The sequence below is a fragment of the Vidua chalybeata genome, chromosome 6 (assembly GCF_026979565.1).
Source record: "Vidua chalybeata isolate OUT-0048 chromosome 6, bVidCha1 merged haplotype, whole genome shotgun sequence".
In the NCBI taxonomy this organism is placed as follows: Eukaryota; Metazoa; Chordata; class Aves; order Passeriformes; family Viduidae; genus Vidua; species Vidua chalybeata.
The window spans coordinates 15,283,149-15,783,999 of NC_071535.1; the positions used below are offsets into that span (position 1 = coordinate 15,283,149).

At 41.2% G+C, this 500,851-nt stretch overlaps 7 protein-coding genes and 4 long non-coding RNA genes across 21 annotated transcripts; 4 read left to right on the forward strand and 7 right to left on the reverse strand.

Moving 5' to 3' along the window:
- Positions 1 to 13,665: 13,665 nt before the first annotated feature.
- On the forward strand, positions 13,666 to 63,545 carry PRIMA1 (proline rich membrane anchor 1). Its single transcript, XM_053946805.1, has 4 exons — positions 13,666 to 13,758; positions 19,927 to 20,077; positions 41,731 to 41,860; positions 59,161 to 63,545. The coding sequence occupies exons 1-4, from the start codon at positions 13,666 to 13,668 to the stop codon at positions 59,258 to 59,260; spliced, it is 474 nt and encodes a 157-aa protein (XP_053802780.1). The 3' UTR covers positions 59,261 to 63,545.
- Positions 63,546 to 76,233: 12,688 nt separating this feature from the next.
- On the reverse strand, positions 76,234 to 83,236 carry LOC128789945 (uncharacterized). Of its 3 annotated transcripts, XR_008431584.1 has the most exons (5): positions 83,164 to 83,236; positions 83,017 to 83,075; positions 77,440 to 77,576; positions 77,242 to 77,344; positions 76,234 to 76,482 (listed from the first exon to the last, which is right to left on the reverse strand). It is a non-coding gene; the product is annotated as an uncharacterized LOC128789945 (long non-coding RNA). The 3 variants fall into 3 exon arrangements; XR_008431583.1 differs by having other exon boundaries at positions 83,017 to 83,207; XR_008431585.1 differs by having other exon boundaries at positions 77,440 to 77,579; positions 83,017 to 83,207.
- Positions 83,237 to 89,300: 6,064 nt separating this feature from the next.
- UNC79 (unc-79 homolog, NALCN channel complex subunit) lies at positions 89,301 to 195,324 on the reverse strand. 3 transcript variants are annotated; one of them, XM_053946411.1, is made up of 52 exons: positions 195,261 to 195,324; positions 189,836 to 189,956; positions 184,032 to 184,336; positions 180,490 to 180,660; positions 177,592 to 177,684; positions 176,219 to 176,274; positions 175,478 to 175,607; positions 173,849 to 173,913; positions 171,945 to 172,033; positions 170,732 to 170,772; positions 169,459 to 169,487; positions 168,190 to 168,416; positions 167,704 to 167,875; positions 165,146 to 165,376; positions 163,216 to 163,406; positions 162,269 to 162,392; positions 160,822 to 160,962; positions 159,426 to 159,647; positions 158,632 to 158,859; positions 157,130 to 157,271; positions 156,756 to 156,835; positions 156,523 to 156,671; positions 155,329 to 155,486; positions 154,814 to 154,995; positions 153,369 to 153,570; positions 151,580 to 151,759; positions 150,475 to 150,540; positions 146,372 to 146,658; positions 142,416 to 142,598; positions 141,529 to 141,691; positions 138,561 to 138,710; positions 136,016 to 137,239; positions 134,160 to 134,267; positions 129,697 to 129,813; positions 127,601 to 127,684; positions 125,846 to 125,948; positions 123,953 to 124,093; positions 119,928 to 119,966; positions 118,827 to 118,939; positions 118,657 to 118,742; positions 117,643 to 117,816; positions 116,004 to 116,072; positions 115,302 to 115,412; positions 109,696 to 109,800; positions 106,340 to 106,417; positions 103,800 to 103,889; positions 100,231 to 100,406; positions 98,424 to 98,610; positions 96,876 to 97,073; positions 94,621 to 94,698; positions 91,022 to 91,063; positions 89,301 to 90,347 (listed from the first exon to the last, which is right to left on the reverse strand). In XM_053946411.1, the coding sequence occupies exons 1-52, from the start codon at positions 195,280 to 195,282 to the stop codon at positions 90,147 to 90,149; spliced, it is 8,124 nt and encodes a 2,707-aa protein (XP_053802386.1). In that variant the 5' UTR covers positions 195,283 to 195,324; the 3' UTR covers positions 89,301 to 90,146. The 3 variants fall into 3 exon arrangements, with proteins under 3 accessions (XP_053802386.1, XP_053802387.1, XP_053802388.1); XM_053946412.1 differs by lacking the exon at positions 150,475 to 150,540; XM_053946413.1 differs by lacking the exons at positions 138,561 to 138,710; positions 150,475 to 150,540; positions 184,032 to 184,336; positions 189,836 to 189,956; positions 195,261 to 195,324 and having other exon boundaries at positions 180,490 to 180,577.
- Positions 93,226 to 95,355, forward strand: LOC128790002 (uncharacterized). Its single transcript, XR_008431605.1, has 2 exons — positions 93,226 to 93,306; positions 95,247 to 95,355. It is a non-coding gene; the product is annotated as an uncharacterized LOC128790002 (long non-coding RNA).
- An 8,348-nt stretch (positions 195,325 to 203,672) lies between the features above and the next one.
- Positions 203,673 to 206,735, reverse strand: LOC128789533 (uncharacterized). Its single transcript, XR_008431434.1, has 2 exons — positions 206,369 to 206,735; positions 203,673 to 205,453 (listed from the first exon to the last, which is right to left on the reverse strand). It is a non-coding gene; the product is annotated as an uncharacterized LOC128789533 (long non-coding RNA).
- Positions 206,736 to 212,390: 5,655 nt separating this feature from the next.
- LOC128789534 (uncharacterized) lies at positions 212,391 to 222,218 on the reverse strand. Of its 2 annotated transcripts, none has more exons than XR_008431436.1 (3): positions 222,020 to 222,218; positions 219,690 to 219,788; positions 212,391 to 212,439 (listed from the first exon to the last, which is right to left on the reverse strand). It is a non-coding gene; the product is annotated as an uncharacterized LOC128789534 (long non-coding RNA). The 2 variants fall into 2 exon arrangements; XR_008431435.1 differs by having other exon boundaries at positions 219,568 to 219,788.
- A 158-nt stretch (positions 222,219 to 222,376) lies between these two features.
- Positions 222,377 to 274,064, forward strand: BTBD7 (BTB domain containing 7). The gene is given in 14 exon segments (XM_053945405.1): positions 222,377 to 222,449; positions 241,226 to 241,411; positions 246,407 to 246,432; positions 246,434 to 247,487; positions 256,528 to 256,736; positions 257,889 to 257,964; positions 260,193 to 260,353; positions 260,678 to 260,821; positions 260,944 to 261,015; positions 261,017 to 261,163; positions 262,611 to 262,800; positions 266,040 to 266,218; positions 266,854 to 267,282; positions 269,084 to 274,064. Coding segments are annotated over 13 exon segments (3,585 nt in total). The 5' UTR covers positions 222,377 to 222,449; positions 241,226 to 241,329; the 3' UTR covers positions 269,900 to 274,064.
- Positions 274,065 to 277,175: 3,111 nt separating this feature from the next.
- UBR7 (ubiquitin protein ligase E3 component n-recognin 7) lies at positions 277,176 to 285,537 on the reverse strand. Its single transcript, XM_053944620.1, has 11 exons — positions 285,382 to 285,537; positions 285,077 to 285,210; positions 284,872 to 284,932; positions 283,688 to 283,783; positions 282,546 to 282,599; positions 281,608 to 281,713; positions 280,375 to 280,559; positions 279,692 to 279,823; positions 279,163 to 279,325; positions 278,235 to 278,296; positions 277,176 to 277,444 (listed from the first exon to the last, which is right to left on the reverse strand). The coding sequence occupies exons 1-11, from the start codon at positions 285,535 to 285,537 to the stop codon at positions 277,352 to 277,354; spliced, it is 1,242 nt and encodes a 413-aa protein (XP_053800595.1). The 3' UTR covers positions 277,176 to 277,351.
- Positions 285,538 to 291,623: 6,086 nt separating this feature from the next.
- LYSET (lysosomal enzyme trafficking factor) lies at positions 291,624 to 294,431 on the reverse strand. Of its 3 annotated transcripts, none has more exons than XM_053944622.1 (3): positions 294,324 to 294,431; positions 293,680 to 293,815; positions 291,624 to 292,484 (listed from the first exon to the last, which is right to left on the reverse strand). In XM_053944622.1, exon 3 carries the CDS (start codon positions 292,466 to 292,468, stop codon positions 292,073 to 292,075), a length of 396 nt encoding a protein of 131 aa, XP_053800597.1. In that variant the 5' UTR covers positions 292,469 to 292,484; positions 293,680 to 293,815; positions 294,324 to 294,431; the 3' UTR covers positions 291,624 to 292,072. The 3 variants fall into 3 exon arrangements, with proteins under 3 accessions (XP_053800597.1, XP_053800598.1, XP_053800596.1); XM_053944623.1 differs by lacking the exon at positions 294,324 to 294,431 and adding an exon at positions 293,013 to 293,234 and having other exon boundaries at positions 293,680 to 294,288; XM_053944621.1 differs by lacking the exon at positions 293,680 to 293,815.
- A 15,164-nt stretch (positions 294,432 to 309,595) lies between these two features.
- Positions 309,596 to 450,424, forward strand: ITPK1 (inositol-tetrakisphosphate 1-kinase). 4 transcript variants are annotated; one of them, XM_053944750.1, is made up of 12 exons: positions 309,596 to 309,706; positions 310,131 to 310,309; positions 340,839 to 340,863; positions 377,519 to 377,644; positions 385,454 to 385,571; positions 429,332 to 429,430; positions 431,325 to 431,365; positions 434,863 to 435,028; positions 436,587 to 436,654; positions 436,772 to 436,840; positions 438,122 to 438,284; positions 443,824 to 450,424. In XM_053944750.1, the coding sequence occupies exons 2-12, from the start codon at positions 310,215 to 310,217 to the stop codon at positions 444,144 to 444,146; spliced, it is 1,293 nt and encodes a 430-aa protein (XP_053800725.1). In that variant the 5' UTR covers positions 309,596 to 309,706; positions 310,131 to 310,214; the 3' UTR covers positions 444,147 to 450,424. The 4 variants fall into 4 exon arrangements, with proteins under 4 accessions (XP_053800725.1, XP_053800726.1, XP_053800723.1 ...); XM_053944748.1 differs by lacking the exon at positions 309,596 to 309,706 and adding an exon at positions 309,736 to 309,877; XM_053944751.1 differs by lacking the exon at positions 436,772 to 436,840 and having other exon boundaries at positions 309,620 to 309,706.
- Positions 450,425 to 452,367: 1,943 nt separating this feature from the next.
- CHGA (chromogranin A) lies at positions 452,368 to 465,879 on the reverse strand. The gene is made up of 8 exons (XM_053946573.1): positions 465,673 to 465,879; positions 465,084 to 465,130; positions 461,237 to 461,330; positions 460,746 to 460,814; positions 458,532 to 458,630; positions 456,417 to 456,917; positions 455,494 to 455,966; positions 452,368 to 452,924 (listed from the first exon to the last, which is right to left on the reverse strand). The coding sequence occupies exons 1-8, from the start codon at positions 465,716 to 465,718 to the stop codon at positions 452,841 to 452,843; spliced, it is 1,413 nt and encodes a 470-aa protein (XP_053802548.1). The 5' UTR covers positions 465,719 to 465,879; the 3' UTR covers positions 452,368 to 452,840.
- Between the last annotated feature and the right edge of the window lie 34,972 nt (positions 465,880 to 500,851).

The window sequence follows — 500,851 nt, forward strand, 5'->3', positions numbered from 1 at the left end:
TTTTAGAGGGGGCCTTTCTCTCCTGTTTTTTACTGTGACCACATCATAGGTTTGGGTCAGTGACAGCTATCAGTGCACTCCAGCCCCTGTGTTTAGCTATTTTTCTATCTGCTACACTAGCAAGCTCCTCCAGTTGTTCTGCTGAGCACAGAGATGCTTAAGTTATACAGATCTCAAATGCATGCATACTAAGAATAAGGTTAGGGTATTCTCTGATTTGTGAGTGATGTTTTTCATAAATATCCAGAGATACAAATGGGCACAGGGCTGGAACAAGCAGTGGATTTATACTTTTCTTCTAAATTGCAGAAGAAGCCTGCTCTGCTTTACTAAATCACAGTAAAACAACCCCCTCATCTAATGGTTATTTTAATTTTATCCAGATCTCCTTAGAACAGGCAGATTTTCTGTGAGAAGCTGAAAGGAAAATCAAACATGACATTTTGAGATGTTTACCAAAAGCAGTTGAATGGATGAATGAAAACAAACACCAGTTTTTCTCCAGTAGTTCAATACCCAGGGTTGGAGGAGACATGACAAGTTTTATAAATAAAATAAACAATTGGATTTTTTTCTATTTATTAAAAAAATGTAAACTGCTGACAACTATATATGTAGACAATAACAGCAACTATTCCAACTATCCTCTGTGTGAAAGTCTTCCAAAATCAGCATGGACTGCAAAGTGCAAAAGCCACGTAGGTACATGAACATACGGGTAGTGGATGCCATTGCTGCTCTGGATGACCCTGAACTGGGTCTCTCACTACATTTACTAAGCAAGATAACAAGGCCTATTTGTTTCTGATTCTTCTAAATAGACACCAAAACTGACTGGAACACAAGGATGATGTTGATAGTACAGAATGAAATCAAGTTTTTACTGCAAATCTATCTCAAAATGGCCAGTCCTGGCCAGATTAAGAAGTCAATATATACCAAGCTACCTCGCAGGTGATGTTGAAGTAGAAAAATAGCTAAGTTCATATATACCTGGGAGGAAAATTATCTGGAAATGTAAGCAGTCAGACCAGTACTGCTCTGGTGTAAAATAGAAGGCATGAATGATACTAAGAAAAATCTTTTGGTGAATGGGCATATCACCTGCTTGATCTTTTATGTGGAGAGCCATTTGCAGGTGAGTAGGTTTTTTTAAAAACACATTGCTATATCACATTAAAAATACATTACATTATATTGCATAAAAATACACTGTTATATAGCTTTGTAAATAAATATATAAATTGATTTATTCCATTAGAGAGAGCTGTGGGCATGTTATATTTGTCTCCACCGAGCATTAAATAAAGCTTAAGAGCCTGTGGAAAGAAGTAAGGATTGAGTATTTATGAAAGGTAGAAGCAGGCATTTCCTGTCCTGTGTACTGCTTACTACTGTTGTACTGCTCAGGCATAGTTTCACAGGACTTAACCCCAGACAGAGATTAAATGGCAACTTTTTATGAGTTTAGACAAACTTACTGAGCCGACTGCATACAAGAGGACATTTTCTTTCTAAGGTGATTTATCTCCTCTATGTGGCTGGAGCAATAAATACTCTGAAAATTAATGCCATGCTCGCTTGTAAAATAAAATCCACATTAATCTCAACTATCAGAGACAACTATAAATCAAATGAAAGCGAAACAGGGTAAAGAGGGGTTGAAAACAAAGCCACATCCCTGGCAACACAGTCCTAGGCAGACATTATAGCAATGTTGCCTGAGACTAGCTGTCAAGAGGCCCCAGAGAACTGGCTCTTGGGGCACCTGCCACAACGTTGAATCTTCAGGTCTCTGTGAGTCGCATGCAGGTCCTGGAGACCACTGTGGGGAATAATTAGCTCTGCTCCAGGAAGGAGAACAGTAGGAAAGCTGAATCTTTTGTCAACAGGAGGAGGAATGAGTAGCTGGAGAGCAGAAATAAAGAATGCAAAATGTAACAGAGTCTTTAAACTTTAACAGAAGGTACCATTGGTCCTCATGGGTCAACAGAACTGAGCAACTTCACCTTGTCCAGGTGATGTGTCTGAGTCATGTGTGTGTACCCAGTGTGTGAGTTATCCTGGCTCTGTCTTTCTGCAGCCTGTCTTCTGGAAGAATTACTGAACTCTTCTATAAAAATTGTTTCTAAATTATCTTCCTTGGGTTAAAACCCAATGCTGTTCTTTTGGAGATATCTCTGAAGAACCTCCCCCATAACGAAACATACAGGATTCCCTACAAGCAGTACCTCTAGCTGATGCCAACTGAGGGAGCAGGAGTTGTTCTTTATTTGAAAGATAAAGGTAACAAGATGAAGGAAAGAAGTATACATAGCTATTTCAGAATGTGTGGGCAGTTATGTCTACTGGATTCTGAAATATAGTGAAATTCCTATAGTTTTCTTAGCCTGAATAAACACAGTCATGAGGGCACCCTTTCATCAAAGAATGCTGTATGCAGATATCTGTAGGTACAGGGACACTACATCCTATAGATGATATACACATTCATTGTTAGATATACACTTATAAAGCCTCCTGATCTGCAAACTAAACAAGCATCGCTTGCTATCAGATTTGCAGCACTCTGATATTCTGTGCTCTCAATTAGTCCTGGGTGAATTCCATCCCTGCAGCTCACCCATTTTTCTATTACAGCTAATCCAATTACTTCAGACTCTTATCTTCCTTCCAGTGTGCACATATGCCATCTTCTTCATGGAAGTCATCCTGTAGAAAAGTTAATAAGCATATTTGTGGTAAGCAAAGAAACATATTGATGGACAAGATGGATGAGCAATTTAAACAAATGAAAAGGAAGCATGAGTAGATAACTGAAAAGGGCTACACCTCACCCCCAGTTCATTGAAATAGCACAAAGAGAAATGTCTTTGAAAGCAAATGGTTGGCACTGGAGAAAGCTTTTGAACACAAATTTTCCTCCTTTCCAAAATTAAGATAAGTAGTGTGCCCATTGCTGATGGAGTTTTCCACCCTGTAGATGCCAGTAGGGTCTGACAGTGCTAACCAAAATTCTCTACTTCAAACAAGTCAGAGATAAAATTTTACTTTGTTCTAACTAAAACTTGTTGTAAAGAGAGGAGAGAATCAGTGTCCTCTTGCGCTTGAGCTAGTTACAGAAATGAGTTTGAGCTGTAAGAGACAGATGTTACCAGGAAAATGCCTGGAGGCCTCTGCACACAGAGGACCCCTGAAGCCTGAGTGTGAAAATGCACTCACAGAGTTTGTAATCTTATCCCAAGTAATTCCAGCAAAATCCTTCTGGTGCAATTATTCTCTTTCTGCATCTGTATGGTGACTTATTTTCCAAACTGCCAGTGGTGAGCTCAGCTTCCAGATTCAAACACCAAAATGGGATCCAAAAACTGCTTATCTGCAATGCCTGGGAAAAAGCCTGATGACTCAGGCACATTTTGAAAGATGAAGGGGCAAGACCTCTACTAGCTGAGAGCTACTCCTGCTCCAGCACCACAAATTTGGAGAGAAAAGGACTAATGCACACCCTGAACAGTGCTGCTGTGCCCACCACGGGGGCTAGGAGTAAATGTCCTGGGACTCTGGAGTTGCACCTCAGAGAGTGCTTCTGTCCTGTCCACCCCTCCCCAACCAACAGGGCTGGGAAGAAGGGGAGATCAGCACCAGGTTAACCAATAGAAGGAAAAAGGAAGGGAAAAGGGGAAAGAGAACCAGCCTGTTTGCTCTGGGACTCAAATCAGCCCTTAGCTGCTCCAATTAGCTCTGTGAGGGACTGTCAGCATAGCAGATGCTGGATTATTACAGCAAAAATAAGCATTGTGAAAACATATTCAAGAGCAGGAGAGGGACGGGGCAAACCAGTATCTGGTAAAACAGCTTTGTTGTGAGACAATTCTTTATCTCAAGGGTAAACATTTAATCCCCCAGGCAAGAAATCATCACTTTTAAAATTGTCCATAATTAAAGGAGGATTATATTATATGTTATATATATATAGGATCCTATATTTTATATAGGATATACCATCTTCAGGACCTATTTCTTCTCCTGGTGGGAGGAGACATTACAAAAACATTCAAAAGGACAGTGGAGGATTGTTGTCAAAAGCAGTGTGGCAGGCCCAGGGAGTTCCTAACTCCAGCTCTTCCTGAAGACAACAAAGACAATGGGCTTCTGCCTTCAATACCCAGTATACAATGGCAGAATTACACTTTGAGATGTCTAGGACAAGTGTGTGGAGCTGGACTGTGGATTTTCAGTTCACTGGACACTGCTTTACAGGCATGGGTTACATACACATAGGCTGCTGCAGGCATGTCAGCTTGTCTCCCACAGCTGGGACTTTAGCAGGACTGGTGCTGTCACCTGGCCAATTTTTGTAGAGGAAACCAGAAAAAGGCAGCTAAGGAGGTGATTGGATAAACAGCAGGGTGTTCACAAGAAATTTTAAGCTACCCTTTGCAAGCAAATTAATGCTTGCATTTTATATCTTCTTACTCTTCTCCTTAAGACTGTAAGTGCACTGGGGCATCCCTGCCTATTCCTCAGCATTTGACCAGGGCCTTATTAAGTGAAGGCCTAATATTAGCTTATCCCTTGGCACTGCAGGAATAAGCAGAAGAAAATAACATCCACATTAGACAACCACTGTATCTTTGGATACAAAGATAGTAAAATGGATCTCCTGTTCATAAATAGAGAAATACTTCCTTTGATTACGGGTTTCTTTCTTGCTCATTATAAAAAATTGTCAATTATTCCAGCCTATAGGTACAGCAAGATTACTCATCACCAAGTTAATAGCAATGCACTCCAAAATTGCTTCTGTAATTCAGGTTTAAAGTCACTACAGCAGCACAAGTGAGAAGGATTAAATGAGAAGGAGGGGATGCTGAATATAGGAAAATACTGTATGCAAATTGTGATAATTCATGACTGAGTCACAAAAAATACGTATTCAAAATCTGTCATGATTTAAGCATTTAAGAATACAATGCTATGCATTTATGTAATGACTTTCATCAGAGGATCTCAAAATGCTTAGGAGGCACTGACATGAATGCATGATGATGTCAGTCTTGCAGGATGGCTCTGTCATTGCAGGATGGCTCTAGGTGCATTTCTTTTCAAATCAGTAGCTAGTGGCTCCCAGGGACTCCCAACACACCAGACTAATACTTGATAGTTGGGGGGAAGAGAAAGGGCTGACAAAGATGAATCTGATAACTCCTCTAGTCCTCAAATGGGTTCAGGCTCTGTTGATCCTTTGTAGCAAGCACATTCTTCTCTCTCTCAGGATTTTTCATAGAGGAGCACAGAGGAAAGAAAGAGAAAACAATTTCTATTTCTGCTCCTTGTTTTTCCTATGTGGAATGTGTTTGGAGAATTGTTTACCTGGGGTGATTGCTTGATTGGATTCTGGTGAGGATTGTTTGAGCCAATTGTTTGATTGTTTGGCCAATCAGATCCACCTGTGTATGGACTCTGGAGAAGAGGGTCACAAGTTGTGCGTTAGTTAGATATGGTAATTAGAACAAGTACGTTTGTAGTTTTAGTATCTCCTTTAAATAGTATATTAATGTATTATAGCATAGTTATAATAAAAAAATCATTCATCCTTCTGAGCTGGAGTCAAATATCATAATTTCTTCCCACCAGGATTGCTTGCATTTACAATAATCCTTTACAGATGCATTTCTAATTTCCTTTAAAATATCCAGTGATAGAGCAATTAAAAATATATCTAGCCTCTTTCTTCTTTCTGATTATACCACAGTGACTTCATGTAAGCAGCAAACAAATACATTGCAAATAAGCAGCAGGAAAATTGCCTATACAATAATACCCCCAAAATTTTTTCACTAGCCAAGAATTCTTAGTACCAGCAAAACCATGATGTGGCTCATCACTCATCACAATAAAGAAAGCACTGGAATTTTTTAGCACGTTCCTTCATCTGTTTTCAGCAGGCTGAGCAGGATGGAAATTTGAAGCAAGAGAGAGCACACCTCAGGCTATGTGGAACAGAATGTGGGCACTGATGTTAGGAGCCATGGAGATGGAAAACAAAATCACTCTTCCTGGGACCTCCTGAGAACTCTCTCACTGTTCGGTGAGACAAAGATTGCAAGATAAAGAGTACTCCAAGGTGTAATTGCTTCAGCTGGAGGAACTATGGACTGCCAGACCCTACTGTGAGTTTTCTTCCTCTTCCTAGTGCATATATTTGTTAAGATGAAGAAGGAAAAGGAAGAGATCAAGGATTTGGATGTTTCCAAAAAGAACACTAATCTTAGAAACATAAAGATAATAACTGGGATTTTATTATTAGGAGATTTTTTTTTTTTTTTTTTTTTTTTTTTAGAATGCAGTAAGATCTACTTCTACTGGCTGATTCTGTGCAAAAAAGGTGCATTGAAATTGCTGATACATGCCTGCTGATGTTGGTGGCCTTAGTAAGAGACATCCTCACATTTTGCATAAGATTCTGCCAGGGAAGCAATTTGGCATTACAGTGACAACTTGTGACATAAAAGAAGTTACAAGCAGTGTAATCTCTGTTTGATTTCATCAAAACATCCATAGCATAGGCCCAAGGTAAAGTATTTCAGAACTTATACTTTTTTTTCTTAGAATTGTTGCCTAAACATATTGTTGCCTTTCCCTTATGTCTAGCTGAGAAAATTCTTTGCACTGTGTACATCTCCAGGTCTACCCCTGCAGAGAGCGCTGCTGCCAGAAAAATGCCTTCTGACCCTAGAAAATACTTAGAGGGACAGCAGAAACCCACAGACACAGCCTGGCAGAACTGCTTTAGGAACACGTGGTTGCTGCAAGAGATGTGAAATGCTTCGCCGTACCTCAATGTTGGAAATATATTATGATGCAGATTTATGAACTTTCATAGCAGCATTTATCTATGCTCTTCAACGGCCAAGCCAGGATTAGTGCAGTTGTCAGTGCTGTAAGACCTATGTGTTTGGCTGTCTTCTGTACAGGGAAGGTAACATGGTCTGTCAGGCAGTCCCTCTGACAGCCAGTCTAAGCCACAAGGAGCCATACTCCCAGCTACTGCCCTAATCTAACAAAATTCTAACAATATCTCACTGAACATTAACCTACCACCTACTGTCAGCAGGCAGATCTCAGGATATCTTCTGCATACCAGAAAGCATAGGCACCACTTTTGGTATTTTTCTTCTCTTTCTTCAGATATTACAGAAAACACAGGATCTAAGAAATTACAGCAGTGGCCAACTGGATTGGTGTTCCTCAAGACGACTTCAGACACAGGTAATGCAAAAGATGTAGAATGATTTAACAAGCTGTAAAAGTCTAGAAACCACTGACAAATCACTGGATTTTCCTTTCCATCTGCAAATAGAACCACAGTTTGCTGACAGGAGACTACAAATGTGTTGGACAGTTCTGAATTAATATATAAAACAAACTCCTGTATTACATATTGCTGGAAGAACTGGGACCTGCCAGTGTTTGTCCCAGAGCAGTGTTTGGTGCTCAGCTGAAGGGAACTCTCCCCATTAAGCCCAGTGCTATATGACTGCAGCGGAGGTCAGTGGTGAGCTGGTGCTGTCTTTGTGATAGTCCCCCTCTAGCTGGGACTTATAACCAATCAATAGCTCTTGTTATGAGACAGATGGAGCCATTATAATCTAACCTGCTCAGAGTCTGGCTCTTAACCCTTAACCTTAGCTGATGTAAAATATTCACCAAAAATCTGTGTTGGACATCAGCACAACCTCATATTTCTTTCCCTGCCATTAACAAATGTCACATATTTGTCAGCAGCACAGATTATCTCATCCACCTCACCACAGTGTATGCCACATTTGTTGAATGTGTTGTTAAAGAAACAAAGAATGGCTTTTTACCAAAATCCACTGCTGTGGAATTTATGAGTAAGTGAAGAAAAACAAAAATAAAGTCGGGGCATGTTTCTACCAGTATTTTCTTGCAACAATTAATAACACATTTGTGATTTCCTCCCAGCACCCCCCACAGCTTGGAACCCAGATATGAACCCAGATGGTCTGTGCACTTGCAGTTACAAAGACAGGCTGGACAACCCACACCTGATATCTGCAGACTGACAGCTTTCTAAAATCTGGTTCCTAATTTTTCAGACTAGGTATCATGTCAACTAGAAACAGAGGTAAAAAGTGACAGAGAGGGGAAAGAAAGAGGAAACAGTGTTCTATGAAACTGATCATTTTTCATGCATTTTTAAATGAAACATTGTCAAATATACAGACCTGCACACAGTAGTTTTAGTCACACATTTTCATTAGGCATAGAAACTCTCAGACTTGTAGTTTTAAGGAGTATTGTGATGCTTGGGATTGATTAAACTGGCAACCAAAATTAGATCAGTCAGACCAAATATGTGCAGCTTTCTCCTTGAAGGGTGAGTTAAAAAAAAAAAAAAGAAGAAATACTGATAATTTTGTTTTAGAAGCAGTGATTCTCCATCCTTGCCCTTCATCTGGAACGACTTAGACTCTCGGACATTTACTCAGCCCTGTCCTTGCCATCCATCCGTTTCCATAAGATCTGGGCAAAAAGAGTCCAAGAGTAAATGTGAAGGCAATGCTTTCATACCATCTCTTACACATTCAAATAACAATTATTTAATCTTTGAGACCAGAGCAGCAATGTATAATGAGTGAAAAAGTGATATAGCACTTAAGTGATTGCTGCAACCTGCAGTTCACTCAGCATGTGGAGATTTCATTATAAAGTCACAAGTGACTGAAAATGTAATATATGTAAAAAGTAATGTGTTGTGTGAACAATTGATAAAGCTGAAAAAAGGACATTATTTGGGGCATAAAATCTCTTCCTTACATCTAGGATTTTTTCTGGACAGTTTAATAACTAATCCCACACATTTTACCTTTATATTTATAAACAAAGAGCAAGGATACTGCTGACAAAATGCATTTTTGAAGAGAACAAAATGTGAGAAACTACTGCAAGTTAGTAAGCAGGAGGCCTGTTTATCACTGAAAGCAGCATCTCAGAGCCAGAAAACTGAAAATACAAGAACAGGCTTGTATGAGGTATAGCCACAGCTTTTTTGACCATGAATAAAAATCTACCATGTCGTGTAATTTCAGGTGAGGGAACACAAGCTAAAGATTACATACAACTTTCCATGTTGGTCCTATCCACTCCTCACCTAACCTGACATGGAGACATTGATTTTGATTACAGTATTCCTGACCTAGAGCAAGGAAAAGGAGGCACACTGTCATTGTTTTCCAGATGCAGTGCAATAGTCTGAATTTATCTGAGAGAAAACTTTAAGAGCACTTATTGAAATTCAGATATTTATGAAACTTAAAACTAATTTCCAAAATGTTAATATCATGAAAATCAAATAATCATTTGTTATCCAAATGTATTCTAGATACCCTCAAAGTTGGGAATCTTTTCCCACAAGTTGGAAATATTGAACAATAGAATAATCGAATCTTCCAAAAATAAAATCTGTTATTTGTATGGTCCTCAGTTTTAGTAAATAATTGGGATCATCAAGAAGAATTTTCTCCCTTCCCTGGGAAGAGATTATGGTATTTGAAGAAATGCAATTTCCTCCACTGTTTCTGTTGCTATGACCTTTATTAATTCCTGATCTTCTAAAAATATCCCAATAAATTGTGGATTGCTAGGTAGAAACTTGAAATCAAAACCAGTAAATCTTCTTTCCACATGTTGAAAGCACTGCTTTAGATATATGGAGTAATAAAAATATCTTTTAAACATAGCAACAAAAATATTTTCAGTGAAAGCAAAAGTGATGCTGTATATTTACCTGCTTGCTGATGTTTTTCTAGACTCAAACCCAAAAATTAATCTGGGACAGACCATGCCAGGCTAAAGAAGGCTTTAAAAAGTCAGTGCTAAAATGTTTTCTAGAATGTTTATGTTTTCTAGCATTTCACCAGGTTGGACATTCTTCTTGAGTTCATTGACTTGCATCCAGAAATGTCATTAGTGAAACAAAGCTTAAGTGGATTCTTTCTAGGCCTGACTGACTACAGAGTCTGAGAAGAGGTTGCCTTTGCTTCCTCTGCTACTGTCTTCAGCTAAAACCCCTCTGATGTCGCCAAAGACATAGGGATAAAACTTGCCTAAAGTCAGACAGAGGAATATCTATTGATTTTAATAAAGTTTTGATAAGTCAACATCAAAGAGAACCTTCTCCTGTGCTCTCTGAACATTTGAATTTATGTTGTAAACTCCATCACTATTGACAAAATGAATAGCCTCTTAAAGGCTATTATGGCTACTTAGATTAAAGAAATAATATTTGTTAGTACAGCTAATCAGTGTTGCAATCCTTATTAATTTTCCAGAGTAGTTGCTGCATCGGAGTGTTAATCACAATTTCTCTGATTATCAGCAATTGTTTAAAAAATAAAAACATGAAGCAAACAAGATAAACATTCTTGCTTGGTAATCAGATTAAAGATGAAAGGGAAAATGATTCATGGTCATCATTCCATACAGTATTAATATTTGACTTAAATTTTTTAAGAAACCACTTGAATGATATTGTTTATGCAGTCTTTTTTTCTGAAAACAAAAAAAAAAAAAAAGAGAAGACCCTTTTAAAATAGTTTAAGTTATTATTTTGAGCTGTAACACTTATAAAGCACTTTTCATCTCCAGAGCCCTGAACCAGAGCATGGACCTTTGTTGACCACACCAGTGAAGAATCTGTTACTGTTCCATGTTTCTGTGATGAGCTAAACATTTTGGAGGACAGGACTTTGTTACTGCCTTTCCCACCAAACACAGCAAGAATTTCAGGTAGCTGGATCTCAATGTGCTGTTTTGACAGGCAGGGAATCTGGTATAGGTAATTTTTAAAACATGCCCAAGGTAGCAGAGGGAGTTGGTAGTAGTGGGACTACACTCCAGGAAATCCTCTTTCTGGTTCTGGGATGGTAGCCCTAGCCATTATCCTTCTCCACACTTCAGCAGTGTGACTGCTGCAGACAAATTATTGTGTTCTTCCACCTACCAGTCCTGGTGCTACAAAATAGTTAATGCATTATTAAGCAAAACATATTCCAAACCTGTCATTGATTCAGGGCCTACAGTCTTGCAAGCATTATATAATTTATCTTCCTTATAAGTGGAAAAAGTTCCTGGACTCTATTTTCTCTCCACAAAAACTACAGAGAAGCCGAAGTAATTAATGAAAAGTACTGGTGTCATGTGGACAAGAACAGGGCACACATTGAGCCCTTTCTTCAGCCATTCAGACTAATGGGAAATACGCTTCTGTGTGGACCATATGACTGGGACCAGAGGCTGGATTTAATATATTTGCAGCCCAATCATTTTCCCAAGTGAACTGTCAATTACCAATGTGAGACAGAAAAGATGCTGATTACCTGGGCCAAACTCTGCTCTTGTTTGTGTCAGAACAATATCCCTGATTGCGCTTGCTTCCGTGCAACTGTGGGTTGAGTTTGGCTCTGTCTCCTCAGTTCCCTGGGTTGTCTTTGAACCACAGGAACAGCGCTTTGAGACAGCTACTTGGGCAATTGCTAATGGCAGGAAAATCCACAGTTCTTCAGACATTAAGGCATTGTAAATACTGAAAGAAAATAAATCTGTGTTGTATTTTTTGGCATACAATGCCTAAAGCCTTATCTCTCATTCTGTCAGGAACCAAGAACTCTGTATACAGATGGTGCAATTTATTATGTTCTGTACTGTGACCAAGTGCTGAAATACCTTCAGGAAATCACCAGAAAGCCTGAAAAGCTTTGCTGTCTCTTGTGACTCCAGCTCACTAAAACTATAATTGAATGAGCACAGTATATTAAGCCCTGCGTATTACACAGTAGGCTTACAGAAAAGGACGCCATCTTTTTCAGCATCATTACAGAAAATATCTTTGCTGTACAATTACTGCTTATACCCAAAATCATAATGTCTCTGCCTCTCTGAATTCTGCTCTTATAAAACCACAAAACAGGGATTTACAAATAGATGCCTAGGTTCAATGACTCTACCTCAACTCAGGTGTAACACCATTAAATTCCAGTGTGCTGTTCTCATTTGTAAAATGCTGCTGGGCCTGATAGTCCTGACATTTAAAACAGTGCCTGTCGGGGCTGAAATGAATGGACATAAAATGAATGTAACAGTGGTATGAAAAAAGAATTTTAGCTGTGCATCAGTTCAGAGGTTAATGTATTTCCATTCCTGCTTCTCTGAGCAGATTTTTATGAAACTGATGATTAAACTTGGCTCAGTGAGAACAAGAAATACAAAGAAAAACTAAAGTCAATATCCTCAAACTCATTCATCTGAATGAGTTTGAATGAGTATGAAATGTAAACCTTGGAACTAGTATTTTGTTCATACCCATGTGCTTTACTGCATTTGAAACACTGAAAACAAGATCCCTGTGTCATGGACCCAACAACAAATGTTTTATGGTCATCTTGATACCCACAAGGCCCAACTTTCAGCAATAGCCACCATTCACAAAACAGCTGTTTTACTTTTAGTGCTTCAATGGAAGCAAAACTATCTTCATCCTTGATTTTCTACTGTTTCCTTCCTGTGGGGAAGCCGGACTGTGGTGATTTGATACTGGGGGGTGGTCTATCCACTGCCCCTCATGCACTGTTGCACATTTACGCGTGTTTTGTTGGAACGTAGAACCACAAATGTCATGAAGCGTCTTCCCTATTACATCCCAGAGACACCGGGCCGACCTACCCCATGTCCCGCCTGTCGCAGGACAAACCCTTTCATCACTCATGAGAGAAGGGGTGAACACCGACAACCACCAACCCCCAAACCTCCTGGCCGCAAGCCGGGATGGGGCTCCTCCAGGACGGGGGTGCCGGTTCATCCCGCCCGGGACCGCGCTTGGGGTCGGTCCCGCTCTGGGCTGCGGGAGGGCGCGGGGCGGGTGCGGCGCTTCCCGCTCCCGCAGGTCCCCGAGCCGCCCGGGGCCGCCCCGCCGGGGCTCAGCGAAGGGCAGCTGCCGCCGGGAGGAGCCCGGGCGGGGAGGGAGAGACGAGGGGAGCCGTGCGCGGAAGGGACTGCCTCGATGGGCTTGAAAAATCACTGCAGCAGCGGCGGCGGCGGGCTGGTGGGAGATGCAACGCCCGGGCTGCGCGGCCGCGCCGCTCTCCCCGCCTCTCCCCTCCGGCTCCGGCCCTGGCCCCGGCCCCGGCCCTGCCTCTTTTTTTCCACGCCTAGCTCCAAACTTTTCCCGCTCCCCTCCCGTGTGTGCGGGAGCCCCGAGCTCAGCGGTGAGCGCCGGCTGGGAAGCCCCCGGCACGGAGAGGCTGCCGGCGGCGACAGCCGGAGCATCCCAGGGAGGGGAAACCGGCGGGGCGGAGAGGGAGGCGGGCAGGGCGGGGGTGGAGGCGCGTCTCCCTGCTGAAGGAGCCGGGACTTGCAGGGTTCTGGGTTTTCCCGACCACTCTTTCCCCTCCCCACCCGCCCATCTCCCTGCCTCCCTCCCCCCCCTCCTTCCCTCCCGCCTTCCCTCCCTCCCCTCCAGAATTAAAGTTGGGACAGTCGCGCTCCGGGGATGGGTGCGAGCCAACGCCTCTGCTGCCGGCTCGCTCTGCTCCCTCCCCAGGTCGCCCGGAGCCCGCGCCCCCGCCCGCCCGCCCAGGAGGGATGCTGCTCCGGCAGCTGCTGGGGCTGCTCCGCTACTGCTGGCCCTCCCTGCTGCTGCACTGTGCCCTCCACCCGCTCTGGGGGTCCCTCCAGGTAGGGCCGGCCGAGCCCGCTCGCAACAGCGGGGCGCGGGGGGCGGCGAGGCCGGGGCGGGGAAAAAGCGGGGGCGCGGGCAGAGCCCCTCCGGCACCCCCGGCACTGCGGGGAGGAGGCCGTGGCGGGGCGGTGGTCGCGCAGGCGGCCCCAAAGCCGGGAGAGCTGTTGCTGTCCCCGGCGAGGGCCCCCCTTGCTGGGTACTGCGGGACGGCGGGTGTGCGGGACGGGCGGCCGGTGCCAACCTCGCAGCGCTGAACTCGGTCCGAGAGTGTTCGGTCCCAGCAGGATGGAGTTGACTTTCTCCGGCGCGCCGGCGGTCAGAGGGCTGGGAAGCGCATTTCGCTGTAGGTGGCAAGATGCGCGGAAAGAGGCAGCGGCGGAGCGGAGCCCCGGCGGTCGTGCCTTGCCGTGGGTTTTCGTTATTGATTGCGAATTGAATTGAGGGTGTTCTGCGTAAAGGGCTGAATCAGCTTTTACCAACTCCGACGCCGTGGTGTTGTGTGACCTTGATTGTAATGTGGGTGGGCAGCAAGAGAGACTGGGAGAAATTGGTATACAGTGAGGGAGAGCGCCCATCCAGTTTGGAGAATCAGAACAGCAGCAAAGCTCATCTCAAATACGTCACTTCGATATTTTAAAGTTTATTTATAATATAAGTCTTTGGAGAAGTGATTGATGAGCCAGCCATGTGCCGTTCAAGAGCAAACCAATTACAGTTTCTTTCTTGGAAAAACATAGTGGAGACTCCACATCTTTTACTCCCTGATCTAAACTTAGTGACTCCCAAGAGATTAGAGAGATGTTTGTTTTAGCATCTTGTCTCTTGCCATGAATGACAAAGAGGATTTGTGCTCCTTATGGATTAAAATGAACAGGAATACAACAAAACCTTTAAACCAAAGTCCTGTCATAAAAATTTTTGCCAGCGCTACCTTCCTGCTGTCCTCCTCAAGTATTTAGGTCGCTAATCTTAAGTTAAACTATAACTGAATTTCTCAGGAAGCACAGTTGGGTGAAAAGAGATGCTTCCTGCAACCTCTCCTCTATCAGTCAATTGAGCAGAGGAAAAAAAAAACCTCAGATAAACATCTTTCTGGGAAATTACTCACATGATCTAAAACTTTTAAAAAACAATTACATTTATAAAAATTGAAACAGGCTCAGAGAAATAAAAAAGCCAAGGAGCTCACCAGCCTTTCCTTGCAATAATTTGGAATTTGGATGAATGACCCATTCATCAACTGTACTTGTGCTATTGCTTGCTGTTCTGTGGAAGAACAAACAGTAAGCCTGCGCATACTCAAGCTTTTTTCCAGTTTTCCCAAAACTAGGCTCCCATGATCAGGTTCCAATAGGAAGGGCAGGTATGGAATGCTCACTGGCATGCCAGCCTTCCATCCTTCCTGTGACTGAAATTCCTTCATGGTTGAACCCCTCCCATGATTCCCTTCCCCATGTTGAGTCATAATCGTTGCTTTTATCTTCAGTCCCACAAGCCATTCTCTCCTTGACTAATTCTGTAATGTTGCATCGGCGCTCCCCTGCCCCTGCTCCATCTATAGCAGCAGGCATGTTTTCTCACATCCCCCAGCCCCTCTTCACGCATTTGTCCCCACAATGACTTCGTGTGGCACAGCCTTCCCTCCCACCTCGGCATTTCCTCCTAAGGCCCTGCCTTGAGACACTTAAAAGAATCAGTCAGATGCTAATCAAAGGAGAAACATTTATCTTACTAAAAACAAAACCAAAACAAAACCCACAATCTTTTCTTATTAGCATGGTTGCCAGTTCTGTGACAAGAGGGAAGGGATGATTCTGTCAGAGGCTTTTGACATAATTTGAAAAAGAGCAGAAAGGGTCATGATAAATAGCAGGGACACGTTTTTTCTGGTTTTGTAAACATGGATCTGGATTAACTGATGTGAATTGCACAGAGCTGTCCTGGGATTTATGCAGCAGTGGTGAGATCTCATCTCATCTCTGTAGACTGCTTCCAAGAGACAAAGCTCTTGCTACATCAGCAGGCTTTTAGAGGTCTCTGTGCCTTCAGTCAACTGCACTTTTCTGTTAAAGCTTTCCTCCCTTTACCTGATTAAAAAAAGTCACAAGAAGGCCACCCTCCAGGGACTGTATTAATCCTCTTTTCCCATCCCACTCTGTAGAACGTGCTTGTGGACTGCTGCAACCCCATGGGACTTTACTGAAATACTAAACAGTTCTGACCACATGCAGATTTATTCTTCCATGGTATGCAAAACAGGACTAGGATCACTGTTTCTAAGAGAAATCTTGGATTAAAGAGAAATATTCCACAGGCACAAACTTGAGAGACAGAGACTGCAAAAGGAAACCACCAGTTACCACTTTCTGTTTGTTCTTCCCTGGACATTTGTGGATCAGATTTTCATTTCCATAAGTATTTTAAAACATTTGTCCTTTTTGCAAAACACGTTCACATCAAATGCACAAATCCATAAAGTCAACTCTGCATATTTTCAGAGCAGGGAAAAAATGCATCAGCTTGAGTCCAGGCAGCATATGTCTAGACTGGCCAACTGCTCAGTGTGTTAAGCAAGCCTCGTGCCAAACAAGCAACCAAGTTTCAGACAGGCCAATAAAACGTGCTCATGGCACCTCCAGCACCCGGAGGAATGGCTGGAAGATCTAGGGAGCAAGCCCTGTGGATCCGTCTCCAAAGGTGATCCCTCACCAAGGCAACCTCTGTGCCACAAACTGCCTGGCAGCCTGGTGGGCTTCCAGTTACCCCTTACCTGCAAAGGTCTTCCAAAGCCATTCTGGGGCCATGGAAGACTCTGCCAGAACAAATAAGCAGTAAGGTTTGAGGCCAGATTCATTTCGGTGACCTGGCCATAGAAAGGTGTGGCTATTTCAATATGCTTTGCTTTTCCTGCCACATGCTGTAAAGGCAGCTTACTTTGAATTGCAGGCAGTAAGAAAGAAACAACAGAGTATTATTTCATCATCTCCTGCCAGAGCAAGAATGTTCCCTAAAGCATATTTTCTAGTGATTTTTTTTCTGCTTACCTTTAGAAGACACAAGTAATAGCCTTCATTTCTTTTATGAGAAGACTAATAGACATCAACAGGGGGATTTTTTTTTTTCCTTGAAAAGGAGCCAAATGCCTTCCTTTTTTTCCTGATTCTATCTTGCTACTGTTATTTGCTGCTTTATATTAGTGTTACTATTCTGTCCTCTTGCTGCAGTCCTTGACTATTTCTCTCCTCCCCGAGGCCCTCAACCTCGATTTGGGTCTTTCCTTTTCTTGGCGGATTTCAACCAACTTAAAATATCTTTGTTTTTAAAACAAAGCCTTTTAGACAAACCTGTCAAGGTAATATTTATGTTCCTACTTCCATCTTCTAACAACCACACATTTCATTCAGTGACAGGAGAAGGGAAACAAATAGGTGATAAAGCCCATGCTTTTAAATGTCAGTTCTTTCCCAACTATTTAAAAATGAGCATGGAAAATTGTTATAGAGGTTCAGGCTAAAGTATTGAAAAGCAAAGCAACTTTTCCTTTTTTTTTTTCTTTCCTTTTTTTTTTTTTTCCCTAAAATAATATTTTTAAAGTAGACAGGAGCAGGAGCAGCAAGTGACTGGCCCTTATAGTGTTAATCTTGTCTGCAAAGTAATTGAGAAAATTATCCACTATTTTCTGAGGACACTGTATTACCAGCCTAAGGGAGAAGAGCCTCCAGGGATTTAAAAGCAGTCAATAGCTCTAAAAAAAGACAGAGCAAGCCTTTGGTTTTGGTTGTTATTAAGTTAGAGCAATGTAGGTTTGCCATACCAGCACTCTCTTCAAACTTACATATGCAAAGCTGCTTCTGATCTGCAAAGGAAGCTGCTCCAAGTCTGCTCAATGTTATTGTTCCCTGTGTCCATCTTCTCCTATCACACTGCCCCCTGCAAGACTGTAGTGAGCTCTCAGGATCCAATAACGGAGGGCCCAGGCTGTAGCTAGGAGTTAATAGCTGCTTCCTAATCAGCTGCCAACACCACTGGAGAGGTGTTGGCACCTCCTTCTGTCAGCAAGGTAAATCTTGTCACACCTGTTGAACAAGGAGGTACCCCAGGTATGCCCCTGACACTGCACCGGAAGGACACTTCTCTCACAGCGCTCTTCTTGGGAGCATGCCTGGAACCCAACCCCTCATGTGAGCAGTGTTGGAAGAGCTGAAGCAGCATGGGGGATATTCAGCTGCCTGGGATCACTTATTTAAAAACAAATAAACCTTCTTAGCAGACAGATTTATTACTAGTCATGAGGGATTACGCAGCCAAGTTACTTTGATTCATTAGAGTGTTCAGAGAGTTTGTGTAAGTTCCTGGAAGCTGTCTGGGATGATCTTTAACCATCTTCTTACTGTTACCTGATGGTGAAGGGGAAAGTTGGAAAGCACTTGTGCTGAATTTGTTTTTCCCTATGTTTGGTAATAGATTTAGACAAGCTGTTTAAAGAACTGAGCCTTATGCTGTGCTGAGCCGTCCTTCCAACTTAGCTACACGTAGCCTTTTCTATTCTTTCCTCCCTCCCTATAATATTTAATCAACAAAGCCCTACCTCCGTTTCCCTGAGGCCAGAGTAATGCGTCTGTCTGCATTTAGAAACCTCCTACGCATGTGAACACGTCCTTTGTGCAGTGATGTTGTTTTAATTAGCCACATCTCTCTTTTTGGCCAGAAATATATAAAACGACTGTGTACAGCTTTCCTGCAGGGCAGTGCAGCCCCCTTGGTGCTCAGCTGTGGGTACTGGAAGAGGCACACTGGCCATGCTGGGGGCCAGGGTTGGAAGGGGAGAGGAGACAGACTGTGTGCCAGGAGCTGGCAGGGGAAGGGGAGCAAAACTTGGGCAGGAGAGAGAAGGGGGGAGAAGGCAACCCTGGGTGACCCTGCCAGAGAGGCAGAAGAAGCCTGCCTAAAACGGATTAGAAAGCATGGCATGAGACATCTTCTTTGTAATGACCAACATGTTGTGAAAAACAGCTAATTAAAGAAGATGATGTTAGGTCAAAACTATTAGGACAATAACCTGCCTGAGACCAAACTTTAGAAGAAAATATGCTAGCATAACTGTCCTTAGCTTCAGCAGGACACAAGTCTGTCCCAGGTGGTTTCCTACTTACATTCAAAGTGCTTGTTAGATAACATGCTTATTAATCTTTTAGGTTTTGCTTTGTCTCTTCGAAATTGTATCCTGTATAAGTAATTCAAAAAGAGCTGGCTTAGAGACCTCTGAAGTTAACACCTCTCAGAAGCTTCTGTGATGCTCAGCAAATTTTCTTTTCACTAGGGACTGACTCCATTTTGTAGCATTATATTTTACTGAATTTTACTGAATATTCATTGAATCCCTAGTTATGTAAATACTACTATGATAAGAAAAATATGCTGTTAATAAATATCCTTGTCATGACTGGATCAAGCTACTGAATAGATTGTATAGCAGTACTGGATAAATCATTGCCCATTGGCCAAGTGATGTTTATGCTTGGGTTCTGCAATGCCTCATCTTCACCTTTATTATTTGCCAACACTGCATCTCACAGGAGGCTACAATGTGGCATTTCCATTTAAACCATGTAATTGCTGTGGTCCACAGATGATTAAAGTCGGGTAGCCTCCCCCCTTGGCAGGAAGTGAAACACCCTGTGAAATGCTCTCTGGACTTCCAAGTGAGGCTGGCAAAGCAGGAGGAGGGATGTCCTCTGGCTCTCAGTTCTGCCATAAGGAAAATGAACATAATCCTGACCCTAACTGTCTTGTAATTTTTATTAGCTCTCTTTGGCTTGCAGCAATGACCCTGTGAATAATGCATGCTGCTAGATGGCTTTCTTAAGGAAAGAAGGCTTACGCAATCGTATTGTCTGCCACTGCCTGCCTTCTCCTTACCCCATAATAACTCAGAAACCAGCTGGCCAACCTCAACCAAATTTGACAGCAGGAAATAATTCTTGAAGGTACTGTGTTAAATAAAAAAATATTTAAATGCGGACCATGTAGGAAAGGGACATCTTAAGAACATTAGCTCAGTTCTCACTACAGGTCTCAGGTGCCACTCAGGTACTCAAGTCTAAAAGACACATTCATCAGTTTTCACTGTTCTGCTGCTCATGCAATGACTTGTTTCTTCACAGGTCACTCAGGGTGAGCCCCAGAAGTCATGCTCCAAGCCTGTAGCAGAGAAATTTACAGAGAGCTGCCAGGAAATTTGCCAGTGCAGGCCACCTCCACTGTTACCACCGCCTCCTCCACCTCCACCGCCCCCGAGGTTGTTAGCAGTGCCAAGTAAGTAGCTACTGATACTGTTGTGGTGTGCTGCAGGAGGACAAAGCAATGGGGGCACCTGCACAGACAGGAAAAAGGATGTGGGAAAGGGCACAGCTAGCTCATTTGTCATTTTCCACTTAGCAAATGGAAGAAGAAATATTCTCAGTAGAGATGGAGATCTGTTTTCTGATCAATGAATAATGCTTAGCTTTTGGAGGAAAGCCAGAGAAATTCCCTCCTTTCATTGTGTTATATATGATTCCCTGGTTTTAAATGGTTCCCTAATCCCCTAGCCCTGGGAAATGCATTCCTACAGAGACACAGTGCTGTGCTGCTCCTTGAGTGGCATGACCCCCTTTTTTGCCAGGTGTGCAGCTTGAAGGTCTGGGTGCTTCAAGGGAAATTAATTTATAAGCAGACAAAAATCCAAACACTCTGTCTAGACCATTCAGTACATTTTACTGTTGTCAAGACACTGGAGCACTACAGTTTACCATAGCAGTGACTCAGGCTCACTGGTTTTAAATTGCTTACAACTGTTACAAAAATAGGAGGCATGTCAGGAGTCAATGGCAAGTGAGCAGTTTTCCCACTAATGCACATGCAGGCTAAGACTCATCTCTTCCTCTTTGTACAAATCAGTGCTCCCAAGCCTTACCCAGTGCATCCAAACTCCTCCTTATTTCCAGCCATACATCCCCGTGCCCAGCACACCTGGTGCCTTCAGTTCCTGCTGGCTTGCTCTGCAGCTGCTTTCCACATCAGTGTTCCTGTGATCCCTGACATACAGATAATTTCCAGAGAGTGATCTCTGTCCCCATGGTTCCTGCACTGTGGGAGAGACCTTCCTGGTTCTATTGCACGCACTGGGTTCAGGGACACAGACTGGGTCCCGGGAATTTGGTATTCCAGTAAATCTCCTTAATGCTTATGCATTTTCATAAAATCATCTCTCCCTATAAGGCTGCCTATTAATTCTTCTCCCTGCTTATATAAACTCTCCTGGGAGCAGTGTTGCAAAGTGTATCCTGTATCCTCAGCATTTCCCCCAAGGAAAAATAAATCATTAGGTATCATCATCTGGCTGTTGGTCTTTATCAGCGCCATCTCCAGATGTGCAGAAGACATGAAGAAGGCTTCTGCCTAGCTTTTAGTCAGGCAGAGGACAGGCAGAATTTTTCAGTGTCTTTTCTGCCAGAAGCATGCTTTGTACTTGTGCTACACTGCAGAAAATTAAGGCAGAATCAGAGAAAAACCAAGAGTGAAACACTTGGGAAAGGAAGTACAAAGACAGCTGGGAAAGCAGAGAGGGATAGTTTTTATAGCAGGAAAAATCTCTTTCTGTGTTCAGGAAAATGTCATGGGCAGTAATATGGAAAATTACCTTGATCTTTGTATCACAGACAGAAAATAAAGTACTTTGTCACTCTCTTTTCTTGTGCCTGGGGTACCCTGTTACCCCGAGGGGGATGAGATGTGGCAGAGTGTTGGCACAGGGACCAGCCCTGCTGACCAGGTGTATTGGGAAGGGAGCACCACTGCCAGACTATTTCCCCTCCATCAGGCAGCTGCTCTGAGTGCATGGATTTGTCCCCTGTCAAGTGGGAAGTAAATCATGTCAGAAAAAAAGAAGTCTGTCACACATTGCAGAAAGAAGAACAAGAAATCTAATGGGCCTGGGATAGCCTGATGCTTTCTCAGGCTGGATTGCCAGGTGCTAACACAGTTCTAAAAATGAGCTATATAAATCCAGATGACTAATATTTAAGCAAGTGACTTCATTTCAAATACAATGAAAAAAAGAGATTACACATTTCTTTCACTGGTAAGCTTTAGAGTAGCAATCAAGTGTCTCATCTTGAATGGTGCTTTCATTATCATCAGCTGTCTAGGCACTGTGATTTAGTCCATGTGTACAGCAATCCACTTCCTTGGGAGAAAAAACAAGCCTTGTGGTTAAATATTGATGTTATAGACACTGCTTTTAAATGGTATTCAGAGGAGAGGGAAGTAAAGAGCAAAGTGGTTGATGCTAGATTTGCAGTTTGAATTTGCTAAGTGAATAAAAATTAGTACTGGAAAGACATCTGTAAAAAAACAGCAGTCCAGGAGCTGAAAGGTTGTTACAAAGTACAGTGTCTGTGTCATGGGGTACTACATAAAGATGCTGGAATTGCTTTCAGAGCTTTGTGAGCCACAAAAGGCTGCAGTCTGCTAGGCACTATTTTTAAAAGCTCTCTCTGCAATCAAACTGAATGTTGCTGGAAATTTAGATCAACTCTAAAGCAGTTACCATGTTTTGGACTGGGGGGTTAAAGACAATCGATGCAAAAATCATGTCTCTCCAGTCACTACAGACATTGACAGTTCAGTTGTCTGCAATAGGAAGCATCTAGTGCTCTTTGATGTGGCCTCAAGCTGCTGTTGTGGAAAATCAGAGAACCCTCTGATGTGCCCTTTGTATTAGTCCCACCTGATTGTTTTACAAACCCTACTTGGTTGTATGGGATGGCACTGCATAACTGTTTACAAGCAGCTGAATCACTCCCTGAAAGGCTTTTATTGTGTTTGAGGACTTTTAGGAACAATTATAGTACATTTAGTGTCTCTTTAGACACTTCAGTATTGACAGGTTGATCCAGCAACAAATCTTTAACTCTGCTTCCTGCAGATAGATTCATACAAAATCTATTAAATGCAGAGAATCCTAGAATTCACATATAATAGCTGGCAAATGCTGTGTTTACTCTGAAGGGAAATAACCTAATTCCCTCTGGTGAAAATAAGTAGAATCACACAGCTTAGCAGGCAGTCTAAAACCACAAGCAGTGTGAGGAGCACCAGCTTTCCCTGGTTTAGGAGACACCTCCATGTTAGAGTTGGGTACTTACATTAAGAATGTGTGGGGAGCACATCCTGAGGAGGCACTGAATAAATGAATGAAACTTTATGAATATGGGAAATTAAATAGGCTGCTTTTGTCCTCCTTCAGGAATGACCCCAGGTCTCCTTTCCCCACATTTCTAACTCCTTCACATGGACCACTTGCTTTTATGGTGCCCCATCCAACCCCTGATCTTGCCTTCGCTGTCTCTGCTCTGCAGCCAATTCCATCAGGCAGCAATAACCCTGTGCCTCCTCCTGGGAATCCATCAGCCTTGCAGTATCGAAATGAAAGCTGCCATCAGCCATGCTGCTCCCTGTGCACATTGGTCTCTCAGTATTGCTGGTTCACCTGTACCTTTTTCTGCAAAGTGGGACAGATGGGCTATTTGAGCTTTGACTTTCCTGAGCTTCATTTCAGATGCAGTTCTTTGCCATCCCATTGAGACACTGCTGTGATGTGTACCTTACCAAGGGGCTCTGAGGAGAGGGACTCCAGCCCATGTTAGAAGTAACTAGCATGGTGGGGACTGTGTGATGGTGAGGACTGTCAGGAGACATGGTCCCTGAGCCCGTGGCAGCTCCTCCAGACAGTTTGGCACATCGATGTTTCCGGAGTAACTCCCCTTATGCAAGCAGCAGCCTGCTCTTTAACCCATGCCTAGAAAACCACTCATTGATGATGTGAAGGGAAAGCTCATGAGGCTCTAAGGGGCCTAAGGCCAACTAAACTTAGATGCTGACAGCAAAGGAAGAAAGAACTTTCAATGAAATTGAGTGTGTTCCCTAGATATGTCTGTAATGACCTGAAGGCAATAGAGAGGCTCAGAACCTGGCCTTTAATTAACTGTGTCTTTTTCTCTCCATCTGCTTTCCTCCTTGTCTCTGGATTTCAGCCAAGACTAAGACAAGGTGGATGGAATACTTGTTTAGGCAGCATTTCTAACCCAGCTTCATAGACCCGTGAGATTAAGCTAGTTCAAGTGATGTTGACCCTTAAAAATCTGAAAAACTGCTGTTGTCAACCCCTAAATACTCTGTGAGCATGCAGGTTTCTCCAGGGGCACTGCAAAGAAGAAAGGACTTTGTCTGGAAGTAAAAGCCAGGCTTTCAAAACAGGAAAGGGGGTAGGGGTTAGAGCTAGATATACACTGTAGTCAGTATCAGTTTTAACCTGTGTAAGGTCTTACAAAAAAATATTAGAAGTGACTTCTTTAAAATGGCACAAGGAAGAGCAAATATGTTCTAGCCTGCACTCCTCACTTGTTAGTGAGCAACATTTGCTGTCTCTGCTCTACCCTTGGGTAGAGGAGTCCACAGTATTGGGTGAGGAGTCCATGGTTTTGCCATCTGCACTCTGGATGAAGGAAGTGTTCATTCAAACATTGCTTCAGTCAAAATGCAGAAGAGGAAAGTTAAGCTGAGTCTGGATACATGAACCAGTCTCTGGTGTTTGGATGCTCACACATAGGTACACAGTGAAGTCTTTACAGCTCCTGACCTTAGTGGAAGTTTGCCCTGAGCTGTCAGCTGAGATCAAGCACAATCATGTCAGTGCAAAGCCAAAGTGAATGACATCACTGCAGAGGACTCTAATCTCCATGCAGTAATTGTATAATTTTGTTTTTCAGAGTGAAATCTTTATCTCTGGAGACAGAGCATCTAATTAACTAATTATTTGGACTGGTGAAAATGCCAAAATAAAAATGACCAACTACAAGAAGGGTGAAACCTTTTGGCAGCTATATAAGCTCAGATGTATAGCTTAATTTCAGAAAGCGTGCAGGGTCCCGTCCATGCAAGTAGGAAAGCTAAGAACATTCAGATCTTTTAGGACAGATCATAGATTTGTGGAATGGTTCAGGTTAAAAGGGACCATAAAGAGCATCTAGTTTCACCCCCCTGCCATGGGCAGTGATACCTTCCCCTAGACCAGGTTCCTCAAAGCCCCATCCAAACTGGCCTTGAACACTTCCAGGGATGGGGAAGCCACAGTTTCTCTGGACAACCTGTTCCAGTGCCTCACCACCCACACAGTAAAGAATTTCTTCCTAACATCTAATCTAAATTTATGTTCTTCCAGTTTAAATCCATTACCCCTTTTCCTTAGCCATACATGCCCTTGTAAAATGTCCCTCTCCAGCTTTTTTGTAGGCTCCCTTCAGGTACTGAATGCTTCTATAAGGTCTCCCTGGAGTTTTCTTCAACTGTCTCAGCCTGTCACATAGAAAAGGTGCTCCAGCCACCCAATCATCTTCGTGCCCCCTCTTGGAGTGAGTCCACATCCTCCTTATACTGGGCCCAGAGCTGATCATGGTACTGCAGATGGGGTCTTATGAGAGTGGAGTAAAGGGGAGAATCCCCTACTTTGACCTGATGGTCATGCTTGTGTTGATGCACCCAGAACACACTTGGCTTTCTGGGCTGTGAGCACACGTTGCCAGGTCACGTCAAACTTCTTGTGCACCAGCACCCCTAAGTCTTTCACCTCAGGGCTGCTCTTAATCTATTCTCTTCACAGATTTTGTTTGTACTTGGGATGGCTCTGACATGGATGCAGGACCTTGTTGAACTTCACAAGGTTTGCACAGGCCCACTGCTCAAGCCTGTCAAGGTCCCTCTGGATGGCATTCCTTCCCTCTGGATGGCATCTGCTCCCTCTGGGTGGCATCCATCCCCTTCAGTGTGTTGCATGCATGAGACATCTTGGTGTCATCAGCAAACTTGCTGAGGATGTGCTCAGTCCCACTGTCAGTGTTGCTGACACAGATGTTAAACAGCACCAGTCCTAATACCATCCCCTGAGGAATGCCACTCATCTCTGGACTGTCACAATGTGTGTATATTAGACAGGAATCTGAAGAACAGGAATAGTCTGGAACTTCTTAAACTTTGTCTAGGTTTTCAAGTAAACAAAGTTTTCAGATATATTGCTAATTGTTAAAATAGCCTTTCAGAGCAAGAACTTGTTATAGAAATAAACATTGTATGGCTTTAGGACATAAAAGAATAAGAAATGGGTTTTCCTTAGGATTTTCTAAATCCTGATGGTAGAATGTAGAGGTGATCCAGTGTGAATTCAAAGAATGAGTTTGAACCTTATGCTGAATTACTGTCTCCACATCGCTATTCCAGCAGGAAGGTTTAGCATGGTCCTGGTGCTCACCACTACATTTCTTGTACTTGGATGCTGATGTATTTGCCTACTCAATGCCTAAATAACTTTTGTCCTTGGCAGAGGTCTGACTATCCCCCAGGAGTGGAGGGGAAGCTGTGATTGCAAAATGAAGTCTTTCTGGAGGCCATGATGTGTATCTTCAAATATGAGATGCCCAATAATCAGCTCAGCTCAGTCAGATGTAGGCTGCTGCAACAGGAGTTGAGCACCTCAGAGAGCTTTGAGTTTAAGTTTCCCTTTGGTTAGGCATTTCATCTTGTGAGGGCTTTCTATCTTTACAAGCACCCACTGCAAAGCTGCTGGCCATAAGTGCTCAGCTGGCAGGACCACCCTTCACCTACTGCCCTTCTGCCTGAAAGACTTGTTCAGAGTAGTTTTCAGATATTTGGACATATTAGAGGAATCTTGGTTGGATTTCTCTCAAGTGATGCCCAAAGGAATTGTTAGCAAACAGGCAGGGCTGGATTTGTTTTATAATATGGGAAAGACATTTCCCTCTATCCTGTATACAACATAGTGACTATCAAAACTGAACAGCAGAGAACTACAGTAGCCCAAAATGGCAGGGGACACATTGTCTCCTGCATGAAGACATTTACAGTAGTGACTGCTACTGTGAGAGCAAGTCTGGTCTAGACAGTGACTTTTTTTAAAAGCAAACAAATGCTGAAACAGGGAAGCCCTTCCAGTTTTGGTAACACAGCTGTCACACTGTGAATTGCAGTCTTGTGTGAGAGCATTGTTCATAATTTACAAAGCAAAACCAAAATTCAATTCTTGTCGTCTCCCACATACACTTTTGTGTTACTGGAGAAATGTGACTCTCAAAACTGTAGGATCTGGAGACTTTCAAATCTAAATTGAACTCCAACCCCACAGCCTGGAGCCATGGATGATGATGGCAGAAATAGAGTCTAGTCCAGGTCCCCATCATGTTTTTTCACATCACAGACACTACCTTCACTCTTAGCACAGTGAACCAAATCATTAAGCATCCAAGACTGAATTAAGCAGAATTCACCCATCTAAATCAGAAATGCAGTGATTGGATTTTCTGCCTCCAATTGCAGGCACTCTGATTTTGTCACCAAAGACATAAAGAATTCAAAATCCTGCCATCTTTTTCCATTATGCACAGTTATTTCTGGTGTAGGAATAAAAGTTACAAGTCCTCACCTCTCAGTCAAAATGAGAAAATTATTTATGGTGAGGAGATTTCTTAAGCAGCAATCAAATACAAAATTTGAAATAGTTTGAGCATCTAAGATGTTATATTAAGTCTGAAGAGCAGGATTAGTGATTAGAAAGCAGGTAGGACTTGAAGGGTTCATACTAATACTTTCATTATAGGATTCTGCTGTCACTCTTTCACCTAACATCTCCTCATATTGAGTTGTTGTAAAATCTCTGTCTTTCTGTTTGAGACACTGGTAAGACCAGATGGTCAGTCACAGCTTCCAGTGCTTTCCCATTTCAGAGTTTTTCATCACAATAAATTCTGAAATGTTTTGCCAAGTCTTAAGTGACGAATATCTCCCCTGCTCTGGGACCTTGCATATTTGTTTTGAATTTTTCATACAGTAATAAATTGATATAATGGAAAAATCCTCTCTCTTGAAAATACATTTTGAAGTATTTAGAAGTAAGACCCTCAGGACAGATTTTGCAGTGCACAAATCAGTGGGAGTTCTGTTGTCTATAGATTAAAAGCATTGTCTAATTTTTAAAAAGAACCATCACATATTAAACAGGTTCTGCAATAGAACAGTCCTTTCTACTCTGAGATGCATACTCCAACATCTTGATTTTTTTTTTTTTTTAAGCAGAAGGAGTTGGCTAAGCTGAAGACATTAATTCCTTCTGTGGATGGCAGTCCATTTGTACATGCCTACCATTTCTCTGATTAAGAAGATAACAAATCTTCAGTGAAGTTACTGATGAGTCAGAGGCTGCTGATTTACAAGTAATTGTAGGTTCACCTGCTCCTGGCAGAAGGAGTTGTGCCTCATTTTGACAAGTCAGATGTAAATGCTTAATTGGCACAAGCTGTTCCAGCAGGAAGGGCTAAGCAGCTGACCTCGGTAAAGCAGACCTACAGAAATATGTTCTTGTAAGGGTTTTGTGCATTGTATTGTTCTGAACATGATATAAAGGTGTTGCCCTGCTTGTGTAATTGCAGCTTAAGGGTAATATTTAAGTCAATGTAGCAGGTCAAGGAAGCAGTAGTCTGGAAATTTGGGATGTTATCCCAAAGTGAGGACACAGTGTCCATTAATATAGTATGAATATCAGCTAATAACTGATGCTGCTGCCAAAATCTGTCATTAATAATTATGCAAGTTAATTTGACCCTTCCACTAGTAAATCATATTGCATTATAACTACATAAATATAGCAGCAAATTGTGGATCCCTAATGGCTGTTTAAATGAATTATTTTATTATTTTGAAGTGTCTTTTAAATGGAGCTGGTATTTCATTAGTTCACTGGTTAGAAATAATTTTAGACAAAGATCTGTTCCTTGACAAACACTGCTATTAAACTGGACTTTTACCAATGGAGCAGATTCTCTTGAATCATCTCTGGACATTTTCCTTTCCTTGTGAAAGTGATGCATATTTTTATTTCATAGCCATTATCAAAGGAAATGACTATCAGTGGAGCACAGGGAGGGTTTGGTTTAACTCTTGTTTCAATTTGGCCAGGTGCAGGTGCTCTGCCTCAGCTTTTCAGGGCATCACTGTACATGGGGGCTGCCCACTGCTGTAGGTTCAGTATGGAGTCACGGTCTGTGTAAAGCCTGGGGGCAGTGCAGTAGCAACTTGTAAATAATTTGCTTGCCTTTGTGACTGTAAAGAAACCTGTGCTTTGTCTTTTAGCTTTTCCAGGTGTTCAAAATACACTGAGTGGTGATTGAGGACTTCATATAAGGGCATTTGGCACGGTGAAATGCCTTGATCTGATAATGTGATGTAATTGTCTTTTTAAGTGTTCTGGTTTTTATGGAAACTGCATGAAAATTTATTAGTTGATCAATGTAATTTTACTTATATTAGAATTAAATTTATACCTAGTTTGGAAGGCCTTTAACATTTCAGTTGCATTTTACTCTGGGTTCGTCATCAATTTAATTTCCCTTAAGTTGAATCTGAGTACAATTTGGAAAAGGAACTTAAGAGCAGTAGGTATGGGAATTATTACTTGATCTCTTATGGGACATTTTTAAGTGATCACTGTAGCTTTTAATTCCAGCCATAACTGAGTTGTTGAAGTGATACAAGGAATAAACCACATAATATCAAATAGGAGGATTATGTTTATACAGATGCCATACATCAACAGAAGTATCAGCTACACAGTCAGCTGGCTGTTCCCTAAAACTTGAACATATGACTTGCAATATGGCTTTCTTTGTGAAGTGAACTCTTTAGAGCCATCTGCATTTACCAATCCAAAGTATGTCTGTTATAGTCACTCTCTTCATACAGTGGGGTGCCCCACAGGCAAACCATTTATTTTTCAGAGATGGACACAAACCAGTACCTTAGAAACTGTCCTATTAACACATTAGGAAAATATGCAGAGTATTTCCAAGTCTTCCACAATCTGTTTTAGGAAATTCAGTCTGCAGTTGGTTTTGTCTCAGACTTCCCTGAAGGTACTAATTTTGAGAAAGTGTCAGCACTAAGACGTGAGGTTTGCCTAATCTTTGCTATTACCTAGAGGTTCTCAAGCTCTTAAAAAAGCTGTTAAGGATCTACAAGATAATGAATTAATACCAGTAGCACTGAATTTTATTCACTTTGCATAGCTTGTGACTGATGGCACCACTCTTGGGAATAGTGTTGAACTCTAAGAAGTTGTGCAAATCTGGACTTTAATCTGTAGATAAAACATTATAACAAGAAAATCTGTCATATTTCTGTGAGATTGAATCTGCCAGCTCTGAGGTATCTCATTAATCATTTGCTGGTAAAAGACTGGTCATCACTGTAAGAGTGTAGACTCCTGAAATCACATCTCAGCTGCTTGAATTTCAGCCTCTATCATCCCTCCTTGGAAGATCTGTTCATTGTAAGAGCTGAAAGGCTGATAAGCTTTCAGAAGGCTTGAAGGTGACATACTGTGACTCCCACAAAGGAGATATCTTGCCCATCCTCCAGGGAATGGTGGAAAGAGCGTCCAGGGTACTGCTTCTCCCTCTGCTACCAACCTGCTGGGAGATCTCAACTACAATATCAGACACCTAGAGTTGCCATATCTGAAACAGAGATATGTTTTCATCCTTGTAAACTTTGTATTTGGGACTAGTAGGTGTCAAGCACTGAAGATTATTATTATTATTAGGCTCAAAAATAATGGTAATTGTTATAGAATTGATCAGCTGTGTCCTGTCCCAAGGAATAGGAGGCTGTACCATCACACAGTGGGGACTGTGCCAGGGCTGAGATGCAGCACCTGCAGCCACACCATCACCATGCAGTAATGAATGAAAGGAGGCAGCCTGAGGGGCTGGACATGAACCCACAGTAAAAACCAGCACTATGGCTTGTCTTATTACTTCTCTGCCAGTGATGATACAGCTTCAGCAAAACCCTGGTAAAGGAGAGTATATCACCAGATAAGGGAGCTAACAACCTGGGAAGGCTCACTATATGAGCTTGCAGTGTCCATACAGCTGCCACTACCACAGAACCCTTAACAGGCTCACCAGAACCTGCCTTCATGGCACCTTTTGGGGCATGGATTTCATCCAAGGGTACCTGAGGCACAGAGGAAACAAGGGCTAGTTTTTTAAGGGCTTTTATCACCTTAAAATGCAGATAGATGCTGAATAAGGTCTCCAAGCCATTTAGTTCTCAGCAAGTGTCCCACCTTATTTTGGACTGGACAGATCTTTACTAATGTTTACTGTTTACTATTTGTTTACTGTTTACTAATCACTTCCTCACTGTTGATCTGAGGTGAGTTGTGGCCATCAGGTCACAAGGGAGGATGAGGCAAGTTTTCTACTTAGTGTCTTTGCTCTTCAGCAGTTGTTTCTCCATAAGCTGCCCTCTGCAGTTGCACTGCACCACAAAGGAGCTTATTTCTCCCAGAAATTCCTGGTACTGATGATGAGCCCATCTTCTGCCCTAAAACAGCCTCTGAAACAGTCTGAAAGCAAGACAGGTTGACTGGGGAAAAACTGTCCAGAAGACTCATTTCTTTTTATACCTATTTTACTGCAGTGGACCTGGGCGGTGATATTGGCTATGGGATTGAGGTGGGAAAATGCATGTCCTGTACCTAGTGAGTTCTAGTTTGGAAGCAACCCTTTATTTCTTTCACTGGTTCATACTTTTGTTTGATGTTAAATGGCTCAGGGCACAGTGCCATTAGCCTGCAAGCAAAGATAGTCCTCTTCCCTGGCATCTTGAACAAGTCCCCACATATCTGATTCCCAGAAGCAAACTTCTTTCTGCCCGTGTTGAAGTTATTCACAGAGTCACAGAATAATTTAGATTGGAAATGACCTCTGAGATCATCAAGTCCAACCTATGACCAAACACCACCTTGTCAAACAGGCCATGGCACGAAGAGCCACATCCAGTCATTCCTTAAACACCTCCAGGGATGGTGACTCCACCACCTTTCTGGGCAGGCCATTCTGATGCCCAATCACACTTTTTTTAAAGTACTTCTTCCTAATGTGCAACATAAACCTCCCTTTGTTCAGCTTAAGACTGTCCTCCTGTCCTGTTGCTGGTTGCCTGAGAGAAGAGACTGACCCTCAGCTGGTTATAGCTCCTCTCAGGCAGTTTTAGAATAGTGAGGTCTCCCCTGAGCCTCCTTTTCTCTAGGCTAAACAACCCCAGATACCTGTGTGCATGTGTGTGTGTGTTTGTTAATGCAAATAAGCTCAAGTGTGCTGAAATGGCAGACTTAGCATGAAAGTCCAGTGTTTTCAGGCCTCTTTTTTTTCTGGATGCTTTTTCATTTTCATCACTGTAAGGTCACACAGTTTGGCAGGACAAGCAGATTGTGTTCAGCACTGATTTTTCCCCACTGAAAATTTGCAAGTGCTCATAAAATGCCAGTGCACATCAGTTGCCACTGAAGACTGTGTGTTTGTGCAATGAAGTGGATGGTACTGGCTCATCTCAGTGTCTCTCAGTGGTGCCTCTGTTCAAAAGAACTGAGAATTACTGTCTCCAGGTCAGTGTTGTGCTCTGCTGTTGTGTCACAGACCGTGGCCTTGCTGCTGTGTTTCCTTGAATTGGAAGGAAGGTCAGGTAATTACAGCTAGTTCTTGCAGAAATATAGATGAAGTACTTCTAACTGGGCCTGTCTATTCTATTAAAGAATTGGGAAAGAAATAGCAACAGTGCCGACATGCAGCCTTACGTTGCACATTTTATCTCTACACCTTGCAACCATCTAGAAAGCTGGAGCTACTGTTCCCATCCTGGAGAAGGAGAAATAAGGCTGGAGAGGAAATTGTCCCAAAATCACCCAGTGAGTAAGGAGGAGAACTGAGCCTGGAACCCGCCTCCAGAGGGGAATTTCTGTCTTCTGCAGTGACGTGCTGCCTAAGTACAGAGAGGTTAAAGCCTGTATCGTGAAAGGCAGAAGATTGCACTTAAGGTTGTATATCTTTATACCCAATTTAAAGCATCCTGGTTCTCAGAGTGCTAAGAACCTCTGGAAACCAAGTTACCTTCCGAAAGAAATGCCACGGTACTAATTTAAAACCAAATGCTTTGGCACTTGTGACCTATTTCTTAGAGGCACCAGATCCCCGCTAATCTGATCGACATCTCCTGCATTTCAGAGAACAGGCCACCAAGTCTGGCAGGGCTCGCCTGAGCGATGGCTCCCATGGAGAGGCAGCACTTAGGACTACCTGGGGGTGTCATGAGGACTTTCTTGGTGCTGCCCAACCTGGCAGTGACCCAGGCTGTGGAGAGCAGTGACAATGCCTGTGAGGCTCTCCCAAGTGCTTGTGTTGCTGCAAGGAGAAGGTTGCCTTGCGAGGCACAGGCTTCAGTTCTCATTTGCTCGGGACAGAGAGCGACAGGGTGTGATTCAATCGGGGTAAAAACAATTCAGTCCTTTATGTTGAGAGAGAATCAGATGGGGAGTGAAAAGCAGCATCTCATGGGGAGACTGCTGGTTAGAAAAACACCAGACAAAGTCAGATCAGAGGGCAGTGGCTGATGTGAGCATGCATTGTAAAGATAAGTGCCAGAGCTGAGTATTAACACAGAAACTAGCTATGATGTAATCTCCTTAAAAGCCTTTTTACCACAAGGTCTATAAATGCTACTGCTTCTCCAGATCATGCTTTAGAGAACAGATTCTCCCTCTGTGCTCTCTAACCCTGTTCTCTTCCAAAAGACCTCAGCAGCTGAAAGCATGTTTTGCCCCTATTTGAGGGGTACCTCAGTTCTGGTGGGTACCATCAGCTTCACCAACCTAATAGGATTAAGGCAGGCAGCTCTGGCCCTCAGCCTGTCAATAATTTGGAGCACTGACTTTCCTTTCCTGCTTTGCTTGACAATCTCTTGACTGCTCTGCTCTATGCATTGCCATATTTCCATATGTATGTGGAGCCCTGCACTCTAGTTTCCCTCTGCAATTGTACAAAACCAAGACAGGTTATCCCACAAGTTTAGTGTCAGCCACTCCAGGGCATCCTGTGGGATCCTGCCTTGTTTCTGACCACAGGGCATGGCTCCACTGAGCTGCTGGGCATGGTGTCACTGTGCTGGCTTGGGGCAAAGATCTGGCGCCTGCCTGGGAAGTCAGAAAGGGAGTTTTCTGTTTCCACCCCTGTAATGTAGTTTTAGCCAAATCAGTTGTTTGTGTTTCCTCCCAAAGAGGAAATACAATCCAGAGGGGAGGACTGGCCAGGAGTCAAAAGACATTTTGTTTTTCTGGCTTTCTCATTGAGGTGCAGTGAGTTTGCACAAGCCACTTCCCCACAATGTGCTTTACTTATGTCTGGCCAACCAATATTTTTACCTATTATTATTTTATTTAGGTCCTAACAATATATTCTATAAGAACATGTTCTATTTTCGATAAGAATCCCAACTCTGCCAAGGATAAGCAGCTGCATGACACCTACCAAGAAAGCACAGTACCATAGAGCTTTAGTGAAATCTACTGCTAAACCCAAACCTAAATGTGTGCAGGTTCAATAAACTCCTGAAGCTTAGATCTTGAGCATCACACTTAACCTCCCCCACCCAGCTGCTCTCTTCCTTTCTGACTATCCATGCTCAGGTTTTTTCACCTGCAGTTCCAGTTCTGTTTCTTACAATGAGCCATGCACTCCTGTAGTGCCTGTGACCTTCAGAAAATTCCTGCAGAACTACCCCTTTCCTTCACCTCCTGAACACTCCAGTCTCCAAAACTAAGCACAAAACTGAGTGTGTTTCTTGGTTCAGAAGAGAAGTGTTTTTAGAAAGGGAGAGAAAACTAAGGGAAGGCAACTGAGAGTGTAGAATAACAGTGTCTCCAGTGTAAGAGCTGTGGGGGAGGGAATTTCTCCAGCATCATTCCCACACATGTTTTTATTATAGCAGAAGTTCCCGCTGCGTAGTGATTGCAGTATCCCCCTTAGAAGTGTAGTAGGAACATATGCACAGAGCAGCTGCATGATATAAACTTGTCTGCAACGAAGTGTGGTAAACAGAAGTATCATCTGCTACAGGAATAGCTGATTTCTACCAGTGTTATTTAACCTAGCTGCTCCAGGGAGGCCATAAATCAGGACGGGCTTTCTGCCGAGCACACCGCTATTGCCTGGTTGTTTACCCCAACTGGCTCATGGCACTCTGGAAATGGCCCTAAGCTTACAGGCAACAGGAAGGGCAGAAACCTGTAAGGGCATAAAAAAAAAAAAATAACCAAACACAGCATAAGGAAACCTGACAGGGCTATACAAGCCACTTCTCCATCAATCTGGAAAATGCCAGTCCTTCCTTTGGCAAGCCTGTCTGTCCCTGATCACCAGCCCGAGGTTTGCCTTCTCTGCAGGCAGCTGTGGCTGCCACGTGAAGGTGAGCTCAGGGTTCCCTCTGGCCAAGCACAGCCCCAGGGCCTGTGCATTGGGGTGCCCTGAGGATGCAGGTCATGTGTACAGTCATGGCTTTCTGCCAGGAACAGACACCAAGATCACCCATTTCTTGGTCTGCCTCCTCTCCCCCATCCTCCCAGGAAATTTTCCATTTAAATCCAAGAGTGTGGAAGGGAATACACACTTTGCCTGTTCTCACAATGCCTTTTAGAATAACAGCTGAAGATCTATATTTGTATCGAGTCTAGCAGCAGTACAAACTCCACTAGCAGGCTCTTTTAAAGGGTTTGTTTTTCCCTTGCTGGCTGCCTCTGACTGTGAGCAGCCCTGGGTGCACGCAGCACGTTCCTACTGCATGCATTATCCAAACACATCTGTAGCAGTCCCTACGTGATGAAATACAGCGAACAGAGGGGACGCTTCAGCTGACACTGACTCACAGATCTCTCCCCAAGGCCCTGGGTTAGGTAACCAATCTTGTTCCCAGAGAGCCCACAGCCTCCAGGGCTCTGGAGACACTGATCTTGACCTTCAGCTACATTTCTCTTCTGAGCATCATCATGCAGATGCTGGGACAAGGTCCTCAGCTGGCACCAGTCTCACAGCTGGGTGGACTTCTGCTAGTTTACATCACTTGAGCCCCTGGGCCTTTTTTATTAGCTGCCTAAGGCTTCATCCTATCATACAATGAAATTAATCAGCATTAAATTTATCAGCACTCACTTTAGGGTGAATCTACACTGCTGGGGGGAGTGAAGGGCCTCATGCAAAAGTAGACAAGAGGCCTCAGGCTCATGACTGAAATCAGCTTTCTCAAAAAAGATATGAGCATGTGATGGAGGCTCTCCTTGTTTCTTGTGTGTTACACAGTGCAATGCCTAGAGTAAATATCCGAGCCTTGGTGTTTGTGTAACTTCCTCTGCAGGGTTTTTCCTCACAGAACCCAAATTATTTCATGTCAAGCAGGGGATTCATTGAACTCCTCTATTCCACGGGAGCTTGGATAAGATACCTTTATGGGAAGAGACCCAAACTGTGACACATTCAAAATCCTTCTCCACATTTAACTGGGAGTTCAGATTGGACACTGGAGTGTCCTGGGAGTTTTTTTCATATACCTTGACATTTGAAATCACATTTAAACTTCTCCATATTTTCTGGGCTTGTCCCTACATCCCAGTGTGATAGTGGCTGCAGGAACTAGTGTCTTCTCTGTCTTGCAAATGGGACATCAACATACAATTTATGTGAATATCAAAATAATAAATAAGAGTGAAGATGAGACTAGGACCCATACCCTGTTTTAGCCAGAGATTAACAGGTCTCTAGAATATGTGACATACATAGAGATTGCTGAACACACACTGCCTGCATCTTCCTTTTAATTTCTAACCAAGACTGATAAAACACTTGAGGCCCTTGGAATACGAGCCTGCCTTCAAAATAAAATCCTATCCTGCTTCCTAGCATGCTAATTAAAAGTGCATGGCTGATTCAGGCAGCCTTACAATAGCAAGAGAAATGCTGCAGGCATAGAGAGGGCAGGGTTTAGCCTGTTGTGAGTATACAATATTAAAAACAGGCCAATGTCTCATAAGGATGATTATGACAGCACTCTTGACCTTTCTGCAAGAATAGGAATAAAAGCAAAAGAAAAACAATAATCAGTTTTGATTTATCTTGAAAGTGCTCTTCCTTTTTTTAGGCAGGAAGTTGCTGTTCTAGAGAGGTGGTGGGGGTCACTGTCACCCTTCCCCATCACATCAGTGGACACTCACCAGCTGCTTGGCTCTCAGTCTGTGAGCGAAGTGACAGACTCCACTGGAGACACCTCCCCTGGGATTACATGTGGGAGCACGGGTCACTGCCTCCCTTTGCTATTTTCTGCCTCAGCCCTGTGTTTGGTTTTGTTTTGTTCTGGGTTTTTTTGCTTTGTTTTGCTTTATTCTGTTTTGTTTTTCTTTGCTTTGCAGAGCTGGCTGCTGTGGGATTGGCAGTGGGAAGGGGTGCCCTGGTGCAGGCTCCCTGCCTCAGCATCACTGCCAGGAGCTGCTCAGGGGCACCAGCTCAGCATGGCCCCCCTCAGAGAGCACTTTCTGTCTCCTGACAGACTTGCTTGTGTTGCTTGTTAATGTCCCAGCATGCCCATGCAAAGAGCAATTAGCCTAAAACCCATACAGTAATGGAAAGTAATAACACTAATCAAAATAAATTATGGGAGCACTAGATTTTGAAATTATGAGCTTTATAAACTACAGCCATGACCACTAAAGATAACCTGATGGTGTATCCAAGGATTCCAAGTCCTGTTTCTAGATTCTGTCTCAGGCAGTACATGTATCGCTTTTACAACATACACAAAACTATTTAATGTTTAACCCAGAAGATTTAAACAGCTTCATCACAGTCTTTTGTTGGAAGCTCAGAGCAATTTTGAGATCTGATCAAAAAATATCAGAGAACTTCTTGGGAATTTTATGGAAACATTCTTTCCAGTGATAGAACCTTTATTTTTGTGCCTAGACATTGAGGGAAACCCTCAATAGCTGAGCTAATATTTTCTGGTATGCACATTTCTGGCTAGAACCAGCTGTGTACAGATACCTTCTAATATTAGAATCAGAGCTGTGTCTTTATGCTGAGTCTTCAAAACAAATTTAGTAAAAAAAAAAAAAAGCAGGTGTAAGATTTTTGTGATGCTGAACAGTTTGATCTGAAAGCACTTTTTCATTAATTTGTTTTGAATAAGTTGGATCCATCTACCCACCACAGGGCTGAAATGGGTTGATTTGCTCATTGTATTTATGTAGGCCTGGTGCCGTTGGGAATAGGAGAAGGTGATAGCCCTCTAAAAGTAAACCTAACCAACATTTGTACTTCATAAATTTTAAGGCCAAGAGATAAAAGGCATTGTACTCATGTGGACTTTCCAGAGCCAGAGCATTTTCTTTACTTATTCAAGTCTTATACTGAGTCCAATCTCTTTAGCTGAATTTAGACCTCTTAAAGTAAAAATAAAACAGTTACCTTAAACTAAGTTTTTTGTTTAAATACTTAACCAGAAATGATAGACTATGGTAATGACTAATTATCCTTAATTATTATAATTACCCTATTTCTAATCTAAATATGTTTGTCTCCATTTCTAGTTGAATGCATTCCTGAGTCATTTGCAAACTGTATCAGGATTCATCACCCTATTTTGGGGGGGTGAAGAGGGAGGTCACGGTTAAAAACCACATTCTTCCAGCAGTGACTTTCCATTTAGAGTTAGATTTTGAGACATACCTGTTCTCTGGCTTTTAACTCAATTTATGGGTGCCACACTTACTCTGTGTGTAGCTTTATAGTTTCATAACCCCAGCATTGCAGAGCAGCCTCTGTGGCCAGGCTGGCCAGCCCTCAGCTCTCAGTAGCCCAGTGGGGATGACAAAGGGACTTCTGGCACCCAGGGGTGTCGTTCACTCCCCAGATACACCTGTGTGAGAGACAGCAGTCTGTGGCTTGTTTCTTTACTCAAGGGAAAGGGCACAATTTGGCTCTGAAATATACAGCTTTTGGGGTTTTATAATGTGTTTGAAAGAGGTGGTACAAACAAGGAAGCAACCAGGAGAATTGCTTTCCTGCACTTCAGCAAAGGTGAAGATGATGAAACAACTGGACACTGACATTGTTGTAGGTAGTGTGGGACATCTTCTGCTGGGTGTGTTTTGTGGTGATGTCAGTATATCCCTGAGGAGCACTTGGGACCCAGGTGTGTGCTCTTTCAGGGACTGCCTGTGAAATGCACTGCTACTCCCTGCAAAGTGCCCTCACCCAGGGTAATTTCTCATCACTGAGAGCTCATTGACACCTGTGGGCTCAGCCCTTCTCAGGTGCAACCCCAGGTGTGGGTGAAGAGCTGGGATCTGGGAGTCAAGCACAAGATGGAGAGCCTCCCTAGCCCCAGGGAAAGGTGTGAGCCCCAGCCCAAGGGAGCTGGGACAGCAGAACCTCCCTAGCATCAAGAGCTCAGTGTGGGACTCACGAGGAGGCTCCTCTCTGAAGATGTGGTTCTTCCCAGGCATCTTGCTGCTGGCTCTTTGGGAAGTTCCCCTCTCAGCTGACATTTCTAGCTGCACACAGAGGAGTCATCCATGCAGGCCAGGCTCAGCCTTCCCATCATCATAAGGGGATTAAATGCAGTTCTTTCTCAGAGGATAACTGTGAGAAGAAATGCATTAAGGACATAGAAATGCAAGGGTATGAGGGCTATGTGAACACATGCTGAGAAGGCCAGAAAAGCACATGTAACTATGAGCTTATTGAAAAAGGAGTGGACATTTCAAAGGAAAACAAGATTAGCACTGCATTATTAAGGAAGAGAAATATAAAGTAATTTTTATATTTGTATGAAGCCATGAGCCACTAAGAAACAGCTTGGTAGCTTCCAGCGGGATTTCTTGTGCTTCTTTTTGAGTGCCCAGTCTAGACCAGTGGGGAAAGGAACTGAGCCAGGTGGATTAGGCATCACTTCCACATTAGCAATTCTTATTTTTCTGTTATTTATGACTGCATCTAGGAGTAATGTTTACTATACAAACCCACATATATCTGTTTATTCTCTGTGGAAAAATACTGTGATAAACCATCAAGGACTACATGGTGTACAGACATGTGACAAGCCTGGCTTTATATCCTGCCTCTGCCACTTGTCAGTCTCATTTATTGTGCTGAGGAGCAGCCCAGTCTCACCACCAGTTTGCTTTCTGACTAGTTTGGTTGATCCTGCCTTTGAAGAAGAACAAAGTCTAGAGAAGGATAGCCCCATTTCTCCCACCTTCTGTGGGCTCATCGAATTTTACATGGCACCTGCTGACCGATGTTTTTCCTTTTACTTCACGGAAAGTTTTACTTCACTTTACTCCCTTTTGTGTTTTTCAGGACAGCACCAGGAAGGTAGAGAGGTAGAGTTAACCTTGACACTGCCTGCTCCTTCATGCAAACATTTTGTCATCTTTGAAGTGCATTCTGTTCTGGAATCTAACAACACTGAAAACTTTCAGAGAATATTAAAATCATTAGCTTTATCAAAACATAATAGTTCCCCCACTGAAAACAGACTTCTGCAACTGACATAATAATAAAGTAGAAATTCAGTTGCTGGGGCACTCCAGAAGTGAACCAAGTCAAAGAGGAAGCTGGGAACTAGTTGTCAAGCTGTTGGGTTTATTAGTTTAGTTGCTTCTTATAGTTCTTTACCTAGTCTTTTCCTAAGGTGCTGCTGTAGATTCTTTGGGGTGAATGTTGCCAACTCCTCTATACATCTTGCAATTGGGAAAAAGAAGTTTTCTCAGGAATTGTGTAATTCATAATTTAATCTATTGAGTGATAATATATGGGTATGTATATCTTTTCCTAATCAAACACAGGAGACAGAGGAGATGTCAGATCACAATAAATGATACTGGACTGATGGCATATTTTAACTTGTGCAGCTCTTGTGATGTGTATAACTGGACATCCAGAATATCAAGTTAAACAGTGAGACTCATAAAAGAGCCTTTTGCTATATTTCATTCTCCCACCTACTTAGCTGAGAATATAGATAAAGACAGTCCCATCAACTGATTAATTATTAAATGTCACTTAAGGTGACCAAAGTTCTCATGGAATTTATGTGGTTGCAGAGGCAGTGTTAAGGCTCTGTCCTCCCTCTGCAACACACTGATACTGCTCATGGCACTGGCTGTTACTCACCATCCTTCAGGAAATGTGTCCCCTCAAAGCATGGGAAAAGGAACATAGCCCTGAAGGAAAATATTTTAACTAAATGTCACCAGATACAAAATATTTCTTGTTTTGACTGGTACTTAAATAGACAATTCTAAAAGTAATAAGAAAAATATAAATGTAATAAGAAAAATATAATAATAATAGCTTATATTTCCACAAGTTAACTTTTCTTAATGTTAACATATCTTGACTACTTGGCTTAGAATTCAAAGGTAGTGTAAAGGAAAATAAGATTGTCAACTATAATACTCTGAAAGCAATTAGTAAATGTAATAGAACTCATATTCTTTTAAAACAAATCCCCCTTCCTCACTCCAAGGTTACAGTAATATTAGCTACAATACAGATTGGTAGGCACTGCTTTGGCTCCCAACTAACCTCCCCTAATGGGGTTTGAAAACGTGCTCTTATCAGCATAATATCCCTCTCTAAAATTAAATCTGATGCAGCTGGAGATGGTGAATGCAGAGGAAGAATATGTTCTCCATGGGTAGCAGAGCTGAGCCTTTCTCCTTCGCGCTGAGCACCAGGTTGTAATAACACTGACACAGACAACTTGATCTGGAGACTGTGACAAGAAATATGTAGTACCAATAAGAGAAATTGATTGCTTGGGGAAAAGAAAGAAATGGGTCCTAAATGTGAAATAACATCTTTGCACATATCTGTGATCCTGGTGTAGTGCTATTGCGTGAGTGACTGAAGCATATCTGATAATACCCTGTTGATTTGGGAGAATTAATGTATTTTTCCACTCTCTTTTTACAGCTCCCAAGTCTACCTTTTGTCCCACTGAAGAGACCTGGTGGCCAGGCCTGGTTATTATCATTGCAGTATGCTGCACCACACTAGTGTTCCTCTTTGTAGTTGTCATCATTTGCTACAAAGCCATAAAAAGGTAAGACTCCAGAAGCTTTTACAGTGCTTAGGGCAATGCAGCCCCACAGAGGCTGACCCAAGACTTGTCTCATGATATCATGTTTAGTTTAAAGGCATCCAAAAAGCAAAATGCATCCTCTAGCCAATGTGTGTTTTCATTGGAAAGTCACTTCATGTACCATATCCTGCATGTGTAAAGGGTGTAGTTCAATGCAGTCATGGGCATAAGAGAAAAACTAAAAACAGGACATAACTACATTGTTCAGATTAGTAAGAACTTGCCCAAAGTCAAATTGCTGCAGGTTGCTGGTGAATGTGGAGAGCTTTAGCTTGGCCAAGTGTAGAGGTAGGAAACACTTGTATTCTACTTGTATACTACTTGTATTTGAACACTACTTCTGGTAACATTCAAAATTTACATGTGGAATGTGAGATTCTTAGCCCAGGTCCATTACTAATTTTAGCATTTCAAATTCATGCAAACCCTTGTAACTCAAAGTCTAGAGTAATATGTGTAGTTTTTCATTTGGAGACCATACTTCTAATTTATTCTTGCTTCAGCATTATAACCTACAGACGAAATTCAAAACCTTTCTCTCTTAATGTAAAAGCCTTTGTGAAGCCCATGTACAACAATGTGCAGTAGCCATTTCAGCTCACTGTCTTTGCAATAGCTGCACTTGCCTAGGCCTTGAGTATTTAGGAAGTATTAATTTCAGTTACACAGAAAAGTAATGAGTATGAGCAAAAATAATTTCGTCAATTAAATAAAATTTTATATTTCTGGTGGAAAAGGTCAAAACTTTAACATTTCCATTTTAAGGTTCCAAATGCAAGTCCAAAGGGTTGATTTAGAAGAGTAAGTAATTTGTGGGAAGTGTAGGCCAAATGGATAAAGGTTCATTTCTCCTCTACTGTTTTTAGTATGGCTCTGACAAAACCCCACAGCTGAGTGTTCATGGTGTCACTGTTTCATTCTGTGAGGGTCTTGGTTGGGAGCTATTAGTATATCCAGGTGACCCAGCCTGCAGTAGAGAATGCAGGATTCCCATCCATAGCTCTCATGAGACACTGCAGTGACATCTGAATCTCGGCTTGGAATACATGACTGTTTCTTTCAACTTCATGTTTCCTGAGTGATAATATTTTGGAGTGAGGAAAAAAGGAAAATAAATGAAAACACTTTTCATGAAAAATGTTATGTACATGCAGTGTGATTGCAAGATTTTTGTTGAGCCTCGGTGGGGAAATCACAATGGTGGATCATTGGATATGTTTTGTTGTTGTTGAAAAATTTATGCAGGATTTGAAAGAGCATCAAAAAGGGAGAATTCCAGCAAGAAAAGAAAGTCTCTATTTTAGTTATTATTAAATTTACATTAAGTATTTTTGCTTTTCTAGTTTAGCTAAAATGAATGTTTATTATTTTGGGGGAACTGGAAAGGTTTCACTCTACCAACTGCACTTGGGAAAATTATCTTTGGAGGACTGAGATTGGCATCCAGTTGAATTGGTAGCACAGTGCAAAGTCTCACACTTATAGTTGCTAGTCTACCATTGCTGCTCATTTGTATTTGTCAACCCGCTGCCAAATTGTGAATGATTTGTGTCAAGGCTGCAAAATATTTGTATGAGAGCAGTAACTCTCCAGAGCAACTTGTACCTCACGAGGAATTGCTTTTCAAATCTGCTGTGATGCTGGTAGATGGGAGGAACAGCAATTAAAGAGACAAATTTAGAGCTGCCTTGCAAAGTTTTGGGGAATTCACATACAATCTCATGCTTCGTTCCAGTGCAAAATAATACCGATACTTGATGAAGACACCCATTATTTGTCAACAGTATGAATATCATCTTACAAGTCAGCTGCTTGAACAGGCATTAGGCTCAGAGAAGAGTGAAAATTCCTCTTAGATCTTCTTATTTTTGACATTCACTCTGCTGACAAATGCTAAGCTGAAAACTGCTCAGATGTGGAATGGACAGCTATGAAAGAAAATCTTATTAATTATAATTTTACAGGGTAACTAGAGGATTTATTTTCATCAATGAGTCCTTGCTAAAACAGTTCTGCTAAAATAATGCCCTAAAGGGCCTGGCAGCATTCCCCAGTAGTTCAGGTTTCTTGATCCACTGTAAAAGATATCTATCAATAAATGCTGGGATATAAGATCAGATGCTTCACAAGAAAAGCATCTCTGGCTTCAACACAGTATTATTACATATCATTGAGCTGAATTGGCTTTAGCTAATGTGAGAAATCCTTCACTCTGTTTTTTGCTGGGAGGTAGAAGTGACTAGAGAAAGAGTAAGGGGATTCATCTGGGTGATGGTAAAGCCAAGAGTTCCTCCAGTGTGTTCCCAGCTTCGGGCTCCATAACCATGCTCTGCCCTGTCCTTTCTCATACCCTCATCCCACTGTCTCTCCTCTGCACTCCTTCTCCTGGGCCCTCCTTCCTTCACATCTCCTGGAACTGGGACTTCTGTTACTGCAGCACCTCTGACAACTCTGTCTCCTACCTCCACTGAAGAGGTGCTGAAGAGTGAAGTAACGGCAGTCTCTGGTTGTAGGGTGTAACAAGGGTTAAATGCTTTAGTAGGGAGTGCAGGCAGGGATTTATTTGCGTTGAGTCTGGCTCTGTTGTATTAATCCCTCACTTTCATAAGAATCAAATTTGGAGTAAAAAGAAAAAGAAAAATCCTATTGTGCTTAAGTTGAAATCTCATTTATGGTTTCAAAGGGCCAGACCCAGTCAAACTCTCTTATGTCTGCTTTTCTGTAGCAGGAAGAGAGGTAGTGACCTCGAGGTATCATAACTCAACTGTGTTTTTATTCAATCTATATATAAACTGTGTCTTCTGGGGTAGTTTGTTTTCCTCATAAAAGCTAAAACTTCAGTGTATCACCAACTTTAGGCACTAAGGCAATTTGTAATAAAATACAGCCTAGTGGATTGGTGCTTCTTTGTATACAATAACTACCAGAACCAAGCAAGTATGCTACTACCTCCATCCCTGCATCTACCCTGGAAATACTCAGGTTCTTCCATATGAAATGGTCATAAGAAATGCTGAAATCAATCCCAGTGAATGGATTTGACCTCTCTGGGCCATGAGGGAACTTCCACCAAGTTGCATCCATCAACTCTAATACTCTGATGGGTTGAACCTTTGGGACGATACATATGGAGTGATAGTTCAAAGGTGCTTCAAGCAACTTCTAAATTTCCTCTGTGTGTTGCTGGTGACTGCAGCATTGGACACTACATGACTGGCACACCAGGTACAGATGTGTGCTGCTGCACAGGTCAAGCACCAGAGGAGACCACATTTGATATTATTTTGTGCTGCAACATGGTTACATGTTGCAAACGCCCTCAGTTTGGCTGTGGAGAAATAGCTATTTTCTATGGTCTTGGTGTCAGAGGGGTATTTCTACTTTAAAAAAAAAAAAAAAAAAAGTTGTTTTTCTTTTAAGAATCTTTTCCATAGCACATCAGAAGAAAAGTAGCAATAGTCAGCACCATCTGTGACATTTGTAAATTTCTAGGACAGGCCTAATCACTGGCTGGGGCTCAGCCTCAGTGTAAGCAGTGAGACTTTTCCATACATTTCATGGATTAAAAAAGTGATCTCACAACAAGTGATTTCTGTAACACATAGAAAGAGCAGATGAATAACTGCTTCAAAATCTAGAATACTTCCAAGTAATTCTCTACCGTATCTTTGTCTGTAAAAACCTGCCATTCTCACTCTTTCCCCAAAAGACTATAATCAAGAACTAAAAGCAGGAGGTCTAAAGGCAATCCATAAACTAACACAGGGTGGAGAAAAAGAGATTATTTCAGTATTAGGTGAAATAATTTTGGGTTTGGGCAAGTGTACCATGAATGCCAGCAGCTCTAACAAACCTTCATCTGGTGTAAATCAATGCAGATTCAACAAGAATCAGTGGAATTCAATTTATTTTAATCAGCTCTGGAGGTGACTGTCTCTTAAGCTTTTTTTAACATCTGCAAGTACCTGAATAATAGTAAGACACTAAGACTAGAGGGAAGAGGGAAGCAAACACAGTAAAGAGGATTAACGAGAGTTGTTTGGTAAATAAGCAACTGAGATGGGGGAGAGCGGGACATGCAGTGTGTAATCCTATTTCTGCAGCTCACTGTGTGTCAGTGTCTGTGAGGGGAGTAAGATATTTACATAAAAGGGAAAAATAAATCCCTGGCTCCCTGTATAAAATTAAGATAACAGAGCCATCTGTCAAACCTCGAAGGGGAAAGCAAAGCTGAGCATCCTGGTCTTTATGACAAGTGATGTGCCAGCTATTCAACCTGTCAGGGAGTGTTTCAGATGGTTTTCAAACATGTGAAAAATATATGCTCAGTATCTCTGGAACATCCCTATAGTCTGAGATGACCCATGAGCAGGTCACTGTGCCTGGTGATGTGGCTCCTTGGTTCTGCTGGATTTCAGGAAGGATGGATCCATCTGTTCTCAGATGTCCTGCAGGGTTTGCTGCCAAAGAGCCCTCCTGCTAGATCAGCAGGGAAAAGTGGGCTGATGATAGCCAAGCTTTACATGATATACCTTTTATTCACTGTTCTAACTTTGTGAAGCCACTGTTTTATATGTGTCTCACAGCCTGAGAAAAAGGTACCATAAATGCCCACATAGGCACTTCCTTAAGTAGGTGCTGAGTTCACCTTCAAATAATAATTGAATGGAAGAAAATATTGTACTGAAATAAAATGACAGGTCATATTTAAACTGTCTTAAAATTCATTGTTCAGGTATTTTTAGGGTGCTTAGCATTTGTGTATGATTTATGGCCCCTTCTAGCTTCAGAAGCAGGAGCAAGGTTCTGAAATTTGGCTTTGTTTAACAATATACTAGCAAGGCAAAGACACTGAGACTTTCTTAAAGAGGCCAAGAACTGACAGTGGGGGCTGTGGTGAGGGTGCCCCATGGTGCAGGGATTTATGTCCCACTATAAAGGTCATAGCTCTGCACTTTTCTCCCAGCCAGTTTTGCACCACTCATTCCCCCAAAGAGCAGGGAACTGTCCTCTACATGTTCATCTCCTATGAGCCACTAAGACTATGCATGATCTAGTCCAAAATCAGTATTAATAGCAATAAAGTAGTGCTGTTTAGCCTGAGCAGAGGAGACAGAATCCTAAATGTACTTAATTGCTTTGAGGAGAATTTGCAGCATGACTGATGACAGACAGGTCAAGGTGAATTGAAATTGTTAATCTCTCCTATTCTCCCTGACACATTAGAGGAGTTTGCACTGAAATGGTGCCTTAATTCCTAGCAGGTGAAGGGAAAGACAGTAATGGCTTCAGAAGACAGAGTGAGATAGTTGGTGGGAAAGATAGGTTTAGAACTACTGTTTGAGTGGGAGACACCCAAAGGGAAGAATAAGGTCTGTGGGGGCAGATCTCTGTGCCTTTGATGCAATTCATTGTTGCCAGGCCAGATCAGCTCTGCAAAAGGGATCAATCCCTAAGAAGTCATCCCTAAGAATCATAGAAAGACCCTGGAAATGTTACTGTGGGCATCTGAGAAAAAGGCAGACTTTAATATTTTGGAAAAGTAAGGAAAAGATCTTTGCATTGTGGCCTGATTCCACTGTCTGAATGTTGATGTTTATCAACAACAGGATTAGTTTCTACCACTGAACACCACTGTCCAGGTCTTCTGTCCCCTCTAACCAAAGCCCAACATTCCCATGTGTTGCTTACCCTCTATGCCTAATCATCTTTCAGTGGTGAATTGACTCCCATCCTTGGAATGAGGCTGCAGATGATCTACTAAAGACAATTTAAATACCCTCAGCAACCAATCTTTCTGCAGGAGATCCTATTTTTTAATTATCAAGAAATGAATTCATAAAATCACAGGATGATAGAGGTTGGCAGGGACAGCTTGAAAGCATCTAATCCAAACTTCTGCCCTAACAGAGTCAGCTAGAGCAGCTTGCTTATGTCTGTGTCCTGTTGGGTTTTGAATATCTCCATGGAGGGAGAGTTTTTGTTGGTTTTCTTGTGTTCTTTCAAATTTATCACTATTTACTAGATTAAATGTAGCCCTGCTTGATGAAAACTGAGTGCTAATACAAGGAAAATCAATTGTTCTACCAAACAGTATTGAAGTCTGGATGTTGGTTGTGAAACAATTTTGAGGGTAGTATTTATGAGATATGCTGTTGAAGAGCTTTACAGCTTGACCCAAGCCCAGTGGAGATGCCAGAGCTCTGCTGTATTTATTCTGCTGATTCAGTGGCATCAGTGGGGATTTTGGACAGGGGACTGGTAGTGTGTGCTGCCCGATGTTTTTTGGGTGTGTCAAGATGAAGAAGGATCGGTGTCATTTTTTAAGTAGAATAGCAAAACTATTGCAACTACTTGTTAGGCTCTTTTGACAGTTCAAGGGCTGATGAGTGAAGTGGATAAAATAGCCTTTTACTTGGAGAGATGGCTCAGCCAAGCCACATGGGCACTGCTGTGCAGAACAGTTTGTTTTGCTCTTGTCTGTGCAGAATGTGTTGGTCAGAAAAGCAGAAGGATTTGCTCTCCAGTGCTGTCAGTCTAGGATTTTTATAAGTACTAAATGTTTTTGTAACTGTTTAGGGCAGGATTGCTCTGTCTCTTCTCAGTTATGCAAACTCGCAAATTCTGCTAGGGAGAAAGTTTGTGGTCATAAATGGATAAAATGCTCCACAGTTTCTCATCGCCAGAAACACTGAAAGCCCCCAAGAGGCTTTAGTCTCTTGTGGTCCAAGGGACAAGTGGTCCAGTTGTTTCACAGAAAAGTCTCTTATGGATCATTGTGCACTTGTTTACTCCTAATTTGTGATATATTGACAAAAATGCCAACAGAAATCTGTAGAGAATTATGGTCTGTCCTGTGACAAATGAATTTTTCAGTGTGGCCAGAAATAAACTTGCAATTTTTTCTGTTTTCTACTGCAAATGAGGGTACCACATTGAATGGGCAGAAGTCTGCCCATACAACCAAGTATTGTTGAGAGTTACTGCCTCAGTGCAACTCTGATAGCCATGGGTGGATTTTACACACTTGTGACAGAATATAATGCTCATGCCGGTCTAATTGGTTGCAGCATTCTCAATTTACCCCAAATAGAAGATACAAGTTACAGAGCTTTGAAACATATAGGAGAGATGCAAGGCTCACCATGATGTTTTTATTACATTTTTTCCTGAAGACAAAGAAATCAACTTTTCTTAAGCATTCATTTAATTTTTTAGCTAGTCATACTTTTTGCAAGCTGGTGTGATGGTGCTTGTGGCTGACCATGTGGGTGAAAAGCCAAAGCTGTGACTGTGGCATACCCAGCACAGTGTGTAGAGACATGTGAATAAACTTTCTGTCTGGATTACCTGGAGTATCTGAGCTTAGGACCTGCAAGAACCCAGCAGCAGCAGCCTGCAGTCCCTGGGTCAATATTTTTATGACTCAGAGAAAACTGTACCCATGGTAGTAGGGTGGGGGTGTAGATCCATATTCCAGCTCCTTATCACCCAGAAATTCCCTCTGCACAAAAATTAATCCCATGGAAACCTCCTTGCTGGCCTTATTGCCCCCTTTTGCTTTCCACAAAGGATTTGCAGTGCATTTTGAGTAAAAGCAATAAATCCTAATTTCTCCACTGACTGAACAACTGCAGCTCCTGGTGAGTTTAGTTGGTTTTGAGGGTCCCAGGTGAAGGGAGATCACATCTCACACTCTCTCACCTTGTTCTGCTGTTTGCTGCCTACAGCTGCATTGTCCAGAGGGAAAAGGCACAGACAGCGTCCCCCTCTGCATATCTGACACTCATGGGGTGCACATCAACCACAGCCACACCTGAGCCCCTTGGACCTGTGCTGCCATCGTTTGAGGGGCTGCACGGTCTGATTTTTGCTACCTCTGTCCTTCTTTCTCCCCAACCCCTGTACTTAGTGCTCAATATTTATCGTGCTGCAGGGTTGCTAAGCAGCACACAGCTCCCTGCTCAGAGAGCCTTGCGGTGAAGGCGAGACACGCAGTAGGTCAGTGTGGGCAGAGCTGGGATGGGAGAAGATGGTATCTGCTGGGGTGGTCCCTCTCCACAGCACACTTACCTCACTCTCACTCCAGAGTCCCCTCCATCAGCAGGCACATGGTCACTCCCTCTGGTGTGGCTGGGCTGGAGAACCATGCTGCTGGTCTGTCCATCTTGGAGAGCCATTGGCTAATTAGCCGTGTCAGAGAACGTTCGTGGGGATGAGCGTCACGACACCCGTTCCCCAAGCTCATGCCAGGTGATGGAGTGAACAGAGGGGTTATGATGTGTGTAAACAGGTGTATATAAAGAGTCTGAACCAAGCTGTGTGAGAGGTAGGAGTGGGAAAATAGGGGAAATAGTTCCTCATTCCAGCCTTTGAATGAGGCCATGAAAAGAGGACTCACATGGAGAAACTGTGCTGCCTTTAATGTCTGCTTTTTGAGGCAGTGGCATGAAACCTTTATGAAAGATGTTAATACTCCCAAATAGCTGGAACTGTAGTTTCTTCCCTTCACTTGCTCTGAGCCCTAAGAAGCCAGTGTAGAGACTGGCTAAACTCAAATTCTTCCTGAGAAATTGTCCCCAGTTACAATTGTCTAAAGCTGCATAAAACCAAATCTTTGCATAGACATCAAAGTGAGTAGGTCTTGCTGGTTTCTCTGCCTCTTCATGGACTTGCCCCATTGCACACTTGGAGCACGGGAAGGCTGGGACCATCCTGTGCAGTCCATGGACATTGTGTTTGCATTTATCCTGCAAAGAGCAGGGTCTGGCTGTGAAGACTCTCCATTGTGAGTGGAGAAAGCCAGAAGCAGCTGCATGAAAAATCAGTGGTCTCAGTCTGGTTGAAGGCAGAGACAGATTGCCTCAAATGCAAAGTGATCTAGATAGCTGCAAAGGTCAGTTAATTTTATGAGTTTTAATTTTCTTCTCAGTTCCTTGCATTTATTTGTGTTGCAGACACTCTTCTTTCAAAGACATTTCTGTAACAGAAGATCTGCAGAGAATTTTTGCTCATCTTGACAACAATTTATCATACAGTTAAATAATGTTGTGAAATTATATTTAAATTATTCTGTGAAATAGCAGTAGCTTCATTCTTCATTCTTCCATCATTCAAGTTGTTGCCTATGTTCGACAGTGATTAAATGGCAAGGTAGTTATCTGCATTCAGCAAAATATCTGGACACAAAGTAGCATAATTTGGGGATGGAAAAGTCCATTGCCTAAAATGCCAGTATCTACAGCCACTTGACTGATGAGGGGCATACTGTCCTTGAGAGAGAGCAAGAGAGCAGGGAAGAGCAGCCCTTGATCATCTCCTCTCTCTGTCCCTTATATTTCAACCCCACATTTTTCTAGTACTGATGCCCACCCTGACCCAGAGCATGGGCATGAACAGACATTCATTTTGCAAACATGGTAGGGAATTCCTGTTTTTTCCTGCTCCACTTTCCCTTCCAATGTGGACATGTTTTTGTAAGGACACAAATATTTCTAATATTTCTCCAGTTTTCTTAGTTAATGTTTGTTAAGCACTTTGAGGATAACAAGCATTGAATAGTTGTTCAATCCATTCTGGAAAGTCTAGAGAATTTTAAAGAACTAAGAGAGAGATACAGGTTTGGGCTTCCAGTGGTTTTATTGTATTACAGAGTGGCAGATAAGTTTGTTGCCCTCATGCCAGCACTTGTGAGAACATGTATGTCTCAATTTTGTGGGGACAGATCATGCCTAATGCAGTAGAGTTACAAATAATCCCATTTTTCTGGTGGAGCATACATATTTCCAATCCCAGGCTGATTCTGCAATCCTTAGCAGAGCATGAAGCACCATGAACTGAGCTCCATGACTATGCCTTAGGTGCCTGCACTGCTCTGCAACAGGACAGGTCTTTGAGGAGCAGGTGTACCCAGCTCATCCCCAAAGGGCACTGACAGTGCATAGTCCACTGCCAGGCATGGCAATGGCTGTGACCATGCTCCAGACATTCTTTGTTCAAAGTGCCTTTATTTCATGCATTTGATGCCTTTTTAATTTTTTAAATTTTTTTTATCTTGTTTAATAGCTTTTTGCCCATATAAAAAGCTGGCATTATGAGTTCATTTTTTTACATTAGTCCCATTCATTTTTCTCCTTTTATAATCAAAACATATTGACAGCGTATTCTACACTGAGAACACCCAATGGGTAATGTCAGCTGTAATATCCCTCCAGTCAATAAAACCTTTTAAAGATCATTAGAGGGAATGCAAAGAATGGGTTATTATGTGAGGGGTCACTGAAAGTACTTTTATCAATTATGTCAGTTAATTGTCCAGCATTGTAATAATAAAGCTGCTTCTCTTCCTTAAGATTGGTTTCATGTAGGAGCATAATTCTGAAGTTAGCTTAATTGAAGACTTAGTAGGAAATGGGATTGCATCCATCACCTTTGTCTCCCAGGGACAGATCTTCTTCCTGTGTAACATCAGAACAAATCCTCTTCAAGTCCAACAAAGTCTGTGGAATTACTCTGACTTTGCACTGCTGAAAATAAATGGAGACTAAATTCCACGTCTTAAATTTCACATGTGGCTCCGCAATCTGCTGTAATTACTTGCAATCTGAACAGTCCAAATCCTCCCTTTAGACATACCCAGAGTGACTGCAGCAGGCTGAGAGAGGTGCACTTCTGCAGAAAGAGATCTGCCCCCCCATGCTTTGCAGCCCGAGTGCACCAGCTCAGGGAGCCTCTTAAGTGCTGATGAATGGCTGCCAAGCAGTATGGATTTTTTTTTTCCATGACAGAAACACTCAGCAAAGGCTCAATCCATGCACAGAGAAGGGAATTTGAGTGTGAACCATCCCAAAACCGAAATCGCCCACATGCCAGCAGGGCTTAAATATAGTCCAGAAACTGGTCAGCTAAAATTGGCTGTGAGGCAGAGCCAAGTTATCTGTGAATTGCAGCTAACAATTCAAAACACTCACGTGAACAGTCTGAAAAGAAGAAGCTCTCCTTGGGAGTTGATATTTTGGAGCTATGTCAAGCTATCCTGCAACAAGATTTGCAGAGCTGTGAAAGAGACTTTCTCCTTTTGCATAATTGTCCTAGCACTATGCAGAGCACTTGCACAGATCTTCTCCCCCTCTCCACACAAGACAGAAAGAAAAGGTCTGAAGATGTTAAAAATTGTATGATTGCTTGCTCTTGTAAATATTATTTATCATCTGACCACTGGTTCAGTTTGGCTAAGATTGAAGTACTCAAAGGTCTCTAGGGAAAGAATGGCCTTTTCTGATTCATAAAAGACTTTTTATTTATTTTCATAAGGAGCAATGCAGCTTGAGGAAGGAGAATTCCATCAAATGTCTAAAACTGAAAATAACCCAATATACATAGTCCTTTCAAGTGCTGCAGGTAATATCATCCAAGATACCTATAACACTTCCTAGTTTGGAAGAGTAAGTAAAAAAATCGTGTATTGGGATAAAAAAATAATAAACACTGGGACAAGACAGTTTGTTGGTCTTTTAGATGCTTGACTATCTAACTAACCTGAGTGGAGATGGAAATATGGGGGATACATGTAAAAGCCTTGGGAGACAAACACTGAGCTGTAATGAGTGTGTTGCTAAAAGTTGTCCAGATGGAGCTGCTTTTTATTATAACAGTAAAACATTTGCTTTGTATGTGGGAGGCAGTAGAGCCAGTAACCTCGTCCTACGAGTAATGAATAGTGTACTGTCTGTTTTCTGGACAGATAGATGGTCCACATATGGCCATTAGCTAATTTAATAGAGAAAAACCAAGGTTCCAGAGAATTTTCATCATTTGGATTTCTTCTTTGACTTCTGTCTTTACATTGTCAAATAAAATATATCCAGACTGATTTTTTTTTTCTTGTGTCTCTGAAACAGTGAAAGGTAAAAGTCAGAATGTGACTCCTTCCATGATTCTGAAGATTTTCAGAGAAGTGTCCTCCTCCAACATGAGCCCCATTTATTTAAGCCATAGCGCCAGTCTGGCCAGCGAGGCTGGTTGTGTGTGGCTGCACATAAATTCATTGCCTCTGTCCCTGAAAGCAACTGCTGTCAATGCACTGAGCTCCTCTAGCATGAGTCCTGTTCACAAACCAGTCTTAGAAAGCAACTTCTCTTGTCCCACCACTTGCTCTCATGGACAGTGATTCACCTCTGATGACTGATGGCCAGCATGAATCAAACAGTTTGATGAACGCCCCCAGTACTGAGATGTAAACAGCCTCCATTCATTTTCTTTATGTTCTTATAAACATTCAGATTATGCAGAGTGATGGTCTAGTAATTGAATAACATGACAAAATGTGTTCTTCCATTCCTATATGCTAAATAAGGACGTATTTGAAGTGTGACTGTAGCTCACACATCATCATGTCTGGGCTTCCAGCAATGAAGTCTAGCCTGGAGCTCTCAGCAGAGCTGCCACAGGTACTGCTAGCATCCTGACCCTGGAGATGAAGCTGAGTGAAAATAAACTACCCTGAAAATAAAATACCCTGATTCTTGGACAACTTTTTTTAACCCAAAAAGATGCCACTGCAGCTGATCTCTACTGATATATAGGTGGCTCGGATATTTCTGGGTATTTCTATTTACATATCCCCTGAGGATAGACCAATCCTATGAAATGGGTGTGTTATATGAGACCCAATTTTATTGAAAGTTATTATCTTTTGTGTGTTGATAGCTAATAAAATATGGTTATGGAGAAGAGCTTCGAGATCACTGCACATATAAGTGAAATAGCTCTCTCATTTGCCTTCTCCTTTCAGCCACTTTGCCCCAGGGATCAGCAGGCACACATTCAACCCAGCACATTCCAGCACCAGAAATGGGGCCGCCAAATGGAGCTGCCCAGAGAACTTTGTTCAGAAGTGAAACAGTAATGAGAAGAGAGACAAGCTTTTTACATGTTTCTAAAGGCACCTTCCTGAGAGGCACTGAAAACATGAAGGGATTTTTGGCATGGGCACCCCTTACATTGGCACAGATACAATTGTGCAAAGACAGTACAGAGATGCCTCATAGCTTTCACCTTTGGTAGAATCTCTGCCCATTGATACTGATGCCCATACAGTGCAATCTTTCATGTATATACATATATAGAGAGAGATTTTTGCAGTTGGTTTTTAGAATTTAGAATTTTATACCACTGCTCAGCAAAGAGTGAAGTTTCACTTTGAGCTTCTGAGTACTGGTCATCCTCTCCAACAATGCATACCAAAAAAACAGTCTTTCCTCCTCTAACTATACCTGAAAAGAAGAATGACCCACTATTCCTGTTTGGGAAGAAATAGGATATGTATTTCCCCAGAGAATAATCCAGGGCAGCAAATCCCCAAGTGGAGCCAGGTATCTCCTGGCAGTGCTGAGTCAGGTATGGGAACCCCAGAAGAAGGTGAATTTGAGATCCTGTCATGTTTCTGCTGCCAGCCCAAGGTCACCCCTTCCTAGCTTAATTGGATTTCCTTGGAACACAGCCTTCCCAGATGCTGGACTGCATGCACTGGCACTCAACAGAGACATTGCTATGGAGGTAGTTAGAAACAGGTTTGCAACACTCAGGCTGTCTTATGAAATCAGGTTTTATTCTAAACTCTCATCCCTTTCAAGCATGAAGCACCTGGAAGTGTATGAAATGTGGATTGCACTGGGAGTTTTAAACTCTCTTGCAGCTTACTGTTCTGGACAAAACTTCTGTTCCCATGTCAAAGTGATCATATTCTTCTCAAAGCTCTATTAAGCCTATAATGAGGCATGATAAAGTCATGATTAAATTTATAGTCTACTCTGGTTTTACTTGATTTTGTCTGAGTAGTCATAGACAGAGATTTTCTGAAGTGTGTACAAATGGGACAGGAGGTGAAGCCCTCTCCTAGTACTCTATCACATAATTGCCTTACAAACAGAAGGTCTATGCCAAATTTACACAGTAGCCAAAGCTGGCAAGAAGGGTTTTGGCAAATACACAAACTAAGTTTTGTGACTAGACATAATAAAGGGCCAAAAACTGTTTCCTCTAAAAATTTTCTAAACGTAGAACGTAAAAACTGTGTTTGAATATGCATCAGTACATTGACCTTTATCCAGGACTCTGCAGAGGATTGGTACAAGCCAATGTGAGAAGCCAGTATGAAATTCTTTGATAAATAAGATGTATAGTGTGATCAGAACCTCATCTGAAATTTTAGCTTGATATGTGAAATACACTATTAAATACACTATGTTTGATGCTTTCTTGATTTTAGGACTCGCACAAGTTAATGCATGCATGGTGGAGAGGTCATTATGGACTCTGAGGCATCATTTCAGGCGTGTGCTAAGCTGTACAGAGTTGCATGGCCAGACTTTCATTCACAGATGTTTGGCATGAAGACCCAATTTGTTTGCTAAACAATGTATAGCAAATTATACTGTAAAACAATGCAAACCACTTATTAGTGAAAAGCCTGTTTCACCTGCCATCAAGTGAGTATGTCACAGATATGAACAGTTCCCTACTCGTTTCCTCACTAATTTGAAACATCCCTTTAACCAGTGAAGAGCAACCCTGGAAAGGAAATGCATAAAAGCGTGTCCATAGCTTACCATCTGAAAGGGGGCTTAGAATATTACACTTTGGAAGATCATGCACAATTTGGCTTATTAGGCAGAAAAGAGGATAAAAGGGTTCCCCTTGGTGTGCAAGAAACTTTGCATGCTTGGATCTCAACAGTCAACAAAAACTGGAGTGAAAAGAGTTAGTGGCACAGAGCTAGTGGCACACAGAGAGCCAATGCCCTAATGTAAGAGGGAACTTGAAAAATCACAACAAGCCAAAATGACCTTGTATATCTAAATACATGGGCCAATTTAATCACAGTGACAAGTGCATACCAGTGTGCCAAGCCAGTGATTTAAATGGTGTAACTGGGGCAAGTCTCACCCCAAATCCCTGCCTGTTGTGCATTTGAAAACAAATTGAGAGAAGGAGTTAAACAGAACAGTCTCCAAGCTTGAACTTTTGCATCTAACAATAGTCTTTTCATTGAGACTCAAAAAAATAAGTGCTCTGTTTTGCTAGCAGTAACCCTGAACAATTGATAAGGCAGAACCAGAACTTTGATAAAATCTCCATTCCCCTATTTGCAAGCTCTGAAAAAATAATCTTCCATTGTGTGCAAGTGCCAGTGGTGTGATATCCCTGGCAACCTGTCTAGCAGGGTCTGCAGAGAGCTCTCACAATCAGAGAAGAGCCTCCAATCCACCCAGGTCTGTGCTGGGACACCAGCCTGGGGAGGGGAAAGTGCAAATTTCAGGACAACTGAAGCAGTGCATCTTAAAGTCACTACTATAAAACAAAAAAATGTAGATTAAAATGAGAGGAAGACATTTTTTTAACATAAAGAAAGACAAGGAAGTCTAGACAGGGAAAGAAAATGGAACTGGAGAGGTGCAGAAACGTAGGAGACCAAAGAAAGAAGGAGTAAATAGGAGAAAAAAAAGCAAGTAGAAGTGGCCAAAATGTCTTCATTTTTTAAATATTGATAGGTTTGGAACTGGGAGAAAAGAAAAACAAAAGAATTTTTGAAAGAAGCAAAGATGTTTAGACAGCCACACCATTTATCCTGCCCTGAAAAAAAAAAATAAGCACTGCCATCAGATTCTCCATTCTTCCTGTCAGGGATGTGCTGTGGTGGATGTGTGCTTCAGTGTCACAGAAGAAAGACCCACATGACCTCGTTTCAGATGCAGACAGGCACTGCATGTTGAGCACTGAAAAACAGTTCATCAAATCCCTTAGTCTCCTTAACTCTTAGTCTCCCCTTCCATTTCCATTCTCTAATAGCTGCAATCATGACTAATATTAACAAGCTTAACTCTTACCATGTAAACAGACACAAAATATCACAATCAGAAGTATTTTCTTTGAGATTACAAGCAAATAAATTTACCTACCTGTACTCATTCTCCATAAATCTTTCATTAATACTTCGCTGAAATTAAATATAATTAACAATTTTTTGCTAATTTCTGTTTGTTTTGTTAAACACTGACAAGAAAAATAGCACAAACTGACTGTTGTAATCCATGTATCTGGTCCTCTTTTTGCCCTCAGCAACACCTTAAACTCAAGACACTCATGTCTGAAATATCTATGTGGAAAGTACAAAGCTTTTTTCCTCCTACTATGTTTAGAGCTTCAAGTTAAGCCACTTTTGAGAAAGGAAGTTGTGGGGGGCAGTTACAAGATAGAGCATGGTCTGTTACAGGACTTCAGCTCAGGTCTCTCTTTTCAGAGTAACTATAAAATCCTAAATAAATTGTTTTGCTCTGTGATGTACAGATGCTTGATAGCTTCCTGCACTTGTTGAGAATTTCTTGCATTTTCTCAGAATTAACACGTGATCCTGGACTGTGTTAGCAAATAGTAGGAGTAGCCACTAAACAAAACAAGAAGGTGATGGTGCTGGAAGTCTGGTAGGTCACAGCAGGCACCATGTTTCAGTCACTAGCTCAGACACCTAGAACACAGACACCTGTATCTGCGCTAGCAGACTAGCCTGCCTTTACTGACAGCACAGGGAAACACAAATGCCTTGGGCACAGAGCATCTGACATCTTTTGGGTGTCCACTTTAAGCTGTACTGAATCATGTTTTATAAGTACATATTTTTTCCCACTGGCTGTGGAGATTGTCTGGGGTGGTCACCACAGGTGTACATATGTGCACTGGTCAGATGAGTCCACTCCTTGTGACTGAACACAGTGGTGTTCTGATGACCAGTGAGGGACTTGGGTCCTTGGTGGACACAACTGGTCATCATCCCAGTTTGAATGATATGACACTTTGAGGAGAAGGATCATGACTGCCCCAAGGCAGAGCCCAGCCCAGCACCCAGCCCAGCATCCCAGCCTGTGTTCTGGAGATGAAGGTGGCAGTGGAGGACATTCCTTCCAGCAGCCTTCATCTCATGGGCCAGGGACACCTGTGTCCATTAACAGACTAGCATGGGGACACCAAAAGCACATCATGACACCTTAGGATCAGACCTGTCACCTTCCAGGTGGACTATGATGCTTGACAAAATTAGCTGCTGCTTTGGCCTGTGTTCAGAAAGGGAAAAATAGACAGTTCAGTATTATGATGTACCTTACATGTCCTCACTTTCAATCTGTATTGACAAAGAAGATGCTGATCTCTGTTCTTTCTTCTCTCCCTTCCCTGCCTGTACGTCACCAAACCTGGGATCACCCAAGGAAACCAATGAGAAAAGAAGAGAACGGAACCAGTCGGTCGGAATATGCAATGACCTCCTCCCAGAACAACAAAACAGTTGATAACAATGCGGTCGTATAATCCCCGAAACCCCGCCAAGGCGCAGGAGGTGGTAAACTTTCAAAGCACACACACAGAGTATGCAAGGTGGGTGAAATGAGGCAACGAAGGGAGCTCTGTGGCCAAGGACTTCATTTCAGAAATAGCGCGCGCATCGGTGATCCAGAAGAGAAAAACAGGCTGCTCTCCAGGCTTGCTGCTACTCCAAGGGAGGATAAACTCACCCACCTGGGCTGCCCAGAGAAAAGGCCTCACAACGGCCTAAGCACTGCATGCTGCATCCCATGAAAGCCACGTTGCGATGCCTCCTGCTTCTTCTTCTTCTTCTTCCTCTCTTTCCCTACTTTTATGTTTGAATTGAGTGTCAGAAAAATCTTCTGAGGAGAGGGTGATCTGCCAGAGTGGCAGTAGTTTATCACAGATGGGTCAGAGGGAGGTGTCTTCCTCTAAATGAGAGGTGTCTCCCTCTAAACGGTAAGAGGTGTCACCTATGTGCTTCTCCAGCCTGCGCTGTTTCATACGCTGATGCTTTGTTCTTTTCATTCTTACTGTTTTGTTATTAAAAAGGGAACAAAGGTTTCTGTTAAGCAATCAAGCAAAATGGGCCTGAAATTGTGACTTCTCCCAGGCTATTTATCTGTGGTCTGGTGACTATGCAGTTTTCATGGCTGAAGGCTTTTCAGACAGAAGAAATCAAAGTGTAAGATTTTAGCAATTAGCATTGCTATTGAAAGAGATGTTATTAAGATGTGCTTTAAACATTATTACTTCATAATCAGTCTCCTTTTTTGCACCACACTTTTATTTTATCTTTAAAAATGTTTGTGAAATTCCATGTTTCTCTGTGTTTGCGTCACAGTGATTCCCCAGGGAAACTTTTACAGGAAAGATGCTCTTTACATCTTGGTGTGAGTGTTTGGGCAGGATTGCGTTGAAAGGACTAGCAGCCCTTTGAAATTCTCTTCATTCACTGGTTAGTCTTGTTCCCTCAAAGTGTTAAGTCTCCTGAACTGATGCACTTAGGACATTGCAGGTCTGGCTTGTAGGACCACTTTTGAGGGTCTGGTAGCTGGTTGTGCCCACATGACCTCGGTCTCTGCCTCTCCTTAGCTGAGGCTGACAGTGGTGCCAAGTTCAGTGTACAGTTCAGTATACTTTCCATGACATGGATTGCAGACTATTTAAAGTAAAGCTGAAGCTACCCAAATTCATTTCACACAGGATCTCAGGTCAGACTCAGTAAGTAGCCCTTAGGATAAAGGTGATGAGACAAATTGAGATGCTGGTCTTTCCCTACCTCCTGAAAACTTCCTTTGTGTCATATCTCCACGTGTATGTCTCCATTTACCTCTGTGCTGAAAGTAGTGATGCAGTCAAAGACAAATTTACACCCTGGCATCTTGTCTAGACATAAAACTTTGGTACCACTCGGTCTCCACGTCTGTGGGTAACTCCCAGGCACCGATGCAGTCTCACTCCGGGACCTGGCTGCCCCCAGCTGTGTTGTCCCTCAGTACTGCAACACACCAATACTTTCAGTTTTGTATAAGGATGTGCCTGAACTGCAGACCTGGATTTTGAGCACATTCCAGCCTGTGGGTAATCTATTCCTGGGATGCAGAATTTGGCGTGATGGTGGAGGAAGACGATGTTCTACAGATCTTCCCAAAACAAAGCTCTGGAATGTTCAAATCAGCAGTCTCAGCTCAGGCCCATCTGCAGTTTTTCAATTACCTATCAAACAATAAGGTGTATGTAAATATAAGTACCTTTTCAATTATAAAATGAAATGCTGCTATATATTGCTCTTGAGAAATTTATGTAGTTATTCATTTAGCTTTTTAGTCTGTCATCGCTATGTAGAACTTTAACTGCATAAAATTATTTTTTAAAGTTAGAGTTTTTTGGGAAGTGAATGCAATTGCAAAAGTGAAAGGAGGCAAGTAACCCTTTGCCCATGAGTGTGATCATTCCCGCCACATTAATACTGTGTGCAAGACACAGTGATATATTCTTAGATCCAAAGTGGGATTAAAATTACAGAATTTACAATTTGAGTCTAGTATCCCAAATGTTGATTGCCTAAAGCACTTAGCCCCTAAATACTATAATAAAAAATATTGCAAGTATATTTCTAGAATATTTTTAACATTTATTTTGGTGTAGTTACCTATGTTTGCCTTTCTTTTTTTTACTCCAGTTGTTTCAGCCTAAATGTGGAAACGTGGCATAGTTTGAGACTGGTTGCATGTTCATCTGAGAGTATAAAGTATGAATGCAGATAAGTTTAGCATAATATGGGCTCAGGATTAGCACTTTTTCCTAAAGGTTGTCAATTTATTTGTTTCCTAATACAGCTTTAAAGGCATGTTCTGTAAGGTCAAAATCACAAAAAGGATTTGTAGGTCATTATGTCCATCAAAATATGTCTGTTTTTGCAAAAAAGAGATGGTCACTAAACTGTCTGATTTTCAGTTATATCAGCAGTAAAATGTCCTCACTAGAGAAGACCCTGGTGCATGACACAACCTACAAGCAAACCCAGCCCAGGCCCCATAAAGACTCTTCAGGAGAACATAAACTTTAAAAACTCTTGGAGAGTGGAGAGGCATTGCAAGACACAGCAAATGCTGCCTAGGATCTATTTCCAACTCTGCCACTGATCTGCTGTTTACTAGCAAGTAATTTTGCCTCTCTGTGCCTCAGTTTACCCGTCTGTATAATCACAATAAAAGTAGGTACCAGCTCTGCAGCAGCATTTTGAGAGAAGTACACATAGCTTATTTGCTAGGTGGATATACACTATCGTTATATGCAACACGCTGACAAATGTATCAGGTACGTAATTGCCATAATAGTTCTTGAGCAAACATTCCTCATGTGCTTTTGTAATGCATTGGCCACAGAAAAGCAGCAGCAGAAGGGCTGAGAGCTGCTCTTCTGCTTGCCCAGACCCTTTGCTCTCAGCCCTCCCATCGCAGCATGGCAGGGAGACGTGGGGAATCTTGCATGGGTAGTTTTGCCTTTAGCTTCCTGCCCAAGTACAATTGGCAACATTGCACCAAAGTGATCTTGAGAAAGGCACCAGGGAAAGTACTGGAATCAGATGTAACTCTTCAGAAAAGGGAGGCTAGACAGGGGATGTCACTGAGGAGTGATTTCTGAGGCTTGCTGATAGGATTCAAGGTTGTGTTTAATACTCTACAGACTACTTGCAAAGCTTATATAAGAGAGGCTTCTGTGCTTCCTAATTGTGCTATAATTAAATGCAGAGGGAAAGGAATAGGCCAGATACACTTCACTCAGCAGTGATCCTGGATCTGGGGAACTGGCAACCCAAAATGCATCTTGACAAGCATTTTGAGTTCCTTTTTAGCCACTAAAATATTAGGGGTAGAAAGCACCTGCCTAGCTCCATTCACAAATTAGTCAGATCCCCAGCAGGTGTGAAGGTGGCCAGTTTGGGCACAGAAGGTACTTGCTGTGCTCTGGCCACCACCAGTCAAACTCAGCAAACTGCTGCCCTCAGTCTGAGGAAGAGCAACAGCTCCAAATCTCTTCTCAAGGATCACCACTAGCAGGGAATGCGCCTTAAGGGCCCGAGCTGCAAAGTGTTGAGTTTCCTTGTTCCTCACAAGACAGGAAGGTGGAGCTGAAGCCCCAGCCCTGCTGCCCTTCCTGCCCCACACCTGACACAGCGGTGTGCCCAGGGAAGCATTTCTGCCTTGGACAGATGCTGCAAAAACAGACATGGAAAGAAAGGGGAAAGTTCTACGAAGTATAAAATATAAATATATTGATATATATCTATACAGAGACCTGATTGTCCAGTCTTGCGTGCCGTGTGGTCACAGCACTTGCTCCAACCAGGTCATGACCATAGATGCTGCCAAGCAATGGAGAATCAGGCCTATGGTAGATATCTATTTACAATACTCCCTGCACCTGTACAAACAAAAATATATTATTTTAAACTGCAAAATAGTGTGTTTAAATCAATGCATGAATGTAAATATTCTAAGATCTGCCTTCTTGACTGTGTACCACATGTACAGATGAAAACAAATATTGTTTATAGGAAATCTGTATCAGTGGTTAAATGACTAAAGAGAAAAGAATATCAGACTTAATGTTGTCATGTTTCTCAAACAAGCCATTAATGTATATTTAGTATTTAAGGATATTGCTCAATAAGTATGTTCTGTACCAAAAACTGTGTTGCATATACAGATTGTGCAGTACCCTATTTTAAAGAGGCACCATAATTAATTTTTATTTTAAATAAAAATGTACTTGTAAAAACTTAGCTGTGTCCTGTTGACTATGTAGCTGAGAGCATTGAATGGGGGAATGGCTGTAGTGCCTCTTCAGGCACTTCTCTTGTTACCCAAATTTACCAGACATGCTTGAGCACTTCCTGTTGTGGTTCTGGAGGAGCTCATGGCTGCTGCTTGTGTGTGTTTCCAGACAGGTCCTGGTTCTGTCTCACCTAACCCTGCAGTTCTTGTCCCAGATATATGCACTGCTGGTGGTGCATAAACAAAAGGATTACAGTCATGCATTCCTGCAGCCCCCCAAAGCTCATTAAACCCTTTCTCTCATGCTGAGGGGCTGCAAGTTTCATACTCTAGTTTTAGAGTGATTTCTTTACCTTTCACATAATACTACATATCTTTATTTATTTTGGTACAAGAGATAATGTTCACAATATTCAAGAGATAATTTATATTCTAACTCCCTGGATGGGTTTTACCCTCCTTTTCCACTCAAGAACAATAGCAGTTTATGGAGCAGTCCTTCAACAGATGGACACTGACACACTGTAGCCAAACCTGGGTGCTTTGGCTGGGATTCCCCTCCCAGTTCTGTGCTTTACAGGTGAAGAGCACAGCCTCTGTGAGGCTCTCTGAAGCCAAGGGGCTGCCACAGCCTGCACTCCTCCTTCACAGCAGGGCTCCTCCTTCCCCAGCCACAGCGGGAGGCTGAAGTAATTCCTCAGGGACTGCCAGGTACCTGGTGAGGTCAGCTAACACCTGCCATGGGAGGGGAGGATTTTATTTAAATTTTGGTTGCCTTTAGTTCCCAAGACATTATTCCCTAACAGTTTTTGCTGGTGCCTTAGGAATTATTTGATGTCCCAGTTTGGAAAAAAATCTTAAATAAGACAGAGCAGCAGTAATCATCTAGCATGGTGGGAACATGAAGGGTCTGAAGCACAAGTCTTATGAGGAGCAGCTGAAGGAGCTGGGAATGTTTAGTTTGGAGAAAAAGAGGATCAGGGAAAACCTTATCTGTCTCTACAAGTATCTGAAAGGAGGTTCTAGCAAGATGGAGGTCAGTTTCTACTGATAACAAGTGATAGGACAAAGGAGATGGCTTCAAGTTGCACTAGGGGGAATTTTAGATCAGATATTAGGAAAAACTTCTACCTTTAAAGAGTTGTCAAGCATTGGAAGAGGCTGCCCAGGGAAGTGGTAGAGTCAGTAAACCTGGACTTATTTAAATAAGACACAAAGATGTGGCACCAGGGGACATGGTTTAGTGGTGAATGTGATGGTGCTGGATAAGTGTTTGGACTTGATGATCGTAGAGGCCTTTTCCAACCTGAACAATTCTATGAGTCTATGATGCTAAGTGGTTGGGGGTCAGTTTAATGAATTTCAGCAATAACCATTATGCCATAGACTACAGTATCCGTCAGGTTTAAATATTAGACAGGTTTTGCAGAAGAAAACTTCCACATTAAAATCTCTATGCGACCACTGAGAAAGGAAACGCCTCTGGAAGGCACTGACCCCTGCTTCAGGCATAAAAACTGTTAGATCAACATCCTTACCTCCAGTCTGCAGAGGAAGAAAAATGTCACTTTGGAGAGCAAGGCACACCCTGGTGTGGTCCCTCAAGTCCTACTAACACTATCAGCCCCAAATTCACTGCTGTTTGGCTGAGCTCTTGTCTTGCTTAAGTGATCATGAGGTGGTCACAACAAGCAATGGGAGGATTGGATGCAAATCTGATTAGACTAGAGTACAGTGAAAGAGCTCCAAACCTGAAACCAGGGTTATGTCTTGAGCACAGCTGAAAACCTTGCTAAATAATATGAGGTGCAGCAGCTTCGCTGTGCTGAAGAGGCTGACGTTGCCTGATGTGCTCTTCCTTCACCATCCCATCACTGTGAACCCGTGTTATGATAGCCAGAGAGAAATTAGATTACTGGGGTTTAATGTCATTTGGAGAGGGGGCAAGAAATTATAATGAGAGAGATGTATATTCTGTAATACTGGTAATATAAAATCATGAAGTGCTTTTCACTGGTCTCATCTGGGCACGTGTTGCCAAGGTCTACATCTTTTTAAAAGATGCCCAGTACAATTATTTCCAAATCAGAACTTTCTCCATTTCTGAAATATGCTTTTATTTGGGCATGCTTGACTCATGCAGGTATAATCTTTGCTCACAAAGCAGTCAAATGTTTAAAAAAAAAAAGAAAACAATAAAAAACAACTGGCAGCTGAAGTTACAGTATATATTAGTCTTCAATTACTGGAGTATTAACATTTTTAATTTTAATATAAGTTTCTTTCTTATCAAAAATATCCCTTCAGAGCTGATCTTCCATTAATAAAGATTTTATCAAGCCATTTCTTTAAGGTTATTTCATAATTGCAATGTCTTCAACCATATTTATAGCGCAGAAACAGTTCTCTAATTATGAGTTTACAGAGAAGTTGCCCTTGAAAGTGGCCTGAAACTAAGTTTTTTAGTATTCAGAAAAAAAATATGGAGAATATTTATACCAAGATAAATAAGATAATCAGCATGTTCTGAACTTGTTTTACTTTTGGCTTTAGTTAAAAAAAAAATCACTCACTGCAACATTTAAACTCTTGTCCTGCTGCTTCTCTCTTGCGCCGTGGCACAGTTTGATACACCCACGGGGATCTCCTGATTAGACTGAGTGTCCTGCCAGCCCAGCCCGCGTGGGTGTGAGCAGCCAGGTGTGAGCCCTGGCACAGGCTCCTTACCTGAGCAGCAAACACAGAGCACATGGGATGTCCTGGGAGCTGCAGGGGGAGGCACCAATGCCTTGATGAAATGTGCAGTCGCTCAAGGGGTATTTTCTGGGGAGAGGAGGGATGGTGCAAGTGCTGGACACAGTATGCAGCACCAGCACCCACTCTGAGCCCTTGTTTCAGCAGTCATTGGACAAGTTAAGGTTCAGTAACAAAATGGTTGAGGCTGGATGTAGGTACTTAAACCCCCTGTATCATGTATTATAAAATTTTATAAAAAGTATTACATCCATGAAAGAAGCATTATTGCACTGAGAAGAGTCCTGATCAGCCTTCAGGGGTGCTGGGGAGGGTGCAGGACAGGGCAGACATGATGCATGGAGACCCAGCTCTGCCTCCTTAGAGAAGAAAATCCTACTGGTTTAAATTTCTCCCTTGTTGTATTATGGCAAGGCTTTAGGAAGCTGATTTTATCATGCATGCTGGCTAAATATATCAAATCTTTTTTATGGCAGTTGTTGTCCTTAATCTGTGAATTCTCATTAAAAAATAGTTAAATGGTATTTATATGTATCTACCTGAAAGTATTTTATATGATATATCACTGTGGCTGAAAGAGAAAGGAAGTTTCTTTGTAAATAGCAGCTGGCTGTTTTCCTTTCCTATGCGTTGATATAAATTTCATGAATACATTTCTGTGCAGCACAAAAAGAACTCAGGGCCGGAATGTGAATAAATTTCCTTTTACGTTCGGCATCACTTCCCCCTGCACACACAAACAGAAATGCTTTCAGTATTTAAGTTTCATTTAACACAGGCCTAGTCGGAAGCAGAAAAGAAAACATAAAGAAAAGCAGCAGCATGGCAGACACATCCCAGTGAATGAGCCTGTGAGCCAGAGACAGCCTCCCCTATTTTGATTTGTAATTTGAGGATAATTCAATTAGACATTTCAGGCAATTTAAACATTCATGCATTGTCCAGCACCAAAGCATGAACTGTTCAGCAGCAAACGAGACCTGACAGCCTTAGCAGGCCGAGTGAAAATCCCAATGTTTAAAAGGAAAATCTCTCATCTAATTGATATGCCTACTGGAAAATTAAAAAAATAAAGGGGGGGAGAGGAGGCGGCTGTGCGGGAGGTACCACGAGGGTGAGAGAAGTGCAAAGGGCAGAGTGAGGGGCATATTCTGGCTGTGGGCTTCACACCTTATTTGCAGCCATTTGCTTAAAACAGAATATTTCAAAGCCTGTGTTTTCCTTTTAACAAGGGATTAAAACATAAATGCACCTGATCACCCATCTGCTCACCTCACCAGAGGTAGCTGAAAGGCAGGCAGGCATTCAGGAGCAAAATGAGAGCATTTTCATTAACAGCTGCTTATGAAAGCTGGGTGCCCACTCTCAGGCACACTGAGGTAGCTGAAATCATCGCCCTGTTCCAAGGTCCCAGCTCTGAATGTACACAGCAGAAGTCCTGTCTGGACCCATGGCTCACTCAGGTGACAGGGAGAAGCTGGAGAGCAGGAAGCCCCTCATTGTGCCGGTTTCATGCACAGCAAGGCATGACCCTGCTCACCCTGCCCACCCTGGCCACCAGCAGCCGAATCCCTGCAGGATAACACGAGGTGCATGGCTCTACCCACAAATGGAGATATTGGCTGCTTGGCTGCTTGGGCCATAGCTCAGTGATGTTAAACACTGGGTATAATAATAACAATAACCCAAGAATTTTGGGTGGAATTTCAAACAAGGATGTCTCAGAGCCTTGCTTACCTTAAATGCATTGTCTCTTGTGACCTCTGGCTCCAGGGGAAGAAGTGCTATTTGTCTTGTTCCCAGGAAACTGCCCTGGAAGCAGCAGGTCGCCGTCACCTATTGACCATCTGGCTGGCAGACAAAACAGCTTTGACAGACACAGGTCTGGATTGTTCAAAGTCATTCCTTTGGTAACTTTTAGAGGCAGGTGATGAAAGCATCAGGAATCATCAAGTAAAAGTCTTCTGGCAGGCTATGTGCCCCCAATGTTCCTGCAATGCTCCCTCAGAAAATCTCTGGAGCCTGTAAAACTTCTCAGGAATGTATCACACCTACCCCATCTTCGTTTTAAGTATTTTGCAGGACCAAGTTTGGATAGTAAAATCTCAAAAAGTACATACAGCACATGTGGATGCCAGATGCAGTGGTAATTTTCCTTGAGTCATTCTATTTGAAGACCCAGCATTTAGTGTGCCTATAACCTACAAAGGTGTGAACAGTTGTGCTGAAATTTTCCATGCTAACACTCTGCTTTAAGCTGACCTTTGCATTTGTCCAGGAGTTGCAGAACAGTCCTGTTGCTTCCAAGAATGATATTGGAGGAAGAAAATATGAAAACAAAACCTAGAAGTAACTTCTGACTGTTTTACTAAGAATCTCTATTTCCTTGGGTATTTGTAGTTGGGATTAAATTTGACAAGAAGATCAATGCTTTCATCACCAGTTACAAGCTTCTGGAAACTCATGGTTTCACTTCTTCAGAGGTCATTTACCCTGGATAAAAAGTCCACTGAAGAGCCTCTCTGAGGTGAGGTTGCTCCACCTCTACCATTCTAACTAAAATTAAGATACTGAATATCAGTTAATTATTGTTCAGGAACCATTCAATATGTGTGAATAAAGTCGGGGTAGAGTTAAGCAATTCAGCTCATTAATTGTTTAAAACTATACTTTTGGAATATCAAAACCATTGTACATTTAGTTTAAAATTACTGGTGCTCAACAAGGAAGTTTGCTGCTCTCATCTTTGGGTATCTTTGTAGAAACAGGCCTTAGCAGAAAAGAAAAACCACTTAGTAAAAATAAAACAGAGGCACTTTCCACTCATGGTATTATTTTACCTTGAAACAGGCGATGTTGGTCATACATGCTGGTAGAGACCCTCAGCATGAGACATCCCTCAGATGAATGACCACATGAATCTGCTCTGTTCTCCTCTTTCCTGATACCTTGGGCACTGCATGGACAGAGGTACAATCCTGCAGCTCCCTGCCTCCTGCACAGAGGCACACACACACACTGCCTGTCTAGAAATGAGCAGCAAGGATCTGCAGTTTTCCATGACAATGCAGCATAAACTATTCAGGACATCTTTTAAAGGAACCTTTTCTCCCTGCCCCAAACACTGATGCAAAATTGTTATAATTTGATTCTTCTTTGGAAAATTATGGAGTGAGGGTAAGAAGGAAGTGGGAAATATCTCTAGGTATATCATTTTCCCCAATTTTTTTTATGTACTGAAGGGGGATATCTGAACTTACTGAGGCTGTATAGGAAGGTAGGAATGGGACCAAACTCAGCAATTACTGATTTGGCTGCTATGTTTTTTGGTTCAGGGATTTTTTTTTCCTCATGCCTCATCACTTGAAATATGAATTCAGGTCTCCTAACTCAGTTTTCAGGTGCATTTAAGAGACTCACTGGTTTCAGGTTATGATTTTTCGGAGCCAACACTGTATTCAAGGAAGAAAAAAAAGAAAAAAAGGAAAATTTAACAAGCAGTTCTTTACCTCAAGCATCAGACTGTGTGGTGTTCACAAGGTCACATGCTACCTTTAATGGCCCTACTAAAAGCAGCAGAACTACTCCATAGCAATAGGCATGGGGAAAAGCAGCAGAAGTTTATTTTTGTAATTGTAAAGTTGTGTTGGAATTGTGTTGGTCCATCTTGGACCAGATGGAGCCAAGGAATTTTAGAATTAAAATTTATCATTTCTGAGGGGGAAAAAAAAGATTTTTCTGAAATGCTATTTAGTGTACAAACAGGAAACGAATCAATCATAAATTTGAACGATGCTCTAAAATCAACACTCCCTTAGAGAGTCTAAAGAGTTTTGACTTACCAAGATGAGTCTTGTGATGAATTCCCATTTGGTATTTCTACTGTGCTGGCTGATGTCTAAACACGGTGACAGATTCTCTGTGTAGCACCATGTGATCGGAATTGGTTCCACTTCTGCTGTCAATACCTTGAGAAATATCAATAATAGTGCACTGTCGGTTGTTATAGGGGAGAAGAGGTTTATTTTCAACACCTGTGACTTATGAAGCCCAAGAACCTGAGGCAGGATTCCTCTTGTCTAAGTTTAACCAAACTAAAAAATGTAGTGTTTAATGTATCTAAGCTCTTCAGAACCTTGTTTTCAATGGAGAAAAATAGCAACTCCAGATGGCAACCCATCTTACCCTGAAATAAGTACCTGTGCCTGGTGGGGCTGAACAACCCCATTCTCTTTGGTCACACAGGGACAACTGCTGTAACACAATACAAGGCTGACAGAGTCTGGATTTAATGATGCTGAGAGGGCAGATGCAGCTGCACTCAGGCAGTTTGGCAGGGCAGGTGGCATCCAGTCCAATGATGTTCGATACCCATCTTAGTGGAAAATAATGTAAAATCAGGTGATTATAATCAATAATCAGAGTACAAACAGTCCATCCAAAATTGGGCATATTCATACATATTTGTAGAGAAAATGCAACTTTATTTTGGAAAACACAGTCGATTAATTAATACAAAACAATTTGCGTTTATACGAATTTAGGAAGTATACGATTTAGGAAATTTGATGAAAACACCTTTTTTGTGTGTATGTGTGTGTGTGTGTGTGTGTGTGTGTGTGCATGGATGCAATTTAGTTCAGCCTGCCTAGACGAATGTTATTTTGAAAACAATGATTCTCGGGCAGACAATTCCTTTGAGGTCACTTGCACAATCTGGTGAGGCATCCACTGGAGGGGACAACCAAAGAGCCCACGGCGCTTCCCCTCACTCCCAGCCAGTAGCAACACACACAGCACAAGCTTTTCCAGCAGCTGTGGGCTCATGGCTGCTCGGAGGTTCAGCTACTCTTTCTGGAGACAGAAACCCAAACTGGGACCTCAGGGGGGTCTGGAGAGCATATGGGAGAGGAGCCCAAGGTCCCAGCCCAGCTTACTGGCAAGGCCAATACTTCATTGTTGAAGTGAACACAGAAATGCAGGCTGCAAATATATTAAAGCATGAAGCCCCTCTCCCTACAATCCTTATTATTTTTTAGGTTAGTGCAGCAGCCATGGGACACCCCCTTCAAATCAGTTTTTCCTCCTGTTTTGAGCAGTTTCTCATATGAGGGGAAGGAGCTCAGAAGCATGAGCAAAGAAGGAACGCCCTTCAAGCCAGCTCGCCTCAGGGCATGGAGCTGCACGTCTGCCCAACTTGGCTGGTCACACGCTGTCAACAGAAATGACCAGAGCTGCCCCAAAAGCCAACTCGACCCTTCTGACACTGCAGTCTGTCAGCGTCACCTGAATTCAGCACACACTGCACAGACGTGCCCTTTCTCCAAGGGAACTGAGCAGCTGAAAACAACATGACACTCCATCAGCTTAGGAAAGCTTAAAAACAATCAGCACTCAGTTTGGTTTTGTGTTTTCAGGGATTTTCTGCCTTGACTTGCATTTAATCAGCAGAAATAAAAAAATAAAAAGAAAACAAACAAAAAATAGATATAAAATATACTAGCTACCAACCCACCTTTTCCCAAACATTTCAAACTCTCAAGCACATTTAAACCAGGAAAATATACCTTTATTCCAGGAATGATCTTGTCGATGCTATTTGTAGCACGAACAGATTTTTTTTTTAAATAGCTGTTTCACAATTGTTTTTCCAACCTGTTAACTGGTCTCCTGCTTACACAAACTTGTCTATACATCTATATGAGATCTGCTTCAGGATACTTTGTCAGATTATTCATCAGTCTCCAGAGTGTGTCTGGAAAACAATCATTATGTAAAATCTTGCTTTGACCTGTATTAATTTTCAACTGTAACTGAATTAAGACAATGGACTGCAAATAGTGTGTGTGAATGAAATAGATCACCAGCTGAGGGGAATTCTAACTATCAAAGGTGTTGCAGAAAGTGCAGTGCCCAGCAGATGATCGTGGCTGCTAATGACGAAGGATCTGCTGAAGCTGCCAGACCTGAAGAGGTGAGGAGGGGAAGCAGAGTTCTGTGGTTCGTGGGTTTACAGGGTGGTGCACTAAGTGTAATTATATGAGTGCCTGGTTTCCCATGGACCTGGCTGGTGTAATACTTTGACTGTGGGTGGGTTCATATTCAGGCTTTCCAGACTAAAGAGAGTGAGTGCTGTTCACAGAGTTCTGGGGCTTGAGTAGGGAACATAATGTTTGTTAAAACCAAAGTATAAAATAGTTGTCTATAATATCCTTTTGCATAAAGGAATATATTTTAAAACTGTACTGGAGATGAAAACAGTTATTCCATATTAGGTTCTGTACATTTTATTCCATACTTAATGTGGCAGGAAACAGACGCAGATGATACACAAGTGGTGAGATTAATATTTGCAGGCTAGAAGGGAAAGCCCTTCAATAACAAAGACAGAATTGGCCCCCTTATCATATGGTAGTGATAACTAAACTAATATCCATTAGACATGACATTTGGATGCTGAAGAATAACCTACATTCCACATTTGTTGTGATGACTTGCAGCAATGAACTTGACCCAAAAAATGCTACATAAGTGTTCAATGTTATTAATAATAATCATTCAGATAATTCTCAGATGGATTACTTCAACTTCCTTTCTGCAACAGTTCTGGTCTCCTTTTTATTCTGCATGTTCATTTTATTCCCTTCTAATTAAATGTGATTTTCTCAGTGGATGCTTATATTTTTTTTATTTGAATATTTGACTCAACAGAGCTGAGCAATGAGCATCCCTCAGCACTCTCCACCTTACTGCTCTGGCTCAGCCTCACAGCCCCTTGTGCTGCGTGGAGCCATCCTTAGAGAAAGTCACAGCTCTGGAAAAGCACTGGAGGGAAAAGTTGTCTTGTTTTGATGAAACCCATGGTGCAGATCATGTCTTCCTCTCTGGACTGATTGTGAGTGGTAAGCACTAGGCCAGCCTGTGCATTCTTGGAACAACTTTCAGGGCATCAGTTTTACTGAATAAAAGGAACAAAGGAAATAGAACAAAGGAATCAGGCTACTGGGTCTTTGAATCGGAAACTAGCCTGGTAAAGGAAAGCATTCGGTTTTTTCCTGTCATTCAGAAGGTGTTGAATTAATGGAAGGTGCTCCTTCTTCATCTCCGTCATTCAAAAGAACCCAACAAGACAGATTTTTAGCTAAGTGCCACAATTTCAGGCCAAACGTAAAACCTCTCTCTTAAATGTAAGAGCACCCCGATGGACACCACCAGCATCCACAAACCAACAGTGCCTCAGGAGACATTGCCAGCTGTATGGAATTAGGGATTGTGATAGGAGCTTTTCCCCATGACAGCTAGCAGGCTGTGGGTACCTGTGTGAGGCTGTAGAGATGTGCTCTTCTGTCCTTACCTAGTGGCACAAGAGGCTGCGGATGATGTCGGGCTCTGATGGACTGCAGGTACCCAGATATTCATCTCCAGACACAGCACTGCAGCTCATGCCACCATTTTGTTTGTTTGCTCATTGCCTACATGGGTATCATACAACAGAGGACTTCATTTTGTTTGTTTCTTTGTTTGTTTGTTTTAAGCATAAATATTTTCTGGATTTAGCTTGCACTTTAAGGCTTTGGACAGAGGGAGGGACCTAGCTCTAGATATCCTGTGAAATCTGTGAAACACCAAAGCCTTTGTTTCTCCCTGGACCATGTGGGTGAAAGAGGTAACAGACAAACCATCTCCTGCTGACTTTGCACTAGCCCTCATGGGTCACAGAGTATGACTGCTCACTATCTTAGCCAGCATTGGTGCATAGAGTCTCCAAGTTGAGGTAAACTGAGACAACTAATTTGGAGACATTGATGCAGGGCCCACAAAGAGCATTTGCTGGAGTCAGAGGACATTTTTTTTCCAGTTCCCCAAGGCACTAATTATTTCCATATGCAGCAACCACCTCCCTGAAGGCAAATGTGACTGCTCAGGCAGAGCCCCTTAGGTCCCATTGGAACATGTACCTTACGTTTACTGGCAGTGGGTGTTGTAGGAAAGGATAAACTTGGCAAAAAGTTATTTGTCTGATTTCCAGTCATTAAATTCAAAAGATTGAGGCAACAGAACTGAAACCACACTTCAAAATTTAGTTCTCATTTCCCTTTTCTCTTTTGTTCAATATTTTGATTCTTTATTGGTTGATTCTGAGTGGGTTTTTTTTTTTCACTTTGCATGTTTTATAGGTGGTTTATAGCAATTTTTTCTTCACAAAAAAGCCCTAAGGTAATGAAAGAAAGAACTGTCTTATGGGTAACTTATCAATTTCTGATTGTCAGCAAAGAACAGAAATAGTGCACAGTCTTGCACCACTAATATTTCATGCTTCATTCTCTCCCTCCCATAGAATTGTGCTACTTCATTCAAAATAGAACAACTGCTATAAATCTGCTCCATTCATAGAAATGAGCTGCTAACTTCACCTTGTAAAGTCACCTCCCACTGGAGGAAAGGATCTTCAATTTTATTGAAAGGAAAGATACTTTTTTTTCCTTTCACCTAACTGTCAGGAAAGAAAAAGTGGTGCTGTTCTGAGCCTGCATCTGCCCCATTCCCTCTCCCTGTCCACGTGGCTGTGGTTGCTCCTGCACAGCCCTGTGCCCTCCGCCTGCAGCCCAAGGATGCTTCCAGCATCCCAGAGCTTTTTATTACCTTATCTCCATTATTTAGGCAAACACAGAACACTTCTCCAGACAAGTTCCAGGGCGCCAGTTTATCTGCATTATTATAGTAATGCTCCTTTATCCACAGTACCCAGCCTTTCCTTAAAAATCAATCACTGCCTGATTAATGTTCTGTAAATAGGGGATCTCCACGCTGCAGTACTAGATGTACTGCCCTCCTCTTCTCATCTGCTCTGCTGTGTTTCACTGCTTGATTCTTGTTTTGCTCTTCTGACATCACCTGACTACTTGCCTTATTCAGTCACCGTCTGTGGTGGAAATTACTGCCTCTTTTTGCTGCTTTTTTCCTTGGCATTTTTTCCTTTTGGATGAAATGCATTTCTTTTTCAATGGATGACACAGTTCAAAGGCTGTGTATTTTTTCCTAACTTTCCTAAAGATAAAGAGAACATATATGCTGGCATTTTCTTGTAACCACTCTAAACATCTGCATCCCTTCTTGATTTGCTTGTCCAAACCAGATAGAACAGGAAGGTTTCTATTTTTCTTTCTAGCTGGGAGAGAAAGTTCATAAAACAAAAAAGAACATGCCTCAGAGAAGCATTTCAATCAGAAAATTATCTACCCTGAAGATGTGAAAACCAATTTTGCTATATTTATCAGTTTCATAGCAAAGCAAGGTCAAAATGTGAATATATCCAGCAAAATTGGCAAAGCCTTTTTGGCTTCCACTGCCCAAACAGGCATAAAACTCAAACTGTGTCTTATGGTCTAATGCCAGCAGGGCTTGGTTTTTTGTTGTATATGAAAATTGTCTACAGAAGTTTTGAGGTATTGAGACAACATAGAATTAGAAAAAATCAGATCAAAATTAACACTGCTTAAATGTGGAATTAAAAAGAATCAAACAACAGCAAGACAAACAAGCAAAAAACCACAAGGAAAAATGATGCAGAACCACTTTTTCTCTAGAGAGCCAAATCCATTAAGCTAATTAGTTGAGCAGCTGATGTTCTGACTTGACATTGTTTCTTCATTTAGGATCGTTAATCCTTCATGCAAGATTTCTCATTATTTCTTATCCAAACAAACCCCAATATCTGGATAGCCTTCTGCAAACGGTTTGCTGATAAAATTTTTCTCTGAACAGTCACAATCTGAAATTTGAACAGTGTGACCTATGTGACCTATTATATAAATTCTATTTCCCCCTCTCTTGTCAACCAGTGACCCACACTTTGTAAACAACTTCCTTTATTCCTCCCTTAACAATTGGTTTCAATCCAAACGAACCTTCCTTTTGAATTTTTTTTTTTAAGCAGGGAAACATTTGCTGTTATGTAAATCCCCATTCTGTCATGTTCTTCTCATAAGACGTGGACACAACAAACAAAGCCAGACCCCCAGCAGACATCCAAGAGACAACCCAAAGGAGGTGATAGCCAGTCAGTCCTGTTTGCAGAAAGCCTCCTCTAGAAACAGCAAACACAAGGATTGCTGCAGGTATATACAAGCTTGCTTGTTTTCATCAGCTTTCACAGCTTCCCAAAAAGTATTCCATGGGCTCCCAAGGATCCTGTGTGTTGAAAAACATTAAGTTAGAGAGTGAAGACACATCTGTGCCCTGAGTGCAGCATGTACAGAGGTACCTTAGCTGGCATTGAGTGAATAAGCACTAAAAGTAACAGCCCCATTTTCATGCCAGAGTACAAGTAGGTACACATTTGTAGGAGGACCTTATGTGCCCTGACTCCCTTCCCTTGCAATACCTCATGTGCAAAATACATGTGTCTGTATTTTGTATAAACATTCATATATTTGAAGAGCACATCCATCATCCCTCTTCTCCATCCTGTAGAGCCACCACCAAAGCCAGTGGACACTGACTTTCTGTGACACTAAGGAGACAAGCAGCTGTCCTTCAGGATGGGTGTTCCACACCACACTCACAGTGCAGCAAGCAGGCAAGCGAGGTCAGCCCACACCGAGCACCAGTGTCACACACCCTCATCCCAGAAAGAGGGAGGGCGAGCTGAGGAGCAGGCAGGCCAGCAGACTGCTTGAGTGCCACTCTGTCCCCTCCATCACCATGTCAGACCTCAAAAGGCTTTGCTGCCTTTTCAGCTCCTTGCCTCCCCCCCAGAAGTTTCTGAGATTAAAAGCTTGGAGATTCTAGTCATGGCAGGAAAAGTGGGTGCATTGCATAGGGTCCCTTTAGCCTCTCTGTCAGGATCAGGAGCGGAAAGTGCTTGCATCCAGCCCAGAGCTTCCTCCAGCTGAAGTGCACAGCATCTCCACCACTGTAATTAAATTGTTCCAACACAGACTCACGCACCTGCAAGAGCTGGCACAGAGGGCACTTAGCAGGAAATCCTGCAGAGCAGGCCTTCAGAGGCCAGAGAGCTTCTTTTCTATTGCTTTTCCTACTCCATCACGCTCTGTAGAAGATGAATGACCAAGCTTGACTTTTAGCAATTTAATTTTCTGAGTGTGTTTTTTCATTGATCAAGAAGTTGCCTGTTTTGGACTTTACCTGATTGTCTCGGAATTGTTACTCTGCACACATGCCTGCAAGCAAGGTGCCCTGCGACATCTCTGCTAAGCTAATGGCTTCCTGCCACTGAAGCTTAATAGGTGTCACTCCTCTGCCATGCAAGGCCTGAAGTTGTTCTGCTGAGGAAAATTGAGTAGAAATTGGATCTGATGAGAAAATATTTTCTGCAGGGTCAGAATTTTATATAAGCCTTAACCTTTAACTAAAACACCTCATCAAAAGTAAAGAAATTAAAACATTTACTTTTCTAAGCAGCAATATTTTTTCCCAAAAAAACCCAATTTTCTTACATATCTGGAGAATAAATGCAGACTGGATTGCCTTTATGGGCCAGATTCTGCCATCCCTCATGCTTTGAACCCACTCCATTGCCCAACCCAAAGCTGTTATCACTGCTGATGACTGCTGAACAATAGCACTGGATTTTGGTCTGGTGACTGCAAAGTTCCATCTTTTTGGTCTTTTGGGGTGGTTGGTAACTGCATTTCAAACCTTTGAAGGAGTGAAGAAGTTTGGATGTTCAGAACACTGAAAACCATCTCTCTAGAGAAAATGCAAACTATTCCCACAGCCTGTCATGCTTCCTCTTTCTGCCTTTTTATTACTAAGACCTTTCTTTCCCAATTTTCCCCTTTGTTTAAATTTAAGAACATCTCTTTTATTCATAAGAGCAAGAAATATTACAGCCCAGAAATGTTTATGAGTCTTTATCACTGACAGTGATGCACAATTAGTATTTTGCTCATTAAGGACTTCCCAGCCAAACTTCATGTCTTCCCTGACTGTTGCTTCAATTAACTTCCGTTTGGCATTTGGCTGCCTATTAACAAAATATTGTTATGAAAACATACCAAACTGGCCTTCTTAGGCTATAATCAGTCTTTTTTGGCATGAAGTACAGTCAGATTCAATCTAGACTATAAGTTCACTTCTAAATTTCAAAACATGATGCAATATGTAGAGGTTCAATAAATTAAATACCTTTGCCCCATTTGATATGTGAGTGAATCTACTTTTTCATTTGATTTGACTTGCCCTCAAAGTCAGGTATCTCATCCAGAAAAAATTTATCTCTTTGTTAAATGGGTATTATCTTCTCTAGAAATACTGGAATCTACTAAAAACTGCCAAACAGATGCTTGGTTTGGCTTCATTTGTTTTGCTTACTGGTCCATATGGAATTTCCTCCACTGACCCATTGAGACCCCATAGCTACCTCAGATCTCCACCTATTGGGGTCTTCAAATTCCTTTTGAACCATCTTTTGTGCACAGATCTTTACACGGAGGCAAGGGGGTGGGCAAGTTCCTTTGACAGTCCTCAGAGGGCTTTACAAATAAAAACCTAATTTTCATAAAATTGCTCTGAGGGAGGCCAGTCTTACCTCCCGTGCACTATGACAAAGGAGTTGAGGCACGGATGCTTTGTCTAAGACTGGTGCTAGTCTTGGACCAAGAAGATGGAAGTCAGACCTCTCTTCTCCTTGTCCTATCCCAGGGCATTCCCATGAAGGTCATTTGGCTGCTGACAATTACTAAAGTCAGAGTAATCACTGTATCTCAATGAATACCACAGATGAAACTGTTTTTTCCCTATTTGTATATTACAGAGTAGATCTATACAAGTCCCTTATGTAGTTTGCCTCACAAAAGCATTAAATGGTTGTTTCAGTACTTCAGTGCCAACTTAAAGCTGTATATGCTGGAATTGAATGTAGTATCAAAGTTTGCACATTTTTAAATATGACTCTCTGTGACAGCAGAGGAGATCAGATAATTTGAGGACAAACAAATTTAATTACGTAAATATTATTTCTTTAATTACATATGTTTTGTTCCTGAGCATTAATTTAGAGGGGATTTTAGCTTGGCTAATCCAATAAAGAGCAGTGACTTGGAATAAAAACAGCAACAATTACTCCAAGTCCTCTGCTTTCTCTTAGCAAGAAGCGTGTCCCATCATTAGCTTCTAAGCTCTCAAACACATCCTTTCCATCTCACCTACTGCTGACATTTCCCAAATGAAAATGCCACTGCTCCATGGACAGCAGTGTTTCAGCAGTCAGTCTCTCCTGTCACAGCAGATCCTACAGCTGTCTTATCCAGGGTACCTAATCAACCTGCTGGGGAGAGCTGGATTATTACTAATGTAAGAGTGATTGAAATGAGTGATTCCGTCCACTTAATCTCAGTGTGAAAAATAGAGACTTTGCATAGATAAATACCAAGATATCACAAGCAAGTATGGAGCAAAACCCCCCTGAAATACATGGGTTGTTCTGTCGGTACTGCATGAGTTAATGGAATATTCTGTAAACCAGCTGAATGGTGATTCCAAGTTTGTTTCAGATTGTCATCCTGGCTATAGCTTTGTATATGAATGAGTCATAACTATTACAACTTAGTAGATTTCTTAGGGCAGATTCTCAAAGCCCTAGTCCCAGTCACGTGCATTTCATAGGAAGAAGTCTTACAGAAGCCTTTGGAAATCTAGCCAAGAGTTTGTGTATCTTTGTGACAGCAGCTGATGCTGAAAAAAAGCCTCCAGCAACAATCATCACAGATTCCCAGCCCTGGACATGGCACCCTGGATCTAGAATAGAGTAGAATAAAATAGAATCCAATACAATAAAATACATTATTTCTGTTGGAAGGGACCTACAATGATCATCTAGTCCAACTCCCTGAGCAGTTCTGGGCTGATCACAAGTTAGAGCCTCAGTTTGTCATGTCAAAAGGAAAAGTACTGTAGAAGTCAAAGAAGAGAAATTCTGACACCACCACATCAGTGAGGGAAGGAAACTGTCAGGGAAGGAAACTGTCTGTTTGAACAAACAGCTCAGATTTCTAGGAAAGAGAGACTCCACCAAAAGTACATGCAGTCTAAAATAGTTTTTGCTCTTTCACCCTGGGCTCATCCTCAGAGAACACTCCCCTTATGCTTCCTAGCCCCCACAGGCCAAATGGTGAAACTCTGCTCCTGAGAGGGTGCCCTGAACCATGAAACCAGTGGAGGACTGTACTCCAATCATCCTATTTGCTCCAAGCAGTGCCTTACATTGCAAGAGACTGTAATGAAGTCATTAGGTCTAATGGAGGAGAAAATAGCTCTTTAAAGTAGATCTAGCACCAGAACTGGACTGAAGTGGAATTTTCCATTTTATACATATGAAAGATTAGCTGTTACTGCACCTTACTGCTGCAGAATTAGCTATGGATCCAATTATTACTCTTCTCCATTCAGCCCTGCAAAGATCCTTTCTAAATTCTCAGTGAGCAATAAAGCAGTTAATATTTATCTAGAATGCTTATCCTGCTTCCCTCTCCCTTGTGCTCCTTGTCAGTTTACCTTTAGACTGTAAGAAAATATATTGGTTTTCCACCCTGGAAGCATTTCCCAGATGCCTAGGGAAGCCTTCACATACCAGCTGCTGCTTTTAATGAGTAAGGCTTTTAACTTTCATAACTATGGTGTCACTACCCGAAGTGCCATTTGCTGCATGGTGTGATTTAAGGATGAAAAAAAAAAAAAAAAAAAAAAAAAGAAGAAAACCACCACCAAAAACCCCCAGAAAACCCTCAAAAAACTTAAAAAAAAAAACCAACAAAAGCCACTAACAAGACTGTCCACTCAGCTCACAGCCTCTCCCTGTCCTGGGCTATCACAGAGCTTGAGCCCTCTGAAGGTTACTTCTCTGCCAATTTCAAATATTGACCTTGATGTCCTGTCCCTTACAATATTCTTTAAAATCCATCATCTGCAAACTAAGTTTAAGTCAGGAAACCTAATTAGTAACAGAGACAATAAATAACAAGCTTAAGGGGAGGGGAGGAAGGAGAGAACCTCTTGCAGGTGGCCAGATCTTAGCTGAATAATTCTCTGTGCAATGGTCATGCTTCAAAAATTTAATTCTGTGTAATTTCATTTAGGATGGGGAAAACAAAACAAAATGAGCAAAGTGATATAGGATTTCATTTATATTCTGACAAGTACATTCATCTAAAGTTTAACCATAATAGCTGCAGTTACTGTATCTTTCTTCCAAGCATTTAATGGTATGAAGCAAGTTGCAGTAAAAATTTAAAAAATAAAATAAAAGGACCTACTTGGCATTATTATTTGCTATTTTTATTAAAAAAAAAAAAAAAGAAAAAAAAAAGAAAAAAAAGAAGACTACTCCCTACTGGCAGGCTGATTGTATTAATCTGAGATTCCTATGGTCTTTCAGACTTGATTGCTTTTGATTCTTGCTTAGTAGAAGTGGTGATGAAGGAGCTGAAATCATAATTCCCATTTAGAAGGCAAAAGGAGGCCACTTCAGTTCTGTGGTGAGTAGCACATTTTGTTGTTTTAATTAAAAAGTTGTTCTGAGAAGGTTCTGCAGTATTCAGAGCAGAAAAAGATGGTATTTTCAAAGACACTTTGGGGAATCACTCCTGCATTTTTTTCTTAGCTTTGTTGATGTTGCTTAAACATACTAAGCAAGAGAAGCAATCATTGAATTTGAAATACATTTTCTATCTCGAAAAATGTAAATCAATTCTTTCAATGATGAAAACATATTTTCCTTTATGCAGTTCTTAAATTGCTATCCATCTTTATTAAGGCTCTTAAAGAGAGATTTTCAGCAACAGAAAACCCTCTAAAACAAACAAACAAAAAAAAGATCTAAGTATCAAGAACTGAAGGTGTTTAGCCCCGAATCGCAATGATTTTCAAGTGCCTGTTCCCTTTGAGATGAATGTCCAGAAAACTCTACAGGTCGAGGCTTGTACTCCCTGAAAGTGTGCCAGGAGTGAGGAACATTCTACAGCCATGAGCCACCATTCTCTTCTGGAGACAGCAATGGCTGTCAGGCTCACCAGTGCATTACACAGCCCTCTGGGCTAGCCAGACTCCCTCAAGACTCAGTTTTCACCTTTAAAAATCAATACACTTCACTGGTACTTTCAGCTTTTTGTATGACAGCAGCTTTGAAAATTAATATTTTACTGAGATTACTAAGGGTGGACTTAGGAGGGCATATAAGATTTGGATACACTTCAGAAGCATGTGACAGCTTAGGTAAGGTACTGTTGGCTTAGAGAAGCTAAGATAAATCATATTTAGGGTTTTTATTCAATGATGCCAGGATCCTTCACATTTTCTGTGACTCAGATCAGAGGTTCCTTTTGCACTGGAATAATGACAAAAGCCTCTTAGCCTCTTAGATTTAGCTCTAACCTCAACTCAAACTATACAGATGTATTTGAGGTGCCTGCTGTGTTTCCCTTTGCTCAAGGTACCAGCCAAAGTAGCTCTCCCATGGCAAACAGTAAAACTAGTTGCAAGGGATGTAAAGGTCCCAACGTTAAAGGTTCATTTCCTTGTCTCTGGAGCTACCCTTTACTATAGCTGCATTCTAAATACTCCAATATGCTATCACCTGAAGACTAACTTCTGGCTAAAATTTAAGATCCAGGTTTCTCTGCTGGAAAAGTTGGTCAGGGAAGCCTCAGACTGGTACAGGTTTCCCTGCACATTCCAAAGCATCTTAGTGTGACCTTTCCTACTCACACCTGGAACAGGGCAGGAACAGCTCCTCCTTAAGTCTTCACATCTCTACAGGCCATGCACTGTGCATTCATGAAGAGGTGAGGGAAACCAAAATCTCACCAAACCCCTTCTTGTTTTGAATTGTGAGGGAGTATCATTATGTCATACTTGAGGCTGCTCCATCAGTGGAGGCCATAAGGGTGCCTGGTTGTTTGTCCTGCTCTCCTTTACACGTTCTGAGTAGCCCTGTAACACTCACTGTGAAGCACAGGACAGATGTCACAGTACACAGGAAAACACTCTGAAATTGGGACCAAACAGAGCCTTGAAATGCTGCTGTGGTTTCCATGTCATTCTGCACTGCCTTGTGACACTTGAGGCAGCATTAAATTCCCTGCATCTGATCCTCTCATTTGGAGTAAAGCATCTTCAGCTGCCCTAATGTTTGAGCTCAGCCTCACAGCTGGGGAAAACTAGCAGCTGGTTTGTGATTCAAAAGGAATAGAACAATAACCCATTGAGGCTACTCCTCCTGTCTGTGGATGGGTGAGTCAGATGAACAATTGGACAACACAGATCAGTTAAGCCTAATTCAGTTAATAGAATTAATTTGCAAATTAGTACACATTAGGTGAATCAGCTGCAATTCATTTTGACAGAAATGTTAAAAAATACTAAAGTAATTATAATGAAACAGATAAATGTTACTGCAGAAAAGGTTCCAAAGAAGGCAGTCTCTACGTGGAAATTTTTATCTGTAAATGCTGTGAATGCATAGGTTGGATTTCATATAATCAGTAGGAAGCATATCTTCTTCCTGGCTTGTATAGCCTTTATTACCCTCAGAACCCTTAATGGAACTTAAATAATCATTAAAGATGGGCTGAGAAAGTTCTGACTGGGATCCAGGCATAGATGTTGGGACTGATAGAGGGTCTGGTGCAAGGGAAAGGAAATAAACTATTTTAAATTTAAAGGCTGGCCTAGGAAAATTAGTCGGTAAAATAATTTGGTCCTCTGACATTCTTCCTAGGAAAGCTTGGAAACATGTCTGTGCTACTGTTATTCAGTGACACACAGAGCAGATAAACATCTGACATTTGAACAACATCGGTGTCTTCAGGGTAGTGATCACAGGCAAGAAAATGCCAATAGCATGATTTGATTCTTGAAAGGCTTGGAAAATGCTTTGGTCAGGTACAGTTAACAGGATCTCCTGAGCAAAAGTCAAGCTGCAGCTCCTGGAGCACTAAGATGATTTAGGAAAATGCTGAGCTCTGAGCTGTGTGTGGTCAGAGTAAAGCAGGAGGCAAGAACAGGGGAACAAATGTGCCACACACATGTGACTCAGAAGAAGACCTCCATTGTTGGCTTGACTGCACAATGATGGCAACACTTGGTGTTGAATAAATGTATCTGGAGGAGGATCAAATCATGGCTGCATCAGTTTAGCAGTGCAATGTGACACCTCCCTGGAATCCACAAGCACCTGAAACACATATTGCTGTGGTCACTTCACCACATCAATCCTTGCTCCTTCTGAGCTGTACATAGGGGTTTGATCCCTAACAGGAACCAATTGTGCCTCTCTGTAGACTTCAGTAAAACTGCACTTTGTACTTGCTTTGGATATCACAAATCAACACTTTGTACACAGGATTTTGTTAGCAGTGCAAATTGGGTAACAGTTTCAAGAAATAATTTATTTCTTTTAGTGATGGTCCTTTATATTCTGTTTTACTGATACTTTCCTGCATGACAAGGACTCACAGATGTAGCAAACCTTTTGTAAAGTACTTCACTGCAATCAATTTGACTTCATCCGAAAGTAGTGCAGCTGCCACAAAAGCTAATCTGTCGAAAAAGTCTATTACCTATAAAATTTTTATTCTGTGTGTCAAACTTCACAGGCATGCTATTGTTCCTTTCTGAAAGGATTTAAAGTTGCAGAACAGCCATTACAGTTATGTTGTCCAGCCAATGAATTATACCTTGAAAAAAAATGACCTAGCATTACATGGTGTCTGTCAAACTTAGAGCCTCCCAGCTCACAGTCATGGCTTGTCAGGTTTGATGGGAAGCTGGTTAAATGCAGTGTCAGATCAGGTTACCTGGGGCACTGCACTGAAGGCTGCTTGCCAGTTGGCTGAAGGCCCTCTGGTATCTATCAAATCCAGAAAAATACTGTAAAATAACTCACAATGTAGACTTGTAGTGACTGAGTCACGGGTTCCACTTTTCCATGTTAACGCTCTGTAAGTACGGATGAGAAACGAGCCACTCTTCCCGAGCTCTGCCAGCTCTTCACAATCTCCTGCTCCTTGTACACCTTGTGATTCACAAACCACACACAGTGAGAGCTGGAACCCTCAGTCCACAGCTGCACGACTAAGGCACAGCAGGTCACCAGGCGGGCCAGGACTCTTTGTCATGTGGCCTTGTGTTCTTTGGCCTAAGGCATTTCCAGTGGTGGCCACTGACTCCCCATCAGCAAACCCTGGGAAGGCCAGTGCCAAGGTGGATTCAGGTTCTCTTCTTGATCACTTTGCAACTCAAGAGCATCAGGACCTCTTCCCCTTCGATGGCTATTCTCACTGCTGTCACTTGATGCTCAGACTCCAGCTGAAATTCTGCTCAGCAGGGAGAGGCAGAAGTAAATGGAATAATTCAGAGTTAGAAACCAAGTGACAAATGCAGAGTCCTTCTTTTCAAATTTACATCAAGTCCAGCAAACTGTAGTGCTGTTGCCTCTGCCTGACTTCAGGCAGACTGCTCAGCTGAAGACCCACATCATTGACTAAGCAGCTCTTATGCAATCAAGATTCAGATCCTGTTGAAAAAAAATAGACTTCAGCTTTGTCTAAGAGTCACATTAAGAGGCAACAAGAAAAACTGTGGATAGAACTCTCCCAGAGCTGCGTGCAGCTGGGGGAATAGCACAGGATTCTTGGCTGCAGAACTCTTTTCCAGGACATGCTAGCAAAGAAAAACAGCCCTGGGCTCTGGTAATCTTCATCCAGCTTGAAAGGAGGCTTTGCAGGCCAGAGTTCAGAGACATCTTCTGTCTCAGAACGTTCGTCAGTCCTAGAGCACATCGACTGCTGTCATAGCATGGAAAACAAAGCCAGAAAACCAACTGTGCTTTTAGGCCTTTGAACTGCCACGGCTCTAATGACATGTTGCAGAAACATTACGTATAAGATAAGGCATGTATGTAGGTACAACTGATGTGCTGTAAAAGCCTTTGTTTGTGTGACCCTGCGTGTAGCTCAGGCCGTGGTTTTCTCCAGAGACAGAGGAAAGCCCCTCGAGATGCCCACGCAGACATTAACCTCGCGCTCAGGACACGGTTATGTAACCCAGCAGTAGTGGGGGTTTAACCATTGCTTCATCCAAAGTGCCCCTTCTTGCTGGGAATTTCACAGTTCAGCACACACTAAATTAATGCTTTTACTAGGTCAGGCCTGGTAACAAGCGTTGATTTAAGCAGCTTATTGCAACAGAAGACTAAACACTGTTCCTAAATGGCAGGTCTCTGTGATCCTACAGAGGATGGATTCTGCTCCTGCTGATACACACCCAGAGACACAGCCGTGCTGGGAGCGTGGCAGAGCAGAGAGATGTGCCGCTGCTGTTCGGTAGCATTTTCAGGGAACACCAAATGTTATTTACTTCCTAATCTTCCTACAGAATATAAAGAATTGCTGCTCTGGGCTGTTTCAGAGAGATAATGTGAGTGACTCATTTGAGTTGTATATTGACCTCAGGCACTGTAAAGATACATTACACAGTGCTTTAAAAAAATACTAATGCAGATTTCTGTACTTCTGAAGATCCCTAGAGTGCACTTCAAAGATTTTCCTGAAGTCTTAAACCACACATATCTGGTCAAGCCCCAAGTTATTTGTTGTTATTAGTCAAACACCCCTAATCATTGGTCCTATCATCTTCCAGACTATATCCCACTAAAGCAGCTTCTTAGTAACTTGCAGTCCTAATTTGCCTAGGCATAACAGCTCCATGAGAACCATATTAATTACCATTAGTGACAGATACATACTAAATCCTATGTTGAAACATGGGAGTAGTTTCTGTGACCAACTCTTATCTCTAAACCCAGAGCTGAAACCAAATCTCAATTCTCACAGTGCTAAACTGTTTAAAGACCTGGATTCAGCAGGTCTGTCTTTGGATTGTGGTTAATTTTAATAATTCCCCACCACTGTATTTGAATTCTTTTTGAATTTTGCCAGTCTGAACATAGATGCTTTGAAGCAGATTTTGCTAGGCAGGGAAAAAGCTTTCACCATGTTGCTTCCATGCATTTCACCATGTTGCTTCATCCACTGAGATGCCTGATCATAGATACTCCTTTCCAGCAGTGAGTTTTAACAACAAGCTTTCTCAGGCTTTGCTCTTCTCCTGCAAATCATCTCTTTGGCCTTTAGGTTTCCACAATTCCCATTGCACCTATCTGAGCTCATCCACCTCACACCTGAGGGCCTCAAATTCCCTCTCTCTCCTTGTCTTTCAGACTCACCAGATCACAGCATATGAAAATACAAAAATCTCTCTCCTAGGCAGCCCATTTGCAGGGGCCCAACAGCACTTCCATTTCAGTAGGATGACCTCACCCCTACATCTGGGCCCCCTATTAATGTGGATACCTAGCAAAGGTGTCACCTGTGGCAGGCACAAGATTGAAGACGACACACTTGAGGGATGGAAGGAGTGGGTCCCACTGAAAACACAGACCACAGCTCCTTTTTGCCCAAAGTTCCAACTGCCTGCCACTCAGCATGGTACTGCACCCCCATGAGGGAGTGACAGACCTTGGGGTGAAAGGAAGGGAACCCAAAATCAACAAAACATGGCTCAACCACCAGCATTCTGCAGATGAGCAAGGAAGTGCCCACAGGGAATCATTATGGAGAAAATCCCATAATCCCTTCAGGAAATCATGCTCTGAAGTACCTGTATGCACACAGTATGGGGAATAAACATGAGACAAGAGAGCTAAGAGTCCCAAGAGGTAAGATCCTGCATGAAAGAAGGATGCAAGAAAGATGGTTAATATCTGAGAAAAGCCTACTCCAAGCTCAAGAGCATGCCGTGCTGGTGCACCCCCTCCCTGCTCCTCCTCAGGCCACACTATGATCTCAGAAAGGCTCCTTAGGCCACCACCCTCTGAGCAGGTGCTGCTGATGGAGCCTGGGCTGCTACCCCCACCCCTTGAAGCTGTTTCACCACCACCTGTTGAGAAGTTGCAGAGGCACTCAATGTGAGTACTTCACTGAACTCCAGGGGAATTTTTCACAGGGACCGTGTACATAGTCTTTAGTATGTACGTGGTGAGTAGTACATTAGTGTGCATGGGAGTGTGAATGTGCTGTACTAAGTGTACTGTGAATGTTCTCTCTTGGAGTCTTAATTATGTTAGGTGTAGTAAGATAGGCTTCTAAGGGAATTGGTGTGTTTACAGAATACTCTGTTAAATTGTTTAAATTAGGCTATCGATTAAGCGCTGTTAAAACCTTTAGGCCAAATACTGTTGGTCACGTGTGGGGTTCACTTTGGCAAGGGGGTCCACTGAATCTTGACTCAGTGGGAGGGTCTCGTTCCTATTATCCCTACTGTTTTTTCATCCCCAGCCTCCATGTAGATCATTTTAGGTTGCTTTCAGTTTTAGATTAGCCAAATCCATTTCTTTCCACTGAAAGCACAAAGAGGGGCATAATTTAAGCAAGCTAGCATATGCCTTACTTTTTTTTCTTTGTTTCATTGGTTGGTTTTATTTTTGTTGTTTTTGTAAAGTATAACGGTACTTTAATGGCATATCTGCAAACATTTCCATTTTTATTTTAGTAAATGCATTGAGGGAATACTGACCCTTCACAAAACCTGAAACATACTCAGGCAGATTGTGAGAGTGGCAATAAAGACTAGAAATTAAATACCATTCCACTATATAACCTAATGTTTGTTATTTTTCTAATCAGTGCATTACAGAAAAAATACAGAAAATACAACTGGGATTGCACAGATTTAAGTATTTATTACAAGAGGTGGTAAATCATTATGCTTTCAAGATTTTATGTGAAATCCACTGAGTTAATTGACTCGCTTTAGATTCCAATGGGCTTTGGCTGAGTCTACTAATGATATTAAAATCCATCTGTTATTAAACAACATGTATGCAACAGTATGCAAATACTGGGATTTGTAAATATCATTATGCAAAAGTTCAAGTCCAATCATGCTCCTCTTGAAGTTTGCAACATAAATTCTGTAGACATCAATAAGAATAGATTTGGGATATCTTTTTAATTGCACTGTATACAAGTATCAACAAAAGAATACAATACAGTAGTCACAAAATTAAAGAGGTTTCTATGAAACCTACAAAGAAGAGCAGCAGAGAATCAATGAAGTAAAAGCAGTATTTCAAAAAATAATAAATCAGACCTGGCAGTTTTGGAAAATGTACTGAAAAAACCAAAAGCTAATTGACACAGTTTAACAACCTAATTTCTAAGTGCACTTCATAACAATTCTCCTTACAAGCTGCTGTTTTCCCAGAAGATGATGACAAAAAGCCTCATTAGAGCATCACTGTTTTATAGTGACAGATTTTATTGCATTGCCAGCTGTGAATCTAAAAAAAAAGAAACCAAAACCTCCCCCCTAAAAACTTATATAAAGGTTCCTAAAAACCCTATTTTCTTTTGTAATTGTCAAAAAATAGCAACATAGCACTTCCATGTTTGTGAATACCCACAATTCTATTTTTAAAAAAAATAGAAGTTAAAGAAAGGTGATTTTTGTTTTAGCTTCAAAAATAATGTAAAGGAACATTTAAGAACAAGGTATTTCAATGATCAGAGAGATATGTACAATATGATAGATTTGAGTCCAATCCATGTTCATGAAAGCAGACCTAGAACCTGTTGATCCTGAGTAACTGTAATTATAAACTGGCAGGAGCAGGCTCTTAGCTTCAGCCATTATAAGCTTTCTCACAATCTGTCCTAGGCTAAAAAGTGTAGATACAGTATATACTCTGTATACGGATTTATACAAAAGGTCTTTTACAGCTCTAACCCTGTTATTGCTAGGCTAAAAAATGAATATTTTGGAACAAATTACATGAATCATAAAGGGTAAAACTGAGACGCAGCTTCTGATGACTGAATTTCTACTTGAGCCATTTTAAACTGGGTACACTGCAGCCACTTGCGGAGCACAGATGAGCTATTGTTCATTTGTCCTGAGCCCTGTAACACCCTCAGGCTGTGATGGTTGACGTTGCTCTGGATGGCTTGGAGGCGGAGCTGAAGTCCAGCAGATAAATGCTGTTGAAATGATGCAAAACATTTAGTTTCTTTCCTTTAATAGGTACATTAATGTAGCAATGTGAAGGGAATTGGTTTGTTGGCTAGGAAGGTTCTTACACTGCCCCACGTCAAATTTCTTTCTTCCACATCCTGCTCTCTGGTGTTGCCATGGAAGGCAAATGTGTTTACAGACACAACTCCATACTGAGACCAACTCCAAAACTTTTCTTCTCTTCACCAAAAATCTCTTGACTCACAAAACACACTACACCACCTTGCTCTCCCTTACAAAGAGGGCCAGATGGTAGTTTTACCCAAGCAAATAGGCCCACAATATCTTCCTTAGAATCCAAATCCATCTCCTGAGTCGAGTCCCAACCCTGATTTGTCAGAGAACTCTCAAGCCCAAGGCATTAAGAAAACCACAGCTCAGGGAACAACCAATCTCAGTAAATAGAGAGGAGAGGCCCCAATGGAGAACCTGGGTAGAGGAAAATGTTCCAGAAGGGAAAAGAACAGTACTGGCTAGAGGGCAAGAGTCTTAGCAAATGATGCTCTATCTATGCTCACATTTCAGAGCTTCATCTCAACTGCATAAGCTACAATTATCTATTTTCACGCATCTTATTTCCAGAATTTACAGAAATGTATATTATTAACAATAAAAGATTAAGGTACTAGAAACAACTTACCTTTAGGTTTGACTGTATCATTGGCAACCACATTGGTATGAGCTGCAAGAAGAGGTGCATTTCATTATTATACAAGTGACTGTAAACATGCTACAGTTCCTGTGAGACAGAGAAGGATACATCTAATGCATTTAGTCATTTGAATTGGCATGGTCTGAACCACAAATCTGAACATATGGTTATTTTAAGTATTTGGAGAAGGTAACTCTCAGATGTAAAGAACCCAGTTTCCCTTGTCTGTAGCTTGATGAATCCCCAGTAACACTTATTGATATCCTGTTAAAGGTAACGATGAAAATACAGAATTAAACTTGTTACAGGAAGTCACTTATTACTTTCCTTGTAAGGGTGTTTCTGTATGCGCAGGTGAGCACTATTGGAGTAAACAGACTAAACATTTTGCATGGTAAGGTTTACATCAAGAAATGAAAAAAAAAAAAAAGCAGCAGTAGTTCTTTAATAACAGGTCATATATTTAAATGGTAACCAACTTTTTTTAAGCCACTAGTCACATCAGTGCTTCACTGCAGAATGTGAGATATTCTGTAGGCTATATAATAGGTTATAATAGCACAGGTAAAAGCTATCCAGAGTGACAAGGTGAGGAGGTCTGCAAATTTGTCAGCTCTGATTGGACTGGAGCGATATGTATTTCAGACTCCTGCTCTTCAGGGAACTTTTACTTCTGAGGAAGTGTAACATGACAATCTTATGAAAGCCAGAGGAGCATTTCTAGCAAAAGTATTTATGTTTTCCAGTATTAATTTAACCATTGAGGTTACTGTTCTAAAATGTTCCTCCAAATGGCATTAAAATTTGCAATTTGCCAATTATGCTACTGGAGCTGCAAGTTAAACCTAATCACTATTGACAACATTAGATAAAGTGCTGTTTCCCTTGTGCAAGGAATGATAATTGTTTCAATTTCAATGTTCTTTTGCTGGAGAATCATATGCAACTCTGTCAGGATTCATTACTTAGTCTACCACATGAAGAACCATAGTCAAACCTCAGCATTTACAGACAGATGAATGCCAAAACAGCTGGAATGCAGCCAGATGCAGCAGATGTGTGAACTCTGTACATCCTTCCAAGGACTCTCACACTAATGCACTGCTCAATAAGATGCAGTGACCACAATCCCTATGTGTGATTTTGGTGAGGAGGGAACAGGTCTGAGAGGCCATGCTCCACACCCCACTGCCATTAACAAAACATCACTGATAATTTCATCTGGCACTGATGGAGTTCCTATGCAGTTAGCCAGTGGTGGCAGGACTGGTGTCAGAAGTACATCAAGCAAGAAGGGAAGCCAGGTAGAAAACTTAGGGTACCCCTCTGCATCTGAACCAATTCACTGGACAACTTTTACAGTCAGCTGAGAGAATCAAGCACTTCACATTCAGTTCATCTTGTCCCAAAGCAAGCATCTAAAATAGATCAAGATGAATCATGTCCAAAAATACTGACTGTAAAGGGCACTCATGGAAACTGGCTTTCATCAGTATCTCTTCTGGACAAGTCTAAGGTCAGATACAGATCTTTGTCCTCCAGCACCAGTTCTGTCTTGCAGGGTCTGGACATATTTAAGGAAATGAACATTCTGCTGCACGCACAAGCAAGCAAACCCTCTGGTGCTACAGCTGCCAGATAGATAAGTCACAAGAAGACATTTTTATGGAAGCACTTGTGTTTTGTTAACTAATCCTCAGCCAGCCTCTTCTTCACAAAGGAAGAATACAAGACACTAGTCAGAAAGAACAGCTGGAAGAACAGAGTGTTGTCAGACACTATCCAATTTTTTGAGTTTATATTTTCAACATAACTATATTGATCCCAGTTTAATTTTTAAAGGGAAAGCAAGCTGTAGAACAGGCTGGCCACAGTGCTGTTCTGTCTCTCCAAATCTGCTGCCTGCCCAGCTCTCTAAAAAGCTACACAGCAGCTGCTGGGGCTGCCCAAAACCCTTGAGTCTCTGCAAAAAAGCCTTGAGCTGTTCTTGTCTTTACTGGAGGCTCCCAAGTTCCTCGGAGATATATCTGATGGTCAAAGATGTGACCAGCAAAGTACTGGTCTCCAATACCAATGCCTAACCTGGTATGGCCTCTTTCCCAGTTCCTCTGACATAGAAAAGCAGGAGAAAAGTTCAACACTTTCATTTCATTTCACAGTTGCTGAAGAAGAGACCATCTCAAATCTGATTTTTTAGATTAAAGAAGCCACTCACTGGCTCCTGTGGGAATAAGCTTTGCACCGCTGCATCTCTGAAGGACTTCAAACATACAGTAAGTCTCTAAATCATGGCACTTATTTTTCAGATCTACAATAAATATTTTCACAATCAGTTAGTTCAGAAAAAAATATATTAATCTGGAATTATGAATCCTATACTACTGTTATGCATGTATACTTTTTATGCAGGATTTCACTTTAGGGCTGAGTAAAGGGGATTTGGTCACCCAAATTCTCCTCTTCCATCTCCCACCCACTAAACATAAAAGCTTAGCACCTTAACTCAGAGTTCCACAGTTTTATGAGCTTGATTTTATGGTAACAACAATGTCCTTTTAACCTGGCTTAGCATTATATTGATATATGCTCTCAAACATAACTCCCTGAAAGCATTCATTTGATTTGTGACAGGGATTTGGCCCTAAAGGCCTCTCTTTTCACAGCTTTAAAGCCACTCTTCATCTTTGTCAAATTCTGAACATCCTGCACTGGCTAAAAGAGAAGCCCATATGTCTTTCAGACAGAGCCATAATCACTTTAACATCCCTTAGTGACAGAGTTTCTGTAGTGAATCAAGCCATTACAAATCTGTATTTTCACAATGAGTGTGAATACTTTCATGTTGACATAAAGACCTTCAATTTTAGCTACTTTATTTTCAATTCTTGCTTGACCATAAAAGACTGGAGTAAAGCAACAGTCAGAAATTTCCTTTATGGCATCAGAAGAACTATATTAACCTTAACTACTTACGTGGAAACTCTCTTGCATTGGGAAAACATAAAAAAGGATAGTAAAATTGATTCATGCTTGTGAGACTACCTCAATCCTTCTGCAAACACTGTGATAACCAATGGAAGACTGACTATGGATTTCCAAAGAAACAACTCATACACATATAATAACAAGAAAACCACTGTGGCAAAAAGTTTTTATTATCCACTTAAAAGAATGTGAGGCTCAGAACACAGAGGAGATCTGCAAAGGACCTATGATGATTAAAAGATACAGAATGGCTGAAAATTCAGGCAGTAGCTAGAGGTTCTCAAAGTCAGTGACATTAGTTTTGTCTATTAGAGGAGTAAGATCATTACTGACATTAGTGGCAATGGAAAGAGGAAGTAGATTAGACGGTCATTTAAAAAAAATCAGGAGAACTTGAATTTGAGATTGTGGTCCAGTCTTCTTACCAAAGATTTTATTTTTCAGTATGCTCTGCTAGGGTATATTGTGGCATTAACATTCAACCTCAGTTTCTTCCCCTCTCTCTTTTTTTGAGTGGGAGGGAAAGCACAGGACAATACATTTAGAAATCAGAATAATCAAACAATATAATTTAATAAATATTCATGGTATGGTATGCCTACCTTTACAAAGATAGTAGAGTTGCATTCTTGTAAAGCCTCCATTAAACTGATCACATGCAGGCACACCATTTCCACCATCTTAGAAAAGAAAAATCAAGCATAAAACCAAATTAATATCCAGCATAACAATGTAGTAAGATAAGCCAAGAGCTTCTAGGAAGGATCTTCCTGTATTTGCTAGACAGTTTACTAACCACTGACACACAAGATTAAATATTACATGAGCACATATGGAATGTTCTTCTTTATTTAGCTCTACCCCAATGTGGTAACATCTATCTGTTAAGTATTTCAACCCTTGACGTATTTTAATTCTTACCACACATCAAAACAAGTTGTCTTTGGATTTGTTCTTTTCAGACATCATGAACTGTTTTTTATGTCTTTGGTATGCAATTCTCATCAATCTGTGTGTCAGAAACTGGTATTTTTATTTATTTAATCTTTGAAAATTAACATGCTCACAAAACCCATCTCTTTATCCCCCCATCAAAAGACAGTTTATTGTTTTGAACTGACAGCTAGTCCGTAATTCTTCCATTTTGTATCATAATGTATGACAGATGCAACTATCAGTTATTTGGTAGCAGACAGCTTTTTATGTTTTATATTGTGTAAATTCACAGGTACAAGACAAACATCCTGAGCCAGCAATGACTATTTACAGTGCCTGTCTAAACTACATGTAAATTCCCCTTGATAATAATAAACTCAAGTTTTATGTTGTGCTTTTCATCTTCAAAGTGCTTCACAAACTAACTAACTAACCTTACAACACCCCTGTGAGACAGGCAAGTATTATTATCTACATTTCACAGAGCAAGAGCTGAGGCAGAAAGCTGAATAACTGTGGCTCTAAAGCTACATAATACTTTCAGAGAAAGGATTGGAACTTGGGACTTCCTAGTCATATTCATGTCCTAGGGCTTGACAAGAGGCTTTTGTGTCTGACTAAACAACTGGCTGGTTGGAAAAACAATGCACACTTCCTGTTCCTTCAAATGGAGCTTCCTGAACTACTGTTCCCAGCAATGGTTTGTGAACCACAGAGACCCCACCATGTCAGAGGCTAAAATATCATCTAGGGACAGCTTTAGATGGTTCTTGTCTGATATGGACAAGACATAGGAAATAATAATTGGCTAAGACTTTCAATTGTAGCCCATGCAATTACAATTAGAAGAGCAAGGGCAATACCTGCCTGGTATGGAAGATGTTTCACATGGGAAAAGGGGAATTATATAAAAAAAAATTCCATACACACAGCAGATCTGCATTTAAAAAGAAAACAGAAAACCCAAAAAAACCAGGAATGAAAACCTTGGTAGCAGCAAAGCTTTAAAACCCAAATCTTAAAACCTAACTTAAGAGGAATGGGCCATGTATAAAAATGTTTCCCACTCAAAGCTAACATAAGGCTCTCCAGAGCCAGAACTACTAGTGAATATCCCAGTTAAAAAGTTTTGACCTGTCATGACTATCTGGGATGTAGGAAACACAATAAGCCTTGCCCATCAGAAAGAAGCTCTTAACCATAAGCCTGTAGACACAGAGAATCATCAGTCAAGGGCAAGCAAAGGAGCAGCTATGAGAGGGCTGCTGGAAGCCTTCTGGGTTCTTATTGTACAAAGTTGCTCCAACAGAAGAGAGCATTTGGGATAAACAAACATTCAAAGGTTATTTCCAAGCAAATGGTATGGATAATTTCTGGACACAGTGAACATTTTTCCCTTTTACATCTTATCTCTAGAGATGCCTCCTTCCAGTCATTCGTTACTCAAAAATGTTTCAAGAGATATTTATGTAGCTTATTTTTGATGAGTAACCCGTGAATTATGGGTGGCCAATTGTTGGCAGTTGAGTGTTTTTTCACCATCACATGGTAAAAAATAACCAAATGGATATTCACAGAATTATCCTAGAACAGTTCATTTGTGCTGTAAGGCAGAGTCAGATAAAACAACAGACCGCAGTTAAGAGCAGGAATATATACAAAATGAGACGTGATGCAAGGAACTCTTAATCCAACAAGCAGCAACTCAAGCTCCTGATGCTGTTTCAGGTAGATTCTGGCTAGATCCTGTTTCAGGCCCACTGTGAGGTTAAATCACTACTAATTAGCTATCTCTTTAATTTCTCAAAAGCATCAAAGTCACTTTATGATGTTATTCATAGTCTGTTGTATTCTACTGCAACAGACCCAAGCCTCCTTTGAGTTTAATCTGCACTAAATCTGTCTGCAGCACCTGACTTACCACTTTGTTATGTGCCATTAGCTGCAGGATGCTCGGTGTCACTCGGCTCCAGAACTCCAGGGCTGTGAGGATTGCTGTAAAGCTAAATTCGTTCTGATTCTGGACTGTCGGAGCTACTGCTGTTTGTTCACAATACACTGTCCAGAGCTGAGCAAATATAAATGCATGGAACAGGGAACACATGTGCAGAACAGATGTCTGTAGAAACAGAAAATAGAAGAAAATGTTTATTTAAATAACTGTATTTGGATACAGTGCAGAGGCTTTCATTCCCTGTCATGTGTCCCACTGTGCAGTTTTGCCCCTCACTTTCCCAAGTTTCCCTCCCATTTGGAACCTGACATCTTTTCCATGTTTAAAAAATGGTTTTATATTTGTAAAAATTGCATTCGCAAATATGCTCCCATGCCATCTAAGTGCCTGGCATTAAGGTCAGTCCCTTTAAAAGAAAGTTAGTTTTGCAAAACAGGTATTCAGGACTATTACTGAAACTTTCTTAATGGAAATCTCCACTGCAATCTGTGGAAGGCCTGAAGGCACTGGCACATATGACTCCACTTCAGAACCTGAAAGGACAGTTATCATACAAAATACATGATTTTACATCTGTTCTGTTAATCTGTCATCCATTTCTGCTTTGCTGGGACTGTTCATAATCACAAGGAAACAGTCAAGGAAAGAGAATTAATTTTGCATACTCATGCATGGCTCCTTGCTAATCCTTGTTATACATCACAGTGTCTGAGCCTCCAGGACTGCTGGACATTAACCACTTCATTACAAGAAAGATGCTTCTGGTCAGAGATGCTTTCTCAGTTTGCAAGTGCAAGAGGGATTCATGCTCTGTGGCAGTATAACTGCACCAAACATCGCAATGGTTGCTTGGTAACTGGAAAGAGGTATTTGAAAGAGCAAAAAAAGGCCCAAGAAATGGACAGGAAGCACCAGTGTCTTGGCTGGGTGGAGGGAAAGAAAGGAGGATTTTATGTATAAGATAAATGTGTGTATTTTATGTATAAGATAAATGTAGAATGTGTGATCATTCTACTTCTGTCATTAATTAAAACCTGGTTGGTGTAAGACTGCTGCTATATTTGTGTTAAACTACTGTCACAAATGTCTTATAATCTGTAATAACTCTTCTTGTCCTGAAAACTTGAAGAAAAAAGTTGTGCTTGAATCATCACTGTTTGTAATTATTTTGATCATAAAATTATTTACATGCTATAACAATGCAAATATACAACAAGAACAAATAACTATCTGAGAGATTTGCTACAGAGACGGTCATTGCTAAAGCTTAAATTTGGAATTCGGTTTTTCTTTCTTCAATCCTGCGTTCAGACATTTTGAAATAGCCAAACCTCAAACTTAAGTGTACTAATTTCATCAGTCTTCTAGGCATGTAAGAAAAACTGAACAGGGTTTTCTTTCCTTGGGTCCTGGGTTTTATTAAGCTTTTACCCCTCCTTTTATCTTACTAAAAATAAATATTTGCAAAAAGGCCAATACAAAACACATCTCTACTTAAAACAGATGATCCCTTACCTTTGATTGCTCTGGAAACCCAATCAGAATAACAATAAGGTGGTCAGCAATTTGTGAACCTGCATCCAGTGGAATAGGCATGCAAGATGATGGAGAATTTGGACAGACAACATTGTGTGTCAGAGACCCCAGAAGTAGCCAGGACAGCAAACGAATGTGTGAGACACATTCTATGAACTCTTTGGGCCTGTCAAGAAAGAGCAGATTTTACAATGATACTAAGTTTTCTGGCTTTCCCCAAAATATGGAGTTTCCTTATGCACATTTGGCAGATGCTGTCTCAGTGTGCTGGAGACACAGATCATTGGTACAGCTCGTGGGAAGATTCCAACCACATAGAACTTGGGGGCCTTGACATACCGTATACAAGTCCAATAGAACCTATTTGGTGGGTCTAAGAAACAGTGTCTATAAAAGGTTAAGCATTCACAGATTCTTTGCTTCCATATAGAAGGATTTTTTTACACAGATATCAGATGGAAAGGATTGCCCAAATGGAAATGCTCCTCTCAGCTCCCCTGGACACCATAGAGCTGCCTTACCTCCACCGTGTTCCACCTCTGCACTGGTAACATGGAGTTAATTTCTGTTCTTGAGCATCTCCTTGCACATTTGGATTGTGTTTTTGAGGGCAGGGACTATGCTTTTTTGTGACACTTAAGTATTTGTCCACTGTCTAGTGCAGTGTCTAATTGCAAAGCAGTGTGCGTAAATAATCTAAAAAGGAAGAGCCCTTTACTGGTGACATCATGTCCATCCCTTTGCTGCTTCCAAGCCCTGACTAAATATTTATTTGAATTCATAGGCACAGGAAAAAAAAAAGTTATTCCATCAATAAATCACTATTTACTAGGCCACTCTCCCTGCTGGTTTTGGTTTCTAATTTGATGTCATTGTCAAAGACTCATATTACCCAAGAGGCATTCCATTAATTTTTGGTTTTTAATAAAATCTGATACAATGCTCTTCCTCAAGTGCCTACAGGATCTTAAAGTAACGCATTACTTTCAATTCAAAACATGTGTTCCTTTTTTTTACATATAAGAAACTAAAGTGCAAGGATTTAAGCACTCCATTATTTCCAAAAGCAGATATGCTCCACATAAATGCACATGCAGATGTATCTAGAAGGACTGGAGCCTAAACAGCTTAGTCCCCAGAATCGTGGACAGGTATTCTGGGACAAAGCTGGGACAGGAACACAGGTCTGTTGAAACATAGTCCAGTTGCCTACACTCAAGTCATTTGTTGTCACTGTAACACAAAGGACAGTACTCCCCCTTTTTTTAGAAAATAAAACACTGTACATCAGGAATTCTCTCAGTGAAAAGGGACAGAAAACATGTCTTGAGCAGGATTTCTCTCATTTAACTTTAGCCAGATGAACTTAGTAGCTTGTCATACATCAGTAGGCCTACACTTTAGAGTTCTCACTCATTCGTACTCCATAATTTCAAAGGCCATTTCCTGTTGTATTGTCTATAATTCAGAGAATATTATCTGCAATACTAGGACTGATCAAGTGCTTTTCACTGTCTGCACCTAGACCAAGAATCAAGTTAATTTCCAGAGTTACTCCAGTCAAGCCCCTGGAGTTACCTCCACTAACCCTTTGGCATGTACTTTAAATATTATATTGACAAACTCCTCGGTTAAGGACCAGGGAGCTGTTGAGCAGATGTTTCAATGTCCCACTGCCACCATTTCCTGCTGTGGGTCTTATCTACGGAATCTGGCAATAAAAACATAATTTTGTGAAGATTTCCAACTCATTTGAGTATTCCATTTTGTGTAAAAGTGTTCTCACCCTTGTTGCATTGCTGAAGGAGGATGGTAAAGCCAAGGCAAATACCGGATCACAGCTTTGTTGTCCCTGTGGTTCCCCCGGGTGATTTCCATAGCAGCAATCTGAGCTAAACCAACTTTCAGATGTCCACCAAATGTGTCTTCATGCAGTGGCTGAGAACAAGTCTTCATGTGACTCTGCAAGGCAAAGATCTGATTTCCTACCCAAAAAGAGTGTTGTGCTTGAACTAAGTTCTTCCAAAAACCAGCATATTCTGTTTCACTCCCCTTCATTTCCTTTCCAGGATCTCTAACTGTGTTTACAACGCAAAGCTCAGAAATAGATTTTTTAAAATTCTCCAATCCCTATATTAGTAACACCAGTATGATGCAGATCTTTCCACAGAGGGCCACAATTCCAAACGGCCATAATATAATAGTATAAAGACATAATATAAAGTGGGCAAAATGTATAGGCAGCTTTTGTATCAGCAAATCCAACAGCTGATAATACAAACTAATGCTTGCATATCCAGAGAGATTAGGTAAAAATGAAAGAATCTAACCATTTAACAAGATAGCATCTGGGCAGGAAATGCCTTCCATGTGCAATATCCCATTTACATGTTCAGAAAGAAGCTCTCACTTATTCTCCAGCAATATGACTATATTGCACTAGTCAGCTATATTGCACTATTCAGTTTCAAATGCCTTTAAGCTCTGGCAATAAAATGGCCAAACCTCTCACCAAGAAACATTCAACTATTTATGCTTGTAAAGATAATTTATTCTGCTTTTCCAGCTTTAAGGGATGTTTCATTGCTGCTTCTTGAGATACTTCTGTATTTCTATTCAGCTAACTTTGCATTACCTTCTGGTACTAGACTATAACAGAACACATGCTGACTGCAGTTGCTTGCTTAAAAAGAGAGCCATATGCTCGACACAAGAAAATCAGGTCATCAGTTATCCAATTATCATAACAGGATAAAAATCAGTGAACCAATAATACTTTTGTAACAGATAAGCATCCCACCACAGAAACTTATACTCTCAAATCGCACTTACTTAAAGTCTCTTGGAAGAGAAAAAACCCCTATGTACCAGCATGAATATTTAATGACTTTGTTATACAGACAGGTAAAAAGGATAAGACAGTTATGCAGGCAGATATATTATAAATCTTCAAAAATTAGGGAATTTTCTAAATAAAATCCTGCCAAGCTTTACCAATTAAGATGTTATCTCAAAGCGAAAAAGAAACCATAACAAACTGAATAGAAACAGTACACTGAAATGAGATTATCTTGAGAATTGACATTTATACCTTTTTTATAGTGCAGTAGTTCCTAATATATAGGACTGAAAATAATTAGCCTCTTTCAAAGAAATTATTCTTGGATACGCAAAAGAAGACATTGGATATAAATAAGCAATTTTAACTAGGTCTGTTCTCTGAATTCCTACAGAGAGTAGAAATTTCCACATTTGAAAACCACTGTCTGCTGTTGGGATTGTTACTGGTCATATAAATCATATAGGATTCTTTGTTAGCTATAACCCCAGATGCTGCTGATAATACACACTTGTCATAAGAAATCATACAACTGGATCATCTTAGGACTAATTTTCTAGGGAGTAACACTTCTGTTAATAAAACCCAAGCAATGTAAGTAAATATATTAAATAAGCTTGCAAGAATTTGAATCTAGATGTTGTGAATTTGTTTGAAGTTCTGACTATTTGTAAACTTAGAAATGCTTAAAAATATTTTCTCAAATATGTTGAAACCACAAAGTAAGTTTTATCTGTCTAAATAAAAACTACCTTTTAATTTTCTAAGACAGAAAAGCTTATTCTTTGCAATACATAAAATTATGGTCATATTTGACTCTCCTATTATGCTAATTTTGTCCTCAGATTCCTAACTCAAAACAACATGGAATTTCTGACTTAGTTTTAAATGGCCAGATGACTGACTTGGGAAGCCTCTTGTCCAATTTCAAAACATGAAAGGGAAAAAATGGGTAAAAGTTTTAGTTCATGTTCTACCTATATCCATATATAAAATTTTAAAAAATAAATAGTCCCACTGAGGGTAAGAAGTAATCATCAGACTTCAGCACTGTAAGACCAATTCTAAAAAATCACACTACAGCTCAAGGGAGATGAGCAGAAGGAGAAAGTCCAAGTAACAGAAATTTTTCTACAGAAACATTTTACACAGGAGAGAGGATACCTGCAAGTATTTATAAACAAATTTGCCCCATTCCTGGTTTCAGGTAAGCTGATTTTTTTTCCTGTGAAACTAGCAAACCAGATGTATCTCTTGCCTCATTTATGATTCATTTGCCTACCTATTCTGAAAGCAGTTCTGAACTTTAACAAAAATGGGTGAATAACTTAAGAGAATAGAGTGGGAAGGCAACCCAATTCAACTTCAAATGATTAATTACTTTGTGCTTTGAAGTGAATTTCTACTCCAGCATTAACAGTCTGCTTCCCTTAGACTATTTTTTTTAATTCAAAGGAATTCATGGCCAACAGGGTAAGAATTTAGGAAAAGGAATATTTTCTCCAGTAAAATACAGTTACAGAGAGTTTCAAGACACAAGTTTCAGTTTAGCTGGGATTCTTCTTCCTTTGTGGTATTATTAACATGCAATATGGTTTCCTCTCCGGGGCACAAGGTGGATTTGAGGGGCCAGAGGGACAGTGAACAAGTGAGTGTGTGAGAAACCAGTAGGGTAAAAATTCTCATCTCATTGCTTCATAAATGAACTTCAGAACAGCAATGTTACTTAGACTACTTATTTTTCAAAACATCTTAGAGAATTTCCATTCTGTAGGAAATTTCAGGAAGTTCCTCTGTGAAACAGGAATTTTAGGTTTTGATTAGCCAATGATTACTAGGATCTTTTTATAAAATGTATTCCTAAATAAAATATTTTATGTTAACAGAAGTATTTTCCTATCATTCCTCTTAAAAATTTGTCATCCAACTAATATAAAGAAACCAAAATGCAGTTTGAACTACAACTGTAAGAGCCATTTGGTTTATCATACCTCAACAGAATATAACCTGACAATGAAAACAACAGCATCCATTAGGAAAAGGACACCTAGTTTTTTAGGTCAATTACTGCATTTTAATTACCTCTGAACTTCCAATAAATTTCAGTGTCTGTTTCTGTCTATAAGAGACACAGGATTCCTCCACAGGAGTGTACCTAGTTGTACAGGCAGGGAGTTTTATGCTTCCCTGGGTTATATTAAACACAACTGTGACTTTGGTATATGACATTTGCTTATGATCAACATTTCAGAAAAATCATGCCTTCATTTCTATTGTGTGCTTGTGATATTAGAATCAGCCTCCATTTCAACATCACATAAGCTATTTTTTACTGATGCCACAGAAGTCTCTAATCTATAATAGCACTAATATTTTTTTACAAGAGAAAGAAAAAAAAAAACCTGTCAGTCACCCTCAAATACTTCCTACTGTGTCTCCCAGGCAGGTTCCTTACAGAAAACATATTTTTTGTCAAAAAACTCATACACTGTAGATCAATATATGCCAGAACCAACCTTCAATTTGGTTAAGGTATGCATATCTGCAATGAAATCCAGCACTTCGCCAACATACTGCCTCATGCATTCCATTGCTGCTGTTCCACACTAAAACATAAAAGAAATAAGTTTAAGTACTGGGTTTTGCTTCACCAGAATACAATTAGTCTGTCTCAAATTCTTTATTTTACTTTTTAGTTAGAATAATTAGGAATAGGTATTCTTTGCTGTTCTTCTCACTGTATTATCTCCTCTTATCTGATTATAGTATGAGACGATAGCCCAGCTGCTCTAATTTCTTCATGCATCATAAAATACTCTTATCTATGACAGCAATAAAAGATCAGCTGATGAAATTTTCAAGAATATTCTTGTCATGTCATCCTGAATTTTACAGTGCTCCAGAATCAAAGTCTTAAAAACTCAATGAGAACTGAACAACTCAGTTTTTCAAGCAGCTGAGCATTTCTGCAATTGGAACCAATCAGTTACAATCAAAGAAAACAAAATTCACAGGCACAGATGCCCTTATTTCACATTAATCACAACGGAAAAACAGTTTAAATAACTTCAGGTCTTTTATGTGTAAACATCACTAAAATGAGCATCACTGAAATGTATTATGTTTTTTCCTTTACACAAAAACTAATGAATATTTCTTGTGTATTCCTGAAGAAAAAGTATTCAAAATACAGCATCTTAATGGCACTTAAGCTATGGAGTGCTCCAGTTAGATCATAAAGGTATAAGCTTATTGAGAAGCCACCTGTGCCAGAGCAAAAACAACCTCAAAGGCAAAATACAAGGATTCAATGTGGTACTTGCTGTATTTGTGCACTACAGATTTTCATAATCCTTTTCCTAGAACAGTGAGAAATGTGAATCTGGCCCTCAGCAAGCACAAGATGTGCCTGAGGTGCATAAAGCAGTCAACAGAACAAAGCTGTCAGATTAAATAAGGGCTTTGAATAGATCAGAGAGCCCTGCAGGGAAGCTTTCCAAAGGTGATGCTACCGACCCACTAGGTACCACATAAACCTCTGTTCATATGTTAATAGTCTGAGGTGAAGAAAATGCTACCTGGATTCAACAGGAACTATGGATGCCTCATTCTTAGGGGCCAAGAAAAAGAAATGCCTAACTTTTGAGGCTAAATTATCACATTATTAAATTAGATACCTTTTTGAAGTCACCAAAATCTACTTTATCCTAAGTTATAAGCTCAGGGCAGAGCACTGCAGTAAAGTTGTCTTCTGTAAACTACTGTTCTTTGACCTCTTTTTGATTACCTGCACTTCGAAGCATAGAAGCTGATTATCCTATCTGAGCATACAAATGAACTAGATTTAGTTTTAGTCACAGAATTATTAAGCCACAGTTGAGTTTTAGTGGCTGAAAATAGAAAAACTGCTAGCATTCTATATTTAAACAACTGACCTGGGCACTCCTCATTTTTTTATGTTCCCTTACTATGCCACCTTCTGGCTTTTCAAATGTTGTTCCTGTCAGTTCCCATGACAGAATAAAAACCAGTAAAACATGGTCATTGGGAACCCTGTCAGTATATCCTCCATCCAGTTTGTGTGCACTAAGGATTCGACCTGGCTTTTAGAATATCAAACAACAGAACTATGAAAGAGACTACACTCCAATCTCTGAAAATAAATGCTCAGTTGCACAAGACTTCTCTCCAACAACTTATTCTGTTTCATGCAAGCAGTAGGCAGCCTAATTTTCTATGTTTTCTTCTGAAATGATCATGTTCCTATCACACTTTGTAACACCAGTATTAGTCTATCTATTCAAAGCAAGTATAAATTAAAATATCCTGTTGGGAGGAAAGGTATTATTGAAGATTGGCATTTAAAAAATCACGCACTTCAGAAGATACATGGGAAAGATCATCCCTAAAGCTGACACACACACAGGGAAACAAGTTTTCCTCACTCAGCTTGTAAAGCAAACCTTGGCTAACCCTCTTCCATCTGCTTGGGTACTCAGTCACATGTGTCATGGAGCAAGTCAAGACCTCCCATTGTGCTACTTCCTCCCATATTCACCAGGTGCACATTCAGTGCCTGGGCAAGGAGTACTTGTAATTTAGCTCCACTCATCAGCAGGATACAGATGAATGACTTACACATTACTAGAAAAATACCATTAACTCCCTTCTTTAATCAGATAATCTTTTATGAGAATGGAGGCAATGGCTTGTAGCTTTCCATCCTGCTACCATTTTTATGCATTCAGCTGGTCTGCTCCCCACTGAGAATTGCAGATCTTTGATTTGTCTTTTTGAGCACACGCTCCACTGAAGTCAGTTATATGACTAAAGGTTATCAGTGAAAGCAAGGGAAGCAACATCAAATTCAGAAAGTTTTCCACTGTTAATAAAAATAATGAAGCATCTCAACCTCTGCCTGTAATCCATCTTGCCAATCAGAGGAGAAATGAAAAGGAAAGAGCATTAAAATGAAGCAAAGCAAGCTGAAGAAGATGTATTTTTTTAAAAAATCAGGACAACAGAACTAAGAAATGGACTTTGGTTCAGTACTTACTCCAGGCATTGAGGCAATCATCTGTTTATGTAGGATTGTTGACTCAGCTAGTTTTGTTCCAGCATCTGCACAAACAAACTAAGAAGAAATTAAAGACAAGTTATTTTTTGAGGAACCTGAAGACACTAATAATTTATTCATTATTTCATTAAAATCTGTTCAGATCTCTTCTTGCTTTTATTCATAGTAATTTGCCTTTAGAGATCTCTTTCTTTATAAACAACCTACTTAACTCCCTATTATAAATGAGATAAAATTATTGAAAAAAAAATCTGACTTTAATGTGCTTAATTAACACATATGCTATGCAGAAGCAGTTTGAAGAATATTGTGTAACAAATCAGACTTTCTTTATTAAAAAATATATATTTGCCATTTCTTCCATTTCTTTCCTCTCATTATAGAGTGAACCATGATAGAGAAGGATAAGGCAGGATGCCATATTTTATATGAAGAGTATAGAAGTTGACAACATACTAATATGGTGTGGTATAACTTCTGCACAATACTACATAAACAAGCTGTTTCTGAGACATGGTCAATGTCATGCTATTACAATAGAATATCTCTCATTGCTTTTCTTATGCTTTCATTTTATCCTTTTTCTTGTTTCTTTTTGTTTCCAAATCCCTTGGCCTAAAATCTCCAATGTCCACATCATTCATACATTAAACTTGCTAATGCTGTTATTTAATTACTATAAATTTCAATAATGCATTGGACACCCTGCAAATGATTTGCTGGCTCCTACAACTTCTTGTCCTAACATTATATCTGCACTTGAACCATGTTTGTCCATAGTGATGCAATGTAACTTTCTAAGAAAGAACAGACAGAAAATAACTGTCAACTAAGGTTTAAGCCTTAATCTTCCTTCTGATTAAAAATTAATTGATACCATAGTACTTTCACAAACTGAGACAGATATTGACTACCATATTTTATGGGTGTCCAATGCATATATGTTAGCAGAACTCTCAATAACTGACTGCTCTTCATGAAAGTATTTCAAAATATCCTTTACATCCCTAGAATTTACTCTTAAACTTCCACAAGCTTTACAATAAAACAGATCAGGTAAACTGAATCTTAGAGACTGACTGAACAAGCAAATTCTAAAGAGACACCAGTACAATTTGAAGTCAATGGAAATCCTGAAGATGAAATGTGAGTAGGAAAAAAGTACTGGGAAACAAAATGCTGTGTGAAGAAGCAGTTCCTATGGAAACCCATGGAACAGCAGCATGTACATGATGGCTTTCATTTGCTAGGACAAATCAAGAAGACAGTCTTTCTGTACCCTTTATCATCCACAACTCCTATGCAAAGATTGGAGTGATCTGGTTAAAAATTCTCATTCTTTGTAAAGTGGGACAAAGTTAACTCTCATCTTAGCCTTAATGTCACCAGTGACACTGATGGCACTATGTAACCTGGATAAACGTGGGTGTCAAATGTACCTTTCTAGGAACTCCTTTGTTAGTCAGCCCACGACTGATCTATCATTAAATTAAAGTGCTCATAGCTCCTTTGTTATCTGGAACAGTTTGACAGAATCTCTGTATTCTGTGTGCACTGTCTGTATAGAATCTTGCATACAGGCTAACATGTCCATGGAGACATGACTGTTGGAAATTAAAACCATTTCTGTTTGGTGCTGTGTTAACTCTGCTATGTCTTTATTCATTCAAAAGCATATAATTTGAATTAATATCGTAGTGGCTTTGTGTGGTAAAGAGGTGAACCAATCCCTTAATTCTATTAATGGCACCAGAGAATATTTAAAAAATAAGAGACATATGCATTTTTACTGGTAGATTTTATTTAAATTTCTTACATTACAGTGGTGCTTAAGATGGGCTTAGTGGTTACTATGGTATTGCAATTCCAGAGGCTGTTGAGTGATTCAGACCACATACTACTGAGAGCTGCCAATTTACAGTCAATGGGAGAAGCAGTCATCATGCCTCCAGTAGGCATCTATGGCAGATGGTCTGAATACAACCCCTATTCTTCACCACTGACTGCATAAAAACAGAATTTGGCTGCTTTGGATAGCAGGAAATATGAATCACTTCATCAGCCTCTGAAAGAGAGACATCATAAAAGACATTTATATCCACATTAGATGCTGTTGTGTAAGGTATGAATACATCCCAAAGTGAATACAGCATATGGGAGCAGTGCTAGGATGAAAACCCAAGCAAACACCATTTTATCTCTACGAGGTAAGGTAATGTAAGAGAGAGTTTTGCTTACTGAGTCCCTCAGGCAATTGACTCAATATGAAGCACAAGCATAAATCAGTTAAACCCCACTGCTAAAATTGACATGGCCTGTTTGCATTCTCCAATGACACATTCAGGAAGGACTAGACAAGGGGATTGTCATGCTTTGGGGTAGCCACAGGACTGAACTATAGGAGTAATGCAGAATAATTGCTTTATTCTGTAACACAGGAAAAATTGGTTCAAATCAACAAAAACCAATGTACATGGTATCAAGGTGCCTCACTGCAGCCATAAGACAGAAAGAAGTTGGTGGTTGTTATTTGATGGTATTGACTGGGACTGAAAAAAGTAAGTTTGAGTTTAATAATAATTAACAACCAAAAAAAATACAAACTTGTGCTTTTTAATTGAAATGGATTTTAAAAAACAACCCTTAAGCATCAAAATAAAAAATCCATGTGTTATTCTTCTCTTCCCAACTTCTTCCCCTAACACTGATGGCATAAGAATTGTTTTCAGGGTTATCCTAACTGACTTATTATTTCATTTGTCAGTATTATTTCTCTGTCAACTGGCAATCACTTACTTACTATGAGTAGTGTACCAGTATTCAAAAGAAAATGAGTTCATAGTAAGCTACATGAAGTTTTGACCCATCATGGGAAGGGAAAGAGTGAATAGAGCTGTGATGCTGGAAGCATTATGAGGGATCCTCACCTAGACCTTATAAAGTGCTGTTATGTGGTCCCCTATAATTTTAAGTTTCAAATTTAAGTTCCTAACATATCATTGTTACCTCATTGTAAACAATGAGACCCCTTATGGGTCCCTTCCAACTCAAGATATATTCTGTGATCTTCAATACATCAGCACTGATGCACACGTCATTATCATTATGAGAAATTTGGATTCCAAATTTAGTTTCTTAAATTTTAATGTAGGAGCCTAAATCTATGCACCAATGCATACAAATGCAACTGGACTTGGATTTTAAAAGTTCTTGCTTCCCCAGACATTGCTGGTACTTTCTGTAACCATGTTGGACTCAGTTCTTCAGCCTCTGCCCCACTCCCACTCTGGGCTAAGACAGGATCAGTGTGAGAATTACGTCAGAATTTCCTGTACCTGCACCAACAGCAGCAGATTCATGTCTGGTAAGGGCGACTTTAACTTGAGTGCTTGCAGTAACTCCAATATAACACAGCGTGTCAAGTAGAATTTGTCCCTTTCCTGCAACAAAAAAACACAGAATTATGAATGTCCTGGTATTCACTGACAGCCACTAGTAAACAATAAAGATACTTTTTATATAAGTTTGAGAATAACAAAATTACAAAATGTACCAGTTTCTGCTGTCTAAAAAAAAAAGCCAACATCACTCATAATTTATATAATTCTACAGACCTAATGAACAGACATCAACGAAGGTGATTTTTCTTTGCTGTTTTATCAGACATTATATCCAAGATTTAGTATTTCACACATGAAGTACAGACAGATTTTATAAAATAGTTATAAAACCCAGGTATGCAAACACAGCTTTTATTAAGTAGTCCCATGAAAAGAGAAAAGAAGAAAGCAGTAAGAAATGACACAGAAGAACAAAACTGGCATAGTATTTAGCATTATACTTTCACTGGAGCTGCCAAAACCAGTCTATATTTCACCATACTCTTTTTCTGTTGTTATTCCCCTTTAAAAAAAGAGTGCCTCCACTACAGCTGCTTGGAACATCTATTTCCACTCATTAGACTGGCAGTACTTTTCCACTTCCACAATAAAAAGTCTTGGCTACAGCTGCTACAACAGAAACTCTTTAAAACATAGGGGGAAATCAGCCAGTGGAGATTAGAACACAGAAGTCTAAGAATAGAGTTGTAGGGCTGAGTCAGCAAGGAGTACAAGAGATAAGATGGCCTTGTTATACATCTTACTTTGACATTCTCCAACTTTAGACAATAAGATAAAAACATGAAACAAATCTATAGCCTGCTACTAACCACAGCAACTCTAGAATTTTGATAAGCAGGAGCGCTGTGCTCTATTTCAGACAACCATCAGAGATGAAATAAATGGTCTAATAATGAGAGCATATCCAAAGTGTGCTTAAAATCTAAAACCTGGTATCCTGCATCTTGTAAATCCCATGCACTTGCCTGCTCACTTAAATTTGTGAAAAATTCTACTCAGTCAGGGCCTTAGTTTCTCCACAAAATCTGGAAAATGGGATTATTTGTCTCTTCCTCAGAGAAGTTTTATGAGGTTAATTAGTGAGAGACAATTTGAAGGCCACCTCCAGCTGCACACAGGAGAAGCTGAAAGTGAGAGTGAGCTTTTGTTGCAGCTGGCCAAGCAGTCACCAGTGCTCCTCTTCAGAGAACTGCTGTCCCCACACTGCCTGTGTGCCATACTGTCTAACAAAGCTTGCAGCAGTAGTGTCTGTCTCCCACAGCACCCACGTATCCCTGAATGAAAACAGATTTTAAGTATCAAGCTTTGATTTGAGAGAAGGTGCCAAAACAACAGAATGGTGTGTATTTCATGGAAGTTATGACATGAAAGTTATGACCAGGCTGTGAATCAAGAGACTGTACTCCAAGCTCCTAGTTTCCTCTTCAATTACATGGAGTGTGCAGACAGATGACACATTTAGATGACAGAATGGGTCCCAAACTGCAGTCCTTGTCCTTGTCTGACTATACTGCTGCAGTCTAGGCAGCTAAACTTGCAGGATCAACACTCCAAAATCAGCTGTATTATGAAACCATTTCCTGAGGGGACAAATATTCAAAAGTCACACATTCCACATGCATGAGTGGTGCTCTGATAAAAAATATACAATATAAGAATACCCAGGAGAGGCCAGATGGGAACAAATGTCTTCAGTAAGTTATCTCCAACAAGGCCAGAAGCAGAAGCAAAAGGAAGAATAACAACAAGGCAAGCATGTATAATTTCACCAACTATTTTCAGCTCAGGGAACTTCTGAGCTCAGTGTGGTTTCTGTATAATTCAAAACTCTCAATGCATTTCTCTTCCACGTAACTGTCCATTGACCTCTGGGACTCATGCCAACCTTTAGCACAAATGGTGCTTGGTAAAGTGTCACTGTTGAAGAATCACTTCCCTTTACTTGCTTTGACTAGTTCCTTAGTATTTTCTTTACACTAGAAAGTAATTAAATTACCTATCCCTGTCTGGATCACTTGGGACCTTGCAGACCTCCCTCACATTCCCATCAGTTGCTGCTCTTTCAGACCAAAGAGCTCTGACTTAGTTGTTCTGTATGTGGAACTCCAACCGTTTGATCATTCTTTCTATCATTACCTGAACTTTCTCTCACACTACAATATTCTGAGTGGGAATGGAGAACCAGAATGGTGCATAATACCCATGGTGTAAACAAATCCTGATTACTTGTTAGAATTCCCCAGGAAGCGTGTCCCTTCCCACCATCGTATGCCTTCCCAGACTTGTGACACAGACACTATGCAGTGCCACACTCAAGTCAGTTGACATTTACATCCCCAAAGAATGGACTGAAGTTCCTATCAGTAACCCAGTCCAGTAGCCTACACATACTGAAAAAGAAGGAAGACATAATTCTTAGTAAAATAAGTAAAAGTAAGTAAAATAAAGTAAAAGCATTCAGCTATTTTACATACCAACATCTATGCTACACAGGATATAACTGGGCCATAAAAAATTGCTTTGTCAGAACACTAGAAAGGAAGCATAGGCTTCATGAATTCCATCTTTTCTTGGCTTTAGGGATAATACAACAGGTAACTGCCTCTTTCTCAAAGAAGTCTCCTGTCTCACAGTCTAAACTCTTAACATTTGTTAATCACATGTGATGAAGAGAGATTGAGCAAAATCAGGCAAAATGGTTTTTTGACATCTGATCTCTTGCTTCCTGCCCTGTACATCAGCAGTAATGACATATAAGTCAGTGGCCCAGAGTATCCTTCCTACCCAAGTCTACTTATTCCTCTCATCCTGATGGTGATAAATATGTATAAACTTTATATTCTGCCACAAAGCCATAGTCCCTTGAGAGTAACACCCACGGGAGCCACATGTATAAATCTACCAGATAGATACCAGAAGCGTCAAGAATACACTACTTCAGCCACTGCTTAGCCAAATTAACTCTCTCAAATGTCTATGCATCCCTACAGAAAACGGCTTTGCAACCTTCAAACTGTAATGAACCACATGTCAATATGGAGAACATGAAGCTACTGAAATTCTAGTATTACCTCAGGGTCCAAACTTAGTAATAAGAGTCAATTTGGACCTTTAATGGAGATTGCTATCTGGCTATGTAAGCCAGTATAAAGTAAAAATCTTTATTTTATCACTGCTGCTACTACAGTAATTAAAAATATTGAAGATCTGCCTCTTAATATTCTTTAAAAGGTTCAATAGCAAAATCATGTGGCATTCTGCATTTATTTAGTAAGGGACAACAGAACACCAGCAAAAGGCTAAGTTTAGGTTCAAGCTTCTGCAGCTGTAAGAGATAAGAAAGCCAGAAAGTGTCCATTTAGGACTTTAAGATACTTGAAAGGAAAACTAAAGATAAGAAGATTACTATCCACAGAGGAGATGGTACTCTCAACTGAGAGTTCCAAAGGCACTGAAAAAAACAAATTCGCAACCTGGAACAGAAACTCGGACAAGGAAGTATCAGATTGACGTTGAGTCTTCAGGCTCCAAGACAAGAGAAACTCAGATATTCCTGCCACAGGGTATTAGGAAAATGCTGGAGTAAAAGTTTTGGAGTGGTTGTACAGCACTGACCTCTACAAAGTGCATGTCAGAGTAGCTTGCTCTTTGAAAAGACAAGAATCCTCCACAGCTTAGCTGAAAGATGGTATTTTGTTCCAGTCATCACACTCAAAGTTGCAAAACAAGCGATTACATTTGAATAGTTTCAATGCTCACAATCATACTCCTTCTGGAATTCACTTCTATGTGGTCCTCTACCACAATACTCTTATTTACCTACAGTGACTTCCACTGTAGAGAAACATCATAACTGATTTGGTGGTTTTTTCCAACAGCAGTCATTAATTTGACACTTTTAAGGCAAAACTACGGTAAGCTTTCAGAAATAGCAAAGATAATGTAGTGTGGAGTTCCACTAAATTAACTATTTTGTGGCTATACAATGCAGAACATTCACTAATGCTTCCATTTCTGGGTCATCAGGTTGCATTAAACTAAATCAAGAAGATTTTACCAAGCACTGTAATCCAAGCTTCCTGTGTGCAATTAAGTACTCACTACATTAACAGATCAACCAGGATGCATGCAAGAAACACGGGTGGGTTTTCTAATACCATGGTTTTAATTACATTTTTCTGAAACTGCAGAGCCTGAGGAAAGTGAAAAATTTCCTGTAGTTCACCATTTGCTTTAGCAGATACATGAAACACTCTGATAAGACCACAAATGCAAGAGGGGTATCTTTGCTTCAGTTTTAAATGAGGCTTTTCTGTTTCAATGAAAAAAACCACTATTAGACTTCAAGTTAAGATTTTACTCATTTTGCCTTGCCCAAAGCCTTAACTATAGATACAATTCAAAATAATTCCAAAAGCTAGGCAATCTCTTCTGTATTCAGGATTATTCCATTGTATAAACTCTTCTCTTTCAAATTAGACAAAAAGCTAGTACTTGCTTGCTGTCATTAAATATACTGTTAATTAATTTCGATTTAATGCTGCAAACCATTACATTTTGTAAACATGTTTCTTATTTTCTTGTGGTGCAGTTTTTCCATGAGAATGTCATTGCTTTTATCATTTCTTCTTCACTGTTTGTACAGTGATATTTTAAGTCTTAACAAGACTCAAAGAATGCATGTTCCAGTTGTACATTATCAAAATAGAAAATCATGTAGCTACTTATGACAGAATGTTTCCTGAGGATTAATTACTGTTCTGACAAATGTAGCAAGGATGGAAAACTGTGCACTCAATGGCTAAAGCAACTTTTTTGCTCAGTACCTTGACAATCTATGTTATGTAATGGAGTATATATGACCATGGGTTCAATTGCTTTTTTGTTGTTAAACTTCTCACTGATAGCTACAAAAATGAACCCAAGTAATAACTGTTACTTGTACACCATGGCTTTCATCCAGGAATCTTTAAAACTTTTAAAAAGTGTACATATACCATTCTTTTTTACACAGCAACAGCCAAAGGAAAATACCCAATACAGAATGAACAGGATCTAAGATGGAAAGCTCCTAACTTGGAGTCTTCCATTTTAGTTAGTTGTCTACTGCCTCCCCTCACAGCTGTGCTCTCAAAAGGCACTACCAGGAATATTTAAGTTTTTACTCACAAGTGTGAGTGGCTAAACTTGTGCACTAGGAAAGATATGACTGTACAGACATTTTAAGTGATGCATGAATACCAGGTATCTTCTCAACATGAAAAAAAAATGTCCAAGTCACAAAATCACAACAAAATACTTTTCTGAGCAACATCTGCAGCTGGTTCCCATCATCTGCATCTTTACTGTGAATGTAAAACTTAGCATTATTAACAGGCACTGAACCATGATCACTACTTGATTAACCAAACTATGTTAAAACTGTTGACATGCCTGAAACTTGATACTGATTCCATCTTTACTTCCATACTACTTGTGGGAAGCATGACTTTGTCCTATTTTTCACTTGTCCCTGAAGAAAAAGACAGTGTCACTGTTACCTTGGTGAAGGCTCGGTAGCACAAACCACAGAGTTCCACCAGGTAGGCCAGAGTGAAGACAGCATTCTGAATTACAAAACTCAGTAATTTTGAAAAAGGTTCCAGAAGACTCTGCAATGACATGTGTTACAGAAATCAATAACTCATTGCCCAAAAAAGCAAAGAAGTATTCCAACTCTGAAACGCCTGAATGGAAGAGCATTATTTTTAGCTCAGAGGCTATCTGCCTGGGATTCACACTGTTTTGGTCAAGCAGCTGTATCATATGCCTTCATGCTTCTGTCACAAGTTAGAAACAAAGAGTTAGAAAATAATTTCACTTGTGATACAGTGTTTATAAGAGATTCTGTATAGTTTATGCAGGGAAATCTCACTGACTTCAGTGGAATTGTACTGAAAAAGGTCTAAGGAAACTCATTACTCTTTCTTTTAAAGAAAAAAATAGAGGAGGAAAAAAAAAAAAAAAAGAGAACATCAAATCTTTAAGAAGACATACATTCACACCCACACAAGAATGTAATTCTACCCCCACTTTACTGTAACCTAGATTCCAAAGCTCTTATCATTCTCCAAACACTATGGGACTGCACAATTTTATGCTAATATATAATACTTTCCTAGCCAGGGGATATGAACACATTCATACAATTGCACAGGCTGGCTACATCTGAGGCAATAGAATTTTGTCTTCTTGGAACTTACCCTGGTGGCACTAGTGGTAGGTATCTTCAGCAAGCAAATCATGATTCTTAAACTGGAGTCTAAAGAACACTGAACATATTTGAAGGCAAAAAGAAAAAGAAAATAAGTTAGTGCCTTTCTGTGTACATATCTTGCTTATAGTGGTAGCAGCTAGGAATAGCTTAAAAGTAAAGTCTGAAAAATTATCCCTGATTATTAATTTTTAATTATTTTCTCTAAACTGGCTTATTCTTGAACAAAATCATACTCCCTCAGTGGGGTATAGGTGCATACCATCAACCTTATTTTATATGTCTGTGCTTTGTTCTGGACTATGATATTTTCCCTCACATATTAAGACATCTCACAACGTGTAACATTGGAATGTTCCATGGCAGCAGCTGTTTCAGATTTCTTAAGTTGTTCCTTATGATGTAATCTTTATTTCAAGTAAATCACACAGGTTACAGCACTGAATGGACTTTTCAGGATCAATACATTGTCTTGCCTCACCCCTGCTGTAAACATCTAGAATATCAGTGTTCCCTACGACCCTAAAGAAAAGAACAGGAGATTGAAAGTTCAGGGGCAAGCAATTCCTTTTCTTGTATCACTAATAATACCTCCCATGAACAGAAGGGAAATCAGAGTAAACCCTCCACCTAAAGGTTCTGTGAATGGTGGATATGCAGTTGGAACCACTAAGATCCAATTAATTTCTTTTTATTTATTTCAGTTACATAAGATGCAGCAGATTGGGGTAGCTAGTACACAGAGGGAATGGTAATTGCCTGTTTGTCTTAGTAAGTGCTGAAGGATAATGCCACAATTTACCAAAATCTAAAGATGTTTCAAGATCTGACTATTGCATAATAGTGCCAAGCAATTTAATATCATTCATGTAGCCAGGTGGTGACAACCAATTTAAAAGACAATGCTATCAGTCATAGATTTAGATTTTGGATCCCTCAGCCGATACGGAACAACACTGCTTTGTATAGTAGAAATTATCACTGGGTTCATTCACACCATAGGAAACAGATTAAGTGCATCAGAATTCCATTTGTTTTACTGGAGTTTACTGGAAAGACTCAGAACTTTTTACTGTGTCTGCTGAAATATACACACCAGGAGATGAGATCCTGCTGTATGTCTTCTGAGCTCTGATAAATCAGAGTCCAGTTCAGTTTCTGTGACAATATTCTACTACAACCAGAACTACAACCTGGTCAGCCAAACAGGCTAGGTCCAAGTCCCAAAAGTCTCAGCTCTCTCTGCCTGTCTGACTACTGTGTACTTTTAGCAAATTAACTGGGTGCTGCTGCTTCTTAAGAGTTTTATGTAGTTTCAACAGTTAAAACCAGATGAATTTTCATTGTCTAAATACTGTATTTTGATCTAACAGAGACAGGACATAGAAAATGCATAGGAGAAAGAAGTGAAAAGTACCCTGATCAGAGTTGCTGTTGTTACCCACAGAAAACATAATTAAAGGGATGGATCAGAGATACAATAAATCCAGTCCTCTGGAAACATCAGCTGAATCATTACGAAACATTCACAACAAACCACTCTGATTGGTTATCCACAGTTTCTGCACATTTTCAGCACATCCTGACCAATGGCAATATAGCTTGTTTCAGATGTTCACACATCATACCTTAAGAGGCAAAACACACGGGAGTTTAGTAAGGAAGGTCTGAAACTGGTTACTAATTGTGGTCCAGAGATTGCTGGGGGAATCCATCGGCAAGGCTTCCATAAAGGCGGCAATGTTTTCCAAACAGCGTAGCATCGCACCCCCTGCTGGCAAATTCTTTTTGTTGTTTAAACCCTGGGAAACGAAACGAGAACTGTGAACAATCATGCACATGCAGAAATGGTCCCTGACACGGTATTTGGAAGTGCTGAGGTTAATTTGTTGAAACCAAATACTGCATACTTTTTATATTATGTTAATGATAGTGTTGTGCTGGAAATTTGTATATGTGAAAGTTAGTCTAGCAGTTCCTAAAGTACAGACGAAAGATTTTGAGCCAAAATATTATAAGCAGAGTCCTAACTCATAATCTGCTTAGACTGGCATGGCAGTAGAAAAAGCAAAACTCAAAGTATTCAGCAGCAGATTTTTCATGTTTTCCTTTAGACACTTTTAAAGAAGATATGTTCATTCATGTTCTGTAGACCATGTATGCTTTTGTGGCTTGTGTCCTAGGGTGAGCCCTGAAAAGACATGAGTAGTTTTACAGTGATGCCAACATCTTGTATGAGGCAATTGCCATGCTCTTGGAGAGCAGGATACATGCAAGTGACTAGTTCTAGCAGAAGGAAAAATGATACAGTAGAAATAAGCCACCTGCATAGAAGGCAGTCAGTGAAAGGCAGGCAATAGATTTTTGGAATATTTTAGAGAAACTGTCGTCAGATAAAATGAAGAGGGAGAACTGAGATGTATGAGTAGAAATGTTCCTGAAAACACAAAGCAATGGTTGGCAAAGAAATGGGACACACTACCAATAGTGAGGACAGCCTAATTACTTCAAGGGAGGACAAAACAAAAACTCAGTGTTTTTGATGAAGCAAGTTTGAACTCGAATGAGGAGAAATGACCCTGATAATGCTAATAAAATTAGCATCACTAACCAATTGTCAACATAGCCAATTGTCAACATACCTCTAACAGCTGGCTCAGAGCAGCGATGGAACTCAGCTCACTGAAGTCCATCAGGGACATAGCTAAGGTCCGTAAAAAGCTTCCATCTGAAATTTGAATGACATTTTTGCACTGGCTGTTCATACAGAGGAAACTGAGGGTCAGAAATGCTCTCAGGTATTGCACATTACCTTTAATAATGCTCTGGAAGAGCTGAGGGAAGATGCCATTGGGAGCCAGCTGATGGAACACACAACGGAGGAACTGCTTGGCCACACCTGCAGCATTTCCAGGGATCATCATGCTGAAATAGAAGGGAAGAGAAAAGAAGACAAAAATTTCATTGCAGATTAAACACTTGTCATTGCTGACTACATGGAGGGACTGCACGATTTTATGCTTGAGGAAATGGAAATGATGAGGAAATAAAAATGATGCTATTCTTTTTAATTATGGAATTGTTCAGTTTTGAGTGAGACACTCAAAACCAGAAATGTCCTGATCCTGAAAAAAAGTACAGCATGTTGGCTTTATGACTTGAGCTCAACTATGAATAGATAAAAAAATTACATACACATACTTAAAGTATTTGTCTCAATAAATACCTGTATTTTTCCTGAGTCTCCACATAGTTTTATTTGTGAGTCATCTGAATTTGAAACATAATCCTGCTCTCACCTTGTGTATTTCAGTGACACATAATAAGGTTTCTGGCTTTTCATAAAACACATGAACAACAGGTAAACAAAAACATTATAATATTCATTTGCCTCTTGCAGTTTCCTTCAAAAGATGAATTACTCCCTAATCACTCAGAAATGAATGGTTTAATTTTAAAAGCCAAAGTATTATCTATTTACTCATAAATTGTACATGCTTTACAGCTTCACAAAATGAATTTATCCTATTCAGCATCTGATTAACATAATGAGGCATCACTACCAGGGATTCTCCATGGCCAAGGAGGATTCACTTGATTGAATTTATGGAGATAGTTAATCAAGACAAATACTGAACACAGAACCAATTAGAAAAAGCTGCACTGAAATTGTGAAGACCAAACAGCATCTGAATCTGATTTTTTCAGCTTTAACACATATGAATATGAGCTCCTGTTCATCTCCAGAAAATACAGGATATTTGAAATAAGTGTAAAGGGCAGGTTTTTCCTTTTACTCACAAATATAAAATAACATTTTTTAAAAGTTAAATTTAGTTGATTTTAGGGTCAGGGAAGATGATGCTTTAGATCGATTGTTTCACTTTTGTCAAGGTATCCTTTGCTACCGTACCTTTCTGCTTGATTAGAAAAACTGGTACTTGATGCCAACCTGGAATAAAAATAAAAAAGAAATTGAAGTTCATATGCTTTTTTTTTTGTGTCTGTGTTTCATTTTTAAGTAAGCCAATAAAGTACCATTTTAAATAAATAACACAGAGGAATTTTAGAGAACAGTTAAAATGTTAACATAAAGATCTGAAGAGCACCTAAATTCAGAAAAATCATGTTTTCGTGACATAAACTCTATTCAGTCCTGCAGTCTCACTAATGCTCAACTGCTCTAAAGACAAATTTTGCCTCCCTCTAGTAGCACAAAGATAATGAAGTAATGTCTTTGTCCTACAGCATATTATGGATAACTAATTTTTTTAGAGAGAAAAAAAGTTTGCCAAAAGCTGCCTACTGACTGAATAGTTTCTGATTAATGCAGCAACACAGACTAAGGAAAAAGTTTTTGCTTGGCCCTCTAAATTGAGGCTTCTAGTTTCAGATATTGGCATCTAAATAACTAGCCTAATTTCAAAACCACTAATTACCTACAAGCTTTTCCAAAGTCAGATGAGAACTACTGTATTCTCAAAAATCAGGTCATTTATTTTAGTACATAAATATAGACTTTAAAGCCAAATATGGGCATTCAGTGGTGAAAATACCAAACACAATCTTAAAGTAAAATCATGCACTTCAATATGCAGGACACATAAATTAATAGAAACAGGATTTACAATATCAAAGCAAAACACCTTTAATACCAAAAGCCACTAAAAAAGCTGTACACTGTAAAGCCAATACAAAGATAGACACTGGAAGCATCCCTTATATACAAAATAAAATTCTTAATTTAATCTGCTGCAAATCAGTATTTCAGATGGTATTAGTGGAAAAGTCCATAGAGCTACACTGTTTCATATTTGATCTTCAATGGGATTTTTTTGATTAATGATCGTTTTACCCCGGATTTAGCTGTTGCTTATCCCTGGTCACACCCTGTTCTGAAGACAGTTTCCTGTCTAATCAACTAATAAAATCCAAAAAGGACACTAAGGCAGCTCAGTCAATTTTCATGAATTATGCATGACAAGCTGGGGACACAACGTACTTCCAACAATGCAATAATCTCTAACTTGATGGTGCAGGGGATTAAAGATTATATTATCTTCAGTTGTTCTAGCATAAATCAGAAAACCACATTAGAGTTCCTGACCCCAGTATTGTTAAGAGGAATCCACACTAAAATACAACATATTATTTCTGGTGTGCAAAGCTAATTCTGGGTGAGAAAGGTCTGAAGCTACCATCAAGCAATACAGGCTTTTATTCTGGAATGACTGTAGCATCAGCTTACATTAAGGCACACAAGGATTTCTGCAGAATGCAATCAGATCAACCACATGCCCAATGGACATGACATCTATTTTCAAAAATCTACTGAAGTACAGAAACACAATAATGTAAAATCTTTCTGCTAAAAGAAATCAAAGTCAAATGTTTTTCTCTCCTTTTGAATGTGATAATGCAATCATGGGTTTGTGACAAACAAAACACTAGGTTTCCAACTTTGGAAAAACTTCACCTGACATGAACTACAGTAAACACTTGGGAATATCTGAAACTTTCCGAAATGTACGGTCTGTATATAGTTATCATTATTACTCTAAATATTTTATTGCACAAATGCCATGAACTCTCATCATCACCTCCACTTTGCAGGCCACAAAGCAGAACAGGAAATGGATGTGTTCAAATCTGTACATGTTAGGAACAGAAGTTAAGCTTTTCACAGCTCCTCACTAACTCAAGCCTAAATTTAACTTTCAAATACAGCTTTAATGCTTGGAAAGCTAAATCTCACTGGAAATCAGTTAAATAAGAATCATCAAGTCAAAAATCTTGATTAAGGAACCAGATCATAAATTTAAATGCATGTCAGAGTCTTAGAAACACTTCAACCTTTAACGTCAGTAACTTGAACCCAGAATTTTTTTTCCCTTCTGAAAATCCCAACAGATGCCTGTCTGTGCCAGTGGGTACCCAAATAACTTTTGAAAATATTTCTGTGTGTTGTTTAGGTCCTGAAACACCTTGAACTTCCTAACTCCTTATTTTCCCTTCTGTGCATGAAAGTAGTAGCTCTTTTAGTAAGAATAAAAATGCAAAAAGTCATTTTCACTTTTGCTGTTAGATGGGTATTTGGAGCTATATATATATGGCACCTATTGATGAAAGACAGAGCAAGGTACATATATGAGGCACCTGAATGCCTCTCTGCTTATATATACTACTTATTTTACCATATACTCTTATTGTACCTAGAATTTGTCAGAAATTGCAACCAGCAGGAACAAGACAGGACATTTACCAGGAATACCCCATGTTGCACTGTCATCTGCTGCTCTAAAACAATCAGCTGTCTCACTCTAAAGATGCAGCATTTCCCCCTCAAAACACAGAAAAAGGTAGCCCACTTATCCCTCATCCCTTGATAATTCATCTTCCAAATTATTTCCTCTCTCTGGCTCTAGTACTGCTGTATTTACAAGAATCACACAGAATGGGCAGCATCCATCTAGATCAGAAACTCTGCCTCCATCAGAGTTAATTAGCAGTGACAGCGGGGAACTGCAGCCTTGCAATTAATGGAAATGGAGGACTTGAAGAGCTGCTGTGTTTAAATGGAATTGGGAGGTAGTGGAGAAGCAAGGCTGTGGAGAGCCATGCCCCTGCAGAAGCCACAGTCAAGCAGTTTGAACTTTAGCCTCCAAAAAGAACGTGGAGGAGGAGAGCTGTGCAATGTTTCTGCATGTCTAGTGCTGTCAGAAATTTATTCTGGAACACCCCATCACATCCATCCCACCTCTGAGGCAAGAAGTTGTGGAAGTGGCTGAGACAGCAACCACAATAATTCAGTGGTAATGGTACACCTTAATTATCCCATGCACTTTGGGTAAAAGTAACAAGAGAAAAATAATGGTAGCAAATGTTAAAGACTTTCTGAGAGACCATCTCACACAGCAGCTGGTTTGGAAGCCCTTACAAGGCAATGCAAATTTTCACCTAGCATACAAAATATGGTTGAAAAGCCTGAAGAGCGTCAGGTATGCTAATGAGTGATCATATCAAGGAGTCAACACTCCTCCAGGAGCAAAGTTCAGAAAAGCTGACCACATTTCTGCATAACTTCTAAAGCAAGAGCCACATTAAAGTGAAAAATTGTGTCAAAGCAGCAACAAGGAGAGAGCCAAGAGAATGCAATTCTTGTAAGAAGCACAGAAGATGTTTATGAGCATTACACTGGAAATGCAGGGCCAAGGTACTCCAGTTGTTAAGAAAGACTTCAAAAGAGCAGAAGAAAATAAGGTAAGGGAGGTTATTAGAAAAGAGAAGGCTTCTTTCAAAAAGATGAAGTCCTGAGTCCTGTCTCAAATGAAAGCAGAAAAGAGCATAAATTCTGACAAATGGGGTATAAAAAGCACTAGGAGGCAGGACAAAAAAAAAAAAAAAAAAAAAAAAAAAAAAAAAAAAAAAAAAAAAAAAAAAAGACCACCACAACCAAAACAAACAAACAAACAAAAAAACATTTTAAGGAGCAGCTAGCAGGAGGAATAAAAACTAACAGTAGAATTTTCTTTTCTTTCAAGGAGCAAGATTAAGAATCACACCAATTGCTGCACCAGTTGCTGTTCAGGTAACAAACAGGGTAGTAAATAAATAAGGGTACTGTAGAAAATCTGAATTTATTCTTTACATCACTGCTTACAGTGGGACAAGCTGAGGAGATTCCTAAGCTGGAACTTCCAGCTTTTGGAGGGTAAAAGGGGAGAATATCAAAGAAGCTGCCAAAAATTGAACTGACAGTGGAAGAAGTTACACAAGAAATTTAGAAAACTATGAATAACAAAGACATAAGACGGAACCAGATGTTATTCACTTAAGAGTTTTAAAATATACACCTTTGTATACTGAAGTTTACATAAACCAAATTCCAGGCACAAAATCCTTTCAATCTCGTTGAAGAGAGGAAAGTCCTGAATTTACCTTCCTACAGACTGCATGATGTCCAACAGCAGAGGAGCAGCCAAGTCTGGACTGAGATGAATGAAGGTTGAGAGCACAACTATGGCCAGGCCTAGTGTTTCTTCATCATATTCTTCAAGAACAGCCCCACAGTCATGGCACCTGCAAGGAAGTTTTTAATCCTGATGTTAACAAATTTCAAACAAAGCATTACTATACATAAATCTGTGTTTAATTATGTCTTTTAAAAGTATTATTACTTAGAACATTCTATTCCACATTTATTTAGAAAGACAATGTAAATGTGATCTTTCTATAATTAGTGACAGTCCATAGTTTTCAAACATTAATAGAACTTCTCACTAGCTACACTGCCTGTTTCTTTAGTGACAAATGAAAGAGGGCCACAGGGTAGGCATTGTTTTGGGTCCTTCATTGGAAATTGTACCCCAGCTCCCTCACTGTATCAGTTTGCACTATCCAAGAGCAGCAGTCTGGCCCTCAGCAAAGTGAGCACAGCCAATTTGTGCAGCTTGGGCTAAGGCCCAGGCACCATAGACACAAACAATGACACTCACAGATGATGTTAAAGAGATGGAACAATTTCACATTGCCCTTCCTGTCAGTCATGAATTATGAATAACAAATTATACAATTAGAAAACAATGATCTGATTGGTTCCCACAGCAGCTACAGCTATTAAGAAATAAATGAAAAGACCTCTCAGGGGCACAGAACCTTAGATGTCAGAAAAGTCTCCTTTCCCAGGGTAGATTTGCTGCTGAGTCACTTATCCTTCCTGAAATGCTCAAAGACAACTGAAGAAGGTCTGAAAGGGCTCTGAAATGTCTAATTCTAAAGGGGATGTCAGATTTGGGAGAGATGAGACAGGCTTTCATAACCTATGAAAAAGGCAAACCAATGTGGGAAATTGGCTTATCTCAGCCCACTAAGAAGACTGCCTTAATTTGATCAATCAGTTGCTAATGACTCCAACAGATTTTGAGATTTTAACTTAATGGAATTGAACGGGCAATTTTCTTGCCTTTTTTACTGAACATAAAGAAAATGTGCCAACAAAGTCATGGAAGTCAAGCTCAGCTGGTCTGCATGTTAATAGGTACTGCCTGAGCTTTGGTGAAATGGCCAAGGGAAGTGCCATAGACCAGACTAACCTTGGGATGCTTCACTTTGTCACACAATAAGGTCCACTAGCAATCACAGCCTGCACAATGGCCCTGTCTTTCTCCAGTGATCATCCTTGCATGTCTGTCTGTCCACTGGACTGAGCACACACAGGAACTCGTGGTTTCTCTTCCCAAGTTTTGAACAAATCAATGCATGGCTCCCTGCTGACTGCTTTACTTCTCTATTAAATGAGTACACTTCTGTTTAGCATTCCCTTTACAAGCATTTTAACCAAACAATAGAGGTTTGCAAAAGCTTTGAGGATCAGTGAGTATCAGCATTAAAAATGCTATGTAGATTACATATGATGACACATCAACAGCTACTGATTTCAACAGAAACCCAAAGGAATTTTTAAATGGAATTTCTCTTTTCTTCTTTTTTTTCTTCCCTCAGACAAAAGAGGTTTTTGATGGATCACAAGGAACCCTTGATTGAAAATAAGATGGAAAGTGCTTCCCCTGACCTCTGTGGACACACAATAACCTGAGTCATCATTTCACCTGTGCACAATCATCCAGATCCTACTGAATTGAAAACACATCTTGCTAGCAGTGTTTAGAAAATGTTTACCTTGGGGTAAAAAAAAAAAAAAAAAAAACCACTTAGCATGGAGATAAAATGGACTATAAGTAATAGAATGCACTCTGTATTTGCATCAAGTATATCTACACTTTACTTGAAGTTCAGCTAGTTCTTTGAAAGGAGAGAAAAAAACCCACTTACTTGTCAGTCATCAGAATGGGCTGGTCATCAGCAAATTCTTCTGGTGCAGGTACAAACATACTGACTATACTGGGTGCTGACAGCAAACTAGATTTTGTAGCACCTTAAGGCAATTAGGGAAAGAATTAAAAAAAGGAAAGAATCATCAAACAGAAATCAAAAATGCTTGATGAGCAGACTTTTAAAGAATAGCCATAATGGCTTCACTATGTCTAGAAATAAGAAATAAATTGTGTCAATAAAAAGACATATAAGCACAATCCTTCCTTCTGCCAGATTATTCCAACTACCTAGAACTATCAATTAAAATAGATAAATCCTCGGGGAAAAAAGATAACATAAACCAAAAATTCCAGGAAATTGAATGCAATTGTATCCACTAGGTAGAGAAGATGATTCTACAGTTGCTATGAGACTGCACATCAGAAGATTTGTAGTATTCTCCCATACATTTTTGGGAATTAACTTCCCATAGTTACCAGGTACGTGAAGAAGGAATTAAATTCACATGTCTCAACACCAGGTCATCAATCTATTCATACTATCCCTAACAGAGTCACAGGAGATAAACCAGGAAAGGACAGAGAGAAGAAATAATTAATAAGGAATTGAGAACATTGGAGGGTTGATAATTAGAAATGCTTTCCATTGAAAATCTTCAAAAGTATCTTTATTCTTCAAAGCTGAGTTTTTCAGCTGAGAGCACAGCCACTGTGATCATGCCAACATATGGGGTTCCCTTTGCCCTTGGCACTTTTGTGCACCTAATTTCTGATAGATGCTTATTTTATTAGGAAAAGTTATGTATTATGGGAGAACCAAACGCTTGACTTCTCCAAGTTCTGCTTTCCCTAATTACAGTTTAAGTAATCCATTGCCAATTTTCTTTCTGGTTGCTTCAATCTGTAGATTCAGATTTAATGTCAACATTAGCCTGCTCTGGTAATATTTAACTATGGAAACAGGAGGAAGCTTCTCTATGTAAGATTTAGATGAAATTTATTATGACAAAATCCTGGTTACTGCAGGAAAAGCAAATTTGACAACAGCTCTCAGGCAAAATAAGCTAAGAAGCTCCCAAAATTTCTGAACTCATAATAAGTGGAGTGAAATGAGAATAAGGCAGGTTTTAAATAACCATTTTATGAAACATGAAGGAAACATTTCTTTCACATCCATAGTTCCAAACTTTGTAATTGCTCCCCAAGGTTCATTGGATATGGGCAGACACTTCAGGAAGGCGAGAACACTCCAGTAATGTAGAAAAACATCCAGAATGCAGGGGATAGATATAGACTTTGTAGCCAGGTTTTTCTTCTCCTCTCAGATGGATAAAGATCTGTCTGTCTGCCATGGCTTTTGAAGTTTCACTGTCATATTCTCTAGATGTAAGTTCCACTGCAGCACACAAATGCTAAAAGCAGTCATAATGCATGTTAAAATGTTGGAGTAAGACTTAACTACTCAAAAATGTCCTCTCTTGTTCAGTAAACAGTAGGAAAAAATATGATTTAGGCAAAGAAAGTAGGTCACTGCCCCATTGCAGGGCTGTAAAAGAGTCTGGATGTATATCAGCTGTGAGGGAGGAGAGTTTGTACAGAAATGAGATTGAGCTACTCTCTGCCTACTTTCCGCAGGACAGTTGAGGGTTTTAACAGCTGAACAGAACACAGAATTCAGCACCATTTTGTATTAACCATGAAATCTTCCTGGCAGTCTTGGCAGAGGACCAGGTCAAACAGACACTGAACTAACCTCTGATTCTCAGTGGTGGTCCCTCCAAATCTGGGTTTAGGCAAACAGGGACATTGCATAGCCTCTTTCCATGCTGTATCTGCTCTGTGAATAAAGAAAGAACTTCAGTCTCCAGAACCACAAATCCAGCACCTGTCACCAGTCAGCAGAACCACACGTCTTAAACAGTTAAAACAAGAGAAAGACAAATACAACTGCTATAGGAAAAAAAAAAAAAAAAAAAAACATAAACATAGTAAGGAAGGGGCAAGAAAGAAAGAAAGAAGTCCATACAGGAAAAAGTACATAGACAACCTAATAATAAAGAAGGCATTTTAGACAAGAGTCATTAAACAGGAAAAGAAGTGCTAGCCATAAAGATTCCACAAGATATGGAATACATGAGCCAGAAAAAGAGAAAGAAACAAGTGTTTAGAAATACCAACACGCTAGAAGATATAGCTTGTACTGACAGAAGCCAGGCACAAAACAATTTTTTTTTTTTTTTTTACAGACAGCAACCTTGGGAAAAGAGTGGTTTGAAATAAGAATGGAAGAGAGACATGACACCTACCCAGGTAATAAAAAAAATAAATTAATAAAGCATGTGTGGACCAAACACACATATTTATGTGGGATGAGACTACTTCCTAGTTGGTATGCATGAGTATAATGAGTCTTAAAATTGTGGAGTGACATTGAAATGACAAACAGTCACAATGAGCATTTATCCTAAAAAAAAAAAAAAAAAACACCACCAAAAAACCCTGTCCAAATAAAAACTTTACTTTGAAGCTAGTGGTTGAACAAAAGACTGAGAGATGCAGAGCTTTCCAGACAAGAGCATTTTGAAGGCCTTTAGCTGAATTGAATATTGGAGGGAAAAGTCATCGATGTTGTGATGAAAGCTACGAGGTTTGGAACAGGATTAACTAGACAGAGATTCTGAACAGTTTTGAGTATTGACCTGTTCATTTTGAATACAGGCTAAGTACTCCTGTACAAAGTACAAAGGCAGTAACTTTTAAATCTCTAAAACCCTACCTGAGAGACTAGGTGATCCAGCTAAGTCGCTTCAGTAAATAAACTTACCTGCTTTTAGGACAAAACCCCCATTGTTACCAGTGGCAAATTGTGACCTTTGTGATTTAAGGGTCTCATGCTGAGCATGCTATTCAGCAGACTGGAATAGAAAGGATAATCCTAAACTATGCACAATATCTTTGGCCACTTTCAGCTACACAGCTTAGTTTGATGGAACTTGAAGCCGAAGACTAAATTAACCAAAAATTTCAACTCAGCTGTCCAGGGCTGAGGGTAAGACATTCATTCAGCATGCTAAGTTCCATATAGGTTTTTAAGCATTCCTTTCTCTAGATGCATCTGGATCTGCTGACAAATTCCTGAGAAGCACAATTTTTTAACATCACTAACATCAAAATGGGCACTAAAATATCTAGCATTTTTGATAAACCAGAATTAATTTATTGTTTAGTGACATCTGCTATGAATTTGGTATAACTGAAAGTGGTTTTACAGAAGAAAACAAAAAAAAAAAAAAAACAAATGAAATGAGTAGTGAATAAATTATGTGCTTAATTCAGTTTTTATTGCTTCGCATTCATCTTAAAAGGGGAAAAAGCAGTGAGTAAACAGAAACTTCAGGTGTTCAGCATGAGTTGGTGAAAACTTCTTTAAGTAGAAACAAAACTGGCTGGTAGAAGGCACAACTCTGTGGTGTACCAACACCATTGTAAACACACATACAAACAAATGATTCCATGCACCAGGGATGAAATCCTATACCTAATGAATTCAACTGTGATTCTTGTATTTCTTTCAATGAGACCAGGAAATAATCTGAGTAATATGCACAATTAAAGGGACAACTCTGTATCAGAGGGTCTACCTCCCAAATATGTAACTATTCCAACTCTTACTAGGTGATAATCTTGTACTCTCTATAAAGATTCACTTTAGACTCGATACTGATCACTTATCTGCAATGGAGGAATAGAAATACTTCTTTATTTTTTGTTTGTTTGTTTGTTTTAAGTGGACTGTTACACAGTAATTGGCTTAGGAAATAGAAATAAAGAACAATAAATGCAGCTCACCAGTATCCCAAGTGCTGATATTGTGGGGAGCACTAGACTGGTGTTCCAGCTGCCTCTTCATTAGCTGGTTCATTGTCAGAGCTCCCAAAGAGCCTCTTTTCATTTGTCTGAACTGAGCTGCAAGTCAGAAATGCAAAAGGATTTCAGGAGCTCAGACAACATTTAGAACTACACTCATTTCCTGATCTTACAAGCCAGCATGATATACATACTGAAATGACAATGATGGCTTGCTCTAAAGATCTTGCTCAATTCAATATGCACCTTCCAAACAGTTACACAGGGTACAATACTGGCCCCAGTGCCATCAGTCAGAAGAGACTTGGGATCACTGTGTCAACTGTCAGTGCCTTTTTGCCTCCAAATATTATGAAAGCTAATCAAAAGACTTGGTATCTGGGAAGTGCTAAGATACTACCCCAAAACTCCCATGCTGAGAGGCAATACATGGACACTTGAATCTCTCTCACATACAAAGTACCAAGGAAGGAAACTCAGTCTCCTCCCAGCAAAGCATGGAGGACTGCTGTGTCCATGCTGACCCTAGGAAATCAAATTCACTGACACTATGTACCAGCAGCATCCTTCATGGGTGGCAGACCTGAACTTGCCTCCTACACACCCACCCCTCAGGCAGAACACCTGCATGTTCTGCTGAAGTGTGAAGCCAGCAGCCTTTGAAGAGGAGACCCTTCTGTAACTTCACTGCCATTTTTCTTATAGAGAGCTATCAAGCAACAAACATTCAACTTTTTTTCATCCAACAATTTATTTCATTTAAAAAAATTGATTTATGAGGTATGTGTCATTGGATAATGCTCAAAGTAAAACCATAAGGGAGACTTACAACTTTTGTTCATATCAATGTAGTGCTCACAAACATGACTTAGTGATGGACTGGCAGTGTTAGGTTGGACTCAAGGATCTTAAAGCTCATTTTCAATTTAAATGATTCTACATATTTTCTCTAATTACATTGAAGAAGAAAGAGATTATACATAGCTCCTGACTTTCTCACTTTTTTCTCCAGTCATAAAAAAAAATTCAAATTGAATGAGCATAATACATTCACTTGGACAACTGAGCCTGACCAGTATACTTCCACCATTGAAACTAAAATCATTGTTCACTGCATGAAGACAGAGTTTTAAGGCCCTGCTTGAACAAGGCCTGTGAAACTGCTGACACAAATATCCAGGAAAGCTTTTAAAATGCTGCCTTAAGTATAGCTTTACGTTTTTCCTCAACAGGACCTTAGAGCAATAGCAACAAAACAAAATCTTCTCTGAATGATCATTTTTATCTGCAACTACATTCAAAATCATTAAAAAGACCACTAACTATCACGTAGTTCCATTCTAAAATTCTGAACAGTAACCATCTAAGCTGTGAAATTAAACACAGCATTTCACATTATTAACTGTGATGAAGTACAGATATGGGATAAACTGCAACTTTTAGAAAGTAAAGAAGGGTTGAGTGCTTTCTCCTAAACTTGCTCTACTCATTTCCTATCAAAGAGTTTATAATTCAGATTAAGCAGAGTACTCCCTCAAAACCAAAACAAAACAAATACAGGCCTTGAGTAACAACAACCAAAACAAATATTTCAGTGAAAATCTGCACTGAAATTATTTTATTAGATGAAATATTTAAGTTTTTACTCATTATGTCCTTCCCAGTTATATCCTTTTGAAGTGCATTTAAACTCCATTTTTTGGCCCAAGTACAGCATTTCTGCAAAGCTCTCCTGGTATAACTGAACCTTGTAGAATTGAACCAGAACTATTCTGTGTTTCACTTGTAAAAGTTATATTGCAGCTGCTTTTCACAGCAAATTAAGAGAAAAATAGAATTTCCATCATTTCTAGGGCAATGATTTTAAATAGATGCTTTATCACTTTATCAAGCATAGAATTTCCCAGTAAAAGAACAGCAATTAACGTTAGAACTGACAAGACTGCTTGGAGTGCAGATGACTGTCAAAATAGAGAAAATGATCTCTTTAAATTTTCTCTAGCAACTTTTTGCAATTGCAATTAAAAAAAAATACATTAATATATCACATAATCAGGCTATTGTCAGCAGGTTTGGATTTCCAGGATAATCTACCTGATTTCTTAATGACAGCAATGACTTCAAATAATGATAAGTTACAGGGCAAAAAAACCTCAAAATAACAAAAAAAAAATTAAAAAAAAAAAAAAAAACACCACCAAACAACAAAAAAACCCACCCAAAATCCAAACCACCAGAGAGCTGGAGAAAAAAAAGAAAAACCTGAGCCACAAAAAACGTCAGAGTTGCCAGCCTTTGAACAGTGTTGGATCCAGGATGATTGCTGTAGACCAGCACATGACTTTTCATGCCTGTGACTGACTAGTGGCAAAGGGAGCTGTGCTGGTTTCAGCTGGGGTTTAATTTAAAGAGTTAATTTTCGACACTGTGGCTGGCACAGAGCTGTGTTTTGGATTTGTGCTGAACACAGGGTTGATAATAAAGAGATGTTTTTGTTATTGCTGAGCAGGGTTTACACAGAGACAAGGCCTTTTCTGCTTTCCATGCTGCCACACTGGGGGTGCATGGAAGGCTGGGAGAAGACACAGCCAGGGACAAGTAACCCAAACTGACCAAAGGGATACTCCAGATCACATGGCATCATGTTCAGTATATAAAGTGGGTGAAAGAAGGAGGAAGGCAGGACACATTTGGAATGACAGATTTAATCTTCCCAAGTCGCCATCACTTGTGATGGGGGTCTGCTCTAGTGGAGATGGCTGAACACCTGCCTACCCATGGGAGACAGTGAATTAATTCCTTGTTTTGCTCTCTTTGCATGCACAGGTTTTGCTTTCCATATTAAACTCTCTCAACCCATGAGTTTTCCAGGTTTTACCCTTCCCATTCTCTCCCTTGTCCTGCCGGTGGGAGTGTGAGCGAGCGGCTGCCTGGGGCTTGGATGCTGGCTGGGGTTAGACCATGACAGGGGGGAAAATTTCCTCTACCAGGTTTTCTGCAAGATACCTAACAAGCACATTAGAAGATCAGTAACCTTCATACAGTGGCTGGCAACATTTTCCATTTGTTATCTACTGATCTGGTCAATCCTGTAGCATTCTCTACTCAAAGAGAGAGTTTCAAAGGCAAAATCTTCCCATTGCAGTCAATGATGCATGCTTTGTGCGGCCAGGTTATATTACCTATTTGTGTTACAGAAGTGCCTTGTGCTCACAGGCCTGATAAGGGCCTACTATGCAAAGCACTGAAAAGATACATAGTAGAAGATTAAAATCATTTCAGTCTAAATGTACAAGAGACACAATGGAAGAATTCATATCCTTTCTTGCAGTTGGAAACTGAGGCAAGTTTCCAGAAAGAGGAAAGAAATATTTACATAGGAATGCAGGCTCAACATCATATAGGTACTATTCCCAGTTTCCTGTGTTGGAATTTATAGGAGCCACTAGCACTGGGCTAAAAGCAAGAGAGATAGGTCTTAACTGGCATCTCTTCAGCTGCTTTAGTAAGTGGCATCTGTATCATTAGGTGGCCAACAAATGTACTCTATGAGATGCACATGGCCTAAGATGCTTGTGGGAAAATTGGGGAGGTACACAACTAGTGTGTCTAAAATATTCTTCCTTTAATAAGCCAGGCATTCCTTCCAATCTAATCAGCAGACAATGAATTTGAGATGAAAGTTTAATATTGCAGTAGCAGTCTGAAATTGAAGTTCAGCAAGACAGTTGAGCTGACCTAGCAGCTCATTGGTATCAAAGGAAGTAATTTCTCCTCCCTTTTTTACTAGTCACAGTTCTGCCCCACTGGCCTGCAGATGTGTCACCTAGATGGACACACCATTCTGAATTTCATTAAGCATTCTAAGGTACCTCCAACTTAACATCTTAACTTCATGTGCTTTGTTAAGCCATCTGTCATGACTACTTTAAACAACATAGTTCACTTTCAATTGAAATGGTTATGGGAATCCCAGACAGAGAGTTAGCACATTTCAGGAAGCAGCTGAGAAAGTGGCATTCAAGGCATTTTACAAAAATTGCAAGAGATTTTTTTTCCTAAGGTACAGCAAAAAATGTACCAAAAGCCATAGTAACAGTCCTGTGGACTCTCATGTTCTGCTTCTGTGCACTGACAGTTGACAATGCTTTCTCACAGGGGAAAATAAACATTCAGCTTTAGTGAATTACTGCTTTTAGCTACTACCTACTTTAATTCAAGAAAACCACATTTGTCAAACTTGCGTGTCCCAAGAGAAAATCTTTAGCTACTAACTGTTAAAATGCTGCTGACCATCAGAGATTTAACAGTTCTAATGATAGCCAAAACAGCTGTACTTCAAAGAATCAAGGGAACTCAGAGGAAGGAATTTGCCATCCATGATGTGCATCTGATGCACAATACAGTAACTTTGGTTTTAATCATCAAACCAGAGGTAAACTTACTTGATATGGAAGAGTGACTACTTGTCTCTGGAACACCTGCTTCAAGGGTTGGTGCAGATGATGACTCTCTTGGCATTTCCAGAGTTGAAAGTCCTTTGGCAGCAGGATCTGCATGTGAAAATTTTGCTTAAACTCTCAGCATTTTAAATCAACAAAGTTTTTAATCTTCATTCTCCCTAGATGTCCCTTTCGCATCATTTCAGTCATCCATTCACCATCTGGCATTCCCAGCAGTTTTAAAAGGATTCAAGTCTGTGTGTCTCTAAGAATTTTTATAGGGGCACAGGGATCTATTTCTTAAAATCGCTTTTTAAAGGAGACGGCTGCCTATGGTCTTTAGAGCTCACGACTAATAAATGCACCTAGAGTTTGATATTGATCCCACTCAAATGATTATTGGAACCACCAACATGGAAATAAGAGAGAGACCACTGATACAAAGCTAGTTTAAGTGACAGCTTAGCATCTTTTAAAAGCCTTAACTCCAATATCTCATCAGTTTTCATTCAAGAGGCTGTTGACCTAGCCTTTGTTCCTGAAGATTCTCAGTTTAAAATTCTGCATTAAAAAGGTTCCACGTGGTGTTTCAGAACTGGAACAGCCCATCCAAGCAGTTTCAAGGGTGACAGTGTTCATTACTGCATGAAAACTGTCCCTTTTTAGTGGGCAAAAAAAGCACTGAGTCTAATTGCACAATTCTTTCAAGGCCACGCTTCTCTGTATGAAAGGCTCAAAAGCACTCAGCTCTCTTTAATTTTTCTAAAGCTCCAGTAGTTCTTCAGCTTATTAGAACCATAAATGGGACAACAGGCCTGAAGCATAAAGGGCACAGTGTAACTATGATTACACGGAGAAATTTCACCTTGTAAAAGTGGAATATCCTAAGAAGAATTTATACTGTGATTCCCTCTGAAGCACTTAAGAAAAAAGTGAGGTCAGGAATGCATAAATATTCCCCCTCACTTCAACAGCAACAGAGAACTGAAGCCTGAAGGATTCTGTCCTTTTTCATTAATATGTTAAAAAACATGGTAAAATTCTAGTAACTGAAAAATCCTAGGAAGAAAAAAATAGCCAAGAAATTAAAAAGGCATCAGCATGCCATTTTTCAAACTGTTTGATAGATCCAACTGGAATCTGAGGAAAAGCTAAAACTCATTTTCTCTCCACCTGAAAAAAACTTGGTAACAAAACTTTGCATTGAAATCACCTGAAAAAAAAAAAAAACTTAGAGTACGCAGAGGATTGCCCATCCTTGAATTTTAAATCTTCAACAAACACAGACCAAGAAAACTTTGTGGATACCCAGCACAAAGAAGGCTACAAACAGGTTTTAGTGTATAAAAACAAAATATATGTGTGTGTCTATGTCTAAGTGCAAACTGTGATTAATTCCAAGTGCTCTTACTTTGGAAGTCCACAGCCTGCTCAGCCTTGCACTTTGTGATCCATTCTGCTTTCCACTGCCTTATGCTGACAAAAGAAATGAGGGCCAAAAATCACTACACTAAAAGAGAATCAGTGTAGCACAGACTAGATTAGGAGGATAAAAGGCACAGAAGTATGACCATTTTTCTGACTCCCAGCATAAAGAGGACAGGGAATTCATTCCCTAACTTGGATATCAGAATGAGTATTGTTGTCACAGAACTCTGCTTCCTTTTCAAATGGGTCGTTTACACATTAAATGATTAGCACATTCCTTGTGAGAAACAAACACCTGAAAGCACTCAGCTAGCACATCAGATGCTATAAGTACCCACATCTCACTGTAAATATACACATCTCCTTACACAGGTTCTGTTACTAAAACCTTCACACAAAAATAAGCCCTTTGCCTGGGTGAGTGAGCTCACCTGCCTCCTTCTGCTCTCCCAGCTTGTCAAGGATGTTAAAGGAAATGTCCAGGTATTCTCTCTGAATAGCACTCACAGCAATCTTCCTCTGCTTCCTCTGGCGAGGAACAATCTGAATCTTAAATTCTGACTCCTCAGTTTCCCCTTCTTGCTTCTGCTCTGTGTTTTGTTCGGTGTCAGACTCTGTATTGGTATCAAGTTTATCACTTTCTGTTTGCTTTTCAGAATCTTCGGGGACTTTAATAAGGACTGTCTTTACATTTGGGCTTGGAATTGTTCCACTAGGTTTAATTTCCTCCACACTGAGCTCAGAGTTATCATCAAGGGACATTTCTGGAAGGGCAGATGATTTCTGCAGCAGGTCTCTTTTCTGTTTCAGAGTTAGTGAGTTTCCAGAGGACATGTCCTGAAACTCTTCTGGCTTAACTAACTCTGAAGAGTCCTTCTGATCTTTGGGAAAAATGGAAATTGCCTCTTCTATTGCTGCTGAAGTGTTGTTGGTTGTATCTTTAGAACTAAAATCTTTGGAGCAATCTTCAATGCTGAACTGCACCAGCGGAGTTGTGCTGAGGCTGAGTGCAGACATGTTGATAGGAGTTGAAGGAGATGAAACAGCAGTTTTGCCAGAGACCTCATCATTCAGCGGGTTTGTTGTTTCTTCTTCTTCATCACTCTCCACTATTCTAAGGGGAGGAAGTGGTTCAAAGACTAAAGAGTCACTATCTGAAGTGGAGAGCACTGAATGTTTTTCAGGAACCGATGTTGAATCGGAGGACAAATCTATCAGATCTAAATCTTCCTTGGGATCAGCAGTTTTAACTGGGGAGTCCACTTTCACTTCATAGGTTTCCATGCAATTTAGCCTAACCTCTGGTATGACAGGTCTTTTGGTTTCCTGGAAACTCTCTGCATGAGGAAGACTTCCTTGTGTGTCTATATTTTCAGCTTTAGTAGAAGAATTCTGCCGAGAGCGTCCATAATCGCTGTGCCTGTGTGTGGCGTAAGCAGCAGGGACAGGAGGCTTTTCTAAGTCACAGCGGTCTATGCAGGACTTCCTGCGGTGTTCGTCTAACGAGAACAGCAGGGAGTCTGCGTTCCCTATATCAAGAGATTTTTGTTTTAGAGAGCGCAGTTTTTTTTTCTGAATGCTTTCTTCTCTCACACAGCGTAGAATACTGTCTTGTAAGGCCCCCGTCTCTCTATATTCAGCCAGCTCTATTTCACCTGATCAAAACAGAAAAAGCTAATACTACCTCAGTTGGAGACTTTTGGCAGATACCTTCATCTTTATATCACAATTCAACATGACTGACATTTTAAATGCAAACCCAGTATTAGTCAAAATTGCCTACATTTTGTTTTAACCTCAGAACAAAATTACATGGAATTTTACAACAAATAATAACAAAAACCTGCTGTTTGGATAGTAGAGTTTATCTAAATGCTGTCCAAAGTCTATGAATCCTGGACAGATGTACATGAAGATAGACTGTTTAACCCTGTGCATTGAAAGGAGGTGTCATAGGCATGTAATTTCCACAGATACTTAGGACAGTTGCATGTAGTTCACCTACTATTTACTGCAGCAGAACAAGTTTTAAATGGATGCTTCTGATTCAAGAAGCAAGGTAGTATTGGCAGTGAGGATATTGCAGCACAAGCCTGAGATCAGAGAATTTTTCCCTGGTGATCCTAGAACCCAGCAGGGTCCAGCAGCTATCACAGCACCCATGCTGGGGAGGAGGGCAGTGAGCACAGCTGCACTGCTGCCACTGCACTGGTACTTTGCTATGTGAACACACCCATTGAGAACATTTTCAAATATTATCACCATTGCTATTATTATGAATTACATATTTTTTCACATAAAATAGGATATTCCTAATCATTAATATCCATCTATTTCAAAATACTCCACATACAAATCACTGTGCAGAAAAAAACAGTGATAGAAGTTTTAGTGTTCGCTCTAGTCAGAATCACTTCCCCTCCCTCTGCAAACACCTAAAAGGGAATAAAAAACAGGCAGGTAGTGAAAATCTCTTCAACTTTTTTTCAGGCTATTGATTCCAGACACCTAAATTTGAAATCAAAATAGCTCCTACTTTTTGAAAACCCCACTTTTGCCAATGGAAAACAATGACATTTGCAGCAGGAAAACCAAATTTGCTTACCGTAGAGTCCCACCTTATCAACAAAATCAATTTCTGGGAAACTGATTGAAAAAATAATTTAAGTAAAAAGTCTTCAGCCCAATGGTTGAAGAAAATTCAAAAAAATCCTCTTATTTTTTTTTTTTAATTCATAAGAGCTTAATATTTCAAAAAAAACCCTGTTCATTTTAGGTATTTTTACTCTGGAGTGCCTACTTTGAGATTCCTGAAAGATAACTCATTCAGGAAAATAAGTGTTCTTCAGAGTCACACAGAGTAGTTATATTAATATTAGGCAGTGCAACAAACTCTACAAAGAAAGTTGGTAGCTTGAAATTAAGAGTAGGAAATTGTATTTCTGCATGAGTTTATACCAACAAAGCAATTCATACTTCTCTGAGCATTCATCTCAACTGGTTGATATTTCACCATTTTGCTGCCACCAATTCTTTTCAGTCTCGCAAAGAAAGTTTGAGACTCCTTATTGCAAGGTCCAGTTGGTGTATCATGAATATCAGATTCATCAAAAACACTGTCTTCCTCTGCTGGAGAAAGAAAAAACATTATTACTCTTAAGAAGGTGCAATTTCTTGAATGAAAAGCTGTCTATGTAACAAAACCTCAGCTAGTGTCAGCTAAATTGAAAAATGAAATTTGCTAGAAAATTTGTATCCCGGGTTTAATTTTGTCATTCTTATTACATCTTAAGTTAAGTTCTGAGAGAAATGAAAAATGGGTTATAGTGTAACAAAAGTATTACAAAGCTTTTACCATTCTAAGCTGATCTTCTCTACCAATAATAATACAGATTCTTTAGATGGAAGAAATACACTAGATTGGAACACTGACTTGAGTAAACAACTTCTGTAGTGCTCAGTGAGAAATGGTAAATTGAAAAAGATGGAAATTAGTGAAAGAACTACAAGGTAAGGAAAAAAACAGCAAAATAAGAAAGCGAAAAAGGAAGAAATAGATAATCTTGGGAAGCTGATAATGGTAGTAGTAATAGAATAAGATCTAAGAGTATGAATTATGAAATTACTGATTTAAGTAGTAATAGTAAAACATCATGCTCTGATTTGAGACCAGCCAGATGAAAATGCCAAAGAGAAAGAAAGATCCAAATTTATTTTTCCATCCAAAAAAATACTGTATCATATATGAAACAGCTATTAAAAACAAAACAAATTAAAAAAATAAAAAAATCTATCACGTGGAATCATTCTGTAATTCTACATCCAGTGATTCATCTCCAAGGAAATAAGAAACACTACTGGGACAATAAAAAAAATAACAGAGCACTCAAAAGAAAAACAAAGTTGGTCTTGTTTATTGTAGCAAGCAAATGTGGAGAGGAAACGCATTTGGTGTCTGGGAGCAAAGGGGCAAGTCAGTCAAAGAGCTAGAATGGACAAAATCTGAATACTTAAATGAAACAAAAATATCTTCAGTTCTGAAATTGCTGGGAAGCTGCTAGCACATGTGAAGATATGAAACTGCCACCTAAAGGCATCAGGGACAAGATATCTAATTGAAATGATGAATCCAGAAAAATCAATCAATAGTAAGAATTTCTACAGCAACTGGCTTTAATAAGTTAGAAGATTGCATTTAATGTCATGTCCTAGGTGTAACTTCTTCTTCCCCTTACTAACAAATGCTTTTTTGTCACAAGATTTAGCATCAGTTTCACAGCAGTCTGTACATTGATCCCACAATGAAGTTTGGCAGAAAAATTAGGAAAAAAAATCAATATTGCAGAAATTCATCTTCAGCATATGAATTCTTGCTGCCTGACAACAAAATCCTCACCTGTTCACTATCTAAACACAACCTCTGATGATGACAGCAACACACACACACACTACCTGACCAGTGATTAAACAAGTCTCTTTAGAAAAGGTGGAAAAGGCTTCAACTTTCCAAGTCCCCGGGGAATTGTATTCACTGCTTTTTGCAGATGAAAGAAAACTTTTCTATATCCTCCTCTTTCTGCAGCCCTTCCACAAAGGAGGAGAACAAGCCCTGTTGCTAAGTCAGTACTTACAGAGTAAAATTTGCCCATTTATGGTCCTTTACCTCTGTGCAACCCAAAGCCCTTCACAACAGCTTTGGAAAGCAAGTAAATATTATTCTCCTCACTGTAAACACAAGGAAACAATGCTGAAGTGAGACACAAGGCCACCCAGGGAACCACTACTGGACAAGCTGGGTACTTGGGCTGCTCAACTTGTCTTTAAAAGGTCTCAGAATCAATCCAGAAAGTTAATGCACTCTATAAATGCATTAGTAAGTCATTATGAATTAAGTCATTAACTTGTCTCACAACAAAGACAAATTCATAGTAAGGCCACAGTTGTCTCTTAGCCCTCCACTAAAAATACAAAAGGTCCAACTGAGTGAGGTTATGCAATATGTAGTTTAAATCCACATTAAGATTGCTTTAATTCGCTAGAGCAGAGTAATAGGGTGTTCAGGTAAACAAAATGTTGTGCTCTTGTTTTGCTGTACATCTTTTCATAAGCAACAAGCAGCAAGATAGGAAAAGGTACTGACGTGAAAACAACAGAGTTCCTTGGATTTTTCTTCAGAAGTTTTCTGCATACTACGAAGACTATTTGAGAAGGAAGATGTAAACAGCAAATAAGCAGCTAAAAGGAAAATTAACTAAAAGAAGGCTACAGAATGTCAAAAGAACATGTTAATCATTAACACTTATTATGTACCTAACTTCACAAACCTAAGGAATTACACTCAGTGATACCATGGCATTTGAAGCCCCAAGCTTACACCAGTTCAACTCATCACAGTACCTCTGCTACACCTAGCAAGCACATACAGAGCTCACAATCAGACACAAAGTATTGAACCATTCTTTTGCCTTTAGACATCCACCTACACATTTGCATTAACATTGTCAACTTCAGCTCCTTTAAAGAGAAAAGCAAACTACAGACTGAATTCACAGTCTTCTCTTTTCAGTATCAATATTTGCTACTATTTCATGTTATTACAAAGTTAAATCAGAATGTGGTGTCACGCTGGTTGCTCACCTTGTGTGATGTAGGATCAGCTAGCACTGCCATAGGAAAGGCCAAGAACTATCCAGGCATGGTGACTGAACCATTATGTCTCAGATACACTCCCCTGAGAGATGTGAGACCACTGTGCTATGCTCAGCCTACAGAGCAGCTGAGAACCTCTTTCACTATACATGGCAATCCTGGCCAGGTAAGTCCCACTTCAGACTCAATCACAAGTATGTTCTAAAGGTCAGACCATATTTACCATTCGACAACATCTGCAAGACTTAGTGAATTAAATTAATGACTCTCATACAAATCAGAGTGTTAAAAGTACCTTTCTCCTTTTCACTGTATCGGCTTATGTTACTGTTGTCACTATACAAAGGACCAGCAGTTGCATGGGGCTTGCAGCTGTGATACTGAGCGTTGAGGGTATTGACTGTGATGTGGATTAGGTGAAGTACAATCTTGCTGATTTCACAGTCTCTGTAGGGGTACTGTTCAGCAAAAGAGAAAAACTTCAGCTTAAAAACTCACTTTTCTCCTTGAATAAACATTCAGGAAGTAAAACAGAAAAATTACAATAATATTATCAGCTGGATGCCCCTTGCCTTCCCTTGATTATACATTTCCAAATATATCATGAGAAGCAGGACTCTTGTCAGCTTTATACACAGAATTATTTTAATAAAATATTAAAAGTCCATATTAGTAATGTTTAGTGTCTGCACTTCCTTGTATGCCCTATAGAAATTGGTTAGGCATATCAAAAGTATTCCCAGCTCCATTTCAGTGCATAAATGCATTACATTTTAACAGCATTTCCTAAAAAGCATCACTCAGCTGAAGAATACAAACTGCTAAACTGACACACTCCTCCATTTAAAGTCACTACTATTTTGTTAAAACTAATTCTAAGTTACTCAAAATACTTCTCAGTGGAATTTCATACATCATTTTCCTATTTTAATATCCATATTTTCCTTTCTCAGGTAAACACTTGAAAGACAATAAAGACTGAAGAAGCACAGAGGAATTCAGTAGCACAAACTAAATCCTAACTATTTCAGACACTGACATTAAATGCAGTGAGTAAGTATATCAAAGAAAAATGTCCTTCACAGTTCCATTCACTTGCCATACATTTAGGCATTCCCTGTAACAAATTTCAAGTTGAAGGGTAAATTTTTCTGTGGACAGTGTCTTGTTAAGACCACTCACCTTATACAGAATAACAAGCAAAGCCTTTAACCACATCTGCCGAATGTGAGGCTTGAGGGACCAGAGGGAGCAGCGAGGAGGCTGCTGAAAGTAATGCCTTAGCTGAGGACAAGTGCAATATTTCAACACCTGCACCACCAGGGGAAGAAGGTGTTTTCCCAGGTTGATGTTATAGTCCATCACCTGTGAAGAACATAGGAGTTACTCACCAAAAGCAAATCCACTGATGTTAAAAAACAAAATAATTAATACAGTTGAGGTATTAGGTAAGTGAAAGAAAATCAATGCTTTTAAGGAAATCTCATTACCATTTAGAAGCTTTCTGCCAGCTTGCCACCTTCGCATTTTAGCCAGATAGGCAGAATGAAACAAATAAAATGTGTTTTGAAAGCCTTTCACCCAGTACAGTTTAAATTTTAAGAGACACTGGCAAGTTCATAAAATATATTACGCTGAAATAGCTGTGTATTATAGCACAACTTGATCATGCTTCTATACATAAAACCATGTTATGTATATCCCATGTTTAACAGACAGGATGCACCTGTGAGATTTGGGGGTTGAGTAGTTTGGTTATTTGGGGGCTTTGTATTAACATTTTAATATTGTACTGGCAGTTTTCTTTTTTTCTTTTTTTCTCAATAGGCTTGCAACATTAGGCATTAGGGTTTTTTAAGCCCCAGGTTCTGGAATCAGGTAATGACACCAGGCTCCCACTCTCCACTGAAGGTAAGAGTGCCTACTATATTATGCAGGAAGTTTGTGCACACAAATGCTAAAGGATCCAAGAATAAAGCAAATGAAAATTATCTTGCTCTAAATAAAATGTTCATCAATCTTAAGTGGTGGTATTGCTGCAGACAGGCTGCTGTGATTATTGTTAGTCACATGCCTTGCCCCCATCATGACCTTTGAAGAGCATCATGCTATTTGGGGCCAGTGGTTTGAATCCTAGGAGTGATTCAAAAGCGCAGTGAAGCCATATATTCCCACTATCCTGGAACAATTGTGTTTCACTTGAAACTGCAATGCCATTCTTCATAATCTTCCTATCAGTCTTCCAACATGAGCTATTTTTAAACTCACACATGCTGAAATCAGCAGTTAAACTAGATCATAACAAGGCTCCACAAAGCCACAGACATCAGTGTCTGATGCTGCCCTACACTGGTTGACAGCCGGGAAGGTGCAGCGACAGGCCAAGGCAGCTCCAGCACAACTCCCAAGATCTAACATGCCCCTGCAGTTTCAGTGGACTTAATTTTATCAGCAGCTCTCTACTTCTTTTGTTTTGTTTTTATTAGAACAAGCAGATGAGACTAATTTACAAACCCTAAACTCATGGTCTCAAGTTCTCTCCTGAACAAGCCAACTGTAAACTTTTCCCTGTAAAATTCTCCAGTTTGATGTGCAGCTGTCTCAAATATTTGTGTTGCATGTGTAGAGCTGAATAGATGAATCCCGTGTCAATCCATGCAGGGTGAGCCAGTCGAAGATATAATTTATAATCACCAAATTTGGTCCTACCCCGTAATGCCGTGTTCCCTCAGGGAGCGATAGTTACACAGCACGGGTAGGAGAAGCGCATCCCTACAAAGCAGCCAGAGCGCTGCCTAACGGAGCACGTCCTGTAACGCAAACACGCCTGCCGCTGAGCAGAGCTGTGACCCAAGCTGCCGCAGGAAAATAAGGAAGGAAGGAACGAATGGATGAAGAAATGAAGGAATAAAAGAATGAAGGAATAAAAGAATGCAGGAATAAAAGAATGAAGGAGTAAAGGCCGCGGGAGAGGCGGAGCGGAGCCCGCACCGGGACAACGCGCTGCGCAACAGCGCCACCGCGCGGGCAAAGCCCGCCACTGCAGAGAAGCCCGGGCTCTCGGAGTCCGGAACACTCGGAGCTTTCGGTGAAAAATACTGAGACATTTGATTTTTGGTTTTTTTTCTTTTTTATCGAACTGTCCATTCTAACTAAGCTTGGAATCAAAATCAGCGATTCAGCAAGCCAACCTAATCCCAAGCTTTGTAGAGCTGACGGGGTAAACCAAGTATTTATGGCTTGGGAAAGAAGAGCAATTGAAATAGATCTCCTAAAAGCTCAGTACTAAGTTTTCACCCTATGAACACATCTTCGGATTACAAATGGCATTTCTCTTGCAGAAAAGGTGATTCCAAACACAAAGCATCCCTGCAGCTAAGAAAAGAATTCTCTCAAAATACAAATTAAAGTTGATGTCTGCTGCAGAGAGAAAAATGCTGGACTACTAAAGCTCTCAAACTCCTTTTGACATCAGAGGAACCAGGATTCAGTTATAAAGTTTTTAAACACAAATGGTGAATTTGGCTCACATAAGACATTTTAAAGGTGGAAGAGAAAGGCAGGGGCTGATATTTACAGCTGCAGTAAGGAGTACTTCTGGAAATCAGGCCAATTATAATCACTGAAATGTGGGCTTCCAAACTTGAAAAACACTTGAAAAACATAAATGTGGAAGATGCTGCCCTGTGATCTGAATTGCCACTTCCAGACTCTCAATACAAGAGCAACAGGTCTGAATCTCCTTTTACAGTCATTAATTTAAAACTTCACAAATGAAAGATAATTAACACAGCTACAGTGCTCTGGGACAACAGAACCCAATGCATTTGCAGCTGCCCAGTTTGCTTTAACACCATCTATTTTGCTTCCTGAAACATGGATACCAGCTGTGAAAGTTTATCCAACTATCAGCATCACATTTAACTTTGAAAAATCACTGATTCCAATACATGAACCAGAAAATCTTGGTAAGAATTGCAGGTCCAGAAGAGACAAGGATAGCTTTGAGCAATGTTTGAAAGTTACAGAGGACATCAGAAAACACAGCCCTCTTGGTCCCCAGAGGTAATCCTTTATGAGAGACTGTGATAAGGAAAAAGCACTGAAGTGATGATGATGCTCCACTGCAAATAGGAATACTCTGCAAGTGCCAAACATTTTTCAGCCCAGTATCACCCACTACTCTTATCAGTGGGGATTAATTGAGCCTTAGAAGAGCTTTGTGAGGTAGAAAATTATGGTACTCCATACAAGATGGATGGATGGCAAGGATGTGTTTGGTCATTTATCACAGAAATCTAGGCAAAAGTTCATAATGGCAATAGCACTCCCTAGGAAAGGGAGAACAGAAAGTCCTGGTGCACTGCAAGGAAGAAAAATGAGCCTCCTGCAATGTGAAGAATGTTGAAGAGTTTACAGACCATTCACACAGGGAAACAAAACAAGAACACATAAATCCCAGGTCTTCCTGAAGAAAAAAGGAGGAAATATTCATTAGGAAAGTAAGGTATTCAAAAGCTAGTGAAAGAAGGCAGAGGTTAGAAGCAGTCTTGTATTTTTCATACAGTGGTAGTGTTTGCATGTCTCCCTGCACACAAAACTATAATCCCTTTGCCAGTGATGCAAAAACTTTAGGCTACCGGTGGAAAGAAATTCTTTTACAGGCTGAAAAAGTGTTGAAGTTTTAGTAGGATTGTTGAGATATTGGGAAACAAGACAGATTACAGACTTTGGACCTGGTTAGCCTAAGAGATTTGATAACAGGATGCTTTGGCAAGAGCAAACAGAACTTTGAGGATTAAAAGAAGATTCAATCAGACTTGATTGAATCTTTTTAATGAAAAATTCATTAAACTCTGCAAGCAAGAGATGTTGTAATATGCATAAGTTTGTGTATGTGATTTTAACCTAACCATTGTAGTAAATGTTACTAGTCTTCCTAAAACAGTATATAAGCATTGGTAGTGCACAATAAATTCAGATTCTGATCACCTATCAGTCTCCCCCGTCTCTCTTCATCGCCGACATAGGATTACCTCATTCAGCCATTATTTTGCTACAAAGAAGGCTGTGCTACCATTATTTCCACAACAGGGAATAATAAATAGGAACAAAAACTAGTAAGTGCCTTCACCTACTTGCGCTATTCCAGCAATAAAGGCATTAAAGCAGGTTGAAACACGCATTTTTTGGGGTGCAATCATGAAGCATCCTTCCTGCTGATCGTAGCCAAGCAGGACGTACAGATGGCGCTTGACCGTGTTGAAAGCTTTAGCGCTGCTGATGTCCGACTCTGCGCTGCTCTCATCCTTTGCCATGAACTTCATCAGCACTGTGATGAGCTGGTGGACAGTCTGGTGGTCAATCCCAGCATCCTCCGGCAGCAGGTCTTTTATTGTATTATCATTCTCTGGGGAAGGTTGTCCTATGGGCACGAGACATTGCTATCAGACACTGGAGAACATTTTGCAACTCTGTAAATCCAAAAAACAGGGTACAGGACACACCAGAATTTTTTTTCCAGAGTTCATTGCTCCATTTCTGCCCAAAAACACACAGTGAAATTGCAGGAGACAGGCATGCACTTCTGAGGACATTGTTGCCTCAGGTCCAACAGCACAGAAATACCTACTGTGTACACTCAACTCCGTTTCTCAGCTTTCCCATACTGCGTGGAGCACCTTATTTCCCATCCCAGTGCATTTCTGCCAAATTGAACATTATTATTCTTCCACATCCATCAAATCCCACTGCCACCAAATTCTCATCTGGTATGGCTATCAGTCTTTTCTCAGTAAACGAGAACAGACATCAGTCTTTGCCAGTGGAAAATGTACAAAATGGCAAGGGTAGGAAATATGTAAAATTGTACCAAATAATGATTAAACAAAGAATGAAGACTTCCCCTATTAGCATGAATCTGTATTTCCCTTAAATAAATTGTAGTACTACAAATAACTTGTAAATAAATAGTGTTATTTTAATATTCTAATTTACCCATATTCTCAATGTGATATGCTATTCTGACAAAGGACTCCTTTGCTCAGACACCATCTGTCTTAGGTTCTTCACAAGAAAAACTGCTATGTCTAAAATTATTTTTAAAAATTACGAAGTATGTTGCTTTTTTAATCATGAGTGAACAGAGATTTATTGAGCTGTTTTACAAAGCATGGGAGATGGTTGTCATTTCTATACAGGTAAAAATTAAAACTATGCAGGGAGTAGGAATTTTCAGATCTACTTCTATTAAGAATAACTTTCCTTTATTGGTCTTATTTAGGTTAGAAGAAATCATGAACTTTATGTTACACAATATTTTTTGTTCTAGACAGTTTTCACTGGGATTTTTTTACTTAAAAACCCTCCTTCAAAATGGAAATTCTCTATCCAAGCTTTTGCTGGACCAAGATTTGCAGATACAAAAAAGAAAACAATGAATTCTGAAATAATTAGAATCAGAAATAAAGCAAAACCATTCTCAGAAGTACTTCAAAAATGTACACAAAAAGTAATCTTAGCTTCGTGGACATAAACTGAGAAATAATCTTTTATTCTTACATAATATTACACCCAGGTTAAAATTTTCCATGGAATTATATAATAAAGACACAATTTTCATAACGATGATATCTGACTGTATTATTCAGCCCCATTTATTTTCATCTCTAGAACATGTTGTGATATTTTCAATAAAATAAAGAAGGAGATAAGATGAAATTAATGAAAATATCATTGGGCTCTAAATAAATACTGGTTCTCCAAATAGAATTCAAAGAGTAATTAATCTGAAAAGATTAAACCATTTTATTTTCACTTGCTGAAAAATATAATTTAGAAGCTCAGTGATAAAATGTTCTATTTCAAAAGTGTTTCATAACTCTAGCTAACAGATACTTCCCAGGACTTCTCCTGACATTTTACTTTTCCAGAAATATTACTACACTTTCTGATGTATTAAAGATCTCATTTCTCATACTTTACCCTCAAGGAAAACTATACAGCAGGATAGAGTGAACAGAGCTTTGTTTGAACTCTGATTTGTATGTCACAGCTCTGCTAAGGGTCAAGACTATACAATGTCATTAATTCCATTTTTATTTCTGATGTAGGAACCTGCAAAAAACCAGCAATGGCAAACTACTTGTTTAAAACTACAAAAACTGTACAATCCAGTTTAATCAATGGATCTTCAGAGTCTGGAAAACTTCTGCTGCTGTCTGGAATGAGTCTTAGGTTATATCAAGCCTGAACTAAACATTCATTTCATCAACACACGATACAGGGTACATGTTATCACATGTGGCTGTTTAAATCCAAGCTTGGAATGCAAAACCAAGACAGCTCTGTCTTTACAGTGGCTAGGGTAACTTTTATCCCTTAAAATTCATGTGCATTTGTATGTACCTATACAAGGTATATACATACACAAACATATCCTCCCCAACCCTCATCAAAACCTTCTCACATCACCAAACACACAGCCAGGTAATATATACAGCCTCCACACCTGAATTCAATCTAGATTCATCTCTTTATTCATGTGTGCTTTATATCAGACCCCTTTACCTCCAAATTACTTTAAGGTATATCACAATGTAACATAAAACAGCAGATCAGAATTACATCATGCTTCATCATCCCAACTGTGATCCCTATCAATGAAACTCTCTCACTGACTCTTCAGGATACTGCAGAGGACAAAAGAACAAATACATGATCCTGGTGTTTAATCCATACAGAATGCACACTGAATTCAGCTTGCATTTGGACTGTGCAAGGATGCCTGTTTTAGATCTAGAAAGAACAGATGAGCATGAAAACTGGTTCAGGCAAGGGCTATGTATAAAATACATGTTTTTCTACAACAGATGTACATCCTCCATTTAGGAGTCAGTCAGTTCCTTAGCTGAAACACATATGCTCAATACTGCCAGTGCAGCATTAAAAACTGAAACAAACATCTTTTTTTTTTTTTTTTACAAACATACAAGCTTTTAGGAAGAAATAATAAATATTGAGCAGGAGAAAAGGGACAGTAATTAGTCTTCCAGTTTCCAAATAATCTGTCATATTCTGAATCATATTATCAGAATTTTCTTGAGATCAGCAGTTACTAGCTACATGAAACATTTTATATATACATTTTTTGTAGAAACTTTGTTTTAAGCTTAGGTGATGAACTACCTAAGATTGGAAAGCAAAGTATAGAAATACCAAAATACCAATCTAAGAAAACCACAATGTGTAACAATGCCTACTGTGAGACTGACAGTTCTTATGCAACGAATTCCTGTAAGCCCAGTACTTCGCAGGTGGTTGGTGCCATTAAATGAAGAACAATCATCCACTGATATACTTGTTTATTGCATCATGATGTCACTTGTTCCCTCTGTAAGCCTCTGACAACCCACACGTATGTTCTATAAGGAACTAGTTTATTTCCAGCTCTCACTGGGCTAGCACAGCAGGGCTATATCCTGATAATTCAGAAACTCCCCTATTTCATTTCACAGCTTAGTCAGTTCCCACAGTGACAAGGTATCTTCCTTTCAGCTGATCATCAAATAAGTTGATATATTTTGATTAGGAATTTGTGTGTGTTGGACGTATTCCAAGCCCTGAAGACAGAACATGAAAAGATCTGAATCTGACATCTTTTCACTTCCAAATTATCAGTCTACACAGCATTCAGAGCAATAACTATCGGTAGCCACAATTATTAAGAGATCACTTGGATCCTGCTGTGCTACCTATTCTACAGAAGCCTGACACAAGGGTGACATCCTCAGAAAATGTCAGTAAATACAAAATAAGGGACTTGAGATATCTATAAGCATGCAGAGGAGATAAGTGCAATTAATATACAGTACTGACCGGAAAAACATTCTGTCTGCTGTCTTTAAAGCCTGAAAGACTCAAACATCTGACTCGAAACAGGTGACCCATGGGGCCAGTCTAGCAAATATTTACTTGTGGGCAATCAAACACAGGAGGGTGAGGCACTGCTGGCATAGCTGACTGACTCCAAAGTCTTATTTACAACTGGAGGCAGCTTTCAGTACAGACTGAGAGCAAAGCTTCAATTTACACTTTTTGGAACCGTGCTGAGATGTGATTCAGTCTGCCGTTTAGACAACTTCCATCTTGTGTAAGTTTATCTCATGATTCAGCAAGAAAGTCAGAGTTAGAGCCTTCCTTTTCCTGTTCCATCAAAACACACCTCCTTTGTCACACCCACCTGGTGTTTGCTCTGGTGTTCCTCCAAGTGCTGGTGCAGACTGCTCATGTCTGGTCAAGCTCACAGCTTTAGAAAAAAAAACAGGAGCAGCTCTGTTTAATAAGGCAGCATTGATATCTTACACTTAGCATATATTCAGTGCTAGCACATTTATGTTCGTTTACTCATGCACTGTTGTCAGGCAGTGAGTGTAACTGCTTGGAACATGTCACTTGTGTACCCTACAGATTTTGTGCACCATGCTCTATAACTGTAATTTTCTCCATCATTTAATTTTGCAGGTACAAGAGTCAGCACACAGGAGTCTCTGTGCAGCATCAGTAATTGGTCATGAATGATTACCTAAGAATTCCAAAATATTCAGGGGGACTGTGTTGGAAAGAATATATATTGCAGTATTGGAAAGAAAATTACCTTTTAAGTTAATAGTTCACAGCACCCAGGTTCAAAAGTCTTATCAGGTCCCATTATATGGGTAAGAGCAATGCGAGAGGTCCAATTCGAATATAAAGACTAATCTGTGTTTGCAAAATTCTCTAAATGAGAACGGCCAAGCTTCATCTCTGCTTGGAAAGGTATCTGCATGGCACTCCATACAATCCTATGGCTTTCCAGCACCTAGGTCCTCCTGTAGAAGCCCGCAGGAAGGATGTGTTGCATGGACATTGTTTCCTTAACAACAGAATGCTGAATGTATTCAAAAACTCATTTGAGACATTAGCAGCTGTTTTTAAGACATCTAGCATATGCTGCATGCACTGATTAATAGTTATATTTAATAAATATATTAGTAATAGAGGATTTTTTCTGTAAAATCTGTTTCTATTTAAGACAAAACTACTGCATAGTAGCAGCAAATAAAAATTAAGATCCAGAAAAGACAAACTAGTCTTGGAGCATTTTATTCTGGCCTTTTAAACAGACACATCTAGACACAATTTGTTTCTTTGTCAAACTCATTAACTTGTCATTATCTGAGTAATGCCCAAAGCAGTCAGAAACCAATTGGACAAATATTGACAACTCCAACGTGTACCCAACGATGGGATACGATCCGTGGGGAGAAGACAGAGGTGTGTCACAAAAACATAAATAGGTACTCAACGAATTTTGGTGGTTAAGGTTTCTGGAAGGGAGAGCGCTCTCTTGGACTCGGCGGGTCCCTTGACGCTGTCCCTCAGGGAGCGCACGCTCTTCTGACGGTTGCGCGCGAAACGAGCCCTCTTGATCTTCCACATTGCCGCATCACTGAGGTTGGCCACGTTTGTCCGGACAGCAGTGATAGCTTTGCAAATGCAACGGACCAAGTTAGGATTCATTCCACAGCACGAGGAGCTCCTACTGCTGCCAAGTGCCAAACGCAACTGGGCCCCGGGTCCCACTTGAGCCAAGAAAGTTTCAAATGGGCCCACGGGGTCCATCTGCAAGGTACTCATTTGCATGCTCTCATTCTGAAAACCATAAACCCCCAAAAGGCATAACTGTGTTAAAAAAATTATGCTGTTTCTTGGTTAAAAACAGATTCTTGAAGCCAAAAACTGAATTTCAGGCTAAGAGAATATGAGGTGCTCCCTATTTAAAAGGGCAGAAATCTCACAAGTATGGATCACAATTAGTGTACTCGTACCTAACCATGGCCTCTAGTTTTGCCTTACTAACCTCCTGTTCTGCCTGCACCTACCGTCCTGATTTTGAACTCAAAAAACCTGTGAGTGTTGATTATGGAGTTACAGTGGTGTTATCAGCAATATCACTGCATGTCTTAATGGGATCACCAATACTTTTCCACACTCAAATCTATAGTGCACTGGAACCCTTTGAGTTTAATCATCTGAGTGACTGAAGTCAGTGAGTCCATCCTCGGCATCATCTATCTATTTGAAATGGCAAAGAGAAAGGTTAAAAAGAAATCTAAACATTTTCTTCAGCTTAATTTAAATCACTCCAAAATATTCCTATTTAAAGATATTGCCTTACATTTGCAGCCAGAGGTGTTAGAAACTAGTGCCAAGACTCCCTCCTCAGGCCACAGCAGCAGCTCTCAGCACTGGGTCAAGCTACTCACATATGGAGAAGAAAATATCTTTGCAGTTCCACCCCTCTCCTGTGGAGCAGTTGCAGCACCTATACTTTTTTAGGCACTGGGCTCCATGCAAAGGTAGAAGGAAGCATTAGGCTGCTGAGGGAACATGCACTGTTCAAACAGCTGTTCCCATCTCCTCCAGGAAAACCAGATGGAAATAGATCTGACTCATAGGCCACCACTTGGGTTAGGAAGTTTTCAATTATTCAGCATTCTAAAAAATTATGCATTAATTAATTTTTAGTGCCTCTCTAGTGAAAGGAAGATCTGGCTTCTCATTAAGAAACCAAGTATGAACAGGACAAACATTTAAAAACATTTGTCACTGCAAAAATAGTTAACTGAGCACTGGCTCTAGGAGTCCATGTGTCTCTTATGCTGTGCCCCACACACTGGGGCTTTTTTGAGGGTCAAACAACTCCTAGGGCTGACTTTGCACAGACCACCACAGGACAGGGCTGGGCATGATCTGGGACTTGAAGAATAGCAAATGTGACAGCATTAGAACTTCTACAGTAGAACAAGTGGGTTAATGCGGGTTGCAGGTGATCATAGAACCAGACCACAATTCAACCAAGGCTGGCAATCACATCCTAGTGAGAGCAAAACACAACACCCAAAGGGACAACAGAATAACCTACATTCAGGAAGTAAAAAATGCTTACTTCAATTTATATAATTTTGGCCTGAAAGACAACTTAATTTCATAGAATTTATACACACGAGACCTGCAACTCTCTCAGACTCTTGCAAGCAGCTAAAATTCCAGAAGCTGGTAAGAAGTGATCAGATTGATTTGAATTATGCTTACTTGTTGGGAAAGGAAATTCTTTGTTGCAGTCCAGATGAAGCTGTGCCTCCAAAGACAGGGTCTCAAAGCGATTCACAAAGAACTCCCAGCTCAAAGCTGGGATATCTGCTTTTAGAAAATGAAGTAGCAAAAGCTTACTAAGAATTGTGGGCCTATCCTTGACAACTGTGTCAAACTGGAAATCAAGGCAGAGGCAGAGACCCTATAGATGGAAAAAAAAAACCACATAATTGAGATATGGGATATCTTAAGGATTTTTTAAATAAAAGGAGGTCAAAGCTTATAACTTCTTCTGTCAGTTAGTGCAGGATCAAGGTTTAGCTCCTTTTTTCTACCAAGTCCTTTAAATCAGAACCAATGCTACTGATATCAGAGAAAGAGTAAGGTAAGTAAAGAGATAAATAAGCATCATATTTTGAATATAGAATTTTCTAATATTTTGAGTAATACAAAGGTAGAGGCAAAGTTCTATCCTCCTGCATATTTGGTACACAGTATCAAAGTGCTTTGCTCACACTCCCCATCTGAGAAAAACATTACATTTAGGTAACTGGATCACGCCCTTAATTACAGAGGAATGAATCACCGTGGCTAAACAAGGGAAAAAAGATTACATTGTGAACAGTATCAGAGACACTTTGCCTGAAAATTCCTCTGTACATTATCTGCACTAGAATTTTGTCTGGACTGTCAAGATTTAAGTTTGATAAGAAAGCCCACATATTGAATATGAAAGTGTAGTATACTGTTCTCATTGAACCCAAGTTCAGTAACAGTGTCATTGAACTCAAGTTCTCTGGAAACTATTTTGAAAAGGTACCAAATGGAATTAAACTAGCAAATATTAACAGCTTTTTGTAGGCAGTAACCCTGAACTCTTTAAAATACATATTCATTCTCTTCTCCACAGAACTAGAACTGAATTGTTCTATGAGATTTATTTTTTTATCTTGCTTTTCTCACTTAGTTATCTGTTTCGATTTAATTATGTGAATCCTGACTGGCAGGTTCTCTCACATTCATAAAATTACATGTCTAAGTAAATCTTGAAAAGATCAAGACCATGTTTGGTTTTGCTCAAATATATTTTGTCACTGTGAGCTCAGCAGGGTCTCATAAGACTTAGAAATTTACTTTTTTATTGGAAAAATACCAAATTATTTTCAAATAATCAAAAAAACATTTACAGTTTTCTACAACAGCGGTTCAAACATAATAATTCTTTGCAGTCAAAGTATTTACAGTTGGATTCGATCTTAAAAATTTTTTTTTTCATGATTCTGAGTTGGGATAGGGCAGTATCATTCCATGTATATGTGAAGCACCAAGACCATTCATGCTTGCCTAAAGAAGTATTAGCAGTGACTGTGATGCTGTACCTCTGAACTCCAGGTGAAAAGCCAGTTTCCCAGTGGAATGTATTTTTTCCCATGTAGCGCACCCACCTGTAAAGCTGGCCTCTTTATGGTGTCAAGCAATAGTCCAGCTCTTGTAGCCACTGCTGGGTTGACATCTTCCACAGCAGTCAGGAAACAGCAGAATGCATGAGCCAAAGAGTACTTCAGTAGGTGGTTTTTTGTCACAGAGTGAATATCCAAAAATCTGCACAACACAGCCACTTTCTCAACTGTAGCAGCGAGAGAAGAGGCACATACATTTAGGCAATGGTTTATATACTGATTAATACACATTTCCTAGAAATAAGCACAGCTGAAAAAGAAACCATGAAAAATAGCCAGAAATAGTTATAATTTTGATTTTTATTATCCAAAATGTCTCATCTTCTCCTTTATTATACTGCACACTGTTGTGCCACAGTTTAGCACTGAACTATCGCCAAAACTCTCCCAAGCAGCAAAAAGATCATCATCTATTATATGTCTCCTCAGTTACTGCAGAGAAAGTTCTACTTCTTCAGAGAAGAAACAAAGAGAAAACAGAGTACATTTCTCAGGCCTACCTGCTTCAAATCTCATCTTCCAGTCTTTACTGTTGAAATTGCTGTTTATGATTGTCCAGAAAATGTCAGCTCCATGAGGAAGCGAAAGTGCATGAAGAAGAAGTGGGACTGCCAGGGAAGAAAGCTGAGAGAATTCAGACTTTACAACTCCCCATAAGCTGGCAAGACAAAAAAAAGAGCAAGCCTTCTTATAAAGACACTCCCTTGATATCCTTTCTTCTAAATGTAAAAAACTTTGCATGAACATCTCTATGAGACACGCTGGGCATTTATGTGAACACTACGGAGTGGATTGTAGTAAAAACAGAGCAGGAAAACAGAGCTACTTGCAAATCTTCAGCTACAGCATTTTTTATTGAAAATCCAGGTTTAAATATTCCTCACTTTGAAATATTTCATTTTGAAAGAGTTTGACTACTTCAAGACAACTGCCATGGAACACAGTCTATGCTACGAATTAGGAGTTTCAAGCATGACCAGCTACACCACATAAACCAAATGAACTGTCTTGACACCAAAAATCATGTGCATCCACAAATAACTAAGAAGTTGGATATTCACAATTTGCTGGCATAGATTCAGGACAGATTCTCTAGGCTGCTAAAACCCTAAGTCTTGGGAGATGCTCCGTGAAATTGATACAGAGCAGCTGTTAAGTGCCAACAAACAGAAGATCATATGCTGATGTTTACTCAGCTAGATTTCTGTAGAAGTCCCTTTCTCCAAAGAGAATCTTAAAATGTACAGAATTTCTACCCAATTCACTCTAAGTGAATAAACTTCCTGTCCCTCACAAAAATAAGGTGAAATACTATTGTTGTCTCAGCTTTAATGCTAAGGCCCTATAAACTGTGTGCCTGCCTTCACAACATCCTTTATTCTATTTTGTAGATTCCAGGAAGATACATCAGTCTCAGGTAATGGTATTATTGAAAATAAGAGACTCTGACTCATTGCAAAGGAGGTGGTTCACAATGGAGTAGCCATGATGGACAATGCAGGGTTACCTTGACTTCATTTACATCTTGATTAGCCTGTGCAATAACTTTTATACAGGTTTCTTAATCTTTCTACACTTCTCTACCACTCTTGTTAATTTTCCATAGCAAACTTGCAAATTCTTTGACACTAACAGAAAATGTGTACCTGGAGAACTAATGAAGTATGAAGACAAAACGTGCTATAACAACCCACCTTGCAATCAACATGTGATCTTGAATATAGGCGAGAAATTGAGGATGGTCTTTTCTCGCTATATACAGGCATTCCCCATGAAGACACAGGATCTTCAGACAATTCAGCATGTTAAAAAGAATGTCTGGTTCTTCAAACCTTGACATTTCCTGTGTAAACAGATGTTTCTCTCTCAACACAATGACGCCACTTCATCAACAATACAAACTAAACTAACAAGCAATCGGTGTTACCTGCAATATAGTGTATATGAGCTTCAAGGTAACTGGAAGTTGCTGATAACAAAACTTCCTTTCTGTGTCATTCTTTATCGCTGTTAAAAATGTAAGTTACAGACAATATTAAAATTCTTTTATCTATGAATTCAAAATGAAACTAAAGAATGTTAAGGTGATGAGAGATAAATTAATTCTAGGCACATTAATCCTGCAGTCAGCAAAGTCAGCATAGCGTGGAATGCCTATTCAATTAATATGTTGAAAGAATTAAATGCATGATTAAGAAAGTGACTGTGCATTGCTGGACTTGAAAGACTGCTTGTATTGTATATTAGTATAAGCATTTCTTTTAAAGCCTTACTGCAATAACCTTTTCAGCCTCTACTTACCAGCATTTTCTGTGGTTTCTGTGTGATTTCCTGGGTTTTCTCCATGCTTTGGTGCTGATTTGTCTTCCTCTTCTCCTTCAGTTCCTATAATAAACTCAGGTCTAGTATACAGAAGACTGTCCTCGAGGTTATCTGTGGGCTCCTTTAAGAATATAGTAAGTTAAATTCATTTCTTGATGTTACATACAGACATGAGGCCATATCCTGCTGACTAAGCTACATTTGGTGTGACAAACTGAGCTCAAATGAGGCAGACTTTGTTTAGTTCCATGTACATTTATGCACTCAAATCACCTGCATATCTAATATTTTGCATTAGCAAATGAATACTGACCAAAACAAGGTGTGTTTCTGACATTGATTTAACAGAAACTATATATGCATATTGGAGCTGAGGTGGATTCAGTCAAAGGGCCAATACTTCACCAAGTTTGTCATCCTTGCCTGAAAGGAGTAACAGACAGGAGCAGGATGTTTCCTGCACTACTGTGGAATTACAGGCTTAGGGGCAGGACCACTTTTACCTTGAAAAATGTAAACTCCAGGTTGGAGCTACTTCTGCTTGTGGCAAGCAGCTCAGGACATTGTGATATTTATGTTGTAAATTTCAGGGTGAATTTCTGGAAGTGTCCCACAACCCAAAAGACTGCACTGCTCGCTAATTCTCAGTTGAGATGAGAATCTGTACTGAAGGGGCCTAAGATGATTTTCTAGCACAAGTTATTGAATACAATGTGCATAATATCTACTTCCAGCATACACATCAAATGAAATTCTGAAAATTTGTTACATACAAAGGCATCACTATTCCCTCCATGGAAGAAAAAAAGCTAATAAAGATCTGCTACTAACATGCCACAGCGAATAAGCATCAGAATAAATGGAATGATGCCTTCTCCTCAACTACCAGATGGAACAGTTACATTTAATAGACATCCAGCTTAAAATAAATTCATCAGACCACCACCACCACGGGAAATTGTCCAATTCTTCTGCAAAGCTACTAAGAACTTTAATGATGACAAGTGACTGGAGAGTACGTATCTGGGTTGGACAAAGTTGGATACTCAACGTGAAGTAAAATCATTTTTCCCACAGTGCTCAGCATTTCAAACAGTCAAGCTCCAACTAAGCCTTGCTCACTTGACAACTGATGCATTCAAAATCATTAATCATTTTGTATCCACTCCTTTCTTTTAACAAAAGGTAAGTATGAACACTTTACTTTTTTTTTTTTGAGACACAGTAGGATCGGAGTGATGCACGTCCAAAGTGAAATAGCACTTCAGTGTTCATGGAGGATGAATATTGCCATCTTCCCTGGGTTCTTTGAATCAATCCAAACTTAGGAAATGTTACAGTTTAATGGCATTTTGCTTTAACCTTCCCATATCCTTCATGCCAGAAGTCAGTGCAGCTTTGCTCCCTTGAGCACAGTGGAATGAGAATAGGGAAGGAGTTTCAGCACACCAGTAATACACACCCTTTCCTGCTCTACTTACCACAAGCCTGATTTCTTCCTTTGGAGCAAGCTGTTCCAGCAGCTCAAAACCCAGCTGGTAACACAGAATGCTGGACTGGCACAGACCACATTCAACTGCTTTTTCATCTTTCTGACAGGTGTGAGAACCACCCCAGGGTGCCTGAAACACATTGTTTATGATGGATATTATATCTTTTGAGATGCTGTTCTCTAAGCCCAAAGTGACACCATCATCCTGGAGGTCCATCTGAAAGAAAGTAAAATGATTATTAATTTAAAAGGCAGAGTACAAACTGTCTGCCTCTTCCTACATTTTTGCTAGTTTTATATTACAGTACTTGGAAGAATCTGAGATAAACTGTAACTCAGAATTTTAAATTGCCCAAGCTCAAACAGATAGAGTAAATAGACAATTTCAAGCACAGAATCTATTAATTTTACCTGGAGACTGTCATCCAAAACACTTGTCCTTGGATTTAGAAACTTTGTAGAAACTTTGCTATCCAAAAATTATGTATCTAACCTAAGCTTATCAACAAATCTCTGCCTCTAGTCTGTAAAAATAAACAAAGCTCCAAGGAAAAGTTCCTTTTACTAGTGTCAAGTTAATATCTAACCTGAATGTGGAGGTATCTAACTTCTTTGGACATGAACCTATAATTTCTATAAAGACAGATGGCAGCTGTACTGGGATTTAAATGCCTTGCACTTCATGCCAGGCCCTCAGCAGAAAGATAATCAATAAAGGAGAGCCAAAAGTGACTACAGAACTTCAGTGTTCCTTCCATGTGGATGTTTTTCTTCTGCAAGTACCTGCTTCAGGATTAGATCAAACATCAGAATGAAGCAATTAAGATTCATTTCCTCATCTTCACACTCAAAATCAATTGTTTTTCCACTAGGATGTCCAAAATTCTTGAAAGGGCTGTGAAAAGGACTTCGTATTGGACTCCGAAATGGGCTCTGGAAGGGGCTTGGGAAAGGACTCAGCATGTTGTGCTGAACTCTGCGCCCAGGGTCAGAAGCAACGCTTACCTGAAAACAGAAAAAATTCAACATGTCCAAATGACTGTTAGACATTTAAGCAATCTCATTCCATAAGAAAATGCCAAAAATAGCAAGAACTCTGACAGCCTTGCCACTCCCTTGTGTAGCTTTTTTTGCAAAATATAGAGGTGTCCCTTATTAACACCACTGAACAATAAGATACAATGGAAGTACAGGAACCATATTCTGCCCAGATGATACATTCTCTCAAGCTAAGTGGCTCATGACATCCATTATGTTATTCCTACTAAGGAGAATTTCAACATCAAAAACCAAACTGCAAATTGATGCAGGCAGTAAAGCAGCCATCAGGTTACAATGATCTTCTCCACGGACAATAATTATCTCCAATAATCCACAGACACTGACTTTAATAGCAGGAGGCTAATAAAGGAGCCCACCTCAAGAGAACTTTGTTAACTAAGGCTGTGGTCTGAAAGACCAGACAGTAAGTTTAATCATTTTTTCTGCTTAGTTTAGAAGTGATCATGGGCTAGGTGTGGCACTGCTCTCTGCAGAGCTGTATCAGAAGACTGGCAGACCATGTCTAAGGAGTCATCAACTGTCTAGATGCTGTAGTTCCTTAAATCTTAAGAATCAGGTCTTTCAAGCAACCTTGTTCCTGGTGTCCTTGAAGCACTTCATCCAAACTACTGGGAAGTTAAGTCACATCAGACCAAGTACGAGTAGTACCTACATATTTGTATGTGTTTTCTTCCAGACCAAAAGCCTTTGACAGACAACTTTAGATCAAACTCTGCATCTCTTCTGTTCGGGACAAAAAATGCAGGGAACCAGAAATAAATTCTGTTCCCTCAGCCTTTCAAAACACACCCAGGCCCACCAAATTCATACCAGAATATAAAAGGTCATTCTGGATGACCAGTTGTCCATAACAGTTTGTTCCTGATGGTTATTAATAGAAGGTGCAAAGAATAAAACAGCTTGGAAAAAATACCAAGTTCCTGCCTGTGTTATCTTTACACTTTTATATGATAGAGTAATATTAACTGAAGTCATGCCAATTTTCTTTCATTTTCAAAATGTATAGTGTTTTCAATCAAATGCTGCCATATTGAAAGATGATTTTTAATTCTTCATGTGGACTCTATCAGGAAGACTATTATAAGCAAAAAAAATAAGCAGGATAAATAACACTTACCCTCCGAGCTGCAAGATTTCCTGCCAGTTCACTGACTCTTGATTTTCTTTGATTTGCTAATTCTTTTACAGAATTAACTCCATCAGAAAACATGCTGATTAGTAACTGAAGGGGAACCACAATGTCTAGTTCAGACAACACCTAAGGAAAGACAAGAAATAAGAAAGCATGAGTTTCAAAGTGGATCACAAACACCAGCTACTTTATATGCATTTTTGTAACATGATCCTCAGTTCAGCAAGTTCTCTGCATTTAATTTTGGGATTAAATGAAGTGAGGTGCAAGCTTAGATTTCTGTTAGAATCAGGGCAAAATGAAACAGGCACTTTCAAAATATTTGCTGGCATCCACTTGGTGCACCTTGAGATCAGTTTTATGCCCAAATACACAGGGATGTGAGGTTATTCAATAAAAATATTTCTGTAAAGCAGAAGTATTACCAATACTTGAATAAATAACTATTTTTTTATTATTCCTTAAAACTGAATTCCTTTTTTTAGTCTAAGAATCTGGTCAGAATGGTAGCCTACAGGTGTCAACATAGTGACAGGATTGTTAATTGCACATCATTTGGAGAATATTCCCAATCTGTTATGTCACCAACACTCAGATAAATATAAACTCATTTGTACTTGTCATTAAGAGTCATTAATTCAAGAAAAATCTAAAAAATCATGCTTTACTTGAAAAGTATAGTATAAAAAGGTATACTCTGTATACCTAAAAACTTGAAATTACAGTCAGGCAAATTGGTCTTTGTAGAGGCTTAATTAAAATAACCCTCAGCAGGAAAGAAGCAATAATGAAAAGTACAGGTATTACTCTGAGGTGCTGTGGAAAAATTTATATCCTTTTTGAATTCATTGCCCTCAGCTGACATGATTATCCCTGTAGCTCCATGTCTCCCTATAACATTGGGTGAATGCCAGTTTTGTGGGCAAATATAGAACAAAAAGGGCAAGAGCAGCAGAAAGCTTGGTGGGTACAGAGCTAGTCTAATCCAGCTCTTCATATGCAGAAACAACTACAGCTGTTTCTGGAGTCTGGAATTAATTTTGGAATCTAGAGACCAATTTCCGTGGAGACTAAAAAGTAATGCTGTAAAAAACTCAGCCAGCTGAATGGCCCTAAAGACTCAATTGACAACAAACATTTTCTTAAAAATGGTTAGAGAAATTCCCAAGCTTCCATTTTTAAAGAATCACAAAATCATTTAGGTTACAAAAGATGCCCAAGATTACTGAGTGCAACCTTTGACTGATCCCCACCTTGCCAGCAATAACCTTGCCAGGTTATTGCTCATGATGTGTTAGCAACACGCAGGGTCTGTCTACCAACCATCCTTATATTGGAGCTAAGCAAAGGGCAGAAGGGGTGTATGAAATTCAGAAAATCAGATTCTTTTTCAAAACTATTTCAGCATGACTTGTCAAGTGAGGACACTTACATGAAGCCAGAGCAAGGCCTGCTCTTGCACAGAAGATGGATACCCTGTGAATCGACAGCTAATAAAGCCAAACATCTCCTCCAAGGAGAAAGGGAGAGGACAAAGCTCAGTGTCAAACATTTTGCTGAAAAATAGAATAAAAATGTAGCATCACTGAGTTAGTATGGCATACACTGTGTGAGATAGAACATGTAACTGGTAGGAAGCTAATCTTACTTGCAGCCTCACCCTCCACGGGAGCTGAGCTAGGCTGCTGATACCACCTGTCCTGACTATACAAGGCCATCTCTGAATTTGGTGATGCACCTGAAGAATTGACACCACATTATGCCCAGTTTCATTTGGTAGCAATATATTTTTCAACATCCAATGCAAAAATTGGAAAATTTCTCATCTCACTAGTCCATTATTCCACGCTTGCATTAAAAAAAGTTTACAGCAATATCTACAAATATGAACTTACAGTCAGCTTCAGAGCCCTGTCATCAGTTAAGAGGTAATGTTTTAAAGTTTTACCATGAAAGTCATAAACCAGACATAAAATTACAACTCTACCATCATTCTTATTCTGGTGTTTTCTTTGCTCAATAGGGGAAGATATCAGCTAAGCAAATACAGCTCTACTAATCCCTGCCATTTCTCATCAACTGGACAGGAGGAGAAAGATGGTCCTTCCAACATGCTGCAGGAAGCACACTAAAAATATGCCTTGCTCACATCAAAGAAGCATCCTTGTAGTTGGCTCTTGACACAAAGATATGGGGAGCATGAAAACTTCCCCAAAGCTTAAATCCTTTAGTCTAAATATAAGATACAAAAACAAATCCAAAGCATTCACTCACTACTGCCTATTGCACACATTTTTATTAGTTGTCACCATCTTACAATGCTAAAACCCTCAACAAACATATGCAAAACCAGAATGATTCCCACATATGTCTACATACCTCAGCACTTCCCGAAATTCTTTCAGTTGGTTATCGGGCACTTCCGTCCTTATGGCTTCCAACCATTCTGGCATGATACACTCCCACACCGACTGGTTTATCACGTTGTATGGAATCAAGCACAGGATTCGATTCAGCCCTTCTTTTAATTGGGTTACAGCACTACATGATTTGTCCCAGTATCCACCAACCTGTGAGGATTTCCAAAAATCATGCTGATGAACAACATTTCTAGTCCCTGTAATTTGCTCAGTATCACAGATTTGCTCAGTGTATTGTAGCCAGGAAATTTTTGGAGGTCCTCATTAATAACTTCAAGGCAGAGTTTAGAATTCAGCCATGGAGCTGCATTTTTTTTTCCTCTTTAATTTGACTGACAGCACACAAAAAAAGCCTTGTCCAAGACTTAAATGAAGGTTGCTCGCTTCCAGGCCATGATTCAGTGTATTATTATTTATAATTCTCAAAAAGGCACAGCTTTATTTGGTCAAACTTGCACCATCAATTTTTTGCTCTGGGCAACTTGTTACAGTGCGGGGTCTTTACTTCAAAAGACTTGGTCTGTACAAAATGTTCTTTCATGGGTGCTTGTTTAGGGGTTTTTTGAAGAAAGGTTCTCAGCGATGGAAGCAAAAAAATATGCTTCTAAGTACATAAGTAATTGGCATACAGAGATTAATTATTCTAACTGACCTCGGCTCACATCTGCTGTTCCTGACTAATAGCTCTAGAGATGCCTGCTGTTTTGGCAGCAATTACTGGTGATCTCAGCCAGCAAACTATTTTTCCTTCATTCATCACAGCTAATTTCATGGCTATTTGTCTTCATGTTCAAGTGGATCCTTGCAAATCCGACAAGTTTTTGGTCTAGTCTTAAGTATTGCAGTAGGGGGTAACAAAACTCAAAAGAAGGGTTGGATCCAAGAAAAAAATCTGCAAGAGACTACAGCATGAGGTTCAGTCCTTCCTTCTCCCCTTAACCTCAAAGCCATGGTCTCTTTTGCAAAGTTCCTAACATTCAAAGCATTCATCCCCCTCTCAAATTGCCCCAGCTGATCTACAAGCCTCCCAGCAGCAATGATTACTGAGTAAAACATGTCCATGCTGGTCTGTACATGTACAGCAAATGCCATACACTATGTCATGAAAAACCCACCATGTCTGATGATATAATACAACCCATGAAGTCTTCATGGCCCTTCCAAGTCTAGCCACTTAATTTCAGGAAACAAGCCCAACATGTCCTCTGGACATTTTTCAGTAAAAGAAAGTCATACAAAAGCATGACTAAGTGGTGAGTTCTGCTTCATAACTAATGGACAGAAAAAGTTACTCTTTTTAGAAGAGGTTGCATCAATGGTTACACTTAGGCATCCTGGATAACCTTCCAGGTAAATCTCTCTCTCTCCATCAGCAACAAGGCAAACTATGTCACACTCATAGGGATCTTAATTGAGTCACTCAAATTAGGCCTCTGAAGTTAGCATCAGTATTCCCAGAGTTCCCTTCAGTTACAACTGTGTGATTCCATAATCCTTAATTCACAGCTGCAGAGATGAAGAATGCAAAGAGCAAAGAAACATCACTAAAGGACAGGGTTATATCTGGGAGTAGGCAAATGACACTTTTTAACAAAGACAAGTTTGGGTAATTCAGCAGCATAATGAAAATGTGCAGCTATCAAAAATGTACAGTATTTTTCAATACCTATAATATTCTTCCAACCTGTCTTCACATCAGTGTAAATAATGTCTACTTTCTAACACAGTAAAACTAAACATGTTGTTAAAAGGAAAAATTCCCAAATTCCACTGCTCCCTCTACTACTGAGATTTCTTTGTCTTGTCAGAGCTGGGAAAGAAAAGGTGATTTTACTTATGACCTTAATCTCTGTAGCAAATAAGGGAGCCTTCAGGTAAATCATTCTTACCCTGGCAAACTCCATTGGCTTAGGCAGGAGGCACATAACCATGACATCAAACCGGACATCACAAACAGTCTTCAGCCACTTAGTAACAAACTGGGGCTTCAGCTTTTCAACCAGGCTACCAACTTCATCATCCATCATGTAAGCTGTAGAGTGAAACCACTGGAACACCATGCTAACCAGCCTTGCTAAACTCTCTGTGGGTGTATTCTCACTGGGAGTGCAAAGGCTCACCTGGAAGAGAGAAACACAAACCAACTTTCATTTCTAGAACTAAAGGTGGGAAATTTTTTGTCCACTATCTTTTGTATATTCTCAGAGTTATGAGGATGCAGATTACATAGGAGACAAATGAGATTATCAGTTTTAAGCAGAGGTCAGTACAGGACAATTGACAAAACATTTCATAACCAGAAAATAGCAATAAAATGGAAAAAAAAAAAACAGGCATTGATTTTTTTTTCTTTACTTTCAACACTGAAAAAAATCAGTATAGAGTGCTTTGACAAAGTTTTTGGTTTGAACTTTAAAATTACTTTTAATTTCAGAAGGTACTGTAAATCTAGTAAAATAGATGATATACATACACACACATATAGAAGATGTACCAGATAAAAAGACAAGTCAAATCAAGAACTTCAAAAATTCTGAAAGAAAATGCCTACCTAATGTAATAAATGATCTTTACTTTGCAAAAAAAAATCCAATCTTGAATTTTTGTCCTCATTTGGGGCATGATTATGAGTTTTAAGTCCTCTGAAATTCCCACATAATGCTTAACATTCTTCACCCCTTCTCCAAACTCTCTAAAATGATACCTGGACTGTAAAGCTGTCACAGATCTGAGACCAAGTTTCTACCCCAGTTCACAGGCCAGCACACTGCTAAGCCCTTAATTATCTGATATTTTAGCTCTTGGTACCATCTGGGTACAGGAGACAAAGTTTCAAGTCAGGTTGCTGCCCTGAATGCAAAGAATGGATAACAGGAGAATTGAGAAGCTCCTTTAGCCACCTATCAGCTATTCATTGTCATTTCCTAGAGAAAGCTGCACTCTCAGCACTTGGCAACCTGAAACTGGTGACCACTGCCTCACAGCACATGAATGTTTGTGTTGTATCTGGAGAAAGAAATGACAGAGAAACCAGAACCCATTTTAAAAATGTTTTTCCTCCATGATTTTTCTTGAGATGAGGCAGCTATCAACCCTCTTGCCAATTCAAGCACAGTCTTCTACTTAATTGCAGGTTGAAGTTCAGGCATTTGCTTCTTTATGCTTGGCTCAATTGAGCATTAACTCAAAGGCAGTATCAGCTGGCAGCCTTTTTAAAAGGAGCTCTTGACCCCTTATCCAGTTTCTGCATGAAAGATAGTCATTTTCTGAAGGAAAACAGCAACCCAGGATTTCTCACAACCTGTGTGGTCATTTCTGTCAATACCCACTACAGAGAGATCAAGAGATTTTACAGGAATAGAATGGAGACAGCGAGTTCTTCCTCCCTACCGCAGAACAGTACACTTTGAATGTCAGGGATGAGGCATGTACAGTGAAACATAACCTGTTCTATTTGCACTTAATTCTACTTCTGGAAATATAGACCTTCAGTCTTTATAAAACATCATTTGATACAGAATAGATGCACATGGCACAATAAAAATCATAGGTGTCTTTAATTCTAAAACAACATTCAACAACAAAACCCACAAGATGTCAGCAGAATATAAAGTTTATTCATGTAGTTCCTTAAAACTGCAGAGCAGCTCTTTTGGCACTGTAGAACTCCACACCTACCACCCTGCCATCCAGAGATCCTGTCTCTGTTTAGACAATGGATGAGGGGTCCTGCTAGTGCCCATCTGTCACTGGGTGACTGAAGAGAGAGCCTGAGAGGAAAGGCAGCTTGGAAAGAGCCTAAGAAAGACAATTCTCCTTAAGGAGAACTGCAGAATGCAGTTTCTGAGGATCAGCCTGGCCTGCTCATGACCTAGCTAGCAGCAGACCTGCTGTTTTGGAATAATCTCTGGTAGATGCTGTGGGGGTAGAACCCAGGGCTTCATTCTGTCAGCCCACACCAGGTGAATGGAGTACACTGACTGACACAACTTGATCAAGCTGACTGCAGGAATCAACAGCATCCCACTAAGAAACCTCCAGCTTATTCAGAGGTAAGAGAGAAAGCTCTGCTTCCAGGAAGTCATGTTGAAAGCTGGAAGGTGAAAAACAGATTTTTAGGGGACAGCCTTTTAAAGTTAAAACAGTGGCACTCACCAGGGGGCACTTGTGAACAGAAGCTGATGGCAAATAGAAAGTCAACTAAAAAACTGAGAGTGAATAATTCTGTTATACACTTTTTAGCAGACTCAGAGGCAGTCAGCAGCTCCACCCAAACTAGTTATGAAATCTCCAAGTCTGACAGCATCACAGGACAAATTTTTGCTTACAAATCAGAATAAGTCTCCAACTAAAGCCAAGAGGTGAGGAAAAAAAATAGAGGTAAAATAGACTTCAGAAAGGAAAGGAGAGGCAACTAAGAAGAGAGAAAAAAGCATGAATTTCTTACCAAGAACCATATTCCAAACTGGCTCAGGAGGCGTTGGTCATGCTTGTCATCATCTTTATTATCAAAGTCTGTGTTGTCCAGGGAGTGATGGGAAGAGGAGAGGCCCATCTGCCGCCTTCGGTTGAGTTCATGCTCCCTCTGCTCTGCATGAAACTCTGCTTCTTTCAGCAAGCTATAAAACAAGCTTGTGGTCAGTGAATGCACCTTTCCTGCAGTGGATACAGGTATTTAATCAAGAGTAACTAGATGTTAAGCCATATGATGTCACCACTTTCCTGAAACAAAATAACATCAAATCCTAGGATTCCAGGCTGACTTCCTCCTCAGGACAACACTCACACCTGAGCCACTCTCCGCTAAAGCAGCAGAAGTTCAGTGTCTGCTCTCAAATTATCCCGGTGATCCTAAAATCCACCTGCACAAGGTCTGCAGGCAATACGGACACCAAAACCTGATCCTGCCTCGCATCTCCATGGCTCACATTACCTGATGACAGCTTCCACCGTGCACACGAGCTCCTCCGCCCCGCACTCGCGGGTGTTGATGGGGGGCGGCGAGGTCTGGTACAGGTGGGTTTCTGCGGCCGCCCCCACCTCGCTGTGGTGGTTGGAGTGGCACCTTTTGCAGTAGCGCACGGGCCTGTTGCCGTGGCGGCCGCAGCAGCCCGCCGAGAAGCACGTGACAACTGCTCTCCTGACGTGGGAGCTGCAGTTCTGGAAAATAAAAAGGAGTTTGTCAGGCCACAGGTTATCAGGAAATGGAACCGAAAACAGGGATGAGAGCCAGCACTAGGGAGCTGGCTCAAGTGTTGGCAATTTCCAAAATCATTTTGTCTAAGCACTACTGTGTGCAACCTCCAAACATCACTGACCTTTCCAGAAAGACAAGCTCAGGGCTAAATGCTGAGCCTGGACTTAAATGTCACAGTCGCTCCTCTTCTGAAACACCAAACTGACATTTAAATCATCAACCTCAACCTCCTGACAGAGCAATCTCTAAATTTTACAGTAATTTTCTTAACACCTGCTTATGCTTCAGAAGGTCTTTTTAGGTTACAGGTAGCAACAGGTAGATCCTTAGGAGTGCAAAAAAAATGGTGCCACCATGCCACAGTTTATGCTATGTAAGGATCTGCCTTATCACAGGAAACTGTACAAGCCTTTGAAATAAGCACCTGAAATTTCTGCCACCTAGTAATCCAGCCTAACAGAAAAGCTTTCTTTACCACATGAGAACTGGAATATCTTATCCACTGTATTCCTTGCTCTTAAAGTCTTATCAAAACACATTAGCTGGTATGTACTGCAAGCAGATTCTTTTTGTCAGCAACCTTTTCAGAGCCAAGCACTGAAGATTTTCAGTCCGCGTATTTTTAAAATAACATTTTACAGTATGATTTTTGCTCAATTTAGGATTAATCCAAGGAGATGAGAAGATATATAAACACTTAAAATTCATCTCTTGTTCAATCCTCTTCATAAAGCAGAGTTATAGAATACAAACAGAGCTCAATTGCATAATTGAATTGCTTTACTAATTGCCACTTAAACTAAAACCTACAACTCAAATCAACATCATCAGTTTTAACAAAAAGAAACCTGCTGCTGCTGAATTATTTCCATCCACCAATAAATGCATTCATGGATAAATTGTGAAGTTTTGGAATGGTACAAAGAAGAACACACTACGCAGTAATGGAATGACATTGCACACGACATCAAATCATGCCCCATCACACAAATGGCTGAATCTTACCTTCTTCTGACATATAGCAGAAATTTCAGCTGTAAGGGGAAGGCATACAAAACATGAACACAAAGTGACGGTCTTTGTGGTTTACTATGGCAGCCACGGGAAAATGGACATCCTGCAAGGAAGTCTCTGGGCTAAGAGAGTCTCTTGTGTTTCCAGGTACTACTGAAACCCCTAAGCCTGCATAATTTAGGACACTGTACACTTAGGCCTGTGGCTATTTCTACTCTGAAATGCAGTAACAGCATTAAGTGTGGTGTGCTCTGCAGCCCATCCACCTTCTGCTTCTGCCTCACAGACAGACTTATAAAAGCACACCTTGTACACATGACTGTGGCATGCTGCAGGAGACATGGCTCAGGTGGGCCTACACTGCTTGTGAAAGCTCTTGGCATAAAAGAGTAGTGAATATGGATGAACAATGCCAAAGCAGCCACTATGTCTGGCCCATAATTTCAGAGTGAAATGTTTCCAGATTCAACCTGTAAGCCATAGCTATTTGATCTGTTGCCCTGGCAACATATGACTCAGTAAGTTTAAGGGGCTGATTAAGAAGATGTGCTTCCCTTAAGTAAACAAAACATTCTTTATCTGGGTAACATTTCAACTAAAAGCAGACAGCAAGAAAATCTCAACTGCTTCAGAATTTTCAGTTTGCAAAGCAAAGAGAGAGGCAGTCTTCATTCTGTCCCTGGAAGGGTTATTTTAGATAATATGCTGATGCTGATTAGTCTATCAACACACATTGTCTGCATTCTAGTAGATTACAAAATATCAGGTTTTCTCACTGGCCAAGGGACAACGATTGGATCAATGACTGGATCATCAAAAATATTTTATGTCCTTTTCTGATATCCTTTGCAGTCTCATTTTATAGATTTTCAGCAACTTTTAGAGCTTTCAAATCAGACCCAGGTTACTGGAAGAACTAGCCCCATTTTTAAACAGCACTGTGGGACACAAATCCTTTTTAAAAAACTTGGCTCTAATTGTGAATGCTTCAAGATTTGAAAACCTGTTCAATTGTCTCCATTTCCTCACACCTAAAGAGTAGCATAGTATTTCAGATGGAGGATTAGTCAATTCTTCATACTTTAAGGACATTAAGCAGCATTAAATACAAACTACCTTAAACCAAAAAAAAAAAAAAAAAAACCCAAAACACCCAACACTTTTGAACAGAATGCAGCAGTTCAAGTAATACAGTATGGAGAAGTATCAGCATAGCTTTGTAAAATTATGATTAGTTTGTACCTACCCTTAAAATATCTCTTACCTTGTGGCAGAAGAACATCAATCAACCATTCACTGTGATCCCTGTAAAAATGTATTTATAATTAGCTTTCTTTTTATACATATATATATATATATATATATATATACATGACTTTAATTTTGCCAGAGGAAATTTAGATAAATCAATGTGGTAGGAATGCCATTATTCTGAAGCTGCTTTTTTCAAATGTAGTTTTATGAACTGCAGACTGATTTACATTACATCTCTTTGTTGTGCTGTCTTACTGTAAATTACCACTTTGATGATGTTTGTCACCATGTCCAAGGTTTTCAAAAATTACTTTTGAAATTTAATTTATCAAATTAAAAGAGAGTGTGCTCTGCAAGTCTGACAGCTATGAAATGGTAGTGAAGAATAACAGATGAATGTAGAAAAGAAACTAAAGTACCAGTACTGTTTTCTCTGCGTGTCCTTAGAAGCTATGCTTTACCAAATTCAATTACTTTTTCCTGCAGCTTTAACTCAATGATGACTTAAAAACCTAAGGTGAGATGTAATTGCTTTTCCCACAGCCAGTGTAATTTAAAGTTGTCTGAAACGGAGAAGAAAAACACTCCTTTAGGTTCTGAACTATCTGTAACCTTGTCCATTTGAAGTAAGACTGGCACTGACTGTAAGTTTCAGTAGATTTAGTATACTGATGCAAACCAAAGTAGCAATTTAAAGGTAAAAAAGTCAACCAAAAACAAAAACAAAGTAAGGTTATTTTATTTCAGGGTACATTCCTTCCAAATACTGGCCAATCCTGGATCAATTTCTTTGATCTCTGCCGCTTAATGGTATATCTTAGAGACTGATCTGAAATACATGTTACAAAACATTAGTGAAAGTTCTGTAAAAGAACTTTCACTGTAATGCTCGGTTTTAAATGACAATTAATAGATGACGACAAAAATTGTTTCATAAGCATAAGCTGGTTCATTAATGAGGTTTCCCTATCATAGTCAATGCATCCCACAGCATCTATTCTTTCAGAGATCTCAAATTAAAAGCTCTGTTTAAGGTAGGTGCAAATGCTGATCATGTGCGGTAAAAATCTGTAATCCTTATTCATATTGAGTGGCAGTGTGCTCCTTATATTTCAACAGGCTTATCTATATGATTTATATGCTAATCATACTCCAAAAAAGCAAAACTCCAGAGTTCTGGAGTCTAACAATATTTATCATTTTCCAGCTCATGGTTTACCTACCCTGCAATTCTTTGGCTGCATTCTTCACAAAGATATAGGGGAGGTGGCTTATCACCCAAAGCCACAGACAGGGATGGGTCAATGCACATCTGAAACATGGAGAAGGAAAAGGATTAACACCTCTGTTCATTGAAGCTTGCTGAAAAAGTTCAACATGTTAATGCTAGGAAGGATATAAAATGTAACACAGCTTTGATATGTGTTAAGAGAATTTAGTAATGAAAGAAAATAGCACGTGGCATACAAGTTCTCAAATTATTTCTAACAAAGATAGGGATGTGAGAGCCTGTAAAAAATAGGACATACTGCAGTACCAATATGATCGCTTTCTGAAAGACAAGTACGTTTTGATATATACTCCCACCATATATTCCCTATACACTGCTACTTTTTTGTCCCCAAAGAGACAGCACATAGAGGATCCATTGTTTAGGACAAGGTAATGGAAAGGTCTAGATTTTTCTATCTCAAAAATGCCTCTTCCAGCAAAATCTAATTTTCAGTCATCACAGTTTTCAAGTATAGAGCACAACTGCAGTGACAGAACAAAGACTCACAGTTCCCTTGGCAACAGAGGTCCAGACTTTGTCTTGCATTAGCTTTTATCCTTTCACATATGTCAATTACAGAAAACAGTTACAGTTAACAGCCAGTTCCATACATATTTGTTCAAGTGTTTTGTATTACAAAGGAAACACTGAACAGTAGTATGCATATGCTGTATCTTAACCACTCTGATCACTCTTACTCCATTGGAGTACAAGACTTTATAAATAAAGACAAATACATTTTGAATGTTTCTCATCTTTGTTAACGAAGTCAACTGTTTAGGACACAACAGGCTGCATTTTTCTAAGTGATGACTGATCAAAATTGGTTCTGTCAAAATTAGGTTAACAGATCACTCAAAAATATTCTTAATATGCTTAATCTGCAAAGCTTAATCTGCAAAGCTTGAAACTGTACTTTTTTAATATTTTGCTCTACTGTGTTATTAGCCTGGAACTAGTGACCACTACAACACGAAGGAACACCTTTCAGCATTTTTCCTGTGAGAGAGGAATCACTGAGAATGACTGGAGTGGGCAAGAAGGGTGTCCTTTGCAGGACTTTCAAGATAAGTGCCATCATTATGTCCTATCACAGCCTGTGGAAAAGGCTCACTGCAGAATTCTCTGACTAAAGAAATTATATTAGTATGCAAATCAATGCCAGGAAAACTAGTTGCACCTACATATTTAAATAGATACAAATTAATTAACCAGTACACCTAACTGCAGTATGTTCTGGACTTGGGCTGCTGTTCTTGCCTCTGCTATCAAATTGTTCTGTGAGCCTGGTCAAAGCTTTTTCATTTTTACTATGCCTGTAAACAGAAAAGATACAATTTACCTTCCTCAAACTCAAAGAGAGCTGCAGAAAAGGTAAGCAAAGCTTTGTTGCTATCTGCTTTAGGACACATTCCAAGTAGAGGATCATAACCAGAGTAGGTGCATTGTATGAGTTCAATCAAGATACCAAGGTGAACATGTACCTACATAATTGAAATAATGTTTCCTGTATACAGTAATATTTATGCACATATTTATATATATATGTGTGTTCAGGAAAACATTTACATGGATTAGCCAGGAGCCAGCTTAGAATTTTATAAACTACTCTACAACCATCACCATGTTTAATTTCAAGATTTGCCGCAGTAGTTGCAGGAAAAACCTCATCTTGCTTTAGGCAGCCAAATAACATATTCACAAAGGTGTGGCCCCTTGGTGCCAACTGGCTTTGCTGCTCCTTTAGCACCTGTTTTTGGTCGCCTGCACACCACCACAGCACATGGCTGGGGTCGAAGTAAAACCTCCCCCTCCCCAGAGAGCTGGGTTTGGCCCCTAAAGTACCAGCAGTACCTTCACAGCGGGTTTGTTAATCGCATTATGGCATTCAATGTGCTGGCAATGAATAGGATTCCAGGCTGCAAAACCAAAACATGGCTGATTAATAAATGAGAAGAGATATTTACATTCTTTGTGTCTAGCAGTCTCAATTGAGAACAAGATCCTCTCGTACTAAGTACTATACAAATATGAGTATGATACAAATAGCCATTCCTCAGGAAGCTTAATAATTACCATAAACAACCTTGAACATACAGGCCTCCTGACTTATTTAGAATATAATTAAATGAACCACGGATTCAGCGAGAAAATGAAAAAAGTAAGACACAGACATTCCTGCTGCAGACTCTTCTTGATTTCACCAGCATCTTGAAATAATTAACTATTCTTCCACTCCAGGAGCAAGATGGTAGGAGTAGCTGAGTAAACTCAGTTACTTTCCCAGGCAAAATGAAAACACAGCTGAGACAAAGGAAAACTAGTCCAGTGTCAGAAGGAGACTTAGCTGTGTAATGACAAGAAGTAAAAAACAAAGGGATGCTCAAATGGCATCACTTGGATGCTCTACGAGATGCCCCCAGATCAAAACACCATGCAACTGCAGATAATACTCATCCCATTCTGGGATATATTAGCAAAATCTTACATATAAGGAAAAAACCCCAGTCTATCCAGTACTAGTAACAGTTCAAAAAGAATACTATCATGATTAGTTTACAGACCTGCTTGCATGGAAGAAGTGATGCAGAGCAGTACATGAAGAATTTATTTTTTTTCTAAGTAGTCAAGAAAATTTATCAACCCTTCAATGGAAGGCTTTAGAACACATCAGACAAACTTCTACCGGGAACATTCAGGCTGCACTTGAGTTGATCTAGGGGTCTTCTAAGGTTTCTTCCAACCTTTCATTTTCATAATTTAAAATGTCACATTCTGGTCCAGAAATTTTAAAAGTGAACAAAACCTATGTCATATGACAGAGATTATTTGAAACAGGTTGAGACAGACAAGCAGGAAAAGGAATGAGTTGTTGCTGGACAACATCTTCTCATGCCCCTGTAGCAGCACTATCCCATCAGTATCTCTGGGGAGTCTGGCAGACAGAGGACTTTATACCATGCACCTACTCCAGGTGCATTCCTGACTTTGTCCCCCATTTTCATCTTATAATCAACCTTGAGAATGTATCCATTATACTAACTGCACCTGACATCACATGACTTTTTTTGACAGTAACAACCAGATAAGAAGTCTTAGCAACAGCAGCAGTGTTAGCAGCTGGCACAACAAAAGCAACCAAAGCAGTAATTGAAAGGAACACAAACCAGAACTGTTGGGAGGCCCAGGCAGCAGTTTCACAGGCTATTTGTTACAAACACAATATTTATTTCTTCTCCTGTTCAGGTTTACTTGATTTCGTGAGTAAGATAACGTATTTACTCATATTTACTAGCTATGATCTGAGTTTTTATTTTTCATAACATCTTTTGAAAATGCAGATAAATGGATAATGCATATTGTTATGAAAGTACAACTTATCAAACAAAAAGAGTCACAATATATCACAGAACTGTAAAAATGTGACTTTAACACTCCTCATAATTTATTTATTTTGGCCTATGCAAAACCAGCTGCACTGACCTGTGTACTGAAGTCCTCTGTACTCACTGATTGCCCCAGGGGGCTTTAAATTGGGCCAATAGTGAAATAACATTTGTACTGCTGGAGGTTTAACTTGAGATGGTCCATAGGCTATTACATACAGCAAATCCTAAGGAAAGACATGTACAAAATGTTTATTTTTGCAAGGTAACACACCGCAATTCAAGATGTTGTACTTCTGTTTAAAGATAGCTGAACACACAAAATTAACACATTTCATGCCCTAAGAAACTTCCTTTGTATGCTCTTAGAGACAGATTAGATGACCAACTTGAATGCTTCTGAGTTTGATCAGAGCATGCAACAGCAACTACTCATCCCACAGTGCACTAATTCTTTGTCTAGTCATGGAGCAAAGAGGTGAGATACAGATAAATAAACCAGATTCAGAGCAGATTCAGACAATAATACTCACAAATATTTCTTGTAAAAGTCCAGTCCCACAAGAACTGAGAAGCCTGCTCATTATTAAAATTTCCACTCATTGGAGCCACAACCACATAGTACTTGGGAAACAGAGCTCTGTTCTATAAAACATGGAACTGCCTCTGTAAACTAAAAATTAGAGGGACCTTCCTCTCCATAATCCAGAGGGAGGACTGGAAATAAAGATCATTTACAACTTCTTGGCATACAGACAGTTCAATTTTCAAGCCATCTGGTTTTTATTACTACCCAAGCACAGTCATTTCCACAAAGTATATATGATCATAAACTTACTTTCCATACTTCTTGCTTATATTTCATGAGACATTCCAATAATTGGCAATGATACACTGAGAGAGAAAAGACAGTATAGACTTAATATGGACAAGGAAACTCAGGTTACAGAAGTGATGTAATCAGCTGATCGGCTTTGCTTTGTCCATCGAAAACTATATGCCTCATTCAAATATTTTTTTATTTTAAAGGGCATGCTAAAGAATCAATGTCCTGAGAGTCTTCACAAAATATAAGAAACTGAATATTTATGTATATTTATATATATTTATATAAGTAACTTCTCTCTGTCAAGAAATGCAGGAAGATGATTACCATGAGGGTACAGCTTTTTGCACAGCCATGGAGATCTTTTTCAAGGACATCTAGTTGAAAAACACCTGCTGATTCACTAAAACTTTGTCCCTCTGTCACAGTGTAAATGGGTATCTTGTCACTCATCTTGAGGCAGCAGTGGAAGTCACATGTAACAATATATTATTTCCACATATACAAAAGGCTATAGGAGCCACTCTGTATCAAACAAACATGAGAGCCAAGTGAACTACTTTACATGTCTGACTTCCCAAAAACCACAGGGCAACATTTTTCTCTGATGGTTTGAACACAGAAATCACAAAAAAACAAAGACAGACCATTCAATGAAAAAAAACTGACTTCTGCAAGCAGCTTTTAAAAATGGTGTTCTGCTTTTATTTACCTGTGTGAAGCAAGTTAGGATGATGTGACACTCCTCAGAGAATGCAGTGTGGGGTTCCTCCACACACACCCCATCTACCCATCCACATAAGACAGGAGATGGTTGACAGCTGATGATCATGCAATGTAACAGCTCGCTAGGGTTCAATACTGTTTCAATTTGGCTATGTGATCCCAATGGTTTAATAGGGACTGCCTCACTTTTGTTTAGATATCATAATTACATTTAACTTCATTATAGTTCCATTAAGCCTGCAGCCAGCATTACCTGTCTTCTTTAGAAAAATAGTACCAGTTGTGAATTCAGTGATATTTGAATCATAGTATAAGACAGTTACTATGAATTTCTGTAGTCAAGGTAATGGTATTTCTCTCCAACACTGACATTATACATAGCAACATGTCAAACGTGATGTCAAACATGAATAGATCAGAGTCTCCAATCCTGGGCCAAATCCTATTTCTTCATCACGAAGAGATCTCTTATCTCCATAAGGATTATTTCCAGCATGATGTTCAGAAATCTCAGTTTTGACTACAACAAATCATTTTTCATCCTGTGCTGGGAAAAGACAGTTTTTTCCCATAATGAAAACTTTTCTAATTGTATTTGACAATACTTCCTGACTGATAGTTTCAAAATGAATGATACCATGCTGCATGTTTACACATACCTGGGTTTGATGTGTACTGCATTGCAATCATCAGCATTGATGATGCAGACAGATTGACATGTGCTGGAACACCTTCTCGTTTTGAAGATCCCACTTAAAAGAAAGGAAAAAATAAATAAATTTCTATTGTAATAGGAAAATCAGAATAGCATGTAACTGATTCCAATTCATGCAGATAAAATTCCTAAGGTGCCATGTCATGAAAACAAAACAGAAAAAAGTGGAAGAGAAAGATGCCTAGGTATTGATTCACAGACTGCACACCAGGTTTTCCAGATCAGTGTGACTCCATCCCTAAAACTGCATCAACCAGTTGCCTTCTCAGGCCCTCTCCTTCAGAACCCACAGATTGGTCAAAATAACATCGCTTGTACAGCCAAGTGCACCTAGGCCTTGGATTGTAGGAAAGGAAAGGAGGAACTGGAGGGGAAAACTGAAAGCCTGCTGTTGAGGCATGCTGAGGAAGGGCTGGGGCTGGTGATAGCTGCTGGTGCAGGGCACAGATTACTTCTCAGGGAGCATCTGCTAAGAGCTCAAGTTATAGCTGGAAACATCAGTCCCATGGTTATGTGAACTGTGCTGAGACAATGATGAACAGCAGCACTGACTATCTTTTACCTCAGTATCTTTTACCTCACACAGAAAGTGGCTGGAGTTCCTCCTGGTCTCCCATGAAGTGGTATTTTTATTACTATTAAATGGTATATATTTGGAAAAACCATGCAGAACTTTTACATGGCAACATGGCTTTGAAGGGAAGCTCCTACAAAGAGATGTCACAAGTATCTTTCCACCCTCACAGCACTTCCCAAGCCTGGCTGCCAGGCCCCAAATACCAAGCATTTGGGATAGAAGCACAGAACTGTAGCTACCAGCTCAGTGAGCTGTTTTCATCCCTCCCATCTGGCTCTCCAACTGCTTAGACAATCTCTTGCATCCTCCCTTTTGGTCTGAATCTAAACTAAATGCTAAGGGAAGGAAAGGTTCTGCACTTGCCTTGCAAAGGAGCATATAATTCCCAACAGGGAAAGACAAGGAGACTAATTAAAAGAACACTCAAATAGAAATGAAGGAGAGAAGAGAAAATGGAGAATTTCTCCCTTTCTGTTCTCCACATGACCCAACATTACTATGGATCTCTTCACTGCACTTCATTAATTTCTTTTTTTAATCTTATCCACACAAATAAGCACCCCCAAATTATTACAGAAAGGTGTATTTTTATGGATTTAAATTGAAAAATACTTGGCAGCTCTAACTGGGCAATTAAATATAGCCATCAGCAAAAAAAGTAGGACACAGTACTAGATTAGTAAATTTAAAAAGCAGCAGACTGGTTTCATACAGAAGTCTCACCAAAACCAATAGAGAAGAAAGCCAGCATGACAAATGCAAATGCAAGGATGCAATCTCTATCAAGGGCAGTTGGGGAACAGCATCTATTTAAGTAAACCAAGGATTCGACTCATCCAGTTATTCTGAGGTATAGTTCTACAGATCTGAGGAGAGACAGGACAAGTCACCACCCTCAGCTGTCCTTTAACAGATTACAGCACTGGGAAAAAAAGTTGTTTAATGCAAAATTCTGTTCTTAACACAGAGTACCTATTGCATACACGTATTAAATATATCTTAGCAATTTCAGTTTGCACACTGTCATTAGACGTGTCAGAGTTAACAGAGAAAACTTCATTAGAATGTACTAAAAATGAATATTTTACATGGGAAAACTGAGGTCCAGAAGAGTTAGGGAACTTTTCCAAGATCATTGACTGGTCAAATCAGAAAATACAGGTGATAAATTTGCATTAAATTTTAATCTCAAAACACTGGACTATGCTTCTTTCAGCATCTTCTGCATGCTTAAATGGCGTTACTCTTGATCTCTGTGCAAAAGCTGTTCATGTTTTTCCACAGAGATCAGGAATATAGAGATAAGGAAGAAACATTCTCACAAAATCACAGCTGGTTGATGTTAAAAGGGACCTCTGGTGATCATCTTGGCCAATCCCTCTGCTCAAAGGCAACTAGAGCAGATATCCAGGGAAAACTGTGTTTTGAGCATCTGCTAGAATGGAGAATCTGCAACTGCTCTGGCAAACTGTTCCAGCGTTTGGTCACACACAGTAAAAGGCTTGTTGGTTAAAACTGACCTAATATTGACCCTAATAATTCTCTCTGTAGAAAATGGTTACGTTTCTCATCACTGCTGAAGTCCTATCAAGCTTTTTGTCAGGAACATGGACAAGCATTCAGAACACACCTCAAGATCCACACTGTGCAGGGACTACAAGGTTAAGTAGTTATGTGACATCTTCATGGACGGGAAGTAAAAAGAAAGAAGAGGGGAAAAAAAGGCAGGGACCATCAGATTCAGTCCTGTTATTGGATAGGAGACATTACAGGCACAGTCATTTAGTATAGAACTTAGAGAGAAAGTGCCAAGAAGACAGAGAGGGAGAAAATCAGAAATTCACCACAACATCATCACATTGAGAAAAATCATACTCGTACATCCTGATCTATATCTATGCAAAAATTATGCATGTTGCTATTGCATTTATTATTTCAGGAGCAGTTTGTCCATTGATTCTGTATTCAAAAATCCCACTGCTGGCACTGGAAGTTCTAGGAGTCGAGTCTGAAAACAGTGATTTTTTTTTTTTTAAATAAACATCACACTTCAAACAAAGGAAGAATTCACACTCAAACACAGTGTAATAAATAAATAAAAATGATAGAGCTATTTCCCTTTGAAAATAGTCACATGAAATTATTTTATGTATGTAAGGAGATTGATGTTCCATTACAATTCTATCACAGATCAAATTTTGACTCATACGGTCTGATACTATTATGTGCCAAGACAGAACAATAACTAGAATGAGTTCTACTTACATATAGCCATAGGCAGAAAAGATGTGCTGAGATACTCTATAATATCCTTGTGCAGGAATGGAGGAAAGGTAGCTAATGTTGAAATCATTGTATAGGGTAAAGTACTCAAAATATCATCACTGAGAAAAGGAAGTAAGCATGTAGTAGTGTAAAAAATTGATTGGCCAAGATCTGTTGAATAAAATGAAAGAAATACAGAATCATTACCATGAAAATGTAATTATGACTATGTACTTTCTTGTTTACAAAACTAAAAAAATTAATTATATTTGAATTCCAGCTTTCCTCTCAAAGTAATTTGGGAAGATAATCACTGTAGACAAGTGAGTTCACCCTCAATTTTTAAGTCCCTCCTAAATGGAGGGAAACAGCTGCTGAACACTACACCAAAGAATCTGAAGAAAATATGAAAGCTACAGCCTATAAAATAATCAGTTAAAATCAGTGTTGATATTAATCATATGGTGATTAACATATGATGGCTTGAATTTAAGCAGAGGTGTTACTGTAATCATAATTTCAAATGCACATTGTATTGAAGGCCAGATTTTACAAAAAGCATTCTAGTCTTTATCAGTCATATTAAAATAAGAACTTTATCTTAATTACTTTCAAGAGTTCTGCAAAATATCTCACATATATTGACTACAGGTAGTGTCACTGTATTTTTCAAACCACACGTGATTAAACTACAGATCTTGATTTCCAAGGAAACCATTGAGGCTAAAAGTGGCCAGAGCTTAAAAGGATAGGAATATTTATCAAGATTTTCTACACTTATTTCAATAAATCATAATGTAACTCTTTGGAAAGGATACTTAATAACTGTGCAACATTTTAAGATCCAAAAGGAAGGCATAGTTTATTGTGTATCTGGGCACTGTGGAATAATCTTTATACTCTCTCCCAAATGAGAAAGTGAGCTGGTGCCCATAACCCTCTGACAAAGGTTACAGCACTCAGTGAAGCCTGAGCATGAACCTGTACAATGATCCAAAGACATCAGAAGGCCTTCCTCCTGCATTTGTTAACTATTCCCCTGCCTTAGGTACATCACACACAGGCTTTCAGTCTCATCTATACAACTGGTGTGATTTAAAACTGTCTCTGTAAAGCACAGAGAGATCTGTAGCTGTAAACATCCTGGGTCATAGCAAAAATTCAAATTGGCAGCCCATTTCAGTGGTTCTGGTCAGCCTTCTATGCAAGAGTCTAACAAGACCCTCAGTGCTACAGAGTGCTTCTCCTGCAATAAATATGCACCAGCTAAATACACTCTTTTACAGCCTGAGCAGGCCAAAGCTCAGGATTGCCTTGCATAGCAGTTGTACTTACCCAAACAACATGGACTGTTCTGATAAAAAAATATATATTTCTTTTAATCAATTACTAAGCTGAGGAAGAAATAAATAACAAGTTGTATTGCAAAATTTGATTCGGCACACACAAAACCATACAAAACAGCAAGCCCCAAGCATGAGTCAATCAAATTATTCCTGGCACATGTTTATCTAAAATGTTCTTAAAAACATGCAAGACAGTTCACTCCTTCTCCTGTCAATTCATCCTAATGCTTAATCATCTTTATCATATAAAAATCTTTTTCATTAAAAAAATTTCCATTGCTGCTATATAAGTGTATAACTTCTTATCCAGATCAACTATAACAAATAGATTGGTTTCATTTATTTCTCCTCACAGCAACCTTTACATATTTTCATACCATAATCACATCTCTCTTCCATTTTTTCTCTAAGCTAGATAAACCAATTTTTTTCTGGTTTTCTCTCACTGCTCAAATCATACTTGTTTTTTTTTCCTGGACTCTTCACAAATAGTACATGTTTTTCTTGAAGCTAGATGGACAAATCTGAACATTTTACTCCAGCTGAGGCTTTACTAAGGCTGTTAGAATAATAAACATAATGTTTTGTGTGTCTCATACATAAAAAAAAAGTTTACACATTGGTAGAATAATATTTATATATTAGTGACTTATGGTCTTCTCTGATCTACTGTTAACACCCAGAGGTCTCTGCAGTACAGCTTCCAAGGTGGTATTGCCTCTATTTCCTTTAATTTCTCTCTTAAGCATAGTATTTTACATTTCTCCTGTGGAGATGCTTCAAAACAGAATGCAACTTGCCACAATTACTTGAATCACATATCTTTCACACAAAGCACATGCTAGCAATCATCTTGATAACATCTGTAAATCCAAAGTCTATCAGCTAAGTAAAAAATTAAAAATATTTAGTAAAAATTAAAATATTTAGTAATATTAGACCCAGCACAGAGTCCTGTAAGATTTCCCACTGGTCTACCCTTCCAGCTGCCAAGCCACTGGTAATTACTCCTAGAGTGTTTTCCTTACTCAAGTGGGGATCATGTCCCTATTAGGATGTAAAATAACACAGCATCAAAAATGTGACTAGGGGCAGAAAAATCACACAAGGTGAGCCACTGTGTTGCCATAAAAAAAATTATTTTTGCTCAACGTTATTTACAGGTCTCCACTGATTATTAATCATCACCATGTTATCTATTTAGGAGAAGATTTTTTGATCATTAACTCCACCATTTCTAAGAATTTAAGTTACGTCAGCAATCTGTATCTTACTACAGGCTCTGCTTTTGCAAGATCATACCATTCATTTCCTAGTGCAGCAGTCTTGGATTCAAACATACTGCTGCCAGCTCAAAGGCAATTCAGCACTTAACAGAAACAACTTTCCTCCTAAAGAATTTCAGAAGCGTTACCAGACAGAAAAGCATCTTCCCATACTGACCTATGTACGTATTACATCATGATACCACAGTGGAAATTAATATTGGCTAATACATGGGGAGAATACTGGGCTACTGCATCCCAGTAGGGAAAGGCTAACAGATTAACAAACCAGACAGATGCAGAGCAGAACTGGAGGAAAACAATACAAACACAACACAGTCACAAACCCACCTTGCAGCTACTTTAAAACATAAGACAATATTGGTTTTCTCTCAGTCAGACAGAGATGCTCCTATCTTTTTGACACAGGAGTATTTTAAAGCCATCTCAAAGCACAATTACTGTGATTTTTTTCTTCAGTTAAATATATACTATATTCTGTGTAGAGATGGACCTTCACCAGAACACTCAATCTGTGTATTTCTTATAGGCAGATACACATTTGCAAGCTCTTTGTGCATTTTTAAGAGACCCACCCCAAAAAGACAGACTGAAGTTATCCGAGCAGATTCAAGTTAAAAATCTGGGTATTTTTACACTCATCTGTGTAATTTTTGTTACATACAATTGTATTTTAGTTACATACCACCAGCACATCACTAAAAATCAGACAACCTCAGAATTCAAACCCAAATCCACATTTAGCAAAAAAACATCCTTTATTTGAGAAAGTCAAACAGAACACTTGGATATAAATGCATCCCAGGAGATTTGAAATCCAGATCCAGGTCAGTTTAGGCCCATCTCTTCTACTGGATATATGCATCACTCATGGATTCACAGCACTGGAATCATTCAAGGGCCTGCTTACCATGTTGCCCATGTTGTAGCAAGGGAACTAGATCCAGTAGTGTCACCAGTGTCACGTAAAGTCCTTGATAGTCCAAAGATGGGTAGTCTGATAATTGAGCATCACGACTTTGCTGGCCACGTTCAGATGGAGCATCTCGCAGGACGCTGTAAAGGAGGGAGCGAGTAACAGTAGGGTTGATGGAACTGACCTGTGGTCTTAGAGATGGGGTGAGTGGGAATGGCACAGGAAAAAGACACATGGTCATGGGCACTGTCAAATTGGAGGCATCTTGATTCTCCTTCTTCCCTGTGCGGGACAAAATGCTGTTGGGGGGACAAAGAAAAAAAAGAGACAACAAAGACACAAAGAACAGCACATTACATTGAAATGACACTATAAAACAAATAATAAAAGACCAGATACATCCCACATAAGATGCAATCACTACCAAAACCAGCATGTCTACAAATCTAGCAACCATTTACTTCCATGCTTCAAGATAAGAGAATTAAAAATTGACATCTAGGAAAATTTCATTGCATCTCATGTGTTATCTGGTTCATAAGGAGCAAAAATATAAAAATGCATGTTTCAGTGCCCTACCCATGTTTCACAGTTAAGAAAAATTCTAAGAATTAAAAGTGCTTAGCTGTGTCAAAATAGGCTGGTATTTTGCTCTGAGATTCTGAGGATTTTGAGAGATTTATTTTCCCCCCTATAATCTTTTGAGCCAACTGACTGAAAACATGCAAAATATAGGTGTGGCACTTGCAGAAACATGTTTTAGCAAAGAATAAACATGTGTGTTTGTTAAGATAGTCTTAAAAATCACATGTTTATTGCATTAAAATAATGTCTGTATGTATTTTATGATACTGTTTCATGACCACTCACTCAGTATCATTTGAGATAATGAAGTTTAAACAGGCACATGGATTTAGAAATAATATAATATTTCTAAAATGTTAACTAAACTACGTTTGGAAAAGTCATAAAATAATATATAGTAGATGGTCTTTAGCATATGTTTGTGAGCTAATGATAATGGTTGTTTATGTGTGTTTTTAATTTTGCCCATGTTTAGGGAGGAAACATTTTGCTTTATGAATACAAACACTCCTTGGGTAAATAGTTATCTTCAAAAATCTAAGTGCTAAGCAAGCAAGACCAATTATGTAACTGCAGATCAGACAGTATGTTACCATACACTCCTGCTGTTACTTACGTTATTATTCAACATAACTCACTATAAACTAAAGGAGAGATAATTTCAAAAAATAGAAATAATTTAGTGGGAATCAAAATAGAGGCTATACGTCAACCAGCTTTTTATGTAGTTTTAAAAATGTTGCAAACATGATTGTAAACATGGTAATCTAATTTATTTAAAAAATAAACCCCACTATTTTAAATAGAAATAAATTCTCACTTAAGCAGTGTTATATTTTAGTTATCAAGCAGTTATAGGGTTAGTTCATAATCTCCATATGTGCCTATAAAATATAATACACCTTTTAAATATATTAACGCACACACAATGCTTTTTTTTTTTCCCTTTTTAAAGCACCTTTTTGCACCTCTCAGTCATTGGGATTTCCAAAAGCAGCTGCCATTGGTTTAACTCTGTTCCCACAGTCAGTGTTAAACTTATAAAAGACAAGCCAATAGCACTAAGATTTCCACTGACTCATGTAGAGCAGAATTATATCAAGAGAGGGCACTTCTGGAAACCTCTCTTTAACAGTACAGAAATTCCTACCATATAATCACCTCAGCAAATCTTACCCCCAAGTCAATTCAGCAATTTACATAAGTAAGCCAAATTCTTGCTAAGGTGCTTATAAGAGAAGGTGTCATTCATTTGCCATATATAAAAAACACTTTTACAAAAACAATTATTTGCCAAGTGGCTACTATCACATGGCTACTTGGCTACTATTACATCACCCTTGCAGTCAGAGATGGCAGACAGTCTGTCTTACAAAAATACTTTTTTTTCCTTTTTTTTATTGTGCCTCACATATTTGGCAGATGATTTTGGTTTCTGTTACCCAATGTCCAGTAAAAGAAACATGATCACTGTCACAGTTTTATCAGAACATCACCTAAGATCTAGTATGGCTTTAAAAATTAATTATGAGAGTGCTGATTCCTTTTAATTTGCTTGATGTTCATTTGCCATATTTTACAGCTTATGTTTAGAGATGTGAAGGTACTACACTGTATTCCTTTCTCGTCTACCAACAGATAATACCAATTACCCATCTCTTTACTTGCCAAAACATCACTCCACGTGCACTTATTTCCAGAAAGGATATTAATCCTTTCTTCTTACACTGAGCTACAGGCCTATCTCTGGATTAGATGCCAAAGCACACTTATTGTATCTTGATCAGGGCATCCTTTTGTTTAACGAGATCTAAATTCCAGCTGGAACCACACCAAATTTATTAAAAAACAAATTTAAAAAACCCAGAATTTCATGTCCAGGCTTTTGCCTGACCCATATTTTTAAAAGGCAATAAACAGAGGAGTCAAAATCGAAAATCTGGGAAGTCCCTTAAGACCAAGATACGATTGCAATTTGCTTCTGGTTCAATTCAAACCAAGTACTGAGAATTTGGAGTATCTGCAAATCACAATTCCATACTGAACTTACTCCATACTGAACTTGCTCTGCAATAAGGGGCAAAGCTACCACGGCTTGTTTCAAGATGTGTATATCTTTGCTGCAAATATATCCCACAGTTACTGCCTTCTTGGACAGGTTTCCTAAAATGCCTACAAGTGAAATTACATCTCACCAAAGCAGCACAACAGTGACCATTAATTAGCCACCACGGCATTCATAACTATGCCTCACATAAAGTATTTTACTTAGAAATACATATGGAGAATTTTCCTCAGGAAAATGTGAAAGAATAAGCTTTTCTGTGGGATGTTTCGTAAGCCTTAGATCATTCCTCAAATGAGGGAGAAATCACTGAAAATGAGTAGGGCATGAAACAAATTCATGCTGTAATGTAAAGAAATGCTTTTCCCAAAGAGAAAATTAAAGAAGAACTAAATGAATCAATGTGCTATGCATTGTGTATGGTGATTTTATGTGATGTTTGTTATAGAAATAAGGAATAATTTTTTCAGTCATTCCACATCTGCTCCCCCCACCCCTGAGCTTGTAATTTATGGAGGCTGCATACAGAGCAAAGGAGCAAATTAATCTTTTGTGCAATCATCTTTAGCCAGCAAAATGACACCACATATGAATGTGATTCAAAACAGTGGGCACGTCCCACTGAAAAGAACACAGTCAGCGTGTCCATAACATGGAACGGTAAAAGTGTAATAAACAGTAAAATTTACTTCTGGAAAACCCAATCATTATGTGGAATTTCTCTGACTATTCCTTCATTATTTCTATGACTGTACATGCTCACCAAGAATTGTTTGTCCCTAACAGCCCAAATTAATTGCATATGCTCTGTGTTAAGCTAGAAAGATTATTCTCCACCATGTACTTCTATTACTGATGTTAAACCTTGTACAATGGAGTCTCAGTGTAGGAGGCAGAAAGGAGACTCAGCATGAAAAATATTCAAATAAATTTTTGAACACGCTCTTCAGAAAGGTTCTTAACCAGTCTGTTTAGTTTTAGGGTAAATCTTCCAGAGATCTGCACACAGTGGGTGGGAGTTTCCTTCTTTCCATCTGCCACACTAAATACAGGGTGTGTTGTTTTGCTTTTTTATCCATCTTCTTTCTTAGTATCAGCAAGTGTATAAACTTACACTGGTTCAATCACAGCACTCAGCCTTCGACCCACAGTTCAAACTCCCCAACTACAGGGGTTTAGAATGTGAATTTGACCTTGCCTGAGTATCAGAACTCAGTCCACTTAAATTTAGATCCAAGCCCTGGCATTAATTTCTCATACCCTTTTAGTTCTGAGGCTAATCAGATCCCAGATCATGAAGGACAAAGCCATTTGTGTATCAGGTATAAGTATCACTTCTGCTCCATGGGGTTCAGCATTATCAACAAGAGGATTTTGGTTCAGTCCCATTCTGAACATGAAATAAAACAAATGGAGTTGCTTGACTGTGCAATTGCTGCCCTGATTTCTGATCTGCTCTCATAGTTGCTAAGTACAAAGCTTTTTCAGTAAGCCCAGGAACATCATTGCTCCTGGAGTGTGAAGAATTTATCAACAGGACAGGTCAGCTGTACATTATACAGGAAGACCACGGAGTGGTAGAAAGATGCTTTCTTTAAGCAGAATTCTAAATCTATCCTGACCCAGTGAACTTCTGACCAAAAAGAAACATATCACATTGGTAATTGCACTTGGTAATTGCAGCTAAAAGAGAAAACTTTCAGAATCAAGTCCAACTTTATTGCTTTAACAGCTGGAAGGCTCAAAGTATTTAAGCAAAAGCTGTCTTGTAATAAATAATCTTACTTAAATCCAATTTAAGTGTGTGTTGTACAAATAGTCCATCATAATAGCCTGATGTGGGAACAGAGACACAGTTCAGAAGTATCTTTTGTGACTCTTTGAACATTTTTTCCCACTGCTCAATACAATGAGACAAAATTTAATTTATTAACTTTCAAACAAAAAGTCCTACTGGCTGCTGTAAGTTTCTTCAACAGTCTAAATGAGGAGGGAAACAAACAGTTCTATTCTTGAAATTTTCAAAAGTAAACAGGAGGTTTCAAGTTTGCTGTGAACAGATGTTCCACAAAAAATTATTTCTGTTTATCTGCCTCTCCTTTTAAACAGGGTCAAGAAAATTTTGCTGTATCCCAGGCTCTTTGAATGTTAGAGTGAATTGTTCTCATACTCTCAAGTTTAAATTCTTGCTTCTCAACTTGTATACATCATAGGAGTATACGTACAAATATATGGGTCAATTGTATTTTGTTAATGTTTCCTGCTCAAATAAGGCAAATAGCTTTATTTCCAAACTACCCTTTGACAGCGGGGACAATCTTTCCTGGTATAAATCTGGAAGCTATGCACAGAAATGCAATTTGACCTGCATTTTTCTGGATGTGAAAACTAGTACCAGCCAAAACCAGCAGACAAAAATCCCTTGTTCATGGTCAAAAGCCATTTTAAAAACAATTAGGAGATATGAATCCACTAGGCAGCACTGTGGAATGTACATTATTCCTAATAAAGTCTCACATTTTTTCCTATTTTTTTGGAAGACGAGGTAGTATTTCCTATTCATAATGTATTCTCTAGTCACATAGTATTTAGCACTATATATTATTACTAAACATAAGTCAAAAATGTTTGATCAGAACAATCCTGATTTGTTGTTACCATCCAAATCCAGATCTGTATACAAATTTTGTCTGCTCCTGTTGTTCTAAGGGACTGAACCAGAACCCAGAAGAGCTGAACCAAGCACAGTAAGAAGCCAGTTCTGCTTGCTCGTCTGGCTCCACTCTGGGATTCTGAGGCACCAGGACTGTCAAGGAGGCCATGATTATACACATCTAAAACTCTATAGGTCAAACTCCTTTCTTCACAAGTTCAGCATGTTTGTGCGTTCAGCTAAGTCTTAGGACCAAGCAAATGCATAATCAACCAAGTTTATTCTAGAATCAGCCACTCAGTAAGGGGGCTTAACTGGGCAAATTGGGCAACAGCCACTGAAGGCATTCATTCATACCGTGTTTTTCTTAAATTATGCTCTGACTCTTTTCAGCTGACCATTGACCCATTAAATCTGGCAACCAATTCAAAGCCAATTGACATCCCCTACAATTCTTTAGCTCTTTTTTCTTCAAGAGCATTAGTCAAAACTTACCTCAATAAGGTCTGAGAAAAGTATTTCAGAGTATTTGCAATGTCAGTTCCAGAGGGCACAGGGTATATGTTGTGGAGAACCCGATTGTGGTATTCTTGAAGGTAACGAATTTTGGAAGCAACTACATAAAAGACAAAAAGACAAACACAAAAACTTTCATTTAGGTTTTTTGCAGACTATGACAGAGCTGTATCTGTTTGTTCCGTTTTCTTTTTTTTTTAAATATTAAACTCAAAAACCAGAAAACAATCTCTCTGCTCATTCTGTTCTGACTGAATAAATTATAAAAGAGTGCCAGGGAGAGCACATGGAAGTGAATTTCTGCATCTGTATTAGGCAAACTTAGTGCTAGCAAATTAAAAAATATATATTGCCACTCTACACTACTTCTATGTCTCCAAGCATCTCAAGAGTCATTTATAATGAATGAGTCATTGGATCACAGGAGGTTCATGTGAGACAGATAAGTATTTCTACAGCCAAAGCAGAGATATAAGCTAAGACAGAGAGACCTTATGTGATTTACTGTGGGCCATACATTTACTTTATGCAAGAACTAAAGATATGAAAAGACCAAAGTGTCTGCTGTTTATTTGTTTTAGGAAGTGCAATCAAGCAGATAAGGGGATTTCAAAGAGCAGCAGGAGGTGTACACCTCCACTGAAACCAATTTTTCTTGTATTACAAGTAACACTGGGTTTATTTTTTAATGGGAATCCGTGTTCAGTATTGGGGGAAAAGTGATTACCCCCCACTAGTTGCACTGCCTTACACTGCCTATACAGCACAAGAGAGTCTCATGTAGAGACACCTACACACACACAGCTCTTCTTGCTCCACTCAGATTAACCAACTCTGCTGAGACAGAGTGCATTGGCTGGGGCAGAGGGCTGCTCAGCTGTGCTGCACTGCAGACACAGCCTCATGAAAGCACAGCTGCCTAGGAACTCTTCATTGTGTTAAAAGTGCACCAAGATTGTAACAGGCAGTTAAAAGGGGAGATGCTTCTGAATTCTTTCGGCCCTTAAGCATATGGATTATAACAGTATTTCACTAGACTGAGATACACCTTGCTGCTTTACAGGGGTCCTTCAGTTTGGAAGATAAATCATCCTTCCTAAACAAGCAATTAGTCAATTCTTGGTTTTATTCTCATGGTCAAATGGCATTTATTAAGCAATAAATAGCATTAAGTCCTCCACTGAACAGAAAGGTACTAACTACCTGGGAGACATTGCTATGCCTCTCACTGCTCAGATAGCTGAACAGTTCATTAATTTTCTGATTTTTTTCTGTGCCACTGGCAAGCTGAATGAGAAGGGGTGACATTGTATCCATATTGCCGAAAAGACTGATGGACAGACACCAAAAGCAAAGTGTCTGCAAATATTGTTGGAGGCTCAGCTTGAGATACTGAGAGCCATTCTGCCACTATAGGTAACAGTACGTACTGGACTTTCACATCCAGAAAACAAAAGATTCCTTGAGCGGTCAGCCACACAACAAATGAGGTTTGACAATTTCAAGTTGATTATCCATAAAATGAGGAACACTCAAATAATCATCAAATGAAGAAAACTGTTTTCTTGAACGCATGACAAGAAATCCAATCTTACAGCACCCAACTAAGGTCATTCTTTAACTCATTTCCTATTGTAAGGAGGGCATTCCCCAGTTCCTGCAGCAAGTGAAGCTTCTACAGACAAAAGTCTCCCTCATGATATTACCTGGCTTCATCACAAGAAGAAAGCCCATCATGTGAGTAAAGGGCTGGGGTCTGTGTGAAACCAGCAAGCAAAAATGCAACCATGGACACTGTCATAATGCATATGCAAAAGCAACACACTAAAAATGCATAAGCATCTTTAATTATATTTCCTCAGCTTTAAGTCTTTTACTTCACAATGAATGAATAACTAAAAACAATCATGACTTTTTCCCCTCTCCCTCAAATAACTGAGATCAGAACTCTGTCACACGGATCAGATCGCCACCACGTAGGCCTGTGGCACACGACCTGTGCTCTGCAGGAGCTCGTCCTGTGTGAGAGCAGCCACATCTGGCTTCCTGTACAGCCCCAAACCACTGGGCTAGGAACATCTGGGCAGGATGTGCTTCACTCCACATTACAGAGGTTGACTTGAGCAGCCCAAGAATGTTTTCCCCTTCTCATCTCACACTTCATTCTTTCTGCCCAATTATCTCAGTTTTAGTTCCAGATTTGCAGGCCGTCTCATCAGATTATTTAAAAGGTAGACATTTCTTTTAACTGCCATAAAACTAATCTAGTTTAGTTTCTAGATTAAGCAAGTAATGATTTCATAAACGTATTTTGTGATGTACTTTCTCTGGTCAGGGAAAAAAAAAAGTATGAAACCAAGTATACCTGTAAAGGACACAGACTATGCAAGGCAGTATCCGACTAAGAACAATTCACAGCAAGGTGCACAGATTACTGTGGCTATCACGGTTTGCTGTCAGATATCTGTAAATTAAATGGACTAACAAACTGCCAAAGATAATTACACAATTCAGATCTAGATGTATTTCAGAGAGCTGTGTGCCTCTCTACAGTTACTAACTTTCAATAAAGGGCATAGGGTATCTAGAATCACTTAGAACAGCTTTTTTTTTTTTAATAAAGATGGAAGTCCATTCATTTTTATTAATTGGCATTGTTGTGCAATTGTATCAGGCCAAATATCAAAAGACAAAACTTATTTATAAAGTCTAAATATAAACATTAGCTTTAGGCTAAAGGTTTCAGCCTCACTTCCCAATTCTCTTTCCCAAAATAATGTCCATTTAAGCACAGCCTCCCACAACACAAAGAAACTTCTGAAGAAAAGTCCCAGAGCAAAAACTTTGCCAGCTTTCAAGTTACAGCAAGTGTTTGAATGGCCCAATTTTCTGAGTTTCTGAGTACCCAGAGACACACTTCAAAAAGTGATGGCACCCTGCGGAAGCACTTGGCCACCCTCATAGGGTCATCACAAAAGCCAAATAGGTATCTCTCTAGCATCTACACAGACTTCACTAAACTCCTCAGCCCCTGTGTAAGCATTGACTGAACCGAGAGTGAAACCATTAAGAGTCCTCAAAGATGGCCTTGGTTGCTCCACTGTTTTGGAGGGGAACTGAGCAGGCATCAGGCATTGCCAGGACGTTACTTACCACAACTAAACACCAATTACTGCTTTTTAAGGTGAAAAAGAATTAATTTTCTTTGAATACAACAGAACATCTCAGGCATGCTGCAAAGAGTCAAGTGATCAAAGTCACTGTCGATATATCTGGTATGCAATACAAGATGTGTGTGGTCACAAAAAAGAGCAGCTTCTCCAGTCAACCTCCAGAATGACACCATTTTACCTGTTGTTCATAGAACCTGCCCAAGAGCTGTGGGATTCACATTTAGACCAGCATATCTTCTGTTCCAATCAGTGATTCCTCAGTCGCAGTGTTTCACTGATGTTCTGGTAAACTGAGAATCCATTATGACTTGTAACTTGAGTTCTTCCCAAGACATTCTGGTTCTTGCCTGTCACTCAGTGAGGGCAGAAGCAACAACAGCAACAGCTGGGGTTTGAAAGTTTGACTGGTAGTGATGTATGCACACCAACACATCCTTGTCAGAGTCCATTACTCAAAAACTGCTGGTGAGAAAATCTTGAAGTTATGTAGAGACAAAGACATTTGGTAATGCCATAAGAACTAGTCAGGGAAGCAGCCTTGGTAAAAAAAATACATTCAGCAGGTTAGAATGTACAGGATATGTCCACTAACCAAATTCTCTTCCTAGAGTATCACAAAAAGAAACATTAGAAGGCAGAAAGATCTGAAATCTGGACCCTAAGTAAATCTTAAAATAGAGAGCAATAGGGACATGGCAGCCTAGATGCAGTGTCTTGAAAAGTACAAAGGGATGAAAAGAAAAAACAGCCATGGATAAAATACGTAAGAGAAGCTCAAACAGAGCAGACCAAAAGCATTAGGAATAGAGGAACAGAGAAGGCAGAATAGAAAAGAAAATGCCATAGCCGGTGCTAGGACAAAAAGTAGCACAAATTCTTCCACATGGCAGTGTGAAGGAAGTGCAATTAATGTGTAAGTATCACACGAAAGAAGAAAGAATTACAGAACTCAGGTGCGAGGTGGGGATGGCAGCAACAACGGAACAGTACAGATCCAAACATTGCACAGTTCAGGGCTCCTGCACATCAGAATATTGTGTCTCTAGTTAAGAGGCTAGAACTCCATCTTTACAGCAATAAATTAACATCTGTATAATATTTTTAAAGCAAGATCATCCATCACCATAAATAAGCAGTAAACCCTAACAGGAAAAAAAAAAAATACAGGTATTCTTTTTGTTAGATCTGTTCAGCATAAGCATATATAAACACAAGGATCCTTCTCAGTGACCTGGAGGAAGAAGAGAGCAAGTCTGAGCATGCAAAGTGTCAAATCACATCACGTCATCATGACAAACATCAATCCAACCTCCTGGTCACCTGCTGCCTGCTCATAACCATGACACTGTATCAGGCAAGAAAGTAGCTTTGACATGGGTGACGAGCTCGACTACCCCAGTATTTTCTTTTCAGCATCCCATCAGGGCTCTTGCAGACAAAGCAGGTGTCGTGAGCAACAACAGTGGGGAGCATTTCCACAGCCCAGATGCAGGTACCCCAACCTCCATGTCATCTACTCATGCTCTGATCAGCTCTAGCCAACATGGTGGTTCCAACACCCGTGACCACGCAGAGGCACGCTGGCCGCGGGCAGGGGGATGCCAGCACCTGGGGGAATCCTGCTGGGACCGGGCACTGTGGCAGGTGGCCTGTAGGCAAGACACAAACACCCAGCCTACATTCACCCGAAAGGTGAGCGGCCCGAGCAAGAACGACAGCACGACTCTGCTCGCTCCATCTCACTGCAAGACCACCTGCAAGGTGGCGACGCGTGCGTCACCTCTGCTCTCGCAAGTGGCTGCATCCTTTGGGACACGGCGCAGCGCTGGCAGACGGGGCAGGCTGGACCGCTCCCGCCGTGGGGCGGGGGGCGAAGCCGGCGGCCTCAATACTAACTCTCGCCCCCGATCCCTCATTTCCCCCGTCGGCTCCCCGGCGCTGCCTCTGCCGCCGCCCCGAGCTGGCCGCCCGAACGGCGAGGAGCTCCGGGGGCTGCGGCCACCAGCACCGGCGGCGGTTCCGACAGAAAGAGCCAGAACGCCGGCAGCCCCCTCCCCCTGCACCGCCTGCTGGCGGCCGCCGCAGACCGCGGCAGGAGCCCGGGCAGCGCTGCCCCGCCGGGGCGGCGGGCGGGCGGCGGCGGGGCAGCGCCATCGGCGGGACGGCGCCCCCGGCCCCGCTCCCCTCCCCTCGGACGGACCCCGGCCCGGAGCCCGCCCGGCCCCACTCACACTGCTCCGCCTTGGTGGACATGCTGCCGCCCCGCTCTGCCCCTCGGCGCCGCGGAGCGCCGGCCCCCGGCCGCGATGGAGCTGCCGGTGCCCGTGCCGGTGCCGGTGCCGCTGCCGCTGCCGGTGCCGCAGGGCTGCGGGCCGGGGAGCGGCGGGCGGGCGGGACCGGGCGGGAGCGCGCTTAAAGGGGCAGCGCGCCTGGCGGCCGCGGCAAACAACATCCTCAGGAGGGACGGTGTGGGAAACGGGACGGGGAACATGGGACTTGGGATGCGATGGGATGTGATGCGGAGGGGGAGGCTAGCTGGCGCCGGGGCGCTCCTGGAGCACTTGCCCCAGCGGGGCTGTGGCCCCGCCGAGCTTGTCACAACGTCGAGCTGGGAGCTGCCGAGCCGGAAGACCCTGATAAGCGTCGGCGGTACCCCCGGGGCGGCCGGGGCTGCGGAAGGGCTGGCGGTGCCCTCGCCCGGCCCCGCGGGCGGTTCCCCGGGAGCTGCACTGAGCGAGGACAGCGGTGGTGGCACTGCCAGGAGCTGTGCTGTGGATCCGTGTGATCCTTGGCATGGAACAGGACCGTTGTTCCCTTGCGTACTTCTCCCCTCGACCCCTGGGCTCCAGCTGTACCCCAGGCGGGCGGGCACTCAGGTGCCTCTGGGCCGGCTTTCCCCACCTGTTTCGGCCGTGCACCAAGCACCTCGGGGCCGCCGTGCCTTTCCCGAGGAGACAAGGGCTGCGCTCAGCCCCGACTGTGTCCCTCTCCTTCACCAGATCCCGGCCATGGTCACTGCCCCAGGACGACAGTGGGATGAAAAGATTTTTGTCCAATTGTGGTGGGAGTACAGTAATAACAATGAAAGTAATTTGCTCCAAGAGAAATTATTTCAGTGCTGTGCATCCTGTCAGCTTCCTCATCGTCCTGACTTGACCTTATGAGGTGTCAGAAATTAACAGTGAGCTATGTGTTTCTTTTCTGAAGCTTTCCATAACAGTTTTTCAGATCCTCACACCTCTGAAAAAGCTATGTGGAAGCAGCAGTATTTCATCAGCCAGGGCATGGGAGCCATGATGTTTACACACAAAAAAGTCCATTGCAACCTACTGTCCTCAAAATGCTGGCCTGTGTAAGATAAGTAGGACTGTGGCAGCCAAAGAGAACTGCGCTGTGGAGGTGGAGGAAAATAGGTATGTTTTGTTATTCATCATACAAGGCAGTGCCTCCAAATTACTGCTGCCCTGATTTGGGGACAATGCACATTCAGTGCTATGAAACACAGTGAAGGGGCAGATGCTGTTCACTGGTATTAACTGGTTCACTTTTTTCCTGAAAGAAATTTTCTAAAAATACTGCATGGACAATGTTTCTTCAACACCAATGTTTCTTAATTAGGTACAAATCAGAGATCTTACTGGAGGCCATATATCTTTCCACATTCCCTGCTGCTTGTGAGCCCCAAAGACAGAGAGAAGCCAGCTTATACCAGTGTTTTCTCTTTTACATTCAAATATTTGAGAGTAAATATTTAAGCTTTTTCTTTTATTAGAAGCTTTATTTAGTGAAGTGCCCAGAGAGGTCATGCGGTGCTACAAACCTGCTTCCCCCAGCCCTATGTCTCACAACATGGAGCGTAAGTGATGAATATACACACAAATGGCTTTCACACTTCATTGAAATAAGATATTGAAGACAGGTTTCATCTTTGAATTTCTGTCTGTTGATGCAACAAATCAATCTGAACTGCTTTATTGCTCATTACAGAACAATAGGGAACTCTGCACTGAGGGGAACTGAGCTTCCATAAGTATCTTTAAATTATACCAAGTGTTCAAATACCAGAGTGGTGAGCTTATTAAAAACACTCAGGTTGATAAAGCAGGAGTTCCCTGAGAAAATATTAATTCAATTTCTCATATAAAATTTCTTCTCTGGTTTAAGGGTCTGAAAATTGCAGCTATGCCTGCATTTACTGAACAAGGTCCTACATAGTACAGTATGTATTTCAGGTACATGGTAAACAATTTATTGCTTATGAGTCCTTCTGCATTGTCTAAACAATGTCTAAACCCTAAATAAATCCCATACAAGTAGTCTGTTGTTCAGTCAAACAATTTAATACTTGCCTAGTTTGTTAATTCAAGTATAGAGACTCATGCTTTATATTGTGAACAAACGTCATTAAGGAGCAAATATAGAAATGTGGTACTCTGGGAATTAATTTCTCGAGTCTTTGGGCTGAACCAAAGTCATAGTTTCTCAGCAAGATCCTCATGAATATGCCTAACAAAATGGGTACAGTGCTCCACTGGAAACCATTTTAAGCAGCTAAGGTTTATGTCCATATAGTTTTTCCTCTGCACACACTCAGTTAAGAGAACACATAAAAGCTGCAGGCATCTTAAAGCCCACAAATCATTAATGAAAGAATATATTTTTAAGATCAAATGAATGGGGAGTGGAAAATTTACACACCAACTGATGAAAACGAAAGAATAAATGCTACTTTCTGAGTTCATGAGTGGAAATTTTACAGAATCATGGAGTCTTTGAGGTTGGAAAGACTCTCTGGAGATTGTCTACTCTAACTTCCCTGCTCAAAGCAAGGTCAGCTAGAGCAAATTGCTCAGGGCCATGTCCAGCCAAGTTTCAAATATCTGCAAGCATGAAGATGCCACAACTTCTCTAAGCAACTTGTTCAAAGGTTTGACTATCCTCACAGTAGAAAGCTTTTTCTTCTTGTATTCCAGTTTGTGCCAATTGCCTGTGGTCCTGTCACTGAGCTCCACTGAGAAAAGTGTGGTTCCATCTTCTTATTCTCTCTCCAAAAGTATTTGTACACACTGACAAGACCCATTCCCCACGCCAAACCTTTGACTTTGGTGCTAAACAGTCCCAGTTCTCTCAGCAGCCTTTTATATGACAGGTGCTCCAGTCTCTTCATCACTTAGTCCTTCCCTCAACTTACTCCAGTATATTCATGTCTTTCTTGTACCGGTGAGTCCAGAACCAGACACAGAACTTCAGTCAGGTCTAACCAGTGCCAAGTAGAGCAGTATAAACACCTCCCTTGACCTGCTGGCCATGCTTTTCCTACTGCAGCCCAGGGTCCTGTTGGCCTTCTTGCCATGCAGGCTCATTGCTGGCTCACAGTCAACTTGGCGTCTACCGGGACCCCCATGCCACTCTTTGCAGAGCTGCTTTTCAGCTGCTCAGCCCCAGCCTGTACTGGTGCTTAGTTATTCCCTCTGACGTGCATGATTTGGATTTTAACATGTTGAACTTCATGAGACTCATGTTGGCCCACATCTCCAAGCTCTCAAGACACATTTGAATGGTAGCACAGCCTTCAACTGCTGGTGTATCAACTGCTTCTCCCAGTTTTGCATCATCTGCAGAGGGCGTCCCATTATCTGGGTCACGGGCAGAGACATGAAACAGTCCTGGCCCAGGGCTGACCCCTGCAGTGCAGCACTGGTTTCCAGCTGGACTTTTTGCCCCTGAGCACAACCCTCTGAGCCTGGCAGTTTGTTTGGCCACTTTTCAATTCACATCATTGTCAATTTGCCTGGTCCATATTTCGTTACTTTGTCTTTCCTGATGTAATGGAAAACATTGATAAAAGTCTTGCTAAAGATAAACTTTCACTGCTTTCTCCTCCTACGCCGAGTTAGTAATTTTGTTGCAGAAGGCTATCAAGCCAGTCAGGCATGGTTTTCCCTTTGCAAATGCACATTGACTACTCCAAATAACCCTTCTGTCCTTCATGTCTTTGGAAGTGAATTACAGGATTATTTTCTTCATCATCTTCCCATGGACCAAGGTGAAGATAAATGACCTATAATTTCCCAGATACTCCTGCTTGTCCTTCTTGAAAATAGGAGTGACTCTTGCTTTCTTCTATTTCTCAGGACTCTCCCAGTTGCTTTGGCCTTTTTAAAAGATGATAAAAATCAGCCTTACAGTGCCATTGGCCAACTCCCTCAGCACTTGTGAGTGCATCCTATCACATCCCATGGACTTGTGTATGTCTGGTTGTTTTGAAATGTGGCTTTTGCGGGATAAGGTAGATAAGGTGTGGAAGGGATTTGGAGCATATTGTTTCTGTGAATTGTGCTGGCTTTTAACTAAGTTTTGCCTAAGAGTGTGTACTATAGTTACAATATAATTCAGGAATAAATCAATGACATTTTCTCCTGTAAGGAGAAAAGAAGTAATCAAGAGCCAAAGTCACTATTCATGTGACTATTGTCACTTTGACTTACATTTTCAAGTATTCAGCTCCAAAAAGACACAAAATCTAGTGTTGTTCCCTTTTTTAAAATCTCCAAGCATTAGTAAATCTACTTTTAGAAAGGTAATCCTTTCTGAAAAATACAAATCCTAAGCCTTCCTACCTTGAATCATATACAGAAAATTTATTAAACTGTTCATAAATTGAAGTGAATTGATGCATGTATAAAAATAAATCATTGCATCGGTTTACACAGATATATAGCTGCACATCTGTATCCAGACATGTTCACTGTTACCAACACTTAAAACATTCTCATGGTGTTTTCCTTAAAGGCTTGGCATCCTGAGTGATGTAATTACATGGGTCTCTATTTGCATTTTAAATAAAAACTAGTTCTTGCCTGACATATTCAAAGACTCCAATGCAATATAAACATTGTTTGACACAAATGAGGATTTCAATGCCTGAACAAGAGGCAAGAATGAGAGGCAAAGCACCTAAGTGCTTTGTAAGTTTTATCAAAACACAAAAAAAGAGCTAGCTTCCAATTTCATTTCTTTTAAGCCAATACCTCAATTATTTAAACTTCCTCACCACTTTTGGCAGGAGATTATCAATACCTGCATTGTGATAGGAATATTAAAAACTGCAGTAGAGGTGGGGACAAGTTTGAAATGTCTCAAATTTTTCCTTTAATCTCTACAAGCCTATCTGAATTGAAGGCAGTGGCATGGAAGGAGGCAAGGGTAATTGCAATAAGGAAAGCCAAACACAGAGTGAACTGAAGCAGGAAGAGGCAGGTTTCTCTGGCTCTCAGGATTTTTCAATCTACATGGTGCTTTCTGAATACTTACAAAGCTAAACTAATGCCAATGAAAGGGTCTTGGTATGGAACTGGAGCCCCTGAACAGCTCCTGCATAGGGACCAACCTCCTCCCTGTCAGATTCAAACAGCAGATGGAGTCCCTCAGGCTCAGATGAGTGTATTTCACAGCAATAGTTATATCATATGAAATTAAATTTGTCTCTAAATCTTGGCTCTATGTAAGAGTTAATCCTCATGAATGACTGTAAAATATATAATTGCTTGAGAAAAAAGTCTATCTGGGATTAAACTGAGCAGTTAGGCTTAACTCAGATAAGCTACAGGACATATCCTGGAGCAGTTCCTCAGGGCTCTGGCACCTGGGTCAACCAGCATGAGCCAAGAGACAGTGAGCAGGGAAAGCACCTCTTCTTGCTCACAGAAAATCATGTCTGCACAAAAGTAACACAATATTACTGACAGCTTGTATAGTCTTGTGCAGGGAAAGAATTTCTTCTGAGGTGAAGATACCCAATTTTAGCCTCTGTGCTGAGACTTAAAAATGCAAGGAAAATATCCTTTAGTGGTACTATCACACAGCACTATGTACAGAAAAAAATACCAACCCAACCTTCCTCCTGTGGGAGAGCAGGAAATAACTATTCTGAGAAGGAAGGTGTAGAGTAGGATAGGCATTTGGATAGGGTAGAGAATTAGAACAGAATAGAGAACCAGTTGGCAGTAATGGCAGAAGTGATCATAATGTGACCAGAAGCTTGGCCAAAGCCACCGACCCATATCAGTTATGCCATCTGGCATGTGACAAATTCATTTCAGTCATCACGGACTTGGGCTGCTTTAAAGTGAGAGATGGAGCAGTAAAGGGCTCTGTGTCTCGTTGCTAGTACTGTGTTTCCAACAGAGTAGCTAGATTGTGATGTTGATATTTGTTTTTTCTTTCCCCAATTTAGAAGAATTAAGATTTTGGGAAAACAAAACGTTGTTAAGAAATACACTGGTTATTTGATTGTACTAACAAAATTGTAATTTTCCTCTTATTCTGATAATTACGTCAACTAAGTCTGTGGATGTTTGCTTTGTTATTACATTTGTCAGCATCTGTCACTGTAAAAATTTCTGATAAATGCCCTCAATTTCTCTTCTAGAGTAATGTCATTAGCCTCTAAGTGAACAAAATACTTAATTTGTTGCCATAGCAGTGGAGTTTGAGAAATACATGGTGACCTGCATAAAGAATTAGCACAAATTTGATAAGCATGCACTAAGACTATTATAAAATCAGAGACTGGATATACTGCTCTAAGAGGCACAGTCTTTGTGACAGCTAACATGCCAAGTTTGTGAAAATTAGCACCACCCTAGCTGAATTATATCTCCCCTGCAAACAGCTGGTTTTTTTTCTTACCTTTAATATCAGGCTTGTGCAGAATTGACTATACCACCTACCTACATGGCTAAAATAAAAGCACATTGTAGTGGCAGTAATGCTTCAGAAATCAGAATGACAAGTGTCAAAATACTGCCTTCTTAAACCTATCGCAGCATCATGGCCCAAAGGCAAAGAAATGAACAGAGAAATCAAGAAAAACAGATACTTACTTTGCTTTAGTATTTCTACACTCAAGTAAAAACATTTGTAAGAGGTCTCTGCTGGGCAAAAACAGTTACAGAGAGCAAAAGAAGGCATGAGACTTTCCACAAGGAAGTGAGGAGAAAGCATGTGACACTCAATGCTGCTGATGTCCTTGGTGTTTTACCGCACCTGTACCAAGTTTGTGACCCATGTCAGGGTCAAGACCCTGGCTCAGTAACAACTAAAGCTGACTGACCTTGCTCCTGCATTTGAAGGCTGTCTCCCTAGGAGCCAGCAATCTGTCTAGTCTCTCCTCCAAAATGGTTTGCTCCACACAGGAATCTAGGAGTAACCTAAGACAAAATAAAGTGTGGTCTATCAGAGACAGGAACCTTGGTGGAAACAAAAAGTGAACTAAATTGACAGAAATGGGACACTCCTAAAGCAGCCTGTAGGAAAGCTGCTGCACTTCACATGTCTCATCTGTAGATCCTTACAAATTGTCCTATCTATTGCAAATTCAGGCCTCCTGACAATTGCCTAATATTCCCCAACTACTTTTTGCAGACCCAGGGTGTTTATGGACCATAAGCTGAACACTGCTTGGCCTCTTAATTTAAGTATAAACTCATCCAGAGCACCCATTCTTAAGAAGAGACAGCAGAGTGGCTGAAAGACACTTCCACTTACTCAGAACTATGAGTATTTTACTATGAGTACACTGCAGCACATCACCATAATCACAAAGCATGTAAGTGTTACGAAGTTTAGTTCAATACAAGATCTTCTGCCTTACCTGGAATGGCTGCTATTTGTGTTCCTATGGAAGAACAGGCTTCAGGCACTTGCCCTTAGGTATGTGTTACTTTTGCTACTACTTATATTCAGCTTAGAACCAGCTTTAGCCCCATCTGCAAGAAATGCAAACCACTGACCATGAGAAGCATGGCAGGGAACCATCCTTCAGCTCTGTTTCCACCTCCTGCTACCCTGCAGCCTTACCTTGGGCAAGCATTTCATGTTTGGTGCTCCCCATCTGTGGAATTACAGGAGGGAGTCTCTTGCCTTTCTTTGCAAGGACTCCACTGATGTGTACACACAGAACTCAGCATCATTCAGGGAGCAGGTAGGGTCACTGCTGTGAAATGACACACCTACCAACCATTTTCACCAAACACCTTAGGCAGCTGTAGGAAGCCTGAGGAAAAAAACAGCTGTTGGAGCCAGAGCCCTGGGCACTACTGGCTGCATATATCAGCTCAGTTCCAGCTGAACTGTGGCTGGTTTAGACTAATAAATAAACACCCTTGCACTTAATGAAGAGTACAAGCTCATTCATACCACACTAACAGCAATAAAGGTGCCTGCAATGACCTGGCTTCTCTCATTTTCATTTTGGTTTTCTATGCACCACATTCCCCAGAGCTTCCAGTCTCAGGGTTAAAGATCCATTTGCAATTAGTAAAGAGAGCTATATGAAGACTGAAGAATTTTTAAATTCCTGTAAAATGTAATCATTAGTACTTTTAGGAAGAAATGCTTGAAGTGGACTGAAAATCTGAAAAAAAAAAAAGTATTTGCGAAAACCACTTAAATTTTAAGTAGCTCTTCAGGTAAGTAGATACTAAAAATTATCACTGCTTCAATAGAAACATCCCTGTATATCTGTTACCTCATTTCATCCAACACAATTGTCAGTGCTTTACTCCCATCCCCCGAGTACGTATTATAACCAGGCAATCTTATTACTCATTGCCATAATTTAAGAGGGCAAGTACAACAAGTGAAATGCAATATCTTACTGATTTATTTAAGCATTACTAGGTGAAAGAAGGATGATGAAATCAGATACAGGACAAACAGATACACTGAAATGTTTAAAGCTGATTTTTACAAAAGATTCTGCAAAGTAGCCTTATTATTCCAAAGGATGCACTCACATTGTGCAGGAGCAAAGCTTCAGATTGCTTGTCCAAGTGCCTTTCAGTTACTGGCATTGCTTTTTCTCTGGATTCCAGGAATGCAGGCACATATCCAACACTCATTCAAATATGTGGGAAACTTTCCACATACACAACTGGGCTTTCACATCAGACTGTTCAACTAAGGGACAAAGCTATCATTTCTTGGAAAAAAAAAAGTCAGTATGACTTTCTTTAAACACTCAGGATAAATGTTTCCATTCTCACTCTGAAAACTTCAGTCATGGTTACAAGGCTGAAGGGAACTCAGACCATTTATTTGAAAATCATACTTTAGAAGTACAGCAAGTACAACACTTTCACATATTCACAGCCCTACTTTCAGAAATTGTTTTCACATTAGATATTACAAACGACTTAATGGAATTTTAAATGATATTCTGCTGATACTTAAGCATCACAAAAGGTTCATAATCTGTATTTTCTTGCAAGACAGACTTGAAATTATTAGACAACATTCTTTTATTACACATGTAATGTGGCATAACAAGTGTTATTTACTGCACTTTTCTCAAATTTAGTCTATACTTCAAAGTATTTATCACAGTAATTGCAAATAGCAATCATGGGAAAATCTCTCAAAAATATTAACCTAAAAACTGAAAATAAATTGAAATACCTGACAATCATGACCTGCAGAAAAACATTTATCCTGGTGGAAGAGGAACACACCAAAAGAACACGTGTAAAGATTAAAGAGAAAATCTCAAGAAATTAGTCCTAAATTCTCAGAGGTTTAGCATGAGATGACTATTTTTTTTTTCTCTGTATATTTCCCCATTTATTTACTTTAAATTTTGATGGTACCTGGTGCAGAAAGGATGCAGGAACAATGACAAAACCGTGGATGAAAGGCAAAGAAAAAATTCATTTTTGTGACCTCATGAACCAGGGATCACCAAAGCAGCAGACAGGAAAGGCACACAAATGGGAACACAGGCACTGCAAAGCTTGGTCCGTGGTGGAGGATCAGCCAGCCTGCTGCTTTTTCCTGTATTTCAGGGATTCACACAAGTATAAATTACCACTGTGCTTCTATCTTGCTCCCAGGAGGGCAGGATTCTCAAGCATGTTTGATAGGGTGCCTCTAAGTCTACCACAGGCCTATGTTTCCTAGACACAGACGTTCTACTTGTCCAAAACACAAGGTCAAACAACAATCAGTATGATATATGTGTTTTTCAACAGCCAAACTGCAAATCACTTGAGCATGTTTACAGTCCTCCTCATTGATCTTCCACTTCTCACAGTACCTGATGGCAGATCCAGACTGGTCCAAGGCAGCAGTGATGGCAGAGCAGACCTGCCACTATTTTGTATCCTTACACCATTGTACATCTGGGTCCAGTTCTATGGTACCTGCAAAAGCTTTCTGGGACCTGGCCCATGGGGTGGATGACAGTGTGGGAATGGGGACTTTCAAGAGAGTCCAAGTTTGGAGTATTACAGTTTATTGTAGCCTTTATATCTTAATTTTGAAGGTGTGTTTTCTATTTCTTTTTATAGCTTGAAAGGTGGCACAGGAACCATCCAGCTGGTCCAAGAACTGCCAGTGAAAATGCTGAGAATCCAATTATTGTCTCCTAAATTAAAGAAACAAGGTTAAATAAAGCTAAACAAATTGAAATGCTCCCAAACTAAGATGTCCATTGCCAAGCAAATTATGTGGTATTATTGAACTTCTGCAGCTATAATTCCGGAGATGTGACAGATTCTAAATGAAAAATAATCCACAGAGGATTGTTTTACATGTTTGAACTAAAAGCACTAGCAATCTATGGCAGATGGAAAGAAAAGTATCTTAGTCTATTCCATGCACCAACATCCTTATACAAGACACATTTAAAACAATAAAAGGCACATTAAAATATATTAGACAAGTGTCTTATTTTCCTGCAGATTCAGTACATTTTGTGCCTATTTCTTGAGCTTTTTAAAAATAAAATCTTTATAGAAACTGTATTATTGGCTTAATAGCTACAGTAGCACAGTTTACCACTGGTCAGATAAAAGAGTATTGAGTATTTACCAACACTGGGAGGTGACACAATAGGGCAGAGAGTTGCTGCTTAATTTTTAGTTAAATAAATTTAGTTGGTCTTCTATAATCACATGCTGGAATACTTGTGCTGGGGACTATAATCAAAGATTATAAAAGGCACCCCACAGAAATGGATTTTGTGAGTTGTCTCTGTAGGATGCTATGACAGCATTCCCTTCCTCTCAGGCACAAAACTCCCTTCTAGGAAGTTGGAAGAGACAAACTTCTTTGAGGAGTGGAGGAAGTTCCTGGGGAGAGATGGCTTCTAGTTGGGATGAAGAAAACAAACATTTTCTATATTAAAAAGAACAGCAAGAGAAAGATCTTCCAAGAAGATAGGCTTGCATGAGAAACAAAACAAAAACAAAACAAAACAAAACAAAAAAAACAAAAAAAAAAAAAACAAAAAAAAAAAAAAAAAAAAAAAAAAAAAAAAAGGCTCAAAGACAGAACTCACCAGCAGTCCCACTTTGTCCTCAGGTGGGAAGCTGTGGATCCAGCGACTGCTCCAAGTGGCAGACCTGAAGCAGAAGAGTCGGGATCCACAATGCATTACAGGGCCCATTATTCCAGCCCGGGGAGGAGAGAGCACAGCTGGGATAGCCTGACTAACAGTGACTACTGCTGCCGGGAATTTCTCAGCCCTTTGTTATTTCCTATTGCTCAAAGCCTGTAGAATGCTGAATTCTCTCCAGTGAAGACTGCTTGACAGTCAAGTCCCTTCGTTTTTAAGCTGGGTGCAAGAAGCACGAAGCCAGTTCCCGGGTCAGCAGCAGCATGAGGTGCCTGTGCCCGCTGGCGGGAGAGGCGCACCTGGGGATGCGCAGCCGCCTCCCACAGCCTCACTGGGTTGTGCTGCTGAGCCCCGGCGGTGGGAGGAGTCTGTCTCTGCTGCTCATGCCGTGAGCAAAATGGAGAAAGCTGTCTGTCTTCCCATCTACAAGAACCTTAAAAGTCTTTTTTCCCCTATGCATATGTGTCTCCACACAAATTGCTTGCACCCCAATTAAACACTCTCTGGAATTCCTGTTTACAGCTCACTTACTACATTCATTTGAGAAACTGACCCATAAACGACCAGTACCTTGAATAAAATACTTCCCTGCTCCCACTGCAGAGAATATCTCCTTCTTGCACACTCCACCCAAACCATCATTAATCCATGTGTACAGTGGAGCTGTGAGGCTTCCCTGCTGAGAAAGCAGCCTTCCACAGCAGGGAAATGTGGAGTCACCTGCCTGAGTTCAGGATCAAAGCAAAATGTGTGATAGGGTAACAGGCAGACGCAGAAAAAAATGTTATCAGCATTTCTGGTAGGAGATTTTTTAAGCACACAAGTAGCTGGGCAGACACAGAGATGGACATGTCTACTCCTCTGCATGCAGAACTGGAGAGCTACAGTGCCATGGCACTAAGCCCAAGCTTAGGAGCTGTTAGCCCAGGAACAAGCACCGTGCTAATTAAGCAACTCTTGTAAACTGGGGCTGGTTTATAGCTAGTCAGCTTTCAGCCACAGCAATCAGACATCTGACAGTCTGTGCATATCTGTTTAAAATGTGTTACTCGTGCACTCAGAGGTGGAGAGGCAGGGAAGTAAATAATCCTCCCCTCAGCTATGGACTGTGCCATTTCCAGTATGGACATTTTTGATAGACGAATTCTATGCCCATTATATGCAGACATGAAGATTTTTACTCAGCTGCAGTAAACAGGTGATTTATTAGATTCCCTACTCATTTCTAAATACATTTTATTAATTTTTGCTGTGCTTTCTCCTGCTTTTAATTATCAAATCCTGAATCACATAACTATAGCATCCTTCTCTAGGCTTCTCATCAGAGTACACCGTTGAAGCTCACTTTCCAAGACACTGATGGTGGCGAGAGCCTCACCATGAGGGGATTTTGACAATGTCCAGAATATGTTAGCAAGGTGTGAAAAGCAAAGAGTTAGAAGTCTACACAAACAAACAGTGGTGGATCAGTGGTTAAACAGACATACCTGACATGTTATTTGCCAGAGCCGTGGTTTTGTTATCTCGGTAAATTTAATCGCTTGATTTTATGGAGGACGAGACAAATTTTTTCCCTGTCAATTCTCCCCAAACACTAAATATCCTACCTGTCTGTAACAGACAGAGAACTTATCCAGAAATAAATATGTCTGAAAGATGTGTCTAAAGTAACCAGAAAGCAAAAGACTGATTTACATTCATCAGCTGAGGCAATAGCAGCTAAGCACATGCTGGGTAACCCTAAGCAACCAAACTTCCTGTGACAGACCCTCTAACAGCAAGAGATTGTCTTAGATATATGATACATGATATTTTAAAATAATAGGGTTTGAGTTCTGCTACTTGTTATCAAGTATTTGCTTTTGTATCCCATGTTCTCTACATTGACTTTCTTCTTCTCTACAGTTGTGAGGATTGGAAACTTCATAAATTTATGCTGAGATTCTTCTTTCTAGCTCCTGCTCAGACTACTCTAGCATTAATTCCTGTATTAAAATGAAATTAAGCACTGTCCTACAATAGCAACAGTGCCTCTAATTAATCTTGCCATGCTTGGCACTTATTTTTCAGCTTTCTGAACATTCACTAGAAAATGAGATATAATTTATTTTTCTATCAAATTTTCCATGGAGTTGAAAGGGTTAAAAATGGAAGCTTGGCAAAGAGAGAGGAAAGTAAGTTGTTGCTAGCACTGTTTTAACTCAAAGACCAACCTCGCACCTGGGAGATATTTTTCTCAGTGTGAGAAAATTCATGTATTTGTGTTCAATTTGGGTTGTTTTCTGTCTGCCACAGAAGAGCTTTCTCACCCAGACAACAAAGTGTTGTTAACAAACATAACAGCATTCTTCAGACAGGCTGGTGGCCTTTTCATTAGGGGTAAGGGAGATAAGAAGCTCAGAGCTTGTAAAACACAACCTGGGAAGATTTGTGATTGCCCAAGACCCCTTTTTTTCTGTAATACAGGACTCAGGCCTAGCCACACTTTGCCCCCGATAAAATGAGCTTAGCATCATATGTGTTTTTCTTTGATTTTGGAATCCTCCAGCCAGTGAAATACTGGAATAAATCGATTTTTTTTGCACTTCAGCTGTGAGCTGTGGTCATCTTGGTGTTTCCTGCATGTATTTGGTTCACACACTTTCCAGGAACTGAGCTGTAAATCCAAACCACTCTTCCCCATTACCACAGCCCCTGCTCAGAACAGTGCTGCACCCTGGCACTGACAGCCAGACCACTGCTATTTTCACATGGCACTGAACAATATTTGTCAAAAGGGTCCCCCAAAAGGCTCAGCTGCTCTTGGCTCAGCACTGGCCCTTTTGTTCCTCACTCAGTCTGTCTCACTGAGTGCCTGGGGATGCTCAGCCTGCTCCAGCCTCCTCCATACTTGCATTGCCAACCCTCCAGATAGCACTCATACACCACTTGTGAACATTAGGAGTTTTCTCACATTAAGTTTAGATTTGAAAAGCCTTTTGCTGTTCCTAGATTTGTTATTGGTCCCTTCAGAATGGCAGGAGGACTTCAAAGCTCTCCTGGCACAGCTTATCCAGGTACTTTCTTCTTCTTGGCTACCATAAAAATACATTCTGTATTTTTCCCAGCATATGTGGGATTTTCCCAAATCCCACTGAGGGGTTCCTTGCTCCTTCACTCTTTCAGAGCCCTGCTTTTAAGAGTATTTGCTCTTTAGACTGCTGTCATTGGAATAATTTGCTATTGAATTGATGAGGTTCCTTGTTCATTAGCTAGAACCATTTCCTCACACCTTAGCTGGGAGGGCAGGTCCTAGGGCAGCTTCTCCAGCCACTGGTAGTGATACAGGTAATAACATTCCCATTAGTGCCAGTGCAGAGCACTTTCAATTAACATAGAGACAGCACGACCCCCTGATTTGTAGCTCATTTTCTCCCTCATTTGCTCCTGGGGAAAGATTGTAGATTACAGTGTAAGGCTGCTTCAGCAGTTTGATTTCTGTGTGAGGCCACTTGTTTATTTCATTTAAAAAGGTGAGTCGAGTGTGGAGGAAGTTAATGCTGGGTCATATTTTCCATGGTACTTGGTTGCAGAATATCATCTCCTCAGATGAACCAAGCCTGCTGCACAGAGAATTGTTAACCCTCCCTAGATATAAACATTGAAATCCTTACTTTAAAGAGAATAGAACATACACAACTAAACACATGTTGAAACTTCTCTGAAAATTATCATTCGTTATCACGAATGTTCAGATGCACAGTCCTGACAAAATGACTCCAATGACATTACTGGAGAGAGAATTTTTAACCACTGGTGTTTTTTTGGGTTTTTTTCCCTGGTCTGTCTATAATAATATTCCCACAAATAAATCTCTTGATGTTATATTTGAAAGACTATTTGTGATTGTCTTTGCTTTTTCACAGAAGAAAACATTTCAGTAGGAATGAACAAGTTTCTGACCTATCACTGCCATAAAATATTAAAGATGCATCAAAATACAGAAGAATTCAAAACACAGCCCTTACAGCAACATAACTTTAGAACAATTGTACTGATGGTGGTATTTAACCTGTAGAACTGTGGTGAAATGTAAGAATTTAATTTAAAAATGAAGTAACTATAATTACCATGAAGGTTGTTGAAGGTTGGGGTTTATTTTCTTTTAATGAGAAATTTCTAACATTTTAGCTTGCCCTGCATAAGTTTCATATTTGGAAGAAAATAAATTCTATTTCTACTACTTGGACACATTTTTTTAAACTGCCTTCAATAAAATTAAATACATTTGACATTTATAAATATGCCTGATACCAGTAATATTTTTTCCATAAATTGCAACTCAATAATAATTACAGTAGAATAGAGAGGATTTGGTGGTGATTCTACTGTGAGCTGCTTCTTCAGATACAGAACAACATGCTTTGCAATAGACACAATCTAGACGAGATATAACATAAATTCATGACCTTTTCTTTCTGAACCTAAGTGGAACACTTCTTTCAGCTGTACGGGAAGCACCTGCGGAAGAAAAGGTTGGATAATTTTTGTTAATGCAGCAATGGGACTTGGCCAAGGTGAATGGACCCCCCGGGCAGGGTAACCCGTGTGTCCCCGAGGCGCGACCTGGGCGTTTGTGCCTCTGCAGGGCGCACACCGCCGCCTGGGGACAGCAGAGCTCAGCCCCACGCCCCTTTCGGAGAGGAGAAACTTGAGTGAAGTTTCTCCTGAATTTCTAGAATGTATCAGAGAGAAGAATCAAATGCTGAGATCAGATGCTGCATGTTAATAATCCAGAATACATATTGCTCAAGAGCATTGCCCAAGCTGCCTCAATAACACTAAAGTCATCACTGTGTTTTGAATAAACAAACCATTTACAAACTAATTATAGATAGCATTTTTCCTTGAGTATTTCCTGAGTATTTGATATTGTACAGGTTGTTTCTGAGCAGAAAAAGAAATGAAAGCAGGTATTCCTTTAACATAATCCTTCTAAAAAACCAGCTGATTAATTCTCATGTCCTTGAACACAAACATACAAGAGTGCTTGTTCATAATTCTACAGCTGTTTTGATTTTAAAGGAAAAAAAATATTAATAGTGTCCTTCCTTTCAGCTCCTGTCTCCAGTGAATTCATCCCCCAGAGTTTATCGAGATATCAAAGTTAGGAGCATGGACACCATAAATTCTTTCTATCATTGTTTTTGATTTCTTTAATTATATAGATCTTCCCTTTCTACCAGTGTGCACTTAAAATCTGAATCTACAACGCATATTGCCTTCTTCCTCTACTGACTTTAAGAGAGGCTGTGCTCCTAACAAAGACAACGTGGTTAAGTAGTGACATATGATAGCCCAAATCAATGCCTGACTAGTCCTGGGCTCAGAAAATCAAACAAGGTTTTCACAATTGGTGTGGGCTCTCTGCATGGATCTATCAGTATCCATATTAATCAATAAGAATGGGTATTTCTAAACACTTATGAATTTCCTGGAAAGAATGGCTGGTACATTATATTACTGCAAGTATTGCTTCAACATTTAATAAGTCTGCTATACATAGTGTGTATAAAAAAAAGGAGAAAGAATTTGCCATGTATTACACTGAGTACTATAGACATAATATCACTGACATAAGAAAACAATGGATCTAAGTGCAAAGACATAAATACTGAGGAGAAATGTGAGCAAAGAGGAAAGGACAGAGAAGGGAACAGTGAGGAAGGTTGTGAGGGACCTTGAGATCAGAGCCTGCTTCTTCAGTTCCTACTCTCAAATCCATTAAATTTTATAAATATCAGTAGGCAAATGGAGAAATCAATTCTATTGGTGTCACTCAGAGGTTCCACTTAGGCACTGAGGTGCAGCAGAAATTGGGATGCTGCTCCTGCTTTCAGAACCTGATTGCCAATTTGTGTAAGAGTTGAAGATAACTCCACATCCAGTTGTCAGAAACTCATTCTCCATCCCAAATTGTACTTATGGCATGTGAAGGCTGAAGAGCAATCAGGCTCAACCCTCTTGCTGTGAGACTGTTCAAGGGGAGAAAGAAGAGAATCATTCAGTTTATCAAAATAAAATCCCATCATTTGGTTTACTGCCTGAACAGAGCACATATGAATAATGGAGACAACTTCCTAGGTGAATAGATAAAGCCCAATCAAATGTTCCTGTGCCTTGGTCAAGGGCACAGCACTTCAAGAGGGCAACATGCTCTTAGGTTTTGATTAACTGCATTAACAAGGAAAACTACACAATATGGAATTTTCTTAACTGAGTTCAAATCCTCTCCTCCTGAAGTGTAGGTAAGCAATACCAAGGACACCAGAAGACCCAGAGCAGGTTTGACATGTTATTGCATAAAGCTTATTAAGAAGGGCACCAGGTGACATTTTGTCATTTACTTCAAGCTCAGTTAAATCAACAATAGCAAAAATAAGCGAGCTGAGAAAAGAAATTCTATAACATATGAATACATTGATCTATGCTGGAATCAAGCATATTCAAAAGCAAAACCTTTATTAAACAGTACTAAATTTTCTATTGCTATTTCAATACATAGCAAGCTTTTAATTGAATTTCTTCTGGCTTTTTATCATGTCTTTATTTGTTTTTAAATTGTAAGGTAATTTTTTGTGCATGCTGTTTTGCTTTGAGTGTAGTTTAAACCTCTGACAGCCTTCCATCTTCAAGACCCATTTCACACTGTAGATGGCACTAATTCCTTGTGCAACACCAAGCAGGCTCAGTTACCTACGGCTGGTTGGGTATACAACGACTTTGCTCTGGTTTTGTTCTCCTGAAGGATAAGATTTTTATCCATTTGTTACGTAGCACGAAAAACAACTTAAAACTTTCTTGAAACCTGGGACAAAATATATTCTCTGCTGTGCTTTTGGCTGCTGTACGCAGTATACAACATTTTTGTTCTGTAAGCTCAAACAATAGTCAGTGGTGAAAGAGCTGGGATACAGGGATTACTTAACATGACTAGGCTAAGATTTCTCCCACAGTTCTGGCACAGCTAAATCCAGCAAAGTCCCAGCTGAAAGTCTGAGCCTCTGAACAGCACAGTGCTGTGTGACTGGCTGCTCCTGGCTGCGCTGGGGGCTGACAGGAGTCTGACCCACCAGACACTGCAAGGCGCTTCCTGGGAAGTGCAGGCACAGTAAGGAGGATGCTGATTCTGATTCTGTTTCACATTCATTACAAAGCAACTGCTTTGAGAAAAGCTGAGCATTTTGCAAGTTCTTCCGGCAGATATTTCTGTAGGTGGTAAAGACCCAAGCTGGCTGCTGCTTTTGTTTGCAATCACAAAAATAATCAATATATTGTTAACACTGGTAGAAGCAATGAAATGCTGAATTCCCCTGAAAGCTATTTGACTTTCGTAAAGGCCCTTTATGACAATTTGAAGATTTAACCTACGTCCACTAGACAGTGATAGTGTTTCTACCAATTTTAGTAGGACAGTAACAGCTTTTTGATCTTTTTCATAAGACACTAATATTTCAGTACTTTACCTTGAACAGTATTTAGCTTTTCTATTTAAATGTAGATGAGACTTTTTTTTTTTTTTTACCCTGTAAAGAGCAGTAAGAGAGCTAAGTACTATTTATATTTTCCCCTTGGAACCTGATGAATAAGCAAATCATAGTCAGGAGTCCCACTCTACAACTGCAGACAATGCACTGGGCCAACCCAGACAGAGGGAGGAGACAACCCATGGTATGATTGTTCAACACACTGGATTTTGGACAACACAGTAAAAAAATTATTCCAAGAGCTGACTGTTATCAGCTGGGGGCTTGCAAAAGCAGGCTAGTCAGTTCCTCCATTCATCCAATTTGCATATATGTACTGTGCCTACTTTTAAAATCACCAGAAGAGATTTTTTTTCAAGAGGTCTCAAGAAAACATAATCTTCTGGCTTTTTCTGCTGTTATGGGTAGGCATCACAAAGTAATTGCCATGTTCAGCTCCAGAAGATACCATAATCCTGGGTCCAGTCCAGAGCCAGGCCATCCGTTTCAGCTGGTGGTCTTTGACATTTTTGTCTTCTGCCTGCAACACTGATTTTACCTCCAAAGTTTGCTTGCAGAGAATTATGGACTGAACATGAATACTACCTGTAGGAAACTAAGGGTACGCCTCTGGTGTGCAGCAAAGAAATGCCCAACACCTTGCTAAATATCTGTACTACTCTTAGAATTAGGTTAATATCCCTAAGCAGTGATGTAACAGCTTGGCTGCATTAGTTCCATTGCTCTAATAAAAGACTTGCTCACCATACCTAATCCTGGATTGAGGTCTCCAGAGCACAGGTATAATTCAGCAGGGTATGGATTGCCAGCAGATGTTATGTCACAAGGCTGGGTGCTATCCATATAGCAACACACAAACTACTGTAGGAGCTGTGCTAGAATCTAAATAGGTCAAATAAATCAACTCTTTAGAAAGTGAAGTAGGAGGAGAATCAGACACCAAGAGGAAAAATTATCAGGATCTCACATTAATTCATTTTTTGTTCCAATATCATGAAAGGAATTGGTGGACTCACTGTCCCAACAAAGCCTCAGAGGCCTATCTTTAACCTAAAATACCATTTTCACAGCCAGATTATGCTTTGACATCCTCAGACAGCTGCAAAAGTTTACAGAAGCAGAACTGGTCTTACCAAGGTAATACCTTCTGGCACATAAGGCTCTTTTATTTTGAAAGTGATGAGTAATGAGGTGAACACCCCATGCAGCACAACAAACAGCAGCAGCTTATCATTGCTTATAAGATTCACAGCAGGAATTAATTTTAAGGAGGGATTTGAAAAAACCTTTCACACAGATCTCCTACCATATACATGAGGTGGCCTGAGGCAGAGGATGAAAGTACTTGGGATAAAACAAAGATCACTCTGCAGTGAATGTTAACTTCAAAGGTAAAAAGAGAGGCAGAGTCAAAATCTTGAAACGTAAGCAAAACCAGACTTTCAGCACCTTATTAATTTAAATCACTGTGATGTGCTATCAATTTCAGTTTACTGCATTCAGGGCTCACTTTTTCTGCTAGGATCTACACCTACACTCTGCATACAAAAACCCTTGAATCATTAGTCAACATAGAACTTCTGACACAGCTTAAAACTACTTCTATGTAAAAGGGGCTTCCAAAGCAATCATCTCATTCAGGCAATTGCTGCAACTCTGGCTGTTAGCTCGAAGCTTTTCATGGGATACATGAGTACCACCCATTCCATATATATTGTGGGCAGGTACAGCAAATTCTAATCCTTGGTTCTGATGTTCTAGGGATACTAGTGCCTCATCTCCAGCAGTTATCCCATGAATATAATAGGATCCCGCTATGCTCATACAGGACCTCCTTATCTTAAATTCTTATTTTAAAGACTCATCAGAATCTTAGTGTCTGTATTTGTGTGATTTTCCATGCACTTTTTCTCTCATAACAAGACACTGCTAACACTCTTAACATTATCTCAGATCTCATGGTAGGAGTCATAGGTTTTCATTAACTATTACTTCTTAACTAAAACCTGTCAATAACATTTCATTTATCTCTGAAATGCTTTTTGGCTTGGTGTGGAATTGCAAATTCCCCTGGCACCATCAGCACTACTGTCAGGAAACAAAACAGGTCAGTCCCACCTTTGGAACAGCCAACACTGTTGTCTTACACACCTCTCAGTCTGAAAAGGCAAAGTATCTTCAGTCAATGCTTCACAGCTTCTTTCTTTCCAGGACTTGGGTCTTTCTGAGATGAGGAAGCCCTACCAGTTTCATGATTATTTTCTCATGCTCTTCATCCACATGAGTGCCAAGGATACTTCTAGAAGAGAGACTGAAGGGACAGGTAGTAACTGCAAGGTGCAAAGAGTGAGGATGAGGCAGCAGGGGAGTCACCTTGAACTATTTTTTATTCTTTCTTATTAAGAGCAAGACAGCGAGAAAGATGTCTTGAAAATGAACATTTGTCTGCATAAATTGTATCAGCAGAAGAGCTTGAGTTCCTGAAATACTGTTCTACAAATTACTGAATAGATGTTCAGTCCACCTTGTCAAGAAATGGGGATCGGTATCTTTGCTTTGTATTCATAAAGGTCATAAGAAAGCTGTGAAGGATAGTGAGTCAATTCCCCAAACATCTCAGATATTTGTTGATTAATGCAAGAAATACAGGAAATAAACAAGAGATGCTGGGAATCTTAAATACAATAAACCAGTTACTACTGAAGTCACACAACTGAGAGAGGAACAATCTATGTTACTGTAATATTAACATAACCATAATGACAAAGAAGGAAATGCACAAGGGTGGTGTCACAGAGACACTCAACAGGGCAGATGATGCAGACAAGGCTTTTTGAGACCAGCTAGCAGAATCAGCCAAAGGTACAAATGCAAATTAGGCATAGTGTCACACTCAACTGTGAGGAGAGATCAATGTATTGAGTAACTGCTCATTCCACAAACATCTTACACTGTGCACACTGTACACAGAAATGGGGGGAAAAAGAACCATTTGATAAGTATTGCATGGAAGGAAAAGACCAGCAGTACAGGTCTACACAACCAAGGCAAGCAACTGCCATCATCATCAGTGGTTTGGTTTCTCTACTGAGAAATTACAAAGAGCATTTACCAAGGAATGCAGCCACAGGATGAGTGATTATACCCCATCAAGACCATCAGTGACACTGTAGTGTACACATAACAACCTCCTTTTAAGGACCCAACTGAAGGTTAATCTAAATAAAATTTAGGTTCATCTAAATGAAATTTGATTTACAATAAGGTGATGTTGCTTTTAGGAAATCACACTGCTTTGGTGATCAGAGCTAGAGATATTCCCTGTGAATTGCAGAAGTTAGCCACATAAAGGTCACACAAACAAGCCAATTAATTTTGTGTGTTTAAATTTGAGATCTTGATTGTACCTCCCAATGTAGGTTTGTCTAAATGTAATGACCATGGGCTGCCCAGCATTGTCAGCCCACGGACTTCAAAGGCCATTAATTCTGCAAGGTGTAACCTCCTGACATAAATCACCACCAACTTTGTCTTCATTTCTTAAGGTGTTGGGTTGTTCCACAGACAGACACTGTTCTCCAGGCCTCCCCATTTACCTTGGAATCTGATGTTTCTTCTTTCCCTTGTGCTTTTTTCAAAGGCCCCTGATGTACATGCCTTTTCTACCATGTGCTTGGGCCTGGGCCTGTTTAACATCTTCACAGTAACAGTTTGCACTCTTTCACTGCTGGATACAACTGTCTTACCTCATTCAATTCACCAGACTCCCCAGAAGAGCACAGTGGCTCTGTGCCCTTCAGCTTTCCCCTGCACATACTGAGAGGGAATTCTCTTCATCACAGAAGCAGAGATCTCATAGCAGATCCCAGTTGCATGGCATCCCCCATCAGAGATGTCCCTGGGTAGCCTCCTTCTCTTCTGCTTGCAGCAAACAAAATCCTTTACCCTCACTTTTCCTCCTCAGCTCTCTTGCCAGAAGATAGAGCTCTCTTCGTCTCTGTGTGAAGATCTGGTGATTGAAGGAACAAGCAAAACCAGGGCAGAAAGAGCATTTCTGTCACTGCTGTGCTTCCACAGCACCTATTTCATACAAGGAAGCCCAGGTCATATCACTGGCTACATAAAATCAATTACTGTGGCTTGCATGTCAACTGCAGTCTGTTCTTTGAGGGTGTCCCAGCTGATATATAATGAGCAATGTGTATATGAGTATGGCAAATAACTGTCTACAAAATTTTAAAGTAGGTTTAGATAGCAAGAAAAGCTCAGATAGTAAGAAAGACAACAGACAAAGAATAACATTAAAGAGCTAGTTATGGTCCAGATCTACACATTCACAGAATCTCAGCAATACCACTTATAAAAATGAAGCCTGTTTAGAAAAATAAGCTTCAGTCTTTAATCTATTTTCAGCCTTTGAGCATTCAGTTATTGTGGATCACTTACCAATAAACAGATAATATTTAATTATTCTGAGCTTTTCTTTAGCCATTATATACTTCCGTGAGTGCTGTAAAATTGAACTGAAATACACTAATAAGAAAATCAGGATAATCTGAACTTTAAGGATTTTATCTTTCATGATAAAAAGTCACACTTGAAATGGTCCTGAATAAAATGGTGTTATTTACTGCAAGACAGAACCATATTTTCTAACTAATGCAACTGACATTACTTCTGTAGTAGGCATGGTACCTAGAGGTACCTTCTGCAACATGAGTTGTGACCCAGCTCTCACTGAAAACTACACACATTTGGTTTTCTCACTGGTTTGCAGGAGGTACCTTCCATGATCACACCTTCCAGTTGACAGATAAATTTTCTAGACCATGTACTGTAATCTGGGTTTGGCAGACCATCCAGCAGAGGGACCCTGGGGTTGATTACAGCCTCCATGCAACACACCAATAAATATGTTATTCATAATCACAAACAGTAGACATTTGGAATGGAAATCAAATGAAACATCTAAAAGTCTAAGAAATTTATCACAGACAAAAAATGAAGCAATTGAAGTGAACTGGTTGGGGTTTTTTTCCAAGTGTATTTTCTCAATAAACTGTGATAAATATCATCCAAAGGGCATTTCAAAGCTTGATCTTCCTAGTGCAAATTAAGGGTAAGTGAACTACAGTAGACATTGGGGTTGGCTTTATTTTTAGTAAGTTGTGGGACATAATCATTTTTTTCTAACATTCCTAAGTTTGTAGATAAAATGCAATGTATATGTACAGTGATTATCATCAGTAAGTATTTTATAGATGTCTCTGCAAAAACACGAATCATTCTGTATGAGCAAAGGTACTGAGAACCGTTGTGCAGCTCAGACACAGCTCACAGACAGAGCTCTGCTCTTTGTTCTAAAGAGGACATGACATTTTACAGTATTTAAGGCACATATAATATTTTACTCACTGGGACATGAAGGGATTATTTAAAATTAATCAAACCAAACATATCTAAATCCTGATAAAAATGGAAGATTAGTATATTTCTCAGATTGTGGAGTAAGTATTATAATTAAATGATCAGGGAAGTGCTGTGAGTGTACATGCTCTGGGGGTGTTTCTCAGACAGTGTGAATCTCCTATCCTCTCATCTCAGAAAACACATTACCTGCATGTAAATGCCATTAGCTTCCATTTTCCACTCCTCCACAGCAAGGTTTGTAACTCAATGTTTTATAACCTGTCTTCTGCACCAAGATCCCAGGTGGCAGAAGGAGTTAGTCAGCTTACTTCAGTGTGCTTCCCAGCTGTCTGGTCCATGAGAACACAGAATCCTCAAAGACAACGTCAGTGTGCTGCAGTCAAGGGGTGACCTCTATGCTTTAAAGTCTAAAATAAAAGAAAGCACATGGTAGCTATCCTCACTTCCAACCTGCCAGATGTCTCCCCTAAGTTGTTACCCAACACACTGTTTGTCTCTGAGTCATAAGAAAGAAGGTTTATTTTAGCTACTAGAAGGATGACTGTTGCAGAGCAAGATCTTTGTACTTTAATCTAACCATCCATTTTGACTACATTCTAGTTAATATTAGACTACTAAAAAAGAACACTAACAAAACAAATATTCAGCCTGCAAGTCTTCTTTTCCTTTCTCATTTTCATTACCTAGAAGATTATGAGCTAGACTTGCTGGAGAATTGACTGGTCTTTTTCACCTAACAACAGAACTTCGGGAACAAATTCATAACTGGTTCCTCTCACCTAAGAACCAAGCTGGTGTACTACTTTCCTTCAGTCTAAGAGCTCTGTCACCTGAACCTTACTTATTTAACTTCAACTCATTCTTACTTCTATGCTGCTCTCAGCAAGCCACTGCTAAAATTGTAACAACGATATTGTAAATCATGAATGACATAGAATCACAGAATAATGAGGTTGGAAGAGACCTCTAAGATGGTCAAGTCCAGCCTATGACATAGCGATGCTGGGGTTGTCTCACACTGTTCATATTTAAGAACCTCATCTGCAACAATTTCTCCTAACAGATACATTTAAATTAACAGCTCCATGTGTTTTACAACTACTGCAGTTTAATTTGCAATAATTTCTGTCTGTTGGTTGCCTTTGGTGCCTCAGCCTTTCCTGAAGTTGCAGCATGCATAAGGACCCAAATGAGAAATGGATCATTGATTTAAAAATATTTTAGCACAGAGATCATAGACCTAAATCCTTATATGTCCAGCCAGGCAATATGAACATATATAATACAATTCTACAGAAAAACAGGGTTAAATAAAACCAAGGTGAACACTGTCTATATGGTATTCCATATCAGAGTTCCTAATAACAGGAAATGGAAAGCAAGCTTAGGGCAGGGGCAAGAAAAGAGTCAGAAATAGAAGGTGGGAAGGCTCTAGCAGGCAATAGCTCAAAGAGGCTGAGCTCTGTCTGCCAGTCAGTTTTATGAGCTCTCATGACAACAGCAACAGCTTGCAAAGACATCCCATTTACAAGAAATAGCCTCCCTTGAACAGATACAAGCATAACCCTGACAGCCTGAACTTCATCAATTAAATTCCAATAATAAGAATTCCTTCATCTCTGGTACTGTGCAGATATGGAAGTCAAAGGCTGTGATGCTCTCATATACAACAATATCAGAGAACATATAATTAACTAAGATGGTTAAAACCCCAAGGAGTACATGATACTGTCTATAAACCCAACTGCACTTCTCCTCTGCTTTTAGCCTGAAGCCAGTATGAAAACAGTCTACAGCATGGGCAAATATATTAAAAGTTGTTTTATCCCTAGTTCCTTGGTAAGCTGCTGAGCACTACGGGATGCTATGCCAAGTGGTAGTTAGGAGGTCTGCAGCATTCAGGCAAGTTAATTACAGAGATGGAGGACAGCAGGATGCCAAGTGGGAGGAAGGCTTCCCTCCAGAAATGGACTGTCAGCAGAATCAGGAGGGGATGTAATCAGTCATAGCTTACTTTTACCAACCAGGAATAATCATAGATGTGGCATTCAGCTTGCTGAGTATTTCTAGCATGTGATTTAATCAGACTTTTGGCCCATGCATGGAACTTTTCTCAGACCTTCTCATATATAGACACGTGGTGTTTTGTTCTTTTAGTGGGCACAAGCCATTCAGTTCACTTAAGAGTTTTTATTGTTCTAATAAAATGCTGATATGTATTCTTGGTCACTCTCACTGATTTAGGAAACAGTGATCTTACAGACATGGTGGCAGATACCTGCCGATCCTGACTGTATCACCATGCAACTTTCTTTGAAGAAAATGTAGCTGGCATGGTACCAGCAATGGTGGGAATAGCTAGAAGTATTTCTACTACTGGCACCTACTTTCACCTAGACGAGTGAAATACTAATTTCTCATGCTGAGAGGGGTTATCAGAAGCTGGAAAGGTGGTGGGAGTTTATTTCCAGGTGAGCAGTATATATTCCTAGTATGAACAGTAAAACTGGAATCTGACTGTGCCCTTCCTCTAACAAGCTCCTGGCAGTTCAGCAAAGCACGGAGATAGACATAGGCTTAATATAAGCATCTTACGTTAGTCTCAAGGACAAAGAACACGTGCTGACACACCGCTTACATTGCAGACACCTCTGCATCTGGGCACGGCAACAAGCTCGGGAGATGTGTCACACAGAGCAAACAGTGCACGCGGCGTTGGAACGGGGATCGCGGCAGGGGCACACACGCCGAGCTCGACTTTTCCCCACGATCTCACACCAGCTGAGCGGGGAAAAGCACCGAGCCCCTGAGCCGCCGGGACCCGCCGGGACCCGCCGGGACCGGCCAGCGCCGCCCGTCCCGCGCCGCCCCCTCAGCCCCGGCCCGGCCCCGCCCCCCGGACCACGTGGCCCGTGCGCCGCAGCGCCGCCGCCGCGCAGGCGCCGTGCGCGCTCCCGCTGCCCGGCCGAGCCTGGGGCTCGGGAGCAAAATGGCGGCGGCCGGAGCGGGGCCGGGCGGGAGCGGGCGGCGCTGAGCGGGAGGATGGCGGCGGCGAGCGGCTGCCGGAGGTGAGGCACCGTGGGGAGCCGGGCTGGGAGGGGATCGCAGGCTTGGTCACGACGGCGGAGGCGAGGGGGCAAGACCGTCGACGCCCCCACGGCGGGAGTCGGTGCGCGCCCCGCCGGGCCGGCTGCGGGCAGCTTGTCCCGCCGCGCCGCTGCCAGCCCGCAGCTCCGCGGGGCCGCGGGGCCCCGCCGCGGGACGGAGCCTTACTCCCCGTGCCTCTCCCGGCTCGCAGGGTCCGCGGTCCGGAGCGGCGGCAGCGGCCTCGGCTGTGCCTGTGCGCGCTGTCGGGTCCTGCCTCGCCGCCCTTTCCCTCTCTTCTTCTCACCCTTCCGCCTCGGCGCACTCCCCGCGGAGCCGGAGAGGTGCTTGAAGCCGTCTCCCGCAGGAGCTGGTGCGGGGCTCGTGCTCCCGCAGCCGCGGAGCTCCGCCCGTGTGGGGCCGGTGCGAGCGCTCGCCCGCCGTGGCTGCCGGGTCCCGCCGGTGCCGGTCAGCCCGTCCCGTGCCCGTGGCCTGGAGATTGCTGCTGCCCCGGGGTTTGTGGGGTTTTGTCCCGCTCCTCTATGTACGGGTGTTACCGCGGTGTTCCTGGAGAAACTTGGAGAGCTTTGTAGGTGATGTGTTCGCTCGTGCCTCTGGAATATTCCTGCTGCCAGTGGGATAAGTGCTTTTCTGTTGGTTCGTGTTTCTACTTGCTCTTCCCCGCCATCCCATATGAGACCGTTGGGTGAAAGATGACACACGTTTCGAGTACTAACATAAAATACGATAGCAGGATAATAAAATACGTGTTGATGCAATGATAGTTTGTGTGAGAATTTACCTTAGGTGTTGTAGCATCGCTTGAGGCTTTGCTTCAAACCAATGTAATATAATAACAAATTTAAAGTCTTTGGCAGATATACTATTGGGATGTGGTCACCTCAGGTTTTGCCACATACTGCATGCTCTGTTTTCATTTAGAAATGGAGAAGATAAAAACAGAAGCTGAAATAAAAAAAAAATTAGACCTTGTAACTCATGTTGAGACGCTGAAAAGATTGGTGAGGTAAAGCTTTACCCTCTTTGTCTGAATTGTTTCAAGTAATAGTTTGAAGTTCTGTGTTAGTATCCTTCTTCACACAGGGTGGTGCAGGGAGGGGAATTTCTTCTTAGATCCTTTTCCATTTGAACCTTATGCTTAAGAATTCAATGAAAATACTTTTTCCTCCACCCCTTGTTGACTAAGAGTCTGCTACCAATGTAACAAAAATAATTCTGTAGATGTTATTTATGAGGACGTGGAACAGAAGGCTGTTAGTAATGCATGGGTTCTGTGGACTGTGATGTTTACAAGGCAAGGTCTGAGTGCTTATTATGTAGAGTATCTGCGTGAAGGTAATGTGTTGAGAAGGTATGGACTGTGATGTTTTCTTCCTTTTTGGAATAATTTATCAACTAGATAACTAGTCTCAGTTGATGGACCAAAGCATTATTGAGCCATTTAAGAACTTGCTACTTTGCTGTGTCAATTAGTGTTGTGTAAATAGTACTATCTGTTGGTGCTTATATGTAAACAAGTGATGAATGTCACAGTAAATCAAGCTTGTATCTTGAGTTACAACACAAAGCTGCCAGTTGCTGACTGGTTTGTATTCAGCTCTGAAGTTAGACTTACATAGTTGGGCTGCACACAGGTAATCTTGGAAATGGAGCTCGGTGTTTTGTGTCAAATGTAGAGCCAGTGTTTGTTTTTGTTCGTTGGAGATGAAAACAGCTGTTGAAACCTTTGTATTTCAGCTCAGCTGCACTAAGCATTGTTTTACTTGCTTTCAAACTTTAGCCAATGTATAAATGAGTTTGACATTCTAATCTGACCGTGCTCCTTGTATGTTTAAGCATACAAACTAGAAGTTGTCTTGGTTCATTTACTGTGGCATTGTTGTAATTGTTGCCATTTAAAAAATCCTTACCTCTTACATTAGTAAGTAAATTCTTTTCATAAGTCCAGATTCCCTTGCTGAGTCATGGATACAGTGGTGGTGTAGTGCTTATAGCTGGCATGGACTGATTTGCAAAGACTCATACATAAAGGAATAGAATTACTTTTATAAGCTCTCCTGGAAGACTTGCATGGATTTGTCACAGGGATTTAAAAAAAAAATTCCCCCTCTTTATTTTCAAGCTTGTCTGAGAAGCTCCAAACTTTTGTGTTGTGAAGCTATGTTTCTCACTGTTAAATTAGAGTAGAATGTGCTGCCTTTGCAGCCAGCTTTTTAAATTTAATTCAGTGAAACTGCCAGAGCTTGATGAATTAACAACAAAATATTGAGTCTTCATTTTGAAAGCGGCCTTTCAAGTTACTGCATACATGGTGTCAGGTTTGCAGATTAGTTGTCACTGATGACAATTAATCTCAAGGTTTGTTGGGGATGAATTTTAGGCTGGGACAATGTCTTCTTCTGTCCTGTTAGTAAGCTGCATTGGTGGTGGGGTGTCTTGGGGTCCTGCACATGGCCAGAGGAGGAGGTGGGACACTAACCCTGCTTGCTCTTCTGCCACCCTGATGCTTGTTTGCTCTTGATATATCAGACCACATGCAAGAAAAGGGGAGTTTTTTCTGATGTCTTGGGTACACTGTGGTGACTGAGGTAGTTGTGGCTGGCTGCCTTTCAGAGACAAACAATAAGAATGGACATCCTATGGACATATTGATGGACTGTGTATAGTTCACATTCATCAATAAACAGATCTTTAGGGAAACTGTGAGATTGCACTTAAGAAGAAATATCTGTATTCCTAATGAGACTGATGAGAATCTGCTCTTACAGCAAATCTTGATAGAGAACTGCAAGTTCTAGTATTAACTCTTAATGTCTTTTTGTCTGTTTGCTTTTTCTTAACATATTTAGATGGCTTTTGATTTCTGTTACCAGATCAATGGCTTTTCCCATTGGAAACCTGATGCTCAACTTTATTGTACATGCAGTGGGGACCAGGAATCCTAGTTCAGATATGTTAGGTGAGCTTCCAGTGAATCATCTAGCTATTGTTTTGTTTAATTTCCCAGGTTCTTTGAAAGATAAGTCTTGTCAGTATCCTTAAATCTTTGAATAGAAGCTATTGTGGATTTTAGAATTCATTCCTATGTTGGCTTACTAGTATGCCTGAATTATAAGAAGGAACTGCAGATGTAACATTTAATCTAGTCTTGTATTTTACACCCATCCAGTCTGTCCTGCATGTCTCCCAAGAAGGATACTTTTTAATGATGCTTTCTATGTAATGAATGGACACTAGGAGATTGAAATTATTATAATATGATTATTATATTTTGGTTTGTTTAAATTATTAAACTGTACTTATCTCAACCCATGAGTTTCACTGCATTGTTTTTTCTTTGCTTTCTGTTCTGTTCCCTATCCCACTGGCAGGGGGAACCCACAATAATAAGGATGCCTATGAGGTTCTTGATAGATGCTTAGTGGCAAAATTGGTTTAAATACTTTCAGTCCACTGCTGTTTTTCCTTACTTCCTGCACTGTCCCCTCAGCTGTGTTGGCAGGCCTGTTTACATGGCTTCTCTCTGAAACATTCAGGAAATGGATCTCTATGAAAAATAAACCACTAAAGCACAAAATAACTTCATGTTACATCCTTCATCTGGGTCATCACATTGCTGTGGAAAGTGTGTTTGCACAGTGTAGAGGTGAGGCCAGGGAGGTGAAGGGGATCAGGGTGGAGCTGTGTTGCCTGATGTGCTGGATTCAAGTACATACCTAACTATATACTTAGTTAAATTTAAATCTGATTTGTTTGCTCCATTGTGTGCAGGTGTTGTGCAAGCTTACACAAACACTACTGAATATGAACTTTAACTACTGGTGGCCTTGCAGACATGTCCAGCCTGTTGGGTTTTCTATCATCAGTGGGTTTAAACTGGTTATTTAGATGTTCGAGTGCTAAAGCATGCAAGAAAAAAATTAGTAGCAGTCAAAACTGATTAAGCCGAAGCTTTCAGTACTAAGTGTGGAGGTATAGTATTTTGGACAACATCTTCTTAAATCAGTTTTATGTTTCAGGAGTATCTTCTCAGTGGTCTTACTTTGTTTTTCAAACTTTGCATTCAAGCATGAGCTGTTGCCTGTATAACTGATTGGTAATTTTCTAAATCCTGTTTGATCTTTGTTCTCAAATTTTGTCCCAATTCAGTGGTCATTCATACTGTATTTCAAACATCATTGTATGTTCAGTTCTTCCTGTATTAAAACTACTGGATTTTTTGTATTCATCCTGGCTTTTCTTTGTTGTCATACCCTGTTTCCAACCCACTGTAGTGAATAGTAAATGGTAGAATTTAATTTTTTAAAATCTCTTTTAGAGAATTTCTTTCTAGCTCTGCAGTTATTGTTAAATAGCCTTTTTATTTTTACTTTCTCCTCTTTCTTACAGGACCATTTCTTTATGGTAACTTGTACCTTTAAGATTAATCTCTTTTTCTTCATCACTTCTGATCTTTGACGTCATCTAGTGGGAAGTGCTTTGGAGAGAGATCAAGCTAGTTAATGATATGCAAGATTCCTCTAATTTGGAAACCTTGTCCAAGATCTGTTAAAACCAGGATAACTATCAGGACATTTTACCATTCTGCTGATGGTAACAATGGCTAAATTTGAAGGAGTTGATGTAAACAGTAATGTAATAAATGACTGCTGCTTGGTTCTTTAGTTGGGCTTATTCTTTTGTGACCCAGAACTCGCAGAAGCTCTGTGGGATCAGTAGAGCTGCAAAATATATCTCTTTGTGCTTGCCTGTGTATTTTAAACTGCTGTTTGGGTGAGAGAAGATTGTTCTCATAGTCTGCCCCTGAGATTTTAATCAAGGTTTTGTATACAAAGAGCAAGAATACCAGTGTCTTGTGAAGGCATCCAACATGAATAAAATTTTATAACTATTTATATGAAAATTAAAGTATTTTTTGAGTGACCAAGTAGATCACATTGCATTAGTGAGAAATGGAAGTGCTGCTTTGCTTATCATCTGCTACTCCAGATCTCTGTACTGCAATGAAGAATATAAAACACTTCTGTAAATGGGTAGGTTATTTTAAGTGCTTTAAAAATAATCGGTATGAGTGACAAAAGTTCCTTTTCATGCTTTTTTTCTCCTGACCCCAATATTGGAAATGCTGCTTAGAGCTAATTAAAAGCATTCTAACATAGCAAATACAATCAGAATGCAACAAGACAGTGTTTTGTGGACTAGTGCTCCCTTATTTTTTGATCTCTTTTGATCTTCTGCTTTAGCTTTTTTCAAATGATGGTTTGTGATGTAAAGATGGGGGAGAAGTGGTTCGTTGACTGTTAGAACTGGGTTTGCTGTGGATTTGGTGATTTTTTTTTTACTTAGTCTAGAAAGATATCTTATTTAAAGCCTTCTTGCTGCTGTGATAATTATACTGCTTATCCACTTAAATTCTGCAGTGTATAAGATGAAGTTGTGCTGAAGTTCGTTTTACATGTGGGGGTATTTAGAGGTTTTTCTCATGTACCCAGATGTATGTCTTAAAATATATAAGTGGCTAACATCCTCTGAAACTGCTTGTGATATTTAACTGAATGACCAGAAGATTTCATCTTGAAGAAGGAAGGAGTGTAGGCATATACAAAGTGGAATTTTGTATTACCCATTAAAAAAAAACCCTGACAAATCCCAGACTAACAAAGCATGTGAATGTATTAAAGGCTGATGTCTTGTATCTTGGTTCATCCTGTACTGGACATCTCAATTTCAGACATCTTGAGAGATGGAATGACATGCATATGAAATGTCCAGAATGCAGGTAGAGAAGATAATGTTAATAGATTCATGGATTTCTTTAGAGTCATTCTAGTAGTGACTGCTGCTCTCTGAAATACATCAGGTTGCTTATGCTGTCATTTTAAGTTGAAAATACCTTTTGCAGTCTATAATGAGGAACTTCTAGGAAGTCTTTGAAATTGTTTTTTTTATTCTACCGCAGAGACAAGCAAGTCTCTGCGGTAGAATAAAATGCACACTGGAGTTGGGAAGCTTTGTGTTACTCAGTGTAGTGATGGCCTTGGTAGTGAAGGAGGAATAATCTAAGTTGTGTCACCACTGAGAGGCAGCAGTTGTTACTGGTGAGCTGGGTGTAAGCACCGTAATTTCTACAGAGGAATGTGTATGACAGCATGAGGAGCTATTCAGTGTCCTTTTGAGCCCCCCCCACACTCCCAATATATCAAGTGTCTCCATCTTCTCTGCAGTTTATTTTCAGAGTGATTAGCTTATCTAAATTTTGGATAAGAATGTGTGTTTACTGCTTTAAATTCTCAAATCCCAACTTGGCTGACTGTTTTGGTTTTTGGAGGTTTTTTGGTATAGCCAAAGATAATAATTTGATGTATCTTTTTTCAAAAATACATTAAAAGGTACTTTATTTAGGTCAAAAAGTACCTCCTGCTTCTTATTTGGTCCTTAAAATCTCTGTAGGGTTTAATCCTCCATTAAGCACTCCTTGAAATGTGTATTTGGACTCGAAATGCCAAAATACCCTTCTAACATACAGTATAAGGCCTGTCTAATTGTATTTTGTAGTTCCAGGCATGGTCTGAAGACCTGGTAATCTCTGGTAAAGTGACTCTCATAAGTATTTCTGCAGTGCATCAAAGCTGCTTGTCTTTAACTGCATTTGACTACAGTCTTTGATGTTATTACCAGGGCAATTACTACTTGAAGTTGGTTTTAAAGCTTAAATTACACATCTTCTGAAAATGATCAGAAGTACAGTCTTACTACAAAATTTCTAAAATATCTATTCATACTACTCAGGGCTTTTCCACTGCAAGTAAAATAAAATTTGTTGTGTCTCGTTCTAAGTTTTTCAAGACATTTGAATTTCACTGCTGAGAACATCTGAGGTAATTTTGTTACTGCATAATTTCTCCGTTAATTATTGGCTCAAAGTTTCCACTTTGGATTAACAGACTTGTGCTGATCTAGGAATTTCCCCACCACTACCTTGGGAATCTGTCCTTTCTCCTCCTTCCCTTCTTCCTTCATTCTGTTTTTAGCTTCCAACTTATTTTTGCTGGCGAATTGGAATTGAAGAATTAAATTGGAAAATGGCACATTTTGTGACTGAGCGTTAGCTGCATCAAAGCTCAGTTGTATTTGGCACTTGCAATCTTCAACAGTAATGATGGTGCTTTTATTTAAATAGCTTGTGGATCTGGAGTTTTATCCTTGTTTTATGTTTGGAAGGAAAGGGAACTTGCCCTTTTTTCCACATATCCAAGATTAATATGTTTCCTTATTGAAATGAACCTTTCATTTTTTGTTAATCTGAAAACTGATCCAGCTGAAAACTGTTCTGTTCATTGAACATAAATGAGAGTTGAGTGGGAATGATCATCTAGGTAGAGAGGGAAGTGAGTTGGTTTTTTTTGTGGTTTTTTTTTTTTTTTTAATGTGTGTGTGTGTTTGTGTTTTTTTGTTTTTTTGTTTTTTTTTTTTGGTGGCAGTGTTGACTTTTTTTCTATACAGTAATGGACTTCCAAGTCATGGAAGACTCAAAGGAGATTTGAGAAGTAGAGCACAGGCTGGCAAAGTTTCTGCATTTTGCCCTTTCTTTGAATGTGAAGGAATTGTGGTATCAAGGACAGTTGTGCATGAGAGAGAAAGATGAACAAAATGTGGTCTAAAATTACATTAGGAGCAATGGGTTTCTTTAATGGAGTAACTCCTGTAATTAGTGTAATGCAACAGACTTTTGCTTTCCTCCTAAAAGTTTTGTTTGATTTCTTTGAAAACTCTCCTTTTTTTTTAGTATTCTGGGACATCTGAAAAGCTTCAAATCTTGTGGGGAGAGAAGGAAGAGTTAAGGCATGTCAACAGTCTGCTCAAAGGGCAGATCTGCCTTAGCAAATGGTTAAACAAAAAAACACCCCATAAGCTTTTCTAACTTTGCAGCCTTTAAAAGTCTGTGTACATGAGTTATGTGTAGATGTTGCTAAATTAATGAAATTAAATGTGTACATGATTGGTGTCTCTGTTTTCAGAAACAACGTTATGTCAACATTTGTGATGCTCTTTTGACTGTTCTGTAAAACTTGCATATTCATGTTACAGAACAAAAAAATGCTTTGGAAGTGCAGAGAGAGCTTGTTGCAGGAAATGTGGAAGACATAACTTCCTTTTCTTGCCAAGGGGAAAATGTAAACAAAGCTCCAACTTAATTATAGGCTAAGTACTAGTCTGGTTTTCTGACTAAGCCTTTCCTTCCTTAATTGATTTCTTTTATTAGTGAGAAAGTATATTTTCTGAAATTAATTCCTGTAGTTTTGGGCAGGATGTTTCTTAAAATTTGTGAGCATTTAGTTCTTGCTACACTTTTATGGAATCTAAATGTAGCTATTAGTGAAGATAACTACTGAAACTGAAGTTACTGGTGTAACTTTTGAGAGTTTTGAGGGAAAATATTGCAGTATTAATGTTTTTTGCTTCTGTCTTCAAAATGGCTGAAATCTTTGAAGTATACAGCATAGAAAGATTTCTTGGCATCAGGTGTTATGATATAAATGATATAAATGTGGTATCAATGTGGCTCTTAAAATTTTCCGCTGAAGTTAATGAATTTAAATTAACCATGCAGAAGAGTCCAACCAAAGGGGACATCTTTCAAATGTGTAAGTTTTTAAGTAACTGTTAAAATCTTAGCATATAGAGATATAATTGATTTATAGGAACAGGTATAAGATCATTGTGTTAATTATGGGGGGTTGTCTTAAAAACCTCTAAATACAAGGAAAATGTTCTGTGGGTTTGACCAGGAATTTCATCCTTGATTAGGGATGTAGCAGTGCATAACCAGTTTACACAGTCTCAGATAAGTCAACTGTTGTATAAATACCATGTACAATCAATTGTACAAATTGATTTTGTATTGCTTCCTGCAGCAGTGAATAGAATAGACTTGGGAGTGACTGTGGATATTAGGAGACAAGGGGAAGATGTGAGTGTCAACACTGGTGCCAGGCCAGAGTGACTTGAAGAGAGAACAGAAAGCATGACTACAAGGGTCTAGTTTTGTGGAGTTGTGAGGCAGTCTCATAGGAATAGTGTGCTTCTCATAGGAAGAGCTGTGAGATCCTGTTCCAGTTTTAGCTGCCTGTCAGACAAATGTGCTGGAGTTCCCTCTTCCTGTCTATTATCTCCCACTCTCTCCAGTGGGGTGATGGATCAGCCGTTTGAAATTACTTGGTTTGTGATCGTATAATCTCTGTATGCAATATGAGGGGAAGCAAGAAAACCCCTTGGCAGGATGGAGTGTGAGGGAAAAGTACAGTTCCCTGTTAGTTTGACTTTAGTGGTAGTATCAGATCACCCTGATGTACCTGTGAAGAGCTGACAGGCAGTGAGTCCTGCATACACAGTTAGCTTCTCCCTGTCAGAGGACAAGTTCACTACATTGAGGGGAATATATTAAAATTCACACAGGCTTAGCTTTGTATTTTTTCCTAAATGACTAATACCTTGATGCATGTATTCTGGACTGCAAATTTTATATCGTCCAAGCATTCAAAAAAGTGACGACTCCCATGGACCTCTCTAGTAGTGATGGCTGCTATATGAAATGTTGTTAACCAAGGAGGGAACAAACTGCACAGATACAGAGGAAAATAAGTACAGGCCAAATAAGCAGCAATCAGCCACCTGGATACAGGGAGCACTGTCATGGTGAATCCTAGCAGTAGCTGCTGCTGTCTAAATTGCTTTTTTCTGCTAGGACTGTCTTTGCTTTGCAGGTGATTTTTCCTACTGTTAATTTTTTAGGAGCTCTGGAGAAGAAAAAGCATATTGCAAAAGTGGTATTATAGCTGCCCACTTAAAGTAAGATGTTTTTATTGACAGCGGTAGTTGGCTGAATGAAGATTGAAGCAGTGCTGTACTTGGGCAACAGCTGGAGCAGCCACACCAAATGATCAGCTGAAACAAACACGGTCCAGTCAGAACTTGCATGGCTTTCCAAATGTCTGCTACAATGAAGAGGTACAGCTCTGCTGCAGGAGTAGGTGCGTGGGGCCTGGAAATGTTTATTTTTTGAAGACTGTGTCTATTGAGTATTTGTCAAATTGAACATTGTCTATGATTGTGGGAAGCAAATTAACCTTTTGCTGTTCTTCCTTCTCTCTGGCATCATCTGGGTTCCTTCAGCCATTTGGTGAACTGGTACAGGGAGCTAACTGCACTGGGGAGAAAAAAATCTCACAGAAGAGAATACCTGTGTTTAGTTGCTGACACGATGGAGGAGCTTTGGGGAGATGCTGGTGGTAGCTGTGGTGAGCACTGGCACTGAGGAAATGTGCATGGAGCCAGTGTTGGTGAACCAGCTTAGGTCTGTATACACCAAATAATGCATTTTGAATACAGATTGCAGCTGTGGTTTTGTTGGATGCAAGACTTGTCGTGGCTTGTGGCTTACTGTTGAAAGTATTCAAACTGTAGCTGTAATGAGTCAATTTTATGACTGTGACTTAATGCTGTCTTCAATGAGGAAAATCAGTGTTTCTTTAATAAAATTCCCGATGTCTCATGAAATGACTGGACTAGATTGCCTTTTGAGTTCTTTACCACACCTTCTCATGTTTCCCCTTCCAGTTTTTCTATTGTATATAGATGTATCCATTGGTGTTAAATGTGTAAGAAATTATGCCAGCAGCCAATACTTCAAACTTGTTTTATCCAAGAGAAAAGGCTGAATGGGTGAAATTGCTGTTGTGTGATGACAATAGAGAGGATAGTGTACAGAAGAAAAGGAATGGTGGCGTATTAAGGCCTGAAGTGTAGAGAAAATTGTTTTGGTTATACAGCAATATTGGTAATAGCAGTTTTTAGCCACAGGCAGGGGTTTTAGTGGAAATAGATGAGCTGTGTATTGTTACCAAGCATCTTGGAGGCTTAAATATACAGGAAGAGTATTGTATAGAAACACTGTAGTCGTGAGGAATGATGTTCCAAGCAACAGAAATACCTCAAGATGTTATTACTGATACAATGACTGGCTGGCAGGATGAAAAGCTGATTGCAACCAAAGTAAGATAGAAGTAATTTTTCATCTGATCTACTAAAAGAGGCCACTATATGGGAAGGCTGATCAATATGTGGGTCCAAGACTTTTTAGTCTGCTTTGATGTTGGAGCTACTGTTGTGAAAACCCCAAGCAGTGCCATCACCAGAGATGACTCAGGCTGTGGAATTTAATAAGGGAACTAAAGCTGAGTGATCAAAAGGTTGCTTTTTTGAAGGTGGGTTGAAAATAGTAAGTCATAAGATACAATGAGTGCTGCTTGGCTACTTAGGTAGGTACAGAGCACAGTGTCTGGGATTGTCCCATTAGTTACTCTAGTGCACTCAGAGGCAGCATGTTCTGAGACGAAGAGTGAATGTAACAGTGCACTGAATTTACAAGCACTGTTGTGTACAGGAAGCTCCCACATCCTCATTCAGAGTAAATGACTTGCTGTGAAATAATTGGGTCTGGATAAAAAGGGAAAATAACTCCAGTACAAGGAGAACTGTAGGGTATATAGATCTTCCATATGATTGGGGTTTGAGCCAAGATTTCCCCATCTTTAGTAGATTTGTTAGTTGAAAACAGGATTTTGTGTTGTGGTTGGGTCACAGCTTGAGCAAGAGGAGGAATTCCCTTTCTTGAGACACAGATCTTTGGGGGGCACTCTCAGACTAAATAGAATAAAATTCCATGGGGGTAGAAGACTGTGGAGATGAAAGACTGTTCCAGGAGAAGCAGCAATCCTGTTGACAGATAAAAGGTACAGGGCTAAGAAGCCCATGAAAAAGGCTCTATAAGGGTGGTAGAGCTTCATGTGGAAGATTATTCTGCTCCACTTCTGACTTTTCCAGGGGGGAACAGAACAGGTGACCATGGATAATGCTGCAGTAATGGACAGTCAGGAGACACACTGAGGAGGACAGTGGTCTTACCAGACTAGCATTTGACTTCAGTATCCAAGGCTGAATGTAGCTGAAATCTCCATGAGTTAGGTAGCTGCCTGACAAGACAAAGTGTTGGCCTGAACTTTGATGGAAAGAAAAAAAGCAGACTACTTAAAAAAAAAGTCCATTCCTTTTCTGAGGTACTTTTCATGTAATTTGGAAGTTCCTCTTTCTGTCTTAACCAACTGATGTGTTCATATATGTAAACCAAAGAATATTTGCTGTTCTTAAAAAAAAAAAAATCATGTGGGTAATTCTTGGTCAGAAGAGGCCTTTTGAAACACATTTAGACTCCTCAGAATTTATCACAGTATGTCAGACTATGCTGCAATTATTCTAGACTGGCTAAAATTAGTTATCCTCATTTTCCTGTAAATGCATATGTTCATACCTAATTACTCTGTTTAGTGTTATTGATAAAGATTTGGTGGATAGGATTTTTCTGATTTTCTTATAAAGTAGATTTAATTATGTTTTTATCTAAATCAGATAACGTTCCTTTCAAGTTAACTTGTGAAAAAATGGAGTCATTGAAGAATACATGCTGACATTTCACTTCAAGAGAGTCGTAGAGGGCCATAAATGAGCTCTTGCTCATTTGGCTGAAAGAAGTGTTTTGAATTCATCTTCACAAACATTAGTTAAGTCTTTATATGAATGTTATCAATCAGAATAGACTTTTGGTAAATTAGTGTGGTTTTGCAACCAACTGTAAGAATCACTGATGTAGAGAGAGGAAAATTCGTTTGATGGTATATGAAAACATTTAAGTTGCTTGGGAAGAGCAGCCTTTTCCATGCAGGATTGTACTGGTGTAATTCAGTTAGTTTCTGTGTGCTTTATGTGTTAGAATTTTTTAGCTGCTGGAATTTTTTGTGTTTAGAGGAATACAAATATGTTGATGTCCCCTGCCTCCACACTGCTGTTAGTGATTTGACCTGTCAGTCTGTGTTAATGACATTTTTTTTATTTACTTCTACGATGTGACATGTTCATATCATACTTGAAATTGCTTTGCTGATCATCAGAAATACTACTTTGAGCGCTGTTTGCCAAGACAGCATTGAAAGGAGGTTTTTTCCCTGTAAGTTCTGTGTGTTTTTTTCAACTGTTGAAATGCTGCTCAGTGTTTTCAGTTTCTGAAGTGTGCGTATCTTCAAGACTACACACTTTTGTGCTCTGTTTGAGCATAGTTCTTTTAACTTTCACTCTGATTCCTCAGAGAAAATGTTGAAAATCAGTACAGGTTGTTTGTTGGTGGGTTTTCCTCACTAAAACTCAGTCCAGTAATTCTCAACAAATCTAGAAATAAAAAGCTAGGACTGTTTTGGTGTTTTTATCCCCTCTGTTTTGAAAGAACTTCTTGATGGAGAAGCATACTACTTCATGGAAGAGAAAATGCTGTAAATTTCACGCTAAACTATAAGAAAGGGTTCTTTGTGATAACTGGAACACATGATTCTCAGCAAAGACTGAGTAATACAGTCACTTCTGTAATCTGGTTATATCTGCTTTTTCTTGCCCTCTTGAGCTGGTAACTGCTGATGTGGCTTAAGTTCTGGTGCTTTTCCTTATTGGATTTTTCTTTCTTTCCAATGCAGTGAATAAGGAAATGACACAGATTCATTAGCTCATGTCGTAACGAACATTATCCAAACCACAACCTTTCAGCTGTTTCAGTTGCATCTTACTACTGTATCATCCAGTTAATTTTGAATAATGATAAAAGTTGATTGCTTGACATGATTATAAAAAGGAGTCAAAATAGGCTTTGCGTGGATTTGCATGTGTGTCAGGCATAATCAACTGAGCCTTCACATTTCAGTTGTTTCCCTTGAACAGAAAATTACTTGCCAGTTACACAATTTCTTTCAGGTATGCTGTCCCATAACCATTCAATCCTTTAGCATGAGCACTTCTGAGACTTGAGACTTCACCTCCACAAAATCTGAGTGTGCCAGTGCCTCTGATTGTCTCACCCATGGAAAAAGGGGAAGATTAGGACAGGTAGCACTCAGTTCCTGTCAACTCTTCTTATTTGGAGAACCACTTTCCCCATGGAAATTGAGGTAGATACTCCATGCACATCTGAACAAGCAGTTGGAACTCCAGCCACAAGCAACTTTGTCTTCATTTTTAAGAGCTTGTGCCTTTGGATGTTGTTGACTGGTAATTCCAGCAGTGTACTGCATAACAACCAGCATGGCCAGGGCTGGCTCTGGAAACTTCTCAGTGGATGGGAACTTGCTTCTGTTCTTCTGAGCGTGGGATTGTTCCTGAATCACTTTGTGATGGCTCAGGGCTCTCTACTGGTCACCAGGCCACTGTCCTGCTGGAGGGAGGTTCAGGATGTTAAGGCAAGCTGGTGGGATGTACTTCGGGCATGATAGCAATGGTCCATTCTCACAAGTTCTTTCTGTTTTAGTTGATCTACCTAACTTCTTTTATTGATCTACCTAACTTCTATGGAAATAAGTTTAACCTCACTGAAATTTATTTGATGTGTTTCTTTACTAGGGTTGATACTTTTTATTGCTGCATCTTGTCATCTCATCTTGCAGTAAAGTTGTGCTTGTTACATGAAATGAGCTGTTGGGGCAAAATAGCATAGCATTTTTGGTCTGGATAAAAATCTAAGCAAACATGAATAAGTTATTCTTATGATGCCTGGGTTGTCATTTACTCATAGTAAATTTAAAACATGTTAGGTAAAATGAAAACCTGAAATACCATGTTGGTACAGGTATGTACATGTACTCGATATAATTTCCTACTTTGGTTTTAATATTATGCTATTGCATAATCCTATGGCAGCAACTCCAAAAGAAATAAAAAGGTCTTAAAATTTTATGGGGGAAAAATCAAATGGTTGTAAAACCTGTTGTAGTGCTCTCGACTTTGCCCTTTATATTAATTGGATCCCAGTTTTATGAAATGTTTGTATTGAGTGATGATATAAACAAAGTGTCACTGTTACCAAGGTCCATTCTGTACTGAGACTTTTTGTTAAATCAAAATTCCCAGTCCAGGAATACCTGGCTGTCAGCCCATATACCTCAGATGCATGTCATCTAGCTTCTTAGTATTTTAGCTTCAGTGTGACAAATATTGAGAAGACTGAGAAACTTATTTCAGCCTGAAACCTTTAAGCAGACTTGTGCTTATTTTAAATTTTATTCTGAGTATCAGTATAATCTGAAAGTCACTTTTGTGCTGTTTTGTAGGATTTGGAGTGGTAATTTTGGTTTCTATTAACTTCCTCATTTCACATAACTCACTCCATATACTTTTTCTACAGTGCAAGCTTTTTAAAACAAGCTTTGACATAGTTTAACTCTTTTCCTGTGTATGTGTGTGTGTTCATAACACATCTCTATGTGCGTCACTGCTCTCAACAACTGTTTCAGTTGGTCAGCAGATGTTGAATTTAGTTTCATTGTGGTAATGCTTAGGGGGATGCATACAGCCTTTTAATAAAAAGTAAAGAAAAAGCTCACCTGATGGTGGTTTTTGAAACAAAATTCCATGGGTGTATTCTGAGGCTAAAATACAATTTAAAAATTCTTCAAATAAGCTGAAATTAGGGAACTTTTGGTATGCAGGATAATTTCTGCAAGAAAAAACTAAATCTCTCTTTCCTTTTGCAGCTAAAGATCTAGTTGTTTTTAGTTTGGAGTTTTTCCTTTATTTTTATGTTCCTCTCCTTTTACAAGTACCTTTCAGTGTGGAGAAGCTGCATTCTTGACTTGACATTTTTGTCGTAGCTGAGTTGTATTGACTAGATGCAGTTATGTGCTGGACTAACTGCTGTTCAGGTAGGCTGTGTTTAGTACAGAGGCTAAAGTGGACAATAGCAAAACAAACCAAACAAAAAGAAGGCATCTAAATCCATGAGTAGTTCAAGTACACTTTGCTGTCAAAAGATGCAGTAGTGCAAGTATTCATGTGATGCCATAACAAACAATTTGGGTGACTGATACTGTTTCAACTTCTTGTTTAAGTTGGCTCTAATGTGGGTCAATTTATCTAGTTTACAAAACACTTGGGACAGAACCAGCAAGGTAGGAAAAGTGGTTATGAGAATTAAGAGAGGAGGGCAGGGCTTCCTCCAGGACAGAGTTCATCACTGGTGCTAGCTAAATTTTTTGGGAAATGCAACATGGGTTTTATAATATTATCTTGTAAAATTTAGTGCTGTATTAAAAAATAAATGTACTTTCAGTTGATACATGAGATTAAGGACAGTACTGGAACTAAAGCTATGATGAGTTTTGGGCCATGGGGCCCGATACACTCTGTGAACTACAAAATCTTTGAATTCAAGATGCAAAATACTCTTAAGAAAGCAGCCTGCACACACATGACTTAGCAGTGCATGGAAGTTATGTATTCTAAATTTAGTGAGTGAATTCGTTCTGCAGGATACTCACTTGGGCTTAATGTGTAACAATGTTATTGTGGTAAGCCTCCAAATAAAATCATTTTATCTATTGTGTATTTTAGGAATCTTTTATGACGCTCCTTTTTGAGTTTATTTTAATCCTGGTTTGCAAATTCAAGCATTGGCTGCTAATGGTATTGAACAGTTGTATATATTCCTTGATTGTGTTCCTTCCATCTTTTGGCATGTATTTATTGCCAAGTGGAAGGTATTAACTTCAAACCTGGGATTTGGTTCTGAATATTGAGTGCTTACTTATAAAAAAAAAAAGAAAAGCCCAACACTTCTGTTTTCTTCTCTCTTTTACTTACTCCTGGGCTCTTTCTTGTGTCGGAAAGAAGTGAAAACTATTAGTAGACATCTAATAGACAAGTTACCATGCTGTAGCTGAATACAGAAAAGTGGAATAACAATGGCATTATTCCAGGACTCAAGTCCAAATGAACCGAGCCCAATTTTAGGTGAGAAAAGGGAAATTGTTAGGATATCTGCTCAGGTTGCTAGCCTTTACCTGTGAGCAAATTAGCATTTAAACTGAAAGGTGACTTTTACCTTCACAAAGTTTGTCCTGGGTGTAACTAATTCCAGCTAGAAATTTATACCACATTTAAGCAACATATTCTTGGTGCATAAAGAAATCACTTGGAGTGTCACTGTTTTAATGAATTTATTTTCTAAGTGTTTTTTCTTAAGTCAGTGAAGTTTTTCAGAGATGAAGTAGAGATCCACACCATATGGATTCAGTAATCTTTGAATAGCTTATTTCTGCACAAGGGAGAAGATGAGTGCATGCAATGGCTAACACTGAACTGATGCAACAGCTTGTGTTTGCTGAGAAGATTTACTGGTATTTGCAGGTGTGATGTTGCCTATTTTGTGTGTGCTCTGGTTCTATCTTCATCCTGAGTAGGCTTCTGTTCATGTAGGAGGGTATTTTATCTTTGTTTCCTGATGTGCAGCAAGCTGAATCTGCATGGAGACAAGTTCAAGATTGGATGCAGTTGAGATGACCTGGCTGGCGGGCTAGGGAGGACAGGCATGGGAGCTCCCTTGGCTCATTTACAAGCCTCTAGGTTGATTCAAGTTGGCTTGAAAGCTGCTGTGGTGGTTTTATGGTGTGTCTCCTGCCCTAGCAGAATTCCACTAGTGCTCAGCAGGCTGCAGCTGTGTGAGGCCACCCTGGGATGTGCACAGCCAGAGCACCAATTCTGCCTGATAGCCACGTCTGTAAAGCCAGGTTTTCAAACCCTTCCCTACTCTTCCTCCTCATGTACCCGGCCCTCAAATCCTGCAGCACTTGTTCCCCTCACCTCTGTGCCTACAGCAATTTGCAGCCTTTTTCTTCCTGGCCTGTCTCTCACTTTCTGCTCCCCAGGATCTGCACTTTGAAACATGTGCTTGCATGTCACTTTCTTGGCCAATTTAACATGCCAGAGACTACCAGGAAAGGAAAAAAATTCAGAAGCATATAGCAAATCTATATGTGTTCACAATATTCAAGGGAATCTAAAAAATTCTTAGCATAGACTTTACCTTTCTATTATTCTTTATTTTCATGTTTGTGTTTTGGAAGGGGGCACAAGTGTTCAGTTGACAGCGGTTCTTCAAGTGGTAACTTTCATTTTTCAGTATTAATATTTTAACACTGCCAATATTGGAATAAATGAGAATATCTTTGTTGTATGTTAGCAATGAGTCCTTGTTCAATTCACCTCAGAACTGATTTCTAAGATGTTTTGAAGTGCTAAAAAAAAATTTAATGAATCCTTAATTGCCTTATTTTTACTATTTTAAATGTATTTCTAGGTCTTCTCAATTTTAAATTTGAAAAGCAGTACTGAATGAGAACTGTGTAAATGTAATGAATAAAAATGCAGCTGAAATAAGTCATGATGGTATAATCGCCAACAGGACTGGCTTATTTAGCTTTCTCAATCAGTATAATTCAGTTTGGGATTTTTTTACCATGTGCGAATAGGTATAAACATGTATGAAAAGTCTTTCTTGGTATAGTCAAAGGAGAATATCTAGTCTAGACCACCAAGTTCTCCTTGAAAACTTCTTAGCTAAAAGTTTGATAGCCATCCTGTTCCATGTTGCAGTTTATCATATGATTTGTGAATGGTTTGGAAAATTACAGGTTATTGTGGGGAAAAAAAGTATTTCTGATCTTGGTTTAATCATTCAAATAAAAGGGTATCTTGAAAGTGTTTGAGGTTTTATGAAAATACTGTGTGCTGGAAGCTGAGTTTATTTTATCTAAGTCATGTAACATTTAGTGACAAATAATGAAGTTACTTTATTGGTGTTTTTGTTCTTCAGAAATGGAGGAACAGAACGCTGGACCTGGGATTGAAGATTTATAAAGGATTATGGGATTATACATTGAAGAGCCAGCAGGCGGAATGCCTGAGTGACTGAAGAAAATGGGTGCTAATGCATCTAACTACCCTCACTCGTGTTCCCCAAGGGTAGGGGGAAATTCACAGGCACAACAGACATTCATAGGTAACTCTTTTCAGTTATCTTGTCACTTACATAAATGACTTGGTGGATTGTGTATGCGCTGGATTTGATTTGCTTGCAGAAATGTTATGGAGAGCTGCTATTTTCTAGGTCACCAGTTTGAATCCATTCAAGCTCAATCGTGCATGAAATTCGGTACTGTCCATCTGTTTGGCCTGTGTATGCAATGAGTTGATCTGCCTTTTGCCAGTAAGCAGTTGCCAGATTATTTAAATAAGTGGAGTTTTTTATAATTAAACCATGCATGCTAGTTTTCCTGGTTCAAGAGCTGTTGCTTTCTGTTAATACTCATACTGTTTTCTATTCTTCCTCAGAATTTCTGTCAAACTGTGTCAGAGTGTGTAAAGCCCTTGATCATCAGTATTCATTGTAATATTGACATTGTGTCCAAGAGAATTACCTCCTTATTGCTAGAAGGGATATCTCTGGTAATAAACCTGTAAAAGTAACAAACAGGCTTCTCTTCCTTTTCCTGTTTCTGTTCTGTCCTAATGGTGTTATTTACAAGTCAGGACCTTGCTTAGCTGGAGACATGTGTTGAAGTGCCCTTAAGAAAGTATTTTCTCATCCTAGTTAGAACTAGGGCAGGCATTACCTTTATTTGTTTTTCAGTCTAGTACAAAGAGACCTCAGTGTAGATCTAAGTACTGTCACACTATAAATAATAAACAACTATGTTATGAATCTGAAAGAAGGCAGTCTCTGAGAAGATAAATATTCCTTAAAAAAAAGCCAACCCTGACAGGCTGAAGAATGATCTTAGTGGTAAATAACATCAATAGTTTATAAATGCTTTTCTCCTTTATGCTTCAGCTTGCAACACTGCATAAGTAGTTATTGATATTCAGTGTTACTTCTCTTTTTAATCACCGTTGAAAGCAGAGTGATATCCTTAGCAGAGGAAAAATTGACTCACTTTGTAAATTTTCTCTTTTTTTCTCAGCTTTCATGGCATTCCTAGCTCTGAGGTCTCGTTTGAGGACAGACCACAAACTGTTACATTTAAGGATGTGTGTGCTGTCACAGCATGTCAAGGAAGAACTTTTAGTCCTAACATCATGGATATTCATGTTGTAAAGTTCCCCTTGAGGGTTTATGTATTTTCAGTGTATCATAAAAGATTTGCTACTAAAAGATTTGCTCCAGTCTGAATATATGCTTTCTAAAATGTGGCTAAAATGCTTTTCTTACATGTCTTGGTGTTTTTTAATCTGCCCCTGTATTTAGTGAAGAGAAACCCTTAGAGGCCTTGAAACAGGCAGATTTGCAGGCTGAAACACTTTTTGAGCAGATTTGAAGAGATTTCCAAAGGCTACATTAAATTCCCATGAAACTTTCTACATGATATGTGGAAGGTTTAGTTGATGCTCTTCATTATTAAACTCAAAATAGAAACCCATTATGTAGTATGTCACAAGAAATTTACTGACCCCACTTACCTGTGGGAAATTGTGGCTGGGACTCTTTTTGAGGAAAGCCTAAAAGCATGTGCTTGTCTCATCTTAGGGAAGGCAGATGAGCATTCTGGGTAAAATTCTTGCTGAAAATATCCTGATATTATGGGGTTCCATGAGTGTGCTACCTACATCACATGAGTGCATCTCTTCTTCTCACTTCGTGGCATTTGGCTCTTTCTCATTTTGATTTTTGTTTACATGATTGGTTTTTGTAGCTGTCTCAGTAGAAAATAGGGGTATCCTAAAATTGATAGCTGAGAATTTCATCACTTGCCAGAATAATAATGTTTTGATGTTATATCAGCTTTTACATGTTTGGGGTTTAGGTGTTGTGGGGTTTTATTTGTTTGGTGGGGGCATGTGTTTGTTTGTGGGGTTTTTTTTTATGTAGAAGGCATTAGATCTATTTACTGCCCTAAAGCAGAACTGGGGATACAGTTATAATAGCTGTATAATATGTATTAGTTGCCTTATTCCTGGAAACTGGATTTAGGCCTGTGGGTTTGTTTTGGACATGCTACTTTACCATTAAAGCACTGCACCATGTTTCATGCTAAATGTAGGATGAATGCTGAAGTTTGAGAACTGATATGGCAAAGCACAGTTTCATAGTGTGAGCTCCTATTGTTAGTTGACTTCATCCTAGTTTGCTTATAGTTTGTGAAGAGGAGATAAATCAGTAAAAATAGTGTAGTGCACTTACTGGAAAATAATACTTTAGTTTTTTAGCAAAAGCTTAATTAGTCATCTTCTTGCTGTTTTGTCTGCAGCATTCAGGAGGAGGATTTCACACAATTTCCTAGGGTGGTACATCTGTTCAAGATGTTTGCTTTTCTAAATAGAGCTCTATAATTAGATATTAAAATGTGTGGGCATGCAAAAGACTAAACAGATCCCATTTTTCATTGTCAAGTTCCCAAGCAGCTCCCCCTGGCAGTCATCTGTTTCTGTAAATATTTGTCTGTCCCAAGCTGGTTATGGTCTAGGGGCATGAAGTAGCAATTGCTTTTGAAGAGCATTTGATAGATTGGTACCTTTCAGTATAGTGCCGAGGAATAATTTATTTTTTTTCCTACTTTTAATGCTGCTACCTTATGAAGAAATACAGGCAGCCCAAAAACATTCTCTTCCAGGTTCTTTGTTTGAGGGATATGGAGCCACCAGGTGTTGTGAACCCAGAGAGGCTATGATGGTGCATCTCTGTTTCTTACAAAAAGCAGTTGTGTGGTGGTGCTTTTGTAGCATTTATCTGTTTGTAAGAATTAATAGCACTGTTTGCAGTACATCCAAAGTTAAATCTTATAAGTAGCTCAGAGTACACAAAGATTTGAGTGGTGTTTTAGTATTTTGTGGTGATTCATGTGCAAGTAATACCTCACAGCAGCCTTTAGGGAAGAAGGAAATTGAGACTTGTGGTGTCCTAGTTTTTCTTTAGTGGAATGTTAGAGAATGTTCTGCACTCAGATATGCCATTAGAATTCAACGTACTTCAAATAGAAATGAGCTGGCATGTTCTCTGGAAAGAGAATCTGTCATTATAGAGTGACCAAAGTGTAGTTATACTTTTATTGTGAAATGTACCTCTTTAAATGAAGGGGAAATTCTACACTTGTCTCTATCAGCAGGAGGCTGAATATCTACTTTTCCATTGTCATCTCTAGTATTGCATGTGGAAGGAATTTTTATGGTGGATTTTGCAGCACAACCTCTCTGTTGAAGTTGTCTTGAGTTACTCCTGTTATTTTCATTTAAATTTATATTCTTTTCACTTCTTGAAATTTCAATATGATTAATAACATGTTGCCTGATCAAGCAAATTTTAAATTTGGATAAAATAGTTAGATGTCTTTCTTCAATTAAAGAAAAGTTCCTTCTCCAAGTTTTTACTAATAGAAGAATCATAAAACCACTGCATTGTATGATTTGTGGGAGTTTTAATTTGTGGGAGCTTGACATAAAAGCCACTGTGTAAGTTTATTTAGTTATTGAGGCTTAAACAGTAAAAAAATTTACAGAACTGTTAGATTGCTACAGCTGCCTTAGTCTCAGATACAGCTTTGAATTACTCTTGTGTCTTTCAAAGTTCGAGAAATACTTGAAATTACATGGTAACTAATCCATGAACTAAACAAAACGCCCTGCGTTTTGTCAGACTGGCCCATAACATCGCTGTCAAAACAGCATCACAGTGAATCTGCCTGTTGCAGGTGGAGCTGTGAGACTGCAGTGATAGAACATGTTGGAAAAGGCCCCAAAAGCTCTGGTTCTAGGATGGGCTTTGGAAGGTTAAAAAAAAGGTAACAAGTAGTGAAACTTCAGAAGTGTACTCATAGAAACATGAACTATTCATGACAGAAAACAAATACTATTTCAGATGAACCTGTGATTGTTACTGATCTGTGTAGCATTTGCAAATGTTTTCTCATTCTTCTTTGGTCCAGAAGTGGGAGTTTGGTTTGTGTACTTCCTTTTTTCTTGTCATGTAAAAGGTTCTTCACCATCTGGCTTAGAGTGAAAGTCCTGTAAATAAACTTAAATTACAAAATAACCCTTAAACAGAAGCATGACTCTCACATTAAAGATATTTTTTTAACTCCTTTTTTTTTCTAAAACACTACTTTGGTTTTCCATTACTTGTTGAAATGCAGATTCTAATTCCTTTTTTCCTCACTGAATTGCTATAAGTATTAGTTCCTAATATAATTTCCCTATAAATTATTTTTGAGAAGAAAACTAATTATATGTGCACTTTAATTATATAATGCTCTGTTCAAAGGAAGTCTTTAATAATACAGTAAAGCTTCCATTCTCCATATTCTTTTTGATGGTGTGTATGCACAAATGAGTATTTGTAGTTCTGCAGAAAGGAGTCTATTTTATGTGTTTGACTTTGGCATTAATTGATTATCGCATGACAGGATTTTTACTTTTCTTGCTAAATTATCTCTGAAAATAATCCCTGAGTGTTTTGGTACTGTATTCTCTTTTTTTCTTGTGACTGCAACTATCTGATACCAGGTATGCCTCTATTGTTTTAGTGAGGCTTAATGCTAGAACAGAATTTGAAAACACTTTGAAGGGGGGGATTGCTGGTATTTCACTAAGATATTAGGTTTAGAAAAAGTTAATACAATTACACTTTTAATGTCACAACTGCAATATTCTCTTCCTGCTTAGATAAGTGTGCCATATGCTATAGAGCCACATCAGTTGGCACTGCTTGGTTCTTAAAATTGAATATATTTTTTAAAAAACCCAACCAAACAAAAAAAAAATTAGAAAAAACAAACCAAAACACCCTGAAACCCAGCAAACTATGAACTTTGTAGATGCAAATAAAAGGCTTTGTTCTTAATGGCCAGAAAAGGCTTCAGTCAGGTTTTCAGTTGTTAAATTATCTGATGTGAGGAGAAGGAAGAACTGTATAACTTGCAGAATCATTGATGGAGTATTTAGGTGTTACGGACCTTCCTTTTAAGTTTAAAGAATAAATATGTTCAATTTTCCTTTTTGCCTTTAGGGACATCATCCTACTCTCATCAAGGTTTTTGGCTGCGAATCAAAGCTGTATAGCCTTGACCATGGCCATGAAAAACCTCAAGACAAGAAAAAGAAAACCTCTGGCCTTGCCACCCTCAAAAAGAAGTTCATTAAGCGTCGGAAATCGAGCCGATCTGCTGACCATGCCAAGCAGATGCGTGAGCTCCTCTCAGGCTGGGATGTCAGAGACGTTAATGCATTAGTAGAAGAATACGAAGGAACATCAGCCTTAAAGGAACTTTATCTACAAGCTAATTTGGCAAGACCAGAAGCCAGGACGCTACAAAAAGACATGGCTGAACTTTATCAATACAAATATTGTACTGATGTAGACTTAATATTTCAAGAAACTTGTTTTCCTGTGCATCGTGCGATATTGGCAGCAAGATGTCCATTTTTTAAGACGCTGCTTTCTTCCTCACCAGAGTATGGGGCAGAAATAATAATGGATATTAACACAGCTGGCATAGATATGCCTATGTTTTCTGCTTTGTTACACTACCTTTATACGGGCGAGTTTGGAATGGAGGATTCGAGATTCCAAAATGTTGATATTCTTGTGCAGCTTAGTGAAGAATTTGGAACACCAAATTCCTTGGATGTTGACATGCGCGCACTGTTTGATTATATGTGCTACTACGATGTGGTTCTTAGCTTTTCATCCAACTCTGACTTGGTTGAAACTTTTGGTGGAAGTCAGAACTGTCTAGATGAAGAGCTCAGGGCTCACAAAGCTATTATTTCATCACGATCGCCCTTTTTCCGTCACTTGCTGCAGAGAAGGATACGAACTGGTGAAGAAATCACAGACCGAACTCTGCGGACTCCAACTAGAATTATATTGGATGAATCTATCATACCAAAAAAATATGCTAAAGTCATTTTGAACTGTATGTATACAGATGTGGTAGACCTCTCTGTTTTGCACTCCAGTCCTTCGGTGGGCAGTTTAAGTGAAGTTCAAGCTCTTGTAGCAGGAAAACTAAACATGACTAGGGCTGAAGAAGCCATGGAGCTTTATCACATAGCACTGTTCTTGGAGTTTAACATGCTTGCACAAGGTATGTAATACTGTCCTCGCTGTAGAATATATGACCTTATTAGAACAAGTTTTAGCAATTTTGCAATGTAGGGATGCTTATTGTCAGCTGTCAGTGGCTGACAGTTCCTTTAGAAATGGAATTTGTTTTCCATCTGTAGGTTGTCCATAATGCATCTATTTTCTAGGGACAGAAGCAATGCCATGCAAAAGATTTGGTTGTATGGTGCATCATTGTTGAAGCATGTTAATTTTATCAAGTATGTGTAACTGGTTTTGATATTTCTAATGCTTATCTCCTTTCTGTAATCCATTTTCTGGATGTAAGCTACTGAAAGATCCTTGCTGAGAGGAGGAAATATTTAGACTTGTTAGGAAGTGTCCGTATATGTTAACAGGGTGGTAAACTTGACTGACTATTTCTGTAGTTTATGTCAAAGACACCAACCCTGCAATCTTGCTGTTGGAAGGACAACTTAAACAGCTTAATTGCAGTAGTCTTAGGTCTTTAATGTCTGCCCATCTATGAACAAAACTGAAGGCAGGGTCAGTCACTATTCTCAGACGTAAAGTTTAGAAAGTTTACTACTTCCGTTATTCTTGAAGATCATTCAAATCTTGATTACATACAACCTCCTGGCCTGAATTACTGCAATCTCAGGTGAGGTGTCCAAGCACTGATCAGTTTGCTAATGGTGCTTCTTGTGGTGGCAGGAGCTTTGCCCTCAGTTTTGTCTGTTGGTGTTTGAGCTATTTAGTGGCCATATGACCTATAATGAAGTATGGGAATTGCTTCAGGCCTTGCTGATGGGGAATAAGAATTTTACTTTTGAGCTGAGAAAGGGAAAATGGAACTCACTGGTATATCAGCAACATAATGTGTTTAAATTAGTTTAATTTTTTGAACAAATGTAACTTTTTACAGGAGGTCTGTACATCCATAACTTCTAGCTGTCAAATTAAGTTTGACAAGATTGAAGCCTTATATTGTAAGCTATAAAGTAGTTCTCAGTAAAATAGGACACTTGATAAAGAGTGGACAGGAAAGGATAGTGTAAGCACTGCAGGAAGAGGTCATATTTTTAATGAGTTCTCCTAATAGTTACATGAAACTGAGAGTGATAAGGACATGAGAAAATAATAGAGCTACTGTAGCTCATGTGGAGTTTGGCATTAGGAAACTAATTTTCAGATTGTGCTGAAATAATTGTACTGCAGTAAAACTGGCACAGATCAAAGGGGATGTGCTTTCTGAGGCAGCATGCATGCTGCAGGATGCAATTGGGCTGTTCTTCGGCTCAGAATTGTCCAGTCACAGGGCAGCCCAGGTTAGAAGGGGTCTCAAAAGATCATAGGATGCAACATATCCAAGTGAGAAAGTGAGCCTAGGTGAGATTGTCCAGCATTCTGTCCAATCACTTCTTGAAAACCACGAGTGATGGGGATTATACTGTGTCCCTGGGGGATTGTCCTGGTGAAGTGATTGTTCTCATTGCAAAAACATTTTCTGTTGAGATGTTTTCCAATGCAGTTTTTACCTGTTGCCCCTTTGTGTGGCTTCTTGAGAGAAGAGAACCTCTGTCCTTTTTATAGCTGCCCTACAGTAGCTCAAGGTCTGGGAATACTGTGACAAGGTCCCCTGAGCCTTCTGTTCTTGAAGGGGAAGAGACATAACTTCCTCCCATCTTTCCTCGTAGGCCAAGTTCTCCAGTACTTTGCTCAACATCATGGCCCTCCTTCAGATCCTCTTTTCTCTATCTACATCTTTTTTATTTTTGTTGTTTCCTTCTCAGTACACCTAAAAACTTAATGTCTCAGAAGGGGCAAGAAATTTTACTGTAGCTGAACTATGGTATTAAGTTAATTTCTCTATGATATGCACAAGCTAATAGTACTTGAGAACAACTCTGTAGATCAGCTGAAAACCAGAAAGGAAAATGAGTTGAAATTAAAGAGGTGATGGAATTTCTCAATTTTGGTGTGTGCACATATATACAAGTGCTAAAAGGATTTAACGTGGTCATGGAATACTAATGAGAGAATTAAATAGCGAATAAAACCCTCAGTGAGACACTGAATAATTATGCACTGTTTCATAAATGAACAGGGTGCAATTCTTTTCTTCAGATTGGAAACTTAAACTGCAACAACTGTGATCTGGAGGTGCTCTGATGAAGCAGTGTCAGTTACAGCAAAGCAGAAAAGCAATGACAGATAGAGAACTTTCAAGAGAAACTGAAGTAAACTTACAGATAGGAAAATAGCTTTTATTTTCTATGTTAGTAAATACTGAAAAATGAGGTGACATTTTATTTGTTGTAGAGTTTGTTTCTGCTCACTTTAAGTTGAGTTCATTTGGATCAGCATGTCGTTAACTGGCACTCTTCAGTAAGGCACTACAGAGCATTGCTGCTCTGGAATGTATATTCCATGAGTCAGTGGTAACAAGATCTCTACTTTTTCCTGGAAGTTTTCCCCCAGTACTACCTCTAGGAGAGTAATACGAAAGGCAGCAGCAGGAGCTGCACTGGGCTTGCACCTCGGCAGCACACTCAAGTGGCTGGAGCCCACGAATGCAGCAGTGCAGGCTTGGTCTTGGTGGCCCTCTGGATGAACTGGAGCTGTAGTGTTTTGGGGGTGGTCATAGGGAGGATGTAGAGGGATGTAGTGGCATTCAGATGTTTTCTTCTTTCCATAGTAAATCCCTTTCTGACCACAAAAGTAGTGAGATTGAGGGGTGGGGCTGTTGTTACACACAGGGGAGAAATGCAGTAAAATCAGCAAGTATTGAAATCTATTAAATTATCAAATACTAGGAAATGTAGGTTTGGCACTCCTTCAGATATTGAAATTCTAGATGTTAACTTCACCTAATTAGGATTTTACAAATTGGTGCTGCATTCCCTAGCTACAGGAGAAAGTAGTAAGCACTCTGTAGATCTGTATATGCCAGTGGAATCAGAATCTAATAGTTTCATACTTAATTTGCTGAGTTCATGTTTAGGTCATTGGTACTGTGCAGACATAGAAGAACTGTTCTGGTATAATCTTATAATCAAAATTAAAAGGAAGCTTATTTGGTCAGGGAAAACCATATGCCTGCATGTGACTGAGATCACTTAAAGATGTGCTTTAGTCATGACCACTGTTCTTGTTTCTTGTTAATTGTAGCATCTTGTCCTCACTTCTATGATACCTAACATGAGGTAGGTGGGAGATCTTAATGTAAGTAGTGTCCATCCTGTTCCCTGATTTCACAGCTAGCAGACTTCTATGCTGGAAGCTGTCACTCAAACATCTGACTTCTAGATGTTACACAGAGTGATGGGGCAGAGACAGCATTGTGTAGGTGTTGGAGGCCACTGAGCAGGCAGTTCTCCTGACACCTCTTAGCGTGCATCTCTGGCAGTGTTTTTCCACTCTGTGGTGCGCAGGTGTCCAGTTCTCCCCAAGTACTGACTGATCCCATCAGCTGGCTTTTGCAGTAGCTGATGTCTTAAGTTTCTTCTCTAGATTTCCACACCCTCGGCTGAAGTTTTTTGTTTCAGTTCACTCCTGCTGGCCAGTTGCGAACTTGCAAAGGCTTGTCTCCCTGGTTTCGTGGAAAATATTTTGGGCTTATTATGTTAAGTCTGGATTCTCTTTCCAGTTAATTTTTCTCACTTCCACTCAGTTTTGCCTGGGTGTTTGTAACTGAGTGTCAAGTGAAATTGATGTATTTTAAACCTTCTGATCAGCTGTTTTTATTTTCAACAGATTTTAGTTTGATTTGTCTTCAGGGACCTTTCTAAGTATCCAGATGTTGTAATTTTTCTTCTGTTTCAGCAGATGATTCAGCTTTGACTATTTCCATGGAAATTTTCCCATTCCTAACACAGTGATTCCTAACACACTCCTTTTTCTTACTATTGTGATTTAATAGATAGTTTCCCTATGGTGAATACAGTGATGAGTAGGTGCAATGAGTCTTTACTGTCCAAGTAAAGCAGGACAACCTTTATCTAGAATTTCCTCTGCCTTCATCTAGCTGAGGATTGTCACTTGCCTTTCAAGAGAAACTGAAATGGATCTTTCAATGAACTAATTTGAGTAAATAAACTAATCAGAAAGCATATCTGGTCAATAGAGCTGATCATACTGAAAGCTATTTGTACCTAATAGGACTGACACTGCTCTTAGGAGTGCTCTGGTAGTTTTTACTATCAAAAGTGAAGCTCTTCAGGGCTTTCATAGAGGCTGTGAGCATTAGAGCCCTCTCCAGGAGGTTGGTGCACATCTCTTAGTGGAATGTTTCTGTGCTCTGCCTGCCTGTTTCTGCCCTCTGTTGCAGTTTTTCTGTCTTCATGCTACCTTGCTGCTGTCTGTCAACTGCACTGGTACAATTATTTTAACACATTGATTCACAAAGATTGGGTTTAATACCACTTATCCCTTGTTCTTCTGTAGTACAGTTACTAAAATGAGATCAGTTCCCTAGTCCTGTTCATCACACATTGTTAAAGTACTCCCCACTTCCAGTCTTACTGTAGTGCCCTGCTGTTGCAGGGAAGTTTGATTTCAGACATATTAGTTTTATTAGGTAGCTATATTACATATGTGAATCCTCTAGTGCATCTTGGCCCCATTACCCCCTGTCAAGAGCAGTCCCACTGAGGTGGTGGTATAGAATGTTTTGCTGTCATAGGCTTTTGAATACTGGGACCTTATGAAATAGTTTTGTATGAGAACCTTTTCTGTCACCTGATTCAAAGAAGTTTTCTAAATTAAGACAGAGCAAAAAACCCTCAATTTCCTACTTTTTGCTTTCCTTTGCTTTTAGTTTTGGTGTTGAGTTTACTCTTGACAAGTGTAAGAACTTAGAAACTTTATTTTAAGTGCTGCTGTATTCAGTAGCACAGTGTTTGATCTAGAAGCAGATGTTGCCTGACATCAAAAGTACTCTTGGTCTTAGGAGGGCTGAAATACTGAAGTGCCAGGGATCCTATGGTAGCAGTATTAAATACACATTCAAAAAAATTCAAAAATTATAATTCCTGTGATTGCGAGCATGGTCTCTCCTAATGTGACAAACTTAAAAAGCATTGAATAGCTTCTAGATTCCAGTTCAGTGTTAAGATGAATTCTTGCTACTTTTTTTTTTTCATTGGCTCTACTGGTGTGCACAAGTTTAGGTGGAAAGTCTTCACTACAGAATGATTTAAATCAAGCTAACAGTTTTATAATAAAAGGTTTGCTTAGTGCCACTTCTGCTAATTGTTGAAGGCAGTTGACTTGTCTTCAGTAGGTCTGTCAAGTGTCCTGATCCCAAGCCACCAGCTAGAATGCTAAACATGGGCTCAAGCTATTTCTGTCTGGAAGGACTGTGGGGCTGCATTTGGGAGAGAACTCAGAAGCAGACAGGACCTGATGGTAGGAAGGCTCCATTGGCATCCAGCAAAATTTGTGCAAAATCTGTTAGCTGTCTTTCTTTTTTGTAGATTGCAGGTTGAATCTCTGAAGGATAGTAATGGTCACAGAAGCTTGTGGGACACTGCAAATGGATCTTGGGAAGGTTGTTGCTGCCTGAGTATTAAAAAATAGTATGCACAGGAAAAAAATGCTCTATTCCACTGTGAAGAGCAATATTGTGTCTATTAGATGACTACTTTTTTTGCCAAGTGGCTGATTGTTAAAGCAGAAAAAACCTCTGCCAAAGAAGAAAGGAAATTGGATTCTTTCCATAGCTAGAATTGGGTTGCCCCAATTTATTTAAAAGCTCAAAAAACACTTTAATTATTACCGTATGCTTACTTCAGAGGAAATACTTTTCATAATCCTACACTTCTGACCCATTGCTGAAATTACTTGGGAAAAAGACTGTTTCATTTGCTAGTCATCCTTAATGAGCTTTTCACCTGATGTCATATTATTGTTAGTTGTGCAATAATTGGACTTGACAGAAGAATTGAGACTGAGCTGATGCACTGTTTCTATAAATCGGTGTTGCTCAGATCTTTGGCACTGCATTTCTGGTGTCTTTTCAGGGGGCAGGCGTCTTTACTTCAAAAATAAATGTCAGATGAAATACTAGGAATGGCATTCATTTTGAGATAAGTCTCTGCTCTTGTAGTTTGAGTTTCCTGGTGACTGCTTTCAGTGTGTGGGTTTACTGCCTTTGAAATGGAGCAGTCCTTATGTGTGATGTTTAGAGTTCAGAGGAATGCAGTTTCTGCTGAAGTCAGCTTGCATGCAGGCAGAATAATTGCATGCAAAAAAATGTGTTAGGATTTAGCAGGGGAAGACTGAGTGCAGATGACCCTAAATAATGGTTTCAAACTATTTTGTTTCTTATTCATGGGAGTCAAACTCCTCTCTTAAGCAAATTGCAACTAGTCACCACTTTCATTCGCATGCCAGGTTTGCTGCTAACTTAACATTTTCCTTTCTTGAGCCCCAAAAGGAAAGCTGAGAGAGACTCACATGACAAAGTTAAATGCAATGTCAGCCCTTTGCTGTTTGGGTAAAAATGGATCCTTAAATGGAAAGCTTCAGACTTCATTTACTCTGTGTTTCTGACATATGCTGAAGTATTTTGAGCTTTTTTTGATGATAAGTTGGGTTTTGGATAGTTTAGTTGGGGGTTTTTTGTTTGTTTGTTTTGTTTTTTGGTGGTTTGGTTTTTTGTTTTGTTTTGGTTTTTGTTTAAGGCTGTTTCTCAGATTGTTGACTAGAACTTCTTAAGACTTGAGATTTCATCCTTTAGGAATCTGGGGGATTCCTCCATCTAGAGGGGGCAGTTTCACTAACCTGTACCTCAACCCGCAGGGTGTATTTCAGAACAGTTTTCATCCTCTGCTCTTACCTGTACCAGTGATGACTGGAGTGATGTTCCACGTGCCTCCAACCCATCTTTGTTGCCTGTGCCCTGCTCATTTAAGGCCAGTGCTTGCCATGCAGGTTAGATGTCACTATCTGTAATGAGGCATCTGTCCTTACTAGCAGTAGTAATGATAATATGTAACCTCATGGAGATAGGTGGCTCTGAGAAGTGCCATACTATTTAAGTAATGGTGAAGGACAAAGCAGTTGAAACATGACTCAGCACTCATCCCTTTGTCAGAAGCAAATGGAGAGTCTGTCTGGGGATGCACAGTGTAATGCTGCATGTGCTGCATTGGTCAGAAATGTGTGTGCTTTGGGAAGCCCTTCTGTCAATGGCTGCATTCAGTCTTCTTTTTCTCAGGTGAATCACACATGTGAAAAAAACATAATCCAGCTGCTTGTTGAGGAAAGTTTGGTTTAAATATGAACTGGTGTAAAATGCATTACTGTTGGGGGACAGACATTACTCTTATAAATTGCTTTAAAAATTTAATAAGGATTGTGTCCAAAACTGTGTATGTATTCAAGCATATTCCTGAAAAGCTTAGAAAATTTTATTGGTACAATATTGTTCTTAAAATTACCACATTGTGGTTGTTATAGTATTGGGTACAAATACACGTGTCTAATAGGACACATAAATTTGTAACCAGTCTCATGTTTAAACTGTCACTTTCTACTACCTTCTTAAGCCTCCTGTTTAAATGCCCATTTTAGTGACTTACTTCTAAGTAGTAGCTCCTTTGACAGATTCCCTCCTACTTGAAGAAGCTTATTCACTTTTTACTACCTACTCCATATCTTTCACATTATTAGTTACAATGGAAATGGAATAAACACTGCATATTCTGTATGCTGCCTTACGTAGAAAAGTAAGATTTTTCTTTTATTTCTGTTAATTGTTTAAAATAATTGTGAGTTTCATCTGTATGCAGCCAGTACCAGAATATGTAGCATCAGGAGGCCTGTCTTTGTCTTTACTAGGGTTGAAATTACTGTGCTAAACACGTTTTTACTCAGCTTATTTCAAGAGCTCAGCAGTGCAATACACATCCCTAAACAATGAAGTTTAGTTTTTAGGTATCTTTGAAACTGAGAGAAAAATGATGATGTATAAGAAGTAAAATTGCAGTGTAGACATGTAGCTCTGAACTGTCTGGGGACCTCTTATAGGCATAAGCACAGCTGTAATTTTGTGGCTGTAGTGGGTTGAGACTGGAATGTGTAATTCTGAGAATTTTTTTCTTTAAATTGCTATCTTTGTGCTAAACCAGATGTACAAATGAAATCAACAAAGTGCTATTGGAGACTTCAAGTTATCATCGTTGTGGTGCCATCTCTCTTAACTCCCTAGTTACCCAAGTAACTCCCAAGTACTCATGTTTTCAGCCCTCACACAGAATATCTTCCCTCATTTCTTCCAAATCAGATCCATTTCCCTTCAGGAGTTTTAACTATACTCTCTGTTCTTCAGAAGATGTGTACCCTGTGAAGGAGTAAATCCTAATAAAGCAGTGGGTAGGAAGAAACTGTGGCAGACTCTCCATAAATCTGCCTCCCTTCTGCTTCCCTGTCAGAGAATGTGCTCCCTGTCCTGGCACCCTCTGTGCCTTGCTGGATACTGAGGCCATCGTGGTGGCCTGGAGCAGCCATCCACTGCTTCCTGCCTTTTCTGTGAGTCAGAAAATGATGCTTTGCTGCCCTCATCCTGTACTGAGTAGCTGAGTACCAGCACTGTTACGGTTTGTGTTTCTTCTCATCTGTCTCAGAAGGGTCCATGAGCAAAGTGATACAGGCAAAAATCCCACCTTTGTTACAGTTCTTGGGTTTCTGTGAATCTGCTGTGAACAATAGTGACCCAAATTCTCGATGTTAAAATGTGTTAAACACTCAGATTACCAAAGGGGGTTCTGATTGGCTTGAACTAGCTTTCCAGTTGTTTATCCAGGCATGCTAGCAGCCATGATGCTTCATGTGCCTTTAAAAAGTGAATAACTGTATAGTTGGAATTATAAAATTAAAATTATTGTGCTTCTAGTCAAAATACAACCTTGTTTCCAACCTTGTTCTGTAGGGCACCTGTCTTTACTCTCACTGGGTGTACATAACCCTGTCTATTGCAGATTTAGCCACATGTATTATTCCTTCAGGGTCTAAGTGCCTCTGTAACCACACTGTTGATTGCTGCCCTTGTTTGGTAGGCTGTGAAGATATTATTGCTGAGAGCATCTCCCTGGACACCTTGATTGCCATTCTGAAGTGGAGCTCTCAGCCATACGGTTCCAAGTGGGTGCATCGCCAAGCCCTGCATTTCCTCTGTGAGGAGTTTACCCAGGTCATGACTTCAGAGGTCTTCTATGAACTCAGCAAGGACCACCTGCTCACAGCTATTCAGTCTGACTATTTACAGGTAACCTGCAGTGCAGAATACAGCTGGTCCTGCTAGAACAGGATGTGTTATACCATTATTGGAAATGCCTGGCAGTAGTTGATTTTAAATTGTAGGCTGAAGAGGGCTTGTACACACTATGCACTCCTTCTATAATATGTAAAAACATTAAATGGAAGTAGTGATTAAGAAAATTGTTATGTTCTTGGCTTGTAACCCAAATGTGGTATATGCTGTTGCTTAGAAGTCTAATAATAGTTTATAAATGCATCCAAATTATTTTAAACAAAGCATTTCTGCATCTAACATTTGCCCTGCCTGTTTAAGAGATTTATAAAATTACGTGGTGGAAATAGTTTTGCTGTAACAACACATGCTAATTTGGGGTAGTGGGAGCTAATAAACTAGAAATGGTTCAGAAAACTCAGTTTATTTTCATGGAGAGAGAAAAATACCATCTCTGACAAGTATTGCACAATTTTTTTTTTAATGACTTGTCTTCAGTGATTGTGTGGTTTTAGGGAGAGACAACTGTACTGGCCAACAGAAAGATTCTGGATTTTTGCTGCCATTGCTCTTCAGGGGAGATATCTTTATAATGATAACCACCCCTTAATAGTTTCAATATTGCTAGTTGTTTTTTGGTTTTTTTTTTAATGCGTTCATCTCAATCTTATTCTTTGTAAAGGATTAAGTGCTAGAGATTATTCAAAGTGTTTTTTAAAAAGCTTTGTTAACTTGAAGCATTTGAGAAATTACAGTTAACACTACTGTTGATCTTCCATGAGAGCTTATATTGCTGAATTTGTAATGTTAAACAAAAGCTTGAAATGCCCAGAGGTAGAACTGCCCCTTTAAATTAAATTTAGTAATTCAAACTTTATAGCTGTAAGTTTCCATACTAAATAAAATTTTTCCTTCTGTACAAAACTTCTTCCTCTTCCTAGGGATTCAGTAAGTAATAGGAATGTAGAAATTATCGTGGTGATATGCCTGTAGTATAGCTTAAAATATTAGGAGAAAGTGGTAAGCAGATCATAAAGTGCAAATACTTCGTGCTTAGGTGCAACTGTGTTTCTTTAGACCTGTAAAAGACCTGTGATTTTTTTTTTCTTTTGTGTGTGTGCATGTGACATTAACCATATACAGATTACTGACTTCCTCTTTCTACAGGCAAGTGAACAAGATATTCTTAAATATCTGATTAAATGGGGAGAGCACCAGTTGATGAAGAGGATAGCAGATCGAGGTGAGGATCCTTTAAACCATGCAGTACTAAACCAAATAAACCAAAATTTATGGCAGTTCTATTTTGTGAGTTGTCTGTAACTTTGGGAAATTGAATCTACTTTGTCCATAGTATAGTCAAAACAAATCAAATGATCTTGCTTTCTTTAAAGGTTTGGTTATCTAAAATGAGAACACAGCATTCTGAGAGAGATGGAATTGTTTAGCCTGAAGAAGAAAAGGCTTAGAGGGGATCTTAGCAGAGTCTATAAATATCTAATGCCAGGAAGCAAAGAAAATAGAGCAGCACTTTCCTCTTGGCACCCAGGACAAGATGAGAGGCAGTGAGGCACCAACTGAAATACAAGAAACTGTGAAGATGGTCAGACACGGGCACAGGTTGCCCAGCTGGATGCAGTGAAGGGCAATGTGTTGTACCTTACGTGGGGAGGTGTGGGAAGAGGGCATTGGCTTTGACTGAACTAAACTTTTAGAGGTCCTTTCAACCTCTATGACTGTTTGATTTTGAAGTCTCGTTGGTTTCCTGTTGTCTCAGAATTCTTTTTCTTGTAACTAATTCATCAAATAAAACCCTCCTGCAGTATCTTGCTACGCAGGCTTCTCACAGTAGTCTTACTCTTAGTTTACTGTGTCAGCCTTTCACTTCAGTTTGAGTGTGTCTCTCTGACAGGAATCTGTGGTAGTGAGAAACAAGCCAACAAGTGGCACCAGTGTTTTCCCTAAAGTAGATATAAATGTATTTTTATGAGCCTAGATGCACATTATTGCTACAGTGGTAACTTTAATCTTACACATGTTGGATATGGGAAGTAGGTTAAACGTGTATGTCCCAAATTACAAATGCAAGGATCTTGTAGTTCATCTGCACTCCGAAGTGTCAATCACATAATGCCACAAGAGGAACAGAAAGGAAAGAGCCTGCCTGAGTGAAAAGAGAGCAGTACTGGTGTAACTATTGCGTTGGGAAAGCTGGCCATGCTTCTGAAATCCACTGTTATTGCTTGGAATACAGCTGCTTTGTCATGGTCATGGTTTATGAAATGCAACAAAATGTTAGTTAAAGGTTGTGCTTCTAGTGTCCTAAGTATTTACCTATTTCCAAACAGGATTTTCCAAGCATTGTCCTAGGGCACATTGGAACATAATAGAGCCAGTTAAACAGTAACAGACCTGGGCTGGGGCAGAAGCTGCTCCTTTGGGATCACTGCACAGCTTCTTGCTCTGGCATTCATTGAGTAAACAGCTCGCATCTCTTATCTGGGATCATCAGAAAACACAATAAGCAAAAGCAGAAATAATGTCGACGCCAAATTCTGTCAGATTAGAGACAGATTTAGTCTAGTAATTTCATTTAAATTCCTCAGTGACACTCCTTGTATTGCAGCTCTGAATGTGTGATAGTGTCAATGCCACAAAGCATTAGAGAATGTAATGAGCTGTGGCCAAAACTTTAGCTGCATGAACTGAGGGAGGGTGGGTATGTTTGACAGGTTTCCTCAAAGAGGGAAGCTAGTCAGTCACATTCAGGTTGGGTACAATATCTAAAATACACATGTGAGCTGCATGGTCATCTTGCTGTCTCCAGGATGATGCCACTTCTGGTACAATAGGTGTCCTGTGGCCTTGAGAGCAATTTGAGAGGGCTTGACACCATGTTACTGAGGTGGGTTACACAAGGAAGCTAGAATAATGTATCCCTGAGGACTCTTTAGACCTTAATTGATACAAAGTGTCTTTCAAAACTGCTAGGTAAAGGCAGAGGTGCTGCAGGAGAGTCCTTGGGGGAACTGTTAGCAGGGAAGTACAACTGCTTTCATGGCATAGCTCTTAATAGAGCTTTCCAAATGTTTATGGCAAATACTATTGTTTGTATTTTCTGCCTGGCTTACACTTTGAAACTGGCAGCTGTTCCAATGACCTGTGCTGGTATAAACTGAACCTGTCTCTCTGGATGCTTCATATAAGATTTTAAGGCATGAGGTAGAATCATAGAATCATTTAGGTTGGAAAAGACCTCCAGAATCATGGAGTCCAACCTTTGACCAATCCACCATCCTGTGCCATGTTCAGTTGTTAGTTTTGTGGAACAGTGCTGATGAGCCCTACTGATATAAAATGAGAATTTTCCTTCCTTTTCTTTAACCTCCCCTGTAAGGTAAGCCCTGTACCTCCTGCTATCCTCTTTAAACTTTCTGATGAAAACTTAGCATGTCTTGTTCCTTCCCACAGAGCCTAATTTACTTAGTGGTACTGCTCACAGTGTGAATAAAAGAGGTGTGAAGAGGAGAGATCTTGACATTGAAGAGCTGAGGGAGATCCTGTCTCCACTTTTACCTTTTGTCCGCATTGAGCACATCTTACCCATGAATAGTGAAGTACTGAGTGATGCAGTAAGTCAGTAGTCTCATACAAATACATCTCTGCATGTTACAAATACATCTCTGCATGTTCAGATGTGAGGGTTTTTTTTCTTTAGTGGATGTTGGTTTTGTTTGTTTATTTTAAGGATTAACTTCTAAAATGTTATCATTGAGAGTAATAGATGTGTAACACTTTTTCTGGTTAGGTTTTGTGTTCTATCAATAGATTACTTTTTTTAGATAGGCTAAAAAAAAATCAGTGGTGTAAGGATTCAGTGTAAAGAATGCACTTTTTGCAAGTTTTTACCATATTAATATTTTAAAAACCGTAAAACTCTTTCTTGATTCTTAAAGATGAAGAGAGGCCTGATTAGTACTCCTCCTTCAGACATGCTACCAACATCAGAAGGTGGAAAGTCAAATGCCTGGCTGCGGCAAAAAAATGCTGGAATATATGTGCGGCCAAGACTGTTCTCACCATATGTGGAGGAGGCTAAGGTAATACCAGCAACACTTGACTGTTCTCAGATTGGAGTCATCAGGGGGTTCTGTAAACAGGGAAAGATTTTGGGATGTTTTGTCTCTTTACATGTACTGGCCTAAAATACTAACATTTTCAGTTTAACAAGACTTACAAGATTGATCATCAGGCTCAAGTCTCTAGAACTGGTCAGAAAAATTTCAACAAAATTTTTTTTTGTCGAAATTGAAATGTTTGCGAGACAGATCTTGATGAAATTCCACCGGAAACAAAGCAACGTTCTGAGGGAAACCTCCCTGGTTTCCAGCCAGTTTGCCGGCCCAGCTCCTCGGCAGCCCTCCTGGCAGGCGGATGGCAAGGTGAGAGCCTGAGAGTCCCAGTCTGCAGCTAGTCAGCAACCTTGGTACCAGCTCTTTCAGGCTCCCCAGCTCCCACCAGAGCTGGGTGGGGAACTGCTATTCCACTCGGCAGAGGACTGATGTTTCATCATCTTGTTTAAATCAGAACATACCCAAAATCTTGTGATCCTCCGCAAAATGGAATAAATATCCTGTGTCCAATTTGAATGAATTTGTTTCCCTCTTTGTTTCCCTCTCAAGCAGTCACTTCCCTATTAATTTCTTGCATGAGCACTGCCAAGCTAAAGATCTTGTAGCACCTCTGGTGGTGACGTTTGGTGGCAGGGTGGAGATGGTGCTGTGTGGGACAGGAATGTGCCACGTTCTGTTGGACAGAATGGGAGCCTTTTGTGTCACTGACCAGTGCCACCAGTTCAGGTGGCTCTGACTTGACTTGAGAGCTTATGAGTCCCAGCAGTACAGGTGACAACAGAACGAGAGGATTAGGTGAAGATGTGTACATCCACATCACCTACAGACTGACATGTGCTCTGATGAATTTGGAGCTTTTACCCTATCCTAGGAGAGAAAATGGTTTTTAGAGGTATAAGATGTTATTAATGTCCTCTTTGAGGGAAGGGAAGAAATAAAACTGCTTTGCATTTGGGCACAGCAGTTAGCACCAAGTGGCACTAAAATAGCAAAGGAGGACTAGCTGGTTAAAATATTCTCTTTGGATCTTAGATTGCGAAAACTACCAAAAACGTGATAAAAGCTTTGACTCTTCGTTTTCAGGTATATGCCATGGGAGTGCTTTAGTACTTATCCAGAGTAAACAGTGAATTCTTACAACCCCCATACTCCTGTCAGAATTCCTGCTTGTTAGTACTGGTTTCATATTATGCTGCTAATATTTTTAAATCATTTTAAGGCTTTTTAACTTTAGAGGGAGGACTTTCATACATAGTCTCTGGATTGTGAATGAGTGATTTTTTTTTTTTTTACTCCCCTGCTAGACTCCCATTTTTTGAAATAAGTTCATTTGATCTTAAGTAAGAATCTTCAGAGGGTAGGCATAAATCTTTTCCTATTCTTTAGATGTCTGAGGAAAACATGTTTCATTTTCAGGCTGGTGCCTTCTACTCAATGGCACAGAAAGTTGAGACTCATAGGCAGTAATTGTCTTAAGTTCAGAGGGTCTGGTCTCGAGAAGGTCAATTCTAATCTGACAAAGTAAACAAAGCATCCATCCCAAACTATTCTCCTGCCTGCTCTTAGCTCAAACTCAGCTATGATCATGACTGGAAAATGGAATAGAAAATGCTAATGAAAATGCTGATGTTGTTTGTGACCTGACAATGTTACTGTGGTACAGCCATGGTGGGACTTGTGTCGCTGGGGCTGTGCTGGCAGCAGTGGCAGCAGGTGTGTGCAGTGCCTTCATGAGGCTCTGGTGCTGTCGTTGCAGTCGGTGCTGGATGAGATGATGGTGGAGCAAACCGACCTGGTCCGCCTGCGGATGGTGCGGATGTCCAACGTGCCCGACACGCTGTACATGGTGAACAACGCGGTGCCGCAGTGCTGCCACGTGATCACCCACCAGCAAGTCAGCACCAACCAGACCAGTCCTCCCTCAGTTATAGCCAACGAGATCCCAGGTGAGCTGCTGATGGCTTCCCATGCCAAGTGAGCTCCTGGGAGTGTGTGGGTGCTTGGGCCTGAGGGGGAGTGTCAGTTATTGAACTTCATCGTTTCCTCAGAGAGTAGTTCTGCACCAGGAATAGTCCTTCTGCTTTGGTCTGTCCTAAGGACATTAACTGCTTTTGAATGGCAGAGTAACTAGTTGGAGAACAAAACCCTTGGACTGGTTAAACAGGTAGAACACTTGCTGGAGCCTGGCTATCTAGTCTCAGAATTTTCTATAGGGTTCTCAGTTTTCTACAAACCAGTTGTCCAATATAGGTAAGATCTGTGAGTCTGGAAAATTTCTTTCAAAAATCAAAAGCCAGAGAACATAACTTGTAAGGAAATCAGCTGAACTCAGTATGCCAGAAAAGTACTGGAAATGAGAACTCAAAACACATTCACTTCAATTTACCAAATCCACTTTAGCTTTGAAGCCAAACCGATTCCTTGTGGAAGAATGTGTCAGAGTACATTTTTATAGGCTCAAGTAAATATGGCCTCTCTTGACTTCAGGATGATTGGTATGACATTCCCCATAGACAAGCCAGGAAAATATATACTAAATGTATTTTGTCATTTATGCATATGATCTTTTGGTGTCAGACTGGAGGAATGTATCTAGTGGAGCTCCTAAAGCATCTAGCTCTTCCTGCCTTTCCCCTGTCCCATTAATACTCAGTGTACATATAATAGCTAAATGACCAAGATTAAATTTTAATTCAGTGAAGGAAAATACTGTGTTTATGGCATTCCCCATTTTATAAGCTCTCTGTATATCAATTATGTCTCTTTACAGTCAGCTGTGTTGAGAGGGAGTAGATAAACTATTCTTACAGATGCTAGACCCAGAACCAAAGTAATGGATTGAAATTGCTGCGGGAGAATTTATTTTGAAGTGTTTGGAAGATGGGAAACACTGTTTAGTTATAAGATTTCTAGGAAAATTTGTAGAACAGTTTTGATCTGTTTGCTTCTTGTAGTCTGGGAATAAACTTGATAAAATTTCTGTTTTAAAAATTTGATAAAAGTAACAATTGTTTGTTTAGAAATCTGGAGCTCTCAGCAAAACTGTGGCATCTCAGCAGTGCATTATAGTACTTGAACTTCCCTCCCCAGAAAAGTGTAAATATACTTAGCATGAATTGAATAGAAGCTATTTCATATAAGACAGGACTTTGATAACACTTTGCTCAATTCTGATTTCCAAAGAATTTGAGAAAGACAACAGGTTCTCAGAGGTCTTCAGTGTTTTGCCAAAGTTCTCATGTTCTTGAAAAAACTGGCTCTGTTGGCAAGCATGAGACACATCTTGACCAATCTGAACTCCCCTGCATCTTGGTTCTGTACAATCTAATAGGTAGGAATTATTGCCAGTCCCTTGATTTGAACACAGATATGAGCTCTGAGCCTGGCCAGTAGTTGGAGCGCAGGAATTGTGTCCTGGCAACTGTCTGCTTTGCTTAGTCCTGTAATTGAGCAAAAGAATTGATTGGTTTGCCAGTGCCTTTTTGCTCGAATGGGCAGATGGGGCCCAGTTAGTGTGAGGAGATTAAAGCCTGTCCCACCCTCTAACTTGTACAGGAATCCATCCTGAAGCATAGAGGGAGCACAGGGAGAGCTGGGCAGCCCCCCTTCCATGACCCTTGGGCCGGGCTCAGAGCAGGGGGTGCTTCACAGCTTGGCTGCTCTCCGTCTGTCCCTGCCTTCTCCTTGGACCCTCTGCCTGAGGACTGTATTTGCACAAACCTGCTGGCAGTGTGTTTTAGTTTTCTTCCTGCAGCACTATTGTAAAATGAGTTCAGCTGAAACCTGCTCTAACTTGAGGCCAGGTTCTGCAAGTGGTTGGGCTTCTTTACGCATTTTCCAGTTTCAGTCTGAATTAGAAATCTTGCAGCTGAGATAATTGTATTTTTTTATATACACGATCTTTCTTCCATGTGTTTCACATGAATGACAGTAAAAAAACCCCAAAACAAACCAGGGTTTGAGAAGACAGTATTTTTTAATGAAAACCTTCTATAATTTTTATGCCTACTAGTTTGGAGAACTGCTTCAGACTTCTCTTAGATCCTCTTTTTTAAGTATTAGCAAAATGCTGGCTGTAGCTAAACATCTGGCTGCTAAATCAGTCTTTTTCAGAAGAATTTAAGTGTGGAGTGTAGAGGACTTACTTACAGGCCTTGAAGACTGGTTAGAATGGGTTCCTTTCCTCTCTTCTCAGTACAGGAGCTCCATTGAGGGGGGGAATATTTTGCACTACATATACTTCTCCTTCGTGTACCAATGTAAATTTTGTGAAATTGGGACCAATTGTAATTGTGTGGTGTTTCTCCTTCTCTGTAATGCAAATGTCTCTTCACACTGTTCTTGCTGTATGATCTGTTTAATTTTTATGAGCTTTCATTACAGACATCTGGTCATGGTAATACATAACACTTGTAAAGCTGGTAAAGGATCAGACACCAGAACTTACACACTCAGAGATCTGGATTTGTCTTCTCTGTTTATATGCACATTTTTCTTAGGACAGGAACACCACAGAGAAATATCATTCATCATCAAACAGCAGTAAGAAGTGGCATGAGAAAGTTTTGCAACAGGCTAAATACCCAAAATTATACATTACTTTCTTTTGGAATGGTTTTTAAAAAAATATTTCAATGTGACTGCATAAAACAACACAATTTTAACAGGTTTTTGTTGGCTTACAGTTCGTGTAACTTTTGTAAAATGCCCTTTCTCTAGTTACATGCTGGTGTTATGGTCTTTTGATTATAGGACTGCGTTAGAAGTATGAAGTGTATGCCAAAAAAATCAATGAATTCTTGGCCTGTGCAATTCAGGAGGGAACATTCAGTTGTTATTTAAGATATCCTGCCCCCACCTCAAATCATGGAATTCCTGCATCATAAGGGGTTTACAAAGAAAGCTCTATTTGTGGCTCATTCTAGCAGAACCTAGGGAAGTGGTGTATGTTTTTATCATTTGTATTATGTGTGTTATCCCATGTGGCTTAATGATGCTCCATGGAACATGTGTAAGTTGAACAGTTCTTGGCAGAATGCTTCTTAAAAAAAACAAAAGCCAAGGCAGCCTGGTGTTAGATTTTGTTCCTTCAGAATAAATCCAACCATTGCAATCAAACTTACTGTCTTAGAATTGGAAAAAAAGGACTCTCTTATCCCCACCCCATTCTCTGTTATCCCTGCAGTTCCCAATCTCCTGGTTGTGAAAGAGATGATCAGGCGGCTGCAGGAGCTGCGCCACACCGAGCAGGTGCAGAGAGCCTACGCTCTGAACTGTGGGGAAGGCGCCACCGTCAGTTACGAGATCCAGATCCGAGTGCTGCGGGAATTCGGGCTTTCTGATGCTGCTGCCGAGCTCCTGCAGGTATGAAGGATGGCTGTGTAAGAACATGAAGGGACTTGATTGTGTTCTCTGCAATAGGAGTACTTGCTGTGTATACACACAAGTGCTTTGAAATGCCTGCGTGACTGTCCAGGTGCAAATGCCAGTTGCATTTGATGTATGTGATTTTATAAAGCTGTAAGTGCGATGTATAAATAGTTTTCTCAAGAGTCATTGCCATTCAGGAGGCTCTTACTGACACAAATTTTGGGGACAAAATAAAACTGCTAGAGAGAGAGTGGATGAGAACAGCAGAACCATAACTTTAAACCTTCTTAAAACAGAGAGGAGAAAAAGTGGTAGCTTATGCTGTAGGTCTGCACAGTACATGTCAGGACTGGGAAACTGAAAATCCCTCTTCTGTTTACACACTGGTGCTAAAGCACAAGCATTTTTTTATCAACTTTGGAGTGAATCCGATGCTTCTTGTCTTATTTCAAAAAAACTCCAATCCATTTTTCATGGTAGCTGTAGTCACCTTGAGTGTTGGTGAGCTTGTACGTAGCACAGCCAGGCAGTTACAGTATTAGCATGTTTCTGAGAGTGTTAGTTGGGGAAATTTTTCTAGATAGCTTCCTACTTTGTCTTGTAACATGCTGGGTATTTTACCTTTGCAGAATCCTCACAAATTCTTTCCTGATGAGCGATTTGGGGATGAAAGCCCACTGCTGACAGTGAGACAGTCTGGACGATGTCGCGTCAACAGCACTCCCACTGCAGAAACCATGTTTACAGAACTGGACTCTTTCGTGGCCTTCCATCCACCACTGCCCCCTCCTCCACCTCCATACCACCCACCAGCAACTCCTATTCACAACCAGTTCAAAGTGGGCTGGAAACAAAGGGTGCCAAGTCAACATCCCTCCCGTTCCTTTTCTTACCCGTGTAACCACTCGCTGTTCCACTCGCGGACCGCCCCCAAAGCTGCCCCTCCTGTTTACCTGCCCGGCGCCAAGGCAGCGCCTCCCGACTGCACCAACACCGCGGCTCTGGGGCGCCAGACGGTGGCAGCAGCAGCAGCAGTGATGGCAGCTGAGAAACAAGTAGTAAGTGTTGTGATTTCTCTTCTTTAGCCTATTTCTGGCCGCTCAAAGTACCTCATCGAAGGAACTGGAGAGAATGCTTATGATAAAGTAACTTGGCTTTGTTAAATAAAGTCAGTGTCTTTGTTGGTTAGGAGGTTTTTCTACCTAACTGTCTGTCAGCATTCTCTAATGCAAAGTCACGCCCTAATCCCTGGGAGAATGAACATTCCAGGGCAGGAGCATTATTGGAGGGGCAAATGGCACTCGGGAATCTTCTGAAATCATAGAATCACAGAATATCCTGAGTTGGAAGGGAGCCACAGGGTCTCTTTCAGTGTCCAACCACCCTGTGGGTGAAGAACCGTTCAGTCCTGTCACTGGTCACAAGAGAGATCCGTGTCTCCTCTTCCCCTCACAGGAAGTTGTAACTTCAGAGGGGTCTCCCCTCAGTCTCCTTGAGGCTGAACAGACCAAGTGACCCCAGCTACCCCTTGTGTGACAAATGTAGTTTGCTCGACACTAAAACAAAGCATAAGGCAACTTCAGTAGTGGACTGCACACTGTAATTCACAGGTAGAAGTAGTGGGGATATTTTGGCTATTTAGAGGTAAGTAGTCTGAAGTAAACAGGTTGCCTTTATACATGTTGAAGACTATGAAAACTTTACAGCTGAGAAGTATTTGAAAAGGAATTGGCAAGCAGAAATTGGTAATTGCTGATACAAAGGACTTTGTTACAGCATTTAAAAGCAGTAATTATAGTTGCTGAGCTACAATATGATGCAATAAAACCAATGGACTATACAATATCCAGTAAAGACATAGCTTTATGAAATACAGGAAGTGCTGAATGAAGAATTTAATGATTTATTTCTGCAGTGAAAAAACTCAGTGCATAGCTGGGGCACATTAGACATGTGTGCCATTGTTTGGTCAAAACATAGCATGTCACTCTCATTTGATCAATACTGACTTCCCTAAGGAAACTATATAGTAATGTTTTTCATATTGGAGATATTTCTGCTAGAACATGTCCATAAGTAATGCAAGGGGGAGCACAGGCTTAATATAGGTGATATTTTTGTTCTGTATTCTTTCTGCAATTTGTGAGTTACTGTTAATCAATGATTACTAAAGTTGCTTTCATGACAAATGATAAGTAAGAAAGAAAGTAAGAAATTATAAGTAGAAATTCTCACTCTTCTCTCTATAAGGCTGTAATATGAACAATTCTGCACTGAGGCAAGCATGGGGTAGGTGAGAAGAATGCCATTGCAGCAACTTCCACGTACTCTGTGGATCTAGTGAGCCCTGTAACTGATGCTCCCCCAAGTCCTGAGGCTGTCCTGCACACACATTTGCAGTTTATTTACTTTAAAATGGGGAAGCAGAAGAGTTGTGTCTATAGTGATGACACGTGTGTGTCGTGGCTTCCCTGCACTGGAACTGTGTGCTGTGACAAACCATTTGTTAGGCTCTGCACCAAGTACCTTGTTTGGATTGATAATTGTAAACGTCTTAAAGCTTAAAGCCTACCTTTATGAAGTTCAGCAGTACAGTGTCCTTTACCGCATGTTCAAGGCAAGATGCATTTAAGAGGAGCTGTAATTGTGACACAACAGCTTCATGAAGGAAAGAAGCAGGAAGGTGAAGGTTGGTGGATAGAGGTGTTCTTTAAACAGTGCAGGAAACTTGCAGGCTGAAGTTGGCAAGACTAAAGTAGATTAAGAAAATGCCTTTTTGAATTACAAAAACCATCCTAAATACAGTTTGTGTTTAGCTCTTGTCTTTGTTTCCATGGACCAATTTCTTTTCTTTTCCAGTGTACTCAGCCCCTGCTAAATGAACTGATGCCAGACATTGCAATGGGTGTGTCAGCAATGTCTTTGAAAGACAGAAGATTACCAGAGCTCACGGTGGACACGGAGCTAAGCCAGGCGGTTACAGAGGTAGGGCCCGGCCCACCCCAGCACATTTCATGCATTCAGAACAGACACATGCCTACTTCTCGGAAAAAACATGCAATAGAGCAAAAAATAGATTCTCGAGAAAACCCGCAGGAATATCCTGACTTCTATGACTTCTCTAATGCTGCATGCAGACCCTCTACTCCAGCACCCAACAGGCACAGTCCTTCACCTTCACAAGGCATTTATTTTGGCCCAGATTTGTACAGCCACAATAAGGCATCACCAAGTGGCTTAAAGTCAGCCTATCTACCTTCCCAGATATCTCCTAAAAAGCAAGAAGATTCTAGGAGGGAGTACCTGCTCTCACAAGATGGGCATCAACACAGGCAAAAGAATGAGCCAATACACCTCGATGTCTTAGAACAGCCTCCCCAGCGACTGGACTTGGCACTGGCTACCCAGGAAAATGCTGGGAATGGCCCTGTTCATGTCAGGGGAAGAACAAAAATGGAAACGGATTTAACCTATGGGCTGACCTCCAACAGACCTTCACTCTCTGCATACAACTCTGAGGCGCCAGAAGAGAGACCCAGTAGGAGACTGGCAGATGATGAGCCATTGGAACATGGAGCACAGAGAAATGCAGATTTGGAAAGGGAAGATGGAGTAAGCAGAGGAAGGAGGTCTCCAAACAAACCAGACTTCCTGTACAAAAAATCTGCCCTATGAAAGCAACCTCCACTATTTCTCTGTGCCTAAGAGTTGTAAACATCCCATTCCTTGCAACTTTTGGCCTGACTTCTGTCAGAGAAATTCTTTCATGCCAGCAGAAAAATTCAGCTTTGCTCACTTGTTTTGTACATACATTGCTTTATTAGAGACAGCATGTTATCAGTTTGGTTTTGATGCTGCTTCTGGGTTTATTTTGTCGCAATTTTTTTTTGTGGAGCAGATTTAATTAAGCCTTTTAAAAAAACAGAAACTGGTACCTTTTTTCTACAACCTGGTAGCCTTTTGCACCTGTACATCTATTTTAGTGTATTAGTTTTGTACTAATATGTTAAACTTTAATGTCACATTTAAAGGACTGTATTTTCATACTTTTACATTTACCCTTTCACATGCTGATTCTCTATGTGCATTGGTTTGCACATTATGAAATGTATTTTCTTATGAGATAATAACAGTGAGTTTATTTTTTAATTATAGGAATTCCAAAGAACAGCACATCAAAAAACCTACATTTTGAGTTGGATTTTTTTGTTTGTTTGTTTAGATTGAAATCTTCCTGATTTTTACGACTATGGCAAGAATCCAATCTAATATTTTGTTTGAAAAGTTCTGGCAGCTGGTCTTATCTTTGTATGCATAGCAAACCTACTTCAAAAATTATATTTGAGGTTTTAAAAATCAAGAGGGATATTTAGGAATCCAAATTCCTGTGAAATTCACTGGAATATGACAGTAAGAGTCTGTTTACTTTTGTTTTGGCTATGACCATGGACGACTCCATGACCACCTGGAAGCAGGAAGCACTTACTAGACAGACTAGAATTGTTGATTTGCCCATTTAGAAATAAATCTAGAAATACTGTAAAAATTACAGTAATTGCTTGTTCTTCCAGCTGCTCATCCGTGGGTAGGCGAAGACCAGATGAGCGGATTCCTGCTAACTCGTGCAGTGTCAGGAAGACGAGGCACGGAACCTTCGCAGTTGCCTGAACACGTGGGAGGGTTTCCCTCCCCGGCGGTGCTGGGGTGACAGCCCATGGCCTTGCTTTCTCCTGCCTGTGCTTACAAAAGGGCTTCACTCTCAGTGACAGCGTTCCTTACCTGGCCTCACGTGGCGCTGGCCCCCCAGGTGCAGCTGTTCTGTGAGCAGAATCCAAGTGAAGAATCACTGCTTCAGCATCACAACACGTGTGAAGCTCTGTCGCTCTTAAATTCCACCTCCATTGCCTGATTTGCTTTTAATAAGCACAGAAATGAGATTCCCCTGTTAACAGGATGTGAGGAGGGAAAGATGCTGCTCTGGGCTGGCTCCTGCCACTGGGGCAGGGTTCAGCAGAGCACAAGGGGAAGGGTTACAGTTATGAAGTACATCCTTAATACGGTGCAGTTCTAACAACAAATTCATTGCATTCAGGATAGGGATCTGATGCCACTGTAGAGTAGCGATTGCTGGTAAGGTCCTGTTTGGTGGGGGTTTAAATGCAGTTTCTGTAATGAGTTTCCCTATAGCAGAAAACTATAGTCCCAGGTGTGACCTAAGGACTGCTTTAAGATTAGGTTGAATTGTTTTCTACAGCTCAAAGTGCTGAATACTGTTTAACAGAAATTTTACTGCAACTTTACTTTTGGTTTTAGTTGATGGCAAATTCTTACCTAATGTGTTTCATTAAAGTATGGAGGGCCTGGTAACAACACAGTGTTGCTGAAATATATTGAATACTGCATATACTGCATTTCCAAACTACCAGATAGCTTCTAGATGAATTAAGATATTGGTCTTTGAACCAGTAAACTCTGTGTCTCCTGCAGACACATCTATAGACCTGCTTCTTTGATGGTTCTGCAGGTGCTCCTTTTGAGATGCAGCCATGGAAAGCATGGTGTAGGGCTGGAGCAGAAACTTGCCTAAACTCTGCAGGTGATGTGTCTTGTGGGTGAGGGGAGATTTTTTTATTTTTCCTCTGTCAGCTTTTTTTTAATCTTGTTTTTTGCCCACAGTCAAGGCTCTGGGTGGTCCTGGCTTCATCGCCCATCTGTGGGATTTCCATGGGACTGGTGTAGAACACTGTTAAGTGCAAGAAGGTGTCAGTGGGGGGATGGTGCTGCTGCAGGTTAAGGGGCTGAGGCTCGTTGGGTTTCTCCTGAAGATTTGAGCATGGTCCTGTCTGACTGTGTAGCTCTTAACTGCACACGAAGGTCTCGTCCTCACCAGCATGAGACCAGCTCAGTAGAACCAGTAACTTTCAGCACACACAAGAACCCTGAAAGTCCCTGGACTTGCATCATGTACGTGTTGGCAGCTAACTACTAAAAAATCACAGCTGCCCTCAGAAAACTTATTATTCTCAATATTTTTGCCTAAAACTGATAGATGTACTTCAGGAAAACTATTTTGATTATCATAGTTTGATGTGGCACTGTGTACTTGGGCAGAGGTGGGACTGAGATCTATAGATAGAATTTTAAAGCTTGAAATATAGTGGGGGGTGTGGTTGATGAAGATGAGAAGTTTTGAAGTTATGGTTTGAGGGAAATCATGAAATGCTTTGGCTTTGGAATAAGCTGGTGAGAAATGCCTCTGGGGAGGACATGTCTGTGTTTTAGAATACAAAATTGTTTCTGAAGTCTCAGGAGCTGTGCAGTATTAAAAAAAAAAAAGTATGAATAACATGTTTAAAAGTAGATGCAGAATGAAAGACAAGTCCTTCTGAGGCCACAAAGACAATCAGGCCATGTAGACAATCTGTGTTTTCACTTACATATTTTGATTTGGGAAGAAGATCGCAGCTAATGGCAGCTGATTTGAAGTGGAAAAGAAGGATTTCTTGAATTACTGGAACTTTATTTTTGTAGTCCAGAGCAGGATTTCCTACTTGGGATGTGCAGAGGGGTGAGACCATTTTTCATGGCAGCATTATTCAGAAGCCAGTGTTCATCCTACATCTCACTTGCACACCACATGTACCTGTGCTACCTGCTACTCCTTGTTCTCTGTCTACTGAAACTTTGGTGCAGAAGCTCCTTGTTTACATGAAGCACTTTCTGATTAGGCTGGAAATTGACACCTTTTCCTTCTATAAATTAGATGGAAATGACAGATTATTGACTATTTTGCTTGAGGATAGAGATATAAAAGTTGTTTTTTTGAATGAGGGAGACTCATGCTCCTTGTTCTATTAAAGAGAGAGCTCAGACTTGCATTTAGTGAGCAACATGCAAAAAGGTCTTATTCCCCTTTCCCCAAACCCAATTCCTCTTTTCCTTAATATATGGATGAATAACTTAATTCCTAAAACACATTATTCCTTTGAAATGTTTTGTTGTTCCACAGAATTATTGTAGTTGTGTATTAGTAACTGCTGTGTTGATTGGCAGTTTCATGTTGTATTTTCCTGTTATTAAGGATTTTCACTTACAAAAATTAAGGCTGTGGCCACCTGTACTTGTAAGCCTTGGGTTTTGGTCCCAGAATGTCCCAAATGTACGTCTTTAGGGGTTTCTTTGGTTTGGGTTTGGGAAGGTGGGGGGGCAAGGGGGTTTGGGTGTTTTGTATGGGTTGTTTGGTTGTTTTGTTTTTCTGGGGTTTTTGTTTTTTGAAAGAACACTAATGCTGTTTGAGGCACTGTTCCTCTAATAATTCTATGCTTCTATGGTAGAGGTGGTGCTGAGCCCTGCTGGATGCAGGGAACAGCTTAGAGGGAAACTTGTAAAACCGCATTTGGGGTTTCTGTAATTACCTGTACTGCCAGAAGGCAGCCCTGCCCTCGGCAGTGTTAAGAATTTGTTTCTTGTCCTTGTGTTGTTACTGGTATAAAGTCAAGTGCCTTCAATGCTAAAGGCTCAGAAAACTTTCTTAAACTGACTTCATGTCCTATGCAAGTGTTTTTTCTACAACCTGCATAACCAGTACTTTGTAAAACTTGTTTACGCTTCAATTGTACATAGTGTTTTTTAAAAAAAATAGTATTTTTATTTAGGTACCTCCAAACTTGAATTCTAGTCTTGTGTGATGCATTGTAAAACAATACATTTCTCTTTTGAGTACCATTACAGTTGTAAAAAGGTTTTCACTGGTTCTATTTTTCTACTGTTGCTGAGAAGCATGTAACACTGACTTTATCCTACGTATAGTTGGCATTTCAAATAAATGGCTTGTATAGAACGTGGTTGTGTGGCTGCTTTCCCTGAGCTGCTGCTACCTGGCTGCATCCAGCACCCTGCCCTGCTCACTCCAGGCTGCAGTGACCAGGCCTGGGGGAAAGGAGCCCAGCAATAAAATTGAAAGGTTTTTGGGAAAAAAGGGGCACAATAATGCTGTGAACACCAAAGACATGGTATCAGCCAGTGTGAAAGAAAGATTTGAAATTAGTCCCTCTGATCAGGCAGTCAATAAAAGTGAAAAGCATTTCAGTGAAGTGGTTGTCTGAGGCCATGCCTTGTGACAGGCAATAGGGCTGCTCAGAGCTGGGCCTTGGGGCGCAGCCCTGGGTGCAAGGAAGCGTGTGTTCATTTTCTCCTTAGAGCAGATGTGTCCAGTACCCGGCATTCCCAGGCTGCAGTTTCCCTGCCGACTATTCCAGCTGACTGTTCATTACATCTGTGTCTCAGAAGCAAGCGCCACATCGCTTCAGAACAATGACTAAAGTTCAGAAGTGTCATCTGGCCACTTGCCTGGTCCCACTCTGGTGTACAAGGGCAAAATACTGTGGGTTACATCCTGACACAGAGCACAGGTGGGTTAGGAGAGGGAGAACTGTGTTAATTACTGACACCTTCCCTCCCACACCAGAAGATGAGTTCTAGGACCTTCCTAAATTAGACAATTTTAACATTTTTTCCTATAGGCTGTCACTTTGCAACAGTGCTTCTAAGCTTGCCAACCTCAGAGGAGAGGATTCCTGATGTCCCTTTGCTAAGGGGAGGCTTTCTGCATTAGAGACTGTTGGAGCTGGGTCCCTTCAGGCAGACCCTGCTTCAGTACAGGCTCATGCCAGCAATGGACAGCACTCATGGTCAGTTCTGGCCCTGTGCTCTGCAACTGGAGCCACAGGAATTCTACATTTGAACTCACTCCTTCCATCACTGCTGTATTTTCTCAAGCACAGCAAGGCTGGTGCTGGGCCATGAAGCATTTCTGTCATCACTGGGGCCTTTCACTGCTTTTTTATTTCCTGTGGAAGACACAATTGCCTTTGGGTACCCTCTCCCCTACTCCTTCAGTGAATTACAGAAACTGCAAAACAGAGGAAAAATGAGCCTGTCCTGCTCTAAACTGTACATGCCAGCACGCTGCCATCCCTTGTTTCACACCTGGGTCAGGTAGTAACAAAATGCAGAAATCCTGGGTTTGACTAGCCCCCACTATACACCTTGGTGGCTTCGCTAACAGGTCATCACTGGGCTCCCTGTGCCTGCCTGGACTGAGGATGGAAACAACACTACAGCAGCACTGTGAGAAAACAAGACAGTACACAGTGAACAGTTCTTTTAATCTTTTTATATTGTAGTTAGATGTGCAGTTACAGCTCCTGTAACAGTTGCTTCCAAAAAAAGAGCATGTACAATATCCAGAGTTAAATTTGAAAGCAAATAGGGAAGGGCCCTGGGGGTTGATGACACATTGAGCATGAGTCAGCAGTGCCCTGGCAGTCAGGAGGGCCACCCATGTCCCGGGGTGCATCAGGCCCAGCATCAGCAGCCAGGTGAGGGAGGGGATTGTCCTGCTCTGCTCTGCACTGGGGCAGCCTCACCTCCAGGGCTGGGGGCAGTTCTGGGCACCACAACATAAAATAAGACACAAAGCTCCTAGAGAGTGAAGGAGGGCCAGGAGGACCTTGAAGGGCCTTGAGGGGAAGCCGTGTGAGGAGGGGCTGAGGTCACTTGGTCCGTTCAGCCTGGGGGAGACCGAGGGGAGACCCCACTGCAGTTAAAAGTTCCTGTGAGGGGAAAAGGAGGAGCAGACATTGATCTCCTCTGTGTGGTGCCCAGTGACAGACAGGACTGAGGGAATGGCCTGAAGTTGTGTCAGGGGCAGTTTAGCTTGGATATCAGAGAAAGGGGGCACGGAACAGGCCCCCCAGGGCAGTGGTCACAGCAGTAGCCTGACAGAGTTCAAGAAGAGTTTGGACAGCACTCTCAGGCACATGGTGTGACTCTTGGGGCTGTTTTGTGCAGGGCAGGGAGTTGGATGTGATGATCCTGAGGAGTCCCTTCCAACTCAACATAGTCTATGTTCTATGAAACTGCTCAGCTGAGCATCTATGCTAAACTACTGTTTGTAAATAAAATGGTCAGAAACAGTTAATAGTGAGAATGATAAAAGTCTACCTTTGCTTTTCAAAAACCATTAACATGGAAGCAGAATAGTACCCCATGATATAGAAATCCTCAAAAACTAGAATTTTAATGTATGTTTTGGGGTCTAACTACATTAGGCTCCAAACTTACAAAATCTTAATTTTTATTTGCAGCTAAGTGTAGTCTTAAAAGTCAGTGAAACATCTCCTGTCCCATGATTATCACAGTGGTTATAAAAAGAACATTCCACACTGTAGCAAAATACCATGATGCTGCAGTGTTTTCAGCAACATTTAGAAAGTAGAAGAATTTGCTGTAGGCTAGTTTTTAAAATCAAAGCATATAACAACATCCCCCCCCCCGCTTAGTTTGTAATTTAGTGCCTCCTCCTAGCGCTTGTTTATGTTCTGATGAGTGAATTAAGATCATCTGAAATTTTTTTTACCACGGAAACCATCCTTGTGCAATACTAGAAACAAGTTTTTTTTAATGTATAAAACCAGAGAGAACACTCTGTTGCATCAAGCCTAAGCTCTGCTTTCCCATTTGTGAGCAGCGTGGGGAGCGCTTCCCCAGCGGGAGCGGGCAGGCAGCACTGCTGGTTCAGCCGCAGCCCGGCCCGCCCCAGCCCCTGAGGAGCCGCGACAGGGCAGGAACAGGCAGATCCTTGCCGCTGGGGCCTCACGGAATGGCTACAGCCCCAAGGGACGAGAGCGAGCCATTCAAGCAGGAAAGCCAGGAGCGCGTTCCCTGCCACCGGGGGCAGGGCAGGGCAGGGCAGGGCAGGGCAGGGCAGGGCGGAGCCCGGGCGGGTTTAGCACGGCCACGGCTCCGAGCCACGGCAGTAACCAGGGGAGCGGCGACCGGGAAGCAGCAGGACACGCTGCTCCGGTACCCGCCCTCCTCCCCTGGAGACAAGGCCGGCTTTCCCGGGAATGCCAAGTCGATCGGTACTGAAATCCCTCTAAGTGCAACGTAAGGATTTGTTAAGAACATGTTTTAGGTGCTACAAATAAAGGACGTGTAAGACAAAATGATGATGTTTCTTGGATAGCTGGATTTTGATGAGAAGCCAAAAACTGAAGATGCCTTTTCTGTTTGCCAGTGAACATTGTTTTGCCAGTTGTTCTTTCAGACCCAAACCCTCTCAGTCTAACTACAGTAGTACTGCATCCTGTTAGTCCGTCGCCTTTTCCGAGACTGAAATTCTTCAAAGAAGTGCTGAATGTCTTCCCTTGTAACCACCTAGGAGAAGCAGTATGAAACCCAAGTTGTGGTGCAAGAACTTAATTAAAGGATCCTGTTTTATCTCCACACATAATACACAAAGCACAGAAAAGCAAATACCCTGAAATTTCTCTGGTACAGCTTTCCTGTTGCACCCAAAGGAGAGGATTAATGCCCAAATTCTATTGTAGATTATACAAACAGGGAAATGAGCTCCCCAAAGGCAGAACAAAGACATGGACCAAAGCTCCCAATGGTATTTTAATGACTTTGACCTCTTGCTTTTACCATCAGAAAATTTAACACAAAGCAAGATTTTCACTAGCTCACTTCAGGGTCATTCCAATGTAACCAAGAAAGGCAATACAGCAAGTCAGCCAACAAAATGCAAGTATTACTTAAATAATGGCATGCAAATTCCTGCAGGAAAACAACTGAGAAGACTGACAATCATAGTCTGTCCTTATTCTTCTAAAAGTTTAGATTCAATCTAAGAAAAACCAGAAAAGTTAAGAGCTTTTCTTCCTGAATATCTTACCTAGAGCAACAAAAGTTTCATTTTAATCTAAGAACTGCTCTCAGTACCTTGCAGACAGATTTCTGTAAAGTTCCCATTATCTCTCAACAACATCAAAAAGGAATTGTTAAAATCGAATGAAGTAAGATTTCTGATTTCTACTGCAGTACCAGCAACTCCAAGAGACAAGAAAAAACAGTACAACAGAATATCATGGTATTCACCACCCAGCCCTCAGCAGTTCTTTAAAACACATTTTCTGGCAAACAAATTCTAGAAGCTGCACCTTACCGTTCCCTCATCTGCAAACCTCCTGAGATAGTCAGTCAGTTCTGTCTTGAAATCATTGTATTCTGGATGGCAAAGCAAAGGCAAAGAAAAAAACAGTAAGATACCCAGTTTTAGTTTAACATTGACTCAAGAACACAACTTGTTCTACTTCCTCCTGCCATTTGTTAGGTTTACTTCAGACAAATCTAGGTTTGAATTAGATTATAAATAATAATAATGTAAACATGAGAAGCCTAATAATTTATGAGACTAACCTATGTAGTGTGAGTGCCTGTTTGAGTTGATTTCAGAAAAAGGTATAGAGATCAGTGAGTGAATTAGCACAAGTAACTAAAAGACTGGCCCTGCTCCCAGCTTCCCCCCACAAAAGCATGTGTGGGTTGTGGTAGAAAGGCCCAGCCTGTAACTTGGGACTGGGACACTGTCCTTGCCAGAGTGCAGAACCCTGACTGGAAGAGAGAAACACAGCTCCAGGCATAAAACACCTCAGCACTGCCTTGTCACTGTGCTCTGCAGCAGAGCCACAGGGGACGCCTGGCTGGCACTCCCCAGCCAACAGGAGAGTGCCAAACAATAGAACAGGGGAAGATAAATCAGCCAGACAGCAGAAGTTCAAATTAATGTTTAAATATTCACATTACAATAAATCACTATCATTACAGTATCTAAGATGTTAAACAGGGTGAAAGTTCACACACCATCCAGTGTCTCACTGTAAATTAAAGTTGTAATGATGGGCCAGAGAGGACCAATCCTGACTGAGGCATGCAACCTGTCATACAGTTGTCATTCAACCTGTCATTCAGTTCTGCATGTTACTTCAAAAATAGTTTGACACTACACTGCAAGGCCTGATATCAATCTCTTGTGGCAAACTGTTAACTTAAAAGTGTGTTAAGGGAGACTCTAAAAATGAAGTTGTATTTACCACAGATGAGTTCCACTTGCTGGACTCTGTTCATACTGTTAAGGGTGTCCATTAAAGGATCTCTCCTCTCTGTCTCTTGATCACTGGTACCCTTATTTTCATAAGCCAAGACAGTGTCACATTCGTCTGTCAGGAATTGGACTTCAAGCTCTGAATACATTTTCTGGAGAATAAAGTAAAATTTAGTTTTATGTGACAAAACTTCTCAGATGGAGGTGCTCTCCCCCCAATCCTTGTTGTGTTCAGTATCACAAATAACAATAATAATGTGAATTCTGTGTTTCAGAATCTCCTCATAACTTCCAAGCAATACTGGATTAAAGCAGCAAAGAAAATACAAACATTTAGAAGCCCTTTCCTGCTATATTAATCCACAGGATTCAGTGTGAATCTTTATGTGGAATGAAGGGAGGTTTCAGCGTTAAGAATATTTACACAGATTTTACCTAAAGCTTCTCCTCAATGATTGTCTGGGAGCTCCTCCCTGCCTGTCCCACATCTGTGATGGTAATGAAGAGAACATACATACCAAACAGTCTTCACAAGTGCATAATTTGCTCCTCCAGTTCGATGGCCAAAAGGTGGCAGTATCTTTTTTTACAAATGGCTTGTTTTGGAGCTCTTTCAGCTTGCAGACTCGCTCCTTGCTCTTAGCAACTACCTGAATTAAAAAGAGAGTGTTCAGCACTCTACAATGTCACTGCAAAGAGACCCTGTTCTTTTTGGCATGTCCTTCTCCTTAGGCATGAATTTTCTTTTGTCTCAAACACATTTATTTTTATAAAAAACCTATATTACCATCCACATGAGAAATTTGATGTGGTTTCAGCAATTTCCATGGGAAATTTCTGTAGAAATCTACTGCAATAACTCTAAGTATTTAAGAATTCAGAGCTGGACCATCATGCAAATGCAGCTACACCACGTATTGGAACAAACAGAAGTCACCCTGGTGTACTGGCCAGGTGGCTGAGAAGAAGGGACAGATGTAGCCCATCTGCAAACAGACATTACACCTCTTCACAGCCCTGTTCCACAGCTCACACTGTGCTCCACAGAGACTGCAGGTCTGAAAGGTCAGTGACTGCAGAGGAACATGGGAGCAGACTGAACACAGCACCCCTTCCCTGAGCCTGTACAGAGTGAGGTGGGTTTCACTTCGATTATCCGCAGCATGAAGATGTGCAGGTCAGAAGAGAAGGTACATTTTACCTCAGGATAGGCAGACCCAGAGCTAGTGGATGGTTCATTGAATTGTTCTGATTGCTTTTCCTCCTTTGTGTCATGGTGTTCCACTCCACTTTCTTTTTTTATTTCTTTCTTCTGCTCTTCACTTTCCTCTACCTTCAAGACAACCCCTTCATCTTCACAGGAGTTCGCTTTGGTCAAAGGAGGAACTGGAAGATACATACCCACAAGTAAAAATACTGTGCCAGAAAAGGTACAGGTCACTACAGTCATTCTCTCTGCTTCTCCTATTCTAAAACACTCTGCTTCCCAAAATCTAAGCCCTAGGAGAGGGAAGAGGGTATCACAATTTCAGAGTCCTTTACTAAGACTTCCTGACACCCCTTGCTAGCTATCACAGTTTCAGTAACTGTCGCGTGCTTTTTTGCTGACTGTGTTGGAGTTTTTAATTTTCTCCAAACACACCTCAAAAACACCACCACAGATTAACTATGCTAATCTCTTGTTTATTTAAAAAAAGTTTCTGTTTTGATGCCAATTCAAGTATGTGCCCTGTGACAAAGCTGGTTAGGAGGAAAACCAAAAACAGACAAACACCCTGTTCTGTACTATTTACATTAGAAGGAAAAGAACTCCAGGTGGCCATCCTTGAAAATACCATTGAAATTTTGGGCACACAAGAAATCTATCAGCAGCTGACACAAGCAGTATTTTTAGAAGACTATGACAAACTGGTTCTTTCTACAGAAATCAAGTCATCTATTCTTTTAAGTCCACACAGCTAGTGTGACCACAGGGAACGAGTCTCCTGAGCACAGCCCCAGCCCCACACAGATTAATGTTAAACATATTCATTTCAGGTCACTCTATCATTCACTCTTTGCTTCTCAGAGTGTCTGTAAGAACTGTTTGTTTCACTGCTTTCCTTAGGATGACTCTTCAGTTCTTTGATCTAGTTTAGAAATTAAGTTCCTTGATTCAAGTACTAAATTTTCATCCATTTTGTGCTAGACATCTTTGATAAAGTAAATAAAAGCAAGCAGCACTGAATCAAGATTTAAGAATAAAAACTGCTTTTTTTTTTTTTTACAGAAGTTACCGCCACCCCACATGTTCCACTGCTGAAGGTGATTGTCCAATATAATTAATGAGTATCATTTTTCCAACCACTTAAAACCAGTATTATGTCATTAACCAGCCATGTATGAGAAATACAAGCTCACAAAATACTGGCTCAGACCACTTAACCTTCTTTACCTGCTAATTGCGATGCATAAGCCCATAGGAAATGGCAACGTTTCATGCAGGCCTGGCACACCATTTCATGGAAGTCTCCACTTTCAGGGGGAACTGCACCAAGATGCTGTCAGAAAGAAGTAAGCACACAGCAGAGAAGCATCTCTGTTGATCACATACTGAACTTGAGAAGAATTCAATCCCAAAGCTGTCCATATATTGATGAGAACTATTTGGGCAATTAAAAGCACTTAGTGGCTCTCTTCTGAAAAAGCATTCCTGCAAAGCTCATAGTATGCAGCACAACACTCTTCATTCATACACTTAATACAAAAGATGCTTATCTACAAGAACCCATAATTGAAGCCAATCGTATTTTTTTTTACTCTTTGATCCTGCAACTTCAAGTATGGAATTCCACTTGTGCCCTTCAAGGCACAAGAGGCTGAATCCTTAATGCTTACCCATTAAGTTGGGCACCCACTACAGTGCTCGGCTGCTTTCAAAAGACTTTCCCAAAGTTTGAAGTCAAGAATGAACAGCACAGTCTGTTCCTTGCTACTTAAAGGAATTAAGAGTTTAAAAGACATTCTTTTGAAGGAAGAACTATTCAGGTAGTTGATAATGATGTGCCTCAGTAAGAATCTTTTCCTCAACAACTATACTGAATAGAGTTTTCTAATTAAAGAGACAGTTATAAAGTTATTACTTTATTCTGCAGTGGTAACCTTCAAAAAAGTAGGACTCTTCCCAGTATTTTTTAACTGGAGTGGACAGCAGTGCAAGATTAGACTTTCAATGCTCCTTTGCATAAGCTGAAAACAAATGCCTTGGAACTCCTGTAATAATCTCTTTAGAGAACTACAGCAAACTTCCCAAGTAAGAATTACCACACAAACCTAACCAACACCAACTCGATCCCGTGCAAATGGCAGTTCTGCTATTTATAGTTTCCTTACCCTTCCATGGAACCAGTCTTCACAAACTATGCATTGGATCATCTCATCTGGAATCTAGATGAACAATCATATTATTAGCAACAATAGCAACCTCCAGAATCTCTCACCAGTCTCAAACTGCAGTATCATGCAAATCCTGCTCAGTGAATTGCATTTCCCTCTTCACCCCTCACAGGAGCTGCTATTAGTAAGTAGTCAGTGCTTTGTTAGTCAGTTTGCTTCCCTCCCTCAGGTTCAACAGCACATGTCATCCATCTCTCATGTGACTGAGGTTGTGGAAATGCCATTTATTACTACAAAACCAGTCTTCCCAGCAGGGCAAGACTTTCTCACAGAAAGCTGATAAAAGTTAAAACACTACTGGTATCCTTATAAGCAGAAATGCATGAACAGCCAGCCATTCACACTGTCATCAGGTCAGTGAAAGATGCCAGAAACAAACTTAACTGGTCACCATACAGGACAGTATGAAGTGTTTGTTATGAAACAACTATTAATTATTTCTTCAGAAATGTTTTTAGCTGTCTCTGAACTTGAGAGTGGGGAGCTTATAAAATGCTTTCTTATTTGTATTTGAAAGACTTGTACCTTCCCTGTTCTTTAAAACACCTGATTCCTGTGACTGCAAACAAGAGCACACACCTACAAATCCAGTGCTGTGTTTTAGTGTTTGAGAGAGACAAAAAAAGTGTTCTGGCTACCATCTAGGACTGTAGCTAGTGCTACAGGACAGGACAGACTCTCCCCATCCCAGAAGCCTTGCCAGAGCATTGCTGCAGGCACAGGGAAGCACATTCTGGTCTTTCCTAACACGTGCAATGTGTTTATTCTGCACTAGGCCACATTTCTCAAGGTTATGATAACCCTGTCCCCTAGGGGAACTCTGCAACTTCAGGGAACTAAAGCACCATTTCATCCAAATGATGACTTGTCCTCCTCATCTGTCTCTAAGGCATAAACATACTTTACCATAAAAAAAATTATCAAGTAATTACTTCATACAACAGATGAAAACCAATATGGAACATAAAATTTCTTGAAGTGGGATCTTCCTTGAAAAGCAGCTCACTGACCAGCCTTTACACAGTATCTACCATAAACACCATCTGTATATGATTACTACTGGATCTTGCATTTCTTACCTCATCTTCAGGATCAGGATAAGGTCTTTTACATGTACAGTACAATCCATAGAAGTTGTCATTATATTTATTTCCTGAATTCACCTTGCTCTTTTCCTAGGAGAAAAGGGGAAAAAGTCTCAAAAGACAAAACAGTAAAAAACAAAAGACAGTAAACGACAAAAGACAGCCGTTTCTGTTCCCCCTTAACTCCTAAAACCATCATTATTTTCATCAGCCTGAATATACAAAAAGAAAGATATTCTCCAGACACTTCTGCTTTACAGTGAGCAGCAGATAGGTCTTGTGAGGAATGCTAAAATTCATACCTAAAGAGGAAAAACAGTCTGCTCACCTTTGTAACAAATGGCAATCATGGTGTCAGACAGATTAATGGACAGATGCTGAAGCTTACTTAACCTGTACAATTGAATTTTCACTGAACTGAAGCAGAAGAACAACCACATGATCCATTTCATTGCCTCAAATGAGAAATGGTAACATAAAATTGTCACAGCTTCTCTGTAGGGATCACTGCACTGTGACTTTGCTGACGAGCTCTGGATCCATTTCAATTCTCCCAGAATAAAATAGGCATACACAAAACCACTGTCTGTTTCATTGTTTGGACTGCTATTATCCTGGGAGCACCAGTGCAAGCAAGCCAAGCAGCATCCTCCAACAGAAGATGGAGATTGCCAATTACTTGAAAAGTTCAAAATGCCCACCAAGTAGAAAAGTATAGGCAGCTTAATACAGTAAAATACCATCCCGTCAGTAGGCTCTGGTGACAAAATATAAGGGCACTACAAATGCCATCACAAAGAAGGAAAGGGAACAGTCCCTCTGACAGCAGCACGGCCTTAATGCAACTGCAAAATTGCATGCCAAAAGGTTATTCTGAAACAGCTTAAAGCTAATGAGATGTATTAGTGCAGAAACACAACAACCTGCTTCTGGAAGTGCACTGACCATGGATGCAGAACTGCTGCACTCATGGATGACAAGGACCAAATGTTCCTTCTTCTCCCAGCATTTCCCTTTGGTCCCTCAACAGTTTTATACCTTGCTGTAATATTCCCACCTTTTTTAACTTCCTGGGAAGACTGGAGGCGTCGCATGAGTCAGCACTGGCTGAGGCAAGGCACCAAACTCCCAAGACTCTTATTTTGACTCTGAACGCCTGAAACCTGTCTAAAACTTACCGGGAGTAACTTGCACTGCAGATTTTTGAACTTGCTATTTCCACAGTCACAGCGGAAATTCCTGGAAAGAAAAACGTAGCGTTTCAGGGTTTATATGAAGTGAGAACACGCTGGGTTTCGTATTCTTAACAATTCCCAGCAGTTTAGCAGGAGCCACAGGAGCTGTGAGGGTCCTACACGGCCGCTCCCGCCCCTCCGCCCGTACCTCTTGGTGTAGAGCTCGAAGAGGCGGTGGGTGCCGTGGCACTCGTAGCTGCAGGCCAGGCAGATCCCCGCGGGCTCGGCGCCGGGCGGCGTGCAGGTGCTGCAGGCATACAGCGCCTGCCGCTTCACCGCGCCCTGCGGGAGACAGCGGCCGGCCGCGGCGTGAGGGGACCGGGGGAGGGAGGCGGGGCTCAGCCACCCCGGGCCCCGCCCCCCGGGCCCCGCCCCAAGCCCCGCCCCGGGTCACGCTCCGGGCCCGGGCCCCGCCCCGCCCCCGGCCCCCGAGGCCCCCGGCCCCGCCCCCACCTGTGAGTAACTGCAGCGCTCGTGGTCGCTGCCCCCCAGCACGGCCCGCGCTTCCTTCTCCAGCTCCTCGTTCTCCGCCAGCACCTCCGCCAGGGACACCACGGGTTCCTCCGCGCCGCTCCCCGGCTCGGCGCCCTCCGAAGCCGCCGCCTCCATCGCCAGGACGCGAAGGCCGAGGAGCGCGAAGCGAGGCGGGAAACACCGGGCAAAGGAGGCGCCAGGGGGCGCCACAGCGGAAGCGGAATCACGCGCGCCCCACGTGACCGTGGGCGGTGTGTCACCGCGAGGGGGGGCGGCCCGCGCGGCCGGCACGTGACCGGCGGGGCGGGCACATGAGCGGCGGGCGGTGATGGCGGAGCTGGCGGCGGACGCGGGCCCGGGCCCGGGCCGGGATCTGGTGGCGGAGCTGCGGGGCCGCGACGGGCGGACGCGGACGGTGCGGGTGCCGTACCCAGCGACGGAGGAGGGCGAGGCCGCCCAGCTGCGCGGGCTCCGGGGAGCCCTGAGCGAGCTGCAGGAGCGGGTGGTGGAGCTGCTGGCGCCGCTGGTGCAGGAGGAGCGGGCCGCAGCGGGCGGTGCGCGGCGCGGTGAGTGCCGGGGGGGGGCGCGCCGAGGGGGCTCCGCCGGCCCCGGGGCGCCGCCCGCGCCCCGCATCGTTCACCCACGCCTGCCCGAACTTTGGCAGGTGGTGGCGACGACGACGACGACGACTACTATGACGACGAGGAGGATACGGGCGAAGACGAAAACAACGCGGACGCGGCGGCGAGCGGCGATGACCCTCCCGTGAAGCGGACGAAGGTGCAGCAGCCGTGAGGGCGGCGCTGGAGGCCGAGCCTACGCCTAGACAGGCTGTACCGACTGTAAGTGTCCCGGGCCCGCTGCACGGAGCGGCTCCTGCGGCGCTGCTGCTCCTGTTTAAATGCGAAATGTCCATCCCAACACTGTTTTAATACGGAAGCCTTTCCGAAAGGATGCGCCTGGGTGTGAGCAGCGTGTTGCTTACGGGGTGCCAGTGTTATACTGACGCCAGTCTTTGGGTAAACTAGTTGATAAGTATAAACTTTTCTCACAAATCTTCGGATTGGTATGTTTTTTAATAACTTATTCCGCGTCACAGTATTTCTTCATGTGACACCGCTTTTAAAATAAAGCAATAAAACCTGAAAAGATTTATTTTGTCAAATATGATCTTTAAAAGTACGAGACAGCTTGTGTTTGTATGAAGAAAAAGCAATATAAGACCACTATAAGTATCAAAATTAACAAGCATGTATAGGACTGTGCCCATTCCTGTACAGTCCTACAGTGGAAGATTATTTTTGTCTGTCATCTACAAGGTTTAGTCACCTATCAGTCAAGAAGCTTCTGTGAACAGGTATAAAACACTCTTGATAGTCACCCCATGGACCCTGAAGCCTAAGAGTGTTCCTTAGCAGAACGTAACTGCCTGAATGAATACTGTGAAAAGCATTTTGGGGGGTTGTTTTCATTTTCTTGTGTTCTCCTGGCACAGTTTGTTTATATAATTATAGAAACTGAGCAAATCTTGAGACTTACATATGTAGGACAAAGTATGGAAATAAATGAACTTTTATGAGGACAAAATTGTCTGCATTCGTTTGAAATGCAGGGAGGAGCCAGAAATGAGGTCCAGTAAAAGTGTCCTTGACTTCTATGTACTCAGATAGTCTAAGATGTTCTGTTGGCAGATGGGATAGAGGCATAACTGAAAAGACCAACTCAGGCTGTACACCTGTTTTCCCTTTTCCTCCAGACAAACCTTCCAGAAATGGTATGAACTGTGTAACGGCTGAAAAGTAACATTTAACATTAGGCAAGAATTTGTGGCCTTTACCTATAAACAGTGTAAACAGTCCACTGATGTGCCATGGACTGAAAATGTTTGGTCTAAAGCAACAGACCCTAACTTAGCACAGGAGTAAGTGCAGGTAACATTCCAGTAATGGGATACTTCTTTTTTCCTGTCAGCCTGGACACAGGAATATGCTGCACCTGAGCTCCAGATAATACCAATGAGCATTGAGTCAAAAACTAACACATTACTGCCTTTAAATAATCCTTGCTAGTCCTTGTAGCTACCAAAAATTGTAGCTACCAAAACTTTCAAGTGACAAAAAGCATTGGAGCTTCAGGGGACCTTATGCAAGTCAAAGCCATAGGCTTGCTTGTGGCAAAAGTGCCCTAACTCAACAGACTTCATTTTTCTGAGAACTATTGCAAGGTCACCAGGCACAGGAAGCTTTAGTGTGATGTGGGTCCCTACCCTCCCAATCCCCTACAGCTGTGGGGAGCCTCTAAGTCAACTGTGGCCCTGAATTTCAGGCAGAGGAGGCAAGCCTCAATGGGAAAAAAGGTGCTGTATTCTTCACCTCAGAGAGATGTAGTACTTTTGTACCTAACCAACCTTCAAGGGGGCAGAGAACAAGCTCAGTTCACCACATCTGCACTGTTCGGTGCAGTTTGTATGTCTTACTAATAGAACTTGGTTTTACTGGCCCAAGGGGGCTCAATGGATTTCCTCACTAAAATAAAGGGGAGAATGCTGGTATGTTTGTATGGAACTAAAAGAGCTGATGTGATACTAAATTCTTGGTAGTATTTACATGAGAACCAACTACTTTTACTAGTTACAAAACATTACAACAAAAATGCCAAAGCATGTCTCCTTCACAAAGACTGGGATTATATGATGTACTCTATTGTTACTGTTTTGAAATATTGAACTGCTGGTTCACAAAACTTTGAGGCTAAATTCATGAAGGAACTTAACAGGTTGCATGTTCTGTGTTAAAAAAGCTTTAAGTCTCAAGTATGCAAGGCACTCAGTTCTGTGAGGGAGAAGAGGTAATCCCATTATGCCCAGTAATTGGGGCATTGTCTAAAAGTGCAGTACCTTTCCTATCTCCCAGGAGAGGGATCCACAGTCATCATTTTCATTCAAGGATTTGAATGCCATTCACCCATGGCAGCCCATTTAATTCCCACTCACTCCATCTTAAAAGGTTACTTATCCACAAGCTATTATGAGTATCGGATTCTCTGTAAAATACCCAGTAGTCTGGCAGCTGGGACATCATGGGGCCTGACTTGTGGTGACTAGGTTAGCACTCAGCAGTGTGAACACCTGAGTAGTTCTGGGCACACACACCAGCCAAATGGACTGGACGTGGGCCCTGAGGGCTGAGCTGAGCAGAAGTACCTTCTTATGGCTGTAGCATGTTCCTTCTTCCCAGAAGAAACCTGTACCATAGGGGTATCTTTAAGGAGAGCGAAGATAAGTCAGTTCTTAAAATTTAACTACATGATAAAATTATTAAACTGCTTTTGTGCATTAGTTCATTTGTAGAAAAGTGGTTCTTATCAAAGACTGTGACATACAAAGCAGGATTTTTAAAAAATTAGTAAGAGAAACTAGAGAGTATCCTTTTAAGAAAACAATGGACCAGGCAAGAGAAAATCAGGAGAGTTAATATGTAATACATTCTGCAACTACTGGAACATTTTGTTCCAGGGGTAAGTCAATCCTCATATTTTTAATTTAGTAAAGGAATCAAATTTGCAGTCCTACTTTGCTGCTGGAAAAAAACATGTCATAAGGAACACATATTATTGTAACTTACTTTTGTCCAAGTTTGAAGGGCTGCAGCCTCGTGTTATGCCCTTCATTGGACCTGCTCCCCCATGGCAAAAAGTGAAGAACAGGCTCAGTAGCACTTAAAAATACGTGGCAGACACATTCCTGAGATGGGAAGGGACTGTCAGGTAAAGGTCAAGCAGCTAAAGAAACTAACACTGAGACTGCTCAAGTGATGTTCAAGCAGTCTAATAGTGCTTTATCTTGTGACACAAATGAATAAAAAGAAATCCAGGGTAAGTGGCATATAGATGATCATTAATCAACTTTGCATTACAGCTACACACTTTGTTGGCAGAACATTAAAGCTCAGAATGTTGCAAAACTTCAAGCTTGATTATCCCAAAAGTTTGTAGATGATGTCATTTTCTGTTATTACAAGCAGGTGACTCAGATAATCAGCCTTGACAATACCTATAAATTTTAAGAATAATCAAGCTGAAAGGTATTTCACTACTTTTTTTTTTTTAATACTACAGTAAAAATCAATTTATCATTAATTTGTATGGTCTTTCCTTTATTTACCCTGTTGATAAGATTTCACCTGTTAATGTTCCCCTGGTGTCAAAAAAGCTGGAAGCACCAGCAGAGCTAACTTAGCTCTTCTACTCACATTGTCTAATATTTGTATACACTATGTTAATAGTTCTCCACTGCTGCTTTCCACTTCAAGCTCAAATCCTTACACATATAGCATTTGCTTGAATTAGACTGTGTGTTTTTCTGTAGTTAGCTGCAAAGCACATGCCTGTCAACAGCTGGAATCCAAAACTAGGTTTCTGATGGAAAAGTCTATGAACACGAGTCTCCGTTCTGCAAGTCCCCGCCATGCCCAGCACATGCTCCACATCCAGACAGCCTGGGTCATCCCACCAGGCCTGCTAGTGAATTTGCTAAGGGTCACATGCTTGCATGACAGAAAATGAGGTAGTTCTTCCTATCATTTTCTATTTTTGATGCTTCCTCTTATGCACTTGGCTCTTTAAATAATTCCATCTGCATACAATGTTTAGTTTGCATAACTGTTCAGTTTAAAACTACAGCATCAAGTGCAAAACAGTCCAGCCACAGGTATCTCTCTTACACAAAAGTAAAGAAACAAGGGGATTCAGTTTCATCCAGCAAGCCCCAAAGATTCAGACTACAAACAAGTAATTAGGGCACAGAGCATAAGAGGACAACAAAAGATGAACTGAACACACGCACTGAGGGAAGGACATGAGCACAGGCTACAGAAACTGACAGGCAATGCTGTCTGGCACCAAACATGCAAAAAAAAAAAAAACCACTAAACCAAAACGGAAATTAAAGCTTGGTAAGTATCTGCATTAATAGACTTGTGTTTATAAATATTGAAAAGTTTTTATTTTATAGATAAATAGCATGGTGATTTTAAAAGTTGAGAAACAACACAACTTAAAAGCTCTGACTCCCCAGGATACTAACTACTCATCAGAGTTTGTAATTTACTCTTACTCCAGCACACTAAGATGGCAGCTCCCTCCTTTTCATATTGCACTTAGAACGCAAACCCTTCTTGCAAAGGCTACATTGTTTTCAGGTCCTAGCACCAATGCTGACAATTGAAACCAGTGTCTCAAAGTATCTCCAAGTGCAAACAGAAAGTTTAAGGTGTTGGAACTTCCACACTTAAACACAGCAACAGTGAAAATAGTGTTCTCTTTCCAAAGCAAGAGAAAGACGACACTCTCCAGGATTCCCTTAAAGCAGTCAGAAATGGATTAGCATTTGTGATGATTAGGTATGGATAATCACATACAGTTGAAGTTATAGTCAAGGAGTTTAGCTCATAATTCTTTTGAGCCTACTGCTTCTGAGAAGTGTATTTTGCACTGTTTTCATATTTGTTACTTCCATCATGGCTGGGACAAAAAATTAGTTCTCAGAAGAAACAAAAATGGACAGAAAGAAAGAACAGATTCAGTCTTATTCAAAATATGCTATTCCAAAATAGCACTGAAAAATAGAGGTTGAAACTATGGCAAAGAAATCTCAATGGAATTTCAGTATGACTGAAGAAATTTGCATTCATTACAAGAATGAGAAGAAGGTACCCTACTTCTTTGAATTTCTGAAAGAAACATCATTATCTGTCTTACAACCTGTTAGTTGCATCCCCCAACCAGTTAACTTTCCCAAATTCAAAGCTCTTCCTAATATATCCGTTCTCTTGGAACACAGTTTGTCATAATGTCTGGAGTGAAATTAGAATGGTCATAAATTTCAGTAACTTACAATTTTATCAAGCAAGATAGGAGAAGGAAACACAAAAACTTTTGTGCTGACTACAGGCCAATGCCAGCATAGGCTGCTTTTGATGTCATAGGAACAGTTTAAAACATCAAGCTCCAGGCCTATGCCACTCCTCACTGCCTGCCTACTACAGTGCAGGACTGTTGTGACTGAAAACAAATAGGCTAATGCAGAAAAAAATGTACTTTTTCCCTTTAATGGTTTGCACAAACTTTATTCTTTGCTTCCTGTTTCTGTATCGAAACTTGTTTTTTAAAAATTCATTAAAAAGAGCACTGATGTAGATAATAAAAAAAAAAAAAGCAAAGAATTGTGTTAAGTGCAGCTTTTATAATCATGTTCTTAATTTCTTTTTTCCTTTTACATTTACCACAAAAGAAGTATCTTTTCATTGATTTCACTCCAAGGGAAAACATAGGAAATCACTTTTTTGCACAGAGGAGTAAAGTTGTGGACCAGAAACTTGTTTCCCCACAGGACTTTTCAGATGGAGAGTTGCAATTTTGCATCTTTAAGGCAAAATGAGGAATACTTCCATCACATGTCACACAGGTCTCTCCCACTCTGGCCACTTGATAGATCCATAATTAAAAATCTTTGTAGTTACTTGTTTGTTTTAAATAGAAAACAGTCTCTCTCTTCATTGCTTATCACTTTGAAAGAAAAGGCTCTTTCCGGCCTTCACTCAGAACTTCAGTCTTGTGATTAGATCAAGCATATGCAATTGCTTCAAATCAGCAACAGAAACTAGAAGTTGAGCTAAGTGTCAATTAGTTGTAATCTACTGATCTGATTAGAGGCCTTCACAAATGTTTGGTGACGATTGCAAATAACAGCCAAGCAGATAGGAATGATGCAATACCCAACAGTTTTGGGGTCAGCTCTTGTACAGGAATAGAGGAACAAGAACATCTGTAAGTATGGTATTAAAAATATTATCGTCCACAGCCAAAACGGCAAGGATAGCAGTCGTACTTTCAAGGAGTGTGTCCACGTGGTTCCTTCCTGTGGTTCCTTGGGGTGTTGCTGAATGTGCTCCAGTGCTAGTTTGTTGTAAGTCTCATTGATTTCAAAGACGTAATAAAAAGCCGCAGCACTTGCTAACAAGTACAGCCCCACACCAATCCAGCCCATCCTCTGGCGGAAGTTCATCATTCTCCATGCTCTGCCCCTGAAACAAAAGGTGACATAAACATTCAGTACAGCTTGGAAAAAGAGGGAATAGATGAACCTTGGTTTTCATAAGTTAACTTTCTCTAACTTTTCATTACACATCAGTTAAAACACGTACATCAATTTCTGAAGACCTGAGTTTTCTCTACATCATAGAAAATCATTACTCTGCCAGCAACAGGTTAATGGCAACAACATAAGAAGCTCCACCCATGGATCTGGATAGTTTAGGGCCTGCTGGCTATCAGGATATGCCTGGCTTAAGTCAGGTACTCAGGGAATAAAATAAAAGTCATCAATTGGGTAAGTTACTTACCCCATCTGCCCTCAATGTCTCTAGACATAGAGATAATGTAAGATTTTCTATAAATGCATAGTTTGGAAAGTTCTTTGATGTCTGCAAGACAAACATGCTGCAACATCCACTTCTATTAAGCCCTAGTTGAATGCCCATTTATGAACCAGAAAGGGATGTTTTCAATTTGAACATGAGGTTCAAGGGTTAGGCTGTACTAAAGGTATGTACCTGCACAAATTATTGGAGCCCAGACAATACTGGGCTCAATTTGAGCTGCTTCAAATCTCCAGCTGGCCACATGGGTCTGCGTGACTGGAAACATTCTTCAAACCAGTCACAAACACTTCAGCTGGAGTACCTCCACACAAATAAAGTCATCACCTCTTCCCCTCCAAACAGCCCTTGCACAGGGCAGGGAGAACCACTGCTTCACTGCACCTGATTAGGATTCTCAAAAAAAAAATGCTTTTTCAGACCTCTGGGCTTTTACCTTTTGTACCTTTTCCTACAAAGGGGTGAAATCCATCTATGTAGTGCTGTTTTAAGAAAATATATCAGGCCTTTAAAATATCAGGCAGAAATGCTTATTGAAAAACGAATCATGCATAGAAAACAGTAACAATTCATGGAAGCATTAGAGAATTTACCATAAACTATACAAAATCATTACATCATTCTAAAACACCCTTTCTGAGCCAGACTAATCCGCCAGTTTCGTAGGCAATCCTACTTCCTCGTTTTACATGACTGAGAGATACCCTCAAAGCTGGCATGACAGAATCTGATCAAGGCAGCCCTAGAGAAATTGTTCTGGCCCTCAGACTCCTGCATTTCATGGTGGCCAAAAGAATCACACATACAGGGACATAAATACCTGAGAAGGAACAGTAAATACCTGAAAAGAACAGTAAATACTTGAGAGAGCTATTGCAGACTTAAGTAATGTCAACTTCTCGTTCAGCTGATCCTCCTGCATAACTCAGCTGCACGTTTCCCTTTATTACCCCGAGTCAATACGTTTAGTAGGACAACTGAAAAATTATTGAAAATAACTGTTAATCTTCAGGGTAAAAACTTGAACCCCGGGTCTGCGTTTATCCGCTAAATAAGCCGCTGGCTGTTTTTTCCAGCAGTTCGGCATATCCGAGCTGGCTCACGAGTTGTCGCCTTCGAGGAAAATAAACCGTCACAAGGTACGTACATACTGGACACACAAACACTATCAAAACAGCAGTAGATTTAAGAAGGTAAGCATCAGCGCGTTTTGATCCTGCCCTTGAGCAGTAGCCAGAAGAGGAGCCTTAGCTCCGGTTATATCGAAAGAGGCTAAGTTAACAGGGTCTTCTCATTGTTATTCTCCGTTTTCAGACCCAACTCCAACTTGCAGCTTCTGAGCACACCCGCGATGGTTCTCGGACCCCTTCAGCCCACTGGGGCTCTCCTCCGGCGACCCCCCGCGCTCACCGCCCGCCGGACCCGCGCTCCGGGCGAGACGCGCTTCGCCACCACGGGTCCTTCTCGGCACCGGCAGCTACTTACCTTCCTCCGGCGGAGAAGGAGGGAGCGGGAGGGCGGCGGCGGGCTGCCCGCTCCCCTCAGCCCGCGCCGCGGCGCCGGGAGGCGGCGAGTCCCGCGGGCCCGCCCCGCTGCCCGCCCGCCGCCATGGCCGCCCGCCGGCACCGGCACTTCCGGCACGGGGCAACGGCTGCCGGGGCGCGCGGCCGCATCCGGGGCGGGCGCCTTGGCCGGCGGCCATCTTGGCTCGGGCGCGCGCCCCTCTGCGGCCGGAGTGGCCTCGCCCAAAATGGCGGAGTCGCCCTGAGGCGGCGCTCGGCTCCTTCCCGCTGTGGGGACAGACCCGCAGTGTTGTGTTCTGGCACAGTGGCGGCGTGAGCGTGTCTATGGAAGTGACAATAAAGATCATTAAGGAAGTTACAATAGAGACTTAAACAGCCCAGCAAATGGCAAACGTGTAGTCAAATCCCAGTATGTGCTTATACATAAACATGACGTAGTGGATTATTTCTATTAAATTAAATTTTCAGGAGATATTATATGCTTATTATCGCATGGAAACTGGGGTTGGGATCAGATGATCTTTAAGGTCCATATGTTTCTATGATTACTGGGGAGAAGCTTTTAATGATGCTAAAAGATCGCTTAAATGGACAGCAAAATCATAGGGTCAGTTGTGTGCTATTCAGTGACAGCGATGATTTTGGGAGAGTTTGTGCTGAACGTTTTTGCCTGAATTCAGGAACTGTGACGTGAACTCCCTGCCGAAACTGCATCACATTCTATATGAAGTGACACCTGTTACTAAATTGTATTCTCAAGTCATGAGAAAACTACCCTTTCTTATTTAGAAGGCAGCAATGGCCACAATTCGCTCTCATGCAGCTGTCGTTAAGAGGGAGGCTAAAAAGGATTTTAAAATGAATGTCCAATAAGAAATGAAAGATGCTAAAGCAATTACTTTTTTGTTTATGTCTAAATACATAGGATCTTCTGCCAGTTTTCTTGAGGACGTAGTAGGTGCATGTGACACAGTATATAAGAGCTGCTGCTAAATCAACTCTGTGGTGGCTTAGCCTATGTTTGGTGTTTCAATGAAAAGCGTTAGAAGCTGATGTTTTGGATTATAGCCAGGACAGCTGATGAAGAAATGCACGGAGCTGCAGATATCAGTAGAGAAAAGGGACACTGTTGAGAGCCCACAAGAGTCAGAAAGACAAATCCTCTGTCACAAATCCAAACTTCAAATTAAGTCGTACTGTTGTTTTTTGTTTTGTTTTGGTTTTTGTGGGGTTTTTTTGTGGTTTTTCTTTGTTTTGTTTGTTTGTTTGTGGGTTTTTGTGTTGTTGTTTGGTTGGGGTTTTGTTTTGTTGGGTTTTTTAAAAATTATTATTATTGCTTTAATGTTCCTTGAAGGCTCAAAAGTGCCACAAGATGGCGCCCAGAACCACAGGCAGAGCCACCCTGACTCCCAGGTCCGAGATTTTACACTTTACTAGTTGGATGAAGATTTCATTATCTTTCTTGAAGTTTAAATAAACCATTAGTGTAGTTCTGATGACAGACGTAGATATGAATAGCTACATACAGTTAATTACCCCTGGGACACTTCTCTCAGCTAAATGCCATTCTTACAGGTGGTGAGGTCCCTCTTGATCTAAAAGTGGATAAAGCTCCTGTGTGACTGACAGACCTTCCACTCAAGCATGGCTATATTGCATTTTCTTATACTGAGGTTAGAGGTAATGATGAACCAGTTTATTTTAAAATACCCACCTAGATGTCAAAGAGAGGGCTTCCAGTATGAATTAGTATGTGACTGTGCGAATGCGTGGCTTGGCAGTGGATACATGTGCTAAGTGTAAAGCCTACATTTGCACTTAAGATTCTGAAGAAAAATCAGTGAAATGTGGACCTTATTCCTACTTAAGAAGCCTGTCTTTTCACTGAATGGTTGGAGTTGGAAAGAGAGGATGGTTTAGGATTCAACCTGCTTGTAAACCAAGTAGGTTAAAAGACTCAACCAAGGGTCTTCTGTGATAAACACAGAGCCTGAGATTGTGGCTATAAAGAGAAGGATCTAAAAAATTGGAAGAGTTATAACAATCACAAGCTGCCTTTGAAAGCTAAGGCATAACACCAGACAGAGTGATTTGTAGTATATTTGGGCTAGATCTCAATCTTCATAAATTTCAGTGTTATGCTTAATTTCTGCCATAGTAAAGAAAGGGACAGAGCAAATAACTGAGGGCTTGTTGGTTGGTTAGTTTTAGCAGCAGGCCTCTCAGGCGGGAGGGAATAATACCAAAATTAGTAGAACAAGAAGCAACTGTTCTCAGCTTTAGGCAAATTCCAGTCACAAGTGTTGGTAACAATAAGGGGAAAGAACTCATAACTCTGCATATTGAAATGAGAACATACACCTGGTGAGACTCAAAAGGGTAATATTCAGCTTGGGAAACCAAAGGAGAAGTAGAAGTCTGCTAAATCCAAAGGAAATAATATTTAATGAACAGAATCATAGAATTAATAATGGGATTTTGTAGCATTAAAGAAGTGTTTGACTTTGTTTCGACATGCAATGTATTTTTACAGAAATATTTGGTTTATTTTGAAGGTAAAGCAGAAAAGCAATGGAGCAGCAAGAGCTGGCTGCTCCATAGAGGGCAGGAGCCAAGCATAATAACACAGGTGATGGGCCAGAGCCTCACTGCCCAAGCCCAGTCCCACAGAGCCTGAGCAAGGCAAGCAGGGAACACTGGATTCAGCCAGGAGTACAGAGCATCAGGCAAGTAACAAGGCAGGTCCAAGGTCAAGCTGTGAAGGCAGCCCACAGGCTAGGGTCAGATCCAGTGAGAACTAGGGTCAGACATCACCTAGCAATTGCCATGAAAGTCCATACTGATAAGAAAAGACTGAGGTCAAGTTAGGAAGTCAGTCTGTGACTCCAAATCCAAATAAACATGGCTTGGCACGGTCATGGCTGAGCTGTGGACACATGCCTGATACAGGTCAGGCATGAACTGAAAGCACAGAACTTGGCTAAACTGGGGCTCCTGAGCCCATGGGAGGGGTCAGGTGAGGATAGTTGGGGCTATTAAGGCCTTTTAGGGTGCTCAGGACTGTGGATGTGACAGCCTGGTCAGTGAGTGAGAAAACTAGATAAGTTTTCGCAGAATTGGCTTGTGAGACTTTACAGAGTTGAAGGTGAACAATGATAGATTATTATTATTATAATAAACAACCTGCAGGTGTTGTTTTCCTACTCGCTGTTTTCCTGTTTTTCTCAAAGATTGTTTATAAGAAAGGTGTCTTGTTAATTAGCCAATCAGGTGAAATGTACTGATTAATTCACCAACCAGGTCTATCTGTATCAGAACAATGCATAAAAAGAGAGAATTGAAAGTAAAGCTGCTATGCTGTGCAAACCAACCTTCTGGTGAGCCTGTGTTGTTTCTTACTCAACAGCGACACAGGATCCTGACAAACTACATAGGATAAATGAGGGTTGACAACAGGAATCAGAGGGTTAGTTGTAATCTTTAAGTCAAACAAAGTTTTCATAACTCAGTATTAATAGAAAGTCTTTCCTAGGCTTAGATTTTGGTCAAAATAGAAAAGCGAAGGTAGAATACCTGAGATGATTACAAAACCAAAAGTAGTTGGCCTTCCAAATGGAAGGCAGAAGCTGAAGGACAAAATGCATCTCGCATCCTTTTGGGTGGATCTTATGTTTATATTTAGCAGAGTTGTAGTAGGTTCTCACTGATAAGTAATCAAGAAGTGAGAATCTAATAACAGAGACATTTCTGTCAAGATGGCATTTGCCTTCCATTTTGTAGGACACTGATTTTTTACACATTCTCAAATCTTCTCCTTCTTAATCTTATCTCTAAACCAAACTTTTGGCTAGAGAACTGGCATCCTTACAGACTGCATACATGTTGGGATTCCAAGGAGAAAACTCATGTGAATTTTTACCAGTGAGTGCATGAATGCCCAGTGTTTCTGCAGCTTATAGCAGTTGTATTTATTAGACACAGTTACAGTGATTTTTGTAGTATCCTATTGTGGTGTAATAAGTTGTTTTGATCCGTTTCTTATAATTTAGTGTGAGGCAAGAACATTAGTTTGTTTCAATTCATATGTTTTATTTTATGTTTTATGAATCTTTAGTTTGTGTTTTAGAACTTTTGTTTCTTCTGAAAACAAGGCTATAATCTTCTGATTCCCTTTTTTTTTTCCTTGGGTGGTTATTTTGTCTGTACTGCTGTCTTTCTTTGAACTTTTTTGTTGGAGACACCTGTTTTCTTATAGAGTGTAGCACATTCATTTGGGAACATGCAAGAAACTTCTCTATAGGATTGAATTTTTATATTTTGTTTTTTCTCATTTTAAATTAAAATAGTGTATTTGCTTGGTTTGGCTACACTGACCACATGAAGAAGAGCTATTCAGTGATCTTTATCACTTTTGACTTGCTTTGTGTACTTTGAATTTTTGAGACCTTAAATTACCTTAATCTTACATTCTCAGTTCCTGAAATTGTGCTTCTACCATTTGTTTTTTGGCAGCAGCCACATCTCAGTTAAGCTTCAGGCAATCATGTTATCCAGGTTCTTTGAATACCATCCATACTTTGTTCTTAGTTGTAGAAATATTTATCATCTTTCCAACAAACTTTTTGATATTTACAAATGGAATAGCTATCTCATTCTCTCAAACATCCACAGTAAATATCTGCCAAAGGAAGAATTACACACCACTACCCTTTGTCAAAGTGCCTATAAAGAATGGAGTCTTTTATGAAGAAGGGCCTTGGTATTTTAGACAGAACTCTTCACTACACTGCTGCTCCTTGTTCATTATTTACCTCTGAATGTACCCCTCATGGCTGCATTGTCTGTGGTAAAACAATTCTGGCAGGAAAGAGATAAAATCTTTGCTTTCACCTTCTCCTTTTCAGCCAATTACAAAGTGGCTTCAAAGCTGAGCAAGAACTGACAAAACATACTGAAAGGATTTGGGCAGAGGTGTCTGGTAATGACTATTCCTCTCCGTGGCATTTATTCAAACAGAGGACAAATACAATTTATGCAGAAGCAATGCAGATATTGATCTCACAGCTCCAGTGATATGACCCAGCATTGTACTGGCCTTGGAGGAAAGAGAACTTTCCTGCAGAATTTTTGTCACCAATTTACAGTTATAAATTGCATTTCAACAAAACCATTATTCATTACAATTTATTGTTTTTAATTAAATCCCCTCAAATAATATAAAAAACCACCCCAAGTTCACTTCCAGAGCTGCCATTAAACTCCTGAGACTTCTTCTTTTCCATGTTTTCAACTTAAGTTGGCTCATACTGCCAGAAGGGAACAGTTATTAAATTTCCATGCTGAATTTGCTGCAGTCAACATATTTGGTCATATAAACAAGTTAACTGAAAAATTATCCATGTTAAAAAGAAAAACAGAATCCTTCTTCTGTCCATATAGATAGTCCAAAAGAACCATCTGACCATCTCAGAAAGTGACTGCTCCGTCCTCACAAGAGGAGTGGTCTTTTTTTAAATTTCCACTAATTATCTCTCCTTCAGTGGTGCTTATGTGAAGCAAGTTGGTAATACCATAGAATTATTTTAAAGAGATTTAGTTATTGCCTCTTCTGAGATTCCCTAGATAGTTTCCTATCTTGCTCTAGACTGTAAACTGTGTGCAGCAGGGAATATCTATATTTAGATTTTCCAGAAACATAACTTTCTTTTACTAAACAAATAGTGAAAGACCTCAGTTCAGATCAGGCCTTTTCTCAAATTCAAAGAATCCCAACTTTTTTGCATTGACAAGGATGGAGGTTTGGAGGAGGTAGACAGCATATTAAGATTTGCAGAATCTAACATTTCAAGAACAAAAACAAAGATCAAAACAACAAAATAGCAAACAAAAACCAAAAAAGCCTCAAAACCAAACCAACCAAACAAAAAGAAATTTTATGTGTTTGTCTTTTAGGAACCTCTTCTCTCTGTCCTGTTAGAACTTAGGAATCACCCATAGTTACTAACATTAAAATGCACTGCAAGAGACATATGTGTAAGATATCCACCCATATAATGTGAGCTTGATAGGTTCTTAGTCACAGAAATGTCTGCATAGATTATAAAAGAGCAGAACTTATCTGAGGCAATGGGAAATCACTGTCAGAGGTAGGCTGAGTGACGGAAGTACCTGACGGTTTATCCAAGCTCCAGACCTGTAGAGCACCTCGTTTCTCATTGAAGTGCTCGATGTCAGCTCAGCTGTCACAAGTGCATACTGTCAGCTCAACTGAGAGGCCAGCATGAGAGGAGAGGCTTTCATACAAATATCAGCAACTGGAAGTAAATCTTCATCCTCATCTGTAAGGAGGGCTCCTGTTGTTGTCCTGTTGTTTAGTGAAAGATAAAAGTCTGTTCGCTATAGCTGTGACACTTCTAAGTACTCACCTAGCCTCACACAGGAATTTGCCTTTTTCTGAAGCCCATGCTAGAGGTCTATACCAGGAATCAGCAGAGATCCAGAATGACTCGAACATTTGAACAGAAATATTAACAGTGGTTACTCTCTAAGGGAAAATTTCAATAATTTATTATTAAGTAAGTATTTGCCTTTCATTTAACAAAAGCACATTAAGCAGTATTTGCAAATCTTTAAAGCAAAAGTCATGTTTTTTTCTTACTGTGCAGAATTTTTAAGCTGCTGCTCTGTGCTATATAAAATGAAATTTCAGTAATGCCTACTGTCATACTCTGTCATATAATTCCAAATGAATATTTAAATGTCTCCAGCTTAGCACATTTATTACTGCATTTGTTGGGATTTTTAAAGAGGGGAAATGTCCACTTCTCCATACAAATGTATGCTTGGTTTGCCTTACACTAACAGAATGTAAACATAGTCATCATAAAAACATTAAGAAACTGGGAGAGTAAAGAAATAACAGAATCATAGAATAATGAGGTTGGAAGAGATCTCCAAGATCATCAAGTCCAACCTATGCCCTAACACCTCAACTAGACTATAGCACCAAGTGCCATGTCCAGTCTTTTTTTAAACACATCCAGAAATACACTGCTATGAGACTGTAACAAGTCTAAGTACATCCAAATCAACACCTTCTCCACATGAAAAAGTATCTGGCTTCAATTAGTATGTCACTGTAGGTGCATTTCTGCACTGCTTTGTTTAATAGGAGTTAGAGCACCTCCATTTCAAAATGATGCCTCTACATAGTCCAGAACTTGTGTGCCAGGAGCTTATAGTGTTCTGGGTAACTGTTACCAGTTGAAGTGTTTCACCAGTGAATCCAGTGCATAAATGATGATGTTGTAATGGATTGTGATGCACACTTAAAACGTATCCTGATCTGAGTGTTGAAGCAGAGGTTACCATTTCAAGGCTTTTTCATCTTCTATTCTGTCACTCTTTTTTCCCTAGCTAGAAACTATGATTCTCAGGTTGTTGCAAGTTTTGAAGTGGTAGTTCTAAGTGCTCTGGCAAAAGAGCCTCTGAAGCAGTGGAAAATCTTTAGCTTGGTAAAATTAAGCAGCCTGATACTTTTCTGGAGTGGCTTTACACAGTGAAAATGCTTAGAGATTGGTTAGCCAGCACTGCACTGGTGGTTGAGAACAGCTACCCTAACCCAGGAGGATCAGAAAGAACAGTAGAACAGAAAGTGTAGATGTCCCTTCTCTGGAAATCTGCACAAAGAAGGCCCCCAAAACCCCACCAATGTTAGCCAGCAACATAAGAGTTTTGTAACTGTAGAAAAGTCTGTGAGAGCTGCAAGTTTTCCTTTCCCCAGCTGTGTGGAGCAGTCATTTGGAGCTATTGTCATTGATAGCAAGTGGAGATGATTAGCAAAGAGGAGTTCAAGTTTGAATTCTCTCAAGATTGAGTAGGTGAGATCCATTGACAAGACCCACATACCTATTAATCTCCCCCCCCAGTCCAGGCTTCATCATCTTCAGATGTCCTACAAATTGTGGTTGGTCCTTCTGGCAGATTCTTTTGGTTTTGCAGAGTAGCCAAAATTTAACCTGAAAGCACTATCAACTTTGCCCTCAAGACATCTGGGCTAACTTCTAAATCTCTGGCTTATAAAACCATTTTCTTGAGAGAACTCTATAGTCCAAGTAGCTGAAAAATTACTTAAGTGCTTGTAACACTTTAATGACAGCTCCTTGGCACATCCTGAGGCCTCTGCCGTCTAAATGGTGGCATGAGCCCTTTCCTCTGGTTTAGGGTGTTCCTCAACCTCTCTGATTTTTCCTAGCAGGCCTCCATGTGAAAGAGAATCCCACTTCATAGGCTTGGTGCAAATGGAGCAGACGTAACCACTACACAAAGTGCCGAGAGTTCAAGAAGAACATTCCTCTAACTTGTCCTCCATCTGATTTATTTAGCTTGTTTTCACAAATAAATAAAAGAGGGACTGTGTATGTATTGTATTTATTGCACAATTTCAAAAACAAGTACACAGACCTCTTTTGGACATTGAACTTCTGTATGTATTGGGACAGTTGGCACTTGGGTTCTGATGAAGGGAATAGGTACAATGTTAGCTCATTCCTTATCAAACAATGGGAATCTTCATAGGCACAGGTTAGGACAAACTTTTCATCCATGTGAAAAGCTTTCTTCAGAGGTCACACCAGAAAACTGAGGTTCAAGGCAAGCAGTCTTCATCTGTTCAGTCACTAACATTCCTTCCCCTCTCCAGAAGCTCTGAGAGAAGGGAAGATCCCAAAGGACAGCATTGGCATTGTATGTTCAACTCTAAAGGCTGCTCTTGTGCCTATGGCACATTAATATGAAGCACTGAAGAAGTGGCCTGTTCAGAGCTACCAGGAATATTTGCTGTGATCCTGTCCATGGAAGTGTCCCTTTTAGCTGTCAGAAAAGTGGCTGGGAAGCAATACCTGTGCAGACAGCTCCAAAATGACACTCTGGGATTGTAACAAGTCCCGCACTCAGATTTGCTCATTGCCTAAGCTTTATTTACAGACGGTCAGGCACTGAGTATGTGAGATAATAAATTTAATAGCACAGTGATATAACATGTATTAATGGAATTTATCATCTATGCAACTACAAGTGTCTTACAGGATCTAGGCAATCTGAAATGTCTGAATGTTTGTGAATCTAAATGAGCTATCTATTTCACTTTGCAAGCCTGAGCATCTAGTAAATGCTCAGAGCTATAAGCAAATTGTGTTCTCAGTTGATTTATTCCAGCTCTTTTTGATGATGGTGGTTTGGCTTGGATTTTTTTTCTTTTTTCCTTTTCACTGCAGCTGATTAGCTCCTGTTTTCTAAAACTTGTCTCCTGAACTTCCAGCTCTTTTCTACATGATCTTCTTCTGTCAGAAGGGCTGCATGTTGTAGGAGGCAGAAACAGGTTGTTACAGGACAGTGTTGGTAATGTGGAGGGGATGTATATGTATAGTTTAATCTTTGTATCTGAGACTAGTACTTGAGCAAGAAGGGATAAAAATCCTCTTTTGGTTATTGAGTGTGGGGATTAGATAATGTTTCAAAATGCTCTCTGAGTGGAAAAAAGCCAAGGATGGGGGATGACTGGTGGAGGAAGACAGGTTATGTTCCTCCCTCTAAGAGAGTAGTAAGTAGGAGTCAAGTCAGTGCACCACTGATGCCTGAGTATGAAAGGTTTGTGAGTACAAGAGGAACAACACCTGACTCAAAGCAGGGTTTTCCCAACTGTGCCTCTAGAGTATCTAGACCCAGGAGCATCTTTAGTTAACTTCAGGATACTTGTGGCATGTCCAAAATAACTCTTATCTGTCCAAGGGAACCTCATTTTGGTTAGGATTGGGGTTGTTTCCAAAAGCTTTTCTACATCTTGTTGATGAAGCTTGAGTTTCCTCTATGTGTCACTGGCAAAAATGAGATGTGTCCTTCTGCAACATCCTCATATGCTGGGGATACTATCAGATGGATTTGTGTTGTGTTGTTTTTTTTTTTTTGTTTTTTTTTTTTTTCTTTAATACACAGAAGTTAGTTGGCTTTGGAACACTGCTGTCTTTGGAAATGCTTTTCTGCGTCTATTCTTTTTGCACTTGTAAGACCATACCATACATTGTGGTAGCTTTTGAAAAAGATGGAAATGGCTGCCCTTTCCAGAGAGGAAAGCCAGTGTCTCCTGATGGGACTGTACAAAATCAGCAAGGACAATGGCCTGTGAACTGTTGGTGAACTCTAAGGAAGCATTTAAACAAAACAGGAAAAGGGTCCTCAATCACTGGAGCCATGAGAAGAAAGTGCAAGTGATGGTGTAGCCCTCACTGGACTTGTATCTTTACAAGTCTGTTTTCTCAGTTTTAGCAGTTTTCTGTTTTCTCAGTTTTAGCAGTTTAAAAGGTTCAACTGTAGCCCCAAACAACTCATGGAAGTGGAGAACCACTGGAATGAGGACATGTTCTTTAGATCACCTTGAACACATTCTCAACAGGAGAAGCAAAGACAGATGTAAGACAGCAAAATATGGGACAATAATGGTAGGATTCATATATGTCCAGGCCACTTTATATGAATTTTTATATATGAGTTATGTATCCATGTCAGTCTGATCTACGTTCATTATATCAAAAAATAGCTACATTAAAAAAAACAGCAATGCAAAATATGTGGTAAGATGGCTCATTTTGCTTTAAGCGTGCTCCCAGATTTGTTATAGGTACTTAAAACCATCTGATTAAAAAATTACAAACAGCTATAAGCAAAATAACTCTCTTAGCATGAAACTGTAGGTAGTGAAAACCTCACTGCAGCCTAGTCCTTATCCAAGTCTCAATCCAAACCTTAATAAACTGTGAGGTCACCCAAATCCTTCAGGATTTCCTTGCACATAAAGTTTGAATCATTTTAACTGTGCTGAAGCAATCACCAAAGTATATATCTCCATATGTCTGCACTGAAAGAGTTTGCACGAGCATTATTTCCATGAGGCTGATTGCCATAGTAAAAGGCAAGAGAGCTACAGTAATGTAGCTGTGTGTCTGTGGCCACAGTTGGGTTTTGGCTAGCAGAGGTTATTCAGTTTTAAAAAAATCTGCTCCTACTGACATAATTATACTGGTACAGGACTTTGTCATCTTTTGTCTCGGCCACATAGGACTTTTGTGGCTTCAAATTCTTTATTCACTGACGAAATGCTTTCCTTGGCTTATGAGCTTATGCAGAGTCTGTCCCCAGCATGCTACATGACAAGCAAGCAAACTTGGCAGCCAGACCTTTCTTACTTTCCTGCACAGCATATACATTCATCAGAGCTCAGGATAGAAAACTTTTTGAGCTGTATATAAAGTAAGATGCACTTTCTCATAAAGGTGATTTCCTTGCAGTTTCAAAAACCCCCATAGTTCTCCTGTTTTCATGGCTGGAACAGAAGAGCTTGCTGTGCTCTCAGTGTGACAGGTAGCCATCTAAGCAGCACTCCATGGGGGCTGATGCAAGCTCAGGAATCCTTGAATGGCCCTGCATGGGCTGGTCATCTGCCAGGCATTGTTACTCTCTTTTGGAAGGTTTTTGAGCTCTTCTAGCTGAATTCCTTCTTCTGATCTCTAAAAGATCAGAAATACCAATGAGCCTCAGGCAGTACTCATGAAACCTTCTTTTCTGTATAAAATCAGAATACTGAAGCATAAACTGCATAGGTTGTCAGGTGAGTAGGGGAGTAGAGGTGAACCACGCCTTCCCCATCCCTGCAGCTGCTGTGAAGTAGGATTGCCACCAAAAGAGGTAGTTTGATGTCTTCTCTTCCTGGCGTCTTTTTTCCAACCTGCTTGCTGCCTTGTGCCATTATAAACAGGTAGAAAAAAGAATGGTGATCCAGACTAAGGAATTGGTTTAGGCTAAGACTTAAATACTGTTGTCAACTTCTGGGTTTGTTTAAGTCCATCTAAGTTCCTGGCTCCCTTATTCTGTTCTTGCACAGCCACATAAGCACATGGACTGTTGTGAAGGAGGGTGTGGCAGAAAGTGAAAATAAGTGTCAGTTTTTGGAGGGACTGTGGCTCTTTAACAGCAACACCTGATTTAGCTGACTCTGCAATGACTGTCTGATTTCCAGCTGGCAAGTCCTGTCCTGTGCTGTCTCCATGGGCACCCAGTCCTTCAGAGCAGAGCAGCTGGGCAGCATCAGGTGCTAGGGGGGGTCCCTCCTGGGAGCCATGACCAGAACCCTGCAATGGGTGGGTGTCGTGTGGCCCTTGGCAAGGGATAGCCATGGTACGTTTGAATTCAGACATCAGAAATGAGCTTTCAGCCCCAGGACTAACCTTCACTGATTTATCATTTAAAAGCTGCTGGCCAAGAGCAATTCAGAAAAGTTTCCAGACAATAGCTGCAAGTACGTGGTTTGCCAGAAATTATGCAAAATACAATCATAAATTGTAGAAACTCAGTTTCTGTCACACCCATCCTCTAATGAACCACTGTGGAAAGAAGTCCTATCTGTCCTTTTGATGAATCTTGCAATGATGAATCGGTTGTAGATGTAGCAGAGACCTGAGGAAATGGCAGCCCACCATGCTTCTCATACATTTCTCTCTGGCTGCCTCAGTGGCGATGACAAGTTCCACATGCTGTGTGGCACCTGGGCTACTCTTTGAGTCTCTCTGTCAGGGCCCAGAAGCTGCAGTGCACCACATGCAGAGTTTTCCATGTGTTCCCTCCTACCTACAACCTCATTCCAGCAGTGCTGTGTTAGCACATGGTCTGACTTGGTGGTTTGACTGACTGGAGAAAGGGGAGACCTCTTCTGATACAGAAGGCTCAGCCTGCCCTTCTGCCCATCCACAGGAAAGCAACAACTGTGTTATAATAATAAAAAATGCAAATAAAAGTAAAAACCTTAAATTGCGGGCAATGTAAATCACTTCACCACCTCTTTCTGTTCATTGCAAAAGATCCTATTGTGACTTCTGCCAGGTGCTGAAAAAATAATTTTAAAAGTACTGAGAAAATATACTTTGATAACGAATTAAGTGGAGAAGTCTCATATTATTCTAAAATGAATCCCCATGGAATTTCAGTAACTTGTACCCCATTGAAAGTATCCAGCTTTGTCAGAGCCCCTGTATTTATTGAAAGGGTTAGAAGACAAGGAGGTTCCAGCTAAACAAGGGAAACTTGCTTTGGCCTGTAGCTGAAGCTAAGATGAATAGGAAGATAGTTGTGATTGCTGGAGGGCTCAAGATCCTAATCAACCCTCACCCCTTTAATTAGCATGAAGCAGCTCATGAGCTGCAGCTTACAGAGTTGGGCCACGGAAAGTCACAGGAATAGTCAGCTTGCTCCTGATCAGGAATTGCGTAAATATTACCCTGGGGCTTCCTGTGGTTGAAGGTTTGGCATTGCCTGAACAGGCTCTGCAATGTAAACAGAGGATTGTAATTTATTTAGCAGCATTGTACAGCAAGATGCAGTACAGAGGCATATCAGGTGAAATATGTTTCCCACATCTGCAGTTGTTCAAGGGTTAAGATTCAAGAAGTATAGTTTAAAATGAAGGCATTTACCAGCTTTCTCCTTCCTAAGATTGAACCTGGTGTTTGATATATGTCATACAAGTTTGTCTATATTGGAGCAAAGAAAATTCCTCCTTTTTAGTGCCTGTGCTTCATTTCCACATGAACAAGGAATGCACAAGACCTCTAAAAACCTGTTCTCCTGTGTCTGGAGAAAAGTACATAAATATTTCTGTCTCTGCAGACTGTGTTTTAGATTGGTCTGAAGCCGTGACATTTCTTAAAGAAAAAGAAATTCAGAAAGAAATAATTTTGGAAGTTGGCTTAAATAATTTCATGTTTCAATACATTCATATTCCATTCTGATACAAATATAAATTTTGAGCTTAATATACTGATGCAAATTTTAATAAAGTCTAAAATAAGTCCAGTGAAATGGTAGCTGAAATAAAGCACTGATATTGGCAAGACAAAACCCTTCGTAACAAGAAACCCAAGTTGTTTCAGGATTATTATATTAATTTGATAATGTTTGATAAAGTCTTGTATTTTTGAGTTACAAATTTTTCCAAAATTACCATGCTCCCATAAAATGTTTAAATATCAGTGAAACATTCTGCAACAGGAATCATGCTATCAAAATACATTTACTAATTCTAATTACATTAATTAATAAGCTGTGAAAAAAAATGTGTGAATATTATTAAGATAAAAAGCGTTCTGTAAAATAAAGGTTAGAACATATCAGTGGCAAATAAGATGAAGGAGAAAAAGAAAGATATTTATTCCTCAAAGCAACGACAAATGGAGAAAAAATACTATGATATAAATTTTCAAAAACCATTGGTATGAGCAGTTTGCAGGTGCTTCCATTCCTTGCCTGTTTTCCAATATACCCTTGGGTCAAGATGACTGCACTGTTCATGTGAGTAATGACAGGAATGTAAAATGCTTTCTACCAACTCCCTAAATCAACTACCCCTTTCTTAGGGCTTTCACCCTTCTTTCCTTCACACGGATACTTCTACCAATTTTCCAATACTCTGCTGAAGTTATAAAACCGGATTTGTTGTGGCACTGTGAGTCAGCAGAACTCGCTGAGCAGTTCCCTCTGCACAGGGCTCCAGGGCTGGTTCACTGAAGGCGTCATCACAGAAGCCTCATCTGCACCTCAGCTCAGGATTGCAGGCACTGCAATCCAACCCTTCTGTGAAGGACATTGCTATTGTAAAGGCCATGCTTTCCATTCCTGAAGAGACAGAGAAAAATGTTCAGGCTGAAATCATGATCGCTTCAGATGAAGTGGAAAAACAAAAATGGGGAAATGATACTTTGCTGTGAGACTGCACAGTAATTCTGACTGAAAGATTCTTCCTCTAAAATGAAGCACGGAACAGCTGCCTCAGTATTTAGGGATTCACAACCCAGAAATTAGAATGTCAGTCCATGCTTGCATTGCCTGCCTTCTGCCACTTGCAAAAGAAAGTTAAATATCAGACAGCTATTGCAAAGTCTGTTTAATCCCTACAGATACATGCAAATGCTGGAAGAAGGAATATCCTTGACTTTGCAGTGAAGACTCATGTTTACTTGGAACGTTTTTTCTGTGAAACATGCACTGACCAACCACTTTCAGTAGCACCCGTAGGAAATGTAAGTACTGTGTAGAGCTGTTCCTCCCTAGGAAACCAAAACCCCACGGCGCCACGCCCCCGGGCCCCCGGCCGGGCAGCGCCCAGAAAGGGGCTCTGTCTCTTTAAGGCGGCGGCGCGGGCGCCCCCTGGCGGCGGCGGAGCGGAGTCCGGGGGCGGGTGCTCCGGGTCCGGCCCCGCGGTGCTGCGGCGGGGCGGGAGCGTCCCGGTGCCCACCCCGCGAGGTGGGTGGGAGCGGAGCGGAGGGGACGGCCCGGAGGAGGAGGAAGTGGAGGCGGCTGTGAATAGCGGGCAAATGGGGAGCTGAGCGGCTGCAGCAACAGCAGCAGCAACGCGGCCGCGCAGCAGCAGCAGCAGCAGCGGCGGGCGGGCACGGAGGCGAGCTCGGCGGCGGGGTCCGTGCTTGCGGGCGTGCCGCGGGGCGGGCGGCAGCGTGCCCGCTCGGCTGGGCGCTCCGGGGCTGGTGCGGGGAGCGGCTTCTCTCTGCCTCGGCGAGCTGCCCGCCGGTGCGGAAAGGGCCTGTCGAGGCTGCCTGCCTGCCGGGGGCTGCCCCCGGCGCGGCTCGGCTCGGCAGTTCAGCGGGGCGGGCGGGGGGCAGCGGCCGCCCCGGGATACCGGCTGATCCGCCTTTCTCTGCTTCTCTTCCAGCCGTCGTTTGGCAGGCGCCGAGTGCGAGCGGCAGCCGCGCTGCCCCGCCGCCCCGGACTGGTCGCCTGCTCGCGGGGCGGCACCATGCAGACCTTCCTGAAGGGGAAGCGGGTGGGATACTGGCTGAGCGAGAAGAAGATCAGGAAACTGAATTTCCAGGCCTTCGCCGAGCTGTGCCGGTAAGGAGGCGGCCCTTGCCGCGGGGAGCGCCGGGGCGGCCGCCGGGGCAGGCGGCGGCGGCTCCGGGATGGGGCTGGGGACGCTCCGTGCTCGGCCGTGGCCCGCGCCGCCCCCGGGCGTACCGCACTCGGTGCGCGGCTCCGCGGAGCCGGCTCTGCCCGCCGGGACCGGGGCCGCGGGGCTCGCAGTGCCCCGGGCACCCCGCCCCGCTGCTGCCGGGCCGGGCTAAGCGCTCCTGCTTCCCGCTCACCTGGGCGCTGCCGATCGCTCCGGGGAAACACTATCCCCGGGATGGTGCAGCGTCCCCGTGGTTGTGCCAGGGCCCGGCACAGCACCGCTGTGCCCGCCTGGGTGCATTTCTGCCCTCTGCTTCCAGGGAGGTCTCTGGTATTCCTGTTGAAATAGGATAATTTGGGATCTTTGCGGATCCTCCTCCAAAGCCGAGTTATTATTAGAAGAGTCAAACGTTTGGGAAGAAGTTTCCTTCAAGTTGTGTGAAAACACGTAAAATTAGGGTCTACAAACCCCTGAGTAAGCTTGTATTCATTTGGGATGTGAATGAGACATCTGAAGATGGTATAACTGTCCGAGTTACACATCTCTTTCGTGCTGTCCCAGAGGTAAAGGTTAGTTTGATAAGCTGTAATTAGACTTTATCTGAATAGCTTAGAGGATAGTTTTTTTGCAGTATATTACACAATTTTATTATTTAATTGGGAGTTTAAACTCCATGTGGGTCCAAGGTCTTGTGACACATGCATTACAGCTATGGGTACTGAATAATAGCTTTTTATTACTTCATTCTACTACTAAGTTTATAACAAGGCGACTAAGTCAATTTTGACAATTGAAAAATATACTGCAAACTTTACAGAATATATTGTATGAGACTTCAAATACACTTTATTTAAAGCATGTCATGCTAAAAACACCAGTCCCTGTGAAATTTCTGTTGACAGCACTTGCTTCTTTCTGTAAAGATGGAGGCAGAACAGAAAACTGTTTCAAGAAAGTGACAGAAACTTTTACATCCCTTTTTGTACTTGGCATTCTGTAGTCCCTCTGTCAAACTTCAGTGAAACTCACTAGACTTTAAATTTTGAAGTATAGAAAGGGCACAAGTTCTGGTTTAATGTTGAATTTCATGTGGTTCTCCAAGCAAAATTCTTGTCGATGCATAATGCTAAATTTTGCCCTTGTAGGAGATTTTAGGTTAGTTTTGTGATGCTCAAAATTACACTTTTACCTCTATTAGTCATATAAAAAGTATAATTTTTAGGGCCTTGAGGTATGATGTAGGCTGTTTCCCATGCCTGGGAACTACAGTGAATCTCAGAAAATTTGTTAAAAACTTCTTGGTATTATGTTCCATAAATTGTTATATTTAACAACCTCCAAAGCAGACTTTTTCTCCTCCGTTGTCCTTGTTTCTCTTTTTGATTAATGCTTTGCTTCCTTTCTCTCTACCTTAGAAATTCCTTACACTTGTGTTACGTAACATGGATCTACAATTTCTTTGTGTACTGTACAAACTTATTAATAGTTTTGGGTCATCATGCTGCTGTGAAAACTGACCCCAAAGTGTCTCTCTTGCTTCACTTTGCTAATTTCTTGGTGAAAATTAGGCTGCCCCATCCTGTACAGGCTAAGCTCAATTTGAATAGCATTTACAGACACTGGATAGAGATGGCTGTTCATACATGCTTTGATACTTTAAAAAGCATTATTAGCATTTCTGTACAGAGATAAATGTTTGGTTTAAGTATCAGTACAGTCATTGGAGCACATTCTGCTGATATCTTGGATGCTCTGTTTTCATTCCTAGTAACTTCTATTGACACCAAAGGGAAGCTGCATTCATTTAGGCAAAGATTTCAAGTATTTTATGGATAATATCTACTTGATAACTTGTGTGCTTGTAAGCTTTCTTTGCTGTAGAAGAAGTCATGCCAAGCTTAACATACATCTTACTAGAAATCTTGTGTATGGTAAAAAACAAGACAAGCATACTCATTCCTGTACAGTGATTCATGTGTTAGAGTGGACTATGGTATCTGTCTCTCTACTCTATGTGCTTTATGGTGACTGCTACTTGGAATTTATTTGCCTGTTGCCTAGGGATATACTTTCTAGATGACTGCAAAGTTCAGATTTGTTTGTACGAGTTTGTAATGAAGCAGTTATATAGTCCAGGAAAGTAAGAGGAGCCTCCTAATGAACTTGTGAAGCATGCTGGGTTTAAATCAGGGGAATTATTAGGATAAGGAAAATCTTTATTTCTTTACAGTTCACCAGGGCAGCCACTTCTTGTGCAAAACACTGACATTGTAAATAGGTCATGGACAGACATTTCAAAATCTGTTCAAAGCATTCTCTGAGAGATAGGCTCTAAGTATTAGACTGCTTTCTTAAGCGTGGCTCCAGGTTTTAGGTTAGATTCTCTGAGCTGACACATTAGCCGGTGTGAGTGGACAGAAGCCAAGGTGTAGCTTTGGGGTGTAGGCAGTCATGGCTTCATCTTTCTGCTCCACAAATATTGGGCAGGAACCTTAAACACTTCTCTCATCTTTGTATCCATCTTGAAATTTTCTGTATGACTGACAAGAGGGCTGTTCTGCCTGAACAGAGTGTCTTGGGACTTTTGCCTAATCTTTTTATCCATAAGGGAATCTTCCTCTTACCAGAGGCCTTTGAGTTCACCTGCATGTTTCATCCTCACTGTGACAGACTCGAATTGTCCTATCTGAGCTATATTCTTTGTAGAGATAAAGGTAGTGCCTGTCATTGTATCTACCTTCACATTTATAGTCCAGAAAAGTGATCCCAAATTGTTGAGTTGCACCCCAGTGCAGGCCTTAATGCTTCTACATCTCCTTGGGGGTTCTGAGCAGAGTGATGAGCAAAAAGGCAGCGTGTTTTCACAGGCCTGTTGCAGAGAATCAGTCATTTCTGAATGGTGCCTTAGGGGCTGTTGACCTGGAGGATAGAACACTTGACCTGTCACCTGGGAAGCCTGGTTTCAAGCCTGTAGCTCCCTCAAGGGAGACCAAACCTGAAGATGAGCCAAGCTCACTCTGATCCTCTGGCTGAACCTGCCACTGTGTATAGAGAGGGATGTGACTTTGCTCCCCAGTGCCAGGTTAGTCATTCTCCCTGCTGTGTTTGAAGCACTATGGCAAGGGCATTCCTTTGGGATGAGGTGTGTCGTCAGTTCTGATCTGTTTCCTGAGGTGGTTTTTGGTTTTGCCCAGTAGCTTTTTTTCTATATAAGCTGCTTTGTAAGCTGACATTGGAGCAAGACTTTTATGTTCTGTTCCACGCATCAGTTCAGTTTCAGTGGTGAGAAGAGAGTTTCTGTCTCAGCCTTTCTGATATGAAGGCATTCCTGTTTGAGTTGTCATAGAGGGTTGAGCTCTTTTGTGTGGAACAGGATGACACTTGGTACATGTTTCTTACACTGTCAGGTAATTTACTACTATTGCCAAGTTGTCCTGTGCTTTTAGTAAAGCTGCTAGAACACCATGTTTTGTGTTGCACTAGGAATTTTCTGCATTCCAGCAAATATGATGTGGCTGCTGTTCCCTGAGTGTAGGGTCCTTGCAGGACTGCAGTTTGGTGCATCTCAAATAGACTTTTTTGTGAACCTTTATGTTCTGCTCCTCTAAGATGACATAGCCTGAAACTTTAGGTTGCTGTCTGTTGCCCAAATATAGAGTATCTGCCCTGCTGAAAAGTAAAGCAAGGTTTCTAGGCATTCCTAATAGAGGATTTAGGAGCCTGTGATATAAGTGTGGAATTCTGATGTTGTCATGTTTCTCTGCTACTGCTGAAAGGAGCAGTTCCTCCTTTCTCTAGCTGCTTGGTCTCATCTTCTGTCTCAAGCTGAGTTTAATGGTTATGCAGTTGGCAAAGACTCTCAATCCAATCAGTTTCATGCTCATCATGTTGACCTTGGAATGGCTGTCACTGTGCAGGTGCATGAATACTAATATGAGGTTAGGGAAACAGAGATGCCACATTCCATTATAGAGATGGGAGAGCTGTTGTGTGAGTGTCAGATGGTGATAAGGACTCTTGGATGCCCAATCATTTTTTAAAATACACATGCTGCTAGATCTCTGTGGACATTGTGAATGAAAAGACTCCTGTTCGTGGCATATATGTGTAAAAATGCATATATCTACTCAGAAAATGAGTTGTGTGTGTTTGGCACCAGTTAAGAATAGTGAGGTGTGGCCATTTACAAATGTTTCTTTGCTCTGTAAAAGCCTCCATTTCCTTGGTAGTTGTTCTGCTTGTCAGCTGTTACTATGGTCTCTTCTGGGAGCTCTGGAGATACGAGGCAGTAAGGTCACGGCAATATGAATAAGTTATAGTGATGTGAAGTGAAATACACTTCATCCAAGAGGAGATAATTTAAAGTCACCCAATTCTAAATGATAAGCTACTTCTCAGTTATTTTGGACAAAAGCTTTCACATGTGCAGCTTGTAAGTTTGCATGGAAATGTGGTAGCTTTTCTGTATAGCTATATACATAAAAAGTCAGAATTTTCTATTAATGGCATGTAGAAAACAAATAGAAAATAAGTTGAAGAGTTGAAGATGTAATTTGTGTCATAATAAATCCCACAATTTGACTGATAGAAGAACTGTGCTTGTACACCCTAATGATCAGATTATTTATGGTAAGATTTTACTCTGCTGTGGTTTTTTTTTTGGGGGGGGTTTTTTTTGTTTGGTTTTTTTTTTGTTTGTTTGTTTGTTTTTTTTTGTTTTTTTCATAAAACAGGGTGAGCATCTGGGAGGAATAAATTCCTCAGGAAATGATAGACATGCTGAGAAACTCAAATGCTGCCCACAGAAGGCAGTGGAAGCAGCAACTAGCCTTCTAGTAAAGGCTAGTTGTCTTGGATTTTAGTAAGCAAGCCAAATTGTCATCTTCCCTCCTTGTGAGATCATCCATGACAAACTGATAGCATCCCCTGACACACAGGAAACTGAGTTGTTTTGGTCCAGTTTGGATTTCCAGGTGCTATGCACTGGTGAAGACTCTTTTGAAACTTCAGGCCATGTTTTTGAATTGTGGCCTGCATCAGTTCAGCAGGCCTGGGATGTAGCACAGAATTTTGGGTACATAGCTCCAACAGAGCATCTGTCACGTGTGCTGAAGACAGTTTGCTTATGACAGGTCACTGAGGTGGGATGCTTTGTTGGGCTTTTTTCACTGAGTTATGATGAAGCTATTTTGATTCTGATACCAGGTCAATCTGCTGAACACAGCAACCAATGATTTTTTTTTTTCCTACCAAAATATTAGTATGCCGAACTTAAATTTCTGTATGGCTTGAACTTGTTTGTTTTTTTTTTTTTTCCCTTAGGCTAAATTGGTTCTTCAGCTTCTGTCCATTTAATTTTTGTGATATAGTTAAGTCTTATTTTAGCACATGAGAAATCACACTATCTAGTAATCTACCATAACATGGTAAGCACTGTTGTCTGTGCTGTAGATCTGTATGGTTCTCTTTTTCTCTTCTAAATTTTATTTGTGGTCCCTTGTGTGCCATGGCCTGTGCACAAGAAACTAAACATGAATTTTAAGACAGATTTAAGAAAAATGCTGGTTTGAGGGTATTAAATTAATCTGTTTCTTTATATAGCAGGCAGGAAGTATATTACATATTTTTTCCAGGAAGAACTCAGGGGATTTTCTTTAACCCCAATTCCCTGCAAAAAAACCTAAATACTACTTTTGTTGAATATCTGGCTTGTGCCAGTTAGCTTTTACAACCTTAAAATCCATAAAAATAAAATGTATGTGTGTTGATCAATAGCTCCCATTGTTGGTTGTGTTAGTCTGAAATTCTAGATCATGAGAAGTAACTGGGGGCTAGATGGGTGGGTAAGTTTCTTTGACATCAATTCTTAACAAAGACAACTGGTCTAATGGTAGAAATTATACTAAGCCTTTTTCATAAGTGTTGAACGTAGTAGCAAAGAAGGGTGTATTTCTTGGAGGAGAAGCTCACTCTATTTCTGGATTCCTGCTTCTTCTTCCTGTAATGCTTAGAGACTTTTTACATTCCAGAAAAGCTGGATATGTGTGCATTTTCTTAATCTGAGAGCACCTACAGACAGGCATTCTTCTCACGTAAAGCTTACGGTGTTATGCTTGCAGAACCATTTCATGGGAACGCAGCACAGCTGCTGGACAGCAGAAGTGGCTGTAACAATCACCCTTTCATAGCAGCTCAGTTTTGTGGTCTAGCAATCATTTACCTCAGGTTCAGGAAGTTTGCATATTCCTTGTGGCACATCCCTTTACCACAACCTGTTGGAACTGATATGCAGCAGGGAACAATAATAAGCCTGGTCAGGTGGCAGCTTTTCCAAGAAAGATCTGCATTCTTTTGCAGATCACAGGCTGAATACAAATTGACAATGTTGCCAAAAAAAAGCCCTGAAAACCCCAAGCAAATGTCATCTTGGGGTGCGTAAGTTGGAGCAGAGCCTGCAAGGCGTGTGAGGTAATGTGTCCATTCTGCACAGCACTGATAAGGCTGCTTCTGCAGTAGCCTCACCTACTGCCAGTGGTCTAGGACATGGCATTTCAGGGAAAAGGGCAATCAGCTGGGAAGTGCCCTAAAGAGAGCAGAATCCTAATGTCCTAAAGTGAGAAGAATCGGAGATGTAAATAGTGTATTGTACTGTGCTGGTCAGCATAAAGAAGAGGCTGGAGATCATGTTGACTGTAAAAAGCTGTTATAGGAAAAAAAAACCAACACCTGGTCCCCCCTCTTCTGCCAAGCATATTCCCCAATTTCTTCTACCCCAAGGTAGAAGAAAAAGCAGTGGCCTTCCACTGTGCCAAGGAGGGATGATTGGTAAGTGAAAAAGATAGTATAATTGTTCAGGTAGGCAGTGGAATTTTTTCTTGAGACCTCTACAACCACCTTGGGCAAATATGCTGGGAATGATATAGGCCTGTAGTGCTGTTTCAGAGCAGAGATACTGACCTCTCCTGAGGTCAGTGCTGTCCTGGTTTGGTTCAATCTGTAATAGTGCAGAAGGTACCTTAGAAATCATTCTGAGTGTGCAGTAAGTAGCTTGAAGTCCCTTTACTGTTTTGAGAGTTGTGACTTGGGAAGTTTAAGCACCCAGTCTAAATGTGTGCAGATCTCTTGAATACAGAGGCTCAGTGTGAGCGAGGTGTCAGAGATGACAGAAAGTGTTTCCTCTGTCTTAATATGCTGCACCTGGGAATTGATAGCATATCTCCTGATATTGACCAGATAAATTGCTGTTCATCTCAACAGCTGACACTTTTTGGTGAGATGACTTTTCTTGAACACGTTCCATAGAAAGGAGGAAGAAGTGCATGTGATGAAACACACTGAAGTAAGTGTGATAATAGATAAAACAAGCACCTGGGCTGATCACATCTGTGGCACAGTGTTGTAGAACAAACCCTCTCTTGTCTGATGATCTTCCGTTTTCCCATTTCTGGATTCAGTGTTCAGTTGTTGAAACAATGGCTTGTTTTGTACTGATGGAATTTAACTCTGCTCAGAAGGAGTTATGTGCTTTATATGATCAAGGAGAAGCTGCTGATATTTCCATACTGTCCAAATACTACAGAAATGTTAGGTAGTATTCTGTCTGCCTGCAGAGAGAAATCCTATTTGAAGGACAGCCATTGCTCTTTAGGAATGACTTACAAAATGACTGAGTTTCACTGAAGGAGGTGTCCTTTATTTCCAAGCAGAATATCCTTACTTCTAGTTCTTTCCTCCTAGCTTCAATGCTTGGGCTAATTTGACTGGGGTGTGATTGCCGCTCATGTAAAATAATTCCTGTGAATTGGGAACCAAAGCAGAAGCCTGCTCTTTCTCACAGTCAGGGTACTACCTATGCAGGAAGCAGGGTGTATGCACATTGAGAGGTTGCTCTGATCTGTAGAGTGGAGAAAATCATGTTTCCAGATCTAATGGCACTTCTAGGAAAGTAATTGGCAGAAAGTAATTGTGTAACAGGCACAAGACTTGGAAGCAGGTCCGGTTTACTTCAAGCTGTTTAATCTTCTCCCCTCTGATGCCAGTTAGTGAAAATTTGTAATATGTCTTGTCATACAAGATAGTGCTGAGTCAATTTTCCTTGCTTGGAAAAATTTGAAGTTGGTCCTTCCTCCTCAGAAACAGGCTTATTTTTGCTCTTCATCATATCCCTCATAGACTTTTCTTTCTTCTTGTCAAAAAGGCATCTTTTGATTCTTTCTCTTTGTTACACACTGTTTCTGTGTGTCCAGTCTGGGTCCTGAGGCATTGCCTCGTGAAACTGAATTCTCCATAGTGCTACTGGCAAAAGAGGAAAAAAATAAGTGAATGAGACATGTCTGTAGCAAAATACAGAATACTAAATCTTGAGCTGTGAAGTCATAATGCTCCTGCCTGTCATTCTGAAACCCCATGGTTGTTGTCTCTCAGACTACACCACAAACATTCATGGATATTGACTGTCCTTCCTCAGAGAGCACTAACAAGCTAAAAATCAGTACTTCAAGAGACCTGGTTTGAGTTGAATGTTTTGGGCATAAGCAACATAGATGTCCTTTTCTGATATTGTCTTTTAACATGCTGGTGATTCTTTGTACTTTCAGTAATTTTCTTCCTGATGTTAGGTATGGATAAATACATGTAATACTACAATGTGCTTTGTTACAGCAGGAAGAAATAGTTCAGAGGATTCTCTGGAAACCAGGCCCTTGGCACTGTGTGTTGTAGAGCTTAGTAATGACTCTTGCTGCCTAACCTTGATAAAGTTATCTTCGTGTTGGGGTTGGGGCAACTGGTTAATAGCTGATAGAACAAGTGATGTCTGGGGTGATTAATGGTTCTGGAAGGAAATGATACCATTAAGGTTCACTTATGAAATGCCACGCCTAACCTGCTGGCAGCCACAGTGCTGAAGTCCTTTCTCCCTGCCATTTTGAAATGACTTTTGTCATTTGGTTAAAAATATTGGTGGGATGACTAGGCTTATTCCTTATCTTGTCAACTGTCATCATTTGTACCGGTGTGCTGGGAAACGCTGCCTGCTTCAGCAATATGGTGTGTTTCAGTGAGTCCAGCAGTGGCCACTTAAAGCCAATAGGGTATGTATGTTTCAAGGAGAACCTTGGTTATTTCCTTGCAGTTAAAATACAATCCACAGAGATGAATGTAAATACAAACCACTGTTGTTCTTTAGCTCTGCATATCATGCAGCTGCGTGTAGATGCCGCTTTGTTCAAGAATATGCTGTTCCTTTGATTACAAAATCTTGTCTTAGTTTTGGGGAATTTACAGTCTGAGGATCCAACCCCCTGTGCCTGCTGTCACTGGAGTGTGGTACCAGTGCAGATGGAATGGGCTCTCCTTGCTGCAGTTTGAAGGATGAGAGGGTGGCAGTGGTAGTGGTGAGGGCACTTCCACCCAAGTTCATCGGTATGTTCTGCTTTGTAGCAGAGGCTGTAATTGCTTGGAGCTGTTTGTGGTGAGAGGCCAGCTGAAGAGTGTGAGCCAAAAAGACCTGTACTCAGCCAGCCAGGACCTGAAGGGATAGTTACAGCAGATGCTTAGGGAAAGTATGAGGCACAGAGCAAATGTGTTCACCTTCCCCTTGGCAGACCCTCTTCTGTCAGTCACTTTTAGAGACTTTAGTGGCAGCAGTTGTGTCCATGGTACCACATTTAGTAGCCACAGATGGATCTGCTCCACATAAATCTTTTAATGCATTTTTGAACTCACTTTCATTTCTGCCATCACAGGAATATAGAGAGGCTGTTGGAGTTTATTGGCAGCTCTCTAATTTGCCTGTGAGTACAAACATAATCAAATACAAAGTTGAATTTGCTGTGATGTTGGGTTTTGGTTTTTTTTTTTTTTTGGTTGGGTTTTGATTTTAGTGTGTTTGGTTTTTAAGCCTGTAAAGGAGTAGGTATTACTTATTTTTAAGTGTGTGTGTAGGTATTCACTTTATAAAAACACCCTGGCTCTTGACTAATTAAAAAAAAAAAATTTGGTCAAGTTGTCTTGCAAAGTTCAGATGTCAAAAGTTCTTCCTCAAAAAGAAAACACTTTCCTACTAAAAATAAAAAAGCTTCTAGAAGAGGGAGGAGGAACTAAGATTTGGTTCAGTTTAGAATCCATCTTCTAACTCAATCTAGTGCATGGTAATCTGTGACTTGACCCAAACAGTGGAGGGGTTTGTGGAACCTAAAAGCCCCATGTAACTGAAGAGAGAAGAGTGTCCAGGTCCTCGTTTGCTGCCTGATGAGGTTAACTGCTAACATAGCAGAGGGGCACTCAGAAAGTGAAGCACTGTATTAGTACTGCAATAGTAACAGAAGCCCTGTCTTTTCTAGCATTTATGCCAAATGTGCAATTCATTTTTTAATAAAATCTGCATCTGACTTTCATCAAATTGAGAGCATTGAGTTTTTCTAGTCTTCCTATTGATTTTTTCAGTTAACGTTGCCTTTCTCTGGTCTCAAGTATGACTTTAAGAGTGGCTTCAACTCTGCATTCTTTCACCCTGTTACCTAAAATGGATTTTCTTTAAGCACAGATGTGCACGCAGTCAGCCCAGCCTCATGGTTTTAGAGTTACTGTGCTGTCTGGAACAGGTACATGCCGATAATGTGTTGAGTCATGGTGTTTCCAGCGTGCGTGGCTTTAACATAAGTGTCCTTTGAGATAGTCTGGGTAAACTGTGTTATCAGAGACTCTGTACAAGGCACCCTGGCATGACAGAGCTGTGTGTGAAGCTCAACATTTAGATACACTTGCTGGTTAGAAGGGTGGGAAGAGAAGGAGAGAGGGAGCTTGTTCTGAGGTTGCCTGTGGTGCTGCTCTTGTTTTGTTGACAAAGAAGGAGCTTAATTCACTGGAGCTGTCAATCTGGTAGTTTTCAAGCCTTGAAAGAAAACTCCTGTAAAACTGTGTGTAAGAGAGAGGAAAGGGAAAAAGAAATAAGCAAGACTACTATTTTGATGAAAGATTAATGATATAAAAATCCCCCCACAATTGTAGTTGCTCACCTCCACACTGTATCTACTAGAAAAGGGGAAAGCATAAGAATAAAAGGGAAGTATTATTGCTGGCATATTGGGTTAGAGCATTGTGTGCTGGGGAAAAAGTACACGATGATAGAATTGAACAGCACCCTTTGTCCCTTGGTAGAAGTTTTCTTTTTCAGAACTGCCACCTTATAAAGCTTGTTTAATCTGTGGAGAAAAATAGTTTGTGCTACACCTTTAGTTGTTGCTGGTTGTGGGAACTGGGGCTATAGGAGGAGAAAAGATCTATTTGCAAATGAACAAGCACTGGATGGGGTTGTATTTTTTGACTTTGTGGCTTGATGTTTTGGTGTAACCTTCCCTTCTGCCTCAAGAAATAGGTCAAAGTCCAGGGACTCTGTCCAGCTTGAAGTGAATTTTGAAAAGAGTAGGTCTTTTTTTGACCAAAATTTTAACACACTTTAAATAAAAAGTACCAGCTTGCTACTAGATAGGCGATTGAAACTCCATTTTGTTTTTCTTTCTCTTTCTAGTGCTATTTTAGGCCCTCAGTTTGCAGCATCTGTGAGGATGTGTTCTTCAAACTTTGGTTTCTGTTTTTTTTGTTTTTTTTTTTCTGTGATTCAGTAGACTGAAAAATCTTTGGTCACAAGCATCCACCAGTCTAAATTACTTTTGTTTGGGGCTAGCATAGTTTCAAGAACTTTCTAGCTAGTTTCCTTTCTGATTCGTTTTTTAGTGCAATGTGACAAGCTTTATTCTTTATGTATGCTATAGGGCTTTGATCTTCATCACTTTTGTTGTTTACTAGTGATGGATTGCCCATTTTCAGCTAGTATTGCACCTCAGGGTAGAACATTCTTGTGGATCAGAACTTGCTTTTTTCAGTAAAAATAGTGGATCTTGGTATTGTCTGGTCTAAATGTAATTTAAAGGCTCTCTTAGATCAGATCTTGAAGTATCTGACAGGTTATCATTGCTTCTGGGTATCGTAATCATAGAGCTCATGTCTCCCTGAGAAGGCTCTGGAGAGTAGAGAAGACTTTGCTTGACTGGGGCTGGTCAGCTGCTGTGTTTTAATTGTGAATATTTGTAAGAGACTGGTGGGGTGTAAGTGCTCATTTGAGTCAAATAGGAGTGAGCCCACAATGTGAGGAGTGAGAAGTGATGAAATGAGCAAGGCATAGGGTAACTGGGGAGTTCTTTTTCTCTCTGTAAAATAAGCTCAAGTGCATAGGAGAGAATTATAATTGCAGAGACTATCACTTCCAGGTGTGCTGTGCTGACCACCACCTCTTGTAGTAAAAGTCTTCCCTCATTTTTGTGCTACTCTGTTCAGTGGTTTTCTGATCAGTGAAGGGCTGCATCTTGGCTCACAGTAGGTATTGTTTGGGTGGGGGTTCGTACAATATTTTTGTGCTGTGATTTGATCCCTAGTTTGTCTTGAATTATCTATTAAAATGTAATGCTTAATCCCTTTCCTTTTTGGCAGGTTTTCCTTTAGTATTTTTGCAGTAGTAATGAAACAGTGTAGCTCTGCTTGCAAGAGAATCACTGAAGAAAAACAGTATTTTGGGATGTTTCTTTGGTGTCTCTGCCTATAGACAGAAAGAACAGCCAGAGGCAGAGTATGTTAGACCTTCAGTCTGACACACTGTGTCTGTTCACATGTTAACAAATAACTTCTCCAATTTTCCCTGGTTCCTAGTTTCTCCTGTTTGTCATTGTGAAAAAGTTCTGTAAAAACAGATATTGGGAAGTTTCTTCAAAAGGGAAATATTTCTGAAATCACAGAACACGGTTAGAGCATTTACTTCAGCTAATGTGTGTTTTTAAAGTCACTTTGGTAGCACCAGACTGTGGAAAAGCATGTTTCTTCCCTGCCCCCTACCCCAAATTACACTTAGTGCAATTGGGAGGCCTTAATTAAAATGCTTAGTTCGTAGTTTGGGCAAGACTTTGGAAACAAAGTAATTTATTCTAAGACAGCTTTACCAAAGATTTTTTCTGGTGCAAAGCTGTTTCCTGATGTGTAAGATCAAGGTCTCTAAATCTTGTTCCTTAGACAAATTAGATGGTGTACAAGTTCTTTGTGCAAGTGTTTATTCCTGAAAAAGTAATCCTTGCATATGAATTAGGCTGAGATTCAGAAAAGCTCCTACTTTTTAAGGTGTTGAGTTTCTTTGACCTTGGTGGGAACAGATCATTTTTGCAGATCTTGGCCTAATCCAGCTCCCTCTGAAGCTATTAGGAATCTCTAGTTGGATTCCTTGGGAACTGGATATTCTGAACTGGTGTTCAGATTTTTTTTTTTTTTAATGGAAAGCCTGAGAGACTTGGAAGGAAATTGAATTTGTTCATGTTGGCACAAATTTGATGGCAAACCTGGATCACCACATGGATTTCTTTCACTGTCTTATTCTTGCCTTGTTGTACCATAGCTACTGACAGCAGGCACTTAGAAGATGTCATAGCTTGATAACAACAATTGATGGCCATAAATCAAAAATGTGGTAGGTAGTAATTAAAACGTGCAACCACGATGCCACTGAAAGTATGCTAAATGCCGGCTTGGCCCAGGGAAGTATCCGGTAGTGTAATTTGAAATTTGTTTTTGTAGGACCAAGTGTAGTATTTGAGTTTCCTGTTACTTGTTAGTGCTGTTGTCACCTTTTCTTATGTTGACTGATACGTGGGTGTGAAAACTCTCTGGCAGAATAGACTTTTTAGCACACTTGCTTCTGGTGGTGAAACCTGAAACACAAAATGTTTATGAAAATGTGCATGGTCCATGTGAAATCTCTCAGATCCTTCTCCCTTGAACTGGAAGTAGATTGCCAGTTGTTCAGGGCTGATCCAGGCAGAATGGAGCAGCCTAGCAGTGCTTTTAATATTACAGTAAAAGATTTGTGCTGGAGAATGTTTCTGGTTTAATATTTTTTGGTCTTTAAAACAGTAATGTCTGTGCGGGGCTGTTTTCAACGGCTGCTTTGGCTTTGAGAGGATGATTGTTGGAGCTTTCCATAAGAGCAGGGCTGAAGGTTCTCTTTCAATAAAACTTGACCTCCTTTTGATAAATAAAAACTATTAAAAGGTTAACTTTTCCTCATTCTTTGTAGGTCTTTGAAAGTGAAATTTTTTTCCCTTGGACCAACACCTCAGGAAATTAAATTATTTATTTTAAATGGCTGTTGTTGGTGTTGGATGGCTACAGGAACTCAGAGGTATTTCTGCAAGGCCAATCCCCAAAAAAACAGAGAGATGGCTTTTTCCTGCTGTACTGTAAATGTATAGTTTGACTATGAGGAATTTTTGAAGCATGCTGCCTGGATAGTTCTGAAATATGAGCAGAGTGCTAGGTGTATGTAGATGAGCTGGGAACAATTGGAATGTGTTTAAATCTTGATGTCTTCCATGTATTCCATAGGGTGGGGGTTGTACAGGGAGTTTGCAGATCAAGGAATACTCTCCTATGCAAGAGACTGAAGACCCTTGAATCAGATATAGGGTTAGCTTTTGGCTCAGTAGTAGGCTTCACTGTAACTTAAGTAAATTAGTGAATTTTCTAATATACTTTTTTCTGCCAGTCTGAAATAATACAAACCTGTTTGAATGCTGTTCAGTGGCTGAACATTGCATGTGCATTGCTCATAGATCACTGGATCTCAAAGAAGAGCCAATGTGTGTATTACTTCATCTTGTTGTTTTTCAGCGGCTCTTGATTCACATTTAGCTATTCCAACACATGGTTCAAAATTAAAAATTAAAGTTGTTAAAATTTGGCTCCTTCCCATTGATTTCTGTAAAGAAATATCATTAGACCTAGTTGTTGAGGACACAAAGATGTTTTAACAATTTTAATTCATTCAACTGCTGTTCTCTTCCAGACCTATTTAGCTTATTAATGTTTTCAGTTCATATGCAGAGTAAGTAACTAATTTTTGCCAAGCTAAGATTGCAACTTCCTGCATTGACTTTCCTAACTTGGTAACTTTAATTTGTGGTGAAAATAAAACTATGGTTTGAAAAACAAAGAGGAGAGAAGGAGTCAGGAGGCTATATACCAATTCAGTGCAGAAGAGACAGTGATAGTGATAAGGATTGTTTTCTTGCTTACATTTTGCTATACTTCTTAAGTGGCTGCCTGAGTTCCAAGAAGGCCCTTGTAATTCTGTAGAGTAAGCAGCTGCCATTTTCCAAGTGCACATGAAACCTGCACAGGAAAATGGAAACTCTGGAAGCAAATAAATTTGAGCTTGAACATAAACCTGCTGAGGCTAATGGGAAGGTTTACCTAGCACAGGAAATTTGGAAAAAAAAATCCCCCAAAGCAGGAGTCTTTTATTCTTCTTATAGCAGCTTATCTGTGAAGGTGCTATATAACTTAGCTGTGAACTAAAAAAAAAAAGGAGAAATAATGAGTTATCAGAAGTTATTAATTTTCTTTCACATCTGTATGTTGTTTACTGGGACTGGCTCTTCAGGAAGTCTGCACTCCTCTGTGTTTATTCTACAGTTTTACTTTTATTAAACATCTGAAAGGCTCAAATGATTGGCTGCTTGAGGGTTGTATCAGCCATGGTAACAGCTTCATTTTGTCATGCTTATTTTAAAATTAAAAGATAGGTATGGTCTGCAGCTTTTTTTTTTCTAAAAGAAGCTGATGTTCACATTGTACCAAGAAACTATTTTTTCCCTTCTAAATGAGGCCTGGATCTCCTAGGAGATTTGAAGACTGCACAGTTATTTTCTGAAATATAGGATAATTTGATGCATCTTCTGAAATGATGTTTGAGAAATAGCACTATACCTCTTTCCAGTGACCAGCAAGCAGCACACCACAGTGTTTCAGTCTTCCTTTACAGGTGAAGATGTAGCTGTGTGAACTTCTGGCCTTGGATCCCATCCTAACAGTGACAGTGGAGCAGTGTAATCTAAACACTCCCAAGTGGAAAAAAAGGGGGCAGTTAATTTGCTTTAGAAGAAGGTCAGTATTTTAGGGTGAGCTCTTGTATGTTGGTAGGACTGAAAACAGTATGTCAGCAGAACACAGTGTGTTCAGGTAGTCTCTGGGTATGTGAAAGTTTCAAGGAGTGCTCTCAGGGGAAAGAATAAAATGCCAAACCAAAATGAAACCTTTATAGACGACAAGGCCCTGTGCCTCCTCTCCTGGCTGCTTTTCAAATGGACAGCTGTGAGCCATATCTAGGAAAGAAGATGGATATGGCAATCGGAGTGGGCTGCCTGCTGTGATGCTCTGAGCTGGTCTGAGCACCCTTTCTGATCCAATACAAGGGTCATGCATGTACTTAAGTTGGGATGCTGTTTCTAATTCTTCTGAAGAAAGTTCATGTTGTTGAGTTGTCCTGGTTGTGAGACTATTTTCTTTTTGCAAGGATTTTGTGGATTATTTGTGGACAAGTACTGGCTTCTAAAACTGCACGTTTGCATCAGGGAAAGGAGATCCTTTCTGTGTATGTTCTTATTTTATACTCAGACTGGCAGTATGCCATAGATTCCCCATGCTGTTGATCTGTTGGAGAATGCATTTCTGGTCTCTTCTTGCTTCTCTAAGGTATGATTTTTTTTTTTTGTCACTTGTTTGTTGGGTTTTTGTGGGGTTTTGTTTGTATTTTTGTGTTTTTTTTCAAGGAGGAGATTTAAATGTGGTCTTTTTCCTTTTGGCTTTGTAAATCCTTTGGAAGAATTCTGTATGGTCCCACTTGTGTTGAAGAAATTATGTTAAGCAAAGCTGTGACTGGATGCCAGGGGAAGTTTAAGTTAGGCATTAGGAAGAAATTCTTCACAGAAATGGTGATTAGATACTGCAGTGGGCTGCCCAGGGAGGTAGTGGAGTCATCATCCCGGGAGGTCTTTAAGGAAATATTGGACGTGGCACTTGTTGTCACGGTCTACTTGACATGGTGGTCTTCAGTCATAGGTTGGACTTGATCTCAGAGGCCTTTTCCAACCTAATTGATGCTGTGATTCTATGTGTGATTTGTCCATTCTGCAGCTGTGTGGTAAGTGGTAAAGGGCTGCTAGAGCAATTTCCATTCTGGATGGAGTACTTGGTGATGGTCCTGGCCCACTGTCCAGCTCATCCAGCTGTTGTCTTGAGCATATGAACAGAAGTGATGAAATTCAGGATCGTTGTTGCTCTGCAGGTACCAGTTTATGGCAATGTCCAAAATTTTCACTGGTGTTCAAAGCAACTGCTGGTTGCTTTGGTTGTGAAAGGTTTGATGGTCCCTGGCAGGTGTTTTTCTCTTTCCCCCAAAACCACCATGCTGTGGAGGATAGAAAGGACAGCACCACAGCTGCCACCTTGTCTTGTATCACTGGTGTGAGAGCAGCAGGGACGGCTGCAGTATTGCAGTGCCCTCCCAGGCAAGGGCTGTGAAGCTGAGGACTCTTTATGCTGTCTTTGGGTCCCAGAATGCACAGGTGTCACAGTCAGGGTTTCTAGTAACAGCAAATGAAGGCAGTGGGTACTGCAGGATGAACATGGAAGGACTCAAGAGGAGTTCCTTCCTTTTGTGTGGAGTATAGGATAGGTGGGCCTTTGGAGCGACATACAGACATAGCCATGGTAACTGCTGAGCCTGTGGGATGCAGCTAGTGGAAACCTTGGTGTGATCCAGGTGAGAGTAGTGAGGTGGGTGAGAGAGTAAACAGCACCATCAGTAAAAGTGAGGGACATCATGGGAGGCAGAGGTTACAGTCCCTGAAATGGGTTTTGATTGAGACACTGGTGGGACTCTGTACATTCTCCTCAGAGGCTACAGTTTTAAAACCCATTTCATGTAAAACCTTTCCACTGAAAAACTGGATTCTAACTTTAGCTTTTTAAAAATACCTTTTTATCTGGGTTTACAGAAGAAATACAAACTTCTGTTATGTGTGTGAAGTGTCTGTAATGGCAAACTTCACATCCACAGCTTTGGTTGCCTGTATTTTCCGAGCATGTTCATCATCAGTGGAGGTGTTTGGTACTTGACAGCATAAGCATGCCCTGCCTACTTACACTACTAGAAAGGTGCAAGACCAGTGATGTTTGGCTTGGTGCCATTAAATTACAGCACAAGAACTGCATGGCTGTAGGTAAATAGAGACATTAGTTCTTGAGCAAGCCTAATGCTGAGGAAGTGGTAAACTTTCAGGAAGAAATGGAAAGAAACTTGCTCTTTGGTGTTATGTTCCCTCCAGTTCTCTCTTGTGTATGAGCACAGGGAGAAATTTAATGGCAAGTGTAGCACAGAGGTTATCTTTGGATTCATCTGTAAGCAGTTTAGTGTAAGATAGGATGCAAGACTTTGTGGGCTAGGGCCTTAGTTATTGTGGCATATTTTACAGAGAATTACTTGAAAAAGAGAAATATTCCTGCTTTTAACAATATTAAAATTCTCTTTTGTTTTCATAAAGGCTTATTTGTTCTTTCTCAGTTCATAGCCTTAAATGGCAAAAAAATGCAGTTTTACATTTTTTTATTTCATTTCCCAATTGTTTGTCTCTAGGCTTTTTTTTTTTTTTCAGTAGTGATGTGAGTAGAGAAGTTAATTTTCACCAGGGAAAATATTCTGTAAAATGTCTAGGTGTGACTTCACTAGTATTTTTCTACAGTGAACATCACAATATGAAAAGATTGGTATCATAATTAAATGATCTTTTTTCCAGTGTCATTTCTGACTGAATATGCTGAAGACAGACAGGGACATAAATGAAGCTGTAGTATACTTCTGTAAGCAGGGTCTGTGGTTTAAAATTGCCCTGGAGCACTTGGCTGCTGCTGTAAACTCCATTGGAAATTAGTAATTGGAGCTGTAGGTATTATGTCTGACCAATATGTAGGTCAGTGCTTTTGTCAGTTCAGAAAATTTGCACTTTAGTACTTTACACTGGAGCTGGTCTCTCAAGGCCTGGCTTTAAGAGAAGAGGGTCCTGCTGCAAAATGAAGGCTGGCTATGGTGCTGTTGGACTGCCCTGGTGGGCTCTTGTCAGCTGTGCTGCCTGGTCTGCAGCCTTCCAGGTCTGAGAGCTGTTTGTGGGACTGGGGGATGTTTGGCTGGTGTCTGCCTTGGGGCAGTGGTGGGGAAGTGGAAGTGGACACACAGGCCAGGCTGGAGGAAGATCTTTTTATGCAACTTGGATGTTGATGCTAGAATTCAGATGGAGGGAAAAATGCAGGTGTTCAAATTACTCTTGCAAAAATATAAGTATCCTGGCAAATTTTAAAATTTTATCAGGAAACAAGAGAAGATAATTAGGGGTGATGTGGTGTTTCATTGAGATGTGAGGGAGTAGTCCAAATAATATGACAGTTTGCAATCTCTCAAGTGCAACTTTTGCAAGGTTTTGATCCTTACTTTATAGCCATCATGACAATATTATGGTCAACTGGGATGATTTTGAAGAGGAATGGTTTTTGCTAAATTGGATTAGCTTTTGCCCTTATTTAAGGTGATGCCTGTGTGTTAGGCACCTTGGACTGTGTGCTGACCAAGAACAAAACCCTGCCTGGGCATCTAGGCAGATAATACCCACCCAGTGCAAGAGTGAAGTCAGCAAGGCTGAGCAACTGTGTGCAAGGGGGTTATGTAAAGCTGGGTGTGGAGCAGCCTCCTTCGCCATGAAACACAGCTGACTGTGGGGATCTGATGTGCAAGGAGCTGTGAAAACATGCTGCCAGGGAAAAAGCCTTCATGGAATAAGAAATCCTGCTGCTGTTGCAGATAGATGTGCTAGTAGAGTGTAAAAGGAGACACTTGTTCAAGGATTTTCTTTTGTCCTCACAAATAAGAATTCATGAAAAGTTTCTAAGCGTTTTTTTCATTTACTAAGAGATTTGGAGCTAAATGTGTACATTTTCAAATTTTAGTAGTATAATATAGTTCAGTAACTTTAATTAAACTGTTACTTGATAACTTAAGTAACAGCAAATGGGATGAACAAAAGTAATATATTACTTTTAGTTCAAAGCTCTAAGACATTCAGAATTTTTGACATCATTAGAAGCTGTTATATAATGCAGATTTTTATGTGTAGTGATTTTTCAAGTTTTTATATATGTTTTGGAATTACAACAGTTTAAAACTTGCAACAAGTTCTTTTTCTTTATGTTGATTGTATCTCCAATTAACCTGTGATGTAACTCTGGCAGTATCTTTGAGCCGATCCTGTATATAACACTGTTGATTGTGAAAACCCTGAAGAGAGGACATGGGGTACAGCAGTGTGCATCCAATAAAGAGCAACATGGAAATCAGTCTGAAACAAGAGATGAGTGGGCAGCTTCTCCTTGCCTTGTGTTGTGCAGTCACCTATAGGCTTGAAATCCTGGTGCATGGTACAACAGCGTCTCCACAATGCTTATTTCTTGTGTCTACAAACAAAAGAAGTGAGCAAGAGAAAATGATTATGCTTGTCCAAGGGAGATTGGGTCTGTGATCATGTGTAATCAAACATGTAATCAAACATTGAATAAACTACTTGTATTTTTCCTTCTAATTAGTTGCTGCCAATTATTGGGATTGAAGGGTGAGGTTCAGGGCAGAGATGAACAAATATAACCCAGAGAAAAACAGCTAACTGCTACTGTGCCTTTGTGTGACTGCCTCTGCAAATCCCTCTCAAAAGCTGGATCAGCTGTTTATATGTCCACCCACTAAGTGATAAGGACAATGGTAATTTGGTAGATTAGAATAGAAATGCAGCTTTTCCTTTTCCTGTAAGAGGAATTTAGGTTATCTTTTAAAGTCATTGGCATGTTGTGATCACAGCAGTCTTGTAGTGGGGAGGGGCAGGTACCAGAGAATCTAGAGAAGTCCATAAAGGGAAGCAAATGTAAAAGATGCAGCTGAACTGTAGGCCTAAGGCTTTTTTTCTGAGAGGGAGAAGTAGGATATGAGTAACAGAGCTCAGGTATGAGGTAGGATTTAGCTTCTTGAGGCAGCTTCTAGAAAATCTGAGGAGGCCCAAGAATTTGTCTGGCTCTCCCAGTTACAGGGTGTAGCAGACCTCCCAAAGGATCTGAATCTGGGTTAAAGCAGAGTCTGTTTAGGAAATGTAATAGCATTTGTGGGGTTGTATATCAGCTCCTGCATGCCCTGGCCAAATTTGGGAAAGCTGTAATCTCAAAACACATGTGTTCAGTCACTGATGGAAATGATGGGTGTAACAGCTGCTGTCTAGGCTAAGTCAAGAAAAAAAAAAAAAAAAAAACAAGGCCAGGATTAATTAGAGGGCCCTCTGTGTTTGTGTGTAGCCCAGCATCAGTGTGAGACAGAGGAGCAGCAACATGTGCCATGGAAGGTGAGGGGTGTGGAGACAGCAAGGCACGTGCTGTGGGGATTGGCTCATGGCAGAGCTCTGAAGGGACCTCTTGGGCAAAAGCCATGCCTGCAAAAGGGCTGAAGCTGATCAGAAAAAGAATGTTTGATTCACAGAGATGGGATGCTCTAAATTTCTTGCAAGCAAACAGGATTTGCGTTGAACTTCTGTCTTTATCATTCACTTCACCTTTCAGACAGGTGTGTCTTTTTCTAACAGCTTGGATAAAAACCAGGCAGTATTTGTGTTTTATGATTTTTCAGAGAGTTGTTTTTTTCCTCTTACTACACTGTTAACAATCCACTGAAGCAAACAAGAAAATGGGTGTTCTGGCAAGCCTATACATATGCTATTGCTTAAAGCAAGAACCCTGTGGACTGAAAGAAATAGGGAGAATTTTAATCTTTCTCTAACAGCAAACATCAATGTAATCTAGAGTAGGTAAAATGCATGATAAAATAGATGTATTTATAGCACTTACATAGATGTGCTTCTCTGAAGTGGTCTAGTCACCATGATGGAATTTTCACCAGATAGGGTGGAGATTTCTTGAAGACACTATGGTTGTGCTTTTCAGGTGCAGAAACTATGACAAACAAGGGAGACTTTTCATCTCACTGTCTGATCTCTAGTCCAACTTCAAGTTTGTACTTTCTGACCTTGGCTGATCCTGTGCATAACGACCCTATACCTATCCCTGCTCAAAGCTTTTGGTGTAGTTCTGTGAATCTTCATGATCTATATTGCCTTCGTATTAAGAAGTTGGCAGTAGTACCTTCTTCGATATGTTGGATTTCCAACTCCTCAAACTGCAGCCCTATCCAATGAGATCTGTGGAAAACTGTTCTCCTACCTGAATGCTTTTGCTCAGGATGCGTGTGTTGGGGTTTTTCACTGCAGCACTGTCAAATGCCCTATCCTATTGCTTCTCAGGGAAGTTGGTCACGTGTCAATAAATGGAATATTTTCAAACAGTATGATCATCACTTATTGGAAGCCAAGCTTTCATTTTATTGTGAACCTGTCTAGTGAGACTTCCAAATAAAGTAAAATCATTTTTCTTTGATCTATGTTGATGTAAAATTGAGCAGATGAATCAGTTACAGTGGAGGAAAATACCCCTTATTGGTATTGGCATCTGCATCTGTTCAAATGGAGAAAAGCAATTCAGTTCACATTTCTTTAATTTGTACTGTGCATTTTCTGCTGAACATCATTTTCCTCTCAAATAGAGTACCAGACTGCAGAATTACACTTCTCAGATTCTAAGTGCTTGTCTCTTTTCCACTGATATGGTTCATGCAGTGTTTGGGGAAGCTGCATAGTGAAATAAAGGTGAAATCTAGTTTCAGATGATACTGAATTGCTTTTAGTCAGCTTTTTATTTGGGGCTTAACCAACCTGTCCTCTTTAAAATAACAGCTGTATTCATAAGTGCCCCAAAATAAAGGCTGAAGCTTGAAATGCATCTCAAAGGAACAAACAAAACAGGAGCTGAGTAAGTTACGTGAGCCTGAACTGATGCAGAGTTTGAAGGGAAAAGCTTTCTAGGAATGCTAAACCTTTGCATGGATGTCCTTTTAACTTGATTGTTATTTGTGCCAGTGCGTTTATCTGGCCACAGTAACTTCTCTGCATAGGTTCCTGTTACTGCTTATGTCTGTGAATCTATGGCTGATTCCAGGTCCATAGAGGAAAATTTGTTCCTTGCATATGCAAGCAGTGGTCACTTGGTGAGTGTAAAAGACAAGAAATCACAAAGGTTTCAAAGGTGATGAAACTTAAGGGAGGCTTGGTGTCTGACTTGTAGAGTGCCAAAACACAGTCCCTTATGGAGAGGAAAAAAGGAGTTGCAATCAGGTTTCTTCATTGAGCAGACATGCTAATTTTCTCTTGTTTGTATAATGAAGTTTTGCATAAGGAAAAAAGCCCCAGACACCTATATATCTTACTTGAAGCCTGGCTGGAGATGAATAGTCATTTTTGCATGGCAAGTTGCTGAACTTAAATACGTCTGTAATTTCTGCCAAAAAAAATGCCCAATCTCTTTTAGAGATCCAAGAAATGAAAAAAATTTTGCATATTGCACATTTCTCATGCATGTCTCAGTGGGTGTCTGGCCTCTATAAAAACTCCCAAAACATTTATTCAAGGCTGTTTGCCAAAGTCTTGGAAAGTTGCAGCGGATATACAGCCTTCGGTTTCAGAGTTAGTAGATTAAAAGCCCTTTCTAGATGAAAACTGGCTCAGCAGACATGCCTTTCTCTCTGTACCCACTGGCTTTAGCAGAGTGGAGGTGTGCATTTGTTTTACCTTACGGTGTGCAGAACCTGCAGTACCAGCTTGGGGCCCAGCAGAGCCTCATCTCACTGGCCATGCTAAACTGCTGGTCTTTGTGCAGTGAAGATGAGAGCAGCTGGAGCTTCTCAGAGCATCAAGGCACATCTCTAGTTTAAAGATGTCATGTGGGACAGTGTCAAATGCTTTGCATAAGTCCAGGTCGATGACATCAGTTGCTCTTCCTTTAGCCACCAAATCTGGCAGGCACAATGCTAGCTGTCCCCAGTCACTTTGTGTTTGCCAAGAGTCGTAGTATAGTTTCTAGGAGGATCTATTCCATGATCTTGCTGGGAAGTCCCCTGTGAGCTTCAGATGTTGTGAATGTGAGGCTGTTCTATCTGTCTACACAGGGCCTCATCTGCTTGGTCTCCCTGGTCCGGTGGTCTGTGTCACCTGTCCTGACCCATAAGCTCTCAGTGTGCTCCTCATCCATTCCCAGCCAGAGCTCCTTGCACTCTAGCTGCTTATTGACATACAGAGGGTGACTCCCTTGCCTGTCCTTTCTAAAGAGCTGGAATCCTCCATTCCAGCTCTCCAGTCATAGGAACCTTTGCACCATGCTCATATGTTTCTAGAAGCCTCTAGTAGCTTCTGCAGCAAGAGTTTTTTATATATAAAGATGAATACCATGTCTGTCCCTGGAAGGGATAGTCTTCTGCCTTGTGATTCTGCTGCCTCTTCTCAGGTCTCTTTGAGACATCACTGATGTCTTGTGACTTTAGAAAGACTTTTGAAACGGATGGGTCATGTGTTTGCTTTCTGCATATTAAGGGTCATATTAACATTGGGGTGCCTGGGGTCATGAGGAGACAAAGGGAACTGGAAGCAGAGAGGATTGTGTGCTCTTTGCAGCACTTAAGGAAGCAAGCAGTTTATTGAAGCCAAAGGATGGTGCTAGAGCAATTTAGCCTGCAAATTTGAAGGACTCTGACCTTTGGGAAATTAATGTCTTGTAATGAAAGATACAGTTCCAAAACAGCTTGGTTTGAAGGCAGTTTTTAATAAGGTTGTAAAGAGATCATGTGGTGTGGCTGCTTGCCATAGCTGGGAACTGGATCTGATAATGTCTGGTAGGGTAAGCCTATGGCTAAAGGCTGAACCCTGCCCAATTGCTTATAATTGTCATCAGGTACTAAATCCATCTCTGAATGTCTGGTAGGATGAATAACTCATTGCCTTCAATAATTTTTCTCTACAGCTGTTAATTGCTCCTTCTTCCCACTGATGATTTTTCAAGTTTTTATTTTTTTTTTTCTCTCAAAAGACTGTGGTTAAAGGTTTTCTATCCTTGCTGGGAAAGTAGCAAGTAGAGGCTCCCAGAACCTGGGGTCACTAGTTCCAAGAAAAGAGTCTGGCAGAGCTCAGCAGCACTGATCCATCTTAAATGCCTAGTTTAAAAAGAAAACAGATTCTTTTGAGTTTCTATTTACTGGCTTTTTGGTTTTTATAACTTGGGATGCACAAATTTTATTTCCACACTAAGTGTTTTTTTTTTTAAGTGCTGAAATTAGGACCCCTGTAATGTTTCACTAAACAGACTTAAACTTTGTCTTAATATTTAGTGACTAAAGGCAGTTTATTTACTTTAGTTACTGCTTGCAGTGCCTGTTTTCTTTCTTTCATGGCTTTTTCCACCCTTCTACTTGAATGTCTGAAGCATTAATGTTGGATGCTTCACTTCGTCATTGCTCTTTCAGGATAAAGGGTTAGTGGGTTTCCAGCTGTGTCTTCACTGTGAAATGCTGGTGAATGTTTGTGTGTGTTGCAGTGGGAATTCATGGCACTGCAGGTGAATACTAGAGTGATGCTGCTTCTGCTCTACCAAGATCCTCTCTTATTTTCTAGTCCCTTTCAGGACACTTTGTTCTGATACAGCACTCTTAAGAAGCATTTTTATGGCTGTAAATGGGATGATATAATGCTTTGAAGATATGGAGAACATCAGATGGTTCTACCAAATGTCATGTGTGAATGGGGTGGCGGTGTGAAAATCACTTGGGGTGTTGTAGAGTCTGATGCATGGAGGCTCCTATTACTTGGACCATTCCCTGTTTATACAAACAAGGAAGAAATGCACATATGTGGCTGCCTTCTGTGGAGTTTATCCTACTTGAAAGGTCTTCCATGACAGCCTAAAGTCTTGGGGTTTTTTCAGCCCACCTAAAGAGCACTTAGAGTTTGAATTGGGATGTTTTCTCTCCTGTGCTACATTAGCTGTACCTACCAGACTGTAAAGGTGCACTCTATTCCCATTCTTCTTGGGATCTGTGATGCTTTACAGACTGAGGAAATTGAGTACTCCCTCCCCTGAATGCCAACTTTTGATCCATTTCAGACATAAAACTTTCCAGAATACAGATTAGTGGGGAAAAGCTTGCTAAAAGGTAAGTGTAGTTGGATATAAATTGGTAAAAATAACTGATTAATTGCCTGCTTGATAATCGGTGTGTGAAAAACCAAACCACAAAAGGTCTCCCTGTTACAGCTGAGTCTTGCCATGTTTCAGGTGCCTTGAAGTAAGATCCATGTGCACTGATGGCTGTGGCTATGAGCCAGAGCCCCTGGACAGCGAGCACCCCAATATTGGAGTTGCTGCTTAGTTGCTTCCCTGATAAACAATAAGGTGGAATCCATCAGTGATGAAAAGTAATAAAAGCAAGGATTCTCACAAATCTTTAATTTAAAAAAAAAATGCAGAGTATTCTGCTGATGGAAAAGCTAAGGCAAGTGAGCTGAGCCTGCCTCTATGCCAGCAGGGGAAATGGGCTGTCCACAAGGTTGTGGCTGTCCAGTATTGGCTGGTTTTCAGTGTGGTGGAAAGTCTTAGTGGCTACAGGTTTTTGCTCTGATGCATTCATATTTGTAAACTTCCTCTGATGCCAGTGTATTGCTTTTCTGTGAAAACATGCTTTTTAATATTAAAGCAATACATTCTTCTTATTATTATATTATTTGCTACTTCTTTACATGGGAAATTTTCAAAGTAATGTCTGAGAAAATAAACTTCACTTCATATATGATACAAAGATTGGCTTTTACTTTTGAAATTGTAAATTCCCTTTGGCATTTTTCAATCTGCCACTCAGACCATACAGGAAAAACAATTTGCTTAATTTAGTCATGACTATGATATACAACCTGATAGTAATTTTTTTCTCTTTTAACTATCATTCACTATGATATTCAGATCCTCGATGCTGTGGGGAATTAGTCCAAACTGTTTACTTTGAGTGTTTAAAAAAACCCAAACCCAACCAAAACTATTCTACATAGTTTGAGGCTGTGGTAAAACATCAATTTCAAGACATTGATTAATGTGCTTTTAGTAACTTGATATTGAATTCTTCTTTAAATCCATACATCATTCCAACATGAAGTCAACTAGCATGGTAATTATTTTAATTTCTGTTGCATACAGGGAGGCTTGCATTATCCAGTGGAGTTATTCACTGAATTCAGGTATAGAACTAAGAAGTTGGAACAAGCTTTTGGATTTTATTTGGTATTGCAGACTAATGCAGCAGTTACTTAAATGTTTCTGGTTTTCCTGTAAATGTTGCAGCATGTAGATGATCTTTGAAATTAAATGTATTTTAAAATTAGCAAACTCTGGGAATGTAGTTTCGAACTGACCATTTTTCAAATGTCTATTCAATGAAAGTAGACAGACACAGTCTCTCTTTGACACAGCTGAGTTGCCTCTTTGGAGGCAGAAGGGAAATACAGCTAATAATGACCTTTCTTTTCTCCTCAGAAGAGATTTGTCAGGAGGCAGCTAGGGCAGCTGGGAATGGGAGCCCTTCCCCTGGTAGGCAGTGGCTCACTTTCAGACTTTCAGCATGGGGAGCTAGAAAGTCATGGACAACACCATGAGGGACACAATAGTGGTCAGCACACCAGGTGAAACAGTCATCCCATCCTGTCCTGTCAATCAGGCCCTCCCTGCCTGGCCTCTGCTAAAGAAACAAAAGAATGTACACGAGAGTTGTAGGAGGTATTTTTCTTACTGGCTTTTTAAAGCACATAGGAAGAAGTGGTAACTGGTCCATGGCTCTGTCAGACTCCCAGCACAGTTCATTCAGCAACTGTCTTGTCTCCACTGTGTATCCTGCACAGACAACCCCTTGTTGGGGAATTATGGCCCACAGTCTGCCTCATTCTCTCTGTTTACTCTGTTTTTTGAAGGTCCTGGAGTTTCTTGTGCATAGGATCAGCTTTCCTTCCATGCCCTGACCCTAAACCCTTTCCCAGGTGATGTAAGGCAGTTGGTGTGGTTAGATGGTATTGCATGCTTGGTTGCATAAGGGATATCTTGCTGCCCTGAGCCTGCTGCTCTAACCTGCCTGGCTGAAAAGCCTGAAGTCACTGGCTTAGGAAATCTTCTGGGCAGAGAATCAGCTAATAACAAAACTGAGGTGCGTGGTGGCTTGACATCCTGGTTATTTGGGTACTTCTTGTTTTTAAAATAACTTATTTTCAAATTACGATATTTTGGTAGATGATTTTTTTCCCAAATTAACTAGTCCTCAAAATGCTTCTATGGTTTCTTGTCCCCTGGGTTTAAGCAGAAAAGGTTCTCATATTTCAGGTAACAAAAAGGACATCCTGCTCCCCTCTGAAAAGGGGAAGACTAGCCTACAAGCCAGCCTTGGTAATTGCTTCCTTCTTCCTGTACCTATTTAAGCATGTGTGGCTTTGTATCTAAGAGCAGGCACCCCTCCTCTCCCTGCCCGTGTGCTGTTCTGGCTTCCTCCCTTCTGCTGGGACAGTGCAGTTGGTTTCAGTAAGTCCCAGAAAATTTGCAAAGTTCATTTTGGGGGGACTACAGAAACCATTTGGTCTGATTCTCTCTCAAATGAGTTTGGCATCCAGCTCACAAATATTTATCTTCCTCAAAGTAGAATAAAGCTTATTCAGTTTGTATGTAGGCATGATAAGAAATGCAGCTTTTGCCATCAGTCACTGTCCTTCCAGGGACTGTGGTGCAGTTTTGTCTGAAGCTTGGTGTATTTCCATGGTAGTTTTGAGTTGTTTTGTTTACTTCAGGGCACACACAGCAAAAATGTTTGATTATTTTAAGTTTTAGCTTACAATACTTGGAATGCTTCTGAGTAGTCTGCTGCCCTAATTTACGAAATAGCATTCCCCACCTAATTTTTCCTATTTTTCTTGCTTAGCTCTGAAAATCATGGTTTCAACAATTTGGCTATTAACTCTTTCTCTACAAGATTCATATTTTCTTCTCACCACAGAGTTAGAATGCATCTGGTCAGCCTCAGGTGATGATCTACAGTAGTGCTTCCCACACCATAATGGCAGTAAATTAATCACCCACCACTTACAGCTTCTGTTGTCTTCAAGAGGGCTTTGAAATTCTTTGCAAGAGGTGCTTGGTTTCATTTTTTCTTTTATTTTCTTGCTGAGCTCTCACAACAGGCTCTCTCCTGTATCTGTGCATTGAATGCTGCTTCTAGGCCAGAGACTCCAGACTGGTAAAGTGGAAGAGGGGGCAATTTGTGTCACAGATGCTGATTGATCGCCTGTCCCTTTGGGCATCCTTGTAATGGCCTCCCAGAAGAAAGACCTACTGTATTGGGTGGAAAACTGGAGGAGCCATTGTGTATTCAGCAGTGTGCAGCATTTGTGACTATGGACAACAACACAGACACTCTTAGATAGAAAAGCATTGAGGGCAGAGTTAGGCAGTCCTGTTCTATGACCTCCCCAAAAAAGGGGCTTTGATTTTCACATATGGGGCTAGTGGGAACAAGGAAGAGAGATTCCCGTCTTGTGCTCGCTGAGGCTTTTCATTTTTAAGTTAAATTTCCTATGTCTTCAAAGTGAGGAGATTCTAATTTACTTAAATAGCCTGCATGTATTAGGAGGAGGGCATGGAGCAGGAGTGGCTGGGCTTTGTGCCAGGGATTCAGTTCTGCTCTCAAGCCTAGTGCAGAAATGGTTTGTTTTGCTTGATAACTTGTCAAAGGCAGTGACTGAGCATTGTGTGACTGCATGTACCTGAATCTCAATTCTCATATCATCAGAGTAGACAACTGTCTCTACAGATCTGCCCAAGTTGGTTCTACCAATTGCAGTTCTCAGCATTTTGGTATATAATTCATAGGCCTCTCCAGTCTCATTCCTGGTGATTCAGGGTCACTGGAGTGATTCTCCATATGGCCAAAGGCTTGGTCCTTTCTGATAAACCCCAAATATTTGAACTGTGCTCTTGAAGGAATCAGACTGACTGCAAGTCTTTGAACTGAAGTCCAGGGTAGCATCCTGTGTACCAAGATGATGAGGGTAGAATAAAGCTGTAAATAAGAGGATAAATAGCTGCAGGTGCTGGGTTCATTCTCCTTGACATTTATACATGTATCCTTGGTTCAAAAGAAAAGATCTGTCAAGCATGCAGAATATGCTGTGGTGCAATTTGTGCACTCTCAGGGCAGATGAGAAATGAAAAGCAAACTAGATCTAATTAAAACTGAGATGCTCCCTCCTTAATATCAGCTACTTCCTACCTGTGCCCACCTGACAGTGAGCATCAGTCCCAGCACTGCAGCTGCTTAGTATTCATCTTGGGTTACTTCTGGGGACATGATTCAGAATCTGCCAAAGTGCTTCCTAGATGGGGAATGAAACTGAACAAGTGCTTTCCTGAATTTGAATCAGGTTATTAGTGCAGAATTTTATTGTTTGCATTCTAGTATGAAGCAGTACTTTTCCATTAGTTTTTGTTTTTACATTTTCTCCACATTTCCAACACTAACCTTTCCTTTTTTTTTCTTCCTTTTTTTTTCAGGAAAAGAGGTGTAGAAGTAGTGCAGGTGAGTAAAAGCTCTATTTTCTTGTAAAGAAGGCTTACTGATTTTAAATGCTGTCATTTGGATGCCAATATGACCTGGGATTAATGATTTTTCTTTCCATTCAGTTCTTTCTGACAGATACTGCTTTTGGAAAGACAGGATTCCCCTTTTATGAAGCATATGTTGAGCCCATACGCAGTCCAGCTCCATAGTGAAAGTGGGAATGCAGTTAGACTTTTCTTGTGTCTGTCAATTAATAAGTTCTGATAGTTGATTAGGTGATGTTACTCTTTTAATTGCATCCTCTGAATGCAATTAACAGAAACAGGATCTGCCTTTGAGGAAAAAAAACCATGGCAGAAGGAATTTTCTTGTAACCCAGTGAGCAGTGAAATGATACTAAAGTGCTTTCAAGTTGTGGCCCATCTACAGATAAGTTCAGGTGTTGGCTACATTTGTTCTTTCCCAGGTCAGAATGGTCATATTTCACACAAGATGTTATTTAAAGGATGGTGTCAGCTTGTGAAAGGAATTACGTTACATGTCAGCTGTAACATAGAGCACTATAAGCCCTAAAAGATGAAGGGGAAGCATGCTCTTTTCCTGGCTTATTTTGTGTACTTAGAAGAGCTGTATGTCATAGGTTTCACTCTTGCTGATACTTACCTGGTGCTCATTTTAAACTCTGAAGTGCTGAGTTCCTCACTGCCTCAAAAGAGGTGACAGAGGAGAGAGGAGGAAAATGGTGTGTTAGCCATGGGTAATTAAGTTTGCTCTGAAATCCCTGTAGAAGGTGCTTCTCAACACCAGCAGGGTGCAGGAGAAAAGCACTTAACAAAAAATAAATTGAAAAATCAGGCCATGTTATTTTAAAGAATCCACTGTTAGAAAAGACTTAAAAACTTCTCATTGCTGGTTAAAATGGAGAGTATGCCTTTCAGTTATGGGTGGTCATCTGAGAACTGCATTGTGTTAGAAGGACAAAGGGCATATACTTTACTGGCTGTATTTAACCTTTCACCACTACAGCATCATCTTCCTTTCCTGTACCTCCTATTGCTCACAGCTAAGGGGCAGTTTCTTTCATCAGTTTTGATAATGGCGTTACCAGACTGATAAAAACAAACCAGCATTTACAAAGCACAGCTTGATCAGGAGCACAGGGAGAAAGCTAGCCCATATTTGTGTCACTGTCTAGGGGACATTATTATTTTATTAATACCTCAGTGTATTACAGTCCAATGCCTGCATTTGTTATATGTGCCTTGCACCCACACTGTATGTTTATGCAGCAAGGGGCTCATATGAGATGAATTCAGTGATGCATCCATTAGTTGAGCAGAGGGCAGATTCCATTTTACCTCATGGATTAAAGTTACTGTCCTTCCACAGGTTTGTGTAGCTTAATGGCTAGTCATCAGACAGACACAAAATTATTGGGAAGTATTTATTTATTGTAAGAGCATTTTGGGAAACATTTGGACAGAACTAGACAGGACTTTGCCCCCATAAAAATGCTTTATGGTCTCATAATTTATGGTCTCAAATTCGACAGCATGGTTGAGATGTCAGACTAATCTATACTGGGAATTTGTGCCCCAAAGGCATACCTCAATCTCTGGTGTCTGCTGCTCTGCTGGAACAGGATGGATAGAAGTGTGTGATCACCCTTTGCCTACCACTTGTGTGTTGCTTCATATATCCCGATGCATGTGCTTCAGCCAGTAGGGAAAGTATCAGAAATGGGCTCTTGCTTCACCCCTTACTGCTAGAAACCTTTGCTTGAGGCCCCTCACACGATCTATCCCCCTAACCCTGATTCTAGATGAAGGATTGTCCTGGTGTCCATCTGGTGCACAAGGTTTATTTGACAGAGGGAATATTGTCTTCCTGTGTCAAGCAGCAGCATTTCTTTGATTTGCTTCCCCTTCTCCTTTAAAGAACTGCTCCTGTTAGAGAGAAAACAGCCCTTAGATCTGACAGTAAGCACATAAATCAAAACCCAGGATATACAGGATGTTTACCTAATTTCTTCTTTACATAAATTCAGAATTTTTCTGAAGTAGACTTGCTTTCCAGTAAGAAGTAGTGAGTTGGAAGGTAAGGTTTAGTTGCTTGCTTCTAGAGAGCAAAGCACGAGGGACTGGTATGTGCTGACTTCTGTGATACAGCAGATTATTCTTTTCCAAAGATGTTTCACAGGAGCAGGAAAGGATTTTCTACTACTAAAGGGAAGTCTTGGAAGTCTTCAAATAAGCACCTGTGTGACTTCTGTGTCCTTCCTGCAGGGAGGATTTAGGATAGTCCTCTCTTCTTTGGCTAGACAGATTAAATTCTTTTATTTTGCTTTCTTAGAGCTAATTGTGCTGTACAGATTCAGTGAGCTGCTGCTAGACAGCAATTAACATTTCATGACTTGTGTTCAGGTTTTGTGTTTTGTCTTCTCTCAGACTTCCACTTTCAGCAGAGAGAGTGGTTCCAGCTTTCTGTTTTTATTGAGTGGGGAAACATGCACATCCTCCAAAGAGAAATAAAGCAAGAACAGGACTGGCAGTGGGATGCTAAGCAGACATTCTCCTTTATCTAGCAGTAGGACCTTAATTAAAGCATCACATTGAAAACAAACAGAAAACCTCTCAACTTGTGTGGTGATAAATAATTAGGGTTTTTAAGAAACACTGATTAATTTCTAGCATAATAAGAATTCACTGTGAACTCAAGGTACGAGAGCTGAAATGTGCAACATTATGTAGTACAACCGAGTAACATCCATCAAGCTAGCTGGCTTAGAAGATGATACAGTAGATTAATTAAATAAAAAGCTTTCAAGGTTATGAACTTTCCAAAGACAGTATGAGTCTGAGCCTGCACCCAAACATTTGGGAGCCTGAATAGGATTAGCCCATTTCTGTTTTTCCGGTGGGCATGGCAGAACTCTGAGTAGAAGCATGCTTAAAATCTGGCAATGTTTTGGATCTAGCTGCTTTCTGCAGCTTAAATTCAAGTCAGTGGGGCAGTGGCAAACCAGTGCTTACATTACAAAGAAAAAAACAAAAAAGTGATTTACTAGCTTTTCAAGATGGGCTCTTAACAGAATACTGTGCTGCATCTTTCACCTTATTATGGGGCATTTGCTTATTTTTTTAAGCAGGGATCACTTGAGTATCAGGGTGCTTTTTGAATTAGGGTGCTTGTTCATACACCATAAGCTAAGGAAGCACTCTTCTTCCAGTTTTGCAGGAGGAGAGACTGAAGGATGTATCCCACTGCTCCCAGGGAACCTGTTGCAGTACCAGCCCCAGTGCTGTTGGGGTTTGTGCTGCAGACCTGTGCTGCAGGAATTTCAGCCTCAGCTGTCTGGGAAGGGGTGTGGGGCCATTAGCTCGTGCTGTTGTGTGGGCATGAAGGCAAGAGCAATTAAAGGTGGTCAGCAGGGCTGGGGTTGCTGGCTCTCTTCCAGTGAAAGGCAGCACCAATTCAGCTGTGTTTAATCTTTGGGCTGCATTTAAAGTGCTCTGAATGAAATTCTCTTGTGGTTCCTGTGGCAGTTCCATACCTTCTCCTTTCTTACCAGCTCTTCCCACCCTTCACAGCTGCCTGCTCGGCTGGCGTGGCTTGAGCTGGTGGCCAGAGAAGGGTAGAGGTGCCCTGAACAGGTGACAGACATGACCAAAGCCCATCTGCCATGGCCTGCAGGCAGTTGCTAGGCAGGCAGCAGCTGGCAGGGCTGAGGCAGAACAGCTCTTGTGCTGGCATTGGGGTGACTTGCCAGAAAATGCTTAAACTGAAGCATTTCTTAATAAATACTTTCATCACTGTTTCAAGGGGAAGACTGCTTACGAAGCTATGCAGTGGATGGTTGATGAGATGTTTATTGTTAACAAAAGCTATTTTCTGTAATGGCATCTAGCAAATAAGGGTTTTGTGTAGTGTCTTAAAAGTAAATTTGCTTCTGATCTTGTTCAATTTCCAGCCTTCCATCACTCAAATTGGTGGAGGGCAAAATTTAAGATCGAAAATTGTCAGTTCTTCTTTAGCTAGTGAAGTAGCCAGTTTCTTATGACTGTACTCTGGCAAGGGAGAGAAAGAATATCTACCTTGTTTTTCAGGAAAAATCTGTTGGCTTAGTTTGAAGAATGTAAGAGTGAAAACATGTGCACTGAAGTGGAAATCATCACAAGTACCTCTGATAGAGACATGCATTTATTTTTGTTTCACAAGCTATGCAAAACCAGAATAATTAGCTGCAGCCCTTTGGCTTCTGACAAATTGCCAGTTTGGTTTTTGTGTGACAGAGTTTGGAGCCTTCATATTTCTCGTGACTTCAAAGCTGTTTCAAGCACTTCCACACCCAAACTTTCCTTGAGCTCTTGGTCACATTTTTAAATTCTAAAATAGGGAAGATTCCCTATTTTCGGGTGGGTGATTTTGGATCAAATGAGCACTAATGTTCTTCTACCTTAGAAGGATGTTCTAGTCAGTTTGCTATAAAATTGGGATTAGTTGTATTTCAAACTGCATGCTTTGTAATAGCAGTGGGATATGAAGGAGAGCATGTTTTCTGATGTGGAACAGCTGATTGTAGTAGTTACAATGGTCTCGACTGCTGTCTTGTTTTTCCCTCAACTTTCTGGGAATAGAGATATTTGAAATCTTTTACTTTGGAAAAGAAGATTGTCCTTTGAGACATGGGTTTTCTTGAAGCCTGCAAAGGAGAATTCAGGGTGCCCTCCACACTATTTAATTCCTCAGTCAAAGTGAAATGCTAATGACAATGGTTTCTACTATTTGTTGCCAGGGAACCTGTTGTTTTCTAGAAATGAGGAAAGGTTTATTTTCACATGAAGTATTAATGGAATAAGCTTGAAACAGCAGTGTTCTAACCAAGAAAAGGAGCTTGTAAAATATATATTTGGTAGCATATACAGAAAGATGTGACTGGAAAGCTTCCAAAGCAAGCAAGGTTGTTGAGATGTTGGAGAGTTGGCTCTCTAGTACTGGGAGGATAAAGTTTATTTTTACATGCATGCCAGGCCTTCAGTAAAGTGCATGTTTTCCTGAGAATGGCAGCCTGCTTTGCCTGCAGTGCATTTTTGGAAGTGATGCTATAGAGGATCTCCAGCCCTTCCCAGTCTGGATTGTGTTAGGTACTTTGCGTGCGTTTGAAGGTGCGGGGCCACTGCTTAATATCTTGGAAAGATCCTGATACTTGTTAGTGTCAGTGCTGCGAAGGGTGTACTAAGAACACAAAAGGTCTTCAAAAAAGTGCATTAATTTGAACCCAGGAACAGCAGGAGTGTGGAAGAACAAATCCCAGGAAGAATCCTCCCCTCCTTCTCACACATCCTTCTGTGTGAGACCTTTGTGGTAGCTGAGAAGCAGCATTGCCCAGCAGGAATGAAGCACAGGTTCCAGTGCAGGGAGAGATGTCTTTGACACAATGCTTTACATTGCATCAGCATGCTGGTACAGTGTGGAAGTTTCTTGTCCACCAGGGAAGAAGAGTAAATATACATCTGTTTGGGCAGGGAAGGAAGACAAAACTATGGAACATTCTCACCATGTGGATTAAGCAGATTAAATGGACAACGAACACTTATTCCTAAAAATTAGTCAGAGTAAGCCAGACAAACCAAATTGCATTTATTTTCACTTTTGGCGAGTGAGTGAGGGAGAACCATGAAGAAATTTTTGTGTCTCAGAGAGAGTCTCTTGCTGACTGGTTTGACTGCTTTCTTTTGATGGTGAATCCCAGTAGCCTCAGAGAGGTGTGGGTTCTGCAGTCAGTTGCAGACAGCACCTGTGTGAGTGAAAACATTACTAAGATTTAGAAATCTGTAACTAATGCATAATGAATGGCTGTCAGGTTGGAGCTTGTACTGTTCTGGCCTATGGAGCCAGCTCTGCCAAGTGCCTTTCTCTTCCCCCCACTCCTTGGTATGTAGTGATGAGGCAGTGATTCCTAACAGTGCTGAAGGCAGGGAGTTGGGAAGTCCTGAGTGAAAATCCAGTCCCTGTGGGACCTCTGCCAAAGATTTTGGTGGCTGTAATGGGACTGAAATTGCAGTGGGGAGTTGCCTTGCTTTGTCACTTACTGCAGGCACTTTAGGCAAATTCTGTTTCCCAATGAAGGTAATATTCCACATAGTGGAATGCCATTTAAGTTACTTTCAGATATCTAAATGGATAGATTTAGAGACAAATGAGTATGTGAAGGAAAGCAGGGCTGTTAATTTCTGAAGACTGGTGTATAAGATTCTTTCTGTCATTACCATATATCTTCCCAGATATTTCTGTGAACTGCAAAGCTTCATAAATCCCTCATCAAAAAATGGTATGGATAAAGAAAGACCCTCAAAGAAACATTGGCTTGTAAAACTATTTGACTCTTTTTGGAGCATACAGTCCCATTCTTTGCACAAAGTGACAATTAGACAGTGCTTTTTTGAATCATGATTATTGCAGTGGTGCCTAATGGCTAACAAAGACTTGGCTTTGAGTCTGCATTAAACAATAGAATTACTTGTCTCACTGGATGTAGGTGTTGTGATATGGTATCAGAGTGTGTTCAGAGGCATGTGACTCAGGAAATGCCTTATTTTAAAACCAACCTGTCTCATTTGTGGTTTTGCTGAAACTGCACAGTCAGTGTTGAAGTACAAATATGCATGTAGCTCTTTTGACCTTTTTGAAGTTTTTTCTTGGAGTAGGAAGGATGGGGTGTTAATATGATACCATGACAAGGGTGACTGTACCTCTGACCCCGTACTCTCCCAGATGAATCCTTTGTATGTTTTGGGGGTGAAATCATGCAGTTCTCTGCTCTGTCAGAGTTGCAAGCTTATTCCTGTCACAGCAGTTGTAACTTTGTCTTCAGTCCTGGGGTTTGGTTCCACAGAGATGTTTTTTAGGAGCAATGACTCATGGATCCACTGTAGCTCAGTTGCTTATCTAGTTGCTTCCAACAGAAGCTTTATAGAGAGAATATTGTCAGAAGAGTGGAGGAGGCTGTGTGTATGCCTGTGTTCCTCAGTGAGGGTGCTGGTAGGTCTGAACTGCAGAAGATCAGTGGAGCTTGAGGAAGGCTTTTCAGTGTATGTTGACTCTTCTTTCTCCAGCTTCTGCAAGACTTACTCCTTTGATCTGTGGCCTGAGATAATTGTATCTGAAAATATTGCATGCTTCTTTGCTCTTCTGGCACTTCACAGTTAAAGGAGATAAACATATTCATGTTGCAAGAGTGAATGGTTCCAACAAAACCTGTTGCTTAAAGACATTAAGCCCTAAAGTTTCTTAGGTTTTCCTGTATTAGATCTTTAGCCTTAAACTAGAGAAACCTCTAATGCATGTACTTAAGCTGCCTCTATATAAAACAGAGCACAATCAGATACAGCAAAATTTGGAAATGTTTGCCTGAACCTCACTGCCTTCATGGAAATACCGCAGAAGACAGAAGAGTGGCTTCAATTTAATTAGGACAGCTGAACTTCTGCCCCCATCCCATCCACTTTTTTTTTCTCTCCAAGGGGCACTGTGTTTTAAGGGTGATGTTTTTTGCTAGAATAAGTATTTATTTTTCACTTTAACTCTGCATTTCTGGTGAAAGCAATACACTTGGTTTTTCTTTTAATTTCTTTTTGCAAAGGTGTAGACCTCTTTGCTGTATGTCTAAACGTAGACAGATCAGACAGAAAGGGTTTTTGCATATGTTGTAGGAGTTTTCTGTGCCTTTGGTTGTTACTTTGCAATATTTCTATGGTGGTTTGAAAATAGCTTGGTTTTTGGTGAAGAGGAAAAAGAGTCAGCCACGGAAGTGGCTCTAATACCTTTTGATGGAAAATACTTCTGGATTTTTGACAGTTTATTTTTAATCACTATCAATTTTTCTGTAAAATTTACTGCTAATGGTAATTTTGCATGGTACCAAAAGCTGTGTAATTAATAATGTAGGGTGGAAATTGTTGAATTTAGGATTTCATTTTGAGGAAGACAGTAGATTACCAGGAGAAATTTAGATGATTATAAGCATAGTTTCTCCAAAGCAGAAGTGGTTTATCCCAGATGTGTGTTTCTTTGGCATAAGGTCACAGAGCTGTGGTATGTTAATTTTTTTTTTTTTTTAACCCTCTTCCCTCATATGACTTGTCACAAAGGAGACTGCTGCTGCAGCTTTCTAAATGAGGTTAGTGTGGTTCTGTACTGGCTATGCCAGGAGCAAGGGTGGGTAACCACACTTAATAAATGGATTGAAATAGTTATTGGATGCCTAAGGGTGTTGATCTGCCCTGAGCAGTCCCTTAGCATGTGATAGAAGCAGACCTTTCTTTTGGAAAGCTCTTTTCAAAGAGAAGGTTGAGGGCAAGAGTTAACTTCATTCCCATAGACTGGGGGGAGCCTGGAGAGAAGCTTTCTCCAGCAGGTTCCTGTGAGTCTCTCTGTTGCTCAGTTTCTTCAGGGAAGAAACTTAAAGGTATTATGCTGCTGACATAGTAATGAATGTGAGTAAATCCCAAAGCCAGAGGAAGCACAAAAGCCATCCAGCTTTGTGCAGTTCTGAGAGGCAGCTTTGTTCATGGGAGTCACAGTTTGTGCTTTGCTGCTCCTCCTCCAGCTCACCTGCCCACAGAGCAGGGTGATTTTGTTCCCAGGAGGCTCTGTATCCAGGTGTGCTTTCTGTGTCTCAGCTGTGCATTAAAAGCAGCAAACCCAAGCCTGACTTCAGTGTGCAGATTCATCACTGAAATGGTGATGCCATAGTACATTTTACTTTAATGGTTCTTTTCTTATGTTAAGGTTATTTTTGTCAAAAGGAGTCAAAAGAATTACTTGTTGCCCATATTACAGGTCTGTCAAGAGAACTTGTCTGCTATACTTTTGGTTGAAGTTTGCTTGTCAGCTTGTAGGATCCTAAGGCAATTCTGTCAACTAACCAGTCAGTAAGGTATCTCACATTTCACTCATGATTTAAAGGAAAAAGATCAAATTGAGAGTGGTGCTGCTTTGAAAACTGGCACAACAGAGCTTACAGGTGGGAGAGCAGGAACTACATCTATATACAAAACCATAAAATGCTTCTGTCATTGCTGAGCAATGGACTTACCTTACACTGTTTTTTGGTTGTTATTTTATGATCCATGATACTTCAGTGTCTTACTAGGATTCACTGATCAATTTTGCAACATGAGCTTCCTTCAGTAAATTATAGTTGTCTCATTTAATTTCCCAGTTGGCATGCTTCCTTGAATAAGTTTGTGTCTAATTTAAAGTTGTTATACATGTTAACTTGTTTGAGTGTGTGTTTTAAGGTGAGCATTCAGTAGTTAGTGAGGGCTTTTTTCCAAAAAAACTATTCCTCCTCCTGGTACCTTGCCAAAGTGCAGAGAAGTTATTTACAGTGTTTTGACAGACTCATCCCAGGACGGGATGGAAAAGATGCCATTGGGACTGAGCTAATACTGTAAAAGACTGAAATGTAAGGAAAACAACTGTTGTAGAGGAATTTTTGGCTGACTTTGCAATCTGAGAAGCTTTTTAGCTTTTTTTTTTTTGGTCATATTTTTTTGATTGGAGCTAAGAGCTTCCTTTACTCAAAGGTCTAAGTGCATCTGAAATTGTTTTCTTGTACAAGAAGCTTCATTGCACAGCTGCAGTGTCCTGTAACGTCAGTGGCATAGCCAGTGTTAAATTGTTCATCTCCTTACTGATGGCAAGATTAGAGGACAGGCTAACTGCTTTCTGTAGAGAATTTATGTTGATGGCAGAGAGGTCTTTTGCACTTTAGGTTAGCTTGGAAAATGTTCTTTCCTGTGACCTAGATGAGTTTATTTTGTAATACCCTTTCCTTTATGATAACAACCTTTAAGTGGCTGAAAAAAGAATGGCAGCTATAAAGAGGGAAACAGAACTTCTTTTTAAGTACAAAACAGTTTGAAACTGAGTTCATGAGCCTGTTGTGATGACTTACATACCATGCAAGACTTAATAGCTGGTTATCAGTGAAGTAAGTGACAAAAAGGAGATAGAGATAGCACTTGTTCCCTGCTGTTGACAGACCCTTCCACTGGTCCCTGCTCCTGAGAGTTTTTCCCACTTCTGAGACAAAAAGGCCAGATTAGAGTTGATGACCCTCCATTGGCCAGAGGACCTTTTTCCTACCAGTAAAGGGCCATGTTCTCACACTGCTTTCAGTTCCTGTTGGGTGAGGAAACTGCACCCTGGTGGTGGTCGATCTTGTCTAACAAGTGTCTTGAATGCTCAAGTTCTGTGCTTTCTTTTGATAAATGCTGTGATTGCTTTTCTTCAAAGTAGCTGCCTGCTGGGTCTCTTCTTAGCTTCTTCATCCTGCTTGTACAATTAAATCAATTCATTTCTACTTTTTCTGTGCTTCCAAAAATCTGAATTTTTTGCCACGTTATTCTTTAACTCTGTTCTAGGTCAGCCTTTTGAAGGCATCAAGTGGGTCTGCAGAAGTGGATACACACAGAAGCTGTGCTGGCTCTGTGAGCACTGTGTGCCACATAGGTGTGATTATGCTGTGCCTGAGCAGGTACTGCACCCTCAGGGACCAGGACAGTGCTGCTGCTTGTGCTGTAGCATGTTCAGTCCATGCAGTATGGTCCAGGCCTTGCAGTGCCTTTTAAAGATCTGTTGGTGTAATGTCTTTTTACTAGTAAAGTTTAGTGCAGTCAGCCCTCTGTACAGCAGCTCAGTGGAACATATTTACTTCTGTATTAGTATAGAGTAGGTTTGACTTCAAAATAACACAAGGAAGGAAAGAGGCTAGTGAAGTACCCTGATGGGCAGTGGGTACTTGGTGTAGTGGAAGTTTAGAAGGCAAGTGGAATGTCATTTTCCAGCTCTTTCTTCAACTTCTTCCTTGTCAAGGTCCTTTCTTCTGAAGTGGCAAAGTGCTGACTTGGACATGAGAAAGGATTAAATGATGCTTTCAGCAAGTCTGTTTTCACCACACTCCTGGCTTTGCTTACTGTGTCTCTGCACTGCCAACCACTAAATACCCTTGTGTGCAAGGAGGACCTCTCCAGGCAGGAATGGAAGAGGGAGTGCCTTACCCAATTGTAGTGAAACACCAACTAGAAGCACTAATGCTGCTGGTGAAGAGCATCTTGCTCAGTTTGGAGGGACTGAGTTCAAACCAAAGGCAGGCATGGGCAGCCCACTGTCCTTAAACCACATGGGACTTGAAAGTTGTTCTTATGTGGTTGCTAAGCCATGGTCACATCCCAGGAACTATGGTAGTCCTGGGTTAGTGGAGGTTATTGTCAGGTGTCCTGTACTTAGCAGCTAGTAAAAGGGTCTCTTGGTGTTTTTATAGCTCATGCCTCTGTGACACTATTGATGTGTTCTTTTTGAATGAATGAATCTGACTGCTTTTGCCTTTTCCATGAATCTGAATATACCCCGTTTTGGAGGGTTGTTTTTTACAACTGCTGTCCAAGACTTTCCTGGAGTGGGTACAACCTAACTCTGCTTACAGCAAAAGTGATTTTGAAGTAATGCTATGCTGTCTTTTTGTTTAAGGAATCAGAATGCAAATGCAGCATAATCATGCATGAAAAATAATCTGTCCATGGAAATGCTGTCTTGATGGTCTACTTTGTTACTGCCCAGATATGTCAGTCTGTAGCCAAGTTTTGGTGCAGTAATACCATCAAGTTAATGTTTAAAAGAAAAGCTGACAGAGTTTACTTCATCTTCAGTAGAGAGAAGTACTAAGCATAGTTGTTGATGACTGGGAATTTTAATTCCTTACAAATTTTCTTAGGATTGATGTGCTGCAACTTTATTTATTGAATCTCTCAGGATTGTTTATGATTTTTTCTCAAGAACTTGGTGTGTTTGCAGAAGATCACTTAGCAACAGTCCATGGCACGGTGACATGCTCATGCTAGTACGATGAAGTATAAAACAATGAGGAAACACCCAGAAACACCAAGTAAATAGAAATTTAAAGCTAAACAAAGTGGCTCACTTACTGCAAAGTTCCACACTGATGTGGAGGGGCTTGTAAAACTCTTTACTTAGATGTTTGTAATCTTGATCTAATGATGCTCTCTGCTCTGCTCTCATAGTCATGGGACATCTCCAGTTGTTACAATGGAGCATCTGCTGAGTATTTAAAATAGAAGGAACTATTTGATATTGAAGCAACTCATACTTTAATGTGTTAAGTCTTCTAAATTAGTGCTCCACCAAGTAATAGCTAAGGAATAAAAGTTCCATGGAAGGGTATGGGATCTAGACTGCTGTTCCAATGTTACAGCTTTGTGCACTCTTTGTACAGCTCTAAGACTCTTCTGCTTCTAATAATCAATATTTCTTTTCCTATAGTGGGGTTTTTTCTTGCTTAGATTTGGGATTCTCTTTGACTGAGAGGAATTATAAGTTCAGGTCTGAATGTCTGTGTGTTGCAGGCCTTTTTGTTATTGTATATTGATACCAATAATATGCTTGACTTAAATAACTTCCAAGCAATACCATGGAAAGGGACCTGGGGGTCCTGGTCAATGGCAAGTTGAATGTGTGTCAGCAGCACCCCGGCAGCCAGGAGGGCTAAGTGTGTCCTGGGGGCATCAGGCCCAGCATGGCCAACCGGGCAAGGGAGGGGATTGTCCCTCTCTGCTCTGCACTGGGGTGGCCTCTCCTCGAGTCCGGGGGGCAATTTTGGGTGCCACAATATAAAAAAGCCATCAAGCTGTTAGAGAGTGTCCAAAGGAGGACACAAAGACAGAGCTTTTGAAGAGCAAATTTCAAACTTCAGACCACTCTTTGCACCAGCTCTGCATCCTTCTTTGTTCCCCTTCAGAAACATCTGCGCTGTGGTGTTCAGAACAGGCTGTACTGAAGGATCTGTGTTTGGAGCCCATCCTGTGCTTGTGCTTGTACTTGAAAGTTGTCTGGAGGCAAGCCAACTCCTCATTTTAAGGTTGCAAAATTGTGCTGGCATATCAGAGGACTGGCTTTGTTCTCCATGGGTCCTACTAGCCTCCCGAGCCCTGTGCCATATCAGTGAGACCAGGCATTATCCCCAGCTGAGCCAGCATACATCTGCTTTGGCTATGGAAAGAAGAGGCAAACTGTGCATGTCTCTGCCTGTAAGTGACCACAGACCTACCCAACATGTGTTAATCTATCCAGGTACAGCATTGGAATGTCTATTTCTGTAGAGAGAGCACTGGTGATGAGAAGCCTCCTGCTTTGTGATGAGCTGTTAGGACGGTTCCCTCTAAACTGCTTGTCTCCCTTCTGCTCCTTGCTAGCTGCAGACTGGCTTACACTGCTGTGTTTGTCACACCTTGTTCCCTGCACTGGGACAGGCACAAGTGTGCCTTGCCACTGGGGTGTGGCTGCAGCACATCCTGGGCTGTGAGCTATGGTACCAACTCTTAGCTGGAGGTGGCAGCCTCAGTGTTTCAACACTTGCTCTTGCATCCTGCGGCCAACCTCAGAGAGGAGTCCTACCTCCTGGACCACTGCTCAATGCTGAATTACTGCCTGATTCCAGCTGTAATCTTCTGAAAGACAAACATGGCAGAACTAAAGCTGCCAGCACAAAATTTTTTATAAGTTCCTTTAGATTTTGAAAGGTGATTTTCTTTTTTAATGGCATAGAAGGTATAGTGGGAGCATGAAATTTGTAGTACTACAGTGGAACTGAGGTGCTCTAGTAAGGGGAAATAATAATTAAAAGATTTTTCTAGGTATCAAATTAGCTTCACGGTTAGTAAAAACTGTTTAAAATAATGGTTTTATTATTTTCACAAAGATAAGTATTCCATCAGGCCAGTTATGATGGAGGTCATGGTGAGGGGAAGTTCTGTAGCTTGGGTCACAGGACAAGTCAGATGACTGACCATACTGGTCCTTCTTATAGCTGAAGTCTGAGGTGAGTTGCTAAGGAATGAGCCTGCTTTTCAAAGGTGCTGAGCAGCTGCTCTTGAGGTTCATGCAAAAAAAACAAGTGCTCTGGTTTTTTAGCTGTCTCCTTGGGGTGTAAACAAGAATGCAGCAGCCCACTCTGTACAGACATGTGTGTGAGAATCTCATCCCATCTGTCCACCCATCCTACAAAGAATCTTAGCTGAAATTTTTTTTCTGAATGAATTCCATTATCGAATGCTGAGAGATTTTCTGACCATCTTTAAACTGCTTTTATTTGTGTTGTATTAGACAACACAAGTCTTCTATTACTTAGTAATGCAAATGTGCACAAGTGACTTGTACTTTTGGGGCACCGGAAGGCAGAGCCTCTCAGTCTGTGTGCTGAAGCTAATCCATTGGTGTCCTTCCCTCTGTGAACATTCCTAGAAATTGCTGTACTTTTTTGGCCATATTTGAGGGACTTTTCTAACCTCAGAGCAAAATATAATACAATGCAATAGCCTGTGTTATGCTTTACAAAGTAGCATGATTTTGCTATTTGTGTTTCTCATGGCTCTATTTTTAAAAAATACTACATTGTGGATCTGCTGTAGAATTTGGCTCTATGGTCCTTGTGGGTCCCTTCTAATTCAGAATATTCTGTGAGATCATGATACTTATTAGCAGTTCAGTGGAAGAAAACTAAAATTACAAGCTTTTAATGTTTCAGTGATTACACTTTTATTCCTTTGCTGTTAATGAGATACCACCATATGCAGGGGAGCATACTCCATATGCATGCTAGGAATGTGGTAGGGAAAGAAGGTTTGTAATACTAATTTCAGGACTTCTTTTTAAAATGAGATCATTTCAGTATTCAGTGAGGGATTTTGGTTCTGTGGGAACTGGTCAAATATAGCAGACATAAATATAGAAGGCAAGTAGCATGGCAACTTGGAGAACCTCTGCCCCTATAATATTAAAAAAAAAAAAAACACACCAACAGCTTATTGCTGCATTTTTAGTATGCTTTTTTGAGAGTGTGAAGGGGTGAGGGTGTGAGAGACTGCTCTCTTCAATAGTGTAGAGAGACTTCATGAAAACCTTTTCTGTAGTCAGGTACATCCTGTGGTCCAAGGAGGTGGCTCTGAGCAGGACCTATGGGAGTGCTCCTGTGTATAGCTGGGAAAGTAAGGATGCAGTAGTAGCCCTTGTAGGTAACATCTTTTCCACCTGGACTGGGTGATCTGCTAAAGAGCATGAAATATGTAGTTATGTTGCTAATCTGGACCAAAGTCAATCCCAGTGTGTCCTCCTTTCCTAATTTTCCTAGGAAGATTCATGGCTAACACAAGTGTGGGCCTGTGACTCAGCCACGCCTCCCATTCCATTTTAAAATACCATGTATTTCAGATAGAGCAGTCCCAGACCTGTTTTTGAAGATACCACCCATTTTCTCCAGAACTCAGGACAGCCTTCGGATTCTGAAATAGCAGACTAATGCAATGAGCTTGAAATGTCTAAAAAAAGGAAAAATGGCAGAAGAAAAGTTTTATTACCAAGAAAATGAAGGCCAACCTTCCTGCAAGCACAGGATGAAAAGGGGAAACTTTATACTCCTGGTAAAAATAATTCCCTTGCTGTTGTTTCCTAAAGTAAAATACAACCAAAAAAAAAAAAAAAAAAACAAAAAACAAAAAAAAACCCCAACAGAGTAAGTGACATAAATTGTTACTCTATTGGTGTCACCTTTATAGTAGGTAGTTAGCTTATGTCTAACTGCCTTGTGTCATTCTGAGATATAAATATAAGTGATAAAATTCACTTTATTGAATGTACTAGGAATTAATTGCTGCTAGGTCTTAGTTTTTTCTCATCATGTTTCCCATAGAAAGAGACAGCTTGAAAGGGACCCATTTTTCATGAGCTATTTTTATTACTTAAAGTTCCTTGAAGCACTTATTTGAGGCTTTTATTTTCAGCAGAGAAGAAAACAGCTGAATTCCTCTGTGTATATTCTTACTATCTGCTGCAAGGTAAATTCTGCTGCAAAGCCCACTGCCATGGTGGTAATTGCAGTGCCTTGCCTCCACAGTGCCAGCTGTGTGAACCCACGTTCTGTTGGTTTTAACCATAAAATCAGTTCCTGCTACATATTACCAGGATAAATTCAATGGTACTTAGTATGTTTCAGCTACTTTTCCATTTTGCTTTCATCTACAGGCAATAAAATATTTAACATTGAAATTGCCACTGTAAGCAGGAAAACCAAAGGTGAGACTGCCCCCAGCATAGTACTCATTGCCAGTGCACCTTGGAGATGAGCTGGCTACTTTTTGTGTTTTCTGGGATCATCCTGGGTTTTAGAGTGCATAAAGGGAGGAAGAGGAAGAAAGATGATTCCAGCGAGACAGGATGACAAGCCTTGAAGTTTCATTGTCAGTTACTCATGGCAGTAATAAATATGACATGGCATCCTTTTTGTGACTTACCTTTGTCTCTTAGAGCATCTACCAGATGTAGATGCTCAGTGTTGAAACACCTGACTCAGGATGTGCTGTGGAAGTGCATGTTCTGTAATCCTTGCTGCCTGGCTTCTGCTGAGCCCAGGTTGCCTCTCAAAGCTCTTATCAGACAGTAAATAAAATCAGTTTTGTTTGCAAAGGGAGTTTCCTAATTGCACTGGTAACTTGTTTGGTGTTGAAGTGCATACACTGGAGAGACTATGAACTTGTCAGATACTGAAAACTGTCACTTCTGTAAGTTTCTTGCTGAAGAGAGAGGCTGATGTCCCTTTGTCAGATGAGCTGGACTTCTAAAAATGCTGGTTGTTGATAGTCAATGCAAGGAAGTGCCTGGAACCACAGAGCACATTGCAGCACAACAGCACTTCCCAAAATACACTTACATTGGTATGTCTCTGCAAATAGCTGCAGGTCACAGCTATTAAACCTGCGGTTACTCAGCCCTGCTGCTGCAGGATAGTTAATGGGCTCAACTCTAGCTATGATAGGTCTTTTTGTATTGCTAGTGGTAATCAGATGTACTGTTGTCTACTGGATTGTGAACACCACAGAGCTGAGCTGTGTAAGAGCTTGTTAAACCTCACAATAGATTTATTTGGAAAGCTCTAGTTAAAGCTTGTATGACACATGTCTGTAGTAAGCAATATATGAATATTCAGAACACTAACCCTGCAAGCCTGCCTCGGTTAAGGACATAGCAAATGTCTGCAGTCTCTACAGAGTGGAGAAGGCCAGTCATTTTCAAATGCAGGAGGTAATTTTGTTGGCCTTAGTTTCCCATTTTCCAGGCTGGCAGGGTCCTGACCTGAGGCACTGCAGGGGTCGAAGCTGGGTGGGCTGCGGTTACAGAACTGGTGCTGCCTTAGGGAAAGAGACAGGTCCGTTCCCCCTGCACGGTGATGGTGTCATGCTGTGCTGGGAGCAAAAAGTGCTGTGACAAAGAAAGGATTCCATTCTAGAAAGTTCTGTGTAAAGCTTTTCTGGTTGGCTGAATTAGGGAGGGGGGCTCTGTATATGTGGAAATAGCTCTGCTGTTTGCCTGAAGTGAAGAATTACTGCTTATGTTTTGTCTGTTGTTTGGTGTAAGCTTTTTCATAAAACTTCAACTGACTGGACTTTCACCAGTTCCCGTGGGAGATTGCTCCATGGTCTTACCTGTGCCAGCAAGTCTTCCTGGTAATCAGCCCATACATTTCCTTCTTTTCATCCTATCAGTCCTGGTTAACTCATTTTGTATGGTGCTCATATTAAGTGTTACCTCTCTTCTAGGGCAAAGCAGCTTTCAGATGCTGATACTCTTGTACCTTACAACATGTTTGTCATGGATGAAAGTAGGGTTGCTCCAGAGCTACTTGGCCTCAGCAGTTCATGAGCTGTGAATCCACACCCTTTATCTTGTGGTAACTTGTTTACTTGGATGTAACCTAAGAATTTCAAACTAACTGCCTAGGAAATTTAGGTGCCTAAAGGTCACAGCTGTGACCTGGAAACCTGAATCCTTATGTTCTCTTGCCTATCTTATCTATGTTTCGCCTTCTTAGTGGAAATCAAGCTCTTTTGCCTGTTTTTTTTTTTTTTTTTTTTTTTTTTTTTTTTTTTTTTTTTTGTTTTTTTTTTGTTTTTTTTTTGGTTGTCACAATGTTTCTTCCAGCATTGTAGTGCTCTTTTCCCTGTCAGCTTTGAAAGGTGCAGAAAAGAAATTGCTTCCATTACATGCATTTTGCAAAGATATCATATATTGACTTAATGGTGTTTTGGAAAGGACTGTGGTTTACTTTATGTAAAGCTTGATGTCATACAATTGGAGTTTGTTCTCCTTTTTCTCCCTCCCTCCCATTTGCACTTGAGAAAACTCTCCCAGTTTAGGTCCCACACCCTGCAGCAGAAAGGTTTCCTGTATTGCTGGTCTGGTCCTTTCTGCATTGTATTGCCACAAAGGTATATTTCTGAGGCACCTACACTTCTGCTTTCACTCAGTATGTCTGTATTGAGGCAGCCACATGGAGAGTGAACTTGGGTAAGAAATGCAGTGGTGTTTATTATGTTACAGACCAATGTAGCATTGCAAGGAATCTTCTGTTTTGGTCTCAGTCTTATACCTTTCCCCAAAAGGTGATTTGATGTGAAACAGGCTTGCATGTAGTATTATAACTTTCATTTTAAAGCATGTTTTGCCAGTAAATAAATAAATAAATGAGTACATAAATACCAACTGGTTGCTGGTTTTCTGCTTCCTTTCCCTGCTATTTTATGAAACCCTTGAGAAATTTTTTGCCACTCAGAAGTTTCCATTGTGCTGTGTATAACAATCCTCCAAAATCTGAGGAGTGCTTCAAAGGGTTCCCACTCACTCTTAGGAAAGTACTGTACTTTCACAAAATTTCCCTTGGTTCAAGATCTACCTATGCCAGGGTTTCCTAGCAGTATTTCAGGCTGACTCAGGTGAAGCCTTTTTCATGTTGATTCATTTTTATAATCAAGTGAACTTGGCAAAACTATGTTGGCATTTTTTGCATATCTTTAATTTTCCTGCTTCTCCTAGAGAACAGTTAGTCCTTGCTGAAAAGGTTCTCAAAGAGCATTCATCTAACTTGTCATCTTTTATTCTTATGTATTGCACTGCTCCTGGGAGTAATCCTCCAGTTGTAGCATGGTGCTATTTATCCCCCCCAGTGGCATCCCCAGCTGCTGCTTGCCTCTGGCAAAGAAGACAAATGGTTATTGTGTTCTGGAGCCATGCCAGGTCTTCTGTGTCTCCACTTGGTCAGTATTGTTGTGTTTTATTTTGGAGCTAGCAGTGTTTGAATAACACTGGTTTATTTTGAGCCTTTCCTTCTCCATCTCCCCACACTTCCCTCCTCCTCATTAATTTTTTGTTTAGACACCTGGGCTTAGTAAAGGGAGACAGCTCAGCCTGATGAGCTCCTTCATAACCTGCGAAAATACACTTTGAGCTTGAGGTTTTATAATAATGGTGAAGAAAATGTTTAGTTTTTCGTACAAATTATGCAGATGATTGTTGTCTTTTGTTAAATTGTCTGGCTCAAAAGAGAAATGTTACCAACTTTGAGTAAATTGTTACACTCAAACATCACTGAGAAGAATGTGAATAAGCAACTCAGCCAGACTTTTATATATGCCTGTCAATATTTGTTTCAGAGTAAACACACCCTCATCAAAATCAAGTTAATTTTCTGTTTTTGTTGTCCACCCTTTAACCTGTGTCTGCAGTGCTCATTTTCTTTGAGGATTTAAACAAAATTTCAGCTGTGATCCCTCTGTTACTGCTCTGAATTACAGGTGGCTTCACAAGACTGATCCTCTGCTGAGGGCTGGTTATCCCATGCACATACGTGTATAACTCCCTTCCTTGAAAAGCCTGAAGGGCTTCATAGAGTCATAGAATGGTTTGGGTTGGAAGGGACCTTGAAGATGATCTTGCTCCAACCCCCCTGCCGTGGGCAGGGACACCATCCACTAGACCAGGTTGCTCAAAGCTCCATCCAACCTGGCCTTGAACACCTCCAGGGATGGGGCATCCATAACTTCACAACCTCTTCCAGTGCCTCAGCACCCTCACAGTGAAAAATTCCTTCCTAACATCTAATCTAAACCTGCTCTCTTTCAGTTTGAAGCCATTCCCTTTTGTCCTATCTCTCCATGTCCATGTAAGAAGTCCCTCTCCATCCCCTTGTTGCATCACTTTATGTTCTGGAAGGCTGCATGAGTAGCTCTTATTTAAGCTGAGCATGTTCCTGTCTTCTCTTCAGCCAGGCCTCATTTAACAGTCATACCCATAAGTAATGACATGGCCTAGCTAAGAGTGGTTAGCAGACTGTCCACTAATTTTCTCAGGGAATTGGGAATGTATCTTGGTCATCTTCTTATCTGTACATTAGGGAATTGTTTCTGTGCCAATGTTGAAAAAGGCATGTTCTGTCAGCATATTTTAAATAATTCTTGAAGGATGTGAAAAGCTTGGAACAGCTGAAATCAGTAAAGAAAAAAAAATGGAATAGGGTGAAAAATGTAATGTCAAAACTCAAGATCCACTGATAGTGAAATGACTGTCCTTTTAAATTGCACAACTGAAAATGTCACATTACATTAATATGTTAAATGTAGCTACAACTTTTCATTTTCCATGTCTTTATCTTACAAGGATATCTGCTTATGTGTGTGTAGAGATGGAAAGGGATTTTAAAAAGGCCTTGGACATTCACCTGAACAACAGAAATGTGATCTATGCCTGCCAGATGTTTTGAAATGTATTATTCACTTCTAATTTTAACCTTATCTCATGATTTAAATCTGAGTTTAGCGGCAGCTTGAGCTCAAATTTCAAAGATACTTTGTAAGCCAGTATCTTGGTTTACCCAGGTGGTGGGTTGACCCCAGGAGGCAGCTAAGACCCCAGCCAGTCCCTGCTCAGGTGGGCTCAGATCTCCCAGGTGTGTCCCCTCCCAGCCTCTTGCCCACCTCTATCCACAGGCTGCAGGGGCAGCTTCAGAAGCAGAGGTGGCCTGAGCAGTGTGCAAGCCCTGTTCAGCAATAACTGCAGCACTGGGTGTGTTATCAACGCTGGCTTTGTCACCAGGTGAAAACACAGGCTGCTGCTGAGAAGAAAATTAATTCTATCCCTGCCAAACCCAGCACAACCAGTGACTGTCCTAAAGAGTCTTGTTCAGAGATCAGTTCTTGCTTTCTTGCAAAAGAAGGACTATTTGGTAGCTTTAGGAACTTTGAGGAACCTTTTCACAGAGAAGCAGCTCCAGAGCCTTCAGCATGCCTTGGGGGCTGGTCAAAGCTTACAGTATTGCCCTGAAGTTGGGAAGTAGTAACAGACTCTGCTCCTGGCTAGTTGCAAAAGTAGAATAAAGAAGCTGTGCTAAACACAGCGCTTTATCAAGCTACAGGATCTTTGACTTTGGCTGATGTTGCAGAGACCTGAAAAGCTCAACGAGTTGAGATAGAGTAAAAGAACCTGGGTGTCAGTTCTGTTCTTGTAAGGCTCACAAATGCTGTAGGTTCATAAGCATGTCTCTGATATCCTGATCCAGTTTTTAAAGGCAAAGTGGGCTAATGATAAAAATGCACGGTGGAGGAAATAACTTGAAAGGGCTGAAGTGACCTCCTGGATGCTGAACTTCCAGGTGAGAGTGCAACAGGCACTCCAGTGCTGCTAAAGCTTATTAAGGTAATGATGGTAGTAAAGGGACAGAAACTCAGCCTTCTTAAGGTGAGCCTGATGCCTTGGAGGACAGTTTATTGTATTTTAGTTAAAACATTGCCGTTCCAGCTATAATCTTTGTATTTTTCTTCTGAAAAGCTGCTATGAAGAATTTGGTTTTACACAAAGATCTCTGCCTTTCCCCACATCACCTCCTCAACACCCTGCCTCTTGTTCCCATGCAAATAGGGAGAAATAATGGTAAGGTGCCATTTACTACACACTAAATGAGCAGCTTTCTGATTCATGCTCTCCAACATCCCCTGCTCCAGCTCAGACAAGTTGATTATTTCCTCCTATCAACAGATGTAGATAGGAACAATTGGAGCTGTGATAACTTTATCTTTAGTAGAGGACAGCTGGGTCACACACCTTCTCTTTCCTGTCTGTAAACAGCAGCAAGGGATGGCCCTGTGGGCTGCTGGCAGGGACTGGTGGCCTGACTGAGCTGACAGGAACTGGCTGGAGAGGAGGGAGATGCCAGTTCAGCAGTCATCCTCAGCTGCCAGGGATGAAGGGAAATAAAGGAGGCTTGTAGAGAGATGCAAAGTGGAGAGGAAGTCATGGTCAGAAACACTTTTTAATGTCCTAGGTAAGGTGAGAATAGGGAGCTGGACAGCTCTGGATCACCTGCCTTCTGCTGGGAATCCACTGCTGAAGGCATCTGTACTCACATTGCAACACAGCTTAAAGGAAACAGCCTTTGGGAATTGCCTTACCAGCTCCTGCTGGGAAATAGTTTTTTCACTCTGCTGTGATGTGCAGGGTGAACTTAATCTGCAGGAACTTTTTTTGCCAGTTGTCTGAGGTTTTTAAGTCAGCTTTTCAGTTCCCGTGGGTTGAGCAGGAACAATAAGTGAGGTGATGTAAAGGGGGAAATTTTGGCTCTATTTTGCAGCATGGCCCATTAAAAGCCTCATTAAATAGAAGTTTTCCCTGAAGTTATGTGAAGATGATTCTTATGTAACTAATGCCATAAATTAAAATGGAAAGTTTGTTCACATATTTTGTTTTCAGTAAGGAAAGGGGGTTTCATTTGGAAATACAGATTTATCCTGAAAGTTTCAAGTGTGCTTGTGCCCAAGAGGTTTAAAGATATTTTGCTTCGGCTAAGAGCAAAGAGTAAACACTCAGGAAGTGTGTGGAAGGGGTTTTGTCAGCAAGCAGGCCGTTTTTGCCAACTGGATGTGAAAACTTCTGAGTATAAAAGCCATGCCAGCCATGATATGCGATTTTAGTTTTTCCTGCTCAGAGAACTTGAAGCTGGCTGGTTATGGTGAAGTGCTTGGCTCCCAGGTGGAACAGGCAAAGGAAAGAGTTTGTGTTCATGTCACAGTTTTAAGGACTAATGTCAGAGAGTACTTGTGATTATCAAGTGATGTCACTGAAATGCAATGTAGTGGTTTCAAGCTTCCTTTTCACCCTGAAATGTAGTCTTTTAAATACTCCAGTGGTGACAAATGACTACAGAGAAATGTGCAAAGCTCAACATGAGTTCTTGGTTTCTGAAGATGGTTCAGAGTGGCAATGTAGTGGTTTCTTTTCTGCCATGTCCTAAGTGAAAGTTGACTAGTTAGAAGCAAAGGGGAGGAAGAACATGTTTATGTGTATCTTCTCCAACAAGTGCTTTTGGAAAGATAGGAATATATATGTAAAAGAAAATATATAAATGTGTTTACCATATATAAATGTGTATATTATACTTTTTTTTTTTTGTGCAAAACTTTCTCAGTAGTCAAGGCTCTAAGTTCAGCTGAGATGCCTCTGTGCATGTTGTTCTGCCCTTAGAAGTTCAGAGTGTCCTTGCTCAAAGCTGTGTAGCCGTGTTTAGGTGCAATGTCACACCCACAGCCTTGCTTCTCTAAATCTAGATGTGGTCGAGCTGGTAGATGGAGTCAAATAGACCTTTGGGGAAAAGGCAGAAGATTTCTGAGCATTTGGCTGTTTTAGAAGTGATTTTATGTCACTCCAGCAAAGCAGGAATTGGAAAAAGGGATATGAAGTCTAGCAGTGACAGAGCTGTGTATATGTTTATGGCAAGCTCTTCTACAGTGGAAGCAGCAGGATGCAAGAGATGCTGAGGCACTGGTTGGATTTTTGAAGCGGGCTGTGGAAGTTGGCTTTGTGGGTGAGTGAGAGGTAGGAGAGAATTAACTCAAGAATTCTGAAGGTGAACAGGAGAGGAATTCCCTCTGATCCAAAAGAAGGGTGATGTGATGAGAAATACAAGGAATCTGGAAGGTCTGGATTGCAAGAAGAAGAGAGTTTAAGAGAATTGATGATGACTTCTAAATAGCAAGCCCAGTAGTTTGGTGGTCATGTTCACAGAGACTGGTGTAAGAGAAGAGCTCAAAGAGCTAGCTGGGACAGGAGCAAAAGCAGAGGTTGAGGTAAGAGCCAGAGGTGGAAGAGCAAAACTAGAATTATGAACTTGAGGTCCAATTACAATGAAAAACACATCTGAGGAGAGGAAGACCAGAATGTCAAAATGAGGCTGCTGGGAATGTCTGCTGCAGCAGGGGTCTGGGGGCACATGGGAGCTGGGACCAGCCCTCTCTGGCAGTTGACAGAATGGGTTTGACCCAGATGAAAGCAGGAAAAAAGTGATGCCATGGTGAAATTTGGAAAGAGTTTGGAGCTACCCTCATGCAAAAGATTGAAGAAGGAAAGGGAGCAAATGAAGCATCATCTGTGCTGATCCATGAGAAGCAGTGGAGGGCATCTTGACAGACAGCTGAGTGGGAGTCAAGACAAGTGCCTTGAAGTCAGAGCTCAGGCAGAGAGTGTGTGCAAACATGGTTGAAAACTAGGTTATAGCATGAGACCTTCTAGGAGCATGTCTGGCACTGTGTTCTGTGGTTGTAAGCTATGCAGAGATGGGCTTTTCCCACTCTGGCTGTGACCTTGTATTTTAACTATTTTACCCTCTTCCCATCTTTGCCTGTTAAAATGAGCATGAATAGTGAAGATGGGATTTGGTGTCTGTGGAAGGCATACCAACATTTTCTTTGGATGTTTTACCTGTTGCTGTGACAGGAAGGCTTAACATTCCTGTAAACAGATTTGAGTGAGGAATAAAAAATGCAATTTTAGCTGTTCTTTTTCTAGCTCATTTAATTACTCTAGCATTGACGCCTTCCCTGAACAGGAAGTAATTTCCCTGTTCAAACAGCAAAAAGGAAAAGAAAATGAGTAGCAAGGGGTGGGTTATGTCATTTTAAAGCCCCAACAGTCAGATGGTAGGCTTGTGAGACAAAATCTGAAACTGTTATTAACCAATTAAAATGAAGTTTTGACCTACTTCTGTGTCACTGATATTCCTGTAAATCAGCCCAGCCATCTCAGTGAGACAAGGTATCTGCAGGATCCTTGCAGAAGTCCAGCATGGCCTGGCTGCCTTGCCAAGGGCAGAGTTCCTTCTCCATCTGGTGAGGATGGCTTGTCAGTCAAGTGCATGAGGGGAGACACCAGAGCTAGGGAGTGTGCCAGACCTGATTTACAGGTCAATGACAAAATGCTGCTTTGTCTGCTTCTTCCTCAGGGATGTTTCTGATGGTCCTTTTTAAATCTCGCCTGTGCTGCTCACTTAGTGCTCTGTTTATAAAGCGGAATGCAAGTTTGAATAATCTGAAACCTGAGATTTTTTTGTTTGATCTCCATTGCTGTACCACCTAGTTCTTTTGTTCCTCTGAGAATATTTAGGGAACTCCAGGAACAAATGTGTTCTGGGTAGCAGATTTCAGTTTGTGCTGTACACCCCAGAATGCCCATTTATAGCATCAAATCAGTTACTATTCCAGTGCAGCAACAGTATTTATGATTAAGGTAGGCTACTTCTTGCCAGAAAGTGGTTAACACTTAAAGAATCTCCATTAGGCCAAATACTCCTATTCATAGTTTATAAGGATCCATGGCCATGGAATGTATGGAAGGGATTTTCTGTGTTACTGAGCCTGTAACTTAAAAAGTTTAGTTGAATTCTTAAGCCTTTTTTTCATTTTGATTTTCTACTTCTACTCATGGATGCCTGAACTGGGTGAATCTATTCAACAGGGCTCTCAGTAGTGCCTTTTTCAGTAGTTTAACTCTTAAAAACCTCAGAGAGAGGTTTTTAAGATAATAAAATACTAATACTGGAGAGACTGAATTTATTTTTGTAATGTCATCATGATTTTCATTTTGTATTTACTCAATGTTGTTCTATTTCTGATTCTCCCTTCTGCATGATACTGTTAAGTGGTGGAGCCAGTTACACTGTGTAGATATTGAGGTCTATCAGTAATCAACTTACTGTGCTAAGACTGCTAATGAAGATATTAAATAAAATAATCAGAAAACCAGTGCCTGCGGAATGCCACTAGCACAACCTCTCTGGTTTGCCACTGCTGCTTTCAGTGTGCAAGCCATTGTCAGCTTCTCTTTTATTTAACCTTTCATTCACCTTCCTGTGCTTCTACAGGTCCTTGTCTTTTTCCAGTTCCACCTGCCTGTGTCTTAGCCACCTTCTCCTGACTTCATTTCTGCTCCTTTCTCTGATACCTTCTGGCAGTGCAGCACTAGTGAGGGATGATTGTAATCTCCACCTATGCCCTTCTTCCTTCATTTGAGAAATGATGAGCTGTTTCACCTTTGCAGCTGTGTTCATTTCAGACCATTTCAAATGCCTTTAAGTTCACCCTTGGAAGGGATGGTTTCATCATGTTGTCTCACTGGGAGCAGTGGTTTCAACCTGAAGTAATGCTTTGTAATTGAAAGGCAACTTCATTCTTCCATAAATAATACTTGATGGAACAGAATGGAAAGGAATGCCACAGTCTCTTCAGTCTCTTCTGATTTCTGCTCATGCAGTATGGGAATATGATATAGGTCAGCCTAAGCATGGCCTTCTCTACATTTAAGAGCAACCTTATTTGTTTTTATTTTCCCTTTAGGCTAAGTCTTCTAAAGCTTTTGTGTTCCTTCCCTGTCTTATTCCAGTGTACTTCTCTCTCCTCTTCCTCCTCTATCATTTGCAGTTGCACAAGCATTGCTAGCTATCCACTGGTCATGAGCATCACCATAAAAATGTGTTTTGATGAAGGAGGATTTTTTAAAAGAGAAGTATGTTTCAATTTTGGTTTATTTTTCAGAAGGGATCCTGATTAGTTTAGGCAGGGGTTGAATAAAGAGCATAAAAACTTTCTACTCGGACAGCTATTGCTCCCTCCACATGCATTTAAATTTCCTAGTACACAATAAAGAGCACATAACTTCAGCAAAGTGATTAGCAGACTGGTTTAAATGTACTTTGGGTGCTACCTACATTTGCTTACAGCTTGGCGTCATCCAGTCTCTTGAGAAAGGGAAATGCACCTAGAAATACAGCTCTCTGGGGGCTGGTAGCTAACAGAAATGAAGAGGGTTCTGGCAGCCTGGCTGTGCCAGATGGGAAGCTTTGTCAAAGGGAGAATTACAGCAGAGACATTGGCAATTTCATGGGAAGTACAGCTGCACACACAGGAGCTCTGACTGCTGAAGAATTATCCAAAAGCTGAGCCTGATCTGTGGGGTGTAAGTCCAGAGCTGAGCTTTGTCACCCCTTAGGATAAAGGGTAGTAGCCAGGCTTTCTGGGGGGTGTTTCTTACATGTCAGGTTTTCTACTTATCTAATCCCATGATCAAAAGGAAGGAAGTTAGGCAGTGCATGTTTGTGTGACTTCAAGAGAAACTTTCAGAATATGCTTCCTTCATCTTAACATTCTCTGTATCCAGTAGTTATTAAAAAAACAAAAGTATTTGTAGTACTGTAAGGTCTTGATGTTTTGATTCCATGTATGGTGATATAATTAAGGTTGAAAACATTAGGGGAGTAAAGGTTCACCACTCTTGTGCCCCTCCCTCTGCTTACCTGGGCTGTACTGGCTGTAGTGCTACACTATTTCTGTATTCTAGATTAGCTGAGTATTCTCCATGGATAGTGTCTCCATTCCACTCCTCCTCTGCTGTCTGCTCTCCTGCAGGGTTGATTGAACTGTCAGTTCAATAACTGGGCTACAGCTGACCCAGCTCACGCAAAAGAACATTAAAATTCTGCCATGTAAAGTAAAAAGAAGAAGGGTTTCTGGGTCTGATTTTCCCATTCCAGAAGCAAGCCAGAGATTTTGTGAACCATGTAGTAATTTTCCCATACCTTCCACTACCGAGATTTCCTCTCTAGCATTTTAATCTGCTGCACTGAACATTGCCTTTTTGACAGTTCCAGGAAGTGAAGCAAGGCAGGTTATGCTCATTCTCCTTTCTATAACTTGCTTTCATTCTTTGGGGCACTAATCCTCCCATGTCACACATTTTCTGTTCAACTTTTCTCCTCTGCTAATCTGTGGATTTGTTCTGCTGCCCTTCTTAATCCACAGGAGCCTTGGTGACCTCAGGAGACACCCTTGGCAAGAGGCTTTTCTGGATTTGGGTAACATTGATTATTTCTTCTGCATTGCTGAAAATCAGCAATTGCCTTTCAAACCATTCCTGAGTAAGACTGAGCTGCTTTACCACTTGCCTACAAAAACCTGCTCACTGCAGTCCAATCCTAGTGGGACATGAGCTCGCAGTTTAATATCATACTCAGAAACAGCCATTCCCACATCTTGGCAAGTTCTGGAAAGAACTTTCTGCAATTGCCAAGGTATTGTACAGGATATAAACCAAGCTGATAAACTTTAATTGCTAGAATATATTTGTGTGTGTGTGTTGGGCTCTAAGTCTAAAACAAAGTTCTAATTACAGTGTTCCAGTCCTGGGTAAAGTAGAAAGGCTGAAAATGCTTTCTGTGAAGAACTTCAGCCATAGCCCAAACATGGAATTTCTTGTGCTTTTAAAGAAGCGAAGGGGCAAAACTTCGTGCTAACAGGAGGAGTGGAAATGTACCAATGACCCTATATACCAAGGTCAGAGGAGTAAGGAGGGAAATCAGGGGAGCAGTGGGAGAGGTTTGAGTAACTGGGGTGCAGTAACTTATCCCAGTGTTCCTGCACAGGCAAGAGCAGTGCTGGCTCACTCTTTGCTTTTATGGGAAGGGGCAGAGGAGGCTGTGGGGAGTTGATGCTCACCAAGGTCCTGGGGGATTGCATTACTTGGGGACAAGCCTTGAATGGATAAGAACTAGTCAGTTTATGTAGTAGCTGGGGAAGTGATCCATAAATGGTGTCTGTGTATGTTAGTATATGTAGTGTAAAAAACCCCCATGAGCTTCCTTTACCTTCATTTCCTCTAGAATACAGCTAGAAGTGAGAACTTCCCAGAGTTTCAGACATCATACCAAGCTTCCAGGGGAGCAGCTGTGTGCAGCTCCTGAAAATGTGCAGCTCTCACATACTCTCTGGCAACTTGTGCCCAGCAAAATGCAAAGTAAACACAAGAATGCAAGAAAACACAAAGAAACCATCTGTTAAACCCAGAATCTTCTCTGGTGCTGAAGTTTCAGCACTGGGGAAAATGGGAGCCCAGCTTCACAGGCTATGTTATGCTGCTCCTCACCTTTAGGCATGTCTTGATGCCTGGGATGTCGCTGAGATTTGCCTGAGAGTCTGCATGACACACCACAGTGTGGGACACGCTTTCCTTCTCCTTTGGTGGTTCTATTAAACTAAGCTGGGCAGAACAACAGCAGATAACCTCTGGTGTCTGCAGTGGTAGAAGGGTAAGCACTCGGTCAGTCTTCAACTTCCGTGATTTCAGAAAGACCAGGAGGAAGGTGTAGGTTATTTTCAGGGTGTTTCCTTCCTGCCTGGGGAAGAGTTCCCGTGTGAGGTGGTGGCTGTTGCTGGTGCTGCTGCGGTGCCCTCTCCTGTTGTCAGAGTGAGGGGGGAGATCTGCTCTCTGCTCACCACAGCGGATTTCCTTTCTCAGATTGCTGCTGCTGCTGCAACAGGATGTGCAGGTTCATGCAGTGCTGGGCAAGGCGGTGTGGAGAGCCAAACCAGCCCTTCTTGGTGTACTTCTTGCTCTTTCTTTATAGCCTTTGATGGTCAGGTCCCTGTTTGCCTTTGCAATGGGACAGAGCTGGTGTTTGTTGCTTGGGGGAGTTCATGTATCCTTTGGCCTCCTTAGCAGCAGCAAGTGCTGAATACTTTTGCACTATCTGGACGTGATGAAAGCCCAGATAACTTTTTTTCCTCAGAGGGAGATGAGGAGAAAATCTCCTAAATATACAAACATTTATTCATTTACAATGCATGGGTATTTTAGGAACTACAGAAGCCTGTATATCACTGAAAATGCCAGGTAGCATAATGTCTTTCCTCCTGAGGAAATGTTTAGTGATATGTATACTTTTTTTTGGCAGGGAGTCATTTGTGTCAGTTTTGTGCTGCAGAGACCTGACAGCTGCTTTTTTGAGTGTGTAGTCCCTGAAGGCACAGGACAGGAGTGGACTGCTCCTGAAGGATTTAATTTGTGAAAGAAGCATGTGCTGATCTTACTTGTTCTTAAGGATTTCCCTTGGTTTGTCCCAGTCAGGCTTCTGTACCATTCTGTTCTGTTGCTGTGCACAAGTAGGTATTACAAGTGTGGCTGGACATGCACTACTGTTTTCCTGATTTCTTTCAGGAAATTTTCCTACTTTCTTTCAAAAGCAAGCACATTAGAATAATGTGATTAGAATCACCTATATTACCTGAATCACCTGTAATTAGAATAAGCATCTGTATTTTTGTTTACTTTTTACAGTAGGGTGAAACAGTGAACTTGACAGTATTGATTTTTGCTGCTTCCCTTCCCTCTCCAAAGCACCTAAGATATTTTTAGATGCTTTCTTTGAGCTTTTTGGGGGAGAACAGTGTCTACCAATAGATCAGCTGTCAGGGTTCAGCTTTGTGAAGACTTGGCTTTCTCATCTGGAGAGTGTGACTTTTTTTCATTATGATGTGCTCAGCATTGAGCACAGCAAAGGTGAACACTGGGGGTGGGGTTGGGAGAAGAATTTGAAAAGCTTTATTTTACAAGCCTTTTGATATAAATGTATGTGATGAAAATAAAGGGTAGAAAATAGCCCCAGGAGTGGAAGATGAGGGCTAAAATCCTGAGGTTTTCATGCAGTGGAGCTTAAGAAGCTGAATTAAGGTTGAAATAAACACCACATGTCTTGGGACCAATACAGTCTTAGTTGAGTATTTGAATAGCAGAATACAATAGATTTGTGTAGAAAATTCTGTATACTCAGGAAGTAGTGAGTCTCAGGAAGTAAGGAGCAAAGAAGTCAGGTCAGGCTGAAGTTGTATGTCCAGTTCACAGGGAGGAGAGTGATTAGATTACCTTTCTTGGGACTTCTGGACTGTGATTGGTGAAATGTGTAGCAGAGTATTGAAAGGTCCCTACCAGAAAGTTGATTGTTGGATTCTTTCCATTCTGTGGCATTTTATTAAGTTTTCTAGCACTTGAGTTAATGTCTGATGATTTGGTGCTACCTGCCTACTGAGCAGATTTCTCATTTACCTTCTGCCTTCATTTGTCTCCTTTGGCTGAAAGTTTCATGAACATATTCTACCTGCAGCATGACAGGCTGCTGTGAAGGGATGTGCACTCCCATTCTAAGGATACACATCCTAGAACACACCTGTCCTAGCAGCACATCAAATGAAAACATAGCAGGAACTTAGTGCAGCATCCTGGTGAGTGGAGTTTGTTAGTGGGTTGGAGAACAGGAGCAAAATGTTTGAAGAATAGCTGTATGGGTCCTTATTTTTAGTGAAAATATAATAAGAAAAAAGTGAAGATAAATAGAAATGTAGACTCTACAATCCTCAGGGATATAGCAATGGATATTACTCTCTGGTTCAGATAAAAGAACAGGTTGGTATTAAAACTTCATTTCATGTGAATGCTAATCCAAAAACTATTTTGGAAGAAGAGCTTTAAAAAAAAAAATCAGAGTCACAAATCCTAATCAGACAGATTCTGAAATACAGCTGATTATACCATGGAGTGGAAACACTGAATAAAACAAAAAATACACAACTATATTTAATCTTTATTATAAATTATATTTCTTTTTCTTAAATCCAGCATTTGTAGTTGTTTGGCTTGGTTTTTTTTCCCCTGAGTGAACAAATCCAGATTTTCTCCACTTGGACATAGTTTTATTTTTAAACACAGCTTCCAGAAATGCATTTGTGTGGGATTGCAGTTGGGACCAGTGGAGAGCCGTGGCACTCTGCCAGGCACTCGCCCTGTCCCTGCAGTACAGATGGATTGCCAGGGTTCTGGAGAAAAACAACCCCAAAACTTTAAACAAATTATGCTTAATGGAAATAAACATTTTTTGCCCTTGTCTATAATGATTTGGGTAATGTGCTGGCTGTGTGTTTCTGGAGGACAGAGGAAGAGGGAAGGAGAGGAGGGCAGAGACAGAGCTCTGCGTGCCTGTAACTTGCTCTCCAGTGGATTCTCTGGGAAGGCTGTGGGAGAGACTGTAATTTCTAAGCTTGGAGTGTTTTGTAACTTTCAGCCCATCCTTCTATTAAAAGGTGGGCAGGCTGGCTGCTGCCAGCTGTGATAAGAGCATTTATCTACTGGTTGGTTTCTTCCATATATGGATTTGAAAGACCAGGAAAGGCATACAGAACCATATAATCATTTAGGTTGGAAAACACCCTTAAAATCAAGTCCAGTTGATAGCCCAGCACTACCAAGTCCACCAATTAACCAGATCCTCAAGTGCCACATTTACATGTCTTTTAAACACCTCCAGGGACGGGGATTCCACCACTTCCTGGGACAACCTGTTCTAATGATTGACTTCTTTCAGTGAAGAAATTTTTCTAAATATCCAATCTAAATACTCCCTGGTGCAATTTTAGGACATTTCCCCATGTCTTATCACTTGTTACTTGGGAGAAGAGACCAACTCCCACCTGGCTACAGCCTCCTTTCAGGTGGTTGTAGAGAGCAATGTGGTCCCTCCTTAGCCTCCTTTTCTCCAGGCTAAACACCCCCTCAGCCACTCCTCATCAGAACCATGTTCTGGACCCTTCCCCAGCTCTGCTGCCCTTCTCTGGAAATGTTCCAACACCTCAATTACTTTCTTGTCATGAGGAGCCCAGAACTGAACATAGGATTCAAGGTGTGGCCTCACCAGTGCTGAGTACAGGGGGACAATCCCTGCCCTGGTCCTGCTGGCCACACTCTTGCTGACACAGGCCAGGATGCCATTGGCCTTCTTGGCCACCTGGGCACGGCTCATGTTCAGCTGCTGTCAGATGGCACCCCCAGGTCCTTTTCCACCAGGCAGCTTTTCAGCCGCTCTGTCCCCAGCCTGTCATGTTGTGTGGGGTTGTTGTGAGTGACCCAAGTGCAGCACCTGACACCTGACCTTTGTTGACCTCATACAGTTGGTCTTGGCCCATGGATCCAGGCTGTCCAGATCCCCCTGCAGAGCCTTCCTGCCCTCCAGCTTGGTTTGAATTGCAAACTCACTGAGGATTCATTCAATGCCCTTGTCCAGATCATTGATAATGACACTGAACAGCACTGGCACCAGTACTGAGCCCTGGTGAACACCAGGTGTGACCAGTTGCCCACTGGATTTAACTCCATTCACCACCACCCTCTGGGCCTGGCCATTCAGGCAGTTTTTACCCAGAGACAGTGCACCCCTCCACGTCAAATATATGCCTTGTATATTTATTGTGTACAGCGTTGATGCTCTTTTCCATGTCATGCACCTGAGTTTTGATGGGTTTTGGTAATAAGTGGCCATGCCATGAAACCAATACTTAGTTGAGATTGGCTTTTTAACATAAAGAAGGGCAAACAGAGTAGGCTGCAGGCTAAAGCCTACCTCAGAGAAGAAAAGGCACCATAGATATATCTCTGGTTTTTCAAGCTGGTGCTGATAAATCTTTTCTCTCACTTCTGTTGCTATGGTGTAGGTTCTTTGCAATAACAAACCTTTGGGAGACCATGTCAAATGCAGAGATCATTTGGAGAGGGAGATGCTGAAAGGGAAGGGAAGTAGGAGGGCTCAAATTCCAGCTGATGACAAACAGTGAATCAGTGTTTGTCTCAGCAGAGGACCATCAGAAATTTTGCACTTTACTTTCACTGACTTCTTTTTGGGTCTGATACTCCGCTTTGAAAAGGCTTCTTTTTACCTTCTCAAATCTTTTTCTTCCTCTAACTTTTTTTTTCTTAGTGCATAAAAGGAAGGTGGATCTCTTCCAAATTCCACACAGACCAGGAATATTTGCTTTCTACAGCATGGTTCTAAACACAGAGAACTTATTCTTGCAAATGGTTTGATCCTCCAATCCACAAAATACTGGATCAAATTTGGAAGGTTTTTGTGGCTGAAATGTACCTGCTGTCCTTTTTGAGGCAACAGAAGTGGTCACTAAACTTCCTTCCAGAGAAGCTGCTTTTATCATGCTGTCATTTCTCACATTGCTTTACTGGTGAGGGGGAAGCAAAACAGTGTTAGGGGGGAGCCTTTTCAATGCTTTCCAGTGTGCAAAGTACATGCATTTGGTTTTGTTCTCAAAATAAACCTGTTGTATTTAGCTGGCACAATTGTTGTGAAGAAGTTATCTTGCCCAGATGTCTTATGCTTGTGGAAAACACTGTGCTGGAAATGCCTGGATTTGCCTTGAAGGCTTACTTCTATTCCTGGGTCAAGGCTGAAAGGGAGAACTGTCTTCTTGTTTTCTGAATCTTGCTGTGCAGATTGAGCTGAAAGTTCAGGAAGAATGTAGAGGAGTAACCAATCTCAAGTGCTTACTTGCTTCTTACTGCTTTTCAAACTGCAAGTCCTGAAAATGGATTAATTCAGAATTTTGTACCTTGGCAACCGTGAACTTTCTGACCTAGTTAAATGGACCCTTTGTTTTGCTGTTTCCTTCCAGATGTGATAGGCAGATGGAAAAAAAATCAGAAGTAGCATTATAGTCATGAGATTTCTTTTAAGGATATTAACTGATTTTTCTGGAACTTGGTTGAAGAAGTTAATTATCTCTTTCTGTGTTCTTTAGCCAAGGTGCAGTTCACTTCATTTTGCCTTCGTTTTGCAGATACTTAGGCTGTCCCCCAGCCTCTGTGCTGCACTACTTGTGAGAGTGAAAATATGTCAGGACAGCCAGACCTTCTGTGGACTGCCTCGCCTGGCCACAGCTTAGCCAGCCAGCCACACCAAGTCTGTCCTCTTGGCTTGTAGGGAGTGGCTGCCCACCTGTGAGCAGTGCCTCTGTCTCCTCAGAAGAGAGACACACACAGTGTTTTCCAGTTGTATTGGAATGTGCGTAAGGATTCAAAGGGCCCCAACCCATAACTGTTAGTAGGAGCATATAGCAATGGGCCAGCAAGGGTGGTCTCTGAGGGAGGAATTGGCAGGCTTTCAATTTGCTTTTGTGCCATAGGTACCTTCAGTTATTCTGCTCAGGGAAGCCTGGCCCAGATAAGAGTGCCTACACAAGAAAAGTAATTCAGCTCTGTGGATTGGATGGATTAGCAACTAGCAAATTAATATAAGGCTGATAGATTTGTTCTGGTTTAGTTTTATTGGTTTAATCCTGTCTTATATCTTTACCTTCTTTAAGGCACTCACTCCTTAATTCAAAGCAGGGCCATTTCTGTAGGGTGGGAAATTTTAGTAGAACAAAACTCAAGCTAATGAGACAGAAAACAGCATGAACATCAGTACTCCTTTCCCTCCTATGCCTCTCACACCCTTCTTCACCAGAGTTGAATAAAAAAGAAAGTAGCAATTGAAAGGATCATGCAGGTAAATTCAGATACTAACTTTAGTGAGCACACATCCATCTTTCCTCTCAAAGATGTTCCTGGTTTGGCATTTGCAAGGTTAAGTTGTCATTGGTGCAGTAGGTCTCACAACTGGGTGAATTGAATCTCACAGCTTTTGTGCTGTGAGCAGCCTGGTGTGTTGGCTAGAACACGAGTCAGCTCTGGCACTTACACTGGACTAAGATTAAATCTGGTAAGTAGCTTCATGGGATCATCAAGTTCCATGAGCATCTTAGGGGTCTGCAGTACATCATCTTCATCAAAGCACACTTGGCATTAAATTTAGATTAAGTTGCTTAGGGCTTTGCCCAGTCAGGTATTGAAAATCTTGATGAATGGAGATCCTACCACCTCTGTGGGACTGCTGTAACCAGACTGCCCTTGTGGTAGATTTTTTTTTTTTTTGCCTGATTTAGTTAGAATCTCCATAGTTTTGATTTCTATCCTGATAAATCCAAGTCCTCAAATAATACTGGCCAGCTCTCTTAGGATCCTTGCATGCATCTCATACAGGTCCAGTAAGCTTCTTTGCATTGATATTTCATCGAGAGAGAATTCCTCAATCCTTTTCCAGTACAGGTGGTTCCTCTGCTCTTGAACCCTGTTTTGGTACTGAGACTAAGCCCTCTAACACATTGCCACTGTTTTCATGCCTTCCTGTGCTGTCTGGAGCAGGCTTTCTGCACATCCCACCCCAAATCTTTGTCTCCTACCCAGCTAACTGCCAAAGTCTGCTCTTGGAAGCTGCACCCCTCCTTACCAGCTAAATAGCTGTCTCAGTAGCAGATGAATTTCCACAGATCCTGAGTCACTGGCTTTTGTGTTACCTTTATTCCTGTCCTGAGTGCTGTTTTGTGCAATCCAGTGGGCGAAGGGCACAGCAGACCTTCCTTTTATTAGTGGCATTAATCCTTGTTAGCTCATTCCTTTTGCATGTATGTGAATGTACCAGGAAGCTGTGTGAACATACCAGGAAACTGAGCTGAAGAGCCATATGTTGGTTTAGGGTGGAGAAGCACAGGCAGATGGAGGGTACTTGCTGGTGACTTTGCTGTTTTTCATGGAATTAGAGCTACACTACTGAGAAATAAGCATCTGAGTAAAGCTTTCTAACATTCAGTGATGTGCAAATTCTCAGGGATTTGGATAATACACAAAACAAAGGCACTGTATAAAGTAAATGTCATCTGTGTGGCAGCAGCACCCTGGATGGTGGCAGGGACAAGAGCTTGGATCCCCCATATATTAATAAAATGTTTCTCTCTGGTTTCTTCAGCTTGACCTCACCAAACCCATTGAAGATCAGGGCCCTTTGGATGTGATCATACATAAACTGACAGATGTAATCCTTGAAGCAGACCAGAATGACAGCCAGTCACTAGAGTTGGTTCACAGGTTCCAGGTAAGTAGTTCTTTCTGCATTTCAAGCAGGAGGATGATTTTGGTGCAGCAAAATCAGTCTGATTGCTGTGCAGTTTGTAGGGATTTGATGAAAAGAGCTGGCACACTGCTGACTTGCTGCTGATAGCCAGCAAAAGTGGTTTTGTCAGCTTAAAATGGACTTGCACCTTGGGAAGGTTTTGTTTTGTATCAGTATGGTTAGTTAGAACTGGTTTCCCACCAAATGTTCTTATGTCATTTCAAGAGTATTAGTGCTGCTCACAAAGAGGAATGGGTGTTTGCAGATCACTTTACGTGATTCCCTCCAGGACAGAAGCCACTGAATTAGTTTGGCCCAGTTCTGTCTAGTCTTCCCAGTTCCTGGAATGCTAATTTCTGCAACATCAAGATTACTGTGAATGACTCTGTCCTCTAGTGCTGAAAATCCTGTTATATTACTTTTTTCCCTTCAAGTTTACTTTGAAGGTCAGAAATATGCAGGATGTAGTGGTACAGAGAACTGGTTTCCCCAAGAAGTGTCTTAAAAGATTCTCTCCCAGTGCCTTACAAACTTTTTTTTTTTTGGAAGACAGAGGATGAGATAGAGGGTAGGCTCCCTGTGAGGAGACATCTGAATTATATCCTTTCTCCAATAAAGTAAGGCCTTAACCTTTTGCTTCTGCAGGAGACTGAGTTGTTCCACATCACTGGCATGCAGGAAGCTCCCACAGGAGTAAAACATAACTAGTACCCAGTGGTGCAGAGCACAGGCCTTTCTATGTTGAATTACATGCCAAAATGTGTTTTTAGCATATACTCTCATGTAGCTTCACCTCCAGGGCAGAAACTATCTGCAAATTGCTGCCTGTCTCCATTCTAATGATATTGAAAATCATTAGAAATTAAGAGAAGCATATTCCATAAGAAAAGTAAATAGTAAGAAAACTTTAGTATAAAGTGTGTGGTATAGGCTTGTTGTTTTGGTTTCTTAAAAACCAATGGGCAACCTAGAAAATGAAAAATGTCCCCATGCAAGAAAGCTGTTAGTATAAGTGAGGTGTTATATAAGCACTGTGGTATTTCTGGCACCTACACACAAGTGGAATTAGTGTGGTTCCCTTATTGTTGATTAAGTTGACTGAAAAAGTTCTGATGATCTTAACCAGACCAAACAGTGCAAAATTCATTATGCTTTTTTTCCTGCTATTGAATATAAATGTGACAGCAAGATGATACCTGGCAGCAGTCTTACTGTTGGCTCCACAAAGCAGTCTTCCAGGAAGCAGAGAGCAAGGGATCCTTGACCACAGGGGGAGGAATTATCTGCCAGACTACATTTATGACATTTTTAAGAATGATTTTTTTTCAGATCTATGTCATTGAGGCCTTGACCATCTAATCTGCAAAAAGCTAAAGAGGAAACTGGCTTCATGTTTACATGACTCCGTGTCCCTGCTCTCTGGAGTCTGTGATGAGCCCTTGTAGGGTCTGGCAGAGAGTGTTAATAGAACAGGAAGCCTGTTGGCATGCCATTTTCTGACTGTTTTCAATTGCCTTGGAAAAAAAATTACAGGAGAATGAAAATGATATGGAGGAGTTGCCTGTTGACAGTGGCATTTTTTGCTCCAGAAGACCATTAGAGCTGAGCTTTCTGAAGTCTTTGTGCTAGTTGGATATGGTATGGACTGCAGTTTCTCAGGAGAATATTGGTGGGTGCAACTGTTCTCCACTGCACTGAAAATCAGGGATGAGTGCCTGGTGATCTCATCCAAAGCCAAAACAAAGACTGCATGCAGTACCTAGTGTGGTGCATGAGATGAAAAGTGGAGAAATACTATTACTTGCTTTTTAGGACACTTAAATCCTTATTTTGGGGGATGATGATTATTTGGGGGATGATGATTATTTGTAGAGATGATGGTCAGTCTCCCTCCCTGCCCACTGTAACACAGGGCTGGGCTGGTTGAACGCGGATATTTAGTTAACTGTGAAATTGATTATAGTCCTCGGTGGTTCCTTCTTGACCAGAGGTACATGGAGGGAAATCAGGTGAAGAGGCAGAGTCCCCAGGATGCCTTTCACTTGCTGGTGCTACAGTTCTGCCTTCTTGGTAAGGAAGAAAACCAACTACCCCAGTTCCTGCCTTCTAGGCAAAGTATATGGCTTTGAAAACTGAGTGTGTTTTGGCTATGTAAGACTTTGAGGAATCTTTGTTATGCTTTCATTAGAGCAAAATGCTCTCTGAGCAGCTCCCTGTCATAACTGTACAGGGGCTTGAGTAGCTTCATTCATTGCAGCTTCATATTGCATTCAAAAGGATGGCTCGAGTGATGGAAAATCAATAGGGTTATTAATTTGTCTTTCAAAGCTTTTTCTGAGCAGGTTCTCTTTGCATTAGCCTACTTAAAATGACAGATCAGACACAGTTTTTATGCCTAGTCTTTTGCTATCAGGTTGACGAAAATTTAAAATGTTTCCTCCCCTCCTGCCCTTCAACTCTTGACTCTCCCACTCTGGAGTTGTCCAGGATGGACTCTTCTAATCCTGATTGAGAAGCTTTTGTAGAAGGGTTTGGGACTAAGAGAAAGGAAAATGAGGGAGGTATTTTGGAAGGGAAGGAGGTAGGGGACTTCTCAGCTGCGAAGAGGCAAGCAAAAATCCAAAAGAAACTATTATGTCTTAGTAATTCTTTTCTAATTGGAGGGACAGGTTGATATAAAATTGAAATGGTCTATTTACGCCTGAATTCACAGGCCAGTACCTGTGTTTTATACATTTGAAAAATAACGATGTCTTAAATTATTGGAAGAGCCTCATAAGCAGCAAAATTAACTAAAAATTGTCATTCAAGTGCTAGGGGTTAGGATAGCTTCCTGTGGATAGGATTTGCAAGATGAAGGAGCAAAGGACTTCTGAAGGCAACACAGGGCAGCTGAATACTCAGAAAGTTTCTTTGAGATACACAGAGAATAGAAATGTAACAGAGAAGATGAGTTCCCCCTTCCCCTTGCCACACCCCTCATTCCTCCTAACCACTGCAGAAATCTCTTTCAGATTTAGAGACAAGCAGTTTTGAGGTGAATGTTTATTGAAGACCCAATACGCCTTCACCTTTCCTTTTGGAAGGAGGTGTCCATGAAAAGACACCATCATAGCCTAAGACAACAAAAAGGAGCTTTTAAATCTAAATCTGATGCAAACACTTTAGACAAGCTTGTGTTTACATCTCTTTCTCCCTTGGAAAATGTTGACATGTTTTTACAAGCAGTCATTGTCATGTTTCTGTATGTGGGAAAACACAAATCCAAATAGCATTGTTTCTTTTGCTTACTTGTTTTCTTTTGGAATATTTTTATAGCACTTTGTTTAATATTAAACAAAACACTGTATAAGTTTTATTACTTAGTAATAAAAGCAAGTCAATGAATGAGTGATTCTCTTATCATCTAATGACCTATTATTTGCAGTAGATACTGTATCAGCTCTCTGTTAAAATATAAAAAATAAATCATTAACTACCTTTTTGGGTAAAATAACAAGCAGCTCTATTTTCATCTATATACAGGCTTCTCAAGGAAAGTATTTGTTTAAATTGCTGGGTTATATCCAGTGGTATTTAATAGGGAACATGAAATTTTTGGTCTCTTTCTGATTTCAAGTTTCATTGCTGGCTTTCTGCCAGTAATGGGGCTAGTACAAAACATGACTTAACACCAGGCCTGGAATACAAACAAAGGGGAGGATCTGCTAAAATTCCTTGTTTGTTCTTGTTTGCTTTTATTATGTCAGAGATTAGAAAGAGGAAAATATAGATGTTGTCTGGGTCAAGCTGAACTGCAGCCCAAGGACAGAGCCCTTTCAATCTATTGTTGGAAAGCCTAAATATCTTCCACATTGTTGCCTGGGTGGTTGGAATCTGCTGTTGGATATCAGTCTTCAGTAAATCCACCAAAGTAGAGAGCAGAGTTGTTTTGCAGGAAGGACGAGAAAAGACGTGAAAGTTTAAAGTTGAAAGGTGGTACTGTACCGAAGAGAGTACTGCTGTACTCTCTTGGCTTCAGTGTTTCTCTTTTCCTTCTTCAACTGCTTCATTTTCAAGTTCATGTCTGTAGTAGCTCATCTGCTTTGAAAATAATTAGGCAGAAACCCTACATATTTATGTAGATCTGTATTTCTGGTAGTGGAGCCACTCTGTGTTGTGGGAAGAGTGCTGTTACTTGGGCTACATCAAGAGTTCTCCAGTCTCTTAAGTGATCTTCACAGGTCACTTAGTGGTGCTACAGTTCTGCCTTCTTGGTAAGAAAGAAAACCAAACTACTCCAGTTCCTGCCTTCTAGACAAAGTATATGGCTTTGAAAACTGAGTATGTTTGTAGTACATGATGCCTGAGTGTGCAGCAGTTTCTAATAAAGAATCAAAGTTTATGAAAGGTTTCACATCAGCTACCATAATTGTTCCTGTGAAACGAACAAAATTGACTTTTCTTGTTGTAATTTCCTGTTGTAGGCAATTGGTGTCAGGTTCAGATCTTTTAATTACTTATTTAAAGTAGTTTCCCCTGCATGGGTATTGAAACTTTCTTTTGCGTGTGTTGGTGATGTACTGGTGAGAGGTGTGGGAAGGTGCTGGCAGCCTAAAGGCCCAAGGGGAAGCTGGAAGCCCCTACACAGCTTCAGCAGTTAGTCTCTAGCTGTGTTCAAACAGAAAGGATACATACAAATACACTGACCTTGTTATGCGTTGAGAGTCTCTTTGAAAAGAGGCTGTTTCTGGATTCAATTAAAAGGAGAGATGTCTGGTCTGTCCCTAGATGAGTTCTAGGAGGCACTTGAAGTTTGAGGTCTTTCCTTAGATGACACAGATCTTCACTGCTCTGAGTTTTGCCATTCCTGTGCTTTCTAGCTGTCCGAGTTCCTAGGCCTGGAAATGAAGAAGAGTTGGAGAATAGTACCTGACATAGATTTAATGCTGAGAAATTTCCTTGTTTTTTAAAGAAAGCTGTTCTGCTCAAAGCTCAAAAGCCTTTGTTGTGTATTTGAAGGGGCTGTTTTCTTGTGTTCAGGGCAGTTCTTCTTGACATTAGAGTAGCTTGTTAAAGTTCTCCAGACTCTAAATGGCTTTTGGAAAATAGTTCCCACCTCTCTCATCTTCATCAGTTATTTCAAGTTTGCCTTACAGAGCTTTTGGGAGGCTCCTTAAGGCAACAGGATGAGAACTAAGTCACTGGAAAGTCAGCTTAGATGCTCGTTTCTCTTGACATGTTGACTGGTGTAGAATGGCCTCGAGATTGTGTCTTATTCCTGTTAGACTTCATTATGGTGTGGCACGCTTTGTGCTTGGATGATTTTAAAATACGGTTTAGGCCTATTACCTTTAGAAATAAAGCACTGTGAGGTTCCCTTACAGAAAGCACAAAAAAGCCAGGCTCCCTCTGGAAATAGTTAGAGTAACATGAGCCAAATTAACCAGTAGAACACATGAGTCCCAGGGAAGCAAGGATAGTTCTCAAGGCTGAAGTGTGAGCATCAAGAAGATTCAGGAAGGTACACAAGGAGCTAAGAGATGGAAGAATCATTCCATCCTTGGAGGGCAGTAAAGGCAATGGAGTCCATAGGCAGGAGAAATGTATGTGTGAGGGGAAGGATCAGTATATGCAGAGTAGGGGCTGGGCCAGGATGGAAATCCAGGAGCTTGAAGTCGAGGTGGAACCAGAGACTGGTCGAGGCAGATGGGTGGGTGGCCACACAGTGTAAAAGGAAGAACTCGTACACACATCAGGAGTGCTTGCTGTTGGAGCTCTGCTGAGGCCACCTTTCAGAGCTGTGACATGTTCAGTCTGGGTGCTGTGCTTGCCTCCTGCCCCATCAGGGTATGGGCTGTCTGTAAGGAGCTCATCCTCTCAGTGTGCTGGGAAAGACACAGAGTGTGGGAACTCCCTGTCTTTTAAATGGAGGCACAGGTGGACTAAAAGCTGTCTTGCTACACTCTGAAGATGTTGAGATATTCAAGTACAATTTCACTATCAGCAAGTTCAAGCTAATGCCCTAATCACTGGATCATGCTAGCTCCACAGGGTGTGTTTTAGGTGCTACATGAAAGGGTACATATGCATAGACGTGTGGATATTTAAGAGGGATTAGGTAATAAGATACTCTAGCTTTAAAAAGAATAAAATCTCATCTGTATTTGAAAGCTGATTGTTCTGCTTTAGACTCTGGAAGTACTAGGGGCAGAAGACTCATGAAAACTGTATGTTCTGGGGTTTAGTGGCTGGAAATGAACCCAGCTTCTGCTCCACTGAGCTGATGAGGCTTTTTATCCAGGCTGTACTGCAAGGGTGAGACAACAGCTGGGTCTGACAGTCTTGATGACCAGCTGTGCAAAAGGCTGTCCCTTACTTTTCCCAAGAGGCAGCAAGGTTGAACATACCTTTGGGGAATTCATTCTTTGTGTTCTGCAGGGATTACTAAATATGTCAGAACCAAATATTGCCGCTGAGGGGTGCCGCGTGCGCTGTGAAGGAGAGCTGCTTGTGTCTTGTGGGTGATGCAGTCGGTTCATTAGACCCCAATGCTAGATCCTCTTAACCTCAAATGAATAATCTCCTTTCAGCAGCCATCAGTTCAGACTATGTAGTCACCAGGAAGCAACAGTTTCCCAGTGCTGGGATGGAGAAGTCTGCATCCCCAGGTAGTATCTGGAGCAAAATCACTTTCTGAGAATAGATTATGCCATTCTTTTCTCTCCAGCAAAGTGCATCTCCTGAAGCCATCTCATCATACTCTGAAGTATCTTTTGTAGTATGTTTTCTTCTTTGAAAAAAATCAATTTAAATGAAGTAGAATGTCATGGAAGTCTATTAATTGTAGGAGCTTTTGCATAAATGGATTTAAGGAAGTAAGTGGAAACATTAGGATGGCTTTGGGAAGTTGGGTGAAACAAAGAGAGATGCTAACTATGGATATATTTGTCAAATTTTGAGTAGAGTAAGAGGGATGTATGTTTCCCACTGACTTTACAGAGCCAGGTTGGGGCAATGATGAAGGAATTCAGCTTCTAAAAAACAGAAAGAAGTTTTGTTGGGTTTGCAAGGCCGGTACCTGGCAGCTGTGTCTGTGTTCCTGGCCAAGATGCGGTAGTGCAGTCATGACCTCAGTGAACAGGGAATTGAGTTCCCAAGATGAAGATCTGTGAGGTCATTAACTTCACTTTGTTCTTGTAGTCAGAGAAGGAGAGTATGAACATAGAGAAGTAGCAAGCAATGAAGATACAGTAAAGCAGCAATCTCTTCAGCTCTGCCAAAAAAATTTCAGCCCTTATCGTTCAGTCCTTAACACTGTCTTCAGCCCAGCTAGAAGACAGCAATAAAAACAACATAAAAGAACGCAGATGTATTTCTGAGCCTAGTTCAGATAGTTGCGGTGTTCACATGCAGTAATAGAATGCAAGGCTGACCCCAAGATAGCTGTATGCCATCTTTCTTCTCCTAATGGCTTTTCTCAGTCCTGCTCTCAGTTCTTACTATGGCACTTTGCCACTGGCTGCCTTGTGAGCTAATATGGTTGCAGCACAGGTTTTGCTACTGATAGAGTCTAGAGGAGGAATTTGCCATCTAAACCAGTTAGCTGTCATGTTTGTGTTTGTTTCAAGTGTCAGTGTTTTGACTGTCTGGGGACTTTCTGCATTGCCAAAGTCCATTTGGCTCCCCTTGAAGAGAAGCTGGACTTTTAACATTATATATTCTCTTCCCCATTATTTTCTCTTCTCATTATTTTTCTACACTCTTCAGCCAACCTAATGCCTTTTTTTTTTCCTATCTATTGTTTTGCAGGAGTACATTGACGCTCATCCAGAAACCATTATCCTAGACCCTCTGCCGGCTATTCGTACACTTCTGGATCGATCCAAGTCTTATGAGCTAATTCGGCGAATAGAGGCATACATGCAAGGTAGGCCAATATCTGTGCTCCCTGGAGGCTATTATTGTGACTAGAGAAGAAAGCAGCCTCCTTCTGGAGGCTGGATGTGGAGTTTGATGTAGTGGTTTTGTGCCCCTTGCATTGTCTCTCCATGGGAGCACAAACACTGAAGCATTCCTGTGTCACAGGATTGCCCTCTGGAATCCTGTGCTCTTCTTTTTCCATATACACGGAGGTTTGTATCTGATTAAAAATATGATGTGGATTTAATGGAGAGCATATTTACCACACTGAGCACTCAGAAATCTTCTGAAAAACATTGTCTTCTTGTTGTGTGCTGGTAAATTGAAATGACTGTACAAACTCAGAAGCTTGGTGTACGAATCCTGAGGCCTGAAACTGAGAGAGAAGAAGAAAAATTTGTTTTGGAAAGGATCAAAATAAATTAAAGTGTAAATAGAGCTAAGGTCTTTGAGAAGTACAGGAAGCCTATTGCCCAAGCTAATTGCTAGGAGGAACATAAATGCATGTCTGGTGCTGGCTTGTTACCTGACATAAACTATTGCCCTTAATTGGTATCATTTGAGTTGTATTCCATGTTAGGAGTCATGCCTTTTCAACCTGAATAGTTCTATTACCTTCTCATTTTAACCATTGCAACTGTTGGTTTAAGTTACTCTTTCGTTCCCTTTCTTCTTCTGCTGCTGTCATGTTCTTTAAACATTTATTGGCTTTTGAATTTAAATCTAGAATAGCTCTGAAGTAACTCTTTCATATGTTAGATGACTGTAATGGGGGGAAATTGCATTTCTGAACTATATTCTAATGTGATGTTATTGGAAATACCACTGAGATTATGTTATCACTGTCTTGGTGGGCAGGTAAGAAGCTCAGCAATTTGTATTTTTATAGTTGTGGGTTTATGGACATACTATTTGTATATAACCTGCCTGGCCCCACTGGTACCATTCCTCTGTAGAAATAAGATTAATAATTCACAGCATTCCCCCTTGTCTTTTGGAATCTCTTAGGGAGAAAATCCTCAATTAGTTTAGAATGATTTTGTTTTGGAGTGGCTGTTGCTGTTTGCGAGTGGGAGAAAGGTGCTGAGGGAAACCTGTGCTCTGAGGGAGTGATTGGGATTTTGTTGTAACAGCAGAGAGATTCAGTAAAGTTTGGTTTTGTTCTTTTTTTTCTTAAATTGCTATCAGTACTATTGTTATCCCTATGAGAACAATATGTTTGGGAGAGCATCCAGTTTTTGCAAGTAGTTTGTCTTCTGCATATTACAACCTGCTTTGGTCAAACTGATGAGAAAAAGAAATAAGTCCTTAAGGAGGAAAAAGAAAAAGAAAATTTGTATTTACGTAAGACTGACAAGTCAGAAAGAAGCTGTTAATAAAGTTGAGGAATGAAGTAAGGAATGGCGTAAGCTATTGTCACTGGCTGCTGCAGTGTTTAGTAACCATTTTTCCCTTGACCCTCTGTCCCCCTCCCCCCAGCACTTTCCTCCCCAGTCTTATTTCTGTCTCATAATCAGAAATATCATGACCAAGACCTTGAACCAACTCTGTATTTAGCAAGGGAAATCTCATGAGAGATGAATAATTGTCTAACTTCTTGTTCTGGCCTAAGTAGATCAGCCTCTGTATTCCTGCATGTGATGATCTGCAGTAAGAGAAAAGTTACACCACTCTAGGCAGTGCTGTGGGTTTTCTCCCCTTCCTTGTTTTCACCTGCTAAGTTATGTTTTCTCTGTTGCAGCTACCATCTCATATCCCAAGGCCACAAGCACTTAGAAAACTCAAACAAGAACTAATACATCTGTGAATAGCATGAACTCTTAGGAGCCACATCTTTATTGTTCTGGAATTTCATTATGGAAGTAACTACAAAGAAAATAATATCCTAGTCTTTAGCTGTAACTAGAGAGCCTTTTTTTATCACAGGATACAAAATTAATGTGATGGGTTAAGTTCAGTGCAAGGGATTGTGTCTTCTGAAGGAGTGTTGTAAACTCGGGAGGACTGAGTTTATCTGTAAGGAGAAGCCTTCTGCTATTCAAAGTCTTTCAAAAGAAAATTCAGTTTTTATTTACAGATCAGTTTTGAATTTCAATGATTATTGCCTCTATTTCAATTATGTTTTTAAGTAACTATAAATGAAGTATAGTCTTTATTTATGATCCTCAGTTTACACTTTATTTTAACCCTGTAGACCTTACAACAACTGTATAACTAAAGATTTGCACCATTTAGGTTAGAGTGACCATGTGCTCTGTTGAGGTGACTGCATTCTGCAGCAGTAGGGCCTCATGGTCTATAAACAGTTTGATTTTAACTCTAATTATTTTTCAGATGTCCAAGTCACTGTCCTTTTGACAGAGAATTCTCCCTGCTTCCTGAAAAAGAAAATCCCTGTTTGAAGTGTCTAGACTGTGCGCATGGACATTGTTAGGCTTTCTGAAAGCCCTGTATCTTGCTCTTTTATGGAGTCAAGTGTCTGCGTGATAACTACTTTGATCCAGCCTCCTGAGAACAGTTGCTGAGGCTCTTTGTGGCTGAGGCACTCCTTGTCTCTGCTACCAGTCTGTGGCCGCTAAAGAAACTGAGGTGGAGGAGAGGCGGTAACTCGGCCGGAGCTGTACCAGTGGTCTGAGGGAAAGCGTGGGGTTGAACCAGGGCTTTCCATGTCCTAGTCTGACACAGTAACCACTCACTCCTTGTGGAAATAGAAGGTTCACAGACTTGCCCAATCACTGAAGCTGGAAAAGGCCTCTTGAGAATATCCAGTCCTACTCCCTGCTCAAAGCAGAATCTCTAAGGCAGGTTCCTCAGGTCCATGTCCAGTTGGGTTTTTGTGTTTCTGCACACATGGAGACTGCATAACCTCTCTGAGCAACCTGCTCCAGAATGCACCTTGAACCTGGTGTGCTAGCATGCTACTAGCAGTGCTGAGGTGATTTGCAGGGATTGTGGCTTTATTCAGTATAGACAGTGATACCTCCCTTGGAAGGAAGTAGAACTCTCTTCTGGGGAAAAAGAAAAAAAAGCTTTTAGAGATATTTTAACATTGATTTTAATGGATTCTATTTTGGAATCAGTAGTCTGGCTGGAGCTGTGGCTTCCTCTTTTTCCTGGTCTCTGTTATTTTGAGTGCAAGCTCTAAAAGAGCTAGTTATTCTGCAACCTGTGCTTCTGAATCTTTTTTTTTAAATATTTGAAAAATTAAAGGTTGCATTCCAGGTAGTGTATGTTGAAATGAATCACTGAATAGATTTTTTTGGTGTCACAGTTGTTCTCTCAGCAGTTGTATTGCTTTGTTTACTTATCTCTGAAGAATTGCTTCTTACATAAAAGTGCTCTTGATCAGTTTCAGTGATGTTTGGTGAAAGATTAGGAGCATTATTTAGTAAAAATTTCATTTTTGACAGGGTATTGTGTAGTTGGAACTGTGTCAGCCTTTTAAAAGCTGTAACCCAATGAAAACAACTAAATTTTCTGATGCTATGTTGAAAAGTTGTGATCCTTCAGGTTTGAAATTCAAAATCTGAAACGTAAAAGTATGCTTAAGATGGTAATGGATGATCACTGTGACTGGGCACTAATCTTTTCATATTACATCTTTTATTTAAAGATTGAAAGCTTTTGAAATTCCCTACATATCTTACAAGTAATAATCCATATTGAAGAAACTGAAATGAAAAGTGAAGTAAACATGCTACTCACTCAGTGTGCTATCTAGTTAGTGTTCCCATCTGCTGCTCAGCTTCCTCTTCTGTCTCAAGTGACTTATTGGTTTCTCTGATAACGTTTGAACTTGCAGACCCTGAAGTTAATTTCTTTAACCACTCGCTCCTGGCTTTTTCTTCCATTGTTTTAAAATTTTGTTGTTCTCAAACTTAGCTAGAAGTCTCAAATTTGTACACACAATAGTCTTTATGAAGCTCTCCTAGAAAAAAGAACTCCTGCATGAGCCGAGCTGCAACTCCTTAATTTCTCTCTTCCTAGCAGTTGTCTTTGAAGCATGGGAGCTATTTCCTCAGGACACTCTAAACAGTATACACCCTTTTAGCTTCGATATTTTCATCCTGACACGTAATCAAATTATTTATGTTTGATTGTTTACTATTATATAAGATGCAGTTGCTGCTGTGTGTGCTTCTTTCTCATTTTGGGGGATATTACAGAACAGATCACAGCATCCTTCTCTATTCCCTGGATTTCTTTTTATCAGATTCTGTTTGTCTCAGAAATACTCCTCTCACAGCTTCATGTAGCTTTTGTTACTAGGAGGCAAGCTCAGTATGATGAAATGAGTAAGGCATTTGTTTTGGGGCTTGGGATCTTCTGCTTGCTGCATGATTTTGGACATGGAGTGTCACCCCTGTGCATCCTGACACTCGTCTGCATGTCAAGTTGCCACATTGTTTTGGGCAGAAACTCTTCTCCAGGTATACAAACACTACTCCCATTCAGCAAGTCTCTGTGCCAAGCAAGCTGTGGAGGTATTGCTCTAACAGGAAGTGTGGACCTGTTGTTGAGTAGAAAACTGCATCTACAATTCAACACCAAAGCAGATAGTCAGGGCTGGGTTTTTGGACATTATGGAGCGTGTACATTGTTGGAGCAGCGCATACTTAGAGCTTCTCAAAATCAGGCCACCCAGTTAAAAGTGCATGAAAATAGCTGTATATACATAGCTTAAGGCATTCACCTTTTGAAACTGTAGCCTCTTTTCGCTGTGGCCTACTTTTCAGAGCTGTTTTGGTCAGAGGGGAGAGAAGAATAGTCACACAGGTCAACTTCAGACACCTCTAATTTTTATTTGAGGCTCCTATTAAATTGAAGCCAGATTTTTCTTTTCACTTTAATGCCTCTTAATCACCCACCTGGCACTCACTTCTTTATGTAGGGACATATCAGTAAGGTATCTTTAGTCAGGGGGCAGATGTCAGCTACTGTAAATAACCACACCAGTTTTTGGGTGCAGAAGCCTGCCTTGTTGATTGTATGCTTTCTTTCCACCAAGAATACATGCAGATAGATGTCTTATTACCTCACTCAAAATGTGTGGTGTATGTTCACTTACTGGATTCTAATTTCTGTCTGAAAACTAGTATACCTGTGTGGAAGGAAGGAGTTGGATTGGAATTGATATTCTGTGTGACTGTAAGCAGTTTGTCCAAAGTGCCTCAGCTCGCAGCAGTGTTGCATGTGGCAGTCTCTATACCCAGCTGCCAGCACTTGGTAGGCCTCAGTCCTGCTCTGTGAAACTGGAAGCACACTGGGACATTTGCCCCAGGGAAGTGTCACCTGCCATCTTTCTCATAAAAGCTCATTCATTCATCTAGGAGGAGGATAACAAAGAGGCATCAGCATGTTGGTGTTATGATAACAAGCCCTGGCTTTGAAATTTAAACTAGACAGCTGCTTCTAAAGGACTAATCCTGTCCTGAGAGGGGTGACAGGAAAAGAAAGTGGGAAGCCCCAAAAGGAACCTGGAATCTTCTGTCTTCTACCATGTCTTGCTATTGTTAAAGCTGTTTACAAAAGGATTTTCCAGGATAAGACTGTTGAAAGTTAGCAATTTTGTTATCAAAAAATATGAACAGGCTCTCCATTCCCTTCCTGCCTCTCTTCTCCCCCTTCAGGTTTTCATTATTTTGAGCTATGATCTCTGTCCCAGCATAGGTAGGAGGGAGCTGGGGGCATCTGTGGATATGATGGGCACAGTCCCTGCTCTCCCAGCCAGGAGTGGCAGTCGGCCAGCTGCTGCCGCTGGCCTCCTGAGACCCATCAGCTTGGGGCTGTTCAAGTGACTCTGCAGGCCAACAGGCACAAAGCCCAGAGAATAATACAGAAAACATTTTTATTGTTTTGTCTCCCAGTGTGCCAGTCAGAGCTCCTTGAACCAACAAACAATCTTCATCTTGGATCCTAGAAGTCTTAATGGCCACTGGGATTTCAAAATAAGCCTGCCCGTAAAGTTCAGATGTTATTTTTGGGTGCACTCTTTGGCTCTCATGTGCTTTTTTGACCAGATATGAGGAATCTGCACCCCACTTTCACTCTCTTTTGCTTATCTGAATCTGAAAAGAAGCAAGGCTGGACCTTTTATCCATTTATTACATACCAGTGTTGGAAACTTTTGTTTTACATCTACATGAATAATTTCAAAGCATTTTTCTACTTGATAAAGCTGAAAAAGTGGAAAGGTTTATGTCTATTTAAATGAGAGCTTCTGTGAATTTTGTGCTAAGGGCTTGGGTGGATCTGAACATCGACTGAATCTGCATTTTATGGGGTAAAAAAATAAGCCATGACTGCACTCATGTGGTTATAGGGCATTCCTAAGGTATCTCCAGTTTGGATTTTATGAACAGAACATGGATTAGTTCTTGAGGATTAATGTCTCTCTAGAATTAGAAAAAGAGGAGCCGGGATTCTTCTTGTCATGATGAAGTCTTCACTGAATAAAGTAGATGTTTTAAATTCCAGCATGGTTGTGTTTCAAGTTATTCTGATCCTCTTGAGCAGAAATTTCCTTGGCTGACATCCAAATTTCCCAAGTATCTGGGTGCTAGAAAAAGTAATGAAGGAGCATTGAAAGATAAATTGCTCAAAGTATCGATGTAAAACTTAACTGGGAATACTTTTTGCAGTAAGTGGCTTTTCACAGTGTTTCTACTCATGCTGTCACAAGATCAAAGGTCAAGAAGTAAATCTTGAAAAATAGGATCTTTCATCTGAGTTGGAAACCAGGGTTTGGCCGATAGAATATTACTCCATTTCTGGTGTAATGTTATTATGTCACTTTTGCTGCTGAAGAAGCAGTTTTTTTTCTGGTATGGACAAGAAAATTAGCATCCCTTACATTTTCTCAGATAAGTATCTAGCCAACATGTGGTAAACCTGGTTAGATTAGAATCTCTCCTCATGCAGAGTCCAGCAGGGCCTTAAGGTTTTATCAAGGTTGCGTGGAATCAGCTGATGGTAACACTGCCTGGGAGCATGCTTCCCTTTACCACTAGGGCCACTAACATCCAATCTAAAATTGGCTCCCATTTCACTTATCTGCTGGCTTTGTGCAACTGTTCCTGCTGAGTGTATCAGTAGAGAAAATCATGAAAGCTTGAGTGCATTTGTGTTCTTGATGTCCGTAATTGGGTCTGTCTCATGAATTTTCCAAAAGGCTTTCAGAAATTAGATTGCATGGGGCTGAAAGTGTAAAGGTTGATGAGAGGGACTTGCAATGGTATGAATTTCTTGAATAGTTTATGACTGAGTGGAACTAAACCTCTATGGTCAGTTGCTTGATAGTCTTCCTACACAAGGTCATTTACTTGTCATTGTCATTCAATACACTGCACCATTAACATCTTGCTTTTCTCTCTGTTTGGGATACCCTGTTTACAGTAGTGCTTGGAAAGTGCTGATATTTTCTTTTTCTGATGTATAAATGCTGCGTATGGGGTGGAAATAGAGATCCCAATGCATTCATGGGCTGATATAGCTATATGGAGACAGTTGGCACCTCTGGAGTGTCAGTAATTATGGTTCAGGAAACAAACCTGAACACCTTTCCTTACACCTTTATGTGTAAAGGAAACAAAACTGATTCAGTAGGAGACATCTTTGCCCCATGAAAACAAAAAGATGCTATGCTGAGAAGAAAAAGTGGTACTGTCTATTGTACCACTATCTGTTGCATCCCTTCATATCCTGTTGGTGGGCAAGGTGGATGTGGAGCATGTTTCAGAACTCCTGCCATTTGTAGGGAAATATACAATCTGTTTAGTTCTGTACACTGAGAGTGAACCACTGCTTGTTAAATTGGGTTAAAATCACAGACTCACACAAAATCACTAGGTGATTCTGAAGGAAGAGACCTTCAAGATCACTGAGTCCAGCCCATGCCCTAACACCTCAACTAAACCATGGCACCAAGTGCCACATCCAATCCTTTTTTAAACACATCCAGGGGTGGTGACTCCACCACCTCCCTGGGCAGATCATTCCAGTACTTTATCACTCTTTCTGTAAAAAAACTTTTTCCTAATATCCAACCTGTATTTCCCTTGGCACAGCTTAAGACTGTGTCCTCTGGTTCTGTCAGTTGCTGCCTGGAGAAAGAGACCAACCCCCACCTGACTATAACCACCCTTCAGGAAGTTGTAGAGAGTGATAAGGTCACCCCTGAGTCTCCTTTTCTCCAGGCTAAACAACCCCAGCTCCCTCAGTTGTTCCTCACAGGGCTTGTGTTCCAAGCCCCTCACCAGCCTCATTGCCTCCTCTGGACACGCTCAAGTGTCTCAATGTCCTTCCTAAACTGAGGGGCCAGAACTGGACACAGCACTCAGGGTGTGCCCTCACCAGTGCCAAGTACAGGGGGAGAATGACCTCCCTGCTCCTGCTGGCCACACTATTCCTGATACAGGCCAGGATGCCATTGGCCTTCTTGGCCACCAGGGCACACTGCTGGCTCATGTTCAGCCGGCTGTCGACCAGCACCCCCAGGTCCCTTTCTGCCTGGGCACTGTCCAGCCACACCATCCCCAGCTTGTAATGTTGCAGGGGGTTATTGTAGCCAAAATGCAGGACTTGGCACTTGTCCTTATTAAACTTCATCCTACTGGACTCTGCCCATCCATCCAACCATTCCAGGTCTCTCTGCAGAGCCATCCTACCTTCCAACAGATGGACACACGATCCTAGCTTAGTGTTGTCTGCAAATTTACTAATGAATGAATCAACACCCTCCTCCATGTCATCAATAAAAATATTGAACAGAACTGGCCCCAGCACAGAGCCCTGAGGGACACCGCTGGTGACTGTCCCCAGCTGGATGCAGCACCATTCACCACCACTCTCTGGGCCTGGCCATCCAGCCAGTTCCTAACCCAGCAAAGAGTGCTCCTGTCCAAGCTGTGGGCTGCCAGCTTTTCCAGGAGTGTGCTGTGGGAGACAGTGTCAAAGGCCTTGCTGAAGTCCAAATAGACAACATCCACAGCCTTCCCTGCATCCACCAGGCGGGTCGCCTGGTCATAAAAGGAGATCGGGTTGGTCATACACGAACTACCCCTCCTAAACCCCTGCTGGCTGGGTCTGATACCCTGGCCATCCTGTAAGTGCTGCATGATGACACTCAGTATAAACTGTTCCATTACCTTACCAGGTACTGAGATCAGGCTAACTGCTAATCTGAATAATAGAAATTGTGTACCCCTCAAATGGCACTGTCCATGTTGCTCTAGTTGCCTCCAGGCCTTCTGATTAGAGTTTTTGGAAACTGTCAGCTAGAAATTGGATATCTGAACACAAGTCAGCATGCTGAAATAACTTTAAAAAAAAAAAAAAGTCGCTCCTTAGAGGGCAGGTCTTAAGTAAACTGAAGCATCAGAAAGTACTTGGCAAAGACCAAAGGCATGGAGAAGAGAAATAAACTCCTTTCAATGTGGCAAATCAAGCATCCCATACAAGTGGCATTTCAGGACTTTTATTATTAATGCTGGAAAAGGTGGATGAACACAGGATACCAAATTTTTTAGATAAGTCCAAATTGTTTCGGTTTTTTTCCAGACAAAGGGAGACAGCAGTATCAGACAGGCTTACCAAAAGACAGTGAAGAGTCAGCATAATGATAGATCCACTTAATAGTAATCTCTTGGGCCTATAAAAAATAATATGGACATGCATTGTTAACTTCTGCATTGACTCACTACTCAGGAAGGACCTCAGCGTTACACTGGGAAGCTCACTGGAAACTTCTGCCCCCTCAGCCTCAGTAGTCAAAGGAGAACATGCCAACAGAATCAAACAAAAAGATTGTGGCAGCCAAAAATAGCATTGAAGACACTGAACATAGAGTTGTGTAAATAAAAAACTTTATTTTTCCCAAAGACTGTTTTCAGTTCTGCTTTCCTGAATTTAAAAATATGCATTAGAAGTGAAAGGAATCCTTGAAAAAAGGGACATGGTCAATGCCAAGAGACAGCCACAAGTGAAGAGTAAAATCAATCTCAGGCTAGCAAAGGTGGAACAAAACCTGAGCAAACAAAACATGAATAAATGGAGAAATGTTCCCCTCTTTCTCTACCATGTCAGAGTTAGAGTTTCAATGAATAGCTCTGTGGTTGCCATAAAATATCAACTAAGATCATAGCTGGACTGAAAGAGGTAGGATACATTCACAACTAGGTTTGAGAGGTTTACAAACCATTGTGGTTGGTGGTATATAGTACTGACTGGTGGATGTTAAAAAGAAGCTCCATGATGAACAGTGAACTCCATAATTTGGGATATGTTGGGGGACAATATATATTCAATTTGCTTTGATTTGAAACGCACTGCCAAGCTGAAAAGATGGAGATAACACGGTGTCAGCTTAATTGTGTTCTCATTTGGTTTGGTAATTCCAGTGTTCATTTCTCATCTCCAGGGAAGCAAGAATGCCTGAAAGTGCAGTGAGGATTTAAAGCACTTTCTCTACTCCATAAGTTTTAAACCTTATGCAAGTAGTAATGCTTTAGTGTTTTTACTGTCCTGTGAATAAAGTCTTGGTAATTAATATAGATCATTATGAACACTCAGCATGTTAAGTGGGAACTCACATAGAGACAGATGTGTTAAAACTGTTATTCTTTCAGAAATATGGCTGGATGATGTGATTATGTGATTATGATTTTTTCTTTGATAGCTCTCTCTTCTGCTGTATTAAGAGCCTGTAGAGCGAGACAGAGGAGTCTGTTCATGAGAGGACAGAACTGAGGCATTGTGGAACAGGCCTTTGTGTAATACATGACAGGGAGGGAACGGTACTGAACACTCCTGAAGAAGTTTTTCTGTCAGGTTATATTCTACCAGAAGATAAAGAGGTCACCCTCTAGATCATGCTGGTGCATTGTCTAGGACAGGGCGTTACTTAACATACTGGAACTTTTCAATTTTTAAAACATTTTGTTTCATTTCCTCTCTTGCTCCCTGGTGAAATCATGAGGAAGACTGACCAGTTGCAAAACTTATCTCATATGTAATTATGAAAATGATTGAACAGATAATGTTTCACAGTCTCACCCACCTGTCCACCCTAACAATTCTATTCCATGATCAGAATAAGTGCAGCTTTTTCCTTGCTGCAGTGCAGCTGCCAGCTTCTGTGGTGTCTGCTGGGCCAAGGAGGGAAGGGAGCACTCAGCTGTTACTGAGGGTGTTAACTTTAGATGTGGCATTGGGTTTCCTACACGAGGGAGTGTTCATGTCCCAGGTCTTTCTTAATCAGCTTGAGGAGGCTATGTGGGTGTTTGCTCTGTCTCTGATTGACTGCCAGCCAGCAGCCAGCAGTGAAATCTTTCCTGCAGAGATGCAAAGTGTCAGTCTTGCAGACATGTACCCACCACCCATCTGCTGACAAATGAATATTCTGAATGAGGTCCTTTTTTTGGCCAGTGACGCTAAACACACTATGAAGGCAATGGAAGATGTTAACGTTCAGGAAAAGCTTTATCTTTTCTGATCTGTATTTTTTGAGGGTCTGCTGAGATCTTGGTTGTGTGGAACAGTTGAGCTTCACTGAAGCAATTCCTTCACTTAAAACTGAGAGTTTATTCTATCACATCACCTTACTTAGGCACTGGTGTGTTGGCAAATCACCCATGCAGGTGAGTAGCAGGGACACTGAGTATGAGCCCCACCCTGTGCTAAGTTCTGATTTAATGTAATACAGTTAATCTACATGCAGCATTGTGGGCAAGGCATAGTCTCTGAGATTTAAAGGATCTATAATCATAGAATGGTTTGGGTTGGCAGGGACCTTAAAGATCATCTAGTTCCAACCCCTCTGCCACGGGGTGGGTAAGAACATGGGGTGCCTGCAGGAGCACCTTCCACTAGACCAGGTTACTCAAAGCCCTGGCCAATCTGACCCTGAACATTTCCAAGGATAGGGCATCCACCACTTCTCTGTGCAACCTGTTCCAGCGCCTCATCACCCTCACAGTGAAGAATTTCTTCCTAATACTCTAATATCTTATTAATTGTTGAGATTCGGGGCTTTGACAACAGCCCTGATTATTCTCTTAAACTCTAAAATGCCAGCCAAACCTCCCTGCTCCCTCAGAGGAACCTTTAGAGGATTAGTCAGCACTTGGGAAGCCTGTGAATGTGCTGTTTAAACAATGGTAAAAGGAATAAGTATGGGTAAAATTTTTGCTAGCAAGGCTGTTGTAGTGGTGGGGCAAACTAACAGAGTAGTTATGAATCTCCTGTACTAGAGGCTTTGAGGCTTTGGGAACAGACTGGATAGATGAACATCTGCCAGTGTTGGTGTTAGGTGCATTTTGTCTTCTCTGAATGCAATGGGACTGGGGTAGGTAACCCAGTAGCCTTCCCAGACCAGTACTTCCTGATGTTGATGGTCCTTCAGAATGAAAAACATCAATTACTGACAGTTTGAGCCAGGGATCTTAATGAGGTCCTGCTGAATGTTAATAGACATCTGTCCTGTGCAGGGCCAGCACAGAGGAAGACTCATAGCACATATGTTTACCTGTCCTGGCATAAGAGGTAAGCAGTCTGAGAAGTCTTGGGCTTCCACTGAGGCAACATTTTCATGGGTCAGTGCAGCCAGACCTGGATGTGATAGGCTGTGGTCCCATGGAAAAACCAGCATGTTTTACCTGGACATAGTCCTCTAACTCTGGCTGTTTGACTTCTGGGCTGAAGTTGGCTTCATTCTGCTTTTTAGGGATGCCAAGAGAGGAGCAGTGGGCTACTGCACCTGTTCATATAGATGTGGTGCAGCAAGAGCAAGTATTTCCTCCTCAGTGGAGAAATCTATGGAATGAGTTTGTCACTTGCTTTAGAAGGGTGAGGCAATTGAGCGATGCATTCCTGAATCAGCAGGCTCCTCTTGCCTTGGGCAGTCTTTGGCAACCACACATTAAATCTAAAGCTATAAATTGTATAATTTGCATAAGATATTAGACAGAGAAGCACAATGGGACAGATGCTAATTGCTGATTTGGGAAGCCTCACAAGCATTTGCTAGGGGATAAACTGCAGTTACCTCAGTATTGGGCAATTCATGTTGGTTTCTAAAAGGAGAGAAGTGTCTCACACCAACTGATTTCTTGTACTGTGTAATTTGCTGATTTCATTGTTGCTCTTGGGGACAGTTTTTTAGTTCCTTTTAAAGACAGTAGTATTTTTAAAAAACTTGCTATTTTTGAGAAGAAGCCAAGGGCAGTTTAAGAGGGATATTTCCACCAAGAAAGTTCAATTGCACACTACTGTTTTGCTACAGGAAAATAAATTCTACCATAAATTCTTTAGCATTTCATAGTCCTATCCTAGGTTGCCATGCAGGTGCACCAGATTGTAGAATAGGGGGTTTTGATTGATTTTTGCTGCCTTTGCAACCCAGAGTTTGGTATTATTTTGGGGGTAGAATTTATGCAGGCATATTATTGTGGTTAGTATCAATTTCTAATCAGCTGTTAAGCTGTCAGTTAAACTGCTAAATCTTAAAATCTGTTCACCTAGATAGCAGAAGTGCTGTGGGGAGTGTAGAGCCCTACATTTGCCAGGTTTTGTAGTCACTCTGACTGTTGTGTCTTCCAATACTGCCCAACAATGTTTGGATGCCTTCTGTTTTATGAGCTGTTAATGAAATACAGTCAGCTCTCTAAATGTGATTCTTCCCCTCAAGGTCCTGCACCGGGGGAAGTGAATGTACTAGACACTAGAACTGATTGTAATAGCTTTTGGTTTTCAGTATTTTAAAAGAAAATAATGTTAGAAGAGATCTGAAAATATAAATTTTATTTTCACTGAAGAAATTATCATTTGTCATGAGCCTAAAAGAGGCAGTGGAGAGAGTTAGCATTTTTCAGATTTCAGAATTTGGAAAAGAGAAGAAAATAGCTCTTTTCCTCCCCTTCCCTTCTCCCACTCTTACTCTACAGCTTACTGACCCAAAAGTCCCAGGAAGAAAGGTGTCTTGTTGTTTTGGACGCTTTATTTGAAGTGAAAGTAAACAAGCTTTGCTTTATGTTTCACTGAAAAGCATCTTACTTCATACCTTGGTAAAAGTGCAACCACTTGCAGGCAGTTTGGCCCATCCAATTGTTTTGAACATAATGTTAAATATAGCTGTAAACTAGTTGAATATAAAAGTAAAACACAAGCTGCTCACACCATTGGGGGTCTAGATTTACAGGAGAGTCCCATCTAAGAGATTCTGTGGGCTTGTCTTCATTAGGTGTGTTGCTTTTCATTCCTTCCAGTAAATGACAGCTCTGATGTGGATGCTCTTACTCAACTTCCTGCGTGGGAGGAGGGACGAACAGAACAGCTTTATAGTCTGTATAACTACATCCATGCAGGTGTTGGGGCAGGGTTACCGTTCCAGATGGTAATTGCCCCTTTGGCAGTAACTGCTCCATGCATGCAGCTCTTTGCAAGTGCATGCCTGTCGAAGATTATGCCATGTTTTGCCTTTCCCTCTTGCCTTACTCCTTTCAAGTGATTATTTTCAAAGTCACTGTTGTGAAGTAGGAAAATCTCTTTGAGAAACAGGCTCAAGATGTATAGCATGTAAAACTTCCATCATTTAACTGGTTAGAAAAGCTTTTAAAATTATGTAACCAAATAGCTGAAACTGTAATGGAAGCTGTGCCAAACACAGGCATATGGTCTCCGGAGGCAGGTATGGGTGGAGGACTTCACACAGTTGGTTTGTGAAGGTTTGTCTGCCTGTGATTGGATTCATGCACTGGATGCAGCAGTAGTAGCCACCTAAGCTATTGCAGAGGTGAGGGGGAAGAAAAGGAATAGCTGAGAAAGCTTCAACAGGTGGTACATTTGTGCCTGTGGAGCTGTCTCTCTCCCCCAGAACAGAAAAAAGAGCGAGACAGACAGACTGGTTGTGCACACCAAACCTCTTTTTTTTTTTTTTGGTTCTTCCTGCAAGGAAATGGCACTTTCTGTGTTAGTTCAGTATCCAGGCTTATCAACAACATAAACAACATGGCCAGGATTATCGAGTCCCGGCCTGCCTGTTCTAAGTGCTTTATCATCCAGCCCATTCCAGAAGCCCAGGGTAAGCCAGTGAAAAGATTAGCCAGGTTTTCTCCTTCTCCCTACCTTGTTAGAAACATGGAAAGGACCCTTGCAATCGAGCCCATTAACCCAGGATTCCCAGGCCCACCACTAAACCATGACCCTAAGTGCCATGTCTGTATGTCTGTTAAGTAACTCAAGGGTTGGTGACTCAACCACTTCCCAGAGCAACCTGTTCTAATGTTTGGCAAGCCTTTCATTGATGAAATTTTTCCTAATATTCAATATAAATCTCCTCTGGAGCAATTTGAGGCCTCTTGAATGCCTCTTGACCTATGAGCTTTTACTTGGGATAAGATAGCAACCCTTACCTGGTTACAGCTTCCTTTCAGGTGGTTGTAGAGAACAATAAGATTCCCCCTAAACTTCCTTTTGTCCAGGCTAAACACCCCCAGCTCCCTCAGCTGCTCCTTGTAAGACTTGTGCTCCAGAACCTTCTCCAGCTCCATTGCCCTTCTCTGGAGACGCTCCAGCCCCTCAGTGTCTCTTGTCATGAGGAGCCCAGAACTGAACATAGGATTCAAGGTGTGGCCTCACCAGTGCTGAGTGCAGGGGGACAATCCCTGCCCTGGTCCTGCTGGCCACACTATTGCTGACACAGGCCAGGATGCCATTGGCCTTCTTGGCCACCTGGGCACGGCTCATGTTCAGCTGCTGTCAGATGTCACCCCCAGGTCCTTTTCCACCAGGCAGCTTTCCAGCCACTCTGTCCCCAGCCTGTCATGTTGTGTGGGGTTGTTGTGAGTGACCCAAGTGCAGCACCTAGCACTTGGCTTTGTTGACCTCATACAGTTGGTCTTGGCCCATGGATCCAGGCTGTTCAGATCCCCCTGCAGAGCCTTCCTGCCCTTCTGGAGATCAACACTCCTGCCCAGCTTGGATCAACATTCCTGCCATGTATTTACAAAGAGTACACTCAACCCCCGTGTCCAGGTGATCAATAAAAGTATTGGGTAGGACTTCATTCAGTACTGATCCCTGGGGGACGCCACTAGTGACCAGATGCCAACTGGATGCAGCACTGTTCACCACCAGTCTCAGGGTCTGGCCATCCAGCAGTTTTTTTATGCAGCAAAGAGTGCACCTTTCCAAAATTATCAGCTCTGTGAATTTCCCCAGCATACAGGTCAGGCTGACAGACCTGTAGTTCCCCAGATCTTCCCTCAGATGGACAGCCCTTTTGCCAGCTTCCATTTGTCTGGGACCTTCCTGGTGAGCCAGAGCTGCTGATAAATGATTGAAGGTGAGTTGGTGATCTCTTCTACCATCTCTTCTCTGCTGTGCCCTCGGGTGGATTCCATCCAGCCCCATAGAGCGCTGTGTTGTAGGTGGTGCAGCAGGCTGATGACCATTTTCCCTTTGATTAAAGAGGCTTTATTCTTCTCCCTGTCCGTGTCTTTGAGCTGGCAGGTGTCTCAAGAGCTGGATACTTAAACAGCTGAGAATCCCTTCTAATTTCAAGTCCAGGTTTACAGGTTTACCCACAAAGAGAAGTAACATCTTGTAACAACAGAAATTTCTGTCGGCTGTTTTACAATTTGTTGCAGCCTGAACATGTGCACAAAAAAAAACCCAGCTTGTATTGAGGCAGAGCTGGCTTCAAAGCATAATAGACATTTACTGTATGAGAATCACATCTAGATGTGCACAAACTTCTGTGAAGCTGGCAGTGCTTGTCTTATCTTCCCTGCTTATATATCAGATTTACCACAAGAATTTTATCTTAAGGAAACAAAAGTGTTATAGTTCTCCATCTAATCCTACGATCAGGGAGGGGTTTTTTCCTTTCTGATTTATGAATAAAAAGGAATCCTTAAACAAAATTTATCTCCTAAATAAAAATACACCAAATTTTAGATGCTTTACTAACCTTTTTAGTTAGTGAATTGCATGGGTTCATTAGTGTTTGTTTAGTTGCAATGAAAGTCAAAGCCTGCCTGGAATTGAAGAGTAAAACAAATGCATTTCATATTTAATGTAATGTGTATCATGACATGAAGATGGTTTTGATCCATTTCCCTTTTGTGCTCTCATTCAGTCTTGGTTTTTTATATTACTTTGTCCAAAAGAATTTCTTCTAATACCCTTGCATACTTGGTTAGCCTTTATAGAAAAATTAATTCTTCCTTTTGTAAAGGTAGACCTATGTGAACGGAATGATTTTTCAGGCTTACAAACAAGTTGTTTTTTTTTCTTTGAAACCTAAGTGTAAGGAGGCTTCCTCTTCTTTTTTGATGTGAGAAAAACAACTGATTTTTTCAAAACATTTTCTGTTTTGTGCTCTGGTTGTGTAATTTTTTTTTGCTATATACACCATGTACTGCAACTTCTAAAGACTAGAGTGTTGATATGTGGTTTTAGTGGCTGTAGGGCACACAGTATTAATCTAGGAACAGCACTGTCATTATCTTCATTAAAGCAAGGGTACTGTGTCAGCCAGAAAGTGCAGAGAGACACTGAAGTTGTTAAATGTTGTTGGAGACCTGCATTATGCTGGGACTTGGAAGGCTTGATTCTGTTTCAAGACTTAGTGATGGTGCCTGAGTAGGTATTAATCTCTCTACCTCCTTGTTTCTTCATTTCACACCCTTGTCCTTCATCATTTCTATTCAGTTTGACACTTCTCTGAGGGGAACACCATCTATTATTGTGTGTTTTGCACAGGGCTCAAACTACAGCCCTTGCAATGCCACTGCAATACAATTGATCCCGCAATGTTAGGGGAAGATTATAAGGCTTCCATGGTGTCCACATAGGTTTTAATTGTAACTGTATACAGAGGAAACCCTTTGAAACTGCATTTAGTGGAAGCTAAATTCTGAGCTATGACCTGGTTTCTTTAAACATTCAGGTTTTGTCATTATTTTGAAGCCTTCAGTATCTGATGCTAAAAATACACTGTATGGAGCTTCCCACATGTAGGTAGTTATATAAATCTTGCCATAAATATTACTGGTTCACTTGATCATTATAGAAATGTCTCGACATGCAGTTCACAAGGGATTTGCTCAGAGCAAACCAAAATTGAGTAGAAAACCATGGATTAGAATGAGAGTTCCTAGACCTATTTAGATCCTGCTTTTATAGCATCATTTCTATCATTTCATAGCCTAGTATGTAATTTTTCCAATATTTAGACAAAGCTGAAGTGGGCTAAGGAAAATCCTCTTTAATTCTTCAGTCAGCTGTGAAATGTGAAGGGCTGGTACTGCACCTTTACAGTTGCACATCTTGAAAAGATGTAAGTTAAATATTATTTTATAATATTTAGCATTGTTATGTGAGTAGAAGCATAGGGTGGAATGCTGGATTTCACAGCCATTTTGTAGAAATGCTTCAGACTATAAAACTAAAGCACTACTACTGAAGTACATACTTTACTACTTAAAGTACATACTACTAATGTAGTATTAAAGTCCTGGTTGTTGATAATAATTGGAAGAAAGTGTATTTTATAAATAGGAGGGGGAAAAGCGCAGATGAACTGATGGTATACAAGGCAGCATTCTTCAGGCTGGCAAGAAAAGTCCAAGTGAATTTGAGCTTTAAAAAAAAGAGAGAACTTACAGGAGCCTTTCAGTACGTAAAGGGGGCTTCCAAAAAGGCTAGAGATGGACTTTTCACAAGGGCATACGGTGATAGGATAAGAGGGAATGGCCTTAAGCTGAGGGAGGGCAGGTTTAGATTAGATAATGTGAAGAAACTTCTTACTGTGAGGCTGTGGACTCCCTGTCCTTGGAAATGTTCAAGACTAGGTTGCAAGGGGCTCTGAGTAACCTGGTGTAGTGGAAGGCATCCCTGCCCACGACAGGGGCATTGGAACTAGATGATCTTTATGGTCCCTTCCAACCTAAACCATTCTGTGATTCCATGAAAAAAGATTGGTGCTGAAGAGGGGTTATTTGGACAGGTGGCAGTTAGGAAAAGCAGCTCCTAGGATATCACATATAACTTGCAGGTATTAGTATAGCAAAGCAGAGATCAAAACATTAGGGAAGGAAGCAAGCTTGTACTAAGAAGAGTTGAAATCTGAAATGGGAATGAGTGGTGCAGTTGAGTGCTAAGTAGCAACCATATGTCAAAAATTCTTACTGAAATCTCAAGATTGGTTTAATTAGGAATAAAATGTTTTGACTTAATTCTCAGAAATGAGAAATCCCTACTCACATGAATCCCAGTTTTGCCTTAGGTTCTTCTGTCGAGGGATGGATGTCATCAGTGCCCAGCCTACCAGTCCCTCAGCCTGATCCATCACCCTCATGCTTTCTAGTTTATTCCTGCACATCCTGCTTCAAGTTGAAAAATAAGATTGTTAAATCGTTGTACCAGGAACAGCTGTGATATTTAGTTTATTGGACCTTTTAGGAACTCTTTAGAACCTAATTCAGACTTCAAAATAAATGTTGACAGTGAAGAAAATTACAGTGCACAGACCAGCAGGGCAGAATGCTCAGACAGCTCTGGGGGAGACAGACCTGTCTCCCATGAAGAGTGGATGGCTTTTGATACCCAGCTCCTTCTGTCCATGGAAGGACCAGCCTCCATGTTCCCCAGGAGCCCTGTAGAGCCTTTGTGATGCTAGAGCCCTGGAGTGGGAAAAGAGATTTTAAGCAGCAGATGTACTGTAGTGTTCACTTTAAAAGTATGTCTTTCTCTTTTTTTTTTTTTTTTTTTTTTTTTTTTTTTCTTGTGGGTCCCAGATCTCATTTCTGTATGTGAAGTGAGAACTGTGCTTAGCTCTGCTTTGAGTTACCCCTGTTCTGGATACAGTAAGGGTAATTTGTTGTTTTGCAACTGGAAGATGAATGGAATTACTCAGGTCATCCTGGTTTACCTCCAGCAGTTCTCATTCAGCTGCTTTGATTCTAATTCTAACATTTGTGGGTCAGATCTGTGAGTTCGCTGCCTTTTGATGTAGAATGATGTTGTGAAAGAATTTCTGAAAGTTTTCTGACCTTTTGTTGTTCTCTTGTTTCTCTGCCTCCCTTTTTTTCATTCTGGCTACATGTGAATGTAAGATTGAGCAGGGATCTTTCCCAGGAGAATATTCATCTGCTTCCCTTAAAAAGCAGACAGGGAACATGAGTGAGAGAAAAGAAAATTGAAGCACTGTAGTGGGATTGCATTAAATAACCTTGAGAATAAAGTATTCATATTGTTTTTGAAAAGGATATTGCAAAAGAAGTCAGTAATTAATATTTAGGGAGTTTGGGGTGTTTTTTGTGGGGCTATTTAACACTTATTCTACGAAGTATTAGGTATAACTTAATGCAAGTTAGTACAAAGTATAGCGAGAATAGATATTGAAACAGGAGAATTTTCCTGCCAGGGCATGACAGGAAACAGACTTTTAGTAGAACGAACAGTGAAAAAGATTTTTTTAAAAATCTGCTTTCTCTATCCATATCAAATAACATGCTAAAAGAGGATACCAAGAGCATCTGAAGCAGTTCTTGATTGTTTATCTTCAGTTCCAGGTGACATAAGTGCTGGAAGCAGATCTTCTCAATACTGCAGCTCTTTTCTCACCTAATGAGAAGCAAAACATGATTAGAGAATACCTGCTCTAGTTAGGTGGGTGCAAGCATCAAATAAGGTTATTTGCAAGAGAACCTAAGGCCACTTAAATCTAGGTTTTACACATGTACAAGACTAGAGCAAGAATTCCACTGGAGAGTGCTTATTCTTAGGAAAAACACCCAACAAAATGTTCCAATATGTGTATGCAGTTGTCTTATCCACATGCTAAATCTGGGTGTGGAGCTCGATAGGTATTGTTTGTCTTCTAAGCATCTGGAAATGTGTGCTCGTTTTTGCCTTCCCATTTTATTAACTCTTAATGGTGCCAGTTCCCCCATGGGGGAGGATTTCTGACCTGCTCACTATTAGCCAGTTTAAAAGCATTGTGAGCATTATAGCACAAGCCTTGATGGGCTGATAGCATTTAATAAAATTTTGGGGGATTAGTTTTAATCTGTGTCTTAACAGGAATTAGCTGGAGTGTACCTGAGTTGAAGTACTGCCCAACCTAAACACAGATTTCTGTGTCCAGGTCGTCTGGGGTAAGACTTACCAGAGTGAATGCACAGCATGCCTGTGTCCTTCCATACCAGCAATAGATCTGCACTTACTCTTATCACTGCATTATGCCTGGTCTAATGCCCAGGCTTTTGATTTTTAGTAATTCAGACAGGGATGCTTTTCTCACCATTGCAGAATACAAGCAAGAACAATGAAAAGAGGTAATATTTAGGCTTCAGATGCCAATGTCTCCAAAAGTAGGCAGAACCTAAAGCAGTAGGTTTTTTCCCTCTCCTCATCTGTCAACATCTCAAAAATTAGTGTCCCATTCTTTTCTCTCTAGAGCCCTTCACTATTCAAGTTGCCTTAAGTGAAGTAAAAATCTCAAGTGTTTTATATGACCTAAATGGTTCAGGAGATCTGGTGGGACCCCTGGCTACCTATTTTCCTCCATCTTCTGTTTTCTTAGTCTTAAATTAAGGCCAGTGTCAATGCTGGGATTTTGTTGACTGAAGAGAGATTATGGAAATTCAGTATAGGCAGTCATTCAAGTAATATAAAACACATTTAATGAGAAGAGCCACAGGGATTGAGCGTAAAGAAATTTGCACAATCAAACACTTTTCTTACACTTGCTGTCCACCTTAACCTGCTCTCCTCTTTTCTGCTTCACCAGCTAATCTCCAAATGTAGTTGTGGGCTTTCAAGTTTGATCAGATTGCAAGAAGCAGCCTCTTAGAAGAAGGGATCAGAGAAAGATTAACACTGCTGGAAACTTGGTGTTTACCCTGTCAATGGTGCAATTTAACTTTCTGCTTTATACTGATTGTTATAAGGGTTAAATAAATGTCATGGCTTTTAAACACAGTCCAGAAGAGTGACACTGCTTTGTAGTTTGAAACAAAACATGTCTTTAGGGCTGGACAGCATATCCAGAGTTGAGATATCATGGTAATTAAAATAATAATAATTTAATGCAGTGATCCTTATCCTGTAGGAAGGCTTGTTTGCTCAAAATGAAGTATTGCATATGCTAAAGTCAGAGTTTGATGTAGGGGAATAAAAGTCCTTGGGCTGGCAGTATGACACCAAATGTAGTCCAAATAAACCAGACTGTATATTTGTGTTTTAATTAACTTAATAGATGTGTCTGTGAAGGGCTGCAGCTAAACTTTGGTAGACTAAGTGGACCGGAGAACTGCTGTTTCTAAAATAGGATTTATTTGTTATTTTTTCTATTACATTTACCATTTGAGACATCTCTTGCTGATGGCTGGATAAGATTAATATTGGGACAAGTCTGCTGTTTGTCACAGGGCTTCCTGAAGTGCCTTTTGCCAGTACTGACCTTTATGGTACATAATGATGATGTCCTTACTGAAGGATTTTTCTTAATGGGAAAATGCCCATCAACCGAATTCTCACCATCATCCTGTGAACGACTCTCCTGAGAAACTCTGATGTAATTACTAGTTCAAGTGCTATTACTGAGATTAGAGACATCTGTTTGCTTTGATTTTCAGTCTCACAGTGCCCTGAAGTACCGTGCTTGGCTGGAGCTGCCAAAGCCTAAAGCAGCAGCAGCAGTTGCCTCTGCTCGCTGTGCAGAGCAAGGGAACAGGTTATTTCTTTGTCACACTTGGATCTAGCCACTGGCATTGCATCCTGCAGGAGAAAGGTGCTTTTCCTTCAGACTGTACCTTTTCCCAATATGGAGAAGCCCTCATTGCCAAGTATGTGCTAGCTCAGAATCGTAGCAGCCTCTGAATTTACAGCTCCTTTTCAGGGAAGAAGGAAGAAGATGGGCTGTGGAAGGGTGCTACTCAGTCAGATCTGATTCCTTTCACGCTGCAGGGGACTAGTGATGCCTGTGTAAACAGCTGAACACATCTCTTCTGGGAGGGAGCAGAGTAACTATTGTGTGGAATTTTCTGGATTCAAAGCCAGCATCTGAGCATCTTAACTCGTCAAGCTGAGCCCCACACCAGGCACATCTACTGCTACAAAGCAAATACTAAAACCTCAACCTAATCCAGCTACAAAATCTAATTCTCGATTTAAGCTTAGCCTAAAGTTAAAGGTTATTTCCAGCTATGTGTTACTGTCTGTATTTTTGATCTGAGAATGGACAGAACATGTATGATATGGCATTTTTAATTTTAAATTAGATCAGTGTTTCATGGTGGGGCAAGGGTATGTGTGGTATATTTTGGTGGGAAGGGTGTTAAGCAAGCTGATTCCCTGCAGGCATGTCACTTGAATATTGTGCCCTACTTACATGTATGTTAGTCTTTGCAAATTCATACCTAGATTCAATTGTGGATGAAAATCAGTGTCTGACCAGCACTACCAAATTCTGAGCTGGGCCTGTAGTGGTTTTTTTGGAGCCAGACTCTTCACCCTCCTTCTGAACACAAGGGTGGGACTATTTACAACATTACTTAACTGCATAGATATTACATAATATCTCTTTGATGATGGCCTCTGATTAGTTTTCTAAGTCACACAAAAGGAATGTGGTATGGTTTTAATGCTCTGTAACTGCGTAAGTGCATCTTACTAGCTTCATTATGACTCTGCTGAAATGCATTCCTTTCTGATCTAAGACAATCTAAATTAAGAGCTATTTTTAAATTATTTCATATTCTTTTTAGAGCAGTTTCTAGTTCTTAATAACTAGTGGGTTTTGGTTTTGTTTTTTGTTTGGTTTTTTTTTTTTTTTTTTTGTTTTGTTTTGTTTTTTTTTTAGGACTCTTTAATATGAGAGCTTGGGACTTTGTGTAGGAGACTGTGTTCAAAATCTGACCTGCATGTAGAAGCATAGATGCAGGTCAGCTTTAAAAATACAGTATTTTCTTCCATTTCACCGACCTCTTCCAACCAAGTACCTCATTTTGTTAGAAAGTGGCTGTTCTGACCTCACAAAGACTGCATAATAACATGGTACATTGAAACACAACCTAAATAGCCTAAAGTCCCAAAGCACGCTTACAGAAGTATGTTTTTTGGTTTTTCTCCAAATCTTCCTCATTGAATACAAAATTGTTTGATTGCTTGTGCTGTAAAGAATCTCTACTATAGACTCAGCACAAGTCTTTGCAGGCAAAAGTCTATGATTTTTTGACAGAAACTTGCATTGTGTTACTGAAATGCTTCATTATAGTGGCCAGACTCTTTCTTTTCCATCCCCAGTACAGCAGCTTCACTGGCAAAGGATTAGATCGAACAGAAATGCAGAGTTCAAAACTTCTTGAAGCAGCTGAGAGGGGAGGGAGCACAATGGAGGCCTGTGTGAATCGGGAGCAGCATGCTGATGATGAATGGGAACAGCAATGTGTTGTTTCTTCTGGTAAATATGAAAGTAGTAGGTGGTAAGCTTGAAAAAAAAAACCCCAACATTTTCATTATCCTACACTGCATAGCTAAACAAGGAAATTCAGTGCCACAGAGTGCTGTGAATGCTAATTTGTGTGTGTTCAAAAAAGCAACTAGATTCATGTCAGAAAAACCTGTTGAGAGCAGATAAACTCTTTGCTTTCCTGAAGAATTCCCTAAAGGGCTGCTGCAAGGATCTATGACAGGGACAACGTCCTTGTAAGCTTTTGTGGTTTTATACTCTTTCCTGGACACCTGCCACTAGCCTTTCTCTCTGCTGGTTTGTGCCATTATGATCTGGCATTGTCCTAATACTGGAAAAAAGTCCCTTCAGTAAAACATACTGAAGATGTCCTTGGCAAAGACCAAAAGAAAAGGCGGGGGTAGGGGGGGGACCTTAAGGAAAACTAAAATACAGACAAACAAAGTGAATACTAGGAACAGTTTTTGTGGGAGATTGTGAACACATGCCCCATTACTACAAATACACATCCGAGTTTCCATTTTTTGGAAACACTACAGAGGTCCACAAACCTGGTAATGCAAAGAATTAGTCTCATCCTGGGGAACAAAAACACCTTCCTGATCCTGATTGGATGAATCTTTTTGGTCTCTTAAAAAGACTAGGAACCTAACACTGGTTTGTTTAATACAGTGTGTTTAAGTGCTGTCCCCTCTCGTTCCCTCTATTGGTCATACTGCGGTCAGATGGGTGTTCCAATGAAAAGACAGCTGACACGTTTCCAGGATTCTCTGATGAGTAGCTGGAATGAAATACATGGGAAATTACTTTTAAAATGTTGGTACTGGTGCCTGCAGGTTGTACCTGCTGGATAGGGTGGGATGCTGCATGTGGGGATCCCACCTTGTGCTGAGGAGCAACTTTTGAGCCAGTCCTGGCTGTGTTCTCCTGAAAAAGTGGTCTGAACTTTGTCTGACTGCAGTCTAACCCTGGATTTAGGCAGCTCTGTATGAGGCAGAACATAATGGTTACACTCATGCTGCAGAATATAAGTGCTTTTGAAATGGGATGCAAAGGTTAAAAATGAAATGAAATTAAAATTCTTGGGTATTTTTTGAGAGAAGCAGAAGTGAAATGAGTAGAGGAATGTGTGGAAGTGATCATGAACTGTAATAACTGAAAATCCTTTAGAAATCTGAAGTCACTTCGTAGAAAGATACATTATTAAATGTGGTCTCTGGGATTTCCTGCTTAGTAGGATAAACAAAAAGGGGAGAGGAAGGGTTGGAAACTTCATTTATACCTAACTCAAATTCTTCCTATTGAAGACCCAATAATTTCTCAGTTGGCAACTACGCATTTGAAATGCTTCATTTTTCACTGTGTTCCATGAACATCTGACCTGCTATTTGCCTTTCATACAGAAAATTAATTTCTTCTTGTCTGAGATAAGCTTGCAAAATATTTATTAGGGAAAAGCTATGAAAGTATATCAGTATTAGGGAAAAAAAAAACATGAATGTATTGGTTTGTTGGCAGGGATATGTTTATAGAATATTCTCTTACTTGAGCAGACTTAAGATAAAGGCACTGAAGACAGGGTATTTGTTTCAATCACAGACCAATAACTATTGCCAAAGTGAACATAATTAGTGTTTCATGGTATACAGGGCAGGGGTCATCCTGCAGATTCAAATAAGCATCTAGCTCAGCCTCATGGTGAAGAATATGAACTGAATGAAGTACATAGTGTAGAAGTGTTAAAGTTTCAAAAGGTGGAGATACCAGCTCTGTGCCCTGAGCAAGCCTGGCTCAGGCATGTCTTCTGCTTTGTTTCAGCCAGCAGAGGCTGTGGCAGTGCTATCCTGCTTGGGCCCTCACTGTGCTTGCCTTCCATGGCCATGAGGTTTAATCCTCCTAGGAAGAAGGCCTACTTCTGCTTTCCTTTACAGTAGGGTTCAGTCCTGACTCCACAGGAAGATTTAGCTTCCAGCTCCTCCAGCAAGGTTGTTGCTTGCGTTGCTTTCCCACTGGTTGTTCCAGTGGCACATTCACATGCTAACTGCTGTACTATCATGGCTCGCTTAGGACTGAAATAAGTGTGAATGTCACAAGCATTCTGTTGCCCCTGAACTGTGGGAGAGTGCTTGTCTTCTTCACCAGCCTCCCCCTAGAAAAATGCAGGGGAATGATGAGGGTTTGTTGGGACAGAAGGGGCATTGTTGGTTTTGTGGTTTCCTCATTGGTCAGTCTTGGAATGACACCTTCCATGAGTCTGCTGGAGTGTAAAGCTTGTGCCCTGAATAGGGCTGTTGGAGGAGTTTGGTTCCATAAGAGTACATTGACTTAGTGCAGCCCCTAAAGTCCATAATGACAGTACTAAGTGCTGTGAGCCAATGTCATGTCCTCAGTCTCTCATTTAGAAGGGGCACCAAGCTGTGAGTTCAGCAGGGTATGAGTTCTGTTCATCTCTGTTCACAGCTGCCTGTTCCTGCCTGGAAGTCTGAACTGTTGCTCTCAGGTGAACAGAGTAGACAGGATGCTTCCCTGTTCTGTGTGTTTGTATGAAAGTGGTCTGCAAGATCAAATAGCAGTAGTGACAGATTTTTGCATGAGTGAGGTAAGCTTACTGCCCTGTGCTCTTTGCTGCTCTCCTGTCATGCTGGACGTGGTTCCCTGGCACTTTCAAAAGCCTAACCACTGTCAGGGTCACAGCCATCCCTTCGCAGCATTACGCAAGGCATGATCATCTTATTTTCACAAGACACTTGGCGTGTTCTCTGCTTCCCCTTCTGGTAAAGCACCAAATCTCCCAATTCTCCTACTTTTGTACTCTGTTGTATGCTGTGCAGACAATTCCTAAGGAACCTAAGGAGACTATAATTAAACACTTGATGGAAAAGCTTGAAATGTTGATGTTACATGCCTGAAGACTGGAAAATATTGACACCTGCTGTGGTTTTCTAGTTCTGAACACACTTGTGTTTTCCCCCCCTTTTTCAGTTATGTGGTATAATTGATACTTGCAACATCTCTTCCTGTGGAGACGTTTCAAGGAATCCTCAGGGCATTTCCTCCTCTTGTTCTGCTAAAACTAAGAGTTTTCAAGGACAAACATGTTGTGAGACTGAACCGTGGTACATTCCTGACTGTTTTCAGGTCGTGTGTCAACTCTGACTCTGGGTATATTTTTGGAGACAAAATGTCACCCCTGCTCTCTTGGAGTGAGAATCCCCTTCTTTAACTGACAGTATATTGTATTTTGGCACAGGATGAATGTGTTTCTGGAATTGCCTGTACAAGTTTCCTATGTCTCACTACAGCATTTGGCTGCTGCAGATAGTACATAGATGTGACTAATAGTCAGATTTACTGGAACAAAACAAATGCTGGTACTGCCTGGATTGGTGTCCTGGTAGGGTGCTAACATGTCCTTGTTTGGGAAAACAGAGCATTCCTTCCTGAGTGCTTTCCCCTTCTTGCTGAGCTGAATTCAGCAGCACTGAGAAATAACAGCATCCTCCTCCACATTCATCTCAGAGAAAAGCTGCTGAGGTCAGGTTTTGAAGACTGCTCCCTAAGAGAACAAAGGTACATCATTCCTGCATTTTAACACAAGTGTTGAATTTTACAGCACTTTGTCTGCAGTGGCCTAATGTCTTCTGTTGCCCTTTTCTCTAGTAATGTGAGTAAATTATCCAGAAAAGATGTATATGCCCTGCTTTGCTGCCCAATACATGGTACTCAGTTTTTTTCTAACAAATGGCACCAATGCTGGCCTCAGGGGAAGGAAAGCTGAAATGTTCTTGTCAGGGCACATTCGTGGTCTCAGAAGTCCTCTGTTTGCATAATGTCATGTTCTCCAAATGTGAGTTCAAGTCAGGAAGAGCAGCCTCTCCACCTCAGAGAACTGATGTATTTGTACAGCCTGTCCTGCTTGTTTGTGAAGTTCTTTGAGCACTGATGTGCAGATCCTTGTGTTTGAGAAGCCCTACAGAAATGAGCACATTTGGACACCTGCACAGTGGTGGTGGCACAGCTTACACTTACATAAAATCATCCATGGGCACAAGGACTGAAACAAGCAATCACTAATCATCACAGCAATGCAAGAGCACTAAGTTGAAACCCAGCAAATAGACAAGGATATGAGCTTCCAGACACATAAGGAAATCTCATATTAAGCTTCAGCTCTGTGTCTGTGTTATGTATCTTTGCAAATCCTAAGTTATTTGGGATCACATTCTACATTCTTGGAATAAACTGAAACGCTTATACTCTGTGTGATGTTCATAGCTTTTATAAACTTTTCCACATTTTTTTACTTCAATATTTTTGCATCTTTGTTTCCTTTCTCTATATTTAAATGTTTCAACAAACATTGTTCAGCTGTTGCATTACAAGTGGCTGGTGATCCAGAGCAGACCTAGAAGTGATTAAGTTCTTGGTTCAGATGGAGTCAGGCACAGAAGATGAGGTTTTTCCACCCCTGCCCACAGGCTGTCTCTTGATAAGCCCGTCTAGGGTTTTGTCTCTTGCTTTCACTGCTGTAGAATGGATTGGTGATGAGTGCTGCCTTTGTAAAAAGGGAAAGATCTCCAAACAAGGAATGCTGCATGACAGCACGAGACAATTGCAGGTATGGTCTGAGCGAGCCTACCACCAAAACCCACTGCTGCTTTCATCAGTTCACTGAGGGTCTGCTTCAGCTTCCCTGGCAGTAAAATGAAATTGCTATTGGATAGCCCAGGAATGAAGGAAGAATCTTTGATGCATATGGAACCTTGTGTATCTGATGAGGTTTATATAAATAAAATGTACACCAGTGATAGTAGCCTGGATTTTTTCTAATCATCCTTTCATCTGCATTTAGCTAGTTGAAAAGTCTAATCTTAGTATATACTGTGTTGATTTTTTTTAATCTTTGCAAATACAAGCTAATTATTTTCATCTATTAAGAAGCAGATAGTAAAGTTTTGACTGAAAGACATGACTGCATGTCTCAGAAATCTAATTGCCTTTGAAGTATTTAGCTTTCCCAGATTTACATGTATGTTCCTCATTTTGAAAGTGTTCTGCCTCTCGGTGTCTTCTGTTGCCCTATGTTACAGCATTTTCAGTCTGTCAAAAAGAAAATGAGTACCCAGATTCCCAAAGCCTGGAAAAAAGTCACTAAATAGATCAGATAGAAAGGAAATAGCATTTCTACTAAATCAGAGACTTTTTATACAAACCATGATGGGTCATGCTGAGAGCTGTCTAACTTGTTGAGCTAGCAATGTTTCTCCTCTTGAAAATTAGCCAAGAATGTAGCTCTTTCCATAACTTTCTAATCCACCTACAGAGCAGAGTTCAGATCCTGCAACTGGTATGGTATGAATCCAGCATTCTTCTGACTGGGTACTCTTTAAAACTTTTTTGATTACAACATGATTAAGAATAGAGTTTAGCCTGTGATTTAAATTGTTTTGTGCAAGACATATATTGTAGAGCATTGGATTTTAACATATTTTTACAGCATTAACAACCACCAAAAAGTGAGTTGGAAGACAGCAGGTACAAATCAAGTTTTTGCAACTATTTACTTCTCAAAGAAGTGCATTTTCTGAAGACACAGGACATTCCTTTTGCTTTGGAAAAGGATCTGTTGAATTCTAGGAATTGACACTGAACACATGCAAAACTTTTCACTGATCTCACAGATACTCTGAGCCACAAGTGATGGTAGTGTTTTTTGCATGGATGTGTCTGTGTGGCTCAAGGCATCTTCTGTCTTTGAGTCACTGTCATGTGTCCTGTCACTGGCTGTTGTGAAAGGGAAAAACCTTGTTTTACCAACTTAGAGGGATCACAGCTGCCTTTGTATTGGACAGCTAAGGGGTGGATATGATATAGTCTGAGCTTCTAGGAGTCTGCATCCCCTGTATTCCTTGGTGTAGGTGCAGGACATCTAGAGAACTGGGGACAGTTCACCAGCATTTTGAAGAGACTCCTACACAGCTGCCTGCACTCACTCAGCTCCTGTTTTCTAAATGATCAAGTCTGCAGCTGTGCTATACCTGTTTTCTTCAATCCATCCATGATATTTGAGGCTTCTTCCTCTTGAGGTATTAGTTGGCTTTTTCATGTATACTTCACTGTGGAAACAAATAAATGTAACACATTTCTTTACAGCCTCCATTCATTAGGTTGGTTAATGAGTAGAGCTGTAAAATTGATCCAGCCACCCAGGGAAAGGAAAAAATTTTATAAGCTTGAGTTTTGGCAAAGGGGACTTGAGGAAGGACCTGGTTTTAGAAATGTTACAAAAGGAGTTTATCCTTGAGAAAGCTTGTGACAAGATGGCAGCGTGTAGGCGCAAATGGAAAGGTGAGGGATGGTGGCAGGATTGAGTTAGAAGAGGTGGTGATGGGCAAATGGAGAACCAGCAATGTGCTAAAAGACTTGTGGGCTCTCCTCTAATCGGAGGATGCTCCAGGATTAGAGGGCCTAGACAGTTTTGCTGTATTCATCAAAGTGAGAGGATAAAGAGGAGAGAAGTGGAGACATGGTCATTATGTGTAGTAAGTACAGAAATTTTTAGAATGCTTTAACTTTTAGGGAAAGCTCCTCCCATGTGCCTTAAATCCTGACTAATTGAGATAGCTGTTATATTGAGTCTTAAATGGATGAACAAATGGGGGGAAAAAGGTATACCTCAGTACAACTGGTCTGTATGTCAGCGGATGGGAACTACTTGCAGAGGCAGGTACAACAACACCTCCAGCCCAATGCAGTACAAACAGATACACAGCAGAAAGATTTCCCTCACTGCATGAGGGGAACCCCATACTAGTTAGTTAGGAGGGAGCAGGAGATGTAATCCAGGGCTCCTAAGTTGTTACAAGCAGAAGATTCAGGAAGCAGCAGCAAGCCTGTGCTGAGGAGCCCAAGACAAAACCAGATACACACCCATAGGTGGTCCAGGGCAATATTTGCACTCCATTTTAAACGAGTGAAATTATACTAGAAAGTTTATTTGGGAGTTAATGTTTGCCAGAGTAGAGAATATGATTCAGGATTTGTCCTGGCTGGTGTTGCTACATATAAACTAAGGAAACTTTTTACAAGGGCATGTAGTGATAGGACAAAGGAGAATGGCTTCAAACTGGAAGAAAGTAAGTTTAGATTTTATATTAGGAAGAAATTCTTCACTGTGAGGGTGGTGAAGCGCTGGAACAGGTTGCCCAGAGAAGTTATGGAATGCCCCATCTCTGAAAGCGTACAAGGCCAGGTTGGATGGGGCTTTCACTGGTCTAGTGAATGGTGTCCCTGCCCATGGCAGGGGGATTGGAGCAAGATAATCTTTAAGACCCCTTCCAATCCAAGCTATTCTGTGATTCTATGAAATCAGCCAGAAGTTACCTGTCTTTTCTGGACTTTCTTCCTGGATGTTTCTGCATGTAGACATCTCTTCCACCCTTGCTGTCATACTTGACAGGAGATAGTAGCAAGTTCATGAATCAGGAGTCAGTGTAGTAACTGAAGCCAGAAAATGATAGGTATTTCTTTGTGTATTCAGACTGTGCAGGTCAGCATTGTTCCCTGCATGACAGGAATGCACATTTCAGAAAAACAGGAAGATTACTTTGCAGCAACAGTTCTTGTGAAGGCAATTGTCTGGCAGCAAAGGGTAGTTTATTGCACTTCACGCTGTCTAGCTAAGATTTACATATGTGTGCAGTACTAGGAGTTTACAAACAGTGGGTAGAGATAGATTTGTCCAGAACTTACTAGTTTGAAACTGAACTGAATGTAAAAGATAAAATCACTGGCCAAATGTGCCTGTTTCCATTGGCTTTGCTGGTACACAGACAGCTTGCAGAAACAAGTTGGCTGGAACCGTGTGAGATGACAGCCCTTTCTGTCACGATTATTCACTGCCACACGACTTTTGGGAGCTCACAGCCAGACTCAGGAGGCTCCTTGTCCTGCCATGTGTGCTGGCACATCACTCAAGGACTCCATTCTGGTGGAGTTGTCTTTCCTTCCTCAGCATTTTTATTGCCATCTCCCTCCCTCTCAGGTGTTATTGAAGGAGATCAAGTGCTGGAATTGCTGCTTTGAAGCATTGAGGTTTTCATGGAATAAATGGCTTCTGGCTGCTGCTAGCTGCTTGACATGCCCAGTGTCAAACCAGGGACACAGACACTGATTGCACCAAAGATGCAGCCAAAGACCTAATCTTACAGTGCCAGAGAAAATAGAAATAGAAACCACTTTGTCCTGGATTCTGCTGGAATTCTGGCATCTTAGCAGATGACATCCACAGAAATACCAAGCTTGGGCACATGCCCCTTCCAGTTCAGCAGCCACTACCTCTTCTCCATGATGCCAGAGAGAATCATGCAGTACAGGATTTTCTCCTGGCAGCCTGTCAGCAGCAAGGAAATAGTGTCAGCTTCCTACACCAACATGGCTTCAGGGTAGTAGGTAAGGGCTGCTGGTCCTTGCCCCCCAGTAGTTTCTCACAGGTATTGCCAAGTGTTTTGATGAGTGTTGGGATCTGGTGTGGGATATCTACCCAGAGTGCTTTGCAGTTGTTTATAAAAAAAGATCACAGAATTTGCTGAGTTGGAAGGGACCCATAAGGATCATTGAGTCCAACTCGATGGCACAGCACCATCCCCAAGAGTCACACTATGTGCTTGAGAGCATTGTCCAAACACTTCTTGAATTCTCTCAGGCTTGGTGCTGTGACCACTTCCCTGGAGTGCCCGTTCCAGTGTTCAGCCACACAGGGTGAAAACCTTTTTCTAATATCCATCCTAAACCTCTCCTGACACAACTTCAGTCCATTCCCTGAATCCTGTCACTGGTGACAAGAGAGAGGAGATCAGTGTCTGCCCCTCCTCTTGCCCTCAGGAGGAAACTGTAACTGCAGTGGGGTCTCCCCTCAGTCTCCTCCAGGCTGAACAGACCAAGTGACCTCAGCTGCTCCTCCTCTGACTTCCCCTCAAGGCCCTTCACCATCCTCATTGCCCTCTTTTGGACACTCTCTAATAGCTTAATATTTACAGGGCTGTCTGAAACTTTAGCAACAGAAACTAATCCAATGTAAACAACATGGTGTGTGTGCATTCCTGTGCTATAGTTATACTAACATAATTAGAACAGAAAAATATACACGAACAAAGCTTTCCCATGTAGATAGGTCTTTTTCTTTCTGATGTTTAAAATACTCATAGCTTGTTTGTCTCAGCAGCTATTTTTTCTCATTGATTTGGAGTGGGGTCAATCCACCTCACTTGGAAAAAATCATCAAATTGTACCAGTCTCTGTAGTAGGCAGCAGCCTTGGTTGGTGTGCCCGACTCCAGTTAAAGCATTGCAAACAAGTGCAGAGCAGAATCCTTTAAGGCCAGAACGAGTGTTTCAGTTACATTTTTCCAAAGCGCTGCAGGATTGTCTGTATGATTTTCAGTTGAAAATACAAAATGTTTCTGAATAAAAAGCCTGTTCATTTGAGTTTGTTCCTTCCATGGCACAAAGTGCAAGCTCTGAATGGTGAGCAGTGTAGAAGTCCCACATGCATTAGAGAAGTTTGCTAACCTATGCAAGGACAGTATTAGGGCAGGGCATTAGCTTCTTGTTTCCCATGTTACATACAAACTTGGGACCATGGTCATTTGCTTATGTTGTTGAGTTGATAGTACCTCTGCTTAGGTATCTGCAAACAGTGCTTTCCACTGTTGTTACTGAAATGCCACATTCTTACATTTCACCCGTGGCATGGGAAGAAGTGCATTGCAGTTATTATTGCAGTTGCTTTGAGTGGCTGCTTTACATAAAGGAACACAAATTAAATCAGTGGTCACCAAATCTCTGGCAAATGTTTATCCTCAAAGCACAGAGATGGTGTCCCAACACAGGTGACAGGAGGTACCTAAGCACAGGGCTGGCTGTCAGCCCTGCTCAGGTGCAGTGACAGCAATGTGCCTCTCCTGTTATTCAGTGTTATCCCAAGATCCTGCTATGTTTTCTAGATCTGTATGTAAACTCTTGCACTTTGTGTTCACATACATGTGGGCTGGTAAAGTAATAAAAGGCAGTTATTTATTCACATTTCCTCTGTCATTGCTGGTATGGTTTGGAACATTCTGCCACACTCTCTGGCTCAGGCTGGGGCACAGGTGCTGCAGGAGTCTTGCTATACTATGGGGGCTTGAACTAAGCATTGAATGATTCCAGTGTGTCCCTGGGATAACTCTACCTTGGAGGGAATTTTGTCACTATTTTGCACTCCTTGTGGGCTGCTGCTTTGCCTCTGACACAGCATGTGTAGATTGGAAGTGGTGTTTGCTGAAAGCCTGAGACATGCATTGTGTACTATCTCCCAGGATTTATCTTCCAAAAGCTCATTAAACTGATCTGGTTAAGGGCCATCAACCCTCTTAGATTAGAGATATAAAGAGCTTCAGTGGACTCTACTCATCTGGGTACTCTAATAGCTTCAAATGAACTCCATCACAGACAAGAAAAAGCTGCCTACGTCATGTCTGCTATCATGGCCCCTGCCATGAATGCATTTTCTATTTTATTAGACAACATACTCTGTATAATATAAGGAAAGACTGATTCTTTAACTGAGAGGAACTAACTGGTTAAAGTGAATAGAGCTACATACAAATAAATTTAGTAAGGAGTTCAACATGGGGTCTTCACAGCTTACCGTAGATTCCTGGGAATGATGAGCATCTGATGAGCATTATATGGAGCAAACTGGAGCTCCCTCTGCCATCAATTTCTCATGTGAATCAGGTGTGTACAGGGAAGTGCACACCACTGTCTGTTCCTATCCACCATCTAGGCCGGGGAGATGCAAACCAACATCCCAGCAGCTCCTGTCCTGGAGCTGTGTAGTTTGCAAGTAGAAATTCAGCTTGGAAATTGTTTTGTACTAGTCTAAGAAATGTCTTATCTCAGTACTTGGGAGAGGAAACATAAAAAATCCTATATCTGGGCCATTATATACCTTCTGTATTTTGTTGGAAAAGGTCATATTTGGACACTGGCACTTGGTTCTGAGATTCCTTTATCATTCTGCACGATAGGATTGTCTGTGTTGGTAAGAATACTAAAATTGGGCACATTTGCCACTTGAAAATGGCAATGCTAAGTATAATTTCTGTACTCAAAATACAGTAAGCATATAAAACAGCATATACACATTCCTGTTTAGAGACAGTTGAGGTGGTTTTAATCAGGGTTCAGGTATTCACACAGAATCTGACATTTGCATTTTAATGTAGAGCAGACATGCAGAATATATTTTGCATAGTCTGTCTTCTTGAAATGCCTTTGGGGTTTTGCAGATACCAATACTTTCAATGCCAGTGTTCTGAGCAGAACATTATTGGGATAAAAATGCAGAAAAGACTTCTTTGCATTTGCCAAATAATCCCTTTCATTTCTTTCCTTGATGAGGAAAATTGCTTTCATTATTTCTGTAACACTGGAAACACTCCGGCCTATAAAACGAGGCCCCAAGTTTTGATACAGGTTCAATGCTATAAGGAATAAATGTTACTGTTTCAACAAAAGCTGTTCCAGCAGGTTTTTTCCACCCTTCTTCATTACTTATAAGAAAGTTTTGTCTAACACTCTTATCTACAAAGAGCCTAAGAAGCACCAGAAGGTTTATGTCCTTCTCCTGGACAGCTGGTTCATTTGCCTCCTTTTTCTGTGGTGAGGTGTGCTTGGTTTTTTAAATTCAATTGCAAAGCTTCTTGTTCCTTGCATTAGCAAGGTGGTGGGTAACCCCTTTTACCTGCTGAAAAATGAGACTATTTGATGATGAACAACCATCTCCCAGCCTTTACTCCTGAATGAGAATAATTTTTCACCACTTAAACTGTTACATGGTCGTGAGCACACTTTATCAGGCTGAGTCACTGACTGTTTCACTGAAGGCACATCTGTAGCTGTGCTCCTCTACTGTTGGGTGCCTGTGAGGCTCCATCAGCACAAGTGAGCAGAATGCTTTTCTGCAAAACCTGTCTCTCTCAGCCTGAGCACCCGCAGGATGACGTGAATTCCTCTCTCAGGAATCAGAAAGATTCTGCTCAATAAGGAAAGTGGGCATAAGATGAAAGTCTAGAGCTAAAAAGTAAAGGAGGATCTGATACAGACCACAGCTTTTTGGAATGGTTGTCTCTGAGGAAGAGATCTGGGAGAAACAAGTCCATCAGGCTGGCTTTACTATGACCTTTGCCTTTATTTCTTCTTTATGGTTTATACTTTCTCTTGAGTCTAAGCTGATTTCATCATGTTCAAAACAAAAATTAGCACTCCTAAATTGCATGGAAATGACAAGTTATTGTGAATTTTTTGAATAGTTTCATATTTATATTCAGTTGTGAGATTTCCTCACTTTCTGCCCAGATGCTTCAAAATCACTATTTTTTTAGAAACCAAGACTGTTGCTCTGCAGATGTTCCATTTAACATGGATATTCAGTGTGCAGTTCCCGAATGTCAAGTTAGGTTAAGCTTGAAATTGTGCCCTCAAAGCTGAGTCTGCTCTGCCCTCTTGTGTCTTTGGAGTGTGTTGCCAAAAGCTCCCCAGATACAGCTACTTTACCCTTAAAACTGGAATTTTCCCCTCAGAGACTTAAAGAGTGAGATGCAAACACATGGATATTCATACATGCATTGGTTTTTTCAGTGATGAGTATAGATCAACATATGTTTGAACTAAATCTGTTCTGGCAATATTCCTCATGCACATGCATTTCTGAGGGGAAGGGAAAACAACTTTAGAGTATCTTTAATACAGCGCAAAAGTGCTGAAATAAACCTGTTAAAGTTGTGGGGTTTATGAATAAAGTTTTTAGGTTTATGAAGCTTCAACTGAAAAATTATCTACTAGAGGGAGGAGTGAAGAAGGGGTTCTTCCAGTTCACAGGGACTGGGCTGCTGTGAAGTTGGGGTTGGCTTTGCTTGACTGACTCCTTGATGTAGCAACTTTTGACCTTAGCCAAAGTTACAGTCCAAAGCTATAAGTGTACAGTCAATAAAGGGATTCAAAGGGCAAAACACTCTGTCATGTAGTGGTTTAAAATACCTTTGAGATAAGATTTAGATGCATTCTTAAAAAAACCTTGCCAGTTTCTCTGTGTGGTTGAGTTTTTTGGTTGAAAATGAACTCAGTAGGCAGGGGTGAGCTGGAAATTCAGATTTCCTCCCCTTATTGTATTAGGAGGAAAAGACATTGCCCTGGCTGTGTATCCTCTCTATTCCCACAGGAGCAGAGTGCCACAAGCTGATGGAAGCTACAGTGAAGCACAGTTTACTGAAAATATATTTATTTTTAAAGAGTCTTAAAATGTTTTCAAATCACAGTGCAAACTATTCTATTAAAGAGTGGCTTTTTAAAACAAAGTAGGAAGTTTAGAGTTTGTTCCCATCTGCTGTAAATCTTTTTGATAGTTTAAGGCTTAACATTTGCTCCATGAGTGTTAGATGATGAGCCAGTCCTGATTTTGACATGGATGGTTTTGTGCTTTTCTTAAGGATGTTAAGCACTTTTCAAAGCAGCTTTGTCACTTTTCTGTGTACTGCATTGTGGGATGTGGAGGTCATGTACCCAGTCTTTTCAGGAATAATACTGACAGCCTTTCCAGGCACAGAGAGAACTCAGGCACAAGCTGTGCTCCTTTTGGAACTGGAAAGCAGAATTAAGGGATCTAGGTGTGCCAAGTCTGTTGCACACCTGGGGGACTCCAGGCCTCCTCTTGTGCTCCTGGAACAAACTGCATTCCTTCCACCTGTTTCAAAAATTCACTGTATCAGCTTATTTTACCTTTCCCTGTCCTCAGCATGGCCCTCATTTGATGTGTCTTTTACCTTCTGTGTGTAAACAAAGAAGGCACTGCTAATGATGAGTATTGAGCCTGGGCAAAAGATATGATATTCATCAGTAAACACCTTCTGGTTTATGTTTTTCCAGTACCACTCTCAGGATTTTGGTTGATGATGCTCAGACTGAAGCTTCTAGCAGGTAGCTTGTTAAGCTACTTTAATGACCACAGTAGCATCAAAAAGTCTTTTTCCTGGAACTCCTCAACCTATCTCCATAAAGCCCTGCCTGGCCAAGGAGAGGTGAAGCCTTCTCCCCACTTCATAAATGGAAGTTCAGAGTTGGACTGTGTTTGTTGACTGCATTGTGGTTTTGTGGAAAGAGGCTGCTGGTGCTGAGAATAAATTCTCTTTTTTTCAGCCTGTCTGCTGCACTTCCTAATCCCTTGGCTAGGTGAAGGAAGGTGAATTATTAGGTAGGGAAACATATTTAGACAGTAAATCTGAAATTTAATAGGCAGTGGCTTTCTCATTGTATTTCTTTTCTAGACACAGCTTTTGAGCTATTCTCACAGATGACCATAAATTCTCTTTAAACTCTTTTTATGAAGACAAAGAAATACAGTTTGTTGATCTATGAATGCAGAGCATTGAATCCGTAATCTATTATTTGTTTTCTTACCTGTCCAAAATCATAAGGACCAAAGAAATGCAAATAGATTCTTCTTCTCTCATGGTTTATTTTTCCCCACAGTCATCCACTGCTGCCCACTGTGTTGGTACCTCAAACTTTTATATAAGGTATTACCTTTTATATAAGGTATTTACCCTTATCAGAAACCATCTCAGGACTGTCTTGTACAGCCCTGTTCCAGTGGTTTCAATTTATTTTTAAGACTTGGTTCAGCTGGGAACAGCCATGTGTTACTCTTATTTTTCCTCTATCCATTTTGCCTGGCTACTGAATGGGAGTGGGTGTTGAGTGTTTGGCCTCTTGTGCCTTCTCCTGGGGGTTTGGGTATCCTGTGACTGTTTGGCAGGCTGTCTGCAGGCCACCAGGTACCCTGAGTAGAGAAGCATTACTCAGCATCTCTTACTAAAGCAAGTCCTGAGCACAAAGAATTCCACCAATTCTCACTGCCTGAAAATACTTTTCCCCAGCCAGTTTTTAGTCTGCATATTCCCCATCTTCACATCCCATTGCTCCTGTCACTGTTGTTGAACTTCATCTGGAATAATCCCCTCCTGGCACTGGCACCCTGGTTTGAGTGCTCTTTCACCTCTGTGTTGTTGGTTAGCTGTGTTACTCATCCTGTAAACTGGCTGTCATCAGTCAAGCCCTCATAATCTCATAATGATGTTGTTGCTCCATGGGAATGGAGCAGCACTCTGACAAAGCTCACCCCACAGCAGGGTGTGCCAAGCTGACTGTCCTGGTGCTGTGATTGCTGCCTGTCACCTGTTAGTGCCAGCTCCTTGCTCTCCTCAGGTGTCCCACTGCAAACACTCCCCCTGCGCTTGCAATGAATGTGATCCCTCCAGCCATGAGCTCCATCCAGAGGTGATGGAGGGATAAAGTGTAGGAAGCACTGAAAGAACAGAAATAACGGTTGAAACATGAACAGCCTAGATGAGAGATGGGGATGGAAGTGAGAAAAAATACAGAATGTAAGAAAGAGGAGAGAGAGAGAGAGAGAGAGAGAGAGAGAGAGAGAGAGAGAGCTTCCTCTGAGATCAAATAATCTTGAAGGGAGAATATCTAAAGCCAAATATGGAAAACAGATACTACAAAGTTTGTGCTAAGGCATGCACTAAAAATGAGGACAAAGATGGGGGAGGAACAGAGTGACAGAATTTTGACTTTAAATTTAATTATAATACATTGTTTTTAACAACAAAAGTGCTACAGATACTTCTGGTACTTGTCTGAAGTGAAAGCTGAACACTCTGATCTAAAGAATCTTTCCTTGTTGCTGTTAAGTTGGCACTTCTGGACCTGACAAGGTTCACCTGGAGTTGTGGCCATATTTCAAAGGCAGGACTCTGAGAGACAACCAGGTGCTTAGAAAATAAAGAAATACCATTCTCTAAATGTGCACTGTAGCAGTGTACAGAATCTTAATTCACAGCAGTCTGTAGACTTATGGACAGACTTTTCCTGCTGATATCTTCGGTCCAGCACAGGCTGCATGAAGGAAGATAGGGTTAGTAATTGTGGTCATCTGTTTATTGTGTGATGCAGTGTATGCACCCAAAGGGAGGGAGGAAGTGCCGGATTTTTAGTTTCAGATCCAAAGTGAAAAGATCAGAAACTGAATACATAATAATCTCTTGGGATTTTAGGTCACTTGTGCATAGCCAAGGGTGGAAGATGAGGCAGAATTTTTTCCAAACTTGATGTTTTAGAAGAGGACTCTTCCACTCAGCAGCACAGCACAGAGCTGACTACTGATGGTAGAAAAGCAACAGCACCAGCTCTGTGCACAGGTTCTGGGTTATATCAGGTCTGTGTCCTGACAGAGTCACTTCTGCTAGGGGGTGTATGGCCAGTGCAGCTGCACAGGAGGGGTGACATGGCTGTGGCCTCATGCTGTAGTAGTTCTCAGACTGCTTTTATTAAAGTGCTTTGTTCACACTGGGCTCTCAGGTGCAAATGAGAATAGTGCTTGGTTTTTGACTGGAGGGTTAGGCTGGAGCATCAATACAAAGGGTCAGCAGTGGAGCCAGAATCATGATGCCCTTCTCATCTCTCAACTGTTATGTTTACTTGTTTGTGAATATTTTTTGGCAATGGTTTCCCATGGTGTCTTGTCACTGCTGGGTTGCAAAGAAGTGGTGACAGTGCCAAGAGTCCAGCACCTGACCACAGCTCAGTAAGTCCACAGTAAAGCAGCTTACTCAGCAGGAGGGGAGGGAAGGCTCAGTGTACCACTGGGGGTCATGTGCACTATGTGGGTCGCATGGCGTAGTGCCAAGCTGGTGTAAATCAGTATTGAATTGACTCTCAGCCATTGAGTGAGGAGGTGTGCAGAGACTGCTGTCACTCTGATAGCGGGAGCTGGATGATGAGAGAAAGCTTTAGCATGTGTTTGACGCCCTGGGAAGGAGGAGAGAATGATTGCTGGAGGACTTTTTATTTTAACCTGCAGCTATCTTAAGGATTTCAGTGTGTGCAGTTAAACTCAGAGCAGCATTTTTCTAGCTGTAGGCTCTACTGAAATCTTGTGTTGAGTGAGGATTCATTTGTCCTCAGGTCTGGCTGTGAATTAATGGTCTGTTTTAGAGATCTCAGTGGGCTAGAATTGCCTTCTTGATAGAGAAAATGCCAGTGTTATGCAAACTCAGCAGGAGCACTTTGAGATGCTAAGAGTCTTCCTTGCTACTTTTTGTTGATCCAGGTGGTCCTTTCTAAGTACAAAATCAAAGAAATTACTGTTTGCCCCTTCCTTCATCTCCCCATGCAAGTGTCATGTAGTCAGCAGGAACACTGGATCCTCCCTGTCTCCCTTTCCTGTTTGCATGAGAAACAGAGGGAAGCGAGATGGAACCACACGTTCCTCTGCATCTGCACTCTGAAGGCAAAAGTTATTTGTGAGCCTTCAGCATGTGGGTGGGAGAGCTGCCAAGCCAAAGCTGTTCCCAAGTATCTGTAAACTAAATCTTATTCCCTAAATTCATCCAACTAAGGAACTTTCACTCTGGCAAAGGCTTGTAAATATTACAGTACCTGTCACTTTTGGATGCTGCTTTCTGTTTTCATAGCAGCAAATTGAAAGCTTTGAAATCTGGGATGTTTCGTTTAGTTTTGTAGAGGTTGACCTCAAAGCATCAATCTTTCTGCTCCTTTTAGAATCTATGAAAATAGCCTTTTCTCAGAAAACTTCTAGCAGTGTCAACACTGCTAATGAACAGAGTTCTCAGATATTCCAAAAGTTTGAGGATGTATTGAGATATGTGTACCAAAAGATGGTTTTGTTTCTCTGTTACTTTCAGTGATTCAGTTTTCTTTATATATATATACTTACAATGAAGTGAAAAGTATTAATCCAAACAATGTTTATAAAGTGATTTATGAATGCATGTCTGTCTCAGAGTTATGTTTAGCTTTGCTGGGGTTTTAGTTCACATGTACTTTTTAGTTTCTGCACCATCTGCACAGCATGGCCTCCACTTGTTTCAATTCAGCCATGCTTTGCTTATATTTAAGGCAAGTTGCTGGTTGATATAAACCTGTGACTTGAGTTTGCCAGATGCAGTTGCTCCCACCATTTGTGCTTGTCTCCAGTTGCTTCTTGGAGGAAGGTGTCATCCTTTTTCTCTTGAAATAAGTCTGAAAAGCGAGTCTTGGCAGACCTGTTCTGAATTGTGCTCAGTACCGTGCAGCTCAAGTTATAACTCATTTGTGGCTCCCAAGTTAACCTGACCACAGCTCAAACTCCGTTAAAGTAGTACTTTTTTAAGGCTGTGCTCACTGAGGAGGTAATTTAATTAGTCATTCATACTTGTGTGATGTCCTTGATTTGACTTAGTCAATGTTGTCAACGTGCACAGAGCTTGTCTGAAAACCTGCAGCCCTGCTGACCTGTCTCAGAGCTGTGGCTGAAGCCAAGGTTCTCTGTACACTTCAGATTGCAACCCAGCCCTCTTAAGTGATTTATGTGCAAGTCCTATGAGTCCTACAGTGGTTTCTGCCTTTCCTGCTGCATTCCCAGGGGAATCTCAGCTCTCCTACAGTGAACAGGAAGTGCATCCTAGAGCAAGTCAACTTACTGAGTCACTAAGAGGGCTGGTTTTTGACTCCAGCCTTCCCATAACCCCATGTGAACAAGCACAACATTGGCAGAAACACTCTGGAGCAGACCTGCTCCATTAAATTTTACCATGGTTCCCATGATTCTTCTCTTGCTTGCTGAGCAGTCTTGACATGGTGATGTCTAAACAGTGCTCTGGTTGGCTTTGCCAGACCAAATGAACCAACTGCTTTCATGGCAGAGCCATCCCAGAGAACAGCAGAATGTTCTGGCACCTTGTCTGAAGTAAATACACACTGGAATCTGCCACCTGAGAACCCCTACAGGAGATATGGCTTTGTGAGACTGCCTCTTCTAGTCACATATGCAGACCACTCTGTTTTTTGTAAAATGCTTTAGAAAATTATGCTCGAAGGCATAAAAAGATCCCAGTTGCTTTTCACTTCACTGGCTAAGTCTTGTGCGGTGTGTTCCTAAGCAGGTGATCATTTTTTGCTGCCTGTGAAAATACTGGCTTTATATTGCCATTTAGATTGTATGAAAATTGAGCCTTTCATCTTCTGAAATGTTTCCAGAAACCCAAATTCAGGCCTGGCTTACAGTCCCTTTGGGTGCTTTAATATAAGCTGACTATTAAGAAGCAGTTAGTATGGAGAGAGCTGGTAATGATGCAGCTGAGGAGCTAAACTCCTCATCTTCATTTGAGTCTTTTTATTTTCTTGCAGATGAGAGGATCTGTTCACCACCCTTTATGGAGCTGACAAGTGCCTGTGGAGAAGATACCTTGAAGCTTATAGAGAAGAATGGACTGGCATTCCCATTCAGTATGTACATTAGATTTTCTCTGGTACTTCTAGTGGGTTCTAAATACTGCACATGCACCCCCTCAAAACATAGCCAACATTGTAGGAGTGTGGATTTCACTGCCAAAAGTGTCAAGGGTATTAAAACTTTCCTGAAACAAATGCTCTGAGGCAGTCTGCTTGGAATGTAGAGCAAACCCCCTCCCTATCAGCTTTTACTTTGCCCTTTATTGCTATTCCTTACTTTCAGCACCTCGCTACAGGAAACATGAATTCCTGGGAAATGCTAATAGTTCTAACAAAGTTAGCCTCTTGCCCTGAACTTGTACAAGATGTTTCTCCTGCCAGCTGCATTCATTTTTTTCTTGAGAAAATCACTGCCTTGCTGATTGTCCTCTTTTTTCACCCCCCTCTCCCTTCCCTGGTCCATGGTACAAATATAATCTTAGAGGGTAAAAAAAAAGGGTTAACACAGATAACAGACTCCAAGGGCCCACAGCTCAAACAGCTGCTATGAACTGTTTGTGCTTTTTAGCAAGTTTCATTGCGGGGCTTGTGCTTGACTGGGTTCCTTTATTTGATTCCTTGCAGTATAAAGTGAGCAGGATCGTTAGTCGGTGTTTGTTCCCTTGGTGCTTGCCTCATTTGTAAGGTTCAGAGGTAAAGTCGTGTGGAAAAAGCATGTTTTGTCCTCCCTGCCACCGCTGTCCCAAATGAGGCAGGTCTCCTGAAGATAGGTTGTGAAGCAGTACTTTAAATTCCATTGAATGGCTTTGCCCTCCTCTTCACATTGTGCCCTCAGTGCAGACTCACTAGTCCTCAGTAGTCAGCAGCATATATTCAGGAGGTCTGAATCAAACCCACTAAAGGATGATGAAACTACAAAATAGCACTGAAAATTAATACACCTTGATATTCTGGGAGTGTTTTTTTCATTTTCCTGTCTCTGTTTTTATTTTTTCTTAAAAATGGTCCAGCTCTCCAGAGCACATGTCTGTGACACATCATAAACCATTTTGTAAAATTTCAAGTTACCAAGTTATTTTGGACTCTAGTGCAGGTTATCTCTTTCATAGCTCCCTGTCATCTTGCCTGGTAATTTGATTCTTCCAACAACCTGCAAAGAAGTCTTGTCCTATCCACCCCCTCACTACTTGCAAGTTTTCATCTCCTCTCCTTAACACATAAGTAACATCAGCCTTAGTCATTGTGTGGACCCTAGGGTCTTCAGCTCTTCTCTGGCCTCATAGTAGAAGGAGCATGTTGTTTCTTTCCTCTTACTGGTTTTACTCCTCCTCTTAATCAGGATGGAAGTGAGAATCAGGATATACAGAGCAGATAAATGAGAGGGAGAAAGAAAAACTGCTAGGCTTTCTGCCTCTTTCTGTCCTCCTCTATGATTGCCTGTGAAAAATAACTTATATCTTAGTTTGGTTCAGCCCACTACATTTTCTGCTCTTCCCTGAAAACAGGGAGGTAAGAAAATAAGTTGGTTTTGACTGTGTCCCAGTGCCTTTGTTTTAAGGTCAGAGGTGTTTTGTGGTACCTGTAAAGTAGCTCTAGCCTCAGAAAAAAATTACATAGTTGTGAAAATGCTCTCTGAGTAGACAGGATGGCAATCCTAATACTAGTACTAACTTCTTAGCTGATGCTTTGCAACTCTGTCCAGTCCTAATAAAGATCTGTGCTTGCACCTTAGTTACAGGGAGGAATTGAGAGAGTAGAGCTTGGAGCAAGCCAAGCTTTGCAATGATTGAGGACACTGTTCAAGCAGAGACTGTCACTGGTGTCTGTTACAGTCAATGCCTTGGTCTGGTGGACTCCAGTGTTTGCATGTGTGGGTGGGAACAGCATTATAAAGGGTTTGTGAGTTCTGTTTCAGTGGTGAATTGTCTTTTCTTTTTTATTTACCCAGTTTGTAAAACCAGAGTGGCCCATGGAACCAACTCTCATGAGGTGAGTTAAAAATTTTTGAAGTATTATTCACCTGCTTCCAGTCATGTCCTATCCCCCACTCCCCCTGTGGTGGTTTGGCTGGTGATTTCCAATCCTGTAGTGGGTAGGAAGAGGGCTGTGCCTAAACAACCTATCTTCCCCACCCCTCCCTCATGTTTAATTGCACCATTATTTTTTCAAAAATCTGAAATGAAGTTAAATATGACTTGAACCTCCCATCATGCAAGCTATTTGTAGCAGTTTCTACCTTCCATCATACTGTTGCTTCTAGCAGTTTGTAGTCTCCAGTCAGCTTTGTCCAAGAAATCTCCTTCAGTCGCTCCTTTGGTAAGAGGTCACTAAATAAAGTTTCTGTCCCAGAAAATTACTTTTCCAATATGTATGTGATACAGATGAGAAGTGGGTTTGTGCTTCAGATGGAGCAGCTGTCTCCTTTCCTTGAGGGTGAAGCGAGTAACAAATAGAGATGGTTTCCAGGCAGTGTTCAGTTGTAATAACACAGTGGGATCTGTGGGGAGAACAGGACTGGTAGAACTTATCTGCCTTCCTGTAAGGCAATTGCAGCTAAAATGGTTGTATATTCCCGGAATGAGTGCATTACCTATGAGATTAGCTTCCTCTAAATTTAAGTGAGTTGAGTCCTGTTTTAATTCTTTTCCATTTGTGCTTCCTGCCTTCCTGCTTACTTCAGATCAGTTTTGAGAGTCCAGCCCGTGCTGCTGGCTCTCCTCACTCCTGGCTTCCTTTGTTAACAACGTGGCCATCAGGTTTCCCAGCTGCTCTTTGAAACGTGCACTATGAGACATTGCTGCAATGTCTCCGAGAACTGAAGACCCTCAAGTAAATTGTAAATCTAGATGAGCAGAATGGCTGTGGCTGAAATCTTGACTGACCAGCACTTCCTTTTAAAAATGCAGTGAGATTTTTTAGGCAGGCTTTACCTTGGCTTATTTCACAAGCCAACAGTCCTGTTAGTTTGCTGGAGCAGCTGCTATAAATTTTTGCTGTCATTCCTGAGAACACTTGGGTACTGGATTGTTAATGAATTTAAGACTCCAATTTTCCTGCTGATTTTTCTGTCAAGAGTTCCTCTGCAACTACAAACTGAAACACATGAACCTCTCAGTACTTGTCCAGTTAGGCTTGGACTTTATTCCCTTGGTGAATCTTTCTTTGATCTTCTTTTATACAGTGCAGACACATCTAAGCCTCCTGCCAGAGCAAAAATTAGACTAAAATACAGCCATAGTCTGCAGTTTATCACAGGAACTTATGACGAGAGCTTAGGAGGACCCCTGGAAAAAAGCCTGAAGTCTTGCATAGTACTTTACATAGTAGTAGCAGTAGTCACTTTTGGAGTTGCTGAGTTCTCAGGGCTGATCCAAAGCTATATTTATGATCAGAGTGGAACTGTTTTGGAATTGCTTATGGTCAATAATTACAAAGGAAGCATAGGATAAATACCTGCTTATAGCACAATGTGTCTAAAAGATGGAGCATAGGTCTAGAAGCAAGAAATTGTTGTCTGTTTTATTAATGACTTCTTGTCTGGCTTTTGGTAAATCACGTCACTTTTTGTAGATATATTTCCAATGCAGGGCTGACACTGAAATTAGAGCACTGACCAGAAGCCTGTTTTTCTTCATAAAATGCCTGTTAAGAAAGTTCAAGTACTGGCTAACAGGGACAGCTGAAGGTGCAGGCTTGAGTTTAAGTTTGGTGCATGAGTTTGGGTTTTGTGTGTGAGTTCACCAGATGAGGCTGGCAGACTCCACTTTTCTCTTGTGAGTACATGTTGTGCAAGCTGAGGTGGTGTCACCCTTTCTGTGGGGTCCCTAGTTCTACATGTCCTCTGCACTAGCAGTGGCCTCAGCAGCTCAGCACTTGACTCCCAGTTTGCCAGCACCATTTGTTAAACTTGAACAGAAATGATGGCTGGAAGTTGTGCTTCCTGGCTGCCAGTGGGTCAGAACATAACTAACCTTTGGTAAAGCTGCCATGAGAGACCCATAGCCTGAAGAAATGTATCCGGATTTTTTTCTGAGCATTTGAGCAGACAAGAAGGAAAAGGCCGAGAATCACTATGTTTTGTGAGACTGAATTCCTTATGGACATTGTCAGTAAAAATTCTTGGTGCAAATGTTTTGTTTTGCCTTCAAAAGAGCTCTGTATTTATAATGAGAAATGCTATTTGGAAATTATGATATCAAGTATTGTACCCACGTTACTGCCAGACACAGCAGGTCTGTGCTAGATGACAAAGAGCAAGTGCACCCTGCAAGCAAATTCTTGGAGCTCTATTCATGCATGTTAAAAACCATGAGACATCGCAGTGAACCGGCATAACGCAACACCACGGGATTTATATGGCTTATATGGGCTGTGTGCTAGTCCATGGGGCTGCCAGCACAGAGCTTTGCAGAACAGAGGCTTCACATAGCTTCCAATAGCCTAGGTCAGTGCTAAGCTATCTGAGAAGATAAACTCTGGCTTTCCACACTTCTGAAATAGACTGAACCTATTCATCTTATGTTTATTTGTGGGAATTAATTAGCTAAGAGTGGAAGAGAATACTACAGGAACAGCACAGTTCTTGCCAGTGTGATGTTGTAGACGCTATAATGCCAACAATCCACACAAGAGGAGGAAGAGAACAATGTTTCTTGCCACCAGTAAGAGACAAATGAGGTGTGATGTTGTTGCTGTGAATCATCTTGATGGATGATTCTGTCTGTTAAAGAAATTTCCTGCACACGTTGTTACCACTCGCAAATTCACTCTGTGCTGTGTAATAGAGACAGCGAGAGTGTCAGCTGCAAGAAGGTATTGAATGCATCCATTGACTTGAACATAGAAAATGTTAATCTACTGAGTTATTGTGCATGTGTACAGTTATTTGATCATTCATAAGGCCCAATAAATGCTTTCCTTTTCAGCATATTTATTCCAGTGCCTTCAAGAGGACTATATGTTTAGAGTAATGGGGTGAAACCAAGCAGGAAAATGGATAGGCCAGCATTTGTTAGTAGTAAGAACTACTAGAGTCTGAGAAATGTCCTCTGGTGTGGGTGAAGCCCTGGTGTTTAGTCTGTTGCAACTTGGTTGAAGCAAATCAGGGAAATAGAACTGTGGGGAAGAATTCTTGTAGTTAGTGCACAGAGCTGTTCTTTGTGTTGTTCTCATGATACAGGCTTGTATTCAATACAAACTTGTTGTCTCTGTTGGTCAGATGTTTTATCTCTTTGTTGTACCTGCAGTTGCATTAGTTTCCTAACTAAAGGCAGCAACTGAAATTGCAAAGTGCTGTGAAGAAAATGTTGATTGAAAATGAAAGCTTCACTGCCAGTAGTGTTTGCAGAGCTGTGTGTCAGTTAAGTGAAACACAATGAAATAGAGCAAGATGCAGAAAAGGAGATGTTCCTCTTGTTGCTTGTCAGGTGTGGGTAAGCATGAAATTATTGCCAGCCTTTTGCACAACCATGTGTGTGTGTTTCCAGATGGCGATCATCTTCAACCAGGAAGGTCTCAAAGCTGTTCGCCCCCCTTGTGTCATTCAGAGCTTCATCAATCACAATGCTGTGCTCTATAAAGTTTTTGTGGTCGGGGAATCTTACACTGTGGTGAAAAGACCATCTTTAAAGAACTTCTCTGCAGGCATCTCAGGTACGTTGTACTGATTTAAAAGAAAATGTCTGTTCTTGCAGCCTCAGCAGGAAACATCTCCAAAGAAAATATCTGTGAAAAAACTGCTGAAGTGAAGGCAGCTGGTTTGGACATACCATGTTTCCTCTTATGTATTATTTCAATAGAAAGGGAGATAACTCACCTGCTCTGTAATACATACAAATGGCATTCATATAGTAAATATTTATGCAATGGTAACCTGAGTCTTACCTGTTAGACACTGCTTTATGTCATGTGGAAAGGAGGAGAGGGAGAGAAGTTCTCTCCTTTCGCAGTAAGTTAATGTGTCATTTGTTCCGGAATTTGTTTATAAATGTGCTTTGGAGAGAATTTCCTGGATTCCATCATTTCAGCACTTCCTCTCCCTATTTTTACCTTGAATATGTGTGTGTTTTAAATTAAAGATCACTTGTGCTCTCCCCTAAATGAGCTTCCCTTTTCATGTCAGGCCCAGTGTTGAAAATCTTGGTGGGAAGTGTCCTTTGGTTTGTAGATATCAGTTCTGTTGGGGAGAAGGTGGAATGGATTTGTCAGTGAGGAGAATGATTCTTCTGTATGTCATTAGACAGCAATACTTGAAGCGTTTTCGTTAAAGATTACTTAGATTTCCTTTATGGAAAAAAGCTCCTTTCCAGAGAACTGCATTCTATGCCCACTAAGAGCATAAAAAATTAGCAGCACATAGATGGGAGCAAGCATGATCTGGTAGCAACTGAACAAATCCAGGAGGTGAGGATGGGGTCAAACTAAAGGAGATGAATGAACAAATGCCAGTTTTTGTCATTTTTCTTAGTGTTTTTGGCTAATCCTAGTATCTCCATGTATGCTCACTACTGCATTTCACACACCAGTATGTATTTTGTTAATATAGGCATAGTAGGATGCTGGTAGAACTTCCTGTCTGTAGCTGTGTGTGCCTGTATTTACATTTAGGTCTGGTCTATGTCCTGATCAAATTAAGTAGGCCAGAATCTGTGTTCATATAAACTGTTAGGATAGTGACTTCTGTCGCCTCAGAGTGTCTCCTGCATTCCAGTGGTGTCTCAAAAAGAAGGACAGGTCCTGGCCACAAAATGTATTGCTTTCTGCCATGGTCACAGTGCCCTGCCCAGGTTCCCAGGGCTCTCAGTGTACCCTGGGTGCTACTGGCCTACCACCTGCAGTGATTGCAGCTTCTCTCTTCTGTCACACACCTTCCCCTTGGACCTGTCCCTTTGAGTATAGCACATTAGTAAAAATTAACTTCATTATCTGACTGAACTTAGTTAATTTGCTGTGGTGAAGGAAGGAAAACAGATTTCTGTTTACCCAGTGCATGGTTCTGTTTATCTGTGGTCCGAGAACCGTGGGTTATCTGTCTGTGGGTCCCTGCCTGTGCAGGCAGCCAAGTGCCAGCAGGCACCCCCTGTGGGTGGGGTGGATGGTTGAGACCAGGATGAGATTCATGGGGCTGCACTGCCACCTACTGTTCTTTACGCTATTCCTTTGGAAATTAAAATCTGGTATAAAGTTATTTACAGCCTGTTTTTAATTGCAGACAGAGAATCAATATTTTTCAACAGTCACAATGTTTCCAAACCAGAGTCCTCATCTGTCCTAACAGCGGTAAGTACACTTGGTCTTTTTCCCTCTAGTGCAGCTGGAAACCTATCTAATCCTTTCTTATAGAAGTGTTAGTAGCTAGTGACTCTCTTTCATAAGCTGTCTGCTTCTGTGTTGCAGGCTGAGGTCTGTTTGGTACCACGAACCAGCATGACTGTGTCCCCCTCTGGTTTTCCTTACCGAGCTCCGGTGAGGAAGAACTTGTAGCAGGGATGTGCTGCTTCCCAAACTACCCAGAGCTAATCTAGGCAAAGGGAAGAAGGAGGTTCTAAATGCAAACACCTGGCTTTTTACTGTCTAGAGAGATTAATAAGCATAAATCATTCTTCTAGGACTCAGTTCTGTGAGGAAAGACAAACGGTGAAAATTAAAGCATAGAAATTGTGTTGGCACAAGGCCACAGAGGGCCAGTAGTTTGCCATGTGAGCATGCCCGAGCTGTGACCATGGGACCATTCCTGGATGTCCTTCAAGACCAGCAGTACCAGCACACTGCACAGTTTCATGCTAGCATTACCAGTCCTTGTAATAAGATTTGGATATATGAATCTTAACAAGTTCTTGGGCACTTGGCTACTGAGAAAGTCACTTTACAGCACTGGGTCCTTTCAATCTCTTGAGTCTTGGGATTCTTTTCTGTTTCACAAGCTCTGCTGGGGACTAGTTTTGTATTTGATTTTGAATTTTGTGTGCAACACTGGTAGGCATGCTAAATATTGAAACTGTAGTTATGCTAGTCATAAATCCTTTTGTGGTTGTGTTGAGGGAGAAGCCATTACTAAAAATTTACTTTCAGACTTAGAGAGTCCTGTGGTTTACCTGCCATCTCATTAATACAAATATGTATTCCAGTCATACTTCTGTAGGCATAACAGCATACTTCTGCTGTGTAACATGTTGTTTAAAAAGCAAAGAAGAGTGCATCCTCCAACCATAAGTAACCTAAGTCACTCATTTTAATAAATACTTACAAAATAATTTGAACCCACATAAAAGGTATGCTCTGCCCTTAAGATATCAGCTGAGTTGTATTGTATGACTCAGATTAAACTAACAGCAGGAGTCTGTCCTGTCAGCCCTTTAACAGAGACCTTGACCTACACTGAAATAATGATAGCCAGAGCTTTTGCAGCACAGGGTTAAATATGCCACCTGTATATGTTTTTTAAGGTATAGATCTAGTACTTAAAATAATGAGTCTGATGCTCCATTCATTCCTACACTGCTTTGCTTCTATAGCTGCACCAGTGTGAAGAGGAAGAACTAGATGCTTTAGAGCAGATGAATTTCCAATTTTGGAAGGATTTTGAATTATGAAAGTAGTTTCTCTTTGGTATCTTTCTCGGTTTCATGACACTGGTTCTCTGCAATTAGATTTGGTGGATATGCACCTGGAAACTTCTGAAAATCAATCTTTCCATTAAAAAGGCTGTTTCAGAGTCCCTTAGTAATGTGTCTTTTTCCATTTCAGCTGGATAAAATCGAAGGAGTATTTGAGCGGCCAAATGACGACGTCATCCGGGAAATCTCTAAAGCGCTGCGGCAAGCTCTGGGAGTTTCCCTCTTTGGAATTGATATCATCATTAACAACCAGACTGGGCAGCATGCAGTAATTGATATAAATGCATTCCCAGGTAAGAAAGGCCTTTCCACTCCTGCTTTGTGGAGCAAGTTTTAACTGCTGTTGTCTCATATCATTGCTTCCCAGGCTGGGGGTGGGACAGCAGCAACCAAATAGTTCTGAGATCAAATACAGGTCAATCTGGGAAGGGAAGAACCCTAATCTAGATATGGAATTTGCATCTGAAGTATCAGCTCTTAGGAGATATGGTCAAATTTTAGTGGCCAATTGTAACATAGCAATTGTGCCCTCCTGTGCAAAGGGAAACTCAAGAACTGCAGTGTGGGACTGTGTGCTGGGACCTACTCTTTCTAGGCCTAGCCCTCATTCTGAAATGTAAAGAATACTAGATTCTATTTTAGGAAAGCCTTCAAAGATTACTTTTTTTTTGTTTGTTTGTTTTTTGAGACTCTGAGCCATTAAAAAAAATGAGGGGGTGGAAACAACTAGCTGTTCCCTTGAAAATTTCTTCCTGTGCAAATTGATTCCCTACAAAAAGACATTTGTGCACAAAAGCAATACCAGGAGTCGGAAAATGATAAAATTGTAGGTGCACAGAAGTTGCTGTAGGGAGTTAGTGTCCTTGCAGGTTCTCATAATGTGTCCTGGAGTAAAAGGATGGATTAGACCAGAAATGTAGAAATGGGTAAATTTGTCCTCCACCTTTTTTAGTGCAACATATGTCTTGGAAACAACTAAACAAGCTTCTTGATCATCAGAATTGTTAAAAGGAGCTGTAAGTGTGAATAAGGGTGAGGCAGTAATGGTCTGTCACTTGTGCTAAATTCAGTAGTCTAACCCAGGGAAAGAACAGATCATCCCATTTGGTGCTGTTTTGCAGGGTGCTTTTCTCTCTAAGAATCTCCTCTCATTACCTGAATGGGGGTGTTTGTTTCCAGAGACTTACACAGGCTGTTGTGTAGTTTCTTTAACCTGTCATTGAAAACTAAGTTTTCAATATGGCTGTGGTGTCTTTATATCTAGAGGTCTTGTCCTGAGCTCCCAATCTCTTCAGTTTTTCAGATCAGGTCCTCATTCCTACTGCCCTGTAGTGCCTTGTCTGTCTCTCTCCACAGTGAGTGGCTTCCTCTTAAAACTCAGCTCTGCTATTCTCAGGTCACTTCCCAGCATGGTTCTACCACATGGTGTTATGCAATTTGCAGACCTATGAAAACACTCTTCTGCCCAGGGCAGTGAAACAACCTAAATCGGGTGTTAGATGGAATCATATCAGTTTTATTAGTAGGATTATATTTCAGACAGTGGGTCTTGAATTCAGTGATAGAGGACATTTTCTGCAGTCCTGTATCCCACATTTTGGTTTGGCGCTTCATGTTTTCGGTTTTGGGTGGTTTTTTTTCAAGTATTATTTTGGATTTAGTACTTTGCACATACTGAAATTATCCTTTTCTTGAAATACTGAAAAGTCCACATTGGGGAACAGCAATGTGGCAAGCATATATTTAGACAGGACCAATGTCTTCTTGTCACTTAAGTTTGCAGAAATGCTCTGCTGTATTTCTACCCTAAGGCAGTAGTTTTCAATATTCAGCCTAAGTCCTGCATTTCAGCCTGCACAGTAATTGGTCTTTGAAGGGACTTTGAATTAATAGTGTTTTAGTCCTTGCAGGAGGCTTGAGAACACAGGGAAGTTTCTCATGCACTGATCTACATTGTGTCTCACACAGCTGGTTTTTTGGTGGTGAACGTGTGGATTGTGATGGTAACTACTGACTTTATCACTGTGGGATAGGCTGAAGACTAGTTGGAGAAAAACTAGAGGATAGCAGCAGGGCTCAGACATACAGAAGAGAAGGAAGGGGAGAGAAAAACTGGCTTCAAATTTGTAAAAATGTAGCAGAATTGAGATGAGCTCTGTTCTCAAGGTCTGCTGAGGTCAGAGAAGAAGCAATGGGGTAAAATGCAATAGAAGCAAAGTTACATCTCAGCACAGAATACTCTGTTGCTCAAAAGCATGTTCAGCAGAAGTAACTGTATTTCCCTCCAAGGGCCTGTATGATTAAAAGCCGAAGAGTTACAATGACTGACTTCATTGTTTGAGCCAGCACCTTGCTAGTGAGAAGTTCAAACTCAACCCACCACAACAGAGTCACCAGTGGGCTGCATCAGCAGTGGGATCTCCCTGTTCCTGGCTCAGTGCAGTCCCAGGAAGTGTCCTTCCTTGCTCTTCTTCCTCAAATCATCAAAGCCTTCAAGAGTTGCAGTAGAGCCAAACTGGAGCCAGCCCTCCTGGACATTATCTCTGCACCACTGCTCTGAAAAGGGGAGGGGAAGAGATGCCCTTTAAAGAGTATTCACAGCCTCTTTCATGGAACTCAAGCCATGGCTTGGGGCCAAGCCTGACCAAAGCCTTATCCAGAGGTTTGCTGCCTTTCTTGCGTGCTGTCTTCCATGTTTACTGGGCTTGAAGCTCGTTTGAACCTGCCACTCCATGGATGTCATCTGAGATGAGTTTAATGACAGAATTGAGAGAGGTGTACCTGTAGGAGGATGTTGTCTGTTATCTGCTCCATTAGTACTGGCAACTCTTTAAAAAGATTTTAAAGATAAATGTTTGAAAGGCCTATTGTGTGTTTTGTTACGTGGGAAACTACTGGTACTATATTTAGCAGTGGTTACCAGCTGAGCTATTGAACTGTAGGCACAGTCATGTAGCCTGTGGGAGTTATGTTTGTCTGACCTGAGATAAGTGGGAGAAAAGGTTCCACGTAACCTGCCGTCCTGTGGTTGTGGCTGAGTTCACCCAGCCCCAGCAGCTGCAGGCTATCACCATGCAGGTGAACTGCTGGCTCTGGTGAATCTGCATGATAGCTGGGAGCCTCAAATCTGAATGTGCATTTTGTGCGTGTAAAAACATTGCTGTAAATGCAGGATATGGGCTGTCCATTTCTCTCTAACCAAGGGAACATGCAGAAAAGCCAAGTGTGCCAGATCAGGGAGAATCTCTGAAAAATCAGGCAGGTAGCATCTATAATGCTAGCTTAAAAATGGTCATAGCCATTTCTTGCCTCCACCAAAGGTTGCAGAGATGGGCACTTGTTTTCAGATGCATTGCTGGGTAGACATCTTTCCTATCCATGCTCAGCCAGAGGACTCTGGAGACTGTTCTCAGTATAGCAAAATTCAGGCATCTTGTAGATAGGCATTTCCAAAATTGTTTCAAGTGGGCAGATAGCACCTGCTGGAGCACGATTCATGCAAGTTATGTTCTAGGCATGCAAAAGTTATATCTTCCCACTGATTTCCTGTGTAACATGAACCCCAAATTCACTGCCGGTAGTTTCTGAAGGTGTAATTTAACCTGCACTTCTTGATTTTGTTTTCATTGCAGCACAGTGGTGTCCCACAACTGACTAGTTTGGGAAGCCTACAGGAGCCCTAGGTGAACCAAGTGAGGCAATACCCACAGTTCACAGCCTTCCCAGGTGTCCTGTGAACCAAGAGCTGAGACAGCTAATTTTCTTCCTGCCTTCCTTCTATTTCCTTTTTACAAGTTTGTGAAGTTTCTTCTGAGTGACTGGGCAGAATTACTTGGGCGTTTCCACCCAGTGTGCAGAGGGCTGGCACAGAGAGAGCCTGCCTGTTACATACAGCTTCCTTTCACTGACATCTGCTGATTTCAGGACAGAATAACTGGCCATCTTATTCCTGTTAAATATTTAAAGCAACTTATTTGTGAGTTTGCCAGGTGCCCTCCTGCAAGGCTAGTTTGTTTTCAATGAGCAGACAAATAACACTCTGGGGTACTATGGATCTCCTTGCTGAATATTAAAGCTGTTACTATGGAGATGGCTTATTCCTGGGGTGTTTGAAGCACTCTGAGTAGATTTGAAGGCTAATCCCATGGCTTTTACATAAGCAAGAAAGCGTAACAAGCACTTCTGTCCAAGGGGTGGAGATCCTGTTCTGACTCCCATGGCCAGCCCTAGGAGTCCTAGTTGACCCCTGCTGACCAGTGGATTATCATGTGGGGCACTGGGAAACTTGGTGTTTTGAAATAGAGATTTGTTTGGTGAATCCCTTCAAGGGCCTCTGAGAAAGGAGAACTGTGAGCTGTTGTCTCACATTGCTGATGTTTTGTGTGACCTGTTAAATATCTGGGAGAATTGGGACCAAGCACAATAAAATCCAAAGAAATGTAGCAACCTAAATAAGAGTTAATTGGTTGACATATGGCTTATAAATACACCATAAAATCCCCACATTTATTATAGGTGAAATTATAGTCTTACTTCATGTTTTCCAGGAAGTTGGGTTTTTTATTGCCTAAGGAAGTTGGCCTTTACAGCAGAATGGAAATTAAAATTGAATTCGTTATGGATCTGAGGAACTCTTCTGCCCAGTGATAACATCACTAAAGTGTTTTAAAGTATGCATTTACTTTGTGGTCTCTGGTTCTGCTGATGTGCTGCTGTGTGAATGTGTGTTATTCACACAGGTCTTTTAAACTTACTTATTGCTTCAGTCTCCTGTATTAATACCAGGTCACTTCCAGAATACTTTTATAGACATTTCAAAACAATCAGCCAATCCTATTAAACAACACTGAATGCCATATATCACCTCTAAACATTAAGGCAAACTGACAACAATCTTAGGTAATGCAATAGCAGTTAAGATTCATTTCAGAACATTGTACCCATATGTTGCATGTCTGGTTCAATTTTAAAATTAAATTCAATGATAAAACTGTGCCTGTAGCGCAGTGTTTAGAATAGACCCAGAAGCTCTGTACACCTGCCACTCTTTGTGTCAAAAATGTCACGTCTACTGGTATTTAAGCAACTGTTTTAACCAGGAAACTTGCTATTAAACTGCATTGTAAATTGTCTGGAATCACTTAACGGAACATGCAGAAAGGTGTTTTCAGTACCGAAATAAATGATTGATGTTTCTATCAAATACCGTATCACTGATACACATTTCCTGTCCCTTGGGTGTTTTTTCAGACACAGCAGCAAACACCTTTTAAGTGTCAAGTTAGGTTAGGTCAGACGAGCATTGCTTCTTGCTCAGTGGGAAGCTGCCTTTTCTGTAGGGTATAAAGCCAGCCCTGCTGTCCTCTGAGGTTTCCCTAACTGAGGGTATTGCTGGGCAAATTCTGGAGAGGGTCCAGACCTCAACAAAGCTCTGTACTAGAGCTACTTGCCATAGAAAACCTGGAAATGTTATGAAAAATATCAACATTATACCAGGGAATTTGTAACTTAGGGAAAAACCTGGACTTGGCAACAAATGATAGATTATACCTAAAATTATATATACGTATATATACTTGGGAGCAAATCTGAAAGGCAATTGTTTTTCTCATTGGAAAAATACTTTTACTGCAAGAATCTCTGTTCCTGTTTATGCTCATCTTCTTCTTCTGTCACTTACAATGATGTAATGTAATTTTTTATCAGCTTTTTTATGATCAGTGGAGGGCAAGAACACTTCAAGAAACAAACTGTTAAAAGAAGCCTTTTAAAGAACCTAAGGAAATTGCTTAATTGCCTTTTTTTTCTCTCCTCCATTTTTTCTCTTTTCAGGTTATGAGGGTGTTTCTGAATTTTTCACAGATCTGCTGAACCACATAGCTGCTGTCCTGCAGGGTCAGGTACCTGAGGTGACCCAGCTAAACCACAGCAAGCTCCTGGCAGAGCAGAGCGGTGGGATCATGGACGAGCGGATATGCTGTGCTAGCACAGGCTGTCTCAGCGTCATGGGAAAAGACTCCTCCTGGATTGTGGAGAGCGAGAGCAGCAGCTCAGTAAAACTGCAACACCAGAGACTAGGCTGCAACTCAGCAGTGTCCCCCAGCTTCCAGCAGCACTGCGTTGCTACGTTGGCAACAAAAGCTTCTTCTCAATAACTTGCCAATGCCATGGACTGAGAAAAAGCCCCCGGGATACAAATTGCGGTCCCAGAACCAGATCAGGCTTTAACAATACAATTGACAAAAAAATGGAAAAAAAACCCCAACATAAAACACAACACAAAAAAGCAAAATAAAAGAACTTTCCATTTGATTTAGTCTAATTTGCTGATGAAACGGACTGAAAGGGGAAGAGCGAGAAAGTGATCCAAATCCATTTCATCAGATTCCAATTGCAAATCTGTAGTGAGTTTACACACACATGTGTTTTAACACTAGTCCTTTCATTGTGGGAGGGTTGCTCTTTCATTTCTATTGTTCTTTGTAATCACTGGTGACCAGCATTTTAAAATCGGACCTCATGGTATCAAGAAGATAATAATGTTGAAATGCAGTGTCTGAATGTAACAGTGCTAGAGATTTTTGCCTGCAAAACTCCCCGTTCCTCTTTTTTCCAGGTAGGCCTTTGCATAAGAAAGCTAGGACAACTTCAGTATCACTAAACCAAATCTCTTGAAATGTTGACCAGGCATGATGTTGGCAGGTAGCTTTCTGTGAAGCCACTGCACTTTGAGTAGGACAGAGCAGCCTGCTTATTCAGGGCACAGAACCGAGGTGACCACCCCTGTTCCAGCTTTGCAGTTCTCCCCCCTGGCCTCATTGCTTCACTCAGATCGACTTCTAACCACACTTGCAAACAGCAACACGTTTCACCCAGAGAGGGTGCTACTATTTAGGTTGAGTCATTTAGTAGATTAAATAACATACTTTCAATTGTCTGCTAGTGCTGAAATCTTAGAATAGTTAATGGCAGCAGCTTGTCTCTTCGCAGGGAGTTTAATTCTCCCTCCACTGCATTTGTGAGGACTCTGGGACAGCTCTGGGAAAAGGCTGGCAGAGCTGTGCTTTTTCCTTGGAGCAGCACACCTGATCTGTGTATCCTGAGAGGTAACACAGTTGCTGCCTTCCACAGATCCATGTCCTTGTGCATTTTTTTCTGTAAAATATAAACAAAATTGTGTACCTTCATATAAGGTAGAAATACAGGACACCCCGTTACTTTGGAGACCCCGTTACTTTGTTGCAAGCTGCTAGGCGAGGCCATATGGTAATTTACAACAGTGCTGTATACTATTTGTAAATTAAAGCACAGCCAATTTGTATCTCTTGAGATATCTAGTATGGCAGCATCTTCTGCTGTTGAGAATTCCTGCAACTTTTGCTAGTTCTGAACACTATATTGGAAAAATCCAAGTGCTAAGAACAGAAACACTATTTTGGTAGAAGTGGCCTTCTCTTCCCCTTATTAGCCCTAAAATACATTTAAGAAGGGTGGTGTTAAGAAAATTTCCTTATTTAAGCTCCTAGCTTGCAAATATAGGAATTTCTGTCTTTCTATAGCACATGTTCATAAAGCATCTGTCACTGCAGCATTTAATACCAGTTTGGTTACTATCATGTGTTAGATGGCTACTCAGAAGGAAAGGGTCTAGAACTTAAAGCCCAGGTAGATCATGGAGAGAGGATTAAACTGTGTAAAAGATGTCACCACCCTTCCTGATGGTACCAGTCCTAGAGGGGAAAAAGTTTTGAAGAGTGTTATGTAGCAGTTCTTTTATGTAAACAATGCTTTTTCCATGGGAGAGATTGGTCATCTTCCAAAATGACATTCTTGGGAATTTCCTGTAGCCAGGATTGAATTTTTCAGGATGATTTACACAATAGAAGATGATTCCACCTCTAGAGGGATTACAAACTTGAAAATATTTCTATGAAGAACCTTCTGAGTATGGTATCAGTCAGATCCCAGGGTGCACATAAGCACAGCCAACTTCCTCAAGTGTTGCAGATCAGTTCTGAGCTGGGCACACTTCACAACCCTTGTATGCTTTGAGGCTGCTGGATCCCGTGTTGTCTGCAGCTTGCAGGTCTCGGATGGCTGTGGTGTGAGTGAGTGAGATGTACATAGGTAAGGGTTTATAAAAGTATTTGTGGTAGACCAAACCTTTCGTAAAGCCATGACTAAAATAAAATTGACATCTACAGTTTGGGGTTTGTTGTTTTGGTTTTTTTTGGTTTTTTTTTTTTTTTTTTTTTTTTTTTTTTTTTGTTGTTTTGTTTTGTTTTGTTTTGTTTTGTTTTTTTTTAAATAAAAAGTGGTTTTATGTTACATGTGTAACAAAAGATGCCCTCAGGAAGGAACTTGCTAGTGCATATTTTTGTATGGTACTTTCTTGTAACCGGCTGGTGGAGTGTTTGTAGACTTGCCTATTGCTCCCTTTATTACAATGGCTTGGGCTTTTTTTGGTTTTTTTGGTTTTGTTTCTTTATCGGGTGGTGGGGATGAAGCAATGATGTTAGAACTGGGTTACTAACTCAAGACCTTTCAAACTAAGTATGTTTACATGAATCTGAGTGTTGGATCCAATGGAAATGTCTGTATGCTGTTTCCTAGTTAGAACATCAAATAAGAATTTTATTTTCCTGGCTGCCTTCTGAATTTTGGTTGGCCTATTTTGCACTGCTTTTTTCCTCCAAAATAAACTACTGAAATATAATTGTGCATTTTAAACTTGTTTACAAATGATTGTTAGAAGTTTATTTTGTAATTCTCTGAATGCTTGCAGAAATACTATATTTAAATATTACTCCAGACCTTGGCAGTAACTAGAAAACAAGTTTAGGTCATTGGTGTGATCAGTGACATTTTTCCCATAGTCTGTAATTTATTTTTTATTTATCGAATGTATCAGTATCACTTTAATTTACCAGGTGCAGTTGTGCAGGTACCTGTTGTGATGTGGCATTACAATAGAGTTTTGACATAAATTACCATGCATTTGCTGTACTACTATATTTCCTTGCAGAAATTAAGGTAATGGCTTGTGTACTAGAATGTTGCTAAATCACAGGGGCAAATTGGGAGACCAATTTGTAAAAGCCAAAACTGTAAATTACTGAGTATCCAGACATACAATTACGTTCTTGCAAAACATTTGAGCATGAGTATGTTATTAAGCTTGTGCTAAAGTGCTTTTCTGAATTGCTGCCTCATTTGGTAAGTTCAGGATAGTTTTGATTTAAGATAAGTTTCGCAGTAAGTTTGTTAATATTCTGTAGTCTTGTCTTTCTTTGTAGAAGTAGAGGAGTGTAGTAATATTAGATCATACCAGAATGCCCTTGCTCTTAAAATTGCAGACAATCTGAGGAGATTTTCCATAATGTCTATTTGAATTCTTTTTATTGTGGCTAGAAAAAGGTTCTCCTGTGTTTTCAGAGGCATAGCTGTTACTGCTGTGCTGATGAGAGCAATTATATTAAAATTACATGGTCACCAGTTAGCTTTTTAGGGATTTATTACTGTTCTGTTTCACTGTTTGAAATCCACACGAATACCATTAACTTGACTGGAATTTCTCCAGGTTTTGTGTCAGCATGGTGGAGATGAGACTCCGGTTTCCACTCTAACTACGTAATTAGCTTCAGCCAGGTGAAGGTCATTCCCTGTTGAAGCGTACTTGAGTGGTATTACTGCTGCCTGTGATGTAAAGTCACCCTCTTCCCCCTCTGCCTGACTTGGCCACTTGTGCCTGACTTTGTGGCCTGTGCCAGAATATCCTGATAATTATGTGAAAGCCAACTGCAGAAATGCAAACAAACCATCAGCATCAGTGCTAGCACCTGTGGTTTGTGTAATGCAGAACCACTGGGGCAGTGCTGTTTTGCCTTTGGTTGAAGTGTTTGGCTGTACAACCCTTGTGCTGAGGAGCTGATCAACTGGGCTGGTCAGTAGGTAGGATAAATTCATTATTACTATTAAGACTCTTGTCATGTTAAAGCTGTTTAAAGATCTCCATCGTCAGTGTGGGAATGTGTCTGCAACAGGTTGCACAGACAGAAATCTACCAGTTTAATTTGTTCTCATTGTAGATGATTACAAGCTAAGAACCCAACCCAGAGGCATCAGGAGATAATGAGAATTGCTCAAGATAAAGCCTCAAGTTTTCTAGATGAACTGTGAGCAGTATCCAGCCAGGGAACAGCCAGGTGGAGTAGTGGCTAGATAATAGAGGCAGAATACAGTCTAAAGGCAACAGAATAAATGGGGCCAGAGGTGTTGCCTGGCAAAAAAAGAGAGCAAAACAGGAAAAATGTTCCTGTTGTTTTCATCCAATTAAAAAATCCAGACTTCTCAGTTCTTAGACTAACACTGATTTCCTCAAGTCTTTGCATGGCAGCAGTGACAAGTGATTCAGGCTTTTCCACACTAGCTTGTAGCCTTGCCTTCCACAGCTGTGCAGAAAATCTTGGATTTTGTTTTTTTTTAGTGAACAGAGTCTGCGTTTGTAGCAGTCTCCCCATGCACACACTTGTGGGAGTTCACTTGCATTACCCTGCTAATTTTTTCCCCCCTCTCTCCTTTTTAGTAAGAGATGTATTGATTTCTGTATTCAGTATACAATTACTTTATGGTGTGTGTTTTGTAATTAGGAATATGTGAAAATGATTTGTGTAGACTAAAATATTTCCTTTAATATAATCTCCTCTTGCTTTCATAGAAAAATGGACATGCCATTGCACATCACATTGCTGATTTTATTTGTAATATTGCTTTAATATCTATTTCAGAGGAATGTAACCTCCAGAAAAGTACTTTCCACATCTTTACTACCTTTCCTTTCACTGTTCACCTTATGTGGATCCAGGCCATCAACACTTGAGCTTTCAACTGGATGGGTTTCATGGATTCTGTCACATTTACATGGCCACAAAAGTTACTTGAGATGGTTGAAGTTTGGGAGGATCCAGACATAAATGGAGATATTGGAGTGATTCCTCAGCAACACAAGCACAGTAGCATTTGTAGCAAGCAAAAGAAATTGTTTTTGCTCTTGTGTGTGCAGGTAGCTCTTGGGGTCTGGTCCACCCTGCTCTTGGAGCAGCTTTCCTGTGGAAATAACCAAATCCATTGAGAGCAAAAGTATCTTTTATCTGTGATGCAGAAGGAAAGTAGGGCTTGGGAGTACAATCCTGGCCAGTGGACATCATGATACAAGTTGTCCAGAATTTCACTCTGTGGTTTTTAATAGCAATCTGGGGTGATGTTTTCTTCCTCTCCATGATTCTTACCCTGAATCCACTGGGGCTGATGATAGCAGATGTCTGTGGCCCACATGAACTCATTAGCAGGTGACCTTACCCAGCATGTCATGAGTTTGCAGAGGGCTCCCGATGTGTTGGGAAGTTTTTGTTGATGGCCAGGAAATCTCTTGAAACTCCAAAAATAGCTGAAACAGCAAATGGAGTTCATGAAAATCAGGTCTTCCTCTTCCAGCATTTTTAAAGAAACTCACATTTTATTTCCTCCTTCATTCTTGACACAGTAGTTTTAGATATAAATTATTTTAACTTTTTTTTTTGTGTGAAAAGTCATATATACATATATAAAGTTATTAAGTGTTGAGAATATGTTGAGTATAAAATAGTGACTTCTTTGTTTCAGATGTTAGCAGCCCCTAAAAATGAGTTGTTTATCCTCTTGTAAAGTCAGTGCTGTAAAAAAATATTAAAAAATAAAAGATGTGTTAGGTGTATCTTTTATTATTTATTTCTGATTCAGTATTTGATACAGCTTGTGTATACCCTTGTGACAACCACATACTAAAAACACTGTCGTTCTTAAAATGGAGTAACAACAATTCCGTGGGATCCCAGCAGTTGTGAGAGAATTGGCCCTCTGGGTGTGAGTAGTGTTGGATATTGTCCTGAAGTCTCCAGCATTGCTCCCCACCCAAGCACGGCTGAATCTCGGGGACCATTGTGTGCGTGTGCTCATTTCGCAAGTTCATTGGTATCTGTGTTCAAATCCAGCTGTACAGTGTTAACAAGTGTGTCATGTGATTCGCTTCAGCCTGGTTCACTATGACTTCTGAAATATAATTCCCATTTTGTACTTAAATTTGTATAGAATTATATAAACCCTTAAAAGATCACGGCTTACTGTAAAACCCAAAATACTTGCTATTTGGCATCTTCAATTGCATGACTGATCAGATCAGACAATGGAGATGGTGCTTTCATCTAACAGCATTCATTTCAATGGTAATGTATTAATTTTCTTTTTGTTTGCCAAGCATCTGTTTTGGACAATTGTTTTGGTTTCAACAGTAAAGCAATATGCAGTAGGTATTGTGGCATTATCCTGTAATTGTTTTGAAGAGAGGATTGTCCCTTTCCAACACATAATGAAAATAAATGCCTTATAACAAGCGCTAGTTTGCTTCCTCTGTCTGAGTTGATAGGGCAGCGAGGTGAGCAGCTCATCGGGGGAGGCCTGTTTTCATGGGAATTCAATGTTCACATCCTTTCTGAGTGCAGTTGTTTTGCAGCCCCGCACTCTGGCCTTGAACACCATCTTTCCATCTGAAGAAAGTCATTGGGTCCCAAATACTTGTGTTTACTTGAATATCCAATTAAGACAGTATTTATAGTAGCTTCATCAAATAACAATATTTTTCCTCTTGTTGATTTTGTGTCAGGTATGGACAATTTCTGTCTACTGCTGCCATCCATTATGAAAAGACTTGTCTAACTCCTTTGGATGTAGCTGCGTTTCTGTAGGGGTTGTTTGGTTTCTTGGGTTTGGGGTTGGTTTTTTTGTTTGGTGGGGATTTTTTGTTTGTCTTGGTAGAGGTGTGGTGGGGGACTGAGGGTTTCTGTGAACTTATTGTGACATGTAGGCCTGAGTTTGCAAGGAGTTGTTTGGGTGCTGCTACTGGCAGAGACTCTGTGACAGAAAAGGAGAAACTAAATCACAGAATATGCCCTGCACAAGACACCCCAAGAATCACACCATGTGCCTGAGAGTATTGTCCAAATGCTTCTTGAACTCTGTCAGGCTTGGTGCTGACCACTTCCCTGGGGTGGGAAATAAATAGAAATACAATATATTTACGATATACGCTATTCAGATTAAAAATACAGTATTCAAATTAAAATTTTGGTGAAGATCAATATGTAAAATATGATTTCTCCAGATGGAGTAACACCCTAATTGTTTCTGTGCAACACCTTTGGTTTCACTTTGGTTCCTCCATGTTTCCCTCATGTTAAAAAGAGTGGGATCTCCTCAGGATAGAGTTGAAAGACTCAGAACTTGCTCCAGTGCACTTTCCCCAGCCAGGCTCTTGCCTGGATTGTGCCCTGTGCCAGGGCAGTTTTTGGGCCATGCCTTGGCCTCAACACCTCCTCCTTGCCATTGAGGGCTGGGGGTGAGGGCAGTGCCCACTCAGCAGCTCCTGCTCCTCCCTGGAAAGCTCATCCCATGGGTGAGGTAAGCTCTGGCACCATGCACCTCCTGTGTCAGGGAACCCCACACCCCTCTGGGACCATGCACCCCCCCTGTAATGCACTCCTAAGCCAGCAGCACTGAGGGTTTTTGCAGAATAAACAAATAAGCTGAGTTCAAAGCCTGGCAGCCATTCCCTGAGTATCTCAGCTGTTCTGTGGGCTGCAGGTGATGGGAGATAACTGAGCTTCAGACTGGGGGGGTCTGAAATACAGCCCTGGCAGTGGATGGATCTCTACTACCAATGCACATAGAACATCTAAAATATGATCAGTGCTTAGAGATTTTGGGGCCAGCTTTCCTAACCCAAACACCCCTTGGTCCTCCAGCTTCTGCCAGTAAGCACAGTGCCAGCTGGTCAGCATGGCTCCTGTGAGCCAGGGCACAGGAGTGGCATCGCCTCAGGATGGCCCTTCACCTCTGGGGAAGCACAGACCAGTAGCTCTCCTGACTGGCCTATTTGTTATTTCTCTTCTTTCTAATCTACTCCTGTGTTGTCCACATGGGTTGACTTGGTCAAGTATTGCCCAGTGTTTAAACTTTTAACTGTGTTCTCTCTGTGTTCATCAATGAGCCTCAGATGTGACCCCAGTCTCACTGAAGCACCCAGGACACCCAGTGCCAGGGGGGCTGAGCAGTGTGGCACCAGCGGCCCGCGGGTGGGCAGGGAGAGCCCCACGGTGCTTGGGACCACAGGGAAGTGCCCTCGAGGCCAGGCCCCGGAGGGCAGCAGCGCTGGAGCCCGGGTAAGGAGGGAAGCGCCATCACGGTGTGTCTGCGGTGAGGGGAGCCCTCCGTTCCCCCCTCTGTGCAGGACTGTCCAGGCCCTACAGCATGCTGACAACTGACACCGAAGCTGCCAAAACAAAGGAAGGAACCCACTGCAGTTTTATTTTTCCTTAGATAAATCTTTTATATAGAATATATTACAGTCAGAGTTCTCAGCTTTTAATCAAAAGATAACAAGTTATTGCAGTTTTTTACCCAGTGAAACTACCGGTGAAAGAACTTTCTAGAAAGCTGTCCTGTCTTTTAAAAAAAAGAGGGAGAAAACCCCACCCAGACAGAAAATACACATGTAGGTTGCACTTTGCGCCCACGGGCGCCCTGCCGGGCGTGTGGACATCCGTGTGGAGAGGGGAGCATGAGGTGAGGCAGCGGCCATGGGCACAACACTATGGCGAGGGAGGCAGGCCTGGGCGCTAGCGGGGTCGGTTCCTAGGCACGGTGCTTCTGCTCGGCTTAACTGCTCTTAGATGAGGAAATGAACGCGCCGTGGGAGGGAGGGACGGACGGAGGAGGGTGGCGGCGCCGCTTCCGCCGGCACGGGAGCGCCGGGGCCCTCAGCCTCGCCTCAGCTCGTGCAGCTTGTGGGCGACGCGCTCCAGCTCAGCCTCGATGGCAGCCAGGCTCTCCAGCTCCTGGTCCTGCAACAAAAGCCCAGGACAGTCAGTGGCCACAGGTGGGCAGCCCTCGCCCCCCACAGCTACAGAGAGCCTTGCCTGGGGCACGAGCACAACCTTGTCCTGCCCCATCCCTTCAGCCTGCATTTGTCTCTCTGTCTCTCTGGACAGACCAGTGTGCACAACACTGATTATTTCTGCCCTAATGTTTAATTACTGCTGCTAATGCAGTAATGCAGCTGGCATCCTTTCCCCGCACCCTGCCATGCAGGGCAGCCCCCAACGAGGCTGTGCCTCCAGAACAGGGGGTTGGAGGGAATGGCTGCTGGGGAGCCAGGGCAGGCTCTGCCCAACAGCACTGGGTGCCAGCACTGAGTCAGTGGCATCAAACCAGGATGGGCACCGCTGCCTGCCACCTTCGGGAAGTGCAGCATGTGCCCTGCCCATGCAGTGGACAGCTGTGTCCCCTCTCCCCAACCTGCCCTCCACTAGCAGAAGATACTTTTCCCGGGGAAATAGTGACTGAGGAAGACATCAGTTCAAAGGCTCAAGCTGCCCATCACTTGGTCTTTCTATCCTGGCTCTTGTGTTTCTATGCTGTCACCTGCAGCTGCTTTATTTAGCGCAGGTACTCGTGCCTGACTGCATGGCTTTGCCTGAGTTCAGGTCATATCCAGCTGGCCCTGCCTTGCTGACAGCCCCAGCCCTGCCTGTCCCTCACAGCTGTGGTCACCTGGGCTCTCTGCAGACCATGCCCTCAGCGTAGCAGCAGCAGGCTCTATGTGAGCAAACTTTGTGCTGTACATTTTCCCACTGGCAGAGCTGAGGTGACAGCCCCTCTCCTGTGTGGAGGGAGCAAAGCCTCACTGTTGCCTTCAGCAGCTGCAAACCACAGATTTGACACTGAGCCACTGCACTGCATGTGGCTGGTGTGACAGAAGTAAAGGAAGTATGAAAAAATGGGATTGTTTTCTCTTCCTGAGCTATTTTCCTGAACAGAGAAAAAAGTCACCCTGCCTCTCCAATGAGCTCTTGGCTCAGCCCCTGGGAAAGCCCTGGCTAGAGTAGGGTGCCAGCAGCTCAGGGTGCCTTCAAACACCCAGGGTGCCCAAGCAGCTGTTCCATTTTGTTTGAAGTGGATCAAGGAGCAGCTGGCTGAGCTCACCTTGCTGGAGAACTTGGGATGCAACTGGAGCCCCCAGAAAGGGAGAAAAATTAAATTCTCTACAACACCCAGAGAGAGCTTGGTCAGGCCCAAGCCATTGCCCGTGTGCTCTGGCTTGCATCTGCCTGGTCCCACATGCTGAGCCCTGGAAAGTGCAGGGGACAGCCCTCTCAGCCCATATCTGTACCCATGCCGGTCTCATTGGCCAAGCCACACAGTCCCATGGCCCAAAAATGAAGAGAGGCACAGGACAGCAGCCAGAGCTTGTGCCTTCCCTCACTGCTGCGTGCCTGGCCTTCCTCACTGACTCCCAGAGGCCCTGATCTAGTTTAAAAGGCCAACCAAACAAAAAAAGTCTTGTTGCAGCTGTAAATACAGCAGTTTTGCAGCCTCAGCAACCTCTTTTCCAATCCCCATTTGGAGACTGAGTCTGCCACATTGCAGACAAGGTGCACCCCAGAGCCACTCGCAGGGGCAGGTGGGGTGCAGCTTCCTTGGGGGAGAGATGTGGGATGTGAGCAGTGGTGGGAGGCAGATGGGACAGCTCACCCCCCTGCACCCCTGCTTCGAGCTGAGACGTTTGGCTTTGCTTTGAACCAATACAACTGGAGGTGCTCTCATGGGGGGGATGCTGATGGGCAATTTTTGGCCAATGGTTTGGCACATAACTGAGGCAAGAAGGGTGTTTTGGAGGCAAGAGAACCAACTGGCTTCACTCACCCAGTGCTCCACCCTGTTCCCAGGCACCTGATCATGGCCTATCCAGGCTCACAAAGCCCAAACCAAGCCCCACTGCCCAGTTCCCTGTATTATCCCAAATCAGCCAATGTGCCTGGAGCTGGGCCTCAGCACAAAGGTGAACCCACCAGCATTTCCTGGCTGCTGGGGATGTGCTATTACTTAGCATCACTCAAGGTATCAAGGAAGGAGGTCTCCGACACTGGAAGCCTGGTTCAGATGTATTTCTGTATCTGTCCACCATTTCCACTCCAATACCTCAGGTTTCTCACCACAGCTGCACCCCTGATTTATCTCTGTAGGAAGTCTGACATTACTCACTCCATCCCTGAGACAGGGAAAGCATTCCTTTTGACTTGGAAGGGCTTTGGGACACAAGGACTACCCCTAGGCTCCAGTTATAGCTCTGGTCACTATGTCTGGCCAGTGCAGAAGTCCTGTCACTGGAGACATGACTCTGGGGGGCAGGGAATGCTTTTGCACTAGTCACGAAAACAAGGACAAAAACCAAAGGCACAGCCAGGTGCAAACTTCAATAATACCTGAGGCTGAATGACTAGAAGTTCACTAAGCATTAACTTAATGCCTCAGAGGACCACTGCTGGCTAGGTTAATGCCAGTATACCATCCACATCTCCAAATGTACTTTGGATAACTGGGTGGGGTTTATTCTTAAGCCTGTGAACAAACCTCTGTTCTCCTGTTAGCGCTGCCTTCTTCATCCTTCTTTTCTTCAGGCATGGGAGCAAGGGGAAAGCCTCCTTCACTACTGTCTTCCTTCGAGTGATGCTTCCATGACCTTCTCACATCTTCCTCTGGACTACTGAAGGCATACTTGCGGGACCTAAATGTCTTTTTCATGGACCTGTCTGGGTCTTCCTCACTATCATTTTCCTCCCTGCGTTTCTTTGATGTCAGCTGCTTGGCCAGCTCATCCATTTTGTTCCACCTCTTGGTGTCTTCCCACTCCCTGGAGGACTCCTCCTCCATCTCATCACTTTTGGCATCCCTGGGCTGAAAGGTGTCCTCTTCTCCCTGCATCTCCTCATCCTCCAGGTGATGCCTTCCTCCTCTCAGTGCCCGGGGCTGCTCTTCGTCCTCTTCTTCCTCATCCTCTTCAGAGCTCTGCACATCTTTTCCAAATCCCAGCTCATCATCGTTATCTGAAAGAGCATTAAACAGAGCAGTGAACACAACTGTTAACCTGTTTAAGGTCTACCTTTGAACTGAGCCTTCAGTGGTGATGCCAGATTTCTTGTCTTAAGCCTGCTTTCCCAAGATTCTGGAAATACCCACTCTCACGTTGCCATGTCAGTAGTGGGGCTTGAAGGCAGCAGCGAAAACCCCTGTAGGAAGCTTAGGGAAGATGAATGAGTTGTCCCCAGGATCTATGAGCACTGAGCAGCAAGGCAGCTGCAGGGCCTCTGTTACCTGCTGTGCATGGGCCTGTGTGTCTGATGTTTGTGGTGGGGTCGGGGTGGCTGCTGGCCGGTGTGCTTCTATAAACCCAGTAAGCACCTGCCTCAACTTTTTGGCTTTGAAGCCTCTCACCGATCTGTCTCAGTGCCCTCAGCTCACCCCCGGAAGGTATCAGTGCAGTCTGGGATACGTACTGTCACCTCCCTGCATCTCCTCAGCCTCCTCGTCCTCCTCAGCCAAATCGAGTGACCTCTCTGCTTCAGTAGGGTCCTCCTCTGCAGCTTCATCGCCATCATCCTCCCGCTCCACATGCTCCCCTGCTACCTCCTTGCTGTGCTCCTGACCCTGCCTGGATGGCTCTTCTCCCTCATCCTCAAGTTCCAGGCTGTCCCTGGAACCTCTGGGCTCCTCCTCTTCATCCCCTTGCTGCTGCTGCTCATCCTCACTGAAATGTTTGCCAATGTGGTTGTCCAAAACTTCATTTCGATGGACATCCTCTGTATCCCTGATGTCATTGCTCTCAGCTTCCTCCCGATCCTCTTTCTCAACTGGGTTGGTATCCCATGGCCTGGGTTCCCTCTCCTCCAGGCTTTTTTCCTCCTCTCTTGAGTCTTCATTTTGCTGGGGCTTCTGTGCTGCCAGCTCAGCCAGGGACCCTGTGGGCTGCTCCTCTTCAGGGTGCTCCCCTGCAGCATCTACAGAGGGAGAAACAAGATGAAACATCTCTGCTGAGAGCTCATTTCACAACCAGCAAAGGCCAAGCATTTCTTGGGGAACTTCAGCCCTGCTCAGCAATCTGCTTAGCCAGCCCATGGATCCTTTTGCAAGTCACTTCAGCATATGTTTGCATTCAAGCAAGGCAGCGTTCTCTCTGGTGCCTGTGCTCCTGGAGAGACTTGCAAGGCTGAAGTTAAACATATGCTGAAGTGTTTTGCTGCAGCACAGTCCTCATCACCATCTCTTGAGATGCCAGCCACGAACTCACCCTGCATGAAACCAGATTGCATGTAAAATTAAATTATTTAGGAGTGTAATACAGCACTTGCACAGCTCTCCCTGCTCTGAGTGCTGCACTCATATCACATCCTTATTTCTCCCACCAGGCTGAAGAGGCAGCCAGCCCTATTCACAGGGTGCTGGAAGGAGGAGGGGTGTCTCTGCTTCTGCAAAGGAACTACTCAACAGGAACTTAATCTGGGCTGAGTATTTGCTCTTGCTCAAGGGAGACTGGCCACTTTTAACACTATTAGCTGGAGAAAACATTTGCAAAAGAAAGTATGGAAGTTTAAAAGACTGAGAGATATGGAAAGGTAAGTGCAGCCCCAAGGAGGGCTGAGGAGTGTGCCAGAATGAAAGGGTGCAGAGAGCTGGTCACACAAGGCTGGTGGCCACCTGTGACACCATGCTGGTGTCACTAGACTGTCAGTGGGCCTGGTTGGCCCATGTACCACATTTCATCTTCACTTCATCTTCCTTCATCTCCACACTGCCGGAGCAAGAGTTTCAGGTGTGTCTTGGCAGTAGAGAGGTGCAGTGCCACCATCCTACCTGTTGGATTTTAGCGGTGCTGGCTCCAGCAGCAGCAGCCCCTGCGGGTGTCACTCCTCATTGCTCTAAGTCTGTCTGTCTGTGACACCAGTCTAGTTTTGGACTGGTGTCACAGCAGTGCTGTGCTGCTGTGGGCCAGCCATGTGCCCCAGAGCTACTTGAGACCCTCTTTGGGCACCCAGCTGCTGCTGGACAAGGAGTCACATCACCCCACATTTGCATTGTATCTTCCTGACAAGGAAAAGGGAAGCTAAACTGCCTGTCAGTAGTAAGGCCAGAGAAACACTGACAAGGGGAAATCCCAGCTGAAGGTGACCTTTCCAAGATACAGGTGTTTTATGTGGATGTATGCACTGTGTGTATTTCAATTTTCCCTTCAGAGACTCATTACTTAATATCTTAGATACCTGGAAACAAGGGTGACAGGCAAAAATCCAGATCACCCTTGCCTCTATCACTGACTCTTTCAGTGTGGGATTTCCCTGGCTGTGACTTATTTTAAGTGTTATAAGTGAGTGAAAATGTCAGCAGCAGTGGAAAAGCCAGTATCACTTTAGTAACTTGACCATCAGCAATTACTATAGCTCAGAGACTATGTGTTTGAGCTGGTAAATAAGAACAAAGCAAACACCAGGTTGCTTGTGTGTGTCAGCAGCAGCATCAAAGAAAAGAGAAGCAGATGGACATATCAAGGCTGTTTGGAAGAAGATCCTTTTTTACAGCCTGACCTGGATTTCCCGGGGGTGGAGGCTGACACTGACCTCTCTGCTTGTTCTTGTTGTTCTGACTTTCAAGGACTTCGGAAAGTTCATCTTCAAAGCCACTATTTTTCTTCTGCTGCTGAGTTCTCTCATTGGCACCTGTGTCAAGTAACAAAAGGTAGGGAAAGGCAACAGTCCCTTCTGTGTTTCAGAAAGGAGAGGTAGGAAAATAGTTCTGTGCCCCTTATGTTTGCTACAGTGGAAAAATCTACCTGGGAGCTGGGAGGAGTGAGACTGGAGGGTATGTGAATCAATTGGAGTAACAAAACCACAATCAAAAACATCATCTGCAGGAAAGAAAATGGTCTCTAGACAGAGACACAGGATTGTCAGTCAAACTAATATGGGTGGTGATCTAGGGAATAAGAGGTGCTGAACTGCAGCACACTGGGGGCAACAAAAAGACTTCATCACCAGAGTACTGAAAGACAAAAATTGCCTTCTGCCATATTCTGCCTATGTACCTCTGTTGAGGTGAGCACTGAGAGCTCCTGTATCCTTCAGCCTGGCTGTGGGGGCCCCTCTCCCCTGTGTGCTGGGAGGAAGAAGCAGCATTCATTCCCACTGCAGGGGTAGTCTGGGGCTCTAAGGCCCCGTACCTTAGCTCTGGGATTATGGAGCCTGCTAGAAAAATACAACACCCTGGAGAGAGGTGTCTGAAGGCAGCATGAGCTGGAGGTTAGGCTGCAGCTGTCCTGGCAACCAGCAAGCCAAACAAGCCCTGTCTAACTCAGCTCATGCCCTGCTTCTATGCCTTAATGCAAGAGCAGGAGCCAGTGTGCCAGCCCAGTCCTCTCTAGCCCAGAACTGAATGGTGTGGGCTCTCCAGCCTGAGCAGAGCCAGTTGCACCAGCACAGAGGACACCAAGATTAACACCTTTGCTTTTCCCTTGGTCTACAAGACTGTTCCAACCCCAGTCTCTGTGATCTGTAGATTGGATTGCATGTTACCCTGGGACTAAGTGGTGTGATGGGCTCAGGCTGAGGAAAGAGGGGAGTGAGGTGCATTTGTAACAAATCCCTTCTCTTGGACTCCATGCTGAGTGGCACAGCCCGTCTGATATCTGAGTGCTCCTCCTCAAATCCCTGGTGTGCCGGGCAGCCATATCCCAGCATACTAAAGAGACCATGTCTTCTTTCTTCTGGATCACCAGAGCATCAGTGGAGTCCATCTGAGGTCACTGAGCATCTGGTTCCTCCACCATTTAGGTAGTGACTAAAATATGACTTTGGGAGCTGCATGAGACTCTTTCCCAACTCTGACTTCCTGAATTTTCTCCCTCCTTTCTCCTCTTGCCTCTTGCTTCCTTAATCTGAAAGCATTCTGGTAACACTGCCTTCCAGTCATCTCTGTATGTGGCAGATTTGCCACACAGGAGCAGGGCACAGGGATGCCCTAGTCATTGTTTCTCTGGTGATGCCCAGCTGCCCCCTGGTTACCCCAGGGAGGAGTAGGGAAGGCCAGGAGGTGCTCTCCCTGCAGCCTGGGGAGAGCCCTGTTGCAGCCTCGCCTGGACAGAGGGAACTGGACTAGCTCTGAAGTAGCCTTGCCTGGCATCTGCATGTTGGCTCTGGGCACCTGAGAATGTCCCTTTTTTCCTTCAACACCCCTTGGCACAGCTTCATGCTGCTGCTGCTGCTCCCACATTAACCAGTGAAATTGACCTGCACCTCTCCAAACCAAAGAAACTTGCATTTGAGTTAAGCAAGCCATCAAAAAATACCCATTAGCTCAAGAATATTTCCACTGGGGTCTTAAGGTGCAAGTCTTACTCACTGTTCAGTGGGGCTTCCCTGCTGCCACACGTGGGTTTAGTGCTAGACTCCAGCTGCACAGACAGTGGAAGTTTTCTTGCCTTTCATTCTAGTTTGGGAGCTGGTGATTGTTGAATTAAATTAGTGTTTCCTTTAAGAGTTCTCCCACCTCAAAATGTCTTGAGACTACATCACCACCAAGTTACATTGATAGCTATTGAAATTATCAGATACATATTGGAGTTATTATAAACAAAATTCCTGTTCCCACTGACACAATCTCTGCTGAGAATCTTGAAACTACATTTCCTAGAGCATATTTATATGATCTCAAATTAGTATAAAATAAAAAAACAAACACAAAACCAACCAAAAAATAAAACTCTATAAGGGACTACAACAGAAGAAAACAATCTTCCCTATAGTTACATTCCCAAAAAAATATACTTGGCACTGTACCTTGTGCAGCAATTTCCTGAAGTTCCTTCAATAAGTTTTGGTGGCGAAGGATAGAAATAATTCGCTCATCTGCAACAGGGGAGACTTAGTATAGAAAGTAGTCAAAGCAAACCTCCCCCCAACCCCAGGAAATTTAATAGAACCCCAAATGCCTCTCCTTCATTTTCTCTTTTCTTTCCCTTGGTCTGATTTGCTCTAACATCTCTTAACTGTGTGATTAAGACAACAGGAAGGTCCTATGAAAACCTGGGAGTTTGATGTCACCTAGCACCCCTGTAGCCACAGTGCCAGCACGAGGCATGGCCTGGGACAAGCAGTGGCTCCATCTCTGCTCCTGAGGCCCAGTACAACCCAGTGGAAGAGGAAGGTGAATGTGTCAGGGACCCTTTGACAGGGGTCCAGAGGCCAGGGCTCAGTTGTTCAGGGCAGGACCAGCCCCTACTTGCCAGACTTGCTTTTGCTGATAGCCAGCATTAAGTCTGCGGCAGTACCTCCTCGGAGAGTTTCTAGGCATTCCTCACTGATCGGCAGGGGGTTTGGCTTAGATAAAGTATCAGAGATGACCTCTACAATGCACTTCATCACCTAGAAAGAGACAAAAATACAAATTAAAGAACTGGTGTTTTGTCTTTTGTTCCTACTTGTTACCAAGGCTAAAGTACAGCAGATGAGGGCACAGATCTTCTTGCTTTTCTGGTCAAGCTTGAACTGAATGTTCAGTTCTTGTTTTCCCTTACACAGGAACAGAAGGTACCTCCTGCAACTGAGAAGTGAGGAAATTACACGTTACAATGGAAAGAGCCTCTTCCACATGACACTCAATTCAGCTGAGGATTGCATAGCTTCAGACCATACCAGAGTCTAAGCACATCTGGAGAGTAAAGGATATCTGAATATATACACAGAAAATCCAAAATCATCCTCTTTTAAGTCAATATATTTCAACTTCCATCTCACAAAAGGACTTAATGGGAGGCTGTAGAGAGCAAACAGTGGTCATAGCTATTCAACAGATGACCTTGAAATCTTAAAAGCTCTTCAAACCCTTGCAAAAACATCATAGTTAGATTGAAGCCAGGCATGGAAGGTGAGGTTAGGCAAACTACTTTCAAACACAGATGAGAAATACTGCTCTCAGGCCCTAGAAAGGACAAGACACTCTGGAGAAGTGTTTGACCTTGTGCTTTGAGTGTTCAAGCCATCAGTTATAGCCTGGAAGAGCTGTATATGATGACAGGTCATCTGAAAGCAAAGTTTTGACATAGCTTCTCAGACAAGATGAGCTCTGGGCCCACCCTTTCCAGCAGCCCGTTTTGTTGGTGTAAAACCAGGAGCATTATTTATGTAATTTGTCACCTGCACTGACATTGCAGGCATCCTTGCCGTGCCAAGACACACTGCTGGGAGCCCTAGTGTGTGGTCACATAAACCCAAATGATCACACAGGACAGAAACATTCACTACAGTCTGGTGCTGATTAGTAGTGTAGGAATCAGGCTGCTTAGTTCAAAAGGGTGATTTTTTATAATGCAGTCTAGGAAGAATGCAGGGCTCATAATTGCCTGTTGGAAAAAAGAGAGGCTATATTGAAAAAAAGAATACAAGTTAAGCCTTGGAGGCAAAAAAATTCACCCACTGAACCTCTTTCTCCTGATGATTTCAGCAGGCAGCCCTAAGAGCCCTGACCTCCCTCACAATGTACCATTCTCAGGAGAGCAGAGCGCTGTGACTGAAGTAGAAATTAAACACAAGTCAGCAGTCCCCAGTCATCCACAGTGCTGTTCATTCAAGCATTTGGATATATTCACTGGACAGCTGAAATGGGCAAATTCTCACCCTGTGTAAGGAGAGAATTTTGCTTTTGCAGATCGCAGCCATAAAATGTTGAACTCTACGCCTTACACAGTTTGAGGGAATTGCCTAATGGATTAAAAATGCTACAGGAAAACTTAAAAAAAAAAAAGACAGCAGGGAAATTTCCCTGGTACCATTCTCTTATATCACAAGCAAACCATTAATACTGATTTTAGATGAATTTGAGTCACTCTAAATAGAAAAAAAAAAAACAGATTCTGCTATTTTCCTCTCATGTTTCCCAACCTCTGGACCCACTTATTGCAGCAGTATTTGATGCAGCTTCAGAAGTAAAGACTCTCTCAGCATGAGAAGTAAGACTCTGATTCAATGAAATATTCTATTCAAGCTTTTTCAAGACTTCTAGGCTGATCTAAGGTCTTTGTCTGAGCACAAAGAGACACATCACTCACCACAGAAATACATTCAGCTCTGTGGAGGAGCTTTGTAAGGTAATGAAATGAAGAGTTCAGTCATCCCAGAACACTCTCCTTGTCTTTTTTGTTAGAGGAGGTCTTGCAGAGTGAGACTTCAGAAGGTCATGAAACAACAGCCTGCATCAGGAAATGGAGGAGATCCTTTCCAAATGAATGTAATTAATCCAGTGCAGAAACTCATACTGGAATTTTGCCATAGCTATCATCTAACCATGAGCATGTAACTAGATCCTTAAGAGCAGCTCACAATGTCCCTACACAGAAATCTCCAAAGGGTTGTGCCCTTACAAGGACAGACTTCTTCATATTTGAGCTCAGCTATGCCCTTCTAAAATGTATGGTTTTAAGTGAGAAATAGTGTCCTTCAAGCACAAGAGTGGGCAAACACCAGAGATATTGTAAATGCTTTGCTCTTGTTCAGCTCCCTATGGAAAGCCCTTGGTGTAAGGAAAGTCTGACGAGCTATCCAGGAAAGGCCTGCAGGTGCTGACTACCCATTACACAGCCCTGAGCCACCCACAAATGCTGGTGGCACAGAACATGGTGTGTAGGAAGAGCTGCAGTTCTTTTTGCTGTATTCATGTGATGATATCCCTGCCCTAATCTGTTCCATGAGGCCAGGAATTTCTTCCCTGAAATGCTGTGTCTCAGAGGATGGTAAAGGCAGGAATTCCCTAATAGCTCCTTCCAATCGCAGCAAATTCAAAAGAAAGCTGATTTTGCTCTCAGTTGGAGCCTGTGTCAGTGTAATACCCAGGGAAGGGGGGCAGTCTTGGGAAAGTCCTTTCTTGGTGGAAGCATTTCCATAGAGTTACACCAACTGCCACAAAAGTGCCTATTTTACACATAGAATATATTGGGGAATAGACCTCACAGGGAAAATCATATGACTAATGGATTGTCCCATCAGATGCCCACTCTGGCATGGAAAGTTGAAGGGCTAAGTGCCTGTCCTACATCCCCTTCCTCAGCAGCACACAGCCTGAGGAAGGCACCCAGTGTCTCACAGCTCATGGCTCAGTCCCAGCAAGGGCTAAGCAGGCTAAAAGTCTTAACAAAGCCACTGCTCTCCAGCCCAGGCATGTCTCACAGGACACAGGGAGGTGTTACTCATGGCACATGTCCTGCAGGTAGCCTGAAATGGGGCCTGTGGCTGAGACTGGCATCAGTGTGCCCTCCCCTGCTGCTGCCTGGGGAGAAACATTAACATTATGTGGCTAGAAGATTTCATAACACAAAACAGTTCAAGAAGTAAAAGGGAAAAATGCTGGAGTTTCCTTTGTGGACATGAATTTCCAAAGAAATTTTAAATTGGGCAGCCAAGAGATCAGCTCATACGAAAGATGGGGAAGTAGTGGGGTCAGGAAGTCATGTCTGACACAGGTAAACACAGGCAAACCCCCCTATCCAAGCATTTAGGAGCCAAAAGGCCGTTGCGAGTGCACATTTGTGAAGCGCAGCTATAAATGTTGGAGGGTGTGACACAGATATGTGCACAAAAGCCTGTAGAGGAGGGCTGGAGAGGTCAGCCAAGTCCTGCACTGCTCATAGCCATCCAGACAGGCTGAGCAGGAGCTGAGGATGGATTAGCAAGCTGAGAGTACCAGTTGCCTATTTTTCCAGAGCATGTATGTTTAAGTAGCACACAAACTCAGATGTATACACCTCCAAACATACACAGTTCCTGAATCACATCTCCCCCCACTCCCCCCTGAGTCACCTCCTGTTGGGAGCTTTGAAAAGCTGAAAGTAGGAGGACTAAGGAGAGTTTTACTCAGCCTCCATCTTCTCTCTAAACAGGCTTGCCTGATCTCTCTGTCACATCCTCTGTCACAAGGGACGTGAATGCCCAGAAGTGAATGCACAAAGGGTAAATTCTGTTAGGAAGGGAGCAGAGATGGGTCCTCCTTGAGGGATCTCATGCAAATTCCTGGCACTTCCTCCAAGGTATTTCAGTGGAAGTGGCCCAAAACCAACCACCTAGGTGGAGGTGAAACACCACATCCTTTCTCTTCATTTGACCCTTCCACTAGAGGCTCAGCCTTACCTTAGTGTCGCCTTTATTCATGTCATTTGTCACAGGAAGGGAGACAGCTGTAAGGTAAGTGGAGGAGGGAAAAAAAGGAGAACTTGTTATTCATTTCATCTGGAACACAAGCAGAAAACCATTATTCTGCTAAAATGGGAATATTAATTAAATATTAAATGAATTAAAACGGGAGTGGAGAAGAGGGTCATCTCTCTCTGATGGAAGTGGTCCTTGTGTGCAGCTGCTGGATGTGTGCACTGTGCCGGGAAGGGAAGGGAAGGGAAGGGAAGGGAAGGGAAGGGAAGGGAAGGGAAGGGAAGGGAAGGGAAGGGAAGGGAAGGGAAGGGAAGGGAAGGGAAGGGAAGGGAAGGGAAGGGAAGGGAAGGGAAGGGAAGGGAAGGGAAGGGAAGGGAAGGGAAGGGAAGGTGCCCAGGCTGGCAGGGCCCGTGCGGCGCTCGGCAGTGACCTTGCGGCGGCCGCTGTCCGCGGTGCTGAAGGGGCCGGGCCGTCCCTGTCCGCGGTGCTGGAGGCGCGGGCGGAGCGGGGCCGGCGGGCGCAGCGCTGCCGGGGGCCCCGGGGGACACGGACCCATCCCAGCCCCACTTACCCGGCACGGCCAGGAGCAGGACGGCGAGCAGTTCTGGCCGGCTCATGGTGCTGGCGGGATGGAGGCAGGGAGAAAGGGGCAGAGGGCGAGATTGTCGTGGCGTGGGGGCTCCAGGCGAGGTGCCGAGGGGAGAGCAGCACGGAGTGTGTGTATCTACGCCAGTGCCCTGGCTGAAGATCCCAGATGGAGCACTGCAGCAACCGGCTCATTTATATAGCTCAGCCCTCGGAAATGGCGTCAGGAGGAAGCCAGCTCCTCCTCTGCCCCCTCCCCTCGCATACAGGCTTCCCATCAGCCTCCATCACTCGCCGGGTGTCGGAGGAGCCCCGACCTGCCCGGCTGCCCGCGCAAGGGTGTCAGGCTCTGGCTGCTCCATCTGCTCACACTCTGCAAGGCTGTGAGGTGTATTTGCAGGGTACCGCTGTTCGGCTCCTCGCCCGACACTGGCAATCTGCAGCACCTCTGCACATGTGCCCTGCCCTATGTACCTGGAGCCAGGCGTGAGGCACCTCATGTGTCCCGGCCAGCATTGCAATCTGTAGATTGTTTTACCCTCTCAGGGCCCCCTTGTCTTTCACTGATCATGGAAGTGTAGAACAGGTGCTGAAAGTTTTAGATGTCTTTTAAAGACCTCCACTCCAGGGAACTGGTCACCGTGAAAGGGGCTTGCCAATGGACATGGTAAGTCCCAGCAGTTCTATGAAAAGTTTGTTAGAAGGCTATTATTTGGGGTAAAGATCAAAGGCTGGGTGCATCTGCTGTTCACCTATAACTCTACAAGGAAAAATTTAATTGGTTGCTACCTTTTGTTCAATGCTTTATAATGCTCTTTAGCAATAGCCTACACTCCAAAGCTGAAGTAATCAAGATTACCTGGCTGCCAGTTTGCATTGACAAGGGAGAGAAAGGAAACAAAAAATTGTGTAATTCTCTTGGTCACAAGCATTTCCATGCTTTTGAAATAATGGCTGTCTATTCTTTGGATGGAGCATCTGTCAGGTCAGCCAGTTGGATTATTTTTTTAAAGTGACTCCAATGCTTCTTTAGGAATAGCAGCTCTGCTACCCCATTCTATTCCTGAAGCAATTTCAGAGGTCACAAAATGCAGGGACTTAGACTAGAAAACAAAATTCAGAAAAATACACCATCTTTCTTCCCCACCCTGCCTCACTCTGATCACTGGGGAGTCCTGCACCCAAGGAATTGGGGAGAATCTAAGAGGTCATCACTTGTCATCTGATCTAAGATGACAAGAATTTTTCTATGAGATTAGGCAGTACAGACTGCACCATTGTTTTCCCTTTCTCTTTCCAGGTGCACATGGAAACGTGTTCCCAAATGTCCTTTAATATCTATCTGATTTAAATGCATGCTTCAAAAGACACATTTGGATTGTAAAAGGCCATTCATACCAAATCAGAGCTCCTCTTGTCTGTTGCATTTTCTAGTTAAATGCAGAGAAAAGATGGAAATTGATCTTCTGAACAGTGCTTTGTGGATGGCAGTGATGGATGGTTAAATGTTCATAAGTCTATGAAATGAACACCCATGAGAATTCTTGTTCCATGGGGAACCTCCAGGAATAAGGGACATCCTTTCTTTTTGATTGTTGTGTTGTTTAGTTTTGGGTGGGTTTTTTTTTTTTTTGTTTTGGTTTTGGTTTTGGTTTTTGGGTTTCTGTTTTTGTTTTTTTTGGGGGGGGGTTTTTTTTGTTTGTTTGTTTTTGTTTTTTTGGGGTTTTGTTTGTCTGTTTATTTGTTTTTGTTTGTTTTGGTTTTGGTTTTGTTTTGTTTGTTTGTTTTTTGGTTTTGGGTTTTTTTTTTGTTGTTGTTTTTTTTTTTTTTCCCCAGGGTGTGTGTTGTTGAATTATTTACTGGGGAGGAGGGATAGGGCCCTTTTCCTCACTCAGGATACACCAGAGCACACAAGTCTCTGAGTCTGAAAAACTGAGCATTATTAAGCTTGTATATTCCTATGTATTCCTAAGCGAGGAACAGATTGATTTGCTTATCAGGCTATGTTTTCCTAGTCAATATTTACTTGTCCTTATGTATAAATGCTGATCTTATTAGGGCAATAAATTATCTCAGTTCTAATCCAGTTTCTTACATGAAGTTCTTTTCTTCTCTTTCTTCCTTTTCTTTTTGAGAAGTTTAACAGGATATTGTAGTACCCATAACTACTTCTTTTCCTTCTCTTTCTCAAGGTGTGGTCTTGCATCCATTAAATTCATTGCAAAGGAGAAACTAAATGCTTTCCAGGTATGGCATGCATAATCCCACTGTAATAGTACATGATGGATGATGATTTTTTCTCTTTCTTGCCCCAGAAAAACAGATATGAAACTGTTAATCCAGCAATCAGTACCTCTGCTATTGGAATTTGTCTCATTAGGCACAGCTATATTAGGAACTGTCACAGTAAAGCATGCCAGGAAAAGATTTATGTCAAAAGAGCAAAAGTGATCAAATAAAAAAGTGAAAGGAATTCTGCCACTCAGAGAAAAGCAATGCCTGAAGCAGACTATAAAGAAAGAGCAGGTTTGTGAGTCTCTACTGTAGTTTATGTTTTAGTATATGGAAAACAGGAGTACATCTTCAATGGGTGGCAAAGAAGTGAAGATGGACATTTCTGACCACTTCCAGCCTTATAAAAGAAAGCTATTGATGTCTATAGAGAACAATTCCATTTTTCCTTTTAGCTGCACGATTTCTGGTGCATGAAGTGCGGTGGGACTGTGGAGAGCCATATACCATGACCTGCCTGCAGTCACCAAATAACATGTGCAGATGGACAAAGAGATATTTGCCTTCCCAGCCTGAACGTGATTTGAAAAGATGGCAATGCCCTGATGGATGGAAGCAGCCACCCAGGACTGTTGCATTATCCATGCTCTGAGCTGAGGGAACAGGAGGGTCAGCCTAAAAATCATATTGATATATGATCTTTTTGTGCATAAGGTCATCTGATTAAGAGATTATGTGCCTTAAGTGCTATTCTCAAGAGTAAAATATTTTTTACTTTATTTCAGAATTCAGGAAATAAAACCAAAGGGTGTTGTTTTTGTCTGTGAGTTACTCTGAGAGCTTTGTTGTCTAATTTTTTTGCTGAAAATGGTTCTAAGAATTCACTTCTCTTCTGTGCTTGGAAACACTGACACTGTATTTCAAACAGCTGTGATTTTACAGATCCAGATACTGAGGCACACAAGAGGGAAAGTGTCATTTTCATAAAGATATCAAAAACTATTGAACCCAAGGCACAGCTAATACCACACCCTAACCAAAAAGACACTAAGCAAAAAATAGGCAACAATTACCTTCTTGTATATAAAATCAATTGATAACTGTTTGACAGAAAAACTTGAATGTAAGCTCATTGCAAAATTACTAGCAAAGTCTATTAAAACCCCCACATCACACCTTTTCTTCTTTCCTGCCTCAGTCAGTCACACTCACCTCTCAGTTCCCTCATACAAACCTTGCTTGTCTGCCTGTAAATACAAATAAGCTTCAGAGCTCATATTGCTGCTGTGAATACTCATCTGGCTGCTCAAAGGCAGTCCTCTCTTCTTTTTCAGGTCAGAGGCAAAATGATGTTGACTTGTTTTGATTTTCTTAGTCTAGACTCTCCTTGCAACAACCTGAAATGAATTTATTTTCCTGTTGAAAGGATTACTTACACCCCATAAAAAAGCTACCTGCCAGTAGCTAGCTCTGCCTATCCACTTTCATCCTTGCCTGGCATGCACAGCTCTCACTGGGGCAGATGGAGTATGTTCCCTGCTGGAAGAAGAGACTTCTCTGTAGTGATCACAGAATACCATCTGGACACCCTTACAAATAGCTTGGATCTCAACATAATTGTTCTAAATGTTATTCAAACACCAATCTGGAAAATGTCATATCCCTCCAATGCCATGGTCAGTTTACCTGGCAGTTACAAAAAACCTTCATTGATTCCTGTGAGCTCTACTGAATCTGCAAAAAGATGTGGAGACAGGTTCTTCCTGAGCAGTGATCTCAAACAGCCTCCTCTGGAAATTCTTGATTGTTCCTTTGGCTATGGTTTTATTTGATTCATGACAGCAAAGTTTGTATGATACTGATTTATATATTCAGTAGATAAAACAATTCCATAACTTCTAGAGTGTTCTTAAACAAGTTCATGAGAATATATTTGATATAGTTTACTTAGCTCTGAAGCTAGAGACAGGCAGTCCTGTTTACTGACCTGCAGACACTAACAGCGCTCATGAGAGTTAAGGGAAAAAATAGTGACAAGAGTGACTAAGGTCTATGGAGCAGCACTCCTGTTCTGGGTGGTCCATAAGCCCATCAGACAGCCTCTACTCTGCCAGCAGCTCACAGCCAACAGAGGGATCCTCAGTCAGCATCAGCTGAAAATTCTGAAAATTGACTGACTCCCTGGTGTATTTGGTAGAGATCACTTTTATTCCTCTTCCTTTATATACCCAATCTGTCTGTCTATTCCAGGCCAGTTGCTCAGTGAAAACCAAGTGAGCCACAGGGGTACGTGTGTCTCACATAAAAAATTTCCTTTCTGGATGTTTTCTTTGATCTCCCTTTGCTCACATCGGAAACAATGCACTTAAAGAGATGAAAAGACAACTGAGCACAGAGCCTGCTTCCCTGCCACTCTTGCAGAAGGATGAAGGAAAAGTGTGAGGATTCATGCATGTACTGCCAACATATCTCTGTCCCAAAAGCCAGACTTAAGGGCTTTCAGGGCACTGCTGTCCCCACAAGATTATTATTCTTCAAACAGTGGCAATAGCACATTCCTGGAACCACCTTCCGGGAGATACGAAGCACAGGGACACAACACTTGCTATTTTGGGTTGGAGTAGGGAGCTGGAGACCCTGGGCCCTCCCCCAGAGGCAGGGACAAGGGCTGGGGTGGGACTAGGTCCTCTTCCTGCCTGTGTGCCAGGCTGAATCCCAGCTTTCAAGCCTCCCAAAAAACTGGGCACTGGCCCTGATATTTATTTTACAGTGCTCCACAATGTTCTGTTGTTAATTAGAAGTAGCTAGTTTGATTGTCCCTCTGAGAGTCTCGTCTCAAATTTGGTACCTTCCTCAGCTTTATGGCATTAAATGCCACAGCTTGCTTAAACACAGCAAAAAGTATCTCATCTGTTATTTTTAAATTACCTCTTTTTCTATTCTAAACCTGGGAAAGACAAAAACTCTTTCTCTTCCCTAGTCCAGTGAGGCTTTCATGATATTTATATTTCTCTCTTACTCATGTCCTTTCCAAGAGAAACAATCTCAGTCATCTGGTTCTCATGAGGCTCCTTTAAACCTGGCTACTAGCCAGTGAGTCCCACAGGTTAATTATCTACAGCATATAATTACCTATAACATAATGCAAAGAGATCCTGCTCTCACTAGAGCACTGTCACTAGAATATTTTTAGTCTTCACTCAGTGACCCAGAAACTTTCTGGGAATACCTGAAAAAACTTGGTTTTCATTTTGGGAATGGTCATACATAGATGTGTCAGGAGTATCCTTGAAGATCTATTATTCCCTCACATAAAAGAGATTATGGAGAGGACAGGGAGGAGTTCTGGAGGGTTTAGACATGCTCCAGCAGCAAGTCAGTAGTAAAGAGTGGCCCCAGCCTGTATCGGGGAAATGACTCAGTCTGGATAAGGCAAAGAAAAAAATTCCCACCCTGTTGGGTCTCAGTTGGCACCTCGGTCCCTTCCCTCCATCCACTCAGCCTGGTTTGGGTCAGGCTGTTCTCTGCACAGCCTGAGCAGAGCTTTGGGTAGCCTATGCAGTGCAGATGGCTCCTACCTCAGATGTTCTGTTGGCAAGGCAGTTTTTGAACATCAAATTCATGTTAATGCTAGTTAATGAATGTTCTCTTTACAGGCACAGCATGCCTTTTTCTTCTATACTAAGCAAGGAACAGGAGGAGGTAGCCTTTCAGGTATTAAATTGCTTGAGAGCATCAGCACCGAGCAGCTTGAGGAACAGCCACAGAATCTTAAATTACTGTTACTGGGCTTTTTTCAGCCTGCAGGAGCTCAGGTTTCTTACCTGACCAATGCTTTTTCTTCACAGGAGAGTAGGGTTTGCAGTGCCTGTCCTTGGGGAGCAGCCCAATTACTTTCTGCAGGGCAAGGGGACAACAGCATGAGGCACCTTCAAATGCAGCAAAGTCTCTGCTGAACTCACCTCATTCATATGCTCTGCAGAAAAAATAGTCCAGACAGATTCCTCCACATTTCAGGATGAGCCCAAAGAAAATTTGGGAGATCCTGAAAAAGTCCTGCAGCTCCCAGTTTTCTCTGTTTGGAGGAAAGGGTTTGGACCACTGACCACCACTGACCTTGCAGAGATCTCCTCTCTGTTTGTACTCAGCTGAGTTCAGACTCAGTCTCTGCTACTAAGTGCTTGGGAGAATGTTTCAGGACAAACCACAATTTCTACTTTGCTGGGGATTAAAAAAACCCAAACCAACAGGGGAAAGAATACAGACCATGCTTCTCTTTCTGTTTTTTTCAGAGTTTTTACTGAAACATGAACTGCTGGCTCTCAACAGCTTTTTGTTTGATGGAGGCAGCTATATAACCAGAAATATGGTGAAAACCCTGTGAAATCCATATCTTCCATGCCATATAGGAGACAACTGTTGTCATGTGTAATCCCAAAGGAACAGAAATAGAAGGGCTTCCCCCAGGCAGAGAAGATAAATGAGTACTATGCTCACTTGGTGTTTAAAGCTGTAGTGAGTACATGACTTTCTGTACTGAGGGGAACTTTGCAGCTGCTTGACAAATTCACACAGCGAGAAACTGGAAAGTAAGGATTTATATTTTACAAGCAATTGCTTCAAAACATCAGCCATCTGGGATTTATTCCTTGACTTAAGCTAAGGAATTAATTTTTCATATTCTGAGAGCAGCTTCATTAATTGGAAGAGGTGGGTAAACAGGAGGGCATGTTGGAAATCCACACTGTGGATCCAAGCACAGAACTCTCTCCTCTACTGCACCAAAGATGCTCTCAGGAAAAGCAGCAGCCCCAGTTGCCCCTGCAGAGGGCCTCAAGAACAGCACAATTACAGGAGCTGCTTGTGTTCTGTGGTTAAAGAAAGCTCCCCAGAGATAATGTATTGCTGTTTGATTGGAAGGTACTCAATTGTCTAACGAAGCTGTTATCCTCTGTTTAGCCAGAGATGAGAAAAGGAAATTTTTATGTATCATTCCTGTGAAAAAACCAAAACAACAAACTAATTAAAGAAGTCAGACCCTCAGGGGCAAAACAAAACCACCACAAAGCAAGGAAATTATGGCAGTGAGTAAAAGTGAGCTGGAGACTTGGCTCATCTATTCCAGCTGCTGCTGTGTTTACTCAGCTCAGAGGCAGACACCCACCCTGTGCCCCACACACCAAGAGAAGGTACTTCCCCATTTTTCAGAGGTGTTGATATTTTCACCTTTTATATTAGAAGTATCCCTTTAGCACCAGAAATTACTTTGGGATATGTTGACCAGTATTGCACAGTGAATAATGAAAGGTTACCATCATATTTCATCTCCTTTTTTTGTTAAACCATAACCCTCATATACACTCTTGATTTCAGTAGGATTCACATGGACTTTGAAATGAAGCAGGGACAGGCTCTTTGCTTCAGCAGGAGCAATGGGCTGTGGTTTGAAATCCTTAGATGCATAGTTGGTGTACAAGACACAGAGCTCCTCCATTCCTATCAACATCCTGGGTGACACCACTGTTTTTCTTGTATGGATTAATTCGAAACTTTTCTTTGGATCATTAGAGCTGAATGATGAGTTTGTACTCATGGGAAAGTTAATTTTGCAGTCACTGAATGCTTGCAGCCAATGGTCCCTGCTACAGTGATAAATGGAGACTTTAAAGAACTTCCCAAGACAGACATTTATCCAGCAGCAAAGCTTCCATTTTACTGGCAGGGATAATATTTATGAAGTATTTTCTACCCCCACAAATGTCAATCACACTGCCATTGTCTTAATTTTACTCCTCTAATATACAATAATATTTTACTTTTGAACAAGAAATGAGTGGGCACAGAGTTTTATAGGAGATGTCTATTGAAGTGCAATAGGAAGGACAGGCTGGAAGTTATCCTCAGCACAATGGGATGTTGTGTGATACCCAGGGATCATGCTGGTCAAGGACTGTGTCATATAGACACTGAGATGCTGGACAAGACCATTCAGACCTCTCTGTTTCTTTCACAATGCCTGTTATCTATGTTTTCTTTTCTCCTCTCCAGAATATCCTGCCTGATATTTTATTTGCTTTCCCCCTTCCTATCCATCCAATTTTATTTAAAACAACCCTGTTTTTTGATTTTAATTCCAAAGAGCTCAATTTCATCCTGCACTTTCCCTGAACACTATGTCCACACATCATCCTTACCAACACCAGAAAATTTTGATCTGCTTTAAAGTGCAGCTCAGGACGTTGTGCTTTGCAGGCTGGCCTGCCATAGGTGTTGTCTCTAACCTACAGAATGGTGGGTGCCAAGACCCAGTGTAGTTCATCCAAGCCTTCATTGGAGCTTTGTGGTGTAAATGGGAACCTGGGTCAGGGCTTTTGAGCTGCACATTTATCACCCTCACCAGAAAATTCCACTGTCAGTCTGCCATCCCTTCTGCTGAATATCCACATGCTTTTCTGTTGTGCTTTGGCTAAAAAAAGAGATGTTTCAAAAGCAGTCTCAGCACAGAGCTTCATTTTCTGCTTAGAATTTCATTCCCTCTTGTCTTCCTACTAGGCTGCAACAAGGCCAGATTTCCTTCTACAAACCACAGCTTCCTAGTGCCAGCCCTTATCCTTCATGAGATTTCACATTGGAAATTTTGCTCACAAGATCCCAGACATTCTCCATCTCCAGCACTGTGCATGAGGCATAACTTTTTAAATGAGATGAGATCTGCATTTTCCTCAGGTTATATTGCTTAAGCTGCAGATGGTAAAGATACCTAGAAGTTAGTCTGTTAACCTAATTCTATGGTCTTTGGAACAGCTGCCAGAAACACCTAAGCAGTAGTGTTCCCCAAGACAAATATTCTCCCTTCTTAGTGATAGTACAGAGAAAGACCTGCTTTACTCATCTCCCTGCTTTCAGAAAATTACCCTTTATTTTCTAGCAAATCATACAGCTCATTTTTCCTTTCCAGTAGTGACACAGACTTTGCCACTCCCACAATTGCTGCCAGCAGCCTGCTCAGGTGGCAGCAGCACCTGGCAGCAAATAGGTGCGAAGGAGTCAGGTAACTCTTTGCACAGTTTGGCTCAAACCAGCATTAACAAAGGTATCCATGAGTTAGCTGATGGGCATGAGGGACTGGGAAAATGTTTCAGCCCGTGATAAAAGCTTGGGGACCTGGTTTCTATGATCAGCTTTGCTATTCCCTTCCCACATGACCACTGCAACACGTTTAATTGTCCAGTGCCTCAGTTTGCTCTTCGGACAAAATCCTCTTTGTAGAGTGACCCAGGAAAGAAGGACCCAAGAAAGCACTGATCATTTATTTTCTCTTTTTTCCCCCCATTTTATATGGGATTCTTATCCTGTCTGCTTGGTCAATAGATGAAGTGAACACATAAAGAATTTTAGTTGCAATTTTGATACACCCAATGTTTCAGCAAGACGTCACTTCAGTCTTGCAGGCTTGGCTCAACAGCTTTTTGAACTAAGAGGAGCTTTTCCTGTTTGCAGTAAGCAGGATCCAGCTCCCATGGAGGAGAAAGAAGAACACCTAAACTTTTAACTAGCTGGACATTATCTCTTGCTGCTTCTTGTGCAGTCTGAGTAATTTAACTACAGGCTCTGCATTCCAGCAAGCACCTCAATCACATTTCCACAGGACTCATGAAGCAGAAAACCTGAATGTCCCTGGCAGGACTCCATGGCTGCAGTGAGTAAGCACAGCACCCCTGAGGTGGAGGGAACTTTGCCAGTGGGCTGCAGGTGAGGATTCACCTCTCTGGATTCTGAGACTTGAGGACAGAGCTGTCTGGGAGGGGAGTGCAGAGCACTTTGATACGTATCATCTCTGACACCGCAGCCAGCCATCTGTTCCGAGTTTATTAAAAGTGATGTACTCTGCTGGGAGGATCAGGAAGCATCTGCTGGTGCATTTACATTCAAATCCTCACAGCAATCCCATCCATCCACCTTTTTTAATTAATCAAACCCACTTTTTGGTGAAGGCACACAGATAAATGCTTCCTCTGTAAATGGGAGCACATATTGTGCTAATACCATTTAATAGCTAATACACAGAAAAACAATTAAGTGCAAGTAGCAGCATCTCTCAGGATTTAAGAAAGCTGTTCTGACAGAGATCATTCCTGTTTAAAGGATCACCATCTAAACCTGGCTTATGCAGCAGTGCAGTTTTGCTGCTGCAGAATTGCTAATCAGCTGCTTGGGACAAGAGGGAATCCTGAGGTGACGAACTGAAGCCCACACTCCTTGTGACCCCATATGCAAGGGCTGGAGTGTGCTGAAGACCCCCCCAGCAGAGTAATGACCCAGGGAGTTTGCAGGCAGATGCTGCAGGGCAGGTGTAAATCCTGTCTGGCTGAAGGGACAGCAATGGTATGCTCTACCCAGCTGGTAGCACTGCGTTGCATTGGCACAGCTTCTGTAAAAAGCTGAAGTGCTGCAGTTGTTTCTCATCATGACCAGATCTTTGGAAGGGTGAGGAGGAGAAAGGAGGTGGCTACTGGTCTCTCTGTTAACTCTGCTTGGCACTGGGTGCCCATGGAGCCATTCCTGCTGGTGCTGCTGCCTGCATTGGTTACCCCTATGGTATTTTTAAATGCACAGTGCTGCATGGGATTGGCTTTCTGGGTTCCTCCATGGGTTCAAAGCTGGCTACAGTGGCAGGTTTGGCCTCCCAGGGTGCCACTGGCCAGGGTTCAGTGGGATTTACTCAAAGGGTTGGAATCCCAGCAGCAGATCACATTTAGCTCTTGGTACAAAACCTCTCCTAGAAGTGGCAGGACCTCAGCATCCTTCTGTTGAGAGAGGCAGCTCCTGTGTGTGGGGAAAGGCAGTGGGAGCTGTTGGCAGAGGTTTCCATGAGACAAAACCACAGTATTCTCCAAACCAGGGTGGTTAGTGAGTCTCTAGTGACTGTCAGCATCCCCTTCCTAACAGACAGAAGGAAGAAATGGAACATTTGTCCATTGTAAATCCTGGTCTATGCCCAGGGATCATATCTGACTTACATGTGGAGTGGTGGGAAGGTTCTTCCACAGTAAGTCTGAGACTCTGGTGGCACATAATGCTTCTGTAACCAGGCCCTCCAAGTGAGTGAGGAGGTTTTGCTGTGCAGAGGGAGGGATTGACCTTCCCCACTGCCCTACGAAAGGGATCAGTAATGTCAATGGCAGCAACAAAGGCATTGAAAAAGTGGGGACAGACAATGCTGAGAAGCCTTGGGCTTTGGGTTTGAATTAGTGCTCATGATATAATCTCCTCTATCACTTATATGGAGCATAAGGGGCAGAGGGAATTTCTGTGTGCTTGGAAATGATGTCAGTGTCTCTCTGTGCAGCTTTATTATTAATAGACAGCTGATACATAAGTTAAATAGAAATCTTCTACTTCTTGGCATGCCATTCCTTGTCTTCTTACTTTGGATACATCCTCAAGACCTTTTTTAAACACAACTAGATATTTTCTGAATCATTTCTTACAGTTACAAACAGTAACATTGGCTGAAACATCTAGAAAATGGAAAGTGCAGTTGATCATACCCTTCCCCAAATACATCACTTCTGGTAGGGAGGGCTTTTGTCATTAAACACTTGGTCCTGTGGAAAATCCCTTCTCCCAGGTCAGAGGCAGCAAGTTTATAATTCTGGCCCTTGTCTTCCATTGGCAAACAAGAGAGTTGCAGATGCTGAGAGACCTTAGGAAGCCATAACTTACTTTTTACCTTCTGTTATTGATGTTGTGGCCTTTTACTTACATTCTTTAATTGCAAACATCATTGATGAATTTGCAAAGCTGCAGCTCAGAGACTGGGCAAACTGCATTATGGGTTGTTAACCTCATAGTAACTGTGGAGCAAATAAATATGTGCATGAAGGGATATTTAGCAATTGTAGGGCTGGAAATGGAATTAGTGACAAGACAGAGTGATTTAAAGAGCAATGGGTCTCATTAGGCGCAGATCAGACAGCAAGAGATGTGTTGATAAGGACAACTGTCATGTGCTTTCCTCGGTGCCTCTCCAGAAGGAACTTGCTCCCAGCGGCACATTTTGAGTGAACAAATTGTTCTGTGAGCAGCAGAGATAATGAAACCTGGGTTTTTCTAGTCCCCTCAGACAGCCCCAGCACATTGTTTCGGCTCCAGAGTCTCTGTCACTGATTATGAGTGGTCCAAGTGCTGCTACAGCATCTGCCACTGCTCAGGCCATGCAGCACTGTGAGAGTCAGCCCTCCACAGGCACCCACTGCTGCCTGGTGTCCCTGAAGGAGCCAAGAAACACTGGGTGACATCTGGCTGCTGGGCATCTTCCCAAAGGAGTTCTCAAAAGCTGTTTTCAATCCTGAACTGAAGCCTCTGACGGAGGTTGCTGGTTTTCACCTCATCCTTGCCTATTAGGGGAAGCAAGGCACGCAGCTTTCCTCTGTACGACCCCATTGCAAAGTGAATCCTAGGCAGTGCTTTCAGCTGGAACTGTCAGTCAAACATCACCTGCTTTATCTCCACTAAAGCTCATCTGCCAGCTTCTTCTCCATTCACCAGGTCAGTGAGGTCCCCTGCCACTGGCACGACATTTGACCAGCTACCCAAAACAGCCCCATTACCACCTGCAAACCTGGCTGTTTCACCTTCTGTCAAATCTACATGCACCTCCTTTGGGGTCTTGTTTCAGCCTTTCCTCTTCATGTCTTTAATGAAGTTTTGCAGCTGCTTGCAGTGCAGCCCTGAAGATGAGGGCAAAACCAAAACCAGTGAAGGAAGCAGAGCAGCTCCAGATGAGGCCTGCACTGCAGGGACTTTGCCCCCTTCTCCATGAAGTGGTGAGCAATGACTGAGAGTTGATGATCCCTTCTGAAACCCTCTACCTGACTAACAGGTGACTTCTAGCCTGCCTCTGTTTCCACAGCCCCCTGAGGTAATGAGGGAAGAAAAAAAAAATCCATGTTTTTCAGGCAAAAGCTGCTGGTATTTGAGGGGGTAGTTGAAGTGTCTGCCTGTGGATGATGCTGGGAGGATCAGGAATTTGGTATTTCCTGGGCAGCTGCTTTTGGTTTTTCCCCCTCATGACACAAACTGTTGTGCACAAAGGCAGGAGAAATATCTTCAGCATGCAGTGATTATTGAATGTATCTTTGATTAAAAAGAAGAAAAATTCCATTTCTTACAAACAAACCACACCTGCAGGAGCTGAAACTTTCCTTCAAAGGCTGCAAAAAGGTTAAGTGCCGCAGAATTTAAAAATATGGGGTTTTATGTAACAGGAACATTCTTGTGTTGGGGAACTCAAAGCTGAGAGTTGGTGCCTGCTTCACCCTTAATTTAATGACCTGAATAATTAGCAGAATAATCTTTTTAGAAATGCTCCAGTAGCAGTGCTCTGGTTATTGGATAAACAATCTCCTAGAGGGGGAAAAAGCTGGCAGTAATAAACAACTGGTTGAGGGAGCAGCAAGGTTCAGGCAGTCATTAAGCTGGGAGAACATTCATCAGCACATTCATGGAATCCAACAAGTCAGAGCTGTTTCACGGGGGAGGCTAAATGAGGAAAAATTATTTATTAGGAGACTGAACAGAGATCATTACACTCTGAAGCCTGATGTTAGCATCCACTGTGGTTTCAGTCTTGCAAACAATAAAATAATTGTTTTCTCTTGACAGTCATTTACTATTAAATCCTGGGTACCTTGTTCTCCTTCCAGGTGTTTGCCTCCTTTTTGGAATTTATCAAGGGCAATGACAGAGCACTTGGGCCATGGGCACACCTGCTGTGCCCTCTTCCTCACACCCATCCCCTTTTTACTCTCTCATTTCAGTGCCAATTATTACCCTTCCAAAATGATTTGTTTCAGGACTGGAAACTAAAAAGACACCCTGGGGTACTGGGCAGGACTAAGCTTAATATGTCTCTGAAAATTATTTCTAATATAATAATTCTTCAAACTCTGAAAGAAAATGGATAAAGCAGCACCGTGTTATTGCCACTGGAGACTGAGAGCATATTGGATTTTTTACTGCCTATGCACCTCTGTGTGAACAAATTTTGAGAAAATACCACCTGGTACAGCTGTGAGGATCAGAGGAAGCTGGAAGATTCATTCTAAGTGCACAGAGATCTCTTGTATTGCCACTGTCATGGTTTCAGGTGCATATCACCCAGCTTCTTTCCGATTTTGACAAGACTGACTCCCAGAAGCATCAGACTGAAGGGATCTCTTATAGAACATTCAACTATCCAGGCCTTCAGGGTGGATTAGGTAATGTGGGATTTTCCAGCATTGACAACCTGATGGACACATGAAGTCTTACACTTAAAGGAACTCATCTAAATATTTGGCTATCCTTGTATTTTGAAAATGGAACTCTACCATTTTCTCCTAATGTCTCTGCTCTTTTTTTCAGATGAGGCTGTCCAGGATGGGATACGGCGGTGCCACACTCTGTGGCTCTTCTGTGCAGGATTGCCATCACATTTCCCCAGTCTTCCCTGCTCCCCTGCTCAGAGCTACATGCAGACACGTTTTAGGTGAGGTCCATAACTTGGTGTTCTGTGTTACACACTGGCCTCAGCATGAAACCCAGAAGATAGAGGTGGGCTCCTGATGTGAAGTATGGGGTGGGGCTTGGGTGTCTAAGAGGGGTGTGTGAAACTTTATGGAGAGACTCATCCCTCAGTCAGCTTGGGTACCTGACCCAAGACGAGGAGAACCCTCTGCCTGCCTGAGCCTCAGACCCTGCAACATCTCCTCAAGGAAGGTGCCTGCTTGTGGAAGGGAATGAGCAAGATTCACAATTTCATGTTATAAACAGGAGACAGTGAGATAGCAGTAGTGCAGTGCCTCTTTCTTACCATGATAATATTTAGAGCATAACCTCACCTTCCCCTCCCAAACATAGAAAGCAACATTTCAAGGTTTAATGCTTCTCTCAGTCTGATAGACTTCAAAGCCATAACTCTCATCCCCTTGAGAGTCTCTTGACCATGGGAGGCCTTGGGCACCCCAGCCTCACTTTTGCCTGAGCTGTCCTCAGTGCAATTGGAGCCTGAATAAATGAGTGCAAAGGAATATGTACTCTTAGTCTGCTTTTTAGGGCACTTGGATGGGAGAAGTGAGCTTGACCTTTCTTATTCTGTGAACACAACTGTGGGTGCTTAAAACTATGACACAAAGGCTGGGCACAATCTTCTGAACCAGGTTCCTGAGAGTGCTGGATTTGCATTTACCACTTCAGAAAAAGGTGCCAGTCTCAGTGGCCTAAATCAGGAGGAGGAACTCAAGCACTTCAGAGTCAAACAGAAGCCACCTCCAGGACTCAAAAAATAAGCTTTTGCCTATGCATGGTATAGCACCAGATGGTTTGAGATGACTTACATTTCTTGGCAGGCATAATACCACAGATGTTATTTGACACAGGTTAAGCTGATTTCACACCTTTATTTGTTTTGCTCTACTGCATGGTAGAATTAAAGGGGAATAAAATATATGAATGTGCATATATATGGGTAAAATGTGGAACATCAAACCATGAGACAATCTGAGCCCAAAAATATCTTGAAGCACCTGACAACTGATGGCATGTAAGTGGTGGGCAGGGTGGAGAGGAAGGAGACAAGAAGAGGTGGCTTGAGCTGCCTTTGTGCCAAGTGTGGGGTTTATAGTACTGGTTTGTCATAAATGGGGTCTCCAGAGCACCAGCAGCAACCTGGAACCTGGGAGGTGGAGTGGATATGAGTAGAAATGGGGCTGCTGCACAAATTTGAAGAAGCTCCTGCAGAGAAAGATTCCATGGATGACATTTGTATCAGAAAGGGAACAGGAGCTGGATTTAGGATGGAAGAACAAGGAGATGGGATAGAGGGGTCTGCTGCCCTTTAACACACAGTGGCAGGAATAAGTATAGGTGAACAGCTGTCCAGGGAATATCACTGTGGGAAGAAGCACTGGTTAGACAAGTCATTCTTCCAGGTTCTAAAATGCCTCAAGGTCACTGGGTGACTGGCAAAAAGGAAGCTTATTTTATCTAATCATATGGCCAGGAACCCAAGACCTGAGCCTGATTTCATGCTGCAGACTGCTGGTTCACACCACCCTCGGGGAGCTCTGTTTCTGATCACAAGGAGGCTCTCACCTTCCTGTTTGGCTTCTAACGCTTGTCCAGGCTTCAGCTGCCTTGCTGTGGGAGCAAGGCATGTCTGTGGAGGTAGCAAGAACAATTTAAGCATGTGAGTTCATAAAACCCACTTTCCCCTGGGACCCACAGCCTGGCTCCTGAGCACATCCACATCACCAGGGTCCCTGTGAGAACTGCTGTGATTTCTGGCAGAGGCTCACCAGCAGCTCCCTTGGGTGAGGAGCAGGTGTGGAGAGGCAGCCATCAGCTCTGGGCACACAAAGTCTCCAAGCTTTTCTTGCCAGGATTTTGAATCCATTTGGTAGAGAATTCACAAAATTCACATTTGGCTGGGATTTCTAATTTTTCTCAGCATTCATAGCTAAAGATCTGAGAAAAATCTATCTGGTTTAAGACACTCCAACTAAAACTAGCAATGCTTCTCATTAGAAAACCTGCATTAATTGTCTTAAGAGCCTGTGCCTCTAGTCACAAATTGGGATAAACTTCTTGAAGAAAAAGCAGAGAGCTGGGCATGTGTGTCAGCAACCTTTCTGAAGCAGACATGAGAGAACTGCACCAAAAGCTTTTCACCCAAATAAATGCTGAAACTTGCATCCCAACCACTCAATTTGTAGCAAAGTTTAAACATTAAGAACACATTAAGAGCTTTGAGGCTCCATGGCTCAGGTGCAGAGTTCTTGTAGACTAATTTATTTATTACACCAGTAATAAATACAGCCTAGTAGCTTCACTTTTGCTTTGCTTCTAATAAAGTACTTAGGGCAAGATCTTCTCAGTATACATCTACCTCATTATTTTTTATTGCATATACAGTAAATATCAACTAACATAAAGGAGTGTCTAATTAAATCTTTTGCTTTATGAGTACCTGTGAAATTAATTGGGGAGAGCAAAGAACTTTATTGGTTTGCAAAAGCAAAGTAACTTGATTTAATCCACCTATTGCAGTTTGTACAGACTCTATTATGACATGTTTGCCCAACAAGCTTTTCAGATTCAGTAGTCACCATACGCATAAAATTGAAGCAAACACACAAAATAATTTGTAGAAACCTAGGCAAAAATCACCTTGATGAGTAAGTAGTTTGATGCACTTATCCCAACCCGTGTCTGATCAAACATCATGTAGCACAACCAAAACCTATTACAACAGGGGTTTTGCATAATGTTGCCATGCAGCTCCTTCCCACGTGATGAGAGCAGAGAGGAAACATCTGCTGATGTTTCAGACAAGCTGGTGCCTGGCAGTACTTGTGTCTCCTGGCTATCATACAGGTAAAGGTGGCAAGGTTGGAGGTGGTCCAGTACTAGAATCATACTCTGGGAGACAAACTGTGTTTCTCCTCATGCCTTTCAGAGGAGGAGTTAGAATAGGGCAATCTACAATTAAAGTTGTTTGACCCTGAGAAGTTTGAATGGTCAGGGCTGCTCTGGGCTCCTATGAAATACTGCATTGAGCTCCACACTCTTATGCAAGATGTGCTGCATGTGAGGATGTAGCCAGGGCTACTGCTGGGGCCTCACACCTCCCTCTGGTGCAGTGTGACTGCTCTGAGGAGGACACTCACACTTTGTTCTTCAGCAGAGCTTCTGTATTTATATCTGACTACAGCCTTTCCTGAACCATGCTGGGTGCTGCAGGTGATATACCAGCAACAGAAAGGAATAATGTGTTTAAAAAAGCACATCCTAATTAACTTTTTAATACTCATTTTCCCTAGCAGCAGCCTCATTAGATCTGTGTGTGTGAAATATTTGTTTAGCCAGTTGTTATTATATTGCTAATCATGAAGACTGGCTTGTTGCCTGGATGCTTCACCCAAGCTGCAATATCACAACTACAAATACAGAACTATAAAAAAATCATTCCTTAATCTTCAAGATTATGTTGCTGTGCTGATCTCTGCACTGCAGGTAACTGTATTTTTTGAGCAACACAAAATGAGCTTACACATGATGTGCAATGAGAGATTCAGGTCATATTGTAAATTTATTATTCTGAATTTGTCCTTTCTAATTTCTGTAAAGCCTCTATGTCTCCAGGGCATTTTCTTAAATGAAAAAACTTTTTGCACGTCAGTGATGTAATACAACAGTACTTAGGCCCTTGCACTTCTACCCAATAGGGCAATCTGCACAAGCTCACTGAAATGAAGAGTTTGTACTCCAGGCCTTGTCTCATGGCTGAAGGAACAGAAGGTTTCCATCCATACTGGGCCTCTGGTGATCCTATTTCTACATCCAGATCCACCAATCTGTAACCACCCTTTGGCAAAACATGAGTGGCATTTAAAAAGTGGGCTAAACAAGGGGAACCTCAAACTTCTGGGCTGCACCTACACCTTCTTCTCTTAGAGATGCCTTTGGAGGACAAAATCCCATATCATCCTGCTTCTGCTGCCCCAGGGACAGGACATTAAATTGACAATTTTGAGATTGCACTGCAGGGTCCTTTACACACTTTCTCTTTTGTTACTAGCTTCAATATTTCTGGATAAAGTCTTTTTCAACAGAGTGTTTTCCCTGAATGATGTTGTCCAGCTTCCACAGGTGGAATGACTGGAATACCACAAGGGACAAGGAGATGTTGTCAATGCACTGTTTAATAGCTTTTAGACATACACATTACTTGGTCTTTCAGAGGCTGATCCAGGCCTGATCTCAATGAAGAGAAGACTAGACTGTCAGTCCAGCTCATAAAGTCCATGTTATCCCTGCCATTCCACTCACAGACATGTGAAACGTTGTTGAAGCCATTAGCCCTGTCTGTAATAGACTTGTTTACCATCCTTAAAGCAGTTATTCCATAATTAAGTAAGTGGACAGTGATGACCTTCATCTACCCCCTGGGTATTTTCCACAAATACCCACTTCAGTGTTCAAATAAGATAAGATCACTGCTAGGGATGCTGTTTAGGAAGAGCTGGCTAAGGGATAATACAGCCACTAATGGCTAGCAATCTTCAAATCAGAGCATGTTGCTCTAGAAAACAGCTTTTTTAGACCAATGCTGGGGGCAAATTTCTTACTGTGACTTCGGATGAATTAGAGATGGAGGAGCTTTGTGGCACAATAAAAACAAGTCACACTCCGGATAGGGAAGGGCAGTGGTCAGTCTTTGGGATGGGGGAAGGTAATTTTTTAAGTAGTGTTGTCTCTTTGACTCCACGGTGCTTTGCAAGAACTCCATGGCACTTTGCAAGAGCAGACAACACCTTGTTAACACACTCTGAGAGTATGAGCCAGATGAGCATGCAAAACACACACAGGGTTTCTCTGGGCAGTCCAGCACATCCACACTTTGACCAGGCTTGAGGGGTGGAGTGTCCCAGCTCTGTAAGAGCCTGACTTGGCTCCTGCTCCTGACAGTGAGGTGGGGAGAAGGTGCCCAGAGGGTCCATCTGCACCCCTGGGTGTCCTTCCAGCTGTGCTCTTTAGGTGCCTGTTTGAGCAGGACCAAGCTCACTTAGGAAGGGTCAGTGAGGCTCACATGTTAAGAAGAGGAGAACAAGTAATTTGATAAATTTAAAATAGCACTGCATGGAAGAATAGGAAAGAAGCCATAATGTTTTTTTTCCTCAGCAGCTGACAATGGAATTCTCAAAGTGTTAAACAAATGACACCTCAGGGAAGACAGTTATAGTTTGCAAATATAAACTGACTCCTGGACAGAGGGTCTAAGCTTCCCCATGTAACCAACAGCAAATAATAACTTCTCCTAAGCACCTCTCCTGACTCAGCTACCAATTTGCTTTATGAGACTGGATGAGTAACTTAATTTCCCTTTATTTTTACATATATCTAAGACCCTACTGAGCCTATGAATAAATAGATATCTTTATATAAAGACATATATCCCCTATGTGTCCATTTAATACAGTTTAATATTTGAATTTTTAATGTAATAGGATTCAGTCCTTCATAATGAATAAAACACAGGGCTGTATCAGTGCTCACTGTCCTTGCAGAACAGAGGTGTCCTAATGCTTAATTCATGTTTGCAGAATAAACTGAAGGCCAAGGCTTAAAGACACCAAATGCTGAAGACTTTGTTGAAGGTTTTATATGAAGGGCTTTGTGGGGGCCCAGCACCCCTTTGAACGGCTTCCCCCTGCCTGGAGGAGGGGAGGGGGCTCTGCTTCTGAGCCTTTGTGAGAGCTGAGAGCTCTGGAACAGCATTGTCAGCAGCTGAGAGTTTGGAGAAAGGCAGAAAGTGGATGATCCACTGCATCCAGAGTTCCCTCTGCACCATAAAGAGTCTTCTTGCCACAGGCAGACCAGTGGCTAACCCCACCCGTGGCTGGTGGAAACAAGGCAAAACCCCTCCTGGTGAAGCTTGGCTGCACACTGAATTAGCTGTGGCCCTGGAGTGATGTTTAGAAGGAAACAGCAAATAGGAGTGTGCTTAATTAAAGTTGACAGTCATAATGGCACTGCCTGTAATAGTATCAGGAGATTATCAGTTACGGGCCAGTGCTACAGGCTGGGTGATGACCCTGCCAAGGTGTGACCCTTATACCAGCCCTGCCTGGCCTGATCTCAGTATCTGCTTTTTAGTGCTGAACATTCCCTGTTGATAGGGAAGAGAAAACAGCTTTTCCCCTCCTCATCTCCATCTCCAGCTGCTCGCTGTACCATGCAAACACTGATTATTGAGGTTAGGGTTCATCCAGGTTAGGGTTTATCTAATTGATCATTGATGCAATATCAAGTAAATGAGCAAAGGTTATAGGAAAGGGCTTAGGTAGAAGAAGATGTAAAGTGCCTTTTCCTCTTCTGACTAAAGACTTGAGTATTTTTATATTTACTTAATTAAGCTATATCCAGGTTAAAAAAAGGGGGCAGTTTGGGACACCAGGAAGAAACTCAAATATGCCAGCTGGTGTGGGATAGTGAGGGATCTCAGTGAGAGGATACAGGGCATTTATTATCAATTTTATCTCTGCCAGTTTCTGCTGGTCCAGATGCACTTCCCACTTTTAATGCCTTCTGCAGATTGGAAGACCATACTGGAGGAATGTAATTCAGCTTCCATCTGCAGTCTCCCTACTTCAACCACACAGCTTCTGCACTATAGACTGGTTTTTAAATCGATTTGCACACTCATTTGTAGCAGATATTCCTTCCCTTTGCACACTCTGCACTGATAAATGGATGCTCCCGATGCCTGCCCAGAGATTCTTTCCCTAATCTCTCTCTTTGGGGAGTTCTTTCCCCAAACTAACTGTGCGTCAGAACATAACACACTGGAGGCAAAGAATCTTTAGAAAATGAAAGAAATCCCAGTGCTCAAGAAAGTCTGTCTTTGAGACATTGCTTCAAGGCCTCAGCTGGTGCACGCTGTAGTTTCCTCCTGAAGTTGGCACTTACTCATGGGTCTGGATCCATAATTTGCTTCCAAGCAACCAGTGACATGTGTCAAACACCAATCTTCTGGCTTGGTAGAAAATTCAAATGCAACTACAGCTTTTACAGAAGGTGAGAGCAGCTCTCGTTCTATTTATTTTGTCTCTACTCCTTCTTCTCAAAAAGCTCCAGGATCTTAATTACAGGAACACTCCCCAGTGGAATGAGAGCACTCTGACTGAGTAGGGTAATGAGGTGCATGAATTAACAGTCAAATTGACTCATGCCTCCAGTCAATACTTTGATATTTCATCTATTGAAGTAAGTACATTTTAACATTAATCCCAGGAGAATTTGGTCTATGTGTGTGCACTGCAGTCAGAGGATCCAAACAGATGGGTTCAAACCCAGTCCAAGGAGCGTGGGAATTCAAGTGAGAAAGGAAAGCAAGAGATTGTCAAAAAAAGAGGTTCATAGCTTTCAAGATGGGCTTTGCACTTCTTTGGAAATGTGACATAGTTCCTGTAAATGCAGAACTTTTGGGGGGTTTTGTGACATTCAGGACTCCCAAATCAAATTACTAACATGGTAGAAAAAAGCATTAGAATAAGCTTCTTCCTGGCACAGAAGATAAATTATGTATTTGGACATGAACTCATACATACACTAAAGGCAGAAAAAAAGTCCATATTGGTGGAGATATTAGTGGCATGTATGTATATATTGACATATATTATAAAATTATCTAAAGAGTATTATCAGGTCTATGGCATCCAAGAGATCCTTAAAGCTCACACCCCTCTTTTACATCCTCATCCAGATATAAGAATACATCTGCCTCTGACTTTGCTAAAGGGTTCAGAAGGACAGGCTGTTCATACCACACACTGCTGGGTAGTTTCAACAGTGCAGTAGCTGCTGACAATACCTAAAATGCTGTAACTGAGACCATTTCTCAGCTCTCATCTCTGGGGACATGCTCTAACCCATTCCACCTCCCCCTCCTGAAGCATTAAGGAGGCAAACCCCAGAGCTCAAGGCAGAAAGGAGCTTTGGTTCTCGCAGAAGAAAAGCAAGGTCAAGCAGGAGACCTTTAGAGGATCAGACAGGAAAGGGAGCTCCTGGGCAAACAAATTGTAAAAAAGGGATTGGGAAATGTCAGTGAGAATCCTCTGTTCCTTGGTTTGGACTCACTGGTGCTGTGGGGAGAAGGGCACTGGTTATACTAGCAAAGCAGTGAGATATGCCAGAGAAATGCCAAATTCCATTCTCAGTTCCTCCCCAAAAAGAAACAACATGAAATTTAAAAAGCCATTTTTCTGAACTTTCTGAATCATTATATTATTGAAATGCAAGAGCAGCATATCATCAGTGCATTGGTACCACACTTCTTTTCAACAGGTAAGGAACCTGGTGTAGAGAGGTTGATATAGCTTAAACCACACTTTTAAAAAATCAGCTTAAATTCTGGATGCCTCCATTTGAAGACTCTGTGGCCAGGACTTGTGATGCCTGATGCTAAGTGGAGATAGCCACCAGTCCAGAGAAGATGAGCAGGAGCCTCCATGGTGCAGCAATGCTGAGAGTTTTTCCCTTTAGGTGGACTCCAAAAATTAGATTATCTATTTTCCCTAAATACATGGGCAATAAGCCTCCCAGCAGTTATCTTAGACACATTCCTGGAGACTTGGAATTATTTTAGAGTGCTTTTCCCATGAGAATTTCAGCAGCTCAAAAGTGAAAAGTTGTTTAAAATCACTTAAAATACTCTGGGAAGGGTTACGTCACAGTCACAGCTGCTCATTCACATTCAGAACTCTGACCCTCTAGGAGTAATGCTGGCACATTAGCCAGAGTGTGATTCCCAGGGCCTGACAGAACTCCTGTGCCATGCAGACATGCCAAGGTCCACGTTTTTATCCACCCCTGCAGCTGTGTTAATTTGGTGAGAGTACTTTGCTGGGTGAGGGTGGGATCTGATGCGTGGCACCTGGAATATTGGTTAATGTGGGAAATTTGGGTGTTTCAGACAAGCTGCCAATCACTCAGGTCTCTTCAAAGCCACGGTAGGGTCACTGCCCTCTGCTCTGGATGTGGCTGAGCAACTCTCAGGAAGTTACTAATGAGCTCATGCTTAAGGCGCTGAGTTTTATTCTTTGCTTTAGCATTCCAGGTCCGACTTCTTAAGGTCCAAAGTGGGTCACCAGCTGTAGAGTGCAATGCATTATTTTATGGTCCCCTGAGAGCACAGCCTGACGGTTGTACCTTTCACCCACACCCTTCCACATCCAATCTGGAACAGTAGAACAGTTCCCTGAGGTCTGCCACAAGCAAGTACCTAATGGGATCTGTGCTGTGGGGGATGGGACAGCATGGTGATTCCTGACACTCAGGCATGGCAAACTGGGGCAGGAGCAGAGCACTTACCACTCGTGCTAGTGGAGATGTGCTGCACCTTTTCCAGGGAGGCCACAGGGCAGCCAGTCCCATCAGCCTTGCCCAAAGCAGGCAGCTTGCTCCTGCTGGATGATGAGTGAAGCAGCCCTGTGGGAGCCTGCCAAGAGGCTCCACGGCTGGATCTGCCTTGCAGGCAGCGTGGGAGGCAGGAGCCCGGCAGGGAGCAGTGAGTGGCAGGCAGCCTGGGGCTCCAGCTCTGCACATGCACATGCCCTGGATGTGCCACCTGTGGCGGGGCCAGCTGTCCTTCTGCTCTGACGTGCAAAGGGACAATGGTGCAAGCACAAGAGTGCAGAGCGAGGGCACAAACTGCTGCTCTGAGGTTGGGAGTTGTTTCTTTGGTCTTTCTGTCTGTTGGCTTTGGGGTGGAGGAAAAAGAGGACTGTCAGCCTGGATGCCTTGGCTCCAGAGCCCATAATTTTTCCAGAGCTGGTGCGGTGGTAAAGTGGCAAACTGCTGATCCCAGGCCCAGTTTTGTGCTGCCATGTGCACAGGGGACCATATGACTTAAGCCTCTACACCCACAGCTCTCCAGCGACTGCTCCACCTTTTTGACAAACCAGATGACAATAAAGCAGGAATCACTCTAGTTTGGACTTAGAGACTTGGACTTCTCCCAGCTTTAGGCCAAACATGAAAGAGAGGAGTAGGACACAGAGGGAAGCTGCCCTCACAACTGATTCCAAAATGTTCCCAGACTGGCAAGCATCCATGTTAGGTAGATTTTCAATCCAGACACAGGCAGCTTTGTAAAAGACAGTGTCCCCTTGAGATTTCCATGTACCCACATCAGTCCTACAGTGCTCCCTCATGCCCTTGCAACACCAAAAGGCCCCTGAGAAATGTGGACCTCTTCCTGCTAGACATGGGTGCTGAACACCATGCTGAAGCTCCATCACAAGGCAGGGCTGCTTCAGTGCCTGCTCTGGGGGCTTGTGTGGGTACCCCCAGACACAACCTGCCAGTGGTTCCATCCCCATCAACTGCATCAACAGGGATTCGCTGCTGCCAGCTTCCTCCTTCACCTTGTGGAAGCACAGTGTGACCATCACATGGCTGGTAAGTGCTGCAATACCTCCCTTGCTCTCCCACACCTGTAAGGTGTCAGGTGCTTTCTCCACACACATGGCTTGAGCCGTCTAATGCTCACATTCAGACTTGCAGCTCCCTGCTGATGTGGACCCTTCACACTGCTCCACAACACTGTGCTACTGGGAACACCCCTTCCCCTCACACCGTGTGCTTCCCCAAGTGATCCAAGTGCTGCCCTGTCTAATTTTTTCCATTAAAAGGGTCTGAGCCCATGTTACTGTATCTTAGCCCACACTAAGACACTGAAACTATCAGCACAGGGAGCTGTGGATGCTCAGTGCCCTGCAGAGGGCAGGGACACTCCCATTAGTGGCTGGGAGTTTGGGTCCCTGCTTTCCAGTGTTTTCAGGGCTGCTTGGTGAGCCAGGAGAGGGAAGACCATGAGTCATCCAGCCAGTGGAGCTGGCACATGGGTGGCAAATTTTGCAGGAGATCATGGGCATGCGGCAACATATGTGTGACTGCTGTTTGGTCAGAGGCACTGCTGGGATGCCCACACAATCCTCCTCTCACAGATGTGCTCCTTCTTTACCTGTCACTGCAATTGGTGCCTTCATAAGATCAGCTATCAAAGAGGGTGAGTGGCTGAATTCATTTATTTGGATTTCATTTATGTGGATGAAAAGAGGAGTGTCTAGCTGCTTACACCACCACTGGTTTGGAGAGGCTAAGGAGTATGATGGCTGGGGCTTAAGGATTCAGGGTTCAGGATTAGGTGGGACAATTAAATGTGCCTTGGAGCAGTAACTTTTTAAAAAATTGTGTATGTTCTCCAAACTGGCTTGGGCAAGCCATGCCTATTGAGGATAAACTACCTGCCAGCATTAAATGGAGCCCTTTTGACTTGATTTGAAACCAGAATCGAAAGTAGCAATCAGCAATAACTTGACAGTCCTTCAGAAGGACAGTAGAAGTCATCTTCTATGGAAAGTAGTGCTCCAGAACACCTGCCACTGTCTCATGCCTCAAAGAGGGCACAAAAGAAAGCCTGGTCTCTTTGCAAGTGTATAATAATTTCTTGCTAATCAAGAGGTCAGGCAAAAATATCTTTTACTGGGAAATTCTGCATTAAGATGACTATTAAAAGCATAAAGTTATGTCCACTCTCTGCCTCATTTGTACTGTTAAATCTCAGGTTCTGCAATACAGATGACAGTTAATTTTCAAGGAAAGGGAAATAATTCAAATCATGACAGGTAGGAGATGTTCACTGTTTGCTTTCAGTATCATGAAGGAATAAATTTGGAATAAAGTCTGGTGAACAGATTTAAGAGACAGTCCATCTCCTTAAATGCCTACAGTGTGCTGATACAAAGGTGAGAGACAGGTTTAACCAAGGATAGACTCAGCCCTCCCAGGTCCAGAGCATGTGGCTGGACCTTGGCCTCTAGATTATTCTTCCTCTTCAAAGCCTGTTGCTCAGGCCCACTGGCTCCAACGCTGCTGACCTGTCTCTTCCTCAAGCAGAGCAGCAGGTCACACTAGGATTGCAACCAGGCACACCACACTTTCTGGTGTCATGTAGATCAGGCAGACACACCCCACTGAAACATAGAATCACAAAATCATAAAATAGTTTGGGTTGGAAGGTCATCTAGTTCAACTTATTTGCAATGAGCACAAACATCTTCAACCAGATCAGGTTGCTCGGAGTTCCATCTAACCTGACCTTGAATATTCCAGGGCTGAAGCATCTCCCAGCTCTCTGGGCAACTTGTGTAGTGTTTCACTATCCTCATTGTAAAAATTTTCTTCACTACATCTAAATCTCAACTCTAACTTCTTTTAGTTTAAACACATTCCCCTTTGTCCTGGTACAACAGGCCCTTCAAAAAGTCTGTCCCATCTTTCTTATAACCCCCTTCAATTACTGAAAGGCTACAACAAGGTCTCCCTGGAGCCTTCTCTTCTCCAGGCTGAACAACTCTAACTCTCTCAATCTTTCTGCACAGGAGAGGTGTTCCACCCCTCTGATCATCTCAGTGCCCTCCTCTGGACTCGCTCCAGCAGGTCCATGCCTTTCCTGTGCTGGGGACACTGCTCCAGGTGGGGTCTCACCAGAGCAAAGCAGAGGGGCAGAATCCTCTCCCTCAACCTGTTGGCCATGCTGCTTTGGATGCAGCCCAAGATACAGCTGGTTTTCTGGCCTGATTCTTCTAAACTTCTTTCTTCCACTCCTCCAGACTGAAAAATACAGAATCTGAAGAACCTTCAACATATTCTATGATTCTCTTCTGTGCACTAAGTAATTCCTTAACTTATTTAACCCACTCTTGCTGTTATTTTTTCAGAGATGATTCAATTTCAGGGTTTGTCTGTCTCAACCCTTTGTCAACAATGACCAGAGGCTGGACGAACAGAGGAATTAATTTCTGACAGTCAGTCCCACTTTCTCATGTAATGTGATATTTTACTGTATTGGGATTTTCAGCCCTTCAGGGGAATAGTTTCAATAAGAAAACATTGACATTTCAGAAAAGAGTTATTCTTTCTTTGCATTTGACATATAAACATAATTTCCTTTAAAGAGGACAGCAGACATCCATGCAAGATATGTGAACTATACATAGTAAGAATGAAATCTGAACAGCTATGTTATCCTTATGTGATTTAATGCAACACTGGTAAGTAAAAGTGTGCTGGTTTCATTAGATTTATAAAATGACTGTAACATAGTACCATTTTTAGGATGGTGAAGGAGATAAACAATCCTTTTGCTGAGGCTGCTCTTGTTCATATCACCATATATATGTATAAGATGTTCATATGTGAAAGAGAAGATCAAAGGAGGCTTTGCAAAAGCTTTGATTTGCAAGATTATTGTATTTTGTTATTTTATTTTCTTGCATTTTATTATTTTTAAAAGCTGTAGCCCTCACAAAAAACAGAGATGACCAGCCAGCTCTCCAGTCCATGCTGGGCCAGGTCACTTAGCTCACCCTGGGCAAGCAGCCAGCTCTGTCCAATACCATCATTTTTTTCCTCTCCTTCAGAAATTAAAATATAGAATGAATTTACCTCAAATGAAATTTAAAACCTTTGAGCAGCCTGAGTGGTCATTTCTAAAATATCTCAAGTCCCACACTAAACAGTAATTTCAGTTGTTACTTAAACCTGTGTAGAAAATTAAAAAATGTGCTGAGCAAATCCTAAAGCTTTTGAAACTTGGAAGCAAACGGTTTTTCTAGTCTCCCAGCTGGTAGATCATTGCTGGATTGCAGTGCTTGCTGCAGTGGTGCAGATGGCTCTTGGCCACAAGGCACCTGGGATCTGTGCCTGGGCTTCAGCCTCTGGAAAGCACACACTGAAACCCATAAAACTCCAAGGAGAAAACCACTGTAAAACCCCCACGAGACTGGATTATGTGAGTGGCCAGCTCCCAGTGCTGCAGCTGCACTGGAGGTCAGGCAGTTTGCAAGTGAAGAGCAGGGTGCAGGCAGGGTCCAGCCAGGCTGCCCCTACCCCGGGTCTGACCCCAGCACTGTCCATTGGCAGGGCCAAACAGTGACCCAGTGACCCATTTCAGGGTACACCTTGGCCTGCTCTGGCTGAAGGGGACATGGGAGGGACTTGTTGCACATTGGAGACATGGAATAATTCATGGAATACGGGCCAAATGGATGGGTAACTATGGATGATTTCTGCTAGAGCTGCAGGTGCAACACTGTCCTACTGCTCTGCTCCTAGCCTCCAGTAACATACAGCATTTTCCTCTCAGATAACTCAGTGCCCTCCCAAAGAGGTTCTAATGGCAAGATAACTTTGACTGTCTTACTAGTCACTATTTTCAAAGCAGCAGCCTGTGGTAAGGCACCAAAACCTACGGGGGAAAGATTTATCAAACAGTAGCAGTTGGTAATGCAAGCACCTAAATTTCCTGCCTGTGTCTTGACAAAGTTGCAGATTGAGTCATGATTCCTGACATATCAATAAACAGGTTCTGTGCATGGGAAAAGGGGAACAGGTGATGTTTGTTCCTGCAGAGGAAAACCAGAGAAGGACCTTGGAGTCCACAGAATTTTCCAAGCCTGTTCCTCTTTGCTTATTTAAGAGCTTTATTTTTTTAATAAATAAAAGCAAGTTTATAGAGATAGGAAGACAATAAAAGGCAGTGTCATTTCCTAGCTTGTTAGTGCTAGATAAAGGTGACAGCCTGAACAAAATCATCCTTGTCCTTGTAATTTTCCTTGTTTGATTGCTTACAAATAAACCAGTTTAATAAAGGCTCCGAGATACAAATGCCACATGGCCATATTGACAGGAGTGAGGGAAAAGAAAACACAATAATCATGTTAGTTCTATCCCTCAGATTAATTACCTAGATAAAATACACATTTACCTCATTCTAGACAGAAAAATGCAATTTACCAGCCAGTGATTTAGGCAGGCACCCTGCTGTTAAAAGCCAGACCTGGCTGATTCTGACTAGGAGGAAAAGATGAGCTCCAAGCCTTGTGAAGGACAGGCCTCTCCTCCCCTCTGCAACAGCAGCCGCTGCGGCAAGGCTTGTGCCTGCTCCTCCTTCAGCTCCAGGCAGGAGTGGCTTTAGGACACAGTGGATCCCTTTTAATCCCTCTTCAGTGTGTTTCCTTAGGACTCAGCACACCTGCATCTAAGTCCACCCCTGAGGAGGTTTTATCCCCCTGGTTTCACTGTAACCCAGGACACTGAAGGTGCAGTGGAGGTCGCAGCTGGAGGATGCAGCCTGGACCCTGCACCAGCATCCTGCCCCTGCTGCCCCATCTGCCCCTCAGGACACCTCAGCCTAAACACAAACTTGGGGCTTATCTTGCCAGAATCTGACACAGGTTAAAACAAGATCTGCCTATTCTCTGACAAATTATAGTTTTCAGGCCTTAAAAAATCATTGAATTAATATTATACCACCTCAGTAGGGAAAAAACTGACAGAGCCAAGCCCTAACCTCAGCTCAGCTGAAATTGCATGACAGCAGATTTCTTTCCTAATACCACTGTATTAGTCACTGAAATCAAGGCAACACTTGCCAGAACTTTTCATGATCAAGCACTGAAAAATAATTTTTCATTAACATAAGCTCTTATTGCAAGGAATACCCCAACTTGGACTTAAGCCAGTAAGGCCAAAATCTTGAAGAATTCCTATGTAGGCACTCAGAAGGTGCCTTGAAATATCTGCAGCACGAAGTAAAGAGCAGCTTTCCTGAGGGAGGACATGCAGAGGAAGCTGTTGCTTAGAAACACCTTGGGCTTCAACAGCTCCCACACTTGAGGTCACTGGGTCTCAAGGTTAGACCAGGTCCTTGGGGTTGGTTTGGCTGCTGTGATGGCTCAGGGGTTTCCTCTTTCCAGAGCCGAGGTGGATGGAAACTCAATTTCCACAGGTCAACAAGGATGCTGCAAACAGTGCCCTCCTTGCTTTTCTTCACTGAGTCCAGGGAGGAAAACCTACCATACTGCTGCTGACCTGAGCCCATCACTGGGGCAAAATGCAGCATTCTGTCTTCCTGCCATAAGGGAGGAGGTTGGAGTATTGTGGGGCCTTGCAGCTAAAGGCAAGGTATCTTGGGAGTAAAATGAGAGGAAAATGGTGAGACTTAAAAACAGATATTTTATCCAGAGGTCGGAGAAAGCACCAGTCTCTTGAAACTACCTGAGTTGTCCAAGTGGAAATTGAGGCAAAGAAACTTAGAGCTTCTGGAACACAGTGTTGTTGAGAGCTGGTCCTGACCCTCCCAGAAACTTCCTTTGTGTCACAGCCAAGGTTTTTTCAGCCTCCTCCCCACCATTCAGCTCTGGGTGTAAGTTTTATCCTAGGAAAATTATTCATAGAACTGTATTTCAACATCACTTGCTAAGCTTTTCTGGAAACAACCTGAGTGGTATTTGGTTCAACATCTCCCCTCAAAACACCGGTGTTCCAGGTAAAAATAATAGTAAATACAGTATCAGCTGTAAGAATGGATGAGGTGAATGTTTCTGAGTGGGTGCCCCATCTTATCCCACTGCCTCCACCTGGCTGGAGGTGGGCAGAGCCAGGGCAGGGCTGCACTTGCCTGGGGGTGGCTGTGGAGGCCTCATGGCTGGCAGGGTACACAGCCCCAGGCAGGAGGACACGGCCCCCACAGAGCAGCAGCTGTACTGTTCTCTTTCAATAAAGTCTTTTGTTGCATAATTGATATCTGTGTGAACCCTTGGGAAGCAGCAGGTGCAGGTAGCTCAAACCAAAGCTTTCAATAACCTCGGATTAATGATAAATAGTCATGTATAGCTGATACAGGTGATCACACCACTCTGCTTTATGCCTCTGGAAAGGTCTGTTCTGGCTGCAAAGCCGGGCCCCAGTCCTTAGACAACCTTTCCTCCCTCCTTGATCCCCACAGGCAGACACAGGATTTTTGGCCTGTAAACAGCCCCCAACTGTGTCTGGCTTGGTGGTAGAGGCAGCATCACTCCCACCTTCTCCACAGGCAACCCTGCTTCTGTGTTGGCCTGGAAGGAGAATTTTCGACAGCCTCCCCTGTTGCTCTCCTGCAAAAATGCCATCTGCAGTGAGACACCCCAGGCAAGGTGAGCTGTTATGGCCACACACACCAGGGATGAACCAGGTGTGTCCTGGTCCTTGATATCCCATTGCCTGGCACGAGGCAGATGTTCCCTCCTGTGACTGCACATGGGGTCACTGGCAGGGTACTGGCAGCAGCCTGGGAAAACCAGGCTCCATGGGGCCAGGGCCACGGGGCTGCAGCCCACAGTGCCTCCCACCACGCCTGAAGAAGGGGGCACACACAACTCTGCAAAGGCAAAGCATGTGATGCTTTTGGGAAGCAAGGGCTACCAAAGTTTGTATGTCAACAGTTTGTGGCCAGCTGAGTGTCCCACAGAGGCCAAAGTCATGGTTCACTAGGATGATAGGGCCCAGTAGAATTGAGGCTTTGCAAAAAAACCCCGAACTCTAACCTTCAGGTGCATAAATATGTTTTTAGGAGATTCCACTTGGGGAAGTCTCAATCTGCATATCCACTTGGCAATTCAAGCTAAGCTAGCTTTATTGTAGAGGGAAGCCTTGAACATCAGCATGAACAGCTGGAGAAATACCAATTTCTGCTCTTTGTTTCATCTGCTGCAGCTGTGCAGCCTCCCCAGTTGTAGCAGCAGGAGGGAAACAGGAAGGCTGCAGTGGAGATGGGGCATTCATGGGCAGGGATCTTGTCTAGCAACCTGTTTAGGCAGAAAAATGGCATTCCCATCTCATTCAGAGCAGAATGTGTTTTCTAATTACAAATAAAACACTAATTGTGAATCATGTTTTCTTGTCACTAAAGATATCGACACAAATGCTTTCAACAAGCTTCTTGATTTTTTAAATAGAGCAATTTAGGACAATTATTACTTGAATTTGCCTATGCAGACTACATCCATTCCAGGTCGCAGCAAGACACTAATGTTAAGGTGATACTTTTTTATAAGCTATCAAGAAAACACATCAAGTATATTAGCACTAAACTGTAGAAAGTGCTGTCTTTGATAATGTTTCTTTTTACTATGAATGCCAAAACAGACTCCTTTTGTGGGGAAAAAAAAAATCAACATTCACTCTATCCCATTCCACTAAGCTCAGATCTTCCCTGCATCCTATCAGTTATTTTGCTGCAGTTGATTAATTTCCGCTTTGCTAACTTCAGCAAATAAGAACATCCATTTCTTATCACAGACCTTTACCAAACACACATGCTTGATTTTGCAGAAAGTCTGGAGCCCATCCCTTTGCTGCTACAGAACTCAGACTTTTGCTTATTTGTGTCCTCCTCTAGTTTCTCCTCAAAGAATGTGGACTCAAAATACTTTTTTTTGTAATTTGCCTGATTTGAACATGCAAACATGAAAACCTGCACATGCAACATCTCCCTGAATGAAAGCTAAACTTCAGCATAGGAAAGGTCAATTCTAGACAAAACATTCATCCCCGTTCCTGATTCTTGACTAGAAAAGCCTAAGTAATGGCACAAAAAGGCTATTGCTTCTTTTTTATTATCTTTTACTCTCTCACAAGAAGTCTCTTTTATGGTATTTGACCTGTCAGACTTTTAACCTCATTACTAGCAAATGTCTGTAATCATAAATCAGCAATTTTTGTTTTTTCCCCTCCAACTTGAAGAAGCGTCTCTTTGTCCCCAGCCCAATCTTTTTGCACTTCTTGATTCACTTATGCCTCGGATCCAGTCTATGGTTCATGATCCCTCCAATTCCCTGAGCTGCCTGCAGTATCAGATACTTTCTCCAAACAGGTTGCAGTAACTCCTTGATGAACAGCATTCAATTCAAGCAGTATTGCCAGGAGGCAACATTAGGTAGGGAGAACTCAAAAGATCATTCCATTATTTGTGGAATGCAGTGGTGGGATCCAGTTTTGCCAGTACTGAGTAGCCTAAAATAGAGATTAAGTTAGTGAGTGCATTTCTGAAAGGAAACTGTATCTAAGAGGATTATTTATGTGAGTGCATGCACATGGATGCCTGCTAGAATAATGCAGATAATTTTGGGAGCTGTTATTCATCTGTCACAATTTCTGGTTTGCTGACATCTGTCTGCCTGTTTCCAAGTCAGTGCTTTCAAACTCAGGTTGTAGGGCAGGCAGATAACATACAAATGAAAGCACATGAAATTCCGATGAATTCTTTGTTTTATTCTTAGAATTTCATAGCTAAATATCTAGCAACACATTAATGTCAAATCTTATAATCAGGCTGCGGTCGGCCAGCAGAGAAATCCATTCTCTCTGGTAAAGCAATATGTCTCTCATCTATATTGACAAGAAATTAGCAGATGAATTACCATCCAATTCTGATTTCCCCCTTGTTAATGTTATCTGCAATCAAGCAATGAAGTCACTTCCTTTGCACAGGGTCTTGGTATACATGTGGTTGACCTGGCACAGCAAATAAAGCACAGATCAGGTATCAGCAAACCAAGGTGGCAAAGAAGAGTTTGATGTCAATGAGGGCTTGTGAGGATGCACACAAAGCCCTCTTTCGCAGAAACCCAAATCTGTCTCCAAGTACATCTGCCTAATTGAACATGTACCAAGATGGGCAGAGTCTGAAACAAACAGGCCTTTTCTAGACTGCATAGAATCAGGGAAAGAGTAGTTTTGCTCTCACTACCTATCCCCACCTCCCTTTGCAGCCTCCTGAGCAGCTCCTGCTCTTCCCTCAGTCTGTCTGCCAGCAGCTTTCCCTGTCCTGCTGCCAGCCAGCCTGGAGGGGACAGCTCCTCTCACCTCCTTCCAAAAGGCAGCATGATGGACTCTGTCCTTCTGACCACAGCCTGGAAACTGGGCACAAACAGGGAGGGGGCAAACAAATACAAACAAATAATGTGGGGCTCCCTATAAACCCTGTTCCTCATTTTTTATCGTTTTCACTCTGTCAAACTGTATGCTTGGTACCTGGAGCAGTTTCTGTCCTGGAAGGAGGGAAAGAAAGAAATAAAACCAGACTTTTCAAACACAAAATAGCACATTGTGCCCTCAAGGCAGTGAGATACAGCAGCTAGAAAACGACATTGCTGTTTTCTGTGAGTTATGATGACCATTTATATCTGGTGCTAGGCTACAGAGTGTGGAAAGATAGGGTCAGCATTTGCAAAATATTTTCAAAATCCCTGAAGTGATATTATGGTTTCTGAAATGGGAGTAGTTTAACTGCCCAGCAGTTTGATAGTCCCTCAAGAAGAGACTTGCCACTTGGAATATCTTCCCACCTCTTAGGAGAGAGGCTACCAGAGGCTTGTTCACTGCAAAGCCATTTTTTCAGTGAGGCAGCCTCCCAAGAGAAAGGCACCACCATGAGGAGCTGCTTGTCAGAACGGTGTCCTTATGGCACCTTTGAATTGTAGCTGTGGCTCACTTCACAAATC

Coding starts and splice junctions, on each gene's coding strand:
- PRIMA1 (XM_053946805.1), top strand. CDS start 13,666: ATGCTGCTCCGGCAGCTGCTGGGGCTGCTCCGCTACTGCTGGCCCTCC. Junction 13,759..19,926: donor CGCTCTGGGGGTCCCTCCAG/GTAGGGCCGGCC, acceptor GTTTCTTCACAG/GTCACTCAGGGTGAGCCCCA. Junction 20,078..41,730: donor GAGGTTGTTAGCAGTGCCAA/GTAAGTAGCTAC, acceptor CTCTTTTTACAG/CTCCCAAGTCTACCTTTTGT.
- UNC79 (XM_053946411.1), bottom strand. CDS start 195,282: ATGTCCACCAAGGCGGAGCAGT. Junction 160,963..162,268: donor AGGCCTTGCTCTGGCTTCAT/GTAAGTGTCCTC, acceptor GTCTTTCCTTAG/GTGTTGTCTGAACTAGACAT. Junction 129,814..134,159: donor TAGTCACTCTTCCATATCAA/GTAAGTTTACCT, acceptor TCTGACTTGCAG/CTCAGTTCAGACAAATGAAA.
- UBR7 (XM_053944620.1), bottom strand. CDS start 285,537: ATGGAGGCGGCGGCTTCGGAGGGCGCCGAGCCGGGGAGCGGCGCGGAG. Junction 285,211..285,381: donor AGCGCTGCAGTTACTCACAG/GTGGGGGCGGGG, acceptor TGTCTCCCGCAG/GGCGCGGTGAAGCGGCAGGC. Junction 278,297..279,162: donor GCAAGTGGAACTCATCTGTG/GTAAATACAACT, acceptor TTTGCCATCCAG/AATACAATGATTTCAAGACA.
- LYSET (XM_053944621.1), bottom strand. CDS start 292,468: ATGATGAACTTCCGCCAGAGGATGGGCTGGATTGGTGTGGGGCTGTAC.
- ITPK1 (XM_053944750.1), top strand. CDS start 310,215: ATGCAGACCTTCCTGAAGGGGAAGCGGGTGGGATACTGGCTGAGCGAG. Junction 385,572..429,331: donor AATAGAGGCATACATGCAAG/GTAGGCCAATAT, acceptor ATTTTCTTGCAG/ATGAGAGGATCTGTTCACCA. Junction 429,431..431,324: donor TGGACTGGCATTCCCATTCA/GTATGTACATTA, acceptor TTATTTACCCAG/TTTGTAAAACCAGAGTGGCC.
- CHGA (XM_053946573.1), bottom strand. CDS start 465,718: ATGAGCCGGCCAGAACTGCTCGCCGTCCTGCTCCTGGCCGTGCCGG. Junction 456,918..458,531: donor CAACAAGAACAAGCAGAGAG/GTCAGTGTCAGC, acceptor CTCCCTCTGTAG/ATGCTGCAGGGGAGCACCCT. Junction 452,925..455,493: donor GCGCTAACAGGAGAACAGAG/GTTTGTTCACAG, acceptor CTTTTGTTGCAG/GACCAGGAGCTGGAGAGCCT.